This window comes from Schistocerca americana, chromosome 3 (assembly GCF_021461395.2).
Source record: "Schistocerca americana isolate TAMUIC-IGC-003095 chromosome 3, iqSchAmer2.1, whole genome shotgun sequence".
In the NCBI taxonomy this organism is placed as follows: Eukaryota; Metazoa; Arthropoda; class Insecta; order Orthoptera; family Acrididae; genus Schistocerca; species Schistocerca americana.
The window spans coordinates 453,333,671-453,887,879 of record NC_060121.1 but is presented as its reverse complement, the minus strand read 5'-3'; the positions used below and the strand labels follow the sequence as shown (position 1 = coordinate 453,887,879).

The following is a 554,209-nucleotide window of genomic DNA, read 5'->3' as shown; positions in this document are numbered from 1 at the left end:
TTAAAATAAGACCAGTTCACCGTTTCATTTAAAACCTTATTTGCCGTTACCTCAAGCTTATCTTCCGAATTATCAATAATTAGTGTAGTGTCATCCGCGATAATGGTGAATCTACAATATTCCGTAGAGAGAGGAAGATCATTTATAAATATAATAAAAAGTAGGAGGCCCAGAACTGAGCCCTGCAGCACTCCACATGTAATGGTAACCCATTCTGAAGATATTGGGACACCATCTTGACTATCTACTACAACTTTTTGTTTTCTGTTTGACAGATATGAGTCGAGCCATTTCCCTGCTGCACCACTTATACCGAGGTGTGCAGCTTTTTGTAAAAGAATTTGGTGATTTACACAGTCAAATGCTTTTGTTAGGTCACAAAACATGCCAATCGCTTTCAGTTTTTTGTTGATAGATTCCAAGAGTTTGCCAGTAAATGCTAATATTGTATCTTCTGTTGACAAACCTTTCTGAAATCCAAACTGACTTTTGCTGAAGCTATTGTGTTCACTGAGATGCTTAACTATCCTGGCATGCATTAGTTTCTCTAAAACTTTTGAAAAGCTTGTCAGTAGTGATATTGGCCTATAGTTAGCAGTATCCGTCTTACCCCCCTTCTTATACAGCGGTTTTACAACTGCATACTTAAGCCTCTCACGAACTATTCCTTGCTTAAGTGACGCATCAAAAATGTGGCAAAGGACTTTACTTACATGGCTGGAGCAGTATTTTAATAATTTGTTAGAAATGTTGTCAATTCCAGCAGAGTTTTTACTTTTCAGGGATTTAACAACTCTTTCAATTTCTTGAACAGCGACTGTTTTTACCTTCATGTGTTGCACTAAACCAGGTACTCTAGCTTTCAAAAGATTGATGGCTTGCTTCATGGACCCTTGTAAACCTATTTTTTCTGTTACTGTTAAAAAATTGTAGTTGAATGTGTCTACAACTGTTTTTGGATCGCTAACAAGATTACCCTCACTTTTGATTTGGATATTTTCACTACAAACTGCAGTTTTCCCCGTTTCCTTCTTTATAAATTTGCAGATAGTTTTTACTTTATTGCTCGAGTTGTCAACTTCTGCCTTCAAGCACATGTTCTTTGGTGCCTGAATTACCTTATTCAGAACTTTATTGTAGATTTTATAGTGTGTAATCCTACTGTTATCATTTGAACTCCTGGCTGCAGCATATATACTCCTGGAAATGGAAAAAAGAACACATTGACACCGGTGTGCCAGACCCACCATACTTGCTCCGGACACTGCGAGAGGGCTGTACAAGCAATGATCACACGCACAGCACAGCGGACACACCAGGAACCGCGGTGTTGGCCGTCGAATGGCGCTAGCTGCGCAGCATTTGTGCACCGCCGCCGTCAGTGTCAGCCAGTTTGCCGTGGCATACGGAGCTCCATCGCAGTCTTTAACACTGGTACATGCCGCGACAGCGTGGACGTGAACCGTATGTGCAGTTGACGGACTTTGAGCGAGGGCGTATAGTGGGCATGCGGGAGGCCGGGTGGACGTACCGCCGAATTGCTCAACACGTGGGGCGTGAGGTCTCCACAGTACAACGATGTTGTCGCCAGTGGTCGGCGGAAGGTGCACGTGCCCGTCGACCTGGGACCGGACCGCAGCGACGCACGGATGCACGCCAAGACCGTAGGATCCTACGCAGTGCCGTAGGGGACCGCACCGCCACTTCCCAGCAAATTAGGGACACTGTTGCTCCTGGGGTATCGGCGAGGACCATTCGCAACCGTCTCCATGAAGCTGGGCTACGGTCCCGCACACCGTTAGGCCGTCTTCCGCTCACGTCCCAACATCGTGCAGCCCGCCTCCAGTGGTGTCGCGACAGGCGTGAATGGAGGGACGAATGGAGACGTGTCGTCTTCAGCGATGAGAGTCGCTTCTGCCTTGGTGCCAATGATGGTCGTATGCGTGTTTGGCGCCGTGCAGGTGAGCGCCACAATCAGGACTGCATACGACCGAGGCACACAGGGCCAACACCCGGCATCATGGTGTGGGGAGCGATCTCCTATACTGGCCGTACACCACTGGTGATCGTCAAGGGGACACTGAATAGTGCACGGTACATCCAAACCGTCATCGAACCCATCGTTCTACCATTCCTAGACTGGCAAGGGAACTTGCTGTTCCAACAGGACAATGCACGTCCGCATGTATCCCGTGCCACCCAACGTGCTCTAGAAGGTGTAAGTCAACTACCCTGGCCAGCAAGATCTCCGGATCTGTCCCCCATTGAGCATGTTTGGGACTGGATGAAGCGTCGTCTCACGCGGTCTGCACGTCCAGCACGAACGCTGGTCCAACTGAGGCGCCAGGTGGAAATGGCATGGCAAGCCGTTCCACAGGACTACATCCAGCATCTCTACGATCGTCTCCATGGGAGAATAGCAGCCTGCATTCCTGCGAAAGGTGGATATACACTGTACTAGTGCCGACATTGTGCATGCTCTGTTGCCTGTGTCTACGTGCCTGTGGTTCTGTCAGTGTGATCATGTGATGTATCTGACCCCAGGAATGTCTCAATAAAGTTTCCCCTTCCTGGGACAATGAATTCACGGTGTTCTTATTTCAATTTCCAGGAGTGTAGTTCTCTTCTTGTTTTACAAGAGATTTTGATGCCTTTAGTAATCCAAGGCTTGTTTCCAGATTTGAACAGGTTTTCTCTCACTGATTTTTAGGAAATGCTTCTTCAAAAAGGCTTGTAACTTCATTGATAAATATATTAAATTTTGAATTAACATCAACTGTAGCATATACGGGAGACCAGTCCACAAGCCGTAATTGCTGATTAAAGGTTTCAGTGGTGTGTCTGTTTATAATCCTAAATGTTTTCCGAACGAAATTTTCTTTTCTTTGTACATTCATTTGGTTTAGAGTGAGGAATTGCCCTTCATGATCAGAGAGCCCATTTATAATATTTTTCATGGTTAAATTATTGCAAATATCCTTATCTACAAATACATTATCTATGAAAGCGCTAGAGCTGGCAGTTACTCTAGTTGGAGTGTCCACCACTGGTACTAAATTGTAACAGTACATTAAATGTTCAAAATCTGTCTTGTTTCTATTTTCTGTTAAAAGGTCCACATTGAAGTCACCCATAACAATGATAGATTTAGTTTTCCTACATAGGTGGGCCAGAAGTGATTCAGTTTGTCTTAGAAATACATTTAGATTTCCAGCAGGTGCCCTGTAAACAGCCAGAACAATAACAGTTGCACTATCTGCTGTTAACTCAATGCCACACACCTCAAAATGTTGTTCATCACAGTATTTGCTTAAATCTAGGGATTTATACACTATATTATTTTTTATAAATATTGCAACACCACCTTTTTCCATAACAGATCTACAGTAATGAGTAGCTAAACTAAAGTTCTCAATCTGTATCATGTGGATCCCATTCATAACGTGATGTTCTGAGAAACACAGTATATCAGGCTCACTTTCACACTCGTCTTTTAAATTTATTAGCAAATGGTCTATTTTATTCTTGAGGCTACATATATTTTGGTGGAATAAAGACAAAGTTTGATTTTTTCTCACCTCTGCATTTGCGTGATGTTTGCTAGGAGTTGCTTTTTTCAGTACATTAGTTGATAGTATTGCTTGGGGCGTGGAAAACTCATATTGAACACACGAGAGAGATGCTTCACGCAACTTTGAATCCTCATCTCTCGTGTTACTCACAATAAAAAACGCTGAGTTTGTTTTCTGTTGCGTGTAGGACGGGCAATAGTTGCCGCCGAATATGTTGTTTTAGCTGTTGGTTCCGCCACTGACGATTCTGCTGCTTTTGAGGATGATTCTTTTTCTTTTGCTGAGACTGGTCCCATACCGGTACATGGAATTTTTCTGTTCGCTCTCTCTCTGTTCGCAATGATTTCTTTTATCATTTACATACAAAGTTTTTTCCTTCATAATTTAGATGCATTCCGTGTTTGGCATGCTGGCATCTGTCCAATTTGCCTATATCAAGGACGCTACATTTTCGAAACAAAGAACACATCAGTTTTATTTTAATGTTAGTTTTACGAATTTCTTTGTTTACACACGAGTGATACATTAGATCATATCTGTGTGGTAATGTTGCAACTATCGTATTTTTTGGTTTACTGCGTTCCAGGAATTTCTTTAGTTCAGTGAGGCAGTTATTTGCTTCTATGGCTACGAAGTCTTTCGCGACGTATTTCCTGAGTAAAAATTTCTCGGTGTACATGCCGTGTCAAATCAGGATAAATCTCCGAGCTTTCGACCACTACCTCCATGGTCGTCGTCAGGGCTAAAACTGACTGTCGTGAACTAGCGAGGTTCCCACTTTTATATCCAAAGGACGGCTTCTTATTGGCTAGAATACGTCAGCGATATGGCGTGTAGCGAAGTGGTGCCCTCTACTTCCATAGATGTAGTTGCTATCCCGCGTTGCTTGCAGCGCCATCCCTTAAATCAGGAGGTAAAGTGCGAGAAGTTTTTCTCAGCGATTTTTCTTTATCCAGTGCACTCTTCCAAGTGTTGCTAAGTGCATAGCCGTTGTCTCTATTAAAGTTATTATCGCTAAGCCTAATTTCGACTGCTTCCCGGATCACAGAGTCCCAGTAATTCGATGTGTGGGCTATTACTCTGGTTTCTTCAAATAAAATCTTATGCTTGTTAAGCAGGCTATGTTCAGCCACCGCTGATTTTTCCAAATACCTATATTTCAGGTGACGCTGGTGCTCGATGCAGCGGTCGGCAACGGTTCTTACAGACTGGCCCACGTAATTCTTGCCGCATTCGCAAGGAATAGTGTAAATTCCCGGCACTCTTAAGCCGAGACTATCTTTGACTGGTCTCAACATTTCCTTAATTTTCCTAGGTGGTCGGAAAACTGGTTTTATTCCTTGCCTCTTCAGGACTCTGGCTATCTTGCTCGTTGTAGCATCGCAAAAAGGAAGCCGCGCTAAGTGTTGGTCCTCTTCTTGTATGTGGCCGGCATCGTGTCTTACTTTCTTGGACAATACTGATTTAATTTCACCGGCAGAATAACCATTCCTCTTGAAAACAGTCGTCAAATGGTTGATCTCGGGACCGAGGTGGTCCTTGTCGGAAACAGTCCTGGCTCTGTGTACTAAAGTATTCAGCATAGCTTTCTTCTGAGACGGATGATGGAAGCTATGGCTATGCAGATATAAGTCTGTATGGGTTGGCTTCCTGTACACAGAATGGCCCAGTCGTCCATCCGGCTTTCGCTCTACCAACACATCTAAAAAAGGTAACTTCCCTTCCTTCTTTACCTCCAATGTAAATTTTATGTTTGGATGTACACCATTCAGATGTTCGACGAACTGCTGCAGCGTGTCGCTGCCGTGTGGCCAGATTAAAAAAAGTATCGTCGACGTATCTGTAGAAGCATGATGGGCGGAGGTGTGCACTGCTCAGGGCTCGTTCTTCAAAGTCCTCCATGAAAAAAGTCGCTATTGCTGGTGACAGTGGCGAACCCATGGCTGTTCCATCCGTCATTTCATAATAATTTCCACTGTATAAAAAATAAGTGGTCGTCAAGGTATGCCGGAACAACTTCAAAATTTCTGAGGAGAAATGAGCAGACAACAATTGTAATGTGTCATCCACAGGTACTTTGGTGAACAGAGAAACCACGTCGAGGCTGACCATGATATCACTCGGGCCTATCTTCATCTGTTTTATGATATCAACAAACATTTTTGAATTTTTAATATGATGTGGGCAGTGACCAACTATAGGCACCAACAGTTTAGTTAAGTGCTTTGCAAGCTTGTACGTAGGAGAGCCAATAGCGCTAACAATCGGTCTCAACGGGACGTTCTCCTTATGAACCTTTGGCAAACCGTACAGTCTTGGTGGCCTAGGTGCTCTCGGCCGTAAGTTCTTCACCAGTTCGTCGGAGAGGCCAGAGTTTTTTAGTAGCTCCCTTGTCTTCCTGCTGAGCGCCGATGTGGGATCCCGTCTGAGAACCCGGTATGTGCTGTCCTCCAGTAATAATCCAACTTTCTTATGGTAATCTGTAGCATTGAGGATTACCGTGGCGTTCCCCTTGTCAGCAGGTAAAACAACTAGATCTTCATCCTTCTGCAACAATTTCAGTCCTTGTCTCTCCTCTCTGCTGATGTTTGACTTAGGCGGCTTGGATGTCGCTAAAATCCGGCTAGTAGCAAGCCTTACGTCGTCCGCTGTTTCTTGAGGAAGACGACGAACTGCTTGTTCCACTCCACTAATGATCTCAACCACCGGTAACTTACGTGGAGCTGGGGCAAAGTTCAATCCTTTACTGAGAGCCGAGATGGTAGCTTCATCAAGTTCCTTGTCAGAGAAGTTGATAACAGTGCGGTGAATGCCGTTGGACCCAGTAGTTCCTTGATCACGGTTAAGCCGCTCAAATTTATCGGCCTGTTTCGCCGTAGTCCTGCTTAAATTGGCTCGTTGGTGTGCCGCCAAAGTCATATCCACCCATTCCCAGTCCAATGGTGAGAGGACTTCGGCCAGAAATAAATGGCAACTAAATAACAGGCGAGCGTTCATGTCTAGTTCATACCTGGTATGACGTATCCTCTCCTTCACAATAGCATGGCTGGCCTTTCGTAAAATTCTGTTTACTGCAGCGCTTCTGATGTGGTGTTTGACGACTGCAAACTTCGGTACTACCTCCTTGTCACGACAGCGTTGTAAAAAAGCCAGATTGCTCAGCAACTGAGACTGTTTCAGGCGCAGCTTCTCCAGGTGACGAACGCTGCGCGCTATGTCCTCCCCGTAGAGGAAACTAATATGGCTACGAAGTCCTTCGCGACGTATTTCCTGAGTAAAAATTTCTCGGTGTACATGCCGCGTCAAATCAGGATAAATCTCCGAGCTTTCGACCACTACCTCCATGGTCGTCGTCAGGGCTAAAACTGACTGTCGTGAACTAGCGAGGTTCCCACTTTTATATCCAAAGGACGGCTTCTTGTTGGCTAGAATACGTCAGCGATATGGCGCGTAGCGAAGTGGTGCCCTCTACTTCCATAGATGTAGTTGCTATCCCGCGTTGCTTGCAGCGCCATCCCTTAAATCAGGAGGTAAAGTGCGAGAAGTTTTTCTCAGCGATTTTTCTTTATCCAGTGCACTCTTCCAAGTGTTGCTAAGTGCATAGCCGTTGTCTCTATTAAAGTTATTATCGCTAAGCCCAATTTCGACTGCTTCCCGGATCACAGAGTCCCAGTAATTCGATGTGTGGGCTATTACTCTGGTTTCTTCAAATAAAATCTTATGCTTGTTAAGCAGGCTATGTTCAGCCACCGCTGATTTTTCCAAATACCTGTATTTCAGGTGACGCTGGTGCTCGATGCAGCGGTCGGCAACGGTTCTTACAGACTGGCCCACGTAATTCTTGCCGCATTCGCAAGGAATAGTATAAATTCCCGGCGACCATGGAGGTAGTGGTCGAAAGCTCGGAGATTTATCCTGATTTGACGCGGCATGTACACCGAGAAATTTTTACTCAGGAAATACGTCGCGAAGGACTTTGTAGCCATATTAGTTTCCTCTACGGGGAGGACATAGCGCCCAGCGTTCGTCACCTGGAGAAGCTGCGCCTGAAACAGTCTCAGTTGCTGAGCAATCTGGCTTTTTTACAACGCTGTCGTGACAAGGAGGTAGTACCGAAGTTTGCAGTCGTCAAACACCACATCAGAAACGCTGCAGTAAACAGAATTTTACGAAAGACCAGCCATGCTATTGTGAAGGAGAGGATACGTCATACCAGGTATGAACTAGACATGAACGCTCGCCTGTTTTTTAGTTGCCATTTATTTCTGGCCGAAGTCCTCTCACCATTGAACTGGGAATGGGTGGATATGACTTTGGCGGCACACCAACGAGCCAATTTAAGCAGGACTACGGCGAAACAGGCCGATAAATTTGAGCGGCTTAACCGTGATCAAGGAACTACTGGGTCCAACGGCATTCACCGCACTGTTATCAACTTCTCTGACAAGGAACTTGATGAAGCTACCATCTCGGCTCTCAGTAAAGGATTGAACTTTGCCCCAGCTCCACGTAAGTTACCGGTGGTTGAGATCATTAGTGGAGTGGAACAAGCAGTTCGTCATCTTCCTCAAGAAGCAGCGGACGACGTAAGGCTTGCTACTAGCCGGATTTTAGCGACATCCAAGCCGCCTAAGTCAAACATCAGCAGAGAGGAGAGACAAGGACTGAAATTGTTGCAGAAGGATGAAGATCTAGTTGTTTTACCTGCTGACAAGGGGAACGCCACGGTAATCCTCAATGCTACAGATTACCATAAGAAAGTTGGATTATTACTGGAGGACAGCACATACCGGGTTCTCAGACGGGATCCCACATCGGCGCTCAGCAGGAAGACAAGGGAGCTACTAAAAAACTCTGGCCTCTCCGACGAACTGGTGAAGAACTTACGGCCGAGAGCACCTAGGCCACCAAGACTGTACGGTTTGCCAAAGGTTCATAAGGAGAACGTCCCGTTGAGACCGATTGTTAGCGCTATTGGCTCTCCTACGTACAAGCTTGCAAAGCACTTAACTAAACTGTTGGCGCCTATAGTTGGTCACTGCCCACATCATATTAAAAATTCAAAAATGTTTGTTGATATCATAAAACAGATGAAGATAGGCCCGAGTGATATCATGGTCAGCCTCGACGTGGTTTCTCTGTTCACCAAAGTACCTGTGGATGACACATTACAATTGTTGTCTGCTCATTTCTCCTCAGAAATTTTGAAGTTGTTCCGGCATACCTTGACGACCACTTATTTTTTATACAGTGGAAATTATTATGAAATGACGGATGGAACAGCCATGGGTTCGCCACTGTCACCAGCAATAGCGAATTTTTTCATGGAGGACTTTGAAGAACGAGCCCTGAGCAGTGCACACCTCCGCCCATCATGCTTCTACAGATACGTCGACGATACTTTTTTTAATCTGGCCACACGGCAGCGACACGCTGCAGCAGTTCGTCGAACATCTGAATGGTGTACATCCAAACATAAAATTTACATTGGAGGTAGAGAAGGAAGGGAAGTTACCTTTTTTAGATGTGTTGGTAGAGCGAAAGCCGGATGGACGACTGGGCCATTCTGTGTACAGGAAGCCAACCCATACAGACTTATATCTGCATAGCCATAGCTTCCATCATCCGTCTCAGAAGAGAGCTATGCTGAATACTTTAGTACACAGAGCCAGGACTGTTTTCTGACAAGGACCACCTCGGTCCCGAGATCAACCATTTGACGACTGTTTTCAAGAGGAATGGTTATTCTGCCGGTGAAATTAAATCAGTATTGTCCAAGAAAGTAAGACACGATGCCGGCCACATACAAGAAGAGGACCAACACTTAGCGCGGCTTCCTTTTTGCGGTGCTACAACGAGCAAGATAGCCAGAGTCCTGAAGAGGCAAGGAATAAAACCAGTTTTCCGACCACCTAGGAAAATTAAGGAAATGTTGAGACCAGTCAAAGATAGTCTCGGCTTAAGAGTGCCGGGAATTTATACTATTCCTTGCGAATGCGGCAAGAATTACGTGGGCCAGTCTGTAAGAACCGTTGCCGACCGCTGCATCGAGCACCAGCGTCACCTGAAATACAGGTATTTGGAAAAATCAGCGGTGGCTGAACATAGCCTGCTTAACAAGCATAAGATTTTATTTGAAGAAACCAGAGTAATAGCCCACACATCGAATTACTGGGACTCTGTGATCCGGGAAGCAGTCGAAATTAGGCTTAGCGATAATAACTTTAATAGAGACAACGGCTATGCACTTAGCAACACTTGGAAGAGTGCACTGGATAAAGAAAAATCGCTGAGAAAAACTTCTCGCACTTTACCTCCTGATTTAAGGGATGGCGCTGCAAGCAACGCGGGATAGCAACTACATCTATGGAAGTAGAGGGCACCACTTCGCTACGAGCCATATCGCTGACGTATTCTAGCCAATAAGAAGCCGTCCTTTGGATATAAAAGTGGGAACCTTGCTAGTTCACGACAGTCAGTTTTAGCCCTGACGACGACCATGGAGGTAGTGGTCGAAAGCTCGGAGATTTATCCTGATTTGACGCGGCATGTACACCGAGAAATTTTTACTCAGTTATTTGCTTCTTTTTTCGCAACATCATTTGCACCCGCTATACACACGACATAGTCATTTTTTCCCGACATTTTGTCTTGTAAATCAACACCAATAATGTTTTTTGCTGTTGCTCCTGGCTTTACAAAACCTGTTGCGTCGTATTTCGTGTTTTCTTTGAATAGTCTCGTCATTTTTCTTCCGTGACTGTCCGTTAAAAATAATACATTACTTTCGTCTTTGCACTGTTGTACGTTTTGATTGATAGTGTCTTTCTCATTACTACGTGCAATAGATGTCCCATTATTATGTACAATAGATGGTATGCTCAATTTCGCACCTTCATTGTTTGCGTTAATGCTGAACTCAGAGCCTGTATCACCATTCTGATTACAAAGTTTGTTCAAAAACTCATGTTCCCTTACCGATGTTAGGCCTAAATCCGCCTCTTCACTCAAGGAAAGAACTTGAAATTTGTTTTTAACAGCCAACTGCTTGGTGTTTTTACTCCCTGGTGATGCTTCCGTATTCACACCTCTGTTTTTATATGGTATATTTGTCTGCTCGTTAGAGTTTTTTTGCGGAAGAGAACTGGCCGTTTGTATGACTAATGACTCACTTATTTCTTTTCGAAGTTCTGACATCTCGCTACTCAATACACTGACGATTTGCTGAAGGCTGGAAATACACTCATTTAACTTAATAATTTCGTCCTTACAATTCACACACACTGTACTTCTACCGATATTATTTTCGTTTTTCGCAGGAACACTACTCACTTGTACACACAACATCTCCGCCATCGTCCTATAATGGTTTGGGGACACTAGTGCTTCAAATATAAAGGGAGATAAAAGTCTAATAATTGTTAGGGATTGCATCATTGTAGTAGAGGAACGTACAGAAAGCAGAGTTATAGAAGAATATTGGCTCAGTGACAGGAATGACAGAGGAATAAGATACTTTGAGTTCTGTAATAAATTTCAGTTACAGTATAAAATATTGTGTTCAAAATTTATGAGAGGAAGCAGTGTAATTGATAAAGGCCAAGTGACACTGCAAGAAACCAGCTGGCTTACTCCACAGTAAGGCAGAGATCAAAAAACCAGATACTCAGTTGTTAGGCTTATCAAGGGCATATAACAATTTAGTAATGATGAAGAGTAGGGCGAAGTTTAAGAGAATCATCTGAGTAATCAATATATGATGAAGTGGGATATTGCCAAACTTACATGTTTGTGCCTAGAACCTCCCATTGGGTAGGTCAGTCTCCTGGTGCAAGTGCTTTTAGTTGATGCCACTTTGGCAGCTTGTATGTGGAACTAAAGTACTGAGTAATGATGTATGCATAAAGTTCTGTGAGGCTGTGCTTATCACAATGCTGAATATCACACTAAGTAGTTGAGCTTAGGAGAAATACTTCAACTGATCAGGAAAAGGAGGAATTACAAAAATACTCAGGAAAAGAAACTAATATAGCAACATACATCACTTAGGAAGAAAAAGCAATTGGAAGAGTGAGGCTGTCAAAGCATAATGAGTGCTAAAAACATGTCAAATTGACAAGGAAATGGTTGTCAGAAGAACAAATCCTGGATATAGAAAAGCCAAATTAACTTCTGGAAATTCCTGTGGGTATTTTTGTTCCATCGTTACAACTACAGCTTTTGGAGAGAATAAAGGCAAATGTGCCAACGATGAGAGTGCAAAAGCGATTTCCATCTTAAACAAAAAGGAGTTTGAAGATAAGTGGAAAGAGTAGCTACAGTGAGAAGGAGACATAATCTAATGGCACAGTAGAAGATGAAATTAGAGTCAATTTGGAGTATGTACAGGAGTAGAGTCAGAGAGTGAAAGAGCCTGGAAGACTTACAGTCAAATAATACAGGATACATAAATAGTATACTTTCAGAATTTCAGCAATCATTGTGGAAAGTGGCAGCCAAATGTTTAAATTTAATATGTAGGATCTATAGGTCTGGAGACATACCATATGACTTATAGAAAATCCAAAGATAACAAGGGCAGAGAAATTTGAGAATTATTATGCACACATCTTGACAGCTCATGCTTTCAAACTGCTGACAAAAATACTGTACAGAAGAATAGAAAATAAAATTGAGGACAATTAAATTAGCTTTGGGAAATGTAAGGGCATCAGAGAGGCAGTTCTCATGTTATACTTGATAATGGGAGCAAGATTTGAGAAAAATAAAGACACTTTTGTAGAATATATTGTCCTACACAAAACTTATGACAATATTAAGAGGTGAAAGATGTTTGAAATAACCAGAAAATATGTAGGGGCACACACTACAGAAAAGGGCATGTAATTTGCAATGTATATGAGAATCAAGGAGGAATATTGAACACAGAAATATGTGCTTGCATTACAAAGGGCATACGGCAGAGCATTACCAAGACGATCCTGAGCCATTATGATAAATGCCAAAGCTGCTCTTCCACCATAAAATGACCTTTTTGCAATTATTTGTTAGCATATATAAGAAAGATCATAATTTTATAAGTAAGTTAAAGAAAAATGAAGTGTTATTAAAAAATAATACTTAAAGAAACAATGTTGATGAAAAGTATTGCACACATCGTAGTAAACATAGCATCGTATTAATTAAATTACAAACTGGCCAAACTTTCTAAAGAAAGTGAAATTAAAACAAATATTATATCTTGTTATTTATGGCAACTATTGTATAAATGAGATACAAAAAATAACAGATCATAATGCACTCCTCATAAATTATTAACACTGCAAAAATTATTAATCAGGAATAAAACTGCTGTAACTATGAGGAATTTTGTTTTTACTACAATTTTAGTTGGATTCCCTTGTTTTGAGTGAATCAAACTCACTGATTATGTCACTGAAGTGCAAAGTCAAGCTTAACAGCTTGAGAAATGCAGCCAATGACCACTGACAGACCATAGATTTACATGAGGATTCAACATAGATGAACAGAGCAGAGCTGTCTAGAGGCACAATAAGTAACAACTCCTGTAATATTATTAATCAGGCATTTAAAGCTTATTCTTAAACTATTTTTAATTTACCAGGCAGATCATATCAGTCAAATCTTGAGCAGCAAAAGTTGTGGTTGGAGGGGTAAGCAAATCATGTATCCCACTCAAACTTTTTGTTTGCTCCCTCCACCATCATGTCTTCTTCGAGTCCTTAGTCAACAAAAATCAGATGCATTTAGAGAAATAGAATATTTGCCTCAGCACCCAGTCATATACTTTTGAGATACTACAATACAGTAGCACAGTAGTAGGAAGAACACTCTTGCTGAAAATGAGCAAGCTCTGTAGTTCTCAGCTGTGTGAACAAAGCACAGTGTTGTGACACAAACTATGTTAGTGACAGAGATCTATTTGGTAGCAATCATTTCTAGATGATAATACTACAATGTGTCAACATCATGTGTTTTCAAACATGGACCAAGATGAAACTACAAACACTTAGGGTAGGAGAACTCACATATACATCATGGTTAATTCTTAAACAGTCTTTCTTTCCTTTTTTTTCTGGAGTGAAAAGAAAATTTCAAAAGTGGGATTAAAATTCAGGGTGAATGAACATCAATGACAAGAGTCACAGATGACATTCCTGGCCTCTATTAAAGTGAGGAAGAAACACAGGTCCCACAAAATGGGATGGACGTCAGTTGAGATTAGAGTGTGGAATGAGAGGCAACCAAAGAAAGGTCAAAGTATTAAGAAGTATCAAAAATGAATGAGTGATAAATGTGAAATTGTGGGCCACATAGTAGATCAAGTAAAGGAATTGTATTACCTTGGACATGACAGAAGAAGCAAGGAGAATGTAAGAAGCACATTAGCTTGTATGTTTGGAAGTGAATTGTGGACTGTGGCAAAAATGGAAAAAAAAGAATCACATCATTTGAGATTTAGTGTCACAGAAGAACTCTGAAAATTAAGTGGGCAGATAAATTAAGAAATGAGGAGGTTATCTGGAGAATTGGCAAGGAAAGGAATGTATTGAAAATCCAAATTAGAAGAAGGAATAGGAAGGTAGGACATGTTTTGAAACATCAAACTTCCTTGATACTAGAGGTGGTTGTAGATGGCAAAATTCTAATGTGGTGTTACTCTGAGATCAAACCAGTTGATATACTGGAGCAAGATACAAGTAATGGATGACAGACAATTGAAATGAGCTCTGTGGTATAGCAGGCACTGAGATCAACTCAGCCATGCTGTATTGCATGCTTAGCAGCAGTATACTGCACATCAACCAATCAATCAATCTCTTTATTAATCTGTTAACAATATACATTGTATGGATGTAGTCAATTACAATATAGTTTCTTATATTTAATTTGTTTCAAAAACTTGGATAATAAATACAAATATTTTATATTAATATATATAAATAATATTACTTTTTCATATTCAGATATTCTTCAATGTTATAAAAACTGTGTTAGCAAAAATTGTTTAAGATCTACCTCAAATTTATGAAGTTATTTAATTTTCTTTATTGTAGAAGGCAATGCACTAAAAATTATTTTGGGCAGGTAGTTTACACTTTTTTGCCAGAGTGTTCCTTTGTGGGTGTCTCTGTGAAAATCATTCCTGTTCCTTGTTTCATGGTTATGAACCTGATTATTTAATGTTGAAAATTCCTAGTGAGTTTTCAGAAAGCATACACATTCATAGATGTATAAACTAGGAAGAGTCATAATTTTAAATTCTTTAAATATTTCCCTGCATGACACTCTGCAGGGAACCCCTTTCATTATTCTAATAGCCATTTTTTGAAGATTGAAAGCTTGTTTTATCATACCTGTATTTCGCCAGAAGATCATACCACATCTAAGCAAACTGTTCATGTAAGCATAATAGGCACACAGCAATGATTCAGTGTTGCAAAATTCCTGAAGCATTCTTAGCACATAGCAGCATTTACTTAATTTTTTACTCAAAACTTCTAGATGCTTTTCCCATCTCAAGTGCGCATCCACCCATATACTGAGGAATTTTGTGTATGGAGCTTGTGCAATGACATAGTTCCCTAACTCAGCTTTTACTCTTCTTCTAGCTTTACTTTTAATATTACTGAAATTCATCAATACCGTTTTATCCTTATTCATGATCAAAGCATTATCACTAAACCATTTTACTGTGTAATTTATTGTCCTAGAGACACTTTGCTGTAGATTACCCTCAGTGTAACCTTTCATAAAAATGCTAGTGTCATCAGCAAACATCACTGTTCCTGCAACTGTCAGATGGGTTGGCAAATTGTTTATGTCCACAAAGAACAACTGAGGGCCTAACACCGAACCCTGGAGCACTCCATAGCTAGTTTTTTTAAATCTGAAAGATATGCTTTGCCTTCATGAGATATTTGTACTTTCTGTTGTCTGTCAGAGAGATAAGACTTGAACCATTTGACCCCAATGTGGTCAGTTCTTCAGTGGCTGAGGGTCGAGTGGAGGTACGATGTTAGTATACAGAGAAACTACATCAAGAGTGACAAGTAAGGTTTCAGTTTGAAGAGGGGTGAGATGGACTTGCACAAGCAAGTGCGTGGTATGTTTTAGCTAAGATGAGAGTCTGTCTACCAGAGCTGAGCTATGTTTGGTTGGAACTCTGATTCAGTGAAACAGTCAGGATGTGTATTTTGGGTAGTATTGTAGAGACACAAGGTGATCTGGGCTTTATGTCATAAAGCGGACCACTTTCAGCAGTGCACTGACCCAGACAATGACCAAAACCAGGAGGCTTTTAAGGTACATGACTTTAGCACCCAAAACACAACAGACCAACTCGGGCATGTATAAATACTGGCTGTCTGACCAAACTGGTCATTAATTAAATCAGTAGTCATCATTTGCCAGCCACCATAATGATGGCTTCCACTGTGAGAGCACTGCTCCTCTGTCATCACCTGACAGGACAGCCTACTAAGTGTTCCTGCTGCCACCTGATGGGCCAAGGATCGAACTGAGGCTTTCCAGCCACCAGTCCATTGAGGTATCCACCATCATAGCTGCTGCCAGCCAGATGCAGGTCTAGGTTTTGTGTCCAATCAGCTGACTATCAGCAAACCTCACTCACAGCCAAATTCAGTCACCCAATGCCACCCCACAGGTGCGCCAGCATCACTGCACTGGTTATCTTGCAAACAGCATAATGATACGAGTCACCTGCAGCAGCCTGTGATGCAGCAGAGCACCACAGGGAATGCTTAGCACACAACAATGCTCCACACACAGACCACCCTAACTATAGCAGCTACTGAGAACACTCATTGCTGAGGGCCCCACGATCAAAACCTGGCCGTGCCATGGAACACAGACCCTGTGGATTGACACCAGGGTGAGTGCACATCCCTGCAGTTGCACTAAGGTTTTTGAAAGAATAAAGAGTTTAGACCCACACTGTCTGTCATGCTGCTGCCACCTCACATATCCAACAGTTCAAATGGTTCAAATGGCTCTGAGCACTATGGGACTTAACTTCTAAGGTTTTCAGTCCCCCAGAAATTAGAACTACTTAAACCTAACCAAACTAAGGACATCACACACATCCATGCCCGAGGCAGGATTCGAAACAACAACTGTAGCGGTCGTGTGGTTCCAGACTGTAGCACCTAGAGAGGCTACGCCAACCCAGCCAGCACACATCCGATAGTCTTTGGTGGCTGTCACCAACCCGTCAAACCCATATATTAGCTCTGCATGCCATCCTGATACCTCAAAGAAGGCTCTCCCACTCCACTCTCCCTCCCCCCACCCCCTGCCTCCCCTCCCATCCCATAGCTATCACTTCTCACCAACCTAATATATTTTGGTATCAGAAGATGGATTGGCAAAGGTATTACAGTTTCGGCAATGTAAATAAGTAGCAGCATGAGTATTTTATAGCCACTGATGGCTGTTCCTTTCATTTATCCTCATCCTACCGTCCTGTTCATCATTATGTCACATATAGACTCGGTTATGGTACCTTCGAAGTACCCAAGAGATCAACAAATAACATCATTTGTGAATACACAATGCAACCTACCAGGCCTTGTGGCCCCATGCACAGACTCGCACAATGTGGCACGCTGGATATGCTGGAATAAATGGCATTACACCATACAGAGTGGGAAGAGAGCTTGCTTGAGACAAAGAAGGCCTTGCGTACCAGGAAAGTTAGGCCAATGCAGGTAGCAGGTGATAGTAAGCGTAGTTTTTGTCCAAATAGTGTTGATATGTGAATTATGAATTTAATGGTTCTCCAGGCATCTACGCTAGTAGATATGTGGTTTAACGACCATAGAATGCCTGAGTCGCTTGTGAAGCTTGTTTCATACTTCCGATTTCTGTGCCGCACCCCTTCCTCTAGCCTTCACTTTCCAGTGGCATAAATTGTGGTACAATTCTGACAAAGTAAAACATCGATCAGTTTCGCAGACAAGATCTTGTGGCTCAGTAAATACGTCAGTGGTATTGCAGAGCTTATGAAGCTCGATACTCTGGATGGCTCTCTTGGAGCTGAGAGGAAGTTTGGGTATCATTGATAGTTTTTCGATCATTACAACCATAAACGTGGCTGTAGTGACTTTCTCACGGATTTATTTTTGTAAATAGTTCATGAACTGTTCTTTCTGAGCTCGGTTTCTTATTTCTACGACCTAGTGATAAGATAGTGATAAGGCATAATAGGTCGTTAGGGTAGGGTGTCATGTGAAGATGAAGTAATTGGAACGAAGAAGATGAGTGAAATTTTTTAATGTTAAGCTTAGAATCAAAGAGGAAAAATGTGGCTGAGAAGGATTTAATGTTAGTGGAAGTACTATCGTAGGATGCCTCCTGGATACTCACACTGCTGTTCCTGTTAGACGTTATGATGCAACTGCCAACACAGACTGAAAGGGAATTGTGGACTCCTCAGTGATGCGGAGAGTGGTGCATGAAGCAGCGAGTGAACCACGTAAGGAATCTTAAACATTGGTAGTGCAAGCTTGTTAACACATCCCTGCTATTTGTTCACATAACTAGTGCTTGTGACTGGAACTACACAGACCAGTCACATTAATGTGACTTCTTGTCAAAAGCCTGAATTACCATATTTTGCATTAAGGATGTGCAGGAAGAGAGTCGATAAGGTACTGGAAGGTATAGGCAGGGATGTGGAGCCATGCTGGCTCCAGTTCTGTGACCAGTTGCGCTAAATTTCTTGATTGAGGATGCATGGCGTGAACAGCCAGATCGAGGTGGTCTTCCAGATTCTCGATTGGGCTTAAATCCGTAGAGTCTGACGGCCGTGTGTAAACTCATCCTGGTGTCTTCAGACAACGAATGTACACTGTGAGCTGTGTAACATGTATTGTTCTGCTGGTAGATGTCTTCATGCAAGGATAAAACAGACTGCATGTAGGGGTGGATATAGTCTGCAAGGATAGATCTACACTTGTGTTGACCCACTGTGCCTTCCAGAATGACAACTCCACCCAGGGAATGCCATTAAAACATTCTCCAGTCCACAAAACTTCCTCCTCCATCCTGGATCCTTACAATAATTGTTGCAGGGCTGTACATGCCAATGTCCATCACCCTGATGGAGCATAAAACGTGAATCACCTGAAAAGGCCACCTGTCGCCACTGGCAAGTAAATTCTAGTCTTCGTCATTGATGAACAGAATCAGCATGGGTGCACTTGCATATGCAGCAGCTTTTGCTAAGCCATTGAAGAGACGCTGCTGCTAGCCCTTGATTCATCTGGATGGTCAGTTGCTCAAAAGCTGCACGTCTGTGTTTCCCAAACACATTTCCACAGCCATCATTCACCCCTGTTGCCTAGGGCCCGTGGTGCACCACAGTGCCTTGGCACCCGCTTTGGATAATGTCATTTTGCCACATATAGTATACTTAAACCGTTGTGGAACATGAACAGTTTACAAACTTAGCCTTTCAGAAAGGCTTCCACCCTTGACCCAAAAGCCAATGATCGTACTCTTTTGGACATCAGGTAAATTGCTCCATTTCTGCATTTGACAGTGACTGCGCTGTTTTCCATGTTTCCCCAACATACCCCTCACCGCTAGTGTTTCCACCTGCCATCTATGAGAGGTTATTGGACGTTGACGTCGAACCATATACATGAGCTGTGGAGAGATTTGAAATATGTCTTGGTTAGCTGTTAAAATGTTAGAGAAGGACTCTTATAGATGTTGTGAGCCAAAGATTAACCAGACATACCCACAATGCACTGTAGAGAATTAACTAGTTCCACATTCAGTAATGGTAGAATTTGGTGGGCCAAATTCTTCAAAGAGGGGAAGAGTGTGGAGATACAAACATAAGTAGATGGGCTCAATGCCATGAATCAGGAGACTTTGTGCCAACATGTTGACCCACAGTTGCTCCAAAACATTCAGTTGATGCCTGCCCAGATGAAAACCAAAACCAAGAGGCACTTTGTGATGTGGTGTACGTGACTTTAGTAGCCACAACACCACAACAGACCCACTCTGGCAAGTATAAACACTGTCGTTCCAGCCAGGCTGGTCATTAATTAAATCAATGAGTCATTGAGTTGTTAAGTCATAATGATGGCTTCCACCACAATATTGCTGTTGGTCTGCTTTCATCCTACAGGACCTCCTACCAATGGAGTCCAGCTGCCATTTGATGGTCTGGATGCCCTTGTCACCTCACATCCGGTCGAATGCCAACAAGTAAGTCTCTCTTGCGCTTGAGCCAGTTCATGCCACTCTGTCCCATAACTGAGCCAGCATCACTGGTCATCTTGCTAGCAGCGGAACAACACCATTGACCTGCAGCTGCCGCTGACACAGCACAGCACCACCAGGTGTATCTTAGCACACAAGCTCACTCTGCATTCAGGCTGCACTGAGCATAGTAGCTACCGACAACATTCATTTCTGAAGGCAGAGAGATTATACCTGGCCACATCACAGAACATAGATACTGTGGACGGATGCAGACTGTGCCAGCAGATGAGGGCATCTACCTTTAGTTGCACTAAGCTTGTTAAAACAATACAGGATTTAGATGTGTACCATTTGTCTTGATGCAGTCACATCAATCCTCTGATGGTCTCCTTCAGCCAACCCATCAAAGCCACAGCACTCAGGTGGGAGAGCTGCATGCCATCCTGATAATCTGAAGAGTAGGGTTGTTCCACCAACCCCCCTCTCTCTCTCCATCATGGTCACTGTTCACCACAGTATGTAGAGGGTGCACAGATCATAAGCGGCAAGGAGTTCCATGAACACAGATTTGTGACCTTGTGAGTAGTGTGGTCTGATTGAAAGGCAGCTGGTGAAGAGAAGAGTTTCGTGTGCTTTCTGAGAAGCAGAAAAGCCCCTCTGATACAAACTCCCTTAGGTCAAGTACAGCAGTAGTGCAGCCTTTGTCCCCATGTAAAATAAAGATAGGGCAATATGCCTTCAGACAGAGATTGCTTGGGACTCAGTTTTTGCAGGTTTCTGAGATATATTTTAGAAAGATTTGGAAAAAAACTGGTGGAATTGAGGAATTCCTGAAATGACTGGAGATGGATTGTTTGGTAAAGAAAAGGCAGATGTCTTCCGTATTTGGATCAGAACTGTTCCAGTCACTCTAATGAAGTGAAATTTCTAGCTACAGTTACAGGTGAATGAGGAGAAACCATACTTATGTCACCATGACTAAATGGAAAGTGTTGAATTCCTGAATGCCTGGAGGGGAGGTGTTTGAGGAAGAGGAGGAGGATCCCTTCCATATTTGGGTCAGAACTGTTCCAATCCCTCTGTTGAAGTGGAATTCATTTGGGACTACAGGCGACGAGAAGATGTCGTACTCAGGACAATGTGATGAAGTTTTAGTGTGAGACTGAAGGTTAGGGCTATACAATAAGACAATGCCTTTGTAGGAGATATATTAGGTGAGGGGTTTAGGACTAAATGTACATAAGTATTGATTGTGTCAAAGTGGGAGATGGACTGAGGCTTTGATGGCAGGCAATACTCTTGCTGCCTGGGCAATAGAACCATGACTCACAACTTCTGTTCTGTAAGTACCTGTCTCATTCTATCCAAGCTTTATACAGAAGCTTTCCTGATACTGCGATAATTCTGAGAGAAAGAAAAGTGTTGTGTAGTTGTATTGAGATTAACTCAGAGCTTCTAATAGCTTACTCGCCAGTAATGAAAAGGGCGAAATAACAAATTTATTAGTTGATTAGAAAAAAAATCGCTAACAATATTCTATGTTTACATAGTGTTTACAAAATGTGACAGTTTATATGTGATGTATTGCGACAGAGAAACGACCCTGCGACCATTGGAAACAGTGCCACAGGTTTCTCCAAGTCGTAACACAACACACACGTCATATTAACACATAAATATAACTGATGTTGATGCGGACGGTGGAGGTTTACTAAGAGAGGTTAATAAAGATGTGTATGAACTTATTTTATGAATGAAAATAACTGGCTTGCTTTACATGTCTGACTTTTCACATGCAACAAAAAATACAAAGCATCCTACTACTGCAAAGAAGACAAAGATAAATAGCTGCGCTCACTTAAAAAATAAACTCTATGAACTAGTTCTCAGAATGTAAGCATAAACAAGAACTGAGAACACACGGAAATGCAATTGTGCAAAATCTTTCCAAGACTTCCACTGTTTAATGATTGTATTTACCAATTAACAACATTGAGCTTTGAGCGCAAATATACAAATTTTTCTTTGGTTATTGCTTTTGTCAATAAATCAGCAAGTTGTTCTTTGATACACACATAAACAAGTTCTATCCCTTTACACTGCACTTTTTCACATAAGAAATGATAGCGTACTTCTATATGTTTGGTGCTTTTGTGATATTCATGATTTTTTGACAACTTCATTGCACTCTGGTTGTCGATTTGTAGTGTAGTTGGTTCTGAACACAAATTACTTACAAAAGAATGGAGAAATTGGTACAATCTGATCTCAAGGAAATGCAGGAACATGTGAGACAATACTGACCCTACAACCTACGTTAAATGATAGACTGAAAAAAGGTAAACGATGCTTATAGCATCTGTAGATTTAAGGAACGTTTTTGGCAATTTTAACTGCAATACACATTGAAATTCTGAAGGCAGCAGAAGCAAAGTACGTGGAGCGAGAAGTTGCGTATAGTTTATACAGAAAGTTGATCAGTTATAAAAGTTGCTGGGCATGGAAGTGAGGCAGTATAGTAATTGAGAAGTGAGTGAAACATGGCTGGGGCCTCTGCCCCATGTCATTCAATTTGTACATTTAGCAAGCAGCATAGGAAACCAAGGAATAATTTGGAAAGGAAATTAAAGTTCAGGAAGAAGAATTGAAAACCTTGAGGTTTGAAGATGAGATTGTAGGGTAATTGTCAGAAACGGCAAAGGACTTGGGAGAGCAGCTGAACAGAGTGGGTGATGTCGGAAATAGGTCAAAAGATGAATATCAAAAAAAGTAGAACGAGCGTAATGGAATGCAGTGGAATTAAGTCAAGTGATAGTACTAGAACTAGGCTGGTAAAGAGCCACTCAAACTAGGCAATCGATACTGTTTGAGAAAAAACTAGACGGTGGCAGACGTAAAGGATATAAAATGCAGACTAGCTATAGCAAGAAAAATTTAATTCTTTACTAATCCAAGTCTTTTGATAAATTTACCTGCCTACTTGGTTATTATTCCTGATTGATTTACGTCCTTATTAACCTCCCCATTCCTACCAGTTTACATGCGGGAAAATGTGAAAAAAACTGCAGGACGCAACTGGGAATCGAGCACAGATTCCTTGTTCACTACGCCAGTTCCGCTTCCGTTTATCAGTGCGTACACAAAGTGGCGGTCGAAGGAGTTTCTTTTCTCGATTTCTAGGAAAATACACCTTTGTGCAGCCCATGTACTGAAAGTCATGCGCAACCCATTGTTAAAATTAAAATTCCAGCAACGTAACAAAAGCGACTGCAGTAGGCTTTCGTAACCTACAGACGTAACGTCACATGTTGCCATATTGTGACGTTACTAGTGTCTCTCATGTGTTCATAGGAAGTACGTCCAAAACGGCTGACACCAATGTTTCATTGTGAACCTTTGTTTCGTATCGACAACGTGCTACCATTGAATTTATCGTTAAAGAGGAAAACTCTGATGCTTAAATTCACCTCAGACTTCCAACGTACCTATGCAGGTATCTAAGCAGATATCAGCAGTGTAAGGAGATTGGTGTAGCATTTCAATTATGGGAAAACGCGTGTCCAAGGTGAGCTTGGTAGCAATCGGCCGCTAGCTGTCTCCACTGAACGCAACAAGGGAAGAGTTGGTGAGCTCATTAGATAAGACAGGCGTGTCACAGTGGATGAAATAACTGCTAAGCCTGCAGCAGGACACAGCACAGCGCAAGAATTGATTCAAAACTTAGGTGATCGAAATGTTTGTGCCAATTGGGTCCAACGTTTATTGACCAATGACTTCAGAGAAGAACCATCAGCCAAAATCTTCTTCAGAGACTTCGGAATGAAGGTGACGATATTTTGACGAGTGTGGCAATGAAAGCTGTAAATGTACAGATGCGAGGATAACATTACAAGATTGTAGAGAATATTCCGAGAGCAGTGCGACGGTGTCTTCAAGCAGCTGGTACGGAGTTCTGCCATCAGACTTTCAGAACGATGGAAAAAAGTGGGCAAAGAAAATATGACTATGTTGAAAAGTGAGAGAAAATTGTAAAGATGATGATGATGTACTCGGTTTCTTTAAAAAGTAAATATCAAGAGATTTAAAAATTGTGGCTCACTACTTTCAGTGTGACCCTGTTGATGGAAAAAAGTCTTTCATTTTAAATTGTGGACAAGTGAGTTTCCAAACATGAGCTGAATATGTTTACCCTGTCTGAGACCTTCCCCTTGTAAGAAAAATAACCAACATAAACGTTAACCTCCTGTGCGTAGTCAGGAACTACTGAAAGAACAACATTCCCCTCATTTACAGGCTAGTAAAGCCATAGTTTACAGAACGGTGTTCACAATCGTAGTGCTTGATGAAATACTGATGATTGCTAGTGCATACCTCGATTTTATATTGTGTAAATTACGGCGTCATCGAAGTCATGAGAGTTCGTTACCACTGAAATTCTTAAGTTAACTGTGCGACATAAGTTCTTTTCAACTTTTTTTTTTTTTTTCAAATTGCAATTCCTTGGACGTTAGGTAGTTTGGATTACGATATTTTTTTTTTGCTTAATTCGACTTGTCTACAGATATGAACCTCTCTGCCTTCTTCTCAGGATCTGTACAGAGCGCTTCGTTAGTCCAGCTTTACTACAATGACATAGGTTCTCATTTCTTCTCAGGCATTACGCTAAATACTACAATAGTAAAGAGGTACAACACGACGTCCTGGGCCACCGCTTTGCTTCATATTCAGTGCTGTTTCTTACACTGCGGCAACCATGTGTTGTGTTTATACGGTTTTTGTGACTCTGCCGTGAAAATAATAAGTGATTTGGATGCGATGCATGGGGGCTTAATTAAATATGATTGAAAATATTTTTAGTTTTTAGTAGCTGTAAGTCCGATTACGCTGTTTCGTAAACGGTTGGCCCTGACTAGAATTATTACGCAATCTGACTGCAAAGAACAACAACAAAGAATGAAATGAAAATTTTCGTTAACACAATTAATTAATTAAGTCCCCAGCAACTATGAAACCTACGAAACCAAAGCATAAGTATAACTGTTCTGTATGTGGAAGTATGACTCAACGCACATCTGGCACGGTTCTTCTTCAACAAGACAAGAATTTTTAAATACCAATTTTACTGACGTGATAAAAGAAAATTACAAATACTATAATTGCGTAAGGAAAGCAGAATTAAACTCTAATACAAGAACACACGCCAGATGCTTTGTTGACTGAACCTGTAATGACGCATTATTTAGGACACTGAAATAAAAAGAAACGGAGTTAGTAACCTCATTTATATTGATGAAAATCACTCTAATCCTTACAATATATCTCACACCGTCTCTCTACTATCACATCTCAACCAGAACTCTCCAATATCACATCTCAGCAAGCACTGCCTACTAGCACATCTCAACAAACACTCTCTACTACAACATCTCAGCACAGACTACTCCGAGTCCTCGACAGGCACTGACTACCACGAGCTCTCGACAAGCACCGACTTCTACGAGTTCTCTCCAAGCACTGTGGAGGCGGCAGAATAATACTCTTTGGCGCAGTCTCTGGCGCAGTGGCTCAGTGTAGCCACCTTTCATATGCCCCTCCTCCACAGGCCAGAATTTGATGGTATTTATGCCAGCATTGGTGGTGACAATACCACCAAATTCGTCCACAAAAATACAGACAAAAATAAAAGATAATATAATACCTAAATATCACATAATTAGTTAAAATTTTGGCTTTGCACTGACCTTTCAATAACCTAATATATAAAATACAGTAGGCAATACAAATTCTTTTCATACATGTGGCTTTACATAATAGTTTGCACAATACACAAAAAATCAGTTTATACAAATGTTCACATTAAATACTTTTAATTGTTCAAAAAAAAACAAATAGTTGATAATTCCAGCCCAGCAATGGTCAACAGGTGCAAACACCGACAAGTGACATCATTTCAGCAGAAGCAGTCCATCAGTTGCACCCAGCAATGTTGAAGAGGTACACACAGCAACAAGTCACATTAGTTCAGTAGAAGCAATCCATCAGTGGCACCCAGCAATGTTGAGTAGTGCAGACACCAACAAGTGACTTCATTTCAGTAGAAGCAGTTCCATCTGTGGCACCCAGTAAAGTTGAAGAGGTACACACAGCAACAAGTCACATTAGTTCAGTAGAAGCAATCCATCAGTGGCACCCAGCAATGTTGAGTAGGTGCAGACAGCAACAAGTGACTTCATTTCAGTAGAAACAGTTCCAACAGTGGCACCCAGCAATGTTGAGTAGGTGCAGACACCAACAAGTGACATCATTTCCATAGAAGTAGCTTTATCTGTGCACCCAGTAATGTTGAGCAGGTGCAGACACCAACAAGCGACTTCATTTCAGTAGAAGCAGTTCCATTAGTGGCACCCAGCAATGTTGAGTAGGTGCAGACACCGGCAAGTGACATCATTTCAGCAGAAACAGTTCTAACAGTGGCACCCAGCAATGTTGAGTAGGTGCAGACAGCAACAAGTGACTTCATTTCCACACAAGTAGTCCATCAGTTGCACCTAGCAATGATGAGCAGGTCCAGAGAGCAGTCCATGATATTCACTATCACTGATCACACTGTTCATCAGAGTATATAAGTACAAATTAAACATGTCCTAGTGGCACCAATCATGTAGAAAAAGTACAAGTAACAGTCCATAATATTCACTATCACTGATCACACAGTTCATCAGCAGAAATTAAACATGTCCTAGTGGCACCAATCATGTAGAAAAAGTGCAAGTAACAGTCCATAATATTCACTATCACTAATCAGACAGTTCATCAGCAGAAATTAAACATGTCCTAGTGGCACCAATCATGTAGAAAAAGTACAAGTAACAGTCCATAATATTCACTATTACTAATCAGATAGTTCAGGCATGAACAATAGTTTGAATGCACATACAAATGCTTTTACACTAAACATACAAATCATAACAAACACACAAATGATGTCAGATAATTTTCATATTAACTATTACAAATACTCAAATATCAGTAAACCTATAATATTTATGGTTGTCAGTGCAAGCCACAACAAACAAATAAAATAATATTTAGGAGATAGGTGGGTAGGATTAGGAAAGGAAAACACACAAAACACACTCACTCATCTTTCATCCACATTAAGTACTACTGTGTAACTGAATAGTGTTAACTGTGTAAATGCAATTCTGTCAAAATCTGATGTTCATCATGTGTATCAGGTAGTAGTGGCAGCAATGTATAACAGTCAATAATAGTTAAGTCAACATCATAGTCATCATGTCAAGACCAATGTTTGCCAAGCCAGATCAAATGTACTGTTGTTGAACAACTGTCAGTGAGCCAAGATATGCAAATACTTCCTCTCTTCAAAAAAAAGTATATACTGCTTAGTGATTTAACAAAGTGTGTATAGACTATCTTCCTTCTACTTTAGTGTTCTAGTCTGCTATCTTCATCCTCCTTGTTCCATAAGACCAACAAAAAAAATATGCTCCTCACTTACTTTACTTCTTATACACCAAAACTCCAATAATCATCAGCATCACATAATCTCAATACTTCAATAATACCTCTTACGTCGATACATATAAACCTTATCATTAATAGCATTTACCTTACCTCTTGTGCACGAAAACTCCAATAATCATCAACTTCATATAATCTCAATACCTCAACAATACCTCTTCAATACGTCGATACATATAAACCTTATTACCAATATCACTTCACTTCCATAACAACTCTTTCCTCTAGTCAGTCTCCTCGAACAAGTACAGATAAAATCCTAATGCAAACCTCATCATCCCATACAATCCGAAGACACATTGTCAACACACAACCTCTGTGTAATCCATCTGAGCCAAATCTTCTACTCATTATGAATTATAAACAAAGAAATGCATACATGACCTCTAACAGACTTAGTTCGAATAACTCTCAGTAATTAAGTACGATTACGGAGTGTGAATGATCATAATATTTCACAGTGTGTACATCACTTCAAGAATTATGGCAAACAGAAGCAAACATGTGGAGTATTTTTGTGTCAAGTGTCACTTGCTATTTCAATTGCTCGCGAAAAATGCAGTGTAATAATTGTTAATGGTCTAAACCTAGTAATGGTATGTCCTGTCGTTAGCTTCCTTCCTATTAGCATAAATTTATACAGCTTCCATAAAACCTCAGCTCATGTGACTTCTATGAAGTTTCTTGTACTAATGTCGTTCGTCGAATTATAGCAGTTCATTTTCTTATCTTAAAAATATAAGGCACTGAGCGTAAGCAAAACAAGCAATAGCGAGTAAATACGCCAGTAGAGAACAGAATGTCAACAAGTGGATGCAGCACAATTCTTACAACGAGGCTCTGCCAAGCGAACAATCTGTAACCTATATTATAGTGTAACCTAAACTCTATGTTCGTACACTGTACATCAGTATTGCCATATACCAAATTAAAGAGTAGTTATGACAACAACAGATATGTATAAATATGCAATCCATACGCATAGCAGCAAACATATGTTATCTAACATAATAAACAGGTCATTAGCATCATATCAGCATAAGCAAATAAATGTTCATATGTCATCTTAATAAGTAAACATGAAGGCGCAAGCAGATAAATCACAAAGTATAACTTACATACATATCAGCACAACTAATCAGGTGGCAATTATAATTTAAATAAATAAGCACAGCAGGCACATAATTAAAAAATATGACATCAGTGAAAAAGCAGTGCAGCCAAGCGATGCATAATATACACAAGTTACAACCCAGTTCATTAATAATCATTGTCAAAATCAGTTAACGTACGCAAGCACGTCGCTTCACAAGTAATTTCATAGAACATGAAACTTAGCACGAAGTATGAATCAAGTAATTCCGAGCAGCAAATTACGTCTAAAGTACGTACCTAAGTGGAAATATGTTACCTGAAAAATGAACTCAATTAATAGTTACCCTTTTTAGTTTATTAGTTTCTTCTTCGAAATTACATTCTTCCTGAAAATTTCTCGATAGCAAGTCCTCTTAACGTCGGAGACACACAGAATTTACCTGAAGTTCTTAAATATTTTATAGAACCGTATCCTGAAAAATACTGAATGTTAATAACATAATTCATCAAGTCACTATAGCTTTATACTGAATTTAGTCGGAGAAATTAAACTGTGTATTTGTTTACGGCTGTCAGTGCATTCGCACTGAGCACTCGATCAGCTGTAGGCGAGTGACGTAGGAAGCAATTGTTCGCGGTCAACGACTGCCTTGTGCGGCGCGCAGACTTGACTGTTGCTTTGAGTATGTGCCGCCGCCAAAACACAGCGCGGTATCCTTGCACTCTCCGCATGTTTACATCTAACTGTTGGTTTCTCAAAAGTATGTCATTCCACAAAAATTTTTACGTTAGATATATGATGTATTCCTTTAGAGCGTCGAGATTTAAGAGTTTCTACTTCGACAGTGTTATCATAAATAATTTTACGAATTCTATATGGACCGTTATAAAGCAGAAAAAATTTGCGACACAAGCCTTTTCCTTTGTGAGACAAACGGTGGGACTTAATTAACACCTTCTGACCAACTGACAAGATTTTTAAACGACCAGGACGTTTAGCTGATCTCTCTCTTCTAGCAGCCACAGATGCAATATTTCGTAGAGCCAGGTTGACAACTTCAGAATGACGCAGTTTCCGAGTAGGTGGAAAAGGAACGATTTCAGATATGCGATTTGTCGGTGCTTTGTTTTTTAATATCAGTAAAGGCGGTAAAGAAGTTGAATCATTAGGGAGATTCAGAATGTTTTGAAAAATATGAAGATACTGATCCCACGTTCTGTGATTCTGATGACAATAAAGACGACACAATTTATTGATTTCCTTCATACATCTCTCTGAAGCGTTAGATTGAGGGTGAAAAAGTGAAATGAAAATTGGTTTAATTTTACGACGCCGTAGAGTACGAAGCCAAATTTTAGAACGAAACTGTGATCCATTATCTGATATAACCTTATCAACATGACCAACTTCTTTAAGAAAATGTTTGATGAAAGCGTTAGATACTGAACGAGCTGTTGCTTTGCGTAAAGGTGTAAAACACACATATTTTGACGTCAACTCCACTGCTACGAAAATGTACGCAAAACCCTTAGTAGAACGAACCACTGGACCGAACAAATCGACTGCAGCCATCTCCTTTAATTTCGCTGGAATGATAGGAAACAACGGTGCTATGTGAGAAACTGTTGGCGGCTTAGCCTTTTGACATAATTTGCATTTGGCCAGAACAGATCGAATACGTTTTTCCATGTTACTGAAGTAGCAATTTTCTCGTAATTTGTGAAAGCATTTTCTGGGACCAAAGTGTGCATAACTGAAAGGCGTATACCAAATCAATTTATTGACCCACTCATCAGGAATACAAACTAACCAAACAGAGTTGTCGACCGATTTTCGTTTAAAAAGAATGTCATTGCGAACTAAATAATGCTGTCTAATCGCTACGCTTTCCTTTCTCCTCCACTTCTCCTTAATGTCCTTCCAGATTGGATCCTTATTTTGCTCCTTAGCGATGTCCTGGAGCGAAGACGAAATAAAGTTCTCAAACGCAACACCTTGAATATATAGCAAACAATAATTGTATTCTATGCAGTCCTCTTCAGCACTTTGTTTCAAACCCACAGGTGCACGTGATAAAGCATCAGCAACAATATTTGAAGAACCCTGTATGTAGACAATACTAAAATCAAACTCCTGTAGGTACAACGCCCATCGTGGCAATCTGCCATGAGTTAATTTTGTCGACATAAGAAATTCCAGAGCTCGATGATCGGTGTAAACCTTAGTATGTCTGCCAAACAAAAATGTGCGAAATTTTGTGAAAGCCCAAACAACAGCCAAAGCTTCAAGTTCCGTAATCGAATAATTCTTTTCTGATTTAGAGAGAACGCGACTTCCAAATGCAATAGTCTTCTGTACTACAACGCCGTTTTCTTCTATCTCTTGAAATAAGTGTGCCCCTAGGCCCTTGTATGATGAGTCCATCGCCAAACAAAAATCTTTAGATAAATCCAGATGTGAAAGAAGTGGAGCAGCAACTAAAGCACCACGAAGCTGTTCAAATTCTGACTGAGCTTCCTCATCCCAACACCAATTAGATTTCTTTCCAGATAGTTCGCATAAACGAGGTGTGGCCAAATCGTCCAATCTAATAAAGCGTCTAAGAAAATAACAGACACCAAGAAAACTACGAACATGACGTTTTGTGGTAGGAACATCATAGTTACGAATAGCGTCAAGTTTTTCTGGATCAGGAAGAATACCTTCTGTAGAAATAATGTGACCAAGAAATTTCACCTGAGAACGACCAAATTCAGATTTTTCTAAGTTCACTATAATGCCAACTCTTGCAAAGATACGTAACAATGAATCCAAAATTTTGTTGTGCTCACTCCAAGAATGTTTAGCAATAAGAATATCGTCAACATATGAAGTAATGTTGTCACGAAGATAAACAGGTAAAATTTCGTTTAAGCTATGAATGAATGCTGCTGAAGATACAGTAAGTCCAAATGGTAATTTCCGAAGTCACTTTTGGGTACAATTAGTCATATCAGGTTTTTTTTTTTTTTTTTTTAGGGCGCAAAACGTCTATGGTCATTAGCGCCCAGATATCAGGTTATTGTTTACTTACTCTCTAGATAGATTGATAGTCGAAGAGTTGTTTTGACAGATGCAAAGAATAGTAAAAGAGTAGGCAGCGGTACAGAAAACTAAAAGAGAAATAGCACCACTACAGCTCGGGGCCCTATGCTCGCTACGGCAGATATTCACTTACAGTAGTGAATCCCCTGAGGACATTAATAGCTGCACATAATTTCTAGTTTCTGACTTTGTGGCAAATCTGGCGGAAGTGCGTACGTAAATTGATCTAACCATGAACATGGATGTATGTCATTCTTAGAATTGCGGATGATCTTAAATTTCCGAACAGTCAAAAAGTGTTTATAATCAAAGTTTTCGCCTCGTGGCGACAAAGACCTGCTGCGCCTGTCCCTGTCCCAATGATGATTATTGTTAAATTCACGCGCCTGGCGCTCTCTTGTTGCATCCCGTAAATGAAACAAATTACTTTCTTCACACCCTTCTGCTTAAACTAACACTTGTCAATTTATCTGAGATCTCCTCAACTCTTTCCGGTGAGTCACTTAATTGTTCTTTCTGTTTATTTACGTCTTCTGTAAATGTCGCGACTCAGGTTTCGGTGTTGTCACATTTAGTAGTTAACTGTTCACACTGTTGCGTTAAGTTATTTATTCTGTCATTTGGTACGGATTCCTCGGTTCTTTCAATTATTTCTTCCTTATCGTTTGCACGTTGTAAATTTAACTCTGAAAATTTCTGTACTATCACGCGATCTTTTTCTTCCTGTTCCCTGCCCTGTTTCTCTTGTCTAATTTCTGTTGAAATTAAGCTATTATTGTGAGCCTTCAAAATCGGTTGTACTTCTTCTCTAATTTCTTTATTTGATTCGTCTGTCGTGTATTTGAAACATGTCCCTGTTCGTGAGCCTAACTGTGTTTCCATTGTTCCCATATCAGTTTCTAATTCAGATCGTAACTGTGATCCCACTGCTTTCATCTCGGTTTTAACTGTTCCTATTTCTGTTTTAAATTCAGATCTTAGCCGAGTTTCCATTGTTCCTATTTTTGAGCATAACCGTGTTGTCATTGCTTCCAACTTGGTTTCTAACCGTGATCCCAAATTTAATATTGCACTCATCAACTGCTCCGTTTCTTCTGTCGTTAACCACGTAATCTGTGAATTTTCTGATTGAGAAAAATTTTGAAATGGTTCTGGACTATTTTCTCGACTGATTAAATTGTTTTCCACTTCATTATTCATGATACTGTTTTCCTCTGTTGGCGAGTTCGCCATGTTAACAATTTCGTAATTCTCACTATCCATCATTTTTGCCTTTTTCATTGATAGCGTAACCATTTACAAAATATACCAAACTCGTCACTATATGAAAATTACACACAATGACTCTTTATCTTCAACAATACCATTTACATGAAAAGTTTCCTTCAAACACGATTAATCGAACAATTGAAATAATTGCACTAAATTGTCAAACCCGTAGACAAGACAACAATTTAAATTTTGAAAAATACCATTAGAAGAATGACAATTACCAAATCTACACATTCAATACAGACTACAATTACTAAACTCAAATTACTACAACAATACTACAGTCTACTATTTTTACAATCAGAAGATTCCAAGGGACGATCCGAAGCAGCGGTCGCCACGTGCATGGGGGCTTAATTAAATATGATTGAAAATATTTTTAGTTTTTAGTAGCTGTAAGTCCGATTACGCTGTTTCGTAAACGGTTGGCCCTGACTAGAATTATTACGCAATCTGACTGCAAAGAACAACAACAAAGAATGAAATGAAAATTTTCGTTAACACAATTAATTAATTAAGTCCCCAGCAACTATGAAACCTACGAAACCAAAGCATAAGTATAACTGTTCTGTATGTGGAAGTATGACTCAACGCACATCTGGCACGGTTCTTCTTCAACAAGACAAGAATTTTTAAATACCAATTTTACTGACGTGATAAAAGAAAATTACAAATACTATAATTGCGTAAGGAAAGCAGAATTAAACTCTAATACAAGAACACACGCCAGATGCTTTGTTGACTGAACCTGTAATGACGCATTATTTAGGACACTGAAATAAAAAGAAACGGAGTTAGTAACCTCATTTATATTGATGAAAATCACTCTAATCCTTACAATATATCTCACACCGTCTCTCTACTATCACATCTCAACCAGAACTCTCCAATATCACATCTCAGCAAGCACTGCCTACTAGCACATCTCAACAAACACTCTCTACTACAACATCTCAGCACAGACTACTCCGAGTCCTCGACAGGCACTGACTACCACGAGCTCTCGACAAGCACTGACTTCTACGAGTTCTCTCCAAGCACTGTGGAGGCGGCAGAATAATACTCTTTGGCGCAGTCTCTGGCGCAGTGGCTCAGTGTAGCCACCTTTCAGCGACAGTAAAAGTTTGATTTGCAGTTGATTCTTCAGTTATGAAACTTGTATTACGATTGAAAAGAATGAAATAGTTAGTTATAGAACGGCTCGGTGGGGCAAGATTTGCAGTGATTGTGGTTACTACATGTAGCTCATGTAGCGAGGAAATGTGTTGAGCAGCATTTGGTGGGATTAGTTTGTTGGGGAGATTGTAAGGACACCAAGAAAACCACTATGGGTTGACGAGGAAGAATAGTGGGTATGATGAGCCTCATTCCGGTTCAAATGGTTCAAATGGTTCTGAGCACTATGGGACTCAACTTCTGAGGTCAATAGTCCCCTAGAACTTAGAACTAGTTAAACCTGACTAACCTAAGGACATCACACACATCCATGCCCGAGGCAGGATTCGAACCTGCGACCGTAGCGGTCTCGTGGTTCCCGACTGCAGCGCCTAGAATCGTACGGCCACTTCGGCCGGCTCTCATATGCTACCTCTTCTCTCTCAAACAAGGGAACCGTGCGAACGTCCCCTCACCGATCTGATTCATATTGACAGGGTGTGTAGGGCATAGTTAGGACTTCAACATATGCAAACTGGAAGACGCAACTCCCAACCGTTTTCGAGAAAATCTAGTTTGAAAATTATTGGTATGATTGTATGCTTTGTATGGTCACTAGTGTTCAAGGAGTCCACTGCCGAGCGAGCAACTGCATAGTTTCATAAGGGCGAGTTCTCTGGCTCGAATATCGCTGCTGCTACTTTTTTTTTTTTTTCACGTAAATCTAACAACACATGTGCGTGGTACGCCACAGAATACTGTGATGACTGAGAACCGTTTACGAATGTAAATAAGATTTGTTTTGCAAGAACCACATTGAAAGGACCGTGCACACGCAAAAACTCACCATTCACTAAATATGCACTATCGCAGTAAATATTAGGTTCCATGTTCTACGAACGGTACCATCCTCATTCGTGTACTGCTCTGAAGGTTACACATTATAGCTATCACAAATATAGATACAACAATATACATACATCAAAAAAAGTTTTCGATCACCCCAGTTCCCAGAACTCCTGAAGAGGGGCGTTGTCTGTGGATATTGTATCACACAGTCCCTTTGACTGTTCAGAGATGTCACTAAACCCGCCCAAAGATGTAAACAACTATGCATGAGCAGCGCCTATTAGACGGAGGGGGTCCGACAGTCGATCAATTCTAGTCATTCCACCAGGAAGGAGGTACACGGCTCGTGTTGTCTGTAGTTCAACCATGCCTAGACGGTCAATACCGCGGTTCGATCGCGTCCGCATAGTTACTTTGTGCCAGGAAGGTCTCTCAACAATGGAAGAGTCCAGGCGTCTCGGAGTGAACCAAAGCGATGTTGTTCGGACATGGAGAAGATAAAGACAGATAGAAATTGTCGATGACATGCCTCGCTCAGGCCGCCCAAGGGCTACTACGGCAGTGGATGACCGCTACCTAAGGATTATGGCTCGGAGGAACCCTGACAGCAACGCCACCATGTTGAAGAATGCTTTTCGTGCAGTCATAGGACGTCGTGTTACGACTCAAACTGTGCACAATAGGTTGCATGATGTACAGTTTCATTCCCGACGTCCATGGTGAGATCCATCTTTGCAACTACGACACCATGCAGCGCGGTACAGATGGGCCCAACAACATGCCGAATGGACCGCTCAGGATTGGCATCACGTTCTCTTCACCGATGAGTGTCGCATATGCCTTCAACCAGATAATAGTTGGAGGCGTGTTTGGAGACAACCCGATTAGGCTGAACGCCTTAGACACATTTTCCAGCGGGCGAGTACAGCAAGGTGGAGGTTCCCTGCTGTTTTGGGGTGGCAATATGTGGGGCCGACGTACGCTACTGAGCGGGCTTACTTCCTGCCACGCCCTGATAAACTTAGCGCTATGACGTCACGGGACTGTATATCTCACTCGTGAGGCAACAGCATGCTCATTCAACTCGAGGCAGCCGCACGAAGCACACAGCCATGCCGTTCAGGAGGCGCCGCAACAGCTGTACGACACGTGAATGCCTTGTTCTGACCGATAGTGCAACCATATCGGCGAGGCATTCGTCTTCATGGACGACAATTAGCGCCACCATCGTGCAAATCTTGTGAATGACTTCCTTCAGGATAACGACATCGCCCGACTAGAGTGGCCAGCATGTTTTCCAGACATGAACCCTATCGAACATGCCTGGGATTTATTGAAAAGGGCTGTTTATGGATGACGTGACCCACCAACCACTCTGAGGGATCTACACCGAATTGCCGTTGAGGAGTGGGACAAATATGGACCAACAGTGCCTTGATGAACTTGTGGATAGTATGCCACGACGAATACAGGCATGCATCAATTCAAGAATACGTGCTACTGGGCATTAGAGGTACCGATGTGTACAGCAATCTGGACCACCACCTCTGAAGGTCTCGCTGTATGGTGGTACAACATGAGTAATAAAAAGGGCGGAAATGATGTTTATGTTGATCTCTATTCCAGTTTTCTGAGCAGGTTCTGGAACTCTCGGAACCGAGGTGGTGCAAAACTTTTTTAACGTGTGTAATTAAAATGAGTATACTGATTTGATTGAAAGTTATTGGAAATCATCTTTTTGTTTCCAATAGCCTTACAAAAATTTTTTCTCATTTTTTCAGAATAAAGATTATGAAAATAATAAATATGTTGTTGGCATTAAGTGAAAATGAAAAAAATATACCAGCAGCGACTTTTGATCCAGAGAGCTCGCACTTATGAAACCAAGCACCTACTCTTTTTTTCTCATTTTGTTCGTTCTGTTTGTTTGGGGCGGACGTCCCATGATGGTTGTTCAAGTTCATCATTCATCCAGTGACTCAGTTTTATTATTATTATTACAGAGGGCACCTAACCCTCTGACCGAACATGCTGAGCTACTGTGCCGACTTCATTCGGCTGCGGACTCCTTGAGTCCTAGGGACCATACAAAGCATACAACGACGCCTGAAACATTCAAACATGATTTTCTCGATAACGGTTGAGAGTTGCGTGTTCCTGTTTACACATGTTCCAATTCTAGTCATTCTCTTCACATCCTGTCAATATAAATCAAATCGGTGGAGGAAAGTTCGTACAGTCCGTCTGTCAGCCAAAGGCATAATTGTAATGCATGTCTGATTGGTGACAACGTGGTGGTGATCTTAAAATAAGGTATGCACCTCGATGAATTGACAAATGTTGGTCCCTCAGTAGCAGTGGGCAAAGAGACAAGCGACTCTGCAAAGGGTCAAGCGCAGCCAAACTAGGGAGACCCTTCGAAACGGTCCTAAATTCCTAAAGCCATAATTAGTGCCAAGGAATGCTAAAAAAAAAAAAAAAAAAAAAAAAAAACAGCGTAAAGATTTCCTAACGTCAGGTAAATATTCCACTTCAAAGGTGTACAGATAGGAGTCAATCGGGATATTTGTGGCACCAACAGTTTGTGTTCAACATTTGACATACAATATTTGATCAAAAGTTCTAAGGATCCTCAAGTCAAATGCTGGTGATTATAAAGTGGAAACGCGAAGGCACAACCGCAGCTAAACAAAGACAAGGAAAGTTTGTGCACTGGGAGTGAGGGATCATCGAGCATTGTGGAGGATGATCAGTGGAAAGCTTCACTCCTGAGTCGTGATGCCAGCAGTCGAGCTAGCAGAATAAGTGTGCATAGGGATTTAAAAAGAATAGAGTACAATGGTTGAGCAGCTCCTCATAAGCCACATATTTCTGTAGCCATTGTTAAGCGACACTTGAGTTTGTGTATAGAGCGATGCCACTGGTCAGTGTAAGACGGGAAACAAGTGATTTGGAACGATGAATCAAAGCCTATGGCAATCCTGTGGCGTGGCTTGGGTTTGGCAAATGCCTGGAGAACCTTGACTGTAATGCCAACAGTGAAATACAGAGGAGTTGGTGTTACGATAAGGAGGTGTTTTTCGTGGTCAAGGTGTGATCCTCTTGCGTGAAATGCGGGAGCATATGAACATATTTTACTGTGTAGTGTGCTGCAAACAGCAGAGAAACAGTTTGGAGACCACGATTATTCTTATCAATATGACAACACACCCTGTCCTTAAACAATCTATGAGACAATGGTTTGTGGGCAATAAAACTCCTAAAATGGACTGACCTGCCCAGATTCCTGACTTGACCCCAATGGAATACCTTTGGAATGACGTTATACGTCGACTTCATTCCAGACCCTAGCACTCAACATCACTACCTTCTCTGGCTTCGGGTCTTGGAGAAGAATGGGCTGTCATTCCTCCACAGACATTAGGACACCTCACTGAAAGTGTCCCTAGCAGAGTTTAAGCCCTCATAAAGGCAAGGTATGGACACACCCCACATTAACGTCCACTAATAGTTGTCCGGATAGTGTACACGAAAATTGTGTTCAGCAAACTATACAGGGTGCTTTTTCAAAAAAAGTGTCACACATTCCTGCAGAACGCAGTATTGGCCAAGAAAAGACGTGCGTAGTGTGATAATCTGCCACGCCCTCTCTTGGGAATCATGCCTACACAACTAAATACTAAGCATTACTCATCACAAGCAAAGCGCCCATTTTTCAATAGATATTCCGGATATATCGTTACAAGGATTTTCTGCTATGGCAATACTCCCTCCTGTATGAATATTTGACACTTTTTTAAAATACCCTTTATCTCAGGCCGTTACACGGAAATGGCGAATCACTTTTTTGATCTGACCTCTGGGTAGGCAATCGGATCACCTAATATAAACTCCGCACTAGAGATGCGTATATAACTCCATTGATCGACAAAATAAAAGCGTGCTTTAATATTACAGGTTCAGTTAGAAATACAACTCAAAACTGGTTAGTAAATGTAAAATTTTATTTTCACATAAATGTGATTAGAAATTATGCCGTTGAAAGTTAGTGATTCTAATTATCAAATCAATTCTCTTGCCAGATATTAGATTATACTTCTTGTACGACACTCTTCTTGTACGAATACACTGATCAGCCAGAATATCATGACCATCGATCTACTATCGATATAAACCCGTCAAGGCGATAGCAGCGTCATCTGGACAGGAAAGCCTGCTAGTCAGATACATGCACGGTGCATGTAGAATCAGTGAGTGTGCTGTCCATGTGTAGAATGGGGAAGGGGCACGATCCATCTGAGTTTGACCGAGGGCGGATTGTGATGGCCCAGAGGCTCGGCACGTGCCGGATGTTTGAGGGGGGTCTGTAGTGAGTGTCTTCAACACGTAGTGAAACCATGGTAAACCATGTACAATCACCGTGGAGTTAGGTGGCTACCCCTCAGTACAAATGTAGGACATCGTAGGCTAGGTAGACTGGTAACACAGGACAGACGGTGAACTGCGGCGGAACTAACATCAGACATTAATCGTGGGCAGAGTAAAAGTGTATCTGAGCACACAGTTCCCCGAACACTTAATAACGACAGGCCCCCACAGCCGACGACTTATGCATGTGCCAATGTTAACTCCACGACTTCGGCAACTACGACTTAAATGAGCGCGTGACCATTGGCGTTGGACACTGGCACAGTGGCAGAACGTTGCATGGTCTGATGAACCCCAATACTTTCTTCATCATGCCAATGGGAGGGCGCGAATGCGGTGTCTTCCAGGGGAACAGCTCCTTAACACCTCTACTGTGGGACAGAGACAAGCTGGCGGCGGCTCCATTATGCTCTGGGGAACATTCACGGGGGCATCCATGGGTCAAATGGAGCTCGTGCAAAGCACCATGACAGCCAAGGAGTATAGTACATTAGTTGCAGATCACGTATACCTCTTCATGACGATCGCGTTTCCCAATGGCAGTGGCATTTTTCAACAAGACAACACGCCATGTCACAATTCCAGGAGTATGATGGAATGGTTAGAGGAACACAGGTTTGAACCCGATCGAACACATTTGGGATGTGACTGAACGTGCCGTCAGAGATCATCGCCCCCTCCCCGGAATTTACGGGAGTTAAGTGACTTGTGTCTACAGATGTGATGCCACCCCCTTCCAGCGACCTACTGAGGCCTCATTGCTTCAATGCCACGATGTGTTGCTAATGTTATCCGTGTCAGAGGTGGACATACGGGCTATCAGGTAGGTGGTCATAATGTTCTGGCTCATCAATGTATATAGCCATGGTCATAATCACAATCAATGAATCAGGTTAAATCGTTTGATATAAGCGACTTTGGGCAGACTGTTATGATCCGGCGCCAGTGAACGACCATATTGCAAACTTCGAAGACAGTCGGGTGTTTGCGTACTATTGTTGTGACGATCTGGAAAATGGTCGATGGAGATGAAGTCAAGAGTACGCGACAAGGTGTTCGACGTCACCCTCAGCACAGGACGTGGAGTTCGGAGGTTTGCAGTCTCTGTAATGCAGGACCTGTGGCGATCAGTGGCACATCATACAACAGAGTAGAAACTGCTGCAAACGCAAGTGTTCGAAGGACAACTTTCACGCATATTCTTGAACATGGGACTCCGCAACAGACGACAAACATGTCCCCATGTTGTCTGAATGACATGGTCAGTTAAGTTCACCGAACAATGAAATTAGTTGCTCTTAGAGAAATCATTTCATGCATCATTTAATACCGTGTAACTCCGCCGCAGCGTGGATTCGGTTAGTGTGTGAGTACACAAGCTTGTGCAGGTCCGTAGCAACCAGGATCTCAGGCGAGAATTTGATCGCGCAGTGCCACCAGTATTCGGGGTTGCTGATGTCGGTGGTGTTTTACGCGCTGCTCCGACATGTCCCCCTGTTTATGGGGTTCAAGTTAGGTGATTTTGCAGGTCAGTTAATACGTAATAGAATGGGGGAGTGTTCAGGAAACCAGTCACATATACTTCCAGCCCTATGAAATCTGCTTTTATCGTCTTGAAAAATAGGGGTATCAATAGTATACTCATCATACAGATGTTGCCTGAAAGGCAACACCTTGTCATTCAGAATGTTTAAAGAACCATGCTGGTTCATGTTAGTGATTACCTCAGTGATCGGATCCAATCATGATAAGAAAAAACACCCTCAGAACATCAAAGGCCCACCTTCAGCTTCAACCTGACCTTGCATACTTTCAATTTGCAATGATTCAATTGGCCTTCAGTGCGCTCGACTACGTGCGTCATTTGATGTTCAAATGTGTGTGAAATCTTATGGGACTTAACTGCTAAGGTCATCAGTCCCTAAGCTTACACACTACTTAACCTAAATTATCCTAAGGACAAACACACACACCCATGCCCGAGGGAGGACTCGAACCTCCGTCCGGACCAGCGGCCCAGTCCATGACTGCAGCGCCCTAGACCGCTCCGCTAATCCCGCGCGGCGCGTCATTTGAATATAGGCAAAAAGGGGATCCGTCAGATCACCTTCTGCTTTCACGTTTCGTGGCCAAGTGTGTTACACCACTGCCTGTAGACACGTTGAACAATCTGCCGTGAAACACCAACAAACCCAGAAACTCCACACACTGTGTGGCCATCGTCACAGCCAAGTACGACTACACCTTTTTGCCACTCTGTCACGTCCTTACACTACCCATTTTTACGTACAATGTCCGTTTGAAATATAGCTGTCTCACTGATCACTATCTCCTTATGCTCATGTAGAGGTAGTGTGTCACCTGTTAAGGCTTAACGATTCATCTGTGCGTGTTTTTTGTGCGATGGGCTTGTGATTGCAGTGGGGTCGAGGTTATAGAGATTGGACTGTAGCTCATTGGATACGAATCGCTTGGTTGGATGAATCACGTTTCATATTACACCAGGTCGATATCCGTGTCTGGGCACGCCATCATCCAAGCAAATGGCTGTTCGAAACATGCCCCACGAACGCAGGCCGACAGGAATAGTAGGACGACATTCATCTGAGCTTCCATGAGATCTGTTGTATTTATCGAAAGCACCACAACAGCTGCAGACAACGTGAACATCATTGCGGAACACCTGTATCCCTTTATGCTTGATGTCTTCGCCGGCAGGGAAGGCATCTTCGATCAGGATAGCTGTTCGTGTCACAGTGCCAGAACAGTTGTCTGAGGAACATGAAATCAACCCACCAAATTTCCCTGACCTGAACCCGATGGAATATATCTGGGACGCTATCAGGCGTCAGCTCCGCCCCCACAAACCACCATCCTGTAATTTGCGGGAATTTCGTGACTTCTGGCTGCAGTTACCTTCGGGAATCTACCAAGGATTTGTCTAATCCAAGCCACGCAGAATAGTTGCCGTATTGTGTTCCATAGGTGGACCAACACACTGTTCAGCAGATGGTCAAGAAGTTTAGGCCTGTCTGTATATATTTACACACAAGACTACTACACTACTAGAACTTCCATTTTAACATTTGTTTGGGAAGTTATGAAATCCAGTCTTAGAAATCTAAAAGCTACTTTTAGCAATAGGTCACTATCTCAGCTGATGAAAATAGTTATTTTTGAATTAGTTTTCCTAATTTTTTGTTTAAAAGTTTCCGAAAATTAGTAGGAAAACTGGCTCATAAAGATACTAAAGTCATTCTACTCATCTGATGACGCTGGCAACACGAGTTGCGCTTCGAATCGCGAACAGTTGACACAGACGAGAGAGCGACGGCTGCCGACAACTCGCAGGCCTCGAAATGATTGCTCATGCTCAAACCAATCCTCGCTACAGGGAGGGATATTTGGGAATTGGCACGTCAAAATGCACACTGAACAGCAGATGAATGGACGACTGTTCTCTTGAAAATGAGTTTTTATGTACAGGGCTATTACAAATGATTGAAGCGATTTCATAAATTCACTGTAGCTCCATTCATTGACATATGGTCACGACACACTACAGATATGTAGAAAAACTCATAAAGTTTTGTTCGGCTGAAGCCGCACTTCAGCTTTCTGCCGTCAGAGCGCTCGAGAGCGCAGTGAGACAAAATGGCGACAGGAGCCGAGAAAGCGTATGTCGTGCTTGAAATGCACTCACATCAGTCAGTCATAACAGTGCAACGACACTTCAGGACGAAGTTCAACAAAGATCCACCAACTGATAACTCCATTCGGCGATGGTATGCGCAGTTTAAAGCTTCTGGATGCCTCTGTAAGGGGAAATCAAAGGGTCGGCCTGCAGTGAGCGAAGAAACGGTTGAACGCGTGCGGGTAAGTTTCACGCGTAGCCCGCGGAAGTCAACGAATAAAGCAAGCAGGGAGCTAAACGTACCACAGCCGACGGTTTGGAAAATCGTACGGAAAAGGCTAAAGCAGAAGCCTTACCGTTTGCAATTGCTACAAGCCCTGACACCCGATGACAAAGTCAAACGCTTTGAATTTTCGGCGCGGTTGCAACAGCTCATGGAAGAGGATGCGTTCAGTGCGAAACTTGTTTTCAGTGATGAAGCTACATTTTTTCTTAATGGTGAAGTGAACAGACACAATGTGCGAATCTGGGCAGTAGAGAATCCTCGCATTCGTGCAGCAAATTCGCAATTCACCAAAAGTTAACGTGTTTTGTGCAATCTCACGGTTTAAAGTTTACGGCCCATTTTTCTTCTGCGAAAAAAACGTTACAGGACACGTGTATCTGGACATGTTGGAAAATTGGCTCATGCCACAACTGGAGACCGACAGCGCCGACTTCATCTTTCAACAGGATGGTGCTCCACCGCACTTCCATCATGATGTTCGGCATTTCTTAAACAGGAGATTGGAAAACCGATGGATCGGTCGTGGTGGAGATCATGATCAGCAATTCATGTCATGGCCTCCACGCTCTCCCGACTTAACCCCATGCGATTTCTTTCTGTGGGGTTATGTGAAAGATTCAGTGTTTAAACCTCCTCTACCTAGAAACGTACCAGAACTGCGAGCTCACATCAACGATGCTTTCGAACTCATTGATGGGGACATGCTGGGCCAAGTGTGGGAGGAACTTGATTATCGGCTTGATGTCTGCCGAATCACTGAAGGGGCACATATCGAACATTTGTGAATGCCTAAAAAAACTTTTTGAGTTTTTGTATGTGTGTGCAAAGCATTGTGAAAATATCTCAAATAATAAAGTTATTGTAGAGCTGTGAAATCGCTTCAATCATTTGTAATAACCCTGTACATAGGTGGTGGGTGACAGAAGTGCTATAATTTTCTGCGAAGTAGTAACCCATTATAAATCAATCAAACGTCCGTCCAAGAGACGCCACCGAACTAGCTAATGTCTTTGAATGGGTTGGTATATCTTCAAGAGTTGAAACATGTCTTCTCAGCGGTAGCATATCTTTGTTTGGCACCACAGACGTCCATATCTTTATACAAATCTCGAATGATCAGAGTCGCCTTGTGGGTGGGCATTTTCAGGAACAAATAAGTCGCTGTATGGAGCGGACAATTTGCTCTCCCAATCTCAATCCCATAAGGCATGTTTGGGATGGTCTAAGGAGATATATCGCTGCTCGTTATCCGTAATTCGTGTTATTGTTAATTTCGTGACTTTACTTCATGTGTGAAAGCCATAGTAGTTACAGGCTGCACCATATTGTCTTCCTTTGATAAACAGGCTATCGTTAAAATAAAAAAAATCTTGTTTATAGGAATGATACACAATAACCTCTTGCAAAATAATCACGAAGAAACGGCTGACGTCACTCTCTGTAGCCGTTTGGTTGTTACTCAGGGAAATGAGAATTTTCAACCTTATAATTATCCACAAGACCACTTAACAGTTATGAATATAGAAAAGATACCATTTCCCTGGTCAGTGAGGTTATACGGGAAACCTATAGCAGAAATATAATGATCTATGGATACAAATAAAACTTCCATTACTTCTCTCAGTACCCTGATAGAAATGTAGAAATAAAACAAAAGTATTTTTTAAAAGCTGAAAAAAGCTTTGGTGGGGTGAATATGCCTTTCATATATGTAAGAGGGATACAAAAAACTGAAATGTTGCCACAATAGCTTTCAGTCATATTTTATCTATCAAGGATAAATGTAGTATATAACTAGTATAAATAGAAGGAAATAATTACACTATGTAATAGAGCCGGATAGATCGAATAAATAACGAAGTAGGACTGAATCAAATTGGCGAGGAAAAAGCTTTATGGTACAACTTGACTAAAGGAATGGTAAAGTTGATAGACCACGTCCTTAGGCATCAAGGAATACTCAATTTGGTAATGGATGGAATGAAGTGTGAGGGTGAAGAATATTTTAGAATTGTTAGGGGAGACTAAGGGTCCAAGAGGATGTAGGTTGTAGTAGTTACGCAAAGATGAAGCGACTTGTGTACGATAGATTCATATGGACAGCTGCATCGTGTAGTTCTGCGAACTGAAGAACAGAACAATAGCTAACAAACATGCTCGTACTAACGGTCAAACGGAACTACGAGAAACAAAAATTTTTGTGCTCTATAATGGTATGCGGTTTCTGTAAGATGAATTTTGCTGCTGCTACTGAGGTACATTGTATAACATGCTAAAATATGAAACACCAAGAACAGTGATTGAAATCACTAACGTAGCTAACGAACAGGGGTTGCAACTATCACACAAAAGTCATCATTATGTATCGAGACACTCGTGACAGAAATGTGTGCGCACTGTCATTTGCTGAAATAATCTGTCTGCTGCGAGGTCTAGTCACTACGCAAAGCACCCAAAGCCCAGGCATCATTGTGACACGTGCTTATCCTGCACCTCTTTTCAAAGCGTTTTATCAGCAAATATTTACAGTTATTTTGCGTTTTTTGATTGTAATCTTAACATGTGACAGTCACAGTTTCTTCAGTCATTGTGTTGCTGACTGCAAGTATGTTTTAACTCCAGAAGCACAATTTCGTAAGCAAATCACCTGGACCCTTTTCATTTTGTTTGAGACTGATTTGAATTTGTTGATGCTTGTTATTAAAATATTTCATGTTACAATACTTCTGAATTTCTGTTACTGTCTCTCAACACAGTGTTACAATATTCCACTTACCACAATTACTTTGTCACAAAAGGTATAGTGTTGTGCGGAGAAAAGAGAGCTATTATGCAGCTTGGTTCGAATTCCATTTTAAAACAAAACGAGATAGGCTTCCTAATCGTTTGCGGATTAGCCTAACATCAGCAATATTCTAAATGGTACAACAATCTCTGGCTTGCTTATTCTGTGCCGTTCGCTCTTCATTATGTAAATTCATGGTGGATGTTCAAACACTAACAAGAAAGATAGAGAAAAATGTCATTTCAGTACAAGCATAGGGCGTCAGCGACCACAGTCTTTGGCACTTTACATCTGTTTAAAGTGACAGATATCGTATCTTAGAAGAATAATGGTAAATAACTTGACTTCACGCACCTTTGAAAATACGTTACCCTGGTTGATATTTGTACTCTTCTGTACATAGGCAACTGAAGAAACACTGGACAGTATTAAAATTTAGGAACTATATTTACATTCTCGATAAGGCAGCACAGGATGACAAAAAAACAACAGTTATGACACGGTCCTGTCACATTAATGCGAAGACCGCCTAAGTTCGACGTCAACGGGCAATGACCACTCAGACGGAAGGTGGCTGCACTGACAGTGGAGAGTATACTGGTATAAAGCGTGTCGGTGGGACGCGGTAAACAGTTTGAATGGAAACCAATCCACTACTAACAAAGCCTATCCTTGCATGACCTGTCGCAAGCAGCAAGACATCCGCTACTGCTCTTACCACCCGACCTAACTATCGCAGAGGTTTTTTTTCCCTTGGCTCTTGTCTTGACACTTTTTTTCCTCTGCGCTTCAAACCGCTACACTTCGTTCGACTTTCGACCCAATCTGTCTCCAGATAAGCGCGTATTAATGGTTAAATTTCACAAGATATCTTGCGAACCATTGATGAAGGGTATCAGACGGATGCCATATTCCTTGACTTCCGGAAAGCGATTGACTCGGTGCCCCACTGCAGACTCCTAACTAAGGTACGAGCATATGGGATTGGTTCCCAAATATGTGTCTCGAAGACTTCTTAACTAATAGAACCCAGTACCTTGTCCTCAATGGTGAGTGTTCATCGGAAGTGAGGGTGTTGTGACTTAGCAAGACAGCCAAGTCACAATGAGAGGAAGCCGAAAGGCACGCGTTAAGCTCACGCAGATTGGCGTGAGGTCTGGAACAGTTAAAGGAATTAATAGTAGCAAATAAAGTATGTAGTTGATGTAATACTTAACTTTAATCCACAATTGTAGAACATCTCTCTTGACGGTACATGTTATAACCACAATATAAAATAATATCAAATGCTATGGCGCCTTGCTAGGTCGTAGCAAATGACGTAGCTGAAGGCTATGCTAACTATCGTCTCGGCAAATGAGAGCGTAGTTGTCAGTGATCCATCTCTGGCTAAGTCGGCTGTACAACTGGGGCGAGTGCCAGTACGTCTCTCTAGACCTGCCGTGTGGTGGCGCTCGGTCTGCTATCACTGACAGTGGCGACACGCGGGACCGACGTATACTAATGGACCGCGGCCGATTTAAAGGCTACCACCTAGCAAGTGTGGTGTCTGGCGGTGACACCACATTCCTCCCCCGAAAGTCGGCGAACAGTTGTGTTATAAGGCTTCTGCCCGCCGTGGGGAGGACCCCATGTCGACGTATGCGACGAGGTGGGGAGCCTAACAACAGGTGAGGCTGTGCAACCCGCACCCGGCCATTCGGTCCGAGGGGAGCTAGGAAACGCCTGAAAACCTAGTCCAGGGTGCACGCCAACATGCGGTGTATGCGCCCGTAAAGAGACAGGAGGGGCCGTAGGGTCGACCTCCATCGCGTCGGGGTACCCAACGGGCGAATACGCCATCTGGTCCGGAGCGGGCAAGAGTTCCATGTTGGAGGACAGCTGGTCACGGGAAGCGATCGGCGGCGCGTGACCCAGGGAGGCGCTTGGCGGCTGCAGCGAAGCGTCCACTGCAGGCGTCGCCGGCGGGATAACAGGCGGCGGCGGCGGCGGCGCGTCGCCGTGGGGCAAAATGGAAGGCAGCGTCGGTAACACCTGGGGATGAGGCGAGCCAGTAGATGGGTCCCCAGCCCGCTGACCGGACGGCACCGTCGCTGAAAGCAGACGGGGAGCGGCAGAACCCGTGCGACGACAGAGGTGCAGCTGAGTGAGATGCCGACGCACCTCACCAGAGGCCCCCAAAACCAGATACATAGCGCGGCCGAGGCAGCGAAGAATGCGCCCTGCGAGCCAACGCCGTGAACCTCGATAGTTGCGATAGTATACAACGCCGCCTGGAGCAAAAACAGGTGGCTGCCGCAGCACAGGAACCTGATGCAGCAAAGACATCAAGGTTCGATGAGGACGACCGTGGAGCAACTCAGCCGGCGATCGACCATCTCGGGGCTGAGAGTGATACGAGGACAAAAAGAGCAATAACGCGTCCTCCCGAGAATGCGACTCTTTCAACTTCAACATCTGTGACTTGAAAGTCCGGACCAATCGTTCAGCGGCACCGTTTGACTGAGGCGAAAACGGTCCGGATGTCAGATGTTGAATACCACTGGCCTTGCAGAATGACTGAAATTCTGCGGACATGAATTGTGGGCCATTGTCGGAAACAATAGTCTGTGGAAGACCTTCTATGCAAAAGATAGCGGATAACGGGTGGATGGTGGCAGATGACGTCGTGGAAGACATCCGGACAACAAAAGGAAAATTACTGAATGAATCTACCACAACCAACCATCGAGCATTCCAGAATGGACCAGCAAAATCGATGTGCAAGCGTTGCCAAGAGGAAGTGGCTTTCGGCCATGCAAAGAATTTCTGCGGCGGTGCGGATTGGTGTTCGGCACACGCCATGCAAGAAGAGCACATATTCGTAATCGCAGCATCGATTCCGAACCAAGTACAGTGCTGACGAGCAAGTTGTTTCGTTCGCACTATACCCCAATGTCCTTGGTGGAGAAGCCGTAAGACAGAGGACTGTAACGAACGTGGGACCACGACCCTGGACTGATCATTATCAGAACGCAACAGCAAAACACCACGTCGAACAAAAAGTCTCCTTGTGAGCAAAAAATCGGCGAGCCAACGGATCCTCGATCCGTGACTTTGACAAGGGCCAGTGTGTAGCAAGAATACGCAAAACGGTAGCAAGGACAGGGTCAGCAACAGTGGCTGTAGCCACACGACGAAAATCAATCGGAAACGATTCGACCACGTCATCGGTTTCCGCATCAATGAACAGGCAAGCAAGTTCGGAAGAATCGAATGCTCTATCCTCAGCAACAGGCAACGGGACAAAGCATCGGCGTTTCCGTGCTTAGCAGTGGACCGATACAAGATATCGTAGCGGTACTGCGAGAGGAAAATAGACCAGCGAATGAATTGCTGCGCTGTACGTGGAGGTACAGGCTTGTTCGGATGAAAAATGGATGTCAAAGGTTTGTGATCTGTGATGATGGTAAAGTGACGACCATACAAGAAATCATGAAACTTTGTAACACCAAATACGAGAGCCAAAGCTTCTTTCTCGATCTGTGAATAATTTCTTTGCGCAGACGAGAGCAATTTGGACGCAAAGGCAATAGGGCGATCATGCGATCCATCTTTGTGCGCAAGCACAGCACCCATTCCGAAATCCGATGCATCTACCATCAACAAAAGGGGTTTCTGGGGATCGAATGGCGTAAGGCAAGTATTAGAAAGCAATGCCGATTTCAACTGGCGAAAGGCGCGTTCGCATTCCGTCGTCCAGACGAACGGAACACCTTTACGGCGTAAGCGATGAAGCGGAGCTGAAATAGAAGAGGCATGTGGAACATATTTATTGTAATAATTAATTTTTCCCAGCACACTCTGTAGCTGCTTCAAATTCTGCGGCGAAGGCAAGTCCTGTATGGCACGGAGGTACACACCGAGCGAGGTGGCGCAGTGGTTAGACACTGGACTCGCATTCGGAAGGACAACGGTTCAATCCCGCGTCCGGCCATCCTGATTTAGGTTTTCCGTGATTTCCCTAAATCACTCCAGGCAAATGCCGGGATGGTTCCTCTGAAAGGGCACGGCCGACTTCCTTCCCCATCCTTCCCTAATCCGATGAGACCGATGACCAAGCTGTCTGGTCTTCCCCAAACCAACCAACCAACGGAGGTACTCGGGACTGGGATGTATGCCCTGACCATTGATTACATGTCCCAGATAGGGTAAGTCACGAGCAAAAAACACACATTTGTCCTTCCGCAAGCGAAGACCATTTTGTCGCAAGACCTGAAATAATGTTCTGAGATTGGCTAAATGTTCTTCTTCCGTCTTTCCAGAGACCACAATATCGTCCAGATAGTTTGCTGCAGTAGGGACCGACGCACAAACAGTTTGCAGATATTGCTGAAACAATGCAGGGTCGGATGCACACCCGAATGGCAGTCTTTTCAATCGATACAAACCAAGATGCGTGTTAACCACCAAAATGCGCCGGGATTCTTCGTCCACCGGTATTTGCAAGTACGCATCTGCTAGGTCCAACTTCGAAAAATATTTACCCGGGCAGAGTTTGTCAAAAAGATCCTCCAGGTGGGGTAAAGGATAAGTTGCACTCACTAGTTGTGGACTCACCGCAACCTTGAAGTCCACACAAAGTCTCAATTTTCCGGAAGGTTTTGGCAAAATTACTAAGGGTGAGGCCCAGAGAGAAGCCTGCACACGTTCAATCACACCTTGTGATTCCAAATCATGTAATGTTCTTGCGACCTCATCACGCAATGCGTGGGGAACATTGCACGCTCTGAAAATTTTGGTTGCGCATTTACTTTCAGTTCCAAATGTGCTTCATAGTTCTTAGCGCAACCAAGGCCCAGTGCAAAAATGTCTGCAAATTCTTCACATAGACGAGAAACACTGGCTGAAGGCACAGTCTGGTTCACTGACAGGACCTGATTGACTATAGACAAGTTAAACAACTGAAATAAATCTAAACCAAACAAGTTCACTGCAGAAGAAGAACGAAGGACGTAAAATGACACAAGTTTTGTTTGTCCCTTGTATGTTGCAAGAAGGCTGCACTGTCCTAACACAGGGATATTCTGACCGGAATACCTATTTAACTTAACATTTGCGGCACGCAAGGGAGGTGTGCCCAGTTGTTTGTACGTGTCGTGATTGAGCAATGAAACTGCAGCTCCGGTATCGAGCTGGAATGGTATCATGTTGCCATGAATGTCCAAATCTACAAAAAGTTTATTGTCCTGCTGACGACAAGAGTGACTGTCTCGTGCAACGTGAACTGACACTGGTACAGAAGCACTTGCGACGTGACGGGATTTCCGTCGATGTCGACACACACTATTTGTGGGACGAACATAGTCACTGTTAGAGAGAGTGGCACTGGGCGGAGTGGAATTAACTGCATGAATATCCATGGGCGAAGGTTCACGAGCCTGAGTATTCTTGGTTCGATTCCGATTCCGGCGTGAAGCAAAGGGCCTGGAATGGTTTTGAGTGTCCGATCTGAGCTTTTTCTGGCAAACAGTCTGAACATGTCCTTTTTTATTACAGAAAAAGCAAATAGCTTGGCGTGACAGGCAGTTCTTATGCGAATGTCTAGTAGCACACCGTGGGCATGATTTTAGCACTGCATTTGCGCGCTTGCGCGGCAGGCGTAGCGGAGAGCTTGGCGGCAGCTGCGCGGACGGGCGCAAGGGCTGTGTACTGTTCCGTGCAGCGCGCTGTCGGGCCGGTTAACGTGACACACGGCTGGCGAAGTTGCAAATGATTCCTGAGCAAAGTCAAGTGTGTCTTGCCTATCCAATATGTCTATCACTTGTTGAAGGGAGGGATTGACTAGTTTCAAAATTTGCTCCTGTATACGAACATCAGAAACGTTCTGTGCAATTGCATCACGCACCATAGTATCTGAATAAGGGAGTCCACATTCACACTCAAAAGCTCAATCCCTAGTAAGGCCTTGCAAAGTTGCAACCCACTCCCGATTAGTTTGACCGGCCGTACGTTTGGTATGAAAGAACGTATACCGTTTGGCAACTACATTGACTGATTCTTTGAAATATGCATCTAATGCAGACAAAATTTCGTCGTAGGACAGAGTCGCTACGTCGAGTCTGGGAAATAATTTCACTATCACTCGGTACGTGTGGACGCCTACACAGGACAATAAGAAAAGCTGCCGCTCGTTACCTTGAATTCTGTAGGCGGCGAGATGGAATCCAATTTGGCGTCACCACTCCGTCCAGCTTTCCAGTGCCGCATCAAAATGACGAAAAGGTTGTGCAACTGCATGTTGTGGCTGCGGTAACGGTGGAGCGGCGGCTGCCGCATCGTTTTGCATTGCACGTTGACCCTGGACGAGCTGTCCAAGGGCATCCAATAAGGCCTGCATCTGCTGATTCTGCAAGCGATAAAATTCGGACAGTACATCTGGAGATTGTGGCGAAGCCATGACACAAGTAAATTAGTGCAATACGAACGCTAAATCCTATTTTGAGACTCGTCGCCAAAAATGTTGTGACTTGGCAAGACAGCCAAGTCACAATGAGAGGAAGCCGAAAGGCACGCGTTAAGCTCACGCAGATTGGCGTGAGGTCTGGAACAGTTAAAGAAATTAATAGTAGCAAATAAAGTACGTAGTTGATGTAATACTTAACTTTAATCCACAATTGTAGAACATCTCTCTTGACGGTACATGTTATAACCACAATATAAAATAATATCAAATGCTATGTCGCCTTGCTGGGTCGTAGCAAATGACGTAGCTGAAGGCTATGCTAACTATCGTCTCGGCAAATGAGAGCGTAGTTGTCAGTGATCCATCTCTGGCTAAGTCGGCTGTACAACTGGGGCGAGTGCCAGTACGTCTCTCTAGACCTGCCGTGTGGTGGCGCTCGGTCTGCTATCACTGACAGTGGCGACACGCGGGTCCGACGTATACTAATGGACCGCGGCCGATTTAAAGGCTACCACCTAGCAAGTGTGGTGTCTGGCGGTGACACCATAGAGGGTATCATCTGGAGTGCCCCAGGGAAGTGTGGTAGGTCCGCTGTTGTTTTCTATCTACATAAATGATCTTTTGGGTAGGGTGGATAGCAATGTGCGGCTATTTGCTGATGATGCTGTGGTGTACGGGAAGGTGTCGTCGTTGAGTGACTGTAGGAGGATACAAGATGACTTGGACAGGATTTGTGATTGGAGTAAAGAATGGCAGCTAACTCTAAATATAGATAAATGTAAATTAATGCAGATGAATAGGAAAAAGAATCCCATAATGTTTGAATACTCCATTAGCAGTGTAGCGCTTGACACAGTCACGTCGATTAAATATTTGGGCATAACATTGCAGAACGATATGAAGTGGGACAAGCACGTAATGGCAGATGTGGGGAAGGCGGATAGTCGTCTTCGGTTCATTGGTAGAATTTTGGGAAGATGTGGTTCATCTGTAAAGGAGACCGCTTATAAAACACTAATACGACCTATTCTTGGGTACTGCTCGAGCGTTTGGGATCCCTGTCAGGTCGGATTGAGGGAGGACATAGAACCAATTCAGGGGCGGGCTGCTAGATTTGTTACTGGTAGGTTTGATCATCACGCGAGTGTTACGGAAATGCTTCAGGAACTCGTATGGGGGTCTCTAGAGGAAAGGAGACGTTCTTTTCGTGAATCGCTACTGAGGAAATTTAGAGATGCAGCATTTGAGGCTGAGCGCAGTACAATTTTACTGCCGTCAACTTACATTTCGGGGAAAGACCACAAAGATAAGATAAGAGTGATTAGGGCTCGTACAGGGGCATATAGGCAGTCATTTTTCCCTCGTTCTGTTTGGGAGTGGAACGGGGAGAGAAGATGCTAGTTGTGGTACGAGGTACCCTCCGCCACGCATCGTATGGTGGATTGCGGAGTATGTATGTAGATGTAGATGTAGAACCTTAACCAGGCGTACGCAAACATCGCAGTACCCACATCCTGCGACACCGCACTTTAGTGGAAACTAACCCTTATGTAGAGATGGCAGTAGACCTTTTGAGTTGGCCATTATGCCGGTGTGGGCGTGGAGGCTCCACTTTTTTTTAATTTTTTTAAAGTGGTAAACAGTGCAGTCGTTGCCGCAATGTGGAGGCATTTCCGAAACGGCTGAGTCTATAAACTTTTCACCTGCCGCCATGATTGAAGCACGTATGGCAAAATGACACTGTCCAAACCTGTGCTGAGGTTACTGTGGTACAACATGGGCTGTAGATGACGGAGGTGAACTACGGCTACAAAGATTTATAAGGTCGAATAGACAGGCAACTGTTGAGCGACTGACCGCTCAGATAAACCAAGGGGCTACAAACAGGAATTTGCACACCAGTAGAGCAACTGGACGACCACTAAGTGGCAACATGTGCATTTTTCAGATGAATCACGTTTTTGCTCCATGGTACAGATGACCTCTGGCGTGTACGGTGTGAAATGTCTGGAAGCAAACATCCTGCACATCTTATGGTCTGGGGAACATTTTCGTGGCATTCTCTGGGTGATCTCGTCATTCTGGAAGGTATAGTGTATCAACTCAAGTGTGCATCTATCTCTGGGGACCACGTCCATGCAGTTTGTTTTTCCTTGGCACAATGGTATCTACCAGCAGGACAATGCAACATGTCACTCAGCTCTCAGTGTGCAGGCGTGGTTCGAAGAACACCAGGACGAATTTACCATACTAACCGGATTTAAGGCCGGCCGCAGTGGTCGAGTGGTTCTAGGTGCTTCAGTCTGGAACCACGCAGCTGCTATGGTCGAAGTTTCGAATCTTGCATCGGGCATGGATGTGTGTGATGTCCTTGGGTTAGTTAGATTTAAGTAGTTCTAAGTCTAGGGGACTGATGACCTCAGATGTTAACTCCCATAGTGCTCAGAGCCATTTGAACCATTTTGAATCCCCCGATTTAAACACAGTCGAGAACCTGTGAGACCATCTCGATCGGGCAATTCACGCCATGGATCCTCAAACAAGAAAGCTATCGTGGATGACCAGGGCACTGGATTCGAAACGGCTCCACATACCTGACGGCACATTCCAGAACCTCACTGACTTCCTGCACGTCTCGCAACAGTCCGCATTGCAAAATGTGGTTATTCAGGCTTTTGACACGTGTTGGCGATAATGTGACATGTCGATGTACGTGTAGCACATGGAGGTCATACAAAATCAGGACTGGATCATTAATTGTAATGTGATGAAATGGATCGTAGACCAGAGATATTGAGATGTTAAGACTAGAAGGCTATTAAGGACCTCAGAGAGAGGGAAGCAATGGGCTATAATACTATCTGAATTACTTAAGTTGTTTGGGAATGTAGCAAAACTCAGACTGGCGAATCTTATCAGCAGGACACATGATGAGGGCATTTGATCTGAAGGTTTCGTTAAAGCTATTCTAATTCCTTTATTGAAGGAATAGAATGCCAAAGAACCCAAAGATTATACGACAGCAAAGCCTGAGTGTCGCCTTTTGTTCATAAGATTGGAAAGAAAAATAAAGGAAAACTTGGGGAACAATCCTTTTACTTTCAGTAAAGGAAAGTAAATATGTGGTGCAACTGGATGTTTGTGGATGATAGGGTAGCGAATGCTAGAATTTAACAGGAAAACGCATAACTGTTTGCTGCTTCTGGAAAAGAAGTTTGGCAGCGTTGACTGGAGTATCTTTCTGAAGACCTTGAAAGACGTTGGCACGATATAGCAGTACTAGATGAAGAACTTCGATTTGTGACGGAGAGGATCGCAAAAATGGGGAAAAACTATGGAAGGAGAATAAATGCAGGCAAGGAAAATGCAATGAGAATAAGCAAACCTGTTGGTTCCGTCGTAATATCTTTGGAAGGAAAGACCTTGGAATATATTTGCTGACAGAAGATGTAAGCTGTGTGAAGGAAATAAGAAATAGAATTTCAACACGCAAGAGACGTTTTCAAAATGTAAAACATATGTTTACAGCAAAAAATTCCAAAAGAATTTAGAAATAGATTCGCCTAGTATTTTATCTGTAGTTTTTATTATAGGCATCGGAAGTCAAAAATAAAAAGGTAAAAATATCATATTTAATTCTAAAATGCGGTTCTGGAGGAAAATGAGAAATGCACTGACGGCATGACGGATGGAAAAGTACTCCCAGGAATAGGAGGAAAAAACAAGTATGTGGAAATGTTAATAATGAGGAAAAGATCTTTGCAGGTGGATATACTGCAAAGAAATTACCTGCAGAGAGGACTCATCGAAGGGAAGATGGAAGACAGGTCGAGGAGTAGTATAGCACTTGCAACCTACGTCCTCAGTTATTTTGGATGTTACCCAATCTTTGTCTTCCTTTGCAGTTTCGCCCTGTACAGCTCCCTCTAGTAGCGTGGAAGTTATTCCTTGATGTCTTAACAGATGTCCTACCGTGCTACACCTTCTTTTTGTCAGTGTTTTCCATATGTTCCGTTCTTTACATTCTGCAGAGAATCTCTTCATTCCTTACATCATCAATCCACCTAATTTTCAACATTCCTCTGTAGCACCACATCTCACATGCTTCTCTTCTGCTCCAGTTTTCCCGCAGTCCTCGTCCCATAGCCATGCATAGCTGTACATTTTCAGAATTTCTTCCTCAAATTGAAACCTTTGTCTAATACTGGTAGACAAGCATGCCCGTTTTGCGTTTTCGGGTGTGGAAGTCAGCTTTTTATGTCCTCCTTACTCCGTCCGTCTTGGGTTATTTTGCTGCCTAGGTAGAAGAATTCCTTAACGCCATCTACTTCGTGATCACTAATTATGATGTTAAGTTTCTTGCTGTTCTCATTTCTGGTACTTTTCGTTACATTCGTTTTTCTCAGATTTACTCTCAATCCATGTTCTGTACTCATTAGAGCACTCCATTCCACAGATCACTTTCACTGAGGGTAGCAATATCACCAGCGAATCTTATCAATGATATCCTTTCACCCTGAATTTTAATTCCATTCTTGAACGTTTCTTTTATTTCAAAAATGGTTCAAATGTCTCTGAGCATTATGGGACTTAACATCTGAGGTCATCAGTCCCCTAGAACTTAGAACTACTTAAACCTAACTAACCTACGGACATCACACACATCAATGCCCGAGGCAGGACTAGAACCTGCGACCGTATCAGCAACGCGGTTCCGGACTGTAGCGCCTAGAACCGCTCGGCCACCGCGGCCGGCACTTTCTTTTATTTTCGCCAATGTTTCTTCGCTGTACAAATTGAATAGTAGGAGCGAAAGACTACATCCCTGTCTTACCCTTTTTAATCTGACCAGTCCGCCCCCGTTAACTGAGTGGCCAGCGGTGCGTAATGCCACGCCAAGGGGCCCGGGTTCGATTCCTGGCTGGGGCAGGAGATTTTTCTCCGCTCAGGAACTGGGTGTTGTTTTGTCCTCATCATCATTTCATCCCCATCTCCGACGCGCAAGTCGCCCAATGTGAAGTCGAATGCAATTAAGTACTTGCCCTCGGCGGCGGAACTTCTGGCCCACAATGCTGTACGATCATTTCCATTTAGTCCGAGCACTTCGTCCTTGGTCTTCCACTCTTATTCTTTCCTCTTAGTTCTTGTACACATTGTATATTACCTGTCTTTCCTTATGGCTTACCCCTACTTTCCTCATAATTTCAAACACCTTGCACCATTTTACATTTTTGAATGCTTTTGCCAGGCCGACAGATCCTTTTCAACCTGTCTTGCGTTTTCTTTAGTCTTGCTTCCATAATCAACCGCCATGTCAGAGCTACCCCAACTGTGTCTTATCCTCTCCTAAAGGAGAACTCATCATCACCTAACAGGCCTTCAGCTTTTTTTTTTTTTTTCATTCTTATGCATATTATTGTTGTCAGGGACTTGGATGCACGAGCTGTTAAGGTGACTGTGCGACAATTCCCACACTTGTCGGCTCTTGCAATCTTGGGAACTGTGTGGATGATTTTTTTTCCGAAAGTCTGATGGTATATGGCCAGCCACATGCATTCTAACAGCAAAGTCAAGAATGGTTTTGTTGTCACTTATCCCCAATGATTCCAGAATTTCTGGTGAAATTTTGTCGATCCCTTATGCCTTATTTGATATTAAGGCTTCCAAGACTCTTCTAAATTCTGATTCGAATAGTGGGTCCCCTATGTCTTGTCAACACACATTTGTTTCCTCATCCACCACGTCATCACGTAACTCCTCAATGTATTCTCTCCACTTATCCTCTCTCTACTCTGCATTCGGCAGTGGAATTCCCATTGCACTCTTAATGTTACCGTTCTTGCTTTTAATTTCATCGAAGGTTGTTTTGACTTTTCTATATGCTGAGTCAGTCCTTCCAACAATCATTTCTTTTTCGATTTCTTCACATTCTTCATGTTAGATATTTTGTCTTAGCTTCTCTCAGTTTACTATTTATTTCATTCCTAAGTGACTTTCCTTTCTGTATTCCTGAAATTCCCTAAACGTTCGCTACGGTCGCAGGTTCGAATCCTGCCTCGGTAATGGATGTGTGTGATGTCCTTAGGTTAGTTAGGTTTAAGTAGTTCTAAACTCTAGAGGGCTGATGACCTCAGTTGTTAAGTCCCATAGTGCACAGAGCCATTTGAACCCTATTTGTTTTTGTACTTTCTTCTTTCGCCGATCAACTGAAGTATGTCTTCTGTTACCCATGGCTTCTTCGCAATTGTCTTCCATATACCTACGGTCTCTCCAGCTTCTGTAATTGCCCTTTATAGAAATGTCCATTCCTATTTAACTGAACTGACTACTGAGTTATACATCATCGCAGTATCTATAGCCTCAGAGAACTTCAAGCGCGTCTCTTTATTCCTTAATACTTCCGTATCTCACTTCTTTGCGTATTGATTCTTCCTTACTAGTCTCTTAAACTTCGGCGTACTCTTCGACATTACCAAATTGTGATCTGCGTCTATATCTACCCATGTATACATCTGTGTCTATGTCTATATCTACCTTACAGTCCAATATCTCATTTCGGAATCTCTGCCGACCGTGATGTAATCTAACTGAAATCTCCCTGTATCTTCCGACCTTTCCCAAGTATACGTCCTCCTCTTGTGATTTCTGAACAGAATATTAGGTATTACCACCTGAAATTTACTTCAGAACTCAATTTGGCTTTCTCCTCTCCCATTCTTACTACCAAGCCCATATTCTCAAATACCCTTTTCTTCTACTCCTAGATTTTCATCTCCCTTCAAGTACTGAGTTATCTATTCAATATCTTCATATACTTTCTCTATTCTTCGTCTTCTGCTTGCGACGTCGACATGCAAACATGAAACTATTGTTGCCGGTGTTGGTTTGCTGCCGATTCTGAAGAGAACAACCCTATCACTGAACTGTTCGCAGCAACTAACTCTCTGTCCTATCTTCCTAATCATAATGAATCCTAGGCCCCTTTACCGTTTTCTCATCTGTTGATATTACCACATATTCGTCTGACCAGAAAAAAATGTTCAAATGGGTGTGAAATCTTATGGGACTGAATTGCTAAGGTCATCAGTCCCTAAGCTTTCACACTACTTAACCTAAATTATCCTAAGGACAAACACACACACCCATGCCCGAGGGAGGACTCGAACCTCCTCCGGGACCAGCCGCACAGTCCATGACTGCAGCGCCCAGACCACTCGGCTAATCCCGCGCGGCGTCTGACCAGAAATCCGTGTCTTATCTCCATTTACTTCACTGATGCACACTATACCTACACTGGGCCTTAGCACTTCCCTTTTCAGGTTTTCTAGCTTCCCTGCCCCGTTGAAACTTCTGACATTACACTCCCCGAGCCGTAGGACGCTGTCCTTTCGTTGTTTATTCAATCTTTTTGTCATAGTCACCTCCTCCTTGGCAGTCCCTCTCCAGAGATCCGAATAGGGGGCTATTCCGGATTTTTTCGCCTGTGTCCTCATGCCGTTGACTCTGCTGATTCTTCCGCCTTTTAGTGGCAGTTTCCCACCCTAAGAGCAAGACAGTGTCCTGAACCTCTGTCTGCTCCTCCGCCCTCTTTGACAAGGCCGTTGGCAGGTTGAGGATGACTTTTTATGCCAGCAGTCTACGGCCATTATTGCTGATGATTTTTAGTCTAATTTTAAGCCGTGGCGGGTTTCGAACCCGGGACCAAGGACGTTTTGATTACTAATCAACGATGTTCCCTCTGGACCACGAACGAGTTACCAGCGGCTAAACGAAGAGACGCTCAACAGAAGAATGTGGAGGGCGACGAGTCGATATCTGACATAATAAGACCATCACTCAGAGCAATATTGTCAAAAATGGTTCAAATGTTTCTGCGCACTATGGGACTTAACATCTGAGGTCATCAGTCCCCTAGAACTTAGAACTACTTAAACCTAACTAACCTAAGGACATCACACACATCCATGCCCGAGGCAGGATTCGAACCTGCGACCGTAGCAGTCGCGCGATTCCGGACTGAAGCGCCTAGAACCGCTCGGCCACCGCGGCCGGCGCAGTATTGTCCCATGACAATAATTGTCATTACCCTATTCCTGTCGACAGATTAAAAAAATATATAATTGCAGTCTACAGTAGTGACCGACTTTATTTCATTTCTGATCTCCTTTACAAGGCTGTTCGTAGTTTTCGTAATGAAATGTGCTCAGTTTTTTATTTTTTTATGATAAATTTTCCTAGTTATGTGATCGTGATCCATGGAAATTTTTGTTAATGACGCTTCGTTCAGAGCAGCATTCGAAATGCCAGAAATAAGAGAAACAGATTGTGTGCGCAGTTGGCGTCGGCGCCACGATTTTTCGTGAAAGCGTTAGGATAAAATCACAAGTGTTTCGAATCTACATGTAATTTAATTGTAAATTTCTTTAATACAAAGGTTACACATAGTAAAAGGGTTATACATAAATCACAATGATGCGTAGACCCTTGAACTGTCACTCGCCGCCGCATGCCCGATGTGCCAGTTACGTAATCGCTTTCCGTCGGTTTTTTGTCTCCTTTTCGAGGCCGCCGTAGCTCTTGCATTCACTGACCACTGGACTTGTTAGGCTTTTTGGATTCCCTCTGAAGCGAGCTAAGTTTTCTATCATTGCGAGCATATTTCGGAGTTACCGTATGTAACGTACTATAACACGCTACAGACTATAAATCGCACCTTAATTTTTAAGGATTTTTTAAAAAGTAGCTTTCTTACCATTTTTATTATTAGATTACAAAGCCAGACTAAAAAAATTCTTAGTGTATAAAACCGAATTGACGTTTAAAATCCCTGGAAATCGCCATATGAAATTTCTTCTTCTTCTTCTTCTTCTTCTTCGTCGTCGTCGTCGTCGTTGTCGTCTTCATATATAAGATAGTCTTCGTTGTCATCTAGAGTGTTACTTATGCTACACTTCTTGGAAGATATAACAATAATGTCTTCTCCCACTCTAGACTACGACTGTTCTATCCAGTGACGCACTTATTTGATTGCAGCTCCTTCGGCGTGAATTCAAACTAGGTTTCATCCATCATCCAATTGTTCCATTTCTCTCTCATATACACTTTAAATGGTCTATTTATCGAGATATCAAGAGGTTGCAATTGTGAAATTATTGAAGTGCCATTTTGATTGTCTCCTTGAATCCCGCGCGACCGGTATGGTCGCAGGTTCGAATCCTGCCTCGGGCATGGATGTGTGTGATGTCCTTAGGTTAGTTAGGTTTAAGTAGTTCTAAGTTCTAGGGGACTGATGACCTTAGAAGTTAAGTCCCATAGTGCTCAGAACCATTTGAACCAATATTAGCGACTCGAATCTGACGGCATTTTGCCACACAAGAAAGTTCGACCGACGAGCGAATAGTCACTTTCATGTCAAAAGTTTCGTGGACCACTACCATACTACCATACTACTCAGAAAATCCATCACCAACTAAGGCAACCGATCGTGAAAGTCAACACTGTAAAACCATTCCCTCCCCCAGTGAATTGAAGCCCTGGAGATGGTGGCGACTTCTCTGCAACATGACTGCCGGAAAATTATCTATGGTGTCCAGAATAACAATCCAACGTTGTTCAGTCACCGTAAAATGATTTTAGAGGAGTGACAGATACCTGGAGCAATAGCGATGTGTCAAGCTTCTTGTGTATACCGGACTATCTTTGCTAGCTGGGCCATGTTCCGAACTCCAAAAATCTGACGACGCACCCACAAACAGCTGATGTTCCTTCAGTTGTCAGATTACACTTTTTGCCACTTCCAACCCAGTCGCAACGGAAGTCACAATTTGAAACGACCCATATCTCCACAAGCATAACTAATGAGATGTCGTCTTACTGTCATCTCCAAAGAAAATTCATTATACGCTATAGTATCATCCTACAAATGATTGCCTCTTGAGATCGCGTCCTACAATTTGCATGCAGTAGACTAGACTATACCTCCTAAATGAGCCTCGGTAGCGATTTTACTTCTACTACTGAAACGAAGCGCATCTCAGGTCCCATTAAATATAATTTCTAAAAACCTCGTAAGGGTATTGTAGCGTCGGTTCTGCTTAGAAATAATTTGTGCCGTTTCCGACTTAGCACTGAAGTTAGCCAATCAGGCCGTTGCATTCGCAAATTCAAGCGGTCCGCCAGAGACAGTGTCGCCAAAACAAGTTGTTCTTTTGGTTTCCTACAACCAAACAAGAGACCGGTACAAAACTGGACATGGGACGGTTCTAAGGACTGAGCCCGAGCCAAAGGCCGTACAGTGCGCTATCATTTACGCTTTGAGAACAACTGACACCAATTGTATCTGGCAGGCCGGTTGCACCAGCGCGTGCAACGGCTTTATTAACTATCTTCAATACTAATTAATTCGGAAACGGCGCAACGAACCGATTGTTTTCTTAGTACTTATTTCACAGCACAACCGACCCTACGACAACCTTACAAGCTCTTCAGACTGTTTCTAATGACCCTGTAAAGCTCCTTAGCGACTGTTGAGATCTAATTATAGTAAAAGAGAACTCATGAATATACATTTGTAGACTCTTATATCAAAAACTTCGGTGGATGTTCTTACCTTGCTCCTTAGCGACTGTTGAGATATATTTAAAGTAAAAGAGAATTCATGAATATACATTTGTAGATTCTTAAATCAAAAACTTTGGTGATTGTACTTATCTTTTTGACCTCATCGTTTTGCCCAACGTTGCAAGTCGGCAGCTTCTTTTGACGTATGAGATTATTTTGATGTAGTGTCACCAATGAATAACGAAACACGTATCATGTAACGCCTGTATATTTTTAGCTTGCAGTTCAATTAAAAACCTCGTATTTATCAAACACACACAAAGAAGCTAAAAATTCCGTGGTAGTCGGTATGAGTGTTGCCAACATAAAATAATAAAACGAAAATTACCTATCAAAACGAGCGCCACGCTGTGTGTGTCTACTTCTCCCTCACGCTGTCAACCATTCACTTTCTCTCTTCAGGTGAAATACCCTTTCTTCCAGTTTTTCCTTTCTAATGGCAGTTTGTGACCTCATTATTATACCTTCAACAGAACTATAGATGATTCAACCATGTCTTTTAGTTCAATTTATATTTTACAAAATTTTAAATACAGGTAATCGGCGTAACTTTGTACCACTTCTTACCATTTTTTAAAAGTACTAGATACAAAATGAATTACACGTTACAACAGGCACTGTAGCTTTTACTACTGTACTTACTGAGTGCTTGTAAAAGTGAAAATGTGTACTAACTTTTCCCTATTAGAATAAAATTTTAGGTTTAATTACAGTACAAAGCTACAGTGTTATACTGGATAACTTGAGACCGGTCTTGATTTCTTATTTTCTATTCTGCAGAGAGGGACAAGGAGTTCGTAATTTAAGTATTATATCTGCGATCTGCAGGCTTGTAATATCATGTAGTTGTTTCTCCTGTACTGTGAAGAGAATATGGAAATAAAATTATTTTGTTTTACAGAGTTGGTCGGTGAAGTAAAAAAAAACCGTCTACTGCATTACTTTGCTAGTGTAAATCAGTCTTTTCTGCTATGAACTTTCATTCGCTTACATGCACTCAATCATCGTCAGTTCCACACTTTTCTTGAAGAAATTGATTCTGACGTCTGTGACTTGCCTTATCACACAGTACTGATGTGGCTCAGCTGTGGAACGTTCTGTTTCGTTTTTACAAGCTCCAAAACGAAATAGATGATTTTCGCGCTGAAAAAGCGCATACATAGCGCTGACCCATAGTTGTCAGATCCTTCTAGGTTGGCTGGCCAGAGTGGCCGAGCGGTTCTAGGCGCTTCATCTAGAACCGCGCGACCGCTACGGTCGCAGGTTCGAATCCTGCCTCGGGCATGGATGTGTGTGATGTCCTTAGGTTAGTTAGGTTTAGTAGTTCTAAGTTCTAGGGGACTGATGACCTCAGAAGTTAAGTCCCATAGTGCTCAGAGCCATTTTTGAACCTTCTAGGTTGTCAGAATCGCCATTTTTGGCAGACACCACAACCCACACGAATGAACTGAACTTGAAACTTCAGGAAAAGGATAAATTCGTTTGTGATCCCCACAGAAACATCAAAAGATTTCGGAGAAACTTGTCATTGTTTGTAACACAATTGGAAAGAGAAAATGTTTTTTATTTTCGCTGTTTGAAAGAATTTTTATGCAACAATTCCCGAAGGTGCTAACCTCAATTTTCCCGTAAAAATACTTGTAACTTGAAGAAGCACTTTTTGGAGAAACTTTCAGATCTTGACTGAAAGGAGAGCGACATTCTACTGCTCCAGAATCTGACTGTAACCTTTCTCGTGTGCCGACTGAACTATGAACAGTTGGACTTCACTTACTTGCAAGCAAATTACTTGTTGAAAGCGAAGCACAGAAAAGTAAAACTCCTCAAATCTTACTACTGCTTAGCCGATGTTGACTTCCTGAAACTGAGGAAACTTGCCGCTGGTATAGCATCACAACTAATGTCTGGGATCAACATTTTCAAAAATGCAGTACGTTAAGTCAGCTAATCGAACAAGAGCGAGTGATGAGCGATTGAAAGCAATTCTCTTGATTAGATGCAGCAATGCCAAACTAAACATTGACGAAAGCGATTCGTCGGTTCCACAAATCTTAATAACGTTTCTTGCTACTTAATTTGTGAGATTCGTAGATGTGAACACTACGTCTGAGGTTACTATTAGGTTGGGGCATAAGTACGTTGTGTTTTTGTTTTGCATGTTGGTATTCCGGTTGCTGTGAGTTTGTGAACACTACGTCTAAGGTTACTATTACGTTGGTGCATAAGTACGTTGCGTTTTTGTTTTGATTGTTGGTATCGGTTGCAGTGAGTTCTTATTTATAGTTCACAGCTGCTTTCTTTTCTTTCTTTCTTTTGCGTGTGCCGTTTTCCCGCAATGACGCAGGGTCGGCATGGTTAATCGGATTTGGGAAGGTTAATTTAAGGGGTGGCCAGATGCCCTTCCTGCCGCCACCCCATACGCCCCGGGACAGAATTAGTGTACCCCAACTGTCTGTGTCTAGTGTAATCCATGGAATACTGTGAACGTGTTCAGATGTCTGCGAGCCCTGTAACTGAGGCGGGATGTGGGGACCAGCCCGGTATTCACCTAGTAGGATGTGGAAAACCACCTAAAAACCACATCCAAGCTGGCCGGCACACCGGCCTCCATCGTTAAGCCGACAGGTGGATTAGATCTGGGGCCGGCGCGCCTATCCGAGTCCAGGAAGCAGCGCATTAGCACTCTCGGCTAACCTGGCGGGTCTTATGGTTCACAGCTGCTATTTGAGTTTAAATATTGTCGTTTTGTCAGTTGGAGATTCTGAGTGGAGCTGTAGACGCTATAAACTGGAGTGCCACGTGAAGAAATCACAACATTTCCGACGTACTCTCCCGTTTGAGTTCAGCGGAAGGGTGACAGCAGTGGAGGCAGCCAGAAACATTTGCGCCGTGTATGGCGATAATGCCATTGGACAAACCATGGCAAAAAACTGCTTTTCTCGTTTTAAGGAGGATCGTTTTGACATTAGCGACACTCTATGTTTAGGAAGAACTTCAGGGTTTTATGAAGATCGTTTAAGTGTGGGAAAGGACAAGTTACTCTCTCACCTATTTTTCGCATATGGAAAATTATTAAAGATTTTATTACAACCTGACACACCTTGAGCGAGACTCTAGAAAGTTAATGGCCTGAGCAGATGTCGATGGAGCCTGGTAGGACGCTAAAAACATGAGGTATTTTTTGTGATTCTTAGCTCATAGAAATGGCTTGTAGGGAGTTGGAAGCAATTGGCGGCGAGCCCTTCCCTTAGTAAATCTTGCCGGACAGGTCCACAACCATACAGTGCAGACAGGGCAGCCCCTCGTCAAGACAGAGCTCCAGCAGAGCAATGCCACGATATTTGCCACGGTGCCAGCAGAAGCCTGGGCCGGGGTGATGGTCTAAAGGAACGCGTCTACACAGTGGAGTTGTAAACCAAGCTTTGTGTGCAGAGCCACACATAATAAAAATTCACATGTTTTCGTGTTCCCCAACAATTCAAGTGGTTCACTTACCTTGGCCTCTCTTGTATAAAAAATACTCCCGCATCTGAGAAACATCGAGAGATAGAATCTTTATTACACCTAATAGCTAGGACTAACAAGTTCCAAGGCACAATTGATTTAGATAAAGATCTTTGAGACTGTATCTGTTCACTTGTTGCCGTAGGAAGAGACCCAATTTCGGAAAAAATCATCTCTTCCCCATCTGCGAAAACTTAAAAAAGTCAGTAATTAATGGTTTCTTTTTTTTCAGAGACGCAGGTTTCTTAATTTCTGCGCTGGTTTGACATGAGTTTGTGCTGTCGTGTGGGAGGGGAGATTTAGAGCCTCTAGAGCCTTATGATTGGCTCAAGATGGGGTGAAGGCGCTGTCGTTCGTTCACTTGCAGGAAAACGGAATTTTTTTTCTGGAGAGGTGTGAAGCACTTGGGTGCGGACTTTTGGTCTGGTAAGTGCTTCTGGTCGAAGCTCTAGCATCTGTGGTTGGTTCTTGGCACCTGTCCTGAGACTGACTTCACTTGCGAGTGGTTTAGACTGGGCAGCCTGTGGTGAAGTTCTTACTGTACCGAAAGTGTGACTTCAAATGTCTCCAACTACTCATTTGCCGAGGACACACTTATTCGTTTTTGGTTTACCAGTCTTGACGTTTGGTATCCTTGTGCACTCTGGCATCTGGCCACCCTCTGACACTAACATTGCCAAATTGGTAGTAACAGGGCTGACCACACATTGAAGTGGGACATAGGCCCAAGAAAATGACGATGATGATGGTGGTGGCTCATTGGCAGACAGGAAGGATCACATAACAGGAAATTGAAGAGTATATTGTTTATTTATAAAAAAATTCAGTTTTTGGGGGTTGGATTTCTCTTGTTCGTCATTCTCTGCTGTTTGGAAAGATGTAGGTCTTGTAAGAAGTAATTACATGGGGCAAACATGTCGCATAACCCAATGCTCGGCACTGTACTCTGGGTGTCTTAACCTAATGTTGGCCCTTTTTCAGCACTTAACCTACTGTTCTGTCAAGTGGTTTTCCATATCACCTGCGTCCCCTTAAAATATTGTACTGCCTTTGATACCAAATTAAGTAATTAGTTACATCCTCCCACAATTTTCTGATGCACTTTTCTAATTTCATACACTTTTGAAAGCCATTTCTGGCACCCTCTTCTTGGTCATCCACCCCCGCCCCCTTAAACTACTGTATTGCATTCTGCAAATTAGTTATACAAATTAACCTAGTGTTCTGCACTTAACCTGCTGTTCTGCTCCACGTCACCCACCTACCCTCCCCCTCCCCTTAACTATTATACCGATAAAATCACGCTGATATAAAAAAATTTCTGCAAATTAATTAAATCTATATTCTGCACATGTGAGGGGTAGCTTGTTTTATTTCCCAGCATCCTATTTGTGGGGGAAATCATGGAATATAGTTTAAACAAAAGATCACTAGTAAAAAACACATCCCACCCCCTACATCCTACGCTGACGCCACTGACTCCACACACGTGCTTTGCAGGGCCAGCCCGATGCGAGCCACCACCAGAGAGACGAACGGCGGGACGCGAGCCACCACTCTCACGCCGCTGGTGCCTGCACCCAGCAGTGAAAGTCACGTCTATTTTTTGGTAACACTTAGAATTCTTTGAGTGTTATACTGATGTCTCATGTCTATGTAAATAACAGCCAAGTCCCCCTGTTTACACACTACAGAAATCTTCTGCAGTGCTTACCAGAATAACACAGAATGCATTCTCCCAAGCGATCCTAACGAGACAGCCCGTCCTACACGCGAGATGTGTCTAGTCATGCGCATGTTTACGATGGCTTACGTATAGCTTTCAGAGCTGCTGGTCAAGTGCTGAGCAAGAGACGTTTCCATAGCGGCTCACACTTGCAGGTGCAGCTTAAAGGTTTCAGTGTTATTCTGACGTCACATGTCTATGTAAATAAGAGCCACGTATACCTCTAGGCAATTCTAAACTGTTGCAGAAATCGTTGACGGTCTGTTTTATTGTTGTAGTAGGACTTTTGTAATGTCTCAGCTTGTTTACATGGAAATTCTTCTCCTAACAGGATCTGTTCACGAAAATATTCCAGGACAACACCGAATGCATTCTTTGTGATGGTCCTAACGAGGCATCCCATGCCACCCTTCCTGGAAACCCTAACTTTCTGCTTACAACAAACGTCTCAGAAGCGATAAAGGCTCTCACTGCTAAAAGCCTTCATCATGTGTGTGCTCACTTGGGAAAAAAGCGTTAATCATAAAAGCGTTCTTGTTGTTTGAAAAGAGAGCACTGTCTAAGCATAGACGGAAAAATGAGAACAATTACGCAAACTGAATTCGAAGCACTGTCCTGCAGAAAAGAAAAATGGCTGGAATTTTCAGTGTCCTACAGCTGCTGGAGAATGTCCCAGTGCCACAATGGTGGGTGAGGGACAGCATCCCACCAAAGATACCTTGCCACAATTTTACTAGAACCAGTCCATAGAGGCCCCTATGTCCCAGCACATAGGATGTCTAGTGAATCAATGGAGCATTCTGATTGGCTCTGACTGAATTTACCCACCAAATTATTGATGCTGCCAGTGTGGGAGCACTCGCCACCCTTTTTTTTCTGCAGATGAAACTTTCAGCGGCAAAACTATTTTGCACAGATTGCCATATTGCTCTCACAGTTAAACCTTGTAAAAGTGTTCTACAGATTGTCAAATATGGGAAGACACTTCCTCAGTTACACTGCTCTACCACTGAGGAAGGAAGCTGTAATATTTCAGCGTGAAACCGATCTCCAACCCGGCTATACATCACCACATTCCATATCGATGTAGTAAACATGCAGTTCGTATCCTGCGCCCCTAGACAGAATCGTCCTAGGAAACCGGCTACATATATATTTTAGCACTGTACTTACAATTAAATATTATGATCACAGTCTCAATTGGAAGACATTCGACAATAAGCGAAGTATTGGAAATACCCCATGCTGATGGCTATGGCTCTGGAAATAGAGATATCTATGCCATTCTTATGACTTGACATACTTTTTTTCCAAGTAAAAAAAAAAAAAAAAAGAAGGAAACTTTCATTCCCTTTGTGGCTATCACGGAATTCCACATCAAATCCATACCTTCCTTACGACAGGACATAATCATTTTCATTGCACATGTCAGAACACACACACACATACACACACACACACACACACACACAAAAAGACACATACACACACACACACACACACACACACACACACACACACACACACACACACATACTTTGTAAGCCTGATGCTCAAGGCGAACTTATCACGTATCCCCTACTACTAAGTATAATATTTCTCCAATAACTGATTGCTGGCGATGTGAAACACCACTGAGCGAAAATCAGCGATGGGTAGAAATGTCTCACAAGTTTTTCTTGCAAATGGTACCACAGTGTATTAGAAACAGAGACTTAATCGTCTTACAAGCCTCCAGATGTTAAAAACACGATCGCAACCACTATATTACTGTCACAAGCGGTCTTGGTTCTATAGGTACTCAGAAGTATCACTAATGATATCTGTGTTAATAACTATACAAGCCTTATAAATCTAGGTATTGTATTACCTCCGAACGAAGTGCTTTTTCCACACAAATACGGTGATACTGAATATCGACGGTGATCATTAGAGTGTATATTAACAGACCAACAGCGCAGTTACAGGTCGCCAATAGCTTTAAGCTTGTAATAAAACCACTGAAGTTAGAAAGTGATTCGTCTAAGGAGCGCAGTATGAAACCGCTATTTGCAATTTCTTCATGCCGCCTCTAGGTATTTCTTCAGTATTTGTAACGCATTCTGCCTCAATGCCATCAGAGATTCTGCAATATATTCACAGGATTACAGGCGATGGTTGATTGAGAAGGGTCACGAACATTAGATAGTGTACTGATTGAGGTCGTAAGATATGTACACTAGCTTTCAGATCTCTAGTGCTGCACTTTCTCTGCGATTTGGAATCAAGTCCTTCCATTCAACCACGTACCTGCATTGGATTCTATAGAGAAGTCTTTTAATGATTACAACCACCAGTGAATCATATTTATGGCACTCTCATATCTGAAAACAAGCCACCTTTCTCGAACCTATCTGCTACAGTAAAATTTTAGGTAGTCCCTTTGCATCTTGCAACTACCCCTCGTACTCTGCGCTGCCACCCTGCAGCTTTGCCCATGTGATTGTTCCAATTTAAGTCATAACTGAGCAGAAGTCTCAGAGAGAGCTATATCTACCACATTCTTCAGCCTGTGTAGAAACAGGCTAAGCTGAGTTAGTGCGACAGAACCATGTTTTGACCATTCGATGGAAACGGGAACATGTCTTAGCTCCGCCAACAGTGTACCTGCCAAAGGAAACCTGCTCCTGCAACATGAGGTAGTATAAAGACAGTACGAACAGCTACAGCAGTGTTTCTTATTAGGAAAATTAGGAAAACTCAGCATCATACAGTTAATGCAGTCCGATGCAGATCCACGTTCCTCAGGGTGCATTTATTCCATTTCCATAGCAGGAAATTTAAAGGGGGGAGGAACTACATCTCATGGTAAGATCAGTGTCAAGTGGGAAACTCAACCATGCAAGTACTAAAGATGTTAAAAAAGTTCAAGATACTCACAAAAGTAAAGTGAAAAATAATGTTAGTATATTTCATCAAAATATTGGGGGATTGAAGAATAAAATTGATGTGCTTCTGCTTTGTTTAGAAAATATAGAAACTGAGAATGTAATAGATGTATTATGCCTGTCTGAGCATCACATTGTCACTGATATGCAAAAGGTTAGCATCAATGGGTACAAATTAGCTGCACATGTAAGTAGAGATAATATGATGAGAGGAGGAGTTGCCATATATGTCAAAAGCTTCCACGGTGTAAAAAATTTAGAAACTAAAAAATTTTGTGTAGAGCAACATATGGAAGCATGTGCCACTGAACTAAAACTAAATGATGGCACTTTCATAATTGTAACAGTGTATAGGTCCCCTTCAGGAAATTTCCAGCTATTTCTAGAAAACTTGGATGCTTTGTTGTGCTATCTGTCAGACAGGAGGAAGCAAATTATCATTTGTGGGGATTTCAATGTTGATTCCCTGAAAGAGTCTAATAAGAAGAATGACCTTGTAGTATTACTCACTTCTTTCAATTTGAGCTCCGTCATTGATTTTCCTACTCGGATAACAAAGAACCGCAGGACATTGATAGATAACTTTTTTATAGACCAAGATAAGTTTAAGGACCTAAATGCTTATCCTGTTGAGAATGGTCTTTCAGATCATGGTGCACAGCTAGTTACAGTACATGACATAGCTCCATGCAGTATATGAAATCAGAATTTCAAAGCAGTGCGTTCAATTAACAATATAAATATTGCAAACTTTAGGGAAAGCCTACAGCAGCTAGACTGGGATGAAGTGTATAAGGAACCCGATGCAAACTTGAAATATAACTTATTTCACGATAAATTTTTAAGGGTATTTGAAAATTGTTTTTCCAAGAAAGTAGTTAAACATAATTCCAAGAAAACATATAAAAACCTCGGCTAACTAAAAGAATAAGAATATCTTGCAACCGTAAAAGAGAACTGTATCTAACAGCAAGAGGGAGTACTGACCCTGAAATTGTTCAATATTATAAAAACTATTGTGCGGTACTAAGAAAAGTTATTAAAAAGTCCAGAAGCATGTGTATCATGTCTGAGATCAGTAACTCTGATAATAAAATTAAGGCAATTTGGAATATTATTGAAAGGGAAACAGGGCAACCAAGAGCACAGGAAGACTTTAGTGCCATAAAACTGAATGACAAGTGTACTAACAAACAATCAGAAATTGAAAATATTTTCAATAATCATTTTTTAAATGTTGTGGAGAAAATAGGATCTAGATCTTCACTAGAAGAGGCAAGGCTACTAATAGAAGAGGCCATACCTGTGCAGTTTGAAACAACTGTATTTCCACCAACTTCTCCCTCTGAAATCAGTAAAATAATAAACTCACTGAAAAGTAAAAGCTCTTACGGAATTGATGGCATTTCCAGCAAGGTACTTAAAGTAGTTCCCCACAGATAAGTAGGATTCTCAGCCACGTATGTAATAGCTCTTTGGAGCAGGGTGTTTTCCCCGATAGACTGAAATATGCCATTGTAAAACCATTGCATAAAAAGGGGGATACGTCGGATGTCAACAACTATCGCCCAATCTCTCTTCTGACAGCTCTATCAAAAATTTTTGAGAAAGTAATGTATTCAAGAGTAGCCTCCCATATTTGTAAAAATAAAGAACTAACAAAATGTCAGTTTGGTTTTCAGAAAGGCTTTTCAACAGAAAATGCTATATACGCTTTCACTGATCAAATATTAAATGCTCTGAATAACCCGACATCACCCATTGGTATTTTCTGTGATCTCTCAAAGGCCTTTGATTGTGTAAATCATGGAATTCTTTTAGATAAGCTAAATCATTATGGTTTGAGGGGGGCAGTGTACAAATGGTTTAATTCATACTTAAATGGAAGAATTCAGAAAGTTGAAATAAGTGGTTCATGTAATGTTAAAACAACAGCTGATGCCTCAAACTGGGGGGCTATCAAGTACCGGGTCCCACAGGGTTCGGTCTTAGGTCCTTTACTGTTCTTGATATACATTAATGACTTACCATTCCAAATTGATGAAGATGCAAAGTTAGTTCTTTTTGCTGATGATACAAGTATAGTAATAACATCCAAAAACCAAGAACTAAGTGATGTAATTGTAAATGATTTTTTCACAAAATTATTAAGTGGTTCTCAGCAAACGGACTCTCTTTAAATTTTGATAAAACACAGTATATACAGTTCCGTACAGTAAATGGCACAACTCCAGTAATAAATATAGACTTTGAACAGAAGTCTGTAGCTAAAGCAGAATTTTCAAAATTTTTAGGTGTGTCCATTGATGAGAGGTTAAACTGGAAGCAACACATTGATGGTCTGCTGAAACGTCTGAGTTCAGCTATGTATGCTATTAGGGTTATTGCAAATTTTGGTGATAAGAATCTCAGTAAATTAGCTTACTATGCCTACTTTCATTCACTGCTTTCGTATGGCATCATATTTTGGGGTAATTCATCGTTGAGTAGAAAAGTAGTCATTGCTCAGAAACGTGTAATCAGAATAATTGCTGGAGCCCACCCACGGTCATCCTGCAGACATCTATTTAAGGATCTAGGGATCCTCACAGTAACCTCACAGTATATGTATTCACTTATGAAATTTGTTGTTAATAATCCAACCCAGTTCAAAAGTAATAGCAGTGTGCATTGCTATAACACCAGGAGAAAGGATGATCTTCACTATGCAGGGTTAAATCTGACTTTGGCACAGAAAGGGGTAAATTATGCTGCCACAAAAGTCTTTGGTCACCTACCAAACAGCATCGAAAGCCTGACAGATAGTCAACCAACATTTAAAAATAAATTAAAAGAATTTCTAGATGACAACTCCTTCTACTCATTGGCTGAATTTTTAGATATAAATTAAGGGAGGGAAAAAAAACGACTTAAACATTAGTGTCATGCAATATTTTGTGTAATGTAATATCTTGTACAGACATCTTTTATTAACCTGACACGTTCCACACCATTACGAAGTGTCGTATTCATGATCTATGGAACAAGTATTAATCTAATCTAATCTGATCTGTCCAACAGAGAGCCCGCATCTCGTGGTCGTGCGGTAGCGTTCTCGCTTCCCACGCCCGGGTTCCCGGGTTCGATTCCCGGCGGGGTCAGGGATTTTCTCTGCCTCGTGATGGCTGGGTGTTGTGTGCTGTCCTTAGGTTAGTTAGCTATAAGTAGTTCTAAGTTCTAGGGGACTGATGACCATAGATGTTAAGTCCCATAGTGCTCAGAGCCGTTTGAACCATTTGTCCAACAGAGAAAAATTACGAACTATAAAAGCCCTGCTAACTTCGTCCGATAGAGAAATCGACAAGATTTTTATTGCATCTCTCTCTTCTCATATACCGAAAACGAATAACGTCTGTGTGTCGGCACTGAGCAGATGTGGCGATCCTATTAAATATACAGATATTGATCCATTGGAGCAGGCAGCCAGTGATCGAAATCGCTTGCATAGACCAGTGTAAAGTATGAACGCCCATATTGTAGGAGGATGTCCGTATCCCACAGACTATACCGTCAGTCACAAGAGGCGCCCTGTGCTGTTGTTTGAAACATTGTTTTTTCTGCTGTAACACACTCTGTACACTACCATACATTTTGTTTTTACCGCCATTATTTCGAGGTCTGTGTCAGGTTCTAAACTGACATTAACATGTCCTGGTCCATTGCCTTAGACAGAAAACTAGATGCCATTGCCTTTGACAGAAAACTAGATGCCATATGGTGTAAATCATGTTGTTGCTCCTGCTACCGCAAAACACACACACACACACACACACACACACACACACACACTGGATGACTTTAAGTAAAAGACAGACACAACTTAAGGAAACTGGTAGAGTTTTGCGGTGTTGTGGAGTGTTTCCAAACTGCTGTCCAGAAGTGATTGACGACCTCTGCACCTAAACTCATCTGTCACAGTGACAGAATAGCTGATGATCGTTCCATTTCGATCGACTCCTTATATTACAGTCATGTATGTGATCACTGTTTCGGTGCTAGCCACCCCCAGAAGGTGCTGTCCCTCCACTAAGACTCTTTCTCCATCTCAAACAAGCAATGGCACTCAATCATTATGTGGTAATCAACAGTATACTAGTGGATGGATGGGATAGAAAGGACAGTTTCAATGTACTGTAATAATAAACATCACAGTTGATAGTGTGAACAATTTTAGCAACTTTATAGCAATTACAGCAACGACCAATGAGTCGACAGCATGCTTTCCAATTTCAGTATCATCTCTAAACCGCCCCTCCTATACTTTGTTAGTACCATTACACATGTCATTCGTTGTTAATTGTGAAACATATACATCATCAAAGTATACCAGACAGCGATCTACATATTTCTAACACCTCAAACATAGTGCATAATTTACGATCTGTCTCTACATGGATGAGAGCCACAGGACATTCTCGCATTCTTAGGATAAAGTTAGGGACTGAAAGCCCCCTTCGCAATGACTTTGACCAACCCACTCTGCAGCACCATTACCGATTTAATCTGCAGCTGACCAGGAGTAGACCGCTACATTATGGGTCTCATGAATGAATGGAGCTTGATGAATCCGGACCCATCCAAGTGCACAAGATTTCACCAGACACGCGCCTGTCGAGGAAATTAGCACCCCGTATCGATGTATAATGGTAGATTTGAAAAAGTGTTGTGATGTAATAGCAGACAGTGAAGAAGAACAAGGAACGGGTTGTTTTTATGCATGATGGAGCTCCAAATGGATGGAGTTCAAAGCATTTTATGTAAATCAACTACGCTATCAATTGTAAAGTATTGTTCTAGTGTCTGGGATCAGTACCATGCTACACTGCACTTAAAACAGGCTATAATGTTAGATCGTTTCAGTTTCTGACCTATTAGTCATGTGGACTGCAGTGCTATTAATAATCCAATATAAGAAATATATTTCCAGCGCATCAAATACTTCCTTCTTGCAGGTTTCTCTACGATAAGCTATGGTAACAAATTGTAAAATGAACAGCTTCTTCCTTAAAACATTGTTAAGTAAGTGATCAAATATATATATGTAGCCAGTTTCCTATGACGGTTCTGTCTAGGGGTACATGGCGCATGGCAGCGGTGAGCTGTGGCGGTAATGATTCACGTATCCCGCTAACGGCAGGAGCCGTTCGAATGGAAAGACCGGTTGGGGTACAGGAATGTAGCTGACCTAACCGTGTCGCCGTCTAGACGGCTCGATAGCGAATTAATACTCAGTATGTGTTGGACAGCCTTTGAGAAGATTCAGTATGGACGTGTGCTTGCGCTGGACCATTATTCCTTCCCATGTAAATTGTATGATTGACTGCTTCTGCACATTTCCCCCCTTTATTTGGTTAAGAGAATATCAATTGTGGTGTGAGCATCTAGCAGATGAAAGATGGGTGGAAGACACGTTTGCTGGTTCTCTAGACATGAGAAACATCTTAGTTGACTTTGAAAATTATAGGGATGATTTGGAATCTGTTATATCACCGACATCGGTATTCACGAGTGGAAATATCAGTTTCCTCTATTTTTTTTCGAGTCTTCACATAAAGATCTTCGCAGACGGAATAAATTTGTAGTGACTCAGTGGTTTACAGCACGCTGAACCACGCTAAAGTTTTGGGTTTCAAGAGGAATAATTTCCAGTCTGTATCTTCGGAATTATACTATGCAAGCGATACTGCTGTACAAGCGATATTGCTATGTACTTGATATGGTGTAAATGGCGTAATATTCTGGCAAACCATGTGAAAATACATGTGTTCTTGTAATCCCAGAATCTGGAGACTGGTGTAGAAAGCAAGCAAGCAAACAGGTTGGGACCAGAAGCAGTGTTGCCTTTGTGCCAAGGGAACCCACCCAGTCTTTCTACAATAGTCTGCACGGTATATGTACGAGTGTCTGGTGGTCGCTAGTTGCATACAGGATGCAGAAGTGACGATTTTGTATGGTGCAGGATACAAACTGCGTGTTTACTGCATCGATATGGTATGTGGTGATATATAGCCGGGTTAGCTCTGAAATCTATGCGTCAGCCATGGTAAACATGTGTGCAGCCAGACGTACCTCACATGTAGAATGGGCTGTACTGTTAGGATTGCCAGGGAGAATGCATCCTGTGTTACTCTAGGAAGCATTGCAAAAGATTTCTATAGCGTGCCCAGAGGGAGACTTGGCCGTTATTTACATAGACATGAGATGTCAGTATCACACTTGAACAATTCTAACTGTTTATCAATAAATACACGCGACTTTCACCTGCTGGGTGCAGGTGGATGCAGCTTGAGAGTAGTGGCTCGCGTCCTGCAGTTCGTCTCTCCGGCGGTGGCTCGCATCAGGCTGGCCCTGCAAAGCATATGTGTGGTGTCAGTGGCGTCAGCGTCGGCCGTCGAGTGGTGGGATGTGTTTTTTACTAGCAGACTTTTGTTCAAGGTATATTGCATGATTTCTCCCACCGATAGAATGCTGGGAAATAAAAAAACTACCCCACACATGTGCAGAATATCGATTCAATTATTTCGCAAAATTTTTTTATATCAACATGGTGTTCTCATTACAATAGTTAAGGGGATGTGTTGGCTGGATGGGTGACGTGGAGCAAAACAGCAGGTTAAGTGCAGAACACTAGGCCAATTTGAATAATCAACTTGCACAATTATTTATGTAAAACGTGATTCAGTAGTTTAAGGGGTCGGGGCTGGGTGACCAAGAAGACTGCACCAGAAATGGCGTACAAAAGTGTGTGAAATTCGAAAAGTGTACCAGAAAATTATGGGAGAACATGATTAATTACTTAATTTGTTATCAAAGGTGGTACAATAATGATCGGGGATGGGGGTGACATGGAAAACCACTTAACAGAACAATAGGTTAAGTGTCACCAAAGGGCCAAACATTAGGTTAAGACACCCAGAGTACAGTGCCAAACATTAGGTTATGCGACATGTTTGCCCCACGTAATTACTTCTTACAAGACCTACAACTTTCCGAACAACAGAGAGTGATGAGCAAGAGAAATCTAACCCCCACAAACTGAATTTTTTTATAAATAAACAATATACTCTTCAATTTCCTGTTATGTGATCCTTCCTGTCTGCCACAGAGCCACCACCATCATCATCGTCATTTTCTTAGGCCTTTGTCCCACTTCAACTTGGGGTCAGACCTGTTACTACAGATTTGGCAATGTTAGTGTCAAAGGGTGGCCAGATGCCATTTCTGTCGCCACCCCTTTCCCCCCTCCCCCCCCCCCCTCAAGGATGGAAGTAGCTGTCTGCATCTATTGAAGCCATGAAATAGTGCGAATGTTTTCAAATGTTGACGAGCTGTGTTACTGAGGTGAGACATGGGAACCAGCTCAGTATTCACCTATCAGGATGTGGAAAACCGCCTAAAAACCAGATCCAGACTGGCCAGCTCACCGCCCCTCGACGTGAATCCGCCAGCTGGATTCTATCTGGTGCCAGCATGCCTACTCAAGTCCAGAAAGCAGTGCATTAGTGCTCTCAGCTAACCTGGCAAGTACTTCCACCACAGAGCCACCAGTTTCCATATATTACATACATGTCTTGAATTCCATAAATTGTTTAAATAAACAATATTCCACAATTCTCTAAATTGTTTAAACAATATTCCGTAAACTGAAATCTAATTCCCTCCAAATGACCTATCAACTCAGTCTTTTTTCCGCCAATTTCCAGGAGGTAATGTGGGAGGGGAGGGGTTTACCAGAGGGGGAGGGGTTAATTAATTTATCAACTAAATTACGTAGCCAATCAAATTGATGACACTGAGAGGAGCTATTCCAATAACTCAGACCTGAAAGTGTACCTGTAGCAGCAAGGGGGAGCTGATTGGTTGGACGTTTCCTGAGTGGTTGGGTGGGGTGGGGGGAGGGGGCACGGGAACAGTAGTTAAGGTCCTGTCAATCAAAAGAAGAATCCTTTAAGAAGAACAATAGGTTAAGGACCTGTCAATCAAAGGAGAACAATAGGTTTGCCCCTGAGTGCATGCCTGCCCCTGATGTAGGCAACCCGCACTAACAAAACGCGCTGGTGCCCCTGGTGCTCTCCTAGTAATGTCGTCATCTTTGATAACTTTTGTACTAATTATGTACGTTGATTGTCCTTGTTTTTGCACTTTCCATGTCACTCACGGAATTCTGAATTAAGTTTTTCGTCTTTTTTCCCAGAGCTTTTGTTCTTGCTTGCAAGTATTGTGCAGAATGATTATTCGAGACGCGATCGTCATTTTATGAGTTATCCGACTCAGTGACAAAAACGTTTGGATGCCATTGCGCTAGATGATGTTTTGAGAGTTGATAATATCATTAAGTTCAACAACATCTTGTGCGACGCAGCCAAGCGAAGTGTCATGATTATAGTTGGCGACAGTCTTCATAATACTGGATGTCCAACGATGGAGTCCCTGATTTCCGAATTAAGTGTCTCGAAAGATATGATCGATAAACGACTGCAACAAATGATGTAGTTATTGCGAAAACTGTAATTTATACAAAAGTTATACAGAAGATTCGAAATAGTTCGAAAAGATAGTAACAGATGACTTTGCAATCATATCACAATCTTTCTGAAATGTCCACCACTCGCAGTACGGAGTGGAAGATGGAGCGATGAAGGAAACGAAGTACCTTTTCTTACAAAAGGAAACTCAAAACTATTGGAAAACTATATATATTAATCGCCAAAAATGATAAGGTTACCATTTTACAATACGTAACTACTGCCAACAATGTACTTAACTGAGAGTGGAAATATTTTGCTTGAGGTTTACGTCGGTCGGAAAATCTATAACACTATGCCGAGACAAGTCGTTCTTTAGACCTGTTACCAAAAATCTCGGTAAGTATTTGACTGATTTATTTAAAATTTACACGGAACTCTAATAAATTTTCAGGCGGATATAGCTACATATTTTCTAAATATGCACTGAAGAACCAAAGAAACTGGTACACCTACCTAATTTCGTGTAGGGCCACCGCTAGCACGCAGAAGTACCACAACACAACGTGGCATGGACTCGACTAATGTCTGAAGTAGTGCTGGAGGGAACTGACACCATGAATCCTGCAGGGCTGTCCATAAATCCGTAAGAGTACGAGCGGGTGAAGATCTCTTCTGAACAGCACGTTGCAAGGCATCCCAGATATGTTCAATAATGTTCATGTCTGGAGGCGTTTAAACTAGGAAAAGTGTTCCTGGAGCAACTCTGTAGCCTTTCTGGATGTGTGGGGTGTTGCATTGTCCTGCTGGTATTGCCCAAGTCCGTCGGAATGCACAATGGACCTGAATGGATGCAGGTGATCAGACAAGATGCTTACGTACGTGTCACCTGTCAGAGTCGTATCTATGTATTAGGTGTCCCATATCACTCCAACTGCGCATGCCCCACTCCATTACAGACCCTCCAACAACTTGTACAGTCCCCTGCTGACATGCAGGATTCGTGGATGCATGAGGTTGTCTCAATACATGTAAACGTCCATCCGCTCAGTACAATTTGAAACGAGACTCGTCAGACCAAGCAAAGGTTTCCAGTCATCAACAGTCCAATGACAGTGTTGACAGACCCAGATAAGGCGTAAAGTTTTGTGTCGTGCAGGTACCAAGGGCACACGAATGGGCCTTCTCCTCCGAAAGCCCATATCGATGATGTTTCGTTGACTGGTTCGCATGCTGCCAGTTCTTAATGGCCCAACACTGAAATCTGCAACAATTTGCGGAAGGGTTGCACTTCTGTCACATTGAACGATTCTCTTCAGTAGCCGTTGGTCCCGTTCTTGCAGGATATTTTTCTGGCCGCAGCGACGTCAGAGATTTTATGTTTTACCACATTCCTGATAATCACGGTACAGACGTGAAATGGTCGTATAGGAAAATCCCCACTTCATCGCTACCTCGGAGATGCTGTGTCCCATCGCTCATGTGCCGACTATAACATCACGTTCAAAGTTACTTAAATCTTGATAACCTGCCACTGTAGCAGCTATGACCGATCCAACAACTACGCCAGACACTTGTTGTCTTATATAGGCGTTGCCGACTGTAGCGCAGTATTGTGCTTGTTTACGTATCACTGTATTTAAATATGCATGCCTATACCAGTTTCTTTGGCGCTTCAGTATATATGGTATACACGACCGCCCGGTTGGCCGTGCAGTCTAACACACGGCTTTCCGGGCGGGAAGGAGCACCTGTCCCCAGCACGAATCCGCCTGACGGATTTGTGTCGAGGTCCGGTGAGCCGGCCAGTCTGTGGATGGTTTTTAGGCGGTTCTCCATCTTCCTCGGCGAATGCGGGCTGGTTCCCCTTATTCTGCCTCAACTACACTATGTCGGCGATTGCTGCGCAAACAAGTTCTCCCACGCAAACCTAGAGGCTACCCTCGTCTGGTGTGAGACGTTCCCTGGGGGATCCACCGGGGGCCGAACCGCACAATAACCCTGGGTTCGGTGTGGGGCGGCGGAGGGTTGCGGACCACTGCGGCTGCTGCGGGGACGGATCCTCTAAATCGTTTCTAGGTCCCCAGTTAACATAAAATAACATATATCGTATATAAGTATAAATTTACTGAATAAAGAGGCAATGTTATTAGCAAAAATCTCGAAAAGTCTTTGGCCGATTTACTTCGAATTTTTGCACGATACGCTAATGAAACATCAGATCGACGTATATATTCTTCTAATTTTTGAATGGTAGTCAAATAAACGTCCGGACGGAATGAAGAGAAAACATTGATTGTAAAAATCTCGAAAAGTGCTTGACCGATTTACTTCAAATTTTGATACGACATTGTAATAGACATTTGGATGGACAAAAAAGTTATTAGCGAAAAGTTAATGACCGACTTACTTAAATTTTTACCCGCTACTCTAATAAACATTCAGATGGTAAAAAGCTACATATCTTTTTAATAAATAAACTTTGTAATCCTGACTGTTTGCAGATTGAAACTATGTGAAATACTGGTCACTTAAGCTGTTTTCCTCACAGATCCAGAAGCAAGTGAGATCTCTTATACCCTGTATACCAATGACCTCCGAAGATTTACCCATTTATTTTAAGTGCCTTCAGTTCCCAATCAAGGCTTCATTGGCTATAATAATAAACAAGGTTCAAAAGGGGAGGAAGAGGTAACGGACTGAGTGGCTAGGGGGCAGGGAGTAGACAAAGAGAGGGGGAAGGAGAAAATGGACAGAGAGAGGTGGGAGAGGAGGTGGGGAGAGACAGGGGGAGCAAAAGATAGACAAAGAATGGGTGGAGGAGGTTATAGACGGAGCGAGGGGGAGGAGAAGATAACAAAAAGAGGACAGAAGTGGAGATGGACAGAGAAAGAAAGGGGAAAGAAAGAGACCAGCACATATATATAATTCTCATACACATTTATCGATAGCGAAGCAGTGCCGGGATAGATAGTGTTCAAACATATCCGAACGTTTTCTAGAGGGTGTCCCAGGAAGAATTGCCAATATTCAGGAAGCTGATATGAAACGATCATTCGAAAAAAAGTCTAGTAAACGTGGGCTCTAAAATGCTTACCTTAAGAATTGTGAGCACTTCTTCATCTTCGATACTGTGAAGCAAATGTATTGCAAGGTCCTTGCTTTCGATATTTTGAGTGGAGCTAGTATGGACCAAAACAAGAAAAAAATCGTACAGTAAACATGGCTATGAAATGTACAGCCTGAGAGCTATGAGGACTGTTTTCATAGAAGAGATGTGCTTCACAGTAAGGAAGGTGAACGAAGTGCTCATAACTCTTACGGTTTGCACTTTAGACATTTTCCTTCTTTTGGTCAAAATATGGAAATCTAAGGGCTTGCGGTAAAAGAAATGTGTTTCACAATATCGAAGATCAATAAGTGCTCATAGCTCTCAAAGCATGCGTTCTAGAGCCCATGTTTACTAGACTTTTCTGCTTCTAATGATCGTTCCTGTCCTATCCTTGAACAACGACCATTGCTCGTGAGCGACCTTGTATATTCACGTTTTAACTCATTTTTGACATTGGCTGTTAATACGACAGAAAACATGGTGAATTGTGACACTACTGGAAGCTTTTAGAAGAGAAAAACCGTCTGCCATTTTTAGTTACAAGAACGATAACGGCAAACGGCGAAACAGTTTTCAGATTTTACGCCAAATGGTTCACGGTACTCTTGCAACCATTCAGTATCCATTACATGTTCTAATTTTACTTAAGTTGATACTGAATTAATACATATGTTTGTGTGACGGAGCAATATGCGAGCTCGCATTGCGAATCTCTGGAAGGGGGAGTGGGGACGTGGTTGGTCGGGCGGGGTGGAGTGAGGGGCACGAGCTGCTATTCCCAGCACATGCCCTTGTGTTCCTGACAAAGGTATTTGCCTACGGTAAAAGATATTTGCTAGAAGCTTCCTTCTTGAACTACGACAACAGCAGATGCTTGTTCAGAGACAAATAAATGCCCTAGACCTACTGCTTCGTGTCGACGCCTTGTCTGTGTAAACTTGTCGCATTAATGCGCTTATCTGTGTACATACTTCTTGCAGTGTCATCGCTAAGCAGATTCATGTCGGTAAAAATTTGCAATATCGCGATGAAACCATGGACGTTGTGCCTGCGTGAGAAGGAGAGACAAGCAATCCTTCAGACGAATGCATTCACACTGTTTCCACGAAAACAATAAATTGGACGTCTGTCGTCATGAGGTTTTGTTCCTAGTTCAGAGCTCGCGTTTGTTGTTTAACACCTGGGAAAATGGAATGGAATTGATGATTGCCAGAACATTACCAGAATGAATTTTCAGTCTGCACCAGAGTGTGCGCTGATTTGGAACTTCCTGTCACACTAAAACAGAGTGCCAGACTGAGACTCAAACCTGGGAACTCTCAACTTTTACGGGCAAGTGCTCTACAGACGTTTTGTTAAGTGACATAAATTGCTACAACAGCTTATTTCAATAAAATTTAAAAGCAAAAACTGATGCGATCGACAGTATCCTTCTGGGACGTCACTGCCATCTGGCATGTCGAGGGCTGCTTCTCTCGGATAAAATGATGCATGTCTAGGGCGCTCATCGCACCCAGTCTTGACATCCGCACGTACCATTGTTCCCTTAAGGCGGCAATGCGTAAGCGAAAATATCTTCGCCGTAATCTGTTGAATTTCAATCCATCGTTGAACAGAGGGATCATGGCCTGCGAGCTCGTGGACAATTGTGAAACATATTTCATGGTATGTCGTTGTCACAGCATATTGTCGTGAACGTAATTCATCTTGTAAAGTAGGCGTGGCACAGTCGAGCCCCCAACGGAGTGTTGAAGGATGTGCTCGAAGGCATCTCACACAGTTGTTCCAAGTCGTCTCTATGACCTGCCTGTTTTCCAGATCATGGAGATGAGCAGCATTCAGCTTCCACGTGCGTGGACCGCGTCACAACTTCTGCCGCTGGAGTGATACAGTGCAGATATAGGCGAAATGCTCGAAGCAGCAGGCTGTAAGAGAGCCAAAAAATGTTCAAATGTGTGTGAAATCTCATGAGACTTAACTGCTAAGGTCATCAGTCCCTAAGCTTACACACCACTTAACCTAAATTATCCTAAGGACGAACACACACACCCATGCCCGAGGGAGGACTCGAACCTCCGCCGGGACCAGCCGCACAGTCCATGGCTGCAGCGCCTCAGACCGATCGGCTAATCCCGCGAGGCTGTAAGAGAGCCATTTGCGTTCCTAGCATATGGTAAAGTTGGGATGTCGATCCTTCTGGGATAACACAAAACTGAAGTCGCCACCAAGAATAACGAATAAAAATCTGAAAACGCGATCGAGTCAATTTTTAATTGATTTTTAGCTTTTTATGAATAACATGGTTGTAAGGGCCCACAAACAAATGGACGACTATTTCTGAAGAGAACAGCGACCGTTCCTGTCGCTTGGCCGTGCCCTTCGACTGAGCTATTCAAGCTTGACACACGACTCGCCCTCCCAGCTTCACTTTCGCCTTCCAAACTTTACACAGGTTCTGCTGCAGCCACAAGTGGCTAGCTCTCCTGAAAGAAAGGATATCTCATAATCTCAGAGACATATTTCCGTCACAGCCTGAGGAATTGTTTTCAGAATGAATTTTGTCTCTGAAGGTGAGTGTGCCCTGATATGAAACTTCCTAGTAGATTAAAACTGTATGCCGAACCGAGACTCGAACCTGGGACATTCGCTTTTCGTGGGCAAGTGCTCAGCAATTTGAGCTATGCAAGCATGCCTCAAAACCCCCCCTCACAGCCCTGCTGCAGCCAATACCTCATCTCCTACCTTGTCTCTGCAATATTGTTTCTTCCAAAAGTGCCAGTCCCACAAGTTATGCAGGAGAACTTCTGTGAAGTTTTGGAAGCTAGGAGATGAAATAGTATCGGAACCAGGGCAATTAGGCGGGGGGTCGTGAGTTGTGGTTGGATAGCTTGGTTGGTAGAGCACTTGGCAGTGAAAGGTAAAGGTCCCAGATTCGAGTTCCAGTCTGGCACACAGTTTTGATATCCCAGGAAACCACAACCGTATGGCATCAGCTATTCCGTTCACTTCCGTGTACCTAGCCACCATTTTTTGTTGGTTCACAGAAGGTGAGCCATTTTCCATCAAATTATTCCGGATTCTATAACGCGTCATATAAAATGTACTAATGCTTTTCCACTATTGCTTGTGGTCTTCATCAGGCTACTGGCAGTAGTAGCTGGAACGTTGGTACCTTTTGTAACATGATACAGTCTACAACGCGGAATAAGTTTATAGAAATTGATTCTAGCCGCAAAAACTAAACTCCGCCCGAACAAGCCTTGAAGGCCCAGCGGTACAGACCGGCCGCCGTGTCATCCTCTGCCCATCAGCATCACTGGATGCGGATATGAAGGGGCATGTGGTCAGCACACCACTCTCCCGGCCATATGTCGTCAGTTCACGAGACCGTCCAGCCGCAAAAGATAACGAATTTACAAGACGAGGCATGTACTTTCATTCCTCTACATACAGTTATTTGTAGTACATATCTTAAAGGCTGTTCGTTCGACATAATGTTAATTACAGTTTTCTGAAGATGGGCATGTGGTCCAATATCAGTCTGCTATTATACAATTTTAAAAATAAATCCTGTGTGGTTGATGCAGACTTTTAGTCATAACAGAATTACAATTAAGACTCAAAGGAATTAAAGACATTAGCTGCCAGTGGACACTGATTTACATCAATGGGGAAAGTTTAAAATTTGTGGTGGACTGGAATTCGAGCCTGGGTCTCCTACTTACTAGGCAGATGCCCTGATCACTATGCCATCTGGACACAGTGGTCACCACACCCGCACAGGCTACCCTAGCACGACTCCCGTCAGACCCAAATTCTCATACCTCATACTAATGATGTGGTGCCCCTGCTCATTAGCCTCATTACTCGCGGTATCTCGTCGATTCCTGTAAATGTTAGAGCTTCATATGCACTTGCACTGAAGATATCATTGGCCTTCATCACCTTAATTATGTATGTCGTGTATTTTCTTTCAGACTTATCTGAAAGAACATACACCATCTTGACCCTGCGATCACTATGAATCAAGACACAAAGGAATGAAAGACGTTAGCTGCCAGTGGCCATTGATGTATATCAACGGGTAAAGTTGAAAGTCTGTGCCACATCGAGATTCGAACCTGGGTTTCCTGCTTGGTAGGCACATGCATTCACAACTACACCATCCAAACACAGTGATCACTAAACTGCATGGACTACTCCCACTATTGACATAAATCAACGCCCCTTAACAACTAATGTCTTTAATTCCTGGAGATGCCCCAGACAGTGGTGGGATACGAATCTAACTGTTGCCTGCCGTATGGACTGACATCCAGGCTGCCATTTCTTTTCATAGCAGGTCCCCTTTGATTGTCATCCGCAACACATTTACAACAAAGCGCTACGTCTACGATATTCTATGCCCCGTTTTGTTGCCCTTCAAGCCAAGCCATCCTGAGTTCACATTTCAGCAAGATAATGCCTGCCTGCAAACAACCACGAGTTTCTACTGCTTGTCTTAGTGCTTGCCAAACCCTACCTCGGCCAGAGAGGTCGCTGGGTCTCTTCCCACCTGAGGATGACTGGAGCATTAAGTGCAAGACCCTTCAACCAGCTTGGAACTTTGACGATCTAACGCGCAATTTGGCACAATATCCCTCAGGAGGACATCCAATAACTCCACCAAACAATACCAAGCGGAGTAATTGCTTGCATAAGGACCAGAGGTGGACCAACGTATTACCGACTTGCTCAATTTGTGAAACACTTCCTCTCGAATAAATCATCCAGTTTTTCTGAAACTGTAATCATTTGTATGTCTGTACATGTACGGCAGACCTACCGACTTCCGGCCCATTCGATTAATTCATTGGCGGAGCGTCTTCCGGCCCATTCGATTAATTCATTGGCGGAGCGTCTTTGTGTGTGTGTGTGTGTGTGTGTGTGTGCGCGCGCGCGTCTGTATGTGATGTACAAGTGCGTACAATGAGCATCGTGTGTGGAAAGTTGTTCTGGAGTTACAGGAATACTTACCTATGACAGATGGTGGTGGTGGTGGTTAGTGTTTAACGTCCCGTCGACAACGAGGTCATTAGAGACGGACCTATGACAGAGAAACCAGCAAGGGTGAGGAAGGAATGCCAGTTATTACCAGCGTGAGAGTGCCAAGCGATAATCCCGCTAATTCCCACTATGATCCAGCACTGTCTACGAGCGAGATATAAAACGGTTTTGTCAGTGCAAGGTCACTTCCTCTCATTTTCATTTATGATTGGGAATCTATAAGAGAAGAACCCATTCCAGGAAAATGCGACACTAGAAGGCGGGAATGTTCCATGTTGCTGTCTGCGTGAATTCGCAGCTACGAGCCGAGAACAGATTGAGGTTAATACCCCTCACCTTAGCTCGCCGAGATTAAATGGCACTTTCATTCTGCAGTAGTGCAAACAGCTGGATTCGCCGTAGCAGATCCGACGCAACACAATAACAGCGCTCGTCCATAATGGTGCTACGTTTGATGTGATCGTCCGATTTCTGTTTCAGCCACGAGAACCTGACGTGTCCATATAGACGTGAATCATTACAAAATGTCGACTTACATAAAACTACAGTCACCTGTAATCGTCAACACACCGACTGCATTAAAACTCTTACGAAATCGAAATAAACAGTAGAAACACCAACTGTGGGTCGCAAACAAGAATCAAAATATTGGAATGATAGTTCTTGAAACCAAAAGTTGGTAGCTTGTCTATAATAGGCTACACTATTACTACACACAGCTACAGCAAATCGTGCGGTGCCCTTGAAGTCTAACATAAGTATGCATGTATACCTGCTGTGCTGTACTCTGAATATGTCTCCAAAAGCCAATTACTGTTACGACCAACATGAAATACTCCATTTTCGATGGAACCACCACACTAGAAAACTTTCCCGACAGTTAAACATATGTCATATGGCCAGCGCTATATAAATAATTTCGAACAGCCGCCTGAAGGTGAACCTGTAGGTTGTAGAAAGCTAACGGCGCAGTTTGTTCAGTGATAAGAATAATCACCAGTTGCTAATTTACATAAACTGTTGAAAACAATTTTGCACTATTTACGTATCTACGAACATGCAAAGAATTAAAGAATACGCTTTATGTGACTAACAGTATAAAAAATAAATAAAGGCATTCTGCTCGAACTTCCATATCTTCGTTCATAAGTTCTATCAAAACCATCTGCTGGGTAAGGCTTCAGCACTGTCCTACACCAACACATGCATTGTAACATCCTTGAAATCTCATTGGCATCCTATCCAAAGGCGCCCATACGGTAGATAGCAGGGAGGAGGAAGGCTAGACCTGAGGTTGTAGAATATTTTTAATATTTTGAAAGACGAATTGCAAGTAGACACAGAAAAACATACGTACAAAGAAGTTAACTGCGAAGAAATGTAATGATCGTATGGCATAGATGGCCAGGAGGCACCATCGGAGAACTTCGGCCTCCGAGTTGCAAGTATTATTTCAGGTGACGCCACGCAACTTTCGTGTCGGTGATGATGATGACAACACAACCTCCAGTCCAAGAGCAGAAAAAATCTCCAACTCGGTCGGGAATCGAACCTGGGCCCGCTGCATGGAAGGCAAACACATTACTAACCTTTTTTTTATAAATCTCATTTTTTTCGTTATTGGTCGTTGTATGTGTTCGGGGCGGTTGTCCCATGAAGCTTGTTCAAGTCCGTCGTTGATCCACACACTCAGTTTTTTATTACAGAAGACAGTTATCCCTCTAACCGAACACGCTGAACTAAGGTGCCAGCAACTAAGCTAAGCAGGCGAACAACGGCAGATAACCACAGGTAACAGGGAAAATAAATGAGTTGATTGATGAAAGGAAGAAGTACAAAAATGTTCAGCGAAATGCAGAAAAACGGAAATACAAATCACTTAGGAATGAAATAAATCGGAAATGCAGGGAAGCTAAGGTGAAATTGATGCATGAAAAATATGACGAAAACTGAAAAGAGATGACTGTCGGCAAGACTGGTTTAGTATACAGAAAAATTAAAACAACCGTCGGTGAAATTAAAAGCAAGTGTGGTAACGTAAGCGTGCAATGGGAATTCCACTGTTAAATGCAGAGGAGAGAGCAGATAGGTGAAAAGATTACATTGAAGGCCGTTATGGGGGGGCAAGACGGGTGTGTGATGAAATGACAAAAGAAGAAGCAGGAGTCGACATAGAAGACAGTTTAGAGTCAAAATTTAAAGAGCTTTGGAAGACTTACGATCAAGGAAGGCAGAAGGGATCGATAACATTCCGTCACAATTTCTTAAATCATTGGGAGAAGTGGCAACAAAAAGACTATTGACGTTGGGGTGTAGAATGTATGAGTCTGACTTCATACCATCTGACTTTCCAAAAAATATCATCTGCACAATTCCGAAGACTGCAAGAGCTGACAAATGCGAGAATTATAGCACAATCTGCTTCGCAGTTCATGCATCCAAGATGCTGTCAAGATCTATCTACAGAAGAATTGAAAAGAAAATTTAGGATGTGCTAGATGGCAATCAGTTTGGTCTTCGACACGGTAAAGGTACTCGACAGGCAAATCTGACGTTGCGGTTGATAATGGAAGCAAGAAAAAAGAAAAGTCAAAAAATGTTCATAGGATTTGTCGACTTGGAAAAAGCCTTCGACAATATGAAACGGTGCAACATGTTCGAAACTCTGAGAAAAGAAAAGGGTAGGCTATAGAGAGAGACGGGTAATATACAATATGTACAAGGAGCAAGGGGGAATAACAAGAGTGGAAACTCTGAGAAAAGAAAGGGGTAGGCTATAGAGAGAGACGGGTATATACAATATGTACAAGAGCAAAGGGGGAATAACAAGAGTGGACGGCCAAGAACGAAGTGCTCGGATTAAAAAGGGTAGAAGACAGGGATATAGAGCAGGCCGCTGTGGCCGAGCGGTTTTAGGCAGTTCAGTCCGGAACCGCGCTGCTGCTGGTCGCATGTTCGAATCCTGCCTCAGGCATGGATGTGTGTGATGTCCTTAGGTTAGTTCGGTTTAAGTAGTTCTGCGTCTAGGGGACTGATGACCTCAGATGTTAAGTCCCATAGTGCTTAGAGCCATTTGAACCACTCTGGACAGGGATGTAGTCTTGCGCCCCTACTGTTCAATCTGTACATCGAAGAAGCAATGATGGAAATAAAAGAAAGGATCAGGATTGGAATTAACAAGGTGAAACGAAATCAATGATAAGATTCGCTGGAGACACTGGAATCCTGAATGAAAGTGAAGAAGAAATACATGATATGATTAACGAAAAGAACAATCTGATAAGTGCAGAATATGGATTGAGAGTAAATCGAAGAAAGACAGAAGTAATGCGAAGTAGCAGAAATGAGAACAGCGAGAAATATAACATCAGGATTGATGGTATCGAAGTAGACGAAGTTAAGGAATTCTTAAGGAATTCTGCTATCTAGGCACCAAAATAACCAATGACGGACGAAGCAAGGAGGACATCAAAAGCAGACTAGCACTGGCGAAAAGGGCATTCCTGGCCAAGAGAAGTCTGCTACTATCAAACATATGCCTTAGTTTGAGGAAGAAATTTCTGCAAATATACGTTTGGAGGACAGCATTGTATGGTAGTGAAACATGGACCTTAGGAAAACTGGAACAGAAGAGAATCGAACTGCTACAGATGGATGTTGAAAATTAGGTGGACTGATAAGGTAAGGTTCAAAAATGGCTCTGAGCACTATGGGACTTAACTTCTGAGGTCATCAGTCCCCTAGAACTTAGAACTACTTAAACTTAACTAAACTAAGGACATCACACACATCCATGTCCGAGGCAGGATTCGAACCTGCGACCGTAGCGGTCTCGCGTTTCCAGACTGTAGCGCATAGAACCGCTCGGCCACCCAGGCCGGCTGATAAGGAATGAGGAGGTTCTCACAGAATCGGTCAGGAAAGGAATATATGGAAATCACTAACAATAAGAAGGGGCAGAATAATACGACACTTGTTAAGACCACAGGTAACAACTTCGATGGTACTAGAGGGAGGTTAAGGATAAAAATTGTAGAGGAAGACAATGATTGGAATACACCCAGCAAATAATTGAGGATGCAGGCTGCAAATGCTATTCTGAGATGAAGAGTGTAGTGGCACTACCGTTTGGGACAGTAAAATTCAGTTTTGATGCAATATTTCTGAATGTGCAAGTTACAGCCAGGTACGGGCCTGTTTCCAGTGAATTATGCTCACCAGCAGTTGCGAAGTAGAATAGAGGCCACAGGGGCATATAACCGCCAGAAAAAGTACACACAGCCATTTGCATCGCATTAGTCACAGGCAGAAGGGGCTCACTGACCAACCCAAGTGTTATGAATACGTGACTCGGAGCGGCGCGTAAGCAAAACAAAGGCGACAGCCGCGTATAATTAGGTGCCGATTTTCTAATGCCGGGGTTTCCAAGTGTGGCAGCTCTCCTGGATGGCAGGGCGTGTCACACCACCAGCTACACATAGCAACAGATAGGGTGCCAGCATTCCAGTCCACGGCGGGTCGCTGGTTCTATCCTCTGAGGCCGACATGGGGTCCATAGCCAGCCAGCGGTGGGCCACGCCACGGCTCGCTACCATGGGCAGGCTTGTTGGCTCCCAACACACGCTGGAGGCATCCCGAGGCGAGAGCCGCAGATTCGGACGTCGGATCACAGGCGCTTGTTGTCGCCAGCGATCTGAACCACGACAGTGAAGAAGCGTGCAGCGAACCACCTGCGACCCCCGGCGAGCGGCGCTGAGGCAGCAAAGGCGAAGACCACTGAGTCGACTGTTGGCGCATCCTGATGTCGCAGCCGTACAAGTCCAACACACAGTAGTGCGGGAACAGGTCACTGAGGCAGCCATTCTGTGCCAAGCCGTTTCGCAGCCAGCAAAGTGGTGTCCTCAGCATTGCAGGGCACAGTGACGCAGACTGAAGGAAACGCAACACTGTAGCAGGAAAAAATAAATCACTTGGAAAGCTCGGACGAGTCTTAATACGGTGCCTTCTACCTCTTCCCGCTACATTTGGTGTTGCTGTTACATTCAGTGTCAGAAGTTGCCACTATATTTCGTGTCAGAATAGCGGACGTCGTCTGTACAGTACCACATTCGAGCCCACTGCCTGCATTACAGTCACAAGATGTGGTGAGTTTTGACCAGTTTTCTTTTGAATGTTGAACGTTTTCTTTCTTATTCGTGTTTTTGAGTAGGGCTCATGGCAGGCCATTGTTGATGTTTTGCGTGGGCATAGTATTTTTTGTTGTCAGAGTCAGTGTTAGTGTATTTTGGGCAGTAAGATTTATTTTTTTCGTGGCATTTAATTACTGTTGTATTGGTTTGAGTATGATGTTACTGAGTATCATGATACTGAGGTGTAGGGAGTCGGGTTATTTTTGTATTTAATTGTTTTGTTTCGGGATTAACGAGGAACAAAAGCAACAAAATGGCAGAGTCAGGAATGCGAGGTATGTCAGAACCAGAAGGGGTACGGATTTTATTGGAAAAGGTAGCACAGTTTACAGCAGACAGTACGCGTTTGAGGAATGAACTAACATCTAGAAGTGAGCGGGAAACCGCATCTGATCAGTCGTTGTTGCCTGGGGTGTAGGAGATTGATCCAGCTGCCACGAGTTTGATTATTCCGTTTTCTGGCAAGGCATCTGAGGATGTGCGTTCGTTTATGGACGACTTGGAAACTTTAGCTGTGATGAACTGTTGGACTGATGAGCAGTTGTTACATGTAGCCAAGATTAGTGAAGTGAAGACATGTGTAAGGTTTTCTGAGGCCTTAAGGAAGTCAGGACAGTTTAAGCAGTTGAAGGAGGGGCTTTTGCAAACGGCTCGCTACTGTAGGGAGAGGTTGAGTACAATGACGAAAGACAGGGGGAGACGGTAGAGAAATCTGCAGACAGAATAAGAGAAATTAACGAGTACACTTACTAGTTGGGTCAGAGGGATGAAGCGAATGGTGTTCTGTTGCAGAAGACCGAGCAAAGGGCACTTTATGTATGTCTGAGGGGGTTACCAGCGCATATGTCATGGAAAGTGCGTTAAGGGACTCCGCAAGATTTGTATTTGGCCATTCAGTTGGCAATACAATGTAAGGAAATAGACGTGGCAATGGGGGTACGTGATAGACAAACAGTGTTTACAGCATGTATAAAATGTTATAAGTGTGGGCGTATGAGACATGTGCCGAGGCAATATACCCAGTCACCGAGGAATAGACGAAGGGGTGGAAATCAGCAGCGTGGAGAATGGAGAAGTGGAGTTAGTAGAGGTGGATAATCGTTAAACGGCAGAGGGGGCCTAAGACCAACCTAAGGGAGCTCCCGTTTAATTTCAATGCTACAAATACGTATGCCGAGGTGGAATGTTCAGTGGTAGAATCCATAGGAATTAAAATGTTTAAGATTCTGTTGGACACAGGGGCACAAGTGTCGTAGCTACTAAGAGTTTAATGGGATGAAGGAAGTTAGACCCACCACGTTATAGGCTGCGTGGAGTGCAGGATAAGGAGGTCACACTTTTGGGGTCAGAGACAGTTGATTTTCGCATAGGGGAAGTCCTATTTGATGCATGCATGGAGGTAGTACCATGGGTAAGCGAGGGCTACGACACGATCGTAGGAGTAGATTTCTTTCAACAACATCATGCCAAAATTGAGCTTGGACAACAAACTGTGGAACTTGGTGGAATGTTATTTCAGCTAGGGGAAACTGTTGTAGATTCAGAGCTGTCACGAGGGGCGTTCAACGTAATGAACAAACCAATTGAACCACGTACATTAGCATTAAGGCTTAACGTGTCTGGTGGCACTGGGAAGTCACTTTGGGTAAGTGTGGAGTCGAATCTACCTGTGGGTACGGTATGTCTTGTTGAACCATTGGAGGATAATGAAGTTTTGTGTCCGTTGGGTTGTTTTGTGAAACTTAGTGTTGTACGCGCACAGGAAGGGAACGACGGACGAGCAGTTCCCATGAACGTGGATAATTTTATCGAATTTGAGAAAAGGAGTTTTAGTAACAAATTTGGATGTGCAAGATGACGAAGGCTGGTGTTCGAGAGGTAGGCGAAGCGATCAACCACCAACTGCCGATAGCACTGCATTCCATGACAAAATTAAGCACTTGAAAGGAGGAGAAAGAGAGCATATGGAAGAATTATTGTGTGAATTTAAGGATTTGTTGTTTTTATTCCGCAAGGGCCATTGCCAGCAACTCCAATAGTGGCTGGCTCTGAGCACTATGGGACTTAACATCTGTGGTCATCAGTTCCCCAGAACTTAGAACTACTTAAACCTAACTAACCTAAGGACACCACACAAATCCATGCCCAAGGCAGGATTCGAACCTGCGACCGTAGCGGTCACGCGGTTCCAGACTGAAGCGCCTAGAACCGCACGCCCACACCGGCCGGCAACTCCATTAGTTCAACATAGGATACCAACAGGGAATGAAGTACCTGTTTACCGTAAACCATACAGAATACCGAAGTATTTGCAGCCGATTGTGGAGGATTTCATTGACCAGCAGCTTGCGGACGGTATTATAGAGCATAGTAATAGTTGCTGGTGAGCGGGCATTGTCGTTGTGCCTAAAAAGTCTATGGATGGATATAGAAATACAGGTTCTGTTGTGACTACCGATACCTCAATAACAAGACAGTAACGAACGCATACCCCATTCCAAACATTCGGAGACTTTGGATCACTTAGGACAGTGCCAGTACTTTTCTACGATGCATTTGACAAGTGGTTATCATCAGTTAGAGGTGGCTCCAGCGAATCGCCCAAAAACTGCTTTCTCTACTCCTGGAGGCCATTACCAGTGCATCAGAATGCCATTCGGCTTGAAAAACGCTCCGGCAACGTTTCAGAGGTTTCTAGACAGTGTCTTGAGGGGTTTGAAACCATGGCAGTGTCTTGTTTATTTGGATGACATTATAGTGTTTTCAAGTAGTAAGGAGCAACATAGACAGCGGTTAAGGGAAGTCTTTATGCGGTTAATAGCAGCTCGTTTGACGTTGGACCCGGAGAAGTGTCATTTTGCGTTAGAAGAAGTAAAATATTTGTGTCATATTATCAGTAAGGACAGATTGCGAACAGATCCGAAGTTGGTACAGGCTGTAAGGGATTTTCAGAAACCGAAAATAGTTAAGGAAGTGCAGCCATTCATCAGAATTTGCAATTTCTATCGAAAGTTCGTGAAGGGTTTTACAGATTTAGCACAGCCATTGACGCGATTGTTACAGAAGGGTGTGAAATTTAAGTGGACAGAAGAGTATCAGAAAGCATTTGACAAACTGAAAGAAGTGTTAACATCAAGTCCGGTTCTTGTGTTTCCAGATTTTGAAGAGGAGTTTATACTAGCATGAGCTGCAACGAATCAAGCATTAGGGTGTGTTCTTAGTCAGAATATTGATGGGAAATAACATCCTGTAACCTATGCGTCTAGGCAGTTGAATGCAGCAGAGAGGAATTAATCAGCAACAGAGAGGGAGATGCTTAGCATAATCTATGGAGTCACATATTTTAAATGTTATTTATATGGGAGAAGATTTTGGGTAGTGACTGATCATGCTGCACTGAACTGGTTGCTGGGGTTGAAGGATCCGTCCACTAGACTCGCTAGATGAACGGTGAGGCTTAGTGAATTCGACTACAAGGTGGTGCACAAGCCTGGGAAGAAGCACAGTAATGCGGATGCACTGAGTAGGAAGGTTGCAGAAGTAGAAGTGATAGGTTATGACCTAGCGGTATGGCAAGAATTACAAGATGCGGACAACGATTGTCAATCGTATCGGACACAGCCATGATTTTAATATGTACGACTTTCTTCTGAGCAGGGAAACGAAGTTAGGGCCAAGGGTAGTAGTGCCAGCGAAACCGAGAGATGAGGTTTTAAAGGAAGCACATGATCTCCTGTTATCTGTTCATGGAGGGTGTAGAGCGACGAATACTTGAGTGGCGGAGAGGTATTGGTGGAGAGATAGAAAAGTAGACGTGGATCAGTATGTCAAGAATTGTATACCATTTGCGCAGAGAGCAGATTTGAGTCGGAAACAGATACAGATACAGCTACAACGATTGCCGGACGTGACATTTCCATTCTCTATGTAGGGGACTGATGTCTTAGGACCTTTCAGGAGAACACCATTTGGGAACAGATTCGTTATAACAATAACAGATCATTTTTCGAGGTATTTGGATAATGGTGGCTATGCCAAATCAACCGGCAGCAATGGTCGCGCAAGCTTTAGTAAACAACTGTATTTTGAAGTTTGATGTACCGGAGACAATAATTACTGACCAAGGGATCACCTTCATGACGGATTTAATGAAGGAATTGTGTAAATTGCTGAATTTAAAGAAGTTGAGGACGAACGTGTTGCATCCACAGGCCAACGGAAGGACAGAACGGGTACACCGAACAATTGGGAAGTTGCTGAGTTTTTATGTGGATTCTCATCACCGTCAGTGGGACGAGTATTTGAAGCATATTGTATGCATATATAATGCAAAAATCCGTACAAATACCGGTATGTCTCCATATGAGGTAGTGTACAAGCGAAAAATGCCATCACCCTTTGATTTAGTGAGGCTACAGAAAGGAAGGACCGGTGAATCTGTACGTCAATTCGCGAGAACAATTCCGGATGTTTGGAAACGTGTACAAAATGCGAATACGAAGGCTTTGGAAAGGCAGGAAGACGCAGTGAAGCGGAAAAGAAGTTTACAGCAGTATAGAGTGGGGCAATGGGTAATGCTGTCCAGCCCCTATATGCAAAAAGGGAAAACGAAGAAGTTCCTCACAAGGTGTCAAGGGCCATCCCCCGTTAATGTTAAGCTTTAGCTGCCAGCTAGAACAACGATAGTACACATTGGGTGGTTACAGCCATTTAAGGGTTGCCTGGTTGTGATTCCAAGCGTGTCATAGGCAGGAAAGAGGAAGAAAGAGAGAGTGAAGAGAGGTGATAAACACAGAGAAAACCAGAAAGACAGAGTACAGTATGAAGTATCATACGCTTTGCGAGCCAGACAGTAGTAGAGTATTTGTAGTTTTTTGTTTTTCTTGTTATGTATAACTGGGTTTGCGTAGATTCATTAGACATTGTATTTTTATATGTTAAGCCTGCTAAGAACAGCAGTCTCTCTTTTGTTTTTTAAGGGAGGAAGGGTTATGGTGATCACTGTCCTCAGGTCACTGAAAAGGCAAGCGCTGTTGAGCAAGTTTGTGAAGTGAAAACTAAGGAGATGACAAGGGAGGACTTACGAAGCTGCCATAGTGGGAAGGTAAAGGTATGTCGCTGTGTCCAGCCAGGATAGTAAGCACCAATCCAGACACGTGCACGCTGCAGTTATTTTTAGCTAGGGGGAAAGAAATAGACTGTCCAAGGGACATCGCGGAGCCAAAATTGAGCTTGCAACGGGTCAGGACGCATTGGAACTCCTCCACCTACGAGAATTTGGTAGTAGCAACAAGTTGTTTTGAGCGGGGAGTATTTCCAGAAGCGAAAGGTATAGAGCTCAAGTGGAGCTGAATTTTAATCAATGGAACGGTGTGTAACACAATAGGACCAACCTTCCACATGCCAGCGTCAATTTCAGGAGTCACACAATTAAATATTACGCAGCCACAGCTGTACTGGCCAGAAGCCACTTCAGGGTTTTTGCCGTGGCAGAATCTGATCTTGGTAAATCAAACTCTGGAGCCAGGTCTGTTGAGATCCGTAAACCAGTTCATTTTGGAGCAAGAGGGGCGCATATCAGCCGAACAGCTTGTTCAACATGTCGCACAGTATAGGGAAAGGCAACGCCAAATAACGATCATTTTGAGCACCTCTGTGCCAAGTGTCATCGCAGCCTTAGATTTGTTGTGTGTTGTTTTCTTTCTGATCAGGCGGAGAGCTAATTCCAAAATGGAACCACTTTAATCCAAGTCCCAGAGGAATGGATACCGAAGGCGAGAGACGAGTAGGAAAAGGGTTGATCGAGCAGTGGTCGTCCAGTAAGGAACTTTTACGTTTTGTTTCATGTCAAGTGTTTTAAGGGACACTATACCACATTTAAGTTTTCTAAAAGTAAGGAAATATGTCATAGGTGCTGACCCAAACAAGTTAAGAGTTGGGTAAAGGTCGAACCAGGGACCCGGTCTTTCAAAAGGGGGCAATAATGTAGCGGCACTACCGTTTGGGATAGGAAAAGTCAGTTTTTGTTCAATATTTCTGAGAGCGCAAGTGACAGCACGGTGTGTGCCTGTTTACAGTGAGTTACGCTCACCAGCAGTTGCGAAGTAGAATAGAGGCCACAGGGGCATACAACCGCTGGAAAAAGTACACGCAGCGGCTTGCATGAGTACACGACTTGGAGTGGTGCGTAAGCAAAACAGAGGCACACAGCTACTAATAAATATGCGCCGATGTTCTAACGCAGGGGTTTTCAAGTGTGGCAGCTCTCCCGGACGGCGGGACGTGTCACACCACCGGCAACACACAGCATCAGATGTGTTACCAGTGTTCCAGTCCACAGTGGGTCGCTGGTTCCACCCTCTGAGGCCGAGATGGGGTCCGTAGCCAGCCATGCAGTGGCCACGTCACAGCTTGCTACTGTGGGCAGACTTGTTCACTCCCAACAGACGCCAGAGGCATCCCAAGGCGAGGGTTGCAGATTCGGACGTCGGATTGCAGGCATTTGTTGTCACCCGCGTCATGATCCATGACAATGAAGAAGCATGCAGTGGGTCGCCTGAGGCTCCTGGCGAGCAGTGCTGAGGCAACAGAGGCGAAGACTGCTGAGTCGACTGTTGGCGCATCCTGATGTCGCGGCTGTACAAGGCAGATACACAGCAGTGCGGGCACAGGTCACTGAGGCAGCCAGTCTACGCCAAGCCGTTTTGCAGTCACCAAAGTGGTATCCTCAGCATTGTGGGACCTGATGATGCAGACTGAGGGGAATGTGGAACTGTAGTTGGAAACAATAAATCACTTGGATAGCTTAGATGATTCTTAATATGGTGCCTTCTACCTCTTCTCACTACATTTGGTGTTGCTGTTAGATTAGGTGTCAGAAATTGCCATTATAAGAGGTTGTCACAGGAGAGGAATTCGCGATAGGCTGCACCAAACCAGTCAGGACTCTGGTGACTTAAAAACAAAAAATAACCATAATAGAGTTCCATTTCCTACCCTGTTTAAAATCTGTTTAATAGCGACTCTTAAATAATTTTCTTGAAAGGAAAACGCCTGATTACACTTCAGGAGTACCCCTGACCTCCTCCCAACCCCCACCGTGGCCCCCTCCATACTCCTGGGTATGGGAGACCTTGATTCTGCCCACCAGATGGTCGAGAAGATGCTGCTCACACGTGTGCCGCTCTTTGATAATGTCCCTTCTGAAATCATCAATTGTATGAACAGCGTTTCTGGGATGGTATTTTACAAATTTAAGCTGGTTCCAGTGATTCTCAAACGGTTCCATATCAGCAGGTACTGGAGGCTATTCGATTCCATTGATTCCTGCTTTCTGGTAGAAGGTGTTCACCAGGTGAACATTGTGTGCTCGTGGATTACCACCTTGCAATATGAACTCATTGATGAAATGGATGATATGTCGAAGAATAGTGTCGCGATACTGGACAACACTCAAATTACCCTCAGTAGCGATGAGAATCGTCGAATCAAATTACCCTCAGTAGCGATGAGAGTCATCCGACATGATTCCGTCCAAAACATAAATCTTGAATCTGCATACCTGGGTCGTTCATTGGTACCTGGCTGCCTCTACATGTCATCGACAGGCGTCAGACAAATCGTGCACTCATTAAAGAAAAGAACCCGACGACAATAATACAGTTTCCATTCCAGATGTTCCCCCCGCCCACCTTCTTCATACATCCCTAAGGGGATTTGTAGTGATGTATGTAATAGGTGCCCAGAGACCAAACTGACCGTGTGGGCTGAGTACTATGTACTATGCAGGTGGAAACAGCTTTCCCAGTCGCCTCCGCAGAGGCAGTGTATTGTAATCTGCTTAGAGTACCCTTGAGCTGTAATTCGTAAATTGTGGTCACCTGACATGTTGACAGTGGGGGATCCTTACGAGCCAGAGCTTCAATAATCTGTGTTTCACGATAGTGGTTGTATGTCCAAATAAGGTCTCTGTGGTGTATGCCCATTTCACAAGCAACTTCCCATATCATAAAGTGACAATGTATGCACAATCTAAGCTTAAAGTAATCCTTAGAACCATGTTCACAAAATGAACAATGTTTAAAAGACTCATTGTCTTCCTGGTGACTGGGGATTCAGAGCACTCTACTGAACAGCACTGGAGTTACACGTTTATTTTTACCTCCATTACGTAACATGGATGAGCCCAAACGTCATGACGACTGGCAACCATGAGATTGAAGGTCACCTGTTGGATATGAGGGCACGTGACACGGTGAGGAGAGTGTGTAAGCGAAGCAGAGACGAAAGCATAATCATTCTAGTAACGATATTGACCGCAAACAGAGAAATCCACTGACATAAGCGACTTTAGCAAACTGGAGATCGTTATTTCCAAGTGCTTGGGAATGAGCATCTTGGGAGTTGTAAAGTTGATCTGCTGTTCAGGTGCTATTTTCGTGAGAATGTATAAAAATGGTTAAATGGCAGTGAGACCATATACAGGCGACAAGGTGTTGAAAGTCCATGCATCACAGAATGCGGGGATTGGAGGCTTGCCTGCTCTGTAAAACGGGACAGGTGAGGATCTGTGGCAGACCTGAAGATAGAGTACAATACTGATGCTGACAGAAGTATTTTGGAGCACACCGTTCAGCGCACATTGTTGAACATGAAGCCCAACTGTAGACGATTCCTATACGCTCCCATCGTCAGTTACCATTACAGTGGACACAGGATAATTGCCATTGGTTCGTGGATCAATTGAATCGTCTTACTGGGTCGGAAGAAACACGTTTGTTATTACACAGAGTCAATGGTCGCGACCAGATACACCACCATCCATTTTCCCAACTGCTTGAAGCGTGTGCCACACAATGGACACAGGGCAGTGTGGTCAGTATTAATAGGGGCACTCACTGCACACTGGCTCACCCTCCATTGTTGCCAGAACTCATTATATAAACAAACACACGTGTTACATTCAAGATCATCTTCCCTCATCTCAGTCTCCATCTCACCCCACCATTCTGGGCCATTTGGGGGATTTCAAAGTGGTTGAAAATTCAAATGGGCATCATTCTATTTGTCGTGAAGTCTGCACAGCCCGCTTAGTTTCCAGATCTCCTTATGTACGTAAAAAGCTCATTTGTTCTATTGTCTTACTGTAAGCAAAGATGTCGCATAAACGAAGTGGCTATCAGTTACTTTGATGTTTTATCTTGGCTTCAGCTCAAAAGATCCACAGTTCTTATTGTTTTAACAATTATGTCTCTTGGCCTTCGCACCAAACCACGCACTTGCACTCTTCCTAATGTAAACAATGACATCACCTATGTAAACAAATGACTCACTTTACTGAAACCCTCATAAACAAGAACAGCATTTGTGTAAACAAAATGACCACTTGTTCTCTTATTATTTATTTATGTAAGTCCTGGATGTTTATCCCCCTTTCAAGAGGCTACCTACCCAGCTCCTCTTCCCTCCCCCTCTCCACCACTCCTCTAGCCCAACTGGATGATGAATAAATGGTTTGGCAGGCTGAATTACTAAGATTTGTGGCATCAGACACTTGCCAGTATAGTGTACCTATGAAAAATGGTTGGGCGTTATCCTGTTGGCTGAATTACTATAATTTAATGTCGTCACACACTTTTACTCTACAGTGATATACCTGGACAGTGCTGTTTACAGTTTCGGGGAATTTTTTTTTACAATTTTGAAGCAATTTTCCCCCATTATTCCAGACATCCACTTTTCCATCCAATGACACACATATATCTCAGACTTTAAATCTTTAACAATTGGTACAGTGCATTACTTAAAACAAATACACCGTTGCTACATACCAAGTCTACATTTCATTGTAAGGAACTTGTTCCTGTACTATTATTGTGTAAAATAATGGATGCCACACTATGTCACCAACAGGCAGCATGCTGCGTAACAGGGGTCTGACACCATGACATTTCTGTGGATTTGTAAAAAAAAAAGAAAAATTGCGAGGTATTAGAAAATCCACGGAGAAACGTTTCTACAGACAAGACATTGCTAATAACCCTCATCTGTGGTGCCACCACTAGCATAGGACAGGGAAGATATTGACATCTTCTTTTTATAAACAATCAGAAATGTGGGGAGAGTTTCTTCTGAGGTCCATGATGTGTTTTCAAAGTGCACAGCACTATGGCACGACTCACTGCCACCGCTGCAACCGTAATCCATTTGCAACAAGAACTGCTATAAGATTGACAGTCTAAGTATGTGGATGCTGAGAGGGCACTGCCAGCAGACACATGATACACAAACAAATACCTCATCTCACACCACTAAGCGAGCAGCAGTGAAGAAATAGCTCTTTATTCTAGGCTGTAGCACCGTCCTCCAACAGCAAATGCTGCTGAGATACTTCGATACACATTATCGTGCCTAAACACGTAATGATCACATTGCGGTAGCATATTGTACATGGTCTGGGCGTTCTGTCATGTGTAATTTATCTTTTTGCAGCACACCCAATGTGTAATATTCACAGTTTTGAGTTGGTAATCGCATTTCTAAATAACACCTGAAAAAATAGGATGAGACAAGCTTATTACCCTACAAAACGTTGTTAAGGTCACAGGTGGAATGGCAAGCCAAAGACTACTTTTAATTACCCAAACATATAGAAGATGCACCAGATTTCTACTGAAAGAAATCACCTACACTATACCTACCATCCCCCCTATAACAAATGCCCCATTAAAAAATGGCAGTCTTGACACTTCTCTCTTTCTGTAATTGCAACATCTCAGCTTGTCAATCATTCAACAGTGTACCTATCATTTATTATTTCTATGGCAGTGGAGGCCTTCCACATAACTATTAAATTGTTATATTCCTTTCAAAGTGCAGTAAAGAACCATATTTCTTTTATACCACAAAATAAATCCAAGGAACGTGCTTCCAAAGTAGGCTCTACCGCCACCATCGAATTTCTAATGTACAGGTCATAGAAATAATATAAGAGACGGTGTATACAATCACTCTTTCACTGTTCAGTATGCATACAACACAGAAAAAATCTGCAACGATCTATACCAAGCGTCTTGCTTGCACCTAAAAGTAATTTCTTTAATAATGATCTGCTTAACATATTCCAAAGTATAACTGCAGGTTAAAGCCTCTAGTATGCAACCAAGGTCTCATTAAGCCATCATGAGGTATGTATAACACAAATCTCTTCCCATCAATGCTCTACAAAGCTTTTCCCAGACGATACTATTGTCTACACCGAAAATCAGATACACAACACCTCGTGTCACGCACTGTAAGTATCCCAGGCCAATGAGCGAATACTTGTAAAAAGTTTTATCCGAATAAGTGTTTTGTAAACTGCTTCTCTCGTGAATTTAATATTACAATGTAAGCATGATATTGCACATACAACCAATAGATATGTAATGATTTAGTGCACTGTTCATTTTGTCCTCAACCTTTTCGAGGGCGGAATGAATTTGATATAGGATTTAGGGTGGGATAGCATATATTTCCTCTGTCTGCTGCAAGAACTTGAAATTAATTTCTTTAAAAGGGATCAGTTTAACTCTGTACAGTACACTGCCTCATTTTCTGAAGGGTACGGAGTACTTATAAATGGTGGAAAAATCAATTTTTTTTACTTTATTAAATTCTAAGGTCTGTTCTGTTTACATTGACAAATAAATTATAGGGTTTCAAGTGAAAAATGACCTATATGTACACCAAATTTTAAAGTTATGGTCATGTATGCCGCCACGCCCCCTTTATTTCTGTTACAGAAACCAGTATTATTTCGAAAAGAACGGTGAACATTTTTGTTTCCAGCGATTATACATATGATACATTGTACATGTTGGTAACAGTGCAGGTTTCTAGTGTCTGTAAATAATTATGCTTGCTAGTATTTACTTTTAAATCGCTGAAGCAGTTTGTTCACGTGTTACTGAATGTTTGTTGCCGAAGTGCTACACATATTTGTGGAAGTACGTATCCCTAAGTGTGCAATAAATGTGAACTATGCCACGCATCAAGAAATTCAATAAAAGGAAATTCCGTGGTAACCAGTTCACAAACAAAGCAATTCACACTGCTGAAAGTAACCTATTTATCAGTTCTTCGGGGAAGAAACCCCCATATAGCACACCTCGTGATGATTCAAATTTTTGTGTTAACTATGATGCTGTTTGTAGTGGATTTGTTGTTGTTGTCATGGGCATCTTATCTTCTTTGATAAAAGGAGTAGCGAAATGTAAACAATTTGATGGTGTAGGCTGTTTGGAAATAACTGGACAACAAAGTAGCAGGAAGGGTTTAGCATCAAAATTAGTTGGCTCTGGCTCTGAGCACTATGGGACTTATCAAAATTAGTTGTTCTGTGTAGATCCTGCAATAAATATGCCTCGAGTTTGAATATTGTGCATAATTCAAATGATGTGAATTTGAAGGTAGCGTATGCAATGCGTGGAATAGAAAAAGGAAAAAAGCTGCTCAAACTTTGTGTGGTTTGGTGGACCTTCCTCATTTTCCCAGTAGGTTCAGCAAGTACATAAAAATACTTTTAGGTGCCTTGACGGTTGTGTCTAAAGAATCTATGAAATGTACAGTAGAAGAAACTGTAAATATTAGTGGAACCAGAGACATGGCTGTTGCACTTGATGGGACATGGCAACGTAGAGGACATCGTTCCATGAATGGTGTTGTAAGTGCTACTTCTCTGGAGAATGCAAAAGTTGTTGATGTTGAGTGCTTATCTAAGTACTGCCACGCCTGCCATGGTAACACTGAAGGACATCTTGAACATCAGAGTTCTAAGAATTGTGATGGTTACAGTGGAGGTATGGAGTGTGATGGAGCTCTAAAATTGTTTCAGAGGTCAGTGCCCATTTATAACGTTAGATATACGAAGTATCTAGGCGATGGGGACACTAAAGATTTCAATAAAATTAGTGAGTTCAATGTTTATGGTGATACCTTGGTAACAAAACTGGAGTGTTGTGGACAGGTGCAAAAGTGGATGGGTGCTAGATTGAGGAAGATACGAAGTGAAATGAAAGGAAAGTTGCTATCTGATGGAAAATCTCTGTCTGTCCCAGGCACATTGACAGAAACTGAAATAGACCTTCTTCAGAGTTATTATGGGCTGGGCATTAGACAAACTGCATCTCTGAATGATGTTACAGCAATGAGAAAAGCTGTATGGGCCACCTACTTTCAAGTTGTCCACAGATGACCACCCTGTTCACGGACTTTGCTCCACAGGAGCAGTTTCTTGGTATGGTTACCAAAAAGCAAAAGAAAGTGGTCAAATATACCATCATAAGCATTCTCTTCCTGGGCATGTTGTTGTTGTTGTGGTCTTCAGTCCTGAGACTGGTTTGATGCAGCTCTCCATGCTACTCTATCCTGTGCAAGCTTCTTCATCTCCCAGTACCTACTGCAGCCTACATCCTTCTGAATCTGCTTAGTGTATTCATCTCTTGGTCTCCATCTACGATTTTTACCCTCCACACTGCCCTCCAATATTAAATTAGTGATCCCTTGATGCCTCAGAATATGCCCTACCAACCGATACCTTCTTCTAGTCAAGTTGTGCCACAAACGCCTCTTCTCCCCAATTCTGTTCAATACCTCCTCATTAGTTATGTGATCTACCCATCTAATCTTCAGTATTCTTCTGTAGCACCACATTTCGAAAGCTTCTATTCTCTTCTTGTCTAAACTATTAATCATCCATGTTTCACTTCCATACATGGCTACACTCCATACAAATACTTTGAGAAACGGCTTCCTGAGACTTAAATCTATACTCGATGTTAACAAATTTCTCTTCTTCAGAAACGCTTTTTTTGCCATTACCAGTCTACATTTTATATCCTCTCTACTTTGACCATCATCAGTTATTTTGCTCCACAAATAGCAAAACTCCTTTACTACTTTAAGTGTCTCACTTCCCAATCCAATTCCCTCAGCATCACCCGATTTAATTCGACTACATTCCATTTTCCTCGTTTTGCTTTTGTTGATGTTCATCTTATATCCTTCCTTCAAGACACTGTCCATTCCGTTCAGCTGCTCTTCCAAGTCCTTTGCTGTCTCTGACAGAATTACAATGTCATCGGCGAACCTCAAAGTTTTTATTTCTTTTCCATGGATTTTAATGCCTGCTCCGAACTTTTCTTTTGTTTCCTTTACTGCTTGCTCAATATACAGATTGAATAGCATTGGGGAGAGGCTACAACCCTGTCTCACTCCCTTCCCAACCACTGCTTCGCTTTCATGCCCCTCGACTGTTATAACTGCTATCTGCTTTCTGTACAAATTGTAAATAGCCGCTCCCTATATTTTACCCCTGCCACCTTCAGAATTCTGAAGGTGGGTGAGCCTGATATGAATAAAATAAAACCAATTTTTAGAGACCTGAGTGACCAGTTTTGCTTAGTAAATGTCTTCATGGGGGCACTCAGAAAACAAATGAAAGTTTCAACAATTGCATGTATGAAAAATACCCAACAATATTTTTGCAGGTCTAAATACATTAAAAGTTGGCGTACTAGATGCAGTGATATATTTCAATCATGGAGTGATAGGAAGGTTGGAAGTCCTGAGAAAGTTAGGCATAAAATGTGGCTCTAATATGGAAGATCAATTGTTTGTGTGTGGCAGACAACAGGTGCATGAAGCTGAAATATTCGCTCTTCAAGTTACCAAAGAAGTAAGATGTGCTAAAAGGAACGCCAAGAGGAAGCATGAAGATGATGAAATGTTGCAGGACGAAGACTATGCTTCAGGAATGTTCTGAGGCACAGTTTAATTGGACTCATATCTTCATTTGCAGTTTCCCGCAAGTTGTATTTTTGAGAATTGAGGTACAAATATTTCCTTAAGTTTATAAAACATTGCTCTCATTTTTTTCTGTAACTTGCGATAGTCCATACTTATGTAGTAGACCTAAGCTTTCTTGCAGAATCAACTAAATTATAGAAGAAATAACATTTTTATTAGGAATAGAATTATAAAAATTAAAAAGTAAGATGTGATTTCTTTAATCCTTGTAATATACATAATATGTGGAATTAAATAGGTCTAGTACCTCAACCATCATGTCATGCATATCTGGTAAATATTTGGTCCCCTTCAAATGTATAACATTGGATTAAATCGTACCTCAGTTTGAGGAAGCATTTTGGAAAAAAATTGCATTAATTTCTTTGTAATTTTTTCAATAACCCTAAGCAGGTTCAAAAATATTCTAAATACTAATTTTTTTAGAAAGTGTGCTGCTTTACCTAATATCAACAAAAAATCTGCAACAGATGTACAATATAAACAGTGCCTGAAAGAAATAGGTGTTGATTTTTACACAAATTGTGCTGGAAAAGTACCCTGTATCCTTAAGACCTGTAGAATAACAGTATTTGTAGGAGCAGTAATAGTTAACAGTTTAGGGTGCAATTTTCATAAGACCTATGGAACAACAACATGTACAATGTCCACCACATATTCCCTGACACAATTAGGCTGTAATAGCCATCCCAATTATGTTATTTAAACAACTGGTGTGGTGCAATAAATTCATGAAGATTCTAACTATAATGAAACATTTGTTAAAGGCGAAAATATAGGGAGAGATTGATTAATAGCTCTCCAGAGCAATGATCAAGTAGTCCTTATTTTGCATCTCTAATTATACGTTGCTTAGTGTGGCTGTCTGTCCATTTTCCAGTAACAGTTTATATTCTTCCGTTTTGATGGTAGTTGCGCTATATTCTCCAGTTTTCTTTCTCTTCTCCATTCCGGTTTTTTTTTTTTTTTTTTTTTTTTTGCATAACATTGTTTTTGGGACTCAATCACAATTCGTTAGTATCTATACTTGACAGAAATGTGGAGAATAATACCCTAAAGTTATACACAATGCAGACCACTGTCTATCTGTGACACCTTTAATGATTGTGGCTCATCTGTTTTGTACACATACTACTCTACATCTACTTATGAAGGATATTTAGCAGTACATATTTATTGAAGTATGACCCTCAATGTCTTTTTACTGTGAGACATCAGTCCCAAGCGAACATGACATCAGACTCAGGTAAATGTCAATGTCACAATCGCCTCATAATGGTTAATATGTGGTGCTGGGAACATGAAACGGGGACAAAACCCTAGAGAGTAAACTCGATGGTGGTTTACCTGAAACTTCTTCTTCAGTTCTGTTTATTATTACGTTTGGGCGTACATTAAATCTGTTTATAAGCCTCTATTCCCATTTGGATGTGCGTAAAGAGTACAGTTGCACTGTATCAGCAGGTAGTGTACCGGACAATGTGCATCTTGTTATCTCACAGATCTTAAGGAAAAAAGTGCAATAAACTGCTTCTGTTTATCACAAATGCTATTATTCCATATGAGATAAGTAGACTTTTCTTGGATATTACCCGTATTTTGCATTGTATTAGATATACGCAGTGACAAATCCTATCTACGAGTTAGCAAAAAACGCTGGGTGATTATGTCTGACTAAAAGATAAAGTTGTTTTTGTTGTAGTGATGTAGGCCTACTACACAATAATATTCTATATTAAGATAGATAACGTCTAGATGGGGCAACTCTTAATATGATGGCCGTGATTACACCATATTCTTAACACTATAGCTTTAAAAACATCATTTTATTGCCTGCAGAGGCCTGTTGTTAAGACCTGTACTACACAGTTTCGTATCATCTGCTTCAAGTGCTTTGTGATGTAGGAATAGTACGCCCAGAGGAAACAGTCCGCTACTCTAAGCTACACTAACAATTCCAGGGAATACTTTTAAGCTACGATTTATAGCTATGAAATAGATTGTTCGTGTTTGTTCCTGTGGAGGACTGCCTAAATGTGTTAAATACTATCGATATGCAACTGTTAAATTAAAGCAGGAGGAATATACAGGGTGTATCAAAAAGAATCATCCGATTAAAAAAAATCGTATCTATTATGTTATGTGAGATATTTGTGTGAACAACGTACTGTTGGAAAGAGAAAACTCTCGAGTTTAACGTGGTTCCCGCTTCCTAGCAGCAGTGTGCACCCACTTCAATTCTACTAAAACTGGTATCAGGACAACAGAAAGTGTTCTGTGTTCTACTTTTTACGCAGTGCAGGTCAGTAATAATTGTTCAGTGTGTCTTTCTTACCAGGTATGGTGTGGATCCTCCTAGAGCAAAGAGCATTAGACGACGGCATGAAAAATTCCGAGAAACAGGTTGTCTGTGTAAAGGCAAATCGTCGGGCCATCCCCAAATGCCTGACACAGTCGTCGAACGCATCTTCTATAGTTTCACAAGGAGTCCATAGAAATCTGTTCGCCATGCAGCTGGACAGTTCAACACGCCCCTGATGTCCGTCTGGGTATGTTGCATCGACGTTTACACATGAAACCATACAAAATTCAACTGCTGCAAGCTCTTCGTGAAGGTGACAAACAACAAAGTGTGGTGTTCTGTAATTTCGTTCTTGTCAAGATGAACGATGACCGTTTTCTTCCATGCTTAGTGTTTAGTGGCGATGCAAAATTCCATTTCAATGGAAAGGTGGACCATCACAATGTGACAGTATGGGGTACAGAACAACCACATGAAGTTGTACAACATGAGTGGGACTCTCCAAAATTTAACATGTTTTGTGCAGTTTCATGAGAAAAGGTGTATGGTCCATTATTCTATGCCAAGAACACTGTCACGGGAACCATATATCTCGATATGCTTCAGAACTTTCTTTTCCCACCGTTGGAGACTGATTTGAGCGACTTTATTTACCAACAGGACGGGACACTGGCATCTGGAAGGTCGGAAATTTTTAAATCAAAGGATTACTGGATGATGGGTCGGTCACACTGGACCAAATGATTCAGCCTTACGTTATTGGCCCCCAAGGTCACCATATCTGATTTACGTAATTACTTCTGGTGGGGGTTTATAAAAGACTGTTTATATGCCTCCATTACCAACAATAATGAATGAACTGAGGCACTGCATAACAGCAGCTGTGGAAGCTGTTACTCAAGCCATGCTTGCAGAAGTGTGGGAGGAATTTGAGTACCCTATTTACATATGCCATGTATCTGAAGTGGGGCATAAGGAATACCTATGAAAAGGAATGAAAAAAAGTAGCTTTTTGAGTTTCCCATTCATCAAATTCATTGTATATGTTTATTAGTTTCTGAAATATAGACATGCCAAATGAAATGATACTTTTTGATACACCCTGTATTTTTTTCTCAGTCTGGAATGTTGCTCGCCATAAGACCATCAAATATACAGATATTATCTAACTCCGACAATGTTCTTTGTTGGCCTTAAGGAAGAGAAGCAATGTGTTGAACTTACATTACTCCTATATTACTCATATATTACAGTGACACCATGCTAGGGTAACATCCAATGTCAACAGTCAGTGTACATTACCTTGGTTTTTAATTAGGTTGTTGTAAGGAGATGGCTTGAAGAGACATAGTGTTCTTTTGGTAACGATACCTGATATTAAAAAGGAACTGAGGCTGATACTTTAAGACGTATATGAAACCACAATTCATGCCTACGTAGATGTTTAAGAGTGCTGAATACCAATAGGCATACAAAAGACGTGTGTATGTTTCATGTCCTATTGATCTTATTAAACGCCCTCATACCATGCTTCCTGGAGTCTTTTTCTTGACCTCCAAACTCCGCTTTGTTTAAGCAGTTGGCAACGGTTTCGGGCTTCATTTCGCTTACTGCCAAGCCAATCCAATTCATTGCATCCAGGACAGGAACTGATCATGCAAGAGCAAATGTGACTCTGGCTTCTTCAAAACTAGGAGTAAGAGACTGCATCAGTAATCACTTGTAATGGGACTTGAATCTGTATATAACCATCTGGTCCATGAGGTGTCTTAAGCTGGTTCATTATGGTGGGAACAAAGCTTATTTCACGTTTGATAACTTGACTTTCGGATGGCAAGTTGCACTGTGTAGGAAAAGGAGAACACAGCCATTTTCTCTTTTTATTTTGGCATTAAAAGGGCCCAACCATTTTTCCGAAGGATCACTCACCATCCACGCCTGTTTATTGCTTCCCCATGTGATTGGAATCTTACTGACGTATATGTTTTTGAAACAACGTGGTTTTTCCGTCTTTCCAATCACCAGTCGCTTCTCCATTTCACCCAACATGTGTCCACACAGCAGTACAGTGAGTCTTCCCTTGCACATTTCACCGTCGGTGCACTTTTCATCTCGAACTGCTAGAGGTCTTGAAAGTAGTATGAAACAAAACAGTTACTTTCATCGGCACTGAACCCGCATTTCCTGTCATAATTCGCTATTAGGATGTACATTACTGTCGTCCATTCTATTGCTACACTTCTCTGCACATCCTTAGGTTTCCCACACACTTCATTTCACACAATGTTATTGCATCCTGTGGATCCCTTAAACTCCATATTTCCGAACATTTCAGGTCTAGACAAAGGTAAGTGTTTTGCCCACACACTAACGAACATTCCCACACTATCTCGCCAGTTCCTTCATTCTCGGTCTTTTTGGCTTTTCTTTTCATTTGCCCATTCCCTTTCGCTCATTTATCCTGTATCTTATTCTTGGTTCAGAAAGTATCATAAATATGTGTTTTATAGCATTTGAAACGCAACATTATTTCTCGTACATAGTTTGTCTTTCTCACTCACCTCGATTACCTTAATCTTTTCATTACGAGGTAGTGACACATACTTTTTGTTCGACACTTACAGTGCTATTTGTCAACCGAAACTATCAGAAAATAATGCAGGTAGCGTATTTCTTTGGAATGCTTGACGTTGCTGGGTAAAACCATTGTTTAATGGTCTTCCATTGCGTAGATCGCAGCAGAGTGTTCGTAGGTCCACAACGATGTTCCAGTGTGCTCCCAGGCACGTCACTAATAATGGAAAACGAAAAACGACTACAGAGCGCTCAGGAACTAACCATTCCTTTGATGTACCGGCACTGCAGGTAACCTTTTCATTGTTGCATAGTTTTTTCCCGATTTCCGTCACATAGCAGCAAGGTCAGTGCTCTACAGTCTTCGTGTTAAAAATAACATCCTTGTAGAGTCGTGAATAACCAATGTACATGTAATACAGTAGTGCAGTATAAGCTCTTTTCCGCATAATAGAATGAATTACTAACAAAGTCTTAAAATGTTCACTCCGTTTCCACGTTAGGCACGTTCTGCTTTATTCAAAAAATTAGCATATTAAAATGAACTGAATGCGCCGGAACTGAAATAGTTGTGTGTTTTGGGCAGATTTCCGAATCATGCAAGTTCCGCTTTCATTAAGTTTTAATAACGTCAGACTTTTCACAGACGATGCAATTATCTGTGAAGAAGTACTCTCTGAAAGAAGCTGTCCAAATATTCAATTAGATCTTGGTAAGATTTAAAAGTGGGGCAAAGACCGGCAATTTGCTTTCAATGTTCATAAATGTAAAATTGTGCACTTCACAAAACGAAAAAACGTTGTACCCAATAACTATAATATCAATGAGACATAGTTGGAATTAATCAATTCATAAAAACAACCAGGTGTAACGCTTCCTAGAGATATGAAATGGAACGATGATACAGTCTGTCACAGGTAACACAGGTGGCGGATTGCAATTCATTGATAGAATACTAGGAAAATGCAATCAGTCTACAATGGAGACTGCACACAAAAAACTTGTGAAACCAATCTTAGAATATTCTTCAGGTATAAGGGAATGAAGTCAAACGGGACTAACAGGGTAAGGTATCGACCGCAATCCTATCGGGCAAGCTCTTTCAAATACGCGCGCAGCCAATTACCCTGTTGCGTTTCTCAGTGAGCTCAATATTAAACCGGAGAGACTACTCAGAGGTGTCTTTGCCTGAAAAACCATGACGATCTTTGGTGGAGCCATCATACTGTAACAGGGCAGTAACACTTCTGGTCGTTCTTCTACTTATGACTGTAAAGTGATTCTGTTTCTTATTTTAGCAAACATAGTTAAGATTGGAGTTGAATACAGATGCAGTAATCGATGAACAACAGGAAATGGTATTCAATTCCACCTGTAAGTTACATAAGCTTTAATATCTGGTAACGGAAATGGTATTCGAAAAATTCAGATACTGTAAAAAGATATCTAAAATCTTTTCAGTTTTCCTCACTCGCGTCCAGAACTTTTAAGGAAACGGGTGCATGCAGTACGAAGGGAATACTGGACTCCATCGAAACACAGCATCATTTGTAGCTCTTACTTTTTACAAAAGGCAGCTACATGTTTGACCAGGAGCTGTTAGACAGCTGATGAAGAATGACGCTAGACCACGTTTATTCAGTTTCCCAGGCCATTTGAAAGTGAAAATCAATCGGAGAAGGCAACTTCTTTGGAGTAAACCATCAGTTCCTGTACTAAAATCGTATATTTAACTAGCAACAAGGATACAAATTGCTGTTAATGTATCTTTCTGCAGTTCTAATAGCTCGTTATTGTTGCTTATGGATTCTATTCATTTCGTTTCACGGAATGAACGAGAGCCAACTGACAAATACATTGTGTGAATCCGATGGCAGTCATGAGAAATGTGGCAGAAGTGTTCAGAGTGACAGCTCTCACAGAACTGTAGTGGTGTGAAATAAAGGTGGAGACAGTGGCAGAATTGTTAACAGTGCTGAAAAATAAGAAATTGTGTAAATGACAACCTGGAAAGTGTTCTTCAGGAACATTTTAGTGGCTTGCCTTAGTCTTTCTTGTTGCCCAATTGACAAACAGTGGTACCAAACAAACAATTCAGGCGATACATTGAACTAACCAAACAGTTTGCCCTCACTCTCAGTTTCTGTTCCCCTAGGGCATACAGATTTGTATGCTCTATCTCCTTTGTCCCACACCAGTATTCTTCATGGTTGGGTTGCATGCTTCCAAGCTCTTTCAATTGCAACCAAAACCTTAACAAAATGATGAAGGTAATATAAATCTGAACACTGGGAGGAGTTGTGGTCCAAATAAGAATTGATTTATTCTTTCTTAATATCACTTGACAAATGATGGTTCAAATGGCTCTGAGCACTATGGGACTTAACTTATAAGGTCATCAGTCCCCTAGAACTTAGGATTACTTAAACCTAACTAACCTAAGGACATCACACACATCCATGCCCGAGGCAGGATGCGAACCTGCGATCGTAGCGGCCGCGCGGATCCAGACTGTAGCGCCTTTAACCGCTTGGCCACCACGGCTGGCGACAAATGATGGTTAAAGAAACACCACACTAACATTTTGTCTGACAATCGCTTTCAGTAATATGCGGTCTATGGTTAACAAGGTGATCAGCTGGGGGTCAACGTACCACACTAACCAGAACTAATCGCTTTATCCTACTTCCTAAATGTGCATCTGTGGCGTGACCCAAAGACTACGCTACTATCAAGTATCTATACTCTACTATTGCACAAAGAAAAATATGGCAGGGCGCTGGGAATCATGTATTAGAGCCCTACGCCATAGCAGCGAATACTTCACCCATCCGCAGGTGAGAGCGGCACAGCACCACGCGCTCGACAAATGCAGTCACAGACAGGGGTAACTGTTATTAACGGCGCGCCCGGTAATATGCAAGTACAAGTCCTGCATTCGGCTGATTCGGAATGCAGATACTTCCCTATGAGCCTCTGAAACCCCGGTGGATTCCAGTGTGCAGGTGGACCCATTTGCTGGTCTGCCAAACTAATTTGACTCCGTGGCACGACTGTGCATGACACAATATGTCAAACGTTTGGACGGCCGACCCACGCATAACTCATTGTGTGTGTATTGCAAGAAGCAGTACCTCTCATGGTTCAGATAATGACTGGCACAGGCTCTAAGTGACACACTAGCAAAGGACAGAAGTCTAATTGTCTAGCTAAAGATTTGCCGTTCTTTATTAGCGAAGTGCCAGTACAAGGTTGCTCTTCTCTTTCTCTACAGCTTTCCTCTGCAGCTCAGTAGCATTGCACATATGTATGCTTAAACCACACCCACTTTAGCAAAAGCCTATCACGAACTAGGGCTCAGCATTCGTAGCTGGGAGACCGCCCCTGCTCTGCATACACAGGTTTGACCAACCAGCGACTTTAAAAATTAATTGGGAGAAAAGGAAAAAAGATTCAGCTTCGCGCCCTCTTTCCCACGTATCTACGCCGTGTCTTTGCTAAAAGCATGACTTGGATAGAATCACAGCACTCCATAAAAAGATCGTTATCTCCCCTGTTGCGTCCATTTCGCACTTTCTAAAGAGCAGCCATAAACTCGCTAAAAGCCTCGTTCCTTCACAAATATGTTCTGTAGCAGAGTCTGGACGCCTGGGCACCACTGCCCTGTCCCACGGAATTCGCAAAAACTCTGCTGTCTCATCCACTTTCTACTTACTGAGATAGTGCTGCTGTCAACATTCAGACAGTGAAGAACTTGGATGCTCACTGAATCTGGAAACTTTTGCCCCATACTACAAGCTGCTTTATTACTGGCCGTCAGATCTGACAATGCGCCGGTCAAACCTGCAGCGACCCCTCAGCGCTAGTCAGCCTATCTGAACGTGGCCGCCGACCGACCGGCGCCACCCAATGTGTCTGCACAACGAGACCGGGGGACCTGTCTGTCGGCAAACGGTTTCACCGAGGTTCCGCAGAAAAAAGCTCCCCTCAGCTCTCAGCCGCTGTACGCTTCTATTGCTGTCAATTAACTCAGCACTCTCTTTCTTCAAACACAGGTTGACCCTACTGCTATGCCTTCACAAGGCCACACAAGCAAGAGTGTTAACTACTGCCAATCATTTCATCATATGAATGAAGTAAGATCGTTTCAAATGTAGCAACCAAATAATAAAGATCACATTCCCTATGAGCATTAAGCTGCATGACACCATATCAAAAGTGAGAGTGCCCTGCAATCTCTCAGGGCGTCATCATAAAATTGTGAACCTGGCTATCTACAAGAGGTTTTCAACTATCTAAAGCATAATATCAGTGACAAACGATTTCTTAAAGAGTGTGCACTTATTTTCGATATTATGTCAATTAGGAAGCGGCTTGTGTGTAAAAACAAAAAAGCGTATGCAGGATATGTTGTTTTGGGGAACATTGTGAACACAGGTGCAGAAGAACTGGCTACTGAAGCTTTAGTTTTTCAGATAGTGTCACGTACTGAAAAGTTTAAGTGTCCAATTCCATATCTCTTTGTGAATAAACTGTCATCAGACGTAGTGACTGAAATTGTGAGAGTTTGTATACTGAAACTGTATTCTATAGGTGTTCTTGCGATGTCAGTGACATGAGATAGTGCTGCTGTCAACATTCAGACAGTGAAGAACTTGGATGCTCACTGAATATGGAAACTTTTGCCCCATACTACAAGCACCCTGCCAATGACAGTAATGTTCATGCCATTCTTGATCCTAGCCCTACACTGAAATTAGTTTGTGATATTTTAGCTGAAAAGATAATTATTAACTGTGAAGCTGGAGATGTGAAGCGCGACTTTATTTTGAAGTTACATTATATGCAAGAGTGTGAATCTTTAAAATTCGCCAATTCACTCTCTAGTTCACAAGTACATTTCTATAATAAGAAAATGAATCTCTCTTTAACAGCCCAGACAATGAGCTCCAGTGTTGCTGATGCCATTGAATTTCTATAGATTTCCCAGAACCCTGACTTTCAGGACTCCTCTGCTACTGCAGAATTGATCAGAATTATTTATAAACTGTTTTATGTGTGCAACTCTAAGAATGTTCACGCTAAAAGCTTTAAACAATCATTGAGAAATGCAAATGTGTTTTATGGCTGAATTTCTTTGTTGCGCAGAAATCGTTCTTCAAACATGAATGGTTGATGGTGTGTGTGCATTAGTATATCCATGAAAAACATTTATGTTGGTATCTTTTTATGTGCGTAAATGGTGTTAGAAGCCTCTCTGAGGAATTTCTGTTTCAGGATACTGAACCTCTGAAGTATTTTTTAACATACAAACTCTGACAAGATCATCTAGAACTCTTGTTTTTTGTTTTTTTTTTTTCTTGCATCAGACCTAGGTTTGGTTGGAGCTATAATCACATCACATACAGTTCCAGTCTGCTCTGGAAACAATATTGCTCAAGAACAATGTTACTGCAAGTGCTGTTAATGTAGATGACATTGAGAAAGTGAGATCCTTCAGCATTCATGGATTCATGTGCCATAAGAAGCAAAGTGATAAGCTCACTGATCATTGTGAAGATACTAGTTACTTTGAGGCTCTTGATTCAACACTACTCAGTGAATACCAGGAGAATATTATTTATTATATATCAGGATATGTTGCGAGTGAGATTATGAAAATGTTAAGATGTGTTCAGTGCAAAGAACTTATGACTGTTCCCTATGTGCCTGAAAAAATACAATTACCATATATGTACACTATATGACAAAATGGTGTTTAGTCTATAATTCACTGTTAGCTACTGCATGGTACCATCTAAACTCTCCCTGCAAAATCAATTTCGCAATAATTCTGCTGTGTTTACATGTGTAACTTCCGTACTGCTGCTAAGGCTGCTGACAAATTATGCTTCTCAAAATTCTTAACTTGGTTTCACTTTTCGCATTATCTTTCCTAAATGACTTAACTATATAGCAATATAAAATGACCAAAACATAGACAAAATTCTTTTTATTACTGTTACCTCATCATATGCAGTGCACACACTGCAAGACCCCAGTGGCAAATCCAGCTGTCTTTACTACGAAGGTTGACAGACATGGTATCCTAAACCCATCTGTAGCAGTGTTTGAAATGGCGCAGTATGCAGAAAAATACTTTCGTTCCACTCCAGTGAGATTTACTTTAAACTCAAACCATTTTTATGGTATGCTTATTAATTCTGTCCGTAGTTTCTTTGGTTAAATTATTTACAGTTAATACGATGTACTACTGCTGTACACCTACAGATTAGATTAAATAAACACACAGAAAAAGTGATAGCTGCTGACAGGGAATCTACTCTGGCATGACACACAGATTGGCGAGCTAATTACATTTGCCAATGTATGGCATGTGAATATATATTGAATGAAGCAAAACAACATATAAAAATTAAAATATTATATTTGACCACCTCCTTCCATCCTCAAAATTCTTGCCTGTAACTTGTGAACATACCAACCTGTAAAGTGACCCATACTAACATTAAAGGTTTTTCCGCTGTTGGCAGCTGAAATTACAAACAAAGCAATGGTTTAGCAGTTTTGTTGCCTTAATAACGTGTGCAGAACTTTTCACATCAGATGTAGAGAGAAATGCACTTTGCATCACATGTGTTATTGTGTGGAAGTTCGCCACACATGGTGAGGCAACAATAATAAAAAAAAATTCATGTCAATGTTTTGGTCATTTTGTACTGCTATATAGTTTTGTCTTTCAGGAAATAAAATGCGAAAAGTTAAACCAAGGTAAGATTTTTGAGAAGCATAATTTGTCAGCAGCCTTAGCATGTTGGGTTGGGTTGTGTTATTTGGGGGAAGAGGGCAAACTGCAGGGTCATCGGTCTCATCGGATTAGGAAAGGTTGGGGAAGAAAGTCTGCTATGCCCTTTCCAGGGAACCATCCCAGCATTTGCAGAGGCAATTTACGGAAATCACAGAAAACCTAAATCAGGATGGCCGGATGTGGAATTGAACCATCGTCCTCCCGTATGCGAGTCCAGTGTGCTAACTACTGCGCCACCTCGCTCGATCAGTCTTAGAAGCATTATGGAAATTAGACATCTAAACACAGCAGAATAATTGTGAAATTGATTTTGCAGGGAAGGATTAGAAGGTACAAGGCAATAGCTAACAGTGAATTATAAACTAAACACACACAGCAACATATAGCGTACATAAATGGTAATTGTATATTTTCTCTGTAGCAGAACAATCTGACACCTTGGCCTTGTTTAACATGGTGAATGACGCCACACCTAATGGCTTTGCTTTGTGTAGTAGTCTCTTCAGTTTAGTACTGAGTTCACTGGCGTTTCCTACAGCCGCCACCACAACCCGACGGTGTTGCCACGAACGATTACACTACTGTCAATGAGATGCAACCATCCCCTCTCCAGAGCCCCAGTAATGGGTGTACTTAAGTTCGAACATTCATACACAGAACCAATTCTGTGTGTTTGCAGTTGAATAACATTTACAGACTTTCATAGTGGTCAGTGCCCGACATCTTCTGAATACATATTTTACAGAAGAGTGACAGATTTATTAGTTTTTCATATCTGTGTATATTTCTACATTCAAATCAACTGTTAGCAACTGATGCTTCAATTTCAACAACAAAGTTAGGTATTATTTTTCCTATTTGATATTAGATGTTGAATAAATTAATATCTGAATTCTTTTTTCATGTGTGGCATCTGTTCCTCGCTCCTGTATTCACTAAGGAACCACACACTGTAAAGAGGAAGTCATAACACAGGGGATATTGAATGGATACAAAGACAGGCAACGGAATGGTCACAGATTTGTTCCACCCATAGGAGGGTGTTATGCAGATGCTGAAGAAATAGAACTGATAGAACCTTGAAGATAGGTGCAAATGATCTCGTGAAAACACACTCAGAAAGTTTCTAGAACCCACTTTAAGTGATGAATCTAGGAATATATTACAACTCTCATCCAGTGATCTCCGTACTTAGTATAGAGATCACTGTCCACATGTAGTCTGTTTTCATTAGCCATTAGGGGCTGGTGCATTCCTATCACAAAGTGGATATATTTTTTGGCTGATGGTCTTTGCTACACTTGTACCTTCCACGCTGCTATTACATGTTTTGAACAGTTTTGGTCAACAGCCTACATAAACAATTATATACCTCTTTGGTTTTGGTGCAAGAATTAATATGAGTCACCTCTGAGGAAATGAAATGTATTCTTAACAGAAATAGCACGAAGCAAAAACAGCAGCAGTTAAGTAATGTAAATAGTACAAGTGAGATCCAAGTACTGAAGAGAATGTATTTTGATGACTGAAATAGACTAATTGTGTGTTTGCTAACAGCAAGTATTTCATGTGCTATCACGTTGCTTTAGTTGCAGGTTAGGTGATTTGGTTTACTTTGAGAAGTAACTTGAGGGGCAGAAGCAAGTGCCAAAGAAGTGCTGGGAAATACAGCACATACATCATAATGAAAGTATTTGGTGCCATGTAATCTTCCACATAGGACCCTACAGGAATCCTAGAACGAAAAAAAAAAATGTCAGAATTGAAATGAAGGCACTAGAGCACTAACAGTTGAATAACTAATGTGTGGCTACTCTAACAAAATGCTCACTACACAAGTTAAATATGTGTGTAACTTATAATTAGAAATGGATGTATCCTCAGTGTAGATGCGGTCACTATTGGACTGGAGTTTGACGAAATTTAATTGTGCAGTATATAATATGGTCCACATGTACTGCATAATAGATACAACCAAATATGGTGTGCCTTTTGTTATCTGTAAATTTTTTACCATGCCTCTATCCACTATTAGAAAACCTGTAATAACTCAAATGCAGAAGATTGCAATAGTAGAAATGGCGAAAGGGGAAATAAGTAAGAGTAATGTCTCAGACCAGGTTCTAAAGGAATGTAAGGTGATGCTGGAATCTTTATAAGTACTAATTAAGTCATTCACAAAATATAAATCAAATGAGGGTATAATCTAATTACAGTATCAAAAACATTTCAACTTCTCAATAGCAGAAATAATGAAAATTTATGAAATTACTAGTATGTCAACAGCATACTGCGATAAGCTCTTAGCAGTAATATGTTTTCCGTTTGTCAAAAAGAAGTTAAATGTAAGCAAACTCCCTTCTTTGGTAGCAGAGTATGATAAAGCCACAGCACTGCAAGTATTTTCAGAAAATGTATAGTGAGAAGTGACAAAAGAAACAGAAGATGCAGACTGGGGCAGTTATACACATTTTTTTAATTCCTCTGTACTACTAAGGTTAAAACCTCTTGAGATATCAAAAAGGCAGAGTGAGCCATGGGAACAAGGAGTATAATACACGTTACTAAGGTATAAAATCATCATGTGTGCACAGATCAATTAAATGTGATACTTTGTTACACCAGTGTCTGTATGATTACAAAATATTATGTATGAACAGTTACCTAGGTGGAAAATGGCTTCAAATCAGTGAAAAATATCTGTTAATAATCTGGATTTGTCTAATGCAAAAAATTAGTTCTAAACAGAAAGTGTCATTCAATAGTAGGTTTAAGCAGTTACTTTCTTTTTGGTTCAGCTGTACAGATGATTATGATCAGGAATTTTGGGCATCCAAATTCAAATAGAGTGACATGAATAAGCTACAACGAAAAATTTTAGCATGTGGCTGTCGTTGGCGCTATTTTGGATATCGCAACATAGCCATCAATATGCTGTTATTTGTGACAAGGTAGAGTATAAAAAGTCATTGGCGCTCGTTGCAGTTACAGATATTTATTACATTAATATTAACATCCTACGGTCTGCTACAAATGCGAAGATTAAAAAAAGAAGTTGCCCGAGGCAATTTCACCTGATAAATCCATCACTCTAACCATAAGTCAACAGTGAATTGTAGATCAGCACGTTGGTATTGTTCATATTCCTTCTCCTTAAGGAATTTCGCCGTTGCGTCATTTAGTGACATTTGATGTACCAAGGTAACTTGTCTGAGATAAATCTTCAATGCACCATTACCCTCAAACAGCGCAATAGTTACTAGTAGACAGTGGAGCCTTTGAAATGGACGTCAGTATGGCATTTCCAAAGTCGTCGATGATACAGGTACAGATCCTCTGGCACCAGGTCGAAAAGATTTCGTCACTTTGCTTAGCTTTTCGCAGTGGACAGCCAGCAACAATTTTGTTATTATTATGTCACCTCTCCTTGTTTGCTATTGAGTCAACCGTGCGTAATTTCTCTGTTAATGAATTATAAGCAGTAACCTTCCTTACCCATGTATCGCCGTATTCCCTGTTTTTAATTTTTCACAAACATCTGTGACTGTTGTACATTTCGATAAATTCGGCAATGAACTTTCTAAAATACTAACACGCATCTGTTACTTTAAAATCCACTCTGCGCGCACAGATGAGGAACACCTAAATGAAAGAACAGCTGACTCGAACACGTTTTAGCACCAGATTTGGGAAGATTTCCCGTCCACACGCAGCAGCTTGTCTGAACAGATGTGATTTGAAGCCATAGTTTTAAGCAATTTCGCTCAAACCTCCGACTTACAGGTTTGCGCACATCTCATATCTGCACAAATCTCCTGTTCACATGCAACAATATGTCTGCACAGATGTGATGTGTGCAGATAGATCGTTACTTGTGGCTGGGCCTTCTAGTAAAAAGACGGTTTGGATCGATGAGGAGCATGGAAAGAATGGCATAGCCAAAGCGTCTAGAGAGGTAGTGAGAGGGAGGTCGAGGGGGGGGGGGGGTGTTTACCTGTTTCTCCGTCACTACTGGCAACCCATGCATGAGCTCGCCTCCTACCAATGAGCAGCTGTGTTACAAATAACAAGAACCAAGAGGGGCTTACACTGGCAAGTTATTGCAGCAATTTACTTGCTTGGAGGAACTTGTAGCGCTAATTGCGAATATAAACATGTCACCAAGTCGGCTTGTGGCCATCAGAAATTTATTGAGGAAGTGACTTGCTATGTGTCTCCTACTTCCAGTGGAATAGCATGTGAGAGGCTTCTGCAAGCTACTTGCAGCTTTTGGGATTCGGTTCTATGTTCTGCAAGTATGAAGTGCAAGTTCTTGTAAGTATGTAGTTTGTGCCACACACATATTTAACATTTCACTGGGTGTCGCGAGTTAATTTCATGCAGCCACCTCACGTATTTTACGTTAAATTAACAAATTCCAGGAATGGAGGAAAAACGGGAATGGAGCAAGCAAGTCACAGAACATTTCACTAAAGCTTGTCAGCTTCCCTGAAATGTCGGATGCACACTGCCACTATTTTGGAGACCCAATAAAGAAGACAAGTGCTCTTAGAGAAATTGCCTCTATATTCGACATGTTGATGAAGAAAGTTCAGAGGAAGTTTTCTCAAGAATTAGAAAACTACAGAAAATCAAAAGTGGGTTTTCAGGGATAATGCCCGATTCTCAATGGCTTACATCTACATCTACATTATTACTCTGCAATTCACGCAACCTTTGGCTCGCCTTCCCCACAATATTATCTATGTGGTCTTTCCAACTGAAGTTGTTTGTAATTTTAACACCCAGGTACTTAGTTGAATTGACAGCCTTGAGAATTGTACTATTTATCGAGTAATCGAATTCCAACGGATTTCTTTTGGAACTCATGTGGATCACCTCACACTTTTCGTTATTTAACGCCAACTGCCACCTGCCACACCATACAACAATCTTTTTCTAAATCTCTTTGCAACTGATACTGGTCTTCGGATGACAATGTATTTTATGGCAATGAAATTTTTAGAAAGAAGTGTCGCTACAAACCATTAATAGAGTATGTTCACTATCAGCACGGGCAAGATGATGTTTCTAAATACCTTAAATGTTGAGCTGTGCTTTCGTCTTTTTTTTACTGTCACTTCTCAATGGAATGTAGAAGTATGGTAATCTTCATTTTGAAATTTAAGTTTTGAAACATTTTAATATCTGTCTATATTATGCAGAAGAATAAACTGCTAATTAGTGACATCCTTTTAATAATTTATTTAGTATTCACTTATTCAGTTTCTTTATTCCACTTCATATACACTCCTGGAAATTGAAATAAGAACACCGTGAATTCATTGTCCCAGGAAGGGGAAACTTTATTGACACATTCCTGGGGTCAGATACACCACATGATCACACTGACAGAACCACAGGCACATAGACACAGGCAACAGAGCATGCACAATGTCGGCCCTAGTACAGTGTATATCCACCTTTCGCAGCAATGCAGGCTGCTATTCTCCCATGGAGACGATCGTAGAGATGCTGGATGTAGTCCTGTGGAACGGCTTGCCATGCCATTTCCACCTGGCGCCTCAGTTGGACCAGCGTTCGTGCTGGACGTGCAGACCGCGTGAGACGACGCTTCATCCAGTCCCAAACATGCTCAATGGGGGACAGATCCGGAGATCTTGCTGGCCAGGGTAGTTGACTTACACCTTCTAGAGCACGTTGGGTGGCACGGGATACATGCGGACGTGCATTGTCCTGTTGGAACAGCAAGTTCCCTTGCCGGTCTAGGAATGGTAGAACGATGGGTTCGATGATGGTTTGGATATACCGTGCACTATTCAGTGTCCCCTCGACGATCACCAGTGGTGTACGGCCCGTGTAGGAGACCGCTCCCCACACCATGATGCCGGGTGTTGGCCCTGTGTGCCTCGGTCGTATGCAGTCCTGATTGTGGCGCTCACCTGCACGGCACCAAACACGCATACGACCATCATTGGTACCAAGGCAGAAGCGACTCTCATCGCTGAAGACGACACGTCTCCATTCGTCCCTCCATTCACGCCTGTCGCGACACCACTGGAGGCGGGCTGCACGATGTTGGGGCGTGAGCGGAAGACGGCCTAACGGTGTGCGGGACCGTAGCCCAGCTTCATGGAGACGGTTGCGAATGGTCCTCGCCGATACCCCAGGAGCAACAGTGTCCCTAATTTGCTGGGAAGTGGCGGTGCGGTCCCCTACGGCACTGCGTAGGATCCTACGGTCTTGGCGTGCATCCGTGCGTCGCTGCGGTCCGGTCCCAGGTCGACGGGCACGTGCACCTTCCGCCTACCACTGGCGACAACATCGATGTACCGTGGAGACCTCACGCCCCACGTGTTGAGCAATTCGGCGGTATGTCCACCCGGCCTCGCGCATGCCCACTATACGCCCTCGCTCAAAGTCCGTCAACTGCACATACGGTTCACGTCCACGCTGTCGCGGCATGCTACCAGTGTTAAAGACTGCGATGGAGCTCCGTATGCCACGGCAAACTGGCTGACACTGACGGCGGCGGTGCACAAATGCTGCGCAGCTAGCGCCATTCGACGGCCAACACCGCGGTTCCTGGTGTGTCCGCTGTGCCGTGCGTGTGATCATTGCTTGTACAGCCCTCTCGCAGTGTCCGGAGCAAGTATGGTGGGTCTGACACACCGGTGTCAATGTGTTCTTTTTTCCATTTCCAGGAGTGTATTTGTGAATCAGTAACACACTGCTGTCTATTGCCTGGTTATTTATATAAATGATGATGAGGGATAGGTTCTTATTTTGTATAGGTCTATTACCACCCTTGATAGAGATTGTTTGAATGAGGTTCATTCGAATGAAACCTGCGTCTACCTTTGGCTTACACGTAAGGTGGCACCACGTAACTGTGGGTATGGTGGCGCCATCTATTGGTACAGAAACTGATGTGTGCGCATCGTTTGATGTTGCATAGCTTCAATGGGGTTTCACGCCAAAGAGAAGGTGGTCACATAGGTTATCGTCCACTACCGAACATGCAGGCGAGTAAGCAGGAACAATGAAGAGTGATTCGATTTCTGCCAGTGGAGTGAGTTGGAGGCCATGAAATGTATCAATGAATGAAGGCTGTGTATGGTGAGTACAGGCTGAGTTGTTCAAGTGTTGTGGAATGGTGCAAACGAATCCTTGAGGGTCGTGAGTCACTGGTAGAGGAAGCTTGTCCTGGACAGGCTCATCGTGTCATCACACCGGAAATGGTAGCAGAAGTGAATGCTTTAGTCTAGGACAACCACAGAATCGCCGTGGACGAGATCAATTGATTACTGGATATTAGCGTGGGCATCGCCCACATCATAATGCATTAACACTTGAACTTTCAAATAATCTGTGTGCAGTGGTTACCCCACCAACTGACTGCGAAATGGCGCAATACTCGAATGGCGCTGTTTTTGAGGCATCTGTAACGTTATCATGAGGAGGAATATGGATTTCTGTTGTGTATTGTCACAGGTGACGAAACATGGTGTCACCATTTTTAACTGGAAAGCAAGCGTCAGAGCAAGCAGTGGAAACACGCGATTTCACCACCTCCAAAGAAATTAAAGGGCGTGCACACCAGTTCTGGTAAGGTCGTGATGTCCTTTTTTTTATCACAAAGGCCCAATGCTTGTCGAGTTCCTTGAATGGGGAACCTAGATCAATTCCCAACATTATCAAGCCACTTTACAGAACCTTAGACGAGCCATCAAGTCGAAACGCCGCGGCATGTTGTGCAATGGCGTTATCCTGCTGCATGATAACACCCTCCCACACACGGCCAATGTGGTGAAGACGACATTACAGCAGTTTTGGTGGACAACGCTGTAGCATTCACTGTACAATCCCGACCCTTCACTGTGTGACTTTCATGTGTTTGGACCTCTCAACCAAGCTGTTCGTGGACATCTTTTCGCAACAGACGACAGAGTGTATGACTGGGTCCAGACCTGGATCCGCCAGCAGCCTACTAGCTCCTTCAAGGATGGAATCGACCAGATAGGGTCGCAATGGTATAAATGTGCCAACAGTTTTGGTGACAATTTTTGAGTATGTGTACTGCGTAGAGCTACATTTGTCAGTTAATAAAATCGTTACCATTACTTTACACTAGTGACCAAGTTTCATTCGAATGCCCTTATATTAAGATTTAGTGTTCAGAGCATTATCGCTAGGTGTCTGTGTAGCATTTCTCTACTGAATGTATTAGTGTGTGATCATTTCATTTCATTTCGGTGCAACACTTAACTTTCAGGGCTGTAAATACGACAGCCATGTGTCATTCTACGTTAGCAGTGAGATCATTAATGTAAACTAGATCCAGTTTTAGGAAGTTAAAAAAAATAATTTTACTATACGACATCATTGTTTTCAAATAACATTAATGCAGGTTGTTGTTGTTGTTGTGGTCTTCAGTCCTGAGACTGATTTGATGCAGCTCTCCATGCTGCTCCATCCTGTGCAAGCTTCTTCATCTCCCAGTACCTACTGCAGCCTACATACTTCTGAATCTGCTTAGTGTCTCCCTCTACGATTTTTACCCTCCATGCTGCCCTCCAATGCTAAATTTGTAATCCCTTGATGCCTCAGAACATGTCCTACCAACCGGTACCTTCTTCTCATCAAGTTGTGCCACAATCTCCTCTTCTCCCCAATTCTATTCAATACCTCCTCATTAGTTATGTGATCTACCCATCCAATCTTCAGCATTCTTCTGTAGCACCACGTTTCGAAAGCTTCTATTCTCTTCCTTTCCAAACTATTTATCGTCCATGTTTCACTTCCATACATGGCTACACTCCATACAAATACTTTCAGAAACGACTTCCTGACACTTAAATCTATACTCGATGTTAACAAATTTCTCTTCTTCAGAAACGCTTTCCTTGCCATTGCCAGTCTACATTTTATATCTTCTCTCCTTCAAACACCATCAATTATTTTGCTCCCCAAATAGCAAAACACATTTACTACTTTAAGAGTCTCATTTCCTAATCTAATTCCCTCAGCATCACCCGACTTAATTTGACTACATTCCATTATCCTCGTTTTGCTTTTGTTGATGTTCATCTTATATCCTCCTTTCAAGACACTGTCCATTCCATTCAACTGCTCTTCCAAGTCCTTTGCTGTCTCTGACAGAATTACAATGTCATCAGTGAACCTCAAAGTTGTTACTTCTTCTCCATTTATTTTAATCCCTATGGCGAATTTTTCTTTTGTTTCCTTTACTGCTTGCTCAATATACAGATTGAATAACATCGGGGATAGGCTACAACCCCGTCTCAATCCCTTCCCAACCACTGCTTCCCTTTCATGCCCCTCGACTCTTATAACTGCCATCTGGTTTCTGTACAAATTGTAAATAGCCTTTTGCTCTCTGTAGTTTACCCCTGCCACCTTTAGAATTTGAAATAGAGTATTCCAATTGCAGGTAGTACAGAATACTATAATTAACATGAATTAAAACCACAGTTTACGTAGTGAACTGTAATTTGCATTCACAAGTACAAACAGTACAGTTCAGTGACAGCATGAAATTGTAACAATATCCACTGCCTTTTGGTGACTGCTTGAGCAATGTGGATCCCATCAAGTGTCTTAACACTACGTAGAAAATTACAATAATTTTCAATTTAATTGCCTTTGTATTCCTTTGTATGCTTTTTTAGGTGTACAGGAAAGAGTTTTGCGATATTTACTTATGTTTCTACTCGCAGGAAGAAGAAGTAGATGTAGAAGAAATTTTGACTGTAGCTGATCAAGTTAGAGAGAGAAAAAGAAGTGAGGAAACGGGAAAGATGTTGGAATTCTTGAAAGGGCCAAAAATATTCTTGGTCAGTCGATTCACTCATTTGGCGATTATGTGATTGGAGAGGTACGGTCATTAAGAAATGAAAACAATACAAGAGACTGAAAATTATGACACAAAAGTGTATAATGAAAATTGCTGAAAAAGATGCTACAGAAATACCACTCCTCCAGTCGCAGCGCTAATGGAGACGAGTGTTGCTAAGGAATGTGGACTCCACACTGCAGATATTGTGGAAATCGAATATTGTTAGTAATTATATCATATTGTGCAACTAAATACACGATGCAACATTAAAACGTGAATGTGCTTTCAGAAGTTTATATTTCAGGTAACCCTACCTCCCTTAACAAAACTTGGCTTCATAGACTTGAGGTATGGCAGGTGAAACAGGTCTCACAGGAATGTGTAGCAAGTACATCGTCCACTTTTACGTATCTTCTACAAATAAAATATTTTGAGAAGTTGATTTTTAAATGTTATGCTTATCAGAATCGTATCTCTCATAGCTAGAAATTGAAATTCCGTAAGTTAGTATACACAGTTTCAAAAAATGTCCTTTTTTATATCTGTAAAGGATTTCAAAGGTACCATGTTCTTGATACTTGTGCCAATATAATTGTAGCCACAAATGTGTGTATGTATGGGCCATTCCATAACAAATAGTCCAGAATAGTGAGGGATCGACACCCACCCCCATACTAATCCTTGAAATCTTGTGTAACTGATGTTCACATAGATATATGAACGTTTCCCAAATGTAAATGTTGCAGGTCAAGTACTTTTCAGTATGACTTAAAGAAGTTATATGAATTCAGGAACTTGGGCAGTCATGGACAATTTCCTGCCCAATTTCAAAATGCAATAGTTTCTACAGCTTTTATAGCAGAACCTCGAATTTTGTTTACATTAAAGAGGAAGGTTTATATTTTTAAATTCATCTCTTTGTTTTGAATATCCACGACCTGTCTTAGAAAGAATTGTAAATAATTTCTTTTAAATGATACTTGGACAATATAATAGTTTTAAGGTATTGCCCCTCATACATTCTAAAGTAATGCAAGCCCTAATATTTCTCATGTTTCTCGGCTGAGTCTTACTATAAGGCTAAACAAATCCAATTTGCAGTAACAGCAGAGGAATTTAGTATACATTGTTTGCTCCAATTATACAAAATACAATAACACTACGGAGATGAGTTGTCACTAACATGGAATACAGTCACACTCTATTAAAAATACATTACAGTGTAAACTTGTATAAACAATCACAATCAACGGTTTATGCAGGACAAAAACTACTTTCATTTCTTATAACAGTTTATACAACTGAAAGGCTTATATTTTCAAGTCCACAGTTTACATTTTAAATGTATTTGTACTGCCAAGGTTCTTCACCATGTGTTGATAGAAAGCAATTCATGGATTCTTCACAAATTGCCCAGGTATTGCTAGAATCTCTGTTACATTGTCCTGTTTGAATTGGGTTTAAATTTTGTGTTTCTTGCTCTTCATTCCTCTATGAACCTCCTAGTACTTCACCATTCTGTGCCTACTATGTATCAAAATTGCATCTGTTTGCCAAACTGCTACCTTTCCTATCCATCAAGAAATTGTGTAGGACACCTGTAGCTGAAACTGTTGCTACAGATTTTTTATTTTTTCAGGCTCTACTAACAGACGCGCCTTGATACTCAGAACCATTGTGGAATGTGGCCAAAAAAGTTTTCAACAACTCTTCTTGTCCTTGACACTCTTTAATTAAATACTTTCTTTGGACCAGGCTGATTATGAAAAGCATATTGGCTTCAATAAGTATGACTTCAGTGGGAATACACCATCAGGTACAAGTACATAGGGGATGTCCTTTTCTCTGCCTGGGAGTACGTAATGCAGAGGAACATCAAGATGTCATTGCTCCAAGGTTGAAGATAATGAAGGTGCTAATCCCACCATCATCAGAAATTTTTCAGCCACAAACTGCGTCCATATATAATAAAGTGTATTTTGCATCTACAATAAAACAATATGGTGGCAGTATTTGTAACTATAATAGTAGCTCGCAATGTCTTCTGGAGCTTGCATCACAATTTGCTTTCTATTCAGTGCCCCACTGCAGTTCCAATTTTCGTCAAACTCCTTTGCCACTTGCATCCATTTACTTGTGTTTTAGGGGTCTCGAAAAAGAAAATGACATGTAATTATTATAAACCTACTTAATCAGCTTATTACTTTTCATTTTATGGGCATTAGAAAAAAGAAACATTTTTATAACCTAATTTTTCCATACAATGCGCTTAGTTTTAATAATACTTTACCTTAACCTTGAGTACTGTGTTTTCAAATGGTTCAAATGGCTCTGAGCACTATGGGACTCAACTGCTAAGGTCATTAGTCCCCTAGAACTTAGAACTAGTTAAACCTAACTAACCTAAGGACACCACAAACATCCATGCCCGAGGCAGGATTCGAACCTGCGACCGTAGCGGTCTGGCGGTTCCAGACTGCAGCGCCTTTAACCGCACGGCCACTTCGGCCGGCTACTGTGTTTTCACATACCTCCAAATAATTTTCCCTTTCCATGACATCAAAAATGGATCCACATACATCAGGTATGGTCAAAGACGTCGTGCTCACAGGAATACGAAAAACGGTACATCAGTGACTTGTATCAGTCACCTACCAAGAAAATTAATGTTTTTCTAAACTGAATTTCTCACATAAATAAATTAAAAGTCTTATTTAATTTGTAGCTCACACACAGTTATAAATCATAGTGTGACTAGTAAACGTTCCTTGGCTGAAATAGCTGTGTGAAATGTTATGCCCCATTTTGATTTGATGTGTCCTTCTTTGTGTCATCAGTTTTCTGATTGATTTGATGTGATCCGCCATGAATTCCTCTCCTGTGCCAACCTCTTCATCTCAGAGTAGCACTTGCAACCTATGTGCTCAATTATTTGCTGTATGTATTCCAGTCTCTATCCTCCACTACAGTTTTTGCCCTGTGCAGGTCCTTCTAATACCATGGGAGTCATTCCCTGATGTCTTAAGAAATGTCCTTTCAAGCTGTCCCTTCTCCTTGTCAATGTTTTCCACATATTCCTTTCCTCTCTGATTCTGTGCAGAACCTCCTCATTCCTTACCTTATCAGCCCACCTAATTTTCAACAGTCGTCTATAGCTTCACATCTCAAATGCTTCAGTTCTCTTCTGTTCCTGTTTTCCGGCAGTCCATATTTCACTTCCAAACAATCTGTTCACCAAACAGATTATGACTTATGTCTGATACTAGTAGACTTCTTTTGGCCAGGAATGCCCTTTTTGCCAGAGCTAGTCTGCTTCTGATGTCCTCCTCACTCCATCTGTCATTGGTTATTTTCGTACCTAGGCAGTAGAATTCCTTAACTTCATCCACGTCGTGGCCATCAATCCTGATGTTAAGTTTCTCGCTGTTCTCATTTCTGCTTTTTCTCATTACTTGTGTCTTACTTCGATTTACTCTCAATCCATATTCTATACACAATACACTGTTCATTCCATTCGACACATCCTGTTATTCTTCTTCACTTTCACTCAGGATAGCAATATCATCAGCGAATCTTATCACTGATATCTTTTCACCTTGTTAGTTCAAATCCTGAACCTTTCTTACATTTCCATCATTGCTTCTTCGAGTCAGAGAAACAGCAGCAGCTTAGAACTGATTAAGTCAGAGTTCATGATTGCAATAAATTTTCACTGTAACTGCAGAGTTTGTAAATCTCCACAGGAAGATAAAATATTCTTCAGCTCTTATAATTGTGTACTTGTAAAGTGAACGTTATATATATATATATATATATATATATATATATATATATATAACGTTCACTTTACAGATATATATATATATATATATATATATATATATATATATATATATATATGTGTGTGTGTGTGTGTGTGTGTGTGTGTGTGTGTGTGTGTGTGTGTGTGTGTGTATGTGTGTGTGTGTATGCAGTTTTGTTAAATTTTATTGCGGTTATATTTGTGCATTATGACAACCGTTAAAAATGTTCCAGAACCAGCCAATGACAATTTACTGTGGCATTCTTGTTGCTACGTTTTCCCTTTCCTTACATTCTACTTTCTTATGTAGCATTTTCTTCTTTTCCTGCTTTCTTTGCGTGTTTGTTTCAGTTTTATTAGGTATGTCCACATTCGTTCCCTTTAATGTGTGTCAGGGCGCTGATGACCTCGACGTTGAGCGCCATAAGTCCCAACACACACACACACACACACACACACACACACACACACACACACACACACACCAATGGGATGTTGGAGCGAAATGCGGTTGGCATCCTTGCACACACTTGTGTTTAGTATGTAACTGCCGGAAGTTTCATTGTTTTATGTCTGTTAGTTATTGTTCACTGCTGCATTGAGTGGAACATTGGGTCGCACAGTTTCTGAATTTCGAGATGACAGAGCTAGATGCGTTAAATTTTGCGTTAAACTCAAAAAGACCTTTACAGAGACATACCAAACGAGTAGAAAGCCTACAGTAATGAGTGCTTAAGCCGCACTCACTGCTGCGAATGGTACACACGGTTTAAAAATGTCCAGATGGAAGTTGAAGATGATCCTTGTTTAGGGTGCCCTTCGACATCTACCGACCACTCTCATGTCAGCAACGTCAACGAAACTGTGTGTGCCAATCGAAGACTGATGTCCGAGAGACTGCAGAAGAATGTAACATTTCGGTTCGATCGTGTCATGAAATCCTGACACAGTATCTTGGAATGCATCGTGTTACCACCAAGTTAGTTCTGCAGCTCATCAGTCAAGGCCAGAAGGAACTTCACTTCACAATCTGTAAAAAAGCTTACGGATCGCGCAAATGAGAACGAGCTGTTCCTTAAGACTAACATAACTGATGATGATGTGGGTCTATGGTTATAATGTTGAGACCAAGGTTCAATCTGGGGTTGGTAAATCGACTCCAAGACCAAACAAAGCTCTTGACGTTAAGTCAAATGTCAAAGCCATGCTGATAGTTTTCTTAGACTTTGAAGGATTAGTTCATCATGAATCAGTGCCACATGGACAAACAGTTACTCGATGGTACTATCAGGACACGTTGCGATGCCTGAGAGAAAATGTGAGAAGGAAATGGCATTGAACGTGGCGAGAAAAGACATGGCTCTTGCATCACGAAATGCATCTGTACATACATCCCTGTCGGTGGGAGACTATTGCTCAAAAAACGAAATCACTGAGCTGCCTCACGATCCGTGCTCTCCAGACCTGGCCCCTGTGGATTTTTTTTCTTATTTCCAAAGTTGAAAATCCTGTTGAAAGGACGAAGATTTGCAACGATAGACGAGATAAAAGAAAATTCGCAGAAGGGGTTTAGCGCAACCCAGAAAGAGGCGTACCAGGGCTGCTTCCGGAAGTGGAAACCGCTTTGGGAGCGGTGTATAAATTGTGGAGGAGAGTATTTCGAAGGAGACCACACACAATAAGTAAAAGGAAAGGGCAGAAAAATGTTGTGATCGAAGTTCCAGAATTTTTTGAACAGATCTCATATATGTGACAAACAAATCAGATGTTTTGTTTTTATCACATTAGATTTATTTTTCATACCATGCACCCAAAAATGAGAGGATTCTCCTATGTGTGGAAAATATCAGAAAATATAATATAACAGACATATTTAGAACGCTTGAGTGTAATACTAATTTCTGAATTTGTGACACAATGAATCTTGTTACACGCTTTTACACTCTAAAATCTTTCTCTGTTTGTGGAGGTACCCCAGAATATGATACCATACGACCTACTAGAGTACAAATAAGCAAAATATGCCATCTTTCATATTTACATCTATGGTGTCACCTACTCCAAGAAAATATTACATAGTCGTGCAGCTGAAGTTTATTGCGACCACATCTCTCCAAAACCTCCCTTAAATTGTGGTCAGATGGCGTTTTTCGCCCTTAAAACCACGAACAAATGTTTGTCACCCTAGACACAGTACATCTACAATAGGATATTGCATTAACTTAACAACGCTATCAGGGCAGCTTAATGTTGCTTTTCGTAATATACAAGGTGATAAAAGAAAACTGAAACTTTTGAAATGTGTAGTGGCAGCCACATGCAGTTGGCACACTGTGGAACAGGAACCTTGAGTTGTAAACAATCTCATCAGTGAGTTATCATGGATCAGTGGATCAATCAACAGTGTGATTTTGTCTTAAAAATGTTTCACAAAACTATGATCGTTTGTAAAGTATGCAGATGGAGCTCCGACGTTTCTCCAACTTATGACGTCATGGTCGGATTCCTTCGAAACACGCAATAACAAACTTGGATTAAAAGGCTGCATCTGCTCCAAAAAAGTAACCGACAAGATGACAGAGAAGTGATCGTACTCCACAGTATATCAAAGCCAAGGACGTTTCGGTCTTATCGAGCCTATGGTGGCCAGTTCATAAGCAAGAAGCTCCTGGCAGAGTGTCCTGAAAGAATGTTCGGCGACTTTTACATTATAATTTAAAATTTCATCCATACAAGCTGCTGAATGTGCAACACCAGCAAGAGAACTGCTATTAGCTGCGATTAGATTTCTGTTAGCATATTTTGTTAAACATAAATGACGACAATGGATTTCTGGACAAACTATGAACCTCAGATGAGGCCCATTTACATCTCACAGGTTAAGGGAATAAGCATAAATACCATTACTGGGCACACAGCAACCCTAATGAAGTACTTGAACGCCCTTCACGCGTCAGTAAGGTAACTGTGTGGTATGCAGTTTCGTCACACATTTCATCAGATCTTACTTTGTCGAAAGTAGAGAATGGATCACAGAGACTTTCACTTTGGATAGATGTTGAGATATTGCTGTCTTTTCTTGCCTCTGCATTGAACAATATTTCACAATTTCACGAAACCTTGTTTCAGCAGGATGGTACGACATTACACATTGCAAGCCAGTCAATGGCAGAGTCGGGCCTATATGACACGTCCAAGAACACTGGATGAATGGAAACAAAGAATTCAAGAGGAAATTAGTGGTATCCCAGCTGAGATATTGCATCATTCAATGAGAAACCTCGAAAGTGTATGGGAAGAATGCATAAGTGTAAGATTACGTCATCTACAAGAAGTAATTTTCAAATATTGATACTTTAGATTACTGTCTCGTAAAAGGCAAGTTGCAAATGATTCAGTTGTTATCAATACAATTTTTGTTGGATTTTTCTATCTTTTTGGGTGTTTCAGAAGTTCAGATATATGTAAATACCGAGTATGAGGTTCGTAGGCCTATATTCTCACTTTCAAGACAAGGAAAACCAGCATGCATTGAATAAGCCAATAGAGGATCAACTACTTTAATTCGTTTGTTGGAATGGCTTTTGCAGTTTTAAATCATGATACCATCTTAACAAAAAAGACATCTATCGGCGCTTTCGGTGGTCCAGATTGCCCATTTGTGAATGGACTGTACACCTGTGCCTGTCGATGTTGTGTGCCATCGATAATCATAAGGTATGCCGGAGATCGCTGATGTTGTCACAAATAGTATACATCTATGACCACGCAGTGCATTTGGTGGGAGTGGTGTTGTGAATGTGTTGACAGAAAGTGAAATTTGGTATCTTGGTGACAGTAGATGATGTTTGACATGTTTGGGGTTTGATAAATAACATAGTCTCGCGAGACATCACGAACAAATGTCAACAATAAGCCAAAATCAGCTTACTTCACGATATGGATTCCAAATAAAATAAGTTACCTTTCAGTATTTATCGCGTTGGCTCAGGGTATTAAAATAATGGATAGATTTGAGTACGCTGAGCCGCTGCTCTCGACCGGTGAGTCGTACGTAACACGGGAAAAAGCTGTCAAGCTGTATGACGGTGATACAAAGGTATATAAACACCAAAGCTAGCTGTCAAAGCTTCCCCCACAAATTAAAAGTAACGTAATATTCTGTGACTGTGAAAGTAGCTACCACTATTTATGTAATTACGTCATTCTTTCTAGACATCATTCGAAGGAGGTGAACTTGTTCTCACTACTCATCGCTTGTTGTGGGGAAGACCAGGAGATATTCCTCGTGGCAGAACATGCCTATCCTTGCCGCTTCGTTATGTTGTATTTTCAGAAGAGGAGTCACCAAGTTCATTTGCATTCACGAGGAGCAAAAAAATAGTCCTACACCTTACGGAACCAATTCCAGGTTTAGAACTTGTCATATTATTACTATAGGTTGTTAAGTTTCAGTTTACCCATTGTTTCATATTGCCAATGGCTGAATGCTATTTACATATACGTCAAAATAACTGGAATCTTTGCATACTTTCTTTATGTTAAATCATAGCTCTTTATGTGATCATCAGGCCTATATATTTCATTTTTACATTGCAATTGTGTTCTTAAAGGGAAGATCCCCGGTCCCATCGGTAAAAGCAGCTACAATTATGTGAAGCTGTCATTTAAAGAAGGACTGGAACATGATTTCTTTCGTTTACTCAGTGATACAGTTCAGAAGAAAGCTTGGGAAACTCTTTTGCCTATTCCACCAGCTTCACAGGTAATAGAACAATGTTCTGGTTGAAAACTGTATGTCATGAATAATTAAGCTAAGCTTGCCCTTAGAGGCAGTGTGAAACGACAAATTAGTACCACACAAGACCTCTAAAAATTTGATATATCTAACAAGCAGCAAAGATTAACAAGTAGCATAGATCAAATCGTAACTGTACATTGCTCTGTATTATAATGTGCCTTTTAGGCATTCAAACCTGAATTCTTTTAGTTTCATGTTAAAGCTTAATATAACTTTACACGTTTGTTATTGATCCATTATTTTGATGCTCTGCAGTGTGTTTGCCTGTATATTGACTTAGATGAAAATTGAGTCATAAAACTTTACATGCAGAAAATAATCTGTTCAAGGGCCAAATTCCATTGCACCTTTGTGATACAGTCATTAAAAGTTTTGCACATTTGGCAAAAAATACGTGTCAGTCTTAAAAGTTGTGCTAGTCCCCAATTCTGACGTATCTAAAAGAATATAAATTTATTTAAATATTAATCTACTTTCTAACACAGTTACCTACCTTTATTCATCCAAAGGTAATCTCCCAATGGTACAGGATGTGACAAGATAACACAGTGCAGATGAATAGGGCAAAATATGCAAACGCAGCATACGTAATTGCTTTATGCGTATGGGACAGGTGGTATAAGGGAATAGCTAAACAAATACTTTTTTGTCGTTATTATTAATGTTACTGTACAATCTAGGTTTTGGGTTACAACCACATTTTCAAGTTCATTACTGATTCCCAAAGTTCATAATGCACAGATAAATGTAATCACAAGGCAAAGATAATCGTCTCAACTCCTAAGTTATCAATCCATAGCTTAATGTAAAATTACATCAGTGACCATTTTTTAACCAATTACACATGTAATTACACATTTCAACAATCGCATTAGCATGACAGGACTAATGTTATGCATCAGCCAAGAACTTTTTATCTACTGATGGACAAGGGCCCAAAGTTTTGCTTCTATTCTGGGATTGTGATCTCATCTAAAAGAGGTGAATAATTGAATTGAGATTACTCATTTAATAATAAGTGTGGGGATATACACATCTGTCGCTTAATTTCTAAAATTTCTAAGTAGTTGAGTCTAGCCCCCTTTTCCTCTGTGTATAAGACTTGTACATCTATTATGTATTTGTAGTCATTGTTCAGTCAGTGTCCCACAAAGATTAAATCAGGCTTCTTCAATCTGCAGCTTCTGTGATGTTCTTTAAACCTGGTGCAGATTGACCTCCCCATCTGTTCAATGTAGCAAGACAGCATTCCACCACATGATAGGCCGTTCTTTTCTGTCCCTATTCCCAAGAAGACTTTGACCAGGAACTTAATACAATAAAAGCAATAGCCACAAATAATGAATTTAACCCCAACATAAAATTTTAGGTAAAAAGATGAAGAAGCAAGCCAGGTTCCTACTGTTCCCAATCAAAAGACAGACAAACTAGAAAAGAAATGGTGCAGATTACCTTTTGTAGGGAAAACATCAAAAGGAAGGTAACATTTTTAAGACAAAGGGTTTCTGGGTGTTTTTCTATGCCCCTCAGCCAATAGGTAGTTTTTCATTCAGTGCATAGGACATACAACCAGCCATCATAAAAAGTGGGATTTATAAAACCATATGCCATGGGTGTCAGTCTTGCTACATTGGACAGATGGGGAGGTCAATCTGCACCAGGCTTAAAGAACATCACAGAAGCTGCAGATTGAAGAAGCCTGATTTAACCTTTGCGGGACACAGCCTCAACAATAACCGCAAATACATAATAGATGTACAAATCTTACTCATAGAGGAAATGGGTCCAAACTCAACCTATTAGGAATTTTAGAAATTAAAATTCGGGTGTGTTCATCACACCTATTATTAAATGAGCAAACCCAGTTCAGTTATTCACCTCTTTTAGATGAGATCACAACCCCAGGATAGAATCAAAACTTTGGGCCCCAGTCCACCAGTAGATAAAATGTTCTTGGCTAATGCATAACTTTAGCCCTATCATGTTAGCTGCTGAATTGTGCAATCACTTATGTAATTGGTTAAAAAATGGTTATTGACTTAATTTTACATTACGATATGGATTGGTAACTTAAGAAGTTGGGATGATTATCTTTGCCTTGTCGTCATGTTTATCTGTGTATTATCATCTTTGGGAAACAGGAATGTACGTGATTAATGTGCTTATAACCCGAAACCTAGGTTGTGCAGTAACACCAATAATAAAATTTGTGAAACAAGGCAAAAAACAGTGTTTGTTTAGTTAATTTACAATGTTTCAGCAAGAACCCACAGTTGATAAGTGATAGACTGTGGCCTCGATTAAGGAACCATCCTGTCATTTGTCTTAGCAATGTAGGAAAACCATGGAGAAGGCAAAACAGGATGCCTGGACAGAGCAATGCTGTCCTGAATATGAGGTCAATGTCTCAACAGCTACACTGCGTCTTTTGGTAATTCCCTGTTGGACAATGTTCCTTGATTTGCACACCATTTGTTACAGATGAGTTGGTGTAAAACATAGTTTTGTTCTCAACTGCCATTCACACTAAGGCACCTGCTGATACTCCAGAACTGCAAAGATCCTACTGTTCCCCTTTCCTCAATTCCAAACTCGATATTCAACTATATGCCAGTGTTCACCTGAAAAATTAAATGAATGGACATTACTATGACACGTTTTACATCATGACATGATTTTTGTGAAAGCAGTAAACCATAATCATGTATTGAAATGTGACAAGGTGCCATAGTAACCCTCTTTCATTACCATCCACTACTATGAATCCTCTGAGTAATCTTAAATTTTGTGATATGCATTACTTTGGAGAAGTTACACTGCTGTTTTAAACAAATGTATTTTAGTAATCTTTTTCACTTCATTTGTGAATTTATTATACAATTTGTATGTTTTTCATGGGTAAATGTAAGTCCAAACTGGCTCTTGTTCCATGATTAGTAATTATGTAGTAATATTTCCCTCAATATGCCCCAAAGGTTGGTAGATGTAATTACTTGATGCAATAAGGAAGCCCAGTTTTGTAAATAGCTCTGAACTATGAACTCAACTACTACTTCCAGGTATTATTCTTATGATCCTCCTCTGCAGTTTAAAAACAATGCCCATGTTTTGTGTCTTCAAGCTCCAGAAAAGAATCCCATACTTAAGACTTGAATGTATGTAGGCATAATATGCCAGCGTAAGCCATTTGCTGTTGCAGACTGGTGCTAACATCCAAAGAACATAGCATGCTGATGACATTCTTTTTGCCAGTATGTTTGTATGCTTTGCTTTGTATACTTTGACTCATGACTTTAGTGTTATTCCATATATCCCACTGCCTCGTGATGACTGGGTGTTGTGTGATGTCCTTAGGTTACTTAGGTTTAAGTAGTTCTAAGTTCTAGGGGACTGATGACCATAGATGTTAAGTCCCATAGTGCTCAGAGCCATTTGAACCATATATCCTACAGGGAGTGGTTTGTGGGACGTGGATGGAAGCAAAAGATGTACCTCTAAGTGCAATACAATGAAATGAGCTTACATTACTGTGTTACATTGCTAATTTCAATTGTAAAATAACCTAAAGCATTAAATTCCTGTGAAGACACTGTTCAGTAGAGTAGTTGCCCTAGCCATTTTTTAAACTGGAATTTTCCCAGAAAATTTTGCAGAATACACTATTTTTTTGTTTCTTTCTTTCTTTTTCTTCTTTTAAATCACCTATTTCAGTAATCATATATACTGCAAACATAGCTGAACCAAGATGCTTCGTAACTCTAGGCAGTGCATTTTCCTGCTGTCTCTAGTTAAGGCAACTGGCTATGCTAAATAGACTGATACTGGCTGTCAGCATTGACCTGTGATGCCTTCAATGTGGCAGACATGGTCATTTCACTCTTATGCAATGTGGAGACCATGATGTCACACATTCAAGATGCGAACAGATGAAAACAATCCAATTATACAAAATATAATCAAAATAATTCAAAGAATAATGTGAAATTAATGGGACAACTGGAGGAATTAGAAGGATTTGGCAGGACCTAACAAAATAGATGACATCCGTGATACGAAATACATACCCAAAAATCTATGTAAAAATCCGTAAGTCAACATTGCATGAAATTCACAAAAATTCGCAAAATTGGTGTTACTAACTCAGTTAACCCTGATCAATAAACTGTACTCTGTGATAGCAACACACAAATAAATCTGCAAAATAACTGGTATTGGAAATTTTACTTAACCTGTATAGGTCAAATTAAGTCCACAAAACCATAACTCGCTCCAAAATCTGGTATGGAAATTTTACTTAACCTGTATAGGTCAAATTAAGTCCACAAAACCATAACTCGCTCCAAAATCTGGTATGAAAACATCGCTTTTATTTCCCAACAAAGTCTCCGATAACACAAGAACATGGTTTGCTCTGAAAACTGGTATAGCTAACTTCAGTTGAACTATATAGCTAGGATGAGTTACACAGTACCAAGAAACCACAATTTGAACGAAAAACTAGTATTGAAAACTTCACCTATATAGCAAGAGCAAACTCCACAACAACAAAAAACTAAACGTCACAGCACTATTATTGAAAAAGTCAGTTAGCCAAAACAGTTACAACAAACTTCATGATACAGATCAATCTTAATTAACCATTATTAATTTCAACTAATTACACAACCCACATATTCATTAAAAAAATTCCATTAATAGCCATTTCATGTACAATCAAAATGCAATCATGCACATCAATTCAACAAGCATATCATATTTCTTATATGACAGTACCAAGAGAAACAAAGAACATAAACTCTGTACTTAATGAACATAATCAGCCAACACAAAAATTTATACAGCCACAAGGAACAAACGTGTGGCTATCAAAAAAGAAAACACACACAAACAAACATATATTTTTCATACCAGGACTTATTTCTGAATGGCTACTGCAACCTACATCCCATTGGACCTGCGTACTTCACACTTCCTTCTAATACTAAACTGGTGATCCCTTGGTTCCTCAGAATGTGTCCTATGAACCAATCTCTTTTGGTCAGCGGTCAGCTTGTGCCACAGACTTCTTTTCTTCCCAGTTTTGTACAGTACCACCTCATTAGTCACACAATCTACCCATCTAATCTTCAGCTTTCTTCTGTAGCACCACATTTCATAAGCTTCTATTTTTTTCTTGTCTAAAGTGTTAAGCATCAATGTTTGATTGTCATACAAGGCTGCACTCCAGACAAATTCCTTCAGAAAAGATTTCCTAACACTTAAATCTATATTTGATGCTTATAGGTTTCTGTTGTTCAGAATCATTTTTCGTGCCATTTCACATCAAATGAGTTTGCAATTGCGAATAATGGCAACTGTCAGTTATAGAATGGAATGAAGACAATGAAAATTTGTGCCGGACGAGGACGCAATCCCGGATTTCCCACTTATCGCGAGCAGTCACCTTACCATTTTACTATCTGTGCACGACTCATGAGCAGACCAAAACCTCCATAAGTCATCAACCATGCGTCTAGGACCTGTACTCGTACATCCATTATGTATATTCCTATATTTCCATACAGGCCAGACGTTGTACTTGAATGCATGTCCAAAGGAACTGTGCATTGTAATCAGAATAACACAGGCACTGAAATATCATATTTATCTGCCGATACCGGGCAAGCAACTTTCAAGTACATCTCACCTGTAGAGGAATATACATAATGGATGTACGAGTACAGGTAGTAGACGCATGGTTGACAACACGTGGAGGTTTGGGTCTAGCTGTGAGTCATGCACGAATAGCCAAATGGTAAGACGACTGCATGCATATCCAAAGGAACTTTGCATCACAATCAGAGTAACACAGGCACTGCAATGTTTTATTTCTTGCTATTGCCAGTCTACATTTTTTACTGTCTCTACTTCTGCCATCATCCGTTATTTTACTGCCCAAATAGTAAATAGGTACACTTCAAAAATTAGCTCGTGAGTATACAGTCTGGGTGTCACAAATTTTTAGATTCAGATAAATTTGAGTGTGTGTAATTAATAGCCACTGCTGTATAACAGTTATGCTTATCAACAAGTTTATGCAACTACAGCCACTGCCGATAATAATAACAGCAGTAATAATAATAATAATAATAATAATAATAATAATATGCATAACTTATCTGACAAAAGAAAGAATTGAAACTTCCTGGCAGATTAAAACTGTGTGCCGGACCGAGACTCGAACTTGGGACCTTTGCCTTCCACGGGCAAGTACTTTACCGATTGAGCTACCCAAGCACGACTCACGCCCCATCCTCACAGCTTTACTTCTGACAGTACTTCATCTCCTACCTTCCAAACTTTACAGAAGCTCTCCTGCGAACCTTGCAGAACTAGCACTCTTGAAAGAAAGGATATTGCGGAGACATGGCTTAGCCACAGCCTGGGAGATGTTTCTAGAATTGTAAAAGAAAGAATTGTTTTTGTGCAATTTTGTTGTTTTGCACATAATTAAATACAGTTTAGGGCAATAATGAAATAATGTGTAAGCATTTGCACCTCTCCGTTTCGCATTTTTGTGGGGAGATTTCGTGCTTCTCCATTTTTTTTCAGACAAATGTATAAGATTCCTGACAGATCTATTAGTTCATGAATTTACTTCCAAGCTAATATTCTGATGCAGTAAGTTTACTTTAACCTCTTTTTTATCTTCATATTTTATGCTCAAAATTTTCATTTACATTTATGCTTAGTGTCTCTCCTTAAAGATACTGAAAGCAACCCATCCATTTTCCAAAGTTTTTGAGGTGGTGATGTCTTGCAGAATAATATTCCACCTGAGTAACAATAATGTCCTCAGTAATATGCAATGTGGATTTCACAAGAATTGCTCAACAGAATGCCATTTACACCATTCCTCACCAAATTTTACAAGCATGAAATGACAAAATAGCAACAGTTGGTATTTTCTGTGACCTGTCTAAGGCATTTGACTGTATGAATCACAATATTCTCCTATATCAGGACAGGCCGAACAGCATTCCACGAGTACTCCTGCCTAGTGCTCTGAGCACAAGGGCGAGTGGGGCTGAGAGGTGAGGAGGAACAGGATAAGGTTGCAGAGCCAAGGTTGTGAAGCAGCGACTGAAGTTGAACATTTTGAGAGTTCTGCCACATTGTAGTCAACTCTTCTCTTGGCCTCAGTTTGACAGTGGCCATTTGGTCAGGTAAACAGCTGAGTGGTGGTCACGTCTGCTTTAAAAACTGTGTAAAAGATAAAGTACAACCCTGCCTTGCTCCCTTCTTTATTCCTGTGTATTTCACATCTTTCAGCCATTTGAACTGCCATGCAATTTCCGTAGAAGTTGTAGATGACCTCTTGCTCCCTGTTTATTTCTGATAACTTCAGGTTTTTAAAAAGTGTATTCCTGTCACTGTTGTTGAAAGCTTTTTGCAAATCAACACGTGTTATAAACAGATGTTTGTCTTTCATTAAACAATCTATCTTCTAAGATGAGTTGTGGTTTGTGATTTGTGTGGTGCAGCCAATGAATCATGACATTGGCAATAGTTCACAATATCCTAATATCCTGTGTATTATCATTCTCTCCATGCGTTACTTGTAAGAAGTAGTAATACAGTAGAAGAACATTACTGTAATGAAATAAGTACAAATCTTATGGTGAATGAACTATTGTTAAAAATCTCAGAGATTGGAAATTGTTAAGTATTTATTGCTTTTCATGCACTTTTCCTCTGTTTAAAACTGTTATTGGTGTGTCCTTCTTTGTATCACTTGTCCTTTTTGTCTTTTAATTTTTGTAATTGACTTTTTTGCAATCAAAGGAATTTCCAGTTCTGAATATTTGAGGTTTTACTTTGTATTTCTGTAATCTTTTCTCAAGTTGTTTGTATGAACGATCAGTAAGAAATATATTTGATTAAATTTCCAGGCACATCAATCAAATATTAAACTACGGACTGGTATTGTTGGAATTGAGAGAAGTATAAGTGAAAAGCAGAAAGCTACTGATGAAAGTATCAGTGTTGCCTTCCAAGATTTGAACAAGTTAATGGTTATGGCAAAGGACATGGTGAATTTATCGAAGAATATTTCACAAAAAATTAGAGTAAGTTTTCCATCCTTGACTCACAGAAATGGGACTCGTAAAAATTTTGACAGTATAATGAAAAATGAATATATGTTTATTAGTGTATCTCAGTTCTTACTAGTATTTCCTGTAAAGCATCAGCTATATTCATACTGTTAACATTGTACTTTAGGAAAAACAAGGCGATATCACTGAAGATGAAACTGTCAGGTTCAAGTCTTATTTACTTAGCCTGGGCATAGATGATCCTGTTACAAGAAATGATTTCCGCAGTGAAAGCCAGTACTTTCAGCAACTTGCTAAACAGTTATCTGAAATTTTGGTGGAGCCAATTACGGTATGTAAGAATTATTATTGTCTGAAGCTCAGTTTGAGCTATTTCACGAGTATTAGTGTGAAAACAGTAGAACAAAATATACATAATATGGTATATATAAAGTGAAGTGTATTGCCAAAATATAATTTTCAACCTGCTACAAAGTAATTTATTAAAATCAGTACATTATCAAAATTATGCACATACATATGTGATCAAAACTATCCGGACACCCCCAAAAACATAAGTTTTTCATATTAGGTGTATTGTGCTCCATATCAGTGACCTCAGTAGTCATTGGACACCATGAGAGAGCAGAATGGGGTGCTCCGCGGAACTTACGGATTTCGAACGTGGTCAGGTGATTGGGTGTCACTTGTGTCATATGTCTGTACACGAGATTTCCACACTCCTAAATACCCCTAGATCCACTGTTTCTGGTGTGATAGTGAATTGGAAATGTGAAGTGACATGTACAGCACAAAAGCATACAGGCCAACCTTGTCTGTTGACTGACAGAGACCGCTGATAGTTGAAGGTGGTTGTAATGTGTAATAGGCAGACATCTATCCACCCCATCACACAGGAATTCCAAATTGCATCAGGATCCACTGCAAGTATTATGACACTTAGGCGGGAGGTGAGAAAACTTGGATTTCATGGTCTAGTGGCTGCTCATAAGCCACACATATTGCTGGTAAATGCCAAACACCACCTCGCTTGGTGAAAAGAGTGTAAACATTGAACGATTGAACAGTGGAGAAAAATTGTGTGGACTGGCGAATCATGGTACACAATGTGGCAATCCTATGGCAGGGTATGGGTATGACGAATGCCCAGTGAACATTATCTGCCAGCTTGTGTAGGGCCAACAGTGAAATTCGGAAGCGGTGGTGTTATGGTCTGATCATGTTTTTCCTGGAGGGGGCTTGCACCCCTTGTTGTTTTTCATGGCACTATCACAGCACAGGCCTGTATTGATGTTTTAAATGCCTTTCTACGTCCCACTGCTGAAGAGCAACTCAGTGATGGCAGTTGCATCTAGCAACATGATTGAACACCTATTCATAATGCATGACCTGTGGCAGAATGGTTACATGACAATAACATCCCTGTAATGGACTGGCCTGCGCAGAGTCCTGACCTTACTGCTTTAGAATGCCTTTGGGATGTTTTGGAGTGCTGACTTCATGCCTCACCGACCAACATCAATACCTCTTCTCAGTGCAGCACTCCATGAAAAATGGGGTGCCATTCCCCAAGAAACCTTCCGGCATGTGACTGAACGTATGCCTGTGAGAGTGGAAGCTGTCATCAAGGCTAAGGGTGGGCCAACACCATATTGAATTCCAGCATTACCGATGGAGGGAGCCATGATATTCAAAGTCATTTTCAGCCAGGTGTCTGGATACCTTTGATCACATAGTGTATATACAGGGCAAATCACCTAAAACTTGCACTGCAAATGTAGTGAAAATCAAAAGTACTATTGATGTGCAGTTTTTACAGAATGGATTGGCAGTCACTGGCTCATACTGTTAGTCAGTAAAGTACAATATTATGTGGTAGCACACTCTAAAAAACAAGACAGGTGGATATACCAATTATGTGGATTCTGACCAGTAATGAGAAAGCTGACCACCATGGGTTGTGTTCAAAATGGCTACCAGAAGTAAGCTATATGCGCTTCCAGTCTGGTATGGAACAACTGCTGTACACATACCAGCATTTCAGTGGAGATATCTGAGCAGGCTGCGTTGCATGTCATTGGGTGTGGTTGGTATGTCCTTGTAGACAGTGTCTTTCAGCTTTCCCACAGAAAAAAGTCTGCAGGTGTCAAATCTGGAAAATGAGTGGCCATGGTACGAGTCCTCAGTGTCCAATCCAACGATTTGGAAATAATTCATTATGACATGCTGTAGTACTTTGTGCACTATGGGCTGGACAACATCATGTTGATACCACAGGTTCCTCCTAGTCTGCAGGTTTAGCATCAGTGGGAGAAAGTCTGTTGGGAGGCTGTGATATTTGTGCATGTTCAACGATCCTTTTATGAAAAACAGACCTATGAGCTGATATTTCACTATCCCACACCACTCGTTTACACACAGTGGATGCTGACGTTCCACTTGATGAAGCCAGTGTGGATTGTCAGCAGTCAGCATGTCAGTGGTTTATCTGGCAAAGATTGGAAAATGTAGCTCCATCACTATACACGATACTTGATATGTCTGGAGTATTCCATCTTAATGCCCATATACAGAAGTTAACATCATTCTCATAATCATTTCTGTGCAGCCTTTGGTGGAGAGAGATGTGATAGGGGTAGAACCTACGTTGATGGCGAATGCGTAGGACACTTGCTTGACTCGTGCCGCTTCCTCGTTTGATTGCTTGGGAGCTAACATGAGAATTACCTGCAACAGTAGAAAGAACATTAATTTCCCCCTCTTCTGTCATCACTTGTTTCCTTCTGTCACATTGCCTAGGCATTACACTATAACTTTCATGTAATTGGTTGAAGAGGTTGGTAAATAATTGCTGAGATGGTTCATGTTTAAAGGGATATGTTGCTGCATACAACTTACAAGAACAAACTGCATTCTTCCTATATTCTCCATACACCATAAGCATGTTCACTTTTTCTGTGTTGGTAAATCCCATCGTCCTCTAATGACCTGCTGCTTGGGCTGTCACACACTGACTGACTAGCAGGTCGCAGTGCACTCAAGGAAAACACACACACACACACACACACACTCACACACACACACTCTAAGCAAACATAACAACATTGAACATCATACCTACCAACTACGCAGGTTGAATGTAGCCCAAACAAATATCAGTGAGGAAGCTTTTCAAAATACAATATCTCGTTAAACACTCACACTAGAATTTGGAACAAACACTACTGACATTCTAATTTACCCTACTTCTAGTTTGTTAATGTCAGTAGGCATTGTTCATTTAAAATAAGTCTATGTTTGTACAAAAAATGTGCTTTCCAAATATTATTGTAATTTGTTGATTGGATAACAGTATGAGCCTCTGAGTACCAATCCATTCTGTGAAAGCTGCACATCAGTGACACTTTCCATTTCCACAATGTTTGTGGTTCAAGTTTTTGATTCACCCTGTATAGTAAAGAGGCCCTTAACAATAGGTAATCATCTGAAATGTAAAATTTTGCTGCTCCCACCCCATACTGTTGTTCCAGTCAAAAGAAAAGGGAAAAGAAAATACTTTGCAAAACTGCTCCTCAGTTGCAAAATTACTAGGCAATCTACAAATGCTTTTATTTTGGAACGTAATACTGTACATACAATTCTGTAGCAACGTAGTATTCTCTTCCCGAAATCCTCTGTTTTCTTTTTTATTCCAAAAGATGTTTATGAGGGCATATCTGACCCACCCCACACTCACCTAAAAACAATCTGAACCAGTGAATATCTAGTAGAAATTGAAAATAGGTGCCAGGTTAGGACTCAGCCCTGGATTTCCCGCCAATCACGAGAGGTTGTCCTAACCATAAGACTAGCTGAGCAAGCCTCCAGGTGCGACCTGTTCATTCACAGTCTCCCAGTGGTGCTATTCCTACAGACCGAGGACCAGATTAAGGGTGTGGTGGGGTATCCTTATGGGAGTCGTAGACCTGGGCCCTCATGTGGATGAGGGTCTTTCACTCTGATCATCATCATCATAAGATAAAATAGGACCAAAAATATGAAACAAATTTCATAGTTTGTTACAGCCACCATCTTAATAAACTGGCATAAATCAGTGTTAAAAAAGAAGATTGAGTATAGTACATAAAAATAGTTATTCATATTTTCCCATTGAGTAGAAGTGTTCTCCAGTCTCATGTGACTATAGAATACCCAGTTCTAGTCCAATAGATGTACAATAGGCTATGTTCCTTTAAGACCACAAGTTCCTTCTGTTTATGTGATTGTATGCGTTGAGTTGGGTAAAAGTTTTTGACCACAATAATAGGTACATGAAATGTACTTGCAGTTGTGAGTATGTGCCAGACCAGGATTGGCTATCTGTGGCCAGGTCCAAATTTCCATGTGTTGTCATTCCTACATCACAACCTGTACTCGTACACATACAATGTAATTTCCATACAGAGGAGGACATTTTAATTGTAAATTGGTGCCTGCTGTCAGCAAATAAATACAATTTTGCAGTGTCCGTGTTATTAAGAACAAAAGTGCAGTGTTCCTTGGGACTTGCATGCATGTCTGAAGGAACGCTGCATCGTTCTTTGTAACTTCACATGCATTGTAATATTGTGCAATAATAGATCGTTTCCTTCAAACACGTTTGTGCACTGTGAAATACTCTCACTCCTCACCCCATCCTTCTTTTGTTTGCTGCTTTAATAGCTAATCTATTGTCATAGAGTGGAACTGTTAATTCATGCACATTGGATGCGGTTAGTAAATGGGGTGAAACTGCGTATCATAATCTAATAAATTAGTACGTAACCCATATTTGAGTTTCATTTATCGTATAGTGACTTAAAATGGAATCCCATCAAGTGAGTAAATTTGCCATTGTGTGAGCGAAAGAAGAGCACTGAGAGAAGCAGCTGAATTTGTGAAGAAACTACCAAAAGTGACTTTGTATTTTACAAAGAAAGAGTAGTCCATTGATAACATCGGTGAAACTATGATTCTCATATAAGACATCGGATGTCGTCGTAAAAATTCCACAGTATTTCATCCGCAAAACTGACCGATATCTCCAGATGCAGTGAACACACTGCTCAGGCTGTGACCGAAACCTTCTATTTATGACAGTCATAGAAGAAACTGCACATGCATGAACTAGCCAAATTTCAGTGACCAGTAGTGCAGATCAGTTGCAAGAGAGGACATCTATGCAAACTGTCAGACAATGAATGCATTCACAGAGGCTGTGAATACTCTGCAGTGCCGTTGGCCACCCCAGCAGCCTCTGTTGGGAGCCGCCTGCCGAAATAGGTATGCATGCTGGCTTGTGCCCATCCTTGCCATTGTCAGCCAGATACCTGTTGCCACTACAGCGTCGTCCCTTGTGCGACCAACAGTTCTTCTTTGTTTTCACTGTGATTTTAACATGGCCAGTGCTGGATCCCATCCCGTGCTGAGGTGGTATCCTGTGTCCCTGTCAAGCAAATTAGAGAAGCTGCGAATTTCCACTGCTTCTTAAATAACACTGTCCCGATATGATGATGTCATTGACAGAACTTCAGTGGTTTTTGTTTTCTATACAATTTCCTGTACTGAGGCAGTGCTCCACCATTGCAGATTTGTCTGGTTGTTCCATACGTGTGTGTCTATATTAGACACGTCTGTCCTTCACAGTGCGACAGGTTTGTCCAGTGTATTACATCCAACAGCTACACGGAAATGTATAGGCATCTGGCCTTCTTAAACCAAGGTCATTTTTCATTGAGCCTAAAAGGGCTCTGAGTTTTGTTGGTGGATGAACTTCCTATTTTCAAGGAAACACTGTTGACGTATGGCAAAGTGATCATTCTTCTTTGTTCTTTATTTTCTCCCAGCTCCTCACTTTGTCTAGTACATGCCCGGCATAAGGCACAGGGAATCTCCCATTCAGAATATCCGTTCTCTAAAAGTTCAGTATGGAGGCGGCAGAGATCATCAGATAAGCTGTCAGAATCCAATGTCCTAAGCATGCCACTTTGTTGTGAAGGATGGGGAGCAGGTGGCCTGTAAGTGTAAGTCCATGAGTGTACGTTTATGGTTCATAGCATGAGTCATGATGCCATTGTCCTTTCTCTGTACCAACACATCCAGGAACGATACTGCACTGTTTTTCTCCATCTCCATGTAAACTTGAAGTTTGTAAACTTATGTGGCAGTTTTACTGCATGAACAACAAAAATGTGATAAGTGATAAACTTTTTTCCTTTCATCATTTTGTGGGGTGTGTCAGTGGTGAGAAAAAGTTTCATAAAGGTTTGAAATTATCTGTGAAGTTCGTTGCAAGTAAGTAAGTGCTCTCACTCTCAAATACTGTGTGAATAATGTGTGGCTGTTTGCACACCGTGGGCTACCCTTTCTTTTTAATCCCCACCCCTTTGATAGCTAGGTGGTTCTTTACCTACAGTGCTTCTTTCCAGACAGTAAATGATATGTGTACCAAGTTTGGTTCAAATTGGTCCAGTATTTTAGGAGAAGAATGTGGTACATACATAAGAAGTCACGTGAGAAAAGTAATAAGAGTGACAACACTGCAAGTGATCTGGCAATGCTGTGTTGTTCTACCTCATAGGTGGTCAGTCTGTTTCAGCTCCGTACAGCCATTGTGTGATTTTTGAGAGTGCCAACAGTGAAGCTGTGTTTTTGTTCTGCATTACAAAAATAGAACACCAGAATTTAGAGCAATGTTATGTCATCAAATTTTGTGTTATTGGCAAATCTGCATGTGTGACATTTGAAAAGTTGAAACAGTCCTTTCAGGAAAAGTCCTTATCAAGAGCAAAAGCTTTTCACTGGCACAAATCATTTTTGGAAGTCTGAGAATATGTTGAAGGTAAACCTCACCAAGGGGGACTTTCAATGTCAGAAACCAAGGATAATATCAAATATGTGTGTGCTCTTGTGGGATCAGACAGACATTTAACAATAGGGATGATGTTTGACCTGTTAAATGCTTTCACTGTGCAGCAAATTTTGACTGAAGTTTTGCAGTGTCGTAGGATTTGTGCCAAAATGGTGCCCAAAAAACCCACAGCTGTGCAGGAGGACTATTGAAGAAACGTGTATTGATATTCTTGGGAGGACTGCCAATGACCATGAATGGTTCGGTCGTGCAATCGCAGGCGATGAATCCTAGGGTTTTGAGTATGATCCCGAGGCAAAGCAGCAAAGTGAGTAGTGGCGGCTGACACATCTCATTGGCCAGAAAAAGCTTGAATGAGCAAATCAAAGAGCAAAACAATGCCTATGTCACACAGCCACTTCCATCACAGAATTTTTGCCTCAAAAGGCATTCCTGTTGTTCCACAGCCCCCATGTTCACATGATTTGAGTCCTTGTGACCTTTTTCTTTTCTCAAAATTGAAAAATGTTTTAAAACAATCCTATTTTGGGGAGAACATTCAAAAGAACATGCTTGATATGTTAAAGGCCCTACTAGTTGCAATCTTTTATCGCTGCTACCAAGACTGGGAAGAATGACTCTGCTGGTGTATAGCTGCCAGAGGAAATTACTTTAAAGGGGTTAGTACTGTTGTCTGAACAAAATAAAAACTTCGGTGAATAAAAAAATCAGTCTCATTTCTTTTCTCACATTCCTCATACATACATTTTTATAATGTGTATGCATATAAGACATCATCTAGTCTTTTAAGCCCTCATCTAGTCTTTCCTTTGTGTGAGATGACGTGTGTCAGATTCACTTCAAAATTCTTGTTTCTAAAATTTTACATACAAACTAATTGCATTTTCGTGTTATTTCTTCTTCATATTTCAGTGATCATGTCAAGGCTTGTGTGTATTGTGATATGTTGTGCATTTTAGAATGTTTGTAAGTGCCACACAAAGTTGCTGCTGTTTCATCAGTTGTAAACTACTTTACTTTTTACAAATTTTGGCCATAGTATCCTTATTTGGTGGACGGTCATGCCCCCAATTTCAATATATGTATATCTACATGACTGAATGTATATTTCTGAGATTCTTCAGAATTTTGGAAACATGCATGACATATTTCATAGGACATCAACAGTTGCAAGCTTCAATTATACATTCTGCAGATTTTGGCATCAATATGGCATTTGTTCCAAAAAGTGTTTCCCCTCAGTTGTAGTGTAGGAACTTCTTGTGCAGACCCTCTGTACACTCAATGCGCTTTTCAGCTTTCTGTTCGTTGTTTAGGACTGGTTTTCCATCTGAGCTCTTGATATTTGTACAGCTTCTCTTTTCTCCAAAGCCCTCTTTCATTTTCCCATAGGTGGTATCTGTCGTTTTCTTAGTGAAACATGCTTATGTGATGACACTATTTCCATCTTTTCCTGCTCATTGTCTTGGCAGTGTTTGCCAGTTTCCAATCAGGACATAAATGTTTGGTAGTAGCAGGCTTCTTTTGGCCAGGCATACTCATTTTACCTGTGCTAGTATGCTTTTCATGTGTTCCTTGCATAATCAATTATTTGTTGTTTTGCTTCCAAGACAGCCGAATTCCTTCACTTCATTGCTTCATGGTTCCCAATTTTGATGTTAACATTTATCACTAATCTCATTTCTGCTGCTCCTCATTATGCTAACACCCTAACTTTTTACTCTAAGAAATGTACAGTAGTTGTTATTTACATGGTGTCCACCGAAGGAGTTCCTGATTTCAAAATTAAATATCTCAAAAACTAAGATCGACAAGTGAGTGCAACAAGCGGTATGTTTATTGTGAAAGCTGTAAGAATTTTATACAGAAGGTTTGAAATAGTTCAAAAATCTGCTAACAGATGCACTTTCATTGCAATACATAGTGCCCATAAATAGTGTGCTGCAGCTCAGAGTGATCAGTTCCATCATTGCAATGTGAAAGGAGCTTAGTTTACCAAAGGAAGAGGTTGAAATCATGTATTTTGTTGAGCAACAGGTCATAGCGCAGTCCTATGGCAACAAAGCATAGTTCTCAAATACAATTTAATGTTCCAAAAGGACCAGATGTGATTTGCAAGCTTTTTGCCAAATTCCAAAGGACAGGCGGTGTGGCTGAAGATCTAATGGGGAGTGTTGTCTCAGACAAACTGTAGTTATTCCTGAAAATGTCAGCACAGTTTTTGGAATTATTCAGCAAAATCCAAGGAAATTCATCTGCAGTATTGCAGCAGAGACTGGCCTGAGACATTCCAGCATGCATAAATGCTGGAACAGAGCTTAGACATTTCCATTCAAAATCCAAAGCCACCAGGCCGTACCTGTATAAGCTGTCTGACAGGCCTGACTTTGCGAACCAGATTCAAACAATTTGGTAATCAAGGATTTGATATTGGCTACATCTGGTTCACAGATGTGGCGTACTTACACCTGCAATGAGTCGTGAATAAACAAAACTGGCAATTTTTGGGTTCTGAAAAACCCTATGTGTGTGAAGCACAACCACTATATTCACCCAAAGTTACTACTTGGGCTGCAGTACGCAGCAGAGGCATTTTTGGCCCTTTTTTCATGCATGAAATGATTGCTAGTGAACATTGCATTACAATTTTGGAACAATTTGTCATCACACAGCTTACATAGATGGTTCATGCAAAGTGGGGCCAGACAACATTGCGCCAAACAGATGTTTGTTTCTTGATGAATATCTTGGCAATGGAGTCATTGCATTGGATCTGGTGTGGGGATGGACTGACCTTCGTATTTGCCCGATATGACTCCTTATGACTACTTTTTGTGGGGCACATTGAAAGACACTGTCTACCAGAATCATCCCACCATCCTGAGCGAATTTGAATCAGCAATCTGTGTGGCATCAGAATCCATTTCCATTGAGATGCTACAGGATGTGATCACAAATTTCTTTGTTCATTTGCACCACCTCCATACCATGAGTGATGGACGTTTCAAAAAGACTGTGATGTGATTCAGAAACTGCTTGCAGAGTACGATTTTCATTATGCACGCTGATACTTGAATAGTTCCACAGTGTACACATGTTAGCAGCTTTTTGAACAATTTTGAAACTTTTGTATAAAATTCTTACACCTTTTACAATAAACGTACCTTTTATTGTACTCATCTTCACTGGATGCTATGTACGAGCTAACACATTATCATAACATAGCTAGATAGTATCTCCCTCTTTGTTTTTTGTAGCAAGTTATATGTGCAATCAGTTAAAAATAAGTAATAATAGATGTACAGTGTCCTGCTATAGTGCCCAGACAGCTGATCAAAATTCAATTCCAGAAATTATATGTAATAACTTGTCATTACTTTAGAATTTCTTTGATTTACTCTCAATTCATTAGAAAGTTTATTCAATTCAACAGATCCTATAATTATTCATCACTTTCATCTGGGCGTTTTATCACTGATATCATTTCACTGTATTGAACTGTAATGCCACTCATGAACTTTCTTTAATTTTTTATGAGTTGGTTGAACACGGTGATTGAAGGTCCTCAACTGTAGCAATTATTTGTGAAACAAATACTACTTTTAAACACCACTTGAAAACATACAGTAATTGCAATTGGTGATGTGATGTCAGTTGTTTCGAAACTTTCTTTTAATCGTGGCTTTGCTTCATTGATGTAACGATTGAACAGTACCAGATAAAAGCTGCATCCATGTTGTACACCCTGTTTAATCCAAGCACTTTGTTCTTCGTGTTCTATTCATGTTGTTCCATCCTAGGTCTTTACATGTTGTTTCTTAAGTCTTGCTCCCATTATTAAGTGCAACATTAGAATTACATCACAGGTGTCTTCCCAAAGTCAGTCTGATTGTCATCATAACACATACTAAGCTTGCTTTTCCATTATTCTGTGTTTTATTCTTGTCAGTAACTAGTATGCATGAGCTGTTTAAGCTGATTTTGTTATAAATCTAGCATTGATTTGCACTTTCCATCCTAGGGTTTGTGTGGATTATATTTTTCTGGAAGTGTAATGGTATGTTGCCAGTCTCACATATCCTACAACCCGACTTAAATGGTTATTTGACTGCCACTTCCCCCAATAAGTGTAGAAATTCCAAAGGAATGTTATCTATACTTTCTGCCTTATTTGACTGCAAGTCTTCCAAAGCTCTGTTAAACTGCTTTTAATGCTGGGTCCCCTACATCTTCTAAATTGACTCCCATTTCTTTGTCTATTATGTCATTAGACACTTCCTCTTTTTTGTAGAGGACTTCAGAGTACTCTTTCCACCTATCTGCCTCTTTTCTGTTTTTGACAATGGAATTCCTTTTGCATTCTTAATGTTAATGTTTTTCCTTTTTGTTTCACCAAAGGTTGCTTTGTCTTTTCTATATCTTGAATCTGTATGTCAAATGACCATTACTTTTTAATTTCTTCACATTTTCATGCAGCCATTTTGTTTTAGATCCTCCAGGAAATCAAAGAGCTGTTGCTACTCTTTGAGTTGACTGTGAATAGTGGGTTTAGTGGCTCTGTGCAGGGGAGGTAGCCATCAGGAAGAACTCAGGATGCCTCACCCATACACCTTACCAAGAGGTTTGAGATGCTAGCAGTGTGAAACTGAAACTGACTAAGTGTAACATGCTTCACCTTTTGTGGGAGGGAGGGAGGAGCTGTGTCTTGTTAGGGGGAAAGATGAGCAAAAGAGTAACTATCTGTGAATCACAGATATTGTGAACATAGGCAAATAATGGGACTCGTTACAGAAATGGCAGCAAGGGCTGAGAAGGGTCACCTTGTGCTCTCAATATGTATCAAGAACAGACTGTTCTAGCACCCATTTAGGGAACAGGTGACAACCAGATACTGATTGCGGCGCGTCATAGTACAGATAATAGCTGTTTTATTGGTTTAGGAATCATACTTCACTCATTCCAGTGACTAGTAGGCAGTTAAAAAGGCAAACCTTGCTCGCTGCATATAATGAAGCTCACAGTCAGCAGCCCTGTGCTCAGAACTGATCATGATACCCTGGTTCTGAGTTGAATGGAAGGTTTGGACCAGAGACTTCAAATTTAGTGTCACAAACAGGGCTGTGATGTTCTAGACGTAGACTTACATCCTAGGGTTCATAACTGTAGAGAAAATCCAATGGAGAGCAGCACGCTTCATTACAGGATCATTTAGTAATCGCGAAAGCGTTACGGAGATGATAGATAAACTCCAGTGGAAGACTCTGCAAGAGAGACACTCAGTAGCGCAGTACGGGCTTTTGTTGAAGTTTCGAGAACATACCTTCACCAAGGAGCCAAGCAGTATATTGCTCTCTCCTACGTATATCTCGCGAAGAGACCATGAGGATAAAATCAGAGAGATTAGAGCCAACACGGAGGCATACCGACAATCTTTCTTTCCATGAGCAGTACGAGACTGGAATAGAAGGGAGAACCGATAGAGGTACTCAAAGTACCCTCCGCCACACACCATCAGGTGGCTTGCAGAGTATGAATTTAGATATAGATGTAGGGTCCCTCTAAATGACACGAGGGTGCTCTACAGAGAGACTGGTAGTGTGTGTGGGATGCACACAAGGTTTTTCTTTTTAACTGAAGCATGTGCTACAAAGTCTCAGAGTTTTAAGCACTCATAAAAAGCAGTGGACCTCACATAATACTAATTACAGAAAGCTGTCTAAAATCCAAAATTGACATCAGTGGAATTTTTGGGGTAAATCTAAGTGTATATTGAAAGGATAGGTTAATGGAAAATGGAGATGGCATTTTCGTCACAGCAGACAGGAAATTCATCTCCGTGTGAGTTGGTGGGAAAGACTCAGCATGAATTCCTAATTGGGTCCTTTTATCAACTGCCAAACTCACTCCTTGATGAAGAAAATCATCCAGCAGTCAATTGGGATAATTACAGCTTCAACACCGTAGGGCAGTTTTCTGGCAGAGTAGCTATTATGAAAAAGAAATTTGTCATGCATTCCAGCAGAATGGGTCAAACTGATGGTTGGCACACTGGACAATGGTTCAAACCTGTGTCTGGTCGTACTGATTTAGATTTTCTGTGATGTTCCTAAAACACTTCAGGCAAATCTCGGAATGGTTCATTTGAAAGGGCACAGAAAATTTCCTTTCCCATCCTTCCCTAACCTGAGTTTGTGCTCCAAATTTAATTATCTCATTTTAGGTGGTATGCTACACATTAATCTCCTCCTCGTCGTCCAACTAAGGGAACAAAATGAAGAAGTAGAGCCCCCACTCTCACAGCTTCCTTGCTGTACTTTGGTAGTATTTCCTCAAGTAATGTAAGATTACTCAACAGACACAACATTAGATGCCTTTTTTTTCCCCCCAATGAAACTGAGGCATTTGTTAAGCCTTTTTAAAGTGTGTTTTGCCTTCAGGAAACAAGGTGTATAAGAAACTCCTTGTGAGTGTGGAATGACCCATAGTGACCAGACATCTTGTACAGTGATGTGATGTGATGTGATGAATGCATGCCAGTCATACACATCTGAGCCAGCTGGATACATCTGCAATAGCAGAACATGCCCATAGTACAGAACACCACATTGTCTATGAGAAGACAGAGTTTTTCTCCTCTTTCATTTTTCTAGGCCGGTGTGACAGAGGAGGACTCTAAATTCCAATAAAGTACAGCCTGCACTTGCTGCCATTAGTTAACAGAGGGAGAGCAAAAAAAAAAAAAAAAAAAAAAAAAAGAGAGAGAGAGAGAGAGAGAGAGAGAGAGAGTTTCCAATGTCAATTTCACCTCACCACAGTGGAAGATCCACCTAGCTACTACCAATTTTGGTTTGGCTCCTGCCCTCAGCAACACTTCACAGCCCCAGGAATGTGGCACAGTGGCGACCACTTCTGCTCGGCTTCTGATAGAGAAGCTCTGATGGCATTGCCATCCTTGTGCAAAATACTCAGTCGCATGTGTGCAACTGTCAAACACCACCTCCATAACAGACAACTATCAAAGTGAGGACCCCAGCAGCTGTCAGTGGTAGACAGCCCTCGCTGCTTGGTGATTTGAACAGTTACGTTGAGGAAATATTGTGGGATTTAAAAAACATGTTCTGGCAGCATACCTGGGTGTCACATATTGTACATATCCTCCAGGAAAGCCTGAAGACTCACAAATTTTTCATCTTCAGAATTGCTTTTCTTATAGATTACCAGTCTGTATTTTACACCATCTGTACTTCAGCTACTGTTCGTTATTTTGCTGCCCAAATAGCAAAACTCATGTGATACTTTTAATGCTGCATTTCCTAATTTAATTCTCTCAGCATCACTTAATTTAATTCATCATGCATTCCAGCAAAAAGGAGTTCAAATGAGGGAACAACATTATGACACAGACACACCATTTTCACAGTATTTTTGCTACACTTTGCATGTCCTCAGGTTTTACTTTACTTTTTTTGCCCTGTCTCCCTACTTTCTGAACTACAGCTTCCTTTTTATATCTTTGACTTGTGTAATTGCAGTCTAGTTTCTCTACAAGTTATAAATAACCTTTCACTCCCTGTATTTTATCCCTGTATTTTATCCCTCTTACTGTCCGAATTTCAAAGAGTGTATTCCAGTCAATGTTGTCAAAAGCTTTCTCTAAATCTACAAATGCTACAAACAAATGTGTTCCTTTTTTTATTCTGTCTTCTGAGATGCATCACAGGGTCAGTATTGCTTTGCATGCTCTTATATTTCTCAGAAACCCAAACTGATTTCTCCCCAGTTCAGCTTCTACCATTCTTTTCATTCTTCTGCAAGTAAGTCATGTCAGTATTTTGCAGCACTGAATTGTTAAACTTGTGTTTTGATAATATTCACTGGCCTTCTTAAGAATAGGAACTGTGACATTCTTCTTGAAGTTAGAGCCTTTCTCTCCTACAGACCAGGTGAAATGGTTCTGTCATACATAGTATGTTCAGCCAAGGGTCTCAGTAATTGTGAGGGCACATTACATACTCAAATTTCCTTATTTCCACTTAGATATTTCACTGCTGTCAATTTCTTCATGCAGTACCATATCTCCCATTTCACGTTCATTTATTTGCTCTTCTCTTTCCTCTGTACAGCCCTTATTTACTCCTTCCACCTTTGGTTAGTACTGCTACCTTAGCTCATAATATTCGTACTGGTGATTTTCTCTTCTCTAAAAGTTTCCCTACTATTCATGTGGATGGCATCTAACTTCCTCATAGTTTTGAGTATGCGCACTTGCACTTGTTTACAAGCAAATGGTAGGGAGTGAAGTAAGTAAATGCTAGTCATGTGGTCACAACAGCATGGGAGTAGCACCAACTGTGAAATAGAGTAGGGTCAGTTTTGACAGTGATGCCATCTAATAAATCATGTAAGTGTGTTGTGTAACAAACTATTCAACGTAATTTTAGCTAAATAATTTAGCATGGCATCTCAAAATTTTGTCTGTACTTCTTGTTTTAAATGGGAGTATCTCAGTTCACAGTTTTCAAATCAAAATCTCACTTTATCTTTATGGCACAATAGGGGAATTTATGTGCAGTATTTTCCAAGCTTTCACTGAAGCTCTGATCATTATGTTGCAATCTTAGGCCTCTCTCTTTCTGTTTTCTTGATATATTTTCAGCAGTTGAAAACAAACTAGAGTTAACTTCATTACGGGACATATTTATGGCAGTTCAACTATCTGGAATTTATTGAGCTACAAAAGCTCAGTTTCAGGTTTACACTCTTACATGTACAGTGATTGAGTGAGAAGTTAACATCACCACTTAATCTGTAGGTTATTTACAGTCTTAATTTTTTAAGTTGTGTACAGTTTATCTTAGATTTAAAACCCTCATTTCTTTTATTCTGCTGCTGTTCAAACTTGGAGATACTGTTACATTGTCTTCAATACAATATTAACAAACCACATGACACTTGAAAATTCAAAACCATTTCATTTAAAGAAAACCAGAAAATGGTGTCAAAATCACCATACATGGCTTTCCTTGGAGCACAAGATGAATTTCTCTCTGTGGAACTATTTAATTACTAATAAAGTTTTGTATAATTTTTCTTGAGTGTAAGGTAGATCAGTTGACGGGTTTGCTATTAACTGCTGAATTTCTTTCCAAGAAATAGAGAGATAAAGAGGAAGTGAAGATGCAACACTCAGCATATGGGCAGCTAGGGAAAAAGTGAAGATCATAGATCGAAGAATCATTTTTACATTTTGTGCACTAGTATGAAAGCAGTGAAGCAAAGTGTTACCAAGAATAGATACAGCAACTTGTTTTAATTGCTAAATCACTTTGACTATTGAAGAGGTCGAAAAGAAATTTGTGCAGTGCCCTACTCGCTGTGATTAGTTTGCATTCACATGAAAATGAATTAGATGGAGTACTGCTTTAATGTTTGTTGCCCTAGTTTAATCTGGTTCTTCGGTATGATTTTGGGTATCAAATTATTTGTAACCACAATGTACTATTGTGTCTTCATTACTGTGTTAATTATTTTGTTGTAGGAAGTTGGAGGGATGATGTCACTAGCAGATGTATACTGCCGAGTAAATCGTGCTAGAGGCCTAGAGCTTTTGTCTCCTGAAGATCTCATGCATGCTTGCAATATGTTGGAAAAATTAAATCTACCGATCAGACTGCGCGCATTTGACAGTGGTGTGAAAGTGTTGCAGCTTCAGTCACATAATGATGAAAGTGTTGTTGAGAGGACTCTCAGTGAGGTTTGTGTCACATTTCAACTATGTTTCTATTGAAATTATCAGTACAGATGTACGTATTGCACTGTTAAGTACTGCATGTGATTTATCCACTTGCAAAGCCTGTTGTGTCACCTTTATTCTTAAAAACAATGAAAGAAAGAAACGACTGTCATGTTAAGCTCATAATGATGTACATACTGAAAGTGTAGGAAGTGTCCAGATTCCATTTCCTTCGCACAAATACACTGGAGCTGCTGCAGAACATATCATGGTCCTTGCTAGAAATGAGGTACACAACTTGCTATGTCATGCAGTAATAAAACAGTTTAACGGAGTGATTTTTATAAAATTTGTTTTGCTCGAGATTTATGAACATTTTGCTTAAACTCTATATTTTCATTGCATATCCAGAAATTCAGTGGCAGTTGGTAGAATTCATGTCTTGAACTTGGCAGTCTAGTTCCATGTTATTGCATCAGTGATGGGAAGAACTGAGAACTCCAGTGAATCAAGAATTCTTTTGTTGAGAAGCAAACTGACACAATTAAGCATCTGAGAGTTGAGATATTTTAGAAGTACAGCCTAGCTGCCAGATACACTGTATGACTCAGCCACACTGCTGGGTATTCTTGTAAGGTTCTCAGTTCTTGGGCTTATTTTTAGCATGCTTGTGTCATCAGAAGTTGTTTTAAAAATAATTTAATCCTCTATATTTTTGTAATAGTTTCTGGAATTGATAGAACAAAACGTAGCAAAATTATCTGGATTGTATTAATGCAAATAAAGATATGTATGACACACTATTGCCAGCCGGGGTAGCCGAGCGATTCTAGGCACTACAGTCTGGAACCGCGCGACCGCTGTGGTCGCAGGTTCGAATCCTGCCTCAGGCATGGGTGTGTGTGTGATGTCAGGTTAGTTACGTTTAAGTAGTTCTACATTCTAGGGGACTGATGACTCAGAAGTTAAGTCCTATAGTGCTCAGAGCCATTTGAACCATTTGCACAATATTTTTGATTTAAATTCACCTTTCAATGCAATGTGTTTTGTATAACAAGTGAAAGTAATTGCCTGAATTCAAGCAGTAAGAGGCAGCTGGAAACAAGTATACAACAAAGAATGTTTACAAGAATGAACAACTACTTTTTTCATTCTGGTCACAAGTGCTGCAGTGTGAAGTGGAAACTTGTTATCAGAAGCGGTGTTCCATATACTCAGCATCAATTCTTGAGATCACATTGGAATTGAGAACTTAAGTTTTCTGATTTTCTAGTATTATACTGCATTTATATGCAAATTATCCCTTAACAATGTTGATTTGTAGGAAAGTTCTGGTAGAATATAAATAGTTTGTGAGTAAGGGAGGCCACTCACTGAAAAGAAGCAGTGAGCTATTGAGCTATTGACAAGCACACACAAAAAGAAAGCAAAAAAACCCTTGATAACTTTTGAAGTAATACCTTTTTTGGGTGGGCCCACACACACACACGCGCACACACACACGCGACCCTACATAGCACCAGCTGGACACGCAGTGCCAAGTGAATGACTAGAGGTTGAGGCCAGATCATGCTGGTAATGGGAGTGGAGGATGTGTTGTAAGGATAACTCCCACCTGCATGGTTCAACTGATGATAAAGGGAACGATCCAAATGGCCTGAGTTGTGAAGCAGTAATTGAAATTGAGTATGTTATGCTCAGCTTCCTGTTGTACCACCGGGTGACCAACTGTGTTCTTGGCAACAGTTTGTGACCAGCTGTGTTCTTGGCAACAGTTTTGCAGTGGCCATTCATCCTGATGGAATGTTGGTTGGTAGTCACACTGGGTGGGTGGGTGGATTTAGTAGGTCTTGCAACTGGGTCTTCAACAGGGATATGACCCCTGAAGTGTGGGTGGTACCAGGATGGACTGGGATGTTGTGGAGGTTGCGTGGGTGACAGAACATACTTTAGGAGGGGTGGGAAGGATCCTTGGTAGGATGTCCCTCATTTGTGGGCCTGACGATAGATAATTGAAATCCTGACAAAGGATGTGGTTCAGTTCCAGTTCAGGGTGATATTGGGCAAAAGGCGGTGGGGGGGAGTGCTCCTTTGTAGCTGATTCTTTTCTTGAGGGTGGTGGAAGGATTGCGGGTATGTGAGGATGTGGCATGGGAAATCTGTGTGTTGGACTAGATTTAGGGTGTAGTGCCTTTCTGTCAAGGCCATTGTAGGACTCGTCATACTGAGCAAGAGAGTTCTCACGTCACTGCAGATACATTGTCTGCACATGGCCCAGCTGTAGGGGAGGGATTTTTTGATGTGGAAGGGGATAGCACCTATTGAAATGCGGGTGCTGGTGGCTAGTGAATTTAATGTAGACGGAGATGTGGATGGAGCCATCAGAGAGGTGGAAGTCGATGTCCAGGAAGGTGACCTCCTATGAAAGCAGGCCTGACACATACCAAATCTGCTGCAAACACTGCAAAGCATTTTATGTCAGTATGACAACCAACCAAATGTCCGCCAGGATGAATGGCCACCGCCAAACTGTTGCCAAAAACAAAGTTGATCAACCATTGGCACAACGTACACCTAAGCATAATGTGCTAAATTTCAGTGACTGCTTCACAACCTGTGCCATCTGGAACTTTGTCTGACCACCACATTCTCTGAACTATGCAGATGTGATCTCATGCCATCTTGATGTGTGCAAGTAGAGTAAGTAACAAAAAGTTAAGTAATTACAATGTTTTTACTTTTTGGAAGGACATTTAAAGATTCCAGGTGAAAAGACAAAATGTGTGGTTAACTATAGTTTGAGAGTATGTCAAAGAAAGGTCCATAATACATTGTTTCGATGCTATACCACAGGCTGACAAACACAGACATGGTATACTTTTATTCTGTCAAGTCCATTTCCGATGACTAAAACAAAAATAAAATGGATAATGGAATGTGTTGCTTGTTTTGCCAAAAAATGCATTGCCTCAGTCCACAAAATAAGATTTTTATTAAAGATACATACAGCTGCAAAATTAGCTATGCACCTTAAACTATTGTAAATTTGGTGTGTCCAGTAGGTCTTCATTCTATAACTTGACAGTGAAAATTTATATTATTTTGAAATTTTCTGGTAAGATGAAAGCTACATTTTATGCTCTTCTGAAAAAGCAACATCTTATCATTTCATCTTAAAAAACTGACAGCTTTTTATGGTTCCTGAATCTTTCACTTATTTGGACATGAGTTCTGCCAGTGGACCGTTCATTGTAACAGTATGTCTTGCTGTCACTGAATTTTTGTAAATACGCATTACAATATGTACAGTACATGATGATATAATCCTTTTATTTTTAACAAAGGAAAATTCTTTTGGAAAAACTAATAATAATTCTGAAAGCTAGGATAGTGTATTTATGAGGACATGCTGAAAAGTAATGCCTCCAATTTTTTACATGAAAACTCTGAAAGCTTTTTAAATAAAACAAATGCTGTTAACATTCTGCATATTTATTCTTCATGTCTAAATATTTGCAGCCCTAGAGAGCTCCAAGTTGTAACATGTAACTTGGTCATCTATGATGTAACCAAGTTGCTGCATGAGACAGGATGCTGTAATTAAGTTTCACATTCAAGAAGTTCGTTCACACATGGAGCACCCTGGCCTTCAGCATGACAATGCCAGACCATACATGAGCACTGTGACATCTGCAACAATTCAGTACCTTACATTCACCGTCAGCCATTATCCTCCATATAGTCCTGACTTGGTACTACCTGATTTTATCTGTTTTCAAAGCTTAAATAACACTTTTGAAGACTTAACTTTCATAGTGATGAAGCGGTGCAAGCTGAGATGAGGTTGTAACTCTGTCAACAAAGTCAGACATTCTACAGTGACGGTATCAACAAATAGGTCTCTCATTGGGAGAAATTTGTTTGTCACTGGGTGACCATGTTGAGGAATAAGTATGTAGAAATGATGAATAAAGATGTAGACAAATAAAATTCTCATGAGTTTCCAGCTACAACAAATGGTTTAAAATCCATGAGCTTTTGGCTGAGTACTCCTCAGCCATTATCAAGTGGTCTTTTTGGTTGCTGTGACCGTCCTTATATAGTCACATTGCCTTCTGTGACATCACTACTGCTCACTCCAGTGTTTTTATTGCACACTCACTGTGCCTGCTTCAACCTTCCAATGGCCGGGTCCCACACCGTGCTTAGCTGCGTGCCCCCATCTTTACTGAACATGTTGTCACAAATCTTTATGCAGTTGCTTCTTTTGTTATACAATCCCAGAAACTATTAGTCCTTGTAATAACAGATTCCTTATTGAATGCAAATACTTTGTCTGTTTTCTAGAGCATGCTCTGCTACCACTGATTCCTTGGATTATCGAACATGAAAGCATCTCTTGTGTTCTACAGGGCACTGTTCAATAGTATACATAGCTTCTCCTACATAATGGTATTTTATATTCTCCTAGTATTCTGAGGCCTACATCATCTTTCACAGGCCTCATGAGTTGCTAAATTTCTGATAGAGCCCTGAAGAACAAATCAGTTTTATGCCTCTTTAGGAGTAGCTAATTTTTCCTGTTAGTGAGCCACAGATTGCCAGAAACCCAAGCTTCTTCAAGTCCTCCGTGGGGTCCTTCCGTTTGCCTGTTTCCAGAAAGATGGCTTTTTGAAATCTGGCAGTTGTTGTAACCATTTTCCTTTAATACTTTCCATAAGTGGCCTAGTTCCTTAGACAGGAATTCTGCATCTGAGACAGCTTCTGCTTGACGCACCAAGGTGCATGGCCCCCAGGGGCTCAGCATTCCTTTGCTGGGTATGGGCTTGGCGACCTCGGGGTTCCTGAGCTGGGGACTGGTAAGCGCCGCCCGTCCCCTGTCACCGTAACCTCTGAGCATACTTCAGCGACCACCGTGCGGCGCGGCGGTGGAACGTTGTGTGTCTCAGGGAATGGGGATCTTGGCTTGACCGCCCGGATCGTGAGGATGGAATAAACCTCTATTAAAAACCCCTCAATCTCAAGGTGTTCTGCGCGCTGATGAGGTGCATGGCTGTTGAGGTGGAACAGTCGATAGCGGGCAACCTCTGGGGAACCTGCCGCACCTCAGTTGTATAAGGCTTACCTAGGCACGCGGGGCTCTGTCTAGGTGGACTTCTAGTTCCCTAGCTGCTCGTGGGACCGCGATGGATCCTTCGAAATCCTCTTTTCTTCCTCCCAGTGGAAAGGGTGGGCCGCTGGAAGGTTCTAACACCCAGTCTCTTAAGAGGGCCCGTGCAGTCAGTCCCCCTGACTCCGGCGCTTCTTTAACAAGTCCAGTCTTAGGTAACAGAATGCATTCTGGTAATCCGAATGTGTTTCTCATTGTGAAACGGAAGGAGGGTAGTTTTGAGAAGGTTTCGCCCTTCTATATACAACAGGGTCTGGAGGGCATCTGTGGCTCCTTAAAATCAGTGAAGCGTTTGCGTAATGGGACCTTGCTCGTGGAAACTTCCACTTCCAAGCAAGCCACTAACCTGCAAGCTGCTAAATGCCTTGGGGAGTATGCCATAGACACTGAACTGCACAGCACCTTGAATTATAGCAAAGGTGCGGTGACGTGCCGGGATCTAGTTGATATTCCCAAGGAAGAACTGCAACGTGAGTGGGCTCTAGAAGGTATCGTTGACGTCCAACACATCATGAAGAGGGTTGATGGCACTCTTGTCAAATCCGACTCCTTTATTCTAACCTTCAGTAGCACAAAACTTCCTAAACATGTTAAAGCTGGCTTCGTTTGCCTTAGTGTGAGGCCTTATTTCCCGGCCCCGATGCGCTGTTTCAAATGCCAGCGTTTTGGGCATACCACCCTCGGCTGTAAAGGCGAAGCAACTTGTGGAAACTGTGGTCAGGCTGCTCATGAAGTAGTTGGTTGCTCGTCTCCAGCTAAATGTATTAATTGCTCTGGGAACCACCCTGTTTGGAGTCGGGACTGCCGCATATTTTTAGAGGAACGCAAAGTCCAGGAAATAAAAACGACCGAGCGTATCCCCTATGGTGAGGCCAAGAAGATTTATAAGTCGATGCAACCTCCCACATTTGCTACATCTTTTGCATCCCTGGTACAGAAGCCTACTCCAAAAGTCGATACCTCGACGCAGACTGAGGTGGTGAGTGTTGGCACTAACACCTGCAGCTGTCAGTGCACTTGCACCGCAGCCGGTGTTTCAGAGCCAGTAGCCCCTACTCGAATGGCAGACAAAGGTACAGTGGCGACCTTGGTCCGGCCCCTCGCGCCTCCAACAGCTGAGGTTGTCCCCAAGCCCAGTGCGCCAATTACCACTCCCACATCAGCTCCCTCAAAGTCCACCAAACCACAGAAAGCTACTGTACTGCAGCAACAGCGGGTCAAATCCCGTGGTAAACCATCTGACCATGCGGATGTTGTTTTACGCGAGGCTTCATCTGACTCTTCCCCAGAGTTGATGGAATACGATGCATGTGTGGGGCACTCATCTCGTCCCACGCCTGCCCCTCCACCTGCTGCGGTCTCCCCGCCCCGTCGGAGAGACAGGATGAAGGTGCTACCCCCAACATAGATGGCTCCCATAGTCCAGTGGAACTTGCAAGGGTTCAGGACGCATGTGGAGGAACTTCGTCTACTTTCTCAGGGTAGACCACTGTGTCTCTGTCTCCAGGAGACGTATTTCCATCCATCGTACTCCCCTGAGATACGAGGCTATACACTCCACAAAAAGGACGACCTGCATGGAGAGAGAGCTAGAGGAGGCGTAGGTATTTTCGTCAGGACAGACTACCTCTCCTCGCCTCTCTCACTTACGACGACTCTACAGGCTGTCGCTGTGTCCGTGCACGTGCGTCATCCATTGACTGTATGTTCACTTTACTTGCCCCCACATGATGCTCTTGATGAAGCGGCCCTCACCAACCTTCTTACACAGCTCCCCCAGCCATTCATTATTTGTGGTGATTTTAATGCCCACAATGTGCTTTGGGGCTCTGCAATTACCTGCCCCAGGGGTAGAGCAATTGAGCGGCTTCTCCTGTCATCCTGTGCCTACTTGCTCAATGGAGGACAGAGTACTCATTTCTGCACGGCGACTGGGTCGTTCTCTGCCATTGATCTCTCGCTTTGCTCTCCAGCTCTTGCCGCCAGTGCTCACTGGGAAGTGGTCACTGACTTGCACGGCAGTGATCATTTCCCCATCTGGATTCACCTGCCAGATGGTGTGCGCCCCGAACGGAGACCACCACAATGGGTGCTCAGTGGCGCTGACTGGAAACTTTATAGCCAGTTGGCCCAATTCGAACATTGTGCAAATGTTGAGATGTGGGTGGATCATATTACCCACACGGTCCACCACGCCGCTGCAGCATCCATTCCACAGTCCACAGGCCACCGGAAAAGGCCAATTGTGCCTTGGTGGAGTGCCGACTGCCGCTCCGCAATCAGGACCAGGCGTGCGGCTCTGCGTCGGTTCAAGTGTCGGCCGACTGCTGAGAATCTTGCAGCCTTTCGGGTGGCGAGGGCAAGATGTCGCCGCATTATTCGTGAGAGCAAGAAGAGGTCGTGGCAAACGTTCCTGAACACCATTAATCGTTCCACCAAAAGTTCCATTGTGTGGGAGACCATCCGGCGAATTTCTGGCAGAGGAGGGAGGTACTCCATTGCTGCTGTAATGACTAACGGCACTCTCCACACAAATCCGCGAGACATTGCCCAGACTTTGGCAGCGTATTTTGCCACAGTTACTGCAACAACCAGTCAGGATCCAGGTTTCCAGCACCATAGAGCGGTTGCTGAGAGATGTAATCTGAACTTCCAGTCCACCTCTCCTGAAGTGTACAACTGTCCATTCTCTATGTGGGAGCTGGATTCTGCATTGTCTGGAGCTCGTGACACATCCCCTGGTCACGACAGGATCCATTACAGTGTGCTATGGCACCTCACAATGCGCAACAGAGAACTCCTCCTCGCACTTTTTAATGACATTTGGGCGTCGGGTCACTTTCCTGACGCGTGGCGTGAGGCAGTTTTAATCCCTTTTTTAAAACTTGGGAAAGACCGCACGAGCCCAAGTAGCTACCGTAGTATTGCCCTCACTAGTTGCATAGGGAAGACCTTCGAGCGGATGGTCAACCACCGCCTTGTCTGGATGTTAGAATCCCGGCAACTCCTTAGTCGCTTTCAGTGTGGGTTCAGGAGGTTTCGTTCCACCTTCGATAACCTTTCCCTCCTGGAGGCGGCTATACAACAAGCTTTCCTACGCCGTCATCACCTTCTAGGTGTATTTTTCGACATCGAGAAGGCCTACGATACCGCTTGGAGGCGTCTCATCCTGGCGCAGCTTCATGAATGGGGTTTTCGTGGTTGTCTTCCTCTTTTTATTCAGTCTTTCCTCTCGCCACGATATTTTAGATACCGAATTGGTGACGTCCTGTCTGATCGCTTTGAGCAGGAGAATGGTGTCCCTCAGGGTAGCGTTTTAAGTGTGACTCTGTTTGCCATCGCTATTAATAGCATTACGTCCATAGTGAAACGTCCTGTCCAGAGTTCTTTGTTTGTGGATGATTTCTCTTTGTTCTGCTCTTCTTCAAGTCTTGCCACGACAACTCGTCAGTTGCAACTTACGATTAGGCATTTGGATGACTGGGCGCAGAAGAGTGGATTTAAGTTTTCCACCGAGAAGTCTGTCTGTGTTCTTTTTAACCGTTCTCGTTCGATTTTAACCTTTCCTGAGTTGCGCTTGAGGGACACTATTCTTACTTTTAAAGACACGGTGAGATTTCTGGGTCTCCTTTTTGACTCGAGGCTGACGTGGTTACCTCATCTTAAAGACCTGAAACGGCGGTCGCTTCAGGCTTTAAGTATTTTAAAATGTCTTAGCCACAGTACATGGGGAGCTGACAGGACTTGTCTGCTCCAGTTTTACAGGGCGTTTGTGCGATCTCGGCTCGATTATGGGTGCACGGTGTATGGGTCTGCGAGGCCTACTTACTTAAAGATGTTGGACGTTGTGCACCATGAAGGGCTTCGGTTGGCCACTGGGGCATTCCGAACTAGCCCCATACCAAGCCTCTGTGCAGAGGCAGGTGAACCGCCACTTCATATGCGGCGATGGTTACTTACGGTACGCCAGGCGTATAAAACTTTGTCCACACCCTACACACCTGCATACCATACCGTTGCTCAGCCTCCTCTGGCACGGTTATTTCATAACCGGCAACGTGCGATGCAGCCCTATGGGATTCGCGCACAGGATTGCCTCTCTGCGATGTCTGTGGCTGGTCTTCGTGTTTTACGTCGCGGTTGGAGCAGATCTCCACCTTGGCTCCTCCGGCATCCCAAACTTATTTTAGATTTGACTCGTTTTAAGAAAGATGGCACACCAGATTTTATGTTCCAATCTCTGTTTTTTAACATTTTAGATGTGCATCACGGTTTCACTGTTGTTTATACTGATGACTCGAAACAGGAGGCTTTCCTTGGCTGTTCTGTGGTGTTCCCTGATCGTGTCACCCGGATTCGCCTCCCTGCTGAATATACCGTTTTCGCAGCGGAGCTCCACGCAATCCTGAAGGCACTGGAGCAGATGCATCGTGTTCGGGGCGATCGATTTCTTCTCTGCTCCGATTCTCTTAGTGCCTTACAATCGCTGCAGAGCCTATACCCGACTGAGGAGATGGTCCAGTTGATACATGACCAACTGTACTTGCTCCAACAGCGGGGTAAAGAGGTATCCTTCTGCTGGGTGCCTGGTCATGTCGGCATATGGGGCAATGAACAGGCTGATCGGGCTGCCAAGGAGGCCTGCAGAGAGCAGGATGTGGTCCAGTGTCATATCCCCTTGCAGTCAGTCATCGCTGCACTCCACAGGAAGTGCATGGAGTTGTGGGAGGACGAATGGCTGGCGGTGACGGCCAATAAACTGCGGTCGGTAAAGTCAACCACTCGGCCGTGGCGTTCCTCCTGCCGGTTGCTCAGGCGGGAAGAGGTGGCCCTCACACGTCTGCGGATTGGGCACTGTCCTGTGACGCATAGCTATTTATTACGGCGGGAGGATCCTCCGTTTTGTGACGCTTTTGGTGTGCATATCTCTGTCCGGCACATTTTAACCGACTGCATTTTATACCGTGATGCAAGGGCAGAAGCACAAGTTGATGGGGATCTGCCTTGTGTTTTAGCTGACGATGAGACGTGTGTGTCTAGGGTTTTTAAGTTTTGTGATGTGTCTGGACTCTGGCCTAAACTTTTAGGCTGGAGGTTTTAGTGTAGTGCAGAGTGGCTGACTCCTCCCTTTTTTCCTTGTGGTCAGCCAGTCACTTCCATCTGCTACATTGTTATAGCTCTCTCTACCATTTTCTTCCTGTGTTGTCCATTTTTTACTGCTGACGCCCTGCTTCATCCCACGCTTCGGTGTGGGTGAGCACATATTTTTCAATGGTTTTTCCCCGTGTTTTATGTTCCGTTTTCTGTAACTGTTCTGAGTGTTTTTCTTGACACCCGTCTCACTATGATACCCCCCCCCCTGCGGGTCCGGGGATTAGAATAGGCCCGCGGTATTCCTGCCTGTCGTAAGAGGCGACTAAAAGGAGTCCATCCCCCTCACGGGGGTAGTTCGCGCCTGCGTCCGGTGACGGACGGTTCCACGACCTATCATCGTGGTCCTTTTGGTTTTTTCACTTCTCGTTTCTTCCTTCCTTTTGTTGGTTCCTTTCTTTGCTCTTCTCCACCTCACTGTCTTCCTTACTCTTTCCCTTGCCTTCTCCTTGCCTTCTCATTGCCTTTTTCTCCTTGCCTTCTCATTGCCTTCTTCTCCTTGCCTTCTTATTGCCTTCTTCCCCTTGCTTTCTCATTGCCTTCTTCTCCTTGCCTTCTCTGGTCTCCGCCTCGGCGTTTGAGACAGTCTGTCCTCTTTCTCCCTCTCTCTCTTCTTTTTCCTCTTCTTCCTTCCTCCCTGTGCGTGTCTGAAGGCCGACCCACGCGTTCGCACGCGTAGCCGGTGACGGGGTAACGCGTAAGTCCCCGCCCTGGGTAGACATGTAAGGCACGCGCGTACCCCCTGGTAAAGGCCAGGCCCGGGGAGGGGTGATTGCCTGAGCTGATACCTTCTGACCATGCCGATTGGTCCCTCCGTCTGTTTCTCGGGAGGTGTGACCTGAGGTGTAAACATTCACCTAAGGCGGGAGTGCCCTCTGAGAGGGTCCCCACAAGGAAGGAGCGCGCCATCGGAGACGCTGGCAATCATGGGGGATTCCTCCGCAATGGATTCTACTCCATCTCTTTCGACTTCGACCCAAAAACGGAAACGTGACCAGCCAACAGTGACAAAAGTACTACCGCCTGCCCCACAGTTCCTCGTAGTTTCTCGAACTGAGGACGGAAAGGATTTTTCCTCTGTCAACCCTTTCGTTATTCAGAAGGGCGTAGATGCCATAGCCGGATCTGTCAAATCCTGTACCAGGTTGCGTAACGGCACCTTATTACTAGAAACTGAGAATGCCTTTCAGGCACAAAAACTGCTTCGGGCCACCCTCCTGTACACGTTCCCTGTCCGGGTGGAGGCCCACCGAACTTTGAATTCGTCTCGTGGTGTGGTCTATACTGGCTCCCTCGACGGATTGACTGACGAGGAGCTTCAATCATTCCTCGCTGAGCAGGGCGTGACGGCTGTCCATAGGGTCATGAAAAAGGTCAACAATGACCTTGTACTGACCCGGACAATTTTCTTGACCTTCGATAGTGTTAAGCTGCCATCGCGCATCAAGGCGGGCTACGAGGTTATTTCTGTTCGCCCCTATATCCCGACACCTACGTGCTGCTACCAGTGTCAGCGTTTCAATCACACTCGACAGTCTTGTTCCAATGCGGCTAAATGTGTCACCTGTGGCAGGGATGCCCATGAGGGTGACTGTCCACCTCCGTCTCCTCGTTGTGTGAACTGTCAGGGTGACCATGCAGCATCCTCCCGCGACTGTCCTGTCTATAAGGAAGAACGCTGTATCCAGGAAATTCGGGTCAAAGAGAAAGTGTCCACCTCGGCTGCTCGCAAGCTATTGGCTAGTAGGAAGCCCACGCTGCTCCCAGCGGGGAAATACAGTACTGTCCTCGCCTCTCTTCGGACTACCCGGGAGGTAGCAACCCAGACATGCGATCTGACCTTCAGCACCATGGTCGTCCGTTCGGCCAGTGCTAAGATCGCGCGGTCGACGTCTCCTCTTCCTCCCATCACCCCACAGACACGAGCACCTTCTTCAGCTTCTGCTAAGACGAAGACACCGAAGTCAGATGCACGGGCCTTCAAGAAGGAACCATCCCGTGCAGACTTCCTCCGTACCTCGACCTCACAGCCTTCGACCGGTACTTCCACTACACGTCCTTCCAAAAAGGCGCATAGGAAGCACAGTTCTCCTTCCCCGCCACGGCGCATTTCTTCTCTTGCGCCACCCAGCGGCTGCCGCCCCAGGCCGTCATCCGTTTCGCCTGGCCGCACCGCTGGTCGCCGTACATCTGGCCGTTCACTGGCGGAGGAAGCTCCCCCTCCCGGCCATCCTCCCGAGATGGCCGATGACCCTATAGACCCAATGGATGATGACTGTCCGCCTACTGATAGCGGCGGCAGTGCTCGCTCGAAGCCAGGCCCTAAGCGGCCTTCGAGGTGACCACTTCTCTCATCTTTCTTTTCTTACGATGGCACTTATTCACTGGAATATTCGCAGCATTCGCTCCAACCGAGAGGACTTGAAGTTGCTGCTCCGCTTGCACCGTCCGCTTGTCGTAGCCCTCCAGGAAACGAAGCTACGCCCATGCGATCAAATTGCCTTGGCACACTACACCTCTGTGCGTTTTGACCTACCCCCTGTGGTAGGTATCCCAGCTCATGGAGGGGTTATGTTGCTGGTCCGGGATGATATTTACTACGATCCCATCACGTTGCACACCGGCCTGCAGGCAGTTGCCATCCGCATTACTCTCCCCACTTTTACGTTTTCCTTTTGTACCGTTTACACTCCATCGTCATCTGCCGTTACCAGGGCAGACGTGATGCAACTTATTGCTCAGCTACCTGCACCATTTTTGTTAACTGGAGACTTCAATGCCCACCATCCCCTTTGGGGCTCTCCAGCATCCTGCCCGAGGGGCTCCTTGTTAGCAGACCTTTTCAACCAGCTCGATCTTGTCTGCCTCAATACTGGTGCCCCTACTTTTCTTTCGGACACATCTCACACCTATTCCCATTTAGACCTCTCTATATGTACTCCCCAACTTGCACGCCGGTTTGAGTGGTATGCACTTTCTGATACATATTCGAGCGACCACTTCCCGTGTGTTATCCATCTCCTGCAGCATACCCCCTCTCCGTGCTTCTCTAATTGGACCATCTCCAAGGCAGACTGGGGGCTCTTCTCTTCCAGGGCGACCTTTCAGGATCAAACCTTTACAAGCTGCGATCGTCAGGTCGCACACCTCACGGAAGTCATTCTCGCTGCTGCTGAATATTCCATCCCTCACCCTCCTTCTTCTCCACGTCGCGTACCGGTCCCCTGGTGGACCGCAGCATGTAGAGACGCTTTACGTGCCCGTCGACGTGCTTTACGCACTTTTAAACGCCACCCTACAGTGGCGAATTGTATCAATTATAAACGATTACGTGCTCAGTGTCGTCGTATTATCAAAGAAAGCAAGAAAGCCAGCTGGGCTGCTTTCACAAGCACCTTCAACAGTTTTACTCCTTCTTCTGTTGTCTGGGGTAGCCTGCGCCGGCTATCTGGCACTAAGGTCCACTCACCAGTTTCTGGCTTGAAGGTCGCGAATGACGTCCTTGTGGCCCCTGAGGCTGTCTCCAATGCCTTCGGCCGCTTTTTCGCAGAGGTTTCGAGCTCCGCTCATTACCACCCTGCCTTCCTCCCCCGCAAACAGGCAGAGGAGGCTAGGCCACTTAACTTCCGCTCCTCGAATTGTGAAAGTTATAATGCCCCATTCACCATGCGGGAACTCGAAAACGCACTTGGCCGATCACGGTCCTCTGCTCCAGGGCCAGATTCTATTCATATTCAGATGCTGAAGAACCTTTCTCCTGCGGGTAAAGGTTTTCTTCTTCGTACATACAATCGCATCTGGATTGAGGGACATGTTCCCGCATGCTGGCGCGAGTCTATTGTTGTCCCGATTCCTAAGCCGGGGAAGGACAAGCACTTGCCTTCCAGTTATCGACCTATCTCGCTTACCAGCTGTGTCTGTAAAGTGATGGAGCGAATGGTTAACTCTCGATTGGTTTGGCTGCTCGAGTCTCGACGCCTACTTACCAATGTACAATGTGGATTTCGTAGGCGCCGCTCTGCTGTTGACCATCTGGTTACCTTGTCGACCTTCATTATGAATAACTTCTTGCGGAAGCGCCCGACCGCGGCTGTGTTCTTTGATTTGGAGAAGGCTTACGACACCTGTTGGAAGGCGGGCATCCTCCGCACCATGCATACATGGGGCCTTCGCGGTCGCCTCCCTCTTTTTATTCGTTCCTTTTTAATGGATCGACAGTTCAGGGTACGTGTGGGTTCTGTCCTGTCCGACACCTTTCGCCAGGAGAATGGGGTGCCACAGGGCTCAGTTTTGAGCGTCGCTCTTTTCGCCATCGCGATCAATCCAATAATGGATTGCCTCCCAGCTGATGTATCAGGCTCCCTTTTCGTGGACGATTTTACCATCTATTGCAGCGCGCAGTGTACACGTGTCCTGGAGCGCTGTCTTCAGCGTTCTCTTGACCGTCTTTACTCGTGGAGTGTCGCCAATGGCTTCCGTTTTTCTGCCGAGAAGACGGTCTGTATTAACTTCTGGCGATACAAAGAGTTTCTCCCACCGTCCTTAAGACTCGGTCCCGTTGCTCTCCCAATCGTGGAGACAACCAAATTTTTAGGCCTTACATTTGACAGGAAACTTAGCTGGTCTCCACATGTGTCATATTTGGCCGCCCGTTGTACCCGTTCTTTAAATGTCCTCCGTGTTCTCAGTGGTCTGTCGTGGGGAGCGGATCGAACCGTCCTACTTCGTCTATATCGGTCGATCGTCCGCTCCAAGCTGGATTATGGGAGCTTCGTATACTCCTCTGCACGGCCATCCATCTTACGCCGCCTCAACTCCATACAACATCGGGGTTTACGACTTGCGATCGGAGCATTTTATACCAGTCCCGTAGAGAGTCTTCATGCTGACGCTGGCGAATTGCCACTCACCTACCGGCGCGATATACTGCTTTGTCGGTATGCCTGTCGGCTACTGTCAATGCCCGACCATCCGTCTTATCGTTCCTTTTTTGACGACTCTCTTGACCGTCAATACGGGTTGTATGTCTCTGCCCTGCTACCCCCTGGCGTTCGCTTTCGTCGCCTCCTTCAACACCTTACTTTTTCCCTCCCTGCAACCTTTCGAGTGGGCGAGAGCCGCACGCCACCTTGGCTCCAGGCTCAGGTCCGCGTTCACCTTGACCTCAGCTCGCTCCCAAAAGAGGTCACTCCCAGTTCGGTCTACCACTCCCGTTTTTTGGAACTTCGTTCGAAGTTCATCGACATGACTTTCATTTATACAGATGGCTCTAAGACCAATGACGGGGTCGGGTGTTCCTTTATTGTCGAGGCACAAAGTTTCAAATACCGGCTCCATGGCCATTGTTCGGTCTTCACAGCTGAGCTCTTTGCCCTCTACCAGGCTGTTCTTTACATCTGCCGCCACCGACATTCTGCTTATGTCATCTGCTCAGATTCCCTGAGCGCCATCCAGAGCCTCAGTGATCCGTACCCGGTTCACCCCTTCGTACACCGGATCCAACGCTCTCTTCAGCAGCTGGTGGACGTCGGTTCTCCAGTTAGCTTTATGTGGGTTCCTGGCCATGTCGGTATCCCTGGGAACGAAGCTGCAGATGCCGCGGCCAAGGCTGCGGTCCTCCAGCCTCGGACAGCTTCTTGTTGTGTCCCTTCGTCCGATTTTAGCAGGGTGATTTGTCGGCGCATCTTATCTCTGTGGCAAGCCGATTGGGCTGCACTTACCGACAACAAGCTTCGGGCCTTAAAACCTCTTCCCGTGGCTTGGACGTCCTCCTCACGCCCTTCTCGGCGGGAGGAGGTCGTTTTAGCCCGATTAAGAATTGGACACTGCCGGTTCAGCCATCGCCATCTGCTGACGGCTGCGCCGGCGCCGTTCTGCCCATGTGGGCACTTGCTGACGGTTAGACACATTTTAATGTCCTGTCCAGATCTTAACACACTGCGCCTCGATCTTAACCTGCCAAATACTTTCGATGCCATTTTAGCGGATGACCCACGAGCAGCTGCTCGTGTTCTTCGTTTTATCAATTTGACAAACCTCGCTAAGGACATTTGATGATGCTGTTTTTTAATCCTATGCCTGTCAGTCTGTCTTTTATCGTGTTTTCCCTTTTAGTTGTTGTGGTCAACTTGTGCCTCGCGGTGCATTCTTAGAGTAGTCAGGGCGCTAATGACCATTGAAGTTGTGCGCCCTAAAACCACAAAAAAAAAAAAAAAAAAAAAAAAAAAAAAATCACTATGATATTGAACGGGCGCTGAAGACCTTGCTGTCGTGCGCCCCCAAAACCCCTCTACTACTACTACTACTACTACTACTACTACTACAACTACAAGGTGCATGTTTTGACCATGGATAATGATAACTTTTTGGGTGCGTGTGTCAGTCTGTGTGGGTGGGGTTCTGGTAAACACCCATTTTCCTTACGGCAGATGAGGATGTCTAGGAATGGCAAGGCACCATCTGTCTTTACCTCCAAAGTGAACTTGATGTAGTCATGGATACTGTTGATGTGATGCAATAATCATCCCGCTTTTCATGATCCTGAGACCAGACAATGAACATGTCATCAAACTAATGATAAAAACAACTAGGCTTTGCAAGAGCCGTGTCCAGGGCAATGTCCTCAAAGTACTTCATAAGCAGGTTGGCTATAACTGGAGCTCATTGGTTCCCCATTGAGATGCCATCTGTCTGGTTAAAATATTCTCCATCATACAAAAAAAAAAATACAGTGACGTCAGAGTGTGCTTAAATAATCCTCAACAATGTAGTCAAACTTCATGAAGCTCATGATGGAGGTAGAGACAGGTGGTGCCTTGCCGTTCCTTGATGTCCTTATCTGCCATAAGGAAAATTGTGCCTCAGCAACAGTGTTTACCAGGTCTCCATCCACACGGACCGATATCTGCACACTAAAAGCTATCACCATCTGTTGCAAAAATGTTTGGTTCTGAGGGCTTTGGTGCATCAAGCAGAAGCCATCTCAGATGCTGAAAACCTTCTGAAAGAAGTGAGCCACTTACAGAAAATATGAAAAGAAAACTGCTAAAACACCCTCCAGATTTCACAAGCCAGCTTTCCGGAAACATGTAAGGAAGAGGACACCGAGGAGGAGGAGGAGGAGTTGCCATTTTGTGGCTTGGAAACAGGGAAGGTTGGCCAGCTCCTAAAGAGGCATAAAATCAATTTGGCCCTCAGAGATACATAAAAAATTCAGCAACTCATGAGGCCTATGAAAGATGATGTAAGCCTCACATCATCAGGAGTGTATAAAATACTGTGCGAGTGTGGACAGCTTTATATCAGGCAGGCTATGCGAACTATTGAACTGCACTATGTAGAACATGATAGATGCTTTCACCTTTCACAGCCTGAGAAATCTCTGGTAGCAGAAAACAGACACAGTATCGCATTCAATGAGAGATCTGTCTATTATGTGGACTAATAGTTTCTGGGATAGCATAGTAAAAGAAGCAACTGAGATACAGATTTTTTACAACACCCCCAATAAAGGCAGTGGCCTGCAGTTAAGCACAGTTTGGGATGCGGCTATCAGAAGGTTGAAGCAGGCATGGGGGGCATGCAAAGAAAACATTACATTATATGGCACTGGAGCAAGCACTAGTGATCTCACAGAAGGCAGAGCAATTATATAAGTATGGTAGCTGCAACTAAAGGACAGTCACCACTTGACAATGGCCAAGGTGTACTCAGCTGAAAGCTCAGGGATTTTAAACTATTTGAGGCAGCTGTAAGCTCCAGAATTTTATCAGTACACACTGCTGCAAAATTGTGCAAAGACATAGAACATTCATAACGTTTGTTTATTTAAAAAGCTTTAAAGATTTTCACATAATAAATTGGTGGTATTACTTTTCAGCATACCCTCATACTTTAATATTTGTCTCTTGGCAGTACTGATACTTCTCCTGAAGATACATGATGGCCATTGACTGTGTCATAACGTTATAATTTTATGCTATTTTTTTATTTGTGTGTATTGCTGTTGCAATATGGAAATAATGTACTGTTGCTATTTTTCATTACAGTTGGAAGCTCAAGGTTCTCTTACATCAGAAGAATTAGCTCAAACATTGGGAATATCTGTCTTGTTAGCTAGGGAGCGACTGCTCACCACTGAGAAATATGGGAAAGCATGTAGAGATGAGAGCATAGAAGGCCTGCGGTTTTACCCAAACCTTTTCCTTCAGCGTGATACATAATCCAATTATGTAATTTTGGAACTGGAAGTTGCTGTTCAATAAAGTTTTTTGTTTATTATTGTTATTTCTTGAAGTCTCAGAAATTGTGCTGTATATTCCTCTCATAGTTGTTCTCATCTACCAGCAATAACATAATAAGGCAAGAATTATATTGTGGACTTTTCCACGATTTTGAAAATGTTGCAATTTCAAACATATTGTATATTATGACTTGATGTGGATAAGAGATATACATAATAGGAATTTTATACAGGTAAAGTAATTCAGGCTGTGCTATTTATACTTTAAAGAAAGAAAGAAAGAAAAATTACAACTCTCAAGTGAGAAACTTTTACGTAAATCACATTGATGATTCAGAATTTTGAAAATTAAACAATAGGACATACATTACTTTCAATTTATGAAATATTGAAACAGTATTTGTTATTAAACAAACTGTGTGACCAAAACTCAAAAATCTGCCTCGTTACTAATGTCAATACCTTTTGCTTCTATTACATTAAGTGATCTCTTCAGAGACGAGTTGTCACTCATTTCTACTAGACTTAAGAGAGAATTAATTTCTATTCTTTTTGGTGCACTGTAAATAGTATTTTAAGACATTTATTATGCTCCAGGTCAGGGCTTTGAGCAAATAAATCTTCCAAATCCACCTAATTTTTTTCAGCCCATGACTCAATGGTCTCTGCTTTGTGGAGAGAAGCATTATATTGGTAACATAAAATGTCTTATTCTGAAGTTAAAGTGTGGGAATCATATTATCAAAAATATTTGTCAGTACATTACAAAAAAGTAATGTTCTGAACTTGGACCAGGAGAAACAGCTACAGCCATACTGGCACAATGTGTCTACTAAATACCTCTGTTGTTGCAGTATACTCAGTTAAATAGTATTCACTAGACATCAACCAGGTCCACAAATTTGTCTCTTAAGTGGCACCTCCTGTACTCACAGTTTCATAATACCTTCTTCCATTGCTCCATTAACTGAAGATGGCACAGTATGTATTGCTTTAACAAAATCATGTGCTTGTAGTGACCAGTGACTTCTGGGAAACAACCCAGCCACAAAAACCAAATACCATGCCATAGGCTGTTCTGTAACTGACCAGTGTACCTGAAGTGCCATGCAAGTCAACTGCATTAGTTAAAAATGTTGGAGAAATTGTTTGTGTAATGAAGCAAACAATGGAAAGTCCAAGTTGGATTATCAACCATATTATGAAAGGACAGGTTGCTACTCACCATAAAGATGAAACATTGAGTTGCAGACAGGCGTAGTGAAAGTATGTTACACACTTAGCTTTCAGCCGGCTTCAGAAAAGACAAAAAAGTAAATTAAGAAAAAGAACACGCACAAAAGCACACGTACAGGACCGCTCCCTCTGGCCACTGTGGCCAGAGAGAGCAGCAATCTAGAGTGGGCAGGGAATGGGCAGTGTATGTGTGGGTGGAGAGGAGGGAGGGAGTAGGGGTGGGGCAGTGAGTGGAAAAGGAGAGCAGTAGAGAAGGAAAAAGACCAGCGATGTTGTTAGAGAGCGGAGCACAATGAGGATGGTGGACATGAATTGGGAGAAAGTGATAGAACAGAGGGGGCAGAAACTGTTGGCTGGAGTGATGTGGAACCAGTAGGTTACCTTAGATTGAGGTCAGAATGATTTCGGGAATGGAGAATGTGTTCTAAGGATAACCTCCACCTGCACAGTTCAGAGAAGCCGATGGTTGAGGGGAGGTTCCAGATAGCCTGGGTTGTTAAGCAGCCATTGAAATCAAGTGTGTTGTTTACAGCTGCATATTGTGTAACAGGATGGCCCACACTGCTCCTGGCCATAGGTTGTCAGTGGTCATTCATCCTGGTTGACAGATGGTTGGCAGACATATCAATGTAAAAAGCTGTGTAATGATTGCAGCAGAGCTGGTATATGACATGACTGCTTTCACAGCTAGCCTGACATTTGGTGGGGGGTGAATTGGGAATGTTTTGGACATGGGTCTTTCACAGGAATATGGTCCTCCCTGTGGCAAGGGGTAGGGGCTGGTAGTGACATAGGGATGGACTATGATGTTGACGAGATTGGTTGGGCGACAGAACACCACTCTTGCAGAGATGGTAAATATCTAACCTCATCATAATTCAGTGGCTTGTGGGGTAAACTTGTGTATTTGTAAATGGTGGAACTGCATGTTCCTCTTATGAAATAAGTTTGCATAAGTCTTGGAAGTCAGGTAAAATGCAAAAATACCAGCAGAGGGAGGAGTGTGTCAGATGTAATACGATTACAGGCACTGAAAAGTCTGTTCCTCTAAGTGTTACTATCGGCTAAAACCATTCAGTAATTCTAAAAAGCATGTTCACCCTCCTCTTTCTATGCTCATACTATCTGTCAATGAATATAGTGTTGAAAGTCTTCAAGACCAGTTGTTGCAGTGTGTTAATATCTGAAAAGAACCTGTCTTAGTTATTTTAAGCAATCTAGGCCCCATAAATAATATTCAGGCAGTTAAGTAATTACTGTCTAATCCTGGTTGTATGTGTTACCTACCTCAAGTTTCGTCTTTAAAAGTGTTACTGTTTTTGTGAAGGTTTTCATCTTCAATTTAACTGTGTAATTTTTATTAATATTACACAGATCTGGACAGCCTTTCTCAAGAACGTGTTAGTCATGTTATTTGCATCGACAGCATGTAGTTTATGCTAATTATATTTACTGTGATCCAAAAGAAACCAAAGTTGTTATAAATGATCTAGTATTTTTAGACATAATTTATAAAGGATCTTTATGATCTACTCTGTGGGGGTGTGTAATCTATTACAGATGTGTATGGTCCGGTGTGATGTGTGCATCCACAGCTTCTCTTTCGTAGAAGAAGATCAAATACACATTGAACGAAAATATGTGTGATTCTGAAAATTCGTGAAGAAAGAATGTAAAATAAATTTCTTCATTATACTATATGACAATATGCAACTTATTTATTCTCAACTATGATACAACTTGGAATTTTCATCTTAAGTTTTCACATATTTATTGGGGATAAAAGTTCATCCTACTATTTGAAATTTAGTTTGTGACAATGATGAGCGAGATATACGAGGTGCAACAGTAAAGTAATGAGACTGATGTGGAAAAAAAGAATGTTGCTTACTGTTTTAGTCAAGGTTAGTGTTCTCTCCTTCAAAGTAGTTCGCTTCTGATTGCACACACTATTTCCCGTGCTTCTGCCATTGATGGTAACATTTCTGGAACTCATCTTCTGTAATACCCTCTAAGACCTTGTCACAGCTTTTTGGACATCTTGTGTTGTTTGAAAATCGTGTTCCTTGACCGCCGTTTTGACTCTTGGAAATATAAAAAAGTCACACGGAGCGATATCTGGTGAAAAAGGTGGCTGTGGTAGTACTGAAATTTGTTTTGAGGTTAAAAATTGCTGTACTGGGAGAGCAGTATGGGATAGCACATTATTGTGATGCAGAATCCAATCATCAGCAATTTTGGCACGGACATGAACCATTTCTCGATTGATGTTCAGTTCTTATGCAATCATTTTCATGGATAATCTTTGATCAGATAGTACGAGTTCACGCACCCTGGCCAAGTTGACCGTTGATGGTCGTCCACTGCGGTCTCCATCTTCAACATTTGTTCTGCCTTCACTAAACATTTTATGCCAATGAAAAATTTAAGCTCTTGACATAACCTCCACTCCGAAAGCCTTCTGAAGCTTACCGGAAGTTGTCGCGTTTTCACCCAATTTAACGCAAAAAGAAATGGCATACCACTGCGCATTATTATGTGGTTCCATTCTGTGACGAGAGTTAGAAGCATGTGTTAAACTTATTACAGCATTACTGAGCAGTTGCATCGATGTGCTGCTTGGACTAGAAGCAGCTTATAGGCCAAAGTCAAAGGTACTGTGCCTACACAAGCCTGCAGGGTTACCACATCTTGCAAAGAAGATCAGTCTCATTACTTTATTGTCGCACATTGTATATAGCTTTTTGTGACAGCAGACATGAACCCTTGTGTAAGAGCTGTAGGGATTCAGGTAATAGTGGTTGGGAAAATTAACATCACTGAAGAAGAGGGAATTATAATGTTTGCTGGGAATGGAGAGATCTGGTTGGTAGATAATAACAGAGCAAGAAGGGGGCTAAAAATGAAGGCTAGCAGAGATAAAAGCCAGAAGGCTTGCAAAAAGAATGTGACCTGTGTACTCCAAAAGAGCCAAGGGGGAGAGACTGGACATGGTAGGCATCTGATTGGTTAACATAACTACATAGAAGATTTCACAATACTTGCAGTGAACTGGTACATACTGTGGCTACTTCCACCATGTATCTACTGACCAACAAGACAATTCTCTTGAAAAGGACAGACTGATTTTGTTCCTCATTTGAGCCTGTACTATGTGTCTAATGACTCTTTTGTAAATGGAGTGTTAAACCCTAACCTTCCTTCCATCCAACCAGATATGAACTGCCTATGAGAGGACTGTAATATATGGCTGTGAGTGATGGCATGGAATAGGTCTTAAATCGGGGCTCGGGGCTGTACATGTAGAAGTAATCCAAGAGCTACAGTAATGGAAGCAAGAGTAGCATGGGTATCAACTAATATACTGTGTTGGATGGGTGGGCACCATAATACCACTTTACAGGCAAATGCAGCACATTGAATATTGCTTCCTTCATCTCAGGTGCTGAATAAAATGTGTTCTGAGCTACACATTGGCAAATGGCGTGGTTCACTCTCCTAATACCTGGATGCTATTGGGTCATCAGACAAGTACTGGTCAGTAGAGTAACTTGAATAATGTGATAATTTCAAGTGTTTATCAAGAGTTAAGTAATCAAATTCCATAATTTTCTAAGCCTTAATTAATTTCAATTTATAGGTCCCTTACATAAGTTTATAATATTTTCCAAAGATAGGTCTATCAATATTGTAAAATTCCGTTAGCACTAAACAGAAATTCCTCAACAGTTAGTGACGTTCAATGTTTAGGAGTACTAATTTCCTCACTCTAAAGTTTCTGTAAATTTTTATGACCTTATAAACTTTAGTGTGACCAGAAACGTTAATCTGTGAGCAAGGATCATGAAAATTTATTTGATTTTGGTTTGTACACTCGCTGTAAATCATTTCCTATGAATAATATATGTACGTAGGATGCACTGTACTTGACGACTGGGCATGGCTGAGTAAAACTGACATACTTCCATGGTCAATGCAAGTGGCTGTGGCGGTGGATCACTTCAGAACAGCCAGGTGAAATCACATCAGAGTCTACCTGCTGATATAACAAGTACTGTCTTTGAGACGCCGAGACGGTTACCACAACCTGCAACTAATCAGAGGGACTAAAAGTGTAATAGTACTGATGCAGCAGAAAGGCACAGCTGCTGTGACGTAGGTGACTTGATTGCTTCGTATCTAAGTCATAGTTCTGTTATGTCTTATATAATAGAAACCAATATTTTAGCAAAACAAGGACAGGCCAAGCCCATGTAGATACTCCTCATTTCTCGTCAGAGGTGCTGGAATCTGTCAGCCATCAGCTCTGAGGGGGATCTGTAACAGTCTGAGTCTAGATGGATGTAGCAGTGTCTGCCTCTGGGTTCTGCCACTGTTTGTCACGGCCTTGCTGCTCAAACTGAGACCCATGCATTCTCCAACCAGCAGGCAACCTGATGGCCTATAGTTTCAGCCCAGCGTAGTGCAGCTGCCTTTGCTTGTGCAGGCAAACTCCTTGTTGACTTCCTTTGCTCGTGTGGACAGAGACTGCTGCTGTTAACCATCTCATTCTCACTGGGTCCACAATGTGATTCTGTGCACCCTATCATGCTCCATCCTGTGCAGCTGCAATGTAGTCCACCTCCCACTGCTGTGGTCAGCAGCCTTGTCGAGTCACTGCCGTGCTCATTCCACTGGCCATATGATGCTGCATCTCACCAGGCTGCTGGCTGATGGCTGCACCTCTTCATGGGCTACCAGTCACTTACGTCCAGGGGACCTTGGCTTCTCTTAGTATCAGCACCATTACTGTAGTTTATGAACAATAAATGAATTATGTTGTTGTGGTGATACATTAGATGATGCCCAGGCAGCCAGTCACTGCTCCACTGCTACCCCACTCTGCTGGTGAATTACTGACCTGCTGACCTTTGCCAACCTGGTTCCACTGCCCACCATAGAGGCCTGCCCATATAAATATTAAAGTTATGTAAATAGAAACACAATGAACAGTTAACGTTGTTGGTTGTTTTCAGTCCAAAGAATGGTTTGATGAACTCTCCTGAGTAGTCTTTACTGTACGAGCCTATTAATCCCTGCATAACTGTTGTAACCTATATCCATTTGAGCCTGATCACCCTCTACAATTTTCACACCCCCACCCAACACGCTCACACACCCATCCATTACCAAACTGACAAGTCCTCGATGCCTCAGGATGCATCTTGTCAACTGATCCCTTCTTATAGTCTTGTTTCAACAAAAATTTCTTTTTCTTCAGTTCAAATAGTACCACATCATTAGGTATTTGATCTACACACCTCGCCTTCAGCATCATTCTGTCACACCACATTTCAAAAGCCTCTATTTTTTCCTTGTCTGAACTATTTTATCGCCTATGTTTAACTTCTGTACAAGGCCACAGTCCAGACAAATATCTTAAGAAAATACTTCCTAATATTTAGACTTATATATGATGTTAACAGATTTCTATTCATCTGAAAAGCTTTCCATGCTATTGCCAATTTGCATTTTATATCCTCCCTGTTTTGACTAACATCAGTTATTTTGCTACTCAAATAACAAAGCTGATCTACTACTTTTACTGTCCCATTTCTTAATCTGTTTCACTCAGCATAAACTGATTTAATTCGACTATATTCCATGACCCTTGCTTTACTTTCTTTTTAAGTGTCTTTGAAAGAGATAGTGAGATGAACATTATCTTAATTCAAATCGGAATTAATGTTACAGTACATGTTTACAAAGACTCAGCACAAAAAATGTGTGATTTTCAACATATTACACAAGGGGAAAAGGAGGGGGGGGGGGGGGGTAGAGAGCTGCTTGAGCCTCAAGAATGAATTAGACATTTTGTTGACATCCAATAACAATATGTCGTTGAAAAAGAGAAATGTGTGTCTCTATGGAAATAAAATTCACGTTCAGCATGCCAAATGGCATTTTTATGATAACTCCTATATTTCACTGGTGACATAATTTTGTCGAGACTGGCTCTCTCAGGTATCTCAATATAAATGAAGGAATGTTGTCATACAATAACTGAATTCTCTATAAGAACATGACAATAATGTCAAAAAGGAAGCCTTTCACTGATGTTCCAAAACTTGTATGTTGCAGCCACAGACAAAATGACGTGTGAAATACAGAGGTGTTAGTGATTCAAACAAATAGAGTTTACAAAGGAAAGTATGACATTGCTTAAAAATTGTGAAGGATATTTTTATGTTTCTAAAAGCTAGCATTCTGTGAAACATGGTTATTGATTTTATGTACTTCCAGTTATCATCTTGCTGCTTTTGTTAACAGTGTAGACTGTAGAATGTCAAAATTTAGATTGTGTCAGTGGCTTTCTATTAAAGGTGTTCTGCCTTTCCTAATCTCCAGCCTCTCATGTCCTAAAAACATAATTTCCACTGCTAGGCCTGAATGTTCAATATATACTTTCCCATGATGCTTGTAAGTGATCTTATGTACTCAACTCTGTGCTAAATGTTTTGTTGTATCTTTGCTATTGAATAATAAGCACACCAAACAAAAAAGTAGTTACCCCTGGGAGATAACACCATGAAACACAACCAGTAGCTTTGACAATGGCCTCAAATTGGTAACAAAGGGAGCCCACAAGTTTCTTCAGGTATGCTATATATAGCTGATATCACTCATTAATGTGCAGGGTCCCTTAGAACTGTCACACTGTGTTTATGTAGATCACATCTTTTCATTCAATGTTCCAAATAGTGCCAGATATTTTCCATGGGATCAGCATTGGATGATTTAGGTGGTCAGTCAAGCTACAGTAGGGCACTTGAGTGTAAGACAAATCAGGATGGTATGCTTGCAGTCCTGTGAACGCAGCTGTTGTTATTTTGGAAGATGTTAGTATCCAAAGCATACCGATAATGGAGATGTGAGAGAAAAGGCAATACTTATTCACCGTGAATGTAGAAATAAAGAATCTGGTTCACATCCATTACAGATGAGCAGCTTTATGTACCACAGTGACCATTGACATTTTGGAACACCAAATATCCATTGCATTCAGTTCACTGCACAATATACACTTGAAACTGGTTGACATGTATCCTTATTTACTGCCAGCAACAATTCCTGTCAGGTTTGAAACCAGTTGTCATTGACAAGGCATGACATTTTTCTCCACTTACTGTTGGTTAGAATTTTTTTTATGACCAGTGGTCTTATGCTGTGTTACTTTACTGCAACTGGTATACCTTTTCTTGTAGACACATTGGGTAGTCCACGTTGTTTCACCAATGGACTGGGCAACTCCATTTCCAGTGTGGTCATGGGACATCCAAACGCTTTAGTTCCTTTCACATCTCCACTTGGACTTATCTTACTGTGTTGATTTCATACAACCAACTGGGACATACATACAATTTCACTGCCCTGACTTATGTAATCAGTAAAGGGTCACATGACTGCCTGGTACCAGATCTATACCATCTAAAATGTTCAAAAGCAACCAGTGCTAATTTAAGGGGTTGTCTAATATTTTGTCCAGTGAGCTTAGCCTCATTTGTGAGCACTGTGTATCTGTATCACTAAGATAATGTCATTTTAAGTATGGTTGCTACATACTGTTGTCAACTGATGGCATAAGAAGCCGAAAAATAATTTGTAATCAAATAAATAATAGTTGCAGAACATCTGGAGAATGTTTCCTTTTTGATATTAGTATGTAATACATTTAGATTTATGAATGATTGCTGTGAGCCCCAGGTTCTGTGTTCAACATTTTCTAAAAATTGATGTTGATAAATTCTATTCACATTACTTACATTCCCATAAACAATAACGCCATGCCACAAGACAGACAATTTTCAGAATCTTCCTATCAGGGTTTGACTTGAAAGACAGACTTTGCACTCTAATGTATTCTGCATCTACATGCTCTACAAGCCAGCACTGTGCATAGTGGAGAGCGCCTTGTGCTATTGCTAGTCATTCCCTTTCCTCTTCAACCAGCAAATGGAATGAGGAAGAAATGACTGTCCATATGCTTCTACATCTACATACATACTTCACAAGCCACTATGCAGTGCATGGCGGAGGATACCCAGTACCACTACTAGTCATTTTCTTTCATGTTCCACTCCCTAATAGATTGAGGGAAAAACAGTTGCCTATATGCCTTTGTATGAGCTGTAATTTCTTGTATCTTATCTTCTTGGTCGGTACAAGAATTATATCTTCGTGGCACAAGAAGCATTCTGCAGTCAGCTCCAAATGCTGGTTTTTTCAGTTGTGTTCCTCGAAAAGAATGTTGCCTTTCCTCCATGGACTCCATTTGAGTTCCTGAAGCAACTCAGTAATACTTACATGTTGTTTGAACCTACTAGTAAGAAATCTAGCAACCCACCTTTGAATTGCTTTGATGTCGTCTTTTAATGTCTTCCTTTAATACGACCTGGTGCAGATCCCAAACACTCAAGTAGTGCTCAACAGTAGGCTGCCTTAGCATCCTATATGCGATCTCCTGTACAGATGAACCACACATTCCTAAAATTCTCCCAGTAAACTGAAGTTGACCACTCCTCTTCCCCACCACAATACTCACATGCATGTTCCATTTTATATCACTTTGCAACATTATGTCCAGATATTTAAATGACATGACTGTGTCAAGCAGGCCACTACTATTTTGTATTAGAACATTACAGGTTTGGTTTTCATACTAACCTGCATTAACCTACATTTTTCTACATATAGAGCTAGCTGCCATTCAACATCTAGAAATTTCTGTATGAGTCCTGATTTCACACAAAATGCATTGGTGGAAATATAGTGTTCCACAGTCTGTTGGAAATGCTGGTCAAGTGAACTTTCTTGCTAGTGTTTTGCGAAAAGGACATCATCTTCCCTCCAGGGATTCCCAGGTGAGTTCACAGAGCATTTCTGTAATACTCACACATTGATCAAACCTACTGGTACCAAATCAAACAGTATGTGTCTGTCGAGCACAACGCCTCTTACGGCATTCAAACATTACATCCTACTCATCTGCATTAACTTACATTTTTCCAGATTCCATCACTCCAAATCGAAATTTTTTCCAAGTCATCATGCATCCTCCTACAGTTCTTCAATGCCAAAACTTTTCTGTACATTACAGATAATCAGCAAAGTCACAGACTGTTGCTCACTCTATCTGTCAGATTGTTTATGTATGTAGAGAACAAGAACAGCCTGATTTTAGAGGCATTGGGCTTGGGTAGTACTGGGTGACAAGAGGAGAGACTTCTATATCAGGCGCCCCCCCCCCCCCCCCCCTTGTCACCTAGTACTAAAAAAAGCCACGAACACTCCATTACATTAATGTCACTATCAGTTTCACAGGACAGCATCATCATTCAAAGTTCAACTGTTTTTATTTTTCAGGAAGTCTATGTTTTAATTGTGTGATAAGTTTGTTTGTAAAAGTGTCTCAAGAAATCTTACAGGTTCTTCTCCCTGAAGCATGTGATTCTTATGGCTGATACGAACATAATTTGATTCATCTTGGTGAATATAAGTGTTCCTATTGCCCAGGAAATAGTGAAGTTCTAATCCCATAGAAAATAAGAGTTTGTTCAGAATGAAACTGAAAAGACATTAATGCAATATGTAAAGAAATAATAATGCATGATTGACTAAATCTTTTTCAATACATTCACTGACACAAAGCTACCACCGACTGCCTGATAGATAGCCAACCAACATTTAAAAATAAATTAAAAGAATTTCTAGATGACAACTCCTTCTATTCATTGGCTGAATTTTAGATATAAATTAAGGGAGGGGAAAAAAACAACTTAAACATTAGTGTCATGCAATATTTTGTGTAATTTAATATCTTGTACAGACATCTTTTATTAACCTGACATGTTCCACATCATTACGAAGTGTCGTATTCATGATCTATGGAACAATCTAATCTAATCCACAGCAGAGCTGCTAATTGATACGGTGCCCAGACAGTGAAATGTCCAGCATTGTGCATGTGGCTTTCCATGTATTAACTATGGTAACAGGAAGTCCTTTGTAGAGTATAAATAACCAAAGAAGTAAAGGTAACAGTTCTCCAAATAATTGAGTCCTGAGTTGATTATAGGGACATAAACAAGACTGAGAATGTTGCTAAGTTTCAGATGGAAACTTTTTTTCAGAGCTATAAGAGCTCTCTGTCTCACACAGACTTGTGGCAACCAACATGGATTCCAAAAACATTGGTCACATCGATCATCTGTAACCTTTCTTGCATTTTTCTCCCATTAAATTCTGAAAGCCATGGTTCAAGGCAGTCAAGTAGAAGCATTATTTGTTGAGCTGCAAAACACACACAACCTAGAACTACAATTAAAGTTTATTAATGAAAGCACAGTCATACTAATTTATCAAGCAAAACTTGAGTGGACTGAGGATTTCTTGGCAGGGAGGTACCATTATGTTGCCTCAGATGGAGAGTCATCGACAAGTTACAAGTAAAGTGTTGGGTCTCCTACTATTCGTGTTGTACATTAATGAACTTGTAGATAATATTAATAGTAATCTCAGACTTTTCACAGATGATGTGGTTATCTATGAAGAAGTACCATTTGAAAAAAAGCTACAAAAAATTGTCTGATTTTAAAGACTGGCAACTTTCTTTAAATGCTGAAAAATTTTGTGTTCTTCACAAGTTGAAAACAAAATATAGTACCCTATGAGTTACGATTGGAATTGGTCACAATTTCTAAGGATGTGAAATTAAATGATAAGATGGACTGAATTGTAGGTAAATCAGGTGATAGACTTTGGCTCATTGGTAGGATGCTGGGAAAATGCAGTCAGTATACAAAGGAAATTGCTTATGAAACACTCAGGCAATGCATCACTTACTTGTGTGTTTGGGATCTGACCCAAATTAAATAGGATGACAAGAGACTATTGAATTTATATAATGAATGGCAGCATGAACTGTCACAGGTTTGTTTGACCCAATTGTGGAGATGCTGAAAAAACTGAATGGGCAGATGCTTGAATTTGAAGATAGCTGCTAACTATCCCATGAAAATGTACTTACAAAGTTTCCAGTAGCAACATTAAGTGAGGAATATATGACAACCCCCTATGTATTGCTCCCATGGGGATTGTGAAGACATGATTAGTTTGAAATGCCACAGGTTGTAACAGTTAATAGAAAATACTCATCTTCATTTGTTGCAGTCTCTGTTGCTGCAGTGGCTGCAAAAGAATTTGTGGGTATCTGCTCCACTAATATTTGCTGCAACTTGAGTAGTTCTTGACAATGTAGCTAATAACTTGGTAGTGCCAAGAGAAACAGCAAGAAATTCAGGTTGACACAATGTTTCTCTTTCAAAATTGTATGTTTATTGCATAACATGGTTACAAAAATGGCTCACAAAAACTGTTGGAATACTGAGACCCTGTTGGCTGATTTGCCACTGCTTGTATATTATTTTAACAATCACTGGTTGTCATCCATTGTTACAAATAGAAAAATTATGGATTACAACCAAAAACTTGCTGGTGTATATGTTACTGGCCAAACCCGATTTTAGGATGAACTAGTTTTGCCTAAGTCAGTCTCATTCATCCTGTTACCAATAGGATAAAACAGTTTAGCCTAGGTCAAATTGGTTTACCCTAGTTAGAATTTACATGCTTTAGGATAAACTGGTACGTCCTAGTCTGAACTAATTTTGCCTAGTTGGAATGCATGTCGCTGCCTGTACGAACGGAGAATCCCTGAATCATCTCTGGCTCGCCACACACACCTCTCAACCACTCTTTCCTTGCACTGTTCTTTGTTTTGAATGGTATTTTGCAATGATGAGTGCGCGTGTTAAGTTGCTGCTTGAATTTTAAAAAATTATTACAATTCTAGTATAATTATTGTGTGGCATTTCATCACGGATGAGCCTTCGTGCAGTAGACAAACCAATCAAAAGCTGTGGAGAGAGATATTTCTGGAGGAAATTTTGCAGAGTGAAAACAAAAAAAAATCTTCTCATTATAATGAGTTATCAGTAGACAACTATGCGGATTTGGTTAAACAAGTAGAAGATGCGGAAAAGTTGGAAAAAAGATCAGCATTACAAAAAAGAAGACTGAAACGATTTGCTGTTTTGAAAATTGGTGCTGTGAGAAAACTCATTGCACGGTGTGAAGGGAATATAAAATACTTTGTTCCAGCTGATGAACTTTATGATATGGTTGACACAGCTCATGTAGCTGTGGGCCGTGGTGGTCGCTATAGGATGTTAGCCGAGACATCAAAAAAATATGCCAATATCACAAAGAAAATGATATGCCTCTATTTATCAATGTGTGATGTTTGTCAAGAAAAGAATACAAAGGAGAAAAGAGGGCTAGTTTCAAAGCCAGTTCTACATTCGGAAATGAATAGCAGATGCCAAGTCAATTTGACTGATTTCCAAATACAACTCGATGGGAATTTAAAATTCATTCTAGTTAACCAAGACCATCTCACAAAATTTGTTCTCCTTCATGTGTTAACATCAAAGAGGGTTGAAGAAGTTACTTATCACTTGAATGACATATTCCTAACTGTAGGGGTGCTGTGCATTCTTCAATCTGATAATAGCAGAGAATTTATCAATAATGTTTTAAGTGAACTCACAAAGCTTTGGCAGAACAGAAAATTGTGCATGGAAAACCAAGTCAGGGTCCTGTTGGATGTGCCAACCAAGACACTGAAAATATGATAACTTCTTGGTTAAAGGACAACAATTCGACAGAGTAGTCAGAAGGATTAAGGTGTGTCCAATTCATGAAAAATCGAGCTTGCCACTCTGGCATAAAGTAATCACCTTACAAATCATTATTTGGAATTGAACCTAGAGTAGGACTTTCCACTTCCTCATTGCCTCAAGAAATCATAAATGATGTTCAGGATGAAGGTGACCTAAAGAACCCAATCAAAGATGACAGCTATACTGAACAGTAAGAAGACAGTGATGATGATAACATTGTGAAAATTGGCACAAATGACATTCAAAATGCTAGAAAAATTGCGACAGAAAATTTAAAAAGCAAGCCAGAAGATTGAAAGCTTTCTCTGACATTGGAGATAATGTAACCATACCTGTTCCAGATGTAGGTAAAGGCAGAGGTGACCTTCGAAACATAATTGGAGTAATACCTCAAAAGACTGATGACGGCCTCTAAAAAGTTGGCACCAAACATGGCATACTTCAAAAACATTATTGCAGGTATAATTTAAATAAAATTTTCCATAATTTTTTGTAATAAAATATTAAATAATTTGTTTAACTTCTTTTTTATTTTTTTAGAACTGATTTCGACATCTGCATTCAGAAGTTTTTAGATGTGGGAAATATTAACCAGGATATTGAAATATCTGTAAGGACTGCAGCCACAAAACATTCTGTTTGATCAGGGCAAGGCTTCATGAAATGCAATTACATGAAAAACTGTCTATCTACCTATCTATTTATATCCGGATCCCGCTCCAGTTACTACCGGGTCTGGGTGCTGACGAGTCCTCTCCATTTGGCTCGGTCCTCCCACCATTTTTCTTCCTCCACTTGCTGCCTGGTCACACCTCTCCTTTCCACAGGTATTCTCACTCCCGTTTTCTACTGTGTTCTTGGGTGCCCTTTTTCCATCCATCTTTAGTTCTTCCATAATTTTGGGGAGTCTCTGCCCATGCATCCTCTTAACATGCCCGTACCATCTTAATCTCTCTTTTTTTTTTTTTTTTTTTTTTCAATTTCTTCTCTCATACTTTCTTCTTTAAAGTCCTTTCTAATATCTACATTCCTTACTCTGTCCATTCTTGGTTTTCCCTTAACTACTCTGAGAAATTTCACTTCCCCTGCTTGCAGCCTACTCCAGTCCTTTTCTGTCATTGTCCATGTTTCTCCTCCATAGGTGACAATAGAGAAGTAATAACTCTTATACATAAGCAGTTTTGCTTTTTCTGAAACTTTCTTATTCCAAATCAGGTGTTTTACTGTTTGGTAGAAATTGCCTCCCTTCTGTAACCTCCTTTTAATGTTGTTGGTTATTCTTCCATCACTAGATATTTCACTCCTTAAATAAGTGAAACTGTCTACCACTTTGAGGGGCTCTCCATTCAAAGTAGTATTTCCATTGATCCCTTTCTCTCTTCCAAATACCATTACTTCACTCTTATCTTTATTTATTTTTAATCCATACCTTTTCATTATTTCCTTCCAAGCATCAAGTTGTAACTGTACATCTACTTCTTTATCACCCCATATTGCCATATCATCTGCAAAAATCATCTTTTTGTCTTTTTCTTTTACTATATCTTTAACTGCCCTATTCATTCCCTCTGTCACAACATTAAAAAGTGCAGGAGATAGAATACTTCCTCGTTTAAGTCCTTGTCTTATTTCGAAGTATTCAGAGTCCCCCAGTGGTGTTCTAATTCTACAATTGTGTCCTCTGTACATTGTCTTTATTATGTTAATGTATCAATGTTCTATATCTGTCTTCTTCATTTCTTCCCAGAGTCTTTCCCTGTTAAATGAGTCATATGCCTTTTCTATGTCTATAAAAACCATTATCACCCTTTTGTTATACTCCCAACTTTTTTCCATCAGTTAAAGGATAGAAAATATCAGGTCGATCATGCTTCTTCATTTCCTAAACTCATGCTGTTCTTCACTCAGCTCCTTCTCTATCTTTTCACTTATTTGATTTAGTAAATTCTTTCAAAAATCTTGGCTGTATGATTCATAAGGGTTATTCCTCTGTAGTTTTTACAGAGTCTTTTATTGCCGTTTTTGAAGATGGGAACAATGTCTCCTCTTCTCCAATAGTCAGGTATAGTACTATTTCTCCACACACTTGATAGTACTCTGTACAGCCACTGCATTCCCACTGGACCTGCTGCTCTTATCATGTCCACTGATACTTCATCAGGTCCTGGGGCTTTCCCCCCATTCATCTTCTTCACAGCTATTTCCATTTCTTCCCGTGTAATTTGTCCTAATTCTGCTTCCAAACTTCTCTGAATTTCACCATTATTTGTTGTTTCCTCATGTACCTGCTCCTCAGCATTTAACAGTTTCTTAAAATGTTCTCTCCAGAGATCTTTTATATTCCCTGGATCCTCAGTCACAGTACCATCCTCTGTTTCCATCTTTACTAGTACTTCCGAAGCCTTCCTTTTATTTTTCATTATTTTATAGAACATTTTCTTATTGCTCTTCACATCTTCACATTTTTTTGTAAATTCTTCCCATGCCTTTTTCTTCACTGTTTCCACTATTTCTTTGCACTTCTTCTTTTCCTCTATATATCTTTTATGGCCCTTGTCATTTTTAGTTTTCCACCACTTTCTCCAAGCTCCATTTTCTCTTCTGACTGCTTGGATTGTGGTGTCTGTCTTACTTTTTCCTTTCCAGATCTTCTACCACATACTTTTTGTGCTGCTTTGACTGAAGTGTCTTTGGATAAACTCCATTCTTTTTCTACATCGCAGAAAACTTCTTTTGGAAATTTTGTGTGATTAATTCTCTATACTTCTCAGCACTTTCACTCTCCTTCAGTTTCCAATCCTGTTTCCTCATCACTTTTTTATATTTTCTATTTTTCACACACTGATTCATTTCCCATTGTCCCACCAGTAATCTATGGTCTCCATCAGCACTCACACTTGGAATTACCTTCACATTTGTTACTTTCTCTCCCATTCCCTATCTACTAGAATATAATCAATTACACTCTTGGTTCTCCCATCCCAACTGTATCTGGTGATAACATAACTTTCTCTCTTCATAAACCAGCTGTTTGCTATTTTCATTCCATTCCTCTGGCACAAATCCAGGAGGCAGATCTTCATTTCTGCCTTCGTATCCAAAACATCCCAACACTTGCTTAAATCCCTTTCTGTCTTTGCCTACCTGTGCATTAAAATCTCCCATCACTATATTAGCACACTCTATATGGTTCTCTAACTCATTTTCAAAGCCCATCTTCTCTTCTTCACTACATCCCACTTGAGGTTCATAAACCTGGATAACTTTTAGTGTTTCTTTTTGGAATCTCAGGTTAAAGATTATGACCCTGTCTGATATATACCTCACACTTTCAATACAGCTTTGTGCATTCTTATTCACCATCACTGCCACACCATTTCTTCCAAACCTGTTATTCCCACTCCAGTACAGTTTTCCTCCTCCTCCTCCTCCTCCTCCTCCTTTCAAATTCTTCTCACCTTTCCCTTCCACATGAAAAACTGTACAACAAACAAAGCAATTGTAAGAAAAACAAAGTACTCTGCAATTCTAAGTGCCACCAAAGTAAACCTTGCAAAAATAAGTAAATAAGCAAATTGCAGATAAGGTGATTTCTGTGGATGGATATATGTAAGTTGATCTAGTGATAGATGTGAAATTACTGATTAGTTAATAAATAACTTTTATGAATCATACTGACTATTTTATTTCTATCCCTTTATTCAATTTACTTTTAAAAGCTTACAGAAGATACAAACTAGGTGAAATTAGTTCAGATTAGGACGTACCAATTTATCCTAAAGCACGTAAATTCTAACTAGGATAAACCGATTCGACCTAGGCTAAACTGTTTTATCCTATTGGTAACAGGATGAACGAGTTTGTCCTAGGCAAAACTAGTTCATCCTAAAATTGGGTTTGGCCAGTAACATATACATACTGACATCATGGAATTATGTATTAATTTGTTTCACATTTGCAACATAAAGTTTTACCCAGCTTTTAGCACTAAAATTCATAAAATCAGCTTGTCAACAATACTTTTTTGTAAAGTTGCTTTGTAGATTATTAGCTGGAAAATATTCCAGACACTACATAAATGCTTATGAAAAGCTAGTCTCGTTTCTTGTGAAAGGTATTCTGGAATTACAAATTGAGAATTGTTTTAAATACCGATCAGTAACAGTTGAACCAGAGCAGACATGTAATGAATTTAATGAGACTGTAACAAACAGATATCTAAACTGATCAGATAAATGAAATAAGTATGTTGTAAAATTTATATAAGCCCGTAAATGTGGCAGCCTAACCCCTGAGATCAACATTTCATTTCATACTTGCCCTAACGATCATATATTGGTACATTTCAACAACCCCTCAGAGTATCATAGATGAGAATCAGATACAATGCTCTGTCGAAAATTAAGCTTCAGTCGATGGCCAGAAACACAGGATAAAATTTTACCATTCAGCAAACATGAAGTTGACTGCAGACATCAGTGAACATAAAATTTAACATTGGGTGTAGCAGATCAAATATGCAACCACTATGAATACATGTTCGAAGCATAGCATGGCAAAAAGGCTCAAATTTAAACCTTGTCTGTTTCTACATAAAAGAAAGAAAAGATTCAAGTATACATAAGTATAAAAAAGATATGCATTGTTTGTTGTTATACACTTGTCTCTCTGCTTGAGAAGATTTCAGTCCATGTGTGATAACACCTTCTTCCAGCCTCTTTATGTTCCTATGGTGCTCCCAGGAATACAGTCTCCATCTTCAGTAATTTCTGTAAATGCATACAACTGATTTACTTACTATTCACCATTCAAACATACACAACATAGTGAATAACGAAACAGAACAGGAAAATTTTACATAGTTGATGCTCAAATATGCAGATGTAGTGTTTACATGAAATAGTCTCTAGTTTCATTATCATCACACAAATATGGTTTCCTAAACTGTAGTTTTGTAGCAATTTGTCAATTCTGCCAACATGAGTGCATGATTCACTAAATGACATTTGTGGGTAACACGTACATTCTCAAATGCCACCTCCAGCACAGAGTGCATGTGTATATAGGTTACTTAGTGTGTACAGTCCACTGCTTCAGCAATCTCTTCTAGTGCCAAGCAAACTGTCGGTCACATAGGTAATACTTGGGACATAACTTGCAGTATTTATAGCTGTATAGTTGACATTCTCAAAGAATACAAATAAGATGGAATTAATACAGAAAGAAGATAGATTCAGTACACAGACTGAGATACTCTGTAAGATTAACATTTCATTTTTTTGTTACTGAGTAACTTTTCTATGTGACTCAAGCTTTTTTTTCAAATATGCAGAATTATTGTAATTCTGCAGCATTTTTAAAATGATAATTTACATTCACAAGTTAGACAGCAGCAGCTAGGATCAAGGATAGAATAAAACAGTATTAAGAGGATAACTATACCAAGCAAAGGCTGAATTACAGAAGCAAATGTTGCAGGGTTGGGCCACTAGAGGGTACCACACTCTTAATGTGCAAAGAAGACATATTTCCCTGAGGGAATATTGACTTTATTGTAAAATAAAATCATATATCACATTTATGTATTCTGGAAATAGGATGTAAGAGATTTCTAACTTACCCTCTCCACACCACATCACAGTTTACTGTCTCTTTTCTTGCCTGTAAGCTTTTAGTTGTACTACATTCCTTAACCCAAATATTTTTCTTGTTTTATGATAAACTAATCTGTAAGCATTTGCATGAGGATTTGATATCATTTAAAATGACCCAAGTTATGTGTCAGAAAGTTCTTGATTTATTTATTTATTAATTGCTCTAGGTGTGTCTGTCTTCTTAAATTGTATAGTTGTTCTGCAGTCCAGCTAACAATTCGTTCCCTTTCCCACACAGTTAAGCTTTTACATTCAAGGTACCATACATTGATGTGATATCTATGGCAGTAGTACTGTGTACATGAGGTGTAAAAGGGCACTGGATTGGTGGAGCTGTCACTTGTACTCAGATTCATGTAAAAAGGTTTCTGATGTTATTATGATGGCACGAAGGGAATTAACAGACTTTGAATGTAGATTGGTAGTTGTAGTTAGACACATGGGACATTCCATTTCGCAAATCATTAGGGAGTTCAATATTCTGATATCCGTAGTGTAAAGAATGTGCCGAGAGTACCAGTTATCATCATTACTTCTCACCACAGACAATGCAGTGGCCAATGGCCTTCACTTAACAACCAAGAGCAGCGGTGTTTGTGTAGAGTTGTCATTGCTAACAGACAAGCACCACTATGTGAAATAACCACTGAAATCAATGCGGGACATATGCTAAATGTATCTGTTATGACAGGGCAGTGAAATTTGACGTTAATGAGCTGTGGCAGCAGTTGACTGCCACAAGTGCTTTTACTAACAGCATGACATTGCCTGCAGTGCCTTTCCTGGGCTCGTGATCATATCAGATGAACACAAGATGGCTGGAGATCCGTGGCCTGGTCAGATGAGTCCCAGTTTCAGTTGGGAAGGTCTGATGATGTGTTTTGAGTGTGGCACAGATCACACGAAGCCATGGGCCCAATTTGCCAACAAGGCACTGTGTAAGCTGGTAGTGGCTCCATAATGGTGTGAGCTGTATTTACATGGAATGGGCTGGGTCCTCTGGTCCAACTGAACTGAACATTGACTGGAAATGAGTATGTTTGACTACTTGGAGAGCGTCTGCGGCCATTTGTGGCACCTTGTTCCCAAACAACAGTGGAATTTATTTTTATGGATGACAGTGCACCATGTCACTGAGCCACAATTGTTCATCATTGGTTTGAAGAACATTCTGGACAGATCAGACAAATGGTTTGGCCACTCATATTCACCTAACATGAATCCTCTCAAACTTTTGAGGGACTTAATCAAGAGGTCAGTTCATGCATGAAATCATGCACTGACAATGCTTCTGCAATTATAGATGGCTATAGAGGCAGCATGGCTCAATATTTCTGCAGGGGACTTCAAATGACATTGACTCCATGCCATATTGGGTTGCTGCACTATGCCAGGCAAAAGGAGGTCCAGTGCAATATTAGGAAATATCCCATGACTTTTGTCATCTCATTGTAGTAGTTCATTGAAAATATTGTCAGGTTTTGTTGTATGTAATTAGATAAGGAGAGAATCCTTTAGCAGAGTGCTGTGAGCTATTTAAAATGTCTTCAAAATCCTCACATAGTTTATTCATCCACATTGATCTTTACTGCAATATGTTCTAAACAATCTACTTGTCTCTCTCATGTACCTTTCTGTTGGGTAACTAGCCGGAAAATACACAGAAATTAATGTGTGTTTTACGGTTTCATTGCTCACAAAGTTTTTCCATGCTTTGGAGGTGAATAATGTCCCGTTATCTGACAGTATGGGTCTACATTCTTAAAGTAATCTTTACACATATTAGAGATAATGCTCTTGCTTTTAGCTTGTCTTAATGGGTAAAGTTTGACGATTTTTGAGAGCAGATTAATCATTACAAAAATAAAGCTGTAACTGTCTTTAGATTTTGGTAATTATAAAAAAAATCCACCCCTACTAATTTGTTTTGTGTTTTTGACAGAACATTTTGCACATAGCCCTGACACGTTTGATTACTATATTTTGTTCACTGGTATCTGTCACAAGTTGTTAAAAGATTTCTAACCCTTCTTGTCATGTTATAAAAATATAAACTTCCTTGACTTTTATGTGTACATTTCAGTGCTCTGCAATGAACATAGCTTTCATGTACATACCAAATAAGTGTGTCAATAAATCATTCTGGCCATCATAACTTCCACTTGTCACTGTCTGGCCTATTTTTCCAAAAAAAGGGACACCTTGAAAACTTTAAAGTAAAGTCTCACTTTTTCTTTTTCCTTCATACAAATATAGCTTTTTACTAGTTTCCAATTTCAATCCTGATTTTGATTCTGCCTCATGTCCTTACAAATCTAAGTTATCTCCTTCTCGTCTTTAATTCCCGTCATAAACATAATTTTGAAATTTCTTTTACTGTCTCCTCTATTATTCTTACTCTCAACCAATCCCCCCTCCCCTCCCCCAAGTGGTAATCTACACAATAATGATCTGAGTACACAATGGTTTCTTGCCCTAACAGATAATTCCTGAATTTGAAAAATGCCAATTGAATAGCCAATAGTCCCTTTTCCATAACTGTGTAAATTTTTTTTATGCTTCTGTAAAGTCCTACTTGCAAAAGCAACTGAGCTGTGCTTTACTTTCCATCTACAGATTTTTCTTGAAATAAATGAGCCTGAATTACATTATAACTGCTACCACACATTCTACAAAAAAGGGTAGAGAAAGCTCAGGTCTGTGTAAGATTTTTCTGTCACAAAGTTGTTTCTTCATCCCGTAAAAGGCTTGCTGACAATTTTCAAACCAAATTGAAATACTGTTTTTAAGAAAATTATTTGAACAAGGTGCATTAAGAGCTTAAGAGCTTGTGTCTTTACATATTTCCTGTAGAAGTTAATTAACCCAAAATATGACTTTTAATTTTTTTTTTTTTATTTCTAGGTTTAGTGGATTCTGCTAAGGCCAATATTTTCTCTTCATCAGGCAAAATTCCCTCCTCTGTTTTGCAGTGTCCCAGAAACCGTAGTTTAGTCACAGTGAACTTACACATTTCAGATTTTAAGATCATTCCCTCTTTTCTTAATTTCTGTCCTACTTCTCTCAATATATTCAAATGTTCCTTACAACTTTACCCATTTACAAGTATATCATCTATGTATACAGTGAATTTTTTTAACAGTCGCTTCCCTGACACGTAATCCAAAATGAGTTCAGCAACAGACACATTTAACCCAAAGGTACTACACAATATTGGAAACATCTCCCACCAATCTCTGCATTTCCTAGAATCCGGTTCAAGAGAAATTTGATGATAACCAGAAGAAAGGGCAATATTTGACATTACTACATGCTTCCAAATTTATTTAGGAGCTCGTATATATTCTCTAGATGGTCTGTTTATCTCTACAAATATTTATTTAACTGTATGGAATTAAGTACAATTCTTACCTCTATTCTCTTTTTTCCATGATAAACAAAGGATTATTGTATTCACTACAACACCTTTCTATGATACTGCAGCTGTTCATTTTCTGTAGTTCCGTTTGAACAGCTTCTCTTTTTGAAATTGGAATACACTAAGATTTTATGAAAAACGGCTCAAGAGGTTTCAAATTAACTCTTTCAGATCCTCTGGCTGCCATTGTGTACATTAACTTTTACTGTGTCTGAGCTACAATAGAAGTATTTTTTCTCAGTGGAAAGCTGAGATATACATTTTTGAATGTTCAACCTTTTCATTATGTGCAAGTGCTGCCAGCTGTTGCACGTCACTATGAAAACATCAGCAATTCAACATAGCAGTGCGCAGCAGCAGTTGACAACCAGAATACATGGATGAGGCTGATTCGCTATATTCCACTGTGTAATTGAATATTGTTATTGTTATTTTGCATGCTAATTACTGAAAGATCATTCTACTATTTATTGCAATAGAGAATATTTCATAATTAGTTATTTTAGTCCATAAAATGAAGTCACGTGTACAAAGTAGTTTTGAAAATGGGTACATAGTTTTGTATGAATCTTGTATCTAAAATCATTAAAAAATTATGTAAGAGCATTACCAGGTAAAAAAACTGTTCCTTCTTCCAGAAAAAATTCGGGTCTAGGTTTCTCATTAAACACGTCTTCTTATTTGAATAAAAGTTCTTTCAATTCCCTTTTTTGGTCTTGGTTTAGACTACTAGCATCATAAACTTTAGAAGTTACCAATTCATAATACCCATCCTTGTCTTGTTCCTCATGACTACTGTACTCTTCGTCAATTACAAAGCTCCTGTCATAAAAAGCAATCCCTTTTATCTGACTGACTTTACCACTGCAATTTAACATTGTTTCATTTACCCAGTAATCTCACTCTTTGGCTCTGAAATGACTTTTTCAGTTCCCAATTAAAACACACCTTTGCTAACAGTCCTATCACTCTCCAAAATTAAATCTATATAAAACTAAGGAATGACAAGACAGTCGTGTCAAACGAGTACACCATCACTTTCAAACTCCAGGCTTACTATTTTACACTGCCTCCTAGTAGCTCCCTTAATCTTGACACCAGCAATAGGTAATTTAATAAAATTTAATAAAATTCTTACTGTATTTAGTAATGTCTCTCATTTTCTCAGAAATTTGACAGATTGCATTGTCAGCATCTACTAAACAGTTCCCTTCCCAGTTATTAGTTTTAACAAAGATTAAGGACTCCCCTGTAATTCCCCTTCATCTCTACCTTCTTTTTCAAATAAAAATCATTTTTCTACTTTTTCACTGCTAATGCCATCCTCACCTTGATTATTATCTTATTCATTATAAGGAATGGTTGCAAATCTCCTACAGGCATATTAAGTTCCTCTAAATTACCCTGGTTTTTCTCTTTCCACCAGATTGGATTGAACCCCCCTCCCCTATTTTCTCAACAACATTAACATTGTTAACCACATATTTTTAATGCTCCCAATCAACTTTTAAAATTTCATCATCAATGCAAGTTAATCTGACCTCCTCCTTTACTATCAGTGTTTTTCTGATTTCCAACTGCAACATCTGGTCCTCTTGTGCCACACTATCATATACATCACCCCCAGTGAGTCAGCGTACATACTTACATCATCATCTCCCTTCAAAACATTATCTTCTATCTCCACATAAATCCTTCCATCTGACTCTTCATTAAAAATCATATCACTTCTCAAACAATCATCAATGCCATCTATAATATATTCACTTACAACATCACAAAATATCTCAGTATTACTTTTACAAATCATAGAAAATGTCTCCTCAGCCTCATAAATCATAGAATCATTATCAGCCTCCTCATCCTCACAAATCATAGACTCATTAGCAACCTCCTCAGCTGCAGTGCTACAATTAACACTCTCTGTCTCCCCTTTTAGCACAAGATTGCCAGACTTACTAGTTTCATCAGAACAAACTGATTCACTCACTCTTCCCATACTTTCATTTCTCATCAGATAATTTATACCATAAAGATCAAAGTTGTCATCATCCTTGACACTTTCACCCCCCCCCCCCCCCCCCTCCCCATGCATTCTTACCATTCTTTGACTATATGGTTTATAAAAGTCTCTGCATCTAATCGAAATTTTTATCTTTCCTCAGTTTTTAAATCTCTCAGATTGTATTCATCAAACTTCACTGCTCTACAGAATCTTCTATTAGAACATTCTGTGCCCACATGGTGAGTTCTCTTATAACTGAATCTGTGGGATCTCACATTGCGTTCTCTAATCATATAGTGTCTTGCCTAATACCAACACTTTTTCTTTCACCCAAAACTGATAAGAGCTTGTTAAGATGACCCCCCTCCCCTCTCACGAATTTATCTACAGATTTGTTCGGTCTATACACAGGTCCCCTCGCAACTCTGCTTAGAAGTCTCCTTTGAGTAAGTTCATCAAATGGTTTCTTTAAATGAATTAATCTCCTAAGTTGTTTTTCACAAAATGCCTTCCTCCCCTCTTTAACCCTTAACTACTACGGTCATTCACAGGAACACAATTACTATGGAGGGGTCTCACAGACTGCATTTTTCTATTTTATATATCAAACCAGAATTTTGCTGAATATATATAGTTTCTTGACTTCCAGTCATTCATTACACTTCTTAGAGGTGGCTTTTGTAGAAATTTGATTTTTTTTTAAACACTGCGGTATTTTAAACACTTCGACAATTAAAACAAAGTGAAATCTGGAGTATATTTTTATTTTATGAGTTATGAAAATAACAAAAAATAGTTAGCTCTCTGAAACTTCCTGGCAGATTAAAAGTGTGTGCTGGACTGAGACTCGAACTCGGGACCTTTGCCTTTCGCGGGCAAGTGCTCTACCAACTGAGCTACCCAAGCACGACTCACGCCCCGTCCTCACAGCTTTACTTCTGCCAGTACCTCATCTCCTACCTTCCAAACTTTACAGAAGCTCTCCTGCGAACCTTGCAGAACTAGCACTCCTGAAAGAAAGGATATTGCGGAGACATGGCTTAGCCACAGCCAGGAAGTTTCATATCAGTGCTCACTCCACTGTAGAGTGAGAATTTCATTCTAGAAACATCCCCCAATAGGAAGGTACATGGAAGAGTCCATTTGGCTTTGCAGGGGTGTGAGAAATATTTCGACACAAAAATTAGTAGCGGTCTGAGAGATGGTCGATTGTAGTTAAGGGTTAAATGACCCATTCAAAAATTCACTCTTTATTCTTGTTTGCTCTGTTTCAGACCAAAATTTATTTAAAAAACACCTTTCAAATTCATCATAAGGTATTTCTGTAATAATATGTTGGTTTTTCCATGATAGCATCTTCCCATCCAAAAACTTCTTTACAAATTTAATTTTTGAATTATCAGTCAAACCACTAACAAAGTTGCACCTACATTGGTGTAAAAAGTCAACAGCATTAATTTTACTGTCATCTGTAAATTACTTAATTCATATGTTACACCACAAGCCAACACAGTCATTGCTAAATGTTTTGCCTACAAAATTTTCCTGCAAATCAATAAATTTCTTGTTCATATTATTCATTTGGCTACTGCATGCATCTTTGTATACTGGTAATGACAAGTTTTTCTACATTAATTATAAGGGGCATTCAAATGAAACCTGGCCACTAGAGTAAAGTAATGTTAATGATTTTGTTAACTCAAAAATGTAGTTACGGTATACACTAAACACATATTCAAAAATAGTCACCAAAACTGTTGGTACATTTATCCCATTGCGACACTAGCCAGTCGATTCCATCCTTGAAGAAGCTAGTAGGTTGCTGTCGGATCCAGGCCTGGACCCAGTCACACACTATGTCATTCACTGCAAATCGATAAGCTTGTTTTAGAGGTTCAGACACATGAAAGTCACATGGTGAAAGATCGGGACTGTACAGTGACTGTTCCAGTATTTCCCACCAAAATTGCTGCAATGTCATCTTCACCACATTGGCCATGCGTGGGTGTGCATTATCACGCAGGAGGATAACGTCATTGGACAATTTGCCTCAGCTTTTCAACTTGATGGCTCATCTAAGGTTCTGTAAAGTGGCTTAATAATGCTGGGCATTGATGGTGGTTTCCCCTTCCAGGAACTCGACAAGCATTGGGCCCTTGTGCTCAAAACAAAAGGACACCATGACCTAACCAGAACTGGTGTCCACAGCCTTTGATTTCTTTGGAGGTGGTGAAGTTGCATGTTCCCACTGCTTCCTCTGACGCTTGCTTTCCAGTTCAAAATGGTTGCACCATGTTTTGTCACCTGTGACAATACACAACAGAAAGCTGTATTCCTCCTCATCATAATGTTGCAGATGACTCAAAGACAGTGCCATTCGAGTATTGCACAGTTTGGCAGTCAGTTGGAGGTGAACCCACTGCGCACAGATTTTTCATAAGTTCAAGTGTTGATGCAGTATGGTGCGGGCAGTGCCCATGCTAATACCCAGTGGCCGATAGATCTTGTCCACGGTGATTTTGCGGTTGTCCAAGACTAAAACATTCACTTCTGCATGTTCCAGTATTTCCCACCAAAATTGCTGCAATGTCATCTTCACCACATTGGCCATGCGTGGGTGTGCATTATCACGCAGGAGGATAACGTCATTGGACAATTTGCCTCAGCTTTTCAACTTGATGGCTCATCTAAGGTTCTGTAAAGTGGCTTAATAATGCTGGGCATTGATGGTGGTTTCCCCTTCCAGGAACTCGACAAGCATTGGGCCCTTGTGCTCAAAACAAAAGGACACCATGACCTAACCAGAACTGGTGTCCACAGCCTTTGATTTCTTTGGAGGTGGTGAAGTTGCATGTTCCCACTGCTTCCTCTGACGCTTGCTTTCCAGTTCAAAATGGTTGCACCATGTTTTGTCACCTGTGACAATACACAACAGAAAGCTGTATTCCTCCTCATCATAATGTTGCAGATGACTCAAAGACAGTGCCATTCGAGTATTGCACAGTTTGGCAGTCAGTTGGAGGTGAACCCACTGCGCACAGATTTTTCATAAGTTCAAGTGTTGATGCAGTATGGTGCAGACAGTGCCCATGCTAATACCCAGTGGCCGATAGATCTTGTCCACGGTGATTTTGCGGTTGTCCAAGACTAAAACATTCACTTCTGCATGTTCCAGTATTTCCCACCAAAATTGCTGCAATGTCATCTTCACCACATTGGCCATGCGTGGGTGTGCATTATCACGCAGGAGGATAACGTCATTGGACAATTTGCCTCAGCTTTTCAACTTGATGGCTCATCTAAGGTTCTGTAAAGTGGCTTAATAATGCTGGGCATTGATGGTGGTTTCCCCTTCCAGGAACTCGACAAGCATTGGGCCCTTGTGCTCAAAACAAAAGGACACCATGACCTAACCAGAACTGGTGTCCACAGCCTTTGATTTCTTTGGAGGTGGTGAAGTTGCATGTTCCCACTGCTTCCTCTGACGCTTGCTTTCCAGTTCAAAATGGTTGCACCATGTTTTGTCACCTGTGACAATACACAACAGAAAGATGTATTCCTCCTCATCATAATGTTGCAGATGACTCAAAGACAGTGCCATTCGAGTATTGCACAGTTTGGCAGTCAGTTGGAGGTGAACCCACTGCGCACAGATTTTTCATAAGTTCAAGTGTTGATGCAGTATGGTGCGGGCAGTGCCCATGCTAATACCCAGTGGCCGATAGATCTTGTCCACGGTGATTTTGCGGTTGTCCAAGACTAAAACATTCACTTCTGCATGTTCCAGTATTTCCCACCAAAATTGCTGCAATGTCATCTTCACCACATTGGCCATGCGTGGGTGTGCATTATCACGCAGGAGGATAACGTCATTGGACAATTTGCCTCAGCTTTTCAACTTGATGGCTCATCTAAGGTTCTGTAAAGTGGCTTAATAATGCTGGGCATTGATGGTGGTTTCCCCTTCCAGGAACTCGACAAGCATTGGGCCCTTGTGCTCAAAACAAAAGGACACCATGACCTAACCAGAACTGGTGTCCACAGCCTTTGATTTCTTTGGAGGTGGTGAAGTTGCATGTTCCCACTGCTTCCTCTGACGCTTGCTTTCCAGTTCAAAATGGTTGCACCATGTTTTGTCACCTGTGACAATACACAACAGAAAGCTGTATTCCTCCTCATCATAATGTTGCAGATGACTCAAAGACAGTGCCATTCGAGTATTGCACAGTTTGGCAGTCAGTTGGAGGTGAACCCACTGCGCACAGATTTTTCATAAGTTCAAGTGTTGATGCAGTATGGTGCGGGCAGTACCCATGCTAATACCCAGTGGCCGATAGATCTTGTCCACGGTGATTTTGCGGTTGTCCAAGACTAAAACATTCACTTCTGCAACCATTTACAGTGTGATAACACAATGAGCCTGTCCAGGGTGAGCATCATCTTCCAGTGACTCACGCCCCTCAAGGAATCGCTTGCCCCATTCCGAAACACTTGAATGACTCAGACTGTACTCACTGCACACATCCTTCATCCGTCGATACCTTTCACAGCCTCCAACTCCCTGTGTAGCCAAAAATAGAATCACTCCTCATTGTTCGTACTTACTCGCCTGCATGTTCGGTAGTGGATGATAACTTGTGTGACTGACCACATTCTTTTTGGCATGAAACCACACTGGTGCTATGCAACATGAAATGGTGTGCACGCATCAGTCTCTCTACTAATAGATGGCGCCACCATACCCACAGTTACGTGGGCCACCTTATGTGTAAGTCAAAGGAAGATGCACTGACCAAGTTTCATTTGAATGAACCTCATGTTTTGGAGTCTAAATCCGATACTCTGTTATTACAATGGTCTTCTAATTTCTTGCATTTGAATTCTAAGTTGTTGTTATTTATTATGTTTTTCCATACATCACAACTATATCTACATTTTCCTGAATGATCTTCAAACTGTGTTCAGTCCAATCAATTTCCACATTGAGGTCTGTTTTAAGAGTACCAACTTTGGTTTCCACAGATCTGACTCAACCATTAATCTGTTATAGATCTGTTTTTACCCGATTTGCAAGCTTTGATATCTCCTCTTTATTTTTTGTTATTCTTGCATCCTGTTTTCCAATTTTGTTTTGAGGTCATTCAAAATATTGTTTGTTTCAGAATTTGGGCACCTAATGTATGAGTTAAAGTATTACGTTTTTTGGCAATTCTGCTGCCTGTAGTATTAGTTAAAGTATTAAATGTATCATCTAATAAGCTTGACAGTAATTCTACAATTCCACTGTTCGAGCCTGCAGCTTCAGTTTCACCAGAACCAAGGAATGATGAACAAGCACTCACATTAACACTTACTATTGCATAACTGTCACAAATCTGGTCTTGTACTATGGCACTGTGTACTTTGATTTTACTTTCGTTACTGGTAATGCTCCTGTTTAAACTTGCAACATTATCTACTATGTGATCCTGATTTTCTACAGGTACAATTTCTTGTTACTATTGCTAACCATATTGATAAACAAACAGTTCTAAACTTTTTGAATGAGAATTTCACTCTTCTCAATATTTTAAGATTCTAGATTTTCACAGGCAATTTCTACCATGAAGAAAAAAAAGGAAAAAACAATCCAAGTATATATCTCAGTTTTCCATGACAACATAGTTCTGTGCCACAAACATTACTTTTTTTTCTATTTTGAATCCACTTTCTAGCTATTGTCTCTTTACTCTCCTTTTTGTGTCTATGTGTAATCCATTTCATATGTCCATGCCAATGCTTTCTTTTAAATTTCCCATAGTATCAACGTACATCATTGCAACCTGAAACTCAAAATTCTATTATCAAAACCTTTTAGCAGGGCAGCTGTAATCCCAGAATCCTCCACCATATTTGAAATGCCATAGAGTCTAACAGTTAATAGCAGTTGCTCATCTTCATTTCTCGGCATTCTCTGATGCTGCAGTGGCTGTAAAAGAATTTGCGAGTATAGGCTCCACCAAAATTTGCTGCAGCTTTCTGAGTTCTTGACAGTATAGCCAATGATTTGGTAGTGCCAAGAGAAATTTCGAAGAAAATAAAGTTGGCATGGTGTTTCTCTTTCAGAATTATTTTTGTATTGCATAATACAAAACTGAGACCTGGAGGCCAATTCACCAATGCTTCTTACATATTGTTTTAACAGTCACTAGTCACATTGTCCATTATTACAAATGGAAAATTTATCAATTAAATTAAAAACTTGATGGTGTGTACAGACTGATATCATGGAATAATGTATTAATTCATTCCTCTCATATTGCAACATGAAATTTTACACCACTTTTAACTTCCAGTATTGAAATTCCTAAACTCAGTTCATCAACAATGTTTTTTTTTATATATAAAGTTTCTTATACCATGAAGATTATTAGTTGGAAAATATTCCTGACATGAAACTTCCTGGCAGATTAAAACTGTGTGCCGGACCGAGACTCGAACTCGAGACCTTTGCCTTTCGCGGGCAAGTGCTCTACCAACTGAGCTACCCAAGCACGACTCACGCCCCATCCCCACAGCTTTACTTCTGCCAGTACCTTGTCTCCTACCTTCCAAACTTTACAGAAGCTCTCCTGCGAAGCTTGCAGAACTAGCACTCCTGAAAGAAAGGATATTGGGGAGACATGTCTTAGCCACAGCCTGTGGGATGTTTCCAGAATGAGATTTTCACTCTGCAGCGGAGTGGGCACCAAGACTCGAACTTCAAATTGATTGGGGTGAGATATTACATAACTGGTGAAGTATTCTGGAGGGGGTGGGGGGTGGGGGGGAAGGGAGAGAGAGAGAGAGAGAGAGAGAGAGAGAGAGAGAGAGAGAGAAGTGGTACTGGTGGTCTCACTTAGCCAGGCAGAGGGAGTTACAGGTGGTGCACAATAATGTGGGGAAGTGGACTGAGTGGGGGAGCTAGGAGAGAGTAAAAGGGAGATAGCAGTGTGGAGGGTGAGTGTAGAGTGACTGAAGTAGAGGCAGGGGACAATTTCCAGCTGTGTAATTCAGAGAATCTGATTTTTGGAGATAAGGAATCCATGTGGCATAGGCTGTGGAGTTGAGCATATTGCACTCAGCTGTTTGATCGTCATGTTTACAACAACTGTGCTGCAGCTTCTGCCCAGTCATTTATGTGGGCTTAACCATCAACCACCTGTCCACCAAAAGGAATGGCCACAGCCAAACAGTGACCAACAGCAGAGTGCACCACTGAAATATGCTCACTATTTTTATATACTTGAATTTAGCATATTTCGTGACAGTACTACTTTTCCGTGGATTTTTATAAGATGATATTTGACTTTTTGGAGTTGGCTTCAGTCGTCTAGTGAAAGTATGATTCCATAATGCTGTTTCGTCGGCTGGGGAAATGTCCTGGTTCAATGCGTTTGCCTCAATTTTGGTGCTTCAAATACCATTTTTCCGAATGTGCTTCCTTCTTTATGTTTATATAAAAAAGTAGTAGAATAACTCATTTTTGCTGGTCACTTGCAAATTATTATAACGGGGGCCTGTACATTGTTCCACCGTCACACACCGAGTGTTCGCTGTCGACTGACTACGGTCAAAGACAACTTCAGTGTCAAAGACATTTCACACAACACACAAGCTTCCACTTGTAACCAGTCTCTTTGATATTATTCGTCACATCTACTAATATTAATCAATATGCTGACACTCTCGAACATAAAAGCAAATTAGCACAAAATAAGGCAAATTACAATTCACAAAAAATATTCTGACAAAAATATAAGAAAACATTTACAACCTCTCTCATTAGATTTGGTATCGACAAATCCGGTAGAAAATAACACATCTCCCAGATCCATCACACCACCCAGTGGCAGAGCACACAGCCACACAGCCAAGTCAAAACTCCACAACTTCAGTGACTGCTTCACATTCTATGCTATTTGATACCTTCTCTTCCTGCCTCCCATCCTTACCTCCCTCCCCACACACTTCGCAATACCAAACTGTTTTTATGGGAATTGCATTTAACTCACTCTACACTTACACTCATCGCTCTGCAGTCTCCCTATTCCTCAGGCTATCTCCACTTCTCAGTCCACTCCTCCACATTGTTGTCAACCACATGAAACTCTCTCTCCTTGTGCCAGAGAGAGCTCACTGATACCATATTCTTATCTTTGTGTGCTTGGTTCCTCTCCCTCCCAGCTGCCAGCCACTCTCTTCCCCAACTCTCCCTCTGCCCCCCCCCCCCCCCCCTCCTCTCTCCCACTGTTCCCTCCACCCAGTACAGAACCTCATACAAGTCAAAGTGTAAGGCTAGGCAATGTGTCTGTATGTGTGTTCTGTACTAGTTTACTCTGAAGAAGGACATTGGTGAAAGCTTAGCATCATTTCCAGTCAGTAGGTGCCTACTGACTACTCAACATCTCAACTATTCAGTGAATTGCTTCCTTTAGTCCTACCAAGAATTTTCCATTATCATATTTATTTTTTTATTATCCTGTAATATATGAAAAGTGTTGTTTGTCTTACTAATAACAGGAATTTTCAGTTAGTGAATTAAGTTAGCCAGATAATTTCTACTGAGAGCAGCCAGTGAGGTTGCTTGAATTGGTAGGAAGTCCCAATTCCTTGCTTTGCGTTGTATGGGAACTTATTGAAGACCTTTATGCCAGAGTATGTAACTCCACTCTGAACCACGAGCAAGGCTGCGGTCTTAAATGTAAATTATTTTTGCACCTTTTATTGTGAATGGACATATAACAGTTCACTTGAAATAGATTTTTAGCATCTGCAACTAATTCCATTAAGGAATACGTTTAATGGGAACTTAGTGTAAAAATTTCAAGATCCTTAAAGATCCCAATTTCTGCAAGATTTCTAGTAATCTACTTTATGCAATATTCTTACTCTACACTTATTGATAACTATTTTCTTTACTTTGAGTTAACTGCCATAGAAAATAATTCGATATTACTACAGGGAGAGAAAATATGAAAAATAATCCAACACCCTAGTCTTTATGTCGATACAGAGAGAGATACTTCAGAGTGCAAACATCCCGATCTGATCTTCTTGATTGTTTTGCCTTTATACTGATTCCAGAACAGAATCAGATTATTATCCAAAAGGACTTCAACAAATTTTACACACAATGTTTCAGTTAGAGTATGGACATTAATGTCCACTCCTAATACTACCATGTTTGTTTTGCTTGTCAGGAATTGCAAAATATGAGGCATTGTGATATTCAGACATATTATAATATTACTGAAATGAAATGAAATGATCGTATGGCATTGTTGGCCGGGAGGCCCCATTCTGGGGAGTTCGGCCGCCGTATTGCCAGTCCTTTTTAGTTGACGCCACTTCAGCGACTTGCGAGTCAATGACGATGATGAAAGACACACACAACACCCAGTCCCCTGCCGGGAATCGAACCCGGGCCCCCTGTGTGGCAGGTGGTAACGCTACCACTACGCTATGGAGGCGGACCAATATTACTGTAGGCCTGTCTAACTATCATCTGGGCTGTGTATGGTAAGGCAGAGTTTGGACTCTTGATTAGTATGCTTGCATAATTACAAACACTTTAAAGTCATTAGAAGATAATTTGTGTAAGATAATAACTAGAGCAGTGTCAATATTGAACTTGGTGGGAGCTGAAATGCTATGCTCTCCCATTCTGAGATTAGTTTTATTCCTGTAACACTGTCTGTCAGTGTTAGCCTCTGCTTTCTGTTGTGGAAATCAAAAGAGTTGGTATTGTTGACAGAGGGATGTTCAATTTCCTTACCTGTTGGGTCCTATTCAGTTTGTAATTGTATGCATATAGTCACACAATACTTCCTGTGCACTTAAAGAAAATCTCTGCCATCACAAACAATGCTATGTTAAAGGAGTGTCATTCTTAAGAGCTTTCTTTGTACTACAGTCTTGTGCAAAAAAAGGAGTTCATAACTCCAGTATAACATTGTACAATTCTCTTCAAAAAATTGAAAGCATTGAGGCCATTACTCTAGAGGAAACTTCAAAAAGCCTTTGTTCCCACTTAAGCTTTACAAACATAAAATTGGAATGCTACATATTCAATGGTAAGTTAGGCTACAGCTTTATTATTGGAAATCCAATGACATTGTGTTGGTTTGAGCAGTCTGTCCCTCATAGTCCTTAACAATTGGCAATTCAGATCTTCCGTAACAGAGTGTAACAGTTTAAGATGTTTGCCCTTTCTGAATGCTGTGTTTGCACAATGCTTTAATTTGTCTTGAGTTCTTGATTCATTCCATGTATGCATTATAAGGCTTTAGGAACACTACTGTCTGCATACAAGACACATATACAAATTATTGGTATGATTATATTCACTTTTATTACACACAGCCAAAAGTCATGATGCAAACACATTAGCAACCTCCACTAAATTGTGGAGCATGGAGGATGAATGGAAATTTGAACATGATCATGCAGCCAGCTCATGTGTGGATGGTTGGGCATGAAACTACAAAGGTGACACAGCTGGTTCTGGGGAGTGGAGGTCGAAGATGCACTATCGATAGGTGACAGTCGGGGAGGAAAGTGAGGTAGTGGTTCCCTTGGTGTCGTCATGATACCTTTGAAAGTTGATTGTAAAACCCAGATGAGCTTAATCCACTTGATGGAAACTTTAGTGCACTTTGTGTTTTGGATGATGTCAATCGTATGTTCCCCTTGCTATAGAGCCAGGAAAGGTCCAGAGTATGGAGGTTGAAGCAATGAGCAGATGAGACCCATGCACACTATGATGATGTGAGAGAATTCTGCTAGGGCCTTTGCATGAAAACTGTGTGAGATTTGTGGAACAATGCAGGGTGATGACGCATCCATGTTATGTGGTTCCGCAGTTGTTATACCACATGAGGAGACTATAACTCATCTAACGTGGGGGTGAGGAAGTCTGCAGAGATGTGAAGGGGTTTGTCATAGACCACCTGTGTTGATGAGGAACTGAGGTCCATTTTCAAGCTGGTTACAGTTCTAACAGAACCAGTGGCAATGCAAGAGTCCAAGCATCATTGTGGCACATTAGTGCAGCCTTTAAAGTGTGCTGCCATCTCTCAGCCTTCCCATTGTGTGCTGGGTGTAGCTTGTGTTATTATGGCAATGGAAACAATGCAATTCTGATAGTCCATTGAAAAGTTGGACTCAAACTATTTCCCTTTGCCTGCAACGACTTGGAGATGGCAGCCAAAATGTGCCAACCAGATCTCAATAAGAGTTCTGGTGGTCTCTGCGGATATGTCCTTAATCAGAATAGCCTCTGCCCAGTGCATGCGTATGTCCACCACCATGAATATATATTTGTAGCCTTCAAATGGGGCTAGATCAATGTGATCATGCCCAAAACTCATTGTTGATGCTGGAAAATGTTCCACATCTGTGTGCACATGATATCCGATCTTGCTGGCACTCTATGCATGTGTGAGCCAGGCGCATGCCTGACTGAAGGTCATATGAACTAATCAGTCATCTATTTGACTGTGGCATAGAATCGGGGATGTGCCAAGTTTTGGATGCTGTCAAAAGCCGTCTGTCGAGATTGAGGCATGTTGTAAGATATTGGTTTATTTCTAGATATATCACACTATATACTTGCTGTGCCACCAGGTGCATCCAACAGTTGGCGTCATAGTTTGGTGGTGGAGCCATTCAGTAACAGTTGAAGTTGCTGATCCAGAGCCTTAACAGTGGCAAGGTCACTGGAGTTCAAAACAGGTGTTAGGCCACTAATATGAGAGACGTAGTCAGCTATGATGTTATTGGCAACATTAATGTAGCGGATATCCATTGTAAATTGGCAGATGTATTCAATATGTCTGTATTGGTGTGGACAGCACTTGTTGCTGGTGGTGCCATGAATGTGGCAGACATCTATTGCAAACTGATAGACCTATTCAATGTGTCTGAAAATGGCATTGAGAGCACTTGTCACTGATCTTTTCGAATGCTGACATCATGGACTTCTGGTCAGTGTAAATGGTAACAACCGGAGCCGTGACAAAGAGGAAATGAAAACACTCTCATGGATCACTAAATGCTCCCTGTCATATACACTCCAACATATTTGGCTGGGTTGCAGTTTTTGGTATTATATTTTGCAGTAACTCTTCTCATTCTCAAAGGATACTTTTGGCTCAGAAATGGGCAGTTCATGCAATAAGTGGCGTAAGTTCTCAAACCTCTTGTCAACTCCTCTTCACTAGTCTGGGTATTCTGACATTGACCTCTCAATATGTATATTCTTTACTGTCATTTCCTGTTAACAATATCACCTTATTCACAGAATTAGCAGCTTTCATTCAGTTAATACTAGGCAGAAATCCAATCCGCATTAGGATTGCACTTCCTTGACTCTTGTGCAGAAAGGTGTGCATCCATTTTCAATAAGCTTCCACAAGAATTCAAAGTTTTAGCAGCAGTCAACACACTTTCAAATCGAAGTTGAAGAGTTTCCTTATGGGCCACGCCTTCTATTGTGTCAAGGACTTCCATGAGAAATGAAGCTGATTCCTTTGTTATGTTGTTGATTGCATTTACACAAGGTTATGGCTTGTCTCTCTCTCTCTCTCTCTCTCTCTTTTTTTTTTTTTAAACAGTCTATTTTATCTGTTATTACTTTTATGATGTAATTTCGTGTGCTGACACATTTCATGACCTTGGAGATTTGCTCCTCAATTTGGTCCCATGAAACTAAACGACTAAAATGAAAAAATAAATTCAGAGGCTGCCAAAGTCCATTCACTTTTTGGTGTAGGGGCTGTACTAACAGTTTATTGGCCAGGGTAAACAATTATAGCTAAGCACACCCCAGGAGCAGGGTGGGCAATTGCCATAGCATTCATCATGCTTTCTTGCAAGTTCTTTAAAGTTCTGGTGTTCATCAGAGGGGGCACTTTCCTGTCAGTATGTCTATGAGAGGCATTTATGTTGTAGCAGTTCCTGGGAGGTAGTGTAGGTAAAAATTAATCATGCCAAGGAAACATCTCAGTTGTTGATAATTCTGCTGCCACAGATGGGCACACGCATTCGGAAGGACGACGGTTCAATCCCGCGTCCGGCCATCCTGATTTAGGTTTTCCGTGATTTCCCTAAATCACTCCAGGCAAATGCCGGGATGGTTCCTCTGAAAGGGCACGGCCGACTTCCTTCCCCATCCTTCCCTAATCCGATGAGACCGATGACCACGCTGTCTGGTCTCCTTCCCCAAACCAACCAACCAACCAACAGATGGGCACAAAAAGTATATAACTTCCTAGGTAATGGTGTGATGCCATGTGCTGACTATTTATAGCCATGGAGGGTTACTACAGGGTCATTGATGACACACCTGTCATTCCTGAGCATAATCTTGCAGTCATGTAACCACTGTCACACCACCTTTGCATGATGTTCACGTAACTGTGCATCTTTAGAAAATACTATCATATCATCAACCAAAGAAAAATGGAAGGCCCTTTGAACTCCGCAAAAAATTCTGCGCCACAATTTTAAGTCTTAGAAGCATAATGAACCCGTTAGCGCCGGAATTTATTTTTTAGTGATTCTTTTAAAAAAATTGCGTTATTATGTCTGTAAAAGGCATAAATTACACAACAGAGTTGTTTTGATGAAAGTCATTACCGCCATTAGCGAGATATTTGATGTTGCCATATGGCAACGCTAGGCGCTTTCACTACCTAAATTTATATGGATTACAACTTCAACTAAAATAAGTAGGTTATTGAAATTTCTTATTACATATACAAGTTTTGTGCAAATTTATTATTCAATCTTCATCATACAATTGATACTTTTATAACACAGTACAATTAATAATCAAAAATCAAACATTGAACTCAACATTATTTTACATGAAATGGAATAAAACAGTCAATACACAATCCCACATTACACTTTGAACATATTGTTCTCACAATAGATTTACAGTCCTTGCATGCACACCTTTTTTTCTTCTTTCCTTATGTGTGCTGGACGAGGTGGTAAGACTTATCAAACCTAAGTGAATCTGATATGCGGCTGTCAGAACATGCCCTTGATGCAGATGGTCTCCCGGCTCCTTTTGGTAAAGCTTGGTGTCTTTGCAAGTACACTGTTGCTACTTCTCTCTTGAAATCAAGCTGAGAAATAGTTTGGTTTCTCGCTTTATTATACAAAACCCAACAGTTTTGTATGGCGACATCTAACATCCATCTAATGAGACACCAGTACCATTTCTTGTTTCTTATTGCAATGCGATAGCATGCTAGATTCTAATCCATCTGATCGTTACCTCCCATATATGTATTCTATTTGGGTACCAGTTTTGGTCTGGGAATCATTATATTTTGTATTTTTAGTTGCGAGAATCTCTTGACTTGGACAACTTCTTGTGCACCACATGGAGAAGAGATCATTGTGACAACTGAGTTGTCCAGCCACCGCACATACAATAATCCATCATTCTTCTCTATTCATATCTGGGAGCTCAACAAACACATCGCCTTCAATATCGTCATTATAAAGAATCTCCAGCGCCTCAGCAAGCGAGAAACCTCTTCTAATACAAAAAAGGGAAAATTCGTCCTTTTACTGAGTACAAGTGCCTAGCGTTGCCATATGGCAACACCGACGTTCAAACGGCCTAAATGAACATAATTTATTTCACAGCAAGCAGTAACCTCCAAAGAATATATACTCGAGTATTTAAAGCACAACCATACTAAAAAACCAAATTATATATCGTAAGTTACTGTGTAAAACATACTTACTCAAACTTATACTACATTTTTCTTCGTCATTCAGCAAACGACGACTTCCAACACTGCTTACGCCGCAGAATTTAAATGTATTGTTAAAACTATTGCATTGTAGTGAGCTTTACAGTCTTTTGAAATGGAATATAGTGCTGCCAACACTCTCGCTTCATTGATGTCGTGGAATCAATTATTTTAAAAAAGTGTTACAAACGTTGCCATACGGCAACGCACAGCGCTAATGGGTTAAGAACTGAAACAATCCAAAAGGCAGTATCATTACAGTTTTAAGTATGTCACTGCTTGGCACTGGAATCTGATTATATGATTTTCAGTAACTTAACACTCAGAATGGCTGTACCCGTCAGAGCACTGGTAAAATCTGGACGTTTGGTATTGGATATCTAATCCAGTATTGTTCAGGTGTTCACCACACAATAATCACTGCAATGACATCATGAACCATCCTTCCTGCACATTAGATGGAATGGTGAGAACCAGTGACTGTCTATGTGACTCTGTCGTGAAGCATCTCATTGAAAATAATTTTGGTCTCATGTAGCGGTTCCAGTGCAATCTGACGGGCATGTAACGAAAGAGGCAGACCAAGGGTGGTATGGATTTTGGACTGCTTTATGTGTGGCCGTGCCCTGTGGCTTCATGGTGTGCTTCGTTTCCAAGGCTATTTTTGTAAGAGAGGCAAAGTCGCTCTATGAAGGTGTCTTATGAATCTCAAAAGTTTCTTGGGCTGCTTCTAGTCCACATTCTGTGCCTTCAGAGTATCTTATACTGCACTGTTTTCTCTGGCAGAGTTCTCGAAAATATCTTCAAACTATTTCTTTACCATTTCACTCTCAAACAGTGCACAATAAAAATGAGCACTTAAATCTCTCCACGTGAGCTCCAGCTTCTCTTATTTTGTTACAATGATTATGTCTCCCTATGTAGGTGGGTGCCAACAAAATATTTTCATATTTGGAGGGGAAAGTTAGTGATTAAAATGTCATGAGAAGATTCTGATGCAATGAAAAATGCCTTTCTTTTAATGAATGACATCCCACTTTGCTTATCATATCCAAGGCACTCCCTCTTCTTTTTCATGATAATACAAAATAACTGCCATTTTTCTATCTCTTCTGATGTCCTCCATCGGTACTGACACAGATCCCACACTGCACAGCAGTACTCCAGAAGACAATGGACTAGTGTAGCATATGCAGCCTCTTTATGATCTGCTGCATTTTCTAAGCATTTTGCCACTGAATCACAGTCTTTGGTTTGCTTTCCCCGCAACATTATCTATGTGATCATTTCAGTCTTAGTTATTTATATGTGTAATCCCTAAGTATTTATGGATTCACTGCCTTTAGATTTGTGTGATGTATCATGTACCAGAAATTTAGCTGATTCCTTTTAGTACTCATGGACGACTTCACACTTTTCATTATTTAGCGTTAGCTACCACTTTTCACACCATACAGGATTCTTGTCTAAATAATTCTGCAATTGGTTTTGATCATCTGATGACTTTATGAGATGGTAAATGACAGCATCGTCTGCAAACAATCTAAGAACTGGCTCAGTTATCGCCTAAACTTTTTATCTACATTAGGAACAGCAAAGGCCCTATAACACTTCCGTGGGCAATGCCAGATGTCACTTCTGTTTTACTCAATGACTTTCCATCAATTACTATGAAGTTTGACCTTTCTGACTGTAAATAACAAATCTAGTCACACAACAGGTGTGGTACTCCATAGGCACACAATTGGATTAGAAGTCACACATGAGGAATGGTGTCAAAAGCCTTCTGGGAAACTAAAAGTATGGGATCAGTTTGAGATCCCCTATTGACAACACTCATTACTTTGTGTGAATAAAAAGCTAGTTGCATTTCACAAGAATAATATTTTCTGACTCCATGTAGATTATTTATCAATACATCATTTTCTTCAAAGTAGCTAAGGCATATAATCTGAACACAGTATGTGTTCCAAAATCCTATTGCAAATCAACATTTTGTAATGTAATATATAGTATTAGCAAATTATTCCTGTGAACTGTGCCACTGTCCAGTCTTTAGGTACAGATCTTTCATTGAGTTAGCAGTTATATATGATTGCAAAGTATGACACTCTTGTGCAGTGTACTCTGAAAAGGATGTAACTGATATACAATTTGAACTTAGCCTTGCCTTCATTAAGTGTTTTAAGCCACTTCACTACACTGTGTATATCTATTTCCATGTTACTCATCTTGGCAGTTGTTCTTGATTCAAATGGAATATTTACTTTGTCTTCTTTGGGTAGCACTATCATCAGAAACATGGCCATTGCTCTATCACAGCATGAAGATACTCATAGTGTTTTGCTTATGGTGTACTTTATATACAACCAGAATCTCTCTGGATTTTCTGCCAGATTTCAAGACAGTTTAATTGTGCAAACTATTAAAAACATCTCACACTGAATGTCAAGCTTCTGTAAAACTTCACTTATTTTGGGTATTTTGTGCTCTTTTAAATTTGGCATGCTTTTTTTCATTGCTTCTGCAACTCAGTAGCACCTCTTATTAATTTATTTGGTTTATATCTCTCGACTGCCATTGCTATTATTTCTTTGAATGTAAACCACAACTGATTCACACTTACATTGTCAGACTGGAAGGAATGGATTCTGTTGCATAGGAATGTGTCAAGCAAATTTTTATCTGCTTTTCTATCAATACATATATGTTATGTTTATTTTTGGTGGATTTGAATGTTATGGTATTCAGTCCTCCAACAACAACCTTGTGGTCACTGAACCCCGTATCCATCAGGATGCTCCCTATTTGTTCAGGATTACTTTTTACTACAGGTATAGTTTTGCATCCATTTACACTTTGATGGATCTTGAACAAATTGTTCAAAATAAGTTTCTGAGATAGCATTCAGTGCAATTTTGGACAACGTTTTATGCCTATCACAGACTTCAGACGTGTATTTCAGAGAACATATTGAGGGTAGATTTAAGTCACCATAAACTGTAACTGTAAGATTGGGTACCTATTTGAGATAATACTCATATTTTGTTTGAACTGTTCAGCAACTGTATCATCTGAGTTGGGAGGTCAATAAAAGGAAGCAATTACTAATAACTAAACTAATTCAAAGAACTATCTACTTAATTTCACTACAAGGTAAAGTACTCCTGACAGCAATAAATACTTCACCACTAGTTGTATTTATTCTATCCTTTCTAAACACCTCTAGGTCCTTTGTAAAACTTTTGACTGAACTTGTCACCGGCTTTAGCCTGCTTTCAGTACCTGTGTATAAAGATTTCACCTTCGGTGCTTTCTATTAGCACTAGGAGCTGTGGTTCTTTTCCAACTCAGCTATGGCAATTTACATTTACAGTATCAATTGTTGCTAGGCCTAACCTCATCCTGTGTTTACCCTGCACCCTTTTAGACTGATGAGTTTTCTGTTGTTTCCTGAGACCATCTTAGCTAAAAGAACTGCCCAGTCCCCTCCCTGCAGCTCCCGTTACCCATGTAGCCATTTCCTGTGTATAGTGTATCCCTGACCTATTAAGCAGAAACAGAGAGAACCTTTCCCCCATCAGAAGTGACAACATCGTTCGTACTGACATGAGACACCACCCACAGAGGGCTGCACCCTTGCTTCTTATGGCATCTGGAAGCACCCATTTCACACATGGGATGACTCCTCCCGATGCACACGGAGTGCACACTGGATTTCTTCTCCTCTTTGGCTGTCATTTCCTTAGGGGGCCACATTACACACCTAATGTAGGAGCCTCCAACTACCAGTAAACCCATCCTGTGTGACTGCTTAGATTTTGCAGATTCAGAGTCTTCCTCTGAAACATGGCAAGTGACTGCATCTGGCTCATCATGCCTATCTAAAACAGACAGTGCCTGAAACCTGTTGGTCAGGCAAACCAGAGATACCTTTCATTTACCCCCCCCCCCCCCCCCCCACTCCACACTCCCGCAGAAAGTTTTTCACTGACTGCTACACCTTGGAAAGACCTCACACTGAACCACAGGTGTGGGGTCAACCTCAGTGCGGGCTGTACTTCAATCAGAAGACATGGGACCTTTCAGATGTCCCTTGGATACACACACTTGGCCCCCCACCATGATGCCCAATTGCAAAAGCCTCAAGCCATGTGACAGAGGCCAGCACTGCCTGGAGCTCTGAATGAAGGGTCACCAACAACACAGCATTCGCGGTCCCTATCCATTCTGAAAATGGTAGATATACTTTAGCGGCTTGTTAACTCACGCAATCATGCCAGACAAAAACACAAACATGCAAGAAATTTAAGAGTTTTAATTAAATAGTACACAGGAAACTCTAAATTAGTTATTTCTTATTGGAAGCTGTGTCAATTCACAAACGAAATGGTGCACTTCAATGCATTGCTATAGGGACAGAAGCTACCATTCAACTGAAGAGAGTAACGACAGTAACTGCCTTCAAACAAACAAAAAAATGCCTGTCACGATGCAAACAGTGGTACTATGCACTATACAGTCATTAAAGTAGTTTCATGCTACACTAGTGCATGATCATCTTCACTATTATGGAGCTCAGATACCAAGTTGGAATGGTAGGACTCCCATTGGCCTCTTTCATCATCTGATACAGAAGTAAGATGACATCTGGTATAGTAGGACTAATGAATTGCTCCATGAAAATTAATTGCGTAGTGTCTACAAAGTGTGTATTATGTAGTGAAATAGTACGTAAAGGAATAAAAATTTGTTCTACATTGCAAAAATGGTACCACACAGAATGTTTTGGTGTTATTAACTTTAATAATCCAAGTTGTGAGTGCGGGGTAACAACGTGTAATGGCCGATAGACTGCAGCCAAAATGTTTGCCGACGGACAAGACGAAAGTGTATTATGTTCTCTACAGCGTGATGTGGAAATGCGCGAACAGTATACAAATCTACTTAAGAAAATGATGAGAAGCCCTCTTAGCAACTTGGATAGTATTAACGATGGTAACAGTGAATATGTTACACCTAATCCAGTGTCCGCCCCGGTAGCTGAGTGGTCAGCGTGACAGACTGTCAATCCTAAGGGCCCGGGTTCGATTCCCGGCTGGGTCGGAAATTTTCTCTGCTCAGGGACTGGGTGTTGTGTTGTCCCAATCATCATCATTTCATCCCCATCGACACGCAGGTCGCCGAAGTGGCGTCAAATCAAAAGACCTGCACCAGGCGAACGGTCTACCCGACGGGAGGCCCTAGTCACACGACATTTCCATTTCCATACCTAATCCAGTGCATCGTAAACAGTGTGAAAACATGCTTCACACAGCAATAAAGGTACGTATCAGTGCACTTGAGGCAGGTGTGAATACAGGTAAAACCACGTACGGGGAAGAATATGTTATGTCTAGTGCAGTGTGTCATAGACAATGTAAAAATATGTTTCATACAGCTGTAGACACAGCGATAAATACGCAGAGTGAAATAACTACAGGCAGGCCTACCGGTACTGTAAATCACACAAAGGAACATGCGCAAATTAATACAGTGTTACATTCGCAAATTTCTGAATCACATGTGTGTATGTATTCTGACAGCCACGGACGTGGTCTTGCTGAAATATTACGTGATAATTATCATGTAAATGCAACCGCCATTGTAAAACCGAGGGCACCTATGTCTGAAATCACAACAAACATAAAAGTCGGAAATCACCCCAGCACAACTCAGTGTACAATTATAATAGGTGGAGCTAATGATGTCTACAGGAATGAACTTCACAAATCCACTAAAAATTTGAAAGAAATTTTGAGCTTTGCTAGAACACCTGTAATTGTCGTTGGTATTCGCCATAGACACGATCTTATGACTACTTCTATTGTAAATAAAGAAATCATGAAGGCTAACAGACAGTTCAAGAAGATATGCTAAGCATTCCAGAACTCACATTTCATGAGTGTAGATTCACAGGAGAGAGAACATTATACCCAACATGGCCTGCATTTAAACAACAGGGGAAAGATTCTATTAGGACAAAAAACCCGAGACTTCCTTTGTTCACTAGGCAGATGCAAGAAAAGTGAGCCCATTATTCTTCCACCTCCTGTAACCCAGTCTACAGCATCATGTGTAGGACAACAATCACCATCTTCAACAGAAGCAGATCAGCCTACACTGCTGGCAGCTTCAACAACAGTACCTACTAAGAAAAGTGAGCCCATTATTTTTCTGCCTCCAGTAGCCCAGTCTACAGCATCTTCTCCAGTACTACAATCACCGTCTTCAGTAGAAGCAGATCAGCTTACATCACTGACAGGTTCAACAACAGTACCAACTAAACCAGCAGAAGCAATGAAAACCACCCACCCCTTAAGCAAAAGAAGAGTGTCATCACCAGGCCATCTCAAAGATTTTTTATTGGAGGCAGGCAGCAATCGGCCAATGCGGTGAGCACTGCAACAGATGCTAAGCATAAAAAATTAGTAGTTTTGTATCAAAATGCACAGGATATAATAAGTAAGATTCCAGAATTAGAAGTACTATTGCTTGATGAACTAAAGGATGTTTCAGTTTTATGTGTATGTGAACATTGGCTAAAAGAAAATCAAGCTTTTACTGCCAGAATAACAGGATATGAAATGGTTAGTAGCTTCTGTAGAGAAACCTTTAAAGGGGGAGGAACATGCATTTATGTCAGACAAGGAATTGAATGTAAAGAAATTAAGTTCAGTAAGATAAAAAAACATTGAAAAACTATTTGAACATTGCGTTTGCAAACTTACAGACCTTAAAATAATTATTGTGTGTGTATACCGTTCCCCATCAGGCAGTTTTATGGAATTTTTGGACAATGTTGAAAGTCTTTTTAGTGAGTTAAGACATTCTACAGAAAGCATTATAGTACTTGGAGATTTCAATGTCAACTTTAAAATCAACTGTTTAAATGTTACAAAACTGACCAATGTCTTTTGTTCGCATAATTTAGCACCAACTATCTTTGAATACACTAGACATGGAAAGAACTCTGAAACAATAATAGACCAAATATTTCTTGACTTACATAAACTAGACAATGTTGTAGAAGTGATTGACACTGGAGTCTCTGATCATAAAGCACTAAAACTTAGTATAAATAATGTACTCTGTAAAACCTCTAGGCCAAGTGAGAAACACATCCACAGGAGATGTATTAATGAGGACAACATTAGGATTTTTAATTCCTTGTTAAAAAGTACAAGGTGGGATCTAGATAAATATGATAGTATAGACATGAAGTTTGAGTCATTTCTAGCTGACTACAAACATAACTTTGAAATTGCTTTTCCCCTTAAGAAAATGAAAGTAAAAGGCAAAATTAACACATGGATAACACAGGGCATAAGAAAATCTGGAGAGCAACTCAGAATGTTAAGTAAATCAGCAAGGCAAAATCCTGCTCTGAAACAACGTGTTAAGTGTTATAGGAAATTATACAAGAAAGTAATTACTGCAGCAAAAAAGTTAAATAATGATTCATATATCAGTAGAAATAATGGCAACAAAAAATGAAATCAGTTTGGAAAGTGATCAATAGTAACTTAGGAAGAAGCAAAGTAAGAAACAACATTGTTATTAAAACTGAGGACAAAACTATAAATGATCCATTACAAATTGCCAATATATTCAACTGTCATTTTACAAGTGTAGTTCAAAACCTCATACAAACCCAAAGTAGTACAGACATCAGTCATAACATCACATTAAATCCCAAAAATATGTTTTTGTATCCTGTAACAGTACATGAGGTAGAGAATGCCATCAGCAAACTAAAAAATAAATTATCCTGTGGCACCGATGGCATTCCAGACAAAATCATTAAACACAGCAGATATATTACTCCTCTTCTTGTAGATATAATGAATGCATCTTTCAGCACTGGTACTTTCCCTAGAAAGCTGAAACAATCAATTATAAAACCATTATACAAAAATGGGGATCATTATGATGTAAAAAACTACAGGCCTTTATCAATGTTATCTTGTTTTTCAAAAATTATAGAAAGAGTAATGTATGGAAGACTCTCTACTTTCCTAAAAATAAGTGGAATATTGGTCAATGAACAAAATGGCTTTCGAAAGAATAGATCAACTGAAACAGCTATATACAACTTTCTAAAACTTGTCCTAAATTCCATTGATAATAATGAAGTAAATTGTGGGGTCTTTTTAGATTTATCAAAGGCCTTTGACGTTATTGATCATAAACTACTGCTCGAAAAACTTAGTTGCTATGGAGTCCGTGGTACCGCTCATGCATGGTTTAAGTCATATTTATCTGGCAGATGCCAGAAAGTAGAAATAGTTCATGATGGAAAGTCATACTTTTCTGGTTATAAGGAAGTTAGTTATGGGGTGCCCCAAGGTTCGGTGTTGGGACCCCTGTTGTTCTTGATCTTTATAAATGACTTGCCAAACTATTTAACACAAGCTGATTGTGTACTTTTTGCTGATGATACAAGTCTCTTTATTAAACCTCAGAATGAGACTGACCTTAACAGGAAAATTGAAACAACAACAGTTGAAGCAAGTAAATGGTTCAGGAACAACAGTTTACTTGTGAATGAGAAAAAAACATTATGGATGAATTACAGACATGTTTCAAATAATGTGAAGCCCAATATAACTGTGAAGCTAGGCCAACAGAATATACTACAAACGCCAAATACAAAATTCTTAGGAATTTGGTTAGATGGGCATCTAAAGTGGGACAAGCATATAGATGTGCTCAATAAAAAGTTAAGTAAATATTGCTATGTATTTAGAATGCTCAAAAATTGCTGCAGTGATCAAACAGTACTGTGTACATATTATGCATTTATGCATAGTCTTTTGCGATATGGTGTCATATTTTGGGGCAATTCAAGTCAGGCAAAATGCTCTTTTATTATTCAAAAACGAGCGATAGGGATCATAAAAGGAGCTGCACCTAGAGATCCATGTAGGGAATTTTTCAAGGAATATAAAATCATGACTCTTCCATCCATTTACATCTATGAAAGTATATTCTTTCTGAAGTCTCACCCCCAGTTTTCTTCTTTAAACAGTGGGTTCCACGACTATACAACAAGACAGAGTAATGAATTTCACAGAGAAGTGCATAAGAAAGCCCACTACAACAAGAGTGCAATATACCACCCGAAAATTCTCTATAGTGCTCTTCCCTTAAAAATTAAAAGGATTCAGAAGCTGAGCAGTTTTAAAAGTGAATTCAAAAGAATGTTAATTAGTAATAATTTTTACAGTGTTAGTGAGAACATGAATTCTTCAGAAAGATAGCGTGCCTTCACCCATCTTATAAGTCACTCATATACAAACTTGTGTCGTGGGGTAGACTCTTTTATGTACACACAAAAATTAATTAATTTGTCAATACAGAGTGTTATAATCATTGTTTCTTGTTGCTGTCCATTATACACAGAATATATGTAACTTATTTGTGTCCTATATTGTTACAAATTTATATCATGTAAGCTATAATTGTTTTGCCCATATATTTAATTCAGATTGTTCACTGATATTTTTTACATAATATGTTTTTATTCATATTTTTTTCTGTATGTAACATATGACAAATCCCATATCATTGTACATGATAAAACGGGTGCTCAATAAATCAAATCAAATAAAATCAAGTTGTCTACCCTGTGAGTGGTGAGTGTTGTCAAATGACTCTATAAACAGGGAATAGTGTGAACACTGACAGAATGGATCAGGCACATATTCTGCAAATTCACAGTCAAAGTGGCTTGTGTGAGGAAATCTGCATCCAAAATTGGTTGAGCTATGTCATTTTACTCAAATGTCACCTTTCAGTGATCAGCAAGTCTGACATCAGACTCCAAAGTCTTGCGACCATTTAAGGGATCATACTGGCTTCCTTGGCATCAGAAGAATACATGGCCAACAGTGGGCACATGTCCAATCCTATTTCTATTAAAAACACTAACCCTGTAGCAGAGTCAGTGCCAAACAACCTCTTGGATATAGTAGAGTGTAGTCATGCTGGAGGTGACTGTGTCAGTGTCACACTGCAGCTGGCAGCCAACTGAGTAGTCCTACATGACTTGTGGATCATAAGAGCATTGACAGGTTCTCTACAGTAGGCACTGTAGATGGAAGTCATGATCTGTTGCACCCAAACCAGATCACATTTGGTGTCTGTGTGCAAATATGGTTTTGTGCACTGGCCAAGGCAACTACAAGACTGGGCACAAACGCTTGGTGTGTATGCGTGCTATCTGCAGCCATGGTTTGTACTTCAGAGATCCTCATGTATGGTCATCAGGTGTAGGCAGCATTGCAGTGAAGCATCGACTTGTTGGATGGCCTGGCATGGATTGGCTGTCTTCAGTAGGAATGACGGTTGTCGGCATATCCGCCATGGCATGTGAGTTGAGCGTAGTGTGCTTTCTATCAGCAACTTGGAGCAGCTGGTGTAATGCCTGTCCTTCGTGAGCAATAAAGGTTAGCTGAACTTATACCAACAGCTGTTGCCAGATGTATAGTAGCAAAGTGTCCAAATTTGAGAGCATTGTAGCCATGTTGGAGAGGGGAGTGTAAGATAATATGAAGGTTGTTAAAAAAGAATCTGACATTTTTTATTGTTGAAACCAACAATGGTATCAGGGGATGTGTACTGTCCATGTTTGTAGGCATGTGTAGTATGTATTCCTGAGTTTCTTCATGACTGTGGAAACCAACAGTCACTTCCCAGCTGTTGACAAGTGAACACATGTAAGTGGTAGTCATCAGATTTTGTGTTGTGGGCAAAATGGTAGAAAAAGTGGAACAAAATTATTGCATCAAATTTTGTGTTGAGCTTCGCAGTTCTCAAGTTGAAATAACACAAAATATTCAAGTGTATGGGGATGAAGCAATGGATACCATACAGATAAAGGAGTGGTACAATCACTTCATAGCTGCCTGCTCATCAGTGAAGAGTGAAGCACCATCAGGCAGGCCCTCAATACCTACATATGAGGTTGTTATTGTCACATAAGGACCATGGTAATGCAGGACAGACAAATTATGATCAGAGCACTCAACAAGGTTAAAATTAGCATTGAATCCATTCCCTCCAAGTTAATGGAACATTTGGACCTCAGGAGGATTTTAGCAAAATTTTTGCCAAAGTCTCTAACAACTGAGCAGAAGCAACTTTGGAGATCACACAGGACACACTGGGAACTGTGAACAATAATCCCAACTTTCTTAACACAGCAATCACTTGTAATGAGCCCTGGGATTATGGGTATGACCCAGAAACAAAGTTCCAGTCACCACAGTGGGAGAATCCACCATTCCTGAGATCCAAAAAAGTGGGGCAGGTATGCAGAGATGTGAAAATCATTCTGACCATCATTTTTTACTCCAGTGGCATCATCTAACATGAGTGCGCCCTAGAAACTACTGATGTCAATATGGAGTACTACCAAAAGATCCTGCATCACCTTCGTCAAACAGTGAGATGCAAACAGCCAGAATTTGGGAGGGGGGCGGGGGGGGGGGGGGGGGGGGCAGCAAATAGTAAGCACCTTTACTAATTCACCCACTCATTGTTCTCAATTAATTTAGAGTTTTTTGGCTTATCAGCCCCCCTACACCCCTGATGTAGCACCAAGTAACTTCAGGTTTTTCCCTTAACTGAAAAAGACTTCAAAAGGGACCACACTTCAGAACAAGGAAGACATTATGGAGAACTTGATGGAGCACCTGTGCACCTCACCAAAAGAGTCTTTCCAGTGATGCTTCCAGCAGTGGTGGGAGAGATGTGTAGAAGCTGAAGGATACTACTTTGAAAGTGACTAGTGTCAAACAGTTGTATCTGAATAAAGATTGATTATCCACAAGAACACAGTTTCTTTTTCAGGATCATCAATTATATAGGGACACTACTGTGTACATATAAAACACATACACAAATGATCAGTATGGTAATATTTACTTTTATTACACACCCCGAAAAATCCTAGTGGGAACACATTAGAAAGATAATCAGAACAGAAAGATCCAAGAGCATAAAAAGTTAAAGAACCGCAGGACTTTTCACAATCGATTAGTCAATAATATCACTCCCACAGGGCTGTAGTAGATATCATTCCTATACACACATTTCAGTGTTTCAATCACTTAGTTTGTTACAATTAATTAGAAGAAAGAACCCGCACATCTGCCAGAATGGAAGAAATTAATCCAATTAACGAAGCATGAGAATAATGTAGTTTACCTACTATAAACTTTCTACCTCTTTCATTTTAGCTAAGTTAACTCTTACAGTAATATCATAAAAGAAACACACATTTGAGAGTTTGTTGTTGCAAGCTCTGACAAACAACTTCAGTGGAAAGTGCTTAGATTGTGTATGTTTTTCAGATTTATTTCTGAAAGATTGTAATTATCACAAGTACAATATCTTCACATGAAATGTAACATTTAAAGGTATTAGGGATTGCTGTAACAACAGTTTCTTCCATTATTAGAGTACAAGAACAAAATAAAATATCACTCATATTATACTTGGTTTGATATGCAATGTAAGCAGTGACTAAACAGAATGTATTACTTAATACCATGAAGATTGTTTCAACAAGTTCAGTGTGAGCTGGAGTACAAAGCATTCATAATTCATGTAACAACTACACTGAGGTAAATTACTGATGTGTTTATTTAGGGATGGGATGATGAAATTCAGTGACTCGAGTACAATGAAAATTCCTCAAGCTAAATTACTTGATAGTTGACAATTTACAGGTTGTAGCTGGTTTTCTCATTGTCATACCTGAAACACACACACACACACACACACACACACACACACACACACACACACAGTCAATTAATTGTTGTGGCTGTGACACCAGAGTCATAAATACAAGTGACTTTTGCAGTGTAATGGTAAATCGTAGTGGTTAGCATAGGAACCTGATGAGCATAAGGTCAAACATTGTAATTTCCTCAATTGCAGCAAAATTTTTTATTTTTCTAAATCTAACCAAAAGACTTTGTGGTATCAATAGGTCATACTGACCATGATCAACACCATCTCTGGACTCTGATTGCTCTGCTGAGCTCCATGTTAGTTTTTAGTTCTGTTTTGTATCACAAGCTGTGTACACATATATGACTTAGTGCAAAATACATGTGGAATTTAATGGCGATAGTTATTGCATTCAATCGATAATCATATCCTGTTCCCATACTGGTGACCCTGTAGTTTCTACGTCTTCTGTGACGGGTGTTGTAAATCAACAGGTTATGCGCACGACACCATGGCTACCTCACCCAATGCTTTGTTCGAAGATTTGGAAGCACAACAACGATCGCCGGACATCTTGATTCCTTCGTCAATGACCAGTTCTACATTAATTCACAGTGATTCGCGATCTCCAGCCGCGTTAACTTCAAAGTTTGTCACTTTACAAAGGTCGAGTGCTACGCCGCTAACACAAACAATGGACTTGGGTTTCATGTTGCTGGACTGTGCTCTCCAACATGTTAGTGTGAAGTGAATAATATTCAGAAATGTGTACCTATAGCGATCAATTGTATAATGCTCAAATTGATCTTCATTCGAACACATTCTTTGACTCTCAATGGACCGCAACAACAGTTACTGTCATGCCATGTGCAGCACCGCCATTATTGCAAAATGCACCCGGCCACTATCAACTGCGACCTGTTCCGGTTTTGCCTCACTGGCAAACTAATCAAGAACCTTTTAGTGCACACAATTCTCCATGCTCACTTAAGAAGAACTTAAACTTTGGTCATACGAGTTACCAACCCCCCCCCCCCCCCCCCCCCCCCTTGCAGGGGGTCCCGGTTTCGGTCACTCAGCTGCTCACCTCTACCACAGCACCGCCTGTGTCTGCCGTGCTGGCCTTCCACTTTATGTCCAGGGTGAGTCAATTCAATTCAGTACCTTAATCTCTGGTCCAGTTTATGGGAACCCCGCACGTATTGCACAACCACTCATTCCCACAGTACTGACCGTGCCAGCTGCGTCATGTTTTCGGACAATGCAACTCGCCACTGCTACGGACATGCTTGCCAGTTAACACACCTATGCCTACTGTGCCGGTCTGCTGTACGGCCTCTCCTACCACGGACAGGCCGGTTTGCCAAGGGACACCGAAGCCACCTTCGTCCCCTCCCCCTGGTCGTCTGCCAAAGCTGCCTCCTTTATGTGAGGACAACCCTGTATCATGGTTTGCGCTTGTTGAGCATCTTTTCGAGTTGCATCATGTGTCCGATGACAACTCTAAATTCCTGTGACTCCACACGCACCTCCATGATCATTCAGACTTTATTTGCGATCTACTCCTGCCTCCCCTGGAGTATGAGTTCGCGAAGAAAATGATCATGGATGACTCAACCGCTCACCACAAGAACTAATCATCAAGATCTTGTACGAGGAACGCCTGGAGGACCGAACTCCATCACAACTCTGGCACCGCCTTCGGTTGCTCGTGAGTGAGCATACAATGCCGGACGTCACTCTGTGGGCAGTATGGTCCGCAAAATTGCCTACTGACCTACAGATCCCCCTGCTACCGCACTCCTTCCGCATCGCAGACCAGCTGTATGCATTGCTATGACAACACCAACCAGCTCATCACTCACCGCTGGTCAGCACAACTGCTCCTGTTTACCGGCCATCTGCTGGCAGAGGCAGAGCTCACTCCATATCCGCACTTTCTACACCACCTGGCAGTATCCACTTACTCTCTCCAATGTCTGAACATTCCAGGATCACCCACGCACCGTACATGCCAGTATACACGCCAGAACAATTCGACAAGAACAAGCCTCCTCCGCTGCCGCAGTCACCACCACCACCACCACCACCACCACCACCACCAGTCCGACCAAGCAGTTGTTTGTACGAGACTGACATTTTGACACGGCTCATTTTCATTTTCCTAGTTGACACTGGTGCTGAAGTGTGTCTATCACACCTACACCGATGGCTCCCCCCCCATCTGTCAATGCATCAGCGTTACAAACCTCAGGCTCTGTCAAAGTTATGGTGCACCTATCTCCTTCTCTGTGTTTTCCGTGGACTTTCTAGATTGCCGACCTCGATGAACCAATTCTCGGTACGGATTTTTTGTCCCATTACAACCTCTCTCCAAACATGGTTCAGGGCTCGGTGCTACACCATCTCACGGAGGCGGAGTGACTGGTGGCAGGTCCACCTCATAGTCGGTTAACCAGCAGGGGCGGATGATGTGTTGACCAACCCAAGAGCAGGCGTGTGGAACGGCCTGGGGCGTGGTGCAGGCGTGTCTGCCCCATATGCAGATCAAGCTGTCTGACGAGATGAACATGCATATTTCTGACAGGTCGCACTCAGGGGGAGGGACAAGCTATGCATCACACTGACATTTAACTGCTTGTTGGATGGCGAGTCCTCAGTGTCTGTTAGGAGCACAACCAAACGGTCATCGAAGGTGACGATCGACACATCGTCCACGTGGTGTGGTGGCACACTGCAGCAGAGGTTGAATGTAGGAGAGCGAGTCTCCACAGACGGTGAAGTGGCGGTGAAACCCGCACATGGGGTGGATGGCGACGTGCCTGGAAAACCTGTGAATGGTGACGACGAATCATGGGTTGGAGAAAACAGCATCGTGGGATGAGAGAAAGCATTTTCAGGTTCTGTGGCGGAAGAGAGGGGCCGACAGATGGCAGAGGGCCATCGGAGTCCACGAAAGCACGTTTGAGCCTGTGCAATGAAACAGTTTGAGGACGATCTTTAACCATAATGTTGAACGTTGTCTTGCCCCGCCGGAGTACTTTAAAGGGGTCAAGGTAGGGTGATTGCAGAGGATGTCTAATGGAATCATCCATGAGCATAATATGGGAGCAAGTGTTGAGTGCAGTTGGCACATTTTAAGTGTCCAGTGGGGAATAGCTGATAGGTGGGTGTAGCCGTGCATGTTTGAAGTGAGTGCACATATGACTAATGAAATCTGGAGAGGGGGGGGGGGGGGGGGGGGAATCCTTGGATGCTTGAGGCAGAAGTTCCCCTGGTGGGACTGGGTTCTCCCCGAAAACGAATCCAGAGATGGTTCCATGTAAGTCTGGTTTAAAAGTCAAACGGAGACCGAGTAAAACCCATGGAAGCGCCTCAGACCAAAGGCAGTCATGGCACGTGAGGGCAGTTTTGAGGGTGCGGTGTCACTGTTCAACTAACCCGTTGCTTTGCAGGTGATAGGCGGTTGTATGAATTTTTTTAATGCCGCAGATGTTACATAAAATGGTGAACAGGGCAGACTCAAACTGCCTAACTTGGTCGGTGGTGGTGGTGGTGGTGGTCAGACAACCGAACCTGGCAATCCATGAGGAGACAAAACCCTTGGCCACAATTTCAGCAGTGATGTTGGGTAAAGGAACAGCTTCCACCCAGCGAGACATGTTGATTGTGGAGAGAATATATCTGTGGCCCTCTGACAGTGGTAGTGGACCGATAAGGTCGATATGTACATGACGAAATCTTCCTTGCGGAATTTCGAACTTGCCTAGTGGACGGGAAGTATGACAGCCGATTTTGTTGTGTTGACAGGAGACACAGCTGCGTGCTCAGGTCTGACAGTCCTGTTTAATATTTTTCCAAATGAAACACTTGGATACAAGCCATGTGGTGGCACGGACGCCAACGTGAGCGAGGTTATGCTAGGCGTTGAAAGCTTGCCAGTGCAATGTGGGCGGGAGCAACGGCCACAGGATGCTGGTAGAAGAATCACACCATACCTCGTCCAAAACGCTAGGGAACTTGGCTTTGGTAAACACAGAAGATGAAACTTCCTGGCAGATTAAAACTGTGTGCCGGACCAAGACACGAACTCAGGACCTTTGCCTTTCGTGGGCAACTGCTCTACCAACTGAGATACCCAAGCACGGCTCACGACCCATCCTCACAGCTTTAATTCTGCCAGTACCTCGTCTCCTACCTTCCAAACTTCACAGAAGCTCTCCTGCATACCTTGCAGAAATAGCACTCCTGGAAGACAGAATACTGTGGAGACATGGCTTAGCCACAGCCTGGGGGATGTTTCTCATTCTCAACACAAGATATGTTTGAGGATCTGTGAGGAGAGCTTGAGATTCCTCGTCAGAGGCATGGAGAGCAGCCAGGTTGGATAAGTTGATGATGTGTGAGACAGTATTGATCTGCGAGAAAAAAATCAGCGGGGATGTTCTCTATGCCTTTGATGTAGCGAATGTTTGTTGGTGAATTCAAAGACTAAATCCAAGTGGCGGAAATGCTGAGGAGGTGGGTCCTTGGGAGAGCTGCAGAAAGTGTCTGCTAGTGGTTTGTGATCAGTAAGGATGAAGAAATAATGGCCCTCGACGTCGGGGTGAAAGTGTTTTGACAGCTTCATAGACTGCCAGAAGTTCCCTATCAAAGGCAGAATATTTCTTCTGAGCTGTAGACAGTTTTTTAGAGAAGACATGAAGGGGAGAAACCATGTTGCCTTTGCGTTGCTGTAGTACTGCTCCCACCATGATGTCACTGGCATCCGTAGTGATGAACAACTCGGCTGATGGGTCAGGCTCACGGCGTGAGCTAAGGAAGTTTTTATAGAGCCTTGAAGGCCTCCAGCATAGGTTTAGTCCAGCGAACTGGTTTAAGGCCTGAAGTCTGTTTGCCCGACAGCGAATCTGTCAGCGGGGCCTGCACGGCGGCGGCAGAAGGCAGATGCCAATGGTAGTAATTTATTGTACCCATGAAACCTCGGAGTTCTTTGTAAGTAGCCAGAGGTGGCAGTGATGCGATGGCCTGCACACAGGATTTGGGAGGCTGTATTCCATCTGTGGAGACGGTGTAACCCAAAAATGTGACAGAAGACTGGTGCAATTGGCATTTGTCCTTGTTGACCTCGACGCCGTTGGAGTTCAAGGTCTGGAGGACCTTGGATAAATGATTTTTGTGTTCCTCAGCCGAGTTGCTGAAAATGAGCATGTCATGCAGATAAGCAAAGCAAACTCGAACTGAGCCGATGAAACGTTGCTGTGTTTGTGCTGTGTTGATAGGTCGTATCGACTGCGATTAACACCATCTTTGGACTCTGATTGCTCTGCCGAGCCTCCATGTTAGTTTTTAGTTCTGTTCTATATCGCAAGCTGTGTACACATATATGACTTACTGCAACATGTATCTCTATGTGAAATTTAATGGGGATAGTTATTGCATTTAACTGATAATCGTATCCCGTTCCCATAACTTTGATGATAATTCTTTTTCAATTAATTGGTTTAAATGTAACTTTTTAATTTCTAACATTTTGCCGCATCATTTTTATCATTGTATTTTTTTTATTTGCTCTTATTTTTCTTCCTTGTCATTCTTTTTTTCATTTTAAATCTGTTTGTGTCACCTATAATCTGCAACCAAGTGCCAACCAGGACTGCTTATTGGTTGTAGTGCAGAATCCTGTGTAGCCAGGGATAGTGAGGATAGATTCAGGTCACCAATGAAGGCTAGAAATCACACTTCGCTTTTACCACTAAATCTGAAATTTTGCTGCAGAGCTTGGCTATGGAAACTAATATATTATGAAATTTTTCTGTCTTGTGTTTATTCATAGAGGTTAGCCATAAACACCATGAACAAAGAAATGGCAAATTTAGATCAGCTGCAGTTTGTTGATCGCAATTTTCTTGGATACATCATGAGGATGTGGTTAGATTAGTACTAGAGTTTAAATTCAGGGCTACAAAACCCATCATCTGCTGCAGTTCAGTTGTTGGTCACCTAAAATCAGCTGTCAACATAGCATCTCCCATTTCCATCATATCTCGAAGCAGCTGTTTCCAACAATGCTCCATGTTACACATTAACAGCATTTTTAAAGCGACCTGCCACGTTTGTGTATCATTTATTGCTGAGCAGTATCTGGCAGTGGAAGTGGCAACACTGTTGTGGCAAATGACAGATGTCAACTGTCAAATAATTTTAATCAGGCTATAGTTCTCAAGCAATTCTTGTGAAGTTCATGAGAAATGGCGTGGCAGTGTGTGTCACTGCATGCTAGTTGATTGACAGTTGTGCTGGGGTTGTTATTTGAAGTCTATGCTGACAATACACATTGGCTTGCTGTGTTTGTAACTTTTATATCTCAGGTTTCATTCAAATGAAGTTGTGGTTCATATCAGTATGGATGCATGAAAACAAAAGTCAGGGTCATGGGGCTGGCAATACTTTATGGAGGATGGAGATAACATTTGTTACAAGATTTCAAGGATTTACTCAAAGACAGGGTGTGGGGGTTCCAGACTCTCCTATCTTCCAAATGCAATTACACAGAATCTGTTTGCCCTATAATTAAATACTAAAATATTTTGATTTTTAATCATGCAACAAAAACAGGATATGCAGTACTGATCATGAACAAGTCCACTGATCGGTTCAGTTCTTACTTACAGCTGAATTTAATGTAAGATGTTCTGGTGTTTATTGTTATTGTGCTGATGTGATAACTGTTAATTATCAATAAATTTGTAACAAACAAGCTGAAGGAATCCAATTTTGATTCATATACCAGCATTACAGTAAGTGGAAAATTTGTACATACTACTATAAGACACTAATTACCCCTCTGTAGCAGTTTAATATTAGCAGGGAATCTTTATTTAGAGACTGCAGAACTCTGGGGTTGCAATATTTTAGTATTTCACAAGGCAGCAGAGCAGTAAACATCAATAGCAATAATATTAAATTAAAATCAGTGTGTCCAAATAGATTTGGACTTGCCTGTGTTGCCCAAAAATTGTGTCAATCAAAAAAATATTGCCCAAACAGCAATGATTGCATTTATATGAAAAAATTGTTCAAAATTCTATTATTAGTAGCTCAAATGGCAAAATATCGCCCAATGTGGTCATGTGGGTGGTACTCAATTATTACAACTAGTTACGATTCAGAACGATAGGGAAGAGTTTGTGCAGGGTGAAAGGGGTATGTGATGACAGCACATTGTATATTTCATTTATTTCTCAAAGATTTTTTCAGCATGCTGCTTGGATTCATCAGAATCGACTGCATCCTGTATCCCTACCCTTTGCTCCTTCATCTAAAATCTAATTCTGTCATTTTAATACTATAGTAACAGAGTCTAGAATTGTGTGTGCTATTAAATCTTAAAATATGCATGCATTATGTGCAATCAAATGATTTAACATGCACAAGTAAAGGAAAAATATGAATTATCATAATTCCATCTTTTGTTGTGATGCATTTTATTTTATTTTTAAAAAACCTAAGAAAACCAGATTTTCCAAATTTTTCCATCCACCAGGGGAGCCCTGCACATTGAGGCACTGAGCTGAGTTGCAAATCTGTGGATTTGAGAGGTGAATTGGTTCAAATCCATATGCTGGCAACTTTGACAATGGTTTTCTGTGGTTTCTTCCCCATTTTCAATTTAGGCAAAAGCTGGGCCTGGTCCGTTACTATGGGCTGCTGCCAGTTCCTTCCAAATTCCGTTCTCCCCTAACAAGATCCAATTCCCTAGAAGATGTAGCCTCTATGCTTAAATGAAAAGAGGTATGTCAAAGGTGAGCCGAGCATCTATTTGGAGACTCCCGACACTAAAAGCCATATGATAACTACATAGCAATCCACGTTTTCCTTATTTAGGCTTATGCGTTTATCTGTCAGGACATTCTGTAATGCAGAAAATGATCTTTATACATTGCAAGAAATGAAAGATGTACACTTGGGGAAACGAGGAAATTTGGGATAACATAAGGCGGAATAATTCTAGATTCCTTGCATCTTCACAACCAGAAATTGTTCTAGTTCTCTGCTGAACAGAACAATATCAGATCTGTTCATCCCAACAGCCCTGTCAATAATAATGACGGTGACCCAAACAATTTGGACTCATCCATACCTGATAACTTCCTCACTAAAATCCAGACCGAAAGAAGAAGAATGTAAAATAGCTTTAGAGGGTGAAGGGAGTTTAGAGCATGACTGCTTTCTAGTGGTTTGCCAAAAGATAGTACTCCTAAGTAACGAGATTATATCTCAGCTTGGTGCAAACTCCCAGAGCACTGATGAATAAATTGGTTTATCCCTCTTCACGGAAATTCTACATTTTAAGGATCCTCCAGACACATCTATAGCCTGGAATATCATTGAATGGAGTAGAAATGTCTTCAGTGATGAACCCATCTTCGAAACATGCCCCCATGAACAGAAAAGATGTGTCTGGAGATGCCCTGGATGGCAGTGGAATACCAAACTGACCATCACCTGCCATGTGGCCTGACAACCAGGAGTGATGGTCTGGGTAGCAATTTCCTTTCATAGCAGGACCACTTAGTTTGTCATTCATGACACCCTTACAACACAGCAGTTCATCGATGATATTCTATGCCTCATTTTGTTGCCCTTCATGGTAAGCCATCCTGGGATTATGTTTCAGCAAGATAATGACCACCTACACCTATTTGTCTTTATGCTTGCCAAACTCTACCTTGGCCAGCAAGGTCGCCAGATCTCTCCCCAATTGAGAAAGTGTGGAGCATTTGGACAGGGCTCTCCAGTCATCTCAGGATTTTGACATTCTAACGTACCAATTGGACAAAAATTAGCATGATATCCTTCAGGAGGATGTCCAACAACTCTGTCAATTAATGCCAAGGCGAATAACTGCTTGCATAAAGGCTATAGGAGGACCAACGCATTACCGACTTGCTCAATTAGTGAAGCTCTTCCTCTTGAATAAATTTTCTGAAACTACGATAATTTTTTTGCACACGTACATCACATCTTCTGATTTCCGTCCCATTCTGATAATTCCTGCGTAGTGGGCCTTTTATTCTTACAAGGGAACCTCCCCATCGCACCCCCCTCAGATTTAGCTATAAGTTGGCACAGTGGACAGGCCTTGAAAAACTGAACACAGATCAATCAAGAAAATAGGAAGAAGTTGTATGGAACTATGAAAAAAATAAGTAAAATATACAAACTGAGTAGTCCATGTGCAAGATAGGCAACATCAAGGAGAACGTGAGCTCAGGAGTGCAGTGGTCCCGTGGTTAGCGTGAGTAGCTGCGGAACGAGAGGTCCTTGGTTCAAGTCTGCCCTCGACTGAAAATTTTACTTATTTTGGCAAAGTTATGATCTGTCCGTTCGATCATTGACGTTTCTGTTCACTGTAATAAGTTTAGTGTCTGTGTTTTGCGACCGCACCGCAAAACCGTGCGATCAGTAGACGAAAGGACGTGCCTCTCCAATGGGAACCGAAAACATTTGATCGCAAGGTCATAGGTCAACCGATTCCTCCACAGGAAAACACATCTGACATATTCTAAACGACACTGGTGATGGCATGTGCGTCACATGACAGGAATATGTTGTCGACCCACCTAACTTGTACACTTAGCGAATGGGTAAAAAGATTTTACTACCTTGCCCGATTTAGGTTTTCTTGTGGATGTGATAATCACTCCCAAAAAAGTGATGAAAACATAAGAAGTTGTCACATAAACTGAAAATAAAAAATTAAACTTTTCTCTTGACGGAAGATTTGAACCTAGGACCTCTCGTTCCGTAGCTGCTCTCGCTAACCACGGGACCACGGCGCTCCTTGACTCCCATTGTCCTTGATGTTGCCTATCTTTGCATGGACTACTCAGTTTGTATATTTTACTAATTTTTTTCATAGTTCCACACAACTTCTTCCTGTTTTCTCGATTGATCTGTGTTCAGTTTTTCAAGGCCTATCCACTGTGCCAACTTATAACTAAATCTGAGGGGGGTGCGATGGGGAGGTTCCCTTGTTAGAGGATGTTTTCAGCTAAATTGGGTAGCTACGTTTATAGTTCGCCTGTTGCTGTCCCGTGAACCTTTTGATACATGAGACATCCGCATAACGATTTGAGTGACTTAGCTATATACTAACTGTTGTTTAAATATAGTTAAAAATATCCAAATAATTATTTTTATTCAGTCTTTTGTTTAGTAGCTTTTATTGTTTTTCAGGTGATGTATTATTATCTTCAAACTGTAATGGTTCACAGATGTAGAAACAATGATAAAAAAATATTTTTTGTTACTTTTGTAGCAGTACTTATGTTGATTTAGGGAAAGGTTATTTAATTCTTGGTCAGACTATTTAATTTTATAGTTGTTTTGCGTAATATTTGGAAAACACATGTAATTCTGAAATAATTACAGAGGAAGACTTCTACAGACCTTCATTTCATACTATGTATCTGTTCTATTGTGAAATGTCTTATTCGTAACATCCTTGGAAAGGTGAGTCCAACAGACACAACTCTAACGTATTGGTAAATAATCATCATATAAACAACAACCTATGTTTCCAGAATGAGATTTTCACTCTGCAGCGGAGTGTGTGCTGATATGAAACTTCCTGGCAGATTAAAACTGTGTGCTCGACCGAGACTCGAACTCAGGACCTTTGCCTTTCGCGGGCAAGTGCTCTACCAACTGAGCTACCGAAGCACAACCTACGTTGTCTATCTTAGAGGAGCTTATTTGGATTGAAGACTTATTTCAGTTTATTAGACAATAGAGTAAAGTTATCACATTGCCAAATGAAGAAATATTTAAGCACATATTTGGGTATTTCATACATATACACTGATGAGCCAACACATTATGACCGCATGATTAATAGCTTGTTTGTCCATCTTTGAAACAAAATACTTCACTGATTCTGCATATTGGGGATTCGACAGTTTGTTGGGAGGTATGTGACATTAGATGTCTACACACAGATCAGATAATTCGCGTAAATAACATACTGCTGATTTGGATACTTTGTATCGGCGTGCAATTGCACCCCAGATGGGTTCCGTAGGATTTACAGCAGGCAAATTTGGTCATCAAGACATCAACATGAGTTCACTATAATGCTCCCTCAAACCGCTGTAGCATGTTTCTGGCTCAGAGAAGACATTTACACTGCTGAAAGATGACATCAACTTCGGGGAAGACATCAAGCATGAAGGGATGCAGGTGGCTTGCAGCTGTCAGCATGTCTTCCATTGCTACCACAGGTCCCATGCAAGTGCAGGAAAACTTTTCCCCATAGCATAATACTGTTCCCACCAGCCTACGTACATGGTGCACTGCACATTTTGAGCCGCTATTCACCTTGATGATGGTGTTTGTAGAGATGACCACTGACCTAGTGTAGCAAAAATGTGATTCACCTGAAGAGCTGACATGTTTCCGTCGATCGACAATCGAATCCCGATGGTCCTGTTCCTGTTACAGTCATAACTGATGATGTTGTTGGGTCAACATGTGAACATGTAGGGGTGGTCTGCTGTGTTCAACACTGTATGATGAATGGTGTGCTCCGAAACACTTGTGCATGCACCAGCATTGTCCTCTTTCGACAGAGATGCCACAGATCACCATCTGTTGTACTTTACGGAGCAGACAAGCCTTAAAATCCAAAGTTCTGTGAAAAGTCATGGACTTCCAACCATTTGTGTAAACTGGCAGCAAAAAATTGCAGAGTTAGTAGGCAGTGATTCTTTCTTATGTCTATTCCAAACCTTAAAAGCAATATTTGATGACATGTTTCTGGTAAGACCAGTGAAGAATCCTCTGGAAAAATCACAAGGCAGGCAGAAAGTTATCAATGTGAAACAATGGAACACCGCTGAGCTCAATAAATTGAAGTGTATTGTAACAATGTGCAAGGACCAAATGAAATCAGCTTTAGACATTCCAGCTAAAGAATTACATCACCGCAAATACCTAAAAGCCAAAAAAGCTTATAGGAAGGCAGTAGAGGAAGCAAAAAAGAAATATAATGATACATACATTAAAGAGGCCCAAAATCCTTGTAAAGCTGCCTGGAATCTTGTAAATGAGAACAGAAAGAAGACTACCTTCTGCTTAAATTCGTGTAGCCCTGATGACTTCAATGAATATTTTGTCAGAATAGTGGAAAAGACAGTGAGTGAAATTCCACACTCTGACCTAGATCTGACTGCAAACATAAGAAATGCAGACAGTTGCAGTATTCAAAACTGGAAGGAAGTACACCCTGAAGACATGATAAAAATTGTGAACTCCTACAAACACTCAGAAAGTGTAGACATCTATGACATGTCCTGCACACTGCTAAAGAAAATTATTGCAGAATTGGCTCAGCCACTAGCCATAGCAATAAACAAATGTCTATCTTCTGGTGTCTTCCCAGACTTCCTTAAACTGGCGCGCCAGTACCAATATATAAGAAGGGGGATCCATGTGAGGTGTCCAGCTTCAGACCAATCTCAGTGGTACCAGTACTAGCCAAAGTTACTGAGTCTGTGATGCACCACCAGGTACTGAATTACTTTGAGGAAAACAACTTATTCCAAAACACACAGCACGGATTCCGCAAAGGGAGATCAACAGTGACAGCCACACTGGACTCATTAAAAACAATTCGACAGAGTTTTGAAGAGAGAGAGAGTGTGTGGCACTGACACTCTGTGACCTCAGCAAAGCCTTTGACTGCATCTCACACACAACACTAATAGCCAAGTTAAGATGCTATGGTGTAGGAGGTGTTGTTCTATCAACACTCCAATCTTATTTGGAAAACCGAAAGCAGGTAGTATCAGTGCACGAAGCAACTTCCCTTGAACACAAACTGGAACATGGAGTGCTCCAAGGATCAGTCTTAGGACCTCTCCTATTCCTCATATAAGTCAATGATATGAGCTGTAATAGTCAAATGTTGCCAAAGGACATACAGCCGCAGAAGCTCTTGGTGCATCAAATTTGATGTTTGAAGAAATAAAAGAATGGTTTGTAATAAACAAAATGAAGATCAATGAAGAAAAAACCCAACATTTGATATGCAGTCTAACCAACATTGAAGACCAAGAAAACATGGAGACTGTCAGACTACTGGGCTTCAAGATTGACAGCAAACTCTCCATGAATGATCACACTGCATATGTATGCACCAAACTTTATCGTGTGATATACCTCCTGAGGAAGCTGAAGAGGTAAATAACTGACCAGTTTCTCACAATAGTCTACCATGCACTCTTCCACAGCCACATTAGCTATGGACTGCCGTTGTGGGGACACTCCTCAGGCAGCAAAGATGCATTGCTATTACAAAAAAAAAGCCATCAGGATCATATCCTCTAGCAAAAGACTGGACCACTGTAAGGCTATTTTCACCAGGCTAGGCATAATGACTGTTTTTAGCCAGTATGTGTTTTTCTGCCTCGTGTATATAAAAGCAAATCAAGGAATTTTAGCATACGACAAGAAATACATAATCATGACACTCGCTGTAAAAGGAACAGTGAAGTGCCAAGGTGTCGCCTATCAAGCACACAAGACAGCTTTCCAACAGTCGCCCTAAAAATGTACAATCAACTGCCTCCAGAAGTGAAATCCCTGCCACCTGAATTATTTCGGAAAAAAAAAATGCTCAGGACTTGAAACAACATTCACTATATTCCTTGGAAGAGTTTTTCAACAGCGGTTCTAGTGAATGCACAAAATAATAAATATTATTATGTTTTATATATAATTTTGCCTAAATTTAATCTTCTTTTTATGTTAACTGCACATTTAATTTTGTGTTTTACTTAAAGTACATATTTTGCCAAAATGAAACTTTGTGTGTGTGATCTACATGGACTTGTAAACATTTTGCTTTGTGGTATTTTCATTTGCTGCTATGAAGTTTTACTTTCCTGTTTAGTTATATTTCATTCCCGCTATGTTCTATGTGTTTTTGTGCACTGCATAAATATTTTCTTTTACTTGTAATATAAATTTTGAATATGGTGTTGTATAAATGTTAGTTGATAAACATTGTATTTGTGACGCAGTCTGTCCAGCCATGGCTGGTAAACGACGAAGATATAGTAATAAAGTAATAATTTGGTGCCTAGTAATAGAGTCACTGTCGTAACTGTTTCCACAGATGCTCATGACGACAGCACGTGACCATTTATTTATATACTTGTTCCATAGATCTGTACATGTGAGCAAGTCACTCAGATGTGGAACGTGTCGATGTACATAATAAAATACATAGAATAAAGACATTGTTATAGTATTAATAACAGTGCACAAAAGTCACTTATTAGCTTAAAAACTAGTAAACATAAATGTGAAGATAGCAGTTTCATATTTAGGGCATTATTGCATCTATTTTAACCTTGAACAGTAATCAAAACTCCCCACTTTGGGTTTAAAAGTGACCCAAAAATGGAAATGAGAAAAACAGGAATTTTTACGTTAGGGCATTATTACATTAGTTTAACAGTAAACAGTGTCAAAATATTTAAAAACATCTTTCCAATCTGGGTTTTACTTATTTCTCTGAAAGAATTCCTCTAGTGAATAAAGTGAGGTCTCAAGTAAATAATTTCTCAAGCTACGTTTAAATACTGATGTACTACTCCTTATACTTTTGATGCTGTTGGGTAGGGAATTGAAAATTTTCGTTCTAGCGTACTTTACCCCTTTCTGAATAAGTGTCAAGTTCTTTAACTCACAGTGGAAATCCTCTTTTCTTCTGGTGTTATGTTCATGATGTAGGCAATTCGTTCCATACAGAGTGGGGTTATTTATTATGAAGCACATCAGTGAATATATGTACTGAGATGTTGCCGTCAGTATTTCAAGTCGTTTAAAAAGATTTCGACATGAGGTTCGTGGGGGTACACCACAAATGATTCTTATTGCTCTTTTTTGTGCTGTGAGGATTTTCTTTGCGGCAGGTGTATTGCCCCAGAAAATGATGCCATAACACATGACTGAATGAAAATAGCCAAAGTAAGCTGACTTTGAGCTGGTAATGTCATTGAAGCGTGACAAAATTCGTAAAGCAAATGTTGCCGACATCAGCCGTTTTAGTGTTTGTAGAACGTGATGTTCCCAGTTCAGCCTACTGTCCACGTATACGCCTAGGAATTTTGATAAGTACACTTGCTTTATCATCTGATCATTCTGTGTGATAACTATTTCTTTTGGGTTTTTGTGGGTTGTCTGGAACTGGATAAAATTGTTTTTTTTTCAGGTTTATTGAAAGGGAGTTAATACTAAACCAACCCAGACTCTCGTTCACGGGTTGTGTGTAATAAGAATCTGCCCTTTGCCAAAATCTCTTTTCCCTATTTACAGCCCTTATCACTAAGGTGAACCCCCGTCTGTGTCTGCTCCACTTACATACTTTTATTACTGCAACACATGCCCACAACACCCCCAGGCGGCATCCAACCTCGCAGTAGGTAGTGGCCATAATGTTTTGGCTTATCAGTGTGTGTGTGTGTGTGTTGGGGGGGGGGGAGGGGGGGGGCTGATTAGATGTCTTAAATTACCCAATTCCTCAAGCAATGAAACATTGACGCCCATGGATACAGAGGCTCATTCTTGTAATAATGGGAGTGTGGCAAAACACACAGTTTGTGTGTTATCCATTCAGATCGCACAAAAAGGGAATTCCGTGCCCGAAGCAGTCCTCCAAAGTCGGATTTTTAAATCAGTCTCCAATAACATACAATCAAAACTATCCAAGCTCTTGCACACTACAATATGTGATTTTATTGGACTAGTTTTCGAGCAAAACTTATATCCTTGCAGGAGCACTGATCTAAATCTTATGTTTTGCTTTGTAGAACGAAGTCAACGACGAGAACTCGATGCAGTGCTAGAGGCCATGATCACAGAAGATTTTCAATCACTCCGATTGGAGTAGAGTACACTGGATTTAGATGTTTTGTTGCACTGTTGGGCCCAAAATATGCGATACCAGATCAAAAAAAATAATATCAGAAAGAGAGTGTACATGTGGAACTGAAAGACTTCTTTAATAACCGAAATTTGAACCTCGCTAAATTATGAGGCATATACGAAGATATCTGGTCATTTCATTAACAGTAATTGGTGCTTGGAAGCCTCAGCTCTCGAGACATTCCGCATCTCAGATAAGCACACAGCACGAAATTCGGAACATTGAAAACAATGTTGTGAACATCACAGCTGACAATTCCAATAAAATGACCGCAGACGTACAATTTAACCACATAATTATGCTACAGGTGTGTTGCAATGCACACACTACCAATTCAATTGTGGAAAATTCTTTGAACAAGAATGGTGACTTTTGCATTGTGCGGGAAAACGTCAGAAAGACTGTTAGTTATTTTAAAACAAGTTGCAACACTAACGAACAGCTCTGAGATCCAGGAGATAATGCAGAAACCTGAAAATTCAAGAAACCAAAACTCGACGGAACATTACGTCTTATACGCTACAACGCCTACTGGATCAAACAGAATACATTGCATTCCGTTTTATCATCTTTGTGTTCAGATATTCACAGCTAACGAATGGTGAATTGGCAACAAGTGAAATCTCAACTGAAACTATACCTGTTTCGAAAGCTATTCCAATAATCAGCTAATCTTAATCGTATGCGAAAAATAGTGGGCTACCACGACGTGTGGGATTAATACAGAGTATAAGGAGTTGCTATCGTGCTCGGCCCAAGATTCGATACTTTGCCTTTAACAAATCTCATTCATTCAAACAATGTCGCTGCAAGACTAGTTGCAGAATGTACACACGTGATAGGGACCTCAAGATCTATTCATTTGCCCGCCAACTAGCCACGAGTACCATTTCGAACAAAAAGGCTGTAGTTCCTTAGGGCTTCGTTCAATACAGAAGCTCCCGACAAAAATATGTCAAACGGCCGTGATAGTGTAGATCCGGAGTTCCAACATTATTTTGAAGAACCGTACATACATGCGTGCAGAATCCTATACAGTTCTGGAAGGAAAAGAAGAACAGTTACCCAAGTCTAGGTGTCGTGGCAGAAAAATATCGCCCGATACATACAACTCTGGTCCCAGTGAGAAAAAAAATTCCAAAACAAGCACTACATATATACAAACAAAGAAGCAGACTAAAAGCTAAATGGTATAAAATTATATTTCTAAACAAAAATCCATATGTAAATGTACATAAGCAGTTTCTGGATATAATAGATTATAGTATTTCTATTTAATTTAAGTATATATAGGTGCAGAATGCATAAGTTTTTTATAAAAAGTTTTTGTTTCGCACGTCTTCTGAGACACACTACTTCCTTAAAAATTAATGAATTCCTTGCACGTACGGAAGACAACGACTACGACTGCTGCGGCTCGTTGCTTCGCTGTAAAGTAAATTCGCGGTCTCTCAAGAGTGCGCGGCGTTGTCGAAAATTTCCGGAAACAACTATATCATAAATTCTCGACAATTTGCCTTTACCGTAGCACTTTCCTCGAGCGCTATCATGATCTATACGTACGTCTATCGCGACCGTTTTTGTTTCCCAACAATGTTCATACTTTGTATTCAAACCCAACCTCTGAATCACATCTATGAAACATTACGAAGACAGGTCATCCATAAGCATAGACTTGCACTTCTCAACATTTTAATTTTACCCAGATAGCACAGTAAGCCGGTTTCAAACTTGTTTCCAGATGTAATGTTCAAGTATATAAGCTTGATCAAAGTTGGAATATTCAGGCCTGTTAGTTGGTTTCAAGCTCGAAACAAACATCAAAGTTGGCCGAGTTCAAGCTATATTTCAAGCTTGACTTATCAAGTTTGGCTCCAGCTGTATCTACACACGTGGAATACAGCCTGGTATTTACAGCTTGTTTTAAGCTACATAATTATTAATCTGAATTTATTGAACCTAATTAATTAAATAAATATTGGAATGGAAATGGTGTGAAAAAAATTATCAAGACATGTATGTTTAAAAAATTTTATTTTCAAACTGTTTAAAATTGTTTTATTTTAAAATTTAATTATTCTGAAGCCCCTCCGGCCCCAGCACACAGACCAGAACAGGATCAAATATCGCTGACTTCTGATGGTATAATGATCCTGTAACAGGTAAAAGAAAATGTTAGCCATACCTAAACATAAAAAATGTAAAAAGTTGAAACTGATCAACCTAAATATAATTTATGCCCCAGATTAGCAAAATAACTTCAAACTCACTGATGTAGTAAGAATCATTAACTAGTATAAACGTCACTGAGTAAGCAGCTGCTTCTGGTGACTTAATTCCAAAGAGTTTTTAAAATAATTTGAAATAACTTTTTGTTTGAAATTTTGAAAGTAAAGATGACATTTGGGTAATTTTGCGATGACTTCATGAAGAAGCCACACATCACTATTTCTAACAGTTTCAGGGCCATTTAATCTGAATTATAAAGAAACAATTACTTGAAATCATATACACCTCATACCGTAAGCTTATAAGGAAACTACCGTTTAGAAAAATGTAGACGTTTTATTCTATCCACAATTATATATTGGTGAGTGAAACTGAATCAAAATGAAATAAAAGATGAAATCGAAATAAATTTAAGAAATTACCAGTTCAGTGGAACTGAAATGTAAAAGAACAAAAAATGCTCTCCTTGTCATATTTTAATATTGCCTTTTATTAGATTTCAGCCACATTACAAATAACAACAAAAGTAAGAAGTACCAGTAGGCCTAGCAGTATTATTTCACCTAGGGAACAACAAAATTAAGTTCAATTGAAGACCAGTCAAAGCTATGTAAATAAAAAAGACTGACACCTATGTAGTGACTGGTTCTTGATGCACTTTTCCCGTTCACCATGTCATTACTATTTGTATTAGCAAAGAAACTTTTCACACTTCACGATTATTCATTCATGGTGTGACACACGCGAGTATCTACAAGTAAACAAATGTAATAGGGTGATATATATAAAAAGGCGAGATTTTAAAAAGGTAAAATAACATTAAGTTTTAATTTATTGGTGCCACGTACTAGAGAGCTAGTTTAAAATGACCTCTTTTTGCTGAACAACTTGTAATATGTTTTCTTAGCTGGTAATCCATTTCACTTTCATCCAGGTTCAATTTTTCTACGTAAAAGAATACGATATTTCTTTACGTTACTTAATAATATTTAACATTTGTAATATTAACGTACCACTAGAGAAAAAATGCACCAGCGTACCTGTAATACACTATATATCTTCTTCAGACCCGGTGTAGCAGTAAGACAGGGGGCGCCACACACTTTCCGAACTATTTTCCAGTATAAAACAAACTTCACAACAGTCAACAATAATTAACGCACGTCACAAAAATAAAATGGCCGTAAACCTAGCAGAGTCAGTGCAACTGCAAGGCTTGTAACGCTTGTGGCGCTTCCCGTGGACTTCTGTGGAAGCTTTGCTGCGCGCGCATCTGCTGTACAGCCTTCCTGGGAAATTACAGTTTATTTCAAGCTTAGGAAAATTATTTTAATTCAAGCTAAATTTTTACAGCTTGATGTAAACTGTGTAACAGGTTAATTTTTCAATCTTGAATTTTCAACTGAACCTAAACTCAATATCCACCTTGAAATAAGCTGTGTAACAGGTTGATTTTTCAATCTTGAATTTTCAACTGAACCTAAACTCAATATCCACCTTGCTGGGTATTCACTATTAGTAATACTTCATGAATGCTGAGTATAGACACCAGTTACACCATGAAGTTGTTAGCCATGGGCTGTTCTTGACAGAAGCATGCATACAGTGTATTGCTTGAACCTAAACAAAGTAAAAAGAAATCTCTGTACCTCACTGAGGCAATAACTGGCCTGTTTCCGCAGCGTGGTTAAGACCATTGTGCTTAACTCCTCTGCACAGTGACATGTACTATACAACTTGATCCAAAATATGCAGTTCTCTCACTCTACAACAATAACTGAGCGTGGTATTTCAGATAGTTGTCAAGTTAATAACAGGAAAATATACTTTTATTTATAGTCAATGATATTTCCTAATAAATCTTGCTAATCAGTTATCTTGTTAACAAATTATTAATTAGTATTTAGGCTTCGGTATAAACGAATGGAAATTATTAAGCCTTTATGGCGCACTAACTCGGATAATGAGGGACACTAAGTACACTTTTCCATCAGCACTTTATTGCGCCAAAATTGCAATTATTCTTGGATTAAGACAATTTTGCAAGACTTTGTCGTATTTATGAATTTATATTGTCGTATTTATGAATTTATATCGGAATGTATAAAATTACGCCGGAATAAAAATAAAATACTTTCACGGAAGAACACTGTTCAAAACCCCAACTGAATGTGCTGCAGTAATGAAATCAAACGCGAAACAAGAAGTGCAAGCTGTGCGTATGCGCGTGGTTTGAAGTTTTGAGGAAAATCCTAGAACTCGTTCGGCCAGCAGTCAGCCGTCCGTGACAAATTCTGAATCATTGCTCCAAAACAGGTGTTCAGAAATAGTTATATTCGAAAGCACTGTTGCATGCCGTCTACTGGGTGCGGGTGCAATTGTTTTGGTCTGCTGCTTGATCAAACCGAATCCTATCGATTCATTTGTTGTCTGCATCAGCTATATTCAAGGACAATAGATAAACCAATTTTGGCACAGTCTTTTCTACCCAGCATAAAGGATTCCGCGCTACAGTGCTCTGACGATTAGGTTGATTTAGGAAACATTAACAAAGAATCTGTCGGTGTCTCACGCAAGAACACAGTTAACAGATAAATGAATCATTCTGAATATGATGATAGGACCAACAGCTGCACAGCTTCTAACATGCACAGCATATCCAATTCCGAGTGCTCTCTAATCCTTCAGGCTGTAGAAAACAATTTTGTAGAACCATTATAATCTCCTAGAAGAGATTTCTGAATGACAAACTCCTTCTGCTCAATAGATGAATTCTTAGATATGAAGTAGTAATTGAAAAAAATGTATATATCGTGTAAAGAAACTTACGTTAAACTGACACGCTCCACAACATTACGAAATGTCTTTTTCATTGTCTATGAAACAAGTATTAATGCAATGTAATGTCAGAAGATCTATTGACATAATGCTCAAAAAATCTTACCAGTACTTTGCATCATTGTTATTCTTAGTAATTTTCTCTGAGTGAAATTGTTTACTATACATCTTCCACGAAACTTAATCATTCGAACGAAATTTTTAGTCTTCAAACGCGTCTAGCCGCCTTTTGACTTCCCCAAGACTCGCTGCTCAACTCAAAGCCTCAAACAAACCCTGTGTCTATGCAACTACGTGATTCGGGAACCCGAAAATTCCAAAGCATTAGAGCGTTAATAGTTACATAGCTGTAATTCACAGACCGAAAATTAATATTTATATTTATAGATGCACATCGAGTTATAACACGATTTGTTGTCATAAATGCTCACGCAGTATGGTACACTGACATCTGTCATCAGACGCTATCTGAAAACAAGGTGGCGACGTTCTGTGCGGAGTGGGCGGATATAAACATTCCAGTTGTCTGAGTCCTGGGGTCGACAATATCTCCCAATAATAGATGTAAATAAGGTTGATTGACTGTTAGATTAAATTATCCCAGGAAAAAATGTCCAAATTTGTGTACTGATTGAATAAACCTGTCGTGCGGTTCATGTGTTAACAGCTCCGTAACTTGCTTCCCGTGAGTGTGTGAGTCATTGTATGCGCGCAAGTTTAATAAATTTAATAGAGTAAAATGGCTTGGCGTTTTAAGGCTTCCAAATATAAAAATGCGGCGCCCATAGTACCGAAACCGGAGGCATGCATACGTGACATATTTGTGGGTTCATATCAAACGTATGGGAATAATATTACTGCTTCCGCCACTTTTATGGCATTTAACGTCGATCACAATGGTAAGTGTGCAGCTAGTTTGTTCTTTATTTAAAAGACAACGTGGTAGAGTGTGAAATTTACTCTTGTTTAAACAACGTCATTAAAACTTCAAAATTAATTACACTGGCTGGTGTTGACAAACCCGTCTAGATAAATGAATGTATAGATAAATTTGCAACACTAGGAACTTTAAAGAACAGTCAGGACGTCGCAGAAGTTATCTACAAATTCAGAATAGTACATCAGTTCCATATTTTGTTGCATATATTTCCATTTAATCAATTTCAGACTTGCCCATAGGGTTGCCTGTATAAAAACTTCTTTATTTTTGTTTTTTATTCATAATCACCTGTTAAAACTAGAAAAATATGCAAATATGTATTGCATGGTAGGTTACATGCATTTTATTGGTCACTTACTTGTTTTCCTTCTTGCAGGTTCAAGTCTTGCTGTTCTTCCGATTGATGATTGTGGACGTAAGAGCAAGACCATGCCCTTGCTCCATGCACATAGTGACACTGTTACAGACATGGACTTTTCACCATTCCATGACAATATTTTAGCAACAGGATCGCAAGACTGCCTTGTACGAATTTTCAATGTTAACTACATATTTGATAAGTTGTTAACAGATTTATTTGTTAAGCAAAAACTCTCTCTCTCTCTCTCTCTCTCTCTCTCTCTCTCTCTCTCTCTCTCTCTCTCTCTCTCTCTCTCCCTCTCTCCCCTCTCCCCCCTCTGTGTGTGTGTGTGTGTGTGTGTGTGTGTGTGTGTGTGTTTCTGATTCTGATAAAGGCCTGTTTGGCTGGAAGCTTTGTTTTGACAGACAGTCTTCTTGTTGCCAAAATAATCTTGAACATGACTGTGAATCAACAACTGTATAAATCTAAAGAGATTGTAAAAATCAGCCAACCATTTGCAATACAAAGGTTTATTAGCCCTTGACCTAAATTTCGATAGTCCTAAAAATAACAACGCCCACTCCTTCTGAAGAAGATATTTTAAGAAGTATTGAAACCTAGGTCAGGTGCTAATTAAACTGTGTTTTGCAACTGGTTGGCTGATTTTTTTTTTCCAATCTCTTTAGATTTCAACCTCTTCTTTTTGTTGTTCCTTTCTGCGACTAACCATCTCCAGGTGAGTAGCAACTATACTTTTCATGGTACTATTAGTATTTCATCCTTTTTTTACTTGTAATTAATTATTAAATTATGATTTCCATTGAATAAAATTGGGATAGTAAAGTTTTCTCTCTTTAGTGTTGTAACATTACCTTGTAAGACTTGTGTGGTGTTCATTGTATTGACACACACACGTGTGTCAGAGTTTATTTTTCAACGGAGCATAAAATCAACATAACTGCATACTAGCTGATGGACCATAGAAGAACTTATATAAGCTTTTACAACTGCCTTCTTTCCCCATTTTGAAACAGGGCCATGGGTTCCTTGGGGCAGAGCCTATGTGTATATAATAATATAGCCTGTGAGCAATGTAGTAATGCTGCTGAGCTTTTCAGAGTATGTAAATAAAAAAAAGATGTCTAATAGCTATTAAAGAAAGTTAAAATGATGACCAAGTAAATTATTATGTTAGAGCTGTTCATTGGAGTGTAGAAGGTAGTACTTGTACACACAGGCAACGAAAAGACTATTTTTTTTACTGTGGTTTAGCTGCCAGGAGGATATTATTAATACTGTAACTGTTTTGAAAGTGTTATTGTTAGATTTAGTAATAGTAACTGCAGACTATGAGTATAATGAAATTATAGTACCGTTTTGTGTCAAGAAATGCTGATTGGTTTTTAGCTGTGATTTTTTGCCTACTATAATGTGATATTTGAGGACCAGTGGATAGGGCACTAAACACTAGCCCTGGAAATCCTGGACTCAATCGGAGATAGTGGTGGGGATTCACCATCATTCCAGTCCCGCCCCCCGCCCCCCCTCTCCAAGGTTATCCCCAGGTCTACTCACACCCAAACCTCCATAAGTCAGACCCTCAGATAGGTACTAAACATTTTATGTTCATAGAGTATCAACCAAAACACCGATTTAGTTTGTGCTGTGTGCTGTTGTCCAGTAGAACACACACAAACAGTAATTAAAAGTAACGCTACAACTTCAGAGCACAGAAAACCATATCTGTGAGTAATTGATTTGTAGATCTCGTGTGGATAAGTTAGTAGAGCATGTGGTTGTTGTACTAAAGGTCCTGTGTCCAAATGCCATGGATGACAATTATTTTTAAATGTTTATGCATTAACTGTTGTATGGGAGGACATATTCCTGGCATATAAAAGGAGTTCGTAGCAATATTCTTTTGGCAGCCTGCTTTTGCTTAGGTAGTTCAAAGTTGCAACCCTATAGAGTATATTTGTATAGATAGATGTTGCGTTTGTACTCTATAAGCGATAATTTGTAGAAAGTTCTGGTAGAATGCAAGTACTTTACTATGCCCTTACATGGCACTGGCTGGATGCATAATGCAGATGCTATATTTCAGAAAGAAGACTATGTGGGGGTTGCTACTTTGGGTAGGGCAGGTAGGGTTTGAGAAAGGGGGACGGCAGGGAGAGGGGTTGGGGGTGAGTGGCTAGCAGCTCTGAGGGAGGCAACTGATTTGCCAGCTAGGATTGCAGGAGGGAGAGGTGGCAGGTGCATGGGTGGGGCATGATGCACAGGTATCAGAGCTAGTGGGGAGTGCTGCACACTGACAGTGATGTGGGGATATGAATTCAGTGGCAGTGATAGGATGAAGAATGAGGAAACAGTTGGGTGGAGAGTGTGGGGGCAGAGGGTTATTGGAGACTGATCGGGATAGTTACAGGAATGGAGGATGTGTTACAAGAATAACTCCCATCTCTGCAGTTCAGAGAAGATGGTGGTGGAATGAAGAATTCAGAGGGCCCAAGTTGTGAAGCAGCCATTGAAACTGAGCATGTTATGCATAGCCTCATGTTGTGCCATGGGTGATCAACTTTGTTCTTGGCAACAAAAATGCTGAATGAAGACCAGTTTGGGTTCAGGAGCGATTTGGATTCAGGAACGATTAGGAACAAGAGGCAATTCTGTCACTGAACCTTCTCATTGAAAAGCAATTCTTCTTCTTCTTCTTCTTTCTCTTTCTGAAACATTTCTGCTTATGCAGGCCATTCACAGAGCATCTTCCAAGCTTCTCTTTTCTTGTACAGTCTATCATTTAGCATCTTCTCCCACTACAGTCCTCTTTGGCTCACATCATCCTTTACTTGGTCTCTCGATCTTAAGCTGTATTCTGTTCAGATCTTTCATTGTCCAAGTCCTTCATTTAGATTCATAATTCAAAATTGGTAGATAATATGACTTGCATTTTCTTATCTTTGCGTTGGCTGTTATTTCCCAGTTTGTAATTATGTCCTATACACAACAATAAAATTTTGAACAATTTTCTATTCTCTCCGAAATTTCATCCTTGATGTTTCCTTTATTGATTAACTACTTCCTAGATACTTGAAAGCATCTACTTCTTTAATAATATTTCCATTGAAACTTACATCCTTAATCTTTTTTACATTTTTATTACTGATTTTCATTACTTCACTTTTTGTTGAGCTTACCTCCATGCCTGCTTCTTCAGTTACTGTACTCTGTGCCATGTATCTAGTTGCTCCCCCAATTTCTGCTCATTTTCTTCCCAAGTCGTCACATCTGCTTGTGCTATGATTTTCATGTCATCTGCTGTTGACTCTTGCTTGACTTTCCTTTTGATGTTGTCCATGACTATATTAAAAAACATTGGTGAGAACACACTTTCGTTCCTCTGTCCCTTATAAACCATTCTGATTTTTTGCCATCTATTACAACACAATTCAGGTACTTTTTCTACATGTTCCTTTTGACAGTTCCAGTCTCTTCACACCTACCCATATCTCTTACATTCTAACAGTGTAAAAACCCTTTTTTTATGTCTTTGAATGCAGCTGTGCTGTCTTTACCAAATTCTATTTCTTTTTACAATCTGTCTGGCTGCAAATATGGCATCTATAGTTGATCTTCCAGTTCGAAGTCCTTGCCGTTCTTCTCTTAGTTGTAGTTCCCTATTATTCCTGATTTTCTGTTGTAAAATTATCTTTTCATAAATCTTCATGCAGTGGTACAGTAGTACTATTCCTCTGTAATTCTCACAGAGTGACATGTTACCACTCTAAAAGATATGTACAATAATTGCCTTTGTCCAATCATCAGGAATTTTTCCATACACCCATAATATCATCATCATTATTTTATACAGCCACTGAATTCCAATAGGTCCTCCAACTTCTAACATTTCCACTGTGATGTCTTCTACTCCAGGAGCTTTGCTATTTTTCATTTCTGATAAAGATTTCTCTATATCCCACATTTGCAGATCTTCTCTTTCTGTTTCCTCTGCAGTGGCGATATTTATTTCGTCTCTCTATGTCTCGTCACATGTGTTTGTTTCATCCTGAATGCTGTTCAGCCAGCTAGCTGTATTTGAATGCCGCAACAGTGTCCAGGAATGGGTGGACCACATCACATTAATGATCCATCATGCCACTGACCTATCAATTCCAAAGTCCTCAGGTCATCTGAGGTGTACCTAAGTGGACAGATGAGTGCCATTCACGCATCTGGGACAGGCTTGTGGCTCTTTGATGGCTAAAATGCACTCGACAGCAGACAACCTCACAGCCTTTTGAGTCTTGAGAGCCAAGGCTCAACACAATTAAAGAGAGCAAGAAAAGGTAATGGCAAATGTCCCTGGACTCTGTCAATTGTTGTACAAAAGTATGGGAAGCCATCTGGAGGATTTCTGGTAAACACAGTCGTTTACCAATGGCAGCAGTGCTGAAACAGGTGTCTCTAAACAGCAGTGGAGACATCGCTTAGACGATGGCAGAGCATTTTGCAGCAACTGCAGCCAGGATCCAATGTATCGCCACCAACATATGACTGCAGAGAGGGGCAAGTCGGACATCAGATCCCACAATTCTGAGTCTTAAACTGCTCTTTCTTCACATTGGAGCTGGATTTGGCGCTGTCTGAGACTCGCGATACTGCATGTGGTCTTGACCAAATCTGGTACTGTATGCTACGACATTTGCCAGCAGCATCAAAGAAAATCCTCCTCAAACGTTTTAATCTTATATGCCAGACAGGCAACTTCCCAACTCGTGGAGAGAGGCCATTCTGATACCTCTCCTCAAACCCGGTAAGGAACACACATCTCCTAGTAGTTACCAGAGCGTCACTGTAATGAGCTGTGTAGAAAAGACCCTGGAGCACATGGTTAACCGTAGCCTGGTCTCTTTCCTGGACACCAGGCAACCCCTTAGCAGCTCTCAGTGTGGATGCCAGAGATTTCAGTCCACTGTTGACAACCTGCTCCTCCTAAAGGTAGCTATTCAGCACACTTTCCTATGTAAACATCACTGTCTTGGTATATTCTTCGATATCAGTAAGGCGTGTGACGCTACTTGGAGACATAATATTCTGGTGCAACTCCTTCAGTGGGGCTTTTATGGTCATCTCCCCATTTTCATATGATCCTTCCTGTGTAATCGCAATTTTAGGTCTCGAGTTGGTAATGTGCTGTCGGATCATTTTGAGCAGGAGAATAGTGTTCCTCAGGACAGTGTTTTAAGTGTCACCATCTTTGCCATTGCCATAAACAGTATTGTGTCTATGGTAAGGAGTCCTGTACAATGCTCCCTGTCTGTGGATGATTTTGCTGTTTTCTGCTCTTCTTCCAATGTTGCAACAGTGACCCACCAGTTGCAACTTACGGTGCGTAGGTTATAGGAGGGGAGTTCAAAGATGGGTTTTCAGTTTTCTGCAGATGTGCTGTGTGTGTGTGTGTGTGTGTGTGTGTGTGTGTGTGTGTGTGTGTGTGTGTGTGTTTTCCCAGATTGTGTTCTCAAGGTCCAACAGCCTCGAAACTTTACTGTCTTCAGTGCAGAATTATATGCGTTTTGCAGGCACTGGAGCTGATGAGATGTCAAATGCTAAATTTCTTGTCTGTTCAGATTCTCTTGAGTGCTTTTCAACTTCTACAATGTTTGTACCCAGCAGATAAAGTAATCCAGAATTTCCAGATTGCCCTCCTCCAACTACAGTCGCTGAGGATGGAGGCGTCTTTTTACTGGGTACCAGGACACACGAGTGTTGTGGTGAATGAAAGGGTGGATCTAGCAGCCAAGGAGGCATGTTGTGACCCTCAGTTATTTCTGTGTGCCATACACTACATGCTGTAGCCTTGCTGTGAAGGTACAAAGTCTTGAGTTGATGGGAGGATGAGTGGTTGGAAGTGACAGACAGTAAGCTCCGTCTCATAAAGCCCACAATGTGGCCATGGTATACCCCCTTCCAACCATGTTGATGGGACAAAGACCTCCTTCCTCGTCTTTGCATAGCCCCAGCCCTATGACACATGGCATCTTGTTCTGTCACAACGACCCTTCAATGTGTGGTGCTTGTGGCTTACAGATCACTGTTCACCACATTTTACTAGAGTGTTTGATTTTTGGACCAGAAGGCAGCGGCAGATTTGGGGCCAGACCTGCCCTTTATTTTAAGTGACATAGAAACAAATGTGGTTGGGGTTTTAAGGTTCTGTGATCTGTCCAACTTGTATGTGCAGATTTTAGGGATATGGTCACATTAACAGGGTGACTGACTTACCTACATATATAATAGGGGGAACATTCCACGTGGGAAAAATATATCTAAAAACAAAGATGCTGTAACTTACCAAATGAAAGCGTTGGTAAAAACACGCAAACACACGCACAAATTTCAAGCTTTCGCAACCCATGGTTGCTTCATCAGGAAAGAGGGAAGGAGAGGGAAAGATGAAATGATGTGGGTTTTAAGGGAGAGGGTAAGGAGTCATTCCAATCCTGGGAGCAGAAAGACTTACCTCAGGGGGAAAAAACGACAGGTATACACTCGCACACACGCACACATATCCATCCGCACATATACAGACACAGGCAGACATATGTAAAGACAAAGAAGTTGGGCAGAGATGTCAGATGAGGCGGAAGTACAGAGGCATTTTTTAAGATGTTGTTGAATGACAAGTGATGTACGAGCAGCGGCAACTTGAAATTAGCGGAGGTTGAGGCCTGGTGGGTAACGGGAAGAGAGGATATATTGAAGGGCAAGTTCCCATCTCCGGAGTTCTGATGGGTTGGTGTCAGTGGGAAGTATCCAGATAACCCGGACAGTGTAACACTGTGCCAAGATGTGCTGGCCATGCACCAAGGCATGTTTAGCCACAGGGTGATCCTCATTACCAACAAACACTGTCTGCCTGTGTCCGTTCATGTGAATGGACAGTTTGTTGCTGGTCATTCCCACATAGAAGACTTCACAGTGTAGGCAGGTCAGTTGGTAAATCACGTGGGTGCTTTCACACGTGGCTCTGCCTTTGATCGTGTACACCTTCCGGGTTACAGGACTGGAGTAGGTGGTGGTGGGAGGGTGCATGGGACAGGTTTTACACTGGGGGAAGTTACAAGGGTAGGAGCCTGAGGGTAGGGAAGGTGGTTTGGGGATTTCATAGGGATGAACCAAGAGGCTACGAAGGTTAGGTGGACAGCGGAAAGACACTCTTGGTGGAGTGGGGAGGACTTCATGAAGGATGGATCTCATTTCAGGGCATGATTTGAGGAAGTCGTATCCCTGCTGGAGAGTCACATCTAGAGTCTGATCCAGTCCCGGAAAGTATCCTTGAAGATGTTGTTGAATGACAAGTGATGTACGAGCAGCGGCAACTTGAAATTAGCGGAGGTTGAGGCCTGGTGGGTAACGGGAAGAGAGGATATATTGAAGGGCAAGTTCCCATCTCCGGAGTTCTGATGGGTTGGTGTCAGTGGGAAGTATCCAGATAACCCGGACAGTGTAACACTGTGCCAAGATGTGCTGGCCGTGCACCAAGGCATGTTTAGCCACAGGGTGATCCTCATTACCAACAAACACTGTCTGCCTGTGTCCGTTCATGTGAATGGACAGTTTGTTGCTGGTCATTCCCACATAGAAGGCTTCACAGTGTAGGCAGGTCAGTTGGTAAATCACGTGGGTGCTTTCACACGTGGCTCTGCCTTTGATCGTGTACACCTTCCGGGTTACAGGACTGGAGTAGGTGGTGGTGGGAGGGTGCATGGGACAGGTTTTACACTGGGGGAAGTTACAAGGGTAGGAGCCTGAGGGTAGGGAAGGTGGTTTGGGGATTTCATAGGGATGAACCAAGAGGCTACGAAGGTTAGGTGGACAGCGGAAAGACACTCTTGGTGGAGTGGGGAGGACTTCATGAAGGATGGATCTCATTTCAGGGCATGATTTGAGGAAGTCGTATCCCTGCTGGAGAGTCACATCTAGAGTCTGATCCAGTCCCGGAAAGTATCCTTGAAGATGTTGTTGAATGACAAGTGATGTACGAGGGGCGGCAACTTGAAATTAGCGGAGGTTGTGGCCTGGTGGGTAACGGGAAGAGAGGATATATTGAAAGGCAAGTTCCCATCTCCGGAGTTCTGAATGATGTTGTTGAATGACAATCTGAACTTCCGCTTCAACTGACATCTCTGCCCAACCTCTTTGTCTTTACAGATGTCTGCCTGTGTCTGTATATGTGCGGATATATATGTGTATGTGTGTGTGTGTGCGTGCGTGCGTGCGTGCGTGCGTGCGTGCGCGCGCGAGTGTATACCTGTCCTTTTTTCCCCCTGAGGTAAGTCTTTCCGCTCCTGGGATTGGAATGACTTCTTACCCTCTCCCTTAAAACCCACATCCTTTCGTCTTTCCCTCTCCTTCCCTCTTTCCTGATGAAGCAATCGTGGGTTGCAAAAGCTTGAAATTTGTGTGTGTGTGTGTGTGTGTGTGTGTGTGTGTGTGTGTGTGTGTTTGTGTGTTTTTTGTCTCTATCAACATACCAATGCTTTCGTTTGGTAAGTTACAGCATCTTGCTTTTTATATGTATATATATATATATATATATATATATATATATATATATATATATATATATATATATATATATATATATATATATAAAAAACAAAGATGATGTGACTTACCATACGAAAGCGCTGGCAGGTCGATAGAAACACAAACAGACACATACATACACACAAAATTCAAGCTTTCGCAACAAACTGTTGCCTCATCAGGAAAGAGGGAAGGAGAGGGAAAGACGAAAGGAAGTGGGTTTTAAGGGAGAGGGTAAGGAGTCATTCCAATCCCGGGAGCGGAAAGACTTACCTTAGGGGGAAAAAAGGACGGGTATACACTCGTGCGCGCGCACACACACACATATCCATCCACTTCCTTTCGTCTTTACCTCTCCTTCCCTCTTTCCTGATGAGGCAACAGTTTGTTGTGAAAGCTTGAATTTTGTGTGTATGTATGTGTCTGTTTGTGTTTCTATCGACCTGCCAGCACTTTCGTATGGTAAGTCACATCATCTTTGTTTTTAAATATATTTTTCCCACGTGGAATGTTTCCCTCTATTTTTATATATATATATATATATATATATCAGCCAGTCATATTTCCCTGTGCCCCCTTTTCTTTACTTCTGCTTTTATCCCTATCTTAAGGCTTGTGAGATGAGTGATTGTGTGAGTGAGGTGGGAGTGAATGAATACTTGTCGTATATATCTCCTCTTTACTGTGTAACAACAGCTTCAGTCATTTTCTCCACATTCGTTTCTTTTAATATGTGCAAGGACCTCAGTGTTGAGCATTTGTAAGCTCCAAACACACACAATGCTTTCTTCTGTTACCTAATATGCAGTATAATATCTTCTTGACACCTTTATAATTCTCTTCTATTTCTTTTATGAATTTTTTTCCAAAAGATTTTCCTAGGCAATAGTATCATTTTCCTTGCTGCTCTGCTTAGTCTTTTCCATTTGTCTATATTACATTCTGTTCTGTTTTTTAATCTTTACCTCCATGTGTTATTCTTCTTCTTGGTTGCTGCTGCAGTTCTCTGATTCCCCCATTGAGTTTCTTTGTGTTTGACTTTTGTTGATTTCCTTCCACAAGTTTCTTCCGTAGCCTTGACTAGGACCTGTTTGAACCTCCTCCATTCTGCTCTCATCTCTACGTAGCTGTGTTTTAATCTTCTCCCTGTCTATCACTTGGGTTTCTCTATCTTTCAGGTTCCAGCATTTGATTTTTAGCTGTCTTTTTTTTTCCTCGTGTGTATCTTTTCTGAATTTCTTCAGTGTCCTTACCAGTACTCTGCGGTCTCTGTCGAGATTAATGCTTGGTATCACTTTCACTTCTGTCAGGCATCTTGTGATTTCATCAGTTGTTATTATACAGTATGTTAAAGATTTCTAAGTCACAACTACATTGGTAAACTTGTGACTCGTTTTCTCATACCATCCACTACCAGTTATCCATTTATTTCCCAGACATGTATCTAGTATTACCTCACCTTCTTCATTGTTTCTGTGAGCGTTTCCTTGGCTTCCTATGGCTGTTTCATGTCCTTTTCTTTCATTTTCAACTCTAGCATTAAAGTCTCCTGTCATCACTGTCTTGTTAGATGTTACAACATTTCCAGTTTAGTTATAAATTCTTCCTTCTCATCTGTTTCTCATCCTGTCAGAGGAGCATAAATCTGGACTACATCAAGAATATTTCCATCCATCATTATCTTAAAATTTGAATTATTCTGTCAGTTACATTTTCCACATTAAGTAATTTGTTCACTGGTTCCTCAGCTACTATTAGTGCTATACTATTTCTTCTTTTGTCTCTTCCTGACCATCGCACCTTATATCCTGTTTTCAGTGTCTTACTACCAGTCCCTTTCTTTCATACCTCCCTTAGTCCCATTATCAGTATATTCCTTTCTGTCATTATCCATTTGATATCCTGTATTCTTGCATCCTTTTCTAAGGGTACAACATTTATTGTCCTAATTCTTATACATTTGTTGGGAAAAATCTGTCTTTCATTGGGACCATGTTGACCATCATATCTAGCAGATCTGTTCAAAGGCTTGTTAGTTTTGGTACTGGTTTTGATCCAATGCTCATTTGACTGTTGAAAGCAAACGGATTACCCACTGCTGGTTTGCTGTCCCTATCATGGCTTCGCCAGAGCTCTTTTGGCCAAAACTTTTCGTGGTTTCTGTTGGGCTTTCACAGCTGTTGTAGTGGTCTCGAAGGCGCACACAGTTCCCATTATACTTGGTCCCTACTGGTATTCCAATACTTCATGCTGTTGCCCATCTTCCATGACATGGATGAGGGGTTTGACTTTTGGGAGAGGAAAGCAGTTACGAAAAATAAACTTACATTGCCTTTGTAAACCTGGAATAGGGTTTTGATAACATTAGCTGACTGTTCTTAGCACTGAACAAAACAGCTGTAAAATTCAAAGACATGCGGAGGTGCTCAGCTTCTACAAGAACAAAGTAACTGTGATTAGAAATTTTTATGAGGGACAAAAAGCAAAAATTAGAAAAAGACTGTTCCAAATAAAGCTTTCGGCCCATAAGGCCTTCATCAAAAATCTCTCTCTCTCTCTCTCTCTCTCTCTCTCTCTCTCTCTCTCTCTCTCATACGCGCGCGCGCACACACACACACACACACACACACACACACACACACAACTGCAGTCTAAGGCAACTGTAGCCACACTGCGAGCAGCAGTACCAGTGCATGATGGGAGTGGCGATTGGGTGGGGGTAAGGAGGAGGCTGGGGTGAGGAGGTGGAGGAATAGCAGGGTAGGGGTGGCGGACAGTGCAGTCCTGCTAGGGAGTGCGCAGGGATGAGGTGGAGAGGGTAGGGCAGCTATGTGCAGTTGGGAGACGGTGGGGCAGGGGAGGGGTGGGGAGAGGGGGTAGCGGAAAAGGAGAGAAGTAAAAAGACTTGATGCGATGGTGGAATGAGGGCTGGTATTGTTGGAATGGGAACAGGGAGGCTGGATGGGTGAGGATTTCCCACCTGTGCAATTCAAAAAAGCTGCTGTTGGTGGGAATCATCCAGATGGCACAGGCTGTGAAGCAGTCGTTCAAATGAGGGATGTCGTGCATTTTAAACTTCTCGTGGCGTAATGAATAATCCATTAAATTTCGGGCATGCAGCCGCGCAAATAAAATTTCTTCTACTGATATTTTGGCCAGACGATACGCAGCCGAAATATCAGTAGAAGAAATTTTATTTGTGTGGCTGCATGCCCGAAATTTAATGGATTATTGAGGGATGTCATGTTTGGCAGTGTGCTAAGCAACTGGGTGGTCCACTTGTTTCTTGGCCGCAGTTTGTCGGTGGCCATTCATGCAGACAGACAGCTTGTTGGTTACCATTCCCACATCGAATGCAGCACATTGGTAGCAGCTTAGCTTGTAAATCACATGACTGGTCTCACAGGTAGCCCTGCATTTGATGGGACACGTGATATTTGTGATCGAACTGGAGTAGGTGGCTAGGCTGTATGGAACGGGTGGCAGCTGTCAAAATGGGGGTATTGCTGGAGGTCAAGGTACAGCTATGGGCACTGTTTGATGCCATCCTATGCCAACCTGTTCATGGGCCATCTAGAGGAATCCTTCCTATACACCCAGATTCCTAAACCCCTCACCTGGTTCAGATTCATTGATGACATCTTTGCAATCAGAATTGAGGGTGAGGACACTATCTGCTTTCCTCCAGAACCTCAACAACTTCTCCCCCATTTGCATCTCTGAGTGAAATACAAAAAGCCACCTTCCTAGATGCTGACCTCCACCTCAAAGATGGCAACATCAGTACCTCTGTCCAAATCAAACCTATTAACCACCAGCAATACCTCCACTTCGACAGCTGGCACCCATTCCATACCAGGAAGCCCCTTCCCTACAGCCTAGCCCCCATGTTTGTCGCATCTGCAGTGACGAGCGATCTCTCCCAAAATATACTGAAGGTCTCACTGAAGCCTTCACAAATCGTAATCATCCTCCCAGCGTTGTACAAAAACAAATCTTCTGTGCCTTATCTTTCCAGTCTCCCACCACCTCTCAAAGTCCCACTGTCCAGCCACAGAGGAGCATTCCCCTCATAATTCAGTATATCCCAGGACTGAAGCAACTAAATTACATTCTCCACCAGGGTTTAGACTCCATCTCATCGTGCCCTGAAATGGAAAAATGTCCTGCCCACTATCCTTCCCACCCCTCCCACAATGATATTCCGCCGTCTGCTGAACCTACTCAATATACTTCTTCATCTCTACACAACCCACAACCCCTGCTCCCAACCCATTAGCTCATGGCTCATACCTCTGTAATAGACCTAGATGCAAGACCTGTTCCATACATCCTCCCACCGCCACCTACTCCAGTCTGATCACAAACATCACCTATCCCATCAAAGGCAGGGCTACCTGTGAAACCAGTCATGTGATCTACAAGTTAAGCTGCAACCACTGTGCTGCATTCTATGTGGGCATGATAACCAACAAGCTGTCTGTCCACATGAATGTTCACTGACAAACTGGCCAAGAAACAAGTGGACCACCCAGTTGCTGAGCATGCTGCCAAACAGGACATCCCTCATTTCAATGACTGCTTCATGGCCTGTGCCGTATGGATCGTTCCCACCAACACCAGCTATTTTGAATCACACAGGTGGGAACTTTCCCTGTAATGTATCCTGTGTTCCTGTAACTCTCCTGGCCTCAACCTTCATTAGTCATTATCCTCACCTATCCAGCCTCCCTGTTCCCATTCCAAAACTATACAGCCCTCATTCCACCATCGCACCCAGTCTTTTTACTTCTCTCCTTTTCCGCTACCCCCTCTCCCCATCTCTCCCCTGCCCTGCTATTCCTCTGCCTCCCCACCCCAGCCTCCTCCTTACCCCCACCCACCCACGCACTGGTACTACTGCTCGCAGTGTGGCTACAGTTGCCTTAGACTGCAGTCGTGTGTGTGTGTGTGTGTGTGTGTGTGTGTGTTTTGTCTGTTTTTGATGAAAGCCTTATGGGCTGAAAGCTTTTCTTGGAACAGTTTTTGTTGTGCCTTGTGTGTGTGTGTGTGTGTGTGTGTGTGTGTGTGTGTGTGTTTTGTCTGTTTTTGATTAAAGCCTTATGGGCTGAAAGCTTTTCTTGGAACAGTTTTTGTTGTGCCTATCTGCAACACAGTATCTCCACTAGATGGTGAGTGGCAACTTTCCTTTTCATAATATTGTTACATTCTATCCTGGATTTTACATTCTTTAAAAATTAGAAAAGACATGACAAAAAATGCACTCTCTTTCCTCTTATATTCATTGCTTACATCCAGGATGCTGTAGACCGAGTTCATGAAATAACTGAGGTTGTGATCAAAATTAATGAACAGAAGATATACACACTGCATTCTGCAGAGGTTATTGCTGTGCTGAGGGAACCAAAAGGTGATTTAGAGAAGGTTCTTAGTACAGTGGAAAGGATTTACTATAATCAGTATCATGTGAGAATAAACAAGAGGAGGAGTGAAGTGATGGTATGCAGGAGGAAGAATATGAACCTCTGAAGAATGAGAATTGAAAGCGAGGAGTTATAAATGATAGAGAAATTTAAACAACTTTAATAAACATTTTTGGAACAGCGATCAATAAATTTAAAAAAAAAAATTCCTTTTAAAATTCAGTCTTTATCACACCACATATGCTACAAGGACACAGTTTCGATCATATCACATGACCATCATCAGACCTGTAATTTAATTTAGAAAGTAATAGAAACCTTACTAGACTGACAATAAAATATGACAAAATAAAGTACAATAGGACTTGTTATACCCATGGCATCCTTCGAAGATGGTTGGTGGAGCACTCTTCCGAGCTGCTGTGATGTCAACTGGTGCTAGCAAGTGACGGGCATACGCTTAAATACGAAGATGCTCCGCCTACCTCTTCTCGCTCTACCTCACGTCAACCAATCAGTGTAAAACGGGTTAACATAATCGTCAAAACATAAAAAAATAGAGTACAATAATAACATAAAAATAGTTATGTATAAAATATCTCTTTACAACCAAGGTACTACTTAAATATTGTGTAAAATATCAATTAAAAGCTTTAAAATAACTGTGCAGACGATGTATACTCAGTGTGCCCTCTATGGGCTAAGGTGGTACTACCACAATGGTTTCAAAGTAAACAATGTCGTGAAGGTCTTTGGCATTGCGGCATCATGTCGATATGTGAGTTGTGACTCGACTGCATTATAGAGATGAACCGTCAGTGCTTCTCAGTGAACAGTTGGATTTTCGTGAAAAACATTTTTATGATCTCTTTGACGAAATTCTATGAACACGTATGTACTCTTTTGTTCAGAAAATCATAGGACCCAGTTGTATCCATGGCAGAAATGTACCTTAGAACAGGACTTAATATTTATATCACAATCTCAAACTTCCAACTAGAAATATTAGGAAATATGACTTTTAATAAATCAGTTTTATGACATTTTAAAAAGTGTAGCACTCTGCAGCTAATCATTCCATTATTACATATATCACCAGTGCCAAATAAAGTTAATATAAGACAGACAAACCAAATCTAACATAGGTGTAGACTTGCAGTTGAGTCACAACTCACATATCGATATGATGCCACAATGCCAAAGACCTTCACAACATTGTTGACTTTGATGAAACCATTATGGTGGTACCACCTTAGCCCTTAGAGGGCACACTGAGTGTACTTAGTCTGTACAGTTATTTTAAAGCTTTTAATTGATATTTTATACAATGTGTAAGTAGTACCTTGGTTGTAAAGAGATATTTTATACTTAACTATTTTTATGTTATTATTGTACTTTTTTTTTACATTTTGACGATTATGTGAACCCATTTTTCACTGACTGGTTGACGTGAGGTAGAGGTAGAAGAGGTAGGCGGATCATCTTCGTATTTAAGCGTATGCCCGTCACTTGCTGGCACCAGTTGACATCACAGCAGCTGTGAAGAGTGCTCCACCTACCATCTTCGAAGGATGCCATGGGTATAACAAGTTTTATTGTATTTTATCCGTATAAGCATTTTGTCATATTTTATTGTCAATCTAGTAAGGTTTCTATTACTTTCTAAATTAAATTACAGTTTTGACGATGGTCATGTGATATGACTAAAACTGGTCACCTATGTTCTTGTAGCATACGTGGTGCGATCAAAACTGAATTTTACAAAGAAAAAATTTTTGTAGAGAAATTTACCTATTTGGGAAGCAGGATTTCAAGAGATTGTGAAGATAGGAAGATATTGTGAGCAGGATAAAGCAGACCAAAACTGCACTTAATTTTAGAAAGCACTCACCAGCAAGAATAACAGTGTGGAAATGAATCACCGAAGTGGTTTTGTGGAGTGACTGTATATGAGTGGGAAACTTGTACAGTAAGAAAGCAAGAGAGGGGAAAACTAGAAGCCCTAGAGATTTGGTGCTACAGGAGGAGGTGATATGAAAAGTACAGGAAACCAGAGCTCTCTGAAGGCGCATCCAGACAAGAAAAGACAAACCTATAAGACACATTTCAAGCTTCAATAACAACATTTTAACAATGGCACATGCTGTTGAGGGAAGAAATTGCCGGGATTGACCAAGAATTTCATACATGCAACATATTATGAGAGTTATGTGGAATATGCTATGTGCGTATGTGGAATTGAAATGGAAGGCAGACAGAAGAATGTAATGGCATACTGCAGCAAACAAACCTCAGCATTGCACTGGAGGAGGAGGAGGAGGAGGAGGAGGAGGAGGATGATGTGCCTAGGTGGTATATAGATAGTTTTTTTCCTCACTGTATTTGTGAGTGGAACAGAAAAGGAAATGACAAGTAGTGGTACAGGGTACGCTCCACCATGCATCATATGATGGCTTGCAGAGCATGTATGTAGATGTAGGAAATCGGCCACTGTGCCTGAGAAAACGTGTTCATGTCCTTATTCTGTTAGAAGAGCTTCGCACCTCAGTGCATATGACAGAAAATTTGGTGCTGCAGAAAGTTCACTCTCTGCCAGTGACCTTTCATTCTCCACTCCTGCTAATGCAGATTCTGCACAGTGAGAAATGGTCTTTGACTTGTATTCAAATGACATCTGGATTTACCTCTTATACAGAGCTGTTGCCAAAAGGAACCTATCTTGTTCTTGATGGATGCTCTTCTGAGCGTACTGGATGTTATACAGCCAGCTGGTTGTTTTTGTACATGATAATCTTGTTCAGGATTGGGTGGATCACGTTACAAGTGTGGTCCACTAAGCCAATGACACATCTATCCCTAAATCTACTGCAGTTACACACAAGATAAGATTTCTCCCCCACACGCGAAAGCGGACTTCTTCATTGTATAGTGTCAAGAGGACTGCATCAGTACAGCATTCAAGGAAACCTTCAAAAGCTTACATTCTTTACTGTCACTAACTTATCACTAAGAATGTAAATGTCAGTGAGAAAGCATAACCAGCAATAATTCTAGTGATATTCAATCATATCTCATTAAAATATTGACATGGTGCAAAGTTTGAAATATGACAATTTCAGACTGCCAATTTATGCTTCCCTCTGATTAGCAATAGCAATTTTCACTCTTAATTCACTGCAGATTTTTCGAACAGCAGGCAGTGAGGTACTCATCTTTGAAGTGTTGTAATAAATATGACCAATAATGGGAAGATAACCATCACCCCCCATGAACCATGGACCTTGCCGTTGGTGGGGAGGCTTGCATGCCTCAGCGATACAGATAGCCGTACCGTAGGTGCAACCACAACGGAGGGGTATCTGTTGAGAGGACAGACAAACGTGTGGTTCCTGAAGAGGGGCAGCAGCCTTTTCAGTAGTTGCAAGGGCAACAGTCTAGATGATTGACTGATCTGGTCTTGTAACAATAACCAAAACGGCCTTGCTGTGCTGGTACTGCGGACGGCTGAAAGCAAGGGGAAACTACAGCCGTAATTTTTCCCGAGGGCATGCAGCTTTACTGTATGATTAAATGATGATGGCGTCCTCTTGGGTAAAATATTCCGGAGGTAAAATAGTCCCCCATTCGGATCTCCGGGCGGGGACTACTCAAGAGGATGTCGTTATCAGGAGAAAGAAAACTGGCGTTCTACGGATCGGAGCGTGGAATGTCAGATCCCTTAATCGGGCAGGTAGGTTAGAAAATTTAAAAAGGGAAATGGATAGGTTGAAGTTAGATATACTGGGAATTAGTGAAGTTCGGTGGCAAGAGGAAAGAGACTTCTGGTCAGGTGACTACAGGGTTATAAACACAAAATCAAATAGGGGTAATGCAGGAGTAGGTTTAATAATGAATAGGAAAATAGGAATGCGGGTAAGCTACTACAAACAGCATAGTGAACGCATTATTGTGGCCAAGATAGATTCAAAGCCCACACCTACCACAGTAGTATAAGTTTATATGCCAACTAGCTCTGCAGATGACGAAGAAATTGAAGAAATGTATGATGACATAAAAGAAATTATTCAGATTGTGAAGGGAGATGAAAATTTAATAGTCATGGGTGACTGGAATTCGAGTGTAGGAAAAGGGAGAGAAGGAAACATAGTAGGTGAATATGGATTGGGGCTAAGAAATGAAAGAGGAAGCCACCTGGTAGAATTTTGCACAGAGCACAACATAATCATAACTAACACTTGGTTCAAGAATCATGAAAGAAGGTTGTATACATGGAAGAACCCTGGAGATACTGAAAGGTATCAGATAGATTATATAATGGTAAGACAGAGATTTAGGAACCAGGTTTTAAATTGTAAGACATTTCCAGGGGCAGATGTGGACTCTGACCACAATCTATTGGTTATGACCTGTAGATTAAAACTGAAGAAACTGCAAAAAGGTGGGAATTTAAGGAGATGGGACCTGGATAAACTGAAAGAACCAGAGGTTGTACAGAGTTTCAGGGAGAGCATAAGGGAACAATTGACAGGAATTGGGGAAAGAAATACAGTAGAAGAAGAATGGGTAGCTTTGAGGGATGAAGTAGCGAAGGCAGCAGAGGATCAAGTAGGTAAAAAGATGAGGGCTAGTAGAAATCCTTGGGTAACAAAAGAAATATTGAATTTAATTGATGAAAGGAGAAAATATAAAAATGCAGTAAATGAAAAGGAATACAAACGTCTCAAAAATGAGATCGACAGGAAGTGCAAAATGGCTAAGCAGGGTTGGCTAGAGGACAAATGTAAGGATGTAGAGGCCTATCTCACTAGGAGTAAGATAGATACTGCCTACAGGAAAATTAAAGAGACCTTTGGAGATAAGAGAACGACTTGTATCAATATCAAGAGCTCAGATGGAAACCCAGTTCTAAGCAAAGAAGGGAAAGCAGAGAGGTGGAAGGAGTATATAGAGGGTCTATACAAGGGCGATGTACTTGAGGACAATATTATGGAAATGGAAGAGGATGTAGATGAAGATGAAATGGGAGATATGATACTGCGTGAAGAGTTTGACAGAGCACTGAAAGACCTGAGTCGAAACAAGGCCCCCGGAGTAGACAACATTCCATTGGAACTACTGACGGCCTTGGGAGAGCCAGTCCTGACAAAACTTTACCATCTGGTGAGAAAGATGTATGAAACAGGCGAAATACCCTCAGACTTCAAGAAGAATATAATAATTCCAATCCCAAAGAAAGCAGGTGTTGACAGATGTGAAAATTACCGAACTATCAGTTTAATACATCACAGCTGCAAAATACTAACACGAATTCTTTACAGACGAATGGAAAAACTAGTAGAAGCCAACCTCGGGGAAGATCAGTTTGGATTCCGTAGAAACACTGGAACACGTGAGGCAATACTGACCTTACGACTTATCTTAGAAGAAAGATTAAGGAAAGGCAAACCCACGTTTCTAGCATTTGTAGACTTAGAGAAAGCTTTTGACAGTGTTGACTGGAATACTTTCTTTCAAATTCTAAAGGTGGCAGGGGTAAAATACAGGGAGCGAAAATCTATTTACAATTTGTACAGAAACCAGATGGCAGTTATAAGAGTCGAGGGACATGAAAGGGAAGCAGTGGTTGGGAAGGGAGTAAGACAGGGTTGTAGCCTCTCCCCGATGTTGTTCAATCTGTATATTGAGCAAGCAGTAAAGGAAACAAAAGAAAAATTCGGAGTAGGTATTAAAATTCATGGAGAAGAAATAAAAACTTTGAGGTTCGCCGATGACATTGTAATTCTGTCAGAGACAGCAAAGGACTTGGAAGAGCAGTTGAATGGAATGGACAGTGTGTTGAAATGAGAATATAAGATGAACATCAACAAAAGCAAAACAAGGATAATGGAATGTATCTAATTAAGTCGGGTAATGCTGAGGGAATTAGATTAGGAAATGAGACACTTAAAGTAGTAAAGGAGTTTTGCTATTTGGGGAGCAAAATAACTGATGATGGTCGAAGTAGAGAGGATATAAAATGTAGACTGGCAATGGCAAGGAAAGCGTTTCTGAAGAAGAGAAATTTGTTAACATCCAGTATTGATTTCAGTGTCAGGAAGTCATTTCTGAAAGTATTTGTATGGAGTGTAGCCATGTATGGAAGTGAAAAATGGACGATAAATAGTTTGGACAAGAAGAGAATAGAAGCTTTTGAAATGTGGTGCTACAGAAGAATGCTGAAGATTGGGTGGGTAGATCACGTAACTAATGAGGAAGTATTGAATAGGATGGGGGAGAAGAGAAGTTTGTGGCACAACTTGACCAGAAGAAGAGATCGGTTGGTAGGACATGTTCTGAGGCATCAAGGGATCACCAATTTAGTATTGGAGGGCAGCGTGGAGGGTAAAAATCGTAGAGGGAGACCAAGAGATGAATACACTAAGCAGATTCAGAGGGATGTAGGTTGCAGTAGGTACTGGGAGATGAAAAAGCTTGCACAGGATAGAGTAGCATGGAGAGCTGCATCAAACCAGTCTCAGGACTGAAGACCACAACAACAACAGCAACAACCATCACATCATCAGTCTGTGATGTGAGACAATGTGAAAAAATCAAACATTTCTAACCAGTAGTTTCCTTGCAATCATTTGAGAATGAAACATGTGAATCCAAAATATGTGGTGTTTTATTTTTTATGTCACAAATAAAACATTTTCTGAAAAGCTACTTCACTGATTTCAGCATCTTTGCCTTGCTTCCATATACAGGATAGCCACAAGTTCTGCAAATCAGGGAATTTCAAACATGTCAGGGAAATTCGGAAAAAAAAGCCACTGGAAAAATCTCATTTTTGTCTCGTCATGCTCCGTCACTGGCAGGGCGCAGCTGAGTACGTTTGCTGCTTCCCTATGCACTCATTCTTACTACTTCTTCTCTTCCTACCACTCACCTCAGCTTGCAGTCAGTGCTGCCACCACTTCTTGCTGCTAGTCTAGCAGGTGCCAATGAGAGGCAGGAAGGCATGAGGAGTGGTTTGTTTGCATATGATTCTCAGAGACTGTAGATGTCACAGCCAGATACGGCGGTCATGTGTGCATGAGCTGTGTCTGAGTGATTGTGTGAATGTGTGTGTCCTCTCATTTTCTGACAAAAACTAGGGCTGAAAATTTTGTTGTGAGAGTGTGATTGTCTTTTCTACGTGCCTGTCTGTGGCTCAGCAATCATATTTACACGGAGTTGCTACCTATCCTCATTAGTATTGATTCTCTGAGTATTTGCGCAGGTTATCTGTTGCATGGATGATCACTGGGGTCTTGTTTCATTAACATGGTGTCTGTGACATGTGAATAGCTGGTCACACAAATGGAATTTCTGTGACAGGGCCAAAGCACAGATCGGGCCTGCCGATCTGAAGCCCATCATTTCCCACTGATATGGAGGCCCTGCCTGTCAGATTTAGTCTCACCAATCTGTCCGCAGGATGGGTCTGTTTGTGTGTAGCATAACACAGCAGATTTTCATGGTTTTATCCATGGACCCACGACAGATGTGCTCCTCGGCAGGCCAGAGGCCATGGGCGATGGATTTCAGGAATTGTGACCATCTCACTGCAAGTACATTGTATAGTGCAGTGTTTTGTAGACATATTAGCTATTGTTGTACATTTTGGCACTTCAAAAGTAATTTATATATTAGAAAGTGTGGACGATAAGAAGAAGAAAATCGTGGCAGTTGCTGGCAGTTTGTACGCTAGGTACTCATATATTTTTCAGAAGAAAAATCACACAATATCTGTAAGATAATAGACTTAACACAATGGATTATAACTGACAATAATGAACATAGTAGAACCAACATTTTATTGATGGTCACCTGTAGTGATTGTTTACACAACTCTTCCCTGTTTTTTACACTTCTTTCAATAGGCCTTCTTTTTTTCTGAGGCTGTTTCTGAAATCAATGAAGGTTTTTTAAATCTGCCTTGTGACTCCAAGGAAATTTGTATTTTTGTCATCAAATGTGTTTCGTTTCATTGAAATAAAATAGCAACAGTGGTCTTAATGACCTTGAATACCATTTGGCTTGCTTTCTCCATATAAAAACAGTTCATTACAAAAGATGTTGATGGTATCCTTAAGATTTTTGCTCACATGGGGGGGGGGGGGGGGGGAGAAAGAAAGACATTCTTACAATTTTTGTCAACTTATGTCTTTCTTACCTTTGAGTCTCAAAATTTGGCAGGGAAACATGTCTGAAAATCAGGTAAATATCAGGGAATTTCACTTGGGGAAACTTGATTCCTGTCTTGATTGACTCAAACCTAGATGTGGGTAGCATTCTTTGTGTGACATGATGTAGTAGTCCACCATATAGAGCCCATGTGAAAGAACTGTGGTGATGAGTCTTAACAATGCATGACAGGACATACTAAGCTTCACAAGAGGAGTGTTGTAACAACAGTTAAACTTGTACATCTTGTATGTTATTTCTTATTTTTTCTTTTATTTGTGCCAGCCTCCAAACAAACACACACACACACACACACACACACACACACACACACACACACACACACACACACACTCAAAACAAAATTTGGATAGGACATTATATTGGTTGTAAACATATTACTTACATCAAGATGTGCTCCCATCATTGCTATAAGATGTCTTTCCAAACACCAATTCATTTCAATGTGGAACACACAATGTTCATGCCTCCAGACAGTTTTCCAGCTCTCTGAAATTTATTTACTTGTAACTCCACACAGTGACCTGCAAACAAAATACACCACACAAGTTGTCCACCTTAGAATATTTAATGCTATCCATGCAAAGCTGAGCTGGATTTCTGTTTCAAGAATAAAAAAGATTGTAAGATTCAGTTAAAAAATGGACACTCCAGGTAGGAATATCAACATTGTAGGAAAGGGTAGATTGCTACTTACTGTAAAGGAAACATGTTAAGTTGCAGACAGGTGCAATCAAGACACATACATAGAGTGTGTGGCCACAGTCTTCACCAGAAAAAGAGAAACACACAAGCAAGCACACCTCATGCACTCATGACCACCAACTCCTCCGGCCCGAGATGCTGGAGTTGGTGGTCATGTGTGTGTGAGGTGTGCTTGTTTGTGTGTGTGCGTATGAATGGTGTGTGTTTTTTTTCTTGGTGATAAAGGCTATGGCCAAAAACTTTATGTAAGTGTCTTTTAATTGTGCTTGCCTGCAACTTAATATGTCTCCTTTATGGTAAGTAGCAATCTATCTTTTCCTACATTGTCGATAAGATTCAGTTAAGTGGATAAATAATGGGAAACTGCGGTTTATCTGTAATAGGGATTAGGTGTAAAGTACTCTATAGCCTTTGTTGCCATTCATTTAAAGTATGTAGATTCCATATCAAGCTACATTAGTAACCACAGCTAGCTTTGCATATAGATCAGGCAATAGAAGACTGAGAAAGCTTGTAGACTGCTCGAAATGACAGGCAAGGAAACTACCGATGAACTATGAGAGTGAAAGAGGCATCATGATATGTGTTTTGGCATTTAGAGAGGGACTGTGTTGTTATTGAGGGACCATGTGGTAAAACCACTAATTTACATTCAGCCTTTAAGAACATGATGTTATTTTGAAAATGACACTAAATAAAAGTTTACAGTTGTAGTGACAGACGTACAAAGCGCATGCTTGTTCCTATGTTAATATTGAGGGATACTGACTTTCTGGTCTTGTATTTCAAATAATAATACTCCGGTTCTGAAACTGATTTCTGAGCTTACAAATGTTTTTTACTTTACCTAGCTTAGTTTCCATTTTCACACCACAGCAGGGGCAGTTGTCACAAGTTAGTTTATATATATAAAATTTGTGAAAAGATGGATTGGCCATTTTAGTCTCAAGAATTGTAACATTCTTTGGTTTGTTCATTTACTGTAAAGCATGTGGGAACTGTTGCCTGTGGTAGTTTGTTTAGTCCTGTGGAATCAACATAACTGGGAAAAATGAATTATGTGTCCAAAAAAAGTTGTTTGTGCACCAAAATTTAAGTTATGGATGCTAATTATATTAGGTGATCTTATGATGTAACGAATCCCTAATATACCAACATGTTCAGTGCTTGGTTGTTGTTTTGTTTTCTTCTGTCTTGCTACTGCTACACAATGAACCTCACAATGCAACAATCAATCATTAAAAGTGTGTACAATGTGATGATGAGTCTCTAGGTGACTTGAAACCACTCAAGATGTAATAAAAATGAACCACCATAAAAAGTGAGTTATTACCATTCTGTCTGAACACCTTTCAACATAACATCTTCAGTTGCCATCTCCTAAATGTTTGGCGTTGTAATCCTCTTTCATTGAACCCTTGTAGTAGTTCCTTCATGTTTTATTTACTGTTGGCTCACATATTTTGGTTTCATAACAGCAGCTAATTTTTATACTATGCTTACTTAATTTTTTTCTCTGTGGCTTTCATTCATCTCATTCATTCACAAGGTTGTATAAGCACTGCAAGTAAAAAAAAAAAAGTGTTATCTTCTGAGTCATGAATGGCTACACATTAGTCAGTGCAGCATAATTATCTATTTCATATTATTGATTGTAATTCATCTTTGCTTAGTTAAAGTAATCTGACCTGAAATTTCTAAGTTTTCCACCTGTCATTGTAGTAAGTTGAATTATCTTCTCTTATTGCAACTGTTTATTTTTTCTATTAAAAGTGGTATTGAGTGATTATGACTTTCAACTCTTCCATCAGGTGAAAATATGGCAGATTCCAGAAAATGGGCTGGAAGAAAATCTCACAAACTCGGAGTGCACGTTTTCACACAAACAGCGCCGTGTGGAAACAGTCTGTTTTCATCCAGTAGCAGATTGTCTCTTGACAAGCACATCATTCACCACTCTTACCTTATGGGATATCCTTGCAGAGAGAGAACTGTTCTGTAAGTATGCTTGCAATATTATCTTGCTTCATTCTCGTATGAAACTGTAAGGAAAGCTTGTTTGGTGTCAACATCTGTGCCCTCATTAGTTTGCTCCGTATTTTCTTCCTAATGTTTCTATAAAAGTCTTTCATTTCTTGAATTATGAGTCACATTTTATTACTTGTGACAAAGTGTTTAAATATAGTTCAATCTATTCTGTTATTTCTTTTGTACAGCAAATGCAGACCATTGTGATGTAATCCAGTCTGTAAGTTGGAAAAAAGATGGAATACTCTTAGCTACATCCTGCAAGGACAAACAGGTGCGGGTTGTCGACCCACGGGCTTCTGTACCCATCAGTCAGTCAGCCAACAGCCATCAGAGCATCAAAGACTCTAGAATTGTTTGGTTAGGGGATTCTAATAGAATACTTACCACTGGCTTTGATTCGGTAAGCTCTTTATTCTACAGTCAGTATTTGCCTTATGCAGTTGACAATATTTCACATCATTCATTACTTTTTAGGGCCGACAAAGAGAAGTTTACATAAGAGACTTAAGAAATTTTGAAGAAATTGAAAAAAGTTTGGTTCTGGACAGTTCAACAGGGTATGTAGCATTTACTTTTATTGCCATATGAACCTCCCTGCATATTGCATGTTCTTGTTTCCTTATTGCATGTTCTTGTTTCCTTTTCATTATATTTGTGTCCAACAATAGTACCTTATATGAATAGAGGGATCATCCAGTTACTATTTTTACAGGGTTCTTCTGATACTATACTATAGTATAGGATATAGTTAGGGGAAATCACATAGCACAAAATTGCACATCTGAAGTGATATTCTTTAAGATAATGTCACACATCTCTTTAAAAAATTATTTGCATGCTTCTTAAAATCAGGCTCAGAAATGAAACCCATTCTGTCTGATGTTTTGCCCATCACACTTGGAATATCTGTAAACACTGTTTGGCCTCTTACGTTGGTATGACTACCACCAAGTTATCAATTAGGATGAATGGGCATAGATAGATGGTGTATACTGCCAACACACAATATTCTGTTGCAGAACATATTCTACAACATTACAGTCATGACCTCAGTGCCTGTTTCACCATACATGCCATCTGGATTCTTCACCCAGACACTAATTTCTCAGAACTCTGCAGATGGGAACTGCCATTACAACGTTTTCTTGTTCTCATCACCCACCTGGCCTTAATTTCCATTAATTTCTTCAGTTGAAACATTTCTTCCCAGTAATTATTCCTTTCTTCATGCCCTTTTGCTTTTCCATATCTTTATTTTCTGACCTGTCTAATTTTTCCTCTCCTCCCACCTCTACCACATACAGTGCACTTATTTTTCTGCTATTATTAACTCTTGTTTTAAGTTTTGTCACTAATGTGTCTCTTGTATATTACTCTTATCTTCAACCTTTAAGCTCGCAGGTTTTCATATCTTGTCTGGGGCACTCCCCAATAACCAGTGTTTCCTTCTCATTCTCAGTCAGTTGGTCCTTGTCGTCGGTAAGTCATCCCTGACTCGGGGTTCTGGGTGACCCTCCTTAAACCTTACCTTTCCTTATCCATCACCCCCGTGCCTTTTCATTCTGTGAGTAGGAGGAGCCACTGGTTCTGAAAATGTGCACATTTCTTTAACCTTCATATGGGTTTTCTACTGCCACTGCTTGGTGATGTGTCCAGTTACATTATATAGATTGTCATTATGTCAGTGTGATCATTATGGATTTGTAATAATTCTAATTAGTTCTACAGCCATAGCTTTTGCCCTTGGAAATATACTTGGGAATTTTAAAAATAAAGAAAGAAGTCAGTGAGTGTCAGTATTCCAGAACAACAACTGGAGAAAGTCTTTAGATAAGATATTTTGACATTGTAGTCTTTAGACTTCACCACTACATTTTCCTTTTCTCTCATTCATGTCTCCCATGAAATGAGGTGGTGCAGGAGCTAATATACTGTACATATGTGCACGAGTAATGAGTTTCAACTCCCAATCCAACCATTCAGATTTAGATGATCTACCTAAATCACTTTAATATTGGTGTGATTTCTTCAGGCAGTGAGCAGTTAATTTCATCACTCCTGTCAAATTGAGCTAGTCATTGAATTCTATTGACTTTCTTGTGAATGAGACTTTAAATCCTACCTCCCTTTTTCGATAAAGATGGAGAGCTCAAACTTTGATTGGGTTTATCAGATTATAGCCCCAGTCACTTGTTATTGTAGATCATCATTTTCTTTAACTTCATTACACATTTACTGACTCTCACTCTTTCTGCATAAAATGTGAATTATCACAAATTTCTCGCTTCAAAGGTTTTATACATTCATTAAGTAGATGCATTGGCATATACAAGTGCAGGTTGAGCCACTGTAGAATGCTTGTGTACTCCACTTTCACAGAATTTATCACGCTGTAATAATATGAAAATTGCCCTTGTAAGTAATGTGTGTGTTTTTAGTTAGACTACTTCCTGATAGTATGAGAAGCTCTCCATGAAACATTTGTAATTTTGTGGTAAAATATTTCAGGAATTAGTTTTTCAGGATAGGTAAGAGACACTCTCATTGAGTGGCTTGAAAGTTTTGTGGAATTCCATGTTAGTCACATGTTTTGCAATTTTAGCTTTATCTTGTAATGAAGATTTTTTTTTCATGCTTATGATTTTCACTAGTCTTTTTGAATGAATATACCTTTTAACTAATTTTGCGTATTGATAACAGCCAAATTTTAAAAATCAGAAATTAACATTGTTAGCTGCAACAGGCAGAAGACGTGATTTTTTGGTACTGCACAGTTTAGCGATTTTGATCAAGATAAACTCACGCTGCAGTGACTACTTTAGCAAGCCAGTGTAGAAGTATGCACAGAATCAGCTAAGTTAAAAATATGTACAATACACGCATTTATTTATATATAAAAGCCACCTTAGGAATTTTCCTTTGTGTGAGACTGCATGTACAAGATCACGTGCCAATTTAAAGTTCTAGATTCACAAATTTTACTGTTTGCATTGTTTCTGCATATCTATCATTGATTGTATCAAGACCCATTGGTATTGTGATACATTGTGAAATTTTGAACATTGTGAGTGCTACGATTAACTTGTACTCTTATTCTTAATTGTAGGCATAAACTTTATTGTGCTCTTTTAAAATTTCAGAGAACAGTACCCCTATACTTGTTCAGAACAATTGTTCTCTTATATCATTGTATCATGTGAGAAATAGGTTATTTTGAGAAATTTCAGATGCTTACAAAACTATATTTTCACAAATTACCAGTATGAGTGTTTTGGGTGTGTAATTTATTTCATAGCAAATCGGCATTTGTGGTTTACAGTTCTGTGAAAGACTACATCTTCCATGAACTTTATTGTATATCAATGCAAATAATCGTGCGTTTTTGAAAATTTTATGAAGCTTCCTTTGTTCTTTGCAGAATCTATGAGCATTTTGTTGAGAAGGTCGAGAAGAGTAGCCTTGCACTTGGAATTTCAATGAAGCTCACAATTTGTAGTATTGTCCCCAGAACTGATCATGGCCCTTTTGTTCTGATTCAGGTTGAAAGACGAAACCAGAGACTTTGAAAGTTCTGAGACAAGCTAGGCTGTGACTTTCAGGACTTGTGACATAGGGTTGAGAGCTGTAGGTTACTCTTAAATTGGTCAGGTGTGCACTACACGTCAGAGGCTGCTACTCAAGTAGCGGACTGTGTGTGAGATGGACAAAAGGTTTTTTTAGATCAGGCAACTCTATCCAATCCAGATAACAATATCTGCAGGAAATCCAGAATTATCAGGGTAAGATCAAAAGAAACACCACCAACAGGTGAGAGTCTTAAAATCCTAATGGTAAACTGCCGAAGCATTCGCAACAAAGTGCCGGAGTTTGAAGTGCTCATGAAAAGCAGTGAAGCTCGCATAATATTAGATTCAGAAAGAGCTGGTTGAAACCTGAAATTGATAGCAGTGAAATTTTTGGGGAAAATTTAAGTGTATATCAAAAGGATGGACAAACAGTATGTCGCAGTAGACAAGAAACTCAAATCCACTGAGGTAGAAATTGAAGCTGCATGTGAGATTGATTGGCCAAGACTCAGTATCAGGGGTTAGTCATAAAATGATAATTGGATCCTTCTATCGCCCACCAGACTTGTCTCCTGATGTAACCAAAGACTTTAGGGAAAACCTCATTTCACTTGTACATAAGTTCCCCTATTATATTGTAGTCATAGGTGGAGACTTGAATCATCCAACAGTTAACTGGGAAAATTAGTTTTGTTAGCAGTGAGCATGATAAGACATCCTGTGAAATTTATTAAATGTCTTCTCTGAAAACTACCTAGAACAGATTGTTAAGAGCTCCACTCATAATGGAAATATATTGGATCTAATGGCAGCAAATAGACCTGATCTCTTTGAGGACGTCCACATCAAAACTTATATCAATGACCATGATGCAGTTATGGGAGCAGTGATTACCAAAGTACAGAAGACTACTAAAACAAGCAGAAAGATATATATGTGGTCAGTAAACTAGATAAAAAATCATTAGTGTCTTATCTCAGTGAGTAACTTGAAATTTTTAGCACAGGGCAGGAGCATGTAGAGGAACTCTGGCTTAAGTTCAAAAGAATAGTTGACCCTGCACTGGATGGATATGTACCCAGTAGAACAGTTCATAATGGGAGGGAACTCCGTGGTACACAGTCACTGTAAAGAAACTTCTAAAGAGCAGTAATAACTGTGTAACCGATGTAAAACAAAGTGTAGTGCTACAGAGAGAGAGAGAGAGAGAGAGAGAGAGAGAGAGAGAGAGAGAGAGATCCTGAATGAATGAAACATGTTTGACTGTCAAGAGAGCAATGCATTGTGCCTTCAGTGACTACCGTAACAGAATATTGTCAAGTGTGTTTTCACAGAACCCAAAGAAAGGCTGTTCGTTGCACCAAAGCTAGTGTCCAGTCCCTAGTGAATGAGACAGGAGCTGAAATTGAGGGTAACAAAGCAAAAGCTGAAATACTGAGCCCCATTTTCAAATGTTCCTTTACAAAGAAAATCCAGGAAAATTGCTCCAATTTAATCCCTGTACCACTGAAAAGATGAGTGAAAGAAATATTAGTGTCAGTGGTGTTGAGAAACGGTTGAAACTGTTAAAACTGAACGAAGCTCCAGGGCCTGATGGTTTCCCTGTCAGATTCTATACTGAATTCGTGGCTGAGGGAGCCCATCTTCTAACTATAAAGTGTCATAGATCCATCAAACAAAAAATTGTGCTCAGTTCTTGGAAAAAAGCGCAGATCCACCTATCTACAAGAAGGGTGGTAGAAGCGATCCACAAAACTACTGTCCAATATCCGTGACATCAATTTGTTGCAGAATCTTAGAACATATTCTGTGCTCAAACATAATAAGGTATCTTGAACAGAATGACCTCCTCAGTGCCAACCAGCATGGATTTCAAAAACATTTATCATGTTAAACCCAACTCCCACTTTTCTCACATGACATACTGAAAGCTTTGGATCAAGGCTGTCAGGTAGATGCTGTATTCCTTGATTAATGAAAAGCATTTGATGCAGTGCCACACCTATACACCTATGCTTATTGTCACAAGTACAATCACATGGGATATCAAGTGAGATTTGTGACTGGATTGAGGACTTTTTGGTAGGGAGGAAACTGCAGGTTATTTTGGATGGAGAGTAATTGTCAAATGTAGAAGTAATTTTGGGTGTGCCCCAAGGAAGTGTGCTGGGACCCTTGCTGTTCATGTTGCTTATTAATGACCTTGCAAACGATATTAATAGTGAAATCAGGCTTTTTGCAGCTGATGCAGTTATCTATACTGCAGTACTCTCTGAGAGAAGCTGCATAAATATTCAATCAGATCTTGATATGATTTCAAAGTGACCTAAAGATTGGCAACTTGCTTTAAACGTTCTGAAATGTAAGATTGTGCACTTCACAAAATGACAAAACATAGTATCCTGTGAGTGTAATATCAGTGAGTCACTGTTTGGATTTGGTAGCTCATGGAATGATCACATAGGTTCAGTCATGGGTAAAGCAGGTTATAGACTTTGGTTTATTGGTAGAATAATGGGGAAGTGCATCCATTCTACAAAGGAGATTGCTTACAAATCACTGTGGCGACCAGTTCTAGAATATTGCTCAAGTGTTTGGGACCTGTACTAGATAGGACTAGCCGGAGATATTGATCATCTACAGAGAAGGGCAGTACGAATAGTCATAGGTTTGTTTAATCTGTGGTAAGAGTGCCACAGAGATAGTGAATGACCTGAATTGGAAGGCTATAGAAGAGAGACGTAAACTATCTGGAAAGTCTGCTACAAAAGTTTCAAGAAATGGCTTTAAACGATTACTCTAAGAATACACTATAATCCCATATGTGTTGCTCACATATGCATCATGAGGATAAGATTAGAATAATTGCTGCATGCACAGAGGTATTCAGTCAATCATTCTTCCCACACTCCGTACTTGAATGGAACAGGAAGACACTGGTACAATGGGACGTATCCTCTACCATGCACCTCACAGTGGTTTGCAGAGTACAGATGTAGACGTAGATGTAGATATTTAATGCTCAAGACATCAAAATAAATATATAAGTTATTTTTAATTTATGTCCAATGAACAAATCTCAGAGTCTCAGTGTCTCACTCTCTACCTTGGGTTGCTTTCTCTTATTTAAATTAAATTGTTTGGCACTGCATTATACCATAGATTGGCTTGGTCATATTGTGGTGACCTGTTCACATGTTGCACATGGCTAATTAATGCAGTTACATTTTTAGTCTTTTGTTTTCTTTATGAACAGTGACAGAAAGGGCAGGCCACAAGCCAAATTTAAAACAAATTGCTGTGTGCTAGATAGACAAACAAAAATTAGTGTTGCTATATTTTGATTATTTTGCAGAGCAAGATGTTTAGGCGCACACATTCTCAAGGGTCTCGCTGGGCCATAGCATGACAAATCACATGAATGAATCTGAAGTGTGAATGAGTGTTCGTGTCTCTAACCTTCCTGAACTGAAGAAGAATGATACTCTGAAAGTCTTGTCCGGTAGTTGCTGGTGCTTTCTTTTTGCTTTCCATCATTCAAATCTATTTCTTAATAATTGTTTGTAATTCATACATGGCTTTCCATTATTGCAATAACTTTGTTTCATTTGCATCATCTTGTACAACACAATTTTGAAACAAAGATGGCTTCCATCTGTGTTTACTCCTGAATTTCTCTTCTGTTAAACTCTTATCATGCTTGTTGATTTCAGTACATTATGCCTATCCCATTCCATGCACATTATTTGAAATTATCATTGTAGAGTCTCACTGTTTTAACATTAGCATTTGTGTGTGTGCAGTTCTTTTTTTCCCCTCCTGAAACTGGTCAGTGATTTTATTCATTGAATTTGTATGGTTTTGATGTATTTTAGAGTCCTACACCTGAGCAGCATAGCTCCATCACATTATTTTTGAAAAAAAAATTGCAGCTTTAATAAATAAGTAAATAAATAAATAAACAATGGAAAATTCGGGATGGAATAATGACAATATTATGAAAAGGATAAATGGCTACCCACCACATAGTGGAGATGCTGATTCACAGAAAGGCACAACAAAAAGACTGCTAAAAAAAGTAAGCTTATGGTCAAAAGGCCATGTTCAGAATTAGAAATCATACACACATACATTCATGCAAAAGCAACTCACACACATGACCACAGTCTCTGGCTGACAAGGACAGACTTGAGCTACAGTGCATGATAAGAGAAGCAATCTTGGTGGTGGTGTAAGGAGGAGGCTGGGACAGGGACAGGGAGGGATAGTAGGGTAGGGGTGAGGGATGGTGAAGTGCTGCTTATCGGAGCATACAGGGATGAGGTGAGGAGAGGGTAGGGCGACAAGTTGCAATCAAGATTGTAGATGGAGGGTGACGGGGGAGGGGGTTTGAAAAATAGAGAAGGAAGAAGACTGTTGATGCATTGGAATAGAAGGCTGCATGGGAATAGAGAAGAGCATAGGTGGATGAGAGACAGTACTAATGCAGGTTGGGGCCAGAAGGATTATGGGAATGTAGGATATACTGCAGGTAGTTTCCACCTGCGCCTTTCAGAAAAGCTGGTGTTGGTAGTAAGGATCCAGATGAGAGAAGCTATGAAGCAGTCATTGAAATGAAGTCTGTTGTGTTGGGCAGAATGCTCAGCAGTTGGGTGCTCCAGCTGTTTCTTGGCCATTTGTGCAGACAGACAGCTTGTTGATTGTCATGTCCACATAGAATGAAGCATAGTGATTCCAGTTTAGCTTGTAGATCACATGACTAGTTTCACAGGCAGCCGTGACTTTGATGGGATAGCCGTGCTCGTTACCTGACTGGATTAGGTGGTGGTGGCAGGATATACAGGACAGGTCTTGCATCTAGGTCTATTACAGGTATATGAACCATGAGGCAAGGGGTTAGGAGCAGGGGGTCATGTAAGGACGGATGAGGATACTGAATAGGTTCAGTAGGCAGCAGAGTACCACTATGGGAGGAGTGGGGAGCATAGTGGATAGGACATTCTCATTTCAGGGCAGACAAGATGTAGTGGAAACCATGGTGGAGAATGTGATTCAATTGCTCCATTCGTGGGTGGTAATGAGACATGAGGGGAATGCTTCTCTGTGGCCGGACAGTGGGACTTTGAAGAGATAAGACATGGGAGATCTGTTGCTGTAAAAGGTTGGGAGAGTAAATATGGTCTGTGAAAGCCTCAATGAGACCCTTAGTATGTTTTGACAGGATCTGCGCACTACAGATGCAACTGCCACAGGTAGCTAGGCTGTGTGGAATGGACTTGTTGGTATGGAATGGATGGCAGCTATTGAAGTGGAGGTGTTGTTGGTGGTGGGTAGGTCTGACATGGACAGAGGTACAGATGTAACCATATTTGAGGTGGAGGTCAACATTTGAGGAGGCATTAGTAGTGACAAACAGGACATAATGTGGTAAAGGAACAGGAACTGTGGAGAGTCAGTGGAGAAAATGGTTGGTGTTTTATAGTAGAACGTGTTGTGGGTATTAGTCTACAGAAGTAGAGATTCTCTCTGCGGAGGCACAGCAACTGGCAACAATGATGTGTACTGAGTGGTTGGATCTACATATTTTGGGAAGCATGTAGAGGGTAGAAGATGGGGAGTGAAAGGGTTGAGGAGAGAGATGGACTCCAAGTAGAGGTGCTTGGATGAGCCTATGGATTTGAGGAGATACTGCTGGATTTATAGAATTGGCTCATTGTGGCAAAGTTTGTAGGTGAATGAATCTGTCAACTGGAGGAGTCCTTCTGCCAGGTAATATTTGTGATTCAAAACAACATTGTAAGGTTAGCTCGCGTGTTGAGGTTTTTGGGGGATGATGGTGAGACAAGGTTTGATATTAATAAAATTCTGGAAAGTTAACAGGGCCGTGATTAAGGAACAGTGGGGGAGGATCATGGTTAAATGGAGGAGTGAACTGAGTCAGGCTCACCAGTCAGACTCAATGATAGACCAATGTTGAATCTTGCCTGACTCAGTTCTCTCTTCCATCCAACTGTCATCCACCCCTAAGACCTCATAATCTTTCCCTGTTAACTTTTCAGAATTTCTTAACCTTGAACCCTGCCTCACCATCCTTTCCCAAATCCCTCACCATGCAAGCTTACTTTAATCTGCAGAAAGAACTGCAAGCCACCACCTAAAACTGATCCCAGTCTCTCCTCAAATCCTTGGACCCATCCCAGAACCTCTCCCATATCTCTCTCCTCACTTCTACCACTCCTCACACTCGTATATTCTACATGCTTCCTAAAGTACGTAAACCCAACCACCCAATGCACACAATTATGACCATTTACTGTCCCCCACTGAGAGAATCTCTGCTCTAGTAGATCAGCATCTTCAGCCTATTACCCACAATCCATCCTACTATATAAAAGATACCAACCGTTTCCTCCACCGACTCTCCACAGTTTCTTTTCCTTTACCACACAATGTTCTGCTTGTCACTATTGATGCCATCTCCCTTTTCACCAGTGTCCCCAGTGCCCATGAACTTGGCGCTATTGAACACAAACTTTGGCCCTGCATTCCAAGCGTACAACCTCCTTCCTGATGACCATCACTGACTACATTCTCACGTACAATTACTTCTCTTTTGATGGTATCACTTATGAACAAATCCGGGATATAACACTCAACACCTGTGCGGCATCATCCTGTGCCAACCTATTTGTGGGCCATCTAGAGGAATCATTCCTAATCCCTCAGAATTCCAAACCCCTCGCCTGCTTCAGATTCATTGATAACATCTTCATGACCTGGATCAAAGGAGAGGACACTCTATCCACATTCCTCAACACCTTCTCCCTCATTTGCTTCATCTGATCATACTTGACCCAACAAGCTGCCTTCCTTGATGTTGACCTCGATTTCAAACATAGCTACATATGCACCTACCAACCACCAGCAATACCTCCACTTCAACAGCTGCCACCCATTCCATACAAAGAAGTCCCTTCCATACAGCCTAGCCACCCTTGGCAGTTGCATCTGCAGCAATGAGCACTCCCTCTTGAAATATACCAAGGGTCTCATTAAGGCATTCATAGACCTTGTACAAAAACAGATCTCCCACGCCGTATCTCTCCAGTTACCCTCTGCCTGCCTGTCCCACTGTCCGGCCACAGAGGAGCATTCTCCTCACGATTCATTACAACCCAGGAATGGAGAACCTGAATCGTATTCTCTGCCAGGGTTTCGACTACATCTCGTCATGCCCTGAAATGAGGAATATTCTATCCACTATGTTTTCCACCACTCTCACAGTGGTATTCTGCAACCCAGAGAACTTACACAATATCCTCATCCATCCTTACTCAGTCCTTGTTCCAAGCTCTTGCTTAAAGGCTCATATACCTGTATTAAGCGTAGATGCAAGATCTGTCCCGTGCATCCAGCATCCTGCTGCCACCGCCAATGCTGCTGCTGCTGCTGCTGCTGCTGCTGCCGCCGCCGCCGCCGCCGCCGCCACCACCACCACCACCACCACCACCACCACCATCACCATACCCTACTCCAGTCCAGTCATGAAGGCATGACAGCCAACAAGCTGTATGTCTGCATGAATGGGCACCAAAAATTTGTGGCCAAGAAAAAACTGCACCACCCAGTTGCTGAGCATACTGCCCAACACAACAGTCCTCATTTCAGTGACTGCTTCACAACCTGTGCTATCTGGATCCTTCCTACCAACACTAGCTTTTCTGAATTGCACAAGTTGGAACTCTACTTGTAATATATCGTATGTTTCTGTAACCCTCCTGGCCTCAATGTTCAGCAGTCTCTGTCTTTCACCCATCTGTCCCTTTCTGTATTCCCATGCCAGTGCTACACAGCCTTCCATTCTAATGCACCCACAGTCTTTCTACTTCTCTTCTTTTCCAGTCCCCCCCAGCTCTGTTCTCCATCTAACCTGCCAACTGCACCTAGTTGCCCTACCCTCTCCACACCATGCCCTGTATTCTCCCACAAGCAGCACCTTACCATCCCCCAGCCCTACCCTACTATCCCTCCCTCTCCCCACTCCAGCATCCTCCTTACCCCCACCATCCAGATTGATTCTCCCATCATGCACTGTAGCTTTCAGTCTGGCGCAGTTGCTGACAATCTGGCCTCGGCAGCCAGAGACAGTGGTCATGTGCATGAGTTGCGTGCGTGCACACGCACGTGTGTGTGTGTGTGTGTGTGTGTGTGTGTGTGTGTGTTTTGTCTAATTCAGAAGAAGGCCTTTTGTCCGAAAGATTACTTGTTTAGCTGTCCTTTTGTTGTGCCTGTCTGTGACTCAGAAATTATTTTTGGTTTGTTCCTCCAGCAATCCTACATGGATTTATGTTTCTATGGCCATCCTGTTACTAAGAAGCACAGCTCAAGACTAGTGCTATGGGATAGTATCCATAATAGTTACTTTCACCAGCATTACCAACTCACGAAGATTAAACTTTTCACTATTTCTTGCCATGTAACATTGGAACTGGTGTTAAAAAAAAAAAAGACAGAATTTGCTTTTAACATCTTTATTTGCTCATTGTTGTACATTTTTAGCACTATCACCCCAAGTAGTGCCCTCCGCTGATTGTATACCATTCTTAATGTTTCTTCCATTTTTGGAAAACCTCCTGCAACACTCGTTCTCAGATGATGCACACATCTCTTGTCACATTGTCCTATATCTCTCCTATGGAGGTGATGTCCTTTCAGAGTGATTTTAAGTTTGGGACACAGCGAAATGTCTGCTGTGGCTGGGTCCAGGGTATAGGGTGGATGGAGATGACAGGAATCTGATGTTTTGCCAGATAGTGGCAGGCAAGTAATGGGTGTGAGCTGGCACGTCATCGTGATGCAACATCCGAGTGTAGTTTTTCCACACTCCTGGTCTCTTCCTGCACATGGCATCCCTTAGACATGCTGATATTCTCTGATAGACTTCCTTGTTTATCATCTCACAGGTGGTACCTTTTTCCTGATGGACAATGCCTTTTATGTCAAAAAGGATCCTTGAGCTTTGACTGACACATGCATGGTATTTTTCGGATGAGGAGATGCTTTGTCCACCCTTGGCGATGACTGCTCATTTATTTCAACATCACAGGCATAAACACATCTCATATATTGGTATGATGTTCTTCAGGAAGTTTTCTTTGCTGTTCACAGTGGCAAGCACTTTCTGGCTGATTTCAACATGGGGCTGTTTCTGATTGTCAGTCAACAATCACAGCCCAAATTTTACATTGACACAATGTGTCAAAATATAACAACAAAAATAATCAATTTTATAAAACCTATGTTGTTGTTGTTGTTGTTGTTGTCGTTGTGGTCTTCAGTCCTGAGACTGGTTTGATGGAGCTCTCCATGCTACTCCATCCTGTGCAAGCTTCTTCATCTCCCAGTACCTACCGCAACCTACATCCTTCTGAATCTGCTTAGTGTATTCGTCTCTTGGTCTCCCTCTATGATTTTTACCCTCCAATACTAAATTGATGATCCCTTGATGCCTCAGAACATGTCCTACCAACCGATCCCTTCTTCTAGCCAAGTTGTGCCACAAATTTCTCTTCTCCCCAATTCTGTTCAATACCTCCTCATTAGTTATGTGATCTACCAATCTAACCTTAAGCGTTCTTCTGTAGCACCACATTTCGAAAGCTTCTATTCTCTTTTTGTCTAAACTATTTATCGTCCACATTTCACTTCCATACATGGCTACACTCCGTACAAATACTTTCAGAAAAGACTTTCTGACATTTAATCTATACTTGATGTTAACAAAACCTATAAGGTTTTACATATGAAAGCTTTTGGAACCAGTGGCTCTTCCTCCTAGCAGAAGGGCTGAAAGGGAAGAAAGAGAGGTGAAGGAAAAGATAGGTTTAAGGGGTAGAGTTCAGGAAAGTTACCCAGAACACTGGGTCAGGGGAGATTTACTGGACGGCATGAGAAGGAAAGATTGGTTGTTGGGAAACGCCTAAAACAAACAAATGTATGTTGAGGTGTCAGACAGCTGCCGTAGACCTTCACTAACATAATCCTCTTGTTCAAGTAGCATAGTGGTAGATCCGTTGTCTGCTGGAGTCATCACCTTTAGGGAACACAGCCTGGAGTTCAGCAGAGAACAGGTTAGTGTCATGTTATACGGACCTGAGAAAGGGTTGTGAAGCAATGCTGGATGTGAGGAATTCTCGGAAGGCTTGTAAGGGATGGTTTTGAGGTAGTGGTGATTCATCAAGTTGGGATCGTGGTCAGAACTGTTGAAGGCAGGATCCAGTGTCAGCTTTGCTGTTGGAAAGGTTTTGGGATTGGCTTGCAAAGTGATATTTTCAGTTGACATTACATTTGAAAGAAACTAGGTCCTTCACCAAAGCAGTGTGATTAAATGCAGATTTAGAGGTGAAAGTGAGATCCTTGGATGATACAGGTAATTCAGGAGAGGAGAGTGCTTTGAAAGAGAGGTTGTGAACACTGTACTGTTGTGACTGATTGTTTTTTTTTTAGTTGTTATTAGTCTGGGAGGCAGTAGTGAAGGCTGGAGGATGTTAAGGAGGTTAGCCAAGCTCAGTCTGTAGGAGACGGTGTGGCTGTTTAGGGAGTTGCAGAGGGACAGGAAGGGAAACACAACTGTTGAGCATTTAGGAGAAGGTGGGATAGCTTTTTGAGGTGAAGTATGGCATGTTGCTGAAATTTGAAGTTGGTTTGGTGGATGATACTATCCAAGGAGACATGAGGGGCAGAAAACTGCAGGATTTTGTAGAAGGAGAGAAGTCTGGTGGAGATTGGTGTATTTGAATCTATAAAGGAGTGCAGTGTAGAGTAGCATTACATCCATAAACAGGGACTTTCAGTGTTAGGCCTTTGCGAGCAACTCCAAGGACAAGCAGGTTTCAAGAAACACAATGTGGAACCATAGTTTTGATAGTGCAAAAGCATATTTTCGAAAAGAACAGATGTAAATATGTGATGGGATACATCATGGCAAGAGGGGCTGATTTGAAGTGTTAAAAATCGTGGTACTGACAAAAAAGAGAAGCAGAGGATAGAAGAAGATAGAAAAACAAGAAAAGCAAGGAAAAATATGGAAAAATTGTACGAAAGTCATGAGAACAGACAATGGTTAACAAGTGGTAGTGAGTGGGTGAGAATTTCTCTACAGAGAAGTGGTCTATATGATAGAAAAGAATGAGTGGAAAAGAAAAAATTGGTGGGGAAAGTCATGGAAAGAGACAAAATTTTAAAAACTGGGGAAACAGAAAGGGAAAATCATAGAAGAAAATATTAACTGCTTCGCTTGACAAAGTAATGTAGGAGATGACAATAAAAGTTAATCATAGCAGTTTGTTAGAAAAAAAACATGTGAAAACATAAAAGAATAACACACAAACAAGATAAGTGGAGGGTGGGAGAGAAAATAGCTGTCAAATTTGCAAATAAATTGGTGAAAGATGATCAGGAGAATGCACTGTGCTGTAGTGAAGCATAAACAAATTGTCATATGCAATTTTGTAAATAACGATGGACCCTTCTACATGCACATAAATCAATACTAGAAAATGTGTAGGAGTGAAGTGTTGATTAATCTGGATGATACAGATAAGTAAATGAACGGAGTGTACAGAAGGTAGGAAACAGATGACAATGTGATCAAGACAGGTGACAACAATGACTTACAAGAAGGTTATATGAGAAGGTATGGTGACCACATGGGCTAATATAACAACGAAGATAACCAGTTTTTGACAATCTAATGTAACTGGATAGATAAAAAAATCTACTCACCATGCGGTGGCAGAAAACACACACACACACACACACACACACACACACACACACGTATGTTTGAAGCTAGTGGCTCCTTCTTCTGGCACAGGAGGATTGATGGGGAAGGAAGAGCTTTAGGAAAAGGGGTAGCATTAGGAAAAGTCACCCAAATTCTACCCCTTCTCCTAAATCTCTCCTTCCCTCTCCTTCACCCCTCTTCCTTCTTATTCAACACTTCTACCAAAAGGAGCAGCCACTGGCTCCAAAGCTTGTGTACGTAAAACTTCCACTGCCACTTGGTGAGAAGATATTTCTTCTATCCACTTACACTGTCAAAAGATTGTTACTCAAAATTTCAAGGCATGAGCGTATACTGAGTATACTGATGCCTACACAGTGCAAACTCTTGACATGGTCATTATTAATCTTTGTGGAAGGTTGTCAAAGTTTTGGATCCTTACCGACCCATATTTTTGTAAGTTCACAACCTTTCAATCACTCACAGCACTGTGTGCAACTTGTACTGTCCCCCCCCCCCCCCCCCCAAAACACACACACACACACACACACACACACACACACACACACACGGAGTTCCTTAAGCTATTTCATTGTCACTTAATAATCTCCTGAACAGCTGTGGTCATACTCACTTTAGTGGCTGTAGGTTGGCAACTAATGGTCACAGTAAAATAAGGCTAATGACAATTTGTTGTTTATACCTGCCACTAGGAGCACTGAGTAACTTCAGCACACTTGCTCTACCAGTTGACATGATGTTTTAAAGGATCTATTTTTTTATTGTATTTGTTATTTTTTTGTACTGCACTTTCAAAGTTCATTAGGACTGAAATGAGCATGGAATGGAGGGAAGCCTGATCATACTGCATCCTTTTGTCATAGCCAGTTCATTGAACTGGTAGCATGGAGTTTGGTAGTATGGGTTGTTTGGCTTATACAGCTTTACAAGTTCCATTAATTCTACCTTCTTCGTGCCTGGTTCAGTTTTCTCCAAATGAATATTTCTCTGTACCCAGAAAAATATCCTCTTTCTTCCAGTGCATTGTTGGAGCTTTATCTAGCACTATAATCTGATATGGCAGATTGTTCATTACTATAGTTGAATCTGGGTGAATATTTGGTAGAAGCAAAGTGGAAAACAAATTTATGAAAACTGTGGCTTTTATTTTTTTATGATTGGTACCTCCCATTTGGAAATCAACAGCAATAAACAGTTACGGATGAAGCCATGTTCTGCTCCAGAGTGAAGGGTGGTTATACTGTCATCCTTTTTTATCGATGCTTTACTACACTATGACATGAGGTGAAGTGAACAAAGAAGTGACTAAAGCTCAGCAGTATATGCTACTGCTCACTTATGTTGCGACAACAGGGCACTAAGAGGGTATACTGCTTATCACACAATACCTTTCTATTCTATAATCCATCAGTCGACTTTTCCACCCAGGCTGCAATTTTTCTGAACCTCGACATAAACAGATATATAGTTTATTACCAGTTTAACTATTTCTTCATGCCTTAGAATGTGTTCTATTATTGTAGCCCTTTCAATCAAGGTGTGCCATAACGCTCTTTTCTTCCCAAATTGATTCCATACATCTTCATTAGTTGTCCAGTCTACCCTTCTAATCTTCAGCATTCTTCTGTATCACCACATTTCAATAGCTTTCATTCTTTTCTTGTCTGAATTTCTTTTATGTAGAAGGCTACACTCCAGACACATAATTTTAGAATATACTTCCCAACATACTTCTCTTTCCAGAAAAGCTTTCATTGCTAGTGCCAGCCTGCATTTTATATCCTGTGTACTTCTGCCACCATCAGTTATTTTGCTACCCGAATAGCGAAACTCATCTACTAATTTCTGTCTAATTTCCTAATCAAACAATGGAAACTCTAGGTAGCAATGTCAACAGTATATCAACAATGTAGGGAGAAAATCCCCTTATTTTCACCTCTTGTTATTTCATCCTGAGCTAATTCTTTTTCCAAATTGTTTTGGTTTGCTTTACTGTTTCCTCAGTGCACAGATTGAATAATGTGGATGACAGGCTACAATGTGGTGTCTTTCCCTTCTCTGTTAGTGACCTCCTTTTCATATTTTTTCCAAATTGTTTTGGTTTGCTTTACTGTTTGCTCAGTGCACAGATTGAATAATGTGGATGACAGGCTACATTGTGGTGTCTTTCCCTTCTCTGTTAGTGAGCTCCTTTTCATATCTGTCAACTCTTAGAACTGCTGTGTGGTCTGTAAAAGTTGACAAGTTTTAGGTACCGTATTTACTCGAATCCAAGCCGCACTTTTTTTTCCAGTTTTTGTGATCCAAAAACTGCCTGCGGCTTAGAATCGAGTGCAAAATAAGCGGAAGTTCTGAAAAATGTTTGTAGGTGCTGCCACAACTAACTTCTGCCGTCGAATATATGTAGTGCTACACAGGCATGCTTTGCAGGCACAAAGATAAACATTGGCGCCAAAACCTCTGTGTCAGTAAATAAATTAAATAAAAAATCGTGGAAGACGAGCTTCTTTCTGCACCCCGATTTTCGACCACTGCATTTTCATACATTATCCAACGAAGTAAATACAAATTCCGTATTGTTCATCTTCGAATGTAGCAGCATTTCAATGTACTACGAAAATCCGACTAGAAATACTGTTTGGGATGTTTGTCAATATCGCCAACTATACGTTCTGAATTCTTTCCTGCCAGTGAGAAGAGATGGTTGCTAATGGGAACTTTTATGAATTGTGAATCACATGCAGTATTCTCTTCATGGTAAGAATAATATGAATATAAACATTTTACCATGTATTCTTTCATGTTTGCTGCTATCTCATTTAAATATACGAAACTAGTGAGACAACAGCAAACACGGAAGAATATATATTATATCATGTCACGTTTATATTCGTATTATTCTTATGCCTAACAGTGATACAGTCAGAAATGAAGCACGGCAATGGACTAGATTTTTAAATCTAAGATTACTCTAATTTCTGTGCAGAATGTAATGTACTAAAAGAGGCGTCTGCAAAGATTTTCAAACGGAGAAAAATTTTCGCTAAACCCTCGTTCAGAACATCTTCTATCATAAGCAGTCTATTATTTGGTTCTTGTTGATTATTATCAAATAAAGCAGCAGTGTAAGTAACAACAAATAGCAGTCTCTTGCCATTGTTTCACTGATGAGACGATTCCTCTCTCTCTTTTTTTTTTTTAATTGTAAGCGGCGGTAGCGTGCACAAAAGCAAGATATACCGCGAGCAGCGACAGACCGTAAACACTCATTATCAGAATGCGACAAACAATGCATGACAGCACAGAACTGCATTTTCAGCTTAGAGTGATGTAAACACCTATAACAAAGAGAATGGCACTTATCAGATCAAAGAAAAATAAGCAATCAATTCAAACAAGATGAAGCACGTGAAAAAGGAAGGGTACCTGTATAAATACGGATGGAGCGGCTGACGCAGCAATGGCTACCTGGTAAAGCTTAATTGCTAAGCTTAAGATTCAAACCAAACTACTGTAACTGTATAATCATTTATTCGACCTAATTGTGTCTCATATTACAATGGACCAACTTTGTTTCGATTTGGAGGTGCGGCCTAAAACTTTTCTCCCCTTTGAATTTCGAGTCTCAAATTTCAGGTGCGGCTTAGATTCAGGAAATTTTTTTTCCTTGATTTCGAGTCTCATTTTTCAGGTGCGGCTTAGATTCGAGTGCGGCTAAGATTCGAGTAAATACGGTAACTTTTCACTCCCTGGCATTGTAATGTCATTGAGGTTAATATGCAACAGGTGTATTCAAGTCAACATTGTCAGAAGCCTTTTCTAAATCCACATATGCCATAAGTGTAGATTCATCTTTCTGCAGCGTATCTTCTAAGTTAATTTGTAGGATCACATTTCTGTGGAATGCAAATTGATACTCCATGAAGCTGGCTTCTACCAAGTTTTTCCTTCCTTCTCTAGAAAATTTGCATTAGTGTTTGCAACCGTGACATGAAATTGATGGTTTAGTGATACTTGTACCAGTAAGCATCTGTCTTCTTTGGCACTGTGGTTATTGTGAGGGCAAGTCATTTTTATCTGCAATTTAGTTAAATTTTTGTTTATTTTGGTTGTACTGTAGTTTTATGTTGATCACGCATGCTTTGTATATTTGTTGTTATATCTTTGCAATTTTCAAGCTGCTAGGTTAGTTTCATTATTGCTACCGGGCTGTTAATCATGGCTGCTCCACTGTCTATTTGCACCAAAGAATAGCAATGTTCCGTGATCTGTTTTTTGTGGTCGGAAGGCGTATCAGGGGCTGAAATTCATCGAAGACTTTCAGTATAGTGTGGGAACAGTGTTTTACCACAACTGAGTGTATACGAATGGATTGAAAAATTCCAAAATGGTCGCACAAATGTTATGCACGATGAAGGAGCCGTACGACTGTTTACCACCACAAATGAAGGAACCATTGAGCGTTCACGTGAAATGATTCTCTTAGACAGATGATTAGTTATTGACAAAGTGGCCCATCATCTGCAAATTAGTCACCATTCTGCCTATGAAATCATCCACAACAGACTTGGGTTTCATAAAGTTTGTGCACAATGGGTCCCAAAACAACTCGTACAGTTGCATAAACAAATGCATCTGGTCATTTGTAAAAAAAACATTTGGATCGCTATGGTAACGAAGGGGACAACTTCTTAGACAGGATCATTACTGGTGATGAAACATGGATCCATCATTACAAGCCAGAGAGTAAGCAGCAGAGTATGGAATGGAAACATCCAAATTCCCCATGTAAGAAGTAGTTTAAGACCCAACTGTCTGCAGGAAAACTGATGCTTATGGTTTTTTGGGATGCACAGGGTCCAGTACTGGAACATTATGGGGAAAGGGCACAACAATAAACAGTGTATGTTACAGTGAGATGCTTACTGCCAGGCCAAAGCCTGCAGTTCAAAGCAAACACCAAGGATTGCAGTCAAAAGGTTGTTGTTGCACGACAATGCCCATCCACATACTACTGCCCACACTGCTGAAACACTCCAGAAACTCAAACTTGAAGTACTGGATCATCCTCCATACAGTGCTGACCTTGCCCCTTCTGACTATCACTTGTTTGGTCCACTCAAACAGGCATTAAGGGGCTGTCGATTTGTCTCGGGCGAAGTAGTGAAAGAAGCGTTGCATTCCTGGTTTGCAACTCAACCGAGAACTTTCTTTTATGAGGGCATCAGGAAGCTTTTAAAATGATGGACTAGGTTTGTTGAAATGCAAGGAGAATATGTCGAAAAATGATGTTCTTGTAAGTTTCCTATTTGATTACAATAAAATTTTATAACCACATTACAGATAATAATTGACGTACCTGTGTACATTCTTCTTGAAGTTGGCAGGTATTTCAGCTGTCTCAAATATCTCACTTACCAGCCGGAGCAGTTTTGTCGGGTTTGATTTTTCTGATACTAAAAGTTGTGATGGAATGTCACCTACTTCAGATGCCGTTTTTTTTAATTAGATGTTGCAGTGCTTGATCAAATTTTTCTCGTAGTATCTCACCCGGCATATCACCTTCTTCCAGTTGCTCTTTCCATTCTACAAAATTGTCTTCAAGTTTCTTTCCTTCTTGTAGCTTTTCTGTATATTCCTTCCACTTTTTCTTTCCTTATTTGCTTATGATTGGGTACCCATACGAGGTCCAAAAGTTCATACAGTTGCTTCCCGTTTTGCCAAAGGTTTTCTTATATGCAACAAGTACCTTTCCTGTAATCATGCTTGCTTCTACAGTTCTGCGTCTCTGCTATTCCTTTCACAATCTCTGTCGACCTCATTTTTAGACATCTGTATTCCGTTAAAGGTGTGGTTCTGGGTGTGCAGCCAAGTTGTTAATCATGATAAATCATATTAGTATTCTCTTTTGCTTACTTTGTGTTATTGCAGTTATGTATTTTCTCTTGTCAATTAAGTAAATTTTTTGCCTGTTTGTTTTGTTACTGCCTTCACTATTTCATATCTCAAAGCTTATATTGTATTCTTGCCTTTGAAACTGTCAACAGCCAGTGGCTCCTTCAATCTATCTAAATTCCATCTGCTTAATTTCTTACCTTTCTGCAATGTCTTCAGTTTAAATCTGCTGTTCATAGCTAACAAATTATAGGCCGAAGCCACATCTACCTCTAAAAATATTTGCAGTTTAAAATCTTGTTTCAGAATCTGTGTCTTACTATTAATAATCTATCTGAAACCACCTGGTGTCTCCAGGTCTCTTCTACATACAGAAGAGAAGGTAAAGTCATGATTCTTAAACAATCAGGACAAAAGTTTGATATGGTAAATTTGTGCTCTGTGCAAAATTATTTCAGGTTCAGGTCATAGAAGTGAGGCAGCTTCTCCTTTCATTCATTTCCTCGTCTCCATGTCATACTGTTTTTCATTTTCTTCCTTTCCCAAATACTGTATTCCACTCAATCCTCCTGTATGTCCCCATTCACAATGTTATCCGCAGAACACAATTTTTGAATGAATAAATAAGTGTATGATTGAGTGGTGTATGATACATAGGTTATTGATGCACTTCCAGGTATGAAATGTGAAAAGAAGAATAATAAGGCTGAAAAACCATACAAAGAGAAATGTTTTAAGTATTTGAATCTGTGATGCCACCATTGTGTTTTGAAAAATGCCAGCATAGACTACTGGTCATTTGAAATTAATTAGGAAGTAGCATGTTGTCAAAAGGTGTCATCTGAAATTTTGACTGAAGAATGAAACTGGTAACAGGGCTCAGCTGCACTATAGTAGGTGGAGGTTAGTGGTGCTTCTGCAGTCAGTGGGCTTTGGTTTGCTAAGTATGTAGGTCCACTAACAACTTTTGCAATGGAAGTTGACTCTGAAAACTGCACACATCATTGAAAGAAAAACTTGTTTAAAATCACTGCTGTAGGCACAGATCTGTTAACTGTCATAGTATTGTGACGAAAAAAATACTTTTTACTCTCCCAGTAAAAATGTTTCTCTTCTTTAATTTTATAAAACTCATTGATCAGAAACTATGTATTATTGTTGATAGCCATCATAATTCCTCTTTCCTTATTATCAAAGATTAAGGGTTAATCATTTGATTAGCACCAGAAAGAGAAAAAGGAATTATGTTCATGATGTGAGCTCGGGAAAGAATCAGCATAATCAGTGGTTGCTGATTTGCTGCTAACAGGGTGATTCATGCTCTTGAATCAGTGTTTCAGTACCTGTAATGGTGTGTGCAACAATTTTTATGACATTGAACTTTGTGTAATAGATTTAGAATGAATGCAGGTTCTGTGACTGACTATATGATAATCAAACAATGGAAAATCCAGGATGGAATGTAACAATTTATTGTCAAAAGGAAAGTTGCCGCTCACCATATAACAGAGAAGCTGAGTTGCAGATAGGCGTGAATTGCAGATAGGCACAACAAAAAGACTGTCACAAATAATAGCCTTCGGCCGATAAGGGCTTCATCAAAATTAGATGAGACACACACACACACACTCACGCAAATGCATGTGATATGCGTTTAAGACTGCTGTAATAGTTGCCAGGCAGTGGCATCATTGTATTAGCATTGTCAAGCATAAATCATCGCTCACCATCACAAAAGCTGTAAAAATGTTTAGAAGTCAATTGTAGGACAAGGAATCATGACAATATTGAATGAAAGCATCTTTCCTCTCAAGATTGTATTATTAGTCTAAGGAATACAAAACAACATTGTCATCACCTTACATAATAGTTGTCATGGCAGGAGAAACATGAAAAAGTGTGTGTTACGGGAATCTACGTTTTTTTTCTATCACTTGTTTCTTTTAAACAAAATCCAAATGAGTATCCAGAGTGTGCACACTTTACAAGCGTTCATAACTCTTGTGAACTCATGAGGCTGTACTACGTAATGAACGTAACTATGAAGCAAAGGCTTGTAGTAATTGAGAGCAAAATGGCCATGGTAAGCACACCCACAATCAACCAATGATTTCTGGTACATTTGGGTCAGCTGCAGGTTGAAGTAAATATTTTTAAGAGTAAGGGATTGTTCTGAAAAAAAAAAGAAAAAAAAGAGTGCTATTAGTGTTGAGGTACTAGATACATTGAAATTAGAGAAACTGAATGGATCATACTACTATATAAGAAATTAACACTTAGCGCTGCACTGTTGGTTCTTATCTTTATACTGTAGCTATGAGTGGGTTGTTAAATAATGAAAAAAAAGTTCTATATTTTTACAGGGTCCTGATACCTCTGTACGATCCTGATACTGGGATGTTATTCTTAGCTGGGAAAGGAGACACAACAATTGCTTATATGGAGGTGACAGACAAGGAGCCATATCTGGTTGAAGGCATTAGGCACAATGGTGATCAGACAAAGGGAGCATGCCTTGTTCCCAAGCGAGCCCTTGCTGTCATGCAGGCTGAAGTGAACCGTGTACTTCAGCTGACGTCATCATCTGTCATACCAATTATGTACCAGGTGCCTCGCAAGGTATGCTTGTCTCACAGTTCTAGTGTAGCAATACACAAAGTACAGATTACCAGCCTAGCAGTTACTATAAAAAACTTCAGAGTCAGTTAATCACATTTACTTTTTCACTCACAGACAATGTTGAAACCACATGGTGGAGTGAATTAAGGATTTTGTTGTGTAGACTGATTTGAATCTGTCACAATGCAAATCACTGTCTATCACTGTTTTTGTGTTTTGAGAACATCGCTGAAGAATGTTTTCTTTATTTGAAAAGAATTTGGCTGATTGCTGTACATTTTTAAACAGGTAGTCACAGGATAATGTTCTATGTTTTTAGGTCAGTGTGTGTTACATTTTACTATGTGATAATTCACTTCTATCAGTTGCCAGCAAATGGTATCAAACTATCATAGGCTGTACTTTCTGTTAGTAGACTGATGCAGTTGCCACCAATTAAATTTGTATTTATGCATTATGCCTAAGTGTTATTAACTTTTGTTTTACTTAAACTGAGCGGCAAAGGTTTCATGTAATACTGCCACCATCAAAATAGTTAATTTTTAATGCTATTACATTCTTTTAATTAATCGATGGGTGCTGCCATAGTGTGTATCAAAAGCAACTGAAAGCTTCAAGTCGCACTGTTGCTAATCGAAATTGCAACACCAAGAAGGTATCAAATTAGCAAGAGGTGTACTACATGCTCGGATATGGAAATCATGAGCATTTAGGAGTAATGCCATCTGCATTTTGTTTATAGGCAAAGAATATGCATCGAATTTTCCCTTTAGAAATCGCATTTCGATCTTGATTTTTGTGTAGGATGAATGTTGTGCCTCTTGTAAGAAGGTGAAACATGTACCCCTATGAGTCACTGTGGTCTCTATTTCCATCTCTTGTTTGTGGTGGTCAGGATCCCATGAGTATCATTGACTTATGGAACTGATGGGTCCAGTAGGGCCATACTCAAATCCTTGAAGGATCTTAATGGCCCTGTGTGACTAGTGCAAGATCACACAGTTGTGTCGCATACCTTGAGTCAAGTGGTGGGTCTTGGGTGCAGCTAGACATCTATCCACACAGATAGTGTGATTAGCTCTGGAGAACCACATACTGTCAGCATTGTCGTCATTGTTATAGTTTCCCTTGCTGCGGCAGTAGAGGCATTCTAACACTGGTATGCTCAGTGAGAACACTGGACACAAGAGTAGCACCACGTTGACTTTTCAGATGAGTCCAAGTACTGCTACAGCATCATAATTGATGTATCCATGAATGGAGGCTCTGAGGAGAACATGATGCTAGATTGCATTCGTCATTGTCATATAGGCTTAGCACTTGTGGTGGTGGTATGGGGTGCTATTGGGTACACAGCATGAACACTTGTGATTTGCATAGCTTGCAATTTTTACATTTGTTACATTTCCGAAGTGTTAGGGCTGAGGGCAGCGCCCTGTCATAAAGGTCTCGTGTTATCTTTTAGCGAGATAATGCAAGATCACACAAAGTCAGTGCTGTCGTGACCGACTTTGATAGAGAGAGTATTCAACTGTTGACGTGGCCAGCATGTTTTCTCCAGATTTCTCACACATTGAAAAAGAAATGGTCATGGGTTGCCACCACTCACTGTTCACTATGAAAGAACTGTGACATAGAGGAAACAACATGCAACATTGTACCCATATCTGTCATCCATGCTCAGCTCAATCTGATGACCAGATTGTTCCTAGTTGAGATGGCAGCTCCTTGTACTAAATTTTGATCACCAAATCAGCCAAAAATCTAATTACGCACTCTTCCTACTATACTGTATGAGGACTGTACCAAAAGTAAGGTTCCCAATGAGCTACAGCCTCGAGGGAAGGTGCTAGGCTAAATTCGACAACAGTGCCATGTGCAGTGGTTCCCCCACCCTCGAGTCCGCCCATCTGCGATTTGCTACGTCGCTCACTGTTGGTTCAGCAGCCATCAGAGATAGAAGTGTTGATCACCGTTCCCACCAAGTCCAAGGGTTGAGCAGTAATCCGGTTTCTCCACGCAAGGAAGTTACCGCCCTTGGAGATTCATCGGCAGCTGACTGAGGTTTACGATGAAGTATGCATGTCCATTCAGCACATCTGCAATTGGTGCAGGGCCTTTGCTGAGATTCGCACAGAAGTTCACAATGAAGAATGGAGTGGAAGACCACTGGGTTTGGATGCGACTGTCCAGGTCAACAGTGAGCTGCTCAAAGATCGGAGGGTCACTGTCCGTGAACGTGTTGAACGCATTCCTGAAGCTTCCCACGGCACAACTGAAAGAACTTTTAACAGAAACGGGTTATCGCAAGGTGTGTGGTCGCTGTGTCCCCCCCTATGCTGATTGATGGACACAAGGAGCAACGCCTCGACTGTGCTCACTTCAACGATGTGAGGGCGGGAGGCAACAAGGAGAAGTTGTTGGACTCTATCATCACCGGAATGAAATGTGGGTGTATCATTACCCCCCCCCCCCCCCCCCCCAAAAAAAAAAAACAAAACAAAACAACTATCTTGTCAGTAGCGTCACTCCGGTTCACTGCCACCAAAGAAGTTCAAACAAACGCATTCGGCAAGCGAGGTTATGGCGGCTGTGTTTTGGGATCAGAAAGGGGTACTTCTCATCGATTTCATGCAACCTGGGATGACAATAAACTCAAGACAGATATTGTGAAACACTGACTCAACTCCGGCGAGCAATCCAGGATCGCCAGAGAGGATGTCTGACGGAGGGAGTAGTGGTTCTTCATGACAATGCTCGACCCCACACCACTCATCAAACACAGGAGCTTTTGTAGAAATTTGGGTGGACTGTTATGCCCCATCCCCCGTACAGCCCGGATTTAGCCTCCAGCGATTATCTTCTCTTCCCCAAGCTAAAGGAACACTTAGGTGGCTAATGCTTCAAGAGCGACGATGAAGTCCAAGCAGAGGTCGCACGCTTCCTCAACGGGTTGGTGGGAGGCTTCTTCAACTTAGGAATACAAAAGCTGGTGCACCGTCTTCAAAAGTGTGTCGAAAAAATGGAGACTGTTGAAAAATAGACAAAAGTGTAAGCTTTTCAATGATGTATGAATTAATAACAATAAACATTGTTTTCTATTTGTAAAAAATATAGGAACCTTACTTTTTGTACAACCCTAGTATATGCACAATAAGTAAAATTTTGTTTAATACCTTTGCTGGTGTTCCCCTCAGGTGGCTTATGACTCTTTCATGAGTATGTGTGTCGCAAGCACTGCAACACCTAGTTCCTTTCTTGTGCTGTAGTTTTTCATCTCTCAACTATCCTTCTTTCTCTTATGTACTTTCTCATATGTACTTTCTCATGAGATCAGCCTTTGATGTTGACCTGACTAACCACAAGGCTCTGCTTTCCTTTCTTTGACACATTCATTCATTTTTGGTCCTCTTTCAGATTTTGACCTTCGTTCTCAAAACTGTTGCTTTAGTGTAGCGATTGGGGAGAACATCTTAAAAAGATAATTAATGAACAATAACAATATATTCTTAAAAGCCAATGCAGTAGCCAGTCCGACATGGTAGGGTCATTATGCATCCTTTCAGTAGAGCCCGCTGACAGGACACCACTGTTGCGTGAGCTGCTGGTTCCCCATGCATGCCAAGGAGCAGATGCCTATCATCCTGGAGCATCAGGACTCCCAGGTGCGACTATTGTGCCAGATGACTTTTGCTGTGATTGGATGGCGCTTTTTGGGAGGGCCTTTGATTGAAGTGGGTAGCATGAGTACAGATATTTCACACATGAAATGTGTCCAATTAAAACAAAACAATGGCCATTCTGATCTGGCCGTCTCATCAGATACGTTTAGAAATTTCAGTACAGGCAGTTTGTTTAAAACTGCTTTTCCTATCCTAGATATCGTATGGGAAAAGGGACAAGCCAGACGATTAAGAGTGAAACAATTTCTCCAATAGCTAGTATGTAATCAAACTAATGGAGATACTTTCACGGTTGCAAAATCATTTTTTTTTTTTTTTTTTTTACATTTGGAGAAGGTGAGTCGTTGGGAGAAATGTGCAATGGATCACTGCTGATTAAAGCCTCCTCTACTGCACAATCTAAAGCTTTTCAGATGTATGAATGGCCATCCAGATCACTAGTGGGTAACGTTTGGGGAAATTGCTGCCCATCAGTTATATAGGGCTTATGATGCCGGTAAGTGGGGCTCTGTCTGAGTGGACCCTTATTTCTCTAGCTGACTGAGATGGAACCCTTGAACTCAAGCTTCTCAACTCCCAGCATGATGGGTCTACCACCCGGGGGTACTTACATCCACTTATCCAAATGAATGAAGGCGTTAGTTTTCCTGATAATCAGATTATATCTAGTAACAGGGCTCAGCCCATTGTAAATCAGAATGTGTTTGTAATGATCAATGGGAAGGAGGGGCATTTGAAAACGTGATCCCCTTCTGTAAATGCTTAGAAGGGCTTACTAATGTCTTAAAAGTGTGTTAAGTGGTTACAAAATGATTCCTTATTGGTTGAGACTTACAGAGCAACGCAAGCAGAACTAATTCAAAAAAATTAAATGATTATAACATAATTGTTGAGTTGCGTAAGTCCCTTCAACTCAAACAAGGGTGTGTTCATATTCCATGATACTAGGGATATTGAAACTGCATAGCTTAAACTAGAAAGGGCGTACTGTGGAATAGTGGATGTGTAACAAAGGACATAAAAGAATAATGGAGAAATTGAGATCTCTGCCACCTTCAGTGTAACCTTCAGTTCTCCAATGCTGCCTGAACATATTATGGCAGGGTCCCTCTGGCTTAGAGGAAGGCCTTATCTTCCTAACCCTAAGCAGTGCTACAAATGCCAACATTGAGCCATACAACACTGAGTTGTGGAGGTGAAGTGACCTGTTGGAAGTGTGGAAAAGCAGCCCATGAAGCTAGGACTGGCTGACTGCCTCAAGAAATCTGCATCAACTACTGTGGGAGCCACCCAGTCTGGAGCCAAGACTGCCCTGTCTTTGCTGAGAAATGCAAAATTCAGGAAATAAAAGTGACCAAGTGGATCCCCTATGTAGGAGCCAAAAAAGAGTTTAAGGCTGCACATGCCATATTGTATGCTACCATGGTGGAGAAACATGTTTCTAAGGTCAATCCCTTGATGCAAATGGTGTCCAGCATACCATTATCCACCACCAGCACCGGTACTTGCACATTTACATGCCAAAGCAAAGTGAGCAAAAACGTAGTAATCCAGATGGCTATGACAAAAGAGACCTGCAACATTTCCCAGTGAGCATTGAGAAGGCACCCGAAAAGTGGAGTGCCCTTCAACACCCCCCTTTCCCCATCATCCTTGAAGAGACTAGGAATAGGGAAAAAGTCACAACATTCAGGTCAAAAGCTGTCCCTTGTGCCATCAGACATCATATTGGCACACCTGACTCATGAGGAGGAAATCACAGGGATTTCAATGCCTCATCACCAAAACCAGATAGCCCCTCCATCTCCCCCCCCCCCCCCTCTACAAGTGCCTTACCACCCTGACAGTAAATCAAAAGTACACCACAAAAATGACTCCCATATTCTAGTGGAATGTGAATGGATGCAGGACTCATCAGGAGAAATTGAGACTCCTCTTATAGGATGGACCATTTTGCGTCTGTCTCCAAAAGTCTGATTTTAAACAGACCAATGTGTCTGTACTTGGATGCTGTCTTCTCTACAGAAAATATGACCTTATTGGTGACAGAGTGAAAGATGGGGTAGCAGTATTCCTCAAGGACACATTCCATTCTTCACCTGTGCCCTTAACCAAAGTGTTGCAAATGGTGTCTGTTCAGATAGTGGCCCATGTTGCCGTCGTGGTGTCCTCTGTGTACCTGTGAACCCATGAGCCAGTTGACTATGGGATCTGTGCACATTTTCCTGATAAACTACCCCATCCCTTTCTCCTTTTTGGAGACCTCTTTGCACATAGTGGGCTATGGGGATCTAACCCCATTTACCCCAGAGGTTGGACTACAGACTTCACATTGATGAAAATGGGTCAAGCTATGCATTTTACCACCACTTCAGGTTCTTCTATGGCCTTCTGCTCGCCTGCCCTTGCAGACACTGCTCAATGGGGAGTGAGTGACAACTTTCGTGGTTGTGACCACTATCCATCTGGATCCATCTGCACGATGGAACAGATCCCAAAAGGGGGTTGCTGAGGTGGCTGCTTTATAGAGGCTGTTTCCAAGCAGTGTGACAGCATCCAGGACAGGTTTTATCACATTACAGCAGTGAACACCTAGGAGGCAACCTGTCCTTTGGAGGAATGGTGTGTGTCATTCTGCAATCAGGATCAGGAGGGTGGCTATTCGAAGATTCAGTTGGCGTCCTGCAGATGCAGATTGTGCAGCCTTTGGAGAGGTATGGGCAAAGGCAAGGAGAATAATCCAAGAGAGTAAGCAGAGGTCTTGGAAAGAGTTCCTGAACTCCATCAGTAGGTTCACATCTGCAAGTAAAGTGGAACTCAAGACTGCCAGTAACAGCTGTACAGGTGCAGGGTTCTCCTAACAGCACCGAGAGACATTGCTCAGACAATGGCTCAATCATATAAGACTATTATGGTTGATTCTAGCCAGGATCGACCTTTCCATCACTATTGGGAGACACAGGAAAAGGTTGATTTTGATTTCTCTTCCACCTACATTGAAGAATGCAACTAGCCTTTTCCTCTGTGGGAGTTGGGTTCTGCATCGTCAGTAGCTTGTGATACTACTCCTGGCCACAATCTGTTAATGTACAGCATGTTGAAAGAATTGGATCTGTGGTCAGTGGAAGGCCTCTTTTTTTCTTTCTTTCTTTCTTCCTTCCAGCTCTTTAATGAAATCTGGATGACAGGAATCTTTCTAAACTTGTAGAAAGAATCTGTTTTAATCTCAATTTTAAAACCAGTAATTATCATAGCATTAGTCTGACAAGCTGCATGGGAAAGGCACTGGAGCATACAGTCAACTACCACCTAGTGTGGGTTCTCAAAACTAGACCCCTCCTGTTTGCTCCCAGAGTGAGTTCAGGAGGCATCACTCCACACTCAATAACCGGAACCTGCTTGAAGCAGCAAATCAGCAAACTTTACCCTGTAAGCAATGTCTTATTGGTGCTATATTCAATTTAGAAAAGGCATATGATATTACCAGGAGGCTTGATATTTTGTTACAACTCTATCAGTGGGTGTTCTGTGGTTGTCTATCCACTTTCATACAGTCCTTCCTCTTGGACAGGTATTTTACATACCAGGCTGAGGATGTCCCATCTGACTGTTTTAAGCAGAAGAAGGGTGTCCCGTGAAGGTTGTTTCTAAGTTTCACGGTATGCACCTCCGCGATCAACCCTATTAAGTCCACAGTGTGGCATCCGTACTGTGTTCCTTGTCTGTGAACGACTCTATGTCTTTTGTATGTCCTTCACCACTGCAACAGCTAATCAGCAATTGCATTTGACAGTCAGGTGGATTGAGGAATTTCTAGCACCACACCTTTTAAATTCTCTTTGAAGGGAACTGTTGATTTTAATCACTCCCACTCTCTCTTTTTAATTAACCAATTTTAAAACTGGAAGTACTGTTCTCACTTTTAAGGGAAAGGTAAAGTATCTGGGCCTCACTTTTGATGAGAACCTAATTTCATTGCCACACCTTAAAGAACTAAAACTGAGATGTCTCAAGGCTTTAAACATCATTAAATGAGTCATTCATAGGTTTTCGGGAGGAGACAGAGCACATCTACTCCAATTTTATAAGGCCTTTGTGTCACCCTCGCTTGAATACAAATTTCAGGCTTATACACTCCTGGAAATTGAAATAAGAACACCGTGAATTCATTGTCCCAGGAAGGGGAAACTTTATTGACACATTCCTGGGGTCAGATACATCACATGATCACACTGACAGAACCACAGGCACTTAGACACAGGCAACAGAGCATGCACAATGTCGGCACTAGTACAGTGTATATCCACCTTTCGCAGCAATGCAGGCTGCTATTCTCCCATGGGGACGATCGTAGAGATGCTGGATGTAGTCCTGTGGAACGGCTTGCCATGCCATTTCCACCTGGCGCCTCAGTTGGACCAGCGTTCATGCTGGACGTGCAGACCGCGTGAGACGACGCTTCATCCAGTCCCAAACATGCTCAATGGGGGACAGATCCGGAGATCTTGCTGGCCAGGGTAGTTGACTTACACCTTCTAGAGCACGTTGGGTGGCACGGGATACATGCGGACGTGCATTGTCCTGTTGGAACAGCAAGTTCCCTTGCCGGTCTAGGAATGGTAGAACGATGGGTTCGATGACGGTTTGGATGTACCGTGCACTATTCAGTGTCCCCTCGACGATCACCAGGGGTGTACGGCCAGTGTAGGAGATCGCTCCCCACACCATGATGCCAGGTGTTGGCCCTGTGTGCCTCGGTCGTATGCAGTCCTGATTGTGGCGCTCACCTGCACGGCCCCAAACACGCATACGACAATCATTGGCACCAAGGCAGAAGCGACTCTCATCGCTGAAGACGACACGTCTCCATTCGTCCCTCCATTCACGCCTGTCGCGACACCACTGGAGGCGGGCTGCACGATGTTGGGGCGTGAGCGGAAGACGGCCTAACGGTGTCCGGGACCGTAGCCCAGCTTCATGGATACGGTTGCGAATGGTCCTCGCCGATACCCCAGGAGCAACAGTGTCCCTAATTTGCTGTGAAGTGGCGGTGCGGTCCCCTACGGCACTGCGTAGGATCCTACGGTCTTGGCGTGCATCCGTGCGTCGCTGCGGTCCGGTCCCAGGTCGACGGGCACGTGCACCTTCCGCCGACCACTGGCGACAACATCGATGTACTGTGGAGACCTCACGCCCCACGTGTTGAGCAATTCGGCGGTACGTCCACCCGGCCTCCCGCATGCCCACTATACGCCCTCGCTCAAAGTCCGTCAACTGCACATATGGTTCACGTCCACGCTGTCGCGGCATGCTACCAGTGTTAAAGACTGCGATGGAGCTCCGTATGCCACGGCAAACTGGCTGACACTGACGGCGGCGGTGCACAAATGCTGTGCAGCTAGCGCCATTCGACGGCCAACACCGCGGTTCCTGGTGTGTCCGCTGTGCCGTGCGTGTGATCATTGCTTGTACAGCCCTCTCGCAGTGTCCGGAGCAAGTATGGTGGGTCTGACACACCGGTGTCAATGTGTTCTTTTTTCCATTTCCAGGAGTGTAGATCAGCATCAACATCTCGTGGTAAGCCAAGCAGGCTATGTCCATTCCAAAATCACTAGCAACCATCTACATTGCACAGTCACCACAGAAATGACTCTTCTGTCACCATCCATGGACGACGACGCCATTTGGGTTCAAGTGGCTCTGAGCACTATGGGACTTAACATCTGAGGTCATCAGTCCCCTAGACTTAGAACTACTTAAACCTAACTAACCTAAGGACATCACACACATCCATGATGAGGCAGGATATGAACCTGCGACCGTAGCAGCGCGCGGTTTCTGAGTGAAGTGCCGTTTGGGATCTGTGCAAGGGAGAGCCTTTAATTACTACAAGTGGGGGCATGAAGATTGAAATCCAAGGGTGGATAGGGGATCCCTGTGGCTACTAGAGGCCCAGGTGACTTTTCCAATTGACTGTTTACAGGAAGAATTGTACACCAGACTATGTTTTTAAAATTAAATTTAATAAGATTTTACATTGCCACCCAGATTTTATTACTGTTTACATGGATGGGTCTAAGCGGGTGAATTTTAACAGCTGCTCTGTCATGTTCCCTGATATTGTCCTCAGGTAGGGCTTATAGAGCAGTTTTGAGTTTATTACATGGAATTGTTAGCTATATCGAGGGCACTAGAGCAGGTGAGATGGCATCATGGCAAGAAATTCCTCATCTGCTCAGATTTCCTCAATGCCCTTCTCGCTGTTGGTCATATGTACCCAGAAGATTGGATGCTGCAAACAGTGCAGGACACTCTCCTCGTGCAAAAGCAGGACAAGGAAATAATTTTCTGCTGGGTCCCAGGGCACATAGGGATTCGGGGAAATGAACTTGCTGATGCAGCTGCCAAGGAAGCTTGCTCCCTTCCATCTTCTGCTCATGGTTCAGTGTTGCAGACTGTCACCTCATTTGTGACCAAGAAGACCTTGTGTTGGTGAGAGGCTCAGTGGCTGGAAGTGAGGAATAATAAGTTACATTCCATAAAACCTTGTGTGTGACCATAGCGTACCTCCTTCCAACCACAAAGAACTGAAGTAGCCCTTATACTGCTTAGAGTGGGTCATTGCCCATCAATGCATGGCTCTCACTTACATTACAAGGTGTCACCAGTGTGTCACAGATGTGGGGCACATTTTAATTGAAAGTGTTTTATACGACGAGCTGAGGGCTGATCTGACCTGTCCTCTATTTTACTGACAATTAGGTGAGTGTGGTTTGTGTTGTAAGACTTTTTTTGATGTCCAGAATTCTCCCCAACATACCGAGTGAGAGATTTTAGTGTCAAGAGTGACTCAGTTACCCATTAGTTCTAATTAGTCATCCAGCCACAGTCACCTGTCCACTTTTTAATCGTGTCTGTACTGGTATTTTATCCTTGACTTTATTTAGTTGTTCTGCTGTGTTTTGTTTGACTTTTATTGAGGGCTGTCATGGTGCTTACCGTGGTTTGTGAATGCAACTTGGTTTTCCAATTATTTTTATTATTATTGTTGTTATTATTATTATTATTATTATTATTATTTTAATATATTTTCACAACACCCATCTGTATATCATTTATGCTGTTGTGCTGCTGATCTTGCTGTTTAGTGCCTTCATCCATAAATCACTGCCACCTTCATCTTTATGCTTTAGACAGATGAGGAGCAATGGACTAATTTCAAACCGTGAGGCATACACATTGTGCAGTGCGTACAAGAAGGTCCCAAGGATAACCAAACAGATATGGGCACTTCAGCCTTTGAAGGAAATATTGTGCCAGAAAAAGCTAGTCATTGTGTTCAGATATGATGTGAAACCTTACATCTCACCACACACGAGGTGTTCCTGATGTTTCTGCTTTGGTTATATGACGTCCATCTGCAGATGATCATTCCATGGAGGTAGTCCTAGTGAACAACAGTCTTTATGTGTCAGTTGTGTAGAACACCACCCTCCAATTTACTGTGTGCAGTCTTCAAGAAAGAAAAGAAGTTCCAAGAATATAAATCTATCGAACACCTGTCATATACTGAGGCACAAATAGAACATAAATCCCACATCCTGTTGATGTGACAACAAATTATGTGAAAGTCACAGCTACAACCCCCTCTTCCCTACCTCATTGTTTTCCAAACTGTATCTCTTATCACCCGCTTCTCTTGTGGCTCTCACAGCACCATCTCCTGGAATCACCTCCTGCACTCTGCCACAGAAGCGGTATCCTCCTGTAGTGTCTGCCAGTGACAGTGTTCCCTGGCAGGACCCATCTCCCTGAAAATGTACAGATCAGAGGCCCAACACCAACCATTGGCTGAAGGAGCTACAGCCTGTGGATTCCAAGGCTGCTCTCTTTTCATCTGTTCCCATGCCCATCATGGATAGGCCCTTGCCTGAATCTCAGCCATCAAAAGTAGTGGAGGAGGAGGAGGAGGAGCAGAAGAAGAAGAAGAAGAAGAAGAAGAAGAAGAAAAAGAAAAAGAAAAATAAAAATAAAAATAAAAAGAAGATCATCCAGACAGGCTACCCTGGTTACCCCCAGAGGTACCAGATTTCCACATCTGGACAGGCTACTCTGGCGACCCATGAGGCACCAGATCCCCCCCCCCCCCCCCTCCAATGCGCGCGCGCGTGTGCACACACACACACACACACACACACACACACACACACACACACACACACAGTCCGATTCTGAAGTAATGTTCATTCTGTCACTGTACATTATATACTCTGCCAGCCACCCTGGGGTGCATAGTATTGGGGCAGGTTTGTTGATGTGATTCCATTTCCACTGGTGACAGTGATTCACAGTAGTAACTGGTTCTCCTGGCCCGCTCATGCCTAACGTTGACCGCCGTACTCTAATCACTCAATGGAACTGTGATTGATATTACTGTCATCTGCTGGAACTACAAAACTGTATATCCTCCTCTTCTGCAATTTGCACTGCTCTACAAGAAATATGCTTCACTGATGATAATTCCCCCAATGCTCTTAGGTTATTGGTCGTGTGGGCGAAAGTGACTGCAGTGATCAGCATTTGTAATGTTTATTTACCTCCAAGCAGACCACTTACTAACATTAAGTTGACTATTTTAATCTGGCTATCCCCCTTTCCCTCCTCCTTGGAAACTTCAGTGCACACCTTCGCCTTTGGGGGAGTACCACTTTGTGTGGTAAGGGCCTTCTAGTTGACCAACTTCTTACTGACCAAGTCCTGTTGCCCTTTAATGCTGATAGTGCTACCCACTTAGTGCTGTCTATGGCACCCTTTCAGCTGACTACCATAAGGTCTTTTCCTCCAGTCTCATGGCTTTGATGCATTGGTCACCATGTGGCAATCTTTTTGATAGTGACCACTTTTGCTGACCCTGTCACTTCCTTGCCACTGCATGATGGACCTGTAAAACATGGGTGCTTCGAAGAGCAAACTGGATTTTCTGTCAAATGTTTTCACATTTGCAAATAAGCACTACCGTCAGCTGTGGAATGAAATGACAACAATGAAAATTTGCGTCAGGCTGGGACTCTAACCAAGATTTCCCTCTTATTGTGAGCTGTGCCATTTGGCTATCCATGCACAACTCATGGCCTGACCCAGACATCCATAGGTCATCAACCATGCATCTTTGTATTGTAATCAGAATACTACAGGTGCTGCAATATTGGATTTTCTATGTCTCTGCTTTTACCTTTGCCCCATCTCTGTCAGACTGCATCGACAAGGTTGTGCAATTCATCTCTGATGTGATAACCCGTGCTGCTGGAACTGCCATTCCCCTCCATTGCTGGCCAGTTCATTATGAACCAAGACATTGCCATAGATGTTCAGGAATGCTGAAGAGCCCAGCAATGTTTTGAGTGACTTGCTTCACAGACCACCTGTCTCACTTAAGTGACTTCATGCTAAGGCTCACTATCTAATTAAATGCATTAAAAAGAAATACTTAGAGCACTCACCTACTCTATGGGAATGTATTTCTCTTCATCCCAATTGTGGAAAAGCTACATAGCTGCCAAAGACCTACAACTGTTTCAGTTATTTTCTTGCAAAGTGGTCTCTGTGCTGATTCACCTATGCTTGGTAAACACCTTGCAACCCACTTTCCGAAGGTGCCTGCAGCCTTTTCTTATGTGGCAGCTTTCTGACAATTTCAAGACCTCTCTGTCTTCTCCACTCCTCTCGTGTCAAATTATATAATGGAATTTTCACTTACAGGGAACTGTTTCGTATTCTTGCTTCATCTCATGATATGGCCCCAGATCCTGATTCCTTTCACAAGTAGATGACCCAACATTTGAATAATATCCAATGGGTCAACTTCCTCAGGGTCTTCGCCCACATTTGGCCTCACAGTGTCTTCTCTGTGCAAAGGTGAGATAGTATCAACATCCCAATCCTTCAACCAGGTAAAAACCAATGTCTGTCGACAGTGACTGGCTAGTTAGTCTCACTGACATGCTCTGAAAACTGCTTGAATGGATGTTTATCCACCAGTTCTGCTGGGTTTTCAAATCTCGGGGCCTTTTTTCCCTATGTCAGTGTGGTTTTCACAAGGGACAATCCTCAGTCAGCCATCTGGTTAGGTTGGAACCAGCAATCTGACAGGCTTCTTCTAAACACCAACAAATATTGCCTCTTTTTGACATACACAGGTCATATGACACTGCCTGGTACCATCACATTTTACTTATTTTCCATGACTGAGCGTTTCAAGGCTGATCTTCATTCATCAGTTTTTATCCCACCAGTTGTTCCGGGTTAGAATTTGTGCTACATGCAGCTCTCCAGGAGTCCAAGAGAACGGTGTCTACAGGGCTCTATGCTGAGAATTGTACTCTTCTTTATCACCACCAATGAGCTGGTGAGCTCTCTTGGGCCACTGGGTATCAATGCACAGTATGTCGATGAAACTGGGGGTCTCGAATTTCTGTCATTGCACCGTGGTCCACCCTGACTAGAACTCTACTTCAGTACGCAACACTTAGACATGGTTGCAGAGTCCTGATTTCAGTGACACCTGTTTGACAAAAAGCTGGCTTGGCTGATCTATATTCATCAATTAAACCGTAGCTACGTGCAGAAACTTAATGCTCTCTGCTTCCTTTTCCACATGTCTTGGGGTGTGAATCGCGCTACTCTTCTCCATATTTACTGGGCTCAGGACTAATCCCACTAGGTCTGTGATTGCTAGGTTTACAGCTTGGCTGCATCTTCAGCTTTGCAGTTTGTAGGCACAGTCGATTGTCATGGAGTCTGACTGGTCTCTGCTGCGTTCTGTACTAGTTATGTAGACACTCTCCGTGCTGAAGCTGGGAATCTTCCCTCTTCAGTTCTGACAGTACTAAGTCCTGGCCTTCTATGGAATTTCCATTCAAAAATTTACTCGTGATATGACATATACTATTATTTTTATATACAAGGGGCATCAGCCCCCTGGCATTTGCCCTCAGGTTGGGTTACCAGTTGCAATACGCTGCCAGGTCTTCCATCTCTCTTCCTTGGAATGTACTCCATGTGTTTTCCTGTGCAACCCCACCCCCTCTCCTCCCCCCTCCGTTGATTTGTGCCCAGGCTACAGATTATGACCAACCTATTTCTAGATTCTAAAGGCTCTCACTCTCATGGCTTTTTGGTGTCTGTTCTTTTCAGTTCTTCAGGAGTTTCAGGGTGTTACCATTTTTTACACTGACAGCTTTAAAACTGTGGTTAAGAGGGGATAACCTTTTACACCTCTTGCTAGTCAGGAATTATGCTGAAGCTGATGGCTATTTTATTAAATGGGCGTCCCATGACTACTTTTTAATATGTAATACCAGACTGACCCATAGTTTTATTTTATGTAATGAACCACCCGTACATAGAGGTTGTGGAGCCTTGTAAGTTGCTGCTCGTCTCCTAGTCGAATAATAGTGGTTTTTACTCTCAGATATAACGTTTTGTAACTACCTTTATTGTGGGGGTGGGGTGGCTGAGGCTAGAGGTTTCTCCTGCCTCATGTTGCTTCAGGGGGACACTCAACCCTGCTTCCTTTGCCCATTACCTCTGTCATCCCTCCTTTCCTCTGTTTTAATTGCTTTAAGAAGCAATTTGCCACTTTTTTTCCTGCTGCATTCTGTTATCTGTTTTGGAGTAGCACTCCTTAAATAGTGGTTGCTCTCCTCCCACCCCCCCTTTAATCCTTTGCATCCAATCGATTGGCAGTGTGACAGCTGTGACTGGGCGTACTCCTTCTGCGTGCAGAGCCCTGGGGACACCCACCTGCTACCTTAACTGTTTCTCTCATCTTGTTTTATTACATTACATTTTTAGCCTTTTCACTTTTACTGCTCTGGCTCTCTCACCTAGAAAACTAGAAGGCATTCTTTACTCTGTAGTTGTCTTCGTCCTTAATCAACTTGGTCAGGATCGGATGTCACTGCGATTTCTCTTGCCATGGTTTAGCCCTGGGAGGTCACTCATCTGCTCTAACCTACTGATCCAGTAGGAGGGGACGGTAACCAGCATTTGGTACATGCAGAATGTTGTTAGACCGATACTTTTGCCATTCTTGGAACAGAAAGGTGCTGTGTTGATCAAACAGCTTAATGTTCACCAACATACTGACTGTGGAACTTAACGTGCTCTGCTAGACATGCAGCAACTTCCCTGGCAAGTGTGATCTCTGGACAAGTTCAGAACCATGCTGGTCAGGGAAGTTGCTGCACGTTGTCTCCAGTTGAGCATGTGTTGTGTGTGATGGGACGAGAAGTGACTCATGCAACTTATCAACCAACAACTCTTACAGAACTGTATGAACAGGTTGAGCAGGCATGGCACAGCATATTCCAGGACATTAGTAACAAGTAATGCGATCAACTGGATGTCAAGAGTCAGAGCCGGCATTGCTGTCTATGGAGGTTACACCATGTACTAATGTGGGTGTTTCAGAATGGTTCAGAACCTACCACCTCAGAACTGCTTGTGCTACTGATTTTTAAATATAATCATTTCATGTACTCAATGTGCAGCATTGAAACAACAAATCTTGAATGGATTGGAAACCTTTAAAAGGATACAACACACACACACATACACACACAAACAAACAAACAAGGATTTATTATTTTTTTTAAAAAAAAAGAAAAGAAAAGAAATCCGAAGGACTTGTGCTTCTTAGCAGAGTAAGTTAACAAATAAAAAATATCTATCCAACCATACATTGACTGTGCCATTACTGAATTGGAGGATTAGAGAATGAATGCTGCAATTCTTTATTGTTACGTTGTCTTACAGTAAAAGAGTGTGTCACTACCAATACAGTTAATGCAGGAGTAGCTCTGATAGTGAATAAGAAAATAGGAGTGATGGTAAGATTCTATGGAAAGAATAGTGAACACTTTATACACTGAAGGACCAAAGAAACTGGTATAGGCATGCATTTTCAAATACAGCAGTATGTACACGGACAGAATAAGGCACTGCAGTTGGCAACCCCTACATAACACAACAAGTTTCCATCACAGTTGTTAGGTTGGTTACTGCTCTACAATGGCAGGTTATCAAGATTTAAGTGCGTTTGAACATGGTGTTATAGTTGTCACATGAGCTATGGGACACAGCATGTCCGAGGTAGAGATGATGTGGGGATTTTCCTGTATTACCATTTCAAGAATGTACCATGAATATCAAGAATCTGATAAAACACCAAATATCTGACATCACTGCAGCCGGAAAAAGATCCTGCAAGAAAGGGACCAACGATCACTGAAGAGAATGGCCCAAAGTGACAAGAGCTGCACTTCCGCAAATTGCTGCAGATTTCAATGCTGGGCCATCAACAGGAGTCAGCATGTGAACCATTCAATGAAACATCATTGGTATGGGCTTTTGGAGCTGATGGCCCGCTCATGTACCATTGATGACTGCACAACACAAAGCTTTATGCCTCATCTGGGCCCTTCAACACTGACATTGGACTGTTGATGACTGGAAACATGCTGCCTGGTAGGAGTAGTCTCATTTCAAATTGTATCGAGCGGATGGATGTGTACAGGTATGGGGACAACCTCACGAGTCCATGGACCTTTCATGTCTCCACCCCCTTGTACTCTTACGGATTTATGGACAGCCCTGCAGGATTCATGGTGTCAGTTCCATCCAGCACTACTTTGGACATTAATCGAGTCCATGCCATGTCACATTGCAGCACTTCTGCATGCTCGCAGGGACCCTACATGATATTTGGGAGGTGTACCAGTTTCTTTGGCTCTTCAATGTAGTTGCCAAGGTAAACATAAAGCCAATGCTCACCACAATAGTCGAGTTTATATACCAAGTAGCTCCACAATTTTAATGAAGAGATTAAAGATTGTATGATGAAATAGATTAAATTATTCATAATTCATCTACATCTGCATCTATATGGCTACTCTGCAAATCACACTTACGTGTCCGGCAGAGGGTTCATCAAACCATCTCCACAATAATTCTTTCTTATTCGACACTCGAAAAGCACACAGAAAGAATGGACACCTACATCTTTCTGTGTGAGATCTGATTTCCCTTACTTTATTGTGATGATCATTTCTGCCTATGTAGATTAGTGTCAACAAAATATTTTCACATTCAGAGGAGAAAGTTGCCGACTGAAATTTCGTGGGCAGATCCCACCACAATGAGAAACACGTTTGTTTTAATGAAGTCCACCCCAAATCGTGTATCATGTCCTTGATACTCTCTCCCCAATTTCTCAGTAATACAAAATATGCTGTCCTTCTTTGAACTTTGTTATTAATCCTATCTGGTAATGATCCAACACCATGCAGCAATACACCAAAAGAAAATGGACAAGCATAGTGCAGACAGTCTCTTTAGTAAATCTGATGCATCATCCAAGTGTTCTGCCAATAAAACACAGTCTTTGGTTCGCCTTCCCAACAACATTTTGTATATGTTCTTTCTAATTTAAGTTGTTTGTAATTATATTTCATAGGAACTTATGTTCTTTAAATTTGATTATTTATTGTGTAACCAAAGTTTAACAGTTTCCTTTTAGCACTCATGTGGATGACCTCACACCTTTCATTATTTTGGGTCAGTTGCCCCTTTTCACACCATACAGATGTTTTTTCTAAATTGTTTTGCAATTTATTTTGATCTTTTCATGACTTTACTGGACAATAAATGACAGCATCATCTCCAAACAACATAAGAGGGATGCTCAGATTAGATTAGAGTAGATTCAGTGTTCATGAAAAGGTGAGATTTGTCAGGAGATTGTCAAACTAGATGAATACACTACAGTAAACTGGAGCAGCTAATATTTACAGGATTAATATGCTGTCAGAATGAAATGTTGTTATGCACTATTAATAAATTAATCATATGTAACAAAGTGCTGTTAGAACTGAAATCTAAGAGGCATTTTTACTTAAGCCGGCCTAACAGTCTCTGTTAAGATATTTGTCTATAGAGTAGAAGGAGTTCCCTATCAAGAAGTCTTTCAAACTCTGTTTAAACTATGCTTTATGTGAAGCCAAGTTTCTAATGGTTGCTAGCAATTGATTGAAAATGTGTGTTCCTGAATATTGGACCCCTTTTTGGACCAAGGTAAGTGATTTTAGGTCTTTATGTAGATTGTTCTGATTCCTAGTATTGATATTATGCATTGAGCTGGTGGTTGGAAATAGAGATATATTACTTGTAACAAATTTCATTGGATAAATAAATATACTGAGAAGCAGTGGTTAGAATACAAAGTTCCTTGAACAGTTTTCTACATGATGTTCATGAGTTTACACCACAAATGATCCTTATTACACACTTTTGCACGCTAAAAACTTTAGCTTGGTTTGATGAGTTACTCCATAATATGATCCTGTATGACATAATAGAATGAAAGTAAGCAAAGTATGTAGTTTTTTTATATTTATACATCCTGCATCTGACATCATTCTCACTGCAAATACAGACTTGTTTAGGCACTTAAGCAATTCTGTGGTATGCCCCACCCAACTGAATTTATTATCGATTTGTAATCCCAGAAATTTAACACTGTCAACCTGCATGTCTTCATACGTCATACATGTGCTGGAAGGAAATTTCTTACAGGTTCTGAACTGCACATAGTGGATCTTTTCAAATTTTAATGACAGTGAATTAGCAGTAATCCATTTATTAATGTCAGTGAAAATTTGATTAGCAGCTGTTTCTAAATCTTTACTTGACTTGCAACTTTTTGCAATGTTCGTATCATATGCAAACAAAACAAACTTAGCATCTGGCAATGTAACAGACGAGAGGTCATTAATGTATACAAAAAAAAGGAGTGGACCCAAGATGGAACCTACCAGAGCACCACATGTAATTAATTCCCAATCAGATGAAGACTGACTGCTTACTGCACAGGTATTTCGCAATGATACCCTTTGTTTCCTGTTAGTTAGATAAGACTCAAACCATTTTGCAGCACTGCCAGTGACACCATAATATTCTAATTACTTGAGAGAATGGTTTGGTTCACATAGTCAAAGGCTTTTGACAGACTACAGAAAATGCCAGTAGCCTCTAATTTATTATCTGATGAATTAAGTACATTCTCACTGTAAGTGTAAGTAGCTTTCTCAATATGGGAACCCTTAAGAAATCCAAACTGTGACTTCGACAATATATTATTTGCAGTCAGATGCTTTAGGAGATGCTTTAACATAACCTTTTCAAATATTTTTGAGATAGCTGGCAGAAGTGAAATTGGTTGATAGTTTGATGGTATGTCTTTATCCCTCTTCTTGTAATGAGGCTTAAATCAGCATATTTTAGCCATTCTGGAAATGTTCCGCTGATAAGAAATTGATTACACAAATAACTTGAGATAGAACTCAATTTGCGTGACGATTCTTTGATTTAATTCATTGATATGTTATCATACCCACTAGAATACTTCTTTGGGAGACATGTCATTTCCATTTTACTGAAGCCATTTTTAAAGACTGGTCTCAAATACCTCTATTGCACTGTTCTCTGTACCTAACAACCCAAAGCCGTCAGTAACAGAAATGAAGTACCTGTTTAAGAGGTTTGCACCACTACATGCACTTGTTACCAAAGTCTCATTTATTTTTAGAGCTATCTGTTCCGCTTCCCTTTTAGCCCCATCTGTCTCAGTCTTCAGTATATCCCATGCTGTTTTTATTTTGTCACCCGATGTAATTATCTTTTTCTCGTAATAAAACTACTTTGATTTCAGAATTATTTTGCAGTATTCTTTGTAATGCATTGCAATGCTAACATCAGAGCTGTTTCTAGATAGCAGATACAGTCTCCTTCTTGTCCCATATGATATCTTTATTCCTTGTGTAATCCATGGTTTATTTTTTGACTTCTGTGTGATTTGAGTTGCCTTTAGGGGAAAACAATTTTCAAAAGTGGCAGTAACTTTATTAATAAATGCTTTGTGTTTTCCATTTGAGTCAGCCGCGCAGGGTAGCTGCATGGTCTGAGGCATCTTGTCATGGTCCGCGCGGCTCCCCCTGTCAGAGTTTTGAGTCCTCCCTCAGGGATGAATGTATGTGTTGTCCTTAGCGTAAGGTAGTTTAAGCTTAGGGGCTGATGATGTCAGCAGTTTGGTCCCATAAGACCTTACCACAAATTTCCAAAATTGCATTTGATTCAGAAGTATTGTAAACATCTATCCAGTTCATGTCTTTGAGCAGTTTCTTGAATTTCTCAATTTTTGGCTTATTTATTACCCTCCTGTACTCAGACTTAATAGATTTTTTTATCCTGACAAGTTTCAACATTTAACGCAAGATGCTGCATGTCGTGATCAGATAGCTCATCTTCTATTGGATTTGTGGTATGACTTTTTTCCCTAGGTTTGTTTACAAAGATATTGTCAATAGCAATCTCAGAGTATTTACATATCCTAGTTGCAAAGTTCACAGAAGAACTAAATTGAATGATAGTGTTACTGACTGCAATAATTGTTCGCTGACAGAGCTTTTCAATAAATCCACATTAAAATCACCATCAACCACTATTTCCTTGGTGTTTTTTTGTGAGATGGGACAACAGAGCTTCCAGATTTTTTATGAAGAGGTTAAAATTTCCTGAAGGTTTTCTGTATATACTTACTATTACAGAGGACTTATCATGAAATACAACTTCTGTTACACAAGCTTCTAAGTGCTGCTCTGAGCAAAATTGATTAATACCAATATTCTTGAAATCAAAACAGTTTCTGACAAATGTGGCAACTCCTCCTTTCTCCATATTTTCTCTGCAGAACTAAGAAGCTAACTTGAATCTTGCAACATTTAACATATCTATACCAGTGGTCACATGATGTTCAGAGAGGCAGAGTATATCAACTGATTTGCTCAACTCTACTTCTTCAACACAAATAAGCAATGCATTAAGCTTACCCCTTAGTCTCCGATTAGTCTGATGTAATAAGGCTAACTGATTTTGTGCACTGGCGTCTGAATTACAACTGGATGAACCTAATTTTCCTGTCAATATTTGGGTATCTCCAGTTTCAATCAGAAGCTGTTAGCATGAGTTGTGTGCATTACAATTTGCTTTCTGGCTGTCTTGGAACATCTTTTGTTTCAACCCTCTGATACTATGCCACTTGTCACAGTGCAGCACCTCCCCCCCCCCCCCCCCCCCCAACCCCTCTTCCCCTTAAGTTATTTGCACAGAAAATTTTCCCTTCCCCTTTCCCTGCTGATAGTCAACAGGAGCCACACTGATACGAGACCCCGTACCTGATCCAAGCACATGTTCCACCTCTAAATTAACTCTCGTAACAGAAGAGTTGAGGCGCCAGCCAGAGTGGCCGAGCAGTTCTAGGCGCTACAGTCTGGAACTGCGCAACCGCTACGGTCGCAGGTTTGAAACCTGCCTCGGGCATGGATGTGTGTGATGTCCTTAGGTTAGTTAGGTTTAAGTTGTTCTAAGTTTTAGGGGACTGATGACCACAGCAGTTAAGTCCCATAGTGCTCAGAACCATTTTTTTTTTAAAATGAGGCCAGTCATGGTGCCTCAGAACAGACACAAGCCCAACACTAGTATGTCTCGTTGCTGAAGCTATCTTTACCAGATCACTCTCTGTTGAATAATTAGGGTTCCTATCTATGCTGTTGCCTGCCCCACCCACTATTACCATGGTGTCTTCCCTTGTGAAGTCTTTGCAAAATGAATCTACATCCTCTATCACCTGACCCAGGTTAAAAAAAAAAAAAAAACTTGTGACCTGGTAACCTGACCCTAGTTCATCCTGCAACAGTCAGCCAACACCTCTACCATGTGAACTACCTAACAACAAAACTTTCTTCTTTTTCACAGTTTTTCTGACTTCTTACTTTTCAAACACTTTCTTAAAGTTTGTCATGTCCTGTCTTCTCCAAAATATACTTGTAGCTCACCAGTTTCCAACTGTGACAACAGATCAAACCTATTTTCCTCATTGACAACAAAACTGTCTGAAAAAGACCTATTCACATTTCTTCTATGACCAGTTGTCACTTCCCACCTCTTTTTTCCCTTCTCCCCCCTTAATCTTTCCAGATCTTGTTTCGTTTTATCTAGTTCCACCTGAAGGGCAGCAATCTTCTCCTGTTCCACTATCTTCCTACCTCTACAGCAAATCCTCAACAGCCAATGAGCCTTTTTTATTTCCCCAATTCCCACGCCACTTCAGTCGCCCACATGAAAGAAACTGCAACGACCCTCACACCACTCCCTGGAACTAACAATCCTACTTCTCACTCATGGCAAACAAATTTTAGCTTTAGTCTACATTAAAACAAGAATAACTTCCTAGACTACTCAGTTAATATATTAAATTTCTTAGTAAGTTTAGGCCTAAAGTTCGGGTACTAATTAAAAACTTCCGGAGAAACAAAAGCAGTTTAGCCTGTATTGTTTACGTGGCAAAACAAATAGCAAACAAATAACTGAGCCTACACTATTTAAACTTTTCATTTATTTCTGAAATTTTCACTTCAGTTACTTACAAGAGAATCAAATAGACAGCTTGTAAGAATAAATGAACAACACAAACTTTACTTTATTGAAATAATCATGACACTGTAAACAAATCCTAGTCAGACTGCCTCCTAAATCATTTACATAAATAAGAAAGCACAAAGGGCTGGTAACACTACCTTGGGGAATGCCAGAAATCACTTCTGTTTTCTCAATGACTTTCCATCAGTTATTATATACTGTAACCTCTTTGACAGGAAATCGTGAACCCAGTCACATAACTGAGATGATATTCCATAAGCACACAAGTTGATTACAAGCTGCTTGTCAGGTATGGTGTCAAAAGCTTTCTGGAAATCTAGAAATACAAAATCAATTTGAAATCCCTTGCCAATAGCACTCAACACTTTGTATGAGTAAAGAGCTAGTTGTGTTTCACAGTAGCAATGTTTTCTGAATCCATGTTGACTGTGTAAATAGATCGTTCTTTTTGAAGTAATTCATAATGTTCAAACACAGTTTATGTTCCAAAATACTGTTGCGTATTGACATTAATGATATTGGCCTGTAATTTAGTGGTTTACTCCTATTGCATTTCTTGAATAATGGTGTGACCTGTGCAACTTTCCAGTCTTTGTGTACGCATCTTTCATTGAGTGAGTGGTTGTATATGATTGTTAAGTGTGGAACTATTTTATCAGCATAATCTGAAAGGAATCTAATTTGTATATAGTCTGGACTAGAAGATTTGCTTTTATTAAGTGACGCAAAAATTTTTAATTGTGACGGCTGGGGGACACACATTCAACAGCAGGAAAAGGAAGAGAAGGAAAAATAGGAGAACATGGACTGGGGGCAAGGTATGAAAGAGGAAGCCACCTGCCAGAATTTTTCACAGAGAGTGAGTTATGATTTAATCTCGGAATCATATAACAGCACCAGTTACCACTTTTATTTTTGATTACCATGACCAGTTTTGGCACCAAGGCAACTTTTCAGTTGTTACATGATTATCACTGTGGGAGTATGCAGGCTTGTCTGTGTACGCCCATGATGATAGAGTAGCAGTCATTCAAGTTTTAAAGAGCCATTTACATAGGTTAAGAAAAGGAGGGGACCCAGTGCCAAACTTTCCCAATTCTTAGTTTCATTTCATTTCTCTGATGCAGTTCATCAATGTGTCCCTTGGTGGTTTGTTATAGAGGTAACACTCTGCCCATTCTACATCTACATTCCACAAGCATTCAACGGTATGTGGCGGAGGGCACTTTACGTGCCACTGTCATTACCTCCCTTTCCTGTTCCAGTCGCGTATGGTTCGCGGGAAGAACAACTGCCGGAAAGCCTCCGTGCGCTCTCGAATCTCTCTAATTTTACATTCATAATGTCCTCGGAAGGTGTAAGTAGGGGGAAGCAATATATTCAATACCTCATCCAGAAATGCACCCTCTCGAAACCTGGGCAGCAAGCTACACCGCGATGCAGAGCGCCTCTCTTGCAGAGTCTGCCACTTGAGTTTGCTAAACATCTCCGTTACACTATCACGCTTACCAAATAACCGTGTGACGAAACGCGCCGCTCTTCTTTGGATCTTCTCTATCTCTTCTGTCAACCCGACCTGGTACGGATCCCACACTGATGAGCAACACTCAAGTATAGGTCGAACGAGTGTTTTGTAAGCCACCTCCTTTGTCGATGGACTACATTTTCTAAGGACTCTCCCAATGAATCTCAGCCTGGCACCCGCTTTACTGACAATTAATTTTATATGATCATTCCACTTCAAATCGTTCCATACACATACTCCCAGATATTTTACAGAAGTAACTGCTACCAGTGTTTGTTCTGCATCATATAATCATACCATAAAAGATCCTTCTTTCTATGTATTCGCAATACATTACATTTGTCTATGTTAAGGGTCAGTTGCCACTCCCTGCACCAAGTGCTTATCCGCTGCAGATCTTCCTGCATTTCGCTGCAATTTTCTAGTGCTGCAACTTCTCTGTATACTACAGCGTCAAGGATGATACAGTTTTAGTTTGCCAAGTACAGTTTTGTTCTTAAACCAAAGGCTTTGGTGCAGTCGCCAACAGAAGGAAGAGTCAAAAAACATAAAAAAACATATTACTTCCTCCCACTTGCCCTGCAAAATAACCACAGCGAGAAAGTCAAAGAAATTAGAACTCTTATGAAATCTTGCAAACAGTAATTATGTCCCTGCAACATTCGGGCAATTGTGATAAAATGAAGAAAAATTTGGCCTCAGACTGAAATGTGCAAATTGTCTTTTTTCCTGTATACCACAGCAAAGATAATTTTTAAGGAGGTGGGGGAGGGGTGGGGGAACTAATGATAGTAGTTCACAGAATACCCTACTCCACAGAACATATTGGGACTTGGGAAGTGTGTGTGCAGATAAATTATCTAATCTAAAATTAAAAGTAATGAGCTTTCATATTATTAGGCAAGTCGTCGCTGTACAAAAATTCAACTGTTCTGTTCTTAGATGGCAGTGCATCTCTGTATTACATAGGTTACTTACTCAATCTTCAAACATAATTGAAAGGTTTTGTTTAACTTTATTGCTGTGTTATTTCTGTGTGATATTTACTTCTGAAAATTAAAAAAACTTGTTTAATTTGTGTGCAGTTCTTTAATCATTATATTCGTTTGCAGTCATATAGAGATTTTCATGGGGACCTCTTCCCAGAGACTGCGGGAAATGTTGCACCAATTTCTGCGAGTCAGTGGAGTAGCGGGATCAATGCTGAAGTGGCACGTGTTAGCCTTGATCCAGCAAAGAGGCACCTAGTAGAAACTGGTTCGCAGGTAAAGACTGTCTTATTCTTCTAGAAGTTTAGAAACTATTTGGGACTGTGGATGCTGTGCAAATTGAAATATTTTAAGACCTGCATTTCGTGAAATATGTACAATAGTATTAGGAGGTTCAGATGTCCCCCCCCCCCCCCCCCCTGTGTGTGTGTGTGTGTGTGTGTGTGTGTGTGTGTGTGTGTGTGTGTGTGCGCGCGCGCGCTTATGAGAGAGAGAGAGAGAGAGAGAGAGAGAGAGAGATTATGTGTGATGTGTGAATTTTATTTAAATTTGTTGATTTTGTATATTTGTAATTTTAGGCAGTTATTAGTTTTGTTAAACTTTTCTATTTAAAACCACTTATGCCATAAGATAGATGACTTCAAATGATATTTCTGTTCACCAGTGTAGAAATGTGGACTTTACCAGAAAGTTTGCTTTGTATCGTTTTAAAATAACTCTATAGTGAGGCTTGCTCTTTTCTCCTTTCTTTGTAATTTTTCCTGCAGACATGTCACTAGTGATGAGCCAAAACATTATGAACCTGCTAATAGTCTGTTAATCCACTTTTGGAATACAATGCAGTAGTGATTCTGCATGGCATGAATTCAAAAAGTTTGTGGAAGATTTTGAGACACATGTGGCACCAAATGTCTATGCACAAGTCATGCAATTCCTGTAAAGTATGTAGCAGTAGTTTGGGGACATAAAACTGGTGTCCTACAGTGATCCAGATGTGTTTTATTTTGAGCAGGTCAGAAAAATTTGTTAGCCAAGGCACAAGACACCAATGTGAGTTCACTAAAATAGACTGCTCAAACCACTGTAGCACAATTTTGATCTTGTGACATGAGCATTTAGTCTGATGGAAAATGCTATCACTGCTGAGGAAGACATCATGCATAAAGGGACGCATTTGGTCGGCAATAATGTTCATATATTCCACAGCTGTCAAGGCTAGCACAGGTCTCACAGAATCCCATGTGAATGTCCCCTATGGGATTACACTACCCCCACCAGCCTGAGTCCATTGCATGGTGCATATTTCGAGCAGTTTTTTGCCTGGATGACAGCATATCTAGACACGCCCACTGACTTGGTGTTAAAACAAATGTAATTCATCCAACAAGGCAACACATTTCCAATGATCCAACATCCCCTCATGATGATTCTGTATGCACTGCATTCGTAATTGACAGTGTCATTGGTTCAACATGGAAACACTTTGGGGGGTCTTGTGCAACAGAGACCCATTTTCAGCATTGTGCATTGAATGGTGTGCTCCAAAACTCTTGTGCCTGAATCGGCATTGTACTATTTCTTCTGATCTGCATCAGATTATCACTTGTTCTGCTTTAAACAGCAAGCTAGCCTCTGAACACCATGTTCCGTAACAAGACATGGATGTCAAACACCCTGTTGCCTTATCGTGGTTTCACCATCCTTCAGCTGCTTTCCATAGATGCTCATGACAGATGCATATGAACCAGCTGTGTCATTTCTGAGGTGCTTATTCCCAGCTACCAAACCAGTACAATCTGTTCTCTGTCTGTGGATTTCCCCACTTGTGGCCCATACCATTACGATTCCTATTTCCCTCCTACAATGATTCCTATGTGTATATTCATGTCTCTTGCTCCACTTCCATTCTCTTCTTACTGTGTCACATGTCCAAAGTGCCCCTAGATGGCATTCAATCCCGCAATGGGCAGTGGTCAGAATGTTTTGGCCCCTCTCTCTCTTAAGGCTTCATGTTAGTAGCTTCCCCCCCCCCCCCCCCCCCCCCCCCCCACACACACACACACGCACACACACACACACTAGGTATTACCCACATCATGCAGGTTATGCTAAAAGTAGTTTCATGACTTGAATTCTTGACCATGTGGAAATTAAAGCTTTAGCTTCATATATGCAAAATAAAGTTTTATTTTAGCGTAGTTATCGTACTCTTTTCACCTATTAAACACATTTTTGTAAATGAATGCCTTAATCATATATTTGATTTTAATGATAAATTAAAATAATTCTGATTATTCCTGTAACAGAAATTCCAGGCTGAAAACAGTGAACAAAGACGTTGAAAGGCAAACTGTGGGCTGTAGCTAATTCATAATGATTCATATGTGGTTTGTACCCACAAGACAATACAGAGACTTCAGTAGCTTTGGGCTCCCACTCTTTTTCTATTGTCAGCACAGTGTTTCACGTGTGTGTGTGTGTGTGTGTGTGTGTGTGTGTGTGTGTGTCTTTACAGTAGAAAAAAAAACCAATAGCTGAAGAACTAGTTATGTCATCTACATGGTACATGTACACATAATAAATTGGGCTAATTTGAAGTAGACCAGTAGATTTTTCTCATTACTATCACTTTTTTTTCCTGTGCAGTGCAGTCCAGCCATAGAAGAATCTGCAGTTGATAAAACTAAAATATAATTGCAAGGGCTATTGTTTATTCTGGCATAAACAGCCCAGCCAATGTCTTAGAGAAACTTTTGAGACCACTGAAATTACAAATTACACTTAACATAAACCACTAAAAACTTGTATTGGTAGAAAGTTTAGTAGGCAGCATACCACTGTTTGGAAGAAAAGCATGAGATATTGTTCATGTAAATGCTTTAATTGCTGCGATAAGCAATTGTATGGTGTAATGACCTCAGCAAGAGGATGTACTTCTTGAGGCCAAGATCATAATAGCAGTATGCAAAAGTTGTCTTCCAAATACCCCAGAACATTTTTGCAATGAGTAGTTACAGTTCCAAGAGCCTAAGATTCTCCATGAAACCAATTTGATAAATAATGTAACTGGAGCAATGATAGTTCAATATTTGAGAACCTGAATCTGTTCCTAATGATGATTAATTTCTCTCAAAACATACACCGTTAAGATCCTCTGATTTGTTATAAGGGAAACACATCAAGTTGAAAAAGAAACATAAGCATCAAACTAAAAACTAAAAATTAAGTAGATGAAAAGAAAATGCAAAAAACTGAAAACATGACATTAGATTACAGGCATTACTGCAGCACCATTTATGGTAATAATTTGTTATACTTGAGCAAGTTAATAATAAAATAGTGTGTGACTTTTTAGTTTACACCAAAAAGTTTGAAAGCTTTTTACAGGTTTGTTGTACTACAAAAAATAAAAATGGTTTTAAATGCACATAAGATCATGGTCAGGTTAATCAGTAGAAAAATTTATTTGACAACAAACTAAAACATACACATACATCATATATGAACAAAACAAAAATGCAATTACAATTAATAATACTTCAAGACACCCACAGCATTGATAATTGCTTGGCATCTCCAAGGTATGCTTAAAACCAAGTCTTCCATGTATTCATGTGGAAGACCTCCACATGTGTTGAATGTATATTGACAGCCATTTCAAAGTGAAGATTTTTTTTTTCCTTGCAGCTTCTTTTTTATGTAAGACCATACGTTCTCAGTAGGATTAGCGTGAGGCAACCTAGAGGATCAATTCAGTACATATACACCATTCTCCTTTTTCCAGTCACTGCAAAGCCTGCAGCAGTACTTCAGGTCATTGTACTCGTGCTGTACCTAACCTTCATTTTGGTGATGAACCATCATTTGGCAGCTGGTATAAAACATCTTTAATAAATTTGTAAAATATTCTGCACATTTAAATTGTTGGTAGACAATTGCAAATCTTGGTAAAAAATTCAAAATAAACTAACGCTTTACGAACATTGCATGAAGGGTGAAGGTTTCCTCTATGGGCTGTGGAAGAATGAAGGCAATATCTTTTACAGTCTGTGTGTAATGCCAACAGCACACTTGCCTAACAGACTGAAAATGTATTTTTTGATCAAACTGTAAAACTGTATTCCATAAATTATTCTGTGAAGTGAGTTCCCCTAAAGATTATGCCTACATATTAACTCAAAGTAACTGTGATACGCTACTTTTCTCATTCTCATGTGAATAGCACCAGATAAAATACATATTGTGAAAGCTAAGCTATTCAGTTAGTTTGATGAGAAGTTTAAATAGGCCTTGAAATTTAAATGTTTGTTTTTGATTTAATCCTTGCAACTGGATCTTCTTTGCATTCACCATGTGAAGCAGTATGCAACAGTTAAGGATTTTTGTGCTGTTTTAATGCTATATTTCTGTGCCCTGAAACTTGCTGAATTCAAATAATAACTTCATTTTTGTGTGCAGTCCCTATACTGAAGACATTTTGATATTGTATTAAAATTAAAGAAAGAGTTGAAACAACACTACTTGCTCATTTCAGTATAGATCTAAGCAGCAGGTCATTACTTCCTCTTGCCTCTTAGATAACAGCTTTTGTTTTTAAAAATAGTGTGCATGCGTGTGTGCACGCACGCACGCACGCACACACACACACACACACACACACACACACACACACACAAGAAGGTTTCTATCACTTACATCCCTACAAATGTGTACAGGCTTAGATTAACAAATCTTTGTAAATCAAAACCTGCTGTTGGCTAACATTCAGTATTGTGTTGCTCCATCCCATGCACTGTAACATGCTTTGATCTTCCATGGCAAGCTGTTGATGCATTGGTGCCTAACTGTTTGATGGTGGACCGCCGGAGGGCATGCAATGGTGTGAGGGAGCTTTCTTTGATGACACACTGGAAATTTCAACAGGTGTTCAATCAGGTGCATGTCAGCATATAGTACAGGCCATTCCATTTCATTGATTCTCGTCTTTTCGTAGATGATGTTTGTGAGGTGAGAGTAGTGTGATCTTGCATTATCCTGTTCAAAAATGAACCTTTCACCAAAATGTTGATATTAGTGCTGGATAACAGGTCGGAGTATCTGTCTTGATATTTTAATTCTTCAAGAGCCTTTCTAGTGATGAGAGGCACACATGAAACATAATCTACCCACCTCCCTGCTAAACCCACACAATTGTGTGCCTAAGACTTGCCTTGGTATCTCGCCACTACTAGACAGATATTCACTGTTTGGTGTCTCACGAAAGCAGCTGAGTGCTTAAATGATGTTACTGGCATATGTGTAAATTTAACAGGCCATTGCCAATGCTGATGACACCCGTTCATGATGTAATGTGACCATGCGCACACATTCTGAACTTCAAAGATTCTTTGACGCATGTGGTAAGATGAAATGCAGTTACTGTTTCAAATATGCACCATAATATTTAATCATGATTTTTTGTTTTTGTTTTATTCTTACATTCTGTACATTCAAATATTAGAGTGGTTGGGTTGCGTAGAGGAAGTTAAATTTGCTGCCATATTATGTGTCGCCTCTATTTGGCAAGCATATAGGCATTTATATGCCACCCTCAGTTTTCCCTCACCATATGAATCATTTTTAAATCATTTCCATTTTTTTTCAAGTGGTCCTGTTAGAGAACATTCCAGTTTATACAGACTTTTACAAAATTGCGGGTGCATTGGCACTATTATTCATACCTAATGGTGGCATGTTGCTTTTCGCTAGTACTGAAATTCAACATTGTAAACTCAGCTCTCACATTTGTTTACAGCATCCATTAAATTCAGTACATTTATACACGTACACTGCATAGTGCAGCACAGTATACAGGTTTCTATGCAACACTAACAGATGGTTGACAAGTCTCTTATCCCCAACATGTTCCCCACCCTGGTCTATCTCAAGAGGAGGGAGGGGGCAGTGACCAGTTGGACCTATTGACAGATCTTCATGCTACACAGTTACCAGATAATGATGCATCATGTTGTGTTATCTCTGCTATGCTGCACCTCTTGGACCACTGCTCTCTTCCACAAGTGCCATGGTTTATATCCTCCGAAAGTACGAGGGCAGTTCAATAAGTAATGCAACACTTTTTTTTCTGAAACAGGGGTTGTTTTATTCAGCATTGAAATACACCAGGTTATTCCCCAATCTTTTAGCTACATAACACTATTTTTCAACGTAATCTCCATTCAATGCTACGGCCTTACGCCACCTTGAAATGAGGGCCTGTATGCCTACACGGTACCATTCCACTGGTCGATGTCGGAGCCAATGTCGTACTGCATCAATAACTTCTTCATCATCTGCGTAGTGCCTCCCACGGATTGCATCCTTCATTGGGCCAAACATATGGAAATCCGACGGTGCGAGATCGGGGCTGTAGGGTGCATGAGGAAGAACAGTCCACTGAAGTTTTGTGAGCTCCTCTCGGGTGCGAAGACTTGTGTGAGGTCTTGCGTTGTCATGAAGAAGGAGAAGTTCGTTCAGATTTTTGTGCCTACGAACACGCTGAAGTCGTTTCTTCAATTTCTGAAGAGTAGCACAATCTAACCTAACCTAACCTAACCTAACCTAACACACTTCACAGTTGATCGTTTGACCATGGGGAAGGACATCGAACAGAATAACCCCTTCAGCGTCCCAGAAGACTGTAACCATGACTTTACCGGCTGAGGGTATGGCTTTAAACTTTTTCTTGGTAGGGGAGTGGGTGTGGCGCCACTCCATTGATTGCCGTTTTGTTTCAGGTTCGAAGTGATGAACCCATGTTTCATCGCCTGTAACAATCTTTGACAAGAAATTGTCACCCTCAGCCACATGACGAGCAAGCAATTCCGCACAGATGGTTCTCCTTTGCTCTTTATGGTGTTCGGTTAGACAACGAGGGACCCAGCGGGAACAAACCTTTGAATATCCCAACTGGTGAACAATTGTGACAGCACTACCAACAGAGATGTCAAGTTGAGCACTGAGTTGTTTGATGGTGATCCGTCGATCATCTCGAACGAGTGTGTTCGCACGCTCCGCCATTGCAGGAGTCACAGCTGTGCACGGCCGGCCCGCACGCGGGAGATCAAACAGTCTTGCTTGACCTTGCGGCGATGATGACACACGCTTTGCCCAACGACTCACCATGCTTTTGTCCACTGCCAGATCACCGTAGACATTCTGCAAGCACCTATGAATATCTGAGATGCCCTGGTTTTCCGCCAAAACAAACTCGATCACTGCCCGTTGTTTGCAACGCACATCCATTACAGACGCCATTTTAATAGCTCTGTACAGCGCTGCCACCTGTCGGAAGTCAATGAAACTATACGAGACGAAGCGGGAATGTTTGAAAATATTCCACAAGAAATTTCCGGTTTTTTCAACCAAAATTGGCCGAGAAAAAAAATGTGTTGCATTACTTATTGAACTGCCCTCGTAGTATGACTTCTCCAGTTCCTGGTTTTCTTCTTGAGGCACATCCCTTCGCTTCATGGTAGTTTCTTAGCAGCAGGAAGTATTCGTTTTTCCACCTGTACTAAATGTCCCCATTGACCTTCTGTCTTAGCTGAAACTTCTTGGAAAGATCCTTCCTAGTTGCTGGTTCTGGCCCATGTGGAATGGTTATTACTTTGCTATCATTTAGGATGTGGGCTGGCATCAATGTTGTATCACTCTCTCTCCTCGAGTAATGGGTCTTGAGTTTATTGTGGCTTCTATTACTGTCAAAATGGTGTTTAGCTCTCTTCATCAACCTAAGAGTGACCGAACGCTTCCTCAAGCAGTGCTTGATGCAGTCTAGCATGCATTCCCAACAGCTGCAGTGTCTTAAATACTAATGAAAAACATAACTGCCCTGTGCCCAAAAATAGACTTGTGTGATGAAGAAGAAGAAGAAGAAGAAGAAGTGGTGTTATACAATTATACTTATTTGTATGGTTCAAGCTGAAACACACACACACACACACACACACACACACGACTGCTCTCTACAGCTACTCAGGCCCAACTGTTAGACGATGAGAATGTACTGCTGGGTAGTGGTTATTTAGTTAAACTTTGTATAGCAAACTGTGGGCTCTTAAGTAGTTGGGTGTGCCTCCTTATTTGAAGTCATTGTCTGAGTTCCTCCAGTACATTATTTGTAATGTTCTGTCACATGGGCTGAAATAATGTCGTCTTAAGAACACACATGTGGCAGTGGGGCCTCTGACAACCTTACACATGGGACACTAGCTTGCCAGGGCTTGAAGAATTTGGAAATACACATGAACAGTGGTATATCACAGCATAACTGCTCTCACAACCACATTATCCCTGGCTCTAACACTTCTGAGTTTCAGTTCCAGGGTCATCAGGACCATTATTTACTTATAATTGTGTTTAATGACATTGCTAAATTTTTGCTAACATTTTTTTGGTCAGTGCAACATTTTTCTTGTACCCTTCCTTTTTTTCATATTATGAAATTTATGTTGTAATCATGACAAGGTTTCTTCTAATTTTGTTCAGTATATCAGGACTTGCATTATTAAAACAAATCATTCCTGTGCTCTGATACATTGTACTCTGTAGAAGATAGTCTGTTTAATTGTAGTTACTAAGTCATATTAAACTTCAATTGGAGACAAATAACTGGTGCCTTGCAATGGGCTATCTTAAAGTCTGATGTCGATGGTTACTGAGAATTTTACTCCCAGGTCAACAGCAGTACCCTTTCTGAAATGCGAAAACACCTTCATCTAAAGCAGTATGTGACAAGCTCACCACAGCTACAGCAGCAGAACAAGAAACAACAACTGAGTTATAGATCAAATGCAACAAAGGAAGAAGAGACAAAGAGCACACAGCAGAATGGAGAGACGACTCATGACCATCAGAATGGAACAGTGACAGTTGTCCGCAGCACGGCTGCAATTCCTGGACCTGTCCCACCAAAGCCACTGCCCAGATCATCACGTCAGAGCTCATTGACAGAAGCTGATGAACCAATAGTTGCAGCAGTACCTGCCCCGAGGCCAGTTGCAAGGCCTCGAATGGGTACCACTTGCCCCTCCAGTGTATCAAGTCAGGCTGCTGTGCCATCCCAGCAGCCTCAAGTATCTCAAGAATCTGTACAGCCACAGATTTCTCCAGTTGGCACTGTTCCTCCTCCAGCTAGTGTCGTCACTCCGGTGAACCCCCTGATGCTCAGCTCAGGGGGCTACAAGGTCAGAAGCACACTTAGTACAGCCTGTTCAGTATTGGGGACTAACAGTGATTTTCTTAGTTCCTGTGTTTGCTTCTCTGTTAATATTTTGAGCTTTGACTTTGGTTCATATTGTAACACTTGTGTAGCGTAGGTAGTTTGCTGCTATATACAATTGCCTTTTGTTGTCAAAGGAAGTTTGTTATATGTTGCGAACTTTCAATAGACAAAGTGATTGTTTCCATGAGCTGTTTTTGTTGCAGTACTCGTTTGGTTATGTATATTGCTGTTACTTAGTAATAAAAGCTTGGCAGTGTCAACTGTGTGCTTGTATGTTTTGTTTGCATATATTTATATGTATTTTAAAAAATAATTATATGATTTTAGTCTTGTTTTGTTTCCCCCTTTTGCTAAGATTCATTAGTAGTATAGTTGTTTGCTTTTTTGTTTGTAATTGACAACAAGGATCTAACTGCTTTTATTCCTAATAACTCTAATAAAGATATGCATTTTATCAAGTAACTGATTTCTTGTCACACTGCAGTAATGTGTGGATTTTTTATTAAACATACAGAAATATAGTGGAATAATTTTTGTGGTGTTCTTGAATTGTAAAATTTTCAAAAAGATATTTTTATAACAGATGAATTTTTTTGTGATAATAATGGTACTTTAATTTGTGGGCATGCTGCACACATCCTAAATTCACAATTATGTGTTTTTTGTATCATTTACGAAATACTGACTCTAGGTGAGATACACGCACCTTTAGTTACCCAACATCTGCCAGAACATTGATTACAATTAAAAATAATTTCAGTTTTTTTATATTCCTTTGCTTTCCATGTATATATCGATTTTGACATTGAAGATGTAGTTTCACTAATGAAAGGTAAATCCTATGAAAATATATATACAGCTTTCACAGGAGTCAAAAAAACTCTTGTAGGTTTACACCGAAATTAGGTTGTAGTCACCTACATCATAATTCAGATTATTTTGATGTTTATTATTGCTATATGAATACTGACAGAACTGTGTCAGAACTGATGCCACAGTATTTTCTCAAATTTTGTTGCTTGTATAGTAGTGTGACAAATTTCTTTTCCTTTTTTTTCTGTTGTCTGTGGGAAAGATACGGAAAAGCACATGGTGATAAACTGTAAAGATACTTTCTTGCAAATGTAATTTCTGGAGGAAAAAAAAAAAAAAAAAAAAAAAAAAAAGAATTTAGCAGTATGAAGGGCAGAGTTTTCAAGTAGTAAAGCTACAGAGGCTGTTTGCACTGCAGCAGTTGATTCTGAAGGACTAAATGTTTTTTTAATTCAAAGATTTTGGATGCAAGATGTGCATCAGAAAATCCAACATGTTGAACTGTTTTGCTTCAAAGATAGTGTGATGGTTCTTTATCATTATTTGGCAGTTTGGTTGGTTTCAAAGTATTAGATAAAATTATTCATCTTTACGTCATTTTGAATGTTTATTATTTCCTTATCTATACTTGTACTATAAAAACTGCCCATTGAAATTTCATGTTATCATCATACAGAATTTACACAAGAGAATTATTTTAATGTAACAACTTGTTTGCAGATAGAAATGAAAGTTTGTCTCTAAGAATGAGCGTCAGGAATATAATATAGAGTGGTTGAAGTACCAATTTACTTTATTGACGTGATTGTATGTTCCCAGTTTATTACTTTTGATAGTATTACAAAGGACCACTAGAAACACAAAAATATCCATATTTATCGATAAGAGATATCGGTGTCGTTCAGATTTATTGTTTTCAGTGTGCTATATAACCACAGACATAATTCATCATGTCTTAAGTATCATTATTACTGAACTAATTTGCTGTGGTGTAATTCATGGTATATTCAACAGTAAATTCAAAAACAAGAGTTGAAATAACTAATGTTAGCAGTTACATTTGCCAGAGGCAGCACTTACTTGAGTTTTAATTAAATGATTTGATGCTTGTCAGTATACACATTTATGATGTGCAAAAAACACAAAAATACAGAAATTTTATTTGAATTGTACAATTTATTTTAAAATTCTCCGTCTGCTAACTGACTGTGATTACTGTTTTGTTTTATTGTGCCTCCATATATAAGACTTTATACTGATATATATCTCATCTTTTGCAGCCTCGGCTTGGACCTAAACCATTTACACCACCTAAATTAAACTTTGGTGTGGGAAGTGGAGATGCAGAACTAAAAATAACAACAGATTTCTCATTTGATAAAGTATTTTCTGTCCCATCTGTCCCCGCTGCGGAGGTCAATGGAGCTGTGGCAACAAGGGAAGAAAACAGCAATGATGTGCACACAGACGACAGTGCGCCAGAAACATATACAGAAACATTCCCTGTAGATTGCCAAGAAAGTGATAAAAATGAAGTATGTGCTGTGGTTGGAGATCAAGACATAAGTCCCACCACAGAAGATGAACTTCCATCTTCACCAAACAGTAAAGCAAAAACACCAAGCACAGCAGAGAGAAGAAAGGTTTTCGAGAAAAGGATAAGTTCAATGACTGCTGAACAAGATTCTGGATCTGGGACTGTGGAAACTCTGCAATCACCAAAGGGCGATGAGTGCATTGAAGATAAACTTGAAGATTTTGAGAGGGCTTCATTGCAACGAACAAGTATTGCAGAACGTCGGCGACTGTATGAAAACCGTTCTGTTTCTGTTCAAGAGACAAGTATTTCAGATAAGCGCAGTCCCACAACTCTTAGTCCTACACCTCTGAGGCGTCGTGATTCACTTAAATCACAAAAACCTATCTTAGAAGAGGATAAACCTCAAAGAAAATTGACAGATCAGCCAACAAGTAAAACACCCCCAATGGAAAGGAAACTGGAGCCTGTAACAACACCAACACCGAAGAGAACATCGACTGTTTTTGGTATGTATCACCTACAATGTGTTGGTATTACACACTGTAAATATAACAGTTTCATATTATAAAGTAAATATATCCTCCTCCTCCCCAACCCATTTCAACAAAGTAGGTATCAGTTTTATTTGTACTCCTACTCTCTTCTTCTGTGCAATGCTTGATGTTTGTATAAGAAAGATGAATAAATGTTACATTGCATTATTTTTTGCCTTCTATTTTAAACTGAAGTTGGCCGGGTGAGTTAGTTCTCAGGTTAAAGAAAAACCTAAATATTCTGCCTCCAGTGAGACAGTTCTGAGTATAGCACTTTTAGAGTTCAAAATAATTTTCATATGGTGTCTGATTTACTCTAATACTGTATGTAGTTAGGAAAGTTCTGTCAGAATGTAAATAATTTTGGAGTGAAGGAAACACCTCACCAAATCGAGGAAGTACTGAGTCGTCAAGAGGTGTGTGCTTCCACATTGGGGTGAGGAATAAAGTCTAATGGGGTTGATAGAGGGAGCAAGGGGGTGGGAAGTGGAAAGAGATGTTGGGCAGGATAGCAGATGGCCCAGAGGAAGGCAGTGAGTGGATGGGATAAGAATATGAGGGGGAGGGGCAGCAGGTGCATGAGACAGGAATGTGACACCTGAGCACTAGAGCCAGTGGGATTGTGGTGCACACAATGACGTGGACATGGAGTAATGGATTGAGATGGGGCAGCAGGGCAGAGGAAGGGGAGACTTTAGGTAAAGTGTGTAGGTACTGCGGTTAGCAGAAATTGAGATCAGGAGGATTATAGAAGCTAATATATTGTTGCAAGAATAACTTTCTTCTGTGTAGTTCACATAAGCTGGTGCTAAGGGAAGAGGGGGGGGGGGGGGAGGGGGGAAGAAGGGAAGTTTCTGGATGGCATGTGTTGTGAAGTGGCCATGACACTCAATCATACTGTGCTCAGCAGTACATTCCACCACTTTTCATATGGTATGTGATTTACTTTAATACTGTTTGTAGTAAGGGAGGTTCTGGCAGATGTAAATAATTTTGGAGTAAAGGAGACAACTCACTGAATAGTGGTAGCATTGAGTCATCGACTCTGCTCTTGGCCTTAGTTTGGTGGTGGCCATTCATTCTGGTGACCAGCTGGTTGGTGGTGACGTCCACATAAAATGCTGTGCAGAAATTTCGGCAGAGCTGGTATTCGATGTGGCTGCTGTCACAAGTGGCCCTGTCTCTGATGGGATAGGATAAGCCAGTGACCAGACTAGAGTAGGATATGCTGGGAGCCTCCACAGTGATATGGATCCTGTAGCAAGGGGCTGGAAATGAAAGTGACATAGGGATGGAACAGGATGATGTGTGTGTTGGGTGGATGAGGTAATACCACTTTAGGAGGGATGGGAAGGATTATGGGTAAGATGTTCCTCATCCTAGGGCATGATGATAGTCAAAGCCATGGTGAGGACATGCTTCAATTGTTCAAGTGTGGGATGATACTGGATAATGAGGGGGAAGCTCTTTTGCAGCTATTTCTTTGGATTGGTGGGAGGATTAGTGATGTGTCAGGATACGGCACAGGAAATCTGTTTGGGGAGTAGGTTTTGGGGAGACATTCTGCACACTGGACAAGAAAATTTCTGTCACTGCCAATATGCCATCCATGAGTGGCCAGGCTATGTGGTGAAATTTTTTTGTGTGAAAGGGATGTCAGCTGTCAGAATGCAGGTACTGTTGATGGCTAGTGGGCTTGATATGGACGGACGTATAGATTTAGCCATCAGGGAAGTGGAGGTCAGTGTCCAAGAATGTGGCTGTGGAACACCAAGTGAAGCAGATGGGAGAGAAGGTGTTGAGGCTGTGGAGTAATGAGGATAGGGTTTTTTGGCATTGGTTTCAGGTCATGAAGATCATCAGTGATCCTAACCAGCAGGGGGTTTGGGGTGTTTGGGAGATTAGGAAGATTTCCTTTTGATGGAACAGAAATAGGCAGACATAAGAGGGTGCTATGTTGGTGCCCATAGCCATGCCATGGGTGTAAGGATTTAATTGGTTAGACTGGTTAGAGGTGTAAGGAATGAGGTAGTGCGTTTTGAGGAGGACACAGGGAGAGGCAGCATTCAGTAGATGTTTGTGTATAATGAGGGAGCATCAGTAGTGACAAGTAGGGATCCTTATGGTAATGGGGTTGAAATGTTTGAGAGTTGGTGAAGAAAGCGGTTTGTATCTTTAATAGAAGCTGGGCTACAAGAAATTGGTTGAGGTGTTGGTCAACAAGAGTAGAGATTTTTTAGTGTATGCACAGCAACCAGAATCAATGAGGCATCTGGGATTGTTTTACTTATGGATTATGGGAAACATGTAGAAGGTGGGTGTGCAGAAGATCATTGGGGTGAGGGGGGAAAACGGATTCAGGAAAATTACTTGATGACCCTGAGGATTTGAGTAGGGATTGGAGATTATGTTGGACATATGGGATGGGATCACTATGGCAGACTCGCAGGTTTGTCAGACATTTGGTAGAGACCCTCTGTTAAGTAGTCGCTATGATTCGTCACGGCATTAGTGGGGCCTTTGTCTGTGAGGAGGAGGAGGATGATGAGGATGATTAAAGCAGAATCTGTCTTTAGTTCATTAATTGCCGTTCTTTGTTCTGTTGAGATATTTAGGTTCTTGGGAAGAGAACTGGGGAAGGATGGTGAGGCAAAGTTGGCGGCGGAGTTCTTGACAACTACGGGTGGGGGAAAAGCTGTTCTTCTCATTGTCAGGAGGACATTCTGTTCTCCCATGGGGTTGTGGTAGTATGATGGGTTGGTGAGGGCTACAGGAATCCATCAGAGTAAAAACGTGGCTCCAGCAGGACTGAAGGCATGCATTTAAATTCTTTATTGTTCCAGGAAGCTTAGTGCAGCTATAGGTGCGCCCTTGTCCTGCAGTGCAGCCTGGCATCGATCCATGATGTCTATGTTCTATGACATGGTCAGTCATCAATCTTGATGGGGACAGCTGAAAGTGTGTGCCCCGATCGGGACTCGAGCCCGGGATCTCCTGCTTACATGGCAGACGCTGTATCCATCTGAGCCACTGAGGACACAGATGAACAGAGCGACTGCAGGAATTTATCCCTTACACACTTCCTGTGAGACCCACATTCTCAACTGTCCACAATCTACATTCATAATGTTCCTAATAGATACTTTGCCCATCCACTCCTTTTCAGCTGTCCCCATCAAGGTATGTCAACTCCACCTGTCGGCAGCTGAGGGTTTCAATTAATTTGCTCGGTCATCAATGGTATCTGTTCTTTCTAGAACAGTTATTGTCTACATATATAGTTAAATGGCTACCCAGCCATTGACCTTTGTCTGTGCAAATGCGCACAGGTTGCCCGAACTATTACAGGAATTGACACCTTAGTGGGTGCTAGTAACGAGTGGAAGGGCAAAATATCTATTAGGAACATTACATATGTAGATTGTGGACAGTTGGGAATGTGGGTCTCACAGGAAGCGTGCAAGGGATAAGTCCCTGCAGTCACTCTATTCATCTGTGTCGTCGGTGGCTCGGATGGATAGAGCATCTGCCATGTAAGCAGAAGATCCAGAGTTCGAGTCCCGATTGGGGCACACATTTTCAACTGTCCCCATCGAGGTATGTCAACAACACCTGTCGGCAGCTGTGGGTTTCAATTAATTACCATTTATTGCTGTGTCAAATGCTGATATGCCTGCCTTGTGTTGTTGCACTGCTAATGAGGCATCCAGGTACAGGTTGTACCGGTTGGCACTGGCAGGCACCCAGCAGCTTGGAAGCTGAGCTCAGCCGCAAGTTTGGTTTGCTGGCAGTTGACCCATTGTCATATGATGGAGATATGCGGGTGCAAACCCTAGACCTGCTTCTGCCTGGCGGAGGCCCAGCAAGAAGTTATGGAGCAGCCTTACAATAGAAGCCAACACAGCAGTGTTTGATAATTGATGAGTCATGAATTTGGCTAATGATCAAAGAACAGATGATTTGCCTCTCTATATATCAAGTATTTATACACGTCAATGTGGGTTTGTTGGGGTGTTGTGGCTGCTGAGTCACATCTGCTGCCTATAGAGGTGGTAGTGCCAGGATCCCAACCTGCAGGCAAACGGCAATGCCCAGTGAATGCAGTGACAGAAAACTGAGTAAGAACCTTGCTGAAAGTGGTCCACGTTATTGCAATGAGCCCATCTGTGTCTTTACAGAAGTAAGGAATTCCTGGAAGGAGTGGTTGGGTGGGTGCTGGGGGGGGGGGGGGGGGGGGGGAGGCAGTGTTTGTGATTGGAAGGTGGTATGAACTGGGAGAGACAAGGTTCAATGTTGTGATTAGATTGGAGGGACTGGTAGCAGATAAGTATTTCCACTGTAGGGATCAGGAGAAGGAGAGTAGGTCTTTGAGGAGTTCAGCATCATTGGATGTTTTCATTGGTGAGGTGTTTGGAAAGGACTGAATCTTCTGTAGGATTAAGGTTTCTGGGGAATAGGTTGATAACAGTGTATTGTGTTTGTTTATGTTCTGGATTTTGTGGAGTGTTGGGGGAGAGTTTTAGAGGATGTGTCAGATGGGAAAGGTCAGCTAGCCAGATTCTGGATACTATTGAGGGATTAAGAAGGGCGTTCTCTAGTGGTTAAGATAGGTGTTATTGGATAGTGTTGTTTCAAGGTGAGAGTGATTAGATTAGATTAGATTAGATTAATACTGGTTCCATGGATCATGAATACGATATTTCGTAATGATGTGGAACGAGTCGAATTTTCCAATACATGACATAATTAGGTTAATTTAACAACATACTTAAGTTAATATAACAACTTTATTTTTTTGTGTTTTTTGTTTTCTTTATTTTTTTTTTTTTGTTATTTTTTTAATATTTTTGTTTTTTTCTTTTTTTTCTTAATTTATATCTAAAAATTCCTCTATGGAGTAGAAGGAGTTGTCATTCAGAAATTCTTTTAAGTTCTTCTTAAATACTTGTTGGTTATCTGTCAGACTTTTGATACTATTTGGTAAGTGACCAAAGGCTTTAGTGCCAGTGTAATTCACCCCTTTCTGTGCCAAAGTTAGATTTAATCTTGAATAGTGAAGATCGTCCTTTCTCCTAGTATAGTAGTTATGCACACTGCTATTACTTTTGAATTGGGTTTGGTTGTTAATAACAAATTTCATAAGAGAGTATATATACTGAGAAGCTACTGTGAATATCCCTAGATCCTTAAATAAATGTCTGCAGGATGATCTTGGGTGGACTCCAGCTATTATTCTGATTACATGCTTTTGTGCAATAAATAATTTATTCCTCAGTGATAAATTACCCCAAAATATGATGCCATATGAAAGCAATGAGTGAAAATAGGCGTAGTAAGCTAATTTACTAAGATGTTTATCACCAAAATTTGCAATGACCCTTATTGCATAAGTAGCTGAACTCAAACGTTTCAGCAGATCATCAATGTGTTTCTTCCAATTTAATCTCTCATCAGTGGACATACCTAAAAATTTGGAATATTCTACCTTAGCTATATGCTTCTGATTAAGGTCTATATTTATTAATGGCGTCATACCATTCACTGTACGGAACTGTATGTACTGTGTCTTATCAAAATTCAGTGAGAGTCCGTTTACAAGGAACCACTTAGTAATTTTCTGAAAGACAGTATTGACAATTTCATCAGTTAATTCTTGTTTCTCAGGTGTGATTACTATACTTGTATCATCAGCGAAGAGAACTAACTTTGCCTCTTCATGAATATAGAATGGCAAGTCATTAGTATATAATAAGAACAACAAAGGACCCAAGACTGACCCTTGTGGAACCCCATTCTTGATAGTTCCCCAGTTTGAGGAATGTGCTGATCTTTGCATGTTATGAGAACTACTTATTTCAACTTTCTGCACTCTTCCAGTTAGGTACGAATTAAACCATTTGTGCACTGTCCCACTCATGCCACAATACTTGAGCTTGTCTAGCAGAATTTCATGATTTACACAATCAAAAGCCTTTGAGAGATCACAAAAAATCCCAATGGGTGGTGTTCGGTTATTCAGATCATTCAAAATTTGACTGGTGAAAGCATATATGGCATTTTCTGTTGGAAAACCTTTCTGGAAACCAAACTGACATTTTGTTAGTACTTCATTTTTACAGATATGTGAAGCTACTCTTGAATACATTACTTTCTCAAAAATTTTGGATAAAGCTGTTAGAAGGGAGATTGGACGGTAATTGTTGACATCAGATCTATCCCCCTTTTTATGCAAAGGTATAACAATAGCATATTTCAGTCTATCAGGGAAAATGCCCTGTTCCAGAGAGCTATGACACAGGTGGCTGAGAATCTTACTTATCTGTTGAGAACAAGCTTTTAGTATTTTGCTGGAAATGCCATCAATTCCATGTGAGTTTTTGCTTTTAAGCAAGTTTATTATTTTCCTAATTTTAGAGGGAGAAGCGGGTGAGATTTCAATTGTATCAAATTGCATAGATATGGCCTCTTCCATTAACAGCCTAGCATCTTCTAATGAACACCTGGATCCTACTATATCCACAACATTTAGAAAATGATTATTAAAAATATTTTCAACTTCTGACTTTTTGTTCGTAAAGTTTTCATTCAATTTGATGGTAATACTGTCTTCCTCTGCTCTTGGTTGACCTGTTTCTCTTTTAATAATATTCCAAATTGTTTTAATTTTATTATCAGAGTTGCTGATTTCAGACATGATACACATACTCCTGGATTTTTTAATAACTTTTCTTAATATAACACAGTAGTTTTTATAATTTTTGATAGTTTCTGGGTCACTACTCTTTCTTGCTGTCAGATACATTTCCCTTTTCTGGTTACAAGATATTTTTATACCCTTAGTAAGCCATGGTTTGTTACAAGGTTTCTTACGAGTATATTTAACTATTTTCTTGGGGAAGCAGTTTTCAAATGCATTTACAAAAGTGTCATGAAATAAATTATATTGTAAATTGGCATCAGGTTCACGGTACACCTCATCCCAGTCTAACTGCTGAAATTTGCAATTGTTAAATCGTTGACTGAACGTACTACTTTGGAGGACTGTTTAGTATTGCTGAATGGAGCTATGTCATATATTGTAACTAGCTGTGCACCATGATCAGAAAGACCATTCTCAACAGGCTGAGCATTTATCGGGTTAAACTTATCTTGGTCTATAAAGAAGTTATCTATCAGTGAGCTGCTATCCTTTACCACCCGAGTAGGAAAATCAATAACGGGTGTCAAATTGAAAGAACTGAGTAATACTTCAAGGTCATTTTTCCTATTACCCTCTTTCAGAGAATCTACATTGAAGTCCCCACAAATAATAATTTGCTTCCCCCTGTCTGACAGATAGCACAACAAGGAGTCCAAATTTTTCAGAAATAGATGAAAATTTCCTGATGGGGACCTATATACAGTTACAATTATAAATGTGCCTTTATTTAATTTAAGCTCACAGCCACATGCTTCTATATGTTTCTCTACACAAAACTTTTTTGTTTCTATACTTTTTGCACAATGATAATTTTTGACATATATGGCAACTCCTCCTTTCTCCATATTTTCTCTCATTACATGTGCAGAGAGCTTATAACCACTTACATTTACCTTATCCATATCAGTAACAATGTGATGCTCAGACAGGCATAGTATATCTATTTCATTCTCAGCTTCTAAATCTTCTAAACAAGCCAGAATCTCATCTACTTTATTCTTTAAACTCCCAATATTTTGATGAAATATACTTACATTGTTTTTAATTATACTTTTATGAGAACCTTTCCTTATTCTAACATTTGCAGTACTCTCCTGTCTGAGTTTCTCATTGTGCTTAGGCCTAGTTCCTATACCAGTGGTCACATGGTGTTCAGAGAGGCAGATTATGTCAATTGGGTTGGGTGACTTTAATTCATCAATGCAATTACCTAGGACTGAGATACAACATGGTGGAGATAAAATTTCTGGTGATTGGTGAAAATTTATAATTGATAGCTGTGATTGGTGATCCAATGTGCTAGAATTGTGCTGTTTAATTTCTTTCCTAAACTGAAGATTTGTTTCAATCCTGACCTCTCGTAGAACTTGACATCTTTCTGTCTTACCTATCCTAAAAAAGGTGCTGCTCCAACACCTGTAACCACTGGTATTTTACCATTCATGGCAGTGCCTCCCCCCCCTTAAATTTCCTGCTATTACCCCAGCCAGTTTCCCCTTCCCTTTCCTGTTGAGATGTAGGCCGTGCCTGGTATAGTCCCACCTACTGAGATAATCAACAGGAACCACACCAATATGAGCCCCCGCACCCGACCCAAGCAGCTGTTCCAACTCCAAATTAACTCTCCCGACAGAAGAGTTCAAATGAGGCCGGTCATGGCGTCTCAGGACAGATACAAATTCAATATTGGTGTGTCTCGATGCCGACGCAATCTTTACCAGGTCACACTCTATACTGTACCCAGGATCTCTGTCGATGCTGTTCCCTGGCCCTCCCACAATAACCACGGTGTCTTCCCTGGTAAATCCTTTACAGAGTGAACCTAAATCCTCTGTCACCTGATCCAGACTAGCACTTGGTTTGAAAAAATTTGTGACCTTGTATTCTGGTCCTAATTCCTCCTGCAGAAGTTGGCCTACACCTCTGGCATGAGAACTGCCTAACAACAAAACTTTCTTCCTTTTCGATGACTTTCCTACATTCTTTTTCAATTTCCTATTGAAAGTTTTTTGTGTCCTGTCTACACCTACCTCTGCTTGAGGCTCATCAGTTTCTAACTGAAGCAACAGGTCAAACTTATTTTTGACATTCACCACAAAACTGTCAGACTTAGTTCTAGGCCTGTTCCTTCTGCTACCTGTTGCCACTTCCCACCTCTATTTGCCCTTCTCCCTCCTTAACCTGTCCAGATCTTCCCTAGCCTGATCTAGCTCAACCTGAAGGGCAGCAATTTTCCCCTCCTGTTCCACTATCTTCCTATCTCTGCTGCAAATCCTACATAACCACTGATGAGCCTGATCCACTTTCCCAACACCCACGCCACTGCAGTCCCCCCCAGTGAAAAAAACTACTGCATCCATCACACCAAACCCCGGAACTAACAATTCTACGGCAAGTCAGGCACTTATCACTCATGGCAAAAATAATACTTTAGCTAGAATAAATCAATTAAATTACCAAAAATCAAAAAAGACGTTACAAGAATTAAGCCTATTCACAAATGTATATAAGCAAGTTTCTGATTTAAAATTCCGCTGTTTTTCAGAGATCTGTATTAAAACAACGAAGTTATACGCTATTTACGGTAGTTTACTTATTTGTTACCAAGAAACTAGTTAAATTACCTTGAAACAAGAAACAAACACGTTTACAAAATTTAAGCCTAAGCGCGACTTCGCGAAGCTACGATCTTTTCGTGTTTTCTGAAAAAATACGCAAAGAAAAGTCAAACCTTTAATGGCAAGACTAAACGATACACTAATGCACGTATTTAATTTGTTGTCAGCATTAAACTAAATTATATTCCTGTCTAAATCACTTAACTTTCTGGAAATGGTTTCTGGTGTCACTTACTTGGCGGCCATCTATGAAATGTCAGCAAATTTGATAATTTTTGGAGTAGGTATCTGAAGTGCTCTTGTTGATGTTGGAAGGCAAGGGTTTCAATTTAGGACATATGGTGTAGGTAGTTGTTACTGAATGATAATAGTATCTTGTTGAAGGAGCAGAGGTGGTTCTGGGATGCCTGTGAAGTGGAGAGTGGAGATTTGTTTATGTAGTAACAGATTTGCGAGTTGTAGCAACTGGCAGATTCTAAAGATTTGATCATTGTAAAAAGACAGTTGGGATCCAGAGATAGAAATACTTGTGGTTAGACATGGGATTCCGTAGTTACATAATATTTGAGGAATATGTTGTGAGACTGTATTTTACCCAAGGGTAGGCCTACTTTTCTGAACTTAGATAAATGAAGCAGAGTCCATTTGTGATTGGTGGCGCAGGGGAGAGGGGGCTTGAAATAGATGTGGAAAATGAATAAAAGTAATCATTGGATGATTTTAAAGGGAAGAATGAATAACATGGTGCAAGTTTGAGAAATGAAAATGCCACAAAAGTGCTGCGAATCATAGGAAAGTTTGTTACACAAGAATATTTGTTCACACATTAACTATTGTTGCGCATGGGGAATAACAGAGATGAGACAAAATTTGGACAAAAGCATTATGTGATGAGGGGTGAGTTGATTATTGCTTGGAGTATATTTAACTGTGATCTGGCTTGTGGGTAGTTTGGAGTATGTTTGCTCTACATCAAAGTGGCTGTAACTGGTGCTACTGGGTGTTGCAAAACTCACACACAACCATGTTGGTCAGAAATGCTGGTGGTGGTGGTGGTGGTGGTGGTGGTGGTGTGTGTGTGTGTGTGTGTGTGTGTGTGTGTGTGTGTAACAGTGGCTTCCTTCCATCCTAAACCACATGCTGTTCATCCTTTTATACTGTCTTGTACTTTATCTCTGCTTTGTCTCTCTTGTGTTGTCCATCCTATCTTTTCCTGTGTTTTCCAGAGGGGAAGGAAAGTTGAAAGAGGCAGGTAGATGATAGAGAGTAACAGAAATTGAGGCTTGGGAGTTTTTGAGACTGAAGGATGTGATGGATTTAGAGATGTTAATGTTTAAGGGACTATTAACAACCATTTATCTTGTGCATTTGTCAGCCTGAGTGTGGTTTCCACACAGTTTCCCATATTACGTTAGACAAATTCTGGCGTGGTTTCCAATCTCTGCCTCAGAAAATATGAAACACAAACAGTTAAAATACAGTAATACACCAAACAAAGTTTATAGATTCAGAGATAGCAAAAAAGGCTTCCATATTTCTGTGTCACAAGGAATTGGAATCTTGACTTGACTGCCAAGGTCACAAGGATGGCAAGAAACATCTATAAAAAAGGCATCAATCTCAAGGTGTGCTGTGTACCAATGAGATGCATGGCTGTTTAGGTGGAACAGTCATTAGCAGGCAACGTCTGAGGAACCTGCTGCACACAGTTGTATAAGGGTTACCTGGTCATGCAGGGCTCTGACTAGGTGAACTTTTATTTCCATAGCTGCTTGTGGGACCATGATGGAACCATAAAAATTCTCTCTTCCTCGTCCTCCTCCTCCTCCTCCCAATAGAATGGATGGGCTGCTAGTAGGTACCAGCACCCAATCAAACAAGGGTGCTCATGTAACCTGTCCTCCAAGCTCAGGAACATTTCAGAATTCTAGCACCTGCAGGAACAGAATGCAAATTGCTAATCATAATGTGTTTTTATTAGTTGAAGGGAAAGAGGGAAGCTTTGAAAAAGTCTCACCTTTGTACATTCAAAAGGCTTTAGAGGGTACTGCAGCTACATTAAAAATCTGTTGGGCAGTTTTGATATGGGACACTTTTGGTTGAAACATCAAGTTCCCAACAAGTGAAAAACCTGTAGAAACTCAAAAGGCTTGGGAAATACGCCACAGAAACTGAGCTCCACATTACACTGAACTACATCAAAGTTGATGTGACATGAAGGAAGATGGTGGACATCCCCAAAGACAACCTGGAAGTTTAATGGACTCCAGAAGGCATTGTAGACACACAGAATATTATGAAAAGATGGTAGGTGATCTGATAAAATCTGACTCATTCATCCTCACTTTAAATAACATGAAACTCCCAGAGTGTATCAAGGCAGGTTTTTTATCTTAAATATTTGGTCCTATGTCCCCAACCCAGTGTGCTGTTTTAAATACCAGTGGTTTGGGCACACCACTGTTGGGTGTAAGGGAGAAGACATTCATGGCATATGTGGTAATGCTCCCCATGAAGAAGTCGGATGGTCATCACCTCTGAAGTGTGTCAGTTGCTCTGGGAATCACCCTGTCTGGAGGAGTGACTGCAATGTCTTCCTTGGAGAAAGGAAGATGCAAGAGATCAAAACAACAAAACACACTCCTTATGGTGAGGCAGGAATGTCTAGAAAATCATGTAGCGCCTATGTTTACTAGCTCATTTGCTTCGGTTGTCAAACAGCTGGTTCAGAAAATCGATGCTACTACACAAATGAAGGTTGCTAATGTCAGCACTAGTACCTGTATTTGTCAATGCACTTGTGCTGCTGCAGTTACTTCAAAGTCCACTCCTCCTCCCAGAACATCAGACAAGGCCAACATTGTGGAGTGCCCCATGCTACCAAAGATTCCGTCTGGCCTACTATCCAGTGCTGCCACTACACTGCCATGATTGTGGCTCTAAAGCCTCTCCTGGTGGAAAGATCAAAGTCGAGGAGCCAGAATCAACCACTGACAGTGACAGGAAGTAAACAGGCTGTTAATATTGTTATCATCCTCTCTGACGTCTCTCTCAAATCTTCATCAGAACTGATGGTCCTGTATTTCAGACTGGGGCAATAATCTCACCCCAAGACTGAGCCTTCACCCACTGTGGACTCCACTCCCTGGTAGAAAGTCAGGGTGAAAGTGATACAATTGTGATAGATCCCCCCTCCTCCCCTAAGGGGCTCACTGCTCTTTGGCAGGTTTGTGCTTGTCTACAACAGAACCCCAGCCTTTGCAGCAACTTTGATCTTCCGTGCTGCATGCCTATCCTGTCGCTATTCTTTTTCCCTCCCTTGGGGAACATGTCTGGGGTGTTTTTGAACATGTGTTCTGCGTTTTCAGCAGCTGATACCAGGAAAGTCTCTCCACTGTTTTTAATTCCTTTTTTCGTTCTTTGTTCCCCTTCTCCTATCCTTCCTCCTCTTCGATGTTTGAGGTTCCTCTTTTTCTTCTTCCTCCCTGTACACTGCTGAAGGTTGGCCGATGTGTCTCACATGTAACAGGTGACTGAGTGATGCATAATTTCCAGCCCTGGGTCAACAGGTAGGTTTTGCATGTACCTTGGTACAGGCCAGGCCCAGGGAGGGGTGATTGCTTGAGCTGCTACCTTCCTGAATTGCCGATTGGTCACTCTGTTAAGTGTTTCGGGAGGTGTGACCTGAGGTAGGAACAGTCACCTAAGGTGGGTACACCCCCTCTAGGAGGGGGGGGGGACAATGGTGACTATGCTGCCTCCTCCTGAGATTGTCCCATGTATCTCGATGAGTAGGCTGTTCAGGAGATAGGGTGGAGGAAAAAAGTGCCCTACTCAGTCGCTTGCAAGTTGTTGGCTAGTTGGAAGCCCTTCGTTCTACTATCAGTCACATACAGTACTGTTCTTGCTACATCTCCATAAAGGACATGGCCATGCAGACACATTACCTCAAATTCAGTGCCATTGTTGTAAAATTACCCAGTGTCATGGCAGCACCCTCATCTTTTCGTCCAGTATGCAACAAGCCACCAAACTTCACCTCACGGGGTGAAGTCACGTGCTACACAACTGGCAATATGGAAAGGACAGAAGGAATACTCTTGTGAAGACTTATTACTTCGCTCCAGCCAACAAACATCCGAGTTTTCCTCTGCCAAACAGAAAGGCTCCCAGAAATCAAACAAAATCAAATGGTCTTCTCCTTTGCCGACTTGGAGATCCTCTTCAATTGTGTTGCCACAAAATACCCTTGGCTAGCTGATCTCCATGTCGCTAGTGCGAACTGCCAACTGGTTTTCTGCCCTGGACTTTGCAGACAGACAGAAGGAGAATGCTGACAGCTCTGTAGATCTCATGGAGCAGGATCCTCCAATCTCTGCACTCTGTAGTAGTAAGTCTCCGAAGGCTGTCACTTGGCAACCAACAAGATGATACCCCTTCATTTCTCCCCCCCCCCCCTTTTTTTCCTCATCATGACTCTCCTCTGATGGAATGTTAGGGATTTTCGATCTTATAAAGAGGACTTATGGCTGCTCTTGGAAGCACAGCGTCCACTTGTTCTCTGTCTCCAGGAAACAAAATTGTGTCTTCATGACCACTTTGAACTCTCACATTTCTTCCTAGTCTGCATTGACTCAAGGATAGCATTCCATCTTGTAGGGGAGTCATGCTGTTCATCCAGGATGATGTTCATAATCAACCCATCTCCCTGACCACCTGGGTTCAAACTTTTGCAGTCCACAGTTTCTTCCTCATTTGACCTTTTCCCTTTGTACCCTTTAATCCCTCCATCGTTCGGTGTAACCAGGGCAGACTTCCTCTTTGGGGTTCTCCCAGAACCTGTCTGAGGCGTACCATCTTGGCTGACCTCAATCAACTTAACCTTATCTGCCTTAATACAGGAGCACCCACATTCCTCTGACTCCACGCACACCTAATCCAAATTGGACCTCTCATTCTGCACTGCCGAGCTTGTCCATCATCTCGAGTGGTCCATTCTCTCTGGCATATACTCGAGCGACCATTTCGCGTGTGCTATCTATTTGCTGACTCCTACCCCACCTATCGTGCACACCCAAACGGCAGATTTTGAAGGCCGACTGGAGGCTTTTCTTCTCCCTGGTGACCTTCAGCGAACAACACTTCCCCAGTTGTGATGACCAGGTCGAATATCATACAAAGGTTATCATTACTGTCGTAGAACATTCCATTCCTCACACTTCCTCTTTACCGCACCATGTCCCAGTCTCTTGATGGACTGAGGCATGCCGCAACACAATTTGTGTTCGGAGACGTGCTATCTGCACTTTTAACCATCATCCTAGAATGGCAAACTGCATTAGTTATAAACAGTTGTGTGCACCGTGTCGTTGCGTTCTTTGGGATGGCCAAAAAGTTTGAAAGGTTTCCTTTACTAGTTTTTTTTAACAGTTACACTGCCTCACTCGTCGTGTGGGTGAACCTCTAAAGGCTCTCTGAGACCAAGGTCCATTCCCCAATTTCCAGCCTGAGAGGAGCAGATAATGTTGTAGTGGACCCTATTGCTACCTCCAACACCTTGGGTCACTATTTTGTGGAGATTTTGAGCTCCACCCACTATCACCCTCCCTTCCTCCATCGGAAATGAGTGGAGGCGGCTAGGGCAATACCCTTCTTTTCTCATAATCATGGGTGCTAAAATGCTGCCTTTAATACGAGGGAGCAAATCATGTTCTCATTTCATTGTGATCTTCCACACTAGGGCCAGACGATGTTCACATTCAGATGCTGCAGAACCTTTCTCTTGCTGGCAAGCTTTTTCTCCTTCATAGGTACAGTCGCATCTGGGCAAAGGGCATGTTTTCCTGATGCTGGCGTAAAGCCACTCTCATACTCATACCTAAGCTCAGCTGTATCTACAAGGAGATGGAATGTCTGATTCATGCCTGGCTGGTAGAGTGGCTCAAGTCTCACAGTTTACTAACCACTGTAAAGTGTGGATTTTGAGTGTGCTGTTCTGCAGTTGACCATCTTGTCACTTTGTCAACCCATGTCATGATTGGTTTTCTGCGGAAATACCAGACTCTGGCCATGTTTTTCGATTTGGAGAAGCCTACTATGACCCCTGTTGGAGAACTGATAGCTTCTGTACTTTCTACACACAGGGCTTCCATGGCTGCATGCCCTGATTCCTTCAAGAATTTTTGAAAGACAGTTTTTTCAAGGAACTTGTGGGTTCTGCTTTGTCGGACACCTTTATCCAGGAAAATAGGAGCCTCGGGGTTGTGTCTTGAGCGTCGTCCTCTTTGCTATAACCATTAACCTTATTATGGCCTGTCTCTCACCGGGCATCTCCAGCTCGCTTTTTGTTGACGATTTTGCGATTTATAGCAGTTCTCGATGGACTTTTCTCCTTGAGTGGCATCTTCAGTGATGTCTCGATCATCTTTACTCATAGGGCGTAAACAGTGGCTTTCGCTTTTCCACTGACAAAACTGTTTGTATGAATTTAAGGTGGTGCAGTTGGTTTCTTCCACTGACTTTAGATCTTGAGCTTGTTGCTCTTCCGTTCATTGAAACTACAAAATTCCTGGGGCTCATGTGTGATAGGAAACTTTCTTCATCCTCCCATGTGTTTTATGTGGCTGCTTGCTATATGCTGTCCCTCAATGACCTACATGTCCTCAGCGGCAGTTCCTTGGGAATGGATCGGACCACCGTCCTCAGTTTGCACCAGTCCTTTGTCCATTTGAAACTGGACTATGGGTGTTTCATTTATGCATCTGTACATTTATGCTTCTTACACCATCTCAATACTATCCACCATTGTGGCATCCGTTGGCTACTGGCACCTTTTACACTAACCCAGTTGAGAGTCTGTCTACAGAAGCTGCCGAACTACCACTGTCATACCACTGTGACTTCCTCCTCACAAGGGAACCTCCCCATCGCACCCCCCTCAGATTTGGTTATAAGTTGTTTATTTTTTCATAGTTCCACACAACTTCTTCCTGTTTTCTCGATTGATCTATGTTCAGTTTTTCAAGGCCTATCCACTGTGCCAACTTATAACTAAATCTGAGGGGGGTGCGATTGGGAGGTTCCCTTGTCAGCAGAAACACATGCCGTTTGTCTGCCATGCCTGGCCACCCATCCTATGCCTCCTTCTTTGATGACTCCTTTGACCACCAGCATGGGCTGTGTTCCTCTTCTGTTACCTCCTGAAGTTTGCTTTCGGCTCTTGCTCTGGCAGCTTAACTTCACACTACCTGCCACTTTCCTGGTGGGTGTGAACCCTTCGTCACCTTGGCTTTATGCGACATTCCGCGTTCACCTTGTCCTTAATTTGTGTCCTAAGGACCCTACTCCAGCTTCGCTCTGTCACCATAAGTTTCACGACCTTTGCTTGGGACTTCACAATAGTATCTTAGAGTACACTGATGGCTCTCAGACTGACTGTGGTGTCAGGTGTGCCTTTGTCATTGGCACCAATAATTTTCAGTATTGGCTTCCGGAACACTGTTCAGTATTTACAGCAGAGCTCTTCGCTCTATCAGACCATGCAGTACATCTGGCAACACATGCTTTTCAATTGCGTCATCTGCTCAAACTCTCACTGTGCCCTTCAGAGCCCCTGTGTGCTGTACACCATCCACCCCTTAATGCAATGGGTCCAGGAAAGCTGTCACTTGCTCAGTCTTGATGGAGCCACTGTGATGATTATGTGGGTTCCTGGTCATGTCGGTCTGATAGGAAACGAGGCCACTGACGCTACTGTCAAGGTTGCACTCCTCATACCTCAGCCTGTTACTTCTTCCATTCCCTCTGATGATCTCTGGTTTGCTGTCTGTCAGCAGGTGGTGTCACTTGGGCATCACCACTTGTCCATCTTTCATGGGAACAAGCTCCTGGGAAATAAGCCTCTCTTACCATCTTGCCTTACCTACTCTCACCGTAGGCACAGTCTTTTCACCCATCGCTGTTTTTTAAGTGGTGCTCCCCCACTACTTTGTGCTCATTGCCATCACCTTTGACAATTCACCATTTCCCTACAGAATGCCCTTTTATCAAGCATGTATGTTCTCATTTATGTTTGCCGTCCTAATTATCGACTGTTTTAGCGAACGACACGCGGGCTGTCGACTGAATTTTATTATTTATCCATCATAGCAATATGGTCAAGGACATTTAATCTTTGAGTTCAGGACCTCCGTTTCTCTATGGTGTATTTTATGGACCATTCTCAAAGTCGCTGTTTTTAGTTGTATTTCCTTCCATGGAATGGGCTTAACGTGTAGTCATTTTTAACTCTTGTTTTTGTGTTCTACGGTTCTGACATGGGTGCGTATGACCCTAGTCATTCTTGTGCCATAAAACAAAACAAAACAAACTCATGATAGATGGCACCCACACTACAGTGGAACATTAATGGGTTCATAACAAATGTAGAGGAACTGGAACTCAAGGCAGAGGAATGCCCCTATGCCTTTTAAAGTGTCTGATGTCCCTGAGCTATGGGGCTTTCTCTTCATCGTAAGGATGGGCTGACAGTCACACACACACACACACACACACACACACACACACACACACACACACACACACACACACACACACACAACTCCTTTGCGCTCTCCATGGTTACTGACCTGCAAGTAGTCACAGTTGGAAGTTCATGCCTGTCTTAGGACCACTGTCTGGTGGCTAATTTACCTCCTCAAATGCAATTGACTCTTAGGCTCTAACAGATCTTACAGAAAAACTCCTCTGACCATTTCTCCTGCTATTGGACTTGTCCTCGAGGTCCGATTTTGGAGACACTCATGATGTCTCATGCCCACTCATTTCTGTGCTGCTAATGGGTTATTCTCAGCCATCAACCTCTCTTTCTGCTCTCTAGCGCTTGCAGACTCTGATCCTCTGTTCAGTGGGAAGTCACTGACGACCTTCATTCCAGGGGCCACTTCCCATTCCACATTCACCTGCCGATCAGAGCTCTCCCTGAAAGGACTTGGCCACCTTGGATGATCAGCAGAGCGGGGGGACGTTGTTCAGCCAGCTGGCTGTGTCTGAATGCCCTGGCCATATCCAAAAGTGGTTGGAACTCATTACATGAGTGGTCTACCATGCTGCTTTCTTCTCCCCCCCAAAGTCCTCTATCATCTTAGGACACAACCCATCCCTTGGCAGACTGCTGAGTGCCATTCAGTAATCCGGATCAACTGTGTGGCTATGTGGTGTTTTAAGTGTCGCCCAACAGCAGGAAACCTCGCAGCCTTTCAGTTAGAGAGGGCCGTGGCTTGGTGCGTCATCGGGGAGAGCAAGAGAAGGTCATGGCAAGTGTTCCTGGAGTCCAGCAATCATTCCAGTTGTTCTGTAACAGTATGGGAAGCCTTCATAAGGATTTTGGGTAAAGGCGGTCAATTACCTGTAGCAGCATTGTTGAGACAGGGGTGTCTCCAAACAACACCCAGAGACATTGCTCAGATAATGGTAGACCATTTTGCAATGACTATTGCCAACACTAGCCAGGATCCAGTATTCCGCTGCTGCTGTGTGACTGTAGAGACATGCTTTTGGATTTCAGATTCAAAAATTCTGAGTCTTACCACTGCCCATTCTCCATGTGGGAGCGTGATTCCGGCACTGTCTGACACTCATGATATGGCACCTGGTCATGACCAAATTTGGTACAGCATGCAGCAGCACTTGCAGACGGTGTCCAAGGAAATCCTCTTATAATGTTTTAATTTGATTTGGCTGACAGATCAATTCCCTGACTCATGACGGGAATAAATTTTGATCCCTCTCCTCAAACATGGAAAGAGTGTAACGTATCCCAGTAGCTGTTGGAGCATCACCTTAATGAGCTGTGTGGAAAGATCCGTCATGGTCAGCCATCATCTGGCTTGGTTAATAGAGACCAGGCAGCTCCTAAGCCACTCTCAGTAGGGATGCAAAAGATGTTGCTCAACTGTTAACAACTTGACCATGCCAGTGGTGGATATCCAGCAGGCTTTCCTTCATAACAAGCATTGCTTAGGAGTGTTTTTTGACATCAGTAAGGCATACAACACAGTATTCTCAGTCAACTACAAGCCAATGTGGCTTTCATGACCATCTCCCCATCTTCACTCAGTCGTTCCTTTCCAGATGCCTTTTTTAGGTACAGAGCAGTGACATGCTGTCAGATAGTTTCATACAGTGCAAAGTTTTAAGTGTTACTCTCTTTGACATAGCCATTAACACTTTCGTGTCCACAGTACAGAGTTATGTCCGATGCTCCTTATGTGTGGGTGATTTTGTGGTCTTCTTCTCTTCCTGCAATACCATAACAGGGAGTCGTCAGTTGCAGCCTCAAGTGAAGAAGTTGGAGGATTGGGCCACAAAGACTAGTTTTACATTTCGTGCAGAAAGATGTGTGTGTGTGCTTTCATTTTAATTGTTCTTTTCATATTTTTAATTCCCCTTATGTGCATATGTGGGACACCACTCTTCCTTTTAAAGACTCAGTGAGATTTCTGGGCCTTAGTTTTGACTCAAAACTTCATGGTTACCACATCTCAAGGACTTAAAGGCAAGGGCCCAGAAGGCACTGAACGTATTGAAGTGTGTTAACCGCATGTCCTGGGTAGTGGACAGGCAATGTCTGGTTCAGTTTTAAATGGCTTTTGTGTGATCGTGGCTGGACTATGGGTGCACAGTGTTTGGGTCAGCGAGGCCTTCTTACCTGATGATAATTGACTCTGTACTCCATGAGGGCATCAGGCTGGCCATGGGCACTTGCAAGACCAGCCCTATACACAGTCTCTGTTCTGATAGTGATGAACCACCACTTACCACCTGGTGGCAGCTTCTTTTGGTGTATCAGGTGTTTGCATTCCTCACTATTCCCAATTCACCAGCATACCATACCATTGCTCATCCAGCTATTGAACACCACGTCACCAATTATCCATGGGCAATGAGAACATTTGGGATCTGCACAAAGTTTGTGTTGGAGTCCCTGGGTGTGGGGCATGTACAGGCTCATATCGAGGGTTTTAACTGCTGCCACCATCGTTACTGCAGAGGCCCAGAGTATTTTAGATTTAGTGGAGTATAGGAGAGATTGCACTCACACTTCTGCTTTTAATACAATGTTTTCTGACATTTTAAATGAACACAAATACTGTGTAGCTGTATTCACAGATGGAGTGCCCATTGGTGCTCTGTTGTTATCCTGAATCGTGCCCTTGATATTCGGTTACCTCCATATTCACTGTATTCAGTCATAAATTATCCATGATCTTCAGGGTGCTGGAGCAGATGAGATGTGCCATACTTACTAAATTCCTCATCTGTTCTGACTCTCTCAGTGCCCTTCAGTCTCTGCAATGCTTGTATTCAGCCACTAAAGTAGTGTAGGATATCCAGGACGCCCTTCTCCACTTACGAAGGCAGGGAAGGAGGTGTCTTTCTACTGGGTGCCAGGGCACAGGGTATTGCAGAGAACAGAAGACCTGATGTAGCAGCCAAGGAGGCGTGATGTGATCCTCAGTTCAGTGTGCCGTGCCGTGCAGATTTATCGTCTTGCTGTGGGGTACAGAGCCAAGAGTCGATGGGAAGATGAACAGCTGGAAGTGACAGACCATAAGCTCTGTCTAGCACGCAACATGACCGTGATGTACTTCCTTCCAGCCATGCAGATGAGATGAGATACTCCTTACCCATCTTCGCGTAGGCCACAGCCCTATGACACATGGCTTCTTGCTCTAACAAGGAAAACCTCCAGTGTGAGATGTTTGTGGCCTAAAGATCACTGTGCCTCACGTTTTATTACATGGTATTTCATTTTTACACCAGCTGACAGTGGCAGATTTGCTGACAGATCTGCTCTCTATTTTAAGTCACATTCAAATGAATGTGGTGAGAGTTTTAAGGTTTTGTGATTTGTCAAACTTTTTTCCTAAAATTTTAGGCAAATGTTCTTAATGTGTTAACATACTGATTGGCTTGTCCATGTTTTTTAGAAGTGGACAGCCATTCTCATTTCCCTGTATCGTCCTTTTAGCTCCGCTGTCATTTTCTTGTGTTTTAATCCCAGATATAGCACCTTTCACCCTTTCTCTGTTGTCATATGGGGTGTGAGATAGGTTGGGTGGGTCAACTTGAGTGAGGTGGGGGTGAGTGAACGATTGTCATTTTATAGGTTTCCTCTGCACTGTGTGATGACAATTTTAGCCATTTTATACACATTCATTTCCTTTATTACATGTAAGGTTACTGATAACCTCGCTGTTGAGCACCCTTAAGCTACAAACCACACACACATTTCCTTTAATATGTGTAGGGTTACTGATAACATCACTGTTGAGCACCCTTAAGCTACAAACCACCCCCACACACACATACACCCACACCCACACACGAGAACACCATTGTATTCTGTTGGTTATAATGTCATGCTGAAACTACAATCAAATCCAAATCTGAAGGCAAGGGTCATCAATAAAATGAAGCACTTGGCAATGGAAGCATGTTTATTACTGATGCCACCACACACTCAGAAAAGAAGTGACCCCCTGGAATGAGAGTGCAACTATTTATATAAACTTCAAGTATTCCAGAATGCTGGTATTTATGCAGACATGGAATATTCCAGAATATACAAACATATGATCTCTCAATACCTTACCAGGTATTGTGTGCGATTGTGGTCTTCAGTCTGGAGACTGGTTTGATGCAGCTCTCCATGATGCTCTATCCTGTGCAAGCTTCTTCATCTCTGAGTAACTACTGCAGACTACATCCTTCTGAATCTGCTTAGTGTATTCATCTCTTGGTCTCGCTCTATGATTTTTACCCTCCACACTTCCCTCCAATACTAAACTGGTGATCTCTTGGTGCCTCAGAACGTATCCTACCAACCGATCCCTTCTAGCCAAGTTGTGCCACAAATTCCTCTTCTCCTCAATTCTATTCAGTACCTCTTTGTTGGTTACATGATCTACCTATCTATCCTTCAGCATTCTTCTGTAGCACCACATTTCGAAAGCTTCTATTCTCTTCTTGTCTAAACTGTTTATCATCCATATTTCACATCCATACATGGCTACACTCCATACAAATACTTTTAGAAAAGACTTCCTTAAATCTATACTCGATGTTAACAAACTTCTCTCCTTCAGAAACGCTTTTGCTAGTCTACATTTTATATCCTCTCTACTTCAACCATCATCAGTTATTTTGCTCCTCAAATGACAAAACTCATCTGTTACTTTAAGTGTCTCATTTCCTAATCTGATTCTCTCAGCATCACCTGATTTAATTTGACTACATTCCATTATTCTCATTTTGCTTTTGTTGATGTTCATCTTACATCCTCCTTTCAATACATTATCCATTCTGTTCATCTGCTCTTCCAGGTTCTTTGTTGTCTCTAACAGAATCAGAATGTCATCGGCAAACCTCAAAGTTTTTATTTCTTCTCCATGGATTTTAATTCCTGCTCCAAATTTCTCTTTTGTTTCCTTTACTGCTTGCTCAATATACAGATTGAATACATTGGGGAGAGGCTACAACACTGTCTCACTTCCTTCCCAACCACTGCTTCCCTTCCATGCCCCTTGACTTTTATAACTGCAGTCTGGTTTCTGTACTAATTGTAAATAGCGTTTTGCTCCCTGTATTTTACCCCTGCCACCTGCAGAATTTGAAAGGGAATATTCCAGTCAGCATTATCAAAAACTTTCTCTAAGTCTACAAATCCTAGAAACACGGGTTTGCCTTTCCTTAATATGTCTTCCAAGATAATTTCATGTTTAATGTAGTTTTTAAATGACATTGTCCTTCTGTTGTGTTTCCAGTTGACATTTTCACTATTCTGTAATCTCAGTGATTATTTGTGTAAATTTAAAGTAGCACTACATTGCCTACATGTTTCTTAGTTCCCCATGTAAATTGTTTGTATTCTCTGTATGTGAAGTTACTATATTCATCAATGAACAATTTTGTGTACATTTTTTAAATGGTAGTCCATTGCCTATTTTTTTTCCCTCCAAACTATATATTTGTTAAGAAAAATGACTTGTCCTATATCATGTGTACTTTGTACAATATGTGATCCACAGGATAAATAAATAAATACAAATACAAATACAAATAAGTTGTAGGGTCAATATTGCCTTGTGTTTTCCAACATTTCTACAGAATACAAACTGATCTTCCACGAGGTCAGCTACTACCTGGTTCCTGTTTGTCTGTAAAGAATTCATGTTAGTATTCTGCAGCCATGACTTATTAAACTGGTAGTTCGGTAATTTTCTCACCTGTCAGTATCTACTTTCTTTGGGATTGGAATTATTATATTCTTCTTGATGTCTGAGGGTATTTCACCTATCTCATACATCTTGCTCACCAGATAGTAGAATTTTGTTGTGGCTGGCTCTCCTAAGGCTATCAGTAGTTCTAATGGATTGTGTCTATTCCTGGGGACCTTTTTTTTTTTTTTTACTTAGGTGTTTTAGTGCTCAGTCAAATTCTTCACGCAGTATCATATCTCCCATTTCATCGTCATCTACATCCTCTTCCATTTCCGTAATATTGCCCTCAAGTACATTGCCCTTGTGTAGGCTCTCTATATACTCCTTCCACCTTTCTGCTTTTCCTTCTTTGCTTAGAACTGGTTTTCCATCTGAACTCTTGATATTTATACAAGCGGTTCTCTTTTTTCCAAAGGTATCTTTAATTTTCCTATAGGCAGTATCTATCTTACCCCTAGTGATATATGCCTCTATATCCTTACACTTGTCCTCTAGCCATCCTTGCTTAGCCACTTTGCACTTTCTGGCGATCTCATTTTTGAGACGTTTGTATTGTTTGCACCTGCTTCATTTACTGCTTTTTTTATATTTTTCCTTCCATCAATTACATTCAATATCTCTTCTGTTACCCAAGGATTTCTACTAGTCCTCATCTTTTTACCTACTTGATCTTCTGCTGCCATCATTATTTCATCTCTCAAAGCTACCCATTCTTTTTCAACTGTATTTCATTCCCCTGTTCCTGTCAATCATTCCACAATGCTCTCTCTGAAACCCTCTGCAACCTCTAGTTCTTTCAGTTTATCCAGGTTCTATCTCCTTAAATTCCCACGTTTTTGCAGTTTCTTCAGTTTTAATCTATAGTTCCTAACCAATAGATTGTGGTCAGAGTCCACATCTGCCTGTGGAAATGTCTTACAATTTAAAATGTGGTTCCTAAATCTCTGTCTTACCATGATATAATCTGTGTGAAACCTTCCAGTGTCTCCCTGCCTCTTCCATGTATACAACCTTTTTTCATGATTCTGAAACCAAGTGTTAGGTGTGATTACGTTATGCTCTGTGCAAAATTCTACAGGCGGCTTCCTCTTTCATTCCCTACCCCCATTCCATATTCACCTATTACTTTCCCCTCTCTTTGTTTCCCTACTATAAGTGACTATTAACTTTTGTCTTCCTTAACCATCTGAATAATTTCTTTCAGCACATCTCGCATACCTTCAGTCTCTTCACCATCTGCGGAGCTAGTTGACATATAAACTTGTACTACTATGGTAGGTGTGAGCTTCACATCTATCTTGCTACAATAATGCATTCACTATGCTGTTCGCAGTAGCTTATCAATGCTCCAATTTTTTATTCATTGTTAGACCTATTCCTGCATTACCCCCATTTGATTTTGTATTTATAACTCTGTATTCACCTGACCAGAAGTCTTGTTCCTCTTGCCATCCGAACTTCACTAATTCCCACTATATCTAACATTAACATATACATTTCTGTTTTTAAATTTTCTAACCAACCTGCCTGATTAAGGGATCTAACATTCCACACTCCTATCTGTAGAACACCAGTTTTCTTTCTTCTGATAACGGTGTGATCCTGATAACGAAATTACAAGTACTAAATAACAAATAATAGCAGAAGGTCAGATTTTAAGTGGCAACCTGCAGTACGCCAGGCAGCAATGTTAACTGCTGCACTACACTGCATGCTCCACAGCTTTTGACAATATTTGTATATTCAGTGCAACTCTGCTGTCCCTTTGAAGTTAATTAATATGAAAATACCTAAATCACATATTTCTGCATTTGTGTCTGTGTTGTTACTTAGTGAGGTGACGCTGTGTGCCTTTTTGGAACTGCCATGGCTTGGTGCTAAAACATTATTCATGTAAAAGACAAGCTATAACAGGAGAATACTACTCATACTTGAATCTGAAGACAAAGTTATGGAAGTATGGGAAGTCGTCTGACAGGTGTTTTTATCCTCAATAATTGTCTCCCCAATAATTCCCCAGCTCATTCTGCACAGGACACACATAAATATGCTGCTCCTTTTGACTATCAAATTTTGTTCAGCGATCTGAAATAGTTGGTGAGCCATTTCATGTGGCATTACTAAGGCGAATTGCTCTGGTGGTTTTTTTAGGATCATTGCTAAATTTTTCAATTATTTTCCATGCCCTTATACTGTTTTGAATCATATCTGTATCAGCTAAAAGATTTGATCAATATTTCCCTTCTGCAATCTGCTGTATATTTCCTCAGTTCTTCACCTGTTTGAATGGTGTCTTCAGAAAGTGGGTCTCTTTCATATTTACCTTGAAAGTCTTAAGTAGTCTGTCTTGATTGAGGGTGGATATATATTGTGTCTGCGCACACAAGGTATGTTCTTTAGAGAGATTTTTTCCTCTACAAATGTGAAAGCCTATACAATTTTGGAGTCACTTAACATTTTGCAACTTCATTGCCCATTTCTTTTGAGAAACTTTCCCAGCACAAATATCTGAAGTTAAATTATTGTTTGCAGTCAACTTCTTCTAGGTTGATAATTGTAACTGTTGCCCGTGTTATTAGAATTGTGCTGTATTTTTGGTGTTGGTTCCTCAGCTTTTTTTACCACATGTTAAGCTGCATGTGAACTAATAAAAATGTTCATCCAGTTACAGCACTCCACATGGAAAAGATTGCTCAGCTTTGGATAGTGTTTGAGTTTCATGCTTTCGTTTTCCAGCCAGCTTTTCAGCTCTTCACCATTCTTGTCTGTAGTTTCATAGCCTTAGCTTGTGCTTCTGCTGTTGAAATTTCCCAATACAGTCTTGATAATCTTAGAGTTGAATTGCCTAGGATTAATGAAGTTGAAGTCTGCATTAGATGTTATGTAGACTGTTATTGTGCAGGTATGTAATTCTGCAGTCATTAATTCCCCTTGCATGTCAGACTTTCAGACTTAATATTGATCGCGACCTTACAAACTCATTTCAACTTTACTTTAGAGTATGCCTAATTAGTGATTCATTTATGGGCAATTAATTTACAGAGCCACCTTCAGTGTATCATCACTAATTGATTAATTTTGTAAGGACATGAATTTGTAACATAACTTTCATTTTTTTAATGTGTCAGTCCTTGTATATACATAACATTTTTTGTCTTAATGGCAGATCATATCTGTAATTCAGGTCATTATTAAAGAGTTGATCATTTCTGATTAAACTTAGCAGTGTAAAGACAGTTCAAGGTCAAGAAATCATACATTAATGTGTCATCACAGTTTGGTCCTTTAGTAATGTGATCACTCTAGATGCTGTTTTGTTAAACCTTGCATACCAATATGGCACTCTGTATTACCATCCTACATCTCCTGCAAGTTCTCAGTGTATGGTATTGAAGTGAACAACTGATATTACTTTTTATACGTCTTTTATGGCTAATATTACTGTTTATATGTCTTTTATGGCTTCCAGTACAGTCCTTTGGCAATTTTAATGTATTTCACTGGTAAAACTGAAGAAAATAGTTTATTTGTGTATTCTGAAAAGCTACAGTAACCCTGCAAATGTTTATGAAATGTATTATGTGAATTATGTTACTAGTTTGTGCTCTGTATGTTTCCTTTTTCAGGCCGTGTATCAAAATTCCGGCATTTGAAAGGCACCCCTTTGCACAAGTCAACACATATTGAGAACATACGCAATGTCAGCAGACAGATTTCTGGTGAATGTGATGGATTTCATGGTATGTGTTGGCATGCAAAAATACTGTTAATCTTTTTCATTTGTTTCTCTTCTTTGACATAATTGGTTTTTACATGATGTTGTTCAAAACAATCGGGAAGCCCAATGTCATTTGACATTTACTGTACTATTAAGAACTGTTTTCATCAATTGTTTGTCACATTTTCATGCAGTGAATAGTTTTCTGGCTTTTACGACACAGTTCGTGAGCGATACATAACAATGTGGAGAAATAATTGTTTGAAACAACAATTGATCTTCCATGAGCAAAGTCAGAACAGTTGAGGATGTGTAGACAATAGAAAATTTAATTGTTGTAAACCATTAGTGTCTGTTATTTCCACTTTTTTCTCCTTAATGCACTGCTTAGAATAAATTTTACATCTGTCCAGCACCTGTCTCTTCATTTAACTTTCTCTTTTTCCCCATCTTCCCATTTTTCATGCTGGAGGGCCATTTTGAAAATTCATGAATCCAGAGATTGGTCCCCTTTTTTTTTGTTAACATGTGTGGCAGCCCACTTCAGTTTTCTTTCTCTGTTAACTGAAAATAGACATTTATTTTCTGTTTCATACATAGTTAACATTGATTTTTAACATGTATTTTGAATTACATAAACTAACACTGATTTAACTCTGACAACCATTGGTCTGTTACCTTCTGAATTCACTCAAGTTCTGTAAGTTTGTAATGTAGACTGTACATGCATGTTTGATACTAGGCACTATAGTATTATATGAAAGTGATAGTGATCCCATTGTGCATTAAATTATGCACTGATCGAGAATATGATATGAACATCAAAAGTTTTGTCACATTTGATAGACACCAGTCCAAAACATAGCAAAAGGCTCTAAATAGCTGTGACAAGCTCATGCACAAAGTACGAAAAACTGCAAGGAATCTTTTCATCTCAGCTCTCAAGACCCATGGTATGTAACACACATTATCCATTTCTGTTGGGAGCCTATTGAAATTTGAATCTGTAAAATTTAGAAACTTTTATTTATTTATGTATTTACAACAGAATCAAACAATGGAAACTCTAGGTTGGAGTATCTACGTTATTAGGTGAAAGGTAGATTGCTACCCACCATAAAGATGACACATTGAGTTGCAGAGAGGCACTTACAGTACACATTTAGCTTTTGGCCAAAAGAGAATATGCACACTTTCACCCAAGCAAACACACGTTAAGCACATATGCCCACTATCTCCTGCAACTTGAACCAGAAACGCAGGTGAATAAATATTAACAATTCTATGTTTCTTACTCATTGAGACCATGTTATTAACTGCATATTTCATTAAGTAATATGCTTACTGCCCAGGATTAAAATTCTTATTCTTGAACCATCACCAGTAACCCATGTATCAACACAATGGATATTTCTGATTACTCTTACTCCAGTGTTAGAATATTGTTTTAGGATGCACTTGTACGTTATTATCTTTTGAAGTTTTTTAATCTATTCTTTTTATGAATAAAAGTTTTATATCTTCATTTCATTTCCCTTCATGTTGTGAGAGTAACGCTTTCACACACGGAAGCTTCTACTATGTACTACCTCATTGATGGTGATTGTATCAGTAATGCTCACAGTGACTATATTATGAAAGTGATAGATTGCTACTCACAATATAATGAAGATTTTGAGTTACAGACATGCACAACAAAAAGACTGCTAAATATGTAAACTTCATGCAAATGCAGCTCACAAACAAATGACCACTGTCTCTGGCTGTCGAGACCAGACTGCGAGCAACTGGTTGGGGGGGGGGGTTTACCTCTCACTGTGCATGGAATGAGGAATGTCCTACCTGCTGTGCCCCCACCCCTCATACAGTGGTATTCTGCCACCCACCAAACCTATGTAAAATCCTTTTCCATCCCTGCACAGCACCTGCTCCCAACCCATTGGCTCATATCCCTGCAATGGACCTCGATGTGTTCACAAGCGTCACCTACCCCATCAAAGGCAGGGCTACACCTGAAACCAGTCATGTGATCTGCAAGCTAAACTGCAACCACTGCTTCGTTCTATGCAGGCATGACAGTCAACAAGGTGCCTGTCCGCTGGAATGGCCAGTAAACAGCTGGACCATCCAGTTACTGACCATGGTATCCAACACAATGTTCTTCATTTTAATGACTGCTTCACAGCCTGTGCCTTCTGGATTCTTCCTACCAACACACTCCCTGCAGTATATGCCAAGTTCCTGTGACCCTCCTACCCTCAACTTTCATTAGTCATTGCCCTTCAGCAGCTGCCTGTCCCCTTACCTACTTCCATTCCAACACTACACAGTCTTCTCATCCACAAGCACACCCACAGCCTTTTTAATTCTGTCTTTTTCCAGTCCCCAACCCTCATCCACACTGTCGTTTAAACTTTCGATTGCACCAAGCTGCTCTACCCTCTCTCAACCTTGTCCCTTTAAACTCCGACAAGCAGCTCTTTACCATTCCCCACTCCTTCCATACTATCCCTGCCCCTCCCCGCCTTGTTATTACTCCACCATCCAGACTGCTTCCCCCATCATCCGCAGTTGCTGACAATCTGGCCTCGGCAGCCAGAGATAGTGGTCATTTATGTGTGAGTTGCATTTGCATGAATGTGTGTGTGTGTGTGTGTGTGTGTGTGTGTGTGTGTGTGTGTTGTATATTTCATAAGAAGACTTTCTGGCCAAGAGCTTACATGTTTAGTAGTCTATTTGTTGCGACTGTCTGTGACTCAACAGCTCTATTGTATGGTGAGTAGCGATCTATCCTTTCCATAATACAGTCATTATTCCAGTTGGGATTATCCATTGTGTGAGACATACAATAGATGTATGTACAAATTTATCACCAACAGTTCAATAGTTTACATTTTGTATCCAATAAAATAATTTTCCTACATTTTATTTGAATATTTCAGATATTTCTGACTGCTTTCAAAGTTGTGAAACTATATGAACCATTAAAAAAAAAACTGTGATTTTAATGTGTATATTATGCCATGTTTTTAGCATGAGAAGGAAAAGTGATTGCTTCTCTGAGTTTGTATCCACAATCTTAAATGTTAGAAGTTGTGTGATCCATAAAGCCAGCTGCCCCATTATATTCAATTACATAATATTCTTTAGTAGTCTAATAATTCCTTGATGTTCATTGTATGCAGTAAAGCCACATTTATTGTCTCGTCAACACCAATTGAGTTGATACAAGTGGTTATTCTAAAGCTGTGTATGATTTCTAAAATCACTAGTGTTTGTTGGCAGTAGTGCCAAAATGGTTCAGGCATTTATGCGCATGTGAGATATCAGATTTTAAGTACTAATTATAGAAAAGTGGTATAGGAAGTTCTGGCAGAATGTAAATAATTTAGAAGTGAAGGTAATAACTCACCGAATGCGTTGTGTTGTCAGTGGGCATGTGCACCCCCCCTCTCCCTCCCCCCATATCCACCCTCACCATCCCCCCATATCCATCCTCTCCCTCCCTCCCCCCATATCCACCCTCACCATCCCCCCATATCCATCCTCTCCCTCCCTCCCCCTACTGCCCCTCTCCCTCCCTCCCCCCTACTGCCCCTCTCCCTCCCTCCCCCCTACTGCCCCTCTCCCTCCCTCCCCCCTACTGCCCCTCTCCCTCCTTCCCCCCTACTGCCCCTCTCCCTCCTTCCCCCCTACTGCCTGTCTCCCTCCTTCCCCCCTACTGCCCCTCTCCCTCCTTCCCCCCTACTGCCCCTCTCCCTCCTTCCCCCCTACTGCCCCTCTCCCTCCTTCCCCCCTACTGCCCCTCTCCCTCCTTCCCCCCTACTGCCCCTCTCCCTCCTTCCCCCCTACTGCCCCTCTCCCTCCTTCCCACCTAGTGCCCCTCTCCCTCCTTCCCCCCTAGTGCCCCTCTCCCTCCTTCCCCCCTACTTCCCCTCTCCCTCCCTCCCCCCTACTGCCCCTCTCCCTCCTTCCCCCCTACTGCCCCTCTCCCTCCTTCCCCCCTACTTCCCCTCTCCCTCCTTCCCCCCTACTGCCCCTCTCCCTCCCCCTCCTCCCCCTCCCCCTCCCCTCCCTCCCCTCTCCCCTCCCCTCCCCTCTCCCCTCCCCTCCCCCCTCCCCTCCCCTCCCCCCTCCCCTCCCCTCCCCCATCACCCCTCTCCCCTCCCCCCTCCTCCCTCCCTCCCCCTCCCTCCCCTTGCCCTCTCTCTCTCCCTCCCCCTCCCTCCCTCCCCTCGCCCTCTCTCTCTCCCTCCCCCTCCCTCCCTCCCCTCGTCCTCTCTCTCTCCCCCTCCCTCCCTCCCTCCCCTCGTCCTCTCTCTCTCCCCCTCCCTCCCTCCCTCCCCTCGTCCTCTCTCTCCCCCTCCCTCCCTCCCCACGTCCTATCTCCCTCCCCTCCCTCCCCTCGTCCTCTATCCCTCCCCCTCCCTCCCCTCGTTCTCTCTCCCTCCCCCTCCCTCCCCTCGTCCTCCCTCTCTCCCCTCGTCCTCCCTCCCTCCCCCTCCCTCCCCTCGTCCTCCCTCCCTCCCCTCGTCCTCTCTCCCTCCCCCTCCCTCCCCTCGTCCTCCCTCCCCTCGTCCTCCCTCCCCTCGTCCTCCCTCCCCTCGTCCTCCCTCCCCTCGTCCTCCCTCCCCTCGTCCTCCCTCCCTCCCCTCGTCCTCTCTCCCTCCCCTCGTCCTCTCTCCCTCCCCTCGTCCTCCTCCCTCCCTCCCCTCGTCCTCCTCCCTCCCTCCCCTCGTCTTCCTCCCTCCCTCCCCTCGACCTCCCTCCCTCCCCCTCACTTCGCACATCCCCTCCCTCCTTTCCTTCACTCCCCTCCCTCCTTTCCTTCACTCCCCTCCCTCACTCCATCCCTGTCCCTCCCCTCCCCCTCCCTCCCTCCCCTCTCCCTCCCCCACCATTCCCCTCTCCCTTCCCCTCACCCTCCCTCCCGCCTTCCCTCCCCCTCCCACCCTCCCCTCTCCCTCCCTCCCTCCCTCTCTCCCACCCTACCTCCCTCCCTCCCATATCCCTCCCTCCCTCCCATCCCTCCCCTCTCCCTCCCTCCCATCCCTCCCCTCTCCCTCCCTCCCTCCCTCTCCTCTCCCTCCCTCCCTCCCTCCCTCCCTCCCCTCTCCCTCCCTCCCTCCCTCCCCTCTCCCTCCCTCCCCTCTCCCTCCCTCCCCTCTCCCTCCCTCCCCTCTCCCTCCCTCCCCTCTCCCTCCCTCCCTCCCCTCTCCCTCCCTCCCTCCTCTTTCCCCTCTCCCTCCCTCCTCTTGCCCCTCTCCCTCCCTCCTCTTTCCCCTCTCCCTCCCTCCTCTTTCCCCTCTCCCCCCTCCTCTTTCCCCTCTCCCCCCTCCTCTTTCCCCTCTCCCTCCCTCCTCTTTCCCCTCTCCCTCCCTCCTCTTTCCCCTCTCCCTCCCTCCTCCCTCCCCCCTCTCCCTCCCTCCCTCCCTCCCTCCTGCCCCTCTACCCCATTCCCCCCTCCACCCTCTCTCTCTCTCTCTCTCTCTCTCTCTCTCTCTCTCTCTCTCTCTCACACACACACACACACACACACACACACTGTGCCAACTGAATATACAGTTCTGGCATCTGTGCCTCTTGAAAACTCAACATTTCCATTGTGGGGTGAATTACTACCTTCAGTCTTAAATTAATCGTAGAAAATAATATTTAGATAATTTAACAGACAAGTTTATTTCAGCAAACTCTGAACGTGTTGCTGTACCACTCAGTGGACCTGGTGGCAAGATAGCGGTGTTCGAAATAAGCAGAACCGGCAAGCTGCCAGATGGTGTAATACCTACACTTGTGCAGGGAACCAATGTAATGGACTTTGCTTGGGATCCATTTGATTCCAGCAGATTGGCAGTTGGTAAGTTATAGATAAAATGTAGCTGTTACAGAATTTTAGTCTCTGATTTTGAGTGAAAGAGGTATTGAATAATAAGTAAAGTACATATACTGTGCATCCATCTTACAGGAACAGTTCTGCAGATAGCAAAGAAGTTTCAGATGGACCATCATTTAAATTGTTTCTCAATATATTGTGCACTTCTGATCACAGCATTTTAGTACACATTTTATAAGCTCTGCATTGTTTTAACTTAAACTTGCTGTTAATGCACTGTTCTAACTTAGTGCATAATTTCTAAAACTGCCAGTGTCAGTTGCAAATAGTGCCAAAGTGCTTAAGAGATTTATTTACTCCTGAGATGGCAGACCATAGTTCTGGCATTTCCAAGCTAGGGCATGTGTGCATGTATATAGAATAAATGAAGAGATAAATCTATGGAAGACAATTAGGAGAACAACTGCCTCTTTGTTAACACTTAATGTGTTATTAATGACTAGTTAAGCTGGTAATGGAGGGAACAACGAAAGGAAAAAGTTATAGCTCTCAGAAAGTACATCGCAGATTATTGGCAATATTTGCTACAATCAATGTATGGAACTAGATCGTTGCAGTGGAAGGAGAACAATACAGAACCAGGAAAAGAACTGGCAGCTGTTAAAACATGCACCACAGGCCAGTCATCAGTTCATTGCGTTTTTTACTTTTACAGACATTGCTCTTCAAATAATTCTATAAGCTGTGCATAATAACCTGGAGTTTGGAGCACAGACTTGTCTTTCATTGTAAAATTCTCACCAATTACTGGAAATGGTGGTGTATGTTGCAAAGCATGATGATAAATACCATAGACTTTGCAGTTGCTACACAATTAAATTTGCCTGAAAGGCTACATCTTCAATATTTTTGTTTACATGCCACACTGTTCATGGTAATGTTGCCATTTCTTTTCTAATGGTGGTTTCAGTGTCATCCTACAATGAAGATGAATGCAGACCTTGGCAGAACAGTTGCTACGTTTAGTTCCTGAACTCTCGTGCAGTCTCTTGTTGAGGAAAGTACTCATCCATGACTCTCATGCATAGAGATTATGTCTTCTTCCTTGGACACTCCTCTGTTCCCTCACAGTGCTGCATAAGCAAAGTGCTAGTATACTTGACAGGCATGTATTACTAAATGCCAGCCCAACTCCATTAGCACAGTGGAATACATTTTGTTTGTGAATAACCTAGGCCTTTGGTGGCACGTTGAGAGTACATAGAGTTTTACATGGCAGAGTAATTATAGTAGATGTTGAAAGACATTGTTATTTTATACAGTAGGGTACTTTTGCTATGCAACTTCCATGGACCTAAATGCATTTCAGCAATGGGATGTAATGTGTTGCACTAGAAGTTAAAAGCAAAACACCGTGAAATTTTTGTCAAGTATGAGCGAATGTCAGCTCGAGAAGTTGACACCATCTTCAACTTGGCAAGGTGGCACCAACACTCAACATGTAGAGACAACATTACAGAATTCTGCAACACATTGACAGGGTTGCTTAATGTCATGTCAGATTGGGATCATGAGGACTTTTTTTTTTTTTAAAAAAAAAAAATCCAAGGCTGTTACAGAGTTGATTATGCTGGCCAATTTTATTGTGGTATTAGGATGTTTACCTTACATATCTAAATTAATTCTGGGCCTGTGTCATACTTTACATCAACTACCTAGAACGTGTAGCTTTCAGCACACGTTGTTTTCATTCTTAATTATGTGACTTGAGCAAAAAATAGAGGTCATGAAAATGATTAACCTCCACTAATTTGATCGGATGAGAATTTTTGCAAACAATCACTATGATACACAGAGTATGACAAACACTTTTACATATTTTTGGGAGGTGATTGCTTACAGCAAAAGAATAAAAAGCCTACAATGTGTGAAAGGCCTTCATCTTTTATTAAAGAATTTATTTTTTATTTTAGGGTTCTACCCTAAGGTTGGTTTGCAGCAGAATGCCATTCCTCTCTTCCGACTGCCTTCCTCTTCATTTCCACGTATGTGTTACATTCCAACATCATTCATGATCTGTTGCATGTTTGATATCCTTGGTCGCCCGCGCTGATTCCTTGCCTCAGTAGCTCGTTCTGCTATTGTTCCAGTGATGTTGTTGTGTCATAGAATGTGCTCTACAAGTTTATCTCTTCTTGTTTGGATGTGCCTTCACAGAGATCTAGTTTCCTGTACTCTTCTATGCACCTCTTCATTTGTTACTTTCTCTCTCCAGCTGATCATCATCCTTCTATAGCACCACATCTCTAGGACATCTAGCCATCTTCTCTCTTCTCTTCCAGTTGTCCAAGTTTCACATTTGTGTAGGGCCACACTCCAAATGAAGCCTTTCATGATACGTTTCCTTATTTTCAGACTGATGTTGTTGCTGGTGAGTAAGTTCCTTCTCCGATTAAATGCAATTTTGGCCTTTTGTGTTCTGCTCGCAATTTCTTTCCGGCTTCTACCACCCCTTGTGATTTTGCTTCCCAGGTAAGTAAATGCCTCTATCACTTCCAGCTCCTCTCTTCCAATTCTCATTCTCAGAGGTTCGTATTCTGCTCCTGTACTGCATACCAACACTTTAGTCTTTTTCTTGTGTACCGTATTTACTCGAATCTAAGCCGCACCTGAAAAATGAGACTCGAAATCAAGGAAAAAAAAAATTCCCGAATCTAAGCCGCACCCGAAATTTGAGACTCGAAATTCAAGGGGAGAAACAAAGTTGGTCCATTGTAATATGAGACACAATTTAGGTCGAATGAATGACGATACTGCTACAGTAGTGTGGTTCGAGTCATAAGTTTAGCAGTTACGCTTTACCAGGTAGCCATTGCTACGCGTCAGGCGCTCCGTCCGTATTTATATGGGTACTGGTACCCTTCCTTTTTCACGTGCTTCATCTGGATTGAATTGATTGCTTATTTTTCTTTGATCTGATAACTGCCGTTCTCTTTGTTATAGGTGTTTACGTCACTCTAAGCTGAAAATGCATTGTTGTACTGTCATGCATTGTTTGCCGCATTCTGATAATGAGTGTTTACGGCCTGTTGCCGCTCGCGGCATGGCTTACTTTTGTGCATGCTACAGCTTTTTTTTAAAAAGGGAGGATCAACAAGAACCAGATAATAGACTGCATATGATAGATGATGTTCTGAACGAGAGTTTAGCGAAAATTTTTCTCTGTTTGAAAATCTTTGCACACGCCTCTTTAGTACATAACATTCTGCACAGAAATTAGAGTCATCTTAGATTTAAAAATCTAATCAATTGCCATGCTTTATTTCTGACTGTATCACTATTAGGCATAAGAATAATACGAATATTAACATGACATGATATGTACATTCTTCCGCGTTTGCTGTTGTCTCATCTAGTTTCGTAGTTTTATTAGGCAGACAGGATTTAAATGAGATAGCAGCAAACACAAAACAATACATGGCAAAATGTTTATATTCATATTATTCTTATGATGAAGAGAATACTGCATGTGATTCACAATTCATAAAAGTTACTATTAGCAACCATATCTTCTCAGAGGTAGGAAAAAATTCAGAACGTAGAGTTGGCCATACTGACAAACATCCCGAACAGTCTTGCCAGTTGGATTTTCGTAGTACATTGAAAGACTGCTACATCGAAGATGAACAATATGGAATTTGTATTTACTTCGTTGGATAATGTATGAAAATGCAGTGGTCGAAACTCGGGGCAGAGAAAAAAGCTCGTTTTCCACCTTTTTTTTGTAAATTTATTTACTGGCGCAGAGGTTTTTGCGCCAGTATTTATCTTTGTGCCTACAAAGCATGCTTGTGTAGTGCTACATATATTCGACGGCAGAAGTTAGTTGTGGCTGCACCTACCAACATTTTTCAGAACTTCCTCTTACGTTGCACTCGATTCTAAGCCGCAGGCGGTTTTTTGGATTTCAAAAATCAGAAAAAAAGTGTGGCTTAGATTCGAGTAAATACGGTATTCTCATTCCATACTGATTGCATAGAATTTTTTCCATTGTTCTTAGGTCTTCCTCTAGATCTTCTTTTGTCTCCTTGACTATAGCAATATCATTTGCAGAACATAGCATGTCTATCTTGTGCCCATTAATTTTGATCCCTACCTGCGTAGTTTCTCGAACTTGGTCTGTAGCTTCCTGGATGTAAGCATTCAATATAAGAGGAGAGAGAGCACATCCTTGTCTTACCCCTTTTCTAATATTTGCTTCTTGTTTCTGGTGATGGTTCCTGATCACTGCCACCTCATTCTTATAGAAACTGAGTATCACACGGATGTCTTTGTACTTTATTCCACTTTTACTCTGCGCTCTGAACATATCTTGCCAGATAATGTTATCAAATGCCTTTTCCATGTCTACAAAGGCAATACAAGTTGGTTAATTTTTCTGTAATTTCTTTTCGATAACGAGTCTCAGTGCCAGAATCTCCTCTCTTGTTCCCAATCCCCTTCTGAAATGAAGTTGATCTTCACCCAGCATATCCTCCACCTTCTCTTCAATTCTCTTCAGAACTACTTTTATGATAATTTTTTATGCATGTGGTATTAGGCTTAGAGTTTGGTACTGTTAACATTTTGTAGCTGCTGCCTTCTTTGGTATAGGAACAATGATACATTTCTGGAAGTGTGTCGGTATCTCTCCTGTGTTATAGATGGACCTAATATGTTTAAGCAGCATCATTTTCATGCTGTCACCAGCATTCTTTATTAGTTCTGCTTTGTTGTCCCGTAGTTCTTTTAGAGCTCTGTCAAATTCTTCTTGCAGAATGTCATCTCCCTTGTCATCTTTGTCTACTTGCTTTTCTCTTCCTATTACTTCCTCCAAAAGAGGTGTTCCGGCATACAACTCCTCTATGTATTCTTTCCATCTCTTCACCATGTCTTCACCAAACAGCATTTTGCCCTCTTTATTTTCTATTGTGCCTGAGAGTGTTGTTCTACGTTTGTTAAAAAACTGATTTACTGTTCTGTAGGCTAAATCAGTTCTTCCGTTTTGTGTATTTTCTTCCACTTCCCTGCAAATTCTTCAAGAAAATTTTCTTTCGCTGTCCTAGCTTCTCTATTAACTAAATTCCTTAGTCTTCTGTATTCAGCTTTTCCTTGTTCATCAGTTGCATTTTTGTATAATCTCCTGTTTCAGTTCTTCCAACTATATTTTCTGCTGTTTTGTATATACCAGATTTAATTTGATCCCAGTCTTCATTTACTCCACCATGTTGAAAATTTTTAGCTAGGTTGTTTGTTTCATGAGCATAGCCCTTTGCCAGTCCCTCAGTTTTCAGTTTTTCTAGTTCCCATTTAAGTTTTACTGCCTTCTTCTTCAAACGTTTGAATCTCAGTGAACTTTTCATCAGGACCAGGTTATGATCACTGCCTATGCCTACAGAGGGATAGGTCCTGCAATCTTTTATCTGGTTCCTAAAACGTGCTTTCACTAGAATGTAATCAATCTGTTGTCTCCTCAGGTCTCCAGGGACCTTCCATGTGTGCCTTGTTCATTTGTGATGTTGGAAAAGTGTGTTTGCAACAACTAATTGGTGCTTCGAGCAGAACTCAATTAGTTGATCCCCTCTTTCATTTCTTCTTCCAAGTCCATATTTGCCAACAATTTCTTCCTCCGGTTCTTCACCCACAATTGCGTCCCAGTCCCCCATGGCAATCAGGTTTTCATCTCCCTTAACATTTCTCATTTCATTACTTATTTCTTCGTATATTTTGTCAATGACTGGATCTTCTTCTTTGGATGTTGGTATGTATATTTGCATTATCACAGTGTCCTTTGCTTTAGTTTCAAGTTTGACTAGTATTATTCAAGAGCTATATTGCACATATCCCTTGACACGTGAGCCATAGTTTTTCCTCAAAATTATTCCAATTCCTCCCGTTCCTGGTCTGTAACTTAAATGAGAATGAAGATAGAAACAACAGGGTAGCAGGTTATGGAGCAAACAATTTGTGAAAGTTATGCCATGGTCAGAGACCAGCAGGTGAAAGGCCTTGTACGTGTTCGAGATGATCCAAGCACATAATCTGACATGAATTACCCATCATGTCACACTAAGAGATGTGTCACATGCTACAGCGGACTTCTGGATCTTCCTCAACAACTTGCAAAATGTGTCCTTCGTGGTCAAAATATTACAAAAACTATAGACTGCTACTCACTGTAAAGATGACCCATTGAGTTGCAGACAGGCACAATGAAATCACTTTTACACATTATGCAGGATGTATACAACACGGGAGAAAACCGGGAAAAACCCGGTAATTTTTTAGAATTCTGGGAATTTTTCATTGTTTTAGTTTCCAGTTAAATTTTTGTAATTTTGCATGTTAAGAACCGATTCTCCAACGAAGTATATTACTGTATCCCACTACTGCATAATAATACTTCAACAATAAAACATAAACGAGAGAAAAAAACGAAAATAACTTAAATTGCAAAAGAAATGCGTCATATGCAACGATGACACACAGTGCTCATGCAAGCGTCTGCCAACAGCAAAATGTGTCAAAGGCTTTAGGAAGACTATACATTGTTTCATAACAACAAATTGCCTCCGATGAGTGTGAAGTCCCAACTGTTTACATTAGATTCGTTTTAGCAGTTATGAGCCGGCTCATGACATGCGCAGTTGAGTCACATTTGAGCAGTAGATTCTCCCTCTTCTGGCTACAGGAATGTGGCTATTGGCTGTGCAAGCAGTCGCAGCAAGCAGCTAGATGCTGCCGAAAAAAGGGGGCGCCAAATTCATATTCTTGAGGGGGGGGGGACTTGTTTCACAAAGTGCCTAGCATCCTGTGCACTTTTGTCTTATCAATTATTCATATGATTTTGAAACGCTCCCCTGTTGCTTTTTGAACATTTTTGAACTCATTTTAAGTTGATTTCTGAATGAATCATAAGTTGAGTTTTGAAAGCGTGCATAGTGTACATGATGTCTCTGTCAGGAGAATCCTCGTCAGATCTAGAAATAAACTTTCCGCAGACAAAAGGGGACAGGGCTATACAAGCTGAGTGGAGTAAAGCCAAACAGATGAATGCCAATCGCTGTCTGGTTATGTGGTTGATTGGGTTTGCGAATGATCAGTGTTGTTATAATTACTAGCGAAATCCATAGATTCAGACTACCAGAATGGAAATTAACGATTGACAGGAATAACAGGTGAGAAATATTACATACTATCTTGTCAGTGTTCCCAATAACATGAAATTTTGACAAATTTTTGGCCAGGTCGGCACACTAGTAAGGACCAGTTGTACAGTTACTGGCTAGCAGCCGCTTAAGTTCTATTCTGGAAGTAACGTGGAAAACGTGTAGTACGAACACGTAATAACGCCTAACCGGAAACAATCTTGGGATAACTAAACCTGTGATTCTGGCAGGGTTAGTGAAGTTAATCACTGAACAAATTTTGACAATGGCAGGAAAAGCTGCAGAATTGGTGATGACAAGATTGTTTGTTAGAACAAGGAAGGAGAAGAAACGGGGACATCACACAAATTGTGGAAGAATAAGACGATTACAAATTTATATAAAAATTCCTTAATTCTACTTTTCGATCTCATGCTTGAGAAGCTGGTGCGTATGAATGAAATGTGAAACTGTTTCCTAACATAAAGCTTTTTGCTTGTAGTAGGCCTAATAGGCATTTGATATTGGCACTTCATGAATTATATTCTCTCATGTTATAAAAATGGCCATTTGTGCCAAAGCATTCTCGTTTATTTGGTGTGTCTTACAAAATTGCTCCAATATTAGAAAGACCTATTTTGTCACTGCCTGCTAGATAAAACAAAATAGACTTAATCAGATCAAGAAACCACACCAGTCTTGTGTATTATTTGTGTTAACAGCTTTTTCAGTATTAGATAACAACATTTCGATTTTTCATGTAGCTTGTCTCTTGTTTGTCTCTTTTTCTTTATTGGTTTTATATATCCTATATTTAATATTGTCACACAAAACAGTAAGTTATTAGCCAATTGTCAATAAAGAGTGCAGATTTTCTGAAGAGTTCTTGTTCTCCCTTTTACAAATAATCCTATCCGCTATTAATTGCGAGGTGTGTTTTTTTTTTTTTTTTATAAAAAAAGGGAGGGACAGGCTGTCAAACTGGCTGACTGGGAGCAGGAGAGGCACCATAGGACATTTTAATTTCCACTACCCTGTGTAGGTTTGGTGGCATCCATTACAAAATACACACATTTCAATTCCATTGAGTGAAATACAGTGACGTGCGATAGAAGAATGATTTATGAAGAGGCGTTGCACTGCACTTTGGCACACTTAAGACCAAATAACATGTCTTACATTTCTTTGAACACATATGTTTTATGTTTCAGACTTTTCAGAAAGATGTGCACTACAAGATGAAAATCTTTCTGAAAATTTGATCTTTTTTTTTAGTATTGACCCAGTTCGAAAATATCATAGATCCGAGGCTGATGAGCAGAGCAGTCTGAGTTATAGTGGATAGTCTCCAACAGACCCATGTTTACATGTAGCGATTTTGCTGTTTCCCCTTCGTTTAATCTCATGTGGAATTAAAACAAAACAGATATCTGTGGCCGGGAGCTATCAAATGAATTAAAATACATTCACATAATTATGGAAGGCTAAAATATGTCATTAGTTTCAGATTTTATTTTATTTCCACCTTTCTGACTGTCAAGCATTTATCGCCTTGCAGAACAATGAAATTATTTTTGTCTGTTTGCTAAAGAAATTTGACTTTTAGTAACCTTTTCCGCATAGGCAGTCAATGTATTTGAAACGAAATGTTTAATTCCACAGTACTGGCTAGTTTCAACTGTTCGCTGCATTTCAAGTGCATGTTTTCATCCACTAGCACCTATGGCATTGTGCCATAATAAAGAACCAAACATGATATAGTACAGTACTGGTGCTCCAAGAAAATTTACGTCCCAAAAACCACACTGAAAAGCTTAATATCAGGTCGAGGTCTACTTCATTGGGAATCTGGACATACGAATGTGCACTTTAACTGTGCACATTTTAGTATGGGTCAGGAAATTCTGATGCTCTTGGAGTATCCTCTGATGTCTTGTTTCTTTTATGACATAATGTATGATCTTTCAGTGTTTTACACCTATGTTCATAAGGGTTTCCTATGTCATCATAGCTGCACAAGCATGGTGTCGCCTGTTATCTGCGCTCTCTGGCAGCTATTGAAACAAACCTATTTATAACAGGTCACAGGAAAGTATGGCGAATGGTGGTTTGAAAAGCATTACTTTCAAAGTAAATATCCTTTTATGTAAGTTGAACTATGTGCAAGAATGTACCATGAATTTCTTAAATCACAGAGCATTTGACTCTCATTTAAAAATTAGCTCTTTGATGATGAGCCATTTAGAAGAATTTCGAACCCTGAAGATCAGACATTTATGTCATTATTAAAAATTTTGCTGGCACATTTGTGTGATATATCTTAAAGTGTAACACGCGCAAAAAAGATCAACATTATATGCTTCTCTTGCAGCTTATTAACCTTAGAGACCAATATTATATGTGAAAGCTTTGATTTTCTTGTAGCAACACTATGTATGTTAATTTAAACTATTAACTTTCCCCGTTTGTGTGTTCGTGCTACGTATCAGTGATGTTGCTGTTGGCTGACTACATCACGTGTCCTATGCTCTGAATATCTGCTGTCATCAGCTGCCAAGATCACATCGTGAGCTATGACTGGCTTAAAGAAACGCATCACAATCTCGATTTCAATGATTCCAAAAGTAACATGTGGTGTTTGGTGGAATTCTAATGTATACTTTCGTAATACGAAAATATGCAACGTACATGTTGCTGCACATAAAAGATATTTCCAAAACGTGTCTTTTTCTCTGAGTTTCATTTTCTAATGTGCCGGGAAATTCCACGCCCATGTATAAAACCTTAACCATTCAAAGGATTGATAAGGGAAAATATACTGTCACTTAACACGGAAAAAGCATGTTTTCACGCGGGAGAAAGTGTATTTTTACCAGGGAAATCTGGGATAAATCCAGGAATTTTTCTTCATTGTCCACATATACACCCTGTTATAACTTTCAACGAAAGCCCTCTTCAGCAAAGAAAATGCCCACACATTAACACAAGAAATCATACCCCACACACACATGACCACTACCACTGGCACCTCAGCTCTGACAACAATCTGACTGTCACATGAACATCAATCTGGTGTGGGGTGAGGAAGAGGAAGGGGTAGCAGGATATGTGTGGGTGGAGAGAAGAGGACTGTCTTGTGGGGCTAGCAAGGAGTCAAGGACTAGATCACAGATTGACAAGACTGGTAGGTTCAGTGTTGGGCGATTTTTTGGGAGGGCGGGGGGCAGGGGGAGAGCAGAAAAGGGGAAAGAATGGGTAGAGCACATTGAGGGTGGGGGACATGAAAAGGGCGGAGATGATAGGAGAGAGGAGGATGTGGTCTTATGGATTACTGTAGGTTGAGACTGGGATGATTTCAGGAGCAGAAAATGTGTTGTAAGGATAACTTCCATCTGCACAGTTCAAAATAGCTGTTGGGAGGGGGGGATACAGTTGGCCCAGGTTGTGAAGCAGCCATTGAAATCAAGCATGTTATGTTCAGCTGCCACCACAGGCTGGTCCAGTTTGCTCTTGGCCACAGTTTGGCAGTATCATTCATCCTGGTTGGCAGTCATACTAATATAAAAAGCTGGGCAATGGTTGCAGCTGAGATGATACATGACATGGCTGCTTTCACAGGTGGTCCTGCATTTGATGGGGTAAGCTAACCCTGTGACAGGGGTGGAACAGGAAGCGCTGGGTGGGTGGATTGGGCATACCTTGCAAATGGGTCTTCCACAGGGATATGATACCAGTAGCAAGGGGTCAGGATCGAGAGTCACATAGGATTGGACTAGGATGTTGTGAAGGTTGAATGGGCAACAGAATACCACTTTAGGAGGTATGGGAGGGATCTTGGGTATGAATTCCCTCATTTGAGGGCACGATGACAAATAATCAAAGCCCTGCAAAGGATGTGGTTCAGTTGTTCCAGTTAGGAGTGGTATTAGGTGATGAAAGGGACACTGTTTTGTAGCTGGCTCGCGGGGCTGTTGGGAGAGTTGGGGGTGTGGAGAAACGTCACAGTAAATCTATTTGCGGACTGGATCAAGGGGATAGTGCCTTTCACGAAAGGCATTGGTGAGACTTTAAGCATACAGTGAAGGAGAGTTCTTGTCACTGCAGATGCGTCGTCCCTGGGTGGCCAGACTGTATGAAAGGGATTTTTAGGTGTGAAAGAAATGACAGGTTTCAAAATGCAGGTGCTGTTGGTGGTTGCTGGGTTTAATGTGGACAGAGGTTTGGATGGAGCCATGTGAGAAGAGGGGTCAACATCCAGGAAGGTGGCAGGCTGGGTTGAGGAGGACCAGGTTAAGCAAATGGGAGATGAGGTGTTGAGGTTGTGAAGAAATGAGGATAGGGTGTCTTGGCTCTGAGTCCAGATCATGGAGATATCATCAATGAATCTGAACCAGAAAAAGGGTTTTGGAGGCGAGGAAGGTTTCCTCTAGATTGCCCATAAACAGGTTGGCATAGGAGTGTGACATGGGGGTGCCCATGGCTATGCCGCAGATTTGATTGTGTACCTTTCCTTCAAACAAGAAGTTGTTATGTGTTAGGATAAAGTTATTAAGCTTATGAAGCATGAGGTAGTGGGTTTGGAGCCTATACCAACAATTTCCTTCACTGCCTCTCCACCATCCCTACCCCTTTACCTCCTGGTTCTGTACTGGTCTCTGTTGATGCCAGTTTCCTGTATACTAACATCCCTCATACCCATGGTGGCAGGTTGTAATACTGTGAACTGCCTTTGGTAAACTAAATAGACTTTTCAAGACAAAACTTGTAGTTTGTCTAAAATGCAAAGTTTACAATCAATATGTACTAAAAGTTTTGCTTATGGCAGTGAGAAAAGGACATTTAATGTGAAAACTTCGGAAACTGAGGGCTGCTCTGCGAGCAGTGGAAAGAGCCATATTGAGAATGAGTAGGAGAGAAAAAAAAAACAAACAGATGGACCAGAGAATAAAATGGAAGGTGTAGTTATGACCGTAATGAAACTGAGGTGCATATAAAGCAAGGGAAAGTCTGGAGGGGACCGTCATCCAAAAGCGGACATCACACGAGTGGTGGTGGTGGTGGTGGTGGTGGTGATGGTGGTGGTAAATATTATGAAGCACTAATAAATGTGACAGAAATTTGAAATAGTAGCAGAAGTGAGTGGAAAATTGGTTGTTGAGATGGTTCTGGGAGAGCACTTTCCACCTTTAAAGGATGCTGTGAACTATTCCCGAGTCTCTCTCTAGTTGGCATCCTAGCAGAAATTTCCCCCAGGGGGCTTGTCACTCTTTGGCAGGTTCGTGCTTCTCTACCACGGGGCCCAGCCTTTACAATGTTTTTTTTTTTTTCCTTCTGTGCTGCATGTCTGTCCTCTTGCTGCTCTTTTTCCTCTCCCTTGGGGAACATGTCTAGGATGTTATTGGGAATGTTCTGCATTGTCTGTCGCTGATGTAAGAACAGTCTCATCTTTGTTTTTCACTGCCTTTTCCTTTCTTTGTTTCCCTTCTCATCTCGTTCCTCTGCTTCTGTACTTGAGATTCCTCTTTTGCCTCTTCCTGCCCGTGTGCTCCTGAAGGTTGGCCCACACGTCTGACACATAACAGGTGACTGGGTAACACTTAATTTTCAACCCCGGGTCGACAGGTAGTATTCGCATGTCGTACCCCCTGGAATAGGCCAGGCTCAGGTAGAGGTGATTGTGTGAGCTGCTACCTTCCCAAATTGCCAATTGGTCCCTCTGTCAGGTGTTCAGGAGGTGTGAACAATCACCTAAAGCGGGTACGCCCCCTTGTGCGGGGGCCCCCCGTTGGAAGGAACACACCATCGGAGATGCTGGCAAACATGGGGGATTTTCTCGCAATGAGTCAATCATCTTCCCAGTCAACATCTAGGAAACGTAAATGTAATGAGGCTAATGATACAAAGACCATTCCCACTGCACCACAGTGCCTTGTGGTCTCACATACTGAAGATGGTCAGTCCTTCGTCACAGTCAATCCGCTTATTATTCAGAAAGGTGTTAATGCAATTGCTGACCGTGTGAAATCCTGCTCTTGTTTACGGAATGGCAGTTTGCTTTTGGAGACTGCTTTTGTGTCTTGGGCACAACAACGGCTTGCTGCCTCGCTTTTCCAAGGCTACCCTGTTCGTGTTGAGGCCCATAGAACTTTGAAATCTTCTCCTGGTGTAATTTGAACCCAGCTGCTTGATGGTCTAACTGAGGCCAAAATCCAATCTTACCTCTATGATCAGGGTGTCATTGCCACCCATCATGTAATGAAAAAGGTAGATGCCTCCTTAGTGCCCACCTGCACTCTTCTCCTCACCTTTGATAAAGTGGTGCTACCGTCCAAGATCAAAGCAGGCTATGAAATTATCACAGTCCGGCCGTACATTCTGAACCTGATGTGCTGCTACCAGTGTCATTTTTTCAATCACACTAGAAAGTCTTGTCGACACCCAGCCAAATGTGTAACCTGTGGTGGGGATGCACACAAGGGCGATTGTCTGCCTCCTTCTCCCCACTGTATCAAGTGCAATGGCGGCCATGCTGCCTCCTCTCGGGATTGTCCCATGTATCTTGATGAGTGGCCTGCCGAAGAGATTCGGGGAAAGGAAAAAGTGCCTTACCCAGTGGTTTGCAAGTTACTGGCTAGTCGCAAACCCTGTGTTCTTCCGTCTGGTACCTAGGTTCTGTTCTTGTTACCCCTCACTCCATGAAGGGCATGGACCTGGAGACATGCAACCTCAAATTCAGCTCTGAGGTTGTGAAATTGCCCAGTGTCAAGGTAGCATCGCCATCCCCCTGTCCCGCTATGCAACACACCATCAAACTCTCGCCTCAAGGGGCAAAGCCACCAGCTACACAACCAGTAGGCAGGAAAGGACAAGAGGTGTACTCCCGTGAAGGACTTCCTCCATCCCAACAACACCCGAATCTTCCTCTAACCGGAAAGGCTCAAAGAAGTCCACCAAAGGCAAACGGTCTTCTCCTTCGCCAACTCGAAGGTCCTGTTCGACAGTGTTGCCACATGATACCTTAGCCCAGCTAGTCTCCGTATCGCTGGTGTGCACCATCAACCGTTTGTCAGCATCGGTCTCCACGGACCGACCGCACAAGCAAGCCAATGCTTCTGTGGACCCCATGGAGCAGGATCTTCCTCCTTCTGTGCCCTGTAGTAGCGACTCTACACCAGCTGTCACTCGGCAGCTGCCGAGTTGACACCCCTACATCTCATCCTCCTCATGACCGTCCTCCAATGGAACATTCGCGGCCGTCGGCCCCACAAAGAGGATTGATGGCTGCTTTTAGCATTGCAGCATCCCCTTGTACTCTGCATTCAGAAAATGAAATTGCACCCTCACAGCTGCTTTGAGCTTTCACATTACTTATCTAGTTGTTTTGATCTTCCCCTTGAGGTTGGCGTTCCATCTCATGGAGGCGTCATGCTGCTCATCGGGATGACATTCATAGTCAACCCATCTCCCTCATTACCCATCTTCAAGCTGTTGCAGTCCACCTTTTCCTTCCCTGCCTGACTTTTTCCCTCTTTACCATTTATGTCCCACTGTCATTCAGTGTCACCAGGGCAGACTTCCTTCAGCTTATTGGACCGCTACCACCCCCATTTTTGCTATTCAGTTACTTTAATGCACATCATCCCCTTTGGGGTTCTCCCAGGACCTGTCAGAGAGGTTCCCTCTTGGCTGACCTTAACCATCTTAACCTCTTCTGCCTGAACACTGGAGCACCCACTTTCCTTTCTGACTCCTCACACACCTATTCCCATTTTTACCTATCCTTTTGCACTGCCCAGATTATCCATCTTGAGTGGTCCGTTCTTTCTGACACCTACTCAAGCGACCATTTCCTGTGTGCTCTCCTTTTGCTGACTCCTACCCCATCCATGTGCATGCCCAAATGGCTGCTTACTAAGGCTGACTGGCAGCTTTACTCCTCCCTGGCGACCTTCAAATAACAAGATTTCCCCAGTTGTGATGATCAGGTGTACTATCTAACCAACATTATCCTTACTGCTGCAGAACGTTCCATTCCTTGCACTTCCTCTTTATCGTGTTGTGTCCCAGTCCCAGTCCCTTGATGGACTGAGGCATGCCGCGATGCAGTTCGTGCATGGAGACATGCTATCTGCATTTTTAACCATCATCCTGCGATGGAAAACTGCATTCATTACAAATAGATGTGTGCAAAGTGTTGTCGCATTCTTCGGGATAGCAAACGAGCTAGCTGGATTTCATTCACTAGTTATTTTAACAATTCCACCCCTTCCTCTGTCATGTGGGCTACCCTCCGACAACTCTCTGGGACCAAGATCCATTCCCCCATTTCCGGCCTCACAGTAGCAGATGATGTTATCGTGAACCCCATTGCTATCTCCAACACATTGGGCCACCGTTTTTGCAGAAGTTTCAAGCTCTTCCCACTATCACTCTGCCTTCCTCCATCGGACACAAGTGGAGGAGGCTTGGGCAATACCCTTCTCTTCTCTAAATCGTGAGTGCTACAATTCCTCCTTTACTATGAGGGAGCTCGATCATGTTTCCAGTTCATCCTGATCTTGCACCCCAGGGTCAGACGCCATCCACATTCAGATGTTGCAACACCTTTCTCTTGTGGGCAAGCACCTTCTGCTTAACACATACAACCGCATCTGGGCAGAGGGCACATTTCCCAGACGCAGGCATGAAGCCACCGTCATACCCATACCTAAGCCTGGTAAGGACTAAAACATTCCTTCTAGCTACCACCCCATCTCTCTTACCATCAGTGTTTGCAAGGTGTTGGAATGTATGATTCATGCCCGGCTGGTATGGTGGCTCGAGTCTCACAATTTACTGACAAATGCACAATGTGAATTATGAGTGCGGCATTCTGCAATGGAATCGCTTACTGCAGAAACCACCTAAGTACACTTATCCAGGATGCTGGGAAATTAAAAAAAAAAAAAACTGTGTAGCATTGTAAGTTGAAGTCTGATCTCCTTCTAATATTTTTGAATGAAACTTTAAGGTGCTGGAAATGTGTACAAAACACAAAATAATTTTAAAGAAATGTACTATGCTATTAACAATTTTTTAAAATATTGCACTTAGGTTGTTTCTGAAATAAACCACTTTTCCTGTTAATTTCTATAGCAATAATACAGAATCAGATAGGCAAATTGATTAATCTTTGCATATTTTAAGATGAAAGATTAAGTAAATAACACCATTCTATTTGTAAAAATGCAACAAGCACACATTAGTGAACCACAAAATACAAATTTGCACAGTAAATGCTTTTCTGGCTTTATTGAGCCTCAGGCATGTCCTCGACAGTTTCTTTCTCGGTTGTTGGCCATTGAATAAAGCTGTAATAAAATTCTTCATAACCATCAGTGTAGTCCATTAATTTTATCAGTTTCTTTTTGTTGATTGGAACCTAAAACCAAAAATTATGTTGTGTAAAACCCAGTAACTGTTTGTAATGCTACACAATATTGTTTTTACTTGCTCACTAATTCGACATCCAACTAATAACATTACTGTAATCAATGTACCTTTCCCAAAGGATAAGCCTTCTCAGAAGGTAGTTCAGGTGGGCTGTCAGTTTTCAATAGAGTGAAAGTAGATGAAAATCCTCCAATAAATGCCTTTTCCACAACTTTCCCGCGAGTATCTTTAGAATACAGGAACTGTTTGTAACTAGATACCTTGAATGACTCCTTATGTTGCCTTGGTACATTTCTGCCTGATGTTTCATTAGAGTTTGTAGTTTTCTTGTACAGTGTAGACCACCAACATTTAAAACTTAAAATGTCATATGAGGTAAGATGATAAACGGAAAAACGTCCGGACACACTTGCCTTAAACATGAGCTCAGAATGTCGATGTGGACTATAAATTCTGTCCACCTTCCTCAAGAGCTGTTTAATAGTTCCAAAATCCCTGTTACATGGCGAAAAAGAGTGTCCATGGACTGGAAAGTGATGCTTAATCGTCTCAAACTGACCTCTGGCACAGTGATTCAATAAGAATCGCACAATTGTGTGATTCTTATTTTGGCCCGTTGGCCCATCACAAAACAATATGAGGTGCTTGACGTTAGATGAAATTTCAGTGTCAAAGTAATGTAGCAGCATAGAACAGACTTCATCTGGGCCTTTGTGTGCTTCTCCCTCATGGTACGCATACAGTTTCGATCAATTGGTTTTTAAGTCTTGTACTGAAAAACATTTAACCAGAGCTGTCTCATATAAAATACCTCCTGTACAGGTACATGAGGCGAAGGCAGGTTTTGCATGAAGTCAAATGCCAATGTCACAGTGTCTTTATCTTTGTTCTGAGACACTTCTTCCATAGCTGAATAATATTTTTTTGGATCTTCTGTTATGAAAAACCATTTCAGCTGCTACATTCTGCTTAGAGTTTTTACTCAGAGCTTTGTATTTCAGTTTTACAGATAATCTTTCACACGTTGCGCAAATGTCAACTTGTGGCCGACCAAACAAATACGAGAAGTTCTCTTTGAAGTATTTGTAGTAGAAACTATACTTAACTCTGTCTTGTAGATCAGGGTTGTCTAGAATGAACATATTGTAGATTTTTACAACATCAAATCGTGCTTCAAGGTATTTTTTGGGTTTGCCTCCATAATGGCTTACTTTCACATCAAATTTCTCAAACTGTTTATGTATGCATACACAAATTTCACCTGGAACACAGTTCCCACTTCTTGACATCCCCCTCCTGTCCACTGGGCTCTTATTAAGGACAGAACATTTATTGATTCTCTTAATTGTGCTGTCTGAAATGCCAGAAACATGCAAGAAAACATTTCTACATACTGGAGTTAGAATACCATTCCATTTATAAGAGTGAGATTTTTTGTTGTTAAGTAATTCATCAATAGACATGTCAGCATTTTCTTGAATCTCATCTTGACCTTGTTCCTCTACGTTAGGGTTTTCACACTTACGTTTTACTGGCATGACCTCAACCAATGTTTGCAATTAGTTGTCTTGTGTGTTTTTACTCTCCTAAGAATAAAAGTTATTCCAGAGTGCCTGTATAGATTCTTCAGTAAATTTTGAATTACATTTATAGCTACACTAGTCTGGCTTTCTGGGTGACCTCTTTCCCTTTGTGGGACACATACCTCAGTCTTTGCTTTCTAGCTTTTCGGAAAACATTCTGCTTGTATTTTTCTTCATATCTCACTCCATGTGTATGCTTAGGATTAGGTTCATCATCTGAACTGTCAGACATGGTTTAAGAACTGCACACTACTTAACAATCACCAAATACACCTATATTTCCACTACAGACACACACTCAATCCCTCCGTGTTCAACACATAACAACAACAACAGACTCAGTAAAAACAAAAGAAGGGTCACGTAACACATAATCCTAACAGGGCCACCAACCATCATGAGTGGAGGATTGAATTTACTGCAGAAAGAACCTAAGTGACGGTGTTTAGGTTCTTTCTGAAATAAACACATTATTTACACATCTGCGTAATAGCGATCCTTGCATGGAACATCCTTGCATGTCGTTATCCTTGCATGTCGTTATCAGGAAAAAGAAAACTGGCGTTCTACGGATCGGAGCGTGGAATGTCAGATACCTTAATTGGGCAGGTAGGTTAGAAAATTTAAAAAGGGAAATGGATAGGTTAAAGTTAGATATAGTGAGAATTAGTGAAGTTCGGTGGCAGGAGGAACAAGACTTCTGGTCAGGTGACTACAGGGTTATAAACACAAAGTCAAATAGGGGTAATGCAGGAGTAGGTTTAATAATGAATAGGAAAATAGGAATGCGGGTTAGCTACTACAAACAGCATAGTGAACGCATTATTGTGGCCAAGATAGATACGAAGCCCACACCTACTACAGTAGTACAAGTTTATATGCCAACTAGCTTTGCAGATGACGAAGAAATTGAAGAAATGTATGATGAAATAAAAGAAATTATTCAGATAGTGAAGGGAGACGAAAATTTAATAGTCATGGGTAACTGGAATTCGAGTGTAGGAAAAGGGAGAGAAGGAAACGTAGTAGGTGAATATGGATTGGGGCTAAGAAATGAAAGAGGAAGCCGCCTGATAGAATTTTGCACAGAGCACAACTTAATCATAGCTAACACTTGGTTTAAGAATCATGAAAGAAGGTTGTATACATGGAAGAACCCTGGAGATACTAAAAGGTATCAGATAGATTATATAATGGTAAGACAGAGATTTAGGAACCAGGTTTTAAATTGTAAGACATTTCCAGGGGCAGATGTGGACTCTGACCACAATCTATTGGTTATGACCTGTAGATTAAAACTGAAGAAACTGCAAAAAGGTGGGAATTTAAGGAGATGGGACCTGGATAAACTGAAAGAACCAGAGGTTGTACAGAGTTTCAGGGAGAGCATAAGGGAACAATTGAAAGGAATGGGGGAAAGAAATACAGTAGAAGAAGAATGGGTAGCTCTGAGGGATGAAGTAGTGAAGGCAGCAGACGATCAAGTAGGTAAAAAGAAGAGGATTAGTAGAAATCCTTGGGTAACAGAAGAAATATTGAATTTAATTGATGAAATGAGAAAATATAAAAATGCAGTAAATGAAGCAGGCAAAAAGGAATACAAACGTCTTAAAAATGAGATTGACAGGAAGTCCAAAATGGCTAAGCAGGGATGGCTAGAGGACAAATGTAAGGATGTAGAGGCTTATCTCACTAGGGGTAAGATAGATACTGCCTACAGGAAAATTAAAGAGACCTTTGGAGATAAGAGAACCACATGTATGAACATCAAGAGCTCAGATGGAAACCCAGTTCTAAGCAAAGAAGGGAAAGCAGAAAGGTGGAAGGAGTATATAGAGGGTCTATACAAAGGCGATGCACTTGAGGACAATATTATGGAAATGGAAGAGGATGTAGATGAAGATGAAATGGGAGATACGATACTGCGTGAAGAGTTTGACAGAGCACTGAAGGACCTGAGTCGAAACAAGGCCCCCGGAGTAGACAACATTCCATTGGAACTACTGACGGCCTTGGGAGAGCCAGTCCTGACAAAACTCTACCATCTGGTGAGCAAGATGTATGAAACAGGCGAAATACCCTCAGACTTCAAGAAGAATATAATAATTCCAATCCCAAAGAAAGCAGGTGTTGACAGATGTGAAAATTACCGAACAATCAGTTTAATAAGCCACAGCTGCAAAGTACTAACACGAATTCTTTACAGACGAATGGAAAAACTAGTAGAAGCCGACCTCGGGGAAGATCAGTTTGGATTCCGTAGAAATACTGGAACACGTGAGGCAATACTGACCTTACGACTTATCTTAGAAGAAAGATTAAGGAAAGGCAAACCTACGTTTCTAGCATTTGTAGACTTAGAGAAAGCTTTTGACAATGTTGACTGGAATACTCTCTTTCAAATTTTAAAGGTGGCAGGGGTAAAATACAGGGAGCGAAAGGCTATTTACAACTTGTACAGAAACCAGATGGCAGTTATAAGAGTTGAGGGACATGAAAGGGAAGCAGTGGTTGGGAAGGGAGTAAGACAAGGTTGTAGCCTCTCCCCGATGTTATTCAATCTCTATATTGAGCAAGCAGTAAAGGAAACAAAAGAAAAATTTGGAGTAGGTATTAAAATCCATGGAGAAGAAATAAAAACTTTGAGGTTCGCCGATGACATTGTAATTCTGTCAGAGACAGCAAAGGACTTGGAAGAGCAGTTGAATGGACTGGATGGTGTCTTGAAGGGAGGATATAAGATGAACATCAGCAGAAGCAAAACGAGGATAATGGAATGTAGTCGAGTTAAGTCGGGTGATGCTGAGGGTATTAGATTAGGAAATGAGACACTTAAAGCAGTAAAGGAGTTTTGCTATTTGGGGAGCAAAATAACTGATGATGGACGAAGTAGAGAGGATATAAAATGTAGACTGGCAATGGCAAGGAAAGCGTTTCTGAAGAAGAGAAATTTGTTAACATCGAGTATAGATTTAAGTGTCAGGAAGTTATTTCTGAAAGTATTCGTATGGAGTGTAGCCATGTATGGAAGTGAAACATGGACGGTAAATAGTTTGGACAAGAAGAGAATAGAAGCTTTTGAAATGTGGTGCTACAGAAGAATGCTGAAGATTAGATGGGTAGATCACATAACTAATGAGGAAGTATTGAATAGGATTGGGGAGGAGAGAAGTTTGTGGCACAACTTGACCAGAAGAAGGGATCGGTTGGTAGGACATGTTCTGAGGCATCAAGGGATCACCAATTTAGTATTGGAGGGCAGCGTGGAGGGTAAAAATCATAGGGGGAGACCAAGAGATGAATACACTAAGCAGATTCAGAAGGATGTAGGTTGCAGTAGGTACTGGGAGATGAAGAAGCTTGCACAGGATAGAGTAGCATGGAGAGCTGCATCAAACCAGTCTCAGGACTGAAGACCACAACAACAACAACAACAATTAACCATCTTGTTACTTTGTCCACCCATGTCATGAATGGTTTTCTGTGGAAATCCCAGGCTGTGGCCATGTTTTTCTATGTGGAGAAGGCCTATGACACCTGCTGCAGAACTGGTTTCTTCCATAATCTTTACATGTGGGGCTTCCATGGCTGCGTGCCCTATTTCCTTCTGGTATTTTTAAAAGATTGAGTTTTCAAGGTGCATGTGGGTTCTGCCTTGTTGGACACCTTTATCAAGGAAAATGGGTGCCTCAGGGTTGTGTCCTGAGCATAATCCTCTTTACCATCACCATTAACCTTATTATGACCTGTCTCCCACCAGGCATCTCTGGCTCCCTTTTTGTTGACGATTTTGCCATCTATTGCAGTTCCCCATGGACCTGTCTCGCTGAGTGGCATCTTCAGCAATGTCTTGATTGTCTTTACTCCTGGAGCGTCGGCAATGGCTTTTGCTTTTCCACTGACAAAACCGTCTGTGTGAATTTCTGGAGACGCAAGTGGATTTGCCCACGAGCTTTACGTCGTGGGCCTGTTGCCCTTCCGTTTGTTGAAACTATTAAATTCCTGGGGTTCATGCTCAATAGGAAACACTCTTGGTCCTCCCATGTATCTTACCTGGCAGCCCGCTGTATGTGGTTCCTCATTGTCCTCAATGGTACTTCCTGGGGTGCCGATTGAACCACCCACCTCCATTTGTAGCGGTCCCTTGTCTGTTCAAAACTCGACTATGGGTGCTTTGTTTGTGTGTCTACACACCCATCCCTCTTACGCCATCTCAACACTATCCACCATTGTGGCATCCATTTGGCCATGGGTGCCTTTTACACTAGCCCGGTTGAGAGTCTGTATGCAGAAGCTACCACTGTCCTACCACCGTGACTTTCTCCTCAGCAGGTATACATGCTGTTTGTGGAAAATGCATGGCCACCCATCCTGTGCCTCTTTCTTTGATGATTCCTTTGATCGTCAGTATGGGGCTCGTCTTCTTTTCTGTTACCTCATGGAGTCCACTTTCGGCACTTGCTGCAGCGGCTGAACTTCACACTACCTGCACCTTTCCCAGTGGGTGTGAACCCTTCACCACCTTGGCTTTGCAAAGTGGCCCATGTTAACCTTGGCCTTTATTTGCTTCCTAAGGACACTTCTCCAGCCTTCGTCTGTCGCCTTCAGTTTCACGATCTTCTCATGGAACTTCGCGATAGTACCTTTGTATGCACTGATGGCTCACGGACTGACCGTGGGGTCAGGTGTGCCTTTGTCATTGGCAATCGTGTCTTTCAGTATCGGCTTCTGGCACACTCCTCAGTATTTACATCCAAGCTCTTTGCCTCATATCAGGCCACAGAGTACATCCGGCAACACAGCCTTTCCAATTGTGTCCTCTGCTCAGACTTACTCAGTGCCCTTCAAAGTCTGTGCGATGTACACCGCTCATCCCTTAGTGCAGCGGGTCCAGGAAAACTGTCGACTGCTCATTCTTGGTGGAGCCAGTGTGATGTTTCTTTGGGTTCCTGGTCATGTCAGTCTGCCAGGAAACAAGGCTGCTGATGCTGCTGCCAAAGCTGCAGTCCTCGTACTTCAGCCTGCGAGTACATATATTCCCTCCAGTGATCTCTGTGTTGCTGTCTTTCAGGAGGTGGTGGTGTCCCTTTGGTATCACCAATGGTCCTCCCTTCATGGGAATAAGCTCCAGCTCATTAAGCCTCTACTAGTGGCTTGGGCAACCTCCAGTCAGCCCTCCCGCTGGGAGGAGGTTATTTTAACTCTGCTATATATTGGGCGCTGCCTTCTTAGCCATCATCATTTGCTAAGTGGCACTACCCCACCACTTTATACACATTGTGCTCAAGTTTTAACTGTCCGCCACTTCATGATGGAATGTCCATTTTTTAACTTTTACATTCCCGTTTGGGTTTGCCGTCTGAGTTATCGGCCGTTTTAGCAAATGATGTGTGGGCTGTCGACAGCGTCTTACTTTTTATCCACCAAAGTAATATGGTGAAGGCCATTTAATTTTTAGTTTTTGACTTCTGTTTCTGTATGGTGTCTTTTTTAGCCCTTTTTTCATGTGCCTCTTTTTAGCTGTCTTCTATTATGTTAGTTGGTACTTACGTATAGTCGGTTTTTAACTCCTCTCTGTCATGGTGTTCTACAGTTCTGACTTGGGCACGTATGACCCCAGTTGTTTTTGCACTCTAAAGCAAAACAAGAGAAAAAAACCAGCAGAAATTGAACAAATTCAGAGCTGTGCTACATAACAAATTGTTATAACCTTTGGAGAAAGTTGTACAGAGATACTCAGGAAAAGTATATAGGAATATTTGGTAAAATTAGAGTGATGTTTGCTAAAGAAGTATTTTGAGTACATATAGAGAACTGGTAGTAAAGGGAAATAAACTGCAATAAACTATGATAAAATACAGTAAACTCTGTCCGAATTGGTCTTGGAAGGCCCATTAGTACTGACCAACTGCCATGTCATCCTTATCCCCAAAGGCATCATTGGATGCAGATATGGAGGCATGTGGAGTCAGCACAGTGCTCTCCTGGCTATTGTGTTTTCTTGACCTGAAGCCGTTACTTCCCAATCAAGTAGCTCCTCAGTTGGCCTCACAAGCACTGACTACAGCCTGTTTGCGAACAGCCCACAGTGGATCCAGACGGTCGCTCATCCATGTCCTATCGGCACCCGACGGTGCTTAAGGAAGAGAGACTGGTGATCTGATGGGAACTGATGTATCCACGATGACAAGGCTGTTGGCATTCAAGAGAAATAATAGTCAATATTTATGCTGCCTCCATTTGTCTCTCAAATAAGAACAATTGAAATGTGACATTACAATGTCAGTTTTCTCTTGCTACATACACAAATGGAATTGAACAAAATGTTTCTAATATTGATATGGAGTACAATCCACTATGCACTGTATTGGCTTGTAGAGTGTATATGTTGATGATTGTGATGCTCCCATCATTGACTGGTAAATGGAGTAATAGGATTGATGTTGTGACTTGGCATGACAGCCAAGCCACTAGGAGGTAGCCGAAAGGCACGCGTTTAAGCTCACGCAGGCTAGCGTGAGGTCTGGAACAGGTAAAGTAATTGAGACTAGCTGCTGGAATACTTAACTTTAATCCATAAGTGGTGAACATAGCTCTTGACGGTACATGCATCACAAGATAAATAGCTAATGACGTAGCTGAAGGCTATGCTAACTATCGTCTCGGCAAATGAGAGCGTAATTTGTCACTGAACCATCGCTAGCAAAGTCGGCTGTACAACTGGGGCGAGTGCTAGGAAGTCTCTCTAGACCTACCGTGTGGCGGTGCTCGGTCTGCAATCACTGACAGTGGCGACATGCGGGTCCGACGTATACTAACGGACCGCGGCTGATTTAAAGGCTACCACCTAGCAAGTGTGGTGTCTGGCGGTGACACCACAATTTAGATGTTATGTAACCATTTTGATACAATGTGACTATCATCCATCATGATATTTACTAAATTTAAATATACCATGTGGCAGTTCTCATCACAAGAAAAGACTGAAAGTTGTGGAAATAATAGAAAAAACTATGCCGTGGGGCACAATTTCTTTACAAGGACAAGGCAATGTGACTGACATTGAGCATGAGCAAAGCTGAAATTTCACGAGCACTTAACTGAATTTTCTGTTGTTGCTTGGTAGAATGTAACAACAATATTAAATTGTAAAAACTCTGAGAATGTTCTGTGAAATGATGCCTGATGACACCTAATGATGGCCTAAGCTGCTGAAAGTCTGTGTCTAAATAAATGATACTTTGCAGTGTTTCTTGTTTAATATCCATCTTACATTCTTCAGATTTAGACTTTGCAATGTTTCTGTAAGGAAATTGAGGCATAAATTTTGGATGGTTCCTATGAAAGGGACGTGGCTGATTTCATATCCAGTATTCATCCAGTCCAAGGTTGTGCTCAGGCTGTAAGGCCCTTTTTACATGAATGACATCCTTTTCAGCATGTGTCACTTGCCCGTGTATAAATCAGCATCAGATCACACTGGGAGTGGATCAGTGACATCAATCATTGTCTGTGCTGAATGTCGAGCTATATAACCTTGAGTGTGCTGCAGACAGAAACAGGGCTGTGGTTACATCTACTAATATCAGAAATTAATCTGTTTTTGCTGAGCTCACACCTATTATAGTAATAAATTTTGTGCTTCCTGTCTTCTTGTTCTTTATTATGCTATTTGCTTTGTTTTCATTGCTCAAAGTTCTGGTATTTTTCCTATGAGAAATGAAATATCTGAAATCAAAAAAGTACTTACGTTTTACAATACCTGGACAAAGGAAAATAAAACCAGATATAAAAAATAAAGTAAAAAAAAAGGCACCATTTACTGTGTTCTAAATATGGTTTGATGTGTCTACAATTTTCTTGGTAAAATAAATGGTAAATTTATATATTTTGAAATATTTAGACACTGCCTCTACCATTCTTTCGGTTCTCAGGAATGTAGAGGATTTACCACACAGCCTTTGACAAGATCCACAATGAATTTTGCTTTAGTCATTAATAAACTCTATTATTATCGCTTGTTCCTTCTCATTATTGTATTTGATTTTTTTTTTTTTAAATATGGCTCTTGTAATGTTACTTTCACTGATCATGCCTCAAAATACACAGCACACAGTTGTCTCAGCACAAGCAGTTTTGGTGTTGATGTGTAAACAAAAGCAACACCTCATAACAGGCAAGACTTGGTACATATCCAGAATTTCAGGGGTGCTGCAGTAGACCCAGTCAAATGAGACAAGAAAGTAGCCCATGCAGAAAGGGCTTAATGACCTCATTCTCTATGTAGGTGTATTTTTATAGCTGCAACCAGTCACATAATGTGAGTAATGAGGCAATAAACGTACAGTTAGACTTAATCATGGTCACGGGCAAACAAGGGTCATTATTGCTCACAGTGGACCTCATCATCAGTGAGAATATGTATATCCTTCCTTTCTTGCTTCCTTCCTTCATCCTTTCCAGACAAGAAAACACTGATCACTTGTGCACTACTACTGTTGTTTGTAACTGCAGTCAAGGAAGTGAATGTTCAATATGCTTAGTGGTGTATTATGTGTTTACCTACTCTATTGCTGGATGTAACAGCAGCAGTATGTGTTCTCTAAGGTTTTCTTGGTATGGCTGATTAGTGACATGCTACCAGGTGTTCTACCAAATTATTGTTTTCGTTTTATGCGCAATATTTCAATTTACTGACCTAGCCATCTTCTTCAGGTGTTGTGAGTTTTGTTTGTTGCGTGTACTTGCTGTCTGGGTTCCAACCAAACTGTGAACTGCCATTGGTCTCATGCCACAATTTATAGCGGAGTTCAATTTAAGAAGGTCAGCAAACTGAGAAGTCAATGTTTCTTTTGGGGAGCTTATCCAAACTGTGTACATTGTGAACATCATCTCCCCTTACAACACCTGTAAGATCAGCATTAATCAGACACGCTGAGAAAACATTAGAAAACACACCACTTCTCTCCACAGGAGGAAATGCTCCACAGTGTATACAAATTGGTTTAGCTCTGCTGAAAAAAAGGTTGATTTCTCAGTATGTCGTCCTTTGTAAATCCAACTCGATTATAAATAGCGGAGCAAGGCCAAAAATAGTTCAGTCTGGTTGGAGTCAAAGGCAGCAAGTACACATAACATCAAAGATCACAGCATCTGAAAAATGACATTAACAAACTAAAATAGGGGTAAATGATAATGTCATTGGTGTTTGTTGCAGGATTCTAGTGTGAGTAGTTACAAGGTGTCATATATTGAAAATTGCATTGATTGACTGTTGTCACTTCTTTGTAGTATTTTTATACATTATGAGTGAAACACAAACAACACTGGGGTAATATTCTGCAATATTTATTATTTGTGCAGTGAAATTTTGTTGGATCAAAGATTTTAAAGTAGTGCATGTGCAGAGTATCTCCATTTCCAGAGATGAAAAATGTTAATGTTAGGAATGAAACAAGTGGGATTATTCCAGTGTAAATGTGATGTAAGATTATTTAACTAAGACAAAATATATGACACATTAACTAATGAACTATAGACCTATTACAACATTTGTCCATAGAACAACATAGTTGAACAATAAACTTTCATGACATATTCCAAAGATGTGGCTGAACAAAATAATCTTGTCTTTAATATATCCTAAATTATGAATACATAAGGTGTAATAGTGATATTAAGCAGGTGAGTGAAACAGCTGTGATTATACAAAGTAAAAATTTTTTAACACAATGAGAAAAATTATAGTAACTGAAATGAAAGAAATAGAGCATATGAGTAAGACGGGTAATTTATAATATGGCTTGGATGGGATTATGAGTGGTATCTGCAGTTAGAAGTGGTAAGGGAACTGTGTCTGGTCATTCAGTATTAAGCTTGGGCTGATGGACATGTGTTTATTGATCATCAATGTTATGTTATCTACCGACACAAATGTAATTGCCAAGCGCTTTGCTGAGCACAATGCTCGAGCCTTTGCATTGGAGAACTACCTCCCAGCCTTTTGCACCCTCAAACAACGGATGGAAAGAAAAGTCCTCTCGTTCACTACATGCCACAGTGAACCCTATAACATCCCATTTACAGAGTGAGAGCTCCTCAGCACCCTTGCATATTGCCCCGACACAGCTCCTGGGCCAGATCAGATCCACAGTCAAATCATTAAATGTCTCTTGTCTGACTACAAGCGACATCTCCTCATCATCTTAACCGGATCTGGTGCGATGGTGTCTTTCCATCACAATGGTGAGAGAGAACCATCATTCCCGTGCTCAAACCCAGTCAAAACCCGCTTGATGTGGATAGCTACTGGCCAATCAGTCTCACCAACCTTCTTTGTAAGCTGCTGGACGTATGGTGTGTCGGCAGTTGGGTTGGGTCCTGGAGTCATGTGGCCTACTGGCTCCATGTCAGGGCGGCTTCTGCCAGTGTTGCTCTACCACTGATAATCGTGTTTCCCCCAAGTCTGCCATCTGAATAGCCTTTTCCAGATGTCAGCATCTGGTTGCCATCTTTTTTGACTTACATAAAGTGTAGGCGACATCATATCCTTGCCACATTGTGTGAGTGGGGTCTCTTGGGCCTGCTCCTGATTTTTATCCAAAACTTCCTGTCGCTCCATATTTTCCATGTCCAAGTTGGTGTCTCCCATAGTTCCCCCCATATTCAGGAGAATGGCTTTCCGCAGGGCTCCGTATTGAGTGTGTCTCTACTTTTAGTGGCTCTTAATGGTCTAGCAGCAGCTGTAGGGCTGTCAGTCTCACCATCTCTGTATGCAGATGACTTCTGCATTTCGTACTGCTGCTCCAGTACTGTTGTTGCTGAGCAGTGCCTACAGGGAGCCATTCACAAGGCGCAGTCATGGGCTCTATCCCAGGGCTTCCAGTTTTCAGCCACAAAATCGTGTGTCGTGCAGTTCTGTCGGCGTCACACCGTTCATCCAGAACCAAAACTTTACCTTAATAGCAATCCACTCGCTGTAGTGGAGACAGATCGACTCTTAGGACTGGTTTTTAATGCCCGATTGATTTTGCCACTTCACCTTTATCAGCTTAAGCGGAAGTGCTGGCAGCACCTCAATGCCCTCTGCTGCCTGAGCAACACCAACTGGGGTGCAGATCGCTCTACGCTGTTGCTGCTCTACTGAGCCCTTGTTCAATCCCACCTTCACTATAGGAGTCTGGTTTACGGTTCGGCGGTGCCCTCAGCATTGCGTTTACTTGACCCAATGCACCACCGTGGCATTCGCATAGCGACAGGAGCGTTTAGAATGAGTCCAGTGACTGGTGTCCTGGTGGAGGATGGAGTCCCTCCATTGAAGGTTAGGCGTGCACAGCTGCTCACCAGTTATATCGCACACATTCGTAGTTCTCCTGAGCATCTGAATTACCATTTCCTTTTCCCAACCACGGCGGTCCATCTCCCTCATTGGTGGCCCAAGTCAGGGTTTACGATTGCAGTTCACGTCCTGTCCCTTCTGTCTGAACTGGAGTCCTTCCCATTACCACCTCTCCTTGAGGTCCATTCACATACACCTCCATGGTGTACACCTAGGCCGCAGATTCTTCTGGACCTTTTGTGTGGCTCTAAGGACTCCGTTAACCCTGTGGCTCTCTGCTATCACTTCCAGTCGATTCTCAACATGTACCGGAGCCATGAAGTGATTTACACTGACGACTCGATGGCTGATCGTCACGTAGGCTTTGCGTATGTTCATGGAGGACATATTGAACAGCACTCCTTGCCAGATGGCTGCAGTGTTTTCACTGCAGAGCTGGTGGCCCCATCTTGTGCTCTTGAGCATGTCCGCTCATGCCCTGGCAAGTCATTTCTCCTGTGTACTGATTCCTTTAACAGCCTACAAGCTATCGACCAGTGCTGTCCCATTGTTCAGTGGTGTTTGTGTGGACCCCAGGACATGTCGCAATCCCAGGCTACGAACTTGCTGACAGGCTGGCCAAACAGGCTACGTGGAAACTGCTTCTGGAGATGGGCATCTCTGAAACTGACCTGCATAATGTCTTATGCCACAGGGTTTTTCGGCTTTGGGAGACGGAATGGCATAACAGTACGCACAACAAACTGCATGTCATTAAGGAGACTACAAATGTGTGGAAGTCTTCCATGGGGTCCTCTCACAGGGAATCAGTTGTCCTTGGCCGGCTTCGCATTGGCCATATGTGGCTAATGCATGGGATTGTCAGGATCAGTAAATAATGCCCTTGAATATCTGAAACTAGCCTTTACAAATAGCTTCAGGTACATGAATATGTCACTCACTTCACCAAAAGAAATAACTTCCATAATAAATTCTTTAAAAACAAAGCATTCTAGTGGTTACGATGAAATATCAACAAAGTTAATTAAGGCATGTTCTTGTGAATTTAGTACAATTCTAAGTTACTTGTGTAACCAGTCAATTATAACTGGGACATTTCCTGACTGGCTGAAATATGCAGATGTTAAGCCTCTATTCAAGAAAGGGGATAAAGAGATGCCATCAAACTACAGACCGATTTCACTTTTGCCAGCATTCTCAAAAATTTTAGAAAAAGTAATGTACAGGCAGCTTCTCAACCATCTGACCACAAATAACGTATTATCAAGAACACAGTTTGGATTTCTGAAGGGTTCTGATATCGAAAAGGCTATTTATACCTACAGTTAAAATGTACTTAATTCATTAAATAACAAGTTACAAGCAGCAGGTATTTTCTGTGATTTGTCAAAGGCATTTGATTGTGTAAACCACAACATCCTTTTAAATAAATTAGAATTCTACGGTGTCACGGGCAGTGCTGCAAAATGGTTCAAGTCATACCTCGCTAACAGGAAACAAAGGGCGTCAGTGCAAGGGACTAGTGAATTAAGTCATCAGTCATCATCAGAATGGGAAGAAATTACATGTGGTGTCCCACAAGGATCCATCTTAGGGCCATTGCTTTTTCTTGTGTACATTAATGATCTCTCATCAGTTACACTGCCAGAAGCAGAGTTCGTTTTGTTTGCAGATGACACAAGTATTGCAATAAATAGTATGTCAAGTGTAGTTCTAGAAAGATCTGCTAATGATATTTTCATGGATATTAATAAATGGTTTAAAGCCAACTCACTGACATTAAACTTCGAAAAGACTCGCTATATGCAATTCAGAACCTGTAAGAGGTTTCCACCCAGCATATGCATAAAGTGCGAAGAAGAGCAGATAGAAGAGGTTGACAGTCTTAAATTCCTGGGATTACAACTTGATAATAAATTCAGTTGGGAGGAGCACACTACAGAACTGCAGAAACGCCTTAACAAATCTGTATTTGCAATTCGAGTGTTAGCAGACATAGGCGACATAAAAGTGAAAAAGCTTGCATACTTTGCCTACTGTCATTCCATAATGTCATATGGTATAATATTTTGGGGTAACTCTTCAAGTCAAACAAAAGTTTTCAGAGTCCAAAAGCGTGTAATACGTATTATTTGTGGAGTAAACTCACGGACGTCTTGTAGAAACCTCTTCAAAGAACTTGGTATACTAACTACTGCTTCTCAGTATATTTACTCCTTAATGAAATTTGTCCTAAATAATATATCTCTTTTTCCAACAAACAGCTCAGTTCATACATACAATACCAGGAACAAAAATGATCTGCACAAGGACTTAAAAGCACTTACTTTAGTTCAAAAGGGGGTCCACTACTCAGGAACACTCATCTTCAATAATTTTCCAGCAAACAAAAAAAAATTTAGTTACAAATAAAGATCAGTTTAAAAGGAGCCTGAAAGACTTACTAGTGGCCAACTCCTCCTACTCCATTGACGAATTTTTTAATAAAAACAAATGATGTGTTGTATATATTCATAGTATTAGTATTGTTATTTCAGCTTAAAAAAAAAAGTGACATGTTCCACATCCACAAGGATCTCCTCAACACGGATCTATGGAACGAAAAACTAATCTAATCTAATCTAAATCTAATGTCCGTCGCGAAGACCCACCTCGGTGTCACTGTAGCTCACAAATGACGGTCACCCACCTCTTGCTGGACTGTCCACTTTTAGTGCTCTGCAGCGGACTTTTAACTTTCCCAGCACCAAGCCTTCAGTGTTGGGCGCAATGCCTCAACAGCAGCTGTAGTTTTTCGTTTTATTCATGAGGGTGGGTTTTATCTGATTTAAGTTTTAGTGCATGTCCTTTGTCCCTCGGTGTCCTCCACCTTAGTTCTTTTTCTTGGTCTCTTCTACATGTTTCTTGTGTCTCTCTGTGGTTTTCTTTTCCGATGTTGTCCATTTTAGTGTTTGCTGCCCTTGTGCCATTCTTGTGGTTTTCTCCTCCTTCCAGCTATGTTTTGTATGTCTCGATAATTTTACTCCCACCCTTGTGGAATTATTTTAATCAGAACAAGGGACCAATGACCTAGCTGTTTGGTCCCCCCACCGACCCCCAATGCCCCCCCCCCCTCCACCCCCCCCCCCCAACCCCCCCCTCTTTTAAACCAACTAATACTTCATGTTTCACCTTGTAACTATGGGTTTCTTTTAGCAGGTAGTGTGCAAAAGTAGAGTCACAATTTTCTAAGTTTCCAAATGGTGTCGTGTTTCTTCAAGTGGATACATATTGCCCTGACAGACTGACCTGTATAGAATTTGTCACAGTTAAAACTAATTTTAATATTCCACTCTTTTTCAAAACTGGAGTCCTGTCTTGAACAATGGACAAAAAGTGTCCAATAGTATTGTGCTCATAAAATGATATTTTACTTACTGAATTAAGGTTTTTTGGCTACATCCAGTTAGACTTTTCAAGTACAGAACTGTGCACCATATTTTGCATTCTTGAGGTAGCGGGTCAGGGACAGGGTGAAGAAGGGAGTGCACGTGTTGTTTCTGGTTTTTGCGCATTATGGAGTCCACTAATTTAGGATGACAACCATTGTTCTATGCTATTTTTTAATGGCATTTAATTCTGTTTTGAAGTTGTCTTCACTCATGGGGATGGATATTAGGCGATGTATCATAGGATGAAAGGCAGCATGGTTATGGGTACCGGTTGTTGAGAATTAGCCTGTATTACTATATCTGTGATGGTAGTTTCCACAAATCTTGAAAGTATGAATACAGTCACTGATGTCTATGGTTAGATCTAAATAATGTATGCAATACCCAAACTCTGTTGTGCATTGTGTATGATTGTTTTTAGAATTTAGCTGCTGAAGGAATTTTTGAAGTTGTCTGGTGGTACCTGTCCATAAACACAACACATCATCAACATACTTAAAGCAGCATCCAACCTTGGAAATGTGTGGATTATTTTCCAGAAACTTTGTTTCAAAATTGTCCATGGAGATTTCAACAAGGACTGGACTGAGGGGGAAGTGGGGGGATCTCATAGCTAGACCATCCAAAATATTTGTACATCCTATCATTGAAATGGAAATAATTTTGTGTTAGACAAATTCTGTAGCTAACCTTATGTCATCTATGACAACTGGTTTGACTCCTGATTTATCTGGTAAGTCTGTGAGAATGAGAATGTTTAGGCACTTATCAAAATGTATGTTAGTGAGTAAGTTGTTAACATCAAAAGAAACAAGCTTGGTGCTAAGAGGGATTCTCATGCCTTTATTTTGTTCACTAAGTCAACTGAATTAAGGATGCCGTGACTGTGTGTGAACTTGGTTTTGATCTTGATCATGTTAATTTTTAACATGGAGCTGAGAAGGCAGAGACCATGGGATGGATTGAGATATTATCTTTATGGAATTTAGGGAGGCCATAAACTCTGGAACACTTCTAATTTTATCATTATAGGATTGTCTGGGGTGTTTCAGTATCTGTTGGAAGTTGGTGGCTCTTAGGAAATCGTCCACTTTGTGAGCATAGTCACATTTGTTCATTAGAAAACAGTATTTCCTTCACCTGACCAGATTGCTATAATATTATTGTCAATCATTTTGTTCTTGAAATTGTTTAACACCGTATTTACTCGAATCTAAGCCGCACTTTTTTTCCGGTTTTTGTAATCCAAAAAACCACCTGCGGCTTAGAATCGAGTGCAACGAAAGCGGAAGTTCTCAAAAATGTTGGTAGGTGCCGCCACAACTAACTTCTGCCGTCGAACATATGTAGCGCTATGCAGGCATACTTTGCAGGCACAAAGATAAATATTGGCGCCAAAACCTCTGCATCAGTAAATAAATTTTAAAAAAAGAGGTGGAAGACGAACGTTTTCTCTGCCCCGAGTTTTGACCACTGTATTTTTCATACATTATACAACGAAGTAAATACAAATTACGTATTGTTCATCTTCGAATGTAGCAGCATTTCACCAATGTACTACGAAAATCCGACTGGAAAGACTGTTTTGGATGTTTATCAATATGGCCAACGCTACGTTCTGAATTTTTTCCTACCTGACTACCTGTGAGAAGAGATCGTCGCTAATAGGAATTTTACAAATTGTGAATCACATGCAGTATTCTCTTCACCATAAGAATAATACGAATATAAACATTTTGCCATGTATTCTTTCGTGTTTGCTGCAATCTCATTTAAATCCTGTCTGCCTAATAAACTACGAAACTAGAGTGAGACAAAAGCAAACACGGAAGAATATACATATCATGTCATGTTTATATTCGTATTATTCTTATGCCTAATAGTGATACAGTCAGAAATGAAGCACGGCAATTGACTAGTTTTTAAATCTACGATGACTCTAATTTCTGTGCAGAATGTAATGTACTAAAGAGGCGTCTGCAAAGATTTTCAAACGGAGAAAAATTTTCGCTAAACTCTCGTTCAGAACAACTTCTATCATACGCAGTCTATTATTTGGTTCTTGTTGATCTTTATCAAAGAAAGCAGCAGTGTAAGTAACAACAAATAGCAGTCTCTTGCCATTGTTTCGCTAATAAGACGATCCCTCTTTTTTTTTTTTAAAAAAAAAAAAAAAAAAAAAAAAAAAAAGGAAAAAGAAAGGTCGCGGTAGCGCGCACAACAGCAAGCCATGCGGCGAGCGGCGACAGGCCGTAAAAACTCATTAACAGAATGCGACAAACAATGCATGACACAGTACAATAATACATTTTTAGCTTAGAGTGACGTAAACACCTATAACAGAGAACGACACCTATCAGATCAAAGAAAAATAAGCAATCAATTCTAACCAAATGAAGCACCTGAAAAAGGAAGGGTACCCGTATAAATACGGACGGAGCCCCTGACGCATACCAATGGCTACCTGGTAAAGCTTAACTGCTAAGCTTACGACTCGAACCGAACTACTGTAGCTAGTTGTATCGTCATTCATTCGACCTAAATTGTGTCTCGTATTACAATGGACCAACTTTGTTTCGATTTGGAGGTGCGGCCTAAAACTTTTCTCTCCCCTTGAATTTCGAGTCTCAAATTTCAGGTGCGGCTTAGATTCGGGAAATTTTTTTTTCCTTGACTTCAAGTCTCATTTTTCAGGTGCGGCTTAGATTCGAGTGCGGCTTAGATTCGAGTAAATACGGTACTTGCTGTTTCTTAGTTCGTGGGACACTGGAAATGAGGTTAGATACTACCAGTTCATGGGATATGAGATGTTTAGTGGAGGTGTCCTCACCTAATGCAAATTCTATGTCTATTTTTATTATTTTCAGTTGTTTTTTGGAGATTTTTGTGGTGAACCGTATTTGAAGCTTTTTCTCAGTACATTGAGTTCTTTGTTGGTACTGAATGACCAGACACAGTTCCCTTTCTCACCAGTTCTAACTGCAGACAGCACTCACAGGCCATGTTGTAATTATCCCTGTTACTCACATGCTTCATTTCCTTCACTATTCCTTCCTATTTCACGATAATTTCTCTCGTTGTGATAAAAAAAATTATTTTGTATAGTCACGACTACTTTACTCACCTGCTTAATGTCACCATCATATCTTGGTCGTTGTCGTTGTTGTTGTGTTGGTCTTCAGTCCAGAGACTTGTTTGATGGAGCTCTACATGCTACTCTGTCCTGTATAAGCTTCATCTCCAAGTAACTACTGTACCCTACATTCTTCTGAATCTGCTCAGTATATTCATCTCTTGGTCTCCCTCTATGATTTTTACCCTCCACGCTGCCCTCCAAGACTAAATTGGTGATCCCTTGATGCCCAGAATGTGACCTGCCAACCGTTCCCTTCTAGTCAAGTTGTGCCACAAATTCCTCTTCTCCACAATTCTATTCAGTACTTCTTTGTTAGTTACATGATCTACTCATCTAAACTTCAGCATTCTTCTGTAGCACCACATTTCGAAAGCTTCTATTCTCTTCTTGTCACATCCATACATGGCTACACTCTGTACAAATACTTTTAGAAAAGACTTCCTGACAATTAAATCTAGACTCGATGTAACAAATTTCTCTTCTTCAGAAACACTTTTCTTGCCATTGCCAGTGTCCATTTTATAGCCTCTCTACTTCAACTATCATCAGTTATTCTGCTCCCCAAATAGCAAAACTCATCTGTTACTTTAAGTGTTTCATTTCCTAATCTAATTCTCTCGGCATCACCTGATTTAATGAGTCTACATTCCATTATCCTCATATTCCATTATTCTCATTTTGCTTTTGTTGATGTTCAGCTTACATCCTCCATTCAACACACTGGCCATTCCGTTCAACTGCTTTTCCAAGGCCTTTGCTGTCTCTGACAATTACTATATCATCAGCAAACTGCAATGTTTTTGTTTCTTCTCGATGGATTTTAATTCCTACTCCAAATTTTTCTTTTGTTTCCTTTACTGCTTGCTCAATATACAGATTGAATAACATCGGGGTTAGGCTACAACACTATCTCACTCCTTCCAAACCACTGCTACCCTTTCATGTCCCTCGACTCTTTACAACTGCCATCTGGTTTCTGCACAAGTTGTACATAGCCTTTCGTTCCCTGTATTTCACCCCTGCCACCTTCAGAATTTGAAAGAGAGCATTCCAATCAACATTGTCAAAAGCCTTTTCTAATTCTACAAATGCTGGAAACATTGGTTTGCCTTTCCTTAATATGTCTTCTAAGATAAGTCACAGGGTCAGTATTGCCTCATGTGTTCCAATATTTCTGCGAAATCTGAACTGATCTTCCCCCAGGTTGGTTTCTACCAGTTTTTCCATTCGTATGTAAAGAATTCGTGTCAGCATTTTGTAGCCGTGACTTAGTAAACTGATAGCTCGGTGATTTCCACACCTGTCAACACTTCGTTTCTTTGGGATTGGAATTACTATATTCATCTTGAAGTCGTAGGGTATTTCGCCTGACTCATACATCTTGCTCACCAGATGGTAGAGTTATGTCAGGGCTGGCTCTCCCAAGGCTATGAGTAGTTCTAATGGAATTTTATCTACTCCCAGGGCCTTCTTTCACTTTAGGTCTTTCAGTGCTCTGTCAAATTCTTCCCACATTACCATATCTCCCCTTTCATCTTCATCTACGTTCTCTTCCATTTCCATAATACTGCCCTCAAGTACATGCCCTTGTATAGGCTCTCTATATACTCCTTCCACCTTTCTGCTTTACCTTCTCTGCTTAGAACTGGCTTTCATCTGAGCTCTTGATATTCATACAAGTGGTTCTCTCTTTTCCAAAGGTCTCTTTAATTTTCCTGTAGGCAGTATCTATATTGCTCCTAGTGATATATGCCTCTACATCCTTACATTTGTCCTCTAGCCATCCCTGCATAACCATTTTGCACGTCCTGTTGATCTCATTTTTGAGACGTTTGTATTGCTTTGCACCTGCTTCATCTACTGCATTTTTATATTTTCTCCTTTTATTGATTAAATTCAATACTTCTTCTGTTATCCAAGGATTTCTACTAGCCCTTGTCTTGTTACCTACTTGATCCTCTGTTGCTTTCACTATTCAGCTCTCAAAGCTGCCCATTCTTTTTCAACTGTATTTCATTCCCCTGTTCCTGTCAATCGTTCCCTAATGCTCTCTCTGAAACTCTCTACAACCTCTAGTTCTTTCAGTTTATCCAGGTCTCATATCCTTAAATTCCCTCGTTTTTGCAGTTTCTTCAGTTTTAAACTATAGTTCATAACCAATAGATTGTGGTCAGAGTTCATATCTGCCTGTGGAAATGTCTTACAATTTAAAACGTGGTTCCTAAATCTCTGTCTTACCATTATATAAATATAATAGAAGGAAACATTCCACGTGGGAAAAATTATATATAAAAACAAAGATGAGGTGACTTACCGAACGAAAGCGCTGGCAGGTCGATAGTGTCTATCGACCTGCCAGCGCTTTCGTTCGGTAAGTCACCTCATCTTTGTTTTTATATATAATTTTTACCATTATATAATCTATATGAAAACTTCTATTGTCTCCAGGCCTGTTCCACATATACAACCTTCTCTCAGGATTTTTAAATCAAGTGTTGGTTATGATGAAATTATGCTCTGTGCAAAATTCTACTAGAGGCGGCTTCCTCTTTAATTCCTTACCACATTCCATATTCACCTACCACTTTTCCTTCTCTTCCTTTTCCTATTATCAAATTCCAGTCCCCCATAACTATGATATCTTATCTGTTTGTAATTTAGGATCTATTAAAGTCAAGATTATTTTGTACAGCCACATCTGTGGAATATATCACTAAAGTTTATTGTTCAGTTATGTTCTTCTATGTTCAAGTCTTATTATATGTCTGTAGTTCATTAGTTAATGTCCCATATTTTATCTTAGTTCAATAATTGTACATCACATTTACACTGAAATAATAATCTCTGGAAATGGAGATACCCTGCACATGCACTAGTTTAAAATCTTTGATCCAACAAAATTTCACTGGACCATATACTTATCTTTTTACTTCATGATGGTGTAATAGTCGCAAACTGGTTCATGTGACAAATAATAAATATTGTAAAATATTACACCAGTGTTATGTGTGTTTTATTCATAATGTATTTTGAAAAAGTTCCCACGCCGAAAATTGTGCACTATCTGTGTAGCACACATTAAAGAACAACACAAGTGCAATGCTAGTTATGATGGATTCTGACCAGTAACAAGACAACTTATTTTCACAGGCTGTGTTCAAAATGACCACTTGAAATGGGAATACGTGCTTCCAGTCAGATACAGAGTGACTATTGCACACATGCCAGCATTTCAGCAGAGATGTCTGTACAGGCTGCAGTAATGCATCATTGCATATCATCAGTTGTAATTGGTATGTCCTTTTAGACAGCATATTTCAGCTTTCCCCACAGCAAAAAGTCTACTGATGTGAAGTCTGGGTAATGAGTTGGCCAGGATAAAGGTGCTCTTCGTCCAATCAAATAATTTGGAAACAATTCATGGGGCCATGCTGTAGTACTTTGTGCACTGTGAGCTGGACAGTCATCGTGTTGGTAACACAGGTTCCCCATAGCCCGCAGAAGAACACCTTGTAGCATTTGTGGAAGATGGTCTGTTCGGAGGGTGCGATACTTGTAGACGTTCGTTGTTTCATCTTCGAAACATGGGCGTATGAGCTGACGTTCACTATCCCACACCGTACATTTACGTTGTCTAGGTGTTACACTAATACTTTCATGTAACTGGTTGAAGAGGTTGAAAAATAATTGCCAAGATGATTTATGTCTCTTTTGATATCTTTTTGCATACACCATACAAGAACGAACTGCATTCTTCCTACACTCCCCATACACCATATGCATCTCAGCTTATTCTACATTAGTAAATACCATTGTCTACTCATGACCTGCCGCTTTGACTGTCATACAGTAATGGACTAGCAAGTTGCAGTGCAGTCAATGAAAACATAGGCGTACTGTAAACAATCAAAACAACACTGTACCTAGGAACTACGCGTGTTGAATGGCACAAGCAAGTGTCAATGTGGAAACTTTTCAAAATACTACATCTCATAAACAACTTGCACTAGAATCCTTCAGCAAACACCACTGTCATTCTAATTTACCCCACTTTCAGTTTGTTAATGTGAAAGGAATAAAGTTAAGAAATAATTTAAAATTCCTCTAAAAGTTCTTTACACAACTGAATGTATACATAGATACATCGTGTCGGATGGTTCCACAGGAGGCAAAAAGGCTTTGCACATGTTTTAATTAAAGTTATACCCCCACCCCACCCACCCTGTGTGGAACACTGAATTTTGGTTCCCTTTACATTACATACCGTTAAGCTGTAGCATGTCTGGAAATGTTTAATGAGTCCATTTTCTCTTATATATCTGTATTTTAATGTGTTCATTTCTTGAGTTTGTAGGAATCTATTTTGGTGATATTCATTCTAAAAGCTACATACCACTTCCAACTTAAATTACGTTGTATATAGAATGAAACATTTGAATTTCAGCTTGTGATGATGGAACCATAAGATTGTGGTTGGTACCTGAAGGAGGCCTCCCAGAGCCAACGAATACTCCTGATCAGATATTAGCTGGTCATTCAGAGAAGATATACTTCATTAAGTTCCATCCTTTGGCAAAAGATATTCTGGCTTCTGGCTCTTATGACATGACAATTCGGATCTGGGATCTAGCAACACAGTGTGAAAAGATTGTACTTCTTGGACACACGGACCAGGTAAGCTCATTAGCCAGGTCTCATACTGGAACTATATATAAAACGAAGTTTTTGAATTAATCCATGTAGATTAAAAATTGCCTGGAATGCTTTCAGTAAACTAAACAGGGTTTTCTAAACAGAGCCTCCAATGTATCTGAAAAGGGAAGTCTATACTTTGCGTATGTGACCAGGTTTGAAAGCAGTGAGACTTGAACTTTTAATGTGAAAAACTCTTCAGAATCTGAGGATTACTTCACAAGCACTTTAGGTACACATTCTGAGTGTTACTAGGAGGGACAGGGGAATAAATCAATCGAGAAACAGATGAGTGGGAGATGCGAACATGACTGTAATGAGGAGGAGGAGGAGGAGGAGGAGGAGGAGGAGGAGATGGTGGTGTCACGAAGTGATGCAGAAACAAAGCTGCCATTAATTATAGACAGAAACCACATGACTTGTGAAGGAAGAGTATAGACGGACACCAGATTGAGGGTAGACAGGTTTATTTTACATGAACAATGACTTTGAAGTTATCAGATAATGCCAAGCTTGCCTTGTCTGTCCTTTGTTATCTTGTTACATCACTGTTCATATTCGTGTAATTACCACAGTTGAGTGCTGATGTGTTAACCTTTTGTCCTTACACAAAAAATATTGTTGCATGTAAGTGCTGCATGTTTACAGGTAAATGAAAAGGCATTAACAATTATGTAAAAAAAAAAAAAAATACATTACCCTGTTATTGTCCATAAAATGAACTTTACAAATGAATACTATTGAAAATTATTTATAGTTATTGTCTCCGTAATACTATACAAACACACTGCTTGACAAAAAAGGTGAAGCACTCAGAAGGGAAAAAGGAAACAAAATTAAAGTTTATGGGTTGAGAGGGTATGTGATGTCATTTTAGTGATTACAAAATCAAGTGAACTTTAGAAACAATTTGGCAGCATGAGCCCACTTATCAGTACGACATTGCACTCCCTCTGACCTAGATGCATGCGCTGATGCTGTTGGGGAGAGTATCACAAAGTGGTTGTATCCTCTCCGGAGGCAACTGTTGTAACTGGTCCTCGATATCCTGGAGACTGACTCTGTAACATGGTTGAAATCAGGTTGGTCACTAACATCTTCTATCAGGGACAGATACAAGGATCTTGCTGGCCATGAGTGTACCTCAATATCACACAGACAGTTCATGGAGACACATGCTCTGTGTGAACAAGCATTGTGCTGCTGGAATATGGCACCATAATAATCTCACACAAGAGGTAACACACAAGGATGCAGGATGTCCATGCTATACAGGTGTGCCATCAAATTCTGTCCGATCGTGGCTCACCTCCTTCCGACAACGACGAGCTGAGGAAGTAGCCCTTACACGGCTTAGAATAGGACATTGTCTGTTGACACATGGTTTTCTGTTACGTCGTGAGGAGCCACCAACGTGTCAGACATGTGGGACACAGCTGTCGATATGACATATTTTAACTGAGTGTGTTTTATATGCAGGTTTGAGGGAAGATTTCAATTTCCCACCAGACCTGCCCTCTCTTTTAACTAATAATGAGGCGAGTGTCGGTAGGGTTTTACGTTTTTGTGTGATGTCTGGGCTTCTTTCCAAAATATTGGGATTGAGGTCTTAATGTGCTGTACAGTGGTTTGGTCACCCATTCTTTGTAAGTGGTCACTCAGCCACCGTTAATTATTTTTACCTGTTTTGTACTGCTATTTTATTTTTAGTTTTATCTACCTGTTTTGATGTGCTGTGTCCAATCTTGCAATTTGCACATTTCCAATTCTCGCAAAGATTGGCTCTGAATTGATCTTTGTTTAACAGATCTTGGCTGCACTCGTCAACATTCCTTTTGGGAACGGGCGCTGATAACCTCGCTGTTGTGCGCCATAAAACACTAATAATCATCATTTGCCATCAAAGTTCCCTCAGTCGCTACTAGACATGACCTAAAGTAATACCTAATGGTTCCTCACACCATCTTACTAAAAGTAACATGACTGTGCCTCACCAAAACTTTGGAAGAGCGAGTTCTCTCTACAGATTGCTCTCATGCTCATCGATGATATTCATCCAGGGTAGTGTAGAACCACAGTTCATCACTAAACACAATGTGATGCCATTCATCAGCAGTATGTGCTTCCCTGTCATGGCACTAATCCAGACACAGCTGTCTGCATTTTGGTGTTATTGGTAGCCTATGCGTGGGATGGTAGTTTTCTAGTCCAACTGCTCTTAGTCTCTTAACAGTGGTGTGTGGTGACACAATGTTACAGGGAGTCTTGTTCTCTGATGACAGGTAGAGATGGGAAGGGGATTATGATGTGCTTAGTGCACACCTCTCTTGTTGTGGTCACACATGGTTGACAGGAACCTTGACAAAAAGTATGCCTGCCTTCTTATTTTCATGCAGTCCAACATTGAGCCACTGTGACACCTAAATGCCCCATAAATTTGGATATTGCGTGATTCGACCTTCTGTCCAAATGGAGACCCATAGTGAGGTCTCTTTCAAATGCTGTCAGGTGCTGATAACGCTGTCTCACATGCGTATGTGTCCTTCACAGTGATTACTTAACATCACTTTTCACGCCCCTTATGTGCCTTACCAGTCCTGGTAACAATGCTACACATGAACACCATTAAAACATTCTGGTGACCTTTCAATATGTCACAGAGAATTGCAACTCTAGAATCATTTACACGCCAGTGGCATTTGGCCATGTCTCCTGAGTGCTTTACTGCTTTTGTTATACATGGAGTGATACGTTTGAGATGTGACAAAAATATAATGTTATATTTATTAAGTGAATGTATACATCTCTGAGCAATTTTCTACAGTGTACGTGAAAGTGATGGGAGTTAACAATGGATGACCATGCACCAGGAGGCAAGCCAGCAGCACATGCTGTTCACAGCACAAACTCAAGATGTCACAAACATGTGATATAGATGTGGAAAAGTTATCGCAGTCAGTGTGTCTCGTCGTAGAGATCTAGCAAGCTTTCATATAAAGGTACAATGTTATTGGCCCATTTGTTTTCCAGAGGGTACTGTTCTTGCGCTCAGTTATATTGAAATGCTTGAGCAGGATGTGAACTCCAAATTACAGCAAGATGAGGTACTGGGCACTTCTATATATCAACAGGCTGTTGCTCCACCACATTGGGCTCTCATAGTGTGAGAAAATTAAACCACATATTCAATGATTGCTGGTGTGGCTGTAATGGACCTATCCCATGGCTTGCTAGTAGCCCCTGCCTAGCTCTTACAGATTTTTTTGTGTGCGGCTGTGTCATGTTAACAGTGTATGCACGAAGACCACAGAATCTGGTCAACCTACAGAGGCAGATTACAGTAGACTTTCAGGAAATCAGAAATGCTGTATGTCATGTGGTGCATCATGGATATCACATATGATTTTGCTGATTCGCAATGGCAGAAATGTTTAGTGCTAAAATGCTGCAAATTTCAGACACAATCTCCAGACTCTGATACACGTAAATGTGCCATTAACAAGTGATAAATTTGCATAATTTCTTGTATATAGTGTTTTACTTTACTGACATCTCTAGCACATTACTCATATACACTGAAGAGCCAAAGAAACTGGTACACCTGCCTAATATAATGTAGGGCCCCTAGAGCACACAGAAGTGCCACATGGCAGGGACTCGAATAATGTCTGAAGTAGTGATGGAAGGAATTGACACCATGAATCCTGCAAGGCTGTCTATGTACCCATAAGAGTATAAGGGGGTGGAAATATCTTCCGAAAAGCGTGTTGCAAGGCATCCTAGATATGCTCAATAATGTTCATGTCTTGGGAGTTTGGTGGCCAGTGGAAGTGTTTGAACTCAGCAGAGTGTTCCTGGAGCCACTCTGTAGCAATTCTGGACATGTGCGGTGTCACATTGTCGTGCTGTAATTGCCAAGTCTGTTGGAATGCACAGTGGACATGAATGGATGCAGGATATCAGTCAGGATGCTTACATACCTGTCACTTGCCAGAGTTTTATCTAGACGTATAGGGGTCCTGTATCACTCCAACTGCACATGCCCCACACCATTACAGAGCCTCCACCAGCTTCAACAGTCCCCTGCTGCCATGCAGGGTCCATGGATTCATAAGGTTGTCTCCGTACCTGTACACGTCCATCCACTCGATACAATTTGAAATGAGATTTGTCGGACCAGGAAACATGTTTCCAGTCATCAACAGTCCAAAGTCAGTGTTGATGGACCCAGGCAAGGTGTAAAGCTTTGTGTCCTGCAGTCATTCAGGATACACAAGTGGACCTTTGGTTCCGAAAGCCCATATTGATAATGTTTCATTGAATGGTTCACACACTGTCTCTTGGTGATGGCCCAGCATTGAAACCTGCAGCAATTTGCAGAAGGGTTGCACTTCTGTCTCATTGAATGATTCTCTCCAGTCATCATCAGTCCCATTCTTGCAGGATCTTTTTCTGGACGCAGCGATGTCGAAGATTTGATGTTTTACCTGGATTCCTGATATTCATGGTACACTCATGAAATGGTCGTAAGAGAAAATCCCAACTTCATCGCTACCTCGGAGATGCTGTGTCCCATTGTTCACGAACTGACTATAATCCCATGTTCAGTCTCACTTAAATCTTGATAACCTGCCATTATAGCAGCAGTAACCAATCTAACACCTGCACCAGATACTTGTTGTCTTATATAGGCGTTGCCAGGGGCAGCACTGTATTCTGACCATTTACATATCTCTCTATTTGAGTACTCATGCCTATACCAGTTTCTCATTTGATTTGTAATGGGGAAATAAACTAACACTGTCTTTTGACATGGGGTATAGCATGAAAGGTGTTGTCAACAATGTTTGTGTGGGCTTTCTCCAGCTACACATTGCAAAAACAAAACCACAAATATCTGCGGAAACACCAGAGAAAACATGCCTGACAGTGCTTAGGAGGGACGCACTTTAAAATAAAGTTAGTTACTTTGTGTGCTGGTTCTGTTACTCACCCTTACAAAATGCGGGAAGAAATTAAAATTTCTCAAAAGAGAGAGTAAAATTTATATCTCAAAATTACGTGAAATTACTATGAACTGAAAGAGTGAAGGTGTCTTATTCTTTTTACAAATCTGTTATTTTTGTGGAAACAGTTAAACAGGGGCTTGTAAATATTAATTAGACATTTTAAATGCAATTGTTTTCAGAGCTGCAAAATGCACGAGTAGAAATTAACTATTCAGAATCAGCATTTGTCATCTAATGTGTGAGAGAAGAGGTCTATCCAAATTCATATTGTTGTTATTCCATCTCTGAATTTCCATTGTTTAGTTTCATAAAAGTTTGTACTAAACTAATGAACTGTGAGTTTGCTACATTTCACCCTTTGCTAAACTGAAATGAATATGTTTTGATTGTGTGGAACAGATGTTCTGCTTTGCGTGGAGTCCTTGTGGAGCATACTGTGCAACAGCTTGCAAGGATGGCAAGCTAAGAGTGTATGAACCCAGAGTGGATGTCCAACCCATTCGAGAAGGAAAGGGTCCAGTAGGTTCCAGAGGAGCAAGAATTGTTTGGGCCCTGGATGGACAGTTCCTTGTTGTTACAGGATTTGACAAGTTCGTAGAACTTCTGCTAATCTATTTAGGAACCAGTGTTCTCAATTAATTTGTTCTCTTTGAGCTTGGATACATTAGTTGAAATTAATGTAACTTGCTGTACTTTCATGTCATCATCTTTTTGCAGGGTTTCTGAAAGACAGATACAGATTTTTAAGGCAGACAGTCTGAATTCGCCTCTGAATACAGTTGGTTTGGATGTTTCTCCAGCTATACTCATTCCTTTTTATGATGAAGATAGTTCTACCCTTTTTGTTACGGGGAAGGTAGTGTATCGACTTTTTTAAAACTGTAATTTGAAGTGTGTTTACATTGTGATTATTATCTATGCAGATCTCATTAGTTCTGAGCATGCTGGTTATAAAAGTACCGCAGTATGAACAGTCAGCAATGAAACTATAAAGAAGACTGTTTTTCTCTCTTTTATTTATTTTAGCTGAAATTAGTATTAAATCTACTTCACTCTGATACATAAATGTACAGATTTCGCGTGTGTGATGATACTGATGATACAGTAAACTGCCAGTCTAGGTTTTGTTAAACAACAGCATGTGTCCCGTCTCATCATCAGAGAAATTCACTTTCCATTCTGCTTGTTGTTGCTCCTACTTCCTGCATTATGAGTAGGCACACAGACTTTTTCTTTGTATGATGTGCAAGAATGAACATAGCATACAACCTAAAATTACTTCAGCTAGCCAGTGAAGGTAAATGAATGAACTTACTCAAAGAAATTGAAATTTATTCTCTGAAATGTGCATACCCAGATGACATTCTAAATTATCAGAGCTACCCAACAAAATGTTTGTAAGAAACACCAATGATTTCCTTATGGAACCATACACCAAACACAGCCCATGGAAAATAAAATACAGTAACAGCCATACATTTCTGTTTATGTACATAGTAGTAGCTCTGAGCCACAGAAGTCAATTGTTCTGCATTTATTCATTCTATATGTCACTCCAGTATGTCAAATTTATTAACTGTACGTGAAATATGTAACATTCAATATTTTACATGAAATGCACTGTACTATTTTCTGATATACAGCACTATTACATTGTAGGTAATCATTCATAGCATTCAGTACATTGCATGCTAAGAAGTCTTAATTTTTTGTCTTTTAGAAGTTTAAATTAAAAATATTTAATGAGTACATCCATCTGACATCAGCAGTACAGCGCTATTTAATAGGAAGGAACAGATTTCAAACATTAATCTCTTCCAAACTACAAAAGATAAAAATACAATTCCAGTGTTCCTGGAAGGAGAAAAGTCCAAATTTTTGTGCATCCAGTGTGAGCACCATGAGTTACATGACAAATATCAAAATGGTGGCTCATTTCCTGCCACACATGAAGCAGCTGATCTCTCATTATCGAATTCACAGCTTCAGCAATGTGATGCTGCAGACTCTCAAGTGTGTCATGCATAGGGGGGATAAAAACACAGTCTTTTACGTAACCTCACAGATAAAAGTCACAAGGTGTGGGGTCTGGAGACTAGGGAGACCACCAGCGATGAAGTTCATCTTCGCTCCTCCTCTTACAATCCAGAATCCTGGAATGATGTCATTCAGGTAACTCATTCAGGTAGCACTGAACATGCTTACAGAAATGAAGTACCGTTTTGATATTTGTCATGCAACACTTGGTAGTCACATTGAATGCATAACGTTGGAGTGATGTTTGTATCTTTTGTAGTTTGGAAGCAATAAATGTTTGAAATCTCTTCCTTTTGTAATCAAAGTGTAACTTTTACTGTAGATATAATTTTCTGATACAAACAAACATGTCAGCTGACAATATGTGTGGGTATGCTCTGTTTTCGTGCATCATACAGAGAAAAAGTGTTTGTGATACTCTTATAAAGGCAGAAAATATGAGCAACAACAAACAAAATATAAATTAAGTGCATTTAACGCTTAATAAATATATATATATGCTTAGTATATGTATATTTACGCTTAGTATAGGTAAACAAGATCTGACTATGTATTATGCCAATTGAAGATGGGTGAAAGCGCAAAACATGTATTAGTATAGATAAAAAAGGTAGGAAAAGACAAATTGCTACTTACTGTGAAGAAGACAAGTCAAGTTGCAGACAGGCTTTTGGCCACAGCCTTCATCAGTAAAGAGACACAGACACACTCAACATTCACTCAACATTCACACACAAACAAGCAACTACACCTCACGCATGCACGACAGCCAACTCCAGCATCTGAGGCTGGAATGTCAGCTTGCGCTTGGTGTGTGTGTGTGTGTGTGTGTGTGTGTGTGTGTGTGTGTGTGTGTGTTTGTTTTTTTCTGTCTGTCTCTGTTTACTGACAAAGGCTGTGTCCAAAAGCTATAAGCGAGTGTCTTTTAATTGTGCCTGTTTGCAACTTCAAGTGTCTTCTTTACAGTAGTAATCTGTCTTTTCCTACATTGTTGATATTTGTACATGGAGTTTCCATTGTTTGATTAGTATAGATAAAAATACGTTAAGTGGCAGGTTGTTGTATACCTTAAAGTAAAACAATCAATTACTGTAAAATAAAAACAAAACACTAATCAAAATAAAGGCACTCTGTTCAAAACTACATGACTTTACACAACTGTAAAATCAAAAATCCACTGCATGGTAACATTAAGTAGAACATTACTCAAACTCATGCGTTGTAATATCATTGGCTCCTCCTTGGCACACTGTCCACATGTCGGGTGAGACATTGCTGCTCAGCCATCTCTCAGTCATTGACAGTGAGCCCCTTGAAATCATTGAAAGGTTGAGGAAAGTTCCTGTGAAACTGCAAGTTTCAATTGGTCTCAAGTGTATGCTGCTGTGTTTTTGTCAGTAAATACATCAGACCATTTGATTCCTGTATCCCAGAGGGAGGTGTTCACAAGGTGGGTACAGTGTGCTTATGTATTATCACCTTGAGAGATGAATTTTAACCAAAATTTTGGCTACGGGGCTGCACAATATGTTGGAGGTTTCTGTCTTAATGCTGCACAGCCCTCAAAACACCTTCTGTATTGATGAGAGGTATGACCCACCTTCCTGCTGAATGTAAGAGACAGAACGCCTGAGACATGCAGTGATACCTGGCTGCCTCAACAAACTTCTGTGATGATCATCAGGTGTCAGACAAACCCTGCACTTGGTGAAGAGAACCTAATGTTCAGGTTCAATTCCATGTCCATCTTCTCCATGCACCATGGTTCTGGGGCGACATTGCTGGTGGGGGTTGTATTGTTGGTTGCAATGTACGCTTAAGACCAAATTGCCTACATGAATATAATTGTGTACTATATGGGTTATCACAGCCCTTTCAGTTGCCTCCAATGAAAGCCAGCACACAATTCTGTTGCATTGTACTCAATGTACCTAGGGTGCATAATTTGGAGGTAGCAGCCATGAGCTTTTGGTGTTTACCATGGGGGATCCGTATGAGGCAGAAATTCAATATTATCAGCTTCATGACAGTGGCAGAAACTTTGAATGTGATGTATGCCAGTTCAGACTGGAACTCCTTCGTCGAGAATCCTTCTTGCTGTTAGGTTATGATGCACACATGATAAAAGTTTAAAATCACCCTTGGCTGCATATTGACAGAGTGTTTGTAGTATATAGGTTGATTCAGCTACCCCTACCAACCTGCTTTATGCAAGCTGCACTATGTCTGTATCAGGAACAGTATTCAGACAGCTGACGGCCACGTAATCAATGCAAGTTTCCTTTTGGAGCTTCGGACGACTGTTAGCAAATGGAAATGTATTGTAAAAAATACAAGTGCGGATTGGCCCTGAATTACAAAGTATTTTTGAACCAAGATATATGTTACTTCTGCCATACTTATCCTATTGTCACCAATCTTTGTGTGTGCAATTAGTGGTGTAGTTATACAGGTTTTGGATGTTTCTGTAAATTTATTCCATTTATAGTACTTAATATTTTGTAAATGGTTCAGAAATGTTGGCTTATAAAGTTTTTCACTATTGGAAACAATGAAGTTAACAGGAGATATCAAAATGGGAAGTATGGAAGTAACAACTTCCTGGTATATAACCTAATGAAAAGATTAATGTAGTGGGTGATTGTGCTGCTCCTACCAATGTCTTTTGATGAAGCGCCACATGACAGAACAATGTTGTTGGGCAGTTTGCTCTGGAGATGTGAAGCATATTTTCAGAATGTTGCAGAATAACAGGCAAAGTATACAAAGACATCTTAGACCTATTGTACAAATTTTGTTCATGACAGTACTTTAGCACATTAATGTGGTGATCCATATAGTGAGCTTTTCATTGGGTTATATACTGGAAAGTTGTTATTCCATGCTTCCCATTTTGATACCTTCTATTAATTTAGCTGTTTCCAATGGTGAAACACACTTTATAAGGGAATGTTCTTGAATCGTTTATGAAAGGTGAAGTACTGTAAATGGAAAAGCTTACAGAGATGTCCAAGCACTGTATGACTATATCACTGATTACACAAGGAAAGATTTGAGACACTTGGATAAATATGGTAGAAATAAGATATATCTGCTCCAGATAAACCATGTAACTCATGGCCTACCCTTACCTGTGTTTTTTACAGTACGATTCCATTTGCTAACAGTCACCCAAAGCTCTGAGAGGGAACTTAAGAGACATAAATTATGTTTGGATACCATTCCCAATGCAGACAAAGTGGTAGTTGCATTAAACAGATCAGTAGGGGCAGTGAATTGTCCTGTATGTGTCACATTCTTCCATTGCTGATTGGAAACTCAACTTGCTGTACTGATGTGCACTGAAAATGCGAGTTTACTTCTACCTCCATTACATCGGAGGCTGTATGTAGCAATTGACTGTTGTCAAAAAAACTTTCCAATCAAGCTAAAACAAACATGCAAGTCATGAGGGCATTGCAAACTTTTTTTTTTTTTAAGCAACTTAGTTCAGTAAATACCGAAATGAAAATGCTGTCTTAAATGCTATTAATATATTTCCTTTGCCCAGCAGTCTTCTTGCTTTCAGTAAATAATATTCTGGAAATTTCATAGAAATCTGTAGCAACTTACGTGCAAAATAGTGTGTTTTCTTTCATAACTTCAAATAGTTTCCTGTCTTAAAAAAGTTTTGTCGATCAAAATTTTGTGCATTTCTTGAATACTTCACCCTTACTTCTGTTTTTCTTTTATTTTTTGAAATAGGGTGATTCTACAATATATGCATTTGAGGTAACAGAAGAGGCACCATACTTGTGTCCTCTTAGTCACCATCGCTGTAACTCGTTGCATCAGGGCCTCTCATTCCTACCTAAGAATGTATGTGATGTGAGCAGTGTTGAGTTTGCTCGAGCTATGAGGCTCACAAATAACACCATAGAGCCTCTGTCCTTCACTGTTCCAAGGCTGAAGGTATGTTGTTGCCTTATACATTATCATAAACATATGCTACTTAATTGAGAAATATATGTTGCTGGAATCTAAGTTACTAAAGATTACTTGATGCCTAGCAAGTGAAAAAACAAATCTGTTTATCAACAGTGTTATTTTTCAAGACAAGATGTGCTAACACTAATGTTTATAATACAGTGTGGTATATAAAAAAAAAATTCATTCAAAGATTGCTAATTTTTGAATCTGGTGATCTTGTTTGAGGGTTACTGTATTTTTTCAGCCTACATAGGATTTTTATGATTGTACCTCGATTAGAACTTTATGCATCATTCTGTAGGTTTGTTGGCCCTGACTGAATCCTTTAACATATTCTCTACTTGACAGAAAAAACTTGCAGATGAAAACTTTTCACAACTACACTAAGTTCACGAAGAAGCAGTGAGCAGAGTTCAGAGAGCAATGACCTGAATGTACTCGCTTGATCTCCTAAATTTCCCAATTAATTTTGTTGACTTTGAACTAAAAACTGTGTGATAAAAAAAAAGTAATTCATTGTGTGTTGTTGTGTGTTGTGGTCTTCAGTCCAGAGACTGGTTTGATGCAGCCCTCCATGAATAATTCATTGTGGTAAATAAAATAGGATGGTAATGGAAGAGGAGCAGTGGGGAGGGTAACAAGTCGGGGGGGGGGGGGGGGGGGGGGTTTAAGAAGACACATGATCTGAAATGTTGCAGATGATATACATGGTATGGTTAAGTTAGTTTGCAGGAGCTGATTATTACAGGACTAGAATATTAAACTCTCTCTCTCTCTCTCTCTCTCTCTCTCTCTCTCCTTTTTCTTCTTCCCCTTATGATAGAGTACCGTGGGCTCGCTCCACCTCTGTTGCTGGTTGGCCCAGCATTGCTGTACTGCCAGGACTGTCCCACCTAAATTCTATTCCAACACTTTCTCACAGCTTGAAATCACTTAATAGTATTCTTCTGTCTGTGTAAGGATAGACTGTTGGAATGGAGAATGGAGAAGGGGGAAGGAGGAGCTGGAGATAGTGCTAAAAGGCTATCTTAGACAATAACTATTTCCCGTCTGAGAAATCTTAAAAGTTGTCCAGGGAGGTAATAAACTATTTAGAGCAAAACTGGATGAACAGACTCTTCGAAACATTACTATGGTAAGGGTGGAAACAAAATCAAGTAGAAAGAGAGTCTTACCACAATGTATGTAGGTGTGTAACCTAGATGCCAGGCCGTGGAGGGAAAAAGGAGGTTTTGTGCAGAGATTTTGATAAAATGATCATAGTATGAGCACAAAATTTGCAAATGACTTAGATTTCAGCATTAAAGATGGTCTTCGTGAGATGAAGCTACAACAGCAGCACACACAAAAAGACTTCAGTGGATTTCTCTTGCCTGCAGAGTGTTAGAAGTGTGATATACTTATTGCTGGAACTGGGAGATAGAGTATACTAACTATGACCTTCACTTAGATAGGGAAGGGGACAACATACTAGCTGAACATCTTGCATATAGTTTAGGAGGAGTAACCATCACGCAAAGAATAATCCCTTTAATTAGGGGAAATCCTCAAATAAGCCAAAATTGTTGCGGTTACTGGAATTAAGGGGACACATTTTTTAGTTCTCCTTGATTACATGCTTCAAAGAAATCTGAGTAGAACAGGTCCACTAAATATATAATTGTTTTCAGAAAAGAAAAACTGCATAATTGAGCTGCTTGTATGATTAGATGATTTGTATGATTCTGAAGAGGTAGTATGTTGTACACTTGTCTCAATGCTATCTAACCACAAGGATTGAGAAGTTAAACATAAGATTATGTGGGTTGTAGTCATCTCAATGTAACTAATTGTGCAAGACAGATTTATCACATATGTAAAAGTGGAACATAATGTAAAAAGCAGTTTGTACAGTGCACAGTGTACAGATTTTTTAATATATTTATTTAACCTGGTCAGATTAGAGACTTTAGGCTTTGTCATGCATTGAACGAGGGTTTCACAGCTAGAGTATTTTTTACATCATAGTGTTAATAGAATTCAAAATGATGAAGGACAAGGATGTTGTAAGTAGAACTGTAGAGGATCCAAATTCCAGGCTACATCTACTACATGAAGAAAGTATGAAAAATTTGTATCAGCAAAGGTTAAATATATGATTGCATGCAGAGGAGGAGGACTAGAGTGTGAATGAACTTCATGGTTTCCTGAAACAGTCAATTAAGGAAGCAGTGGAGGCAGCTTTAGGAAGGGAAAGGGAGAGAAGAGTAAGAACTAAGTGGATGACCACAGAATTATTGGATGTGGCCGAGGAAAAGAAAAAGCTGTATCACATATGGTTAAGCTCTGGGAGTGAAGAGGATTGGAATATGTACAAGTATATAAAAAGAGGGCTAAAAAATGTACAAGAAACTGTAAGGAAGAGGCATGGGAAAGAATGTGGGAGGGGGGGATAGAGCATTCACTTGGATACAGGAGATTGGTGGAGGCATGGAAGATGATCAAGATGATGAAAATAGATAGAAATCCTGCATCCACAATACAACCTATGTCTACTGGACAGTGGAAAAATCACTTTGAAGAACTCCTGGCAGAAAAAAAGGTAATTCCAAGTGATTGACATCTATAATAAAAGGCAGTATGTTAGGTAATACAGAACCTGTAGTAAGAAAGAAGTAAAACAAATGCTGCAAAAGGTAAGAAATGAAAAGGCATGTGGACTGGGACGAGTTGTGATAGGACTGTGGAAATATGAACCCACTCAGATGGTGAGACCTAAATGTCTAAATGTAAGTTGTTCAGACACATTGTCGGAGGAGAGGAAATACCAAAAGAATGACGAATTTCATATATATCTGCTATAAAAAAAAAAAGAAGGAAACAGGAAACACACAAGCAGTAATTGCGAGAGAGAGAGGGGGGCGGGGGGGGGGGGGGAGTGTAGAGTTCTGCCATCTGTTGGCTGATTTTTTTTTTTTTAGCACTATACTCAAAAACAGGTTGGAGAATGAAATCAAGGGAAAGATGTGAAGATATGAGAGGATGAGGTAATTTTAATAATCTTGCATAGATCATGTTTTTAGCCTTAATGAAAAGGCGTATTGTAAGGTTGAGGAAGTACACTTAATATTTGTGGTTACAGAAAGTGTATGACTATGTACCCATGAACACTCAGTGGGTAGCAATGGAGTATATAGGTATAAAAGCACAGCAAATACCCCTTATTTGGAGAATACACTAGCAATCATACACAGTAGAAGTATGAACTAAGTTGAGTGAGGCATTCCAAACATAGACAGGGCTGTAGTATACCGCTGACCCTGTTGAAACTGTGTATTTGTAATTGTGCAGAGGTATGGGAATTCCTTTCCAGCTGGGAGCTATCCACTCATTATTTTTGGCTAAAGATCAAGTATTGATAGCACAAAGTAGGGAGGATGTCAAGTCAGTGATAAAAAAAGTTAATATACGCATTTGACAAAGATGGGTGTAAAATATAGATGAGAAAAACAGAATATCTTTCATTGGGCGGAAATGTAAGGGATATAGTACTGACATAAGTAAGTATTAAAAACAGTAAAACATGTTAATTACTGAGGATCAATTATCTCTACCTCGGGAAGCTGTGAAGTAGATCTAAAAAGCAGGATCCAGCAGGAAAGAGAAGCAATGAAGATGCCAAATGGAGTTAGTGGAGCAGGGCAATGTCAAAGGAAACACAGAAGAAGATTTTGCAAACAGTAGTTGATAGCATACCAACATGTGGTGCAGAAGGATGGGCCCTAGAGGAGCAGCAGAGAAGTTCAGGCTATAGGCAGTAGAGTTGCATGGAATAAGGAGGGCAGCCAGGGTATCCAGAACAGAGAGAAGAAGAAATGAGAAAATTAGGGAGATAACAGATATGGAACAACAACTTGTGCAAAGAATGGAGAAAAGAGCTCAACAGTGGTATGGCCATGTACAGCGAATGAAGGAAGGACTGTGGCCACGTGCTTACCTGGAGTGGTCACTGTTGAGTAGGAGGAGGAGGAACCTTGGATGGCCATGAATAACACAGATGTTGGGACTAATGGTGAAGGGAGGTCTGAAAGAGGAGGACTGTAATGATCATGCATGCTTGCAATTGGGAATACAGGGCAACTGCTGAAGAGTGGAGAAGCCCTTAAAAGTAGAAGTAAATAAGTAAAAACAATTTGACTTCTGCAGTATTGCAGGGATACTTACCAGGAATGGAGCTACTGTACATGACTGCTGGCAGAGGTCATGAGAATGTACGGTCACAAGAAGACTGGCCTCTAGACGACCACATGACATTGCTGAGGGCAAAGACCATAATGTTCAGCATGTGGCTCTGGTGCATTGTACTGCACCTGCAGCAACAATTTGAGCAGCAGTTGGCATCGCAATGACACAACGAACTGTTACAAATTGGTTACTTCAAGGACAGCTCTGAGCCAGATGTCCCATAGTGTGCATTCCACCAACCCCTAAACACTGCCATTTGTGGCTTCAGTGGTGTCAAGTGAGAGCTCATTGGAGCACAGAGTGGAGGTCTGTTGTGGTGAAAGCTTGTTCTGCCTCGGGGCTGGTGATGGCTGTTTGTTAGTTAGCTGGAGGCTGGTTGAGGGCCTGCAACCAACCTGCCTGTGTGCTAGACACACTGGACCTACCCCTGGAGTTATGGTCTGGGGTGTGATTTTGTATGACAGCAGGAGCAGTCTCCTGACAATCCCATGCATGGTGACTGAAAATTTGTTCATCAATCTGGTGACTTCACCTGTTGTGGTGCCATTCATGAACAGCATTCCAGGGCATGTTTTCCAACTGTGTAATGTTCACCTGCATGCTGCTGTTGCAACCCAACATCTTCTACTGTTTGTTGACGTGTTGGCTCTGCCTGCTCGATCACCAGATTCGTCTCCATTCGAGCATATGTAGACATCATTGGACAACAACTCCAGCATCCTCCACAAACAGCATTAGGCATCCCTGAATTGACCAATGAAGTGCAACAGGCGTAGAACTCCAGCCCACAAACTGACGACTGCCACCTGTACACACAATGCATGTTTGTTTGCATGTCTGCATTCAACATTCTGGCAGTTACACTGCTTATTAACATACCAGCATTTCACATTCGTGACAGCTTATCTCACGCTCGCATTAAGCTGTGATGTTGCAATGTAAATCACTTAAATATATTACCTAGACAGAGGTATTCCCAAAATGTCATTACTGTACATTTACTGTTTTTTGGTATTGTCATTTTTTCCATCAATATAAAAATAGTGTGAATAAATAGTGCTGGCTAAGAATTAATTAAGTTAGTACCGGAAATACTTTTTCTTCTTCTTCTGCTACTACTGCTGCCACCACCAATAATAATAATAATGATAATGACGACAACAATGATAGTGGCAGATATGGAAAGTATCTATAAATGTACAAAAGTGACCTTTTCTGATCTAGCAAGTTCTGAGGGAGGGAAATTTAGATAGAATGCTCCAGCTAAGAGCACTGGGAAATGGAGATGATGTGGTTAGAAAGAGGGTTTCATGGGGGAATGAGTTCATACAGGAACAAAGGGAGACAGTATTGCTGCTTTAGTAGATACATTATTAACTGTCTTTTAAAGCTGGAGATGTTATTCCAGAATAAGGTTCTTGACACTGAAAAACGATTTTGAGTCAGTGACTGAGTGGGACAAAGGATTTTGCTCTGTTTTGAAGACTTTCTCTGCTGTGTTGTTCAGACATGGTTTAGGAGAGATTGGAGGATCAGTGTAAATTGGTAAGGCAGTGGAGGAGGCAGAATGAGTTGAAATTTCTGCATTCATCTGTGCATAGCATAGATATATGTGCAGATGATGGTGAAACGTGATCAAAGAGTGGAATGTCACAGATGCAAGGGTTGGACAAAAATATGGAAACATGTTGAGAAATGCATGCCACAACATAAATGCAGATGGTAGTCAGACCTGCAGGTTGCGCTGTTGAATTTGGCCATGAATGGTGGCACCTATCCTTGATACATTGCAAGTATCAGTTGTAGTCACAACAGTGTTTTGTGTGGTTGTGAGTACATTCTGTCAGAGGTAAGTGAATTTAAATGTGGACAAATGGTCGGTGCTCATACGATGGGTGATTCTCTAACCAAGGTATCTGATGATGTGTTTGGTTTTCAAGAGGCACTGTACTAAAATTTATACCATGTACAGGAACAGCAGAAAAACATCATCTGCTAAGTCACAATGTAGACAAAAGTGTGTGTTGGGTGATCATGATGGACAGTCATTGAAGAGGATTGTTATAAAAAATAAGAGGATGGCAGTGGCAAAAGTCACTGCAATGCTGAATGTCACACTCGCAAACCCTGACAGCACCAAAAGAAGACACGAAGGGACCTCTATACGCAGGGGATTGCAGGGTAAGCTAAAATTCCAAAATCAGTCATCAGAGATACAAACGCCTGTAACAGGAAACTGAGGCACTGAAGTCATAAAACCTGTAACATGGAGCAATAGAAGAATGTCATTTGGCTGAATGAGTCTTGTTTCACACTGTTACCTACTTCTGCCTGAGTTTATGTCCCAAGAGTGAAATGTGTTGGGGGTTTGGTGATGATTTGGGCAGCCATAATGTGGTATTCCATTGATCCCATGGTTACTCTGGAAGGTTGCATTACTGTCAAGCATTATGAGCCCATTTTGGTTGATTAGGTCCATCCCATGGTACAATATTTTTTCCCCAGTGGTGATGCTGTGCTCCAAGGTAGCAGGACCCCCGTGCACACAGCTTGCATCATCCAGGACTGGTTTTATGAGCACGAGGATGAAGTTCCACATCTCCCCATGCCACCACAGTCACAAGATCTCAATATCATTGAGCCTTTGTGCTCTACTTTGGAGAGAATGGTGAGTGATAGCTATCATCCTCCATTGTCATTTCCTGAACTTGACAGTATTTTGCAGGAAGAATGGTATAAGATTCCCTTGAAACCCATACAGGATCTGTATTTGTCTATTCCAAGATAATTGGAAGCTGTTTTGAAAGCCAACGGTTTCCCTGCACTGTATTAGGCATGAAGTTGTGTTGTGTTTTTGATGTTTCCATATTTTTGCCTATCCCCTGTATATCGAACACAGACATTCATAACCAGCTCAGGGCATCCTGAGACAGACTTTTCAGGACTGAAAGTATAAGTATTTTTACAAGTTTCTTTTCCTAGCCAAAATGGGAAGAGCTATTTATAGTCTTGTAGGGCAGGAGGAGATGCCAGTGTCTTCTTGCATGTTGTAACTATGTGCTCTGATGAGATTATATTTTCATCTGTTATTACTACAGAACTTTTTGCTGAGGGAGATAAATTGATAGTTGTCTCATTTATGATTAAAGATGGTAGGGATTCCTGATATCTCAGGTAACAAGCCTTGAAAGACCAACTGGGACTGGTTGATCTTTGGGTGCTATATAGTGTGCCTATTTTGACAGTGCACACAGGTCTGTATTAAAATTCTCCATAGCTGTTGTAATGTTTATTGATTTTGCACTTAGATACAACTGTAGGTCATGAGCATACATGTGATATTTATAGTAGGATGAAACTGATGATATGTCTTTGACATACAACGGAAATGCTACAGAACTTAATACTGAACACTGGGTGACACCTGGTGTCAACTGTCTCCACTGTGACTTTATATTCAGATGTGACACATTGCTGGCGAGACGTTAGGAACAAGGAAAACCATTGCAGTGCATTTGGTGAGAAATTTAGGCTGCTAAGATTGACAAGTAAAATGTTGAAGTCAACAGTGTCAAATAGTTTGCTGAAATCTAAGAAGCACACAATAGTCACCTCTCATCTGTCTATGGCAATCTTCAGGAGAACAGTTACCTGTATTAAGGCTGATGATGTGCTGCCCTGTTTATGGAAACATGATTGGTATTCATCTAGTAGGAAAATTGGAAATTTGTGGTAAGGACTGTGGGACCAAACTGCTGAGGTCATTGGTCCCTAAGCTTATGCACTACTTAACCTAACTTAAGAGGGAGAACTCAAACCTCCGATGGGGGAACCGTGGAAGTGTGACCAGATGCCTCAAACCGCATGGCTACCCCGCGCAGCTCATCTAGGAGGTTTTTTGTAATTAAGTAGTCAGTTAAATGGCTGTGAATTATATTTTCTAAGGCCTTGGACATTGACAAAAGAATGCAAGTAAGTCAATTCAGAGGGTGTTCTCAGGGAAAACGCTTGTGGTTAAGGAGTAGTTGAAGATCCTCACTAGAAATATTAGAGCTGTTTATGAGAAATCTTTATTCATTGCTAAGCAGCCCATCAGATAAGAAGAAACATTTAATAATTTGTGGATGTTTCAATGTAAATTCCTTGTATTCAGATTGAAAAAACGAGTTGTATGTAATTGGCTGCTACAATGTGATTTCAATAACAAATTTTCCAAGTTGAGTACAGCAAGGTGGTAGAACCCTGATCATCATAACACTTTCGTCAGGCCAAGCAATATCACATTTATCTCATTGTTAATGCACTATTCGTGATGGTTAAAATGAACAATGCAGCTTTTTACAGCTCGGAGAAATATTCAGGTCAAAAGTGAGGAGTCATATTGATTCTAGGATACAGTCTTTTAAGAATAAGATACAATAAATAAAAAACCTGAGCAATATATGCACATGGATAATGGAACATGTTAAAATATCTTGTCCTCAGGAAAGGAAAATATGCATATATTTGCTAGTACAAATAAAGCTCCTTTATTAGATGTGTTCTACAAATATTACTGCAATATTTTAAGAAACTTAATAAGATGCTCAGAAACATACAAACATAGCAAAAGAAACTTTTATTACATTTGTGAAACTGTTACATTACTGTTATTACATTTGTGAAACTTAGTATCCCGCCTTAGTATTTCTTTTTATTTACAAGTAACAGAATATTTGGAGCCAGATCGCAAGATGTAGGCACTCATCAATGTTAAGTGGAGAAACTGTGATCTTTCTGTGTTTTGTATTCTTTCTAAGATTGAAATAAGTCTCTAGCAGTAAAGAATTTGACACAGGTATATGTTATAGATATGATCTTAGTTGCATTTCTGCATAGCTTGGGAAATTCTTCCACAATTGTGTCAAAGGACCACTGTAATGAGTTGATAGTGCTTTAATATACGTCCTCTAGTTCAGTTGAGTTTTCTAAACCAGAGGTACAGTATTTGTTACAACTAGAGTGACAAACAATTTCTTTCTATGCTATTCAGTTTTCTAAATTGTCTCAAAGCCCTGGCAGTGTTACACAATGTTTTGTTAGTAAATCCTTAAAAAATTGTCCTTGTGTAATTATAGCATTGGAAAACATTCAAAAATGTTATGTTAAATTTAGCAAGCTGTTTTTAATAAACAAAGTTTATCGTCAGATGCATTAATCTTATCACACCTATTAATGATCAATATATACTTTCTTAAACCAATTGAGGTGCCACAGTACTTAGCACAATGAACTTGCATTCAGGAGGATGGCAGCTCAAATTCATATCCAGCCATCTAGATATAGGTGTTCTCTGGTTTCCCTAAATTGCTTAATGCAAATGCTGAAATGATTCCTCTGAATTTCTTTCCCCAACTTTCCGTAATCTGTTCTTGTACTCTTTCTCTCCAATGATTTCATTGTCAATAGGACATAAAAGTCTAATATTTCTTTCTTCCTTCCTTTCTTCTTTCTTTATTTCTTTCTTAAGAGCCTTGTTAAATTTGCAAAAAAGGTTAAGTCTAAATTATTCTGTGCAGTCTCTGTCTTTGCTTTCATATCCATAGAGACGGCATTTATTCTCAAGCACAAAGAACTCAGCATTTATTAAACCAACAAACCATGCTTTGGTAGGCTATGTCAGCACATGCTGCTTCCATGTCTTGCAAAAACACATTAAACTAGTGGTAAACAACACCATAGCACCATACACAATTCCCTCAGTCAGGACATAACAAAAGTTGCCCAGTGGTCAGCCTACCATGCAGTATAGAAGGTGCTTACTTTAGTTGGTAAATTTTTCACTAGCAATATGATCAGTATAAAGACAAATATATTCATTTTTACTCAATTTAAGCCACTTTGCATTTCAGTCATCTATAAATGGGCAGCATGGGCTCATATGCAAACAAATCATATGCAGGGTGCCCCAAAAAAAAAAAAAAAAAATTGTGTATTGTGCAGGGAGGCACTCTTGAGCGTAAAAGTCTGAGGTGGGTGTGCATACCACATTACATCAATAAACCCAACATGAGTAGCACTGTCTACATTACAATTGAGCTTTGAACTGCATACCTCCTATTTTAATGCAGAGCATACATTGGCTGTTCTAAGCTTCCTGCACATACGCCAGTACATGCAGTTGTACTTCAATCACTCTGTGTGGACTCGAGCAATAAGCTCTTCTGCTGATTTTGCAGATGTGCCATACACCATACTCTTCATGTTACCCCACATAAAATAGTTGAGAGATGTCAGATCTGGCAACTGTGCTGACCATGGAACTGGTCCACCTCTACCAATCCATCGATTGGGATATGCGACATTGAAGCGATTCCGCACATTGAAATTGAAATGTGCTGGAACTCCATCATGTTGCAGTCATATGTCCATCTGAACATTTAGTGGCACTACATCCAATAAGGTAGGCAAAACATCTCTAATAAATGTGTGGTAGATCGATCCTGTTGGTCTGTTTGACAGTAGATAACGCCCAGTGATAAGGTCCTCAATTATCCTAGTCCAGATGTTAATACTGATCCCTGATCTTGTGTTGGTGATTTTGAATCACCTGTGCATGCAGATTTTCGTCCACACAATTATGCATATTGTGTAAGTTTAATATGCCATCTCTAGTAAACATGCGTACATCTGTGAATAGCACTAAGCTCAGGAACCATGGCTGGAGTATGCATTGTTGTAAATACCACTGCACAAACTGTACCTCTTGTGAGTAGTCTGTCTCCCGTAATGCCTGGACTATCTGTAGATGGTACGGATGGAGCCGGCGTTCATGAACAACCCGCCTCACAGCACTTTTACCTGTCTGCAGCACCTGTGCCATCTGCCGAGTGCTGGTGGCTGGGTCCTCTTTGAACATTGTCAGCATGTCCATCTCCAGCTGTAGTGTTTTAGCCAAGCATGTATGACCCCCATCACATTTCGCACCTACCAGAGGACAGGCAGTAAACTGGGGATAATATTCACAAGAACCAAGCTCAAAATGCTATTACTTCACTGTACAATGGGCATACATCAGGCAGAAAATACCTTTGTGCAACTTTCCAGTTTCTCTGAAGCGTCTTTCGATCACGAACTTGGAATGATGTGGCGTACATCTGTTTGGAAAATGTTCCACATACAATCTTGCAGCAGCTCTCCCATTGCAGTTGCTTTGCCGTTTGCAAGCACCATGTTTGTCATTTCCGCAGCTGTGTATTGGTGCATGTCGCACTGCAGTGGCAGATCACACATGGTCCTCAGTATGATGCACACAAGGGCTTTGTGGAGGAATGTAGTGCATGCACAGGAACGTTGTTAGGCTCAGGTCATCCATCTGCAGCACACAGATGGCTTAAGGGTTGCATACCTTCCATATTTGGACACCAAAATAAATCAGGACAAACCATCACAACTGTTCGTTCTCAGACTTCAAGGATTTCCAGCATCAAAGCTGTTTGTCTCTGTGTACGGGTTCCTTCTTGAAAACTGATCAGTTTGGCTTCCCACAAAACATACTATATGTTGTCAGGGCTTTTTTTTTGGGGGGGGGGGGGGGGGGGCTGACCCTTATACATAGGGCTTAAACTGACTGTCTCTGCATAATTTTGATATAAATCACTCAAACAACATATGGAACATAAAATCAACTAACTAAAGACATGATAACATGTAATTATATGATGCTGGCATTAAATGTTGGATAGTTTCCATAAAATTGGAGACACTCATTGCGATGTTTTGAGGGCTTGGTGAGCCTGTATCATTATATTGTGTGGTCAGTATGATAATACAATATGCCATAAGGTAAATTGCTTCTTGGAGAAAAAGACCAGTGGTAGTGGTTTTTTAAATGTTTATCCAAACGATTGTGGAATGGTTTGGAGCCTTTGTGCAATTATATCAATATGTCCAGCTTTCCTTAATGAATTTTGTCCTGTCTCTTGTCATCTAAAGCCTCAAAGGACCTGTACAGAAACCTCTCTTCCCGTATTCTGTGCTTTGTTTCTTCAATTAATAATTGATTTTGAGAAACTACACAACAGAAAACACAACTGCCACAATTTTGGATGTGTTAAAATACAGTACAATCTGTATTACAGACTGATCTTGAGTCACTTTGTCATTTCACACACTCATTGGTGTATGCCATACTCATAAGAATAGTACTTTCTCCATTGAAAAATAAATATCTAACAGTTGGATTGCTGTCATTGCCCATGATGAATGTTGCTATTTAAATAACAACTGGTAACTTATTTTCTCATCGAGAAAATTTATATGAGAATGTGACAACCTATCTCTCACAATTTGAAGGTCTGGTGACTGCACTATTTCTAGAGCTCCCTTTCTCAAAATGTACCCCATACAGATTGTACAGTTTAAACTTCCGTCATTTTAGTGGAATCGAAAATGTTGTATTGTCAAAAATTTCCTACCTCCTATTAACATAGTATACCAACATGAAATAATAAACATGTAGAAAAATCAAAGTTCTTAGGTGTGCAAATTTATGAAATCTTACAGTGGAAAAACTTGAAACATTTATGTTTACCTATTTTTGTCGTAAGAATAATGGTCAATTTTGGAGCTAGGGAAGTCAGTAAGTTAATGTATTTTGCTTTTTCATTGGCTGATGTCTTGCTGAATAACATCCTGGAAAAAACCTCACTTAGGCAGAAAATATTCATTGCACAAAAGAAAGTAATTGAAAATATGAGATGGTTTTACACACATACATCTTGCAGGCTTCTCTATAATCAGCTAAAATATTAACCACAGTCCCACAGAACATTCATCCACGTGTAAAATTTATCAACAATCATTCTGAATTTGAGAGTTACATATATTCACAAAGTTAATTTCAAGAAGGAAAAACAATTTGTGTTACCCTTTAATTAAACTAACTAGCCACAGGAAGCGGTGAAAGATGTGACTATAAAAGTCTTTAAAAATTTGCCCAGCCAAATAAAATGTTTGACAGATAAAAGAAGTGTTTTCAAATGTAGATTAAAGGTGTTTCTCATTAACAAGTCCATGTGACCATACAGGAGTTCTTGACTAGAATTACTCAGTAATTTTTGTAGACAGAATTTGTAAATCATCATAACATTAATCATAGATGTGATCAGTGGAACAAGTATTTGAGATGACCAAATTTTTTGGCATAACATTTCTGTCCTCCTTTGCCCTTTCAAGTTTTTACTGCTGCATGATACAGTTTCCCTTTTCTGTCTTTGTCTCTATTATGTGATCTGGAAAACTGCATATAAAAATCTGGAGTCTTTAATCAATTTTCAGAGTGAGTTATTTCAAGATGACCTGTTTCCACCAACAAAAGTAACATGGAAACCAACCATGACCAGCACTGAATGGATGGGAGGATTCAACAAAACTCCATCTCGGTTAAGTCTCAAGCCACAAGGCATGGAAAGCTGTGAGTATCAGTCAAATTTTCTATATTTTATTGCATAAACAGTGTAAATGCGGTGCCTCTTTATACAGTTGCCTTGTGCCATTTTAATATACGTTAAAATATTGCTTCATGATGATACACATGGAAGTAAGCATGTGTCTGAGTGACTGTAGGTATTATGATGATTTTTCCTTTATGTTACTGAACTTGGAAAATCTGAATACCTGAGTATTGTGTCAATTTGACAGAATATCACAGCAGTTAGTTCTGGATACAATAGCACACTGCATTCCAATAACAAATTGTATGGCATCTGTGCTAGAGCATCTGTGCCACGTGGATCTTTCTTATTAATAAATGTTCTTCAGTTTGTGGAGCCATAAGCAGGCAAAAATTATTGTGAAACTGTTGTACTTACCCTGCACAACTACATTTATTTCCAACAAAATGACTGGTTTCAGTCATCATCGGTCATCTTCAGATCATAAAATACAGGCCATGGTTCAATCTCACCACTGCAAAAAAACTATGTTGTTAATAAATGTGGTTCGGCATTGGAGGGATTGAACCACAGCCTGCATGTTATGATCAGAGGATGGCTAATTCCGGCCAAAGCTGGTTTGTTAGAAATAAGTGGGATTGTGCTGGATAATTAAATTATTTTTGAAACAATTAATCTCTGTGGTGCACTACTTGACAGAAAAGTTGTTTCCTGACCATTGTTTTACCTATGCAGTATTGACATAAAATGCTGATTATAAAGAAATTTAATGATAATTCAATCAGTACCTTAAGCTGTCAACAGGCATTGATATACATTAACGAGGACAGTTGAAAATGTGTGCTCTGACTGGGATCGAACCTGGGATCACCTGCTTACATGGCAGATGCTCTACCCATCTGAGCCACCAAAGGCACAGAGGATAGTGCGACTGCAGGGATTTATCCCTTGGACTCTCCCTGTGAGACCCACATTCCCAACTTAATGTCCACATGCTACATTCATAGTGCCCCTGCCCACTACACTCATTACTCGTGGCAGACAATCTTACCGAGTCCTGTAAGAGTTCGGGCAATGTGTGTGCATCCGCTCAGAAGGAGGAGGTCAATGGCGGGTTAGCCTTAACTATATGGAGATGGAATCTGATCTTCTGGATCTCCATGTAAAGATATGTGGTTTCCAATCATGAAGGCTGGGAGCTAAAATTAATTAATCACTTCAAACACAATGTAAATTAAGTAAAAATAGAGAGTTTACGGGAAACTTGCCCTTTTTTTTCTCTCATTGAGTTTGTAGAATATTTTTCTGTGTCTCTGAAACCAATTTAAAAATAAAATAAAATAGCCTTTGTAGTGCAAAGTGAGAAATTACTTTGGATGGGCAATGTGTGTGCATCCGCTCAGGAGGAGGAGGTCAATGGCGGGTTAGCCTTAACTATATGGAGATGGAATCTGATCTTCTGGATCTCCATGTAAAGATATGTGGTTTCCAATCATGAAGGCTGGGAGCTAAAATTAATTAATCACTTCAAACACAATGTAAATTAAGTAAAAATAGAGTGTTTACGGGAAACTTGCCCTTTTTTTTCTCTCATTGAGTTTGTAGAATATTTTTCTGTGTCTCTGAAACCAATTTAAAAATAAAATAAAATAGCCTTTGTAGTGCAAAGTGAGAAATTACTTTGGATGGGGTCTCGTGTTTAGTATTAAAATATAAGTAGTGACCGTGTCCAAACTGAAACAAGCACTAATTACTCTGGTAGTGGAAAGTCCATTGTGGAATGTAAATCTACATCATTACTAAGCAATTCACACTTAAGTGCCTGGGGTAGGGTTGTTTGTACCAAGTGCCTGGGGTAGGGTTGTTCGTACAATCTTCAGACTATTTCTTTACCGTGCCACCCTGTAACGGTGTGGAGAAAAATGAACACTTAAATATTTTTGTATGAGCTGTGATTTATCTTGTTTTATTATGACCATTATATCTCCCTATCTAAGTTGGTGACAATAAAATATTTTCACATTCCTCAGAGAAAGTTGGTGGTTGAAATGTCATGAAAACATCTCACAACAACGAAAAATACCTTCATTTTAATAACTGCCACACCAACTCTCTTACCATATCTGTGACACACTCTTTCTTGTTTCATGATAATAAAAAACAAACTGCGCTTCTTTGGACATTTTCAATATCTGCCATCAATCCCATCCGGTAAGGATCCCATTAACACACAGCAGTACTCTAGTAGAGGACCTACAAGCATAGTGTAGGCAGTCTCTTTAGTAGACATGTTGCACCTTATAAGGGATCCACCAATAAAATGTAACATTTGGTTTGTCTTCCCCACAACATGATTCATGTGATCATTCCAATTTAAGTTGTTTGTAATTGTAATTCTTAGGTATTTAGTTGAACTGACACCCTTTAAATTTGTGTGATTTATCGTGTAACCAGAATTTAATGGATTTATGTATGTGCTTGTGTATAGCCTCGCTCTTTTCATGATTCAGAGAAAATTACCACTTTTCACACCACACACATATTTTTTTAATCATTATGCAATTGGTTTTGATCTTCTGATGGCTTTACTAGATGGTAAATGACAGTATCATCTGCATACAATCTTAAGAGGGCTGCTCAGATTGTCTCCTAAATCATTTGTGTAGATTAGAAACAGCAGAGGGCCTGTAACACTACCTTGGGGAATTCCGGGCATCACTTCTGTTTTATGCAATGATTTTCCATCAATTACTATTTATAGTGGCCTTTCTGACAGTTAGTCACAAACCCAGTCGCACTGCTAAAGCAATACTCATAGAAACACAATTTGATTAGAAGTATCTTGTGGGGAGCAGTGTCAGAAGCCATCTAGAAATATGAAATCAATTTGAGATCCCTGTCGATAGCACTCATTACTTCTCATGAATAAAGAGCTAGTGTCAACAGTTGTGGAGAGGATAGATTACCACTCACTGTAAAGATGACACTTAGGGTTGTCATTTTTATGGTGAGAACTGTTGATATCCCAATGTGGACTTTCCACTGTTTAGAGAGCTAGTGTGTTTCACAAGAACAATATTGTCTTGATATGTGGTGAGATGTGTCAATAGACTGGTTCCTTCAGGGTATTCATAGTGCTCGAACATGGTATATGTTCCACAGTCCTATTGCAAATTGACATCAGTGATACAGGTCTGTAATTCCTCTTATTTTGTTCCTTGAATACTGATGTAACCTTTGCTACTTCCCAGGCTTTTGGTATGGATCTTTCATCAAGCGAGTGGTTATTTATGATTGCTAAGTATGGAGCTGTTGTATCAGCATACTCTGAAAGAACACTAATTTGAATACTATCTGGACTGGAAAACTTGCCAGTATTCATGATCTTCGGTGAAAGAATTTTAGGAAACCAAGTTTAATAATCCCACTTTAGTGACACTGTCATTGGTAATATTGTCTTGTAGAAGAAGCTATAATTAGATTAATGACAAAGATTAACTTCACTTAACAAAGGTTTATTGAGCACTTGCACATACAAGAGCGTGGAGCGAACTGCCTCCGGCCAGAACACACATGGTATATATACAGTTACAGAACATTACAGTACAATGATTCTTGACATTTCTAGAATGTACTCGAATCAAATATAGAAATTAAAATTTTACAGTTCAGGTAAGTTTTGAACTAACGACCCTCCATGCAACAGTCTAGTATCATAACCACTACACCACAGTGACTGTGCTACTCAGCCTCTTCTGCGACATTGCTCCCTCCTTAAGAGAACAGTGTCTCACCGTTATGTCCTCCTAGTCTGGGAATGAGTCATTGGTCCTGCATACCCCGACTCCCGATGACTGATGTTCACCCTGGCGGTGATATTCTTAGAACTTTCTTTGCCGCTACACTCTTCGTCACTTTTCCGCTGGTTACCTGTCACTGGAGATTCGAATTTACCCTGGGTTGCAGGATCCTTATAGGGCTTCATTCGAAGGATGTGGACCGTATCTCTGATCTTTCGTCATCTTGTGTTGGGGTCAAATCTTCAACTCCATAAGTAACATCAGACAAGTATTTTAGAACCTTATAAGGTTCAAAGTAGCGCCTGAGGAGCTTCTCAGAGAGACCAACCTTCTGAACAGGAGTGAAGAACCAGACGAGGTCACCAGGCTGGTAGACAACAGGGCTGTGGCTTGCCTCATACCTTTGGCAATCGTTTTCTTGTGCCTGCAGCGTGTGGAGTAAAGCTAACTGCCGAGCTTCCTCAGCTCTGGTTGACACCTGGTCGATGTAGTCATCATCCACGTCATCAGGATGTAACAGAAACCACAGTGTCCATTGTTGTTGTTGCCGCATGCCCATGCACCAGGAAAAATGGCGTAAATCTTGTGGTGTCTTGTTTAGCAGTGTTGTAGGCAAACGTCGCAAAAGGTAGCACCTCATCCCAGTTGCTCTGCTCAACACTGACAAACATTGATAGCATGTCGGCCAAGGTCTTATTAAGGTGTTCAGTAAGCCCAATAGTTTGCAGATGGTAGGCAGTCATCATGTGATGAGTAATGTTGCACCGATGGTTTATCTCTGTCACAAGATTAGATTGAAAAACTTTCCCTCGATCCGCAATTAACAACCTTGGGGCACCGTGTTTTAATACAATGTCTTCCACGATGAATTTGGCTACCTTGAATGCTTCGGCCGTTTTCACAGCTTTCGTAATGGCATTTATTTTTTATTTATTTATTTATTTATTGTTCCGTGGGACCACATTAAGGAGAAGTCTCCATGGTCATGGAACGAGTCAATAGATGAAATTACAACACGATTGTAGAAACAGATAAAATGAAATATAAGAAACATATTCAGGCGACACGTTGTTAGTTTAAATAAAGAAAATCAAGAATGTAACACTGGAATTTGCTTAATTTTGTAGCTCTTTCAGGAGCTCATCGACAGAGTAGAAGGAGTGAGCCATGAGGAAACTCTTCAATTTAGACTTAAAAGCGTTTGGGCTACTGCTAAGATAATCAGATAATCAGTGCAAACAATACTCCATCTATTGCCACTAGCAGACGTTGGAAATTGTCTGAGGAGGTCAATCCCAACGTGCTGGAAAGGCGTTTCAGCTGGTGGAATTGGTATGAGTTGGCCAGATGGTTTCTGAGGAACTGCCTTTCTCCTCTGGCACTCTCGAGAGTGCGACACATAGTGATGGACACTCCTAAATAAACCTGGCCAGAAAAATCTCATGTGGATCCTATTATATGTCTTAATAAATCCTAAATATCTAACCTCAGGTATGTCATGGAATTTCTGTAGAACATCTAAGCGCATGTGTTTAGGAATCACTGGTAGCCACCTCTTTCCAAACTAATCAAAGTTTTTCTTGCAAAGTAATCCATTAACTACTTTAAATTGTCCTTTCACATCCTCTGACCAATTTAAGACAAGCATAATTTGAGATATCTTGGCGTCGTCCTTCTTCTTGGCAGAGAGATCCCGGAGTGCAGCAAGACAGTCACAATCTTCATGAAAGTCTTGATGGTCTTGCACAGGGTTTTGTGAGAGACAATCGGCATCTTGGTGTTTTCTTCCACTTTTGTACACTATTGTAATGTCATACATTGTCCACCTGGTGAGTTGTTCTGTTGGACCCTTAAGACCTGTCAACCAACAAAGTGAATGATGGTCTGTAACAACTGTGAATGGCCTTCCTTAGAGATACTGTCAAAATTTGCACATGGTCCAGATCACAGCAAGACATTCTCTCTCTGTAGTTGAACTGGTTTCTCTTGGCTTTTGTAAGTGTCCTAGAAGCATAGGCTATAACCTTCTCTTTTCCATCCAAAATTTGCACCAGAACAGCATTGATCCCATACCCACTGGCATCTGTGTGTAGTTCTGTAGATGCGCTCTATCATACAGACCAATTACAGGGTCACTCATCAAAGCTTTTCACAGCACATCGAAAGAATCTTGTTGAGCACCACCCCAGATAAATTCAGCACTGGCTTTTAACAACTCTTTGGAGTGGCCTTGCTGTGATACAAAAATCTTTGATAAAATGATGGTAATAAGTACATAATCCGAGGAAGCTTCTCACATCTCTAATACTTTCAGGAATAGGAAATTCTGTTATAGGTCTATCCTTTTCTGGGTCTGGTTGCACACCTTTGTTTGACACCAGGTGTCCAAGCATTTTGATTTCTTTTGCTCCAAAGAGACACTTTCTTGGATTAAGTTTCTGTCTTTTTACTTGTTCATCAAATATCTCTGAGAACACTACAATGTCATCTAAATAACAAAGACACATTGTCCACTTCAGGTGACTTACAAGATTACCCATCATCCATTCAAAAGTTGCTGGTGCATTACACAAACCAAATGGCATTACCTTAAACTAATACAGGGCCTCTGGGGTGATGAATGCAGTTTTCTCACAATCAGCCTCATCTACTTCGATTTGCCAGTATCCCGAGTACATGTCAGTGGTTGAGAAAAAATTAGCCCCCTTCAGACGATCTAGTGTATTGTCAATTTGTGGAATGGGATAAATGTCCTTTTTAGTTATCTTATTAAGCTTCCTGTAATCAACACAAAAGTGCCAACTGCCATCCATCTTCCCAAAGAGAACCACTAGTGACGACCATGGGCTCTACGAAGGCTGAATGATGTAATTCTTCATCATTTTCTCCACCTTGTTGCGAATTATTCAACATTCCATTGCTGACACACAGTATGCTCTCTGGCTTATTGGTTGATGGTCTCCAGTGCTACTCCAGTGCTTCACCATCAATTTGTCTAATTTGCTCTTCACCTGTGGATTGAAGCATTCAGAGAACTCTTGAAGGATGGCAAGTAGTTTCTTCTGTTGTTCCTTAGTGAGATCTGGTGATAGTCGAGCTAGAAGATCTTGTGTAGTAGTGGTAGTGATAATTTTGCCCACAGACTCAGCAGGAGAGGTTTCTGTGACACTCAGCTGTTTGGCAATTAACGGCTCAGCATTTGCTACCCGCTTGTGTCTTCGAAGGATCTGCAGTTCTCCGTGACAGTTAACTATCCACAATTCACCAAATCCATTCTTAAATGAGATGACAGAGGCTGGGATGACCAAGTTATTCTTCAGTGGTATGCTTCTCTTACATTCCACTACAAGATCCATCGGTTGATGCATGGCATGACATGTTACAGTTACCTTTCTAGTGCTGACTGCAGGAATGGTCACTTCATCCAGCACACATAGTCTCCACATGCTCAGATACACATCTTCCCATCCACAGCATCTCATCTCGTCTAGCATAATCTTCGAGCAACCACAATTTATAATTGCCTGAGGAGCTTTCAAAAAGTCCGATCCAAAAATGACGTCATGAGGACACTCTTGTAAGACGATAAATTCTAAGGGCTGTGTATGGCCACTTATACCCACACGAATGACACATCTTCCTGTAAGTTTTACATATTTCCCATTAGCCACCTTCAGCAGAGATGTTTTGTTGTTGACGAATACGGTTTCCTGCAACTGGCGATGGTACTTCTCTGAAATGACTGAATATGAAGCTCCAGAGCCCACAAGAGCTTGAGCTAGTCAGCCAACCCATGAGGATATTGACGTAGTTTCCTATCATTTATGGTGGAGGATTTTTCTCTTGCGGCCTCACCTCCAAGGAAGGCCGCACCCTTTAGTTTTCCAGGTTGCGATGGCTATGTGATTGGCTGGAACTTCTAAATGGCAATGGAGACCTTGATCGACATCTTGGGGAGCATCCTCTCCAGCATCTATCTTGCGGCGATGGTGCTCTATGTCATCCTACACCCACATCTTCTTGTTGCTCTTCATAATCCTGAAGTTGGCATCGGCTAAGATCGGTCTGCTGTCTTCTGCCATGGGTGTCATCAAATAACTGCCACCTTTCTCGACAATAGCACACAACATGTGCCTATCGGCCACAGTGGAAACATACTGGATGGTTATCCTGGGTTCTCCAAGCAACAGTCTTCCTTGGTGCCCAAACAGGTTCCACATGCGGCATTGCAGGAATGTAACTTTGCCTGGGTCTCGACTTTTTCACCGTTTTAAAGGGAAATGAAGGACGAGAGATTGCGTTCAATGTTTGTTACACTTCCTCCCATATGACCTCTTGAAGTATCTTGATTTTTTGCTCACCGTGCAATCAAAGTGCCTTCTGAACTTCCTCTCTCGCTATCTGATGAAGGTGAAATCAGGTCCTTCCTCCATTAAGTGCATTGATACGACGTTTGGAAGCCGTTCAAACTTGTTGCATGTAATTCTTTTTTGATGCTTTGTCTTGATATACTGGCACAATTTCATGAAGTCATTTGCTGTCAAAACCTCCTTCAGGAGTACGGCTTGATACATGTCCTCAGCAACACCCTTCCTGAGTTGTGTAACCGTGTCTTCCTTCTTCGTTCTAGGATCCACTATTTTACACAGCTCCAAGACATCTTGAATGTAGGATGCTGTAGTTTCTCCTGGACGCTGTGCCCTGCATTTTAATTTATCTTCAGCTTTGCACTTCTGTCATTATGTGCTGCCGAATACTTGCTCAGTTCCACCTGGAATACTTCCCAGTTTGTGAACTTCTCCTCGATGTTCTCATACCATTGCTTGGCAGTGCCCTCCTGCAGTACGCCAGGCAGTGATGTTAACTGCTGCACTACGATGTCCTCCTGAATAGTTCCTGCCCAGAGATCTGAATGGAAGACTATTTCACCTCTGGAATATTTTACCCAAGAGGACGTCGTCATCATTTAACCATACAGTAAAGCTGCATGCTCTCAGGAAAAATTACGGCTGTAATGTCCCTTTGCTTTCAGCTGTTCGCAGTACCAGCACAGCAAGGCTGTTTTGGTTAATGTTACAAGACCAGATTAGTCAATAATCCAGACTGTTGCCCCTGCAACCACTGAAAAGGCTGCTGCCCCTTTTCAGGAACCACACGTTTGTCTGGCCTCTCAACAGATACCCCTCCATTGTACTTGCACCTACGGTACAGCTATATGTATCGCTGAGGCACGCAAGCCTCCCCAGCAGCGGCAAGGTCCATGTTTCATGGGGGGAATATGAGTTTAAGAATTGCCATTTCTAAATCTTTGTCAACACAGAAATTGTTCCCCCAGAGCACTTTTTCTATGGTGGTTATAAAATTACATTTTGTTGAGTAGATGGAGGCACCACTACCACCACCACCACCACCACCACTACCACCAGCACAACTACCACCAGCACGACTACTACCACCACCACTACCACCTTTATTGTGTGTTCTGCAGTAGAAGGTAGCTAGGTTGTAGCCTTCTAATTTGCAGTATTGAATGTTGTCCACTGTTTTCTGGTGTTCTGTAATGATTACTACATATGGAGATAGACCTGTGATAAATGATTCAAAAGCATCTATTTTGTTTCCTAAACCATGTACATTACATTACAATGCAAATATCATAAATTATTCTCATGTGGACTGAAGTCTGTTTGAGGCACATATGAAACACATAAACTTGCATTTGGTGTTGTCGTGGTGGAAGGTTTTATCGTCCTTAAAAAACATTGTCCTTGTCCTACCGATGTATTGTTTTACTGACCTGGCATTTCATAGTTGATTCTCCGTAGTATTCGTTGTTGACCAGTTTGATCCAAGGAGTTATTACACAGTTCATGATCACAGCATAAAGATACCTAAAATCAAATAGATTGCAGCAATGAAATATTGTGTTTACATTAATTATGACTGTCATATTGTGTTCCAGTTAGTTTCCACTTTCAACAGCAGTGTGTATTGTCTGTATTTGCCATTAATTTCTGCTGTTTATGTCAAGTGAGTCCGTTAATAAGCATAAACTTGATAAAACAAAAGTTCAACAAGAAGTTCTGAAGAGCTTGAGGGAATCTGTATTTTTTTTTTTTTTTTTTTTTTTTTTTTTTGTCATAACACAAACCATTTTTTGGGTGTTGTATCTCCAGTTCTTCAAGGAGACTTGTAATCCTTGTAGTGCAAGATATCCTGAAAGTTAAAAAAAGAATCACCAAGGTTAATTTCAAGTTAGGTCCTACTTATTTACTGTTCAAGAAAACATTGCACCATTGGTAGTAGCAGTAGCTTTACTCTTCCATAGATCACTTTTACAAGGATGTTGGACATGTCTTGCTATTGCAGTTTAAGAACAATGAAAATAAAGTAATTCATATGTACAGGCCTTTATGTACTTATAGTTTGACAAGGATGGGACAGATATTCTGTTGTGGCCTTGGAATGAAGACTCTTGTAGAAATGGTGGATAGCAGTAGTCCAAGATGAGAGCACTTTTTTACAGAAATAATGGGCCATCTAGAGGAATCATTCCCAACCACTCAGGCTGACACACTGTCCGCATTCCTCCAGATTCTCAACACCTACAACAAGCCACATCAAGGATGACTGCGTCAGTACCTACATCCACATCAAACTACCAACTGCCAACAAAACCTCCACTTCAATAGCTGCCACCCATTATGTTCAAAGAAGTCTCTTTCACACAGCAAAGCCACCCGAGGTCATCACATCTGTAGCAGTCTCCCTCCAAATATGCCAAAGGTCTCACCGAGGCCTCCACAAACAAGAATTACCATCCCTACCTCATCCTCTAACAGAGCTCTCGTGCCTTCTCTCTCCTACCCTCTCCCACATACCCACTGTATGGCCATGGAGGAGCACTCCTCTGATGACTGTAACATACAGGACCAGAGAAATGGAATCAGATTCTCCTCCGGAGTTTTGACTACCTCTCCTTGTGCCCTGAAATGAGTAATATCCTCTCTGCCCATCTGTTGCCTTATTCTGCCACCCACTGAACCTACGCAATATCCTTTCCATCCCTATTCTGCCCATACTCCCAACATCTTGCCGTGTGGTTACCCTTCAACAGACATAGATGCTAGATCTGTGCCATACATCCTCCCAATATCATCTACTCCAATCCTGTCATAGGCATCTCCTAGCCTATCAGAGGCAGGGCTGTATGTGAAAGCAACCATGTGATCTACAGACTAAGCTGCAACCACTGTGCTGCTTTCTACAGAGGCATGGCATCTAATAGGCTATCTATCCACATGAATGGCCAATTCCAGACTGTGACCAAGAGACAGCTGGACCACCCAGTTGCTCAACATGGTGCCCAACATGATGTGCTTCACTTCAATTACTGCTTCACTATCCGTACCATCCGGATTCTTCCTACTAACAATATCTTTCTGAACTTTGCAGGTGGGAACTCTCCCAACAATGTATCCTTCCCTTCATTTCTATAACCCTCTGACCTTCACCTTTACTATTCCTGACCTCCACCTATCTATCACCTTGCCCGCTCCCACTCCTGTGCTACACAGACTTCTATACCACCAAGGCACATACTTATCTTTTCCCCTTCTCTATTTCGGTCCTCTCCCTCCCCCCATTCCTCTCCCCAGCACAGCCTTCTGATTCTGCTTCCTGTCCCCGCCACAGCCCAGCAAACTTCCAAAGGCAACACAGCATCGTCTTATACTCCTACCCTGCTATCCCTCCCCCTCCCTGCCCCATGCCTCCTCCTTATCTCTACCACCACCCCAAAGACTGCTGCTCACTTCAGACACAGTCTGCAGTTGGACCCCAGTGCCCAGAGACAGTGGCCATGGCTTGTGTGAATGTCTTTGTGTTTTCTATTTTGTAAGAAGAATTTTTTTGTCTGAAAGCTTAAAAGCTTAGCAGTCTTTTTCGTTGTGTCTGTATCTCAAGGTCTCCTCTGCATGCTGAGTAAAAATCTGTCATTTTCATTTTGTTATTAATGGAATGTGCAATATATACATACAACCTGCCACGTGGGTTACATGATAAAATCTGTTACATAATTTGTTAGAGGTCAGAAAACATAAGCCTGGGTGAACAAAATTGATAACATAACGGTGACACATCAGTCATGTAATTAGATGTGATCATAAACAGTGAGAATTGCCAGATCTTTCATATATTTTTGATGCTAATAAGCAATACATACGTATTCACACTCATTGACTGTCAATAAGATTTATTATGCTTCTTCTTTTTAATAAAAAGAATTATATGTTCACTCTGTTTCTGCCTGATGCACCCATCTAATGATTTTATTGTCTTTCTCAAATCCCTAGTAGGATTTTTGAGGGCTTCAGCAGTTTTCTACCAATCATATTTATTTTCCTTCAGCATTTGTGTTGTCTCTCTCTTGGATTTCAGAAGCACATCTGGTATGCATGTTCTTTTAGTAGTTTTCTGTACTCCTAGTGCTGAGGAGAAGAGGATGCAAACTTCCTTTGGTTGTTCACTAAACGCTAATAAGCAGTTGTACATGAGCAAACACAAGCAACTGTGAAATACACATGAATAAATTCATGCATCTGCACGAAGAATTCCCATTTGCTATTGCATGTTCACATTTGTTTGCTTCATTGTATAGGGGGCTTGTGAAGACCTGAGAATCGTGAAAAAAGTGGAGGCCATGGTACTTGAAGACCAGCGTATTACAATCAAGGTATCAGTTTAAAAAGTGAAAAGCAGTCGGGGATCCATTTGCTCAAAATCTTGAGCATGACAAAGGTTACAATCTATTGGTTTCATGAATAGTCTTACTCATTCTAAAAGCCCTCCAGACTGAGGCAGCAGTGGAAATGTTGCAGTCCTGTCAAGACAGTTCAGATGAATTTTTTGGCCACCTAATCACAATGAACAAGTTTTGGGGTGTATCACTAAGGTCCCAAGACAATGGAGCAAAGCAAGAAGTGAAAACATGTGGATTTACCACCACTAAAGGAAAAAAGAGAACACAACCATTATTGGGCTTTTTGTGATAATTAAAACATCATACATGGATTGTGGTGCACTTTGGAATTAATTGCAAGAGGTGACTATTGGGAGGGCATAAGTGGAGTTGGTTCTGTATCAGGAGGGAACCTCACAGTTTGCCCCTTGTCAGTTTTCCACGGAAGGATGGTAGTGACCTGTGGCTGCCGGTAGGTGCAGTGAAAGAAGATTCAGAATTACTTCTTTATTTCCATAAAAATATAGGTAGTATCTCGACTCACAGTTGACATCATCTGTCAATGCCTACTGTGGAGGAATTGTATTGTAAGTGGCCTTCAGCCTGCTCAAGGCAGCTGACACCCCACACTTCATTCTACCTGGCTGCTGCTCTGGCAGTTCGCCACTTCTGGTGGCTCCAGCACTGGCTGTACCATGACACCGCGGCAGTGAGTGACGGTGGTGTGTGTATTGAACTTACACAGACTGACTTGGTAGGTGCAATGCCCACTCACCGCCCTTCTTCGTCATCCATTGTACTGCAGTGATGGTTGCCGTGAGCTGTGAAGTTTGATGATGTTGGCCTGCCATCCAGGTAGGTCCTATTCAGTCTGTCAGAATGTCAGGAACGTTGGTGTCCTGATCCTGGTGGGAAAGAAAGACTTTGTACTTGGTGGCAACCAGTCAAGGAATATTTTAGGGAATTGGTTTAAACAATGTATTTAAAAGGCCCAGTGAAATCTTTACAAGTTTTCTCCCAGAGAAACTTACGCTGTGCCCACATGACACAAGTTGCCTGTCTTTCAGAATCGAGGCAGTTTTGTCCAATTAAAGCTGCTGACAAGAGATGCCCTGAGACTGCTGAAGCTGCTACCGAATTCATGCCATTGGTTTTAGCCAATAGCATGTGTGGGATACAGGTCACGTGTGTGGACATGGAGTGTTCTGCAAATGTGAAACACCATTGTCTCTCTCTCTCTTGTAACCCAGACCTCGAGCAGAACAGACATCTTTTTGGAAGGCAGAGCCTCTGGCTCTGCTTTTCATGACCGGCCACCAACATAAGTTAACATGAACCACTTCCCCTTCTGTTGCCCATTTCAATTAATTGTGCAACCTCCTAGACTGGCCTAAACCTGGTAACTTCTGCCCCTGTGGGTGTCTGTTGTACACCGTACATTGAAATATATCCTCTTTATTGTACCTAATTTCCTGTTTTGTCATTTAACGGCAGCCCTGGATGCCCACTCTCAAGTCCTGACCGCTTGACCTCCTGCACATTGTCCTCATGAGGCATATATAACAACCTTCTCACCCCCTTCCCTGTGCCTGTATACATTAACATTGGTGCCAGGGATCATATACACTAACATTGGTGTCAGAAGTGGGATCACGTACTTTAACAACTTCCAGGTCCTCCCACCTGTGAAAGAGACAGACTGTAGTTGTTGAACTCGGCAACTGGTTATTATGGCGAGGTGCTGTCTCTCCCAGTAGTGACTGTTGTTGTCTGTAACATGCAGGAAATCTATAACAGGGTTGCACCAGATGTCACTTCACTGCAGTATGGGAATCGAGTGCATACCCCATGGATCATCTGCCATGCTCATCTTACAAGCTAAACTTCTGGGGTATTTATGGAGCAAAGTAGTGGCTAATGTTTACCTGATGTCATCCGTCATGACCAGATAGGGCTTGCTATTGTGAAGGTATCAGCGGTTTTCCTTCTGCCGTGATTACTTGTTGAATTTTTTTGTAGTATGGAACTGGTTTGTAAAAGCTCTTGGTACCATTCATTGCCTTCAGCTTAGCCTTTCTTTCATCACATAATGAAGCCCTGTTTCGCTGCTCTGATCTACTACAGTCTACTGAAGTCTGCTTCCTGCTCACCAGAAATGCTGATGTGTTTTGCCTTTCTCAGTGGTGAAATGTTTTCATTGCAGGTGCCTTGTGTCTACATAGGCAAAACCTAGTGAGATAGCTTCACTATGGGACTTCGAAAATTTTACCTGTTTTACTACCCTATACAAGGTTAGCATGCAATAGAATGATGGCCATCATCTGGATCTGGACTTAGAGGATCATTCCAGGGACAGGTAGAAAAGGTTGACATGATCGACCTTGCCCACTGAACTTCAGTGAAGCCACCACCTGCAGCCTTGTTGCCAGAACTCATCTTGGGCACCTTGTTCTGGGTCTATTTGAAGTGGTTGAACTAGAGACTTTGAAGGTTCAGTGATGAGCTCAGCTGTGATTTTTTAGACTTGCACCATAGTGTTGAGAATTCTGTGATTCTAAATGGCATAAGAGTTCACTACACAACAGAGGCTAGCCAGGTAGTTAACTGTGAGTGAATTTGCAGACCATTGTTTTCCAGGCAAAGCGACTCTCCCGCACACCTACCTGTCTGTTCCCAGTAACTGTCACCTATCTAAAGATTTCTTGCTTCTCCGTGTTTTTAAGATATTCGAATTTGAAACTTAACTTCTGGAGTGATAGAAAACACAGAAGCAGAAAGTGGGTTGCAGAAGCTTGTTCAAGTATACCTATACTACTAGAGAATCATAGTGATGATGCAGAAAAATGGGCAGAAAGTAAAAGTCTCTAAATTACTTGATCGACTTTTTTGTAATTGTTTTTGGACAGATGAAATTGAATGAAACCTGTCATATATATTCCAAAGTATTAACCAGTTGTATTGAAGCATTGAATGTTCAAATTATTTTTCAGTGTCAGAAACACAAGGTTGTCAAGACAAACAAAATACTTCATCTCAAGGAAAGACAATATCTAGTCTTGTCCAGCAGCCATTCAACAGGTTGGCATGGAATGCTGAGATGTCGGATGCTACCAAAGAAACACAAGAGCAGGTAATAGTTGCTCTATTGTACACACCAGTTTATTTGTGTGAATAGCTAGAAGTAAAATATAATCAGCAATTATTTATATCTAACATAAATAAGAAAACAGCAGCTTTCTTGCTAATTTTATATTGTTAAAGTTAACCTGAGTAAGCACAAATAGTTTATAGAAGTTTGGTAATATTTTAATTATGAATGCAGTTTCCAAAAGTGTGTTGTCTCTTTCAGTTAATATCTGTACTTGCTCTGCATCCATGAAAATTCTCCTTCCTGATGGGATCAAAGGAATAAAATAGTTATGGAAGGAGTAAAGTTAAGAACTCCCTGTATTGTTGAGACACTTGAATGGGTGATACGAACATAAGCAAATCTGAAACTGTTGTTAAGTTTTGGTATGATCTCCTCCTCAGAAGTAAACAGTGTGTTTGCATGTGCAACCTCCCCCCCCTCCCCCCCCCCCCCCCCCCACACACACACACACACACAGAGCCAGAAACATTGCACTGGTACTGTGGCACTGCAGCTCATCAGGGCTGAATGAATGAATTTACAGAATGAGCAAACAAATAATTTTTTCAGTAATTTCATGAAATGCTGTGTGCATTACATGGTTTCTTAGTTCAGTTACATATAGTGTAGCAAAATATAAAGGTACACCTGCATTACACTGCAGTGATTTTCTCGTGCCTGTGTTTTGAACACCTAATGTATTAGGTAATATATGAGAGTTTCAGGGAACGAAAATATGACAAAATTAGCATTTAGATATCCCAGGACATCTTAAATTTGTGTGTGCTTGATTGAAGAATGTAAATTTAAAAGACCATTTCATCTTAATGAGATGGAGTGTGGCTTATGGCGTGTTCAATTTTTATATATTCATACTTCAAACAGCTTCCTCGGTATCGTGGAGATTATAAGGATGAGTATACTTGTTCCCTTTAAATGGCATTCACAGGTTGTGTAGGAAACACTATAGTGTGTATGTGATCTAACCAATGCAATTTTATCAGTGTAACCTTTTGTTAATTCAGGAGAGTCCTGAATGGGAGAAAATTAGTGGAAGAAGTGAAGGTAACCAGTCTTTTTGACTATTGAGACAATGAGTTGTTGACAGGCGCATAAATAAGATTGGAATTGTCACTTAAGTTTTGGAAAATGATTGTTTGAAACTTATGTGATGGTTGCAGTCTATTTATGAGCTTATGACATGAGACCTTTGATGTTAATGAGCTGAAACATTGGCAGTAAGCCATTTATAGCGTGGCCCTCTGCAGAGCCAGTCCCAAAAATGTAATACAAACAGTTACAGTTAATACAAATAGTGAATGGGGTTAATGCTAATAATTCTGAAGAACTCCAGGATTGCAAGAGAACAGAAGATAGAACATTCGTTGATTTTCTTTTATTTATTTATTTATTTATTTATTTATTTTTTTTAATCCAAAAATATGATTGCCATCTACCAATACAGGAAGTCGCATACCAAACTTTTCATTGTTTCATTTTTAATATATTTTATAAGTATCAAGCATTAGCAAGAGTAGAAGGGCTGCAGATAAGAGAGACTACGAGAAAAGTGTTGTGCTTTACAGGATAAGAAATCCTATACTGAACTAAACTTAAGACAGTTTCATGCCAGTGAACGAAAGAAATCGTCCTTCCATTTTCTGTTTGTGAGTGCAATAAGAAAGCATCCAAATTATTTAAACAGTTGATAAATTGTGTCAAAGGTGTGGTAGTTTGTAGAGAGTAAATAGATATGTAAAAGGATTTCTCATGGTAATGATTCCAATGTCCTTGGGAACATATTCCTGACAAGTTAAATCTGATAGTTTGTGCTCAATAGCATTGACAGTTTATTCATGAATTCAACACCAAACACAATGAATCATAATATCAAAGAGAGACACAACTAATATTGGAAAATTGTTACTCTATTTATTACAGTCACAGTTGCCCTTTAATCTAGGTGGTTATGAGTTTTGACCGCTATGGGCAGTCTTCAGTCTTTCCAGCTTATTTACATTCTAACACAGCGACTTTGATGCCGTGTATGCCCGTCTCAAAATTAAAATTTTAGACAGCCATATATGGTAGGAAAGTTGACACGTATTAATGTAACTAAGCTGAAAACATGTGAATATGGTCCATACATGCTGGAACTAGTAATTGCCTAGATTAAATTTCAACAAAGACTGTAATAAATAATCAGTTGACTGATCGTCCCATTTAGTTGATGTGAATCAATTGTTCTTAATAAAAACTTAGGAAAAGCCTAAAATAAAATGCTAATATTTCTTGAAAATAAATGAAATTAAGACATAAGTAATGAAGATCAGTAGAATCAGGGACCAGCAGAACCTAAACATTAAAGATTGAGGATAGATAGTGACAGTTATGGTTGATATCTGATATATTGAAAGAAAGACCACATCCCCATTGACAAACAGATGCTATAATTCTAACCTTGATGCCAACATCTTGCTGCACACATTTCAGGTTCATTCTTCTGCCTCCTATACCTCATAGTTTCATATTTAGCAATGTGTGTGCAGCAGGTGCTTTGTTCCGGCAGTTACCCAATCTCCACTTAGATTAACTTCCATTGTACATTAATACCTCCTTTTGCTCTCCCTCCTCTGCTTCACTCATTTTCTTCTTCTCACTCACATCTACGTGTTTCTCACAATCCTTCTCTCGCTTTCCATGCAGATACTATTGTCTTTTGTTTCTCCTTTTCATTCTCCACTATTTACTTATCTATTCATCAATCACTGCATATCATAGCCTGATTGACATATACCCCCCCCCCCCCCCTCTCTCTCTCTCTCTCTCTCTCTCTCTCTCTCTCTCTCTTTCTCTCTTAACCCTATATTGTCACCTGCTGATTTCAACTTCCCAGATTTTGACTTCAGCTTCACAGATTTTAAATACTGTCTTTTTGCTTGCTTTGCAGCTGTGGTTTCTCTCTCTTTCAATTTTTATTTTTTCTGGGTTGCATGTGTGTATTTCTAGCCTATGCCTTAAATATTTCCACCTTCTCCCAACACTTCCTTATTTTTCTATAATGAAAGAAGAATTAATTATGTAAGTCAATATTTATGTTGTTTTGTGCTGTTGTCTATAGTCGTCAAGTATTTGGTAAGTACACATTTCTTCATGTAGTGAAAAATAACTGATACGTGTCACTATGTTGAAATTCCAATTATTTTATACTGGTTTTACACATTTTAAGATGTGTAGCTTGGGGCATGCATATACATTTTGATAATGGGCTTTAAGAATAACTCGTAATTTTTGAACCATATGGGAACCCCCCCCCCCTCCCCCCCCTCCCCCTGAACCATGGACCTTGCCGTTGGTGGGAGGGCTTGCGTGCCTCAGCGATACAGATAGCTGTAACATAGGTGCAACCACAACGGAGGGGTATCTGTTGAGAGGCCAGACAAACATGTGGTTCCTGAAGAGGGGCAGCAGCCTTTTGAGTAGTTGCAGGGGCAACAGTCTGGATGATTGACTGATCTGGCCTTGCAGCACTAACCAAAACGGCCTTGTTGTTGTGGTACTGTGAACGACTGAAAGCAAGGGGAAACTACAGCCGTAATTTTTCCCGAGGGCATGCAGCTTTACTGTATGGTTAAATGAAGATGGCGTCCTCTTGGGTAAAATATTCCGGAGGTAAAATAGTCCCCCATTCGGATCTCCGGGCGGGGACTACTCAAGAGGACGTCGTTATCAGGAGAGAGAAAACTGGCATTCTATGGGTCGGAGCGTGGAATGTCAGATCCCTTAATCGGGCAGGTAGGTTAGAAAATTTAAAAAGGAAAATGGATAGGTTAAAGTTAGATATAGTGGAAATTAGTGAGGTTCAATGGCGGGAGGAACAAGACTTCTGGTCAGGTGAATACAAGGTTATAAATACAAAATCAAATAGGGGTAATGCAGGAGTAGGTTTAATAATGAATAAAAAAATAGGAGTGCGGGTAAGCTGCTACAAACAGTATAGTGAACGTATTATAGTGGCCAAGATAGACACGAAGCCCATACCTACTACAGTAGTACAAGTTCATATGCCAACTAGCTCTGCAGATGAAGAAGAAATTGAAGAAATGTATGATGAGATAAAAGAAATTATTCAGGTAGTGAAGGGAGACAAAAATTTAATAGTCATGGGTGACTGGAATTCGACAGTAGGAAAAGGGAGAGAAGGAAACATAGTAGGTGAATATGGATTGGGCCTAAGAAATGAAAGAGGAAGCCGTCTGGTAGAATTTTGCATAGAGCATAACTTAATCATATCTAAGCAGGCATGGCTAGAGGACAAATATAAGGATGTAGAGGCTTATCTCACTAGGGGTAAGATAGATACAGCCTACAGGAAAATTAAAGAGACCTTTGGAGAAAAGAGAGCCACTTGTATGAATATCAAGAGCTCAGATGGAAACCCAGTTCTAAGCAAAGAGGGGAAAGCAGAAAGGTGGAAGGAGTATACAGAGGGCCGATACAAGTGCGATGTACTTGAGGACAATATTATGGAAATGGCAGAGGATGTAGATGAAGATGAAATGGGAGATACGATACTGCGTGAAGAGTTTGACAGAGCACTGAAAGACCTGAGTCGAAACAGGGCCCCGGGAGTAGACAACATTCCATTGGAACTACTGACGGCCTTGGGAGAGCCAGTCCTGACAAAACTCTACCATCTGGTGAACAAGATGTACGAGACAGGCGAAATACCCTCAGACTTCAAGAAGAATGTAATAATTCCAATCCCAAAGAAAGCAGGTGTTGACAGGTGAGAAAATTACTGAACTATCAGTTTAATATGTCACAGCTGCAAAATACTAATGCGAATTATTTACAGATGAAGGGAAAAACTGGTAGAAGCCGACCTCGGGAAAGATCAGTTTTGATTCCATGGAAATGTTGGAATACGTGAGGCAATACTGACCTTACGACTTATCTTAGAAGAAAGATTAAGGAAAGGCACACCTACGTTTCTGGCATTTGTAGACTTAGAGAAAGCTTTTGACAATGTTGACTGGAATACTCTCTTTCAAATTCTAAAGGTGGCAGGGGTAAAATACAGGGAGCGAAAGGCTATTTGCAATTTGTACAGAAACCAGATGGCAGTTATAAGAGTCGAGGGGCTTGAAAGGGAAGCAGTGGTTGGGAAGGGAGTGAGACAGGGTTGTAGCCTCTCCCCGATGTTATTCAATCTGTATATTGAGCGAGCAGTAAAGGAAACAAAAGAAAAATTTGGAGTAGGTATTAAAATACAGGGAGAAGAAATAAAAACTTTGAGGTTCGTGGATGACATTGTAATTCTGTCAGAGACAGCAAAGGACTTGGAAGAGCAGTTGAACGGAATGGACAGTGTCTTGAAAGGAGGATATAAGATGAACATCAACAAAAGCAAAATGAGGATAATGGAATGTAGTTGAATTAAGTCGGGTGATGCAGAGGGAATTAGATTAGGAAATGAGACACTTAAAGTAGTAAAGGAGATTTGCTATTTGGGGAGCAAAATAACTGATGATGGTCGAAGTAGAGAGGATATAAAATGTAGACTGGCAATGGCAAGGAAAGCGTTTCTGAAGAAGAGAAATTTGTTAACATCGAGTATAGATGTAAGTGTCAGGAAGTCATTTCTGAAAGTATTTGTATGGAGTGTAGCCTTGTATGGAAGTGAAACGTGGACGATAAATAGTTTAGACAAGAAGAGAATAGAAGCTTTCGAAATGTGGTGCTACAGAAGAATGTTGAAGATTAGGTGGGTAGATCACATAACTAATGAGGAGGTATTGAATAGGATTAGGGAGAAGAGAAGTTTGTGGCACAACTTGACGAGATGGAGGGATCAGTTGGTAGGACATGTTCTGAGGCATCAAGGGATCACAAATTTAGCATTGGAGGGCAGCATGGAGGGTAAAAATCGTAGAGGGAGACCAAGTGATGAATACACTAAGCAGATTCAGAAGGATGTAGGTTGCAGTAGGTACTGGTAGATGAAGGAGCTTGCACAGGAAAGATCAGGATGGAGAGCTGCATCAAACCAGTCTCAGGACTGAAGACCACAACAACAACATCAACAACAACAATGGGAAGGAGTGTCGTACATCACAGTGTAGTGAACATCTTTAAGATTGAGTGTTATGCATGTTTTAAAAGCAATAGAATTGCATTGAAAGCAGATTGTTAATCAGGTCAAACCTCATAAGACTGTCAAAATCTGAAAGCAATGTGCTAAATGAAAAATTCAATAATAGCACTCAACTTTGGAGTGAAAGAAACTTAAATTCAACGTAGTGGCACTTAGCTTGTATTTATTGGCTGTATTAATACAGAACCTTGTCCTTTCCCAAGTGTGCTTGTTACAGGATTGCTTTACATATTTTCTGTATTTGTTCAGTTGCCATTTCAAGTTTGAGATTAGTTTCTTAAAGGTATAGTATGTGTCATATAAAGCTAAATTAATACTCTAGTTCTAAAAGATGAAACTGTACGTTTTTGTGTTTCTGTATATCCTCCTGATAAACATAGCTGTTTAATAATGCTTGTTTACTATGACTTGAATCAGAAGAGTGTCAAATTATTCTATTCTGTAAGTTGTGTGCCTTATTAAGGACTTTATAAGTTTCTAATCCAATAACTTCTGTATGCGTTTTTAAAATTAATGTTTGTATAACTTTTCTGTATATTTGAATTCAATGCTGTGAGGGATGTGATGTTATTTTCTGGTATCACATTTCAGATATGTTTTTAGTTAGCAACACAGAGGTATCATACATTCACAACAATATCATGCTGTAGTTAATTATACACTCCTGGAAATTGAAATAAGAACACCGTGAATTCATTGTCCCAGGAAGGGGAAACTTTATTGACACATTCCTGGGGTCAGATACATCACATGATCACACTGACAGAACCACAGGCACATAGACACAGGCAACAGAGCATGCACAATGTCGGCACTAGTACAGTGTATATCCACCTTTCGCAGCAATGCAGGCTGCTATTCTCCCATGGAGACGATCGTAGAGATGCTGGATGTAGTCCTGTGGAACGGCTTGCCATGCCATTTCCACCTGGCACCTCAGTTGGACCAGCGTTCGTGCTGGACGTGCAGACCGCGTGAGACGACGCTTCATCCAGTCCCAAACATGCTCAATGGGGGACAGATCCGGAGATCTTGCTGGCCAGGGTAGTTGACTTACACCTTCTAGAGCACGTTGGGTGGCACGGGATACATGCGGACGTGTATTGTCCTGTTGGAACAGCAAGTTCCCTTGCCGGTCTAGGAATGGTAGAACGATGGGTTCGATGACGGTTTGGATGTACCGTGCACTATTCAGTGTCCCCTCGACGATCACCAGTGGTGTACGGCCAGTGTAGGAGATCGCTCCCCACACCATGATGCCGGGTGTTGGCCCTGTGTGCCTCGGTCGTATGCGGTCCTGATTGTGGCGCTCACCTGCACGGCGCCAAACACGCATACGACCATTATTGGCACCAAGGCAGAAGCGACTCTCATCGCTGAAGACGACACGTCTCCATTCGTCCCTCCATTCACGCCTGTCGCGACACCACTGGAGGCGGGCTGCACGGTGTTGGGGCGTGAGCGGAAGACGGCCTAACGGTGTGCGGGACCGTAGCCCAGCTTCATGGAGACGGTTGCGAATGGTCCTCGCCGATAGCCCAGGAGCAACAGTGTCCCTAATTTGCTGGGAAGTGGCGGTGCGGTCCCCTACGGCACTGCGTAGGATCCTACGGTCTTGGCGTGTATCCGTGCGTCGCTGCGGTCCGGTCCCAGGTCGACGGGCACGTGCACCTTCCGCCGAACACTGGCGACAACATCGATGTACTGTGGAGACCTCACGCCCCACGTGTTGAGCAATTCGGCGGTACGTCCACCCGACCTCCCGCATGCCCACTATACGCCCTCGCTCAAAGTCCGTCAACTGCACATACGGTTCACGTCCACGCTGTCGCGGCATGCTACCAGTGTTAAAGACTGCGATGGAGCTCCATATGCCACGGCAAACTGGCTGACACTGAGGGCGGCGGTGCACAAATGCTGCGCAGCTAGCGCCATTCGACGGCCAACACCGCGGTTCCTGGTGTGTACGCTGTGCCGTGCGTGTGATCATTGCTTGTACAGCCCTCTCGCAGTGTCCGGAGCAAGTATGGTGGGTCTGACACACCGGTGTCAATGTGTTCTTTTTTCCATTTCCAGGAGTGTATAAAAGAGAAAATTCAATTGAGGTAACTTAAATTATGAGACAGAATTGCCAGCCAGTACATATGTTCAGGAGGTGAAATTCACTCTAAGGAGGGAAGAAGAAGAAGAAGAAGAAGAAGAGGAAGAAGAAGAATATGATGATGATGATGATGATGATGAAGGAGAGGCATCCTTAAGGAATTATCCGAACAGAACAAAAACCGTTAGATATGATATAGATGTACAGACAAATAAGTGATTACAATGCTGCCTGGTCCCCTCCCTCAACCATCCAACCAAGTCATTACAATTTCAGAAAAATTGGATTATTTATTTGAGAGAAAATCTTCAAAACTTGAACAAGTCAATTATGTATTGGTCCACCTCTGGCAGGGGTCAGTAGAGTTGTTGAATGTCCTCTTGAGTGATATCATGCAAATTCTGTCCAACTAGTGCATTAGATTGTCAAAATTTGCAAGCTGGTTGGAGGACCCTGCCCATAATGGTCCCAACAATAAACCTCAGTGTTTCCAGACAGTCTTCACTGGTGATTGGGGCTCAGTTCAAAGTGGAACTCATCACTGAAGACAATTCTACCCCAGTCAGTTAGACTCCAGGCTGAAGAATGTTTGGAGATATCTTGGACAGACCTGACTGTTGCCCGGCATACAGCCCAGTAACCAGGAGTGCTGGTCTGGGGTGCCATTTCTTTTCATTGCAGTACCCTTTCTGTTGTCATCTGCAGCACCATTACAGCTTAGGGATACATTGATGAGATGCTGCCCCCTCCCCCCATTTTCTTTTATTTTGCAAGCCATCCTGAGATTACATTTGAGCATTTTTGCACAAGGTGAGAGCTTTTACTACTTTCTTCACACTTGCCTTCTCTCACCCCCCCCCCCCCCCCCCCCCCCCCCAGGAAGGAACTAATACTTCTAACACTTTGGATGGTGGCGTGAATTGCTGTGTTCACATATGTCTGTCAGTTGTATTAAGTATTTCACTTCCTGAAGGTAAGTACTGGCCAGCGATTCCGTCTCTTGTTAATTTTCTAAATTATAGACAATCCTTTAAAAGGGAAAGGAGAATTACATGTTAAAAGTTCAACTAGATAAATGCCAGGCTTTATTATGGGCAACAAAATATTCCTGTAACATATTGTAGTGTGTGCTCCAGTGATGACATAGGAAACTTTTAGGAGTTGGAAACTAGGAAAAGCATTCCAGTATACAAATGCCTTGGTTAAAAGTTTTGCACTAGTAGGAATAACTGTGCTAAATCTGTGGCTTTCCATCATATAAGATTTGTAGTGTACATGTGAATGGAAATACCCTAACAGTGTAATAGTCTCGCATCTTCTACCATGTTGCTTGCCACCACCATAGTCTCATTTTTGAGAGATACATTGTCAGAACTGTCAGAAGGTGACACATTTAACCTATTGGTTGCAAATTGTGCTTGCTACAAGTCAGGCTGTGCACTACATGATTATCACCTAATGCATCTATCAGCACTAAGTAGCCCGCATTTGGGTTTCTAACTGGGCTGGGGTTACCAGAATGGCCTCCTCACCCTGTGCCAAATATTACTAGATGCTTTCTGTGGTGTCTCATTCTGTTGCTGTAAGGTTTGTCATCCTGGGGATGAATGTTATCCTATGTGTAAATATTAGTTTCCGACTTCAAGGCTTCTCTGCGAATTCTTGGTCTATACTCATAGCAGTGAAGGAAGACACAGAGGGCACACTTAAATTTGTCAGCAGCAACTGGTGGGTGACAAAAATGACAAGTCAACTCATCAGTATCACCCAAAGGCTTACTGTACATATTTGTTAAACGTAATACAGTTCAACATTTTTATTTTAGTGTGGAAAATAATCTGACTGGGCCAGCAGATTATATAGTGTTTTTATGTCTGCGCTCTGAAATTCCTAAAGTCAAACGGACAATTTTGGCTTTCCCTTCATTCCTGATTTTATGTAAAGTATACAATATCAGCATATAAGTACCTTGAAAAGAGTAGCAGTTACTTCATAATTCTGTTTAATTGCAAGTGTTGCTTGCTTATGCCATTTGTTCCAAATGAGTGCCATAGTAACTAGTTTCTTTAAGTAGTTTAATGTGCTTGTAGCATGTTGATATGTGTTGTAGATGACTTGCATGATTTTGCTCTATACATTTCCTTTTGCAGTAACTGAGCATTGCGTAGATGAAGTAGAACCTCAAACTGTATATTACTCAAAGCTACTATGATTTCTACTAAGTAAGAAATATACATTCATAATCAGAAATATATATTAACAATATTTGAGACAGATGTTGTATTTGTGCTTATTAGCCACTAAAACTAAATGTTTGCCTAAAGCTGGCAAAAGCATATATGTAAAAAAATAAGGGTGAAGCCCTAACATTCAAAATTTTGTAAATACTTTCAGGAGAAATGATACAACATGAATGGAAAGAGACAGGGCTGGATAAACGCAAGCAAATAACAAGGATAATCAAATCTATTCTTTGTACATAGGTTCTTCACCAAATATCGTAATTGTTCAACATTGAATTTCAGTATTTCACTTACCAACCACTTGGCATTTCCTGCCCCAGTCTCTCTCTGTTTGCCAACACCAGACTTTTTTGTTCCTCTGATCAACCTTATTTAAACAAAAATTTTATTTTTTTGGCTGTACTTTTGTACATTCATTGGATTGTAGATTCTGTTCTGATTCACAATTATAAACAACGTATTATCTGTTTGGGCTTGAAGGCAGGTGACATAGAAGTCAAAATTTTCTGTAGTTGTGGAAGCCAGTGGTATTTCTCTTGGTTTGCAAATTTGTAGTTCTGTTCTTTCAGACCTACCAAAAAAATTGTTGCAGCTTCACATTCACTATAGCAACTTCTCACACATTTAGAATTCTCTAGTTTATTGGCATCCTAGGCATAACCTCATTTAAATCAGCCCCTACCATTCATTGTTTCCTAGCCCTAGCATAACAACATTCTGCCAAAATAGAACCATTGTACTCTTGTTGATTACCATGTTTCAAATAGCAATTACAACAAGATTGTAACTTCCTGAAATTACTGAACATTTTATGTCACAGGGAATGGTAATTTTGGCTTAAGTGCCCAGATCTTAAGGATATTACAAATGTTAAACATTATTTCAAGGTGTGCTAGGTGCTGTTAGGGTGAATGATGGTTGCGGCAAAACCATTGTTCTGGGCATCTGCTGCACGCCAGTTGTAATGAGGCTTATCCAAATAAGGTGGGGCTATGTTTAGATAGACCCCTATTCCCCCCCTCCCCCCTAATCTGCTTTCCCCACTCTGCTTTCCCCACTCTGCTCATAGCTGATGGCTCATAGGTTAGCTATCGAGCTTACTAATTCTAACAAAGAAACTACCAGTGGATCAACTTTAATTTCATGTGTATGTTTGTGTTTGTTTGTGTGTCTATCGACCTGCCAGCACTTTCGTTCGCCCTAAGTCACATCATCTGTGTTTTTAGATATATTTTTCCCACGTGGAATGTTTCCCTCTTATATATATATATAAGAGGGAAACATTCCACATATATATATAAGAGGGAAACATTCCACGTGGGAAAAATATATCTAAAAACACAGATGATGTGACTTAGGGCGAACAAAAGTGCTGGCAGGTCGATAGACACACAAACAAACACAAACATACACATGAAATTAAAGTTGATCCACTGGTATTTTTCCCACGTGGAATGTTTCCCAAACATTCCACGTGGGAAAAATATATCTAAAAACACAGATGATGTGACTTAGGGCGAACGAAAGTGCTGGCAGGTCGATAGACACACAAACATACACATGAAATTAAAGTTGATCCACTGGTAGTTTCTTTGTTAGAATTAGTAAGCTCGATAGCTAACCTATGAGCCATCAGCTATGAGCAGAGTGGGGAAAGCAGATTAGGGGGGAGGGGGGGAATAGGGGTCTATCTAAACATAGCCCCACCTTATTTGGATAAGCCTCATTACAACTGGCATGCAGCAGATGCCCAGAACAATGGTTTTGCCGCAACCATCATTCACCCTAACAGCACCTAGCACACCTTGAAATAATGTTTAACATTTGTAATATCCTTAAGATCTGGGCACTTAAGCCAAAATTACCATTCCCTGTGACATAAAATGTTCAGTAATTTCAGGAAGTTACAATCTTGTTGTAATTGCTATTTGAAACATGGTAATCAACAAGAGTACAATGGTTCTATTTTGGCAGAATGTTGTTATGCTAGGGCTAGGAAACATATATATATATATATATATATATATATATATAATGTGTGTGTGTGTCAATATAATAGAGGGAAACATTCCACGAGGGAAAAATTATATATAAAAACAAAGATGAGGTGACTTACCGAACGAAAGCGCTGGCAGGTCGATAGACACACAAACATAAACATACACACAAAATTCTAGCTTTCGCAACCAACGGTTGCCTCATCAGGAAAGAGGGAAGGAGAGGGAAAGATGAAAGGATGTGGGTTTTAAGGGAGAGGGTAAGGAGTCATTCCAATCCCGGGAGCGGAAAGACTTACCTTAGGGGGAAAAAAGGACAGGTATACACTCGCACACACACACATATCCATCCACACATACAGACACAAGCAGACATATTTAAAGACAAAGAGTTTGGGCAGAGATGTCAGTCGAGGCGGAACTGTAGAGGCAAAGAAGTTGTTGAAAGACAGGTGAGGTATGAGTGGCGGCAACTTGAAATTAGCGGAGATTGAGGCCTGGCGGATAATGAGAAGAGAGGATATACTGAAGGGCAAGTTCCCATCTCCGGAGTTCGGATAGGTTGGTGTTGGTGGGAAGTATCCAGATAACCCAGACGGTGTAACACTGTGCCAAGATGTGCTGGCTGTGCACCAAGGCATGTTTAGCCACAGGGTGATCCTCATTACCAACAAACACTGCCTGTGTCCATTCATGTGAATGGACAGTTTGTTGCTGGTCATTCCCACATAGAATGCATCACAGTGTAGGCAGGTCAGTTGGTAAATCACGTGGGTGCTTTCACACGTGGCTCTGCCTTTGATCGTGTACACCTTCCGGGTTACAGGACTGGAGTAGGTGGTGGTGGGAGGGTGCATGGGACAGGTTTTGCACCGGGGACGATTACCACCTACTCCAGTCCTGTAACCCGGAAGGTGTACACGATCAAAGGCAGATAATATGTAGAATAAGGGTCATATTCCTCTGTAATGTCTTGGTTGTTTGGAATTTGGTCTCTATAAGAATCAGTAGCAGTTCTGGTGAAGACAATAATGGATATTGTTGAAAGGTCAGAATATTGTACAGATTTATGGGTCATGTCTGTGAAATAAGATCCCCAATTTTTTAATTTTTTTCCTTCCACATAGAAAACACTTTTATTGGCAATGAATGTTACATTGACTGGAAGGGTATACTTCCACCTATTTTTATATTCAGTGCAGCACTCAGCAAAAGCTGATTGCCTTGTTTGTATTAGTCGGGTGTGTCACTGAACTTCCTAGCATCTCTGCTCAACTATTCTGATAGTCTGCCTAGCGTATGAATGCCACATTCACGTGGAATGTGATACACAGACCTTGATCCTCTTTAATGGTAAAAAGCATACTTTTTATCTTAGTTGAAGGGTGCAAAACACACTGGATGGATGTTTCTGTAGGAGGTTGCTGATTTTTCTGGATATTAGGCCAGCATAAAGCAGATAAGCAGTTTTTGGCTTCTATTGCTCCGTCTCAGTCTCGGCTTCTTTCTCAGGTATCATTGCCTGTTAAGTTATCATCTGAGCATCCATTCCTTCGGAACACTATTCATAGGTGGTATAATTCTGCAGTGAGGCTCTCCTTGTCTGAAATGTAAGAGCTCTGTGGTCCAGAGTCATTAGCATTGAATTTCTATGTGATGAATGGTGGTGGATCAAGTAGTGGAGATAGAAGTCTGTGTGTTTATGTTTTCTTTACCTAGCAATCCATTTGTTCTCCTAACTGACTCAACAGGGAAAGTTAGTTGCCCTCTTGGTCAAGATTCAGCATGAACTTTATATTATGATGGATAGAGTTTGAATGTTCCAGCAATTTTGAAGCTTTCCCTCTTCAAGTGGCTGCACGGCAAATGTATTGTCCATGTGCTGATAGAAACACATTTGTTTCAACTTGGTGGATTCTAGAGCCTTTGCTTCAAAGTGTTCCATTCATCATGATGGATGATAAGAGTGTCAGTACCTGGACGGCACATTTGTGGTGTGGCCAAATGGATTGAAGAGTTTCAAGAGTTCCTAGAACATTTAAACTTTTATCTATCGCAATAAGAAATTCACAATAGAACTTGAGGTGATAGTTAAGAGAAGAATGAACGTATCCCTGTGTCACAGTGTATATAGAAAACCTACGCAAACTGACCTCTATCTCCATGCCTCGAGCCATCAGCATCTGTCCCAAAGAAATTTAGTGCTAAAGATTGTGCTACATAGAACTTGAACAATTTCATACAATGATAGCCTTACCAAAGAATTAAAACACCTATAAATAATGTTATGGAGGAATGGGTACTCAGATCATTAATCTGAACAGGCAATAAAAATCAAGAATGCCAGAGAAGAAGGTTGAGACTGAAACTAAGAAAAGGAGCCAAAAATCATTTACATACAGATTTACATACATAACGTGCAAGCCACTGTATGGTGTGTTGTGGATGGTAATTTGTAAAACTGCTAGTCATTTCTTTCCTCTTCCATGTGTAAATAGAGCTAGAGAAAAATGACTTTCTACATGCGCCAGAAAGAACCCTAACTTCTCTTATCTCATCTCCATGGTCTTAAACAAAATGAATGTTAGCAGCAGTAGAATCATTCTGCAGTCAGCTTCAAATGTGGGTTCTTTTAAATTTTCTTAATAGTGTTTTGCAAGAGGAATGTTGTCTTTCCTCCAGGGATCCATGAAGCATCTCCATAATACTTGCTTGTTGATTGAACCTGCCACTAACAAATCTAGCAACCTGCTTCTGTGTTGCTTTGATGACTTTCTTTAATCTGACATTGTGGGGATCCCAGACATTTGATCAGTCCTCAAGAATGGGTTGAACTAGTATTCTGTATATAGTCTCCTTTATACTTGAGCTACACTTTGCTAAAATTGTCCCAAAAAACCTTATGCTGGCCCAGGCTCCGGAAAGAGTGATAGCCTTCCACAGAAACATGGTATCCAGTGTATTTTGCTTCCTTCAACTAAGATAAAAAGTGTTCTTTGTAATGTTAAAGGTGATTAGATATCTGAAAGCCAGGTGTGTATCGTATTCCATGCAAATGTGGCATTTCTTAGTGAGGGGGAAACTATTAGAGCAGTGTAGGAGAAATGCAAGAAACATCAGCATACACATGACTACAACAATGAAGCAAATCAGCTTTCATGAAGCACTGCCTTGAATATAATTCTGAAATGAAATAATGTTGGAGCAGTGCAGTGGTACAAATGCCAAGTTTCTAGGACAGCATAAATAAGAAGTCAATCAAAATAAAGACGTCAGAAAACCTAATAAACAGGGCTGGATGTTTCAGTTTAAATAACACTTGGGTCCCAGTACTCAATTTATTAAAATCTCGCCTGCATCATACCCACCAGAGCAGAAAATGCTGAGAAAATTTGTGTTTCATGGAATATCAGTGCGAGGTCTGAAAAACAAATGAACATGAAAGGATATTGTGTGTGTGTTGTGCATCGAATACGGCTATAAATAGTGGAGTGAGATCAATTCTTGTTGGAATCCAGGCAGTGAGTACACATAATAGCAAAACTCAGAACCTAACAAAAATGGCTGTGTTGTCATCAAAATATTGTGCATAAAATGGAAACATAGTTTGCTTGCACGCACGCACGCACACACACACACACACACACACACACACACACACACACACACACACAGTGTCATTTGCCTCATATTCCATCTGTGAATGGAATGGGAAGGAAGTGTGGTGCCGTCTGCCTCTACTTGATAGTAAGTTTCGGATTATAGCTGTAGATGTAGATGTGACAAGTGTGTAAAATGTGTTCTTTGTCCCCAGGTGCCTTTGTGGCATACCATACCATAGCATACACACCACTGCTCGCCCAGCCATGGAGAAACGTTTTAATAATTTATGATTCTTCAGTTTCTCCCCGCATATTTCTTGTTTGAACAGTCCTCGGGTGTGCTGCCGGTCCATAGTGTCCAGCGGGCACAAAATTTCTGCAATCAGACATGTCACCATCGTCTGGTGTGCTGACGAACTGAGCTCCTGACGGCAGGCGGCCATCTTAAATCCTCTCCCCCTGCGAGGCGTTCTCTCCGCAGTCCACACCTGCAGCCACGCATCGGCGGTTGCTGAGATGCTGGCGACGGTGTCTGTGGTGGCGTCAGTGTAATTGTCTCATCTGCTCTGGTCACCCGTTCGTTTTCTTTGCTGGGTGTCTTTTTAATTAGACTCAATGCTGGTTCCCATGCCGTGCTGAGGTTATAGCCGCAGTCTCAGATGGGGCATGAGAACCAGCATTGAGTCTAATTAAAAAGCTGCTCAGCAAAGAAAACGAATGGGCAACCAGTGCTGATTAGGCAATTACACTGATGCCACCACAGATGCCGATGCCAGCATCTCAGCGACCGTCGACACACGGCCGCGTGCACAGACCGTAGAGAGAATGCCTCGCAGGGGGAGGGGATTTAAGACAGCCACCTGCCCTCAGAAGCTCAGTTTGTTAGTGCATCAGACGATAGCGACATGTCTGATCACCGATATATTGTGCCCATTGGACACCATGGACCGGCAGTACACCCGTGGACTTTTCAAGCAGTTTTAATAATTATTTATCATCAGTATGCCCTTTTCCATATGAAGCACTGTTTTTTTTTAGAAATAGATGTAGCAAGCATTGTTTTATGCTGTGTTTAGCATAAATTAGCACCTTTACTTCATAAGAAGTCCAGATTTTTTTTTTTTTTAAGTTTGTGTCTTTTGATTTTTAGATTTTTATTTTATAATATTTAAGTGAGCACCTCAGTTTTAACTGTTGTATACATTAAAATCCTTCAGAGTTAACCGCTGTATCATCATACAAAATACTTAAAATATCAGAATGTATATACTATACAATACAAATAAAAAACTAATCAATTTGTTGACTGATCCCACCCACATATTATGAGTGACCTGATGGTGAATGAACTTTGTCACCAAAACTTTATGGAACACCTAAGATTTATAAGGAAACCTGCCACTTCTGGCTTATATCAGTAGGACTGACTCAATCAAAATCTGACAAATTATCTGACCAGAAAATTACATCACTTTGTGGATGCAAATGCCCCCCCCCCCCCCCCCACACACACACACACACACACACACACGTAGATGTAAGTAAATGGTTGTTGTGAACAAATGGGTGGATTGGGAGGGATTCTTTTCCAGTAGCAGCAGAAAATCTTTGTCCAAGCTCTTGATTAAACTGTATCAAGATCTGCACAATTTGCCCATGCTACTGGCTGTAATATATGAATGACACATTCACCATCTGGCTGCATGGAAAAGCAGCACTCCAAAAGTTCCATTGGAATCTCGGCAACTTGCCCAAGAACTTTCAGTTTTCCCAGGAATGAGAAAAGAATGGTATAAATCCATTTCTGGAAATGAAGGACCGGATCTCCCAATGGCAAATGGAAACCAATGCAGGCCAGCTGATACCTACATCCAAATCAAACTATCATATAAAGTTCAGAACAGTTACATCATGTGCATGCTTGATGTATGAACCCACCTGATTGGTAATGTCAACAACACCAAATAGGAACTTAGAGTCACTTGCCATCTTCTCAGCCAGCAGATACAACAGCAAAATAATAAAAATGGCCATGGTGTCCAACGGGAAGCAAGACATACAGAATTAAATAAGAGAACAACTACTGGTGATACACTTATATTTTGTTGAAGTCTTCACCAAACACTTAGGCTGGGTTATTAATCAACTTTTCAGAATGGCCACAAAGCCAGAATTTAGTTGGATCCACTAAGGATGCTGTAAAAGCCTTCAAACTACAAGCATGTATGAGATACATTGTGTGGTGCCACCTAAATAGCGGAAACTGGGAAGCCTGTTAACAATAACATAGCAGAAATTAACATTGTGTTCAATTGGGAGACTGCAACAGATTGTCAATAGTACGTACTGTCATGTGGTCAGCCTATAACATTCCAAGACATCTGCATGTTTGCTGTGGATGTGCCCAAGCAAAACAAGAAAGGCAACAGAAATTGTGAATGAGCCTAACATCAACAGAGAGGATTGCTATAGGCTTCTGATGTCCTTTTGTCTCTAACTGAGTTGTTTTCATTTCACATATTAAAGGAACTTAAAAAACATGGAATATTATATATCAATTGGTCTTTTTAAATCTTGCATGTCTCCTCTTCTGTCTCAAATATTCTTAATAAATATGTGTTCCAGGTGCATGTCTTTGAGGGGGCAGCTTCATTACTTTGTAGTTAATGTATCTCACTTGTAATCGGTAGTTTTCTTATTATTTGATCTCTTGAGATATTACGGAACTTGCTTTGAACATTTTCTTTGCATGATTGGAATTGACATATTAGTATCTAAAGTTTCATGCTCTTATGTCAGTCTCACTCTCAGTATAGATATTTAAGTGGTGTGTGGTATTAGATACAACGAGCTGTGAGCAGCCGCATGGAGGTTAACTTGAAGCTGGAACAAGATGACATGGAAGGAGTGGATGACCGTGAATGGGTGAGTTGAAATGTTTAGAAAATATAAAATGTAAATGCAGTAAATCACAGTGTAAAGAAAAAAATCAGAAACACTTTTATTGTAATTGAGAGAGATCAATATTGTTCTTCCTGAGGAACCTATGAATGATTGATAGAACACATGGAGCAGGCTTTATGGTTCAGGTTTTGTAAATTCTGGTGCTCTTCTTTTCAACTTGATCTAGTGAATGTATGATGTAGCGAAGCCAAAATGAGCAGTGAGATACAGTAGTGAAAGAGAACAACACAAAATAAATAAAAAAAACTATAGGAATGAACAGTAAAAGTCTGAGGCAACGTAATTGGAGGCGAGGCTGAGACAACCCACATGGGAAAAGTACATGTGTAAAAACAATAAGAAAGAAGTGGATTGTGGGATGCAGTTCTTCTTATGAGCTTATGAGCATTGTTTAATTATTAAGTAACCTTAAGTTGAAGTTTTTTAACACATTTCTTGTTCTTTTTCTGAGGATTGACATGAATCATGTTCTGCATTGTTGCATTTCTTATTCTGTCCTTTCTCATGTTATCCAAAATCCCTCATAGAAAGTGTCTCTCTCTTGCTTGTATTCTACTCAGCTCTTCCTTTATTCAGGTCGAACATTCTGATCCCTAGGTCAAAGGTGATAGATAATGTGATTTTTGTATAATGATCTTTGCTTTAGCAGGTATTTTCCAATTCCTAATTATGTCTGTACAAAATAATAAAATTTCTGGGCAGTTTTCTGTCCTGTTCAAAATTTCTTGTTTGATATTTCCTTTCCTCGTCAACTTAATTCTTAGATATATGAAAGTGTCTACATCTTTAATAATTTTCCCATTACAACTTACAGCCTTCATTTTTCCATGTCCCCTGCTGATTTTCATTACCTCACACTTTGTTAACATTATTTCCATGCCTGCCTCTTCAGCTATCATCTGTCAGATAGGAGTTGTTCTTCAAATTTTTGCTCATTGTCTTCTCATATCATCAAGTGTGATATGCTATGATTTTCATATCATTTGCTGTTGACCCTTGGCAAGTTTTCTTTCTGATGTTGTCCATGACTACAAGTCGGGATGGTGGTCACAGGCCACATTAATATTACTGTCCAATGTTGCCTACAGCTAAGGCCATAAAAGCAGGCATTTGGCTGTCTAGCTTCTACATGAAGTGCAGTGCTAAAGACTTTGTCTTTGTTTGGAGTTGGATTGACAACTATTGTTGCTGCTTTCATTGGATAGGTATGCACCGTCTAAGGCTGACTGTTCCATCTTGAATGCCTGCCTGCCCCTACAGAGGTAGTCAGGGATGATCAACTACTGTCGCTCAGACAGTAAGGGAGCCATGTCATAACCAACACAATCATACTGCCATGGCCGAGTGCCTGTTGGCTCACATGCTGGCAGAAGTTGGTGCAGTAGTTCATCCTGATGGGTAACTTATTCTGCTTGCGCCTGCCCACAGGTATGTGACAGGCGGTTACTGGTGCCCACGGCCCTTGGGCCCACACTGCTTTTAATGATCATTCCAGTAAGTAATTTCACCCTATTGGGAAACTGATGGTCTGTAATAAATTATCATTTGGCAGTGAATTATGTGCTGAAGGAAATATCACCACACATTTAATCTGTTCAGGAAGTATCATACTGAGAATAATTATTAATCTGTGACTCAAGCTACATATAAAATGACAGGGCCATTTATACTGGACATTGTGGTAATATTTTTTCAGTTTTTTTAGAAGTGCATTACAAGAAACATTTGCTTCCCTTACTAGCCACACAGATTAAGGTTATGAAAGGAAGACACTATAATTTTGTGAGAAGTAGTGATTGTAAAAAATATCATGACAATTTGGTTTGATGTGTATTGGCATGTTCATTGTAAGGTAATACTGATGCTAACAAGACCAGTATAGAAGAGTAATAGCCATTGAAATACACTTGAAAACACTTCTGATGTAAGAGGTCAAAGCTGTGCATTTACATTGATCACGTGAATGGGTAAAGATAAACCACTCCTAAGTTTACGTATAGGGAAGGTGGTCCTAGTTTTACCCTCCTGATTTTCTGTTATCATCCTGTTCCAAATAGTGACTAATATTCCCCCATCCTCAGGTGACCATACGGCATTTCTCAGTGTCAACTTCTAACAGCTTTGGGTGATTACATACCTGTATTATTGCTTTCTTACTTGTTAGACTATGAGAATCTGTTTACTTATGAATTATAAAACAGGAGCTGCTATTATCTTTGCTCAAAGTGTTCTATTGATCATTTATGGCTTCATCATTGAGAGGACTGATCATCTCTTTTGCTACAAATATAAAAAAATTAGACACTGAACTAAATAAAGTCCAAAACTGAAAAGTAAAAGGTAAATGTTTCATTAGAGCATCACACAGTTTCCTTTCTGAAAAGCTGTTAGTGTTGTTTCACACTGATATGTAGTCGTCACCTATTTGTGCAAGTTTTCTTCTAGAACATGTATCAACCTTACACATTGATATGTATCCTGTTCTGTAGCTGAACAATAATTGGATTGCAGTTTTTGACCTGTATTCCTATTGTAGTTGGTGATGGGAATTCCACCATAATAATTGTTGACATTGTCCTGCAAATTTATATCAACAAATAGGTTTTTAGTTTACACCTGTATTCTTGATGTCTGACTTTCTTCTAACCATACCCAGTCTGAAAATAATATTTACAGAATTTCCAATCTACATGTTAGAAGAAGGTACTTGCTTCAGCTGCTTTGAATTTACAATAAATATAACTCAGATTTGTATCATCTTTCCAGTAATCTTCAATAAGATTCAAGCTTTGTTTAATCAGTACATTTGGAAGTTTGACATCTACAGAAGATAGAAAAGTTATGTTCTCTTATCTCTTCCTCATGCAGCACGTTCTTAACAATTTGGTTTTCAAGAATAACAGCATTGAAAACTAATGAATCTGTTTGCAAATGTGAAAGAAAACTTTCTAATGTTCTAATTAGAGGTCTCATTAAGAAATTTCATAAATGGGATTATATTAAAAATGTATCCTAAAGGGTACTGTGTTTGCCAGCGTAAAGAAGCACTTTTTTCCTTCAAAAATAGATCCAAAAACTGGATGTGTCTTATACACCATTAGCAACTTAAGGTATGTACCTATAAGCTCCATTTCTTCAAAATTCCTATGTTGTGGCTTGAAGCAATTCACTGTTAGCTTCATTGTGAATTTTGAGCATTCCAGTTATGTAGAGTTCAGTGGATGCACATGCACATCATTAATGGTTTTTATGTTGTTTGTACAATTTTTAGTTATTGTTATGTTTAGTGTGGAGGTCAATTTGTGTTGAACCTATAATGTGGTTTTATTTGCAACTATGGTTGAAAAACAGCACTCCTATACTATTGCATTTAAGCTGCAGGTGACTTTATACGCTAAAGTGCATGGAAATGATGCAGCATAAATGCATCTTTAACTGAAAAAACAGTAAGAACTTGGTGGAATCAGGAAGATGTTCTAAATAAAGCACCTTGCAGTAAACATAAAATAAGAAGTGGAACTGTTAAATGCCCAAACATGATGCAGAACTCAATACTTGGATTTTAGAGAACAGACATGCAGGAATTTCAGTTTCTACAAAAATGGGTCTTTTTATCAAGCGATAGCGTTATCTAAAACTAAGAGATTCCTGAATTCACTGGGTCAACATCATGGTGGTCAAGATTTATGAAGACATATTGGATTTATATGTGAACAAAGACAATAACATCGCAGAAGGTGCCACCTGAGTATGAGGAACAAATTTCGATTTGTCATTAATGCAAGGAAAAGAGAAAGTACAAACTTTACAAATTGGAAATGTGGACAAGATTCTACTAACCTTTTATGTGCCTTGTAACAGAACTGTGGTTTCCAAGGCCCAAAAAGTGTTACTGTTAAAACTTCAGGGCATGGAAAGACTCACTACACAGTCATTTTGTGCTGCTGTGCTGATGGGACAAGATTGCCACCACTTTTGATTTTTAAAAGAAAGATGTTTCCTAAGGAACAATAACTGAAAAGAGTAATTGTCTATGTATGCAATAATTAATGGATGGATGGGTGAAGGAATGAGATTATGGGTAGATAAATTTGGTCTAGGTGATCTAGGTGACCTGGAGGCCTAGTGAAGAAGCCTGCCTTGTTAGTAAGGGATCAGTTTCATTCTCAGAGAATAGATGATGCTAAACATAGACTAAATGAACTGAAGACTCAGTTAGCTGTAATTCCAGGGGGACTAACTAGTTTACTTCAATCATTTGATGTATATATCAAACAGTGGAACAGATGGATTCAATCTACAGGTTTTGAAACCGCACTTTCAGGAAGGAGGAAGAGAACTAGCGTTTCTCAAGTTGGTGAGTGGGTCAAAGCTTCATGGGACTCTTATAAACTCTGAAACAGTGATTAAATTGTTTGAGAAGTGTGGAATCAGTAAAGTACTGAATGGTATAAAGGCTAATTTATTGTATGCGGATTCAAATTCTGACATGGCAGCTCCAGGCATTTCTTCCTTCAACCCTGAGGATGAATTTTGCAGATCTGAGGATGAATATTAAAAGATGATCACTTTTTGCTATTTACATTGCATAGATATTTGATGTACCTGCATATTTGTAGTTGTTTTGCAGTAGATGCGTTAAGTGAGAAATTTTTTCCCTAAGAAGTCTTAAAAAGTGAGGCGCATCTCTTATGCTGGTGCATCTTATAAGCTGGCAAATATGGTAATCAGATACACGTAGCTGGTAAAACATCACCATCTGATGGGCAATAATAAGTCACCACCTCTCCACCCAACACTCGTTTTTGGACAAAAAACGAGAATATGCACTGGTGCACAAGACGAAACAGTTACCATCACAGTCAATGTATGATATTGGCAGATAAGAAAGATGAAAGATTTTGCAATAGGAGCTTAGAATATACAAACACTGTAGAAACATTTAAAAATGAAAGAAATAGCTGAAGAGGTCATGAAGTTAAATACAATACACGCCACTACAAGAAGTGAGATAGCAAGGACAAGGATAGGTAAATATTCCCCAATACTCTCTTATGCGTAGTGATGCATAAAGAAGAAAAGTCAATCTGGAACTGGCGTTATAATAACAAAAATGATGAGGACCTGTGTATTGATATTTGAAGCTATAAACAAAAGACTTGGCAGATTGAGAATAAAAGGTAAATCTGGGAATATGACAAAAACAACAGCATACTCACCAACAGGACAAACAGGAGGAAGAAGAACAGGACAGTTTTACGAGAACATTGAATGCCCCTGTAGTAAAGTACCAAAATGTGACATACTGTTAGTTTTGGGAGACTTGTAACATTGGGCTCAGTGGCTGCAGAGGAATATTTCCTGCTAGAAATAATTTACTCATTAAGAGTACCAATTTTCCACATGAAATGAGACATCTTGGGACATGAAACTTGAATTTTGATGGAGTAGTTAACCAAACTGATTGTGTTTTAGTAAAAGCACATCATGCCTTGTCAGTCACAGATGTACTGAGCTGCAGGGATCCTGTTTACTATGAAGACTACTATGCTGTAAAAGCTGCAGTGAGAGAGAAGTTGTGTATGATAAATAACTGCAGAACAGAAAAAAGAGTAAATTGTGACATAGACTAACTAAATCATGTGGAAACCGTAAAAATAACCAAATAAAATTAAGAGATACTACAAGAGATGATGAGGAAATGGTAAGAGACCAAGACAAGTGGAACATGACCCAGAAAGCAGTAAAATAGGTACCAGAAAACAAATTACTTGGGATTAAAAGAAAAGAAATAAACAAACAATCTGATGACAAGTGTAGACTAGGGACAGAGGATAGAATTATGGTAAGACTGACTATGCTACAGAGAAAAAGAAAATATGCAGAGGTACGAGGAGATACCCAAAGAAACCCGGAATAACACTGCCGTGGACGGAGCTTGTGTAGCATGCATTTCTGCCGCTAGACATTTACAATGCAATTCATTGCTGTCTGTTTTGTCAAACAGGCTTGTTCTGTTCATTTGCAGTGATTGTTTTTGCTAGCACTGTTTTGCTCTTGTTCAGTTTTTTTTTTATGATGGCAACTTTGAGTGAACAACATGCAGCTATGAAATTTTGTTTTCTGTATGGTAAAAATGTTGCTGAAATTGTTTCAATGTTGAAAACAGCTTACCAAGATCATGCTATGGGTAAAACTCAAAAGTATGAGTAGTTTGCTCTATTTAAAAATGCGACATGTCAGTTGGTGACAAACCTCGTTCTGGATGTCCATCACCTGCCTGAATCAGTGAAAATATTGAAAACATTCAAGAGCTTGCGCCCACAGACCATAAACAGACCGTTGCTCAATTGTCAGAGATTAGCATGTAATATTGGAGCTCAGTTCAGCGAATTTTAGTGGAAGACTTGGAAATGAAAAGGGTTACTGCCAAGTTTGTTCCTTGGTTCAAGTTGAAACATATTGTGTTTTGAAACAACAGCTTGAAACTGATCCAAATTTTCTGTCAAAGGTTATTACTGGTGATGAGTTGTGGTGCTGTGATTATGACCCAGAAACAATGTAACAGTCAAGCGAAAGATATCATTCTCATCCTGTCCAAAATAACAGTAAAGTAAAATCAAACATCAAAACAATGCTGATTTGCTTTTTTGATGTCAAGGGTGTAGTTCATTCAGAGTTAGTTGCTCCACGTCAGACCATCAATCAAACCTTTCATTTCGATGTTTTAGGAAGATTGCGCAACAGTGTTCATGAAAGCAGACCCAATTTGTGGTAGACAGGAGACTGGTGTTTCCACCATGACAAAGCAACTGCACACACACCCATCTCTGTTAGACAGTTTTTGACTAAAAATGGCAGGGTTCCGCTGTCCCACGCACCTTATGTGCCTGACCTGGATCCATGGGATTTTTTTATTTTTGGGCTGGAAAGGACACCGATTTGACAACATTGAAGGAGTCAAGGAAGAAAATGAGGGAAGATCTGTCAGCCATTTCTAAAGATGACTACAAAAAGTGTTTTGAATAATGGAAGCACCAGTGGGACAAATGTGTTAGTTGTAATGGAGAGTATTTTGAAGAAGATAAGGTTGTTGTGTGAACAATTTGAAAATGTATAGCCTTTAATAAGTAATTCCAGTTTTTCGGGGTCCCCTTGACTATAAAGAATTAAGATCAAATGCCTATATGATATGAAAGAAAAAGAAGAAAAGAATACTGGAAAGCAAAATTTCAAGAGCTAGAACTAAAGTAACAAAATGAAATCTTGGGAAAATTCTGTAATACAGTGGGGCACACAAAGAAAAAACTTCACCGTATATTAAATTTATGTGAAAATATAAATGGTGGGATAAGTAGAGATGGGCAGAATATTTGAAAACAGTACTGAATATCAATTCAAATCATGTATTGAGATCCAAAGGAACACAAGGACAATATAGAGCCAGGAGAAGAGAAGAGAAAAGAAAAGAAGCAAAATGATCGATGGGACAAGAGGTGGAGTCAGTAATATACTGATTGAAAATAGCCATACACCTGTCATAAATTGAATAGTGTGAGAACTTATATGGTGGTCAACACACAATACAGAACAATTATAAAGCCCATGAAATAATTTCGAAAATTGGTACAGATAAATGACCAAGAATGATGTAACTCTCAAAGCTTTTTTGTAACATTTCTAAATATTTTCCATGTCCATTGTTTGCCACACAGCACACATCTGATCAGTAGTCCAATTCTCCCCATACCCAATCGATCATGTGAGGAGAGACAATAAGAAACGATGCTGTGCCACAAGTCTGTGAGGTTCTGCTTTAGATGTGGAATATATCTGCCATTCTTCATGTATTCCTCCCCCTCGAGGAATTACTTCCAGTGACAGTGGTTGCCAACTGAGTAGCTCCAGGTCAGTGGGCACATGATACATCCAGCAACATCTCATGCAATTGTGAAAATGTGGAGGGGCACAACCTAGTTGAAACATAAAATTCCTGCAATCAGTTTCAAGTTGTGGCTTGAGCCACTGTTGCAGCTTGTTGATGTATGTAATACTTTTGACAGTTCTCTCAGCAAAAAAAGGATCCATAGATTGTCTTGTAGGACTCAGCATAGAACATGTTAACTTCCTCGGAATCCTGGACAAGTTTGAAATTTGCATGAGGATTATCTGTCTCCATATGTGTATGTTGCATTGGTTGATCTTCCCCAAAAGATGAAAAATGACTTCATCACTGAAGATAAATTTCCTTGGAAACTTGTCATTTTCAAGAAGGTTTTCCATATCACTGCAGATGGTGCAATTTGTGGTCATGGCCTATGGCTTCCAGAAGCTTAAATATGTACAGCTTCACTCTTAATTGCTTACAAAGGATTTTTCACACTATTGTCTGAGAGTGTTTGACTCTGCACTAGCTTGGTAAGTAGGCTTTGTGGGACTTCACAACATTTCACCTCTCACATAGTGTGCTGTCTGTTGAGACATGCTCAGTCAACCCTAGCATTTGCATCACACAGTCAATCATGCTCCTTGAATTTCTTGTACCAGTTCTCTGTGCTGTTGTAAACTTGTGTTATCTTGTGAAACTTGCCACAGAAAGTTCGTTGAACACTTACAGATGATTAACAACAGACAAGATCTAGCGTGCAGTGTGTTACTCCTCCTAGTCTGGCATCGTTTTCAGCAACTATGGTTGGTGGCACCCCTGTCTGCAGTTTTCCAAAGTAACTAGTTGGCGCCATGTTAAAAAAAACTTTGAGAGTTTGTCATTCACTAATGTATCATTTGTTACATTACATTTAGCTATTTACCCATACAATTAAAAAAAATGTCACATGGACTTTATAATTACCTTGTGGATAAGAAAAATTCAGTAACAAATAATGTTTGGGAAAATGAAAGTGTGCGAGTGGATTGTCAAACTGGAACAATATGTTGTCTGAATAAAAAAGAAGAAAAGTTGTCAAGTGAGAACTATGGAGGCATAACATCATTGAATAAAGTCTACAAGGTATTAACAAGGATTCTGACTGAAAAGAAAAAGAAGGGGGCAGTGAAAATATTTTCAGAGTGTACCAGTGCTTTTTTCGATTACATAGAGGCACTTTTGTCACTAGACAAATAATGGAAAAAAGTGAAGAATATGACAAAGATCTCAACTTCCTGTGTGTTGATTTTAAATAGGCGTTTGAGAGTGTTAACAGAGCAGAATCACATAAGCAGTGGCAGATACAGAAAAACCTCAAGGAGGGGGTGCTAAACATATCTTGAGCTACCTTTACTTTTACTGTAATAAAAAATAATCGTCACATGCAAAGTTTAAGAAAGTTTTATTTAAACTGATTATACACATATACAAGACAATGCCATCTTGTGATATAGAAAGTTAAGATTGTTGTTCTCTTCCTTAAATGATGAATCCTATGTACCTATTTTCTTCCCGGCAAATTGGTTAATTACATTGTCAATAGGACAATCAATGTCAGGGTGAGTGTTCAAAAGAGCTAAGGCATTAAGTTGATCCCTATGTGCCAGACAGAAACGCATAAAATACGATGACGCGGATGCACGCGCTACATAGGAAAGTACAACTACGCAATAACTCGATTCAGTTGAGTTGATTGGTGAAAGAAATGAACGAATAGCATGCGGGCTGACTGGCGGGGGCAATGCAAGTGGCAATGCAAGAGGCAATGCGGGTGGCTCCGCAAGTGTGTGTGTGGGGGGGGGGGGGGGGGGGGGGGGGGGAGGGGGGGCACACACCCACACCCCCCTCCCCCCATATCTGTGTGCCACTGCACTTAAGGCACTAAAAGAACTGTGCATCTGTAACAAATTAAGGATATTAGTTAACAATGAAAGACACAAAGGCAAAAGTAAAGCTAAATAAAAAATGATCAAGAATTTTTTCTTCAGGCTTGGGACCAGAGTGATAATCTCTTTACAGTTCCATAATTGGGCATTTTGAAGTGTCAGTATAAAATACTGACAAAATAGGATCAGTTATGTGTATATGCAAATGATATTGCAAGTGTGGTGAGAGAGATAAATACCCTTAATCAAATATATGTAATAATTGAAGCAGGAGGAAAAATTGGACTTCGTATATGTGAAAATATATGATGATGTCAATTTCTAGGGCCAGAACACCACTAAATGACTTGAAGTCTTCTAATAAATGTTTGAAAGTGCCTGCTGCTTCAGTTACGTAGGTGTCCTTTTAGCCAGCAGTATTAATGTGAGAAAATATATTAAGAGAAATAAGCAGAAAACAGAGGCTATTTTGCACACTTATTCTCTAATTACAGTGACAAGAAAGGTAAAAGTATACTATTCATTTGTATAACCAGTTGTCATGTATGGATCAGATGTATGGACAGTAACGGAAGTGGATAAACAACCTGTGAACATTTGAATGAAAAATACCATCTTAAATCTGTGGACAGAGTATGGGAAATAATATACGACAATGAATTATAGCAACCTATACAAGGTAAGGATGTAGTTAAATTTATCAAATCTCAAAGATGTGGTGGTTAAAACATTTGGAGGTGATGTCAGATGACAGGACACCAAAGAGAACCATGAAAAGGACATTAAAGTCCACCAGCAAGAGGGTCCTACCAAGATGGAGGATGGAAAATATGTTAGTTGACATTACCAAGATGGAGATCTGAAGCTGGATGAGCAAATCAGAAAACAGAGATGTATGAATGTTAACAGTAGAGGAGGAAAAGGGTTCCAAGGCCAGAGAGAGAGATCATCATCATGACAACACCATAAAAGGAAGTTGGGGGGGGGGGGGGGGGGGCGGTGAGTGAACTGGTTAAAAGAATAAAAAGATAGAAATTGATGGAGAAGGGCATTTTCTGAGGGTCAGCAACATTTCAGTCGTGTTTGTGTGTCTATAGACTGCTCAACGCCTTCTCCAATTGGTGAATGGTTACATTCACTCCTTTCATTATTTTTAAAGTGCAATAGTAAAGGTGTGGTTGTTTGTCTTTTTTATCTCCATGTCCCCACACTAGTAGGTAATTTCTTTGTTGTGCTATACCATACCCATTTTTAACTGACCTACTGAACTTTGAAAAAAATGTGTTGCAGTTATGTCCATGCATGCATTGACACGTCTAACATTATCACCAACTCTATAGCAATACTCTCACCCTTCTGTGTGGAAGATGCTTCAATAGAGGCATTGTGAATCACTGAGAGTTTTACTATTTTTATTCTGAGAGTGCATGTTCCAGAAAAGGCATGCAACATTCACTGCCCATCACAGGACTGTACGACACCTGGTGGCATTGTGAGCGTGTTACGTGATAAGGAAAGTATATAAGTGGAGCAGAGATGAATGGAGACTCATTTAAATACAATAAAGGCCACAAATGGGGTAATCGAGGCAGCACATTGAGAAAGCTATTGACATAAGTTACTTTGACAAAGGGCAGCACCTGGGAACAAGCATCTTGGAGACGGCCAAGCTGGGTGGCTGTTTACATAGTACTATCAAGAGCATTTATGGAAAATGGATGATGGACAGTGAAAAAATTAATGGATGACAGGATGTGGGACGTCCAAGCCTTATTACAAAACATGGAAATAGGAGGTGTGCCCACTCTGTAAAGCAGGATGGGCAGCGATCTGTGGCAGATCTGATGACAGAGTACAATCCTAGAGCAGGTGCAAATGTTCAGAGCATACACTTTAGTGCACATTGTTAAACATGTGGGTCTGCAACAGATAACCTCTACAAGTTCCTATAATAATACTGCCAGTAAAGATTTCAATGGGCGTAGGATCATGAAGATTGGGCTGCGGCTCAGTGGAAACATGATGTCTGGTCAGATGAATGTTGTTTCTTGTTACATCAAGTAAATGGTTGTGTTGGGATACACTCTCATCCAGCCTGCTCGAGACATCGACCACCCAACATTTAAAGCCTGGTGGAGGCAATATTAGTGTGTTAGTAATTGAAGGCACCATGACAGTTGTGGACTATGTGAATATTACTGTGGGCCTTCAGCCTCCTGCATCCCTTCATGCTTGATGTCTTCTGCAACATCTATGGCAATTTCCAGCAGTATAATTGTCTGTTTCACAAGGTCAGAATCATGCAAACGTGTTTCAAGGAGCATGATAGTCATGAAGTCACACTGACGTCTTGACCATCAAATTCACGTGATCTGAACTTGATGGAAACTTTTTTTTTTTTAAATTGCAGCCTGCCACGACAAACTGTCTTGTGCCACCTTCATTTCAGAGTAGCAGTTGTACCCAATGTCCTCAATTTTTTTTTGTTTTATTCCAATCTCTCCAAAAGCCAAACTGATAATCACCTTAACACATCCTCAGTTTTCTTTTGCAATCTTTTGTATGTTATTTTTATTAGCAACTTTGATGCATAAGATATTAAAGTGGTTGTACGATAGCTCTCACATTTATCTGCCTCTACCATCTTCAGGATTGTGTCCACGATATTTTCCCGAAAGTGTGGTGGCATGTCTCCGGTCTCTCAGATTCTGTATACCAACTTGAACAGTGGTGTGGTTTCCATTTTAAAATTTCTGAAAGAAAGTTACCTATGCCCTTTGCCTTGTTTGATCTGAAGTCTTCCAATGTTAGGTTAAACTCCGGCCCTAATACTGTATCCCTTCTGTCTTCCACTTTGTCTCCATCTCTTCTATAATGTCAATCATTTTTCAGTTTCTTCACATTTTTACTTCAACCATTTTGCAGTAGCTTCCCTGTGTTTCTTATTTATTTCATTTTTAAGTGACCAATATCGCTGTGTTCCTGTCTTATTCCAGACAGTTTTGTGTTTCTGTGTTCTGTCAACCAATTGATGTTTTTCGCCTGTAAACAATGATTCCTTTGTAGTTACCTTCTTTTTTTGCATATTTATATCGCCAACTTCCTTTAATCACCATTTCTTGGAGACGTTCTTTTCTCTTCGACTGAAACACCTATTAGAGAATTTCAAACACACCTAGTCATTCCTCATCATTTCAGTATCTGACTTCCTTCTCCATTGATCCTTCCAGATGATTCTCTTATACTTTAACCTACTCTTCATCAGTAGTAAATTGTGATCTGAATCTATGTGTACTTCTGGGTACACCTTACAAGCTACCCATTTTTGGCAACTCTTACCTCACCAGGATGTAATCCAACTGGAATCTTCCATGTCTCCTGGCTGTTTCCAAGTATACCTCCTTCTCTTCTGATTTTTGAACTGTGTATTCACTATTACTAGCTGAAATTTTCAGCAGAACTCAATTAGTCTTTTTCCTCTCTCATACCTAATACTGTCCCCATTTTTCTTCTAGCCCCCCCCCCCCTACTTACTGCAGTGTTCCAGTCCCCTCATGATTATCTCCTTTTACATATTGTATTACCTGTTTAGCTAGATCTTGGTCATCTAATGATTTATAATATCCCTAATTTTGTAAGCTTCTCAAGATGACAGGTTAATATATTGAAATATCCTTAAATAATTCCTTTTAAGGCACAAGTATTTAGACAAACGGCTGAAGGCCTTACTCAAGTAAAATTAAAATATCGTTTTGGCTAAAGGCTCAAATAACTTTTCAGATCAGCAAAGGAAATTCTTGAAAGGCAAGCATTTACCAATTTTGTCTAAAAGCCATATTGAGGAAAATTTCAATTAATTCCTCAGTTGAAAGCCGAATAATATTTCAACATAATAAAAAGCAACCTTTAAAGACAAACATTTAGACAGTACAACAAAAAACCATCTTAAGACAACTTGAAATATCTTGATGGCTGAAGGCCCAAACAATTATTCAAAATAATTAAAGACAAACCTTAAGATAAGCATTTACACAGTATGGCTGAAGGCCATGTTAAGAATTCAAGATAATTAAAGAGAAACCTTACCGATAGGAATTTAAACATTGCAGCTGAAAGCCACAAATTTTAAAACAAACGTGGCTGAAGGCCTAAATACAGAGCAAACAAGAATTTTAAATAGAACTTGGCTGAAGGCCAAATCTTAAAATACTTCTTGTAAGGTTCGGCTGAGGGCCATATACTGAACATAGAACAGACAAAATTAATACACGACTGAAGGCCTGGCATAGTACTTGCAACAAAAGAAAATCACAATCATAACAACAGAACAGTGGTGCTCAGAAGTGTTCCAGGGGGCGGCCTGGGGAAGAAACTTTAACAACAGTTTAGGTGAGACAGGCAGCCAAGCGTAACACTAAATAATCGGTTGGCAGCATGACCTAGGGACCACTGACAAACCAACCAACAACCTAATCAATTCCCTTCCACCCGACCAACGGCACGACAATCAAAAATTTCATCGAGGACGAAGATCCCAACAGCACTATGTCTTGACAATTGGCGTGTAAACACAGTCGAGGCACAATAACCACTCAAAGACAAAAACGAAAAACACCAAAGCCGTCGAACTACACGCCGTGCCGGACACATCAAGACGGCGAGGAAACACACACTCGCTGCTCTGTCCCAACCGACTGACTGCTTACTCCAGTACGCAGACAACATTCATAACTACTCAGTGGAAATCACAGAAGCTACACACAGCTCCATGTAAACACATGCACCAAAAACTCTGACAATCCAAAAACCAATCACTGTGGAACAACAAGGAGAAATCACAAGTCGACACACACAGAGTTTCCATAAGTGGTCAGTGACCAACTACATGTCGTCTGATGAGACAACTGACCGAACAACCAAGCAAGAGTGTCCCAACTCAAGTTACGTGTGTTGGAAATGGTCGAGCAAGTCATGGCTGTCCGGAGCTCACTGCAGCTCCATCCCGAATCCCTTGATGTCCATTCAGAACTCAGAGACACAGTGACCCGGGCACACTGGCTCGGACCCAACCATGCAGGGGTAACTCTTGCTCATTGGCAACGACATCTCTGCACAAGGAAGGAACCGAACCACATTGGGCAAGATGACCAACTGACGAAGCCCAAGCCCAGAAACGGTCAAAAGACCAAATACAGGTCGCCCAATGAGACGACCAACTGAATGACCAACCAGAAGTCGTTCCCACTCCAATATCCTTCCATCGGACAGTTCATGTGCGTCACCAGTGGTTGGCGAGTACTGGCTGTCCGCACCTCACTGGTGCTCCGTTCCAACTGAACCCCGACAGAGGACAACCCGGAAATACTAGCAGTCGCTCCAGAGATTGTACATCAGTGCACTTATCGATAAGTGACGCCAGTAAATCGAATAAGAAACGAGGTGACGGTACTGTAAAGACAAGATGACAAGCAATGAATGGCATGAACATGAGCTGTGCACGGCTCAAAAATATCTGTGCAACGAGTGACTGAAATGTTATTGTGAAATTTTATTCTGAACTCTATTATTATTCATACAGGATCTTGTGTACAAAATCTAGCATACAACATTTCAAAGTCCAAACTTCATAAAGCTTGTCATACAAACCTTGTCCAATTTTGAAGAGATTAAATCTGGAAACAATTAGGAAGTGTAACTATAATTGTTGATAACTTTGTTAAGATTGAAGAACAGTGGATTAGCAAAATCAGGACAGAACTAACGGGAATTTTAAGAACTCACAGGTAAAAGGACTGAAATTTGGATCAGGGAGGTCTCTCGTGATTTAACTTACTTTAATTCAGTAAATACTGTTCCTGATTGTTTTCACGAATTGATGCTTATCAGTCATATTTCAGTGTCACTTTTACGGTGATGCAATAGAAAATGAGATCCCCGTATTGCTTATTCAGAAATAAACATAATAAATACAGTTTTATGAATGTATTTTTATTTGGTTAACATGTGAATTAAATTGGCTGTGCAGTTGCAACTGTGTTCACATAACAAAATATATTTGATGAGTAAGGTGGGTGAGCAGTTGTAGCCAACATTATAAACTAAGAATCCCAATAAATAACACGCTATTACTGAAAATCAAAATAGTGTGTTAAGAACTGTTGTTATAAGAAAATAGCATCTAGAAGTTGGATTGACATGTGATACTTCCAGCATGAGTTTTCATTTGAAGTGTTGATAATAGTAACATTAAACATTTTTGTGCTAACTCTGAATGATCAAACTAAAGTGAGAAAATAAATTTTTATGGTACTCCTTTCATAACATGGATGCAGCTTGAATATTCTGTAAATCAATTGGTAACTTACTAACAGGACACTTTTTACTAATTCTGCTTACAGGAGGACTGAAATTACAGCACTGAATCATCAAGACTACACAATCTACATAGGGACCACACCACTTTTTATGGATCTTTTTAATTCCACTGCTGCAGCATTGGAAGAACCAGGGTCATTTTAAAACTGAAAGCACACAATTCTCACTTTCAGTGAATTCACTGCCACAGTATGAAAAGTCTCTTATAACAACTAATTTCCAGCACTTCTGTGAGATTTGTCTCTGCTGACTGAATTAATATATGGGTCAAGTTCTGCTCTGTCACCAGTTAATGCTTTTTGAATTTTCAGATTGACATTCTTATACACTCCAGGCTCTTAAAATGTCAATGACAGCCCACGCGCAAAGTGTAATAAAAGAAACAAAAAATGTAAAATGCTTGTAAACATTGTTAATAATGACTGAGGATATTGAGGGCTGTCAAACTGTCCTTCAGATTAAAACATAGTGTTGATCTTTTTGCTGGGCCACTTTTATTTGTTAACTCGGCAGTGTGGCCCGTCTTAATTGACAATTAGCCCAAGAATAATGTTAGATACATTTTAACTGAACTGCCTGTTTTATATATATATATATTTAAAATATTTATGATATGTGTGTTTATAGTGAACAGTACTAAGAATATGAACTATTCTTAATATACAGTATCCAAGATTGTTTTCTGTTCTGGATTGGAACAAATTCACTCAGTGTCATATTAATTTTTTTTATTTTTTTTGCATGTCCATATTCAAAAGGCACTGTTGTGTCTTCATGTATTTTGTTTAAAATGATCTGGTTGTCATATTTTATGTAGTAAGTTTACAAATGCAGGGTAAGATAAGTTCAAACCTCTTTCAGCAGTATACAACTGTGTTAAAAACCATATTATTTTAAAGCTCTCTCTCTCTCTCTCTCTCTCTCTCTCTCTCTCTCTCTCTCACTCTCACTCTCCCTCTCTCCCTCCGCCCCCCACCCATCCCACTCCCCATCCGCGCGTGTGTGTGTGTGTGTGTGTGTGTGTGTGTGTTAGTTACTTCCTTTATAGAGGCCTCCATCTCTTGAGCTTCACTGAACATTTCTTTTCCTTTGTACTGTTGTCATCTTTTAGGATACACAAATCAGTATGGATGACTAGATACTAAGCTACAGTAGAATTCTCATCTTTTTGCTTATAATCTTGTTAGAAATTCTTGACCAAAAGTAATTAGGTTCAAATGGTTCAAGAAAGTTCACTTAACACTGCATATGGTAAAAGGTACTACTTTCAGTGAATATATAGCAAAAAGAATGGCATGCTACCAGTGAAACTGTAAATGCCAATATGAAAAATATAATTACAGGAGATAAAATTATCATACTAAGATGAATTTCTTAGCATAATGCTAAAGTAGACAGACATGACCTAGTGGCCACCTAGCCTTGAGCTTCTGGAGTTCATTAACAAGCAGCTAAGAACAGAAAGTTATAAATGTTTTGAAACTTGTCAGGAAGAGACAGAAGGATAGGAAATAGCTAGAGAGATGCTTGAATGATTCTCAGGCATAATATCAGATGATATGATCCATGACATTCAGCCTGTGAACCATTCGAGGTGGTGGAATAGTTAAAGCATTGTGATTATAAGTACATGTTATCTGAATGTATCGGAATGAACTGAGAGGGCCAGCAAGGACAAAAATAGGGACTTTTTTTGTGTGTGGGTGGGGGAATGGATTGCAGGAACATGAATGAGGAAATCTTGTAGAAAAACTTGAGAGGAAATGGTAAAAAGCTTCCGAAGTTAATATTCAAGAACAGAGACAGAGAAATAGATCATCTGTCTCTTGCTCATTCTGATGAGTGATGGAGCCTTCTATCTTACACAGCTGTATTGAAGCATCAAAAATTTGAAATCTCTTCTGTACATCCTATGGCCTATATTCTGTTCTGATCCATATTCAGAATTTGGATTTTGACACACACTTCTGAGTCTCTCACTTTACCCATTAGTCCACCTACAGATAATCTGTACATTTACTTTATTTTTCAATCTTCAGTAATGAGAAAGAACTTCTTTCTTCCAAAATCCCAAAGCCGTATCAGATTTTTCATGCATTTTTAATTACTATAATAAATTTGAGGCAATGGCACTATGAAAATTTTTGCTGTTTCCGATTATGTAAACAACGGTACAAAATAAAAATACTTCAGATTTTGTTCATATCATTAAAAAGGAAATCAGTGCTCACAAACTCCAGGGACCCATTGAAGAATTGTAAATATTTTCAAAGAAAACCTCATCTTTTATGATTCAACAATCAAATTAAGAAACCCTCTGTACTGAAAAGTAACAAATGCAGCTTCTGGCAGTCACATAATGACCATTAGACTACAGTCTTGATTAATGACAAGGCAATAGCAATTCATACAATGGATTTTCATATTAACTAGGATCTGATAGTTTTAAAATTATATTTTGAGGAATAAGGCGAGAGAGAACATGTTACTTAAGTGGAGAATATTGAGAGAGAAAGAGAGAGGGGGGGGGGGGGGGGGAAGGAGGCAGGGGAGGGGATGAAATTCAGTGAGGATTCAATTCCAGAATCAATATTATATTGACAAAAATGAGCTAATAAAAGATTAAGAGATACGTAGAAAATTAGAAGCTAAAATAAAACGTGGCTAGAAAGTGTATGCATCGGTATTATGATTTGTCTCCTGAACATATAGCTTATGACTGACCTTTCTCTTCTGTAATTGTTTTCACCACCTTCCTGCATGTTTCACAAGCACATTTTGTTCTGGTACTCAATGTTGGAACTTAAGCGTGTATGCTTAAAGATTCATCTTCAACTCTTTTTAACTTCTTACTGTTATTTTAGTAAATGATATTTACTTAGGAACTTCTGTATAGTGACATTCATGAAACATGGTTGATTTCACAAATACTATCACTACCAGCTCTGCATAGCAACCGGTCTTTATGTCAACCACTGCTAATGATGATACTTGGATGCAGTATGGAGCAGTTATTGTCAGTTTCCCAGATGTTGGTGCTGCTACTTCTCACTCAAGTAGCTACTTCAGTTGGCATACTGAGGCTGAATTCACCCCATTCCAGTGCTCTCAATAAGAGAAAATCCATGTCATTACCAGGAATTGAACCTGTGTCCCCAACGTGACAGTTAAAAACACTTATCACTTAGTGTCTGAGGCAGACAAAAACACTTATATATATTTATGAATACATAAAATTAATGAAACTTAAATTAATGAAATGTAAACATTTAACAGGAAATACTGTTGTTATATTCACATTTTCATTGCGTGCACTAGTCAACTTATTTTCATTTAATTTTTTTTTTTCAATCTCTCTCTCTCTCTCTCTCTCTCTCTCTCTCTCTCTCTCTGTGTGTGTGTGTGTGTGTGTGTGTGTGTGTGTGTGTGTGTGTGTGTAATTGATGACAGGAAACATTTATGAGCCAAGTTTCTCAGACATTGCTACAGAACAGTGAAGTTGGTGTTTTTAAACTTTTAGTCTGCTTCAGCTGAACCAGGCAAATGCTCGTCTCCTTTGTTAAATAAATTCATATTAAGTGCCCTTAAATGTCTTAAAAGTGGTCTAATATTTCATACCTTTCGGATGAATTAACAAAGCTTAAATAGCATTACAGAGAGAGAGAGAGAGAGATGTCAAATTATACTAAATATAACTGCGAATGGGGAGATCCATGTTTGAATTTCCATTATGCCTCATTTCTTTATTCACAAAGTTATGAACTGTCCATCTGGTCATTGACATGTCTGATCGCTCTATTCAGATTTGTGTCTGTATCATGGTGTAACATCCGAGATGTAAGGAAGGGACCTCCAGGCATATGTACCTCCTATTTGTTCTACACAAGTTCCACATATTATGACTGTTGTCTTCCATTTTGGACTCTTGAATTACTTTGTTGTAAAATAGTTCACACCCATTTATTTGTTGTTTTCATTTCTGTGAGCAGTCTACATGGCATCTCACCTGCTCTCACTGTTCATCACATTTACTTGTGATGATTATGTATTCTTATCACATGAATTATACTCTATAACAAATGTGTAGTATGACATTGCCAAAACTACAGGAGGAGAACGGACACATCAATGAATGGACAGACAGTTTATAATGTTATGGAAAAAGGGGGGAGGGGCAGGGGTGGTGGCGGCACGAGGGCAACTCAAGCATGGGATCTCCTGCTTTGCAGTCCAACACCATGTTCATAAAACCCAGACACCACACTTCTGCCAACTTGCTCGACATTCCTTCCTGCTTTCGTGCTTTATCGGTATTCAGTTTTTGATGGGCTATCCAATGGGCCATCTTACCACTAAATCTGAGGGGGGTGCAATGAAGAGGTTCCCTTGTTAGTAACATTTAAAGTTTTTTGAATGGTCCATTGTAATTCATAAAATTTGAGAACTGTTGTGAAAGTTTTTAGAATCCCACAGTATGAAGCAGCACCTTTTTAATCAGAAGACTTTTTTCAAAGTAGTTTCATGTTGGGCTGAGCCCCATTTTATATCACTCCATTATCTATTAACATCTGTGACAAATTAAAGGGCTACTTGTTAGGAGTGATACACTCAATTTTCATAGTAATCTGACAATAATGGGATTAATACCACATTCATGGGCTATTACATACTCCACTACAGGTCTTGTTCAACAATGAAATGATCTTCTTGTGGATAAAGGAGCATTTTAAAACATAAATGCCTCATTATTTTGATTTCATACTAGTGGAATCATTCTCAAATCCTCTTGCCATCTTTTCTCAAGAATATACTTTAGGTACTGCTCTTCATTATAAGCATTCATTTTGTAGTGACATTGCCCCAAAAGTACCCTCTTGCATGTGGATCCTTACTTAAAGTCTTTTTGGTCGATAGAAACTGTAGCCATATTTGACATTAATCAGTGCTTTGGAAGTCTGAAAGTATCTTAGTAATCAATGTGTATCTTTACTCTGTAAACTGTCACAAGTTGTACTACCAGTTTTCACTTACAAAGATCAGTTCAAAGCAGTGAAGTGTCCTTATGCTGCGATAAGTTTCAACATAATCTGTCGACCTGGTGGCAGTGGATGAATAATTTGCTACTGGTGATTTCATGCACTCTACTGAAGAATACGGTGTACAGGATATGACAAAAAAGAAATTATATTTATATTGCTATTTTGTATACTTACCAAATATGTTCAGTTAGTGGTTGCTGCCTCAATGTATGAGCCATTTATATCCACACATTCCTGTATTGATTTCTTCCACTGTGTAAAACATTTCTGCACCATTTTTTGAGTTTTTGCATAGGAGCTTCACCAATTTTGCCTTCTGATGAGGTGCAAGAACATGTCTGTCTAACAAAGTACTCATCTTCTGCCATTGAGTTGATTGATATTAAAGGCACTTGTCAGAATGTAATGAGACAGTCAGAGACTGCTTTGGAAAGTACAGTATAGAAAATAATCAGATGTTAAGAGGTCAGGCCATCAGTAATTTTGAAAATAATGAGAAAAATGACACATTGGATAACACACTGGACTCAGATTTCTGAGCATGGCAGTGTAAATCCCATTTAAATTTAAGTTGTCTCTAAACTGGTTAAGTTAAATGTTAGGATATTACATTTGAAAAAAGCATGGCCAACTCCTTTAGTTTGAGCTTCTGCTCTGTTTCTAATGACTTCACTGTTGGCAGGATATTAAACCCTTATTGTTCTTCCTTCACATTGAAAATGGGCACTACGAGCAATGAATAGCAAGATGTGTACTTGTTATTTCTGTATTTATATTCTTTCTGTGTGCCCTCTCCTCTTTTTCCATTTTTACTTTTGCCTGATATTTATGTCTTTACGTTCCTTTCCTGTCCTCTCCCCCTAACTTCTCATGTCTGTCATTATTAGATGAATTCCTATCCTTTTTCTCTTTGTACTCTTCCTCTTCTCATTCCAAGCAACCTCCTGATCATATTATCTCCCCTAAGATTCATTGTCACTGCCACCAAGTAAAGTGGCATAATGGTTAAGATTTGGACTTATATTTGGAGGGAAAGGTTTAGATGTCAATCTGGCCACCTGACTTAATGGTATACATCTTTTCCTAAAATCACTTGAGACAAATGCTTGGATAGTGCCACAAACAAGGTGACCACTAGTTTCCTTCTTGTACTCGTCCAGACTGGATTTGTGTTCCATCTCTAATGACTTTGATAGAAACGGGATGTTAAATTGTAATTTGTAAAACAGGATGTTAAATTGTAATTGTCATTTTTCCCTTATCACAGTTGGCACCACCTCTCAGGTTAGGTGCACATATCTTACACCAGAAAGTTACATCAATCATAGTGTTTTTAGCATCTTGGCATGTTTCAGATTTCAATAAACATTCTAATTTTATTTTAGAGAAAATAAATTAGCAGTGGATGCTGCTAAGAAGAGAGATGTAGTCACTGTTCTCTCTGTCTTTGTGAGGAATAATGTTTTGAACCAGTCTGTAGAACGAACTGGATTTTCTTACACTATTGTTATTAGGCATTTCATGTCTTCTGGAAAGGAATTGCTGGATGAGAAAAAGCTAACTGACAGTGAAGAAATTAAGCACTGTTGTTCAGTGCTCTTACAAGAAAATTTTCCATTCCAGATTTCAGAACATTGACTGTCATGACACATTATTGTTGCAGATGCTTTTCATTATAACAGTTCAGTTAATAATGCAAGGTGTAGATAATTAAGTCACTGAGTGCCAAAGTGCCTAAACCTTTATAAATACAGCAAATGTTATTACTAACATCTGGTCTGCCTTAGCAAATTTCTTAACCATATTTACTGGTCACATAGTAACACTACTACAGCAGATGATTTCCTCGTAGAAACTGAAAATATTTTTCTGTGTAGAAGATTCATTTAACATCATTCTTGACTTGATTATCAGTTCCTGTGTGCATGTGTGTATACATGTGTAATAGAATATGTGGGTAGATTTTAATTTTAATTACAGGCATTGATTATTTACCCAGGCAGTACTAAGAACAAAATCTCATAAATTTGTTGGAAACTTGGGTGCATACTTTTCATATGCATCCGTACATTCATAATTGGATAGTGTCCTTGAACATTTTTGCTTTCATTAAAAATATGAGATTCAACATAATTCTGAGAATTTTGCATTATAACAGAAGCAAGGAATGGATATGTACAGACACCTCTTGTAAAACTTTGATTCTATATTCAGCCCTCTAGTATAATTCATATAATTGCGTCAATAAGAACGTGAAAACTATCTTTGTGATCATCCACATAGCACCAGCTAATGGGCTACACTGTAGTGGACAAGCACTATGCGATACAACTGTTTTTATTGTTTTCAGCATGTTCATCATCATCATCATCATCATCATCATCTGTGTGAACAATCATAGATTTCATTAATATTCATATATGTCACAATTGTAAATAATTTCATCTTAAATTACATACCAGTTATGGAGCCATCATTTTAGAACAGACATCAAAATCAATTTTCATTATTTTGTGTTACAGATCTGCAGTTCTGTCATTTCAAATTGTCTCCAGTAAAATTGTGTATTTGGTTTAAGTAGAGAGTACTTCTGCAGAATGAAGGATTGAAATTGTTAGAATTGTCTTTCATCAACAGTATTTGTCCTTTAGATGCCTTATTGGTGCTACATTTTGGCTGAAAGATCTTTCTGTGATTTGTTTCTGTATTGGTGAATTTGTGTTATTGGTTGGCAAAACTGACTGATGAACATATGTTGGATTTTTGCACTATTAAAAAGTTTTAATTCAAAATTTGAACAGAATTGTCTACTGCAGGTGCTTAAGACATTCCATTAAGGTGCCAAAATCGGTTTATAAAAGTCTGAATAATTTCAGTATTATCAAACTTTCTTTTTGTTTAATGAAAATTGCTCAACAATTAATAAGTTATAGTATCACTATATATTTAAGAGCATTTTTGTGGTTTAGTCTTTGTATGATGTAACTGGACAGCAGTTACTTGTGGTGGGGAAGTTTATCTTGATGAATGAAAGATTGGAATGGTCAAATATTACTGCCCAGTAGCTAATGACTTTCAGTGAAGTTTACAACAGAACATGTTAAATGGTAGATGTATCAAGCAGTTACTGAGATTACAGCTTTATTTACATACATTTCATTTAATATTTGTCAGTTTCATACTCTCATCATTTAGTTACTGTATAACATACATTACTCCAAATCTCATAAATATTTATTGTAAAATATATTTAGAGTTAATTTCTGAATTTAAAAAATTAAAGCTTATTTTGTGTGACTGTTGTAATGTGAGGTTGGAATTGTAAGTAGGTTGTGCATGTGGTATAGTGAGAGTTTTATAGGAGATTTACAAATGCTGATAAATGATTCAGTAACTTGCTCATTATCTAACATGTGTGAAAGTTTAGCCCATGACACTATAGGGTTAATGAGAGTCACAAATGAATCAAAGTGGTTGTCAAACAGCTTGTACAGATATTATTTGTAGTAATATGTAGGCTTTATGGCTATATTTTTTTTCTTTTTTGTACACACCACAATAAATAAATGCAGTATTTTTCTTCTGCACCATCCCAGTTTTTTGGTCATTGACAGTTCCCATATCATGTATTTATAGGTATTTCTTTAAACAGAAACAGGTATTATAAGTGAAATATTTTTTAAGACACATGAAACAGCAGTAAGACAAGTGACAGCAAAAATTTCCATTGTAATGTCTAATAATGTGTAACAGTGAGTCAAGAAACATCATGGAAAAAAGAAAAAGTTCAGTAATAACTTTTAAGTCAGTTTTTTTGTCTGTCTGTATGCCTTTCTTTAACTTTTTTCAGTGGCTTGCATAACTTGTGAAATTCAACCAGTTACCACAAGACGTGAATGTATTGTTACCACAGTACCACAAACCATGTACCACATAGTGCTGTAGCCTGTTTAAGTTGTCAGCTCACACCATACAACTGTTTTTCTGAAAGTGGGCCTTCAGTTGGTTCTATGAGGAGAGATGGCCCAGATAGGTGAACTCGCAAATTCTATACCCTTAACACTTTGGAGACTGAGTCCGAGCACAACTTGGGCTGCAATTCTGTGTTAAAAAAAATGGCACTCAAGTATATGTTGATGTGTGATTTTCTTGATGTGTGAGTCACCTATCAACTTTGCCAATTTCTAGGATTATTTCAAAAGGAACATTAGCGAACATAACAGCTGCTTCGTGAATGGCTGACCCAGTATCATCCCGTTGACGTGCTTTCAAGTGTGTACTCGTTAGGTTTCACAGTTTGCTGTAATTCTGCTACAGACACTTTGCATTTGTTCTGGAACCATGGCTATTTCTTAGTATGAATTACTCTTGAAGATATAGTAATTACTTATGTGCCAGTAATGATTTAAAAAATGGCATAAATAGCCAGTTTCCTAGCCCCAGTATTCTTCTAAGCAGCCAGTATCTGAGTGTTCAAATAAAGATAGTCAAGGGCTATGACACACTGATGCCTGATATTTACTGTTATGCACTCAAAGGAGTAGCATCACTACACAATCTAAACCATTGTCTGCTGTTACTTTAACTGCCAGAAATGTAATAGCAAGTATTGTATGCCGAAATCTTCATGGAGAGGTTACCGGTATATGTAACAGGTGGCCAGCCAAGTGTATATCATTCACCATAGGAGAGATTTTTTTATAGTGAGAATATATATTTACATTTGTAAGCAATTGAATTAGATATGGCTGTTATGTTGGAGAGAGAGCACTCCTATCACCTTAGTGTTTGGTGTGTCACATTATTACAATCTTATCACGCTGTACTGGACATAGCCATCAGAGTTGAGTGCAGAATGAACAGCTGTAACATTCTGAACCAGCACCTCACTATGGAGTACAGTAACCACCATTGAACATTCAGAATGTAGCTAATGAACTGTGTTACATATCAAAGGTAGAGTATGAAGATGTCAAAATGACACAAAGCAGTACACCCTGCTTTCCTGCTTGCCAATAAGGTTTAGTTTATATGAAATACAAGTCAGTAATCTTTTTTTGGTGGACAGGATGGTGATTCTTCTGGAAAAACTGGAATTCTCAGAGAATTACATTTTACCAGAAAAAATCAGAGAATTTCAGGAATTTCATAAAATCTCGAGGAATTCTACATTTTTAACCTAGCATTGAAACTGAATTTATTGAGTTTTGTAAATGATAAGTTTTAAAATACTTAATAACTCAAAAGCGTTTTAATTATGTGAATATTATTCCATATAAATTATCAATGTTTAAAAACTACAGTTAAACTACTGCTTATGGCTGGTACATTGCTCAACTGAGGTGAAATAAGTCATTATTGTGGTATGCTGCTGTCCCCCGCACCACTCACCAATAAATTATCAGGAACTTCTTGACACCATCTTCCTCCTCACATCTGGAATTCTCAGTTTTTTTCCCCATGTTTGAGGGAAGACCATCTGGTGTAGACTGTGAGATCTTAGTTAATTGGGTGGTCAGTTCCAAAACTCTTCTCTGTTTACAAAAATATACCATTTTGATCAGGTGTGGTGAGAGGGAAGGGGGGGGGGGGGGGGCAGGGTTCTACCTCTGGGGTCCAGAAATTAGAGGGACCCTTCCAACATGTTTGTTAGACTTTTTTTTAAGCGTGGATGTAAGAAAGGTGTTTAATTTATGGATGGTAAAATTTGGAGAAGAATAACATTAGTAGTACAGGCCCTCAATTACGGAGTGTGCTTTTGCTTTGTGAGTCATTCCAGGTTTTATATATATGCATATAATTTAGGACCTACAGTACATTCCATAGTATGTTTTAATGATGCATAGCTGGCCATACGGTTTAACACGCAACCTACTACCGAAGAATGTTATAAATGAATGTCAAATGGCTATACACGTAATGCATCATTAAAACATATTGTGGAATGTACTGTAGGTCCTAAATTCTATGCACTTTCCTAATGCATGAATTTTCATGCTCAAATGACAAACTGTGTAATAACACAGAGCTTCTTTTGTCAAAATTGTTTCAAATTCCATATACATGCCTAAAAAAAAAGGCACAGATACAAGGGGTGGTCTAAAAGTTTCTAGCCCCATATAGTTACCGTTAATATCAGGCACAAATACCTCCACCTACTTTTACAATGATCCTTTGTGGGTATGCAAGTCAAATTTTGTGGCTCCAGCTTTGTTAGTTTTGCCACTAGGATGTGTTGTATACTGTAGTGTAAGCAAAATGGCAAATATCAAGAGAATCAAGAACTGTGCTGTGATTAAATATCTTTATTTGAAGGGACTGATGCCCAAGGAAATTGTGGAGGACATGTGAAATACAGTTAAGGACAGTGCTCCATCTTAGGCAACAGTGGAAAAACTGGGTGTCTGACAAATGTGGGAGATATGCCAAGGAGCGGAAGGCCTGCCACTGTTGCCACTGATGAAGCAGTGACTGTAATTCATGATATGATGTTGCAGGATCATCCAAAAACATTGCAGCACATTGAAACTGCATTTGGAATCTATCATGGGCATGCTCATGACATTGTTGTGGATATTTTTGGAACATGGAAAGTTTCATCTTGGTGGCTCCCGAAAGACTTTAATGCAGATCAGAGATGGGAGCATGGGCAGTGTTGTGAAGAAATCATCCACCAATTTGAAGTGGATGGAGAGGACTTTCTTGCAAGGTATTTGACAATGGACGAAATGTGGCTACACCACTATGATCATGAGACAAAACAACAGTCACAACAATGGAAACATCCTTTATCCCCTACCCCAAAAAAATTCCAGGTACAAAAGTATGTTGGTAAGGTGATGGCGTCAGTCTCCTGGGATGCAAAAGGGGTGATTATGGTGGGTAACTTGCAAAAGGGCAAACTATCAATGCATCATACTATTGCACCCTCCTGTGCCAATTAAGAGAAGAGAGAAAAAAGAAAAGGCATGGAAAACTGGTGGCTGAGTTCTTTTGCATCTGGATAACACACCGGCACACAAAGCCCTCACAATACTGGAAATGCTGCAGGTTCGAATTATTATGTCGTCCACCATATTCTCCAGATTTGGCTCCATCAGACTTTTTTCTTTCCCCAAACTTAAAAAAAGACCTCAAAGGGTGACGATTTGACAATGATGATGCATGATTGATGCTGTCAACACTTGGTTTGACTCTGTAATGGGACATCCTTTTCTAACATAACCTCTCTTATATCTGATACCAGGATTAATCCCAAATCTGATGTAGGTGAACTTTCTCGGCTGTTTCAGTGAAAGAATTTCATTTGATTTTGTATACGAAGTAATATATTTCAGGTGAAAACATATGAAAAGAAATTAAGTTGTTGTAATCAATACAGTTAAAATTCTTCTTCTTTTAGAAATATTTGAAATTACAAAATTATTGGTATACTTAAAATTCATATTATTAATTTCACAATCTAATGCTGGTTATTTAATTTATTTCTGGACTCATTTACAAAATGTCAACAAAGTTTGTATACACTTTTGCTTTGTAAACTCTTTGGGATATTGAGAGTACTGCAGATTGCAAGTAGTAGCCTCTGATGGAAGTGCAAGTGTTTTTTAGTTTCGTCTAAAACAATGTAATTGACAGTTTTATGAAATATGGAGATTGTGAAGTCAGTGTGATATAGGAGAATGGGATAAAATATAAGAAAATCATAGCAGCCGATAGTTCTTCATCAGCTATTTAGTCATCAGGAACCCACAATGTTAAATCAAAATTTCAGCCACAAGAATGTACCCCTAGATGCAAGAAATGGAGCCAACAACTACGGAAAATGAAGATAAGTAAAAAGTTTTTCTTTTGTATATCTTACACCTCTCAAAGCTTTTGAAACTAATGAAGACAGAGAATTTTAATAGTGATGTGTGGGAGGGTAAGTTTAGAACCTTTTATTTGAATGGTTTGCAGAAGTTATCTGAGCGTGCCCGCAAGTGTATTAGTGTACACAGGTATTATATTGAAAAATAAATTGGCGTTATGAAATTCCTGTCATTCTTTATTTGTTAGCCTAGAAATATTTCAACCCCCTCTCGTATGGATTACTTTTTGGAGGCAAGTCAGACAGCCTGATGAGACCCTGTCTTGAATCTCTGTGGATCTCTTGTGACCCTGGCCACATGTTGCACCAAAATGCACTCACAGAGAACAGAACTGCTGTTAACTTCACATATGGCAAAGCTTGTGGCAACCTCTGTACTATAGTATTTGTTACTTCTGTGCTATGATCTCACACATTTGGGTATATAGTGCAAGTATCTTATAAGGGGGATGTTTACAGTGGTTCAAATGAGAGTACTTCTTCCATCCTCTCTCAACAAACAATATGGTAACTAACTGTGCATTTGTCTACTCGCCTACAGCACCACGCAGGTGACATGTATGTAGCCACTACGTAGCTCCATTCTATTATTGATAGACTCATTCCTATTCTTAATGTTCAACTTTATTCTGAAGCAATGAGCCAGACATTAACATGGAACATCTAAGAGAAAACAAACAAAAAGCAAAGAGTAAATGATTATGTGCACACTAGAGTCTTTGCCGCTGCCCCTGTACTGTGCACACGCAACTATTCGTCTGCGTGCTCCCACACAGCCCCCTCCCTGAAGAGCGGAGCTCCAGGAATGTGCGGAAACTTGTACCGGACCCTTCCCCCAGCTCTTGTGCGAATTTATGGCTGTACTTCCTCCATCGTCGTATCCTCTCACGGTTTCATGTGGCTCGCTGTCCTACCATCCGTTGCACCCTGCAGGGGCCCCTCGTCTTGCTGCAGGCCCGCCTCCTCTTCTTGTCTTACATCTTCTAGAACTAAGTGAGCCGGCTTCACCCGGTCTATTGACATAGTAACACTCTTATCGCATACTAGGATAGTCATGGCCTGGTCCGTATGGTGTAGTACTTTATAAGGTCCCGTATATGGCGGCTGCAATAGAGTTCTGACTGCGTCGGTTCACAACATTACATGCTAGCATTTGCTCAATTCTCAATGTATGAACGATGGCCTAACGCCCTGCCGTGTCACTGGTTGTGGCCTAAGCTCGGCCAGTTGAGCCCTTACTCTCGTTAACAAGTATGGTAGGTCCGTCTCGCCTGTACTCTTCTGAAAAAATTCTCCGGGTAGGTGTAAGGTTTCCACATATACTAATTCCACTGTAGATGCTCCGAGGTTGGGTTTGAAAACAGTGCGTAAGCCTAGTAACACTATTGGCAAAGCTGCTGACCAATTCTCACCATGGCACATTAACGTGGCCTCAAGTGCTCGGTGCCACCGCTCTACCATGCCATTGCTTTGCGGATGATGACTTGTGGTATGGTGACGATGGAACCTGCACATGTTTGCCAGCTCCAGGAACAAGAAGGATTCGAACTGACATCCTTGGTCCGTCATGACATGTACCGGACATCCAAACCGTGCTATCCACGTTGTCAAGAATGCCTGACTGACTGTCTCTGCTGACATGTCTGAAATGGGGATTGCTTTTGCCATCTCGTACCTGTCAATTGCTGTCAATAGATACCGATAGCCTTCGGACATTGGCAACGGTCCAACAACATCCAGATGCAAATGTTCGAAATGACCAGTTGGCCCGTCAACTTTACCCACTGGCTTCTTCACATGGCGTCCCACTTTACATCGCTGACAATCGAGACTCGTTTGCGCCCACTTCAGACAGTCTCTCTTAATTCCTGGCCACACGAAACGCTCTGCCATTAATTTTACACTCGCTCAGGGTCCCGGATGAGCCAAACCATGTAACCCTTCAAATACTTCCCGGCGCAAACTCCCAGCAGAAAAAGTCTAGGCCGTCCCTGTGAGGTATCACACCATAACTGTATTGTCTCGCCTTCCGGACACAGTTTTTTCTAACTTAAACCCGGTGGGCGTGCTCTGCCGAAAAACTTGCAGTTGTGCATCATCCTTCTGCTCTCTCGCCATTGTAGCATAGTTCACTGAATACTTTATTGCCGCAACTCATGAGAAGTAATCTGCCACCATATTCTCTGCCCCATTAATATGTCGTAAATCAGTAGTGTACTGGCTTATACATTCCAGTTGCCTGAATTGTTTAGGTGACAAAGTATCCGTATTCTTGCAGAATGCGAAACTGAGCGGTTTGTGATCTGCAAACAATGTAAATGGTCTGGCTTCCACGTAAGGCTGGAAATACCTTACAGCTTCGTAAGCAGCCAGCAGCTCTCTCTCTTACGCACTTCAATTCCGTTGTGGGTCTGTGAGTTTCTTGGAGAAGAATCCTAAAGGCTGCCAGTGACCAGCAGTCCACTGATGCAACGCTGCCCCAATCGCCACCTGACTTGCATCAACAACAATAGCTAGCTTCGCATCTTTCTTTGGGTGAGCTAGTAAAACCGCATGCTTTAGGCTTTCCTTGATCCGGTCAAATGTGTGCTGCATGCTTCCTGTCCATTGAAGCTTCTGATTTTTCCCGGTGTTTGTGCCCGCCAAAGCCTCTGTGAGTGGTGCTTGTAAAGCTGCAGCTCCTGGCAGATGTCTGCAGTAAAAATTTAAAACACCTAGGAACCTCTGCAACTGTTGCAAATCTAATGGGGGAGGCATCTGCTGTATAACCTCAACCTTCGCCTTCAAAGGATGGATTCCAGCTGTTGAGAGTGTGTGACCCAGGTAAGTCACCCGATCTTTACGCAAACTGCATTTGGTGTCATTTACCACTACACCATAAGTACGTAGCCTCTCGAAAACTGACCTGAGGTGCTCTTCGTGGAGGACTGCTCTCACTGAGAACACCAGTATATCATCTAAATAGGCGAAAGTGAAATCTAGCCCTCGCACCAGTATATCGTCTAAATAGGCGAAAGTGAAATCTAGCCCTCATCGATGAAACGTTGCCATGTCTGTGCAGCGTTTTTTAAACCAAATGCCATGCGTAAAAACTCGAAAAGACTAAAGGTGTAGTGACTGCCGTCTTCGGTATGTCACTGTCAGCCACCAGTATTTGGTGGTATGCTTTTTTACAGTCGACTACACTGAAACATTCACCTCCAGCCAATTTATTTTTAAAGTCGCAAATGTTGGGAACCGGATACTGATCAGGTATCGCACGGGCATTCAACAACCTATAATCACCACAAGGTCTCCATCTTCTGTCTTTCTTCTGCACTAAATGTAAAGGCGAGGCCCATGCACTAACAGACCTTCGTATCTTCCCATTTCCAACATCTCCTCAGACTCAGCTTTTGCGTCTGCAAATCTGTCTGGGGCCAACCATCTTGGTCTGAGGGAGACCGGAGGCCTGGGCATAGTGTTTATGTGGTGAACTGTCTACATCTACATCGACATCTACATTTATGCTCCGCAAGCCACCCAACGGTGTGTGGCAGAGGGCACTTTACGTGCCACTGTCATTACCCCCCTTTCTTGTTCCAGTCGTGTATGGTTCGCGGGAAGAACGACTGCCGGAAAGCCTTCGCGTGCGCTCCAATCTAATTTTACATTCGTGATGTCCTCGGGAGGTATAAGTAGGGGGAAGCAATATATTCGATAACTCATCCAGAAATGCACCCTCTTGAAACCTGGACAGCAAGCTACACCGCGATGCAGAGCGCCTCTCTTGCAGAGTCTGCCACTTGAGTACGCTAAACGTCTCTGTAACGCTATCACGGTTACCAAATAACCCTGTGAAGAAACGCGCCACTCTTCTTTGGATCTTCTCTATCTCCTCCGTCAACCCGACCTGGTACGGATCCCACACTGATGATCAATAATCAAGTATAGGTCGAACAAGTGTTTTGTAAGCCACCTCCTTTGTTGATGGACTACAGTTTCTAAGGACTCTCCCAATGAATCGACACCTGGTACCTGCCTTACCAACAATTAATTTTATATGATCATTCCACTTCAAATCGTTCCGCACCCATACTCCCAGATATTTTACAGAAGTAACTGCTACCAGTGTTTGTTCTGCTGTCATATAATCATACAATAAAGGATCCTTCTTTCTATGTATTCACAATACATTACATTTGTCTATGTTAAGGGTCAGTTGCCACTCCCTGCACCAAGTGCCTATCTGCTGCAGATCTTCCTGCATTTCGCTGCAATTTTCTAATGCTGCAACTTCTCTGTATACTACAGCATCATCCACGAAAAGCCGCATGGAACTTCCAATACTATCTACTAGATCATTTATATATATTGTGAAAAGCAATGGTCCCATAACACTCCCCTGTGGCACGCCAGAGGCTACCTTAATGTCTGTAGACGTCTTTCCATTGAGAACAACATGCTGTGTTCTGTTTGCTAAAAACTCTTCAATCCAACCACACAGCTGGTCTGATAATCCATAGGCTCTTACTTTGTTTATCAGGCGACAGTGCAGAACTGTATCGAACGCCTTCCGGAAGTCAAGGAAAATAGCATCTACCTGGGAGCCTGTATCTAATATTTTCTGAGTATCATGAACAAATAAAGCGTGTTGGGTCTCACACGATTGCTGTTTCCGGAATCCATGTTGATTCCTACAGAGTAGATTCTGGGTTTCCAGAAATGACATGATACGCGAGCAAAAAACATGTTCTAAAATTCTACAACAGATTGACGTCAGAGATATAGGTCTATAATTTTGCGCTTCTCCTCGACGACCCTTCTTGAAGACTGGGACTACCTGTGCTCTTTTCCAATCATTTGGAACCTTCCGTTCCTCTAAAGACTTGCAGTACACGGCTGTTAGAAGGGGGCAAGTTCTTTCACGTACTCTGTGTAGAATCGAATTGGTATCCCACCAGGTCCAGTGGACTTTCCTCTGTTGAGTGATTCCTCTGTATGATGGGACACCCTGGCTATCGGCTGCACTGACGGTTCTCTAAGTCGGCATACTTCTGTCACTCCAGCCAAACCGTGTACGTTCTCTGTGATTATTCCTACATGACCGAGCACCACTTCTTTGCTCCTTCTAAGCTGCGATAACTGAATGTCCACCGCAATACCGAATGCATATAGAAAATCTTCTCCTAATATGCACTCTGCCACATCTGCAATGACAAAAGCCCAATGACAAATAATACTAGATCCTAAATTCACTTCTTTGACACAACTGCCATACGTCATTATGGGCTATTTATTTGCAGCCTTGAGGCAAAACGACGTGCTGTCACTGAGGGAAGTACATTTCCCCTTTGGCCACATGCTGACATCAGACCCCATCTCTATCAAATAATAACACGAAGCCGTCACATACCGAGCATAAAGTCTCCAAGATACCGTTAATAAAGAAACATCTTTACTTACAGTCTCCATGTTATTTACACGGCGAGTGTGACTGCACGGTAGAATGCTCTTTGATGCTCGCTCCCCGAATCGTTGATGATACCAACACAACTGCTCCTTCCCGGCATCTCCACTGTCCTTATGTGTCGGCAGGACCTCCAAACCGGTAGCTCTCAATGCCTCCATCTGCCTCTGCAGCCCGTCTAGCTGCTCCTTGAGTTTTTGAAGTTGTGTATCAGTAGCAGCGTGCCGCTGCTTATTAATTGCCGCCGCTTCGTATTCTTCCGTCATCGCCTCCACCTTTGCTATACTGAGAGAATTTGTTGATTTAACCATCGCATGAACCCTGTCGGCGAGTTGGAGTAGTGCTTGTATATTTTATCCGTCATTCGCTGCCACAGCTGCTCTTATTGCAGATGGAAGCTGTGCTGCCCAAATGGAATGAAGCGTAGTGTTCGAAAATTCATTTTCCGTCACGATTCCACGCAAATGCCTCCAATATTTGGAGGGAGTTCTGTCACCTCTACGTTCACCTTGCAACATCTGGCAGATTGTTTAATCTAGCGGTTTAGTAAGCCGGCTTATTGAAAAGCCCTTCAGCATTGTATATTGCTGCGTTTCCGGTGGCTGTCTAATTATCTCTTCAACCAATATTGCTGCCCTGGCATCCCAGACTGTTTGCCGTTATCATGAACTTTTCCCGGTCGTCAGTTACCCGATTATGTATGAATGCCAGTACTAACATGGAGAACCAAAGTTGCAGTTTATCGGCCAGGTATGGCGGCAGGCATACTTTCATGCATTGTCCAAGCGAATCCTCCTCTCCTATATGTGTTCCGGTTGTGGATTTTGTCCTGGTAATATCACTGTCCCGCTCCGCTGAATCCATTCCGTGGTGTCGAGCGTCGTTCCATAACTCCCGCACCTGACCGCGAAGCGTATCCTGCTGGTGAACTGATCGTGATGTAGAACATCTAAGACAAAACAAACAAAAAGCAAAGAGTAAATGATTATGTGGACACTAGAGTCTTTGCTACTGCCCCTGTACTGTGCATACGCGACTATTCGTCTGTGTGCTCCCACATGTACATTCAACATGATAGTGCATCACCAAATGTTCTTGAATTGTGTCAGAATGGATTGACGAACCTTCCTCATACATCAGTGTGGTCCCTGAGGTCATCTGACTTCTATCCTACATCTGGGACACCACTGTGAGAGATATGTGCACTTGGATCTAGCTCCTAAAGTTGTGGATGGTTGTTGGGCAATTATGGAGCACCATGGCTCCCCAACACTTTTGGTGGCTCATGGAATCAATGAGGTGACATATTGCCGGTATCATTAGGGCAAGAGTGTGAGCTATTGAAATAATATCATCCACTAAACATTTTCAAAAGGTATGCCTTTGAATGAGAAATCTCTCTGTCTGAGGTGGTATATCATTAGGAAGAAGCACAGACTTCCATGTCTTTCTATGCACATCATGTCTGTGCACATGTATAAATGACATTCTTAATGTTAAAGATGTCCTTATGCTAGTGCATACTAATATACAATAACAAAGAAATTGGCATAAGTGACTTATCTCGGTCTCACACTAGAAACTAGTGGAGAACTTTTGGGATGTACTTGGAATGTTGTTGAGACACCACGTCACGGATTGCATGGCGCCTCTTGCCGGAGGTTCAAGTCCTCTCTTGGGCATGAATGTGTGTGTCATTCTTAGCAAACGTCAGTTTAAGTAGTGTGTAAGTCTGGGGACCAATGACCTCAGCAGTTTCGTCCCTTAGAAATTCACACACATTTGAACATTTTTGAATGTTGTTCCTCACAATTGTCTGCTCATATCCTTTGCTGCTCTGAGAATAATCTTGCAAGAGGTATGAAATTCCCTTCATATGTATGTATTGTGCTCCCCTCCCTGATTAACAGTCTCATCCTGCTCTATACTGATGTAACTACTGCTCATTCTTCGAAATCAGATGGCTGAAAGTTGTTCATATCAGTTCGTTTCATCTCGTCACACTTCACTTCTCACCCTGTAATGTTGCCATGGACAGCACAGTCTAGTTAGTCAATGGAATTTGCTACTTGTATGTGGTTGATTTTTGCTTTAGTCTCTGAAGTCATTCTAGTTTATACAAGGTGCATTCAAGTTATAACACATCTGATTTTGTTTTGCTCACAAACAAATAAGACAAAAACTGTGAAACTTGTCACTTCCCAGCATAATCTCCCTGGAGCTGTACATATTTTTCACGATGTTGATTCCATGGCCACTGTGAACGCTTCTTTAGAAGTCTGCTTTGATCAGTGGAAAATCACTGACGCAGTAGCTTAATTTGGGGATTGAAAAACAGTATCCAGTCAATGAAATGAAAGTCCCATCCATACCATCATCATTGCCTGGCAATATACCAAGCGTGTAGCTGTAAGGTAATGCATAAGCATTCATGCATAAGCATTCACATGTACAAGTCTTCACGCAGGATTGCATGTATACACCCCATGGAAATTGCAACTTTGTTGGTGATGTGTACTACAATCATTCAGCAATCCTCTAAAACAACTTTCTCCACTCGCTCAATCCTGTCATCAGACTGCTGGTGTGTAGCCAAGTTTCTGTTGGTTTGTTGTCACACAGTTTTCTGCATTCTTTGAACTGTTGCACACATGAACCCACATTAGACACACCCTTTCCACTATCACCATGTTTCACTTAACTGGAAGTGAAATTCATTTGGTGTCACATCATGCAAATGGAGAAAACAACTGATTATTCGAAAAAGTTATGCATTCAAGAGTAGTCTCACATTTAAGTGAAAATAATTTACTTAGAATGTCACAGTTCGGATTTGGAAGGGTCATTCAACTGAGAATGCTATCTACACATTTGCCCATCAAATAGTACAAGCCCTGACTAACAAATTATTGCCGTTGGTATTTTTTGTGATCTCTCCAAGGCATTTAACTGTGTGGATCATGTCACACTCTTAGAAAAACTCAGATTTTATGGAATTGAAGGCTATACACACAGCTGGTTTGAATCATACTTCATGAACAGAAAGCAAAAAGTTGTACTGAATAGCACAAATAATGTTGGGAGGGTGGTAAATTCTAGTGACTGGGGAGTTATCACAAAGGAAGTCCCACAGGGTTCAATTTTAGGTCCTCTGCTGTTCCTTATTCATGTGAATGACCGCCCACTTCACGTTCAGCAAGCAGAACTACTACTTTTTGCAGATGACATGATTGTTGTAATAAATCCCATTCCAGAAAAAGCAGCTGAAGATATTGTTAAGGATGTCTTGCAAAGAATTATTAAGTGATTCTCAGAAAATGGACTCTCCCTCAATTTTGAAAACACTCACTATATCGAGTTCTGTACACTGATAGAGCCATACCAACAATTGATGTAGCATATGAACAGGGCTCAGTTAACAGGGTAGATTTCTCCAAATTTTTGCGTGTTCACATTGATGACAACTTGAACTGGAAGAAGCATATTCCTGAGCTTCTCAATCAATTACGTTCAGCTTCTTTCACTCCTCATATAATCACTAGTCTTGGTAATAAACAGATCAGCATCCTAACGTACTTTGCATATTTCCACTCAATAATGTCTTATGCAATAGTTTTCTGGGGTAACTCACACTTAGACATAAAGTATTGTTGCACAAAAGAGAGCAGTGAGAATAATTCGTGGTGTTCACCCAAAGACGTCATGTAGGCACCTTTTTGAGGAGTTAGATATTTTAACTGCACCAACAGAACATATATTCACAAATGAAATTCATTACAAATAACCATCCCAATTCGCGAAGAACAGTGATAATCATACATACAACACTAGAGGGAAAAATGACCTTTCCTATCTGTTACTGAAGCTGTCAGTTGCCCAAAAAGGAGCACATTATTCAGCAACAAAAATCTTTGATCATTTATCCAACAACATAAAGTGTCTGGCAGGTAGCATATCAAGTTTTAAATCTAGCTTAAAATCATTTCTGATATGAATATAATAGAGGGAAACATTCCACGTGGGAAAAATATATCTAAAAACAAAGAATGTGACTTACCAAACAAAAGCGCTGGCAGGTCGATAGACACACAAACAAACACAAACATACACACAAAATTCAAGCTTTCACAACCAACGGTTGCCTCATCAGGAAAGAGGGAAGGAGAGGGAAAGACGAAAGGATGTGGTTTTTAAGGGAGAGGGTAAGGATTCATTCCAATCCCGGGAGCGGAAAGACTTACCTTAGGGGGAAAAAAGGACAGGTATACACTCACCCACACACATACATATCAATCCGCACATACACAGACACAAGCAGACATTTGTGAACACACACATACATATCCATCCGCACATACACAGACACAAGCAGACATTTGTGTCTGTGTATGTGCGGATGGATATATATATATGTGTGTGTGTGTGTGTGTGTGTGTGTGTGTGTGTGTGTGTGTGTATATATATATATATATACCTGTCCTTTTTTCCCCCTAAGGTAAGTCTTTCCGCTCCCGGGATTGGAATGACTCCTTACCCTCTCCCTTAAAACCCACATCCTTTCGTCTTTCCCTCTCCTTCCCTCTTTCCTGATGAGGCAACCGTTGGTTGCGAAAGCTTGAATTTTGTGTGTATGTTTATGTTTGTTTGTGTGTCTATCGACCTGCCAGTGCTTAAAATCATTTCTTTTGGACAACTCCTCCTACTCCATGGACAAGTTTCTGTTTCAGAAAAAAAAGTGTACCTCTAAAAGTAGTTGCATGTGTAGAACTAAAAATTTTAGTAATATTAATATTAGCACTGTTATTATATATATATATATATATATATATATATATATATATATATATATATCTTGTAATCTGACTTGTTCCACATCATATCGATAAAATAATCAGGAAAATGATCTACGGAACATGACATAACTAAAACTAATTACTCTCTGATCTTATAATTAAATTTTATTATTTTAAATATATAAAATAATCCTCTGCCTCACTACTGCCGCTAGAGTTCTGTGTGCCATACAGTGGTGCCATCTGTGTCAGGCAGTACAGCAACTGCAAACATAATTAAAAACAAAAGGTGTTATTACTTCGATGCTCCTCATAGTTCAGTATAAGTGATAATGAACAGCAATGCCTGTGCATAGCATAGAACTGTTTGTAAAAGGCTCTCTTCATGCACTACCATTCAATTCATTTTGTATTTTGCCCTTCTTGGGTCCTTACTGTTCCTCACAAACTGTTAACCTTGCAGTAGTATTGTAGACTGCATACCTCAATGATATGAATACCCATCCTGTAATTGTAGCCATGGCAAAGTGTTATCTTCTGAGGAGAGGCAAGACCATGTGGTTACTGAAGAGGAGCAGCCATCTGGAACATTAGCCAACATGACTTTGTTACATTATGTATTGTCTACGGCCCCTGCAGGCCTGCAGAAGTGGCACATCATGACATGACATGACATGACATGGCATGGACTCTGCTAATGTCTGAAGTAGTGCTGGAGGGAACTGACACCGTGAATCCTGCAGGGCTGTCCTTAAATCCATAAGAGTACAAGGGGGTGGAGGTCTCTTCTGAACAGGGCATCCCAGATACGCTCAATAACGTTCATGTCTGGGGAGTTTGCTGGCCAGTGGAAGTGTTTAAACTCAGAAGTTTCCTGGAGCCACTCTATAGCAATTCTGGATGTGTGGGGTGTTGCATTTTCTATTGTAATTGCTCAAGTCCATCGGAGTGCATAATGGATATAAATGGATGCAGGGGATCATACAGGATGCTTACGTACATGTCACCTGTCAGAGTCTTATCTAGATATATCAGGGGTCCCACATCACTCCAGCTGCACTCACCCTACACCATTACAGAGCCTCCACAAGCTTGAACAATCCACTGCCATCATGCAGTATCCATGGATTCATGAGGTTGTCACCATACCTATACACTTCCATCCACCCAATACAATTTGAAATGAGACTCTTCTGACCAGGCAACATGTTTCCAGTCATCAACAGTTCAGTGTCAGTGTTGATGGGCCCAGGTGAGGTGTAATGCTTTGTGTTGTGCAGTCATCAAGGGTACACGAATGGGCCTTCACCTCTGAAAGCCCATATCAATTATGTTTCGTTAAAGGATTAGCACGCTGCTTCAGTCATCATTGGTACAATTCTTGCAGGATCTTTTTCTGGCCAGAGCGAAGTCAGAGATTTGATGTTTTACCGGATTCCTGATATTCACAGTACACTTGTGAAATGGTAGTACAGGAAAATCTCCATTTCATCGCTACCTAGCACAACTTTCAACCTAATTTAAATCTTGATAACCTGTCATTGTAGCAACATTAACCAATCTAATAACTGCACCCAGACACTTGTCTTATATAGGTGTTGCCAACCCCAGTGCTGTCTTCTGCCTGTTTACATATCTCTGTATTTGAATGTGCATGCCTATACCAGTTTGTTTGGTGCTTCAATATACTTCCTGTAGACATGCAGCTCCACTGTATGATTTAATTATTATGTCATCCTCTCTGGTAAAATATGTCAGAGGTAAAAATAGTCCTTAATTTGGATATCTGGGCAGGGAATTCTCAGGAGGATGTTGCCATTAGAGAGAGAAACAAGTCTGATGCTCTATGGGTTGAGGCATGAAACGTTAGATCCCTGAATCAGGTTGGTAGGTTACAGAACCTGAAACGGGAAGTGCATAGGTTGAAGTTAGATATACTGAAACTTAGTGAAGTAGAGGTAGGAAGCAAAGGATTTCTGGTCCAGGTGAGTACAGAGTTATCAAAAAATCAAACAGGGCTAATGCCAGAGTGGGTCTAATAATAAAAAATAAAATAAAAATGTGGATAAACTTCTATGAACATCATAGTGAATGCATTCTCGTAACCATGATAAACATAAAGACAATACACACCACAGTTGTAAAAGTATATATGCTTAAAAGCTGTGCAGATCATGAAGACACTGAAAGAACAAATGATGAAATAAATGATATTATTAAGATTGTTTACGAAAGACAAAAAAATTAATTGTGGTTGTGGATTATATTTCAATATTAGGAAACATAAGTGATATAGTTTGAGAACATGGGGTAAAGGGTGGAGAAATGAAGCCACCGATAGAATTTTGCACAGAGTATAATCTAATTACTCCAGACACAGATTAATAATCGTGAAAGAAGGTTGTATACATAAGAGACCTTGAGGAAATAGAAAGATTCAAATAGAACAGGCACAGTTTGTGGTTTCCATACTGGGGAAGGCTGCGACATTTATCATTTGGAACTAAGCTAGATCTCTGGCTACACTACGGGTCATTCTGTCACCAGAACCATGATTTCATGATGAGAGGGAGAGGGGGAGGGGGGGGGGGGCAGCAATATCACACTCTAGCCAAACGTTTACATACTGTTTCATAGTGTCTACTAAATAACATCAAAAGTTAACTTGAAGATAAAATCTATAGGTAGCTTATTTACCCCAAAGTGACATTTCCTGGCAGTTTACCAAAACAAATCATACTAAAATGTGTTTTGGAGATATATTTAATGTGGTGCATTTTAGCATCATTGTATGCTTAAAATTTTTGGTATTTTCATTTCTAAACTTCGGACATGACTGGCTGATATGAGCAACTGCCATGAAAATGTACAGACGATATTTGTTGTATTGAAGGCCCCTGTAAACAATCACACGTGTTTGACAAAATTGCTCTTATCTAGCCACTAATTTGCCAAGGAGACCCATGCACATTCAAACAAGATTTGTCACTTGTCAGTTTAACCTCACTTTGTAGCAGACACTATTTGTGTTCATGTGTATTGTGAGAGCAGTGAGTATGGCCACAAGTGTAGACAAAGCAGTCCTGGCACTGCTTAACGTAGAAGAAGAAAACAAGACTCTTGTCCAGGGAATGTTTTAAAATGAGACGTGTACCCATGAAAATATGTGAAAGAAAACATTACTCTCAGAACCTGATTATTACATCAGCTTGCTTCTAATGAACAATGAAACTTCGTTAAGTCCCTCCTAAAACAGCAAACTTGCCTGTCAAGTTCACTCCGTCTAGCCACAGACGCATCACCTGTACACATACTAAGAAAGTTCATCAACTTAACCTTAAAAGCATTTCTAACATTGCCTCTGGCACTGTGTTTAAAGAAGAAGAAAACAAAATGCTGGTTCAGGTAAAGATTTAAAAATTAAAAATATGCAACTGGAAACCTCTTAATGGAAATGTTTCACACAAAACCTGATGATTACATCAACTTTATGTTGATGGACAGTGAAACATTTAATAACTTGTTTATTGTTACTTCATCCTCACATTGAAAAAGAAGACACAAGCATGCGAAAATTTATTCTTTTCTACTTGGTCCTCTAATGATAGGTCATTAAAATACCACAACATGAGAACATATAGCCCACATCATCCTTGGAAGAACCGGAGAACTTCAATTTCTTTCATTCCATTCCACTCCGCTCAACTTGTATGCCACTGTATGCATAAAACACTGAGTTTGTTCATACCCTCTTCATGATATGTAGCTGGGAAAGATGTGGTACCTCTACCATTTTGGTAATTGTCAATGCTCTTTTGTTTTTGTACTTGGTTATGGTTTTAATAGTGGGGGAAACTCAAGATACAGTGAGTTAAATAGTAATAAAACAATTTTTCATTTAAGATATGTGGCTAAACATCAAGAAAATCAACATCTGCCATCTTGTCAAAATTTCTGTCAGTCAAAATTTCTCGCAAACACAATCTGTGCTTGACAAATGTGTCAAACTGTTTGATCATTACAAAACATGCTGGTCAGATGATGGTTATTGTACTACAGTGGCGACTTTGGTGTATAACAGTTTCGCCAATTAGGTTATGAGCACATAATGGTTAATTTATGTGGTGAAAGTAGATGTTTCTATTATATGCTGAATAAATGAAATTTGTATGTGAGTAAATAAGTATTTTTTAATAAATGAAAAACAGATCTGTGGTTTCACAGCTCACTTTCAGATGAATATTAATGCAATACTACCAGTTGATATATTCAGATAATCAGATTCTAGTTCTGGAAACTTCACTGCTCTTTGAATGCTTACCAGTGGATTTGAGAAAGGACATATCAAGATTTCTGGTGGCAGTGTTATATCAGAGTTAGGTGATTTTTCTTTATTAAAAGCTACACTATGTTATAGTATGGGTTAGGCAACTTGTGCAAAACGCAGTATTTAGGGCATTGTAAATTGCATTTAACCTATCACACAAAAACTTTGAAACTGTACTTTTCAGAGCGCAGTATAGGCCTAATTATTGGAAAGCTGTAATCACCAGATGTCAAAGTGACACTTCTAGTTTTACTTGAGCCAGAATTGCATCTCCAATGTGAGTACTGGATTTTTTAATAGTGTTCAAATTACACACCTAGACAACTACTCTAAATCTGTTTTGCTGAATTTGTTTGAAGTTGTGCATACATACATCAGTTAACCTACAATGATTGTTTTTCAGCATGTGACACACCCCGTTTACATGGGGTTCCCGAAACTAGATTTCATAAACCGATTTCCCAATACCGCTTCTGGGTGACCATGTAAACACATCAAAATCGATTCTGGGAATCAGCATATAGTTGCTGGTTTTCCAATTCCACAATTCATTTTTGATTCCATATAAAGGCAACCGGATTTGAAACATGCTTGGTTTGTCACATTATGTCTTGTTTTCAGAAAATTCGGTTAATATGGACTTCTTGTGCAGTGAAGGAGAGGCAGAAATATTAGACTGAGCATGAAGCTGTCTGCCTGTAATATTTAAGTGAAGAGAGATAACGGTTGTGTTGACTGAATATTTAGCTGAGCTAGCAAATCCATTTCAAACCCTTAAGGCTGTGCTCACAGTGGCTCCGACGTCTGTGGATTCTGCCGACAACTAACATCAGCCGGAGACAGCTGATCTTTTCAAATCAGTCTGTCACTATGTGCATGGTCACACTATAGTCCATCTTATCTCCTGAACATACAGGCTTTGGACTACAATCTGTGAAATTTAAATCGTCAGACTTTGGACTACAATGGATGAAATTCAAATCAGTTTGTCTTCTTCGGTCAAATCGACCGACATTCTTGCACACAAAATATGGAGCGTGAGGAACTGGTAAGTTTAGTCCAAGAAAAAATGAGTTTGTGGCATCCCGAGGATGAAAATATCAATTGGGATATAATTTGGAATATTTGGACTGAAATTGTAGGTTTATTTGAAACCTCAAGTAGGCAAAATCTATATTGTAAATTTTAGGCATAGATTATAACCTCAAAAATTAATTTGTTCAAGTGAAAAGGGTGCATATCTTATATGCTTATAGTCACTGTAATGATGATGAGGTCCCATACTCCGAGGAGCATAGGGGATGATGCGGGAGACCCGCACCGCCGACTAGGCAAGGTCCTAGTGGAGGTGGTTGCCATTGCCTTCCCTCTAACTGTAATGGGGATGGATGATGTACTGGATCTTTTTGTGGCAGATTGTCATTAGTTGTTTACAAATTATTAGTATTGCATACTGGTGTTTTATGCCAGTAGGGTAGTGATCCTGTTAATATAAAGTGGTTTGCTACTTTTAAGTGACGTAGGTAATCAGAGTATCTTATGCTACACTTTATACATGTCTTTCACTTGTGTGCTAAATGACAGTCATTGAAGGTTAACTGACATGCATCTGCACAGCTTTTAAAGAAATACAGCAAAACAGGGTGTTTATAACTTGTTTTTCAAGGTCACCACAAATTATCTCAATTATGTAATAGAATATTTCCCCTGTCATCTCATACATTAGTGAAACTGGTCTGGATATTCCGATAACTGAGGACAGTGTATAGTACCCACCACATTCTTTATGAGACAGGAAAGCACATTCACATGCATTCAGTGTCTCTTTAACAGTAGAAGCCATTATGCAGCACTCGTACCCAAGCACAGAGGCATCGTGGTATCCACCACACACTAAGAGGTTAAAATCTAACCTCCTTTGACCCTGCCAAAAAATGGCAAAGGAGATCGGGCACACTATGACCACACCATTGGCCAATATTATCGGATGACCTCTGGCAACGATGTCTGACAACCACTGTTGGTGCCACTGTGAATACGGCTTAATATACATACACCACATTTACAAACCACTTCATGTAATAGAATAACCAACCTACTGACATAAAAATGCCAGTAAGTAGTAGCAATAATCTGTAGACAGCTAATGTCCACCTACTAAAACCCAGAAAGGTCCGCTACAGTAACTTTAATCATAAGATACACCATCCCTGTCACCTGAATAAATTATTTTTCGAGTTTACAATCTACACCTAAAATTTCTGATAATGATTTTGCCTACTTATGGTTTCCAATAAGCCTGCAATTTCAGCCCATAAAATCCGAACTACATCCTGATTATGATATTTTTTCATTCTCACGATGCCACACACTACTCCTTTGGCTAAACTTATCAGTTTCTCACAGTCCATGTTTAGTGTTGTGTCAGCCATTATGACAGAAATAAACAACTAATTTGAATTTCACCTATTGTCATCCGGAATCTGTATATTTGGGCAATGAGATCGGCTACATTGTAACCACAAACGTAGTGATGTAGGCCTACTGATTTGAAAAGATCAGCCATCTTCAGATGATGTTGGTAGTCAGCAAAATCCACCAATATTGGTGCCACTGTGACTGCACCGTAAAGTAAAGGGGCATATTTTGCACAGGGGGTGTGTTTTGTGCACTTTTCCCTCTTAATTGCTCGTGGAACTCTCACTAGGTGATGATATTTATGTTACCATGCTCTAGTGCACTCTGGCGAGATATTTTCAAATGTATTCCACTGGTGGACAGAATAGCCAATGGCATAACAAAAGAAAATGTCTAAATCACTATCAAAACAATAATACTAAACATTGATTACAGATGCATCAAAGCATAATAGATATATACAGAGACAGGGATTTGATAATGAAGTTTCAGCAACTCTATATATTCCCTTTTTATGTTAACAGTGGAACGTGAAAATTGTGTGCAGGTTGGTAGGACATCCTTAGGCTGAAATTCCAGAGCCTTTGGGACACCCACAAGAACTGTGGTCCAAGGAAACCACAACTCCAAACTTCTGCTACATAGAGCTAAGCAACATTTCATGATGCAGCCTTTAAAAAGACAAGTTACTACCTGTTTGAAAATCACCATGTACCAACAGTTCCAAAAGCATTGACTGGCATTATTTACATCCATGTAGGAAATGTGTGAAATGCATTCTGATAATTTAAATTCTGTAATATGCCACTGAGAAATTTATGTTAATACGTATTTTTGGGCAGCACCACTCAGGGCCTTTAATTATAAGCTGTGCCTGACATAGATTGTATATTGGTAAGGCAGGGATTTCAAAATCAAATTTTAAGGGCAAAACATTCTATGGGGCAGATTGTAGTCTGCTCTTAACTTTTTGATCGTGAACTGCAGATTAAAACTGAAGAAATTACAGAAAGGTAAGAAATTAACATGGGGTGTGGATAAGTTGAAACAACCAGATGGTGTTGGGAGTTTCATTAGCACCACTAGGCCACAAGCTACTGAAAAAGGTGAAAAAGAAAAAACAGAAGATGCATGAGTGGCTTTGAGTGGTGAAACAGTGATGATACTCACCCAGGAGGTACCACCTTACCGTAGCACTAGGTTTCACATCCGGGAGAGTTTGTGTGCTCCAGTGAAGCTGGAAGCTATGCTGGTGGTAGCATAGCTACTGGCAGGTCCAACCTAGCTGGACAGATCTCAGCAGAGGAGCCAGACCAAGTGTGCCTATAACATCCCCTCTTTCTTTCATTTCCCTAACCATCCCTCCTCCCTTCCACCACAACCTGTCTCATGGGCCTGAAAACCCTCAGCAGTTTGTGTCTCTCCAGTTGTCGTAGTCACTATGCCACTGGGCCAAGATTATAAAGCTGTCAGGGACCATGTGATTGTTGTTGTGCAGGAACATTTACACATTAAAAAATGTATGCACAGGCATCTTTTGGAGGACAATACCATCAGTCCAGTATAGTAAAGCCCTGTGGCAATCGGCAAGTTGTGACAGGAGCAGGACTGTGTAATCTTGAAGCTCTTAGTGACCAACTGGCATGTAGGTGGCAAGTGTGTGATCGCCGTTTTACATGAGGAGGCTGTAGAGTAACTTGTGTGCAGCATCTGTGACTAGAGCAGGCCTATTCAGGATCCACTCTGCTCAACCCACATGGGGAGGGGCTGGAAAAGGTGCCCTAAACATAGTCAGCCTAAACAACCAACCACTTGACTTGATGGCCACTTCCAGAGGGTACACCATAGGCAGTCAAAAAAAGAAGCAAAACTAAAATATTGCTACCTGGAATGTTCGAACTCTCATTGACTCAGACAAAAGCAACCGACCACAACAAAGAACAACTATTGTCGCATGTGAACTATGAAGATATAACATTGGTATTGCTGCCGTCAGTGACATAAGACTTGCGAGCTAGGGTCAACTAAAAGAACAAGGTGGAGGCAACACTTTCCACTGAAAAGGGAAAAATGAAAATGAGTCTCCTATTCATAGGGTAGGGTTTGCTGTGAGGACTCAACTTGTCGATGATCTAGATGAACTACCTTCTGGAATAAATGAAAGACTTATGACCCTTCATCTCAAACTTGTGAACAACCAAAAAGCTACTATAATTGTGCATATGCACCAACACTAGACTCGGAGCAAGATAAAAGGAAAAGCTTTACAACCAACTAGACCAACTCTTATCAACCATGCCTCGATCAGACAAAATTATTCTGCTAGATGATTTCAATGCATGATTTGGCAGAGACTATATTCTATGTAAAGGTATCATTGGTAATGAGGGCATAGGCAATGGCAACTCCAATGGAACCCTTCTTCTGACTAAACGCTCAGAACATGATCTCGTCATTACAAACACACACTTTTGACAGAAAAATAAGTTTAAAACCACATGGCAACACTCCAGATCAAAACACTGGCACTTCATAGATTATGTGATCATGCAGTCTAGAGATTGACATCATGTGAGGATCACAAGAACTGTAGCTCAGGCTGATGACTGCTGGACAGACTATCAAATGGTCCATTCAGTAATGGCTCTACAAAAGCCATCCAAACAATGGAAGCAAAAGAAACAAACAAAACTTCTCCTAAATATTGAATGACTAAAAGATAAAGAGAACAGAACACTGTGAAGCAAAAGTTGCCTGCTGAGTATCCACATAATGTTGAAGAACATTGGTCAATACTGAGAACTGTCATGCTTTTGGATTGCCAAGAATAAACTGGATTCATTGAAAGAAAACATCGAGACTGGTTTGATGAAAATGATGATGAAATTAAAAGCAGATAAAAAAAAGAAAGGCCTACGACACCTGGGAAAATGATTCAAAATCAGTCCACAAAACATTAGCTTATCTACATGCAAAAGCTGATGTTCAAAGGGAAACCAGAGCTCTCAAAACCCAACCGTGGACTATAAAATCAACCAAAATGGAAAACTTAGAAGCAACCAACTACTCCAAAGCCTTCTTCACTGCCACAAAAGCAATCTATGGCCTCTCCAAAAAAGACCTAAGCCCTCTTCGATTTATAGAGAGTACACAACTTTTTAAAGCCTTGGCATCTGTCAGCTCTCAGTGGGAGGAGCGCATTGAAGAAATCTGAGCAGAAATTCAGAGGTACACAAGGATGATTTTACAAAAATACCACAAAAACCCATTCAAGACCTTATGAGTGATGCCCCTTCCCTCCAAGATGTTGAAGAAGCTATCCATCAAATGCGGAATGACCAAGCCCCTGGACTGGTTGGAATCCCAGCTGAACCATTTGAAAATGGTGGCAGTGAATTAATCAAAAACTTTCTCATCCTTATTACCAAGATATGGAACACTGAGACAATACCTGCAGATCTGCACGACACCACTATTATTACTACAGTCAAAAAAGGTGATAAGACCCATTGTGGGAACTACTGAGGAATATCATTACTCTCAACAGCTGGAAAGATCCATGCTAGGATTCTCTCCAACCGACTACTTCCTCTGGCTGAAAAAACCCTACCTGAAACTCAGTGCAGCTTTAGACGTAATTGAGGGGCATGGTGGATATGATTTTCAGTGCAAGGCAAAATCAAGAAAAATCTAAAGAACAGAACCAACCCCTGTACATGGTATTCACAGACCTTGTTAAAGCCTTTGACTCTGTTAATCAAGAAACACTCTGGAAAATTCTGGCATCAAATGGATGTTCTGGAAAATACATCAAAATACTTCAGCTTCTACATGACAACTTGAATACCACTGTCCTTACCAGCAATGGACCTGGAAAAACGTTTAAAATTATCACAGGAGTTGAGCAAGATGTGCCATTGCACCTAGCCTATTCTTGATATTTGTGGGAACCATACTTCACCTTGTTAAGGAAAACCTACCGTTGGGTGTTGACATAGCTTATAGGACTGAGGGTAAGCTATTCAACCTTAGCACACACTGAGCTAAAAGCAAAACAACCACAACAGCTGTCACTGAATTTCAGTACGCTGATGATAATGTTATCTTGGCAAACACAGAGGAGGACCTCCAAAGTACGCTAAATGCATTCAGTCTGGCATACAGATCCTTTGGTCAGACAAAATGAAAGTCCTCTATCCGCCAGCCCCAAATTCCGCTGCAGCAGCTCCAGTTATCACAGTTGATGGAACACTTCTAGTGTTTTTATAGTATTTTTCATACTTGGGAAGCCATCTTTCTGTGAATTCAAACATAGGTGCATAAATTCAACACCGACTAAAGTGTGCAAGTACTGCATATGGTTGTCTTTTGAAAAGAGTGTTTGATACCCACGATTTGAGTGCAAAATCTAAGCTTACAGCCTACAATGCCATTATCATGCCAACACTTCTTTTTGGATGTGAAACCTAGTCCACCCACATGTGTCACTTAAATTCCTTGGAAAAATACCACCAATGTTTCCTAAGGAAAATATTGAAAGATAAGTGGTAGGATCAGCGAAGAAACAACAGCATTTTGGAAAAAATCAACTTCAACAGCATTGAAGAAAAAATTGTCATACACCAACTTTGCTGGGCTGGTCATATCATCCACATGCCAAACTCCTTCCTCCCCAAGTAAATCATGTTTTCCCAATAGCAGAATGACCAACACAATCAGGGAGGGCAAACAAAATGATATAAGATATCCTCAAGTCAAACATGACAAAATGTCAAATAAACACAAATAACTGGGAAACTGCTACCCTAAATAGATCTAAATGTTGACAAATTCTTCACCAAGGAACACTTAATTTTGAGAAGCAGAGACATTTGCAGGAAAGCAGGATGAAAGATTCCAAAAGGGAACAAGAGCTCTTGAGAGGAACAAACCTGGAACACCATTCAGTCAACACCAACAGAGTATGCGGGAGAATCTATGGTTCCGGAATAGGACAATTTAGCCACCAAATAATCCACAGACAATGCTACCAAAAGACATTTCATACTCATCAATGAGTAAATGTTTATGATGTCAGCAGTCAAACAACTAGGCAAAATAACAAGAAGCAATAGAAACCTGTGGATACCACATAAGATATTAATTTTAACTGTTGAAATGAGAAAATATGAAAATAAAGCAGGCTTAATGGATAAATTGTCTAAATGATGAGACATAGCAAGAGTAAGATAGCAAAGCAGAAATGGCTAGAGGAGAAATGCAAAGCTGTAGAAGCTTACACAATTATGGGAAAGATCGATTGTGTGTATAGGAAAATTGAAGGAACTTTGACAGGAAAGGAAAGCAGCAGTGTGAATATTAAAAGCTCTGATGGCAAGCCAGTACTAAGCAAAAAGGGAATATGGAAGAAATGCAAAGAAGGGTTATATGAAGAAAAGAAAACTGAAGACAATTGATGGAAATGGAAGAGGAAGTGGATGAAGAAGAGATGATGGACAGAATACTCCAAGTAGACTTTGACAGGCTAATGAAACAAGGCATCTGAAGAAGACAACATTCCCTCAGAATAGTTCCAGTTCCAAAGAAGGCACGCACTGATAGGAATGAGCTTTACCAATACAGCAGCTTAATAAATACCAATATGAATTACACTCTTGGAAATGGAAAAAAGAACACATTGACACCAGTGTGTCAGACCCACCATACTTGCTCCGGACACTGCGAGAGGGCTGTACAAGCAATGATCACACGCACGGCACAGCGGACACACCAGGAACCGTGGTGTTGGCCGTCGAATGGCGCTAGCTGCGCAGCATTTGTGCACCGCCGCCGTCAGTGTCAGCCAGTTTGCCGTGGCATACGGAGCTCCATCGAAGTCTTTAACACTGGTAGCATGCCGCGACAGCGTGGACGTGAACCGTATGTGCAGTTGACGGACTTTGAGCGAGGGCGTATAGTGGGCATGCGAGAGGCCGGGTGGACGTACCGCCGAATTGCTCAACACGTGGGGCGTGAGGTCTCCACAGTACATCGATGTTGTCGCCAGTGTTCGGCGGAAGGTGCACGTGCCCGTCGACCTGGGACCGGACCGCAGCGACGCACGGATGCACGCCAAGACCGTAGGATCCTACGCAGTGCCGTAGGGGACCGCACCGCCACTTCCCAGCAAATTAGGGACACTGTTGCTCCTGGGGTATCGGCGAGGACCATTCGCAACCATCTCCATGAAGCTGGGCTACGGTCCCGCACACCGTTAGGCCGTCTTCCGCTCACGCCCCAACATCGTGCAGCCCGCCTCCAGTGGTGTCGCGACAGGCGTGAATGGAGGGACAAATGGAGACGTGTCGTCTTCAGCGATGAGAGTCGCTTCTGCCTTGATGCCAATGATGGTCGTATGCGTGTTTGGCGCCGTGCAGGTGAGCGCCACAATCAGGACTGCATACGACCAAGGCACACGGGGCCAACACCCGGCATCATGGTGTGGGGAGCGATCTCCTACACTGGCCGTACACCACTGGTGATTGTCGAGGGGACACTGAATAGTGCACGGTACATCCAAACCGTCATCGAACCCATCGTTCTACCATTCCTAGACCGGCAAGGGAACTTGCTGTTCCAACAGGACAATGCATGTCCGCATGTGTCCCGTGCCACCCAACGTGCTCTAGAAGGTGTAAGTCAACTACCCTGGCCAGCAAGATCTCCGGATCTGTCCCCCATTGAGCATGTTTGGGACTGGATGAAGCGTCGTCTCACGCGGTCTGCACGTCCAGCACGAACGCTGGTCCAACTGAGGCGCCAGGTGGAAATGGCATGGCAAGCCGTTCCACAGGGCTACATCCAGCATCTCTACGATCGTCTCCATGGGAGAATAGCAGCCTGCATTGCTGCGAAAGGTGGATATACACTGTACTAGTGCCGACATTGTGCATGCTCTGTTGCCTGTGTCTATGTGCCTGTGGTTCTGTCAGTGTGATCATGTGATGTATCTGACCCCAGGAATGTGTCAATAAAGTTCCCCCTTCCTGGGACAATGAATTCACGGTGTTCTTATTTCAATTTCCAGGAGTGTATTTACTGATGGCTGAGAAGACTGGTAAAAGGTAACTTTGTAGAAAATCAATTTGGGTTACAGCAAAATGTAGGAACATGAGAAGTAATACTGTTCTGACAACTTATCTAGAAAACTGACAGAAAAGAGGTAACTTAAATTTATACTATTTGTAGATTTAGAGAAAACTTTTGACAATGCTGGATGGAATGCACTCTTTGAAATTCTGAAATAATAAAATACAGGAAGTGGAAGATAATCTGAAATTTACACAGAAACTAGACTGAAATTATTGGAGCCGAAGAACATGAAAAGGAGGCAGTAGTGGAGAAGGGCATGAGACAAAGTTGCAGCCCATCTTCCGTATTACTCAATCTGTACCCTGGGCATTCAATAAATGAAGCCAAGGAGAAATATGGAAAGGAACTTCGCAGTTTGCCGATGACACTCTGCCAGAGAAAGCAAAGGACTTGGAAGATATGTTGACTGGAATGGGCAGTGCAATTAAATCAGATGATGCTGAGGGAATTACATTAGGAAATGAGACACTACAAAAAGTAGACAAGTTTTGCTATTTGGGCAACAAAATAACTGACAATGGCAGAAATGCAGAGAATAGGTGCATTTGAAATACAAGAAAAGCTTTTCTGAAAGAGAGAGATACTTTAATATCTAATGTAAATTAAAGTGATTGGTTAGGGGTTCTTTTCTAGTACTTATGTGGAATGTAGCCTTATACTGATGGGGAACAGGGATGGTAAGCAGAACAGCCAAGAATGGGATATTAACTTTGTAAATGTGCAAGAGAAGAATGAGGGAGCTTAGTAGGTAAAGTGAATAACTAATGAAGAGATACTGAATTACATAAATTTATTGCAAAGCTTAGATGAAAAAAAAAGGGATTGGTTGCTAGGATGCACCCTGAAGCACCATCAAATAGCTAATTTGGTAACAGAGGGAACTTCAAGGTGTTAAAATTGTAGTGGAAGACAAAGGCTTGACTACAGTAAGCAGGTTCTGGTGGGTGTAGGTTGCAGCAGTTTTGCAGTGATGGGGAGATTGTCACAGGATAAACTAACATACATCAAACCAGTCTTTTGTCTGAAGATGAAAACAACAACATGGTTCTACTGAGTGAGTATATTCAGGAAGACAACAGTTAAAACACACAATTTGCCATCCGGATTTAAGTTTTCCATGATTTCCTTGAAGCAGGTAAGGTGAATACCAGGATAGAGTCACGAACTGAATGTTAAACCCAAATCTTTCTTCCTTCCACCTCTGGTTCTAAGATACTATCAGTAGCTTGCACATTTTATCACAGGATTTCAATTGTAGTGTGATGGGTACTAAGACTGGGATCTATAAGAGCTACAAATATAATATATTTTGAAGTTACAAGTTATCTTCTGGCCACAGCAATGAAGTTCCTCTGTTTTTTACCTGCAAAAGACAAAGTAGATAAAATAAGAAGTGGCAAAATCTGATAAGTTAGATATTGGAAAGAAGCCTGCATGTTATCTTTGAAGTAGAACAATTACAGTGGTATGGCCATATGACAAGGGTGGCTTCTACAAGACTGCTTTGTGCACTTTGATCAAAATGTTCCTGGAATGAGACTAAGTGGAACACTTAACCATGGCTTGAAGAAGCAAATCTTCAAGAACCTCAAAACTACAGATTACAACTGTTGTCAAGTGATCAACAACTGTAAATGGAGAAAGCGTTATGGAGGTGGCTCATACAGAATCACAACAAGTCTGCTCAAGAAGTGAAATGTTGATTCCCTTGGATGTGCAATAGAAACATCTTTTATAACATTTTTTCTGTACCTTCAGTATGTACGAAACATTACTTGTGTTTCCCCAAGAAAACTTTGTCATACATTGTTTCTAAGTAAAAACCATTGTGTTGTTTTCCACAGGTTCACATCTCTCATACTACATATTATTTTTATTGCATAGATACTTTTAGATACTTTAGGAGTAAAGGAGACCAGTCACTGTCTGGATGCACCATGCCAGTTGGGGTTGTATTGGGTGGAGTGGGTAGAAGGGGAAAGAGACAGGAGGGAGGAAAGGGGTTGGGGAAGGTTGGCTAACAGCTTGGAGAGAGGCAGCTAGTGTGCCGACTAGAAATGTGGGAGGGAAGGGCGGCAGATAACAGGTAAGGTGTGTGATGCAGAGGAGTCAGGGCTGATGGGAAACAGTCATATGCTGAAAGTGATGGGGGGGACATGAATTGGAAGAGGTGGTAGGATGGAAGAAGTGGAAGCTTTTGGGTGGAGGATGTCGGGACAGTAAGTTACAGGAGATAGAGGCCAAAGGATGTGTTGCAAGAATAACTTTATCTGCATAGTTCAGAGGAGTTTTTCCGATTGCTTAGAAGCATTGTTCCTAGGGATCTGCAGGCTGACCTTATGGCTGAACTAGGAACAATCTACAAGTCAGCACCAGGGACAGACACTTGCCACACCACTAGTCAGATTGCCAAGTGGTGGATAGGGTAGGGGAGGCCTCCCGTGATAGAAGCTGCTGTCAAATATGTTGAATAGGCAATTCCAGATGGAGGCAACATGGTTCCAATTCCAGGAGTTGCTGCTGGATGTAACGAATAAGTGGCGTCATGCTCTGGGGAGTCCTGCAAACTCAGGGCAATGGGTGTTGTGTGGCAGAATCAAGATGTGTGGTAAAAGTTCGCAAAAGTGCCCTCAAGCAGTGACTCATCAATGTGATTAAGAGGAATTGAGCCAATATGAGGCTTGCTTTGTTGGAGGAAAACATGGGATAACAGCTGAGTAGTAGTTTGAGGTGTCGTACCATACATGGAAGTAACTAGTATCTGAGTTCTCTCTGAAAATTATGGTAAGCCCCTTGGGAGACTCCACAGCAGTTACCCATAAAACTGCTTGACCTTGTTGTTGGTCATTGGGTAATGGATGTCCTTGGAAATTATGAGGTGTGGGGTAGAGGACACGAATCAAAGTTACTTGTGAAACATGATGGGACTAAAACACCGACACAAGTAGTAATTCTTACAGTTCCAAGTCCTGTCCATCTGGGACTTGCCATTATGGTGTAGAACCTGTGGCTAAATTGGGTGGTTGTAGATGTTGTTGTGGTCTCCAGTACAGAGACTGGTTTGATGCACCTCTCCAAACTACTCTATCTTGTTGACGCCTCTTCAATTCTTCATGACTACTGCAAACTTCGTTCTTCTGAATCTGATTTACTGTATTCATCTCTTCGTCTCTCTCGATGTCCCCCACCCCCCAAGACACACACGCGCACATACACACACGCACACACACACACACACACACACACACACACACACACACTCTCCCCCCCCCCCCCCCCCCCTCTCTCTCTCTCTCTCTCTCTCTCTTCCTTAAAATACTATAAATTTGTGATCTCTATATGTCTCAGAATGTGACCTATCAACTGATCCTTTCTTTTAATCAAGTTGTGCCACAAATTTTTTGTCTCCCCAGTTCTGTTCAGTAACAAACCTCCTCATTAGTTATGTGATTTACCCATCTAGTCTTCAGCGTTCTTCAGTAGTAGGTTACATTAACAAATTTCTCCTCAGAAATGCTTTTTTTGCAATTGCCAAGTGTACATTTTATATTTTCTCTTCTTTGGCCATCATCAGTTATTTTGCTGCCCAAATATCAAAGCTTGTCTACTACTTTAGTGCCTCGTTTCTTAATATAATTCCCTCAGCATCACCTGATTAATTCAGTTACTTTCCATTACTCTTGTTTCACTTTTGTTGATGTTCACCTTATATCCTCCTATCAGGATGCTGTACATTCTGTCCAACTGCTCTTGCAAGTCCTTTGCTGTCTCTGACAGAATTACAGAGTCATCATTAAACCTCAAGGATTAAATTTCTTCACCCTGAGCTTTAATTTGTACCCCAAATTTTCATTTGGTTTTCTTTACTGCTTGCTCAGTGTAGAGATTGAATATCATCAGGTATGGGCTACAACCTGTCTCATTCCCTTCTCAATTGCTGCTTTCCTTTTGTACCTCTGTATTCTCATAACTGCCATCTGGTTTCTGTAAAAGTCATAAATAGCCTTTGACTTCCTGTATTTTACCCCTGATACCTTCAGAATTTCAAAGAGAGTATTCAAGTCAACATTGTCAAAAGCTTTCTCTAAGTCTACAAATGCTATAAACATAGGTTTTGCTTTTCCTTAACCTATCCTCTAAGAGGAGTTGTATGTGCATTATTGCCTTGCATGTTCCTACATTTCTCCAGAATCCAAACTGATCTCCTCTGAGATCAGCTTCTGTTGGCAACCATGACTTATTAAACTGATATTTTAGTGATATTTACACATATCAGCACCTGCTTTCTCTGGAACTGTATTTATTACATTCTTCTTGAAGTCTGAGGGTATTTCATGTGTCTCATACATCTTGCACACAAGGATTGAATAGTTTTGTCATGGCTGTCTCTCCCAAAGCTATCAATAGTTCCGACGGAACATCGTCTACTCCAGAGGTCTTGTTTTGACTTAGGTCTTTCAGTGCTCTCTCAGATTCTTCCCACATTATCATATCTCCCATCTCATCTTCCCTTTCTGTAACAATGCCTTCAAGTTCATCTCCCTTGTATAGACCTTCTATATACTCCTTCCACCTTTCAGCTTTCCCTCTTTGCTTAGTACTCATTTTCCATCTGTGTTCTTGATATTCATACTGCTGCTTTACTTTTCTCCAAAGGCCATAGCTGGTTAATAACAGAGAACCCAAAGTTGCCTGGGCTCAGTGGTGGGTCTAGTCAACTACAAACTGAACCTTCTATGGGTTACAAATTCGATAGTGTTGCCCACTGTATGGATACTGGTGTCGAGTGATCAGCTACGCGTGATACCGTGTGGACACTGTTCCAGCAGTTTCTGACTCTGGCAGTGGCAATGAGCACTCTGCATTGAAGACCCTTATGAGGTCCCAGTCTGGTTAGCTCAGTCAGTAAGAGAATTGCCTACTCAAGGCAAGGTACCAGATTTGAGTTCTGGTCCAGCTCACAATTTCAGTCTTCTAGGAAGTTTTAAAACAGTGCATAATCTGTTGCAGATTGAAAGATCCATATTAATTTTCTTGGGGGAGGGGGGGGGGGGGGGAGGAACTCAGTGTTATGTTTAATTAAATCAATCTGATAACCTGATTCACTGACATTTGCTTTCACTACACTTACAAAAAATTCAGTGAAGCTCTCAGCTATTTGATCAGAGTTTACAATAGTGTCATCTTCAAGGTTCACCACACTGCCCCTGTTTCATTTTTATGTCACAAAATTAACTTAATGTTTTTCTGCCTTTACAATTGTATTTACATTTTGTAAGCATAAATTTTGATAAATTGCTGGCAGGTGCTGATCTATGTAGCAGATGGACACTAATCAGAAAATAGTCCCCAGAGTACAATTCCCTCACTTGCAGCAAAACATGAAGTAGGAGGGCAAAGTGACATCAGTGGTTGAGAATGATCCAGTTGCAGAGTTGAAGTTTGTCACTTTCTCAGTGTTCTGGAGGGAAATATACTTTATTAATACAAATCATAACACAAATGTGTACATGTGTTGAACAGTAGGAACCTCTCTGCTTGTAAGATGTACTAAAGTATCCAAAGGAAGAGAAACTGATAGAGAAGTTAGTGAACGTGAATCTAATGGACCCTACTGTTAATTACATCATGGGGTGGAAAGTACAAGGAAAAGACAGTTGCTCTGTACAGCCAATATTCCTGTATAACTGCTTTTAGTATCCAGCAGTGATTTGGATTCCCTGCTCAGCTTCAGTATCAATATGAGGGAAAGGTAAGATGTACCTGGGTTTCATACCACAGCTGCAGCTTGTTCTTGCAGAGTACACCACCACTGGAGACATGTTACATGGGACTAACCTCTGATGCAAGAGTGCTAGTAAATACCACAACTTCACACTTGGCCTACAGTCCCTCTATTTTCTGAAGCCCTCGATATGAGTTATTGATAGTAGAATGACTGACCTTGCTTCTGTTCATGTTTCTCAATTTTGATTGCTCCATGGACTATTTGTGCATGCTTACAAAAACTTGCACTACGCTCTGGAGTTTGATTCTAACTAGCCACTCATTTCATGAACTCTGCCATCACTGAATTCAGGAACCACTTGTTCCATCAGTCTCTGAGACACCACCAGTACAATTGTCCATAAACTGTGTTCTGCCTATGTTGAGTAGGATAGAAAAGTGGTGACAAGAACTTTCTCACCATGTACTGATTCACCGTGAACCATGATGGATTGAAGGTTTCTAAAGTTGTGGTACCAGCAGTTGCAACTGCAACAGCAACAATAACAGCTGCAGTAACAGCAGGAATTGCTGTTACAATTACTGCAAAACCAATAGCAGTCTGTAACTGCAGCATCATCATTGCTCCCCTCAACCATTCATTTGCTTCAACAAGGCAAATGAGAGCTGGGAGATCTATTTATGTTGTTTTGTTCTTTGCTACATGGCATCTCAAATAACTGACCCTAAATGTCAGATTGCACTCTTACTGTCTTCTAGCAATAAACTCTATGAAGAGGAGTAAAAACTAGCTCACTCTCAGACCCCAGTTTTCATGAGATTTTCTGATGTTTCTGGTTTGCTGACTTTTCACCAAATCCACACAGTTGCAACTAAGTCAAATTTAAGTTAGTGCAAAGGCTTTACAGTCACCTGATCCAACCATGAGTGATTTGCTAAAAACTGCAAAAGTTCATGAAATAACATCAGTGCAAGCAATGTTTCATGAAACATCTGATGTTGACCTTCTTAGTATTAGTAGTTGCCATTGTGTTCTGCTATCAATTAATGTCAACCAATCAATGTCATCATCCAATTTACCGATCATTCAATCATCTGGTAGTCCAGCAAGGTGGGATTCAGTAATTAGCAGCCCATTACCCTCATTGTTGGTAGAACCTCATACAGATGTTTATTCCACATCATTGTCTGAGAGTCTCATAAAAATTAGTGCAGTCAAATTGTGCCCAGACTGTGACCCAAGACACCGACGACATCAGTGCCCATTCCATGACATCACCTGTTTTGCACGATGCAAATGAGGGCATCTTGCAAATGTCTGTCTTGGCTGGGCAACAACAACAACAACAACAAAAATAACCAGCAGCAGCATCATACTGTCTTATTGGTGCCAGTAGGAGCCATGGATAAGATGCAGCAGCTCCCCTCAGCTGCAGAGTCTCAGTGCAGAGTTGTGACATACAATGGACAGTTGATCCCATTGTGGGATCAGATCATAGTCTAAGCCAAGTATAAAATGTCACTTGCAATTAGCCATGCTGGTAGTGAACTCTTGGATGACAAGTAACATTTTTAGCATAGACACTGTTGCACTTTTTTGTTTCCTGATTGAGGCATGAGGGAATCTAGTTTCAACTGTGATTCCATTCACAGAACTTGACACATTACATGCATAATATAAGGACACATTACATGTGTAATATAAGCAACAGTTTGAACCTACATTAAAGTCTTCTAAGCCTATGTATCCAGCAGTGCCCATGTTTTGTAGAGCACATCAGGTGCCTTTTGCCATATGCGATCAAGTTAAAAGTGGATCTAGACAGATTGAGAAGTATGGGAGCAAGATCCCATTATCACCTAGCCAGTGGGCAGAGCCCATGGTTGTAGTTCAAGTTATAGATCTGTATTAATTTCCAGTCCAGAGGAACTGTTGACATAACTGGCTTGGGGCCACTGTTTTTCTAAAATAGATCTCACTTGTGTCTATTTTAATTCACCTGAAAATGATCAAACAAAACAGTTTTTAGTGATCCATTTGATATGTATCATTATAAAAGATTGCCATTTGGGGTCGCAAGCACACTCGTTCTATTCCAGAGGTAACTTGAGTGACTCTCCAAGGTAAACCCAACTGTGTTAATTATTTAACTGACTTGCTGATCACCAAACTGTAAAGTACCTGACACATATGACGTAGAGTGGCTTATGCTCATACAGTATCATGTGAACACAATCAATAACTTACCAACTCCCAAGATCCTCAAAGAACTACAATCGTCCCTGGACAAAGTTAATTATTATACAAAATTAATTCCCAAAACAGCCAAGATTTCCTACCCTTTATCAAGTGCATAAGAAGGAGATAAATTTGTGTGATCAGAGACTTTCTTGCATCTTGCAACTTAAAAAGTGCCTTAGGTCAGTCCCTTGCTTAACAGCTTTCGATCTGGCCAAAAATTTAACTGACTGTTGATGCCTCCAATTGCAGCATTGGTAGTACTGTCCCACAAACATGCTGATGGCACAGAAGAGCTCATTGCATTTTCATCAAAAACATTAAATGCAGCACAGTGCAATTACTCACAAATAGAGTGAGACATTGGCTATCATAAATGGCATCAAGAAGTTTCATTCATATCTGTACAATATTAAGTTTCACCAGGTTCATTCATATCTCTACGTAAGTTTCACCTGATCACCAATCACAAGGCCCCCTATTTTGCTATTTGACCCCACTCAAGACATCCCCATAAGGGGGCGCAGCATCTGTAATGGTCGGTATTGTTACTTAGTAACTATAACTATGAGATCCATTACAAGCCCAACACACAGCATTCAAACACAGAAGCACTTTCCCACTTCCTATGCAGCAGAGCTCACAGCTTTGAAGGCATGAAGTGCATTGTTTTGCCTTAAATGAGACCCAGAATGACACTCTGAATGAATTCCCATGGTACATACAGTGTTAACAGAAACAGGCCATGATCTGCTACTACTAAACATGTTGACTGCTCTACAGGGGGGTTGGCTGAAGTGCCTGCATAAGGGTGCAGACTCAGCAATTTGAACATACTTTTCATTAAGATACTGACTTGTAATTGATGGTGTCATATTATTTGCTATAGATGAATCTGAAAACCATGTGGTAATTCCACACCTGCGTATTGGTGCTCCTCCACACTGCCCATGAGGAATGTGCAGAATGAAGCTGACAGCTTAGTGGAATGTGTACTGACCCAGTTTTGACACCATCCAGAACTGCTGGGCCCGTGCCCACAATCGGCCAGCCTTGATGCATCATGTCAACCTCTGACCACACTTTGAAAACTTCTGGCAAAGAGTACATATTGATTTTGCTGGGCCATTCCAAGGAGCAATATCAGTGATGGTTGTTGACACCCTCTTTAATTTTCCCTATATGGCATGGATGGCTACATTATCAATGCAGCAGCTACCATCTGTGCCCTCTCCATCAGAGGGGGCACCTTCCACACTGGTTTCCATCAATGGACCCTAATTCATCACATCTCTGCCTCAGTATCTTTGTAAACTCAATGATATTGAGCACCTAACCACCATTCCTTTCCATCCAGCATCTGATTCAGAAGCCAAGAGAATGGTCAGGACCTTTAGAATGCAGATACACACGATAATGATAACAGCCAACTCTGAAGAAGAACATACGCTCTTCCTCACAATCTATGGTCAACAACCATAAGTGGACATAATCCTGACTCATTGCAATCACTGCTCAAGCACGTGTTCAAATTTTCAGGTCCTGGTGAACGCAAGGCAACATCATTGAAAATAAGAGATGGCAAATGTGTGAGATTTCGCTCAGCTAGGAGCACCTCATCAGTCATCAAATGCAACTCTGGCTGCAGCAAGATGTGGATACCCTCCTCCCCCTGATCAGGCAACTGAGCATGACTTGCGCAACCACACCCCCAGGACAAGCCTGCCCAATGGCCTGCCTATCACCACTACAACCTCTGCCTTCATTTTAGGCACCAATGGGGGCAAAAATGAGCAGCCAATTGAGGTGGAACCATTAATACTCCCTACGTCATTTCCTGCTCCCAACAACATCTCTCGGACTGAGATGCCCAAGGTGGCCAAACCATTGTCCCCATCTGAAATGCAGCTACTTGATCCTGCAGGCAGGATCAACAGGATCAAGTAGTGCCCCAGAAATCATTGAATGGCTGCCAATTACACAGACAGTGCTGAAATCTGACCCAGCCAATTGTGACAAGGAGATACCATGACAGCCTGTGGCAGGGGTTCCAGCATCTCTCTCTCTCTCCCCTTTCTTGATTAAGTTGACACAGGCTAGGCTATTTCTGACCCTGCATACTGATTAAAGGGCAGAATGTTTTAGTATGTTGACAGTGATTTGGATTGTGCACCCAGACCACGTACTGATGTGGAGGAAAGATCAGAGACACTCCAGCTTAATAGCACAGCCACAGCACACTTCCACTGATGGCACTGCTAATTCAGATACGGTTACACCCACCCATCTACTGATGCAAGAGTACTGGAAATATTGTTAACTTCATTCTTCTACAGCTACATCTACATATATACTCCACTAGCCACCAAGCGTTGTGTGGCGGAGGGCACAATTCATGCCAAAGTCATATTTCCCCCCGTCTGTTCTACTCAAGGATCGCGTGAGGGAAAAAGGACTGTCTGAACGCCTCAGTATGAGCTCTAATTTCCCTTATCTTTGAATGGTGATCATTGCGCGATTTGAAAGTTGGTGATGATAATATATGCTCTACATCCTCGGCGAAGATTGGATTTCGGAATTTAGTGAGCAGCCCCTTCCGTTCAGTGCATCATCTATCTGCAAGAGTATCCCACTTCAAACTTTCTATGAGATTTGTAATGCTCTCGCAATGGCTCAATGTACCAGTCATGAATCTTGCCGCTCTTCTTTGGACCTTCTCAATCTCTTGAATCAGACCCAACTGGTAAGTATCCCATACAGACGAACAATACTCTAAGACTGGACGAACTAGTGTATTGTAAGCTATTTCCTTTGTTGAAGCACTGCATCGCTTCAGTATTCTACCAATAAACCGCAATCTAGAGTTTGCCTTGCCCATTACTTGTGTAATCTGTTCATTCTATTTGAGATCATTTTGAATAGTCACACCCAGATACTTGACATGTTACCGCTTCCAAAGACTGGGCATTTATTTTGTACTTGTACATTAATGGGGATTTTTGCCTTGTTATTCGCAGTAGGTTACACTTACTAATATTGAGAGATAACTGCCAGTCATTACCCCATGCATTTATTTTCTGCAAAATCCTCATTGATTTGTTCACAACTTTCATCTGATACTACTTTCCTGTAGACTACAGCATCATCAGCAAACAGTCTAATGCTGCTGTCAATACCATCAACCAGATCGTTCATGTAAATTGTAAAAAGCAGTGGACCTATTACACTGCCCTGGGGCACATCTGAAGTTACACTTGTTTCTGTTGAAGTCACCCCGTTCAGGACGACATACTGCTCCCTGTCTTTTAGAAAACTATCTATCCAACTGCATACGTCATTGGATAGGCCGTAAGTGCACACTTTTTGGAGCAAGTGACAGTGTAGAACTGAGTCGAACACCCTTCGAAAGTAGAGGAATATGGCATCAACCTGGGAGCCGGTATCTAGAGCCTGTTGCATATCATGCACAAAGAGGGCCAGCTGTATCTCGCATGACCGCTGTTTCCTAAAACTGTGCTGGTTTCTGCAGATGAGCTTCTCAGAGTCTAGAAAGGTCATTATGTCTGAACACAAAATATGTTCCATGATTTTACAACAAATGAATGTCAGTGAAATTGGGCGGTAATTGTGTGCATCCGATTTTCTACCCTTTTTATAGACTGCTTTGACCTGGGCCTTCTTCCAGTCCTGTGGAACTTTCCACTGTTCCAATGATCTCTGATAGATGATGGATAAGAATGGTGCTATATTTGTAGCATAGTCAACATAAAATCTTATGGGGATACCGTCTGGGCCAGATGCCTTCCTGGCGTCTAAGGATCTTAACTGTTTTACAATCCCAGATACACTAAACACTATGTCAGCCATCCTTGCATTTGTTTGATAATTGAAAGGGGGAATGGTGCTGCAGTCATCTACTGTAAAAGTTTTTGAAAGGTAGGTTTAGAATTTCAGCCTTCTGATTATCATCATCAGTTACATTACCCATACTGTTGCGAAGAGAAGGTATTGAATTATTTGTAGCGTTCATATGTTTTACGTACAACCAAAATTTTTTGGGGTTATTTTTAGAATCTGCAGATGAAATATTGCTTTCAAATTCGTTTAAATAATCTCTCATTGACCTTTTGACAGCTGCTTTTATTTTGCATAATTTCTGTTTGTCAGCGGGGCAGTGACTACGTTCAAAATGACTGTGCAAAATTCTCTGCTTTCTCAGCAACTTCCTAATATGTTTGTTGTACCAGATGCTCCCTGGGCTGTTTGTGTATGCTTACAACGAGTTACTACACTTTGGAGATTTTCTTCTAGCTAGTCATTCACTTCATGAACTTCACCATCATTGATCACAGGAACCACATGTTTGCTCCACCAGTTCCTGCATCACTGCTGTGCGAGTGATCATAAACTGTGTTCCACCTAGGGCCAGTAGGATAGAAAACTTTAGGAGTATATAGGGTGGTTATAATTAAACTTTCGCTCCTTGAGAGGTCCCCCACGAAATATAAGAGATTGGAAGACAGTGAAATTTTGTGGAAACTTTCATAAGAACGTGCAGAAGAGAAATAACAAATAAACCATTGAAAGAAATACATTTTAATTTCCACATGAGATGGTTCAAATCTGATGATCTTTGTGTTTACATAGTTTGAAATGGTTGGCCAATGATTTGGTTTTCTTTAAACATGTTGCAGAGTAACTCTGTGGCCTCATGTGCAATGTGAGGTCAAGGTCCACTGTGCATCAAAGCAGTTAATCCTTGCATCTCTCTGTCATAGAGCAGGGATCAAATATTGGCAAATCAGATCACAGTACAGTGTGCCATTCACACTGTGTGTCCTTGGTCCTTGGGGTCGAAGTTCCTCAAAGCAAAATGGACCAATCATGAACTGTGCTGTGAAATCACACCACACAGGACATGTTCACGATCTGGGGGAACTTCAAGAACATTCGTTGGTAGTGATGATCCCCAAATGTGACAATTGTGTTTTCTGCCTCAGTGAGCATAAAATGTGCTTCATAACTCCACAATATGCTCCAAGGCCACAAGTAGTCAACTTCAACTCTTGCAAGAAACATAAGAGCAAGGTCTTCTCGAATGTCTGCATTATGTGGCAAACGTTGATGAGTAATGTACAGTTTGTATGGATGCCATTTCACAATTGCAATGCTTGAAGATCACACATTGCAGCCAGCATTCTCAGCCAAGGCAACAGTAATTTCTTGTTGTGGCACAGTTCACTGTCGCTCTCCCAGTAACAAACTGAATCATTGGCCAAATGTTCCAAATTGCGTAACCACCAATATAACCATATTTGAACACTCTCAAGTGGAAGTTTAAACGTGTTTCTTTCAATGTTGTATTCATTGTATCTCTTCTACATGTCCTTACAAATATTTCCACAAAGTTTCACTGCCCTACAATTACTCATTTTTCATGGAGGCCTTCTCAAGTAGTGAAGTTCAATTATAATAACACGGTACTTTTGAACATTTGCTGCTATTGTGGACTCAGGGAGAGGATGTCATGTATATGATGCGCGAGTTGGGGTGCAATCATTAAAACAAATGTGTTTGTGTTTTTCATTGAAGTGAGATCTTTTCATGGAATTTCAATCACCAAATTTCTCCTCCACTCCTCCAAATGCAAAAATGTTCTGCTGATGCCAGGCACTTAAGTGTCAATTGCAGAATGTTCATGTAGATGTAGAAGTAAGAAAATAGATGTTTCCCGTACATTGCTGTAGGAACCAATTTGCAAATGCCACTTAAAGTGGGAAGACCACTGGCTGTGATGGTTGCGCTTTCTGTGTGTGATATGAGTACAATTTTTATTCATTTAAGATACTCAAAACAGTTGACTGGCTCATATTCACAGCTCATGCTATGCACCAACTATACCAAAGCAGGCAATTGTCACACATCAAGTAACACATTCTCTTCCATATTCGGTCTTCTCACATACTACACAACTAGTATCTTCCATTCTAACGCAGAAGACTCCAGTTTCTCATAGGTGCCTATGTACAGATGCAAAAGTACTGTGATATGGTTGCTGTTGGTGCAGGAGCAGCTCAGTGTAACATCATGCTGCTGTTCCCTTGTACTCATGAACCCATACATGAAGTGCACATCAGTCAACTCATCATCAGTAAGTCTAACCATAGTACTGCTGTGTATCACTGTTAACATACAACTAACACTGACAGAAAACAAAGCTATAGAACTGAGCTGTATTGACTGCAGACTTGAGAGCAATGAGTTAAGGAGGACATTACTGTTGTTGACACCAGGTACTGTGAGTGAATGGGAACAAGAGAGACAGTTTCTACTGTCAACATTTGCACTGCTGTGCACTGTTTTCTGTGGAATACAGATACAAAGATAACTGGTGCAAGAAAAACCAAACAAAATGCAATAACTGTAACCAGCTACTAGAGATCGTGGGCCCCTTATACCAAAATAGTTGAAAAGTATCCATGAACAACCTCTGAAAATTTGGCAGTGAAGTTCTGGTTCATCCTGTATATAAATACTGCCACCCCACCCTTACCTAGCTCACCACATAGAGCATCCTTACTGTGGAATGTGTGCCCTCTTATTTCCTCTACATGATTTCTGAATCCATTATCATTCCATGGCTATATGGGAGCTACAAATGTGCTACTTTTATGCTTCTCTTTCATTTTGTAGGAAATGATAGATTGCTAATTACCATAAAGAAGACACATCAAATTGCAGACAGGCACAATCTATCATTTCTTACATTGTTGATATTCCTACTTGGAGTTTCCATTGTTTTATTTTGTCACTTAAGTGATTCCAGTACATGTATGGCAAGATTTTCACTGGATTGTTCCTTCAGCTAGTTTTTAACATAATTATCAGAATCACTAGCACTATAAATGTCAAGTATCTATGCCACTAATAACTTTAATTCAGTTATCTTGTTTTTCCACTTAATCTTCCTAACACCATTGTCATTTATCTGTCATTCAGGCACTTGCACTAAGAATAGACAGTGCTCAGTGAGCTGTCTTCCTGTTGACATTTATTGCTCATTTCTTAATGATTGTTTTTGTCTTTATACTTAATCCTTGGACTGATGCTGTTACCAGACAAAGGATTCACAGCTATCTCCTACATTGGCTATTCTGACAGTGGTTGTGCTGGTGTCAGAACAAGTTTAGTGATCTCTTAGAGTGTGAGCAACATAAATGATAAAATGGATTCATATCATTCCACGCGGGATATAGCAGACATGGTATTCTGCTACAGTTTAGCCAATGACTGTAATTTACAGGCATGTGCCACCTATGCCAGCTGATATCCTCATTTATAGAATGGAAATCCATTTCAGTTACCAGTAATATTATTATTTATTCCATGACCAGTTTCAAAGCTTAAACCTCCATCTTCAGTTGACACCAACTGCAAAGAAGAGGAGGGGCTTCTAATGTACAAGTATTATGGGATTCACATGCTAAAATCAAAGCTTCAGTTGTGGCATGTGGTGTACTCATATAATCATGGGAACATAAACACAACAATGCATTCCATGAGCAACAATGTTCAGCTGGTAATTCTAATGAACACAGGATCGTTCACAACTTGGACAATGGATCACAGCAGATCTTACACATTTTGCACATTAGATATGAAGGAGTGAATGTTGCAACGAGTAGCTGATGATCAAGAAATAACTGTGCAAAGACTGGAAATATGTTAACAGAAATTATTTTTATTTATTCATTGTTGGACTAGTATTGGCTGCATGCCCATCATCAACGGTATCCACATTATAAAAGACAGAATATCATTATAATACATTTATCTCTAGTGTATAGTGTTTCATATTACTTAATGTAATTGCTACTTTTTCATAAATTTAATGTGCTTTGTACACTGGTTTCTTAAAACATGCCAAAGACTTTGCATGACAGTCATATAATTGTATAATTATATTGCAGATTTAATCAGTATATTAATTTCAGATGTTATGTACTTCCCATTGCTAAAGTGCTTGACATCCAAAGATATTGCTCATGTTATTTCACAGAGTATACAGTTTCATTTCTAAATTGTGTTACCTGTGTTAACAAAATTTTCAAACAAGGGACTGTATTTTAGCATTAAAGATTTATAATAATTTTGGTGAAATGTTCCACCAATATGGTGTGACAGTGAACTTAGCTTCTTAGTTGTCATTTTTTTTTTTTTTGCCTGGGTAATGCTGCATGTTATTTTCTTTCCATTGCCTTGTAGTTTGCTAGAATAATTTTTGTTGATTAAGGTGAGATTGTAACCAGTTTTTTGCTTTATTAGCGTTTTTAGTTCAGATGCTACATTGTCTTTAATAAGTGGCTATTTTATTAGTAGCTCGACACAAGTCCAAAAATATGTTTGTGTGCATTTGGATGGCAAAAACTATTGGAAATGTGCAGTCTGTGGTTGCCTTTTTTCTGGAAGGTGCTGAATGAGTGCATTGGTCTACTTTTTATGCTTTCAAGATTACAAAGTTAATTTTGTTACATTGTATGTACTTGATTTTAAATGTAATATTTTTGTGTAAGTTGTTCCATTATGAGTGGAATGTGTCTGTTTCTTTTTCCATTCCTCCAAATAAAATTGGTGTATCATCTAACACCTGCAGTAATAATGAACTTCATTTGCCCATTCAGCATGGTTTAAAAAAAATTGCTCTCACTATTGCACAGAAAAACTTTCAGGGTTTCCACAAGTTTCCCCAAGTGAAATTCCCTAATATTTCCCTGATTTTCAGACAAGTTTTAGCATTTTTCCCCAACAAATTTTGAGATCTCAAGGGTAAATAAAGGCATGTTGTTGTTGTGGTCTTCAGTCCTGGGACTGGTTTGATGCAGCTCTCCGTGCTAATCTATCCTGTGCAAGCTTCTTCATCTCCCAGTACCTACTGCAACCTACATCCTTCTAAATCTGCTTAGTGTATTCATCTCTTGGTCTCCCTCTACGATTTTTACCCTCCACGCTGCCCTCCAATACTAAATTGGTGATCCCTTGATGCCTCAGAACATGTCCTACCAACCGATCCCTTCTTCTGGTCAAGTTGTGCCACAAACTTCTCTTCTCCCCAATCCAATTCAATACTTCCTCATTAGTTATGTGATCTACCCATCTAATCTTCAGTATTCTTCTGTAGCACCACATTTCGAAAGCTTCTATTCTCTTCTTGTCCAAACTATTTATCGTCCATGTTTCACTTCCATACATGGCTACACTCCATACAAATACTTTCAGAAATGACTTCCTGACACTTAAATCTACACTCGATGTTAACAAATTTCTCTTCTTCAGAAACGCTTTCCTTGCCATTGCCAGTCTACATTTTGTATCCTCTCTACTTCGACCATCATCAGTTATTTTGCTTCCCAAATAGCAAAACTCCTTTACTACTTTAAGTGTCTCATTTCCTAATCTAATTCCCTCAGCATCACCCGACCTAATTCAACTACATTCCATTATCCTCATTTTGCTTTTGTTGATGTTCATCTTATATCCTCCTTTCAAGACACTGTCCATTCCGTTCAACTGCTCTTCCAAGTCCTTTGCTGTCTCTAACAGAATTACAATGTCATCGGCGAACCTCAAAGTTTTTATTTCTTCTCCCTGTATTTTAATACCTACTCCGAATTTTTCTTTTGTTTCCTTTACTGCTTGCTCAATATACAGATTGAACAACATCGGAGAGAGGCTACAACCCTGTCTCACTCCCTTTCATGTCCCTCGACTCTTATAACTGCCATCTGGTTTCTGTACAAATTGTAAATAGCCTTTCGCTCCCTGTATTTTACCCCTGCCACCTTTAGAATTTGAAAGAGAGTATTCCAGTCAACATCGTCAAAAGCTTTCTCTAAGTCTACAAATGCTAGAAATGTAGGTTTGGCTTTGCCTTAATCTTTCTTCTAAGATAAGTCGTTAGGTCAGTATTGTCTCACGTGTTCCAGTGTTTCTACGGAATCCAAACTGATCTTCCCCGAGGTTGGCTTCTACTAGTTTTTCCATTCGTCTGTAAAGAATTCGTGTTAGTATTTTGCAGCTGTGACTAATTAAACTGATAGTTCGGTAATTTTCACATCTGTCAACACCTGCTTTCTTTGGGATTGGGATTATCATATTCTTCATGAAGTCTGAGGATATTTCGCCTGTTTCATACATCTTGCTCATCAGATGGTAGAGTTTTGTCAGGCCTGGCTCTCCCAAGGCCGTCAGTAGTTCCAATGGAATGTTGTCTACTCCGGAGGCCTTGTTTCAACTCAGGTCTTTCAGTGCTCTGTCAAACTCTTCACGCAGTATCGTATCTCCCATTTCATCTTCATCTACACCCTCGTCCATTTCCATAATATTGTCCTCAAGTACATCGCCCTTGTATAGACCCTCTATATACTCCTTCCACCTTTCTGCTTTCCCTTCTTTGCTTAGAACTGGGTTCCCATCTGAGCTCTTGATATTCATACAAGTCGTTCTCTTATCTCCAAACGTCTCTTTAATTTTCCTGTAGGCAGTATCTATCTTACCTCTAGTGAGATAAGCCTCTACATCCTTACATTTGTCCTCTAGCCATCCCTGCTTAGCCATTTTGCACTTCCTGTCGATCTCATTTTTGAGACATTTGTATTCCTTTTTGCCTGCTTCATTTACTGCATTTTTATATTTTCTCCTTTCATCAATTAAATTCAATATTTCTTCTGTTACCCAAGGATTTCTACTAGCCCTCGTCTTTTTACCTACTTGATCCTCTACAGCCTTCACTACTTCATCCCTCAAAGCTACCCATTCTTCTTCGACTGTATTTCTTTCCCCCATTCCTGTCAATTGTTCCTTTATGCTCTCCCTGAAACTCTGTACAACTTCTGGTTCTTTCAGTTTATCCAGGTCCCATCTCCTTAAATTCCCACCTTTTTGCAGTTTCTTCAGTTTTAATCTACAGGCCATAACCAAAAGATTGTGGTCAGAGTCCACATCTGCCCCTGGAAATGTCTTACAATTTAAAACCTGGTTCCTAAATCTCTGTCTTACCATTATATAATCTATCTGATACCTGTTAGTATCTCCAGGGTTCTTCCATGTATACAACCTTCTTTCATGATTCTTAAAGTGTTAGCTATGATTATGTTGTGCTCTGTGCAAAATTCTACCAGGCGGCTTCCTCTTTCATTTCTTAGCCCCAATCCATATTCACCTACTACGTTTCCTTCTCTCCCTTTTCCTACACTCGAATTCCAGTCACCCATGACTATTAAATTTTCGTCTCCCTTCATTATCTGAATAATTTCTTTTATTTCATCATACATTTCTTCAGTTTCTTCGTCATCTGCAGAGCTGGTTGGCATATAAACTTGTACTACTGTAGTAGGTGTGGGCTTCGTATCTATCTTGGCCACAATAATGCGTTCACTATGCTCTTTGTAGTAGCTTACCCACATTCCTATTTTCCTATTCATTATTAAACCTACTCCTGCATTACCCCTATTTGATTTTGTGTTTATAACCCTGTAGTCACTTGACCAGAAGTCTTTTTCCTCCTGCCACCTAATGTCACTAATTCCCAATATATCTAACTTTAACCTATCCATTTCCCTTTTTAAATTTTCTAACCTACCTGCCCGATTAAGACATCTGACATTCCATGCTCCGATCCGTAGAACGCCAGTTTTCTTTCTCCTGATAACAACATCCTCTTGAGTATTCCCCGCCCGGAGATCCGAATGGGGGACTATTTTACCTCCGGAATATTTTACCCAAGAGGACGCCATCATCATTTAATCATACAGTAAAGCTGCATGCCCTCGGGAAAAATTACGGCTGTAGTTTCCCCTTGCTTTCAGCCGTTCACAGTACCAGCACAGCAAGGCCGTTTTGGTTATTGTTACAAGGCCAGATCAGTCAATCATCCAGACTGTTGCCCTTGCAACTACTGAAAAGGCTGCTGCCCCTCTTCAGGAACCACATGTTTGTCTGGCCTCTCAACAGATACCCCTCCGTAAGTTGACAGAAAAGTAAGGATTTCCGTATTTCTAAATGCGTGAGAAAAAATCTTAATTACTAGCATCAACATCTTTTGTAATGAACATTTTTTAGATGGAGAAAGCAAGCCAAATAGTATGTGTTTTCCATTAAGACAACTGTTGTTATTTTATTTCAATAAAACATAACACATTTGGTGACAAAAATATGCATTTCCTTAGAGTCACAAGACAGATTTAAAATACTTTCACTGATTTCAGAAATAACCTCAGAAAAATGTAGGCCTCATGAAAGATGTGTATAATAAGGTGTGGAAGAGTTGTGTAAACCAACACTGTAAGTGACCACCAACAAAATGTTGGTTCTACTATGTTCATTATTGTCAGTTATTACCCATTGTGTTACATTTATTATTTTACAGGTACTGTGTGATTTTTCTTTTGAGAAATATATGAGTATACAGGGTGAAGCGAAATTTGTGCACTCACGCTTTGCAACGTGACTCGTCACACGCCAGCGATAAAAAAAAATGTCTCTCATAAAATTTCGTCCTGCGAATATATCTGGCATAAAAAGGACAGTAACGAGTGGCAGTCTGGCTACACTGTAATCACTTGTATGGTAACTACCTCTGTCAGCTCATATTAGTTGTGCTGTGTTGTTGGTGAAGTGGATAGAGTTTGGGTTAGCGTGCAGGATGTCGAGACTGATCCTGGATTGAGGTGCATTTTTTTAATTTTTTATTTTTTATTTGCTAATTTCATTCTGACATTTCATACTGTAATATACACTGTTTCTTAGGTCATATGTTTCCTGAATTTACAACATTTTGTAACGCTGAACATAACAAATACATGGTTAGACAAATTAGAAACAGGTAGTTGAAACAAATGACGTGTCATAGGACAGAGTAACTACAAAAACAATATCAGTGTCAAGATGCTAAAGATGATAGCACAGTATAACACAACATCTACTTGTCATTTATACTACATGTAATATGAGTGCTCAGATGTCACACATTAGCAACCAGTGACTTAATAACGTCCATACTAATGACCGCATGACCTTCACAACAGAATACGTTGTCCTCAGAACAACAGATGCTCAAAGTGACCTCCCTGCACGTCCAAACATTGCGCAACCCACTGGATCATACAGCTCTGGACCCTTCGCAGCAAAGCTGTATCCACAATAACAAGAGCAGCATGAACACACACTACCAATTCTTCCACATTTGTTGGCGGAGTAGAGTACACGTGCTCCTTCAGGTGTCCCCATAAGGAGAAATCCAGATGATTTAGGTCGGATGAATGCAGTGGCCATACATCTGATCACATGATCACATGATGTTTCCCTCCACCACACACTGTCAGGTGGCTTGCAGAGTATGGACGTAGATGTAGATGAACCTCCACATATGAGCCATTTCCCTAGAAATGTTCTGTCCAAAAACTGTTGCACATTAATTCCAGAGTGTAGAGGTGCACCATCATGTTGGAACCATACCCTCTGCCAAACATGTAGTGGAACATCTTCCAGCACATCATGCGATAGTTTGAGAGGAATGCATGATACCTTCGTCCACTCAACCGGTCAAGCAACATGTAGGGGCCCAAACACCTGTCATCCAATATTCCGGCCCAGACGTTGATACCAAAGCAAACTTGATATTAACAGTCGTGGATGATGTGCAGGTTAACCTCATACCAATGGGGAGCACTGTCCATATTGAAGACACCCTCTGCTGCTTCATCCGACCATATTAAGGTGTTTACAAAGTCATCATTGGCTTCCTGTTGTCGTTGGAACCATTCACAGAATTGCATCTGCTGATGGTGATCTGCAGGGTGTAGGTGTTGCATGAAACCATAATGATAGTGGTGCATCCCATGCTCATGCAGCATGTTAACAACTGTGTGTTGTGAGATACACAGCTGCCTTACTACACTACGTGTACTTCATTGAGGTTCTTGGTCTATAACCTCAAGAATAGCTTCCTCAGTAGCTGGTGGGAGGAGAGAACCTGACTCCCGAAGGCACAGCTCCAGACAGTGAAACACACTTTTATGTGGATGGCGTCAATGAGGATATCTAGCAGTGTATTCACAAGTGACAACTCCAGCCCGGTTGTCAGATGCATCAAGGACCAGAAGCATATCCACATATTCATCGTTTGTATATGCCATGCGTCTGCCACACTGGTTTAGAGGTTTACAATGAAAAAATTTGATATTTGCATGCATGTACATAGGAGTCTGTCATGGGCATGATACTATGCTCGCAACTGGTCCCTGTCTGGTGGACAGTGCATACAGTATAAACATGCTGTCAGTCCTGCGCCCTGTTCCACCTAACACGCATTACCCCTCTGAATTCTGCACGATTCATCCGACACCGCTAATTGTAAATGTTCGGTTTCAAGTTACACTCTTTCCCTAATGGTTATAGACATGATCCACAATCCCACAACATTGAAAGGCATAATTAGTGGGACCATGGTGATAACACATACAAATAGTAACCAAGTTTGGACATTATTCGCAAAGCACGTTGCTAGTTCAACTGGAACATAAGGCCCTAATGAAATGTGGTGGACCTCAACAAGACAAGAATAATAGTTAGTACTAATCTATGGGGCCACTGGAGGAGGGTACAAAGAAAACCGGTTTTGCATCTGGTGCAAATAAATTCACACCCACAAAGTGAAAAGGACTTCTTTCAAAGCTCACCAATCTTCCATTTCTACGACTGTAGTATGTTAAGTACAAATGTTTAGTACAGGACCTGCTGCAATCGCTGTTGACGATTGAGATGCCAGATACCATACCACCTGCACTACATTTACCAAATAAGAAACATATGCCTCAAACCCAGGATCGAACCATCGACCTCCTGCATGTTAGCCCAAAATTCTATCCACTGCACCAACAGTACAGCACAACTAGTGTGTGCTGACAAGGGTAGTTACCATATATGTGGTTACAGTGTTGCCAGATTGCCACTCTTTAACATCCTTTTTCTGCCGGATACACTCGCCAGACAAAATTTTGTGAGAGACATTTTTTAATCTCTGGCACATGAGAAGTCGTACTGCAAAGCCGGAGTGCATGAATTTCGCTTCACCCTGTATAGTGTGCAAACTGCCAGCAACTGCCACAATTTTCTTCTTCTTATCGTCCATACATTCTAATATATAAACTACTTTCAAGGTGCCAAAATGTACTAGAAGAAATAAAATGACTACAAAATGCCGTACTGTATGATGTACTTATGCTGAGACAGTTGCAGTTCCTGAAAGCCATCACCTGTGGCCTCCGGCCTGCCAAGGAGCACCATAGTCCTAGGTCCATGGATAAACCATGAAAGTCTGCCACATTATGCCGCACACGAGCAGACCCAGCATGCAAGTAGATCGGTGAGACTAGATCCGACGGGCAGGGCTTGCACATTAGTGTGAAACAGTAGGCTTCAGATCGGCAGGCTCCATCCATTAGAGATACAGGTTTTTGCCTGTGGTTTTGGCCTGTCATGGAAGTCCATTCATGTGGCCAGCTATTCACGTGTCACAAGCACCGTGTTGATGAAATGAGACTGCAGCGATCAATCCATGCAACAGATAATTTGTGCAAATACCCTCAGAATCAGTACTAATGAGGATAGGTAGCAACTCACCATAAAAATGATCGCTGACCTGCAGACAGACATGTAGAAAAGACAACCACACTCTCACAACTAAATTTTCAGCCACAGCCATTGTCAGAAAACAAGAGTGCACACACATTTATACACTCACTCAGACACGACTCATGCACAAATGACCACTGTCTCCAGCCACTGTATCAACAATCTCTGAGAATCAGATCCAAACAAACCACTCCTCATGCCTCCCTGCCTCTCATCAGCAGCTGCTAGCCTAGTGGCAAGAACTGGTGTCAGCACTGACTGCAAGCTAAGGGGAGTGTTAGAAAGAGGACAAGCAGTAAGAATAAAGGAGCAGGGAAGCGGCGTCCAGCCAGTGATGAGGCATGATCTTTCAGTAAATAAACCATTTCATCTACTGAGACAAAAACAAGATCTTTCCAGTGTTTTTTTCAAGTTTTTCTGGTATTTTCATGGTTTCTCTGACATGTTTGAAATTTCCCGACTTCCAACTTGTGGCAACCCTGACATCAGCTAGTGAAACAGCAAGATAATTTCCCATTGCTAAACTGTTTCCTTGTGTAGGTTGTTGAATCTGAAGTAGTTATAGGAGAGCACTAATTTTAGTAAAATAATAATTTATTCTATTTCTATTGCACTCATTTTGCCATGTGTATGTAAATTATGATTAATAATTTCAATGGCTTCATCACCTGGTATGCTAGTGTGTATGTAGGTGACATCTAAGGAAAAAATGTCGTGTGACGAGGGCCTCCCGTCGGGTAGACCGCTCGCCTGTTGCAAGTCTTTCGATTTGACGCCACTGCTGTGTGCGCCGCCATATTGGCGGGTGACCTCGAATGAGTTTCGCTCGGCCGCCGCTAGGGCTCGGCGGATCACCTAGAGTTTTAACTAATGGCGATCCGCAGAA

General features: G+C 40.9%; 2 protein-coding genes and 1 long non-coding RNA gene across 4 annotated transcripts; 2 read left to right on the top strand and 1 right to left on the bottom strand.

Annotated features, from left to right (window-relative positions):
• The first annotated feature begins 136,982 nt into the window (after nt 1-136,982).
• Nucleotides 136,983-181,360, top strand: LOC124605821 (vacuolar protein-sorting-associated protein 36). The gene is made up of 7 exons (XM_047137739.1): nt 136,983-137,333; nt 137,450-137,645; nt 137,848-137,999; nt 145,967-146,143; nt 146,298-146,462; nt 162,559-162,774; nt 181,123-181,360. The coding sequence occupies exons 1-7, from the start codon at nt 137,238-137,240 to the stop codon at nt 181,294-181,296; spliced, it is 1,176 nt and encodes a 391-aa protein (XP_046993695.1). The 5' UTR covers nt 136,983-137,237; the 3' UTR covers nt 181,297-181,360.
• Nucleotides 181,361-252,076: 70,716 nt separating this feature from the next.
• LOC124607418 lies at nt 252,077-255,272 on the bottom strand. The gene is made up of 3 exons (XR_006978828.1): nt 255,157-255,272; nt 253,253-253,497; nt 252,077-252,136 (listed from the first exon to the last, which is right to left on the bottom strand). It is a non-coding gene; the product is annotated as an uncharacterized LOC124607418 (long non-coding RNA).
• A 257-nt stretch (nt 255,273-255,529) lies between these two features.
• LOC124607137 (coronin-7) lies at nt 255,530-493,588 on the top strand. 2 transcript variants are annotated; one of them, XM_047139345.1, is made up of 19 exons: nt 255,530-255,949; nt 256,367-256,515; nt 281,088-281,274; nt 281,493-281,707; nt 281,782-281,864; nt 304,938-305,193; nt 331,068-331,220; nt 339,662-340,171; nt 342,303-343,068; nt 370,322-370,435; nt 376,100-376,270; nt 416,798-417,027; nt 422,454-422,644; nt 422,772-422,910; nt 427,836-428,042; nt 441,603-441,738; nt 457,249-457,388; nt 476,330-476,413; nt 492,664-493,588. In XM_047139345.1, the coding sequence occupies exons 1-19, from the start codon at nt 255,790-255,792 to the stop codon at nt 492,670-492,672; spliced, it is 3,900 nt and encodes a 1,299-aa protein (XP_046995301.1). In that variant the 5' UTR covers nt 255,530-255,789; the 3' UTR covers nt 492,673-493,588. The 2 variants fall into 2 exon arrangements, with proteins under 2 accessions (XP_046995301.1, XP_046995302.1); XM_047139346.1 differs by lacking the exon at nt 339,662-340,171.
• Nucleotides 493,589-554,209: the final 60,621 nt, after the last annotated feature.

Bases quoted from the DNA above. Each gene is read 5' to 3' on its own strand.
- LOC124605821 (XM_047137739.1), top strand. From the start codon at position 137,238: ATGGATAGATTTGAGTACGCTGAGCCGCTGCTCTCGACCGGTGAGTCG. The intron at 137,334-137,449 runs GTATATAAACAC...CATTCTTTCTAG, and splicing joins TGTATGACGGTGATACAAAG to ACATCATTCGAAGGAGGTGA. The intron at 146,144-146,297 runs GTAAGTTTTCCA...ATTGTACTTTAG, and splicing joins ATATTTCACAAAAAATTAGA to GAAAAACAAGGCGATATCAC.
- LOC124607137 (XM_047139345.1), top strand. From the start codon at position 255,790: ATGGCTTGGCGTTTTAAGGCTTCCAAATATAAAAATGCGGCGCCCATA. The intron at 281,708-281,781 runs GTAAGCTCTTTA...ATTACTTTTTAG, and splicing joins TTACCACTGGCTTTGATTCG to GGCCGACAAAGAGAAGTTTA. The intron at 417,028-422,453 runs GTAAGCTCATTA...TGTGTGGAACAG, and splicing joins TTCTTGGACACACGGACCAG to ATGTTCTGCTTTGCGTGGAG.